Source organism: Somniosus microcephalus, chromosome 10 (assembly GCF_052327205.1).
Source record: "Somniosus microcephalus isolate GS21.2 chromosome 10, FLI_Smic_1.0, whole genome shotgun sequence".
Classification (NCBI taxonomy): Eukaryota; Metazoa; Chordata; class Chondrichthyes; order Squaliformes; family Somniosidae; genus Somniosus; species Somniosus microcephalus.
The window spans coordinates 212159531-212736246 of NC_140996.1; the positions used below are offsets into that span (position 1 = coordinate 212159531).

General features: G+C 44.5%; 6 protein-coding genes and 1 long non-coding RNA gene across 16 annotated transcripts in view; 4 read left to right on the plus strand and 3 right to left on the minus strand.

The window, feature by feature from the left end:
• Positions 1–392: 392 nt before the first annotated feature.
• nipa2 (NIPA magnesium transporter 2) lies at positions 393–52341 on the plus strand. 7 transcript variants are annotated; one of them, XM_085999569.1, is made up of 7 exons: positions 393–540; positions 24699–24791; positions 32038–32271; positions 34137–34193; positions 35387–35477; positions 41478–41638; positions 51262–52341. In XM_085999569.1, exons 3-7 carry the CDS (start codon positions 32133–32135, stop codon positions 51903–51905), a joined length of 1092 nt encoding a protein of 363 aa, XP_085855695.1. In that variant the 5' UTR covers positions 393–540; positions 24699–24791; positions 32038–32132; the 3' UTR covers positions 51906–52341. The 7 variants fall into 7 exon arrangements, with proteins under 7 accessions (XP_085855695.1, XP_085855694.1, XP_085855693.1 ...); XM_085999568.1 differs by lacking the exon at positions 393–540 and adding an exon at positions 561–670; XM_085999567.1 differs by lacking the exon at positions 393–540 and adding an exon at positions 688–797.
• Positions 52342–63861: 11520 nt separating this feature from the next.
• On the plus strand, positions 63862–75587 carry LOC147112059 (uncharacterized). Its single transcript, XR_015079807.1, has 3 exons — positions 63862–65998; positions 71668–71700; positions 74973–75587. It is a non-coding gene; the product is annotated as an uncharacterized LOC147112059 (long non-coding RNA).
• On the minus strand, positions 69290–264612 carry cyfip1 (cytoplasmic FMR1 interacting protein 1). 3 transcript variants are annotated; one of them, XM_085999564.1, is made up of 32 exons: positions 264326–264612; positions 228006–228121; positions 223530–223653; positions 222569–222658; positions 220160–220237; positions 219349–219450; positions 210556–210737; positions 207850–207946; positions 204053–204181; positions 201553–201657; positions 198993–199084; positions 197561–197678; positions 194980–195102; positions 188649–188774; positions 183835–184001; positions 178794–178941; positions 175933–176086; positions 173567–173723; positions 171190–171286; positions 170940–171016; positions 170736–170844; positions 169685–169804; positions 167367–167566; positions 139866–139953; positions 94233–94376; positions 92035–92125; positions 82996–83126; positions 78170–78242; positions 77415–77509; positions 72823–73061; positions 70578–70725; positions 69290–70087 (listed from the first exon to the last, which is right to left on the minus strand). In XM_085999564.1, exons 2-32 carry the CDS (start codon positions 228014–228016, stop codon positions 69923–69925), a joined length of 3780 nt encoding a protein of 1259 aa, XP_085855690.1. In that variant the 5' UTR covers positions 228017–228121; positions 264326–264612; the 3' UTR covers positions 69290–69922. The 3 variants fall into 3 exon arrangements, with proteins under 3 accessions (XP_085855690.1, XP_085855692.1, XP_085855691.1); XM_085999566.1 differs by lacking the exon at positions 175933–176086 and adding an exon at positions 176501–176648; XM_085999565.1 differs by lacking the exon at positions 264326–264612 and adding an exon at positions 231203–231273.
• fndc9 (fibronectin type III domain containing 9) lies at positions 117493–123670 on the plus strand. The gene is made up of 2 exons (XM_085999562.1): positions 117493–118207; positions 122394–123670. Exon 2 carries the CDS (start codon positions 122591–122593, stop codon positions 123260–123262), a length of 672 nt encoding a protein of 223 aa, XP_085855688.1. The 5' UTR covers positions 117493–118207; positions 122394–122590; the 3' UTR covers positions 123263–123670.
• Positions 264613–282024: 17412 nt separating the features above from the next.
• tubgcp5 (tubulin gamma complex component 5) lies at positions 282025–357043 on the minus strand. Its single transcript, XM_085999574.1, has 23 exons — positions 356818–357043; positions 348219–348272; positions 348022–348130; positions 340717–340813; positions 338736–338815; positions 335910–336045; positions 334330–334447; positions 333081–333170; positions 329447–329540; positions 326580–326826; positions 324000–324202; positions 322387–322502; positions 318434–318708; positions 314217–314421; positions 310228–310416; positions 308456–308638; positions 297991–298075; positions 297754–297874; positions 294365–294531; positions 291897–292022; positions 291544–291632; positions 286609–286709; positions 282025–284532 (listed from the first exon to the last, which is right to left on the minus strand). Exons 1-23 carry the CDS (start codon positions 356934–356936, stop codon positions 284486–284488), a joined length of 3051 nt encoding a protein of 1016 aa, XP_085855700.1. The 5' UTR covers positions 356937–357043; the 3' UTR covers positions 282025–284485.
• Positions 357044–377676: 20633 nt separating this feature from the next.
• chst7 (carbohydrate (N-acetylglucosamine 6-O) sulfotransferase 7) lies at positions 377677–410462 on the plus strand. Its single transcript, XM_085999578.1, has 2 exons — positions 377677–379148; positions 409295–410462. The coding sequence occupies exon 1, from the start codon at positions 377842–377844 to the stop codon at positions 379108–379110; it is 1269 nt and encodes a 422-aa protein (XP_085855704.1). The 5' UTR covers positions 377677–377841; the 3' UTR covers positions 379111–379148; positions 409295–410462.
• Positions 408769–576716, minus strand: part of slc9a7 (solute carrier family 9 member 7) — a 191383-nt gene continuing 23435 nt past the window's right edge. The window contains exons 2-17 of one of the 2 annotated variants that reach the window (XM_085999575.1): positions 515359–515561; positions 509463–509540; positions 500905–500981; positions 498552–498664; positions 493826–493931; positions 493356–493497; positions 490395–490500; positions 482752–482840; positions 479540–479653; positions 477796–477907; positions 476852–477005; positions 464220–464279; positions 459460–459523; positions 454174–454256; positions 419977–420082; positions 408769–416043 (exon numbers count right to left, since the gene is read on the minus strand). In XM_085999575.1, the coding sequence (XP_085855701.1) occupies positions 415795–416043; positions 419977–420082; positions 454174–454256; positions 459460–459523; positions 464220–464279; positions 476852–477005; positions 477796–477907; positions 479540–479653; positions 482752–482840; positions 490395–490500; positions 493356–493497; positions 493826–493931; positions 498552–498664; positions 500905–500981; positions 509463–509540; positions 515359–515561 (1856 nt within the window). In that variant the 3' untranslated portion in view covers positions 408769–415794. The remainder of the gene's footprint in view (positions 416044–419976; positions 420083–454173; positions 454257–459459; positions 459524–464219; positions 464280–476851; positions 477006–477795; positions 477908–479539; positions 479654–482751; positions 482841–490394; positions 490501–493355; positions 493498–493825; positions 493932–498551; positions 498665–500904; positions 500982–509462; positions 509541–515358; positions 515562–576716) is intronic. The other variant, XM_085999576.1, reaches the window with a different exon arrangement.

The following is a 576716-nucleotide window of genomic DNA, read 5'->3' on the forward strand; positions in this document are numbered from 1 at the left end:
GGCAGGCGGGGGGGGAGCTATCCCCGGTGTCCTGGCCAATATTTATCCCTCAATCAACATCACCAAAAACAGATTATCTGGTCATTATGGTCATCTGGTCGGGTAGCACGGTGGCATAGTGGTTAGCACTGTTGCCTAACAGCGCCAGGGACCCAGGTTCGAATCCGGCCTCGGGTGACTGTCTGTGTGGAGTTTGCACATTCTCCCCGTGTTTGCGTGGGTTTCCTCCGGGTGCTCCGGTTTCCTCCCACAGTCCAAAGATGTGCGGGTTAGGTTGATTGGTTATGATAAATTGACCCTTAATGTTAGGGGGATTAAATACGTGGGGTTACAGGGATCGGGTGGGATATGTGTCGGTGCCATTTCGGCCTCTATCTGCACTGTGGGGTTTCTGTGATTATCACATTGCTGTTTGTTGGGGGGGAGTTTGCTGTGCGCAAACTGGCTGCCGCGTTTCCTACATTGCAACACTTAAAAAAAGTATTTCATTGGCTGTAAAGCACTTTGAGGCGACCGGTGCTGTATAAATGCAAGTCTTTGGTAAGTATCCTGTTTTTGAGAGCAAGTAGCGCTGTGTGCGGGTGAAGCGGCCTCCCGGGCGGTAGGTGGCGCGGTTGCAGGAGGCGGGGGAAGAGCCAGGCCGGGCCGGGCGCGGCTGCTCTTTGACACGGTGAGCCTGAGCGCTGTGTTGTGTGGTCCCGGGGGCGGGGTGTGTGTGTGTGTGTGTGAGGGAACCAGAGGCGGGCAGAGTGAGACAGAGAGGATGAGGAGGAGCGCGGCAGCGGCGGGGACAGGCGGTGAGTTAAAAAAACACCAAGCAGCAAGCGGGCGAAAAGGTACAATAAGAAGACTGTGAGAGCCGGCCATTCTCTCACTACCCTGGTAGGGCGGCGTTGCGAGCAGGAAAGCGCCGGATGAAACGCCTCACAGGCCGCGGTGTGTTTCCTCCCTCCTCTTCCTTCACCTGAGGCGACCGGAGTGGATTCACTCGGTGATTGAGGGTGGAGGGGCGGGGGAGAGAAAGTGTCCCCTGTCCCTGGGGAGATCGGCGCTCCTGTCGTGAGGGCCACAACATCGAGTGTCAGCGGCCAGCCAGCAGCAGAGGGTCGGTCCGGCCAGCCCACACCATCCCCCCCACCTTCGCTGCATTGCTCATAACCTTGAATTTGTTCACCAGAACCGGTTTTCTTAAGGTTCCTCCTTCTTGCTTGCTTCTACAATGCTGGCACGGTTGTTTCTTACACACACACACCTGCCGCCACAAACTTGCCACCACTCCCTTTTTTTTTAGTTCCTGTCTGTATTTCCCCCCCCCCCCGTCCTTTTTTTAAATTAAGAAATCTCTTCAGCCCCAGGCTCAGTGGGCAGCACTCTCTCTCGCCTCTGAGAAGGTTGTGGGTTCAAGTCCCCACTCCAGAGACAAGAATCTAGGCTGACACTCGCAGTGCCGTGCTGAGGGAGTGCTGCACTGTCGGAGGTGCCGTCTTTCGGACGAGACGTTAATCCGAGGCTCTGTCTGCTCTTTCTCTCGGCTGGATGTAAAAGATCCCACGGCACTATTTTGAAGACGAGCCAGGGAAGTTATCCTCGGTGTCCTGGTCAATATTTATCCCTCAATCAACATCACTAAAAACAGATGTTGTGGTCTTTATTACATTTCTGTTTGTGGGAGCTTTCCGTGCACAAATTGGCTGCCATGTTTCCTACATTACAAGAGTGACTATACTTCAAAAAGTACTGCATTGACTGTAAAGTGCTTTGGGATGTCTGGTAGTCGTGAAAGGCGCTATATAAATGCAAGTCTTTCTTTTTGTTGTCCTTAATTTGTAATTATGTTTAAGGTGGGAAAACAGAAAAAGCTTCCTTGAATCTGACTTTATAAAGCAATTTTTTTTGCATTGTTTGGAGAAAATTAGCAGTTGAACTGAAATAAATGTCATCAACTATGTAGAGATACATTTATATTCATCCTCTGCATGGAAGCAATCATTTTCAGTTTTAAGGAAACCAATTTCATCAACTGCATGGAGCTACATTCATGTTGACTGGAGATGTGTTTTTGCTGATTTATGCATGGAGGTACATTTTATTACCAACTGAAGAACATAAGAAATAGGAGCAGGAGTAGGCCAATCGGCCCCTCTAGCCTGCTCCGCCATTCAATAAGATCATGGCTGATCTGATCCTAACCGCCAATCTACTATCACAGAACCATCTCCTGAATCTAACAGAATTAGACACACGAAATAGGAGCAGGATCAGGCTACACGGCCCCTGGGCCCGCTCCGCTACCCACAGGGCCATGTCCGATCCGAACCTAGACTCATGTCCAAATTCCTGCCCGCTCCCCGTAACCCTTAATTCCCTTTACATCTAGGAAACTGTATTTCTGTTTTAAATTTATGTAATGATGTCGCTTCTACAGCTTTTTGGGGCAGCATATTCCATGGACCTACCACCCTCTGGGTGAAGTAGTTCCTCCTCATCTCAGTTTTGAAAGAGCAGCCCCTTATTCTAAGACTAGGTCCCCTAGTTCTAGTTTCACCCATCATCGGGAACTTCCTCCCCGCATCCACCCGATCCAACCCCTTCACAATCTTGTATGATTCAATAAGATCGCCTCTCATTCTTCTGAACTCCAATGAGTAGAGTCCCAATCTACTCAACCTCTCCTCATATGTCCATCCCCTCATCCCCGGGATTAACCGAGTGAACCTTCTTTGTACTGACTCGAGAGCAAGTATGTCTTTTCTTAAGTATGGACACCAAAACTATGCAGTATTCCAGGTGTGGTCTCACCAATACCTTGTACAACTGAAGCATTGGGTGGATTGCATTCAGATTATTTAGGTCTGTTTTAGGAAATTCAATTCTGAAATTGTATCCCATTTGATGTATGTATGGAGTGGGGAGGACAGCTTCTGGTGTTTAAATGGGTGTCTGATTTGTCTAATTTTTGGATTATGTATGCAAATTTCATGCTTGATCTTTCCCCAGTGCAACTGTCTGGGATTAATAATTTAAAAGGTGAAGAAAGGGAGAGGAAGTTGCATTTGTGTGAGCCCAGTTCATAAAATTTGTGTTTCAAATTTGCATTTGTATTTTTAAATAGAGGAGCTGTATAGACAAGTAACACTCTGGTTACTTATTTGTCTGCGATTTTATTTATTTCTCCCCAATTATTTATTCCATATTCAGACCAGCAGCCATCAGTGTTGTACTGCTAGGGTGGTGGTGTGATGATGTGGGGCAGGGGTTCTGCCTGCCATCAAGGCTGCTCTTTGGTTAGCTGACAAGAAAAGCCTTTTGATTAGTGTGAGAGAACAGCCCTGCCCACATTCCTCCATTATCTCTCCTCCCACCACGAAGGAAAAAAAGTGCAGTGCACTGGTGTGAACCAATGAGACAAGTTGAGGTCACCAAGTTCAGGTATTCAGGTGAAGGCTAGGAACTCTCATACCTTAAATGCAAGTCACTGAAATACTGGCGCTTAGCTAAGACTGTAATGCATCTTTAAAACGGTCACTTGCGCAACTTGTTCCGCATGATTGAGATTTGATGAGGTAGCACAAAACTATTGCCAGGCAATCTGAGGGTAAATTCAATGTCAAATTTAGTAGTCCGTCTGCAAGTTTTGGCAGAGGGGAAAGGAGAAGGGAAGGTGATTTGTGCTGCAGCACAACTTTGTGTGCCCATTGTGACGGAGAATGGTGCTTTGACTTCACTTCGTCCTATTTAACAAGTAAGTTTTAATAGTCTGTAGTGAGATGATAATCCTGTAACATTTATTGCTGTGCTGTAGAGAAATCGTCCTTGTAATGTATTTTTGTCACCATAGTGGGGCAGTGTCATTATTTGATGCAGTACAAGCTGGGAATGAAAATAACATCACAGCCAGCCTTTGTTCTGTAGCTGTGCTGTAACATTGTGTATAGCATTCTAAAACTTGTACTGAAATTTGTCTCATTTTTACATGTGCATGCTTTTGTGCATGACCCAAAATTCTATGGAAAGTTTCCTAATGCCGCCATAGACGAGAAAACAAACCGGTTTTGACTGTGTTGTCCTTCAGCGAGTGCATTGTTATGAGAAACAAGAGCGTCACTCCAGGTGGTGAGAAAAATGCAGCATTACAGCAATTCTTGATTCATGGTACCAGGTGGACGAGCAAGGCCATTTGCCCCATTTTAATTCATCCATTCATCCAAAAAAAATCCTAAAGTCTGTGCATTGCAGCATTTGATTGTTTCTTTAAAAATTCCAGGGTTTCGCCTTGACACTCTTTGGTAGTCCATTCCATACATTCATCGCTGTGCGTGAAGAATTTCCTGATATTCGTCCTAAATTTATCTTTTACTAGTTGGAACATATGTCTCCTTGTCCTACTTTCACAATTTAATTTAATGTACTTTTTCCATTCCCTTATCATGTACCTCCGGTAAGATAGCTTTTTTGTTATTCATTCACTGGATGTGGGCGTTGCTGGCAAGGCCAACATTTATTGCCCAGCCCTAATTGCCTTTGAGAAGGTGATAAGCCGCTCCAAGATAGCTCCAATCTTTCCTGTCATAATTCAGACCTTAGAACCGAGGGACCTGCCTCATAGGTCGTTTCTGCACCGGCTTCAACATTTGAGTGTCTACCTTGTGTTTCGGCAACCAGAACTAGATGCACTATGCAGTCTGACTAGAGCACTATACATGCCAATCACAAGTTTGTTGATTACTGCTTGGCATTGGTCAAGACATGTTTAGAGTCAAGTCTTCTAAGACTCCTTGGTCTCTGTTATCCGTGGCTATTTTTACACCATGTTCCTACAGTGCTTCATTGGCTGTACAGCGCTTTGAGGTCCTCAGCTTGTGAAAGGTGCCAAATACTGGCAAGTTTGTTCTTTATTCCTCTTCGTTCAAAGTTGCTTAACTCAAATGATCTGAAAATGCAGTTTCTTTAACACTGAAATTCCCACGGTTATCTGTATTATTTACATTGCTGAATTCAAATTGCTGGATCATTCAAATTTTTAGCGCCAAATAACCCTGAATTATCCAGGAGTAGACTGTAGTGTACAGTAACACTTTAAAGTGATTGAATAAAATTCAGTCTGGAGCAGGATTATATGAATGGACAAAAAAAATTATGCCAAGGGCTTTACTACGTAGAATAAAATACAATGCTGCAAAGTACAGTACAAGGCCCTAATTCTATAAACCGTTCAGAAACAGCAAGTCAAAGCTTGAGTGATTTATGACCATTCTCTGAACCCTGAGAGTTGATTAATGCCTTTAATTCATTCTGCAGTATTTTTTTTTTATTTTGAAGATATATATCATATGTTTAGTATATTATAGCTAATTTCTTAGGACTGTAGTTGGTAAATGAAGGCCATCAGGGCGATTGCTTGAAGGCTGAGTATCTGCATGTTTAGGAAATCAAGACCATCACAAGGATTTGTGCCCCAAAGACATTCCAGATATTTTCAGTATGTTGGCATTTATAATTGGTTCCTTTTGATATCACTACACCAATACAACTGCAAAGATTGAGCTTAGTGTCAAAATGGCACAGTTGGTGGCATTTTAACCCAGAGACTAATGGCATCATGTGAGCACTGCTCGTCAGCAGGTTAATGGGGCGCACCACTGTAAATATTAACGAATAATAGATACTTTACAATGTGTTTCAAAGGAATAATGCAATTTGAGGAAGGTGTACAGATGCATTAATAGTGTATGACATTAAGGAAAATATATCAACAAATATATTACTGGTGTAAAACAAGTTTAAAAAGGTGCCAAGTTGTCTACTATATAAACTGGCCCTCATATTTAAAGCGCAGTTATGATCAGTGAAGATGCAACTTGTGCATCAGGTTTGGAAGTCAATCTCATTTCAACCCTTCAGTGTGTTTCACCCTTGAAATGGGCTGGTTTTTGTTTTTTTCAATCTTGTACAAAATGATGATTAAATACAGGAAAGTTTCTTTTCAAATCTTGCTGTGGAGTGCGCTAGAAATGATGGCAACCTATGGGTTTAACACGGCATTGCTGTATTATGCTGGCCTTCCTAAAGATGCAATTGCAAGGTATTCCTAATCAGGTATTCTGTGATATCTAGAAGTTAATACTGATGTTTTATAGCTGTGTTAATCTAGATTATTTAATTTGCAGCTTAATGGATACATAGGTCTGTTACAAGCCAGAAACATATCTTTGCGTTGATTAAAAAAAAATTAAAGGTCAAAGGTTTACCATTGCTATCTGAGTTCTAGGGTGTCTTACTGTCTTGTATGCTGGGTGTGTTATTTTCCTGTCGCGCACACGGTAAAATAAAGCATAATGTTAGCCCATCTCAAACCAGGCGATTTGGTCAGCAAAGCCTTGTTACCTGCGAAGACATCTGTCTCCGGGCAAACATTATGATAGTACCAACAAATGACAGGTGTATATATCATTTTATATCTTTCTGTAAGTTTTATGCTCACTAAAGAAGTTAGTGTTGGGGAATGGGAACACTTTCCAGAGTTGTCATCGAGCAATCCCATGTCAGAAATGGCACAGTTAGGACAATAGAGTTTCCCCATACTCTATCTCTATAATTAAGTGCAATTCCTGGAGTTCCTTGCATTGAGATTGAATGTGGTGTTCATTAAGAGTTGGTCACAAGAGAGCAATGTAGTGAAACAAACTAATGTTCACTGAGGATCAGGGAAAAACTTCTGTACTTTAGGAGCGATAAATTGGCCTCATCCCAACCTCCAAAAAGCCTTTTCCCCCCACTGCGCACTCGTCGTGTCATGGCTTCTTTCAGTCCTGTTATCTTGGGTGGGTGGGGGGGGGGGGTGGCGGGGAGAAAGAGATGAGAGAATCAGTACACTTGCATCTCATGTGATCCTGACTTGAAATGCACCCCAGTCTTTGTTATCTCATATTATTGATGAGGGCTGTTGAATGAAAGCTAGCTGCTGCGTTACAAAAAAAAATTGCTTCCAAAACACACCTGGCAGTATTCGAAGTTCTACATCACAGGATTGCTATTGATTGGCACGCACCCCGTTAGCAGCAATACACACAAAATAATGTTAAATCCTGCAGTGGTTAAAAGCACATTCTTCAGAAGAAAGATACTAACAGAAAACTTGTTAGCTGGTAGCTCTTGAGTTTGATGATTCATTGAAAGGCATCCTGTGTTTGAAACACTGCTTGGCATTTTAATTCTTTATTAGAGCCGGAGTGATTTTAGCTATGCTCAAAATCCTCCCATTGCAGCATGCAATGGTTTCTAAAATGATTGCATGATTTTCACACCAACTACTCAATCAAGAAGTCCATTGATCACCTTTAGTATGAAGAACTTCCTGATATTAGTCCTGAAGTTGCCATTCATTAGCTTGGACCCATGTTCCTTAGTCCTGTACATGCAATTTACTTTTGAAGTAATTTCCCACATTTACTTTTTCCATACTGTTAACTATATTGTATGCGTCTAAGATCGCTTCTTTGCCCATCTTTCAAGACTGAAAAGCTTTGAGTTTTTTCAAACTTTAGCTCCAATCTTTGACACTGGGGATCAGCCTCGTGCCTGTTTTCTACACTGCCACCAAAGCTTGAATGTTTCCCTTGTGTTTTGGTGATCAGGACTAGGCACAGCACTTTGGATGCGATCTGACCAGAGCACTATACAGTTCGATCAGACCAGAGCACTATACAGTTCGACCATGTGTTTGTCTGACTTCTATTCTACTGTTCTGGCTATGTAGTTCAACATCCTGTTAGCTTTGTTGATTGTTGCTGTGCATTGGCTGGACATGTTACAATCAAGTCTACTCCGACTCCTAGGTCTCTCTCAACTGAGATGAGGTCGATGGAATGGGAAGAGACTTGTGTGGAGTATAAACACCAGCCCAGACTAGTTGGGCTGAATGACCTGTCTCGGTGCTGTGTATTCTATGCAATTCTCTGTATAGTGCTGTGAAGTTGTTCAAGTTTATTTTTTAACTGTTTCATAATGGAAATTGCAGTGCCTTGAATAGATGCTTCTAAATGGATGCAGGAAAGCAGTTGCAGAATGTTGATTTTCTTTTTCCTCATTTGTTGGTAGGTTCTCTGAATCATGAATTTAAAGGCTAGTTGAAGTTTTACCTTTCCCACGATGTAGAATCTACAATTAGCGTTAGGCGATGTTTCAGTAGGATGAGAGGGACTTCTAGGTTAGAGGGACTCATTGCTTTCGCTGGCTCTAATTGGGATTTTTTTCTCTGCTCGAAGTGAAACAATTTGCCGACGGCACTGCAAAATCTCTCAATCATGAAAAATAATACACTATTTTGGGGGGGGGGGGGTTATTAACAGAATCCATATCTGGAGCTATCTGAAATGTGTCATTAACCAGACGATGGTGCTAGATTTACCTTTTTTGAGAACATAAAGCCGAAAAGGAGCCAGCTTCTTTCGACAACTTGTATGCAGCTTGCACTATTGTGGACTCCTGCTTAATTTGTATAATCTCCTGAAGGTGTTGAATGAACATATCACCTTTCCAAAAACATCAAACGCTGTGTGAACTTACTTTCTTAAATGGAAAGAAAATTGAGTGAAAATGGCACATCAATTCTGAGGTAGAGGCAACAGACCTCGTATTTCTGTTCTTATCCCTACTGCTAGTTGTGCAAGAATAGTCCGCTACATGGCTACTTCAGCAATGTCATTTATATCAACTCCATGTGGTCACAAGTTCCGCATTCTAACCATTATCCGGGTGAAGAAATTTGTCGAGTTATCAGTGACTAACTTATATTTATGACCCATAGTTTTGGACTCTTCCCACAAGTGGAAACATTTTCTCTACGTCAAACTCCTTCATAATTTGAAAGTCCTCTATCAGGTCAACCCTTGGATTTCTTTTTTCTAGAGATAAGAGCCCCAGCCTATTCAGTCTGTCCTGATGGTTATAACCTCATTTCTGGTATCCTTTTTGTGGTGTACGTAACCTGTTCCACCTTAAGAGAACTTAAGCCTGTTCCACCTTAAGAGATGTACTACTTTCTCTGGCTGCTGTATACGTAATACCGGTGGTGACCACCGGTATATAAGCACTGTGTAGTAAGATGTATTTCAGATATAGTCCTGACCTCCAACCAGTAAAGACCTGTTGAACTTTAATCTTGTAGCCTGTGTGTTATTAATTACAACTAGAACACACAGACTTTACACTTGATCTTTTTTGCACCTTCCGAATGCCTTTATATCCTTTCTGTAACATGGGGACCAGAACTGTGCACAGTACTCTAAGTGTGGTCTAACTAATATTCTATAATGGCACAATTGGCAATGCCACCAACATATATTTAGTGTTGAGTGGAACATTTCTCACTGCAGCAGGAAATGGCTTTCTGCAATTGATGCCAAAGCACATTGTTGGAGAGTGAGTTTCTCTATCAGCTGACCTCATTTCGTGCAAATAGGAAACCGATGGTCATTGCTAACATCTCAATGAGCACAAAATTCATTCCCCCCCCCCACCCAAAAAAAAATGCTTGGCAGTTGTGTGGCATGAATGTTACTTGCCACTTATCAGCCCAAGCCTGACTATTGTCCAGGCCTTGCTGCATGCGGGCACGGACTGCTTCATTATCTGAGGAGTTGCGAATGGAACTGAACACTGTGCAATCATCAGGGAACATCCCCACTTCTGACCTTATGTTGGAGGGGAGGTCATTGATGAAGCAGCTGAAGATGGTTGGGCCTAGGACACTGCCCTGAGGAACTCTTGCAGCAATGTCCTGGGGCTGAGATGATTGGCCTCCAACAACCATTTCTGGATGTTGGCCACCTAGATTGGGCACCCTTGGACTCCCAGCAGGAGTCTGTGCTTTCAGTGGGGGTGGGGGCGGTATAGGGAGAAGATGAAGATTAGGGTAGCACTTCTTTACCCAGAGAGTGGTGAGAATGTGGAACTTGCTACCACAGGAAGTGGTTGAGGTGAATAGCATAGATCCATTTAAGGGGAAACTAGATAAGTACATGAGGGAGAAAGGAATAGAGGGTTATTCTGATGGGGTTTGATGGAGTAAGGTTAGGAGCAGGTTCGTATGGAGCATAAATCAGTTGGGCCGAAGGGCCTGTTTCTGTGCTGTTAATTCTATGTATTCATTCTAGCTTCCTTTTGTGCTAGGTATGACTCCAGCCAGTGGAGTTTCCCCCCCGATTCCCATTGACTTCAGTTTTACTAGGGCTCCTTGATGCCACACTCTGCCTAGGACACCAAGACAGCATTTGACAGTCACACTCACCTCAGCTCTGGAATTCAACTCTTTTTTTCTGTTTGGACCAAGGCTGTAATGAGGTCTGCAGCCTAGTGGTCCTAGTGAAACCCAAACTGAGTATTGGTGAGTAAGTGCTGTTTGATAGCACTGTTGATACCTTCCATCACTTTACTCATGATTGAGAGTAGACTGCTGGGGTGGTAATTGGCCAAATTGGATTTGTCCTGCTTTTTGTGGACAGGACATATCTAGGCAATTTTCTACTTTGCTGGGCAGATGCCAGTGTTGTAGCTATACTGGAACAGCTTGGCTATAATTGCTGCTAGTTCTGGAGCACAAGTCTTCAGCATGACAGTCGGGATGTTGTCGGGGCTCATAGGCTGTGCTGTATCCAGTGCATTCAGCCATTTCTTGATATCGCATGGAGTGAATCGAATGGGCTGAAGACTGGCTTCTGTGATTGTGGGGACCTCAGGAGGAGGCCAAGATGGATCATCCACTCGGCACTTCTGGCTGAAGATGGTTGCAAACGCTTCAGCTTTTACTCTTGCACTCGCGTGCTGGACTCTGCCATCATTGAGGTTGGGAATGTTCATGGAGCCTCCTCCTCCCGTTAGTTGTTTAATTGTCTACCGCCATTCACGACTAGATGTGGCAGGACTGCAAAGCTTTGATCTGATCCGTTGGCTGTGGGATCAGGATCTGATCCTGTGTTGTAGCTTCCCCAGGTTGGCACCTCTTTTTTTAGGTATGCCTGGTGCTGCTCCTGGCATGTTCTTCCACACTCCTCATTGAACCAGGGTTGTTCCCCTGACTTGATGGTAGAGTGAGGAATATGCCAGGCCATGAGGTTACAGATTGTGCTGGAATACAATTCTGCTGCTGATGGCCCCACAGCACCTCATAGGTGCCCATTTTTGAGCTGCTAGATCTGTTCTGAATGTACCCCATTTAGCAGTGATAGTGCCACGATCGAGGGTGTCCTCAGTGCAAAGACGGGACTTTGTCTCCAAGGGCTGTATGGTGGTCACTCCAATCAATATTGTCATTGACAGATGCATCTTCGACAGGTAGATTGGCGAGGACGAGGTCAAGTAGGTTTTTCCCCTCGTGATAGTTCTCTCCACCTGTTGCAGGACAAGTCCGGCAGCCATGTCCTTCAGGACTCGGCAGCTTGGTCAGTAGTGGTGCTACCGAGCCACTCTTGGTGGTGGACTTTGCAGCCCCTCGAGAGTACATTCTGTGCCTTTGCTATTCTCAATGCTTCTTCCGAGTGGTGTTCAACATGGCGGAGTACTGATTCATCAGCTGAAGGAGGGCAGTAGGTGATAATCAGCAGGAGCTTTCCTTGTCCATGTTTGGCCTGATGCCATGAGACTTCATGGGGTCCGGAGTCAATGTTGAGGACTCCCAGGGCCACTCCTTCCCGACTGTATACCACTGTGCCGCCACCCCTGGTGGGTCTGTCCTGCCGGTGGGACAGGACATACCCAGGGATGGTGCTGGAGGAGTCTGGGACATTGGCTGAAAGGAATGATTCTGTGAGTATGACCATGTCAGGCTGTTGCTTGCCTAGTCTGTGGGACAGCTCTCCCAATTTTGGCACAAGTCCCCAGATGTTGGTGAGGACTTTGTAGGGTTGACTAGGCTGGCTGTGCCTGTGTCCAAATCTGGTATCTAGGTCGATGCCGGGTGGCCCGTCCAATTTTATTCTTACAACTGAGTGGCTTGCTAGGCCATTTCACAGGGCAGTTAAGAGTCAACCACATTGCATGCAAGTATGGAAGTGGCTTTTAGGCTAGCATTATCTAGGCTTTGTTCCAAGTTAAGCTTTGAGATAGCAGAATGACAGCCTTTGAAATAGATGCCAGAAATAAACATACATCTCAAGCTTACTTATCCATTAACCTTGATCAATGTACTTCCACGAATATGAATATAAAAGCCACAGTTTATGTAGTATGTTACAAACCAAAGCTGCAGTGATGTGGTTTGGAAAAAATGCTTGATCAATTGGAGACAGATCTTTCTTGCAGATCACAAGATAATTAAAGATAAGGGACACCATTCCATTCATCTTAGTTCATCCATCCAAAAATACCCTAAACCCCTCCCTTTGCAGCATCTAATGGAATCTAAAATTATTGCAGGAGTTTTCATGAACTTCTGGTTTTAGTCCTGAAGTTGCCATTCATTAGCTTGAACCCATGTTCCCTAGTCCTGTACATGCTATTTACTTTGAAGTAATTCCCCACATTTACTTTTTCCATACGGTTAACTATCTTATATACGTCTAAGATCACTTTGCCCATCTTTTCAAGACTGAAAAGCTTGAGGTTTTTTCAAACTTTAGCTCCGATCTTCGACACTGGGATCAGCCTCGTGCCTGTTTTCTACACTGCCACCAAAGCTTGAATGTTTCCCTTGTGTTTTGGTGATCAGGACTAGGCACAGCACTTCGGATTTGATCTGACCAGAGCACTATAGTTTGATCATGTGTTTGTCTGACTTCTATTCTACTGTTCTGGCTATGTAGTTCAACATCCTGTTAGCTTTGTTGATTGTTGCTGTGCATTGGCTGGACATGTTACAATCAAGTCTACTCCGACTCCTAGGTCTCTCTCAACTGAGATGAGGTCGATGGAATGGGAAGAGACTCGCGTGGAGTATAAACACCAGCACAGAGTAGTTGGGCTGAATGACCTGTTTCAGCGCTGTATATTCTATGTAATACTTGCCATAGAGGAAATACAGCGAAGATTCACCAGACTGATTCCTGGGATGGCAGGACTGTCGTATGAGGAAAGATTGGGTCGACTAGGCTTGCATTCACTAGAGTTTAGAAGAATGAGAGGGGATCTCATTGAAACGTATAAAATTCTGACAGGGTTAGACAGACTGGATGCAGGGAGGATGTTTCCCCTGGCTTTTGGGGGGGGGGGGGGTCTAGAACGAGGGGTCACAGTCTCAGGATACGGGGTAGGACATTTAGGACTGAGATGAGGAGACATTTCTTCCCTCAGAGGGTGGTGAACCTGTGGAATTCTCTACCACAGAAGGCTGTGGAGGCCAAGTCACTGAATATATTTAAGAAGGAGATAGATAGATTTCTAGACACAAGGCATCAATGAGTATGGGGAGAGAGCGGGAATATGGTAGAGATAGAGGATCAGCCTTGATCATATTGAATGGCGGAGCAGGCCTGAAGGGCCGAATGGCCTACTCCTGCTCTTATTTTTCTGTTTCTCAGAATATACAGTACTATACAATGTAACTTAATTACCTATTTCTACACCATTCATGGAATATATGTGCTGCCGATTTTTTTCCCCCTTCCTATTAGTATTACCTGTCACATTCACAGTAAAATTTCATCTGCCATTTTACTGCCTACTTATGTATTTTGTCCAACTCTTTAATAGTTTTTGTGCTCGGTCTTTGATTCCAGTGCCTCTTTTACCAATTTGCACTGAGCTTCTGAATCTTGGTCATTTGTAAATTAGAAACTCTGTTTCTTTGAGACTGACGAGGCCTTCCGATAGAGACCTACGCAGTGGATCAGATGAGGCAATGAACATTTGGAGCAGGAGTCGGCTCGTGTTGTCATATCGCTTCTCCGCTGCAGATAATAAACATTTGACAGGCGAGTCGGTCACTTGAGGCTCACAAAGGAGTTAAGATGAGTGGTGAACCCTATACAAATGGTTCTCACAGATCATAATTGAAGGACAATTGCACATTTCTTTCTTCCTCCCGATTATGGTCCAGAGAGGAATAAAGGAGTTGAGGAGAACTTTTTTCACCCAGAGGGTGGTGGGGGTCTGGAACTCACTATCTGAAAGGGTGGTAGAGGCAGAAACTCTCGTCACATTTAAAAAGTACTTGGGTATGCACCTGAAGTGCCGTAACCTACAGGGCTACAGACCAAGAGCTGGAAAGTGGGATTAGGCTGGAAAGCTCTCTTTCGGCCGGCACAGACACGATGGGCCGAATGGCCTCCTTCTGTGCTGTAAATTTCTGAGGGAAAGGTGGGAGGGCATACCCTGCAGTGGATGAAAGATTTGATTTCTCCATGGGTCTAACCTCAGGTACCACACTGAAAACAGGACCTTCAGAACAGAAATCTTTAAAACTCTTGTCCATCTTTGCATTAATCGCATTTAAAAAAAAAAAAAGAGCTACTGAAAGATAGTGATTAAAGACACAGTTCATTGTAGTAATAGGCCGTTCTGATCCCAGCATACCAAATTCAATTACTTAACACCTCGAGGCCAAGGAGGATAAAAGTCAGTTATGGTTCCTGCTGTAATTGATCCCTGCTAGAAAGTGTGTAGTAGACATTGGGCATAGACTGGATCTGGCTCAGCTGTGATGGTGCCAGTCAAATCGAATGTCCACTTAGGGAAGCCAATGAAAGACTGGCAGCACCCAGTCAACCCCAGCATTCAAGCCTTGTGCGGTGTGGGGCGGGGGAATCCAGCAGGGGTGCAGGTACAATTGAGGTACTTGCAATGCCACAAATAGGATGTTAGAATCTATCACCAAGACCTAAGCTTGACTTAACATAGAAACATAGAAGATAGGAATAGGCCATTCGAGCCTGCTCCGCCATTTAACGAGATAATGGCTGATCATCCAAACCCTAGCACCCGGTCCCTACACCGACAGCCATCCCACCCAAGCCCTATCCCCGTAACCCCACGTATTTAATCCCCCCTAACACTAGGGGTCAATTTATTTTTTATTTTTTTAATCATGGCCAATCAACCTAACCCGCACATCTTTGGACTTAACTTAGAAGATTAATTTAAAAGAAAGACTTGCATTTATATAGGGCCTCTCTCAACCTCAAGCCGTCCCAAAGCACTTTACAGCCAATGAAGTACTTTTTGAAGTGTAGTCACTGTTGTAACATGGGAAACGCAGCAGCCAAATTGCAGCAAACTCCAACAAACAGCAATGTGATAATGACCAGAGAATCTGTTTTAGTGATGTTGATTGAGGGATAAATATCGGGCAGGACACCGGGGTTAACTCCCCCGCTCCTCTTCAAAATAGTGCCATGGGATCTTTTACGTCTACCCGAGGGAGCAGACGGGGCCTCGGTTTAACGCCTAATCCGAAAGATGACACTTCTGACCGTGCAGCACTCCCTTAGCACTGCACTGGAGTGTCCACCTAGATTTTTGTGCTAAAGTCTTTGGAGTGGGACTTGAACCCACAACATTCTGACTCGGGTGAGAGTGCTACCCACTGAGCCACAGCTGATACAGCCCACTAGTTCTTGTATGGAAACATTAATTGATAACCCTTTAGTCCTGAATTTCTGTCATTCAGAACTGGAGATTGAAAAGTACAATCTTTGTACATTGGTACCTTGGTCATGGGCACAACTAAGCTAGGAAATGAGTTGAAGTTGCTTTTGATATACCAGAACGTGGGGCTGACGCGATTGTAACTTGCAAGTTCAACTTGCACCTCGGATGATACTGCAGATAATAAAGATTTGGTCGCTTGAGGTATTTGGGGGACCGTTCCTAGAGAATGGCTTCTCATTTCTTCAGCTAGTCTCAACAGGTTCTGTTTGAACCTGCTACCCCATACATCAAAGAGAGGTGTCTTGGAACATTTGTAATGCTTTTATTTTGAGAGTGCTGTCACTTCAGACAGCGGGGGTCTCATGCTGTTTAACAGCACTTGCTGGTGGAAATATGTGACCTGTTGGTACAATGGCCACCTCCTGTGGCCTATGCTGGCTTAGTGCTTCACGCTGATGAACAGGACAGGCTCCGTATCAAATTCCCAGCGTGCCTGCTGTTCATGATGCAATGTTCCTCCTGAACAGATCTTTGGATGCACAGAGACTGGAACAAGGCAGGAGCTCGGCATGTGTCGCTTTGGCATCATTCCTTGTACCCACTCTTACTGACCTTAATGGTAAAAGTGCCCTTCGAATGTGGCCATCTGCCACAAGAAAGCCTGACTAGATTTCACATGTTCTTCAAATCCTGGTGATCGTCTCATTTTTCGTATGGTTCCCCTCATGCTGCTCCTCAAACACAAGGTGACAGCTAGCACCATTTGCGTAACTAAAACAAAAGGCTCCTTTTGAAATGAGAGCACCAAGATTACGCAGAAGGGAAAACAATCTGAAGGCTGTTCCACAGCACTTTTATATATTGCATGTCGGGGGGGAGGAGGTCATTACTCAGTCATTTGGGTAACATCCAAATGTTTTCCTAGAATCATAATTTACATAGCAAGAAATAGGAGTATGGGTAGGCCATTGGTCCTTCGAGCCTGCTCCGCCATTCAATAAGATCATGGCTGATCTTCTACCTCAACTCCACATACCTGCACTATCCCCATATCCCTTGATTCCCTTAATATCCAAAAATCTATCGATCTCTGTCTTGAATATACTCAACGACTGAGCCTCCACAGCCCTCTGGTAAAGAATTCCAAAGATTCACCACCCTCTGAGTGAAGAAATTTCTCCTCATCTCTGTCCTAAAATGGCCGACCCCTTATTCAGAGAATGTGACCCCTGGTTCTAGACTCCCCAGCCAGGGGAAACATCCTGCATCTACCCTGTCAAGCCCTGTAAGAATTTTGTATGTTTCAATGAGATCACCTCTCATTCTTCTAAACTCTAGAGAATACAGGCCTAGTCTACCCAATCTCTCCTCATAGGACAATCCCCCCATCCCAGGAATCAGTCTGGTGAACCTTTGTTGCACTCCCTGTATGGCAAGTATATTCTTCCTTAGGTAAGGAGACCAAAACTGTACACAGTCCTCCAGGTGTGGTCTCACCTGGGCCCTATATAATTGCAGTAAGATGTCTTTACTCTTGTACTTAAATCCTCTTGTAATAAAGGCCAACATACCATTTGCTTTCTTAATTGCTTGCTGTACCTGCACGTTAACTTTCAGTGATTTTGTGTACAAGGACACCCAGGTCCCTCTGAACACCAACATTTCCTAATCTCTCTCCATTTAAAAAAATACTCTGCTTTTCTATTTTTCCAACCAAAGTGGATAACTTTGCATTATTCCATTAGGGTTGCAAAATTCTGGAAATTTAAGAGGAATCGTTCCATGGGAATTTTTAGTTTTTTTTGCACACTGATGGTTTTTGTCTCTGACCCTTATATTATCTTTGTCATCAAAATAGACATACTGTTCCATACAAGTACAGGCTTTCAAAACTTTATTTAGGTTATAATTTTGAACTTTATTGAGCCCCCACAAAAAAGACCCATCTAAAATAAGAGCACGTCAGCTTATTTAGCCTGTAATTTGTCCTTATTTTGTCCCTTTTGAGTCTTCTACTTATCATTGCTCCTCCTGATTCTCTGGCTCTGACATGTCCATTTCCTCCTCTGTCACTGTCTAGCTGTGTGGTAGACACTTCTGTATCTGGCTCAATAAGTTGTAGGTTTGCCAGGATAGCCACCAGTTTCTCCACTCTCTCGTTAGTCAGCCTGTTGCACACCTTTGTATGCGTATTCCCAAAGTGACTGGTTTCGTTCAGAGGCCGCTGATGACGGTGGGATTTGGAGTATCACCAATGCAATGGGTGACAGGGCCTCAGATGCACAAAGTTCCTTCCACCAGGTATGTGCACTGATGTAACAGAAAATGCTGGAAATACTCAGCAGGCCAGGCAGCATCCGTGGACTGATGTGCTTGCATGATTCCCATATCCCGTCCCCATTCCAAAGACTTTGCTTGGTAGAGAACTTTGCCAGACTTCCCAGAACTTTGCCCACGTCCAGATTGACGTGGCGTGAGAGGGTAGAAATCACACTGAGCGTGTTGATCTGTTCTCCAGAAAGTCTTGGTCTCCCAACATGCTTTGGATCCAGCATGTATGCTGCAGCATGAATCGGCTTGACACAATTCTTGACGCGTTTGTATGAATTGAACAATTGCCTTCTCTGCTTTGAGCAGCAGGGATGTGGGTAGGGCAATGCTGATTTGTTCTTTTAAATCAGCAAAAAGCCTGAGACCATATGACAAGACAGCATCATCTTCAATCTGAGCAATTGTAGGTGCTACTGGTGAGAGTAGTTTAAGGCTGCTAACCACTCTCTCCCAAAACACATCATCTAGCAGTATTTTCTTGATGGTGGTGTCCAGATCCCCAGACTGGGATATTGCCATTTCTTGCAGCGACTCCTTACCCTCCAGAAGGCTGCTGTACATTATGACAACGCCACCCCATCTAGTGTTGCTGGGCAGCTTCAGTGTGGTGTTCTTGTTCTTTGTCATTTGCTTGGAGTTGTAGGTTGCTGCAACTACCTGTTTTCCCCCGACATACTTAACAACTTGCTTGGCTCTCTTGTACAGTGTTTCCATGGCTCTCAAACCCATGATGTCCTTGAGGAGCAGGTTGAGCCCATGAGCTGCGTGCCCAATAGACCATTACTGAATCGCACACAACTTGTAATTATTAAAACAAGCCAAGTAAGAAATTCCATAATTAAGATTCCATCTGTTAGTAATTTTAAGAGGGGGGGAAAAAATGAAGAAAATACAAAAAAAACCAATATTATGCTAGCATGTGCTTTTTTGGGCAAAATTCCCAAGCTAAACTTCCCGTGGGAAATTTACCAGAAACTTTCCACCTCTTCGCAACCCTATATTCCATTTGCCATGTCCTTGGCTGCTCACCTTAGCCTGTCTTTATCCCCTTGAAGCCTCTTTGCATCTTCCTCACAACTTGCATTCCCACCCAGCTTTGTATCATCAGCAAACTTGGATATATTACATTTGGTCCCCTCATTGATACAGACTTGTGAATAGTTGAGGCCCAAGCACTGATCCTTGCGGTACCCCACTAGTTACAGCCTGCCAACCCGAAAATGACCCGTTTATTCCTACTCTGTTTTCTGTCTGTTAACCAATACTTGCTAGTATATTACCCCCAATCCCATGAGCCCTAATTCTGTTTAATAATCTCTTGTGTGGCACCTTATCAAAAGCCTTCTGAAAATCCAAATACAACACATCCACTGGTTCCTCCATATCTATTCTCCTAATTACAACCTCAAAAAACTCCCAACAGATTCATCAAACATAATTTCTTTTTCATAAATCCATGTTGACTCTGCCCAATCCTATTATTATTTAAGTGCCCTGTTGCCTTGTCCTTTAATAATAGATTCTAGCATTTTCCCTACTACTGATATCTGGCTAACTGGTCTGTAGTTCCCTGTTTTCACTCTCCCTCCTTTCTTATTCTCCCTCCTTTCTTAAATAGTGGGGTTACATTTGCCACCTTCCAATCCAAGGGAACTAGAATCTGTGGAATTTTGGAAAATGACAACCAATGTAACCACTATCTCTCTAGCCACCTATTTCAAAACCCTAGGATGTAGGCCATCAGGTCCAGGGGATTTATCTGCTTTCAGTCCCATTAATTTCTCCAGTACCTTTTTTTTTACTAAATTTCTTTCAGTTCCTCATTCTCGCTAGTCCCTTGGTTCGCCACTGTTACCGGGAAGTTTTTTACGTCTTCCATGAAGACGGACACAAAGTATTTGATTAATTTCTCTGCCATTTCCTTAATCCCTGTTATTTCTCCTGTCTCACCCTATAAGGGACCCACATTAGCTTCGCTAATCTTTTCCTTTTTACATACCTATAGAAGCTTTTACAGTCTTGTTTTACTCTCGTATTCTATTTTCCCTTTATCAATTTCTTGGTCCTCCTTTGCTGAATTTTAAAATCCTCCCAATCCTCAGGCTTGCTACTCTTTTTTTGACAACATTATAAGCCTCTTCCTTTGATCTAATACTCTAACTTCTCTTGTTAGCCATGGTTGGACCACTTTTCCTGTGGAGTTTTTGTGTCTTAAAGGAATGTATATTTGTTGTAAATGATGTATTAATTCTTTAAATGCTAGTCATTGCTTCTCTACCATCATACCTTTTAATCTAGTTTCCCAATCCACCTTAGCCAACTTGCCCCTCATACCTATGTAGTTTGCTTTGTTTTGATTTAAGACCCTAGTTTCGGATTTAACTAAATCACTTTCAAATTACAGTAATATAAAATTCCATCATATTATGGTCACTCTTCCCTAAAGGCCCCTTTATTACAAGGCTATTAATTAACCCTTTCTCATTGTACAATAATGGATCTAAAATAGTCTGTTCCCTAGTTGATTCCTCAACATACTGATCTAGAAAATTATCTTGCATACATTCCATGAATTCGTCCTCCACACTATTACTGCAAATTTGGTTTGCCCAGTCTATATGTAGATTAAAGTCCCCCACGATTACTGTATTACTCTCGGTACATGCACCTCTGATTTCCTGATTTATACTCTGCCCTACATTACAACTACTGTTTGGGGGCCTATAAACAACGCCCACCAATGTTTTCTGCCCCTTGCTGTATCTTAGCTCCACCCAAACTGATTCTACTTGATTTTCGGAGCTAAGATCCTTTCTCTCGCCTATCTTTATCCCATCCTTTAACAGGGCTACCCCTCCTCCTTTTCCATTTTGCCTATCTCTGCTAAAAGTTAAGTAACCTGGAATATTTAGTTCCCAACCTTGGCCACATTGCAACCACATCTCCGTAATGGCTATTAGATCAAACCTATTCATTTCTATCTGCGCTAATGCATCTATTTTGTTGCGAATGCTTCACGCATTCAGATATAGTGCCTTTAGCTTTGACATTTTTATTTTTCCCTGCTGTCACTTTAGTCACTGATGCCCTATTACCTCTTTTACTCTCTGTACCTTCCTGACCCACTGCTTATTTTTACCAAAAACTCTGCTCTAGAGCCTTGACATTTCTCTTGCTGCTTTTAAATTTACTCTTTCCTGAATCCTCCCACCCCCCCTTCATTAGTTTAAAGCTCTGTCTACTGCCATAGTTATTCACCGTCCTGTCCCTGACCACTAACGAGACCTGTACCACTACCTAACCTAAGGAGTGTGACTGCCTCCTGGATCAAAGTGTCCAGGTAACTCTCCCCATCCCTGATGCCCTGCAATGTCTGCACCTCAGACTCCAGCTCAAAAACTGAGCTGAAGTTCCTCAAGCTGCAGGTACTTGCTGCAAACGTGGTTGTCCGGGATCACAATGCTCTCCACAAACTCCCACATGCTGCAGTTGTGGCACACCGCCTGCACTGCCATCCCTATATGACCTTGTTTTATTTTAATTAAATTTGTAATTGGGTAACTTCGTTTACAGTGTAGTTTCTTGATTACTTACTTGATCTAGATTAAGTTATGGGTACTGAAATTAAATATCTACCTGTAACACACAGCACTACAAATAGTGTAGGCAAAAAACAGCAACTCCTTCCCCCCCTCTTCAAATTCCCAAATAAAACACTGTTAAGTACACTCCTTTTTAATCCCACTCTGTGCACAGAAAGAGGCCATTTGGCTCATCGTGTCTGTGCCGGCTGAAAAGGAGCTATCCAGCCTAATCCCACTTTCCAGCTCTTAGTCCGTAGCCTTGTAGGTTACGGCACTTCAGGTGCATATCCAAGTACTTTTTAAATGTGGTGAGGGTTTCTGCCTCTACCACCCTTTCAGGCAGTGAGTTCCAGACCCCCACCACCCTCTGGGTGAAAAAGGTTCCCCTCAACTCTCCTCTAATCCTTCTACCAATTACTTTAAATCTCTGCCCCCTGGTTATTGACCTCTCTGCTAAGGGGAATGGGTCCTTCCTATCCATTCGATCCAGACCCCTCATAATGTGATTCACCTCAATTAAATCTCTCCTCTGCCAGAGAGAACCACCCCAACCGAACAGATCTTTCCTCGTAGTTTTGACAACCTGGATATCTTTTTTTTTTAAGGACACAGCCCTTGTGATAGTTCTTGAAAATAACGAGTTCTGTACTGTGACTCGGAATGAAGAACAACTGCATATATTTAATTTAAAAATAGAGTTTAGGATACCTTGCAAGAGTCTGGTAGGGTCGACAGATGTAAACAAGTTCTGAATAAACATGCACTAGTTTCCATTGGTTTCTGAGGAATATTGCATTGTTTTTGACAAAGTGCAGGAGATTATTGCTTGGTGAACTATGAATGGGTTCCAATGCAGCGTAAAATCATAGTTAATAACTCATCATTATGCCAGAGCTAGTGCAGAAAAATATTTGATAGCACTCTAATAAACAGGCTTAAGATGTTGGAAAGTGTAAGGGGGGGGGGGGGTGCAGAGGAGGCAGAGTGAGGCAATTCCACCTCTTGACTGGGAGATGCCCATTACTTACATCATCAACCGAATGTGGGGAGACCAAATGCAGATTGGGTGACCGCTTTGCGAAACACCTCCGTTCAGTCCGTAAGGGGGGGGGGGACCCTGAGCTTCCGGTCGCCTGTCATTTTAATTCACCGCTCCATTCCCACTCGGACCTCACCGTCCTTGGCCTCTTGCATTGTTCCACGGAAGCTCAACGCAAACTCGAGGAACAGCACCTCATCTTCCGATTAGGCACTCTGCAGCCTTCCGGACTCAATATCGAGTTCAACAATTTCAGATCATAAACTCGGCCCCTATTACATTTTTACTTTTTTTATCCACCTCCTTTTCCCCCCCCCCCCCCCCCCCCCTTTTTCCTCTCTCCCACATGGCAGCTGTCTCTCATTCTGCCAGAACATTTCACACCTAATCTAGAGCCGTCTTTTGTCTCCACTCGTCCTATCACCGTCTCGTCTCGTTTTGAATACCTCTTAATGTCTCTTCACTTCTTTTGTTCTCTCCCAGCCCTGCCTTTCGATCTATTTCATTTCCTTTCCAGTTTTGAAAAAGGGTTTAGACCTGAAACGTCGACTCTAATTTCTCTCCACGGATGTTGCCTGGCCTGAATTTTTCCAGCATTTTCTGTTATTTTGGATTTCCAGCATCTGCAGTATTTTGCTATCGTGAATTAAAATAATGTCTTTAATTTTTTCCAGGATGCTTCACATGTGCCCTGATTTCTATTTTCTGCTGCCATATAGCCTCGTCTTCCCTGGCCATCAAAGACATCACAATGTCTAAATATATGGAAGAAAATCACTTTATATAAAAGTGTTGATAGCTTTTTCAAAGGTTTACATACAATAACTGAAACCATGCATGTTCTGGTTAATAAACACAATGAGTTGCAGCGTAAGCACGGCACGGTTTATATAAAGTCTGAAAGCAGCAAAGTTACGGCAGGCATCCTATGAAGCCAGCAGAGTCCGAAACCAGAGAAGGGAATAACGCCAGGAGGGTGGCCAGAGACTGCACACGCCCTTGGGTATCAGGAGACGGAGACATTCAGTAGCCAGCCTATATCACGGGTGAAGCCTTCCAGAGCAGGGCCCTGCTCACCTGTAAATATGGACTTTGAGCCTAGACACAGGAGAATGAGGAGAGATCTAGTTCAGGGCAAAATCAATATTGTTTAGAAAAATACATGGGCCATAAGGACCAGACCCAGCCCCTGTGACAGAAGAGTAAAGGAGTTGTGCTTGGATCGCAACCTCTTTTAATTTATGACATTGAAAGGCTGCCAAGCAAATGTATATTATGCGTTAGACATTGTTAGAATTCTTGGAAAGCAGAATAAAATAAATCTTGGGTGCATTAACTGCAGGGCGCAACTTAATTTGTGGAATAATGACGCTGAAAAATGAATTTCTTGGAAATGTAAAACATACAGAACAGATTTATTTAAAAAAAATCCTTGAGTTGGAAGGAAAAACAGAAGATGCTAGAAATAATCAGCAGGTCAGGTAGCATCTGTGGAGAAAGAGTTAACATTTCAGGTCAATGACCTCATCAGACGAAAGGTAATTAACTAACGGTCGCCGACTTGAAACATTAACTCTGTTTCTCTCTCCACAGATGCTGCCTGACCTGCTGAGTATTTCCAGCTTTTCTTTTTGTTTTAAATCCCGATTTCCAGCGTCCGCAGTATTTTTCTCTTGCTCGAGTTGGTAATGCTGTGTTTTTTCTCCTAGTTCTTTTGAAGTCAATAGGCAGCGCTGTAACGTTAATGATAACATCTGTTTTTCTTTGCTCCAGTGATGGTGCTGTAATGTCTGTCAACCTGTTACTATTAACAAATCTAAAATATCTACCATTTCCTTTAACTAACATTTAGCAAGGCCATGGGAGATTCACGGGAATGAAAAGTGATCTTCTGTAGTCATTTATCCCTGAACCAAAGCGCAGGGTCAGTCCAGGCTGCTGGTTTATTCAAATCTTTAGTTGCGCAGAAATGATTTTGTATTTTGTAATGTTTACGTGAATTAAGATGCAAGACGTTCAGACAAGGGATTCACCCCAATGTGCACTTTGGTCACAACGCGCACTAGACAGAAGGGAGAGCTGCGCAGGTCGCTCTGTTTGTTCGCAATGATTTCTTTCCTCCTGTTCCTTGCTCTCTGTAAACAATGCCTTATTTCCCCCAACAGACACATCGCGTATCATTTGTGAATGGAACTCCAATGCATTTTATTGAAAAGAAGAACTGCACGGTAACATTTTTCAATAAAGAACTGCATAAGGTACTCGTAGTAGTTACTTAACCATTGCTAGAGTTTTGTCTTATATAATTACTAGTTAGTTAAAGGCATCTAATGCCACAAGATAAATGTGGATGAGAAATGCCATTCACCCCATTGTAATCCATCCAAAAGCATGTTCTTGGTGACCATGTGCAGGCACTTTTAAGGTCCATCGTGCAATATTAGTAACATTTGTGTCTCTGCGATTTAACACCTTTTCATGCTGTTTCTTCAGTTCTAATTTACAGAAATTGTGCAGCATTTCAAATACTCTTTACATATTCTGTGCAAGTAGGGTTTTGTGGCATTCTGACCAACAGTTGCTTAATGTAGCTACAAAATATAGCTGGCTCTATGAGCATAGGAAAATGATGGACAGAAGAAGACGACGAGCTGATTTATCAAGCCTGTTCCCACATAGTTGATGCAATTAAGCAGCATGACTCCCAATTCTGCCGCCCGCCAGCAGCCATAGAATACTATCATAGAATAGTACAGCACAGAAGGAAGCCATTCGGCCCATCAAGTAATCTCCCAAGAGAGGCGGAAAAAACTCGAGGCCAATTCAGGGGAAAAGAATTGTGGGTATCACCTGTGCTCACTGACCTACATTGGCTTTCGGTCTGGCACTGCCTCGATTTTAAAATTTCAATCCATGGCCTCTCCCCTCCCTATCTCTTTGTAACCTCCTGCAGCCCTCAGATCTCTGGGCTCCTCCAATTCTGACCTCTTGTGCATCTCTGATTTTCATCGTTCCACTGTTGGTGGCCGTGTCTTCAGTTGTCATGGCCCTAAACTCTGGAATTCGCTCCCTAAACCCCTCTGCCTCTTTCTTTCTCTCCTTTTAAGACTCTCCTTAAAACCTACCTCTTTGACCAAACTTTTGGTCATCTGTCCTAATATCTCCTTATGTGGCTCGGTGTCAAATTTTGTTTCATAACGCTCCTGTGAAGCACCTTTTTGGACGTTTTTACTGTGTTAAAAGGTGCTATATAAATGCAAGTTATTGTTGGTAATTCCTCTTCAGCCCCCAAAGGCAATTAAAATAAATTTCAGGAGACCCCAGTGACTGAATCATCTCACCCAACTCTTGCCTATCTTGTGCGCAGCGATATTGGCCTCAGCCAGGAACTCAAACAGCTCCCTGCACAAGCCAGCAGGTTCTTTCAGAGGTCAGTGACTCTCTGCAGGGGGGGAAAAAACACCAGACATCTAGGCTGGTTCTGTGCTTGCATATCTTATATGCATGTCCTCTAATTTTCCCTGACCAATCTGATTCAAATAGTCTATTCACACAGACACAGTCTGATTCCTTCTTTATTTTAAATGCCTCGCTCAAATCTCCATGAAGTCTATGCTTTTCTAGAGTAAAGAGACCCAGCTCTCAAATCAATTGTGGTAACTAAGGGCTTTTAAACCCAGGTTTCATCCTAATTGCCTTCCTCTGAGTTTTTTTTTTTTAAGGACCTCTATCTCCCATCAAGTGAGGGAACCAGCACTGGACACAGTATTCTAGATGAGGCCTAACCAAGGTCTTGTACAAGGACATTATCGTGCTTTGTTTTATATGGGATTGTCCTAACAATACATCCCAATACCCTTTTTATCCTTTTACTATATCCTTGCGGCATTGATCATGAATCTTAAGAGACTCATGCGGTACAACACTCAGATCTCCTCACTCAACAGACTTTAGTTCGGAGCACTGCATGGTATATAAATGCCTTGTGCTTATATAAATCACTTTTTTTGAAGAAGCAAAACCCAATATTTGACAGGCTATGCATTTGGCAAACCTTGATCCAGTGTGTGTGTTTGAGAGACTGCACAGTAAACATACAGAACTTGACCAATGATGTATGATGCGTTCAGTGGGCCGCAATAAGTCATCAACCTGGAGTGCTCCCAGCAGTCATCCTATAGGAATGATTGCGTTTGGGGAAAATGATCATTTCTCATATACAAGGGCTATAATAGAGCTTCAGTCAATTCAATTCAATTTAAATTGCTTTATTGGCATGACAAGGTACATCTTATGTTGCCAAAGCACCGAAAAAACATTTATGGTTGAACACAAACGCAGATCTATCCATAGTGTATAAACAGATATATCCCTGTGTGTATAAATATACACTCATATAATTTGCATAGAATCTTTTCTTGGGTTTAGTGGTTGTCCCTCTGCTTGTGGCAAGCTGTAACATAGTTTGCTGCTAAGGTTACGCAATTTCTCTGTTTCCCTATTAGGTATGGGAGTTTTTGGTCTTCATTCAAATTTTTGAATTCAGGGCATATTTTTATGAATTTTGGGTAGAAATTCCCCCTTATGTCCTGATAGTTTCCACAAGCTGTGAGGAAGTGCATCTCTCTCTCCACCACTCCCTGACTGCAGTGAGAGCATATCCTGTCCTCTCTTGGCAGACCGGCCTGTCTGTGTCTGCCTTTTTCGATGGCGAGGCTATGCTCACTAAGTCTGTACATAGTCAAGGTTTTTCTTAATTTGCTATCTTTTACCGTGGTCAGTCACTCACCCATCATAATGGTGTTTCTTATTCACAGCTTCAGTAGAAGCACTACTTTCCTGCTAGGGTTTAATGGACTACAACAAATGTTGATGTAATGGGCAAGGCTATGCAAATGTACGGCTACAAAGATCAATCCTTAGGCCTATAACTCCATGGGTGGAACTTTCAACTCTGGCTGGAGCAGAAAATGGGCAGCAGTAGATGGGCTGCCCATTCTACACCTGCCAAATAATGTTCCTTTCCATTGCCAAGAGCCTTTCAGCCACGACCCCTGTAAATTTGTCAATTTTTTAGTCACTGCTGTTTGCGCTGAGCTGACCTTCCTTTCCCATGACAAATCTTCATTCTGAATGGGAGTTTAGGACACGCAGCCAAAGGTGAAAGTTCGGCCCCAATTTTCCATTCAGACATTCAATCCAACATAGGCTAATGTAACAATATTCAAAAAAGAACACCAAGTCAGAACTTGGGGCGATTCGCTTTACTTTAGTTATAGTTACTAGAAGAGATCATTAGAGATACTCTATCACCACCTGGACAGCGAAGGCGTTATTAAAGACTCTTGACGTGGTTTCTGGAAACATAGAAACTAGGAGCAGGAGTAGGCCATTCGGCCCTTCGAGCCTGCTCCGCCATTCAACGAGATCATAGCTGATCATCCAAACCCTAGCACCTGGTCCCTACACCGACAACCATCCCACCCAAGCCCTATCCCCGTAACCCCACGTATTTAATCCCCCCCTAACACTAAGGGCCAATTTTTATCATGGCCAATCAACCTAACCCGCACATCTTTGGACTGTGGGAGGAAACCGGAGCACCCGGAGGAAACCCACGCAAACACGGGGAGAATGTGCAAACTCCACACAGACGGTCATGTCTTGCCAACCTGATTGTGTTTTTCAGGAGGTTACTCAGTTGCTGGATGAAGATAACCTGGGAAAATAGTATATTTGGATTTTCAAGAAGCTTTTGACAGGGTGCAACACAATAGACTAATTTGGAAGATAAGAGACCTGTCTATTGGAGGGCAGTTCTCGCTAGATAAGGAATTAGCTGTATTTTCGTAGGCAAAGAGTAGTTATAATGGTAGTGGTTCTATGGAGACCGCTTACCAACTGATCACCCCTCAAAAAACCAACCCTTGACCAATGTTCCCTTTAATTTTTTTTGGGTGCACGGCCCATTCAAAATACCACATATGCACGGTTTTTCCCCTTTAAAAGCCAGTGCGCTGGCAGCACAGGAGCTTGAGCGCTGAGTGACCGCACAGCTTAAAGGGAAAGCTGCCCTTGACCCTTCCGTCCTTGCAAACTACCATCCCATCTCCAACCTCCCTTTCCTCAAGTTCTTGAACGTGATGTTGCCTCCCAAATCCGTGCCCATCTTTCCTGGAACTCCATGTTTGAATCCCTCCAATCAGGTTTCCACCACTGCCACAGTACCAAAACAGCTCTTATCAAAGTCACAAATGACATTCTATTTGACTGTGACAAAAGTAAGCTAGCCGCCCTCATCATTCTCGAACTGTCGGTGGCCTTTGACACAGTTGATCACACCATCCTCCTCCAGCACCTCTCCACCATTGTCCAGCTGGGTGGGACTGCACTCGCTTCGTTCCATTCTTATCTATCTAATCGTAGCCAGAGAATCACCTGCAACGGCTTCTCTTCCCGCTCTCTCATTGTCACCTCTGGTGTCCCCCAAGGATCTATCCTTGGCCCCCTCCTATTTCTTATCCACATGCTGCACCTCAGCGACATCATCAGAAAACACAGCATCAGTTTCCACATGTATGTTGACGACACCCAGCTCTACCTCACTACCTCTTCTCTCGACCCCTCCACGGTCTCTAAGTTGTCAGACTGCTTGTCCGACATCTAGTACTGGATGAGCAGAAATTTCCTCCAACTAAATATTGGAAAGACCGAAGCCATTGTCTTCAGTCCACGCCACAAACTCCATCCCTCTCCCTGGCAACTGTCTGAGGCTGGACCAGACTGTTCGCAACCTTGGTGTCACCTGTCCCTGAGACGAGCTTCTGACCACATATCTGCACCATCACTAAGACAGCCTATTACCACCTCCGGAACAACGCCTGGTTCTGTCCCTGACTCCGCTCATCTGCTGCTGAATCCTTCATTCATGTCTTTGTTACTTCTAGACTTGACTATTCCAATGCACTTCTGACCGGCCTCCCACATTCTACCCTCTGTAAACTTGAGGTCATCCAAATCTCTGCTACCCGTATCCTAACTCTCTCCCAAGTCCTGTTCACCTGTATCACCCCTGTTCTCGCTGACCTAAATTGGCTTCCAGTTCAGCAACGCCTCAATTTTAAAAATGCTAATCCTTGATTTCAAATCTGTCCATGGCCTCGCCCCTCCCTATTTCTGTAATCTCCTCCAACCCTCTTGAGATATCTGAAGCACTCTAATTCTGGCCTCTTGAGCACCCAATTTCAGTTGCTCCACCATTGGTGACCGTGCCTTCAGCTGCCAAGGCTCTCGGCTCTGGAATTCTCTCCCTAAATCTCTCCACCTCTACCTGTTTCTCCTCCTTTAAGACGCTTCTTAAAACCTACCTCTTTGACCAAGCTTTTGGTCATCTGCCCTAATATCTAGTGTGGCTCGGTGTCGATTTTCTTTTGTAACACTCCTGTGAAGTGCCTTGGGATATTTAACTACTTTAACGGTGCTATATGAATACAAGTTGTTGTAGTGAAGTCCTACAGGGATTGGGTTGGGACCATTGCTCTACATTGTCTTTTTTAATGATCTGGATGAAGATGTTGTGGGAACTGTCACTAAGTTTGTGGATGGCACAAAGATTTGTGTTGGTGTTAGAATCCTGGATGAGGGGAAAAAGACTACAATTGGATCTAAATGGGATGGGGGAGCGGGCCCATGTGTGGCATGTGACATTTAATGTCAATAAATGTAGTTAATATAAATTGCAGACTAGAAGCTCTGAAGTTGACATATGTTAACGAAGAAGATAACAAATGATTCTTCAGTATGTGTGCTGTGGTTGGGAGTTTATAGTAGGACAAAATGGAGACCTTTGACCTACCCGTAAAAATTTATTTCCATTTATTTTCTCTCTCTTGAGGTCGTTGGTGAGGCAAACCCAATCGTCTTTTGAGGCTTGGTATTTCTCTTGCTTATTCACTCACTCATTAAATAAATCTGGGTGTTTATTGTACTGTAAAGACAAATGTGATTTTTCAACTGGTGAGCAAACGTGTTAATGAACTTTTCTTCTGTCACTACTGCTAGTCTCGGTTTTGTTCATAGCCTGAAATTCGTACAGAGTAGCTTCCCCTCCACTCCACCTCGCCAAAGAACAACTACGAGTTAAAGACAGTGAAGATGCCATGTTAAGCATTGTACAGCATCGCACCGTAGGAAATGGAAAGTGTTTACTGAACTGTCATTCAGAATGGAGATTTGTTATGTGAAAGAAGGGGAAAGTCAATCAGCAATTTTTTTTTGTGGATTTACAGAAGCTATGGCTGCATCTTGTAAATCTATCTGTCACCTCTCCTCACCCAACTAGAAGGGCAGCTCACACAAGTTCATTCCTTGTAGTGAGTGTATTCATATCTGAAAAATGTCTGACACGTTGAAATTACCATTGAATTTCATTGTCCATATATGTCATTCAGTTGAGTGTGAGAGTTGCTGATGAAACTTGTATCATGTGAGTAAGGCTTCACATTGGTATTCGGGTTGGATGAGGAGGCGTGACCTGGGAGCTGGGGTTGGGTGAAGAGGAGTGACATAGGGAAGCTGCGGAGAGCCAAGAACGGGGTTGGGCTGGGCTGGGTTGGATTGTGCAATTGAGAAATATTCACTGGGCTGTTTCCAACAAGCTTTGCTTACTCCACCACGGCACTTGAGGCATTTTTGTTCGTCTTTCTATTTGTTAATTTAAGTGTTTGTGAAATGTGAAAAAGCATGTTGGTTGAATTATGATTGGTTTTCTGTTCCTGAAACTTTCTAGTCACAAATTCCAGAGAAAACTTTTATCGGCTGTCATCACGATTAGCTTGTGTTAAAATATTCGCAATCATGCAAGAAAACTTTGAAACTATACCCTATATCGCTTTTTGAAAATAATCTTAGTTCTGTGCCTTGCAAATTACCCAATTAATCCATTAAATGACATGAGAATACTTGGAGCCTGGCAGTGCATCATAGGAAGGGTCTGATTGCACAGCCCAAGTACAGGAAACTCGCTTTACCGGCACCCAAACAACCAGAAATCTCGGTTAACTGGCAAAATTCAGGAGTAGGTTCAGTTAAGTTTTTCTTCATATTAGTGGCCGTTTCTTGATTTTTGGCTGTGTAATCGGGGGTTTCTGCACTTGCTGCTAAGCAACAGGGACGCTTGGTCTGTGGCCGGGCTTCTTGCAGCTGTTGCTAAGCAACAGGGAAGCCTGGATTTGTTGCTGTGTACGGCGCTCTCGTACCTTTTAACTATAACTCTCTGTAATCCGGACTTTTTGATAAACCGGCACCACGCCGGTCCTGTCGGTGCCGGATAAAAGAGTTTCCTGTACTGTCTCTGCTTATGTAGAAGAGGGTATGTGACAGAAAAATCCCCCAAATAAGCCACTGGGGAAACAATGTCAAATGCGTTCTGGTTTTCTTACATTTCTGTGGCATCTGATGTTGGAAAATGTTTTAACCTATTTTTAATGTTTGTTTTGATCATAGCTCCAGCTGTCACCGTTACTTGTTCGCCTCCGCCCCAGTGGCAGCCCTTCTGTTTGGTATTTAATGCGATCAACTCCTGCTTGCCAGCACGAAGAATGGGCCAGGATAAGGGAAAGTATGACTTTTATGTTGGCTTGGCATTAGCCATTAGCTCCAGCATCTTTATTGGAGGGAGTTTCATCCTAAAAAAGAAAGGTCTCCTCAGACTGGCCAAAAAAGGGTCCATGAGAGCAGGTGAGATATTCTTTGCAAAACAGTCCAGCAGTAATGTTATAATATGTGAATACAATTAATCTGTTTCAATCACTATTCCTGCACCAGCACCCCACACACTCGGCAGCTAGGGATGGGCAATAAATGCAGTGTTGCCCACATCCCGAGAACATTAAAAAAAAAAAAAATTCAGTTACATTTCCATATAGCATATAATGTTTTCTTAAGTAATATAACTAATTTTAAGTAATTTTGGCCATAGAAATTCATCTTGGTGTGAAAATACTACCAGCCAAGGTATTAGGTGGATGCTTAAAATTAATTCTGTAGCTTAAAATGTGTTGTATCTCTGCCCTTGTGTTTTTCTGGGAGATTAGTTGGAAACATTAATTTAATAGAAGCATACAGCACAGAAGGAGGCCATTCGGCCCATCGTGCCTGCGCTGGCTCTTTGAAAGAGCGATCCAGTTAGTCCCACTCCCCCTGCTCTTTCCCCATAGCCCTGCAAATGTTTCCTCAAGTATTTATCCAATTCCCTTTTGAAAGTTGCTATTAAATCTGCTTCCACTGCCCTTTTAGCCAGATTATCATAAGTCGCTGCATAATCTTTTCCCCCGCCACTGGAAACAGTTTCTCCTAATTTACCCTCAAAATCCTTCATGATTTTGAACATCTTTATCAAATCTCCCCTTAACATTCTCTGCTCTAAGAACAATCGCTTCTCCAGTCCCCCCTCATACCTAGTGCCATTCTAATAAATCTCCTCTGCACCCTCTCCAAGGCCATGGCAACTTCCTAAAGTGTGGTGTCCAGAATTGGCCACAATACCCCAGCTGGGGCCTAACCAGTGTTTTATAAAGGTTTAGCATAACTTTCTTGCTTTAGTACCCTGCCTCTATTCATAAAGCTAAGGAGCCCATATGCCTTTATAACAGCCTTCTCAACTTCTCCTACCACCTTCAAATGTTTGTGTACGTACACCCCCAGGTCTCTCTGTTCCTGCACCCCCTTTAAAATTATACCATTTAAACTGTCTCTTCGAGTCCCAACTTTAATTTGCATGATAGATATTCTGATGGGTTTAATTACTAACTAGACTTGTGTTTTTATTGGAAGGACCGCTCTGGTAGCTTAGTTGTCCACAGCCTGGAATGTAACGGAGGTGACGGACCGCAAAGCTCCCACATTTGATCTCTGGTTTATTTTGAGTTAGCTGTTCTCTGTTAGGGTGATAGTACAACCAAATTCAGTATCCCTGGGCTAGGGTGAAAAAATATCAGCCAAGGTTTCTATTCATGATTGCCTTCCAGTGAACCTGGATTGTCAACTGAGGACAGAAATGGACTTGGTTGTGATGTCCAGAATGTCAAATTGCCTGTCGATGTTCATTGTATAAGCTCGCATGAAGAAAGGACACCTGGGTGATGGGTGACCATGTAACCTGTACTTAACAGGAGTCAGTACCTTCAAGAAGTCGAGGATAGATTTGGAGGAAAAAACATCCATTAGCTATGTGAAGTAAATGTGTTTGCTCCCATGTGAATAAGGGCATGCAAGGTTCTCTCCTCTGTCCCCTGCCCCCAAATAGCTCCAGTTCCACTGATGGTAGGGGATCATTAAAATCAGAAGGGAATTCCTGAAAAATAAATTGAAGCAGTGTGATCATTAAAACCTTCTGAAACTGAAGTGAGAATTTTCTGCATCAGTATCACCGGGATGGTGGAGAGAAGGAAGAATTGGAGATTTTCTGCAGGTGGTTGCTTTAAAGTACTGTAGTTGGCTGCACCAAGTAGACTGCTCCTGTACTGCGCCCCTGCTTGTTTAATGTCTCTGTATTGCTGATTATTTTCTTCTTTCTGTATGTATTGATTCCTGTTAATCCACAGGTCAGGGAGGACATGCATATCTTAAAGAGTGGCTGTGGTGGGCTGGACTGTTATCAAGTAAGTACTAGAAAGAACAGTATGGCTTCTCTAATGAAATACCCATTGGCTACATTTTCTTTTTCTTTATGCTATTTCATCTCTTTCATTCTTGAAGCCATTAATTTCTTACTGAAATATTCAATAGGCACTCTGTCCAGTACCTTGCCCAAATACTTATTATTTATCTCTCAGCCTAGAATTTATCAGTTGACCATAGTGGGCATCAGAGCTGACTGAGCCTGATCTCTGTCCTCGCCTCGAGGTCCCCACGCATGCATTTCCAGCAAGTGTTGTCTGATGGTGAGCAGGCACTCTGGATGATTCTCCCTTTTCTCATCCAGGGAAAGTTGTAATATCTGGACAACCACTAACTGGACAATCAACTAACTTGGCAAAGACCAAACATCAAACCTGGGAACGTCCTGGTTTGTATTGGTCGGCTCCTTAGTCATCTATTTACTTAACCAACTGTTGCCTACTTAAAACTATTACTAAATAGGTTAATGCAGTGCATTGTTTGTCGTTTCAGGAGTTGGTAGACATTGGAAAATTTTCCACTCGTGTGGATTCTTATCAAGTCACGGCTAAATGACTGCTCACAAATTAACTATTGTTTGAACTTGGCCGTTGTAATTTGTGGTTGTAAACTAAGTGCTCTGCCATGTTATTGTCAAATTACTTTTTAATATTCTGTCCTGTCAAGAATTTAATAATTTCAAGTTAAATGCAATTTTTATGCTTGACTTTGCTACTTTGAGGACACCAATATGTCCCCAGCTTGCTGTCTGCTCTGTACCCCTGTAGAGATCTAAATAAAAGACTTGCATTTATATAGCACCTTTCACGACCACTGGACATCTCAAAGTGCTTTACAGCCAATGAAGTATTTTTGAAGTGTAGTCACTGTTGTAATGTGGGAAACGCGGCAGCCAATTTGTGCACAGCAAGCTCCCACAAACAACATTGTGATAATGACCAGATAAATGCTTCACCTTTGTGCATTAGAAATGCTTGAAAAAAAATCCTTTGTGGGCTGCACACCCCGGGGAGGATGGGATACTTGGATAGTTGCACCATGAGCTTTTTCACAGCTATTCAGTGTGTTTTTGTTAAATGTTATTACTTTTTATGCAGACAGTGCTAACAAACTAAAATTGTGACTCGGGAAAGGCATCAAGAAGTTTAACTGGGTTCTTTACATTTCCTTGCAGTGGGTGCTGGAGAAGCTGCTAACTTTGCTGCATATGCGTTTGCCCCGGCCACGTTAGTGACCCCATTGGGAGCTCTTAGTGTTCTTGTAAGGTAAGAATATTGATGCTGGTCATCAGAGGAAAAAAACGATTTACAAATCTTTGTATAGCATTATATAAAATACTCCCCCTATCGATGTAATATAGAATCGTACCTTATTGCATTTTCATTACGAGTTCTTCCCTCTGGTGCTTTTGGCTCACATAAGAACATAAGAAATAGGAGTAGGCCAATTGGCCCCTCGAGCCTGCTCCACCATTCAATAAGATCATGGCTGATCTGATCCTAACCTCAAATCTTCTATCACACTCCATCCCACCTGAACCCATGTGATCTCCTGGGAGAGGCAAAAAACCCAATGGCCAATTTGGGAGAAAAAATCTGGGAAATTCCTCTCCGACCCATCTAGGCGATCGAAACTCGTCCAGGAGATCACACTGTCCCTATATTTTCTACAGTACTTACCTTCTGTAAAGGCGATCTCCACCCCAGCCAGGAACGAACAGGAATAAAACCATCTCCTGAAATCTAACAGAATTAGAACACAAGAAGTAGGAGCGGAACCAGGCTACACGGCCCCTGGGCCCACTCCACTACCCACAGGGCCATGACCATTCCGAACCTAGACTCATGTCCAATTTCCTGCCCGCTCCCCGTAACCCTTAATTCCCTTTACTTCCAGGAAACTATCTATTTCTGTTTTAAATTTATTTAATGATGTAGCTTCCACAGCTTTCTGGGGCAGCAAATTCCACAAACCTACCACCCTCTGAGTGAAGAAGTTTCTCCTCATCTCAGTTTTGAAAGAGCAGCCCCTTATTCTAAGATTATGCCCCCTAGTTCTAGTTTCACCCATCAGTGGGAACATCCTCACCGCATCCACCCGATCAAGCTCCTTCACAATCTTATATGTTTCAATAAGATCGCCTCATTCTTCTGAACTCCAATGAGTAGAGTCCCAATCTACTCAACCTCTCCTCATATGACCACCCACCTCATCCCCGGGATTAACCGAGTGAACCTTCTTTGTACTGACTCGAGCGCAAGTATGTCTTTTCTTAAGTATGGACACCAAAACTGTATGCAGTATTCCAGGTGCGGTCTCACCAATACCTTGTACAACTGCAGCAATACCTCCCTGTTTTTATATTCTATCCCCCTAGCAATAAAAGCCAACATTCCATTGGCCTTCTTGATCACTTGCTGCACCTGCATACTAACTTTGAGTTTTGTGCACCAGGACCCCCAGATCCCTTTGTACTACAGTACTTTCCAGTTTCTTGCCATTAAGATAATAACTTGCTCTATGATTTTTCCTGCCAAAGTGCATAACCTCACACTTTCCAGTATTGTATTCCATCTGCCAAATCTCTGCCCACTTACTTAGCCTGTCTATGTCCCTTTGCAGGTTTTTTTTTCACAGAAACCCCAGAGTGCAGATAGAGGCCATTTCGGCCCATCGAGCCTGCACCGACACATATCCCACCCGATCCCCGTAATCCCTGCACCGACACATATCCCACCCTATCCCCGTAACCCCACGTATTTAATCCCCCTAGCACTAAGTGTCAAATTTATCATAGCCAATCAACCTAACCTGCACATCTTTGGACTGTGGGAGGAAACCGGAGCACCCGGAGGAAACCCACGCAAACACGGGGAGAATGTGCAAACTCCACACAGACAGTCACCCGAGGCCGGATTCGAACCCGGGTCCCTGGCGCTGTGAGGCAACAGTGCTAACCACTATGCCACCGTGCTGCGTCCTCCTCACTCACTACTTTCCCTCCCATCTTTGTATCATCTGCAAACTTTGATATGTTACTCGGTCCCCTCCTCCAAATCGTTAATATAGATTGTAAAGAGTTGGGGACCCAGCACTGACCCCTGCAGAACACCTAGTTACTAATTGCCAGTCTGAGAATGAACCATTTATCCCAACTCTCTGCTTTCTGTTAGAGAGCCAATCCTCCACCCACATCAGAATATTACCCCCAATCCTGTGATTTTTTTTATCTTGAGCAATAATCTTTTGTGTGGCACCTTGTCAAATGCCTTTTGGAAGTCTAAATACACTACGTCCACTGGTTCCCCTTTATCCACCCTGTATGTTACTTCCTCAAAGAACTCAAGCAAATTTGTCAAACATGACTTCCCCTTCATGAAACCATGCTGAGTTTGTCCTATTAAATTATGTTTATCCAAATGTCCCGTTACTGTCTCCTTAATAATGGACTCTAAAATTTTACCAACCACAGATGTTAGGCTAACGGGTCTATAGTTTCCAGCCTTCTGCCTACTACCCTTTTTAAATAAGGGTGTTACATTAGCAGTTTTCCAATCTGCCGGGACCTTTGCTGAGTCCAGGGAGTTTTGGGAAATTATTACCAATGCATCCACAATCCCTACCACCACTTCCCTCAAGACCCTAGGATGTAAGCCATCAGGTCCAGGATATTTATCTGCCTTGAGTCCCATTATTTTACCAAGTACCACTTCCTTAGTGATTTTAATCGTATTTAGCTCCTTCCCGAGCCCCCTGTTTGTCCAGTGTTGGGATATTCTTAGTGTCCTCTACCGTAAAGACTGATACAAAATATTTGTTCAGCGTTTTTGCCATCTCCGTGTTTCCCACCATTAACTTCCTGGTCTCATCCTCTAAGGGACCAACATTTACTTTAGCCACCCTGTTTCTTTTTATATAACTATAGAAAGTTTTGCTATCTTTTTATATTTTTTGCTAATTTACTTTCATCATCTATCTTCCCTTTCTTAATCAATCTTTTAGTTATTTTTTGCTGCCTTTTAAAGACTTCCCAATCTTCTATCCTCCCACTAGATTTGGCTACCTTATATGCCCTTGTTTTTAGTCGGATACTATCCTTAATTACTTTACTTAGCCACGGATGGCTATCTTTTCTTTTACACCCTTTTTTCCTCAGTGGAATATATATTTTTTGGAAGTTGTAAAATAACTCCTTAAATGTACACCACTGATCATGTACTGTCTTATCCTTTAATCTATTTTCCCAGTCCACTCTAATCAATTCCGCTCTCATACCTTCATAGTCTCCTTTATTCAAGCTCAGCACGCTTGTTTGAGATCCAACCTTCTCACCCTCTAATTGAATATGGAATTCAACCATGTTATGGTCACTCATTCCAAGGCGATCCTTTACTAGGACATTTTTAATTAATCCTGTCTCATTACACAGGACCAAATCTAAGGTTGCTTGCCCCCTGGTCGGTTCAGTTACATACTGCTCAAGAAACCCATCCCTAATACACTCAATGAACTCATCCTCAAGGCTGCTCTGCCCAATTTGATTTGTCCAGTTAATATGATAATTAAAATCCCCCATAATTATAGCTGTTCCCTTATTACAAGCCTCAACTATTTCCTGATTAATACTCCGTCCAACAGAGTTGCAACTGTTCGGAGGCCTATAGACTATGCCCACTTGTGTTTTTTTCCCCTTATTATTCCTTATCTCCACCCAAACTGTTTCACTATCCTGCTCCCTTGACCCAATATCATTTCTCTATTAGTGATTCCTTCCTTTATTAACATAGCCACCCCACCTCCCCTTCCTTCCTGCCTGTCCTTCCTGATTGTTAAATACCCTGGTATGTTTAATTCCCAGTCATGGTCACCCTGCAGCCATGTTTCTGTAATGGCCACAAGATCATACCCATATGCTGTTAACTCATTCATTTTGTTACGAATGCTACGTGCATTCAGATAAAGAACTTTCAAATATGTTTTGTGACACTTAGTTCCTGTTTTTTCCCCTTTTACTACTTTTACTCCATACCTTCTGTCCCTTCCTGACACGTTCTGTTTTTTAATTCCCCCACTGCTACCTAAGTCTATGACCTTCTCCGTTGTCATTTCTATTATTTGCTCTCTAGAAACCTCCCCCCACTAATTAGTTTAAAGCCCTCTCTACAGCCCTAGTTATATGATTCGCCAGGACTCTAGTCCCAGCACTAGCCAAGTGGAGTCTGTCCCAACGGAACAGCTCCCTCCTGTCCCAGTACTGGTGCCAGTGTCCCAAGAAGCAAAACCCATTTCTCCCACACCAGTCTTTGAGCCACGCATTTAACTCTTTAATTTTATTTATCCTAGCCAAATTCACTTGTGGCTCAGGTAATAACCCAGAGATTATTACCCTTGAGGTTCTGTTTTTTAATTTGACCCCTAGCTGCTCATACTCCTTTAACAGAACCTTCTTCCTTGTCCTATCTACGTCGTTTGTACCAACATGGACCACGACAACTGGATCCTCCCCCTCCCACTCCAAGTTTCTTTCCAGCCCAGAAGAGATGTCCTTAACCCTATCTATCCCCCTAACGATACTATCCCCTACCACTACAACATTTCTTTTTACTCCCTCCACTTGAATGGCCCCCTGTACCACGGTGCTGTGGCCAGGTTGCTCATCCTCCCTGCAGTCCCCGCTCCCGCCCTCACGGAGTAAGAACCTCGATCCTGCTTGACAAGAGCAAGGGCTGCGGCTCCTTCAACACTACCTCCTGGATCCCTGTACCTGCCTCACTCGTAGTCACACTGTCCTGTCCCGGACTACATCTGCATTAATTAATTTCATAGGTGTGACTACCTCCTGAAACAGAGTCCAGGAACTTCTCCCCCTCCCTGATGTGTCGCAGTGTCTGAAGCTCGGTCTCAAGCTCTTTAACATGGAGCTTGAGTTCCTCTAGCAGCACTTATTGCAAATGTAATCGCCGTGAGCCTCAATGGGGTCCACCAGCTCCCACATTTCGCAACAGTGACACATCACCTGTTCACCCATATCTATGTAATTAATTAAATTTCTTATTAGATATGAAGACCCTCTGCCCCGATATAGATGATATTACACCACTATTTAATAGGACTTACCAACTTAAAGGTATAGAAGAGAAGGAAGAGGACCTACCAACCAGCTGATCACCAACCTCCCTCTCTCGTGAATGCTGTCTAGGGGACCTGTCCGGTTGAGTTGTCTCGCTGCTCCGCTTCCGCAGTGTTGGATTAGCCTGAGGGGAGCAAAACAGAGCAAAAAGCACCCCCTCACCTCCCACTTGCCCAAACTCTGCCACTTACCAAACTCTGCTTAAACTCAATGCGACTTGCACTCAGCCCGCCCCTTTTTATACCCGGACTCTACTTCCGGTTTAAACTCCCCAACAGCTTAATTTACTCTATATAAAAAAATTAAACTTACTTCAAATAATTAACTTTTTTCATCACTAAAATTCAGTAAATGCACTTAAAAGACTTTTTCTGCCACTTACCAAACTCTGCTTAAACTCAATGCGACTTGCACTCCCTCATGGCAGTTAATGATCACTTCTGGAGAAACCTGGAAAATCCCAGTTTTGGGACCAGACTGGATGCTAATCCGCACTCGCTTAGACTGGGAAATGTCAGTGGTTCTTGAGTCCACAGCAGTACCCGAAAGGCTAATGATTCGTGGATGGGTTTTAATGTGCATTAATGCATATTGGCACATGTGCACACAATGAATGGGTATCCAAAGCAAATGAAAAGCATTTGTCTGTAATTATTGTCAATACACAAAGTATCCAGTCAGTGTGAAGCTGTTATTAATGAGCTTAGTCAAGTACTGAGATACACCTAAAAGGCATTTGGTTACAAGTATAAACAAGCTGTGTTAAATCTGTTACTCATTGGTGAGTCAACATTTATATACATCACCTTTTAATTTTGGGGGAATTCCCACCTCTATCTCCCTCCCTTACACCTTAGTCTAATATTTTTTCAGCATGCTAGACTCCTGTCATCTGGCAGAATAAGGGAGAACACAAGCAGATGGGCAAGCTAGCATGAAAGTCAAACAAAAACCGGCCTATTTCTTGATGTCTCCTGTCGTGTGGTGCTAGGACAGTCCAATGATGAACAATTATTGAACTTCAATTGTGACTCTAGAAAAATGACCACGACTACATTTAGTTTCTGTATGCTTTAATATCTAATCTGTTTCAAACATGATATCACTTTATATGTTGACTGTCTTGTTTCCTTAGTGCTGTTCTGTCATCGTACTTTCTGAATGAGAGACTTAATCTCCATGGCAAACTTGGTTGTTTTCTAAGTGTCGTCGGTTCAACAGTGATGGTAATACATGCACCGCAAGAGGAAGAGGTGGAAACCATACATGCAATGGCCATTAAACTTAAAGATCCAGGTACAACACACACTTTCACATTCTAGTTGCTTTATATAGCTGTAATTTAAATAAGGCATCAGCCTTGGCTCAGTGGGTAACTCCTGCCTCTGAGTCAAAGTTGTGGGTTCAAGTCCCACTCCAGAGACTTGAGCACATAAGCTAGGCTGACACTACCAGTGCAGTGCTGAGGGAGGGCTGTACTGGCAGAGGTGCCATTTTTAAGATGAAACATTAAACCGAGATCCTGTCTACCCTCTCTCGCAGACCGGGCACTATTCAAAGAAGATTGTGGGGGTTCTCTGGTGTCCTGGCCAAAATGTTATCCGTTAACCAACACCACCAAAAACATTATCTGGCTGCTTGTCTCATTACTGTTTGAGACCTTGTGTGCAGTTTGGCTGCTGTCTTCACTCTGTTGCAACACTGGCTGTGACTAGACTTCAAAAGTACTTCATTGGCTGCAAAGCACTTTGCAATGCCCTGAGGTTGTGAAAGATGCTATAGAAATGAGTTTTTTTAAACCCAACTTGCTAACGAGAAAAAAATCAAGTGAGGAGGGAATTTAAAAAGAAATATCCCTTTTCCTTTCACCTCTATCTCTTACTCCTTTCATTTCTGTTTTAACAATTTTTACAAATTGATTTTATTTCTCCTTATGTCATTTTTCTTATAATTGTAACCCTGATTATCTTGTCTGTATTGCGATTATGCTTGAGACGACCTATCTGGTAGTCTGTATGAGGACTGATGAAACTCCGACCTATTGAGCACAATTGGGAAACATAGAAGATAGGAGCAGGAGTAGGCCATTCGGCCCCTCGAGCCTGCTCCGCCATTCAATACGATCATGGCTGATCATCCAAATTCAGTACCCGGTCCTGGCTTTCTCCCCATATCCCTTGATCCCTTTAGCCTTAAGAAATATATCTAACTCCTTCTTGAATATATCTAATGTATTGGCCTCTACTGCCTTATGTGGTAGAGAATTCCACAGGTTCACCACTCTCTGGGTGAAGAAATTACTCCTCATTTCAGTCCTAAATGGCCTACCCCAATCCATAGACTGTGACCCCTGGTTCTGGACTTCCCGACCATCAGGAACATCCTGCATCTAGCCTGTCCAGTCCTGTCAGAATTTTATGTTTCAATGAGATCCCCTCTCATCTAAACTCCAGCGAGGACAAGCCCAATCGACCCAATCTCTCCTCATACGTCATTCCTGCTATCCCAGGTATCAGTCTGGTGAATCTTCGCTGAACTCCTTCCATGGCAAGAACATCCTTCCTCTGATAAGGCGACCAAAACTGCACACAATATTCAAGATGTGGTCTCACCAAGGCCCTGTACAACTGCAGCAAGACATCCTTGCTCCTGTACTCAAACACACTCGCTACGAAGGCCAACATACCATTTGCCCTCTTAACCGCCTGCTGCACCTGCATGCTTACCTTCAGCGACTGGTGCACAAGGACACCCAGGTCTCGTTGCACTGCCCCTTCTCCCAATCTATTGCCATTCAGATAATCTGCCTTCCTGTTTTTGCCACCAAAGTGGATAACCTCACATTTATCCACATTATACTGCATAGATTCATAGATTCATAGAAGATAGGAGCAGGAGTAGGCCATTCGGCCCCTCGAGCCTGCTCCGCCATTCAATGAGATCATGGCTGATCATCCAATTTCAGTACCCTGTCCCTGCCTTCTCCCCATATCCCTTGATCCCTTTAGCCTCAAGAAATATATCCAACTCTTTCTTGAATATATTTAATGAACTGGCCTCCACTGCCCTCTGTGGCAGAGAATTCCACAGGTTCACCACTCTCTGGGTGAAGAAATTCCACCTCATTTCAGTCCTAAATGGCTTACCCCTTATCCTTAGACTATGACCCCTGATTCTGGACTCCCCGGCCATCAGAAACATCCTTCCTGCAACTAGTCTGTCCAGACCTGCCAGAATGTTATAGGTTTCGATGAGATCCCCTCTCAATCTTCTAAACTCCAGTGAGTATAAGCCCAATCGACACGATCTCTCCTCATACGTCATTCCTGCCATCCCAGGTATCAGCCTGGTGAATCTTCGCTGCACTCCCTCCATGGCAAGAACGTCCTTCCTCAGGTAAGGCTGAGCGGCGGGCGGCGCAGACACGATGGGCCGAAGGGCCTCTTTCTGTGCTGTAAAACTCTATGACTCGAAGGCGACCAAAACTGCACACAATACTCCAGATGTGGTCTCACCAAGGCCCTGTACAACTGCAGCAAGACATCCTTGTTCCTGTACTCGAACCCTCTTGCTACGAAGACCAACATACCATTTGCCTTCTTAACCACCTGCTGCACCTGCATGCTTCCCTTCAGCGACTGGTGCACAATAACACCCAGGTCTCTTTGCACTTCCCCTTCTCTCAATCTATTGCCATTCAAATAATAATCTGCCTTCCTGTTTTTGCCACCAAAGTGGATAACCTCACATTTATCCACATTATAGTGCATTTGCCATGTTTCTGCCCAATCACCCAACCTGTCCAAATCGTACTGGAGTTTCACGACATCCTCCTCACAGCTTACCCTCCCACCCAGCTTTGTGTCGTCTGCAAATTTGGAGGTATTACATCCAATTCCCTCGTCCAGATCATTAATATATATTGTGAACAGCTGGGGTCCTAGGACCGATCCTTGCGGTACCCAACTCGTCACTGCCTGCCACTCGGAAAACGACCCGTTTATTCCAACTCTTTGCTTTCTGTCCGCCAACCAGTTCTCTATCCAAGTTAATACCTTGCCCCCAATCCCATGTGCCTTAATTTTGCACGCTAATCTCTTATGCGGGACCTTATCGAAAGCCTTCTGAAAGTCCAAATACACTACATCCACTGGTTCTCCCTTATCTATTTTACCAGTTACATCCTCAAAAAAAATTCCAGTAGATTAGTCAAGCATGATTTACCTTTTGTAAATCCATGTTGACTTTGTCCGATCCTGTCACTGTTTTCCAAGTGCTCTGCTATTACATCTTTTATAATAGACTCTAGCATTTTCCCCACTACCGATGTCAGGCTTACCGGTCTATAATTCCCCGCTTTTTCTCTACCAGCTTTTTTGAATAGTGGGGTAACATTAGCTACCCTCCAATCCATGGGTACCGTTCCAGAGTATCAAGTTCTGGAAGATGACCAGCAATGCATCTACTATCTCTAGGGCCACTTCCTTAAGTACCCTGGGATGTAGACCATCAGGCCCTGGGGATTTATCGGCCTTCAGTCCCATCAATTTTCCTAACACCATTTCCCTACAAATACTGATTTCTTTCAGTTCCTCCCTTTCATCAGACCCTATGTTCCCTGGCATCTCTGGGAGGTTATTTGTGTCCTCCTTTGTGAAGACAGAACCAAAATATGTATTTAGTTGGTCTGCCATTTCCTTGTTTCCCATTATAAATTCCACTGATTCTGACTGTAAGGGACCTACACTTGACTTCACCAATCTTTTTCTCTTCACATATCTATAAAAGCTTTTACAGTCAGTTTTTATGTTCCTTGCTAGCTTACTCCTATTCTATTTTCCCTTAATTAATCACTTTTTCCTCCTTTGTTGACTCCTAAACTGCTCCCAATGCTCAGGATTATTGCTTTTTCTAGCCAATTTATATGTCGTCTCCTTGGATCTTATGCTATCCCTAATTTCCCTTGTTAGCCACGGTTGAGTCACCTTTTTTGTTTTATTTTTATGCCAAACTGGGATGAACAAATTCTGTAGCTCATCCATTTGGTCTTTGAATGTTTGCCATTGCCTATCCACTGTCAACCCTTTGACTGCCATTCCCCAATCAATCCTACCCAACTCGCTCCTCAGACCATCGTAGTTTCCTTTATTTAAATTGAGGACCCTAGTCTCTGAGTCAACTACTTCATTCTCCATCTTAATGAAGAATTCGATCATATTATGATCGCTCCGACCCAAGGGGCCTCGTACAACAAGATTGCTAATTAATCCTTTCTCGTTACATAATACCCAGTCTAAGATGGCCTGATCTCTGGTTGGTTCCTCGACATATTGGTCCAGGAAACCATCCCGTAAACACTCCAGGAATTCCTCCTCCACAGTATTGTTACTCATTTGGTTGGCCCAATCTATATGTAGATTAAAGTCACCCATGATGACTGCTGTGCCCTTATTGCACGCTTTAATTTCTCTTTTAATGCCATCCCCAACCTCTGCCTTACTGTTGGGAGGTCTATATACCACTCCCACTAATGTTTTTTTCCCCCCTTAGTATTTCTCAATTCTACCCATACAGATTCCACATCATCAGAGCTAATATCCTTCATTACAATTGTATTAATCCCTTCTTTAACCAGTAATGCTACCCCACCTCCCTTTCCTTTTTGCCTATCTTTCCTAAATATCGAATACCCCTGGATGTTGAGTTCCCAGTCTTGGCCATCCTTGAGTCACATTTCCGTAATCCCAACCAAATCATATTCGTTTACCTCTATTTGCGCAGCCAATTCATCCACCTTATTACAGATGCTCCTCGCATTAAGACACAAAGCCTTCAGGCTTGTTTTTTAACGCTCTTAGGCCTATTAGAATTATTATTTACTGTGGCCACGTTTGATTTAAACCGTTGATTTCTCTGACTGCCACTTTTGTTTTTCTCCTTCCTATCTTTTGCTTTTGTCTCTGTTTTCCTCTGTCTCCCTGCTCAGGTTCCCAACCCCCTGCCATTTTAGTTTAAACCCCCCCCCCCCCCCCCCCCCCCGGGCAGTGCTAGCAAACCTCCTCGCAAGGATATTTGTCCCGCTCTGGTTCAGGTGCAACCCGTCCGACTTGTACAAGTCCCACCTTCCCCCCCCAGAAGCAGGCCCAGTTATCCAGGAAACTAAAGCCTTCCCTCCTGCACCAACTCTTTAGCCACGCATTCATCTGTTCTATCCTCCGATTCCTACACTCACTAGCACGTGGCACCGGGAGTAATCTAGAGATTACAACCTTCGAGGTCCTATTCTTTAATCTGCTACCTAGCTCCCTAAATTCTTGCTGCAGGACCTCATCCCTCTTCCTACCTATGACGTTGGTCCCAATGTGAACCACAACCTCTGCCTGTTTACCCTCCCCCTTTAGAATGCCCTGCAGCCGTTCAGTGACATCCTTGACCCTGGCACCAGGGAGGCTACAAACCATCCTGGAGTCACGTCTACGGCCACAGAAACGCCTATCTGTTCCTCTTACGATAGAATCCCCTACCACTATTGCTCCCCCACTCTTTTTCCTCCCTTCCTGAGTAGCAGAAGCACCCCTGGTGCCAGGAAGTTGGCTGCTGCTGCCTTCCTCTGGTAAGTCATCCCCCTCAACAGTATCCAAAGTGGTATACCTGTTTGAAAGGGGGATGGTCACAGGGGTCCCCTGCACTACCTGCCTGTCTCTACTGCTCTGCCTGATAGTCACCCATTTCCCTTCTGCCTGTGCAGCCCTACCCTGCGGCATGGCCAACTCATCAAACGTGTAATTCACGACCCTCTCAGCATCATGAATGCTCCAAAGCCCATCCATCCGCAACTCCAGCGCCTCCATGTGGTCTGCTAGTAGCTGCAGCTGGATGCATTTCTGGCACACGTGGTTGTCGGGGACACTGGCAGCATCCCTGAATTCCCACAAAGAGCAAGAGGAGCATAACACGGGGCTGGGCTCTCCTGGCATGACTTACCCTTTTAATTAATTTAAATTAATTCAATACCACCTGTTAAAGATATACTCTCGGGCGCTTGTATGGTTTACCAACTGTCCCTGCTACACCAGAAAGACCTTAGCAACTATAAACCACAGAGTTAAAGTTTAACAACTAGAGAAATACTCACCAACCACAGAGTTAAAGTTTAACAACTAGAGAAATACTCGCCAACCAATCACTTACCTGCTCCCTGGTGACGTCACACTCTGATTACTTTTTACCTCTCTCCCCACTGCCGAGTTGGCAAGCCTCGCTGCTGCCGCCGTTTTTTATGCTCAGCCTCGGTCGCTGTGCTCCCCCAGGTACAGGTCCGACCGCTGTGGTCGGGCCTCGCTGCTGCCGCCGCTTTTAAGCCTCACCTCCGGTTGCTGTTCTCCCCCAGGTCCTGCCATGCTTCTGCCCAATCACCCAACCTGTCCAAATCATCCTGGAGCTGCCATGACCGCAGCATGAACAACAACAACTTGTATTTATATAGCACCTTTAACATAGTAAAATATCCCAAGGCGTTTCACAGGAGTGTTATCAAACAAAATTTGTCAGCAAGCCACCGAAGGAGATATTGGGACAGGTGACCAAAAGCTGGATCAGAGGTAGGGTTTAAGGAGCGTCTTGAAGGAGCAGAGAGGTTTAGGGAGGGAATTCCAGAGCTTCGGGCTGAGGCAGCTTAAGGCACGGCTGCCAGTGGAGGAGCGAAGGAAATCGGGGATGCACAAGAGGCCAGAATTGGAGGAATGCAGAGTTCTCAGAAGGTTCTAGGGCTGGAGGAGGTTAGGGATAGTGGGGCAAAGCCATTGAGGAATTGGAACGTAAGGATGAGAATTTTAAAATTGAGGCATTGCTAGATCCAGTGTAGGTCGGCGAGCACAGGTGATGGGTAAACGGGACTTGATGCGAGTTAGGATACAGGCAGCAGAGTTTTGGATGAGCCTAGCCCACCAAGCCAAGGTTCCCCCCTGCCCTAGCCCTGAATGCACCTTTCTCCTATTTCTCCTCCGAGCTCAACGTGTCCATGCGACCCACCTCCTGCTCTTGCAACCCTATTCCCACTCTACTGCTGATCACCCAACTTCTCTTCGTGGCCCCTGTGCTAGCTGATCTTGTGAACTTTCTTCTGCTACTGTTCCTCCTCGGTTTCAAATCTGCCATCACCCCCATCTTCCAAAAAAAAAAAACACCCTCGACCCCAATGTCCTTGCAAACTACCTCCCCATCTCCAACCTCCCTTTCCATTCCAAAGTCTTTGAATGTATTGTCGCCTCCCAAATCCGTACCCATCTCTCCTGCAACTCCATGTTTGAACCTATCCAATTAGATTTCCAACCCTGAAACTGCACTTTTTAAAAGTCGCAAATTACATCCTCTGTGACCGTGGTGCACTATCCCTCCTCATCCATCTTGGCCTGTCTGCAGCCTTTGACATGGTTGACCACATCATCCTCCTTCAATGCCTCTCTTCCATTGTCCAGCTGGGTGGGACTGCACTCGCCTGGTTCCATTCTTCTCTATCCAGTCGTAGCCAGAGAATCACCTGCAATGGCTTCTCTTCCCACTCCAACATCGTTGCCTCTGGTGTCCCCCAAGGATCTATCCTTGGACCCTCCTATTTCTCACCGACATGCTGCCCCTCGGCAACAGCATCCGAAAACATGACGTCAGATTCCACCTAACTCTACCTCATCACCACCTCTCTCGACCCCTCCACTGAATCTGATTTGTCACGCTGCTTGTCCGACATCCAGTATTGGATAAAGAAATTTCCTCCAATTAAATACTGAAAACACTGTCTTCTGTCCCTGCCACAGACTCCATTCCCTAGCCACCAATTCCATCTCTGCCTGGCAGCTCGCTGAGGCTGAACCAGACTGTTTGCAATCTTTTGTATGTGTGTGTGTATATGTCTGTCTGCTATACACTCAAGTGATAGAGCGTACCTTTTGGTCAGACAAAAATTGTTCGGACAGTATGCAAAAAACGTTCACATCCGCTCATTAGCGGTTGACCAATCCTACCGCTCATTAGCGTTGAGTGACGTGATTGTTGACCAATCCTACAGTTCAGTGACCTGATGGTTCACCAATCGGTGCGTCACGGGGGGCGTTTCATTCTATGTGGGCGGGCCTAATCCTGCAGCCTCCCGAAACTTTGCCGCCATTTTAAAAATCCCGACAGCACCAGCACAACATACCCCCACATTGCGGCTCCTGCACAGTATCCTGCTCCCGGCCCGCTGGAGCGGCAGGTGAGTTGGGCTCACTCGGGCCGGGCCTGACAACCACTCTGCCCGAGACACAGCGGGCAGGGGAGCGGCAACGGCCGGCCGTTAACAGCGCGGCCCGCGGCCGGCTGCACCGGGAGCTCAACTGGGGTCAGTCTCAGCCCGAGAGCCCGGCCAGGCTCAATTTTTCCAAGCCCTTCCCCAGAGAGCGAGAGAGAGTCAGAGTGGCACAGAGCGCACGGCCATAAACCGCGCGGCCCAAAAAAGCCCTGGCAACGCCGGGCCCCCCAGCTAGTAAAGCATATTTTGCTATTGCATTTTTGAATTATGAATAGGGGTTAAGTTGGCCGATATGCAAAACCTTCATTCATCATCACTTCACATCCTGCACACACCCTAGTGGTTTGATGGGGTCTGAAGAAACATTTTGACCATCTGTAGGAAAATGCTGTCATGACATTACAGATGGGTGGTGCTTCAAATGGTCTTCAACTTTCACCACCTATAAAGCCCAGGAATGTGCCATTCTCCCAGCTTTATTTTTCTCAGCTTTTCCTCCTCTGTGGAAATTGAATCCATCAAAGCAGATTTGTTTTGACAGTGAGCAGATTGGTTGTTGAAATCATCGCCACCAATGATCTATTTATTCCAGAATCCTTCAGGTGAGATTTCAGTGTCTTGTCATAATAGAGCCCAATGACGAGAGCTTTTTGCATCTGAAAATTGGATTATTTTACAATCTGCCAATTTTGCTGAATGACTTTCTTATCCTTTTGAGTTTTAACGGGAAGTGTCATTATATTAAGATCTTGTCTTTAGAGGCATTTTCAGAAAGATTGGAAAACCCTGCAATAAAGAATTGTGCTGAAGAGGATTAACTTTAAAGTGGCAGAAAATGGTTTATTTTGTGACTGAAATGCCCAATAGTAGAGTATGCTGTGGCAGGCATGGAAGGACTCTGTCTTATGCCTCTCAATTAAGTACTTTTTTGAAGTGTAGTCACTGTTGTAATGTAGGAAAAATGTCAGCCAATTTGCACACATCAAGATCCCACAAACAGTAATGAGATGATGACCAGATCTTGGGCTCTTTTACGTCCACCAGAGAAAGCAGATGGGGCCTCGGTTTAATGCCTCATCTGAAAGATGGCACCTCCAATAGTGCAGCCATGTTACAGATCTCAGCATGCGATCAGACCAAGGCACTGAGTGGAGGCAGTGAGCTTCTGCACTTTGCTAATGGAAGAACTGAAGGGCGAGTCACTCAGAGCCACCCTTGCTCTAGCCCTGGTGGCTAGTTAGAGAGAAGGTTGCAAGGCGATAATTGCCTTATAGGGTAAAGGCATTGTTTGGTGTTATTAAACTGTACGGACCAAAAGATGCTTGGTTTGATTCTCAATTTGTGCTGAGTGAGAGGATCTTGGCTGTGGCAGCAGCTGGGCTTCTAGAATTGGCTTCAGCACCCGAAGTGATAAATCGGTCAGAAATCTCAGTCCTGTTTCCTATACAGTGCCCCATATGGCGGACTGCCAGTGACTGGAACCAAAATCCACCCAGACTCGGCATCTTCTGGGAGGATGGGGTGAGGATAAAGAGCAGGCTGGCTGTCCACCTACTCTCGCTGCTGAAGAATTGTGCATGTTAATGCTAGAGAGAAACAAAATTACATTCGCTCGTGTTTTTTTCTCTTTCAGGTTTTGTGCTGTTCGCAACTTTTGTCATCATTGTTTCCCTGATTCTTATTTTTGTTGTCGGACCCCGTCATGGGCAGACGAATATCCTGGTTTATATAACCATCTGTTCTGTAATCGGCGCCCTCTCTGTCTCCTGTGTGAAAGGCCTTGGTATTGCTATTAAGGAACTGTTTGCAGGGAAGCCTGTGCTTACTCACTCTCTGTCATGGATGCTTCTACTGAGCCTTATAGCTTGTGTAAGCACCCAAATAAACTACTTGAACAAGGCCCTGGATATTTTCAACACCTCCTTAGTGACTCCCATTTATTATGTGTTCTTCACCACATCTGTTTTGACCTGTTCCGCTATTCTTTTTAAAGAATGGTATCATATGGACAATGATGACATCATTGGCACATTGAGTGGCTTCCTCACCATCATAGTGGGCATCTTTCTGTTGCATGCCTTTAAAGATATCAATTTAACGCTGGCAACTTTGCCTGTGTTCATGAGAAAGGAGGAGAAGGGATTTACTGCCAATGGGAGCGTACATTACGAGCGGTTAGACCACAGTGTGGAAAGTGAAGGCTGCACTGACAGTTCAGAAATGCACAGCTCTGAGATGGTTTCCTCCAGAAGAAATGGAAATATGATCGCCATGTGAGAGTCGGATCACAATGTCTTAAGGAGTAAAGGAAAAGCACTGCCCTGTGTATAGTAACTCTGCTGTCTTTAGTCACCAGAATTGAGCTGCTTGTAAAGGTTATCTGTCGGTGACTTCACTTATTGTAAAGGAGCGTCTCTAAGGACAATCATTTTTCCTCCAGTGTGATCGGGATGGACCCAAGGGTGGTTATAAACACTTTTATTTGCCTTATTTTTCATGGCTCATCTGGTTTTTTTTTTAACATCTTTTAAATGATGCATCCTGGTTTACATGGTTTAAATAACTACTGGGGGGGGGGGGGGGGGGAAATCACCATGTAACAATGTACATATGCTGACTCATTATTTTAAATATTTTTTTGAAAACAATATTGTACTTTATGCACTGAGGGTTTTAATTTTAAATGTTTGAAATAAAATTCTTTTGGATTCACTTTTTCTTAGTATATCTGCAATATATTAGCAAGATAGAGGAAATAAACTTCAATATTCAGGTAATGAGTGTCACGGATGGAAATGATGCACAAGAACAGTTGCCATGGTTTTGTTTATAAAAAAAAAAAAAAAAAAATCCTAAACAGAATTTGGTTTTGTTCAATCCAAGCTTCGCTGAAGTTAAACTAAAATCAGTCTAGCAAACAAATATAAATTGGTTCAGATAATGCAACTGTGCTACGACAGTTAGTAAAGGAAAAAAATAAATGTGGCCGGAAGGGCACAATATGTCACTTTATCCTGGCGTTCTGATAGTCATTTCAATATGGTGCCTTTCTTATACTGTCCTTTTGTATCCTTTCTGATTGTGTCCTTCAATTTACTCTCCAGGCCTTCTTGTCAAGTTGTAGAAGTAATGTATTGTCCTTCCTAGTATTCACTGACCTACCCAGTTGAAGGAACTGCCTTGTCTGATCTGAGTTTGTTGAAGTCAGGCCAACTGTGGAGGTGGTATAATTGACTTCAGCATGCCCCAGCCCAGGGAGGAGGTGCGGGTAGGCAGATTTAGTGAATGCTGGACAGTGTGCAGATAAGGGTGTTGGGTTACGATGGGAATAGAGCTCAACGGTGATAGATTACACCATTTAATAATCTGTTATTTTGTACAAAGAATCATAGAATTTTACAGTCCAGAAGGAGGCCATTCAGCACATCATGGCTGTGTTGGCACTCCGGAAAAGCTATCCACATAGTTCCAGTCCTCTACCATGTCTCCATATCCATTTTAGATTTTTCTTTTTCAAATGTTTAACCTTTTAAAAGCGATTTATGGATTCTGCTTCTTGTACTGTTTCTTTTAAGGCTTTCCATGCCCTAATGACCTCCTGCATATGAAAATTTCTCAAACTTTCCCTTTGTTCTTTTGGTGATCCTCTGTACTCACCATTCAGTAGAAATGGTTTTTTCCCCTCCTATTTAGCTTGTCAAAACCCCTCATCATTTTGAACACCTCAATCACAATTCCTATTAACCTTCTGTTCTAATAAAAAGAGCCCAATTTCTCTAGTCTCTCCATTATCTCTGCTATCGTAGGAACAGGAGTAGGCCATCCAATGAGATCATGGCTGATCTGCGACCTAACTCCATATCTGAGGGATCAGTGCTGGGGCCTCAACTATTTTCAATCTATATTAATGACTTGGATGAAGGGACCATGTGTACAGTAGCCAAATTTGCAGACGATACAAAGATAGGTGGGAAAGCAAGTTGAGGAGGACATGGAGTCTGCAAAGGGATATAGATAGGTTAAGTAAGTGGGCAAAAATTTGACCGATGGAGTATAAACAGAAAAGAAAAATATTTTAAATGGAGAAAAACTACAGAATGTGACAGTACAGAGGGATTTGGGTGTCCTTGTACATGAAACAAAAAGTTAACACAGGTGCAGCAAGTAATTAGAAAGGCAAATGGAATGTTGGCCTTTATTTCAAGGGGCTAGAGTATAAATAAAAGTAGGGAAGTCTTGCTACAACTATACAAGGCACTGGTGAGACCACACCTGGAGTACTGCGTACAGTTTTGGTCCCCTTGAGGGATATACTTGCATTGGAGGCAGTTCAGAGAAGGTTCACTAGGTTGATTCCTGGGATGGAAGGGTTGTCTTATGAGGAAAGGTTGGGCTGAAACTCATTGGAGTTTAGAAGAATGAGGTGTGATTTTATAGAAACATAAGATTCTGAGGGGGTTGGACAGGGTAGACGCCGAGAGGATGTTTCTTCTCGGGGAATCTAGAACAAGGGGACATAGTCTCATAAGGGGGTCATCCAGTTAAGACTGAGATGAGGAGGAATTTCTACTCGGGGTTGTGAATCTTTGGAATTCTTTACCCCAGAGAGCTGTGGAAGCTGAGTCGTCATTGAATATATTCAAGGCTGAGAGATTTTTGAGCTATAGGGGAGTCGAGGGTTATGGGGAGCAGGCAGGAAAGTGGAGTTGAGGCCAAAATTAGATCAGCCATGATCTCATTAAATGGCAGAGCAGGCTTAAGGGGCCTGCTTCTCCTATTTATGTTCTTATATACCCGCCTTTGGCCCATATCCCTTTATACCTTTGGTTAACAGAAAGCTATCAATCTCCGATTTAAAATTTTCAATTGATCGAGCATCAATTGCTGTTTGTGGACGAGCGTTCCAAACTTCTACCACCTTGTGTGTAAATTTGTTTCCTAATTTCACTCCTGAAAGGTCTGGCTCTAATTTTTAGATTATGCCCCCTAGTCCTGGAATCACCAACCAGTGGAAATAGTTTCTCTCTACCCTATCTGTTCCCCTTAGTATCACTTATTAAATCTCTATCAATGACTTTGATGCCCTCCCTTAATATGGGCCCCTAAAATTGGATAAAATGTGTTTTAATTGCAGCTAGACTGATGTCTTGTATTGATTTAGCATTCTCTTTGCTTTTGTACTCATGTCCCTACAGCTTTATCAACTTCTCCCATCTTTAAAGACTTGTCTTTCTACTCTTGAATTCATTTTAAAGTTTTACCATTTACTGCTTATTTCTCTCCTTGAAGATTGACCACTTTGGTAAGGCACTGAAGGGCTGCTGCAGCCCACGGGAACTATAACCTCACATGGTCACTGGTGCTGAAATTCTATACAGGTTTGACCAGTCTCCTGATATAACTGGCAGGAGATTGGTAGAACTCCCAGAGAAATGGCTGTTTCTGCTGATTCTGTGGAACGCTCGCTGGAATTATGGTGGGGGAATCGATGAAAGCCCTGTGAAATTTCAGTCCTGTTGTCTTCAGGAGAGGGTAGGAGCTACCAGGCCTGACCTTCACTAGTCAAGTCTGTTAATAGAACATGTGGACGAAGGAATGGCCTTTGAACTCGCTCTTCATAGACTATTCCGTCATAAAATTGCAACACCCAGCTCAGAACAAAATGGAGGTTAACCTCACTGCATAGATAGAATGACATAAGAGCAGGAGTCCATTTGGCCCCTCGATAAGATCATGGCTGATTTTTCTACCTCAGCTCCACTTCCCTGCACTATCCCCATATCCCTTGATTCCCTTAATATCCAAAAATCTATCGATCTCTGTCTTGAAAATTCCCAACGACTGGACCTCCACAGCCTTCTGGGGTAGAGAATTCCAAAGATTCACCACCCTCTGAGTGAAGAAATTTCTCCTCATCTCAGTCCTAAATGGCCAACCCCTTATTTTGAGACTGTGCCCCCTGGTTCTAGACTCCCCAGTCAGGGGCAACATCCTCCCCGCATTTACCCTGTCAAGCCCTGTAAGAATTTTGTATGTTTCAATGAGATCATCTTTCATTCTTCTAAACTTTAGGGAATATAGGCCTAGTCTACTCAATCTCTCCTCATAGGACAATCCCCTCATCCCAGGAATCAGTCTGGTGAACCTTTGTTGCACTCCCTCTATGGCAAGTATATCCTTCCTTAGGTAAGGAGACCAAAACTATAGCCAATACTCCAGGTGTGGTCTCACCCAGGCCCTATATAATTGTAGAAAGACATCTTTACTCTTATACTCAAATCCTCTTGTAATAAAGGCCAACATTCCATTTGCTTTCCTAATTGCTTGCTGTACCTGCATGTTAACTTTCAGTGACTCGTGTACAAGGACCCAGGTCCCTCTGAACACCAACATTTCCCAATCTCACCATTTTAAAAAAACTCTGCTTTTCTATTATTCTTACCAAAGTGGATAACTTCACATTTCTCCACATTATATTCCATTTGCCATGTTCTTGCCCACTCACTGAGCCTGTCTATATCCCCTTGAAGCCTCTGCATCCTCCTCACAACTTACATTCCCACCCAGCTTTGTATCATCAGTAAACTTGGATACATTACATTTGGTCCCCTCATCCAAATCATTGATGTAGATTATGAATAGCTGAGGCCCGAGCACTGATCGTTGCAGTACCCCACTAGTTACAGCCTGCCAACCCGAAAATGACCCGTTTATTCCTACTCTCTGCTGTCAACCAATTTGCGATCCATGCTAGTACATTACCCATGAGCCCTAATTTTGATTAACAACCTCGTGTGACACCTTATCAAATGCCTTCTGAAAATCCAAATACACCCCATCCACTGGTTCCCCCTTATCTATTCTGCTAGTTACAACCTCAAAAAGATTCATCAAACATGATTTCCCTTGCATAAATCTGTGTTGATGCTGCCCAATCCTATTATTTTCTAAGTGCCCTGTTATATCCTTAATAATAGATTCTAGCATTTTCCCTACTACTGAAGTCAGGCTAACTGGTCTGTAGTTCCCTGTTTTCTTCCCCCCTCCTTTCTTAAATAGTGGGGTTATTTGCTACCTTCAATCTAGGGGAACCGTTCTAGAATCAATGGAATTTTGGAAGATGACAACCAAATGCATCTATAACTACCTCTTTCAAAACCCTAGGATGTATGCCATCCGGTCCAGGAGATTTATTGGCTTTCAGTCCCATTAATTTCTCCAGTACTTTTTTTTTACAATACTAATTTCTTTCAGTTCCTCATTCTCGCTAGACCCTTGGTTCTCCACTATTTATGGGAGGTTTTGTGTGTCTTCCGAAGACAGACACAAAGTAATTGTTTAATTTCTCTGCCACTTCCTTTATTCCCAATTATAATTTCTCCCATCTCAGCCTGTAAAGGACCCAAATTTACTTTTGCTAATCTTTTCCTTTTTACATGCCTGTAGAAACGTTTACAATCTGTTTTTATGTCTCTTGCTAGTTTACTCTCTCATTCTATTTCTTGGTCTTCCTTTGCTGAATTCCAAAATCCTCCCAATCCTTAGGCTTACTACTCTTCTTGGCAACATTACAAGCCTCTTCCTTTGATCTAATACCATCTTTAACTTATTGTTAGCCACGGTTGGACCACTTTTCCTGTGGGGGTTTTTGTACCTTAAAGGAATGTATATTTGTTGTAAATTATGTATTAATTCTTTAAATGCTAACCATTGCTTGTCTACCGTCATACCTTTTAATGTAGTTTCCCAATCTACCTTAGCCAACTCGCCCTACATAATTTGCTTTGTTTAGATTTAAGACCCTAGTTTCGGATTTAACTAAATCACTTTCAAACTCAATATAAAATTTTATGATATTATGGTTAATAAAGGCCCTTTTACTACAAGGTTATTAATTAACCCTTTCTCATTGCACAATACTAGATCTAAACTAGGCTGTTCCCTAGTTGGTTCCTCAACATACTGATCTAGAAAACTCTCTTACATACAATCCAAGAATTCATCTTCCACACTATTACTGCAAATTTGGTTCGCCCAGTCTATATGTAGATTAAAGTCCCCCATGATTACTGTATTCCCCTTGTTACATGTGCCTCTAATTTCCTGATTTGTACTCTTCCCTACATTACAACTACTGTTTGGGGGCCTATAAACAACTCCCATCAATGTTTTCTGCCCCTTGATGTTTCTTTGCTCCACCCAAACTGATTCTACTACTTGATTTTCAGAGCCAAGATCCTTTCTCTCTCCTGTCTTTATCCCATCCCTTATCAGGGCTACCCCGCCTCCTTTTCCATTTTGTCTATCTCTTCTAAAAGTTAAGTATCCTGGAATATTTAGTTCCCAACCTTGGCCACATTGCAACCACTTCCCCGTGATGGCTATTAGATCAACCCTATTAATTTCTATCTGCGCTATTAATTCATCTATTTTGTTGCTAATGCTTCGCACATTCAGATATAGTGCCTTTAGCTTTGACTTATTTCTATTTTTCCCTGATGTCACCTTAGTCACTGATGCCTTATTACCTTTATTACTCACTCTGCTTATTTTTACCCAAAACTCTGCTCTGGAGCCTTGACATTTCTCTCGCTGCTTTTAAATTTACTCTTTCCTGAATCCACCACCCCCTTCATTAGTTTAAAGCCCTGTCTACTGCCCTAGTTATTCGGTTCTCCGAGGGCACTGGTCGCAGCCCGGATTAAATGGAGCCTGTCCCAACAGAACAGCTCCCTCTTTCCCCAGTACTTGTGTCAGTGCCCCATGAAGTGAAACCCCTTCCTCCCACACCACTCTTTGAGCCACGCATTTAAACCTCTAATCTGTTTGTCCCTATGCCAATTTGCATGTGGCTCAGGTAACAATCCATAGATTAATATCTTTGAGGTTCTGCTTTTTAATTTGCATCCAACCTCCTCTAAACTCCCTCAGCAGAACCTCATTGCCTGACATTAAATCATGGATGAGCCAGAATGACCTCCCATTAAATATGGGGAAACTCAAAGCCAAAGCCCCAAGCACAACTCCATTTTCTTCTTTCCTTGTTTAGGCTGAACCAGGACCCTACGTTCTGCTCAACCCCAGAGCTGAGCATCAAACCACTGATCTTATCTAATGCCAAGATCACTTATTTTCACCTTCACATTCACTGTACTCAAACCCTTTACCTACACCTTTATCACCTCTGGACGATTTCTCCAACATCCTGACCTCTACCATCTCCAAAATACCACTGCCTGCATCCTGTCCTGCATGAAGAGCTGCTGGTCTATTGCCCGTCCTTGCTGATCTAAGCCACTTCCGTAATCCATTGCATCAAATGTAAAATCCTTGTCCTTGTCTACACATCCCTCCATGACGTTCCTTCCCATCCTCTGACTCTAGCCTCCTACGTATTTCTCCCCATTGCTCCACTATTGGCCTTGATCAGTCTCAGCCCTAAACTGAGCCATCTCTAAAATGCATTACAAGACAACTGCCTTGCATGCATTACTGGATAGAAAAGTAACATTTAAAACCTGGGCACTCATTATTATTGTTTTGGTACAAGGGGATTGGGGAGATTATGGTACAGTATATTTTTTGAACTTTCAGACAAGTCAGATGGACCATTGTGGTCTTTACTAGTTCTATGGTTCAGTGGGGGAAAAAAGTTAATTCCTCCTTCCAAAAATGACAAAAGGGCATGCAGGTTATCCACATCATCTCTGGAATATTCTAATTCTGCCTTATTAGCATCCATTTGCAGTTTGAACAAATGTATGGGAAATATTTTAAGTCTTTATGGCCTTGTCCCTCCTAATCGCTCTAATCTCTTCTATTATGTCCGTGTGTAATTGAGACACGGACTGCAGGAGTAGGTTACAACAGGTGTTTACTGAGTGGAGACAAAACTGGAACTACTATGCAAATGTTACTACACAGGCTTATATACAGGGGTGGTCACTACTGCTGCTGCATTATACAGGGGCTGCAGAATATAGTTCCTTCTGCAAAGTACATACACTACAATTCCTCCCCTTTTAGCTAAACAGTACATAACATTCGATTAATAATTAAATAACATATTTACAATTACAGTTGCTAGATACATTAGCTGAAGTTAAGCAGTTATAAGTTCAGTCTTTGAGGAGGCTTCCTGATTCTGTCTGGATAATGCCTCTTTGGGGTATCCAGTTCTTCTGGCAAAGTTGATTCGGGATCAACGTCGTTGTTTGGTTCGTCTGCTTCCAATTGCATCTACCTCAGAATCGGTGATATTGGTACTTCGGTTTCATCACCAGGTGTATCTGATTGTGGTGTGGAATTGACATTGTCCAGTGACGAGAATCTGGTCAGCATGGCGTCTTACAATGCTCTCTCCAACGTCCACGGTATACATTAGGGGTCCTTGCCGTGTGCAGATCGTTCCTGGCTGCCATTTCTCTGTGCAGTAGTCCCGGGCCAAAACTGGTTGACCTATCTTAAAACTCCTGGTCGGCCTTTCATTCATATTCTGAAACTGCCTGTTCTCCACATCTCTTCTGACGTTTGGCTTAACCAAATCCAAGGGGCATCGTAGTCTTCGATTGAAGAACATCATGGCTGGAGTTTGGTTGGTAACCGCATATGTCGCATTCCGGTAGGCAAACAAGAAGTTATCCACCTTGTGTTGGGGTATGTCTTCATGACACATTGCCTTGATAGCCTTCTTGAATGTTTGAACGAACCTCTCGGCCAATCCATTGGTGGCTGGATGATATGGGGCAGATGTGTAATGCTTAACACCATTGTTCTTTAAGAACCTCCGGAACTCTTCAGACACAAACTGTGGTCCATTGTCAGAGCAAATCTGTTCAGGCAGCCCATTCCTGGCAAATATGGTTCGTAAGACAGTGATAGTTTTTTCTGTGGTGGTTGAGGACATTTTTATTACCTCTGGCCACTTTGAATGTGCATCCACCGCAATTAAAAACATCGAGTCCATAAATGGACCAGCAAAATCAATGTGCACCCTTTGCCATGGAGATGAGGGCCACTCCCATGGATGTAGAGGGGCTTGTGGTGGGGCGTTTTGGACCTTCTGGCATCCTGCACAGCTCTTGGTCATCTCTTCGATTTCTCTATCGATTCCCAGCCACCACACAAACGCTCTGGCTAAGTTCTTCATTTGTACTCCTCCCAGATGACCCTCATGAAGCTCACTGAGCACTCTATCCTTCCATTTGGGTGGAATTACGACTCTGGATCCACACATCAAGGTTCCTCTGCACACTGACAGCTGTTCTCTTCTCGGCGAGAATGCTGGCAACAGTGGTTTGCCATGTGCTGGCCATCCCTTCACCGTTAAATCATAGACCCAGGAGAGTGTCGGGTCATTTCGTGTTTCCTTTTCTATGTTTGCATTCGTCACAGGTAGACATTCGACTATGGTCGAGTGGAATATCTCCACAGGATCTACTGCAGGTGTTTCTTCCACCGTCGGCAACGGTAGGCACGACAATCCATCAGCATTCCCATGCTGTTTAGTTCCTTTGTACTCGATGTCATATTGGTGTGCCCCTAGGAAAAGGGACCACCTCTGTAGCCGTTGTGCTGTCATTATCGGGACGCCCTTCTGAGGGTTGAAAATGGAGACAAGAGGTTGATGATCAGTTATTAGAGTAAATTTCTGACCGTGCAGGTAGTGATTGAACTTCTTCACCCCCCACACCAGGCTGAGGGCCTCTCTGTCAATCTGGGCGTAGTTACACTCGGCTGAAGTTAACGAGCGTGACGCAAAAGCTATCGGCCTCTCTCAACCATCAAGGAATTTATGTGACAGTACCGCTCCAATGCCGTAGGGAGACGCATCACACGCCAGTCTTATCGGTAGTGATGGGTTGTAGGGAGCCAATACGTCTCTTGAAGTGATTAGGTCTTTACTCTTCTGAAAGGCCCGCTTACATTCATCGCTCCATTTCCATGCTACTCCAGTTTGTAGTAGGGCGTTCAGTGGGTGCAGAATTGTCGACCAATTCGGCAAAAACTTATGGTAGTAATTCACCAATCCGAGGAATGACCTCAGTTGCGACACATTTTCAGGCGCTGGAGCCTTAACTACCGCTTCAATTTTGTCAGGGGACTTATGCAACCCCTCTTCATCAATCACGTGGCCACAATACGATATCTGTTTCTTAAAAAACTCGCACTTGGGGCGATTGGCTCGTAGCCCATGTTCACGTAGTCTAGTGAGCACCTGCTCTAGGTTGGCAAGGTGTTCACCTGTCACTAGGATGTCGTCCAAGTAACACCGAGTCCCCGGAATCCCTTGCAGGACTTGTTCCATTGCTCTTTGCCATATCGCCGGAGCTGATGCTACTCCGAATACCAGTCGATTATACTGGTAAAGACCTTTGTGAGTGTTTATCGTGAGATACTTCCGAGAGGATTCTTCAACCTCCATCGGCAAATATGCTTGTGCTAGGTCAATTTTTGTAAAACGCTTCCCTCCAGATAGTGAGGCGAAAATATCTTCTATCTGCACTGTGTGAAGGACTGGGTTCACCGTCACCTTGAAGTCCCCACAGATGCGGACCTTCCTTGGCTCCTCAGGCTTATTATTTAACGTTTTCTTCATGACAGGAACGATGGGTGTTGCCCACTCGCTCCAGTCTACCTTAGATAACACGCCTGGATTCTCCAGCTCTGCCTCGACGGCTGGGCGAATTGCATACGGTACCGGTCTTGCTTTGAAAAACTTGGGAATTGCATTCTCTTCTATTTTTATCGAGGCGGTTACGCCTTTAAGAGTTCCCAGTTCTTGTTGAAATACCTCTTTGGCGTTAGCTAAGATTTTTGCCAATCGTCCAGGTGTGACGTCGTCATCCTTTTTACCAGCCCCAGTCAGTGCCTGAATGGAGTGCCAGTCTAAACTTATCTTTCTGATCCATTCACGTCCCAATAACGGTGGTCCACCATCTTGCAGTATGTACAGATACAATTTCTGTATTTCCTTGCCGTTGTATTCGACAGGCACCCTTATTTTTCCTCTGGGGTATACTTTCTGCCCCGTATACGTCTTCAAGACAATGGATGTCTCTTTCAAGGGTATGTGTGAGAATAGCTGCTCGTAGTCTCGTCGATTCATGACGGTCAGAGCTGATCCTGTATCCAATTCCATTTTGACTTGGGACCTTGCTATCGTGAGGGTGACCCAAATGGTTCGGTGATCCTCTTTTGCGATTACATTGTGAAGTTTGAGACAGCTTAGTCTCTTGTTCCCGGATTCACTATCGCTCTTCTGGTCTTCGGAACTACTGTCCGTCATCTTTTGTACTTTCCTGTACTGTTCCTTAGTAGCCTTTTTGTTGTCGTTAGTCTTCTTTCCAGACCTGCAAACTCGTGCAATGTGTCCCATCTTTCCGCATTGCCTGCATATTTTGTCCTTGGACCAGCAGTCCTTCTGGTCATGGGTTGTTCTGCCGCAGTGATAACATTTTTCAAATCCCCATGTCATTTCATGGGTGCCGTATTCTTGTGGCTTTTGCTGTATTTCCGCAGCTCCCCTTGCTGCTGCTTCGTACGATACTGCCACGCTGAAAGCCTTATCTAGCGTCAGCTCTTTCTCCGAGAGTAACCTCTTCTGGGTTCCTTCACTCAGGAGTCCACAGACAAATTTGTCCCGTAGGGTATCTGCCAGTCCTGCTCCGAACTGGCAGTGCTTTGATAGCTTGCGTAGTTCCGTAAGGTAATCAGCATTGCTCTCTTTATGCTGATTTCTCTTGTGGAATTTAAATCTTTCTGCTATCAGCAGCGGTGTAGGATTTAGGTGTTCCTGTAGGATATCAACAATTTCGTTAAGACTCTTCGCCATCGGTTTGGCTGGAGTGATCAGGTTCCGCAATAGGCCGTACGTTCTTGCGCCCATTAAGTTTAGTAGTACTGCTGCCTTTTTCTCATTGGCTACTTCATTTGCCTTGCAATATACTTCGACTCTTTCCACATACGTGGTCCAGTCTTCTATTGCATTATCGAAGGCAGTGATATTGCCAGTCTTCGGTGTCTTGGAAATCTAAGATGGCGCCTCCCGCGCTTTGCCTTCTTCCCCGACTGAACAAAATGGCGCCTCCCACGCTTTGCCTTCCCCGCTGGATTAAGATGGCGCCTCCCGCGCTGTCTGTCTTCTCCGCCGCTGCTAGCGCTGTCACTGGTGTTTTTATGCCTCGATGGCGACGCCCTATGGTCTTAGCAGCAGCGTGGGGGGGGGGGGGGGGGGGAAGTGCGCGAACGCCGTTCTCCGCGGTCCCTGTGGCAAACTGCAGCTCCTCGCGGCTTTCTGCGCTTCTAATTTCTTTTATTTTCCCGTCGTCAGAGCAAACCCTCCGGGACACTTTCCTCCCTCTTCTCAGGTCTGTATGCTGCCCGGCTTCGTAGCACCGGCCGCGCCCTGTGTGCTCCACCCTCTCTCCTCTTCCAGACAACGCTGCTCAGCTCCGTTGAAAAGCCACCCGATCGAGCTCTAGCCCGCCGCAGCCCAGGAAGGATCAGTGTACTACCTGCCACCAGCCCGATTAGCTGGAACACCATAGACAGGATAACCAAGCCCCGCTCTCGACAGCCTCTCCTGCAAATCTTCAACTCCGATGAATCAGAGGCGGTTGTCCACGGTCGACGCCCGTTTCTTCTGTTTGGTTTTTTTTTCTTCTTTCTGGCCTCGACCTCGCAACAACTTCGCTTCAGGGATGGATCCCCATGAGGTGGTGCAGAACTGTAGGTAAGTTCGGATCTGCTCGTCGCCAGTATTATGTCCGTGTGTAATTGAGACACGGACTGCAGGAGTAGGTTACAACAGGTGTTTACCGAGTGGAGAAAAAACTGGAACTACTATGCAAAGTTACTACACAGGCTTATATACAGGGGTGGTCACTACTGGTACTGCAGTATACAGGGGCTGCAGAATATAGTTCCTTCTGCAAAGTACATACACTACATCTTCCAGCCCTATAATCCCCCAAGACGTCTGCACTCTGCCTTTTCAGACCTTTTGACCATCCCTGACTTTAATCGCTCCACCTTTGGCGGCTGTGCTTTCAGCTGCCAAAGCCCGAAAATCTGGAATTCTCTCTTTCCTCCTTTAAGACGCTCCTTAAAACCTACCAAGCTTTTGGTCATCTGCCCCAACATCTCCTTATATGGCTCGGTGTCACTTTTTTTTAATAAACGCTCCTGTGAAGCACCATGGGATGTTTTATTACGTTAAAGGCACTATATAAATACAAGTTGTTTTGTTCTCTGTTATGCAATGTATTCATATAGCAATATGCTGCTCAGCTCGCTCTTAGTATATTATAAATGACCAATAAGTTTGCCATTCCCAATAACTGCAGTATGGATCATCATCCAGAGGCAGTCTAAGCACATTAACTGCTGCCTGAAATATATGCATCATTAAGTTGTGATTTATAAGTGGCATGTGTTCTTGTTCTCTCATGTCTTGTGAATACTTAGCCAAGCACCTGTCCTGCTACATTCAATTGAAAATATTTTAAAATCAGAGTATGCTCCCTGGAATACAATTTAGTTACAAGAAATGTGAAGGGCAGAATACTTGTAAAAGAATAGATCTGAAAATGCATATTGAGATATTTCTTAAGCTAATCAAAGTCAAATACATTTACATTATTTTTCAGTTTTAAAGCCAATCAATGCTAATGGCGCAGCCCAGTTTGGGAGTTTAAAAAAAAGTCAGCTGATTAATCATACACCATATCAGTAAGATGCAAAAGTTACCACAATCCAAGGCATTTTATGTTCATCTCTTAAAGCTAAGGTGGTGCAGTCGATTGATCAACAAATAATTTGTGCATCTGTTCTAAAGGGCATCATCATGGAATTGTGAAGGATAAGTTATATAATTGATCTAGTTGGATTTTTTGAGGGGATTAGCGTGATGGAGTGTCTGTGGATATTGTCTATATGGACTTCCAGAAGGCATTTCATAAGGTTCCGCACAAGAGCTTAGCAAAAATGAGAACACAGAATTCGAGGTAACCTTATGACATGGGCCAGTAATTGGTTGGGAAGTAGGAGACAGACTAAGGATAAAGGGTGGTTCACTCTGATTGGTGGGGTGTGACAAGTCCCGAAATCAGGGGTCCTGACCCCTTCCCACACCCAAACCCGCCTCCATGCCAGTTTCAGAGGCGGGTACCCGCCCCGCACTGGGACACGCCTACTTGAGATGGGAAGGGATTAGTGCCAATTAATTGCCTGTTAACAGGCAGTTTTTAGCCGAATCCCTATTTTTGATGTTGAAATGTGGGATTCCCAACAGCTCCAAACCACGCCAAGTTAGAGTCGTCGGGCCGTTGGGTTGAAGGACTTGGAGGGGTCGAGATGTCGGTGTTCAGGTGAGTGATGTGTGCATGAGTGCAAAGGTGAGTGTGTTTGGTGTGTCTAAAGTGATTAAAGAAGTTTTACCTTTTCAGCCTTCCTTCCTTTAGGTTCCGGGAGTCCCTCATCTCACCGGCACAGAAAGCAGAATGGCTGCGAACTGTCAAAAGTGACAGCCTTCAGCTTACTGTGCAGGAGAGATTTCTAACTGAGTCTGTGGAGAAGGACTCAGGTGGCATAGTGGTTAGCACTGTTGCCTCACAGCGCCAGGGTTCAAATCCGGCCTCGGGTGACTGTGTGGAGTTTGCACATTCTCCCCGTGTTTGCGTGGGTTTCCTCCGGGTGCTCCGGTTTCCTCCCACAGTCCAAAGATGTGCGGGTTAGGTTGATTGGCCATGATAAAAATAAAAATAAATTGTCCCTTAGTGTTAGGGGGGATTAAATACGTGGGGTTACGGGGATAGGGCTTGGGTGGGTTGGCTGTCGGTGTAGGGACCGGGTGCGGATGATCAGCCATGATCTCGTTGAATGGCGGAGCAGGCTCGAAGGGCCGAATGGCCTACTCCTGCTCCTATCTTCTATGTTAGAAGTAAGACTGTCAGTGTTTGATAGCTTCAAACAGCTGTGAAACACTGATATTTCATCTGTCAAAACCTCGACAGATGAAATTTCAGTCTGTGACGTCACCTGTTGCCGGGTGGCCCTTAATTGGCCTGCGGGCTCAACAAGGTCAATCAAGTCAAAATCGCGTGGATTGGCCGCATCTCGACGGAGGCGGGACTACAACCCTGAAAGTTGTAGTCCCGCCTCCAACCCGACTCCCGAGTTAAATTCCCCCCCTAAATATGTGATGTGCTCAGTGCCATCCAGTTGCCTTCAGCACAAAAATAACACTTTTTTCCTTTAAAAGTGCAGCTGTAAAAATTCAGCAGAGGAGTAAATCAGCTGATGATGATTATTCATAAGGCATCACCCTGGGGAGAAAACAAAATGCAGTAGTGTGTATCTGACCCATATTTTGTGACATCTGATAAGCAGCTAGCAGCATCATGTACATTCTCTAAAGAGTAGGGAAAACACGTGGTAATTTTTACAGCAATGTCCAGTGTTGGATACAATTGGAGGCAATTTCTTTTAAGTAACCATTTTACATTGGTCAGTAATTTACATACTTAGTTGCACAATTTTTCATCTCGAGTAAATAACCAAACTTATTCCTTAAATAGGTGCTAACCTGAAATAATTTCAATTCTATTTACCTTACAGAATATTCAGTCAAGTATTCATGGAAGTGGAAGGCAAGCATGTGACCTGCATCCAAGTCTCTTGCAGTGCTGTTTTTTAATCATTTACTCAGATCACTACAGTAGCTCAGAGTGCTTCCCCTTGCACTTAGGTCAGTTGGTAGCAGAGTCAGAATCCCAGAATTTAAAGCAGATAATCTGGACTGATACATCATAGGGACATAGGAACAGGAGTAGGCCATTCAGCCCCTCGAGCCTCTTCTGCCATTCAATATGATCTGCAACCTAACTCCATATACCCGCTTTTTGCCCATATCCCTTAATACCTTTGGTTAACAAAAAGCTATCAATCTCAGATTTAAAATCAACAACTTATCTAGCACCAATTGCCATTTGCAGAAGAGAGTTCCAAACTTCTACCACCCTTTGTGTGTAGAAGTGTTTCTTAATTTCACTCCTAAAAGGTCTGGCTCTAATTTTTAGACTACGCCCCCTAGTCCTGGAATCCCCAAACAGCAGAAATAGTTTCGGTTCCCCTTAGTAGCTTCAAAACTTCGATTAGATCACCCCTTAACCTTCTAAATTCTAGGGAACACAATCCTAATTTGTGTAATCTCTCCTTGTAACGTAACCCTTGAAGTCCGGGTATCATTCTGGTAAACCTACGCTGCACTCCCTCCAAGGCCAATATATCCTTCCTAAGGTGTGGTGCCCAGAACTGCTCACAGTACGCCAGGTGTGGTCTAACCAGGGTTTTGTACAGCTGCAGCATAACTTCTACCCCCTTGTATTCTAGTCCTCTAGATATAAAGGCCAGCATTCCATTAGCCTTTTTGATTATTTTCTGTACCTGTTCATGACATTTTAATGATCTATGTAGCTGGACCCCCAAGTCTTTTTGGACCTCCACTATATTTAGCTTTTCACCATTTAGAAAGTACCTGGTTCTATTTTTAGGTCCAAAGTGGATGACCTCACATTTGCCTACATTGAAATCCATTTGCCAGTTTTGCCCATTCACTTAATCCATCTACATCAGGGCAGCACATGGCGTTGTTGGAGGTGACATCAACTCTTGGATGAGATGTTCAATTAAGACCCCCCCACCCCCACGCATATTCTGGTGGCTCAAGTGGACATTAAAGATCCTGTGGCATTTCCAAGTAATACATTGTTAGTGAAATAGGCTGAAATGTTTGAGTTAGGCAATAAGGCATTATATAAATGCACATCTGATTTCAATTTTTACTTTTTCTCTACCTCTTCATTTTCCTGATGGCATGAGAGGAATTAGAATTCACCTTGTAGGAAATCGGGTGAGCCCTGGCCCTACTACATGAACAGCCTTCAGTATGCATTTCCAAATGATTGGCAAGAATGCTTACTACCACTGTTAATTTCTACCCATGTAAGAGGCAAAACTTCAACCAGTGAACAATTGCATCCCCTGCCCTCCCTTAAAGGCACTGATTCACGCTCAGATTTGGTTTGACAGACATCAGGAGCAGTGTTCCCTTTAAGCTGCGTGGCAGCTTGGCACTCTGGAGCTCCCGCGCAACCAGCTCACCGGATTTTAAATGGGGAAAAAACCGCGCATGTGAGGAATTTTGAATGGGCTGTGCAGCCTGTTAAAGGGTCCCCGAGGTCCAAAAGAATTATTAGAGGGAACATTGTTCAGGAGCTCTTGGTCTCACACCCTAATGACAATTCCTATTCTTCATGTGTAGGCTCAGCCAATGAGTATCCACGGGCTATTTGTTGATATGAGAAATAATCACAGTCACGCCCAATCCTGTCCTCACCTGTTGTCCACACACGTGCAGTTTCCTATAGGGGCCACTGGATAATGATCAGGAGTAGGAATCCCAGCTGGATTTTCTTCCTCCGTAGCCAGGAGCGCCGAGATAAACTGTAGCACCCCAACTTGCTGAGATGAGCAGAGACCTGGGACATTTTCAGTATGGCTCAGTATCACACCAGGCAGTGTGGTTACTCACTGGAGGAACTGAACAATTGCATTTGTGATTCAAGTGAAGAGAAAATATAAGTAGAGTCATAAAAAAATAGATGCTGAAATATTTATTTCTTCCATATAAACTGGTAAACATTTCAAACAAAGTCTCAAGATTCATTTTAAATTTATTGCAACTATTAATTGTGGAAAAGCTTACTGTAAATACGTTGCACTAGAAAAAAATTAGAAGCAAAAATATTATTGGAACAGTGTAGAAAAATGACATCTTTTAGTATAGCACCAGTAAACTATGAATGTAGGCTAGTGTAGTAAAATATATAGATCTGGAAAAAATTTGTTAATCTTTTTATAACAACAGCATTACAAAGAAGTCACATTCGGATTACATTTTTAAATTTCTCATGAAATCTTTGTAACTAAAAATAGTCTAAAAAATAGCCAGTTTTATTTTTTTTTAATTTTAAATCCGTTCCAGGTATTTATTGCTGGTAGTGTTTGATGACAGAATCATCAGTAAAATCCCTCAACCACAGCAAACCATGCATTGTCCTCTTAACAAAGAATCACCCAGCAGTTTAAATGTTTAACCTCTAACATTTCCCATCATTAAAATGCAGAGTATCAACCATTTTATTATTCAGGTGCTCAGAACATTAAAGTTATGATTATTAGGATTACAAATATCCCTGGATTGCTTGAACTGTCCAGAGTGTTTTTTTTTTTTATGAGCTTGCCAGTGACTGATGAATAGGCGGCTGGAAACAGCGGACATGCTCCACAGGTACATTCTCACCGTCGCCAGACTTCAGATACTTGCTCAAGATAGCAAAGATCTCATCGTTAAGAATTTGGAATTTGCGAATTCTGTCAACCATTTTCTTCAAAGGCTGTAAATTTGGAAGGAAAAAAATTCAATAATTTAGTTTAACTTAAAATAAAAGGCTAATTTAGAAAATTATTATATAAATAAACTGGCTCCTCCATTTTCCCATGTGGTTCCTTCAGAAGGGAGAATGGCACGGGTCACCAAACTTATCGTGACTACCATTTAACACTACTTCTCAAATGGCTACCTTGAGAGGCTGGTTGCATGGTTTTTCTCATCCTCTTCTGCTGTGAAATATTTCTCTATTAGGATGGGTTACATTTCACAGCTAAAGTGTAAAATGGCCGTGGAACAATTCCCCACCTTTCCAACTGATTAGTATGTCATAGAATGGTTACACAGCACAGAAGGAGGCCATTCAGCCCGTGCCGGCTCTCTACAAGAGCACTTTGGCCAGTGCCACTCCCCCGATGTGTGGGTTATCGAATCATGCAGATATAATGGTGGTCAGGTCAAAATAATATGTCTGAGCACTTTCAAAGTTAGCATACCACGTTTTTGAGGACATCATCTTTCCCATCATGCTTCTGAACTTTGAGCAGATGATAACAGAAGTCGAGGACATCAAATCGGCGCTGCTGTCCAAGCAGTGTAATGATCAGACAGCCAGCCCAGTGCAGTCCATCGCCAAAGCACTGCCTGTGAGATTTAAAGACAAGGTTAATGCCAAGTAGCACCAAGAGGTCTTGAGTGATGAGATTAAAGCGATACATTAAGACAGGACTTTCAGTTTTGAAAATGAAAGTTGAAGTAGATCTGCTCCCCCCACCAATATATTTCAATAAGCTACCCCAATGGGTCAGAGTGTTTTACACAGCGAGGAGCTGAGCTATATGGACCAGGAAGGCTTCAGGTTTGATCCCTAGTCTCTGCTGAGTTAGCCAATCTCAGCTGGGGTAACTGGCCTCGGCACCATTTGATAGCGTGGGAGGAGTAGCAGCCAGGGTTTTTACTCACTATCCAGGAACCCTACTGGAACAGTAGAGTTAGGACAGGCACAGGCTCCAGCAACAGTGTCCGCTGCTCACCCACATCGTTAATGCTAACAAATGAAGGATCAACACTTGGGGTGCGGGCACTGAGAATGCTCATGGAACTGTCGTCTTGCAAGCAGTTAACGTCTTCAAGAGAGAAGAGAAAATTGGTGATAATTTACCCACTAGAAACTGAAACACAAAAAACCCAGAAAAATCACTATTATTTCCTTTGGAATCTTTGTTTCTAGCAGCCCGAGACAGATCTTGTATTCCACTTACTTGGCACAATCTACACTTGATATATTATACCAATTTTTAAAAAAAGTTGTTATAATTAAAATGATTTTGAAACACAGTGCTTTGTAACAATTATACCCAAATGAAATAATATAGTATTTCTTCAGAAATTGAAGTGTTACAAATTTCATGAGTCCAGTCTATGGTAGATATTCTCACTATTTCAGTGTCAGTCACTCCTGTAAGCAGAGTTCACATTCCCTACGATCTGGAGTGCACCATCACTGCCCAATGTCTAATTAAACAACAGTGTGACTCATTGTTGTGTGTACTGGATACACTAATCATGTGCGATCTCTCTTTACAGCAACTGGACTGAAAAACGCTCTAGTGAAAGAAGGTAGGATTTAAACTAACTGGTTTATTTTACATAGAATACATGAATGAACAGAATAGTTTGCCATACCACGCCTTGAAACATAAAATAACAAAATATGACTCTGCCACTATAATAAATTTAATTCACTTACAAGTTAGTCCCTGAGCTAACCAGCTCCTGATTTCCTTTGCAACAGGTTGTCTCAACCTGGAGTCTCACCTGTCTGTGTCACATACCCATCAGACTAGAGAGGGAGAACTCTACCACCAGGGTGCAAACTCTTGGAACGTACAGAACACATCCTCATTGTCTCAAAGCTGATCGATCACACAAATTAAACTATCTACCATGGCTGGCCGGTCAGTTCCAGGAACCATCCTAACCCTTTGGGAAGCTGAATCTAACTCGATCAATAACAGAAGATAAATTTAAAGAAAATCCCCTCCAGGGCATATTGTTAAAGTCTCATTCTTAACTAATAGCATTCAGAAGCAGCCATTATGTTTATTTTTTTAAAATAAAAGGTATCTTGGGAGGTACGCTACTGTTCTCACCATCTTGCGGTTAAATATTAACGCCAGCTACTATTCAGCCTTGTGCGCCTGTGACATGCTCCCTCTCCTGGGCGAGTGAGAGTTTGGGTAACTACTCTGAGATGTAGAGCTCACTCCTCCCTAGCACAAGTCAAAACACTCTCTAATCACTGCAAAATGTGAGGGTACATCCCTCATTTCTGAAAGTATAGAATCCCAGGTATACTGCGGGAGGGGAAGCGAGGTACGTCCCAAAAACAAAGGGAAGAAAACCCCACAAAAAATGAGGCCAGTCAGTCTTATGTTCTAATGTCATCCTAGGCCACCCTTTCCTTTGCTCTTATAACCTATGGGATAAAAACAAAGCATGGTGCCGTTTATCCACTACTTCTATATTTATCCTGTTTTCTCACTTGCTCTTTTCAACTGTGGTGTCATCCTACACTATGGGCCCTTGAGTTAGGTATCTGAATTATAATCAGAAAAATCCACAGTATTGATAAGAGCGTGCGTCCGGGTCACCCGTCTGCTCGCTCACTCGCTTGGTCAGGGTTTGTGGCCTCATGAAGTTATAACTGGAAACGGCAAGTTAAGATAGCAAGGCACTTACTCCACAGTGAATTCATGTGCTCCGACTGGAATACAGTACACAAACTGCATGGCGCTCCAGAGCCTGTGGAATTCCACACATTCGTCCACGTGCATTACTCCATTGCTGGGAAGAGGTCCGCGCCATATGGAATCTTCCAGGAAATGCCGGATTCGTGTCAGAATCACTTCAAACATGGACAGCCCACAGCAGAGTCGCTCCTTTGTCAGCAGGTCCCCTTCCCTGGCAATTGCGACTTGCTGATTGCGACAAGATTTTAAAAAGAAACAAATCCAGTGAGTGATTCTGATGGTCACACCTGAAATGGGAACCTTGCCTTCTCTCAGACTGACCAGCTTAATTTTCTATTTATACTTCAGTAATTCAAAAATACAAGATTTAAAAAGAGAATCACTGACTTATTAACATAATTATTACCAGTCCCAGCACACAATGACTAAGTGCCACTGCCTGATCTCTCATGGTCTTGTTCACAATGAGTTGCAGGATATTGTCAGGGGCGAGGGGCAAGAGGTGGCAGGCAGTCCTGGCGAATGGAAAGAGTTTTGTACAGGGAGATGCAGAGACACAGTAAAGTGTTTGAAAGCGCTTATTTGATTGACGCCTGTAAAATTCGAGCAGTCAAGTGAGAAAAACACAACGGATGTTTTGTGCTACAGACTCACTTAAAGTGTGATGCGTGCGAAGATATCACTAGCAGATCTTCAGTGGCATTACTCAGGCTCGGTCAGGGGACGTGCCGTTTTAATAAGGACAGCAGCAATATTCCTCAAACTTAATGCATTATTCTGTCACCAAAGTTAAGCTGTGTGTAACTGGCATGTCAATTAAGTCCACAAGTTCGAAATGTTATAGCCACATTCTGAAGTCAATTAGAGGCTCACTGCTGGGGAGGTTTCTCTGTAGATTTGCAACTGCTTCTAAAATCCCCTACTTAATAAATGTGACAGAAATTTGCATAAGTGACAAACCTTTTTTTAATGCATAGAAACATAGAAGATAGGAGCAGGAGTAGGCCATTCGGCCCCTCGAGCCTGCTCCACCATTTAATGAGATCATGGCTGATCATCCAAATTCAGTACCCTTATGCACAAACACATGCACATGGTGATCTCCCTTGGTGTTGCTAATAGTCAGTCTGGGGTCTGCAGCACCAAAGCACCCGACCTGCCGCTTTAAAGCATTGCTCAGGTACTTACTGTGGGGAAGTGATACAAGTTGGTCCCAAGGTCAACTGGAGATTAATTGTCAGAACTTTCTCTAGATTGTTAGTTGCTTGGTTTTTTTCTGTCAGCTGTGACTCAGTGGGTAGCACTCTTGCCTCTGAGTCAGAAGGCTGTGGATTCAAGTCCCACTCCAGGGACTGGAGCATAAAATCTCGGCTGACACTTCAGTGAAGTACTGATGGTCACACCTGACTGCACTGTCAGAGGGGCCGTCTTTCGGATGTGATTTTAAACCAAGGCCCCGTCTGCCCTCTCGTGGACGTAAAAGATCACAAGGCACTATTCGAAGAAGAGTTCTCCCCGGTGTCCAAGCTAATATTTATCCCTCAATCAACATCACTAAAACAGATTATCTGATCATTGTCTTATTGCTGTTTGTGGGAGCTTGCTGTGCACAAGTTGCCTGCAGGACTTCCTACTTTACAACAGTGACTACACTTCAAAAGTACTTCATTGGCTGTAAAGCGCTTTGGGACGCCCTGAGATCATGAAAGGCGATATATAAATGCAAGTCTTTCTTCATCATCTCAATAACCTCTCTAAGTTATCTAAAGGTCAGAAAAATCAGAAGGTAATAACTGGGTTTATTTCTCTCAAAGAAAAAACATTGTTCAATTACAATTTGTTGGGGTTTAGTACAGTGCGATATCTCGAGTGTGCCAGACACTCTCCAAACTTTTATATAAACTAGTAATCCAAGGTGCTGCTCACACTAAATCAATGGATCCCTGTTTTATACTCTGTAAAACAATTCATCATTTTGCTGCTGAAGTGTTAAGGTGTGAGTCCCTTTAACAGTATTAAGTCTTGTTAAGTATACACTAAGTGAGCTCCTACACAAGTCAATTTAGAGGCACACCGTGGTTGAAGAGTTTTTCAATACATTTCAAACAAATGACTTTGTTTCTTTATTCTTATTTCAAGTATGACGCACAAATTGGCACTAGACACTGCAACATCTGAAGTGCAAGAAAGGAACTGCAGGAATGCGCAACGTTTTTATACTGCTAGTAGCTCCCGCGTGGTGTTGCTCACTAAGTCTGATGATGTGCTGTTTTAGAAGGACCATGTAACGTACAATTCTGCTGGTAAAATGTAACTGTTGTTAAGCGAAAGACGATGCAGACATAGAAATCGGGCAAGGGGACTGTGACATACTTGAACATATTAGCATCGAGAGGGAGGAGGTGCTAGCGGTTTTAGCAGGCCAAAAAGTGGATAAATCCCCAGGCCCGGACGAGATGTATCCCAGGCTGCTGTGGGAGGCAAAGGAAGAGATTGCAGGGGCTCTGACACAAATTTTCAGAACCTCTCTGGCCACAGGGGATGTACCAGAGGACTGGAGAACAGCTAATGTAGTACCATTATTCAAGAAGGGTAGCAGGGATAAACCAGGGAATTACAGGCCAGTGAGCCTAACATCTGTGGTAGGGAAATTATTGGAAAAAATTCTGAGGGACAAAATTAGTCTCCACTTGGAGAGGCAAGGATTAATCGGGGATAGTCAGCATGGCTTTGTCAAGGGTAAATCATGTCTGACAAATCTGATTGAATTTTTCGAGGGGGTGACTAGGGGGGTGGATGAGGGAAATGCTGTGGATGTGGTTTACATGGACTTCAGTAAAGCCTTTGACAAAGTCCCGCATAGGAGACTGGTCAAGAAGGTAAGAGCCCATGGGATCCAGGGTGCCTTGGCGCGTTGGATCCTAAACTGGCTGAGTGGCAGGAGGCAGAGGGTGATGGTCGAAGGTTGCTTTTGTGACTGGAAGCCTGTGTCCAGTGGGGTACCTCAGGGATCGGTGCTGGGTCCCTTGTTGTTTGTGATCTACATAAATGATTTGGATGAGAATGTAAAAGGTATGATCAGCAAGTTCGCAGATGACACGAAAATTGGTGGGGTGGTCAATTGCGAGGAGGAAAGCCTCAGGCTACAGGACGATATAAACGGGTTGGTCAGATGGGCGGAAAAGTGGCAAATGGAATTTAACCCTGAAAAGTGCGAGGTGATGCATTTTGGACGGACAAATAAGGCAAGGGAATACACAATGAGTGGTAGGACCCTAGGAAGTACAGAGGGACCTTGGTGTACATGTACATAGATCTCTGAAGGCAGCGGAACAGGTAGATAAGGTGGTTAAAAAGGCATATGGGATACTTGCCTTCATTAGCCGAGGCATAGAATATAAGAGCAGGGAGGTTATGATGGAGCTGTACAAAACGCTGGTGAGGCCACAGCTGGAGTACTGTGTGCAGTTCTGGTCGCCTCACTATAGGAAGGATGTGATTGCTTTGGAGAGGGTGCAGAGAAGATTCACCAGGATGTTACCTGGGATGGAGCGCCTCAGCTATGAAGAAAGACTAAACAGGCTGGGGTTGTTTTCCTTGGAGCAAAGAAGGCTGAGGGGGGACCTGATTGAGGTATACAAAATGATGAGGGGCATAGATAGGGTAGACAAAGAGGAACTTTTCCCCTTAGTAGGGGGGTCAATAACAAGGGGGCATAGATTCAGGGTAAGGGGCAGGAGATCTAGAGGGGATTTGAGGAGGAACTTTTTCACCCAGAGGGTGGTTGGAATGTGGAACTCAATGCCCAAAAGGGTGGTAGAGGCAGGAACCCTCACAACATTCAAGAAGCATTTGGATGAGCACTTGGAATGCCAATGCATACAAGGCTATGGACCAAATGCTGGAAAATGGGATTAGACTGGACAGGGATGGATGGGCGGCGCAGACACGATGGGCCGAAGGGCCTCTTTCTGTGCTGTAAAACTCTATGACTCTAATGGATGAGGTCAGAATTGAATTGCTGTTGCGTTTTCAGGTCACAAACCTAACCGATGATTTGCAAGGTCACTCAGAGGTAAACAAAGACATGGCACAGCAGCTGACCCAGTAGCGTAGCTAAAATCCTAGAAATCTGTATCCATTTACGTTGCTGAAATTGCCTCTGCTTGAATCGCTCGACTTGTTTCAGCCCTGGAATTCATCCCTATTTATATCGAGGGGTGGATCCCAGACAGTGGCAACCCAACACTGCAAATAAAATGGTTCTTGGTGAGGCAATGTTGATTTTTGTGTTGATGGGTTCGCTCACTGAGCATTAATTAGAGGAGATGCGCATTCTTTTTGTGCACAGTAATACTATCTTTCACATGGTGGGTTTGTAATGTGGACCGCGAATCAGATATAGTCATTTGACAAAGCAACTCATGTTTTAGTAGCTGTGTGAGCTTGTGTAAATGTTTGTTATAGGTGTGTTGTAGAAATAAACCCGCTCAATATTATAGTGGCTGCAGTAACCTCTGAATGTTCTTATAACTATAGAAACATGAGTGGATAGCAGTGGAGCTCCAACAAAGAAATTACCTGAGGTGTTCCAAGACGCTCTATCAGTGGAACAAGATGAAGTGCAGCGTATTTCGCTTCCAGTCTCTTCATCTTTGTATCCAGCCTCTCGCCCTCTGTTAAATTGAATAGAAGCTTGTAACTAATGTGAACATAAATGTTAAAACACATGAAACCGGCAGCATTTCACATATTATTCCCTACAATTAGCTGCTGTGCTCAATCCTAATTTCATGAAGTCCACATTATACCACTGTCTACTTATCATATTCTGATCACTGTTAAGTGATTTGACTTAAACTTCTTACTCCAAGTTGATATTTTTATTGCATCTGTTTCTCACACACACACACACACACACACACACGAGAAATACCCATTTATTCAATGTAAAAGCACAGCACTTTAAACAGAAGTAAAACGTCATTCAAGCAAGGAATGTGCTAAAATCCAGAAGGTTTACAGAACTCTTCTACATGGAAAATTCTTGTAAGAACTACAATTAATTTTCTGTACTGCAATCAAGGCTATTGAAGCATATTCTAAAGAATTTAAGCTACATTTTTAAGACTGGATTGGTTATGGCGGCTTGAAGTCAGTGTGCTGAAGTAATTTTTAAACATTAATTTCATTAGCCTAAAAACATGGAAATTGCATTTTAATGCTAAAAAGGTTATAAAATTACTGCACTGAAAACTGAAGATTTTTACATTTCCTGACATCAGTAAATAGAAAATCTCACTGGGCAGCAAATAATTGGTGCTCTCAGCAATTACCTTTGACATGGATTCTTGGCAAAATATTCTGGAATGGTGCAGCATGCAGCAGGTCACAGACCTCCTCTAGAGACTGAAGAGAGAAGACATATTCAGGCAACAATTCAGAGGCGCCGCAGAGAACTGCATAGAAAATTTACTATTGTACCTGTATTACATTTAAAAATAGCTTATGAAATAGGTTTTTCTGTTGAATTATTGCAATAATTGTCTAATTTTTAACTAATTGTATTGAGTAGCACATGTGTGTTGTGGGTCAATGGGCTGTTAGTGAGTAATGAGCCATGGAGCCTGATTCACAACAAGGATTCCCTTCCCTGGATGGCACAGCTGATTCGGAACTTCCCACAGAGGGAAGAGTTGAGGTGCTTTCACACCAGGGGGCGAGGGGGAAATTGGATGTTTCAACAGTAACTTTCAAAAGGGAATTGCATATACTGTATGCTTGAAATTTGTAGGGCTATGGGGAAAGAGCAGGAAGTGGAACTAATTGGATAGCTCTTCAAAGAGCTGGCACATACACAGTGGGCCCAATGGTCTCCTTCTGTGCTGTATCATTCTATAAGTGCTCAAGAGCTGCAGATTAATGAACTTCTGCTCATTCTGACGGTTCATGAGGACTGAAAAGCCACTTATTTAAAAGATTCAACATTCAATGGTTTTAATACATACACAAAATATATATAAGAGCACACAATACAAATCAAATGTGCGAGTCGAGTTAATAGGGCTCCTCGTTAACAAATGCATAGTGATTGGGTGTACAACTAGAGAGCACGCCACATAAACCTTTGCTTCCCTTGAATATTTTGCTAATTTACTTGATAATGAAGTGCAGTTCAATAGAGTGACCTTGGAAAAAAAAATGCAAAAACATGTATTGGAACGTGTGAAACGTTGTTCAGAGAAGGGAGTTTCAAAATTCATATTCAATTGTCTAAAAGCAATATTTCCTGCACAAACTTCAGAACACATTCAATCTAAGGCATTAACCTACAAGTCAAGATGCTGTCAAAGAATATGAAACTGAATGAGATGGGAGCACTCAACATTAAGTATTAAATAGGGATGCATCTTAAAGATTACTTGCCAATATCATTTACTGTCTGTTTATATATAAAAAGGCACTGTGAAGCTGTTAGCAGTGCCTGCATCTCCCAAGAACATTTTACTATGAGGTGAAACAAGTTACTTTGACTTTCAACAGAATATCCAATTTTGGGCATTAACACTATGTTTAGCATTCTCATCCTAAATTGCATTTAGTTTGAAGATCGTATAGGTTTTTTTTGTGGTTGGGATTTGGGCAACACCGACAAGACAGTATTTACTGTGCATTCCTAGCTGGGCTGAGGGTATTAAGAATCAACAGTGTGGAACTGGAGTCACACATGGGCCAGACCAAGTTCCCTGCCCTGAAGAACGACCGAAGATTGGACAGCCTGGGGGGCTCTTTTCTCTGGAAAAGAGAAGGCTAAGAAGAGACTGGATATAAATTATGAAGGAATTCGATAGAGTGGATGTGGAAAAACTGTCTCCACTTGTGGGCGAGTCCAGAATAAGGGGGCATAAATATTAGATAACCACCAACCGATAAAAAAAAAGAATTGCTGCTAAATTCTTTATTTGATCAGAGTGGTGAGATTGTAGAACTCGCTGCCACATGAAAAGGTTGAAGCAGATAGCACTGATGCATTAAGGGGGAGGGTTGATGCATACATGAAGGAGAAGGGAATAGAGGGATATGGGAGCAGGTTGGGAAGATATAATTACAGTGGGAGGTGCTTATGGAGTATAAACACTGGCGTAGACTAGTTTGGCCGAAAGGTCTGTTTCTGTGCTGTAGATTCTATGCAATCAGTGAACCGTGGTTGTCAGTAGAGGTGGAAAGGTAGGGGTGGAGTAGATAGATGTTGCAGAAGTGAAAGAAACAAAGTGGTCTTTCTGACAAATCAACTTAGGGGGAAGAACATGTGCGTATGTCTGCACTGGAAAATATTACTGAATCCGAATTATTCGCCAAAGATAATTTCTTTATATCTCTAAACTCCAAATATTTTTACCATTAATGACTTCACCCAAAGTCCTCCTTCATCTATTAACATTCTGGCTTCATTATATTCTTTAAACTCCATAGGAACTCATGCATTTCCTTCATTTGTAAAGCTGTGTCTGAGAAGCTCAGTTTCCTTTTGCCTTCAAAAACTCACTATAATGTCACAGACTTAAATATTGCACTCACATCTGTGGAGGCTCCAATAAACATCTCACCTGAACCAGGGAGAATAAAAAAAATATGTGCTTGGCATCAGATAGCTGACCCTTCTTTCACTTCCAGCCTTCAGTCTCTCTTTCCCTCTCCTCCTCCACTCCCTCCCACTGAAACCTTTGCCTGTTTTATCAATACCCTACTTCCTACTAAGCTCCAAGTATCCCCTTCTTCCTCCCTGCTTCTTCACTGTGTTGAAATCAAGATTCATCAGATCTTCTACTGAAATTCATTCTCTCCCAGTAAATGCCCTCACCTCCTCCACATTCATCTCTCCTGCTACCATTTACAGACTTTAACACCCAAACTGGACGTCACCCAATCACTACTGCTTGATTTGTTTTATCTTCTCTCCTATTCTTTTCAGCCTTAGGGCCCTATCTTGGCCCTTCACCTGCGTTTCTCAATTTACAAAGAAAACTATTTCCTCTGGATGGGGTGTCAAAGACAAGGGGCCATCAATTTAAAATCGTTGAGGAGAGGGGTTAGGAAAAATATCTTTTATGCAGAGAGTTGCTGAAGCATGGAATACTTTACCACAGGAAGTAGCTGAAGCAGAGACCACTGCTTCTACTGAGGGAAAAGTGGCTAATCATTTGAAACAGAGTGGGATGAAGGCCATTGGCTTAGTTTTGGATTGCTCTAGCAAAGAGCTGGCAGATGCAATGCGTTCCTTTAGCTGTAACTTCTGTGGTTTAAAGTAGGAAATTAAATGCGATCAGAGGTAAGAGGGAGCTTTCCCTCTGAACTGTTTTTAATGCGGAACAAACTACAAGGAAAAGCAGTGCTGTGCTGATTAACATCCTTAAAGAATGAACACAGAAACAAGCTAAATAAGTATCTAGTTATGAATAGGAGTGAAGGTTATAGAATAAGTATAGAAAGAGATCATCAAATACCCCATGGGACACAATGGTTCCATGTGGCTGGGAATTAAGGAAAATTCACTGTGGAATGCAGCTACTCAGGGTTGCGTATTTGAGAAGGGTATTTATCATGATTACTTTTATGGTCAAAGAAATATGCAGAATTTTCAAAAGAGAGATGAAATAAATGGGAGTTGATGCTTGAATCTGTGTTTGGTCAAAGATTCTGATGGCTTCTTTGCTCCAGGTGTCAGGTAGCACGAATGCAAGAGCCCCGAGAGGCAAGCACTTTAACTGGAGGATACTGGGAGGGTGCCAGAGAACCCCAGTGCTTTGTCCGCAGCCTTTTAAGCTGACACAGGACAAGGTACAGCTGGGCCCAACCTTTTGGGCTATTCCTGGAAGTTAAGACACTGGTATAGCACATAAGCCATAGCAATGTACTTTAATGGTTGTAGAATAGAAACATAGAAGATAGGAGCAGGAGTAGGGCATTCGGCCCCTCGAGCCTGCTCCGCCATTCAATGCGATCATGGCTGATCATCCAAATTCAGTACCCTGTCCCTGCTTTCTCCCCAAACCCCTTGATCCCTTTAGCCTTAAGAAATATATCCAACTCCTTCTTGAATATATTTAATGTATTGGCCTCGACTGCCTTCTGTGGTAGAGAATTCCACAGGTTCACCACTTTCTGGGTGAAGAAATTCCTCCTCATTTCTGTCCTAAATGGCCTACCCCTTATCCTTAGACTGTGACCCCTGGTTCTGGACTCCCCGACCATTGGGAACATCCTTCCTGCATCTAGTCTGTCCAGTCCTGTCAGAATTTTGTAAGTTTCAATGAGATCCCCTCTCATTCTTCTAAACTCCAGCGAGTACAAGCCCAATCGTCCCAATCTCTCCTCATACGTCATTCCTGCCATCCCAGGGATCAGCCTGGTGAATCTTCGCTGAACTCCTTCCATGGCAAGAACATCCTTCATCAGATAAGACGACCAAAACTGCACACAATACTCAAGATGTGGTCTCACCAAGGCCCTGTACAACTGCAGCAAGACATCCTTGTTCCTGTACTCAAACCCTCTTGCTACGAAGGCCAGCATACCATTTGCCTTCTTAACCGCCTGCTGCACCTGCATGCTTACCTTCAGCGACTGGTGCACAAGGACGCCCAGGTCTCGTTGCACTTCCCCTTCTCCCAATCTATTGCCGTTCAGATAATAATCTGCCTTCCTGTTTTTGCCACCAAAGTGGATAACCTCACATTTATCCACGTTATATTGCATCTGCCATGTTTCTGCCCAATCACCCAACCTGTCCAAATCATCCTGGAGTTTCTCGGCACGATGGTATTCAAGTATGTAGCAATAGTGACATGTGGCAATGATCGGAGTCTCAAAATAATAATAATGACGGAGCATTATTTAAAAAAAACTAGACAGCAACAAGTCTCAAAATACAGCCGTTATGCAGAAATTCTGCTTTTCATTTCTCTGCAATTTACACCATAAAAGTCACTTTGGATGAGTCTGTTACCTTCACCGGGTTTTTTTTGGCGGGGGGGGTGGGGGGGAAATGACAGATGGGAGAAGAGGAAAAAATTCCACTGGACTCTCCAATAAAGGGATGGGGAATGCGCTTTATCGGATAGCTTTCTAGGTCATACATACGGTAGTTAGCACTGTTACCTACCAGACTCTGCTCAATAAGAAGACAGAAAAGAACAGCATTTCCAACTTCTCGTAAATTTTGGAAACATACAGTCTTCAGTTCCGCATATTCCACAATGTCTTTTAGCTGGTGATGGAAGAATTCCAGAATTCCTGTTGATTAGAAATACAATTTGTCAAACTTAAAAGATCTTGCATTTCATAAAAATAAAGCAAGGTAATATTCATTACCTATTCTATACAGTCATTTGGATGAAGACAAACCAAGGTCCCATCTTCCTTTTCAGTGGTTCAGATGGACATTAAAGGTCCTATGGGATTGTTCAAAAAAAGAGCAGGAATTTCTCCTGGTGTCTGGCCAATATTCCTCCCTCAACTAATACCACCAATAAAGCTTTTTTTTAAAAATTTTTTTTTTAATTTATTCGTTCATGGGATGTGGGCATCACTGGCAAGGCCAGCATTTATTGCCCATCCCTAATTGCCCTCGAGAAGGTGGTGGTGAGCCGCCGCCTTGAACCGCTTCAGTCTGTGTGGTGAAGGTACTCCCACAGTGCCGTTAGGGAGCGAGTTCAAGGATTTTGACCCAGCGACGATGAAGGATCGGCGATATACTTCCAAGTCAGGATGGTGTGTGACTTGGAGGAGAACTTGGAGGTGGTGGTGTTCCCATGCGTCTTCTGCCCTTGTCCTTCTAGGTGGAAGAGGTCGTGGGCTTGGGAGGTGCTGCCGAAGAAGCCTTGGCGAGTTGCTGCAGTGCATCTTATAGATGGTACACACTGCAGCCACGGTACGCCGGTGGTGGAGGGAGTGAATATTTAAGGTGGTGGATGGGGTGCCAATCAAGTGGGCTGCTTTGTCCTGGATGGTGTTGAGCTTCTTGAGTGTTGTTGGAGCGGCACTCATCCAGGCAAGTGGAGAGTATTCCATCACACTCCTTATTAATTGGTCAATCATTTGTTGTTTGTGTGATCTTGCTATACACAAAATGCTCCCTTGTTTGCTGATATAACAATAACTATATTTCAATTTAATTCATTGCATGTGAAGTGCTTTGAGATATGAGAGAAATGTTATAAGGCGCAATATAAATACAGTATTTTCTCTATGTGATCTTATCCCACTCCCTTGCTTTGGGAACAAACCCTGATGGTTTTTAAACAATACTGCAGCTTTTCTTTGGTCATCCGGGTACTTGACAGGAGCAGAAATATGCCATCGAGGAATGCAAAATGTTGCAGTTTCTATTTGCTGAATACCGAGGCCACACCTTCTTCCCAACTCAAGAGCTTTTGTGCAGGTCGACTCGAGCCAAGACCTGGGGAATCTTCAAGTGTTTACAGTGATATTGAAGTTTAATACCACGCAGCTGATCAGCACAGGATGCTGGTAAATATTCTGTCGTCAGAGCCACCTGTTTTGGCACTAGCTTGCATGCTTATCTGGAAATGGATGGGACAAATCCTAGCCGCAGTGAGGTCTACCTCTCCAGGTCCTACTAATGAGCCAAGCTGGGTGGTCAACCAACAGGGACCTGGAGAATTGCAGGTCTGCCGGACAGGTTCGAATCTTCCAAGTGTGTAAATTTAAACCAACTCAATCCTAAAAAAAACCTCACTTAACCTCCCCACTAGTGGATAGTCGCTAGTTATCCACTGAAGAACTGACGGGCGTGACGAAGATCCAACATGGGAGACAGCAGCTACTAGCTACCAGGAACTCTGACATTGTAAGCAGCACGACTCACCAGAAAATAAGTGCAGTGTCACCATCCTTCTAACCAGAACATGGACACATCATAACCCATCAAACGGTGGTTCCACCAGTTGGCAGGAAATGCAGAGCTTCAGAAGGTACATACTTCTCTACAATATAGTGCCTAACCTCATCACAATGCAACAGCAAAGAATTTAAACACATGCAAGACATAATGCTCAAAGTCACTGTGAGAACCAAGAAATACATAAACGGGGAACTTATTATCTGGGGTTGAATGACATTTCAAAGAATGAGGAAAACCATCTCTAAAGTGAACAACTAACAAATCTTTCTCATTCGTTCAACCTCCAGGAATAAATAAGAAAGCAAGAGGTGGAAAAATGCTACAATGTTGAAGCCAGCTTGCAGCATTTTAGTGCCAAAGCACTGGTCAATTTGAGTTGCCAAGATCGTAATGCTCAAATTATTCCTCGCAGCTACCTTTTAGTTACTGTCAAGAAAAATAATTTGCATATCGGCCACTGCATGAGTAAAATATGCACTGGCTTTTCCTGGTGAACTATAACTAAAGAACATAAGATATGCATTATGTTAACTAGTTAGTTACCACTCACTATTAACAGATTTACTTAAAATTCTGTTACCAAACAAAATAACCAGCGGCCGGCAATACTGAAGATACTGTTAAAGCAAGTCTTGTTAATGCACATTGGTACCTGCCACAAATTGGTGTGTAGGACATTACGGGTCCAGAGTGATAAAATGCATTAAGTGTACCAGGCCCATAACACCATAAGCAACATTGTACTTTACCCGATACATTCAAATGGCTGCAATTAAAAGCGGAATTCTCCACTGAATGGCAATGTCTGTATGCTCGACCAGCTGTCAATTGATAACATTTTAGAAAAGGGCCTCCACGCTATGCCATGGATCCAAAACGTGGTCTCGAGTAACCAGTTTGGTCGTTGGGAAGTGTTATATTGGGCAGTAAATGGGGTAGCACGTGGCTGGAGTTTGCACAGAAGCTGCAGGGCGAGTGGAGTCAGATCCTTCGGTTAATTTGTTTGAATCAGTTGCTGAAAATTGGGATTGCATTTAATTTTTTTTGTAAATCTGGCAAATTTGGAAATTCAGAGAGGTGGGGGGGGGGGGGATAACTCGGGGTTCTGCAAGTGTGAAATTCCTGTGAGAGAGAAGTTTAGAAAAAAAAACACAAAATGCTAAGCTTTTTCTTAAGTGCAAACAGTAAGATTATTGACAAGTTATTTTTGCCCAAAAGGTGCCAATTCATTAAAAATATCTCTTAAGGCTAAAGGGATCAAGGGATATGGGGAGAAGGCAGGGACAGGGTACTGAATTTGGATGATCAGCCATGATCTCATTAAATGGCGGAGCAGGCTCGAGGGGCCGAATGGCCTACTCCTATCTTCTATGTTTCTATACATCCTGGCCTGGCCCAGCCAACGTTCTTCCCCTGTTCAGTGCAGAAAGATTGATGAACTTTGCTTATTTGAGAATGAATGTGTGTCTTCGTAATCAGATTTCACTTTTCATGTGGGGGTACTTTGTATTCAAAGCGGTCACCGTTGAGAATCACTGGTAATACAGCATGTTTTTCCTTTACTGTTCTAACTACCATGGTCTCTTTTATTGTGATTATTAATAAAAATCTTGAAATATATTATATATATATATATATATATATATATATATATATATATATTAAAAAATGATGGGGTTTTTTCCTTGTATGCGACAACAGATGAATACTGCCAACCAATGCAAGGAAAACGCGTTCAGGCATGCTTCCAACACAAGGTTCCAAATACAGCAGGGGCACAGCAAGACAAAATGACAAATAAAATTCCTACATGCCAAACTCAGTGACTTGTGCACCAGTAATTTCCATTCCCTCGTCTGTTTGCCCTTTCACTTCTAGATGTAGAATAAATGAACAAGGAACATCTGCTGTGTCATCTAGAATAATCTTACTTCGGGAGAGATATCAATATAAATACTTATAAACCCCACCTTCTCGCCACTCCCCACCAGCCTTCACTAAACTTAGCTTGTCCACCTGCTCCCTTCACCCTTTCCTGGCCACCCAATTTCCCCTTCTCAACGACATGTTTGGTGACACCAACTTGCTGCTATGTCCTTGAAATCCATCATCACCCCCTCCTCAAAATCCTTCTCGCAAAGTCTCCATTCTCTCCAACCAGCAGCCCGACTCCAACTAACCGAATCTTTCAGAAGTCCTGAAACGTGGCGTTGCCTTGCAATTAAACTCCCACTACACCCTGCTAAATTAGGTTTCCCACCCACAGCACTGAAACTGCACTAGTAAAAGTCATAGATAACAGCGTATGTTACTGGAGTTCACTATCCCATTTCCACATCATCAGTACCTTTGACACCAGTCCCTCCTCTACAGTCCACATCCTTCAGACGCAAATGTGTGTGCGCAGCCCCTGCTCCACCGACACGGAATTGCTCCTTCATTCCACTCCACCGTTGGCAGCTGCTCTTTCAGCCATATGTCCATGCCCTCTGGAACTTCTGGCTCAACATGTTCACCTGGTCATTCTCTGCTTTTAAAAGCCTCCTGAAAACCCCTCTCTTGGATTGTGCTTTCGTCCCCAAAACCCCTCTTGACCTTTCTCCCCCACTATCCACCACTCTAAGGCATTCCAAGGTCTGTATATGGGGGGCACGATAGAAATGCAGGTTGTTGTCATCATAAACACAAAGGAACTGGTCTTTCCAACATATTTGTACCAAAAACTATATTAGAAGAAAATTCAAAAGCTGAGCCACTGAAATATCAGTAAGCAGCATTCAGGGCTGAATTTCATTTTCAACTTTTAAACTATGCACAGTTGCTGTTACACTGAACAGCTGTCCCAATCTAAATCTATGCTTGGCATTAACCACGCAATGTTTTCTAGTGCTGCCTGTAAACTGTAGGTTAAGGAATTCCATAAAGTATAGCATTCCAGGCAACTGTGCCACAGAAGGGCAGTGTACAAGTTCCTGCCCACAGTTCTTTACATACCAATTCCATGCTCTCAGCCGGGACGGCAATAACGGCACCACGGACAAGCCGCACTGGCCCACTCTCAAACATCGCTTAGTTCCCATTAAACTAGGTGGCCACGCAGCGCTCTTGAGATCCCGTGAGGCTGGTGAGCCAGCTTTTAAATAGGAAAACTGCGCATGTGTGAAATCTTGAATGGCCTGCACAGCCCGTTAAAGGGGCCGCGCGTGCCAAAACAAAATTACAGGGAACACTGCTCTTAGCAGCTGACTACTGAATGGCATTAGAGGGTTGGCAGGAGGTGCGAGGGATTTATAAGGAAAATTTAAGACATTTGAACCTTTATAAAAAAGGTTACTTCCACTAAATATAAAATGAATTCAAATCCCCAGCCACATATACTTAAAATACTACTTTATAATATAAAATATTATGTTTTATTATAAAATGGGAATAACATAGATTTCATTTATTCAGACTGCATGAATAGCCTCCTTGTTTTGATCAAATAAACGCTGTGCATTCAGCCTCCTATACTGCGGCCAAAAAGAAAATGACTGCTTAAAAGCAGTCTGCACAGAAATAAGATTGAACATTTGCCCCACTAAAACAGTAGTGAATTGAAAAGCAGTACATTTTGATTTCACAAAGTTACACTGCTGAGAGTCACAGAATTAAGTGCAAACATTACATTTCTGTGGGATGATTTTGGTTGTACATTCCAGAATATTCTGAACAAATATAGTTTAAAAGAAAAAGTGCTAGAACAGTCAAATGATGTACAGGAAACTCTCTTTTTACCGGCACCTAAATATCCGGAAATCTCTCAACCGGCAAAATTCAGGAGTAGGTTCAGGTAAGTTTTACTATATATTAGTGGCCGTGTAACCGGGGTTCCTGGATCTGTGGCTGTGTAACCAGGACTCCTGCACAAGTGCCGTGTAACTGGGGCTCCTGCACCTGTGGCCGTGTACGGGGCTCTCGTACCTTGGTAAGTATACCTCTCTGTAATCCGGACTTTTTGATCAACCGGCATATAAAAAAGTTTCCTGTATATATTATTTTAATTAAAAAGTTCACTTTATGTGGGCAGTGCAGATTCATTGATCATGAATGCACAGAGAAAGAGAGTGAAGGGCAAAGGTATGTTCAGTCACTACTCTGCTCGGTTACCGAGCCAAGCTGTACTGGGTTGGAAATTGCTGAGTGGAGGTTGCCGTGTCTCCTCTCAAAAGAATTGGGAAGGGTGAATAATTGGATGCGTCAGTAGCCATTATTGAATGATCATTGGAGGCTCCTGGGAGCCAGCTGCAGGGAGCCCGCGAGCAAGCCACCAGCACAAAATAAATTCTCGGTAACTATGGTGCATTATTCCTCCTCATCCTTCTCAATCTCACTGCAGCCTTTGACACGGTTAACTGCACCATCTACTCCAAATTCCAGCTCAGCGAGACCGCCCTCAATGCTTCTCCTCTTAGCAATCCGATTGAAGTCAGAGCATCCCTACTGACTGCTTCTCTTTCTGGCCCCACACCATCACCTCCAGAGTTCCCTTGGTCCCCCCTCCTTTATCATCATCATGCTGCCCCTTGGTGACAATATGCGCACATTCCCTCCCTAAACCTGAAGCGCTGTTTTCTTACGTTAAAGGTGCTATATAAATGCAAGTTGTTGTTGTTGTAGTAAGCATTGATCATCTTCGTCCCACACCACAAACTCTGTACCCTTGCCACCCATTCCATCTCCCTCCCTGGCCATTGTCTCAAGCTGAATCAGGTTGTTTGCAACGTTGGCAGTCTACTCAACCCCGAGCCGAGTTTTGGATCCCATTTACTCGTGATCACAATGACAGCTCACTTCCGCCACCATAACATCACCCGCCTCTGCCGCTATCTCAGCACATCGGCAGCTGAAACCCTCATCTTTCTGTCACCTCCAGACATGGCTATTCCAATGCTTTGCTGACTGGCCTCCCATCCTCCATAAAGTTCAGTTTATCCTGGACCTTTCTGTTTGTATCCTATCCTACACCAAGTCTTGCTCACCCTCAAAACCCTGTCCTCGCTGACCTACATTGGCTCCTGGTGCCCCAACGCCTCAAGTTTAGAAATCTCATCCTTGTGTTTAGATCCCTCCGTGGCCTTGTCCCTCCCTACCTTTGTAACCTCATTCAATGGAAAAACCGCCCAGAGCTGTCCATTTCTGACTTTGGTCTCCCGTTCCCATCATTGGCAGCCGTGCCTTCAGCCACCTCGGCTCCATATTCTGGAACTCCCTTCTTAAACTCCTCCATCTCTCTCCTTCAAAATTCTTCTTAATTCCTACCTCTTCGACTAAGCATTCAGTCACCCTTCCTAAAATCTCTTCCTTAGGCTCAGTGCCTATTTTTTTTGTTCAGCTCCTTGGAATTTTTCTACATTAAAGTTGCTATATAAATGCAAGTTGTTGCTGCAGCAGTCTTCTCAGCAAGAGACTGATCACTGAGTTATGAGAGTGGAGTTGGGTTTTATAGCCTCCTGAAAAAGAAATGACTAAGAAGAAACCTTAGAGGTATAAAAATTACTAGACAAACAAGACCACGGTCCATCTAGTTTGCCTTCTACCATCCTAGTAGTTGCATGATACAACATTAATGGAGTTATTGTCTAATCATGTCAATCAATCTCTATCAATTAGTCTACAACAGACCCAGACATGAGGTGAGGAAAATCCCCAGTGGTGGCAAGCTTTGAGAACCGTAGGTTCAAAGTTACTTGTTTCTCCCAAGCAGGCTACACTTACTATGTCACTTCTCAAATTACTCATACTGTATTCCAAAATATTATTTTCCAATTAACACTATCTGATTTCACCATCTCTCTAGGGGGCCTGGTCCATAGATAACCACTCGCTCACAAAGATAATGTTTTCACACATTAGTTTTGAATTTACCCCCCTTCAAGAACAAGTCGTGTCCTCTGGTTCTACTGTTCTGGACAAGGTGAAACAGCTTGTCATGGTCGACATTATCTAGTCTCTTTAGAATCCTAAAAATAGCAATCATATCACCTCTCAACCTTCTCTTTTCCAGTGAGAACATGCCCAATTTCCCATCATGATCCAGTCCCTACATCCCCCTCAATCATACTGGTTGCACTCTTATGCATCCTTTCAATAGCTGCATCATCCTTTCTGTACTATGGTGACCAGAACGGCACACAGTATTCTAAGTGCAGTCACACCAATAACTTATAAAGTGGTGGGATTACTTCACGACTGACCTATTAACATCGGATTTGCTTTACTCACTGCCACTGAGCATTGTTGAGATAGCTTCAATTTATTATCAACCAGGACCCCCAGATCTCCTTCATTCTCCATACACATGATTTTCTTTCCGTTAGGTGATAGTTCCTTGCTGGATTTTTTTGTCCCCATGGGAAGCACTTTGATCTCTCAGTAACTAATGTAGGAAAAGTTAAATCTGTAGTACTATTTCAAGTTGAATGGTGACAGTAGGACAAGGTTCAAAGTGCTGAAAGGCAGATTTGGGACTGAAGTCAGTCATTTTTTAAAAAAATCACGATGAACACGTGGACTGGGTAGGTGAGTGGAGGGGGAAAAAAACACAAATTATTTGAGAAAGAGTTGAACGCTGTGGCATGGAACTACAGGTTTGTTCCAGCCGGATAAACCTGGATAGGCCAAATGACTTCCTTCATCTGTATCTACCTTATGATGTTCAAAAGCCAAACAGACCAAAAGTGAGGGAAATTTACCAGATGGAAATAAATTTTAAAAATCCAAACGGGTCATTCTGACGGCCCAATGAGTACATTTCTTTGAAAGAAACTACAAGTTAAGGTTAAAGTTAAGTTAAATGCTAAATGCAAAACTTAACTTAAAAGAGCACTAAAATGGCGAGGAGTGAGAAAGCATACACTAGTCGGTGGCCGTTCGAAAAAACATACAAAGAAGTGATTTGATAGATTAGGAGTGGGTGTTTGGCCTCAACATTCCCAGGTTAGGACAAGAAAAATCAATAATTAGCCAGGGGTATCCCCTCTGTTCACTATCTATTGAGTCCTGCTGGATGCATGCTCGTGTGAATGCCTCGTGAGGAGAGAGTTATAATGCTCCCCAGGTCTTACTGTTCACCTTAAGTATGAATAATGGCCACTTGGGTGAGAAAACTGGAATACAGATTTTCTTTAAAAAGGAACAGCAGTTGTTTCCACTGTAACCTTTTGTTTAGCACAACGTCATCTTTGCTCAGCAATATAAATTTTCTGGGAATCTGGACAGTCTATAGGTTATACTAACCTGGTGAACCATACTCGTGTCTGGGTAAACGGCAGATTTTAGGCATCACTTCCATTAAAGTCTTCACGTACTGCAAAATGGTCCCTTGTAGCTGAGGTTAAACATGTACAGAGGGTTGTGTTAATACAAGAGTGGCAATGCATTTTTATAAATCACAAACGTGTAATTTATTCATTAGGCCTCGGCTATTACCCACAGCAGCTCAAGACCCTCCAAAGAGCCACTTATTTTTTGCCTGCTGCGCTTTCATTTCTATCCTCTAATTCTGCGAATAGAAATTTGAGCACTCAGTGCAGCTTTTCAGATGCAAACGTCCTTTCTTTGCTTCACATTTCTCTCTATATCTAATTCAGATGCTTGATGTTGCGGCACCAGGTTACCAAAAAACAAAAGAAAAAACACTTCACAGTTTTTGAATTCAATTTTTCTATGGTCTGAAAGCGTCACATAATTTACAAATGATCCTTCCATAGAAATTATAATATTCATTTCAACAATCAAACTGGCTGTTTACATTCTGAAACTTTCAAATGTATTTCAAAGCATTAAAATTCCAGTATCGCAAAAGAACACTTGCTGTCTCAAATCAACACAGATAGGAATGAGGATCTGCAACAATCTAAAAATGTAAGTAACTCTTCAGGCAAAACTGTGCAACTGGACACCTTAGGATGAACCAATTTCTGGAACTATGTACTCGTGACTATAATAGCATCATGAACATTATAGCACAGGAACAGATCATTTGCCCATCAACTCTGCACCAAGGTGTCTCTCCACATGAGCTACCTAATCTGATCCCATTACCCTGCTCACTCAACATATCCTCCAATTTTTTTTTCAAGCCACTATCTAATTTCTTTTAGAATCAGGTCAGGTTGTGGTGGTGGTGGTGAAGAGGACGTTCTGTGCTTAGTTAAATGCAGATTCTAGTGACCGTTACCCAAATCTGTCTTGTCCTTGGCTTTGGAATAAAATATCAAATATGATTACTGTATTTGCAACTAAGTAAAGGGTTTCCAGGGTTGGTTCTGGCCTGAATTGGTGGATTTCTGTTCTGATTCCCGGGAGCAGCCTGATTTATATGGTACTCCGTTCTTTATATGCTCTTATGTGCAGACAGATGTTTGCATCTTGCCCATATCAGAATGATTTCTTTTTTAAATAACATTTCATACCTAAAGTCAGTAATGCCAGTAATACTGGGTGTTTCTGTAATTGCACCCAACACTACAATTGTTAACAGCAGATTTTTTTTGTAACCTGTTGTATTTTTAAGACAACCCTCCACCACCTCCTGGGGGGGGGGGGAAAAAAACTTTACAGTTCTCGTCAGAAAGGAAAAAAATGAATGAAATGCCCTCAACTAAACAAAGCACACCCAGATATAAAAAAGAAAATACTGCAGATGCTGGAAATCTGAAATAAAAGCAGAAAATGCTGGAGACACTCAGCAGGTCAGGCAGCATCTGTGGAGAGAGAAACAGAGTTAACGTTTCAGGTCGATGACCTTTTGTCAGAACAGTTCTGACGAAAGGTCATCGACCTGAAACATTACATCTGTTTCTCTCTTCACAGATGCTGCCTGACCTGCTGAGTGTCTCCAGCATTTTCTGTTTTTATTTTATTAAAGCACACCCAGAGACTGACTGACTGTGTAACTATTTCACTAGACCTCTTTTAGCTTAAAAGATAAACGGTGTTGGAAAATACTTGCCACCAATGGATTATTTTTTATAGTAATGTAGGAATGTCTAGTTCCTATCAAGAGACTGAGGTCAACTCAGGCAATCAAACAAACGATGTTTAATGTAAAACAAATTGAGTTTAACAAACAAACGCACGAGAACTACGAATACAGGTCTAGTCAGTTCGGAGGCTCCACGAGGACTGCTTGGGCGGTCCTGTGGCTGGCGTCATGACGTCATCACGTTTTTCCCGCCGGTGGGGGATCACGTGATGAACAGCGTGACGTCATCGCGTTTGCTCGCGCTCTTAAAGGGACCGCGCTCTGTACATGTCAACAGTATATACAAAGATACAGACTCAGGCTGTAGCTAACATATTGTTAAAGGGAATTATATACATTTGATCGGAATCCCTTAGTGGCTCCGCCACAGTAAAAGCATTTGAAGATTGAACAGTTGTAAAAGACCTAAGACGTGAATAAATAAGTCCACTTTACAAAATATACTTACAAGGCTCTTAACAACTTTCAGTAGTTCCTCCATTACCACAGCAATTCCTTGATAGCCTAGAAGCTTGCAAATCGCGCTAAAATGAGGAGGACCCACAAAATTTTTGTAGTTGCTATAAATGCTGCTGTATGCCAAGTTCAGTGCCTATAAATGCATAAATGAAAGTAGTTCATTGGAGCTTTCTTTGTAAATGTCATCAATGGTAAAATGAAGAGCATTCAATCACCTTTTTTTGCTTGGCACAACGTAAATCACAGTATACAAAGGCAAAATACTGCAGATACTGAAAATACAAAATAAAAACAGAAAATGCTGGAAATACTCAGGTGGTCAGGCAGCATCTGTGGAGAGAGAAACAGAGTTAACGTTTAAGGTCAATGACAGAGAGACAACAGGGAGGAAAAGGAAAATAAACAGAAGTGGCGTAATATCTTGTCTTTTGGGAAGTCCCAAAATGTTTTGCATCCAATGTATTACCTATAGAAAAAAGCAATCAACTTTATGCAAGCAAACACACAGATTCAAAAGCTTTTCCAAATAGTTTATTTTTAAAACAACCACAAGCTACAGGAAGATGTGGTGTAGATGTGGCTTAACACATTAACTTTTTATGAGACCGAAGTTGAAAAACAGACCAGACCAATGGAATGAACAGTTTACTTCAACTGGCTGCAAGGGTCAATGTGAAATGATCTGGAGTAGTCCCAGCCAAAATCACAGTGTCCAAAGGCCAAAAAAAACAAACAGCCGTCACTTTACCATCAATAGGCAACCGATTTCAGAGAAGCCAGGATGGCTGCTGTCAAAATGAAATAAAATTGGCATTGTAGTGTGCTGTCAGCTTATCTTAGCGGCAGCACGTTCATCTCCAAATCAAAAATCAACGGGTACAAGCCCGACTCCAAGGACTTGAGTACAAAATTTAGGCTGACACTTTCATGCAGTACTCAGGGAAGGGTGCATTGTCGGAAGTGGCCGAGACATTAAACCACGGCCCTGATGACTCAGCTGCACTTAAAAGATCTGATGGCACAAAAAGCAGGTAAGCTCACTTGGTGCCCAGGCTAACGTTTATCCCTCAACCAGTACCACCATAAGTAAGGATCAACTTTATTTAATTGTTCACACTCGACAGCTTCTGCTCTCAGATGCTTTATCCCAACATAACCTCGAGTAATATGACCAGCAATACCGACAAGTGAAGTGAACGTACCATGGGGCTGGCTACACCTCTACAATTTGTCACTGAAAGATGGCCCCCGAGATGCGTGCGCATCATCTTACTGATGTCAGTGCACACATTGCATTCCTAGGTCATCACGCAACATAGGTGATGTTATCACCAGTGCAATGCGCATGCATCTCTGGATCCATAAGAAGCAGAATTTTGGCATTTGAAAGGTAAAATTAAAATCAGGCAAGATTCATTTTTACTGATCCACCTTTAAATTTCATAAAAACAAAGAATTACCCACAAAAAGGGTGTGCATAAATTTGTGTGGGTATTAAACTTGCAGTATCTCCATCTGACTTGCCGTACTTAAAATTGGCGTTGGCATGATTTGCTAATCATAAAATCCATGTATATGTGACACTTTCATGCAGATTGTTAATTGCAAATCTGACACACATATTGATGTGAACACTTTGTACACGGTTACAGCCGAAAGAGTTTAACAGAGCTCTGTGCTGTACATCCCAACCAACGAGAAGGCGTCACATCACCCAATCTTTTCAAGATTTATTATGAGGTACAGTTTTAATGACTTGGATGTTGCATTCAAGGCAATTGGTCAACTGATAAACAAGCCAACCTGTCAAATATCTCTTGCGTCCCTCATTAGTGATGCAATATTGATTGAAGGCACAAGAGAGAAATGACAAGAGATATCTGAAAAGGTAACTCTGCCACGTTTGTAATATGGATGAAAATAAATGCTAAAGTGACAAAGTTAAAGATAATCACAAAAAAGGCTTCCGAAAAACTGATGTAAGAGGCAATGCCAAAATAGAACACCTAATAATATGAAATGGCCAAAGTCATGAAGTAGTTAAACACAGGATAACAACGATAAAACAGTATTTGACAACATGAAAGAATTCTATGCAGCCTTAAAATCAAGGTGGTTCTAAGCAGAAGAATACAGTAAACTCTTGTTTAAATGGCACTTAATCATCCGAATTCTCTAATAACCGGCAAAATTGACACTCAGAAAACAACACCTCAATAACCGGAAATGTTGCCGAGTCCGAGTCTTAGTTTCTGTTTGCTTCAGAGTATTTAGTGCGGCAGCTACTTTAGAATTGAATGTGTGTTTCCCAGAGACTCAATGGATGAGTTCATTTTTCAGGATGTTACTGTGCCATATAGACTAGGGAAGTCCCAGGTTTTATTGACGATTTGATGTGAAATAGATTTTCTGAAATCACTGGATTATCTTGGGATGCGGAGAAATTTCTTTTTAAAACTTATGGGGTTTGTTTTTTGCTGTTTCTCTTTACTCATCATTGTAACAAATGACAGTGCTGGGAAATGGAGCACTTTTTGCTGAGAGAAGTGAACGTCAAGGACAGTCAGATTATGTACTCAATCCCTGTCGGGGAGAAAGAGCTGAATTTTCTCCATTTGGAGGTTTGCAGGTGCATGTTAACCACCTGATGGATTCATGGCTGTCAGGTGATAGGTCGGAAATCTTCAGTTGTATAGGGAATAATATAGTTGGTAGGGAATAATAAATACTTCATAGGGACTTACCCAGAAGTTAAAAATAGCCTCGGTAGATATACCTCTCCGTTATCCAGAATTTTCAATCAACTGGCACCATCCCGGTCCCGTCGGTGCCGGATACGAAAGAGTTTACTGTAGTTACATTTTGTATGAAGCCAGAGCATTGTATGAGTGTGAAAAGCTGGACCATGAACTTTGTCGTAACGTAGCAACTGGAGGCATGTGAATTATTGTGCTGCAGATGTATGCTGAAAAGTGGGTCCACAATAATAGCGAGTATATTTCAACTAGCACAGGGAAAAAAGAGAAGTGATGAAGCTGATAATGATAATTACATAGTGTGAGCATATTACATATTATTTGGGAGGATGCAGGAGAGGAGGGTGAGGTGGAGATAGGGCGAGGGGGGGGGAAGCAGGGGGGGGGGGGAGAGCAGTCGGCGAGGGGGGAAGAGAGAGACGATGCAACACTATGGAGTGGTGTCCCAATCTTTAGGGAGCGTTTGCATGAGAGAGAGAGAGAGAGAGAGAGAGAGAGAGAGAGAGAGAGATGTGTGTCTAGAGTCTGGCAATATGGGGATGGTGGTTCGAGGTTCTGCAGTACTGGGGGAAATAGAGGGTCCCAGTGTTTGACAGAAATGACAGCTGGAAAAGAAGAGGACCCCGTGATTTGGAGGGGGCTGTCAGTGCCAGTGAATCCCAGCCCAAAGAAGAACTTCAGGACAAATGGGAGAGAAAGAGAGACTTTATTTTAATTTAACTCCTTTTTCACTGATTGTCTGGACTCATTAACATGACACAAATTGCAAAGACTACACTGATAAGCATGCTTAATGAACCAGAATGATTGATGAAGCAGTGTCTAGGTATTTATTGTGGCTGCTCTTGATCGGTATGTCAGCAACAGCAAGCATATCCAGGTTTCTTTGAAAACAGTCTCGGTTGCAGTTAATAGTAGAAATTTCAATGCAATTCAACTAAACTGATGCACAAACTGCAATGATATGAAAAAGATGAACTTCAGAAGAGAGATATGCCTCCATTACGATACAATGCAAGCGCTTTGTGGTAATCATACCAACTTGGATTACAATAGTCTCAACAATCACATCTCATTCTGTCTGTCTCTTTTGAAAATGTTTCTACAGGTTCAATTACTGGCAACAGTGAAAGCAGCTTTCTTGAATGAATCTTGAATGGTTGATTGACGTACTTTTCAACCAAGTACTTCTCAAATCAATCATGAGCGGACAATCCAGCACTGAGAGTTTCAGTTAAGCTGTGCTCACAGCAGCCCAACAATGGAGGCCATCACTCGAGCCCGATTCAGTTCTTATCTTGTATCCACACAACAGTTCCAGGAGGGGTGGTCAGATAGCAATCAGCCAGGGAAAGGCAGGACCAGAGAAGAAAGGTTAAATATGTACAGGTCAAGGATTGAACCGAAGACCTACTTGTTCTGTGAGGCTCAGTCACAGGCTCCATGCTTTACTGAATAGAGGCAGATGACATTCTCTTGCTGTCACGGTTTGTGGTCACACTTGTATGTCAACATTTAACATGAATCTGCCGATGCAAACATTTAGAATGGAAATCCTGTTTGTAAACAATTGCTGTAACAATTGCTTTAGAGGGTGCTGTGGCGTGAGATTCTGAACAATGTTCCCTCTAAGCTGCGCGACCGCGCAGCCCGGGACCGGTTTTTCAAATGCAAAATTTCACGCATGCGCACAACTTTGAATGGGCCGTGCAGTCCGTAAAGGAACCGTGCAACCAAAAAAAAATTGGGGGAACATTGGTTCTGACCTCTCCCTCCCAACTCAGTTACCACTTTACATGCCTATAAAAAAAACATATTCCCACAAACCATGGGCCATTCAGTAGTTATTAAAAACAAGAAATGTAGGACAGGTGACCAAAAGCTTGGTCCAAAGCTCAATGAGGTAGGTTTTAAAGAGGAGAGAGAGGTGCAGAGAGGCGGAGAGGTTTAGGGAGGATTTCCAGAGCTTAGGGACTGAGAATCTTCTCTTAACAGATGCTGACTGTTCTATTTCCAGCATTTTCTGTTTTTATTTCAGATTTTCAGCATTATACAAAACCGCCATGATGTGCCCAGCCACTTTCACCTTCAGTCGAAGATCGGAAATCAGTCAGTCAGTCAGTCATTAAACGACCTCACTGTTGGGCCTGGGGCCAAGGGGACTGTGTAATGTATTAATTTACCTATTACTTTTTGTTTGGTTTCTAATTTATTCAATTTCATTAGACAGCTGTGTTGGCAAATATTGTTTAAATATTAAATTTCCTTCCGGCTTCATAAACAAATTTTTCCCCATCTGCAAGCAGATGGACTGACATTTAATGATTTTTTTAAAATCATATAATATTTTTTAAACAAGCCTGATCCATACAAATCCGTAAGCAAATCCTCAAGTCATCCAATGAATTAATGATAAATACAAAAACACCTCATCTTGTGCAACAACAAAAATCTTCAGTGGCACAAAACATCTGAAAGAATTTTAAACAGAATGAAGAATGATCACTTGTCAAGAGACCCGTTGAATACCTAATATTCAATTTATCCTGAGGCACAGCATGCAATTTTAATCTCAGTCACCTCAAGTCTATTCTGCAAAGCCGAAAACTTAAAGTCATACTTCAAGAATTCAAAGTTAAATAATTACATCGGACAGCAGGATGCAAAAGACACATTCAACTGGACTTGTTTTTAAATTGCAATTAAAGAGTGGGGAAGATCGTAATAGACTTCAAGATCACAAACAGGCTGCTGGAATGGGCAGACACATGGCAGATGAAATTCAATGCAGAGAAGTGTGAACTTAGGAGAGTCAAGATGGTGGCCGACACGGTCCGGTGCTGAGCGTGCTCTCCCTGCTTCAGGCGGCCAGCTCTCGCTGCTCGCTCCCGCAACTGGAGCGAAGTGTTCGGCGAGTCGGGCAGAGGCAGCGCAGCGCGGCGAGCAGCAGCAGCAGCCACGACGACCCGCTGGAGCACGTCGGCCGGCAGCTCCTCGGCGGGAAGGCATTCCGACTGGGAGGAGGGGAGCCGAGCATGGCGGCCAGAGGCCGAACCGTGAGAGGGAGAGGCAAGCCCCGGGCCGTCGGACCGTGGAGCCGGCAACGGTGAGGAGGCCGCGGCGGCCAGAGCCTTCACATCCTGACGATGTGTTCAGCGAGTCGGGCGGAGGCAGCGCAGCGCAACAAGCAGCAGCCACGACGACCCGCTGCAGCATGTCGGCCGGCAGCTCCATGGCGGGAAGCTCGCAGTCCGACTGGGAGGAGGGGAGCCAGGCATGGCGGCCAGAGGTCGGATCGTGAGCGGGAGAAGCAGGCCACCACTTGGAGCCGGCAACAGTGAGGAGGAGGCCGCGGTGACGAGGAGGACGGAGCGGCTGAGGGACATCGTGCTCCCACTGCCACTGGAAGCCATTGAACTGACTTTCTGAACACGGCCCGGTTATGAATAACTGACGTGTCCCTACGGGGAGTAAGCATTCCATTGCAATTGTACTTGAACTGGTTACATATGGCAAATAAAATTGAATTGAATTGAATTGAATTTTGGTCAGAAGACTGAGGAGAGACCATATACACTAAATGGTACAATTTTAAAGGGGGTGTAAGAATAGGGAGACCCTGGGGGCACTTGTGCAGAAATCTTTGAAGGTGGTAGGACAGGATACCAAAACAGTTAATAAAGCATATGGGATCCTCCTGTGCTTTATAAATAGAGGCAGAGTGTACAAAAGCCAGGAAGTTATGCTGAACGTATATAAAACACTAGCTCAGCCCCAGCTGAAGTATTGTGCCCAGAATAGCTTAGGAAGGAGGTGAAGGCTTTGGAGAGGGTACCGAAGAGATATACTAGAATGCTTCTAGGGATGAGGGATTACAATTGCGTGGATAGACTGGGGTTGTTCGCCTTGGAGCAGAAAAGGCTAAGAGGAGATTTGATAGAGGTGTTTAAAATCATAAAAGAATGTAAAATCATAATAGAGTAAATAAGGAGAAAATGTTTCCAATGACTCAAGGGTTGATAACAAGAGGGCAGATTTAAGGTGACTGGAAAAAAAACCCAGAGGTGACATGAGAAAATCTTCTGTGCAACGAGTGGTTAGGATTTGGAATGAGGTGGTGGGATACAGATTCAATAGTAGCTTTCAAAAGGGAATTGGATAAATACTTGGAGAAAAAAATTGCAGGGATATGGGGAAAGAGCATAGGTCACTGGACAGTGATCAGCAAAACCCTGGCTGGTGCTTCTCTTCCCTAACCAGGACACCCAATTGTAATGCCATTACTGCCAATCAGGCTGAGATGAGCTAACACAGCATAGACTGAAGACGGAAACTGGGACCTTTCTGGTCTGTATGACTTAGAAAGACACTTAAATGGTGCATTTACATGCCAAGCCATCACAGAATCTCCTTTGAGATTGAATGCTGATCACTTCAAGTGTTCATGATTGTGCTGATCCCTGTGACGATATACATGGTATGCCTCCTGTGAGAATCAAGCTATTCCCAGAGAACAGAAACAATGGCCCGAATTTTGCGGTCAGTGGCGATGGAACAACGCTCGCCATTCACCTCGCTGACAGCCGCCCACAAATTTTTTGTGGGCTTTTGAGCGTAGACTTGCTCTAATCTGGCGTCTGATCCAGCGCGGCACCCTCTACAGGGCATCTGTGAGCAGGAAAAGATACAGCGAGGCACTTCGGCCAATCAAACTGAAGAATCCTTACCGAGACACGCAAAGTCTAAACCAGAAGTACAAAGCAAGAATTATAAATTAGATTTGATCAGAAATTAGAAAGCAAAAAAAAATTGGGAAAGATAGATGGGATTAAGAGAGAAATAAAAGAGACAGACAGAAAAAGTTTTTTTTTAAATGTAATAAAAAAATCTCCACACTTAGTAACATCTGAAGGAATGAGACACCACACTTGTAAAGATTTAATTTTCAGGGCCGGAGAGGTTGTTTGGCAGTCATTATCACTTATCACGCCGTTAAAAATTCACTTACTCCTGAACGCACCAGCCCTAACTTTTTCTGCCGAGTTTAGTGGGGAACTAGTGGACAAGGACCCCAACTTCACGCATTGCATTGATTTCAGTGCCAAGTCGATCGGCAAGGACCGCTACAGTGCACCTTGTGGAAGAGTGGGGTATCTCTGACAGTAACCTCCAGATTGACGCATTTAACTGCACATGTGCAGACTTCAGAAGTTGCTGCCTGATTTACTGCATAATAACGGCGAGCACCAATAGCCTCACTGCTATTATAAATGCAAAATCCAGGCCAATGTCTTTTGAAACATGACATTCAAGATGGTAAAAATTATTTTTGAATATTGAACTATATACACCGGACACTCAAATCACGAAAGGGCCGATAGGCCAGTTGAGCAGGTGCACAGCAGACCGTAGTATATTTTGCTTTTGTGTAGAACCTTAAACCAGTGTGCTTGGTTGGAGGCCACTAACATCTTTTGTGCGCTTTATATACAATTTTGAGTCAAGTACTAAACTGCTTTGACTTGAAGATACATTTCAGCATTCCTTACATTATATTGCACATAAAAACCTGCATAGTCTATTAAATGCCATGTGAATAAAGCTCCAGTCTATAATTAAGTCTGTTAGTATCATTTTGTCCTGGGACCTGGATTTCCAGTTAAGGACACAGTGTGGAAAAGAAATGAGTGGAGTCGGGAACAGAAAAATACTGAAGCCTCTGGGAGTAACTCCTACTTATTTTCCCTCTTCGTCTAAAAAGAGGCCACTTTTAGGAGGAAATCCACTGACTTCAGGTGAGTCAGCCAGCATGTCCATGGTCTCACACTAAAAATTAGAGTGGCCTCCAACCTACTTTATGACAGAAGTTGCCAAGACCAATTAGGACCCCAACACAATTTCTCAGTTATGCATCAGTGTTAATTGGAATTGCAAATGCTGTGCAGCCTGTGGCAACTTCACTGGGCAACGTTGATAACTGTAGCACCCAACTGCTGCTTGAAGACCGATACACCAACCACTTGATTGGAATCAGTGCCAGATCAACTGCAGAACCCGGAGCTTGAGCAGATTTGAGATGTGCTGGAAAGGTTGTGAACATTTCTCTGGACTCGGAACACTTTCTCCCCAGCAGTTGATGGGTTTCCGCAGAACATGGCTCATCTGGTTTGTTGTTCTTTGAGCGTTCTCCAATCTTCTTGTGCAATCTAGTGCTGAAGAGGTGCCTTGTGATAGACTGAGCCCGAGTTCTCCCAGCTCCCGGAGGTTCCAAGCTTGGGCACCCTCGTGGACAGGATAGCAGTCTTTGAATTAGGGAGTTGCACTGATGCCACTGCGGAGTTTAAAACCCTTCTTGAAATTGTGTTGTTGTTGGGGGAAAAAAACCATGAACAGATGTATGGGCATTGGGAAAGATACTTGACATTCAATAAAATTTTAAAACTGGAAGAAATCTTCAAGTGAAAGCTGAAGAGTTAAGCAAAACTGAACAAGATAGTAAAATAATAGTGAAGCAAAAGGTAGTGTTGGCTGAAGGAAGTGACATTGGTGACTGAATGAACAGGAAACTTCGCTAAAATATTTTTAAGTTATAAACTTTCAAAGAAACTTTTACTCTGGCTATTTCTAGAATTGCCCAATACAAACTAGATTATGATAGAGAAGAAATGACTAATGAACGTTTTGGTGTATTTAAACCAATAATGAGGACTGTTGCAGGAACCCCCGAAAGATCATTTCTGAACATGAGGAAGACTTCAATTTCACCAAAATACAGATGTAGGAGACATTACATTAGTTATAATATACCAAAGAAATTCAATAGCCTTTCAAAATGTGACACCATCAGGACAACATGATGAGTTATTGCGGCCAACAGTCCGAAGGAGCTTAATTAACCTCAATCATTATCTCTGGCCACTTCAGTAAACATGACATTTTAAATCTTGTTGATTCATCTCTCTAATGCTGCTAGAGTGAGCACTTCCTCCAAGAGACACACTCTGCAACAGAAAGACAAGGGTGTTAAAGTTAATTCTTGTCCTCATTTATGTCACTTAATTCTATGCCTACAGCTACTGATTACAGCATGAAATTGCCGATGATCAGATGTTGCAAGCCTGAATAATTTCTTTACTTGATGAAGGTGTGAAGAAAGGGTACACAAGGTGAAAAATGCCTGGAAGTGAAGAAAGACTGAGGAATACCAGGGAGTGAACCATCCAAATGCTGAAAGAGGCTCGAGAAGATTTATGAGGCACCAACAACCAATGTTCCCTGTAAGCTGCACTTTGTTCTGCGCAGCCTGTTTCTTTTAATGCGCAGTCCCTTTAAGTTTCTGCGCATGCGCAATATTTACAATGTAAAAGCCGGTGAGTGGCCTGCGCGGGACCTTTCAGATTACCGTATGGCCGTGTGCGCACAACTTAGCGGGCGCATTGCTGACAACCATTTCAAGGACACCACTGGGGAGGTACCAGTAGATTGGAAACAGGCCAATGTTCCATTGCCTTTTCAAAACGGGAATAAAACAGACACAGGCAACTACAGATCCCTTAATCTCATTTCCATTCTATGTAGAATAATGAAACTATCACCAGGAGTAAACTTGGAGTATCAGTACAATAATGATCTAGTAAACAGTAGCCAACATGAATTCAGAAGGGTAATATCATTCCTAACCAAACTCTGCAATTTCTTTGAGGAAATAACATCCCAAGTGGACTGTGGAAAGCCTTATGACATAGCGCACCTAAGCTTCCAAAAGACATTTGATGAAGTACCACACAAAAGGCTATCTGTCAAACTCAAAGCTGTGAAGACTACAGAAACTTGAGCTTTAAGCCTGGAAAAGTAGCATCGGAGAAGGCAATCTTAGAGGTATACAAGGGTATGGAAAAGGTATATTCAAAATATTGCTTTTAAAGTAAATTGTGAGAGTTGACAAGGGGACACAAGTTCAAACTAGCAAAAGGCAAATTGAGGACTGATGGCAGGAAATGCTTCTTCTCACAAAGTGATACACACATGGAATGGATTCCCGGATAAAGTAGTGGAGGCGAAAACCTTGAAATCATTTAAGAGACAACTGGATACTGCAATGGTTACTGCAGGGTGCTTCTGGTTGGGTGAATTAAGAGGAGCAGATTGCCCCCTTTCTTCTGTAATTCTTGTTTGATCTTGTGAGAAGTGAATGTTCGAGCACGAAATGTTTACAGACATGTGGTCCAACAGGCAGAACTTTCCTTGCATGCCCAGATAGAACATGTCAGTTTACGAGAGAGTCTATTTACCTGAAGGTGTGTAAAAGTTATTGAGAAAGGGAAAAACTTGGCATTTATATAGTGCTTTACTATGTTCTCTCAGATACATCACATCATCCCACATACAATTAAATATTTTTACACACACTAATTGCTGTTACATCGGCAAATGTGGCAACAATTTGATTTTAAAAATCATGTCATAGTAACACATCTGCAAAAAGTTAATAGCCCTTCATTATGTCCCTTTTCAAAGCAGGGGAAGTTACATTTGGCTAAAAGCTGATCAACCATTTTTAAGTCATGAAGACAACAAATTAAATATTCATGAACTAACAGATGCTGCCTTGACACAAATGTTGCCTTTCTAAGCAGCATCATTAAAAATACTGCAATACAAATCTAATCAAAACAGATTTCATCTTGGTTGGGAAATGGCATGGACAAATTGAAGGGAAATAAAGGTTTACATGTTATACTATAGAAAACCTTCAAAACCCATTTATGTCTACAGCACTGAAGAGCCAGGTTACCTGCACTCATTAACCACTTCAAAAAAAAATAAAAAATATTGGGGAAAAGGAGAAAGAGAACTCCCAAAAGTAGATTTAAGAAATCTTACAAACTCCTTCCTTCTGATACAAGCAGTAACTTGCATATAATTCATAGCTGGGCCCTAATCCTAACAAACCATGTTGTAATGTTCCTTTGTTAATCAAAAAAAAATAAGGGTTTGATTGTGTTTTTGGATTGCACAAACTTTAAGTCTGTTTCCCCTACCCACCAGTCTACCCTGTCCCTATTGCTTACATTGATACAGCAAGTGCAATGTTTCATTAAGTAAGTAATCAGAGAAAAGACTTGAGTAGACACATGGAATAATGAAAGGTATAGATTTTTTTTTGAAAGGCAGGTCATGCTTCACCAAGCTTTATAAAATTCATTGGCGAAATAACAGAGGATAAAGGAAATGCAACTGTTGTGCATTCTGTGGGTTGTCAAAAAGCAATGTGCTACTTAAGAAATTTGTGGCAAAAATAAACTGGCATAATGGAATTGAGGAAAATGTGATCACATGTAAAGATATATGGTTGGAAAGCAGGTAGCAAAGAGATGGGATAAAAGATAGTTTCTAGGAATGGAAAAGTTTAGTGAGTTGTGTTCCACAGGAATTTATGTTGGGGCTGCTATTATTTGCTGTTTACATTATAAGGCGCATGGGAACACCACCACCTCCAAGTCACACACCATCCTGACATGGAAATATATCGCCATTCCTTCATCGTTGCGGGGTGAAAATCCTGGAACTCCCTCGCTAACAGCACTGTGGGAGCACCTTCACCACACGGACTGCAGTGGTTCAAGAAGGCGGCTCACCACCACCTTCTCATGGGCAATTAGGGATGGGCAATAAATGCTGGCCATGCCAGCAACGCCCAAATCCAATGAATGATTGGATCATTTTTTTTTTTTAATTCAGAGGGGAATTCAGAAGACATAGGCACCAATTTTTTTATGGGGGGGGGGGGTGTGGGGGCAGCAATTTGTCATGAAGATTGTAAAAGACTTCAGGAGGATATAGGCTAGCAAAGTGGGCAGCTAGGTAGCAGATGGAATTTAACACAGAAAATGTGCAAGCAATTAATTTTGGAAGCAATATGGAAAAGAAATGCATCTTAAATGGCATAATTTTAAATGGAGTAGTGGGGCCTTGCTGTGCAGATAAAATGGTCATTAAAGGTGATAACACAAGTAGATATTGCCATAAGGAGGCTAAAGAATTCCAGGTCTTGTACATGGAGGTAATGTTGAATGAGTACAGAGCTTTAAACTAATGGGGGGGGGCGGTGGGAGGATTCAGGAAAGAGTAAATTTTAAAGCAGCAAGAGAAATGTCAAGGTTCTAGAGCAGAGTAGAGTTTTGGGTAAAAATAAGCAGAGTGGGTCAGGAAGGGACAGAGAGAGTAACAAAGGTAATAGGGCATCAGTGACTAAAGTGACAGCAGGGAAAATAGAAATAAGTCAAAGCTAAAGGCACTATCTGAATGCGCGAAGCATTCACAACAAAATAGATTAATTAATAGCGCAGATAGAAATTAATAGGTTTGATCGAATAGCCATCACGGGGAAGTGGTTGCAAAGTGACCAAGGTTGGGAACTAAATATTCCAGGATACTTAACTTTTAGAAGAGATTGGCAAAATGGAAAAGGAGGAGGAGTAGCCCTGATAAAAAAGGATGGGATAAAGACAGTAGAGAGAAAGGATCTTAGCTCTGAAAATATAGAAGTAGAATCAGTTTAGGTGGAGAAACAGCAAGGGGCAGAAAACATAGGTGGGAGAGGTTTATAGGCCCCCCAAACAGTAGCTGTAATGTAGGGAAGAGTACAAATCAGGAAATTAGAGGTTCGTGTAACAAGGGGAATACAGTAATCATGGGGGACTTTAATCTACATATAGGCTGGGCAAACCAAATTTGTAGTAATAGTGTGGAGGACAAATTCATGGAATGTATGCAAGATAGTTTTCTAGATCAGCATGTTGAGGAACCAACTAGGGAACAGGCTAGTTTAGATTTAGTATTGTGCAATGAGAAAAGGTGAATTAATAACCTTGTAGTAAAGGGGCCCTTATGAAAGTGACCATAAGATGACAGAATTTTATATTGAGTTTGAAAGTGATTTAGTTAATTCTGAAACTAGGGTCTTAAATCTAAACAAAGCAAACTACGTAGGTATGAGGGGCGAGTTGGCCAAGGTAGATTGGGAAAATACATTAAAAGGTATGACGGTAGGCAAGCAAGGGCTAGCATTTAAAGAATTAATACATAATTTACAACAAATATACATTCCTTTAAGGCACAAAAACCCCACAGGAAAAGTGGTCCCACTGTGGCTAACAAGAGAAGTTAAAGATAGTAGGAAACTCATTGGTATCCGGCACCGACATGGTGCCAGTTGATTAAAAATTCTGGATGACGGAGAGGGTTATCTACCGAGGCTATTTTTAACAAACAGAAATCAAAAAATCAAGAAATGCGCAGTATACAGTAATTGGGTACTCACCTACACCGCGGGAGAGTCAGACTCCTGTTAGTGAGGTGTTCGGACTTCCAACAGCACCAAGGAGCCGAGTAGTGGCAGTTTGGAGAACTACCCCCACTGACTAACTCGGCCACCGCGGGAGACTCGGACTTGGACTCATTTCCGGTTATTGAGGTGTTGTTTTCGGAGTATGAATTTTGCCGGTTAATAGAGAATTCCGGATATTTAGGTGCCGTTTAAAGGAGAGAGTTTCCTGTATTAGATCAAAGGAAGAGGCTTATAATGTTGCCAAAAAGAGTAGTGAGCCTGAGGATTGGGAGGATGTCAGAATTCAGCAAAGGAAGACCAAGAAATTGATAAAGGGAAAATAGAATGAGAGCAAACTAGCGAGGGTCATAAAAACACACTGTAAAAGCTTCTATAGGTATGTATAAAAAGGAAAAGATTAGCTAAAGTAAATGTGGGTCTCTTACAGGCTGAGACAGGAGAAATTATAATGGGGAATAAGGAAACGGCAGAGAAATTAAACAAATACTTTGGGGTAGATTTTCCCGAATCTGTCGGGAAGAAGGCGGGACTTCAACTTTCGGGTTTTAGACCCGCCTACATCGACGTCTGGCCAATCCGCGCGATTTTCCCTTGATTGACCTTGTTGAGCCCGCCCAGCGGGCTCAGCAGGCCAATTAAGGGCCACCCGGCAACAGGTGACGTCACAGACTGCAATTTCATGTGTCAAGAGTTCTTGACAGATGAAATATCAGTGTTTCACAGCTGTCTGAAACTGTGAAACACTGACAGTCCGAGTTCTACCATGAGTCATTCTGCACAGACTCAGTTAGAACGCATACCGGCACTCAAAGCTGAAGGCTGTCACTTTTCACAGATCGCAGCCGTTCAGCTTTAAGTGCTGGCTGAGTGATGGGCTCCTGACGGCTACAGGAAGAAAGGCTGTAAAGGTAAGCACAGGTAAGTAAAAGTTCTTTACACACTTTAGATACACCAAACACACTTACCTTTGCACTCATGCACCCATCACTCACCTGAGCGCCGACATCGCGACCCTTCCAACTCCTTCAACCCGATGGCCTGCCTGCTCTAACCTGGCGTGGTTTGGAGCCGTCGGGAAACCCACACGAAACCCCTCAAAATAGGGATTAGGCTAAAAACTGCCTGTTAACTACCTGTTAACAGGCAGTTAATTGGCACTAATCCCTTCCCGCCTGGTTTCGGCGGGTCCCAGTGCGGGACGGGTACCCACCGCCCCTGAAACTTACGTGTGGTGGGGTTTTGGGCGGGATGGTGTCGGGACCCCCAAATTCGGGACTCCCTCCGCACCCCCCCCCCTCGCCACGCCTGAAACCCCGCCAAACAGCTCCAGGAAAATCTAGCCCTTTGTGTCTGTCTTCACGGAAGAAGACGCAAAAAAACTCCCGGAAATAGTGGAGAATCAAGGGTCTAGCAAGAATGAGGAACTGAAAGAAATTAGTATTAGTTAAAAAAAAAAATAGTACTGGAGAAATGAATGGGACTGAAAGCTGAAAAATCCCCATGACCTGATGGGCTACATCCTAGGGTTTTGAAAGAGGTGGCTATAGAAATAGTGGATGCATTGGCTGTCATCTTCTAAAATTCCATTGATTCTAGAACGGTTCCCTCGGATTGGAAGGTAGCAAATGTAACCCCACTATTTAAGAAAGGAGGGAGAGAGAAAACGGGGAACTACAGACCAGTTAGCCTGACATCAGTAGTAGGGAAAATGCTAGAATCTATTATTAAGGGCACTTAGAAAATAATAGGATTGGGCAGTCAACACGGATTTATGCAAGAAAAATCATGCTCGACGAATCTTAAGAGTTTTCTGAGGTTGTAACTAGCAGAATAGATAAGGGGGAACCAGTGGATGTGGTGTATTTGGATTTTCAGAAGGCATTCGATAAGGGGACACACAAAAGGTTATTAAACAAAATTAGGGCTCATGGGATTGGGGGTAATATACGAGTATGGATTGAGGATTGGTTAACGGACAGAAAACAGAGAGAAAGAATAAACGGGTCATTTTCGGGTTGGCAGACTGTAACTAGTGGAGTGCCGCAAGGATCAGCTATTCACAATCTTTATCGATGATTTAGATGAGCGGACCAAATGTAATATACAGGAAACTTTCGTTTAACCAGAGGTTAAAAGTCCGGAAAGCTCTATCTACTGGCAAAATTCAGGAGCCGTTTTCTTTAAGTTTTTTTTACTTCTCGTTGCTTTTTTTTTTCCCAGTCAGGCTCTGCAAGGTCTGTAGCTAAGCAACAGCTTAAGCTAGAGACGTTTGCAGCTGCAGCCGACTGTTTTGAAGCTGTTGCTAAGCAACAGGGTTTGTTGATTCACACGGAGCTGAAAAGCTCTATGTTTTAACATTGCCGCTGGTTTATACGGCAGTTTTGATCTAACGGCACCAGCTCGGTCCCGTCAGTGCCGGATACCAGAAAGTTTCCTGTATTCAAGTTTGCTGATGACACAAAGCTGGGTGGGAATGTATGTTGTGAGGAGGATGCAAAGAGGCTTCAAGGGGATATAGACAGGCTAAGTGAGTAGGCAAGAACATGGCAAATGGAATATAATGTGGAGAAATGTGAAGTTATCCACTTTGGTAGGAAAAATAGAAGAGCAGAGTATTTTTTAAATGGTGAGAGATTGGGAAATGTTGGTGTTCAGAGGGACCTAGTTGTCATTGTACACGAATCACTGAAAGTTAACATGCAGGTACAGCAAGCAATTAAGAAAGCAAATGGTATGTTGGCCTTTATTACAAGAGGATTTGAGTACAAGAGTAAAGCTGTCTTAATGCAATTATATAGGGCCCAGGTAAGACCACACCTGGAGTATTGTGTACAATTTTGGTCTCCTTACCGAAGGAAGGATATACAGGGTACAGTACTTGCCATAAAAGGGAGTGCAACGAAGGTTCACCAGACTGATTCCTGGGATGGAAGGGGATTGTCCTATGAGGAGAGATTGAGTAGACTAGGCCTATATTCTCTGGAGTTTAGAAGAATGAGAGGTGATCTCATTGAAACATACAAAATTCTTACAGGACTTGACAGGGTAGATGCAGGGAGGATGTTTCCCCTGGCTGGGGAGTCTAGAACCAGGGGTCACAGTCTCAGAATAAGGGGTCGGCCATTTAGGACTGAGATGAGGAGAAAGTTCTTCACTCAGAGGGTGGTGAATCTTTGGAATTCTCTACCCCAGAGGGCTGTGGAGGCTCAGTCGTTGAGTATATTCAAGACAGAGATCGATAGATTTTTGGATATTAAGGGAATCAAGGGATATGGGGATAGTGCAGGAAAGTGGAGTTGAGGTAGAAGATCAGCCATGATCTCATTGAATTGCAGAGCAGGCTCGTGGGGCCAAATGGCCTGCTCCTGCTCCTATTTCTTATGTTGCTATGTTCTTAGTACAAGAGCTAAATTAAACCACAGTTGGAAGTATTGGGCTCGATTTTCCAAGCCCCGAGGAGGCGAGACAGCCGGTAAACTCGGAGAAATTGGGGGCGGATGGCAAACCCGCCCCCATCCCGCATCCGTGCCCATTTGCCAGGAGGCGGGAAGATGTGCAGGTTCGGGTCCCGTCTCCTGGAGGCGGGAAAGGCATTTAATCCTTTTAACTGCCTGTTAACAGGGAGCTAACAGGCAGAAAAAGGGATTAGTGCCATTTTACCTTCACAGGTGAAGGCTTCCCGACCTCAGAGAACCCCGCCGGGTTGGAGGAGGTCTGCGGTGGTCGGAGGCACCTGGAAGTAAGGTGTAGAGGTGAGTGATGGGTGCAAGTGTGGAGTGGTAAATAAAGCAAGATGAGTGATAAGTTTAAAAAAGTGTTCACTTACCTTGTTTTCCTTCCATAGCCTTTAGCCACGGAGGATCGGGAGAGCCGACATCCTGCTTGTCAATTTCAGGTAATGGCTGATGGACCCTCTGATCCATCAGACATCTGAAATTTACAAATTTGCAATGTTTGATGAGTCCTCACCTCAAAGACTCATCAAACTAAAGAGAATGTCAGTGTTTGATAGCTTCACAGAGCTGTCAAACGCTGTCATTTCTTCTTTCAAGAAGTCTTGACAGATAGCACGTCTGACATTGACGCGATCTGTCAGTGACTTCTTCCCTAATTGGCTTGCTGAGCCCGCCAGGCGGGCTTAACGAGCTCAATCAGGGGAAAATTCCTCTGAATGGTCAGGCAAGGATGGAGGCGGGACATTGACAGGACAAGCAGCAGTCCCGCCTCCATTCACAAAATCCAGCCCATTGTGTACAATTGTGGGCACCCTATTTTACGAAGGATATGAAAGCAAATCAAAAGGTGCGGCAGGTGGAAAAAACAGAGAAAGCTCAATGTATCTAGTGACCTAGAGTTAGGACAGGTCGGCAGGGAAAAAGCAAGGTGGGAACCAGGAGGAGCTGGATTCAGAGTTTTAGTGGGAGCTACAGGAGGAGGAATAAGTTGGCCACAGAAGCAAAATGGGGTGAATGCATGCATATGAGGGTACGACGCGCTATTTAATAACAGGGATGTGATGCTATGTTATGTATCAGTGTAGTGTATGAAAAGTTGAACAATTGAAATGTTTATTTGGCTGCTCGTGCTTTTGGTTATTTATAAATTTAGTGGCTGAGCGACAGGCAAAGTTAGCACGGTTGCAATAATTTCCATCTTTTCATAAGCAATTACTTTTGAATTCTAAGTATAAACAGAAAAGCACAGGTGCCTTTGTCAACGTGTGTGCCTCACTGCAGTTTAACAAAAAAATACTTGCTTGTGATACAAAACTTTCACTCAAAAACTCTTTTGAAATTCATCTTCCAGCTTGTTCTCAAATAATACGGAGAAAAAAAGTACAATCCTGTTACCGGAAGGGGAAACACATGCTTTGGTATTTGTAGAGAGCAAAATAAGAGTGTTTTGTGTAAACAACCAGTGTATTGGAATTCTCTGTACAAACAAACGAAAACATAAATGATGCAATCACTCAATTTGCTGGTGTCTCTCTGATCCAGGTTATCTCCTTGAAATAGCAAGCGCCTGATATACACATGAAACTATACTTCAGAATTCATTTGCCAGCTTGTTTTGAAATCATTCAGAAAATAAAGACTTCTTTTTAAAAACCTGTTACAACACGGAGACATGGGGTAATTTTCAACTTTGCACTCGGGTGGTAAATTGGCGAAGCAGATTACAGGAAACTTTCGATTTACCGGCACCTAAATAACCGGAAATCTCGGTTAACCGGCAAAATTCGGGAGTAGGTTCAGGTAAGTTTTACTTCATATTGTACCGGCATTCCTCGAGCTGTTGCTGTGCAAGGGTGTGGGTTGCTAAGCTACAGAGACGCTTGGAACTTGTGGCCATTGTTCGGAACCTGTTGCTAAGCAACAGGGTTTGTTGCTTTATACGGAGCTCTCAGCTCTCCGTATCTTTTACTATAGCTTTCGGTTATCCGGAATTTTTGATGAACCGGCACCACGTCGGTCCCGTCGGTGCCAGATAAAAAAAAGTTTCCTGTACCTGGCCATTGTAGAACCCAACCAGTGAAATCAGGCGCCAAAGTTGAAAATAACCCTCCATAGACTTCAAGTTGCACACAGATAGGAGCCAAAGAAGTTATTAGGAGTGACCAAAAGCTTGATCAGGTGTACAAAAAAAAAGCACAGGTGCTGCAATCACCACTTTCGTCTCTTTGCAGCTTAAAAAATAATTGCTAATAGAATCATAGAATGGTTACAGCACAGGAGGAAGCCATTTGGCCCGTCGAGCCCGTGCCGGCTCTCTGATAGAGCACTTCAGCTTGTCCCACTCCCTCGCACTTTCCCCATAGCTCTGCAAATTTTTTCCTTCAGGTACTTATCCAATTCCCTTGAATCTGCCTCCACCACCCTTTCAGGCAGTGCATTCCAGATCCTAACCAGTCACTGCATAAAAAAGCTTTTCCTCATGTCGCCTTTGGTTCTTCTGCCAATCACCTTAATTCTTTTTCAAATAGTTTTCAACAGCTAAAAACCTACGTTTATGTAGCACCTCCAATGTAGAAGTAAGGTGCTTCAAGAAAGTATAAATCAGGCAAAGACGGACACTGGATTCAAAGGAGATATTAGGAGGGATGACCAAAAGTTTGGTCAAAGAGGTCAGTTTTAAGGAGGGCCTTAAAGGAGAAGGAAGTGGAGTGGTAGAGGAGTTCGGAAAGGAATTCCAGGGCATTGTGTGTAGGTGGCTGAAGGCATGGCCGCCAATGCTCGGGGCGAAGGGAGGAAGGGATGCCAGAATCATATGAATGGAGTGTTCAGGGTGGGAGTTGTGGGGCTGGAGGAAGTTACAGAGATAGGGAGGGGGCGAGGCAATGAAAGGATGATAATTGAAAAATTGAAGGCATTGCAGGACCTAGAGCCAATGTAAGTCAGCAAGGACAGGGTTAATAGGCAAGCAGGCCCTGGTACGGCACAGGATACAGGCAGCAGAGTTTTAGATGAGCTGAAGTTTATGGAGGGTACAAGGTAGGAGACTGGCCAGGAAAGTATTGGAATTCAAATCTGGAGTTAGGGGTTTACTCACTAATCAAATGTAGTTTAACTTCCACACACAAATCACTAATTTGCCAATATCTAGGGAAACAATTACATTAGATTATTAAATACCATGTTTGACCACAAAAGTAGGTATAACTGTCCGAACACAGACCCCTGTGGAACACAACTCACATTCTTTCAGTCTGAGAAACTTCCTTTTACCCATACACTTTGCTTTCTACCCTCCAACTCCGTATCCATGGAGTCATTCTTCTCATTAACTCCATGTGCTATTTGCTAGAAGTAATTATCAAATGCCTTTTGAATATAGATATAAACCACATCCACTGTATTTCTTTTAAGTTTTCTTTTGGTTATTTCTTCAAAGCATAAGGAGCCCTTTAGAAATTCATGCTGATAGAGAAACATAAGTTAATCATGCCTAAGTGCTTTGGATTTTATCCTGTATTATAGGCTCTAGCAGTTTACAACTGAACTAAGATTAACTGCCTATAATTTCCAGGTTTATGATGTTTCAAGCGATATTTGCCTTTGGCTCAAATTCAGTTCAGCAGAACTCTGTGCATCAGTATTGATGCATTGTCAACACCTCATGAATTTAAAGTTTTTGACTTCCAGCATGACATTTGTGAACACGCATCTGTCCTGTATCAAAGAAAGCAGTGGAGGCATCAAGCCGAGCATGGCGGCCAGAGGCCGACCCGTGAAGAGAGAGAAGTAGGCCCCGGGCCGTGGAGCCGGCGACGGTGAAGAGGAGGCCACATTGGAGCATTCACATCCCGACGATGTGTTCGGTGAGTCGGGCAGAGGAGCGCAGCGCAGCGAGCAGCAGCAGCAGCAGCAGACTCACGACACGCTGCAGCACGGCGGCCGGCAGCTCCATTTCGGGTAACTCGCAGTCCGGATGGGAGATGGGGAGCCGGGCATGGCGGCCAGAGCGGGAGAAGCAGGCCACCACACGTGGAGCCGGCAACAGTGAGGAGGATACCGCGGTGACGAGCAGGACGGAGCGGCTGAGGGACATCGTGCTCCCACTGCCACGGGAAGCCATTGTATTGACTCTGAACGCGGCGCTGTATGTATAGCTGATGCGTCCCTACGGGGAACAAGCATTCCATTGTACTTGTTACATATGGCAAATAAATCTAATCTGAATCTGAATCTGCTCAACTTAATCATCAGAATCCACTAGCACTAGACATGTGGGGTAATAACCCCACCTATCTTTTAAGTGGCACCCAAACATGTTCCAGACCATCTGTGGTCATATTTTTTGTGCTTATAAATAGGAGGGTGTGTCCTGGATTAACACACAGAGGTTAACAGCACAGAAGGATGTCATTTGCCCCATTGGGTCAGTGCAGGCCCTTTGCTGGAACAATCCAAAACTAACCCTACCACCCCTGCTCTCTCTCCGTAGCCATGTATCCTTCTCGGCTTCAAATACTCATCCAATTTACCCTAAAAAGATGTAATGGTCTCTGCCTCAACCACTCTGTGGCAAAGTAATCCAACAATCCTCTGTGTAAAGAATGTTTTCCTAATATGATGTACAATTTGACTGATGATCCCTCAGCATCAGGCATTTCTTGCTGATGTCCTACACAATAGGCGTGGCCTTTTGTTGTGGCTTAAAACATAAAAAAAAAAGCAGTTGCCAAATTTTAAATAGCATCACTTCTCAATAAGATTCCTTTAGAGCTTACCACAAGATATCAAATTACGGGCAGAGCTGAGAATGTTGAACCATACTGGAGACAAGCGAGAAATCTGCTAGTGGTGACTTTGAAGACCCAATAGCTTTGGGTATGATCCTGAGATATGGCAAGGATTTATGTAATTGGAGGACGTTCTTCAAAAAGGATCAACTAAAAGTATAGTGCAAAGAGAAACCTGTGGCTATGTTTCTCAGTAAAACTAAAGGATTCAGGAGAATTTGAGGCCAAGAATTAAAGTATTAAATTCACATAGATTGTTGTGCTGTACTTAAAAATCAGGAAAACAAAACTTGCTTTCAGCTTCTTTGATGAGTCAATAGAGCCAGTGATGCTGGGGAGGGAAGGTGCAGCAGCAATGCAGAAGTGATGTGTTTTTATATTGACATATACACAGACATTACCCAATATTTACCCTCCACACACTGTAGGAGCTTGCTAGCTTCTGGGAAACTACATGCTGCGAGTTATCTCTTATTCATGTGCTGTACTTTGGGTCAGTTTTTTTACATGATGCAACTAATGTTCAACACTTGCATCCAAAATAAAAAGCAAAATTTTAAAATAACTTCCGGGATTCTCACATTAATTGAATTACGCCAATATGAAAAGAGTTTGAAAGGGAAACTGCCACACAAGAGTATTTACTAAACCACTTTGCAATGAAACACATGACAAAACAACGCAAGTAATTTGTGAAACCCATCAAACTAATTTGATGTCCAAAACCACACATTTCCAGCGGAAAGGCTGATGGGGACGCCATGATGAAAATGGCGCACAGCTCTTCTGATTTGTCCTCATTATTCTTTTCATGTTGCACTGGTGTGCCACACCCTTTTAATACCTAACCTACAAAATTACAACATAAAAAGCTAAGTGGAGGTCGCATGGCTCCCTCCAAAAAAATTAAAGGAATAGTGTACTTGCAATTTTTGCTATTAACTGAGCCTATATGGCAAGCAATGAATATATTTTAAAAAATCTATTCTATCTTGGGTTTTCAGCACTTGTCAACAGAGCAAAGATAATGAATGCGGTTAAACAAGCAACACCAGTGCAAAAACTAATTTGATGTACAAAACCACACATTTCCAGTTTAATGGCTGATGGGAGCATCATATTAATTTACAGAAGCCCATCTACCTTTAACCTGGTACCGGAGTGTTTTATGATCAAATTAATCCTTGGTCTGTACTCTCAAATGTCACAGTCATATATCAACACTTCATTCTGACCACACGCCTGAAGCAATCTAACCCAAGTGAACACGGCAGCACAGAATTGCACGATTCAAGCACTCTCTTCTTCCCCATATAAGAAAGCAACAGCGAAGTATAATTCAGTTTCTCGTGAGGATTGCTGGAGAACCACTTAAACGCGCACAGTGCTGTTAATCTGCTAGTAGTGCAATAAAAACAAAAGAATTAAGTATTGTGAACATCCTCTCGGAGAGTGAAAGCGCCAGTACAAAGGCAGCATTATTTTGTGAGCTGTGAGAAAACGATTGGCAAATGCAGACGGCAAAGAAAATCAACTAACAAACGAGGCACTGAAAAGCTGTCTTTGGACATTTCTGCAAGAAAATCATTAACAGCAAGTCTCCCTCCACAGCAGGGGTGAGTTTTGTATTTGATCTGTTCTACACAATATTATATATCCTTTAAATTTGGGGGGGGGGGGGGGGGGGGGATGCTCAGAAAGTGTATTACTGACGAAACAAAAAGCATTACCTGCAATATACGCACACTGTAATATATTTTCCCCTTCGTGGCTCAGCTCCTTGCTAAGCAACTCAATGAAGAGTAATAGATTCGGAGAGAAAACGCTCAAAACTGTGCCAATTAATGCAGCTTGATGATAATATGTAGTCAGCTCAAGTATTAGTGCACTAGCTGAAGCTTATAGGTTATATATTTTTAATTCTTTGCAAATATATTAGCAGGCTATGAGTCATTAACCTGGCAGTGCACTTAGCAATAAAGCTAGCTCTGTATTTCTAACCAAATATTTGAAATGAATGCTCTATAGAAGCATGTGCTTCAAAAGAAATAAATATTCTTCATTAATAATCCCCACCCTACAACAATGAAACACCATGGTTATAATTGTACAATAGCAAAATACTGCGGATGCTGGAACTCTGAAATAACAACAGAAATTGCTGGAAAAACTCAGCAGGCCAGGCAACATCCGTGGAGAGAAAATAGAGTCAACGTTTCGAGTCAAACCCTTTGCCAATACTTATAATTGGTTCTGCTTTAACTCCTACACCTTGAGTGATAGACTGAAATAGGGCATTACAAAAGGCAGCATTTCTGCTGAACGGAAAACTTGTAGGAAAAAGAGGACTTAGCTGAATCATATTCTCAAATCTAAGGACTCGGGCTCCTGACAGAATGCAGTCAAGTTGATCAGGCCTTAAATGTTTGTTCGACAGATGAAATAATAATTCTAAGAAATGCTCGAGAGTCTGGGACAAAACTAGCAAAGAATTCCTACAATTTTCCATGAACTGGGTAGTTTTCTTTTTACATTTAGTAAACAGATAGCTAAATGAACCTCAGCCTCCTCAAGGTCCAAAAATATTTAAGATGAATACATCAATAATCCTTTCAGGCTTTAAATGTTGCCATTGCATACATTACAAGATCGCCGAAACTGCAACTCTTTCCAGCAGGGCCCATGGTGTACTAAACTAATATTTATTATGCATATTAATATATTGAAGCAAAAGCTGTAGAGCTGAGTGATAAAAAGCCATAACAATTGGGTGTGAAGTCAAATGAGATACACACAAAGGCCGATTTTTAACCCTACCCACCAAGGGAAAGCCAGGCGGGTGGGGCAGTTACAATCGCCTGCTCAACTTATCCTTCGATGTCCCGGACTGATCCCACCCTCTTCGACTTGAACTTGCTCTTCTGAGCAAGCAGCAAGGACACCTGGCTGAAGCCGATGGCATCCTTCTTTAAATCTGCACACCAGGGTCAGATGATGTCACTGGGCCCCAACTGCAATTTAAACTGTGGCCGGAGCAGGGAGGCCATTGTGGCTTTCCCACAGGAAGAGAATCTGAGACCAGAAGAGGCCAAAACAGTTTAATAATTTTTTTTTTTTTTTTTTTTTTTAAAGAAATAAACTTTCCTTGTGGGGCAGGAATGCTCTTCTGGGCCCCAACAAGAAAAGTTTACGCCTCCCCTGCCCAGGGCTCTCGGTCCTTCCCTCTCGCAAAACCCTCCTCCCAGTGACTTGCCTAGCTGCTGGTGACCGTTCCGTTCCTTTGGTGCTGGCCGGTGGCTTCATAATGCTCGACATTCCACGCTCGCCAGCTGCCTCTTCCTGCCCATTTCGGGTGGGCAGCTGACCGGCAGCATGCAGATGAGACCCTGCCTGATTTATGCTCCAGTTAAAATCGGGGCTACAGAGACCCACACACACTTCACTTTATATAGAAAAAATTTAAGTAGGTTCTTTCGTCAAAGATTCAAAATGTAATTAGGTGTTTTAATCACTAATAATTTACATAGATAACAGGCATATTTAAGTAAATGTAAAATTATCACATGTAGCTAAAAGCTGTACAATGAAAGCTGTAGAATTCCCTTCCCAATTATAACTAAAACCAAGAGCTGAGTGCATTATTGCACACCTACATAAGAACATAAGAAATAAGAGATAAGAGAAGGAGTAGGCCATACAGCCCTTGCTCCACCATTCAATAAGATCATGGCTGGTTTTTTACCTCAACTCCGCTTTCCTGCACTATCCCCACATCCCTTGATTTCCTTAGTATCCAAAAATCTATCGATCTCATTCTTGAATATACTCATCAACTGAGCATCCACAGCCCTCTGGGGTAGAGAATTCCAAAGATTCACAACCCTCCGAGTGAAGAAATTTCTCATCTCAATCCTAAATGGCCAATCCTTATCCTGAGACTATGCCCCCTAGTTCTAGACTCTCCAGCCAGGGGAAACAGCCTCTTAGCATCTACCCTGTCAAGCCCTCTAAGAATTTTATACGTTTCAATGAGATCACCTCTTATTTTTCTAAACTCCAGAGAATATAGGCCTAGTCTACTCAATCTCTCCTCATAGAACAGCCCCCCTGTAACCCCAGGAATCAATCTAGTGAACCTTTGTTGCACCCCATCTACATAGATACATAGAAGATAGGAGCAGGAGTAGGCCATTCGGCCCTTCGAGCCTGCTCCGCCATTCAATGAGATCATGGCTGATCATCCAAATTCAGTACCCGGTCCCTGCCTTCTCCCCATATCCCTTGATCCCTTTAGCCTTAGGAAATATATCCAACTCTTTCTTGAATATACTTAATGAACTGGCCTCCACCGCCCTCTGTGGCAGAGAATTCCACAGGTTCACCACTCTCTGGGTGAAGAAATTCCTCCTCATTTCAGTCCTAAATGGCTTACCTCTTATCCTTAGACTGTGACCCCTGGTTCTGGACTCCCCGGCCATCAGAAACATCCTTCCTGTATCTAGTCTGTCCAGGCCTGACAGAATTTTATAGGTTTCGATGAGATCCCCTCTCAATCTTCTAAACTCCAGTGAGTATAAGCCCAATCGACACAATCTTTCCTCATACGCCATTCCTGCCATCCCTGCCATCCCAGGTATCAGCCTGGTGAATCTTCGCTGCACTCCCTCCATGGCAAGAACGTCCTTCCTCAGGTAAGGCGACCAAAACTGCACACAATACTCAAGGTGTGGTCTCACCAAGGTCCTGTACAACTGCAGCAAGACATCCTTGTTCTTGTACTCGAACCCTCTTGCTACAAAGGCCAACATACCATTTGCCTTCTTAACCACCTGCTGCACCTGCATGCTTACCTTCAGCGACTGGTGTACAAGAACACCCAGGTCTCTTTGCACTTCCCCTTCTCCCAATCTATTACCATTCAAATAATAATCTGCCTTCCTGTTTTTGCCACCAAAGTGGATAACCTCACATTTATCCACATCTAAGGCAGCTATATCCTTCCTTAGGTAAGGAAACTAAAATTGTACACTGTACTCCAGGTGTGGTCTTACCAAAGCCCTATATTATTGCAGCAAGACTTCCTTACCCTTATACTCCAACCCCCTTGCAATAAAGGCTAACATGCCATCTGCCTTCCTAATTGCTTGCTCTACCTGCATTTTAACTTTGTGATTCGTGTACAAGGACGCCCAAATCCCTCAACACATCACCTTTCAAATGATGTGATTTTTCTATCACAGTACTCAAATAGTGCCACTAGATGGTGCTGCCTTGCAATATGCAAGCTCTATCAGCATAATAGCAGATTTCTACTAAACAGACATTTATCTAACATATTCAGATCATTGTACTGGTCTGCCAGACATGACTGATTTTTGCCCTTGTCTGATTCCCCATTCGACACCCTTGCTAGATTTCTGCAATACTGACCAAGGATTCGAAGCAAAACATGATGCTGCTTACCCCTTCTCCAAGTCCAGTTTACTCTTATTTATCATGCTGAATTTGTTAAGATAAAACTTAGAAGAAAATAGTCTCTTTCCATGAATACTTTTTTTTTTAAATGAGCTGATCCAAAATACTGGGTTTATATTTATGAGTGATATTTACAGGGACCTGCTTAAGCTTAATTCTGTAACATTTTAACGATAGCGAGACTCACGATTTAACTATACTTTCAAGAATCATCGCTATTGTTTGCAACTCAAAAGCTAAATACTCCTTGTGCTGATCTGCTTCTTGCATTTAATACTCAGCATGAAAAACAGATTTCTTACAGCAATGTTTCCTTTTCATTTACAGAATGGTCTGAATGTAACAGATGAGTACAACAGTGACCGCCTTTTCATAGGTGCTCCTACATGCCTCACATGATCTTCTCCTGTGCGCACAGTAATAAAATTAATAGTTTCCAGCTTTACAAGAATTTAAAGGCTGCAGACTATCTAGCTACACAAGCAGATCAAATCATATTAAAAAAAACATAATAACTGAAGTACATGATGGGGATTGCCATACAGAACATATCTTCCACATCTGCAATTGTGACATGGTCCTCTGCTGCAAACTGTGCTGATACTTTTTACAGCATTATGTACCATCCCAACTGGAATTCGCCTGGGTATTCAAGGAAAAATTTTCAGAAAGAGGAACGAGTGCCCATCAGTCAAAATTGGTTGGCCATCGAGAAGCTGACTCCGCTGACCACATACATTTTGTGCATCATCTGCCAGCCAGCCAACCCTACCAATGAGCAATGTACAATTTTTAACACACTATCCCAAAACGCTGCCGCAGTTACCAGCAGGAGGAAAGACCTGGCCCTGGGCATATGGTTGACGAGCAGTATACTTCTCCTCATCATTGCTGGTATACTATTGTATGGCTGCCTCCACATATGGTGCTGCAAGAGACGAGAAAACCCTGAAGGCATCAGCACAAGTTCTGATCAGGCTGGAATGCAAGCTTGGAAGACAAGAGTGACGGAAACGGCACTTGAAGATGACTCAGATATGCCCTGCAATGTTGTTCTCGACACAGACAGCGGAAGCAGAGAGGATACCCAGCTGAGCACCGTAATTGAAAATCCGTTCACTTCAAAAGATGCTGTACCATTGAACACAGATGTTGAGAAATTATCTACAAGTAGCAGTAATAAGAATAATGGATGACAGTCAAAACGTTGCCAATTAAATAGCAACCCTCCACATGATCACTTAAAACATTGAAATAGAATCAATCCTGAGTAGCAGCCATTTTTGTAGTAGAGTCAGAGTTCTTATTTTCATTTTGCTGCTTTTGATGGGCTGTCTGTTTCTGACCTATGGTAATTTGGTGTTGATTTTAATATAAAAGCCAGCAACCTTTTCCATTTTGATATTGTAATTGTATCAAATGTTAATGATGTTTTATTCTGTGAAGCGAGAGAAGAGAAATAGACCTGGAATTCTCTATTTATTAATTCTGCTGTGGTTAGGCTAGTTTAATCTGTATGCAGCTATGTCATTCTATTATTGTATTTCCTGGAGGTTAAACTGTGAACACCAATATTATTAACATATAAATAAAGCAATGTATGAAGAGAATGACTTGTAGTCTGTTTTATACTTTGCGCAAGCTTAAAATTAATAAAAAAGGAAAGCAAGACTTTTTTTCTTGGATTAAAGTCCTGTAGTAAACATAAAGCAGGGAAAATCACAATGTTAAAGTAGGGTTGTCACCAATTTGAAACAAACAAGACATGATGCCACATATTCTGTGTACAGAAGAGGCAAGACGACAATCAGCAACACGATTATGCAGACTAAACCAACTGGCCATATTTGAACCAAGGGGGTGAACTTGGTCTTGGGTGGTAGCACAAAACGGGCGATAACGATTCGACAGTCCGTTTTACATCCCGCCCTGCTGATTCGCTACCGCCCGTTCTGCGCTATCACCCAAGACCAATTTCACCCCTAAAAGTCAGTTTTTATGAAAACTACAATTTAAAAAGAAAGATTGAAATGCATATAAATGGTGTTGTATGTGGGCAGGGGCGATATAATGAATTAGCATTATTTCCATGATCTTGGACCAAATTCGGTCCAAACTAATGGAATGAAAGTCTCTCATCGGCTGGCTATTAAGGGTCCGACATGCAATGAGTTTGGGAAGTCTCAACCGATTCTAAGTGGTTGCACAGTATGAAACTATACCTAATTTGGCACAAAACTGGCAATGCCACTTGGAGGCAATAAGGGTGACCAGAGTAGAAGTCACGTTTGTGGAATAGGGAACGCTCTGTTGAAGTTGGGGCAAAGGCAGTGTTACAAAGTACCACACATTACTTTGCATCCAAAGCATGGTATACTTGAGCTGGAAGTGTTTGATGTGTGCACTGGGGTGTTCAGAATGAGAAAGCAATCCATTTTATTCAGCGCTACTTTGATTAGCACAAAAATAAGTCGCCAAAATAAATAAAACAAATTGCTGTGAATAGACCATCTGCTGCAGTACAAACTGTCCCAGATATTAAACTACTCAATCAGACAAACAGTTCCCCCTTTTCAACTCTTAGCAGAATGCCATTCCACTTTGGCAACAATTTTTTAATTCACATTTCTTTACTGACGGGTTGCTCACTTTCATAGCAGACAAGAAGCTTCATGAATGATTTTAAACTACTCCAACAATTTTGTGCTTCCCCACATAAAATACTGGCATAGTGTTCAGAAGAGTCTATGTGGCAGACATAACAATATTAGTACTATCAGAGGCTGAAATGAACCAGCCACCCCAAAGAATTGAACTTCAGCAGAAACACTGGTAAGCGATGCAAAAAAACTACATGATCAGCTGTTAATTTAAATTCAACTATACAGGAAACTCTCAATTTACCGGCACCTAAATAACCGGAAATCTCTGGTGACCGGCAAAATTCAGGAGTAGGTTCAGGTAAATTTTACTTCATATTAGTGGCCGTTCCTGGATCTGTGGCTGTGTAACCGGGGTTCCTGCACTTGTTGCTAAGCAACAGGGACGCCTGGATCTTGTGGCCAGGGTTCCTGCACCTGTTGCTAAGCAGCAGGGAAGCCTGGATCTGTTGCTGTGTACGGGGCTCTCGTACCTTTTACTATACCTCTCTGTAATCGGGACTTTTTGATAAACCGGCACCATGCCGGTCCCGTTAGTGCCGAATAAGAGAGTTTCCTGTACATTGTTTCCATTACCAGATCATACAAACTTAGTCTACACCTAAAGTAGATGCCATATGGATAATAGTGCGATAAACATTTTGCAGGTTTGGAGGTAGGGACATATATTATTTTTAAGTATTTTGATTGTTGTTAAAAGATCTCAGCAAGAAATAGCACCAAGTCACAGTGCAGAGTTCTATTTAATAGGTCAAATGCACCAATTATTTTAGTACAGTAATTTTGCCTGTCCTAGACAGTATAGTGAAACTACTGCAGAGATAAATTTCTCAAGGGTCACTGCAAGATTCTAATTTCTTTGTAGTAAAGGTCTGGATGAAGCACAAACCAATGCATTTTCTTACTTGATACAATGGTCAAATATCCCAACATGACAAGCAAAATTACAACCTATCAACTTTAATGTCTCTGCAACCCAAGATACCTTTTAAGTATTCTACTTTCTCCAATTTTTCAGCCATAATACCAATTTCCTTCACTTTAAAACAACTTGTATTTATATAGCGCCTTTAACGTAGTAAAACGTCCCAAGGCGCTTCACAGGAGCGTTATCAAACAAAATTTGACACCGAGCCACATAAGGAGATATTAGGGCAGATTGGTCAAAGAGGTCGGTCTTAAGGAGCGTCTACAAGGGAGCAAAGAGGGGTCGAGAAGTGGAGAGGTTTAGGGAGGGAATTCCAGAGCCGAGGGCCTTGGCAGCTGAAGGCACGGCCGTCAATTGTAGAGCGATTAAAATCGGGGATGCTCAAAAGGTCAGAATTCGAAGAGCACAGATATGTTGGAGGGTTGTACGGCTGGAGAATATTACAGAGATAGGGAGGGGCAAGGCCATGGAGGAATTTGAAAACAAGGATGAGAATTTTAAAAACTAGAATCATTTAGCTTTATTTGCCTTTCTTCACAGTTCAATGATCCAAAACCTGGGATCATCTTGTTATCATCCCCCAATTCTCAATACTTCTACCGTAGCAGGGAATCATAAGAAATTGAAAGAAGGGTAAGGAACAGTGGGTGCTTGTTAAGAATAGTTATACAGCAAGTGTTATAAGACATCAATGTTTGGACTCCTCCTGTTTCTAATACAGGAAACTGTCTTTTAACCGGCACTTAAATATCCGGAAATCTCTCTTAACCGGCAAAATTCAGGAGTAGGTTCAGGTAAGTTTTACTATATATTAGTGGCCGTGTAACCGGGGTTCCTGGATCTGTGGCCGTGTAACCGGGGTTCCTGCACCTGTGGCCGTGTAACCGGGGTTCCTGCACCTGTGGCCGTGCAACAGGGACTCCTGGATCTGTGGCCGTGTAACCGGGACTCCTGCATAAGTGCCGTGTAACTGGGGCTCCTGCACCTGTGGCCGTGTACGGGGCTCTCGCACCTTGGTAAGTATACCTCTCTGTAATCCGGACTTTTTGATCAACCGGCACCACGCCGGTCCCGGATTAAAAAAAAAAGTTTCCTGTATCTGTTATGGAGTTGGATGCAAACTGGCCAAATTCAAGCTCAGAGCAGTAGCTGAATCGGAGAAGAGAGAGAGCAGTATGAAACAATGGCGGATTAAATTTAACATGGACAATGGTAGAATACTGTACATTGGGAAAAACAGGCAATATAAGTACTCCACGAAGAGTCACAAAATAGCCAAAGATGAAGTTGTAAGAATAAACACCAAATATGTCCAACCACTGCGGAGCAGTAATCAACTAGCCAAACAGCATGCATAACTACTGCTCTTGCTGCAGCACTGATCAAGAAAAAGATAAGCAAGCCTGCAGTAACCATGAGTTTTCCAATCAATATTTCATCGAGTGAAAGCAGCACAGCAGGGAAACTGCTGCCTGCATGACAACGTTAGACACACATTTAGAACACCACAAAAAAGCAGGCAACAACTATTTTGAATGGCCGAAGCAGCAGAGAGCTGCTACTTACAAGATGGACAATATCAGGCTCATTTAAAAGAACTCCAAGAGGGATGGGATTAACCGTTATAATATACAGAGCTGTGGAAACAAATTATTTCTACGACAAACAGAAAAGTACGCTGGCACTAAAAACAGAAGATTTAATATTTGCGCTAAATTTATACTGAAGTCGACACAAAAAAGATACAACTAAATGTGAAGCTCTGGCCTAATCTCTAGTGTAATATGATTATAATCAGATTAACCATATATGATGGGAGAAAGTACAGGTCAAAGTTCAAGCAGTCCTCAACTCCTGCCTGAATCAGGTCATGGGGTATAAAATTATAATGAAACAATCCCACTCCAAAGGAATGGCAGAAGAATCGATGCCTGGGAATCATTCACTATTAAACACAATTTAGGGTGCCTACTATTTTGAAAATGGGTGGAAAAATCTGATTTTCATATCAGTGAGGCAACATTCAAAGACAGCTTAGGCATGTTACCATGGTATCTGGTCCCTCAGGAATATTGCAGTTACAAAGATAAAAAAATTATAGATACTATCATTGATAATATTGCACTGCACTAAAATAGTCCTCTAATGAAAGCAGTTGAATGCATATTTACGTTTTTCAGGACTTCGTGCTTTGGTTTCACCTATATGATCATCGTTGTTTCTCCCCGAAAACAAAACAAAATTTAGTTCTTTATCTCCACCATTGTGCAGCATTCCCCAAACAACTGGACACTGTCAGAGAATCATACAGCATAGGAGGCGGCCATTCGGCCAATCATGCCTGTTTGTCTTTGAAAGAACTATCCAATTAGTCCCACTTCCCTGCTCTTTTCCCATAACCCTGATAACTTTTTCCTATTCAAGTATATTCCAATTCCCTTTTGAAAGTTACTATTGAATCTGCTTCGACCACCCTTGCAGGCAGTACAGTCCAGATCGTAACTCGCTGCGTAAAAAAAAATTCTCATCTTTCCTCTGGTTCGTTTGTCAATTATCTTAAATCTGTCTCCTCTGGTAACCGACCCACCCACCAGTGCAAGCAGTTTCTCCTTACTGCTGCTTTACAACTACCTGCAGGGCAGTGCATGAATAATGCCACGCCCTCGACTACTGCCAAAATCCGAATCTCTCAATGGCAAAAATAAAACTGTTAGAGGGCACAGCACACACGTACAGCTTTACATGAGTTGTTACACTGTGAAAATTATATAACCTTTGTACCTTCGGCTCCAGGGAAATAAGTTTTTGCAGCAGTCAAGCAGAATTAACTCCCAAATGTACTCCAAGGCCTGCAGGTCTCTGTATCTCTTCACTATTTTCTCCTGACTGTAGCTTTATCCCATTTAATTTCGTTCACTTTGTTCCTTAAGATGTAAGCCATTGTCTTCAGCACTTGCCACAAACTCCGTACCCGTGGCACATATTCCATCCCCCTCCCAGCCACACTCCGACTGAACCCAACTGTTCGAAACCTGGGTATCCTATTTGATTCAGAGTTGAGCTTCTGACCCCCAAGTCGTCACCATTCCAAAGACTGCTTACTTCCACCTCCATAACATCAGTGTTATAAATCTCATCATCATAAAGAAACGACTCATGAAATAACACTGGACGGCCAGCTGGTGGCGCCGTCCAAGGAGTATAAATACTCGGGCGTGGGCCCAGCTTGCCCAGGGACATGTTGTAAGACAGGAACTAGTGAAGTACAACTAGACCTCCATGTTTTGAAACAAGTTGATTAAAGCCTTGCTTTATACTCAAACCAAGTGCGTAGTGAGTTTTATTACGTCAGTCAACTCCGCCTCCACTGAAACCCTCAGCCATTACTTTGTCACCTCCAGACTCGACGATTCCAATGCCCTCCTGGCCCTACTCCCATTCTCCACCCTCCATAAACATCAGTTCATCCAAAACTCGACTGCTCGTGTTCTAAATCACAAGAAGCCCTGCTCGCCCATCACCCCTGCATTCTCTCCAATATTGACTCCTGATTTTCCAACGCCTCAAATTTAAAATTCTCACACTTTTGTTTAAATCCCCTTCCTATCTCTGTAACCTCTCCAACTGTACAAAAAGCCGAGAACTCTACCTTCCGCCCACTTCTTGTGCATCACCCACTTCCTCTCTCCCACAATTGACAACCTTTTAAGAAAAAGCATATGATCGAGAAATTTAAATTAATTGACTTCAAATTAAAAGAATTAGACTGCGCATGTAGTGAATGAATTGATAACTCTTGCAACACCAATATTCTGCGCCAAAGTGACCAAACGCAGATTCAATCTTATGATTTCATACACATTCTGAATTCAGTCACTGTCAAGCTGACCGAGGAATAGCCACGGTACTGGTCAACAGAAAACCAACTATCAGAATTTATTTCACATGCTGTAGAGATTGTCATCTGAATTACACATTTAATTCAGAATTACCAAGGCCATCAACTGCATTTTCTTAGAAAAACAGATGGATTTGGAACTTAAATGTCAAAACACTGGCAAAAATCCTGAATCCCATTAATAAAAACAGAATTTAGCATGTTCAGTCACTATAAATCCTGATTATGATAGCCCCTAAGCACCTGTATAACATATCTAGGGAGAATGGAAAGTATTGCCTGGTCCTAGTATGAATAATATTCTTATATATGAAGTTATTTTAAAGTGGCAGTGACATAAAAAATATAGGGGGAAAAAATGGGTTGCTTTGCGCCTCCCGTTAGCGCCCCATGGCGTTAACAGGGCGCAAAGCCCCAAGCGCCTGGGCGCGACACCACTAACGCCTCCAGCGAAATTCAGTGGGAGGTTCGCGGCGGCAGTAGCCGGTAGCACCCCGTGGCGCTGCACCTCCAACAATGACGTCATCAGCATGCGCAGAGCCACAGCCGTAAACTTCGGTCGGGCCCCCAGCCTACTGCCGGACGATATGTCCGACAGGGTCAGGGGGGCGTTTTTGCAGCTGAGCCGGCGCAAATTAAAGGGCAGGTGCCAGGTGACAATTTTTTTTTTGGGCCACCTGCCAGCACCTGCCCCCTTCCGCTTCTTCATGTGGGGTGCCAGCCGCGATCGGTCAGCCCGGCACGCCTTGAGTGCCAGGCTGTTTTCCCGGCACCCCGCTCCCCGGTGGTCCAGCAGGGTCCCGGTGCCCCTCCCCTTTAATTCAAGGAGGCCTGTAATACCGCGTGGCGCTGTTGCACGTAGCACCATGATATTGAATGGTAGCACCCCAGGAGGGAGGGAGAGCGCTTCCAATAGCGCCCGCATCTCCTGCTTTGGGCGCTACCACTCAATTTACGTCGCAGGGGCGCTAACGTTTTCGGGGTGCTAAAAGTAGCGCCCTGGCGAATTTAGTACCCCAAAGGGAGCGTGACCAAATTTCCCCCCCCCCCATAGAATTCGAAGTCTAGTTATGTAAGTGCACAAAAATAAGCTAAGAACACATCACAAAGTGGTTGAATGACAGCAGAATCACTTCTCTCTAACCAGAAGCAAAGAACAGATGAAAGAAAGCTGTGAGGCAGCCTTTCCACATGTACAAATCAACAATAGCAACAGCCAACCCGACAATGACTTTCACTTTGTGTCAACCAGCAGCAGTGACTTTTTATTCTTGGGGATTTTGAAAAAAATATTCTCAATCGACCACAGTAATGAAACACCTTGTTCAATACTTTTCATGTTTTCCTTTCTTTAAATAATGCATCAGCAACTGGTGATTTTCAGCAGAATGGCTGCGATTCCCAACAGTCTAATTTACAGCTCAATAGGTGTTTCATTAGGCACACATCAATTCAAGCCTGCTGACTAGATTCAGTCCAAATCCATTCCGCTCCTGTGGGAGCACCACAGAAAGGATTGCTGAATACATCAATATCCATGCCATCTCAACACGTCTTAAAAAGGTGGTTTACCTTCTTTCATCTTAAAAGACTGCAGAGAACCAAGCACGGCACGGAAGCAAAAAGACTACAAAACACTGAACTATTAAATGAGCTCAATACCTAATCACAGAGTATAATTATACAGATCAAGTAACCGGTATTGAACTGAGAATTTTAAAATTCTCGTCCTTGTTTTCAAATCCCTCCCTATCTCTGTAACCTCCTCCAGCCCTACAACTCCCGGAGATCTCTGCGCTCCTCCAATTCTGGCCTCTTACGCATCCATTTTAAATCGCTCCACCACTGGTGGCCCTGCTTTCAGCTGCATAGGCCCTAAACTCTGGAATTCCCTCCCTAAACCTCACTGCTTCTCTCTCCTCCTTTAAGACGCTCCTTAAAACCTAGCTTTTGACCAAGCTTTTGGTCATCTGTCCTAATATCTCATGTGGCTGGGTCTCAAATTTTATTTGATGACACTCCAGTGAAGCGCCTTGGGACGTTTTATTACATTAAAGACACTATATAAATAAATAAACTATATAAATAAAAGTTACTACTTAAAAAATGGTTGTCATTTGAACTTGGATACAGGTCCCTGAAAGACTGAGGATATCTTCCCAAAGGTATCACCATAAATATAGTCAAAGGTCATGTACCTACTGCACATCTATAGTGTCACATTCCTTAGAGGTATTACAAACCTGTAGGTGAAAAAATTGGGCCGTATTTTGCAACCCCTACGGGTGCATATGCGCCCGTAGGGGCCGCGCAAGCTCCGGGTTTAGGCATGTGAAGTGCATGCGATACAACCCGGAACTTGTGATCGGTCAAGAATCTTCTTGACACATCCTCCGCATCCCCGGGAGAAGGGCCTCTGCGGGTGGAGAGTTGCGCTATTTGCACAACTTCCACCTACATAGAAACATAGAAGATAGGAGCAGGAGTAGGCCATTCGGCCCCTCGAGCCTGCTCCGCCATTCAATACAATCATGGCTGATCATCCGAATTCGGTACCCGATCCCTGCTTTTTCCCCATACCCCTTGATCCCTTTAGCCTTAAGAAATATATCCAACTCCTTCTTGAATATATTTAATGAATTGGCCTCTACTGCCTTCTGTGGTAGAGAATTCCACAGGTTCACCACTCTCTGGGTGAAGAAATTCCTCATTTCTGTCCTAAATGGCCTACCCCTTATCCTTAGACTGTGACCCCTGGTTCTGGACTCCCCGACCATCAGGAACATCCTTCCTGCATCTAGTCTGTCCAGTCCTGTCAAAATTTTATAAGTTTCAATGAGATCCCCTCTCATTCTTCTAAACTCCAGCGAGTACAAGCCCAATCGACCCAATCTCTCCTCATACGTCATTCCTGCCATCCCAGGTATCAGCCTGGTGAATCTTCGCTGAACTCCTTCCATGGCAAGAACATCCTTCCTCAGATAAGACGACCAAAACTGCACACAATACTCAAGGTGTGGTCTCACCAAGGCCCTGTACAACTGCAGCAAGACATCCTTGTTCCTGTACTCAAACCCTCTCGCTACGAAGGCCAACATACCATTTGCCTTCTCAACCGCCTGCTGCACCTGCATGCTTACCTTCAATGATTGGTGCACAAGGACACCCAGGTCTCGTTGCACTTTCCCTTATCCCAATCTACTGCCATTCAGATAATAATCTGCCTTCCTGTTTTTGCTACCAAAGTGGATAACCTCACATTTATCCACGTTATATTGCATCTGCCATGCTTCTGCCCGATCACCCAGCCTGTCCAAATCATCCGGGAGTTTCTCGGCATCCTCCTCGCAGCACACACGCCCACCCAGCTTTGTGTCGTCTGCAAATTTGGAGATATTACATCTAGTTCCCTTGTCTAGATCATTAATATATATTGTGAATAGCTGGGGTCCAAGGACCGATCCCTGCGGTACCCCACTAGTCACTGCCTGCCACTCGGAAAAAGAGCCGTTTATTCCAACTCTTTGCTTCCTGTCTGCCAACCAGTTCTCTATCCAAGTCAATACCTTGCCCCCAATCCCATGTGCCTTAACTTTACACGCTAATCTCTTATGCGGGACCTTATCGAAAGCCTGCTGAAAGTCCAAATACACCACATCTACTGGTTCTTCCTTATCTATTTTACCAGTTACATCCTCAAAAAATTCCAGTAGATTAGTCAAGCACGATTTACCGTTTGTAAATCCATGTTGACTTTGTCCGATCCTGTCACTGTTTTCCAAGTGCTCTGCTATTACATCTTTTATAATGAACTCCAGCATTTTCCCCACTACCGATGTCAGGCTTATCGGTCTGTAATTCCCCGTTTTCTCTCTACCACCTTTTTTGAATAGTGGGGCAACATTAGCTACCCTCCAATCCATGGGTACTGTTCCAGATTACATCGAATGTTGGAAGATGATCAGCAATGCATCTACTATTTCTAGGGCCACTTCCTTAAGTACCCTAGGATGTAGATTATCAGGCCCTGGGGATTTATCGGCCTTCAATCCCATCAATTTCCTTAACACCATTTCCCTACAAATACTGATTTCTTTCAGTTCCTCCCTTTCATCAGACCCTATGTTCCCCGACATCTCTGGGAGGTTATTTGTGTCCTCCTTTGTGAAGACAGAACCAAAATATGTATTTAATTGGTCCGCCATTTCTTTGTTCCCCGTTATAAATTCCCGATTCTGACTGCAAGGTACCTACGCTTGACTTCACCAATCTTTTTCTCTTCACATATCTATAAAAGCTTTTACAGTCAGTTTTTATGTTCCCTGCAAGCTTACTCTCATTCTATTTTCCCCTTCTTAATTAATCCCTTTGTCCTCCTTTGTTGAATCCTAAACTGCTCCCAATCCTCAGGTTTACTCCTTTTTCTGGCCAATTTTTATGTCCTCTCCTTGGATCTTATGCTATCCCTAATTTCCCTCGTTAGCCACGGTTGAGTCACCTTTTTTGTTTTATTTTTATGTCAACTGGGATGAATAAATTCTGTAGTTCATCCATGCGGTCTTTGAATGCTTGCCATTGCCTATCCACCATCAACCCTTTGAGTGGCATTCCCCAATCAATCCTACCCAACTCGCGCCTCAGACCATCATAGTTTCCTTTATTTAAATTTAGGACCCTAGTCTCCGAGTCAACAACTGCATTCTCCATCTTAATGAAGAATTCTATCATATTATGATCGCTCCGACCCAAGGGGCCTCGTACAACAAGATTGCTAATTAATCCTTTCTCGTTACATAATACCCAGTCTAAGATGGCCTGATCACTGGTGAATGCCTGTGAAATTCTTACGCCTGGTAAAAGCAGGAGTAAGGCCTGCTTTTACCAGCATAAGAGTTTTAGAAAATAAAAAAATAAAATTTTATCACTCATTTATACATTAAAAACCCTGTCTAATAAGGTAAGTTTATTTTTAGCCCCATTAAAACATATTTAAAAAATTCAAACAATTAAATTTTTGTTTAATATATTTAATTAAATGGCATTTTAAATATGAAATTATTTATTTATTTATTTCACGTGTTCGTGCATTTTTTAAGTGATCCCCATTCATACTTATGGGAGCTCCATACGTACGGAACTCACGTATGAATGAGGATTCCCTTCTTTTATTGGTTTGGCCGGCCCATGTCATCCCAGGGGTACTTGCGAACCACACACGCCCCTAGGATACGTGGGCCTCTGCCTGCACGTACCCGGAGAGGCCCAGGATCGCAAGTCTCCATGCCTCCTGGGCCACCAGGCACATTTGTACATTTTTTTTATTTTTATTTTTATAAACAGTCTCCGATCACAAATTTTGGGCCATTGTAATTGGCTCAAATACCCGAGTTAAGCATGCCGACTGGCTCAAATATCCATTGACTAGTTGGGTGGCAAATGTTACAAATCAGCAGAGCAAACACTCTGCTCAATTTGTTTTTATTTACAAAACTACCATTCACAAACCTGCAACTGAGCAAACACAAAAATGTTTTACTCGAACTTCTTTTGGCAGCTATATTGGATTTACAACCACTGACCATCACTGAAATTAACCAGAACCCTACCCATTTCATCTCCGAAATCCTTGCAACGACTTTCCTCCATACAACCCGACTACCCTCATCCCTGGCGCCTGAGTTCTATAGGAAACTTTCGATTTACCGGCACCTAAATAACCGGAAATCTCGGTTAACCGGCAAAATTCAGGAGTAGGTTCAGGTAAGTTTTACTTCATATTGTACTTGCCTTCCTCGATCTGTTGCTGTGCAAGGGTGTGGCTGCAGCTGTTGCTAAGCTACAGAGACGCTTGGAACTTGTGGCCATTGTTCTGAACCTGTTGCTGAGCAACAGGGTTTGTTGCTTTATACGGAGCTCTCAGCTCTCCGTATCTTTTACTATAGCTTTCGGTTATCCGGAATTTTTGATGAACCGGCACCACGTCGGTCCCGGATAAAAAAAAAAGCTTCCTGTACCAGGTTCTCCATGTTAGCAATGTTTCCTGGGCTTGCAGCAAGCTGCACCCGTTTGCAACCTGTGACAATTAGGAGAGCCTTCTGGGACAGAGTAGTAACTGCACTGAAGGTCCCTGGGATGTTTTACGACGTTAAAGGTGATATATAAATGCGAGTTGTTGCTGTTGTTGTTTGGAACGGAGCCTCTAGCTGTAGTAAAGAAACCATAACTTCTATTAAAAAAATTTCTTTGCAGAGTATTTTTTTTTTTTTTAAAGTTAATAGTCACGAGAAGAAAACTTGTAAGATGCACAAACTCACAATTTTATTTCAACAGCAACTGTGTTGCTTTCCAGCCACAGCCCCAACCGAACTTCTGCCTCTGTACTCATCCTGGCCCCAGTGCAGACATGCCTCAGGTCCTGAACTGTGTCCCTCCTGAACTGCAATAGCTCATACAATTCCAACACGTGAGTGAGTGAGTGTGAGTGAGTGAGTGAGTGAGTGTGTGTGTGTATATATATAAATGTAGCAGTAATATATAATAAACAAGAGTCAGTCTGGCTCAGTGACAGCAGGTCATAGGTTCAAGCCCCAATCCAGAACTTGAGCACATAAATCTAGGCTGACACCAATGCATCACTGAGACTGTGCTGTATGCCAGAGATGCTGTCTTTTGAATGAGACATTATACTGAGGCCTCACTTGCCTGTTATTTATTTATCTCTCAACCAACACAATCAAAACAGATATACGATAGCAAAATACTGCGGATGCTGGAAATCCAAAATAACAGAAAACGCTGGAAAAACTCAGCAGGCCAGGCAACATCTGTGTAGAGAGAAACAGAGTTAACGTTCCAGGTCAATGACCTTTCGTCTGACGAAGGGTCTTCGACCTGAAACATTGACTCTGTTTCTCTCTCCACGGGTGTTGCCTGGCCTGCTGAGTTTTTCCAGCATTTTCTGTTGTTCAATCAAAACAGATTATCTTGTCTTGATGCTCACTACGGTTTGAGACTTAGCAAATTGGCTGCTGCATTTGCCTACAAAACAAGAATGACTACATTTCAAAAGTAATTAATTACCTGTGAAGCGCTTTGGGATGTCCTGAGGACATGAAAGATGCTATGTAAATGCAAGTTTATTCTTTAACAGAGAATAAGCTTCCGCCTAATCATGACAAACAGACAGGGCACACACATTAAGATACACTCACAGCTGCATCTCTATTGCCTTCCTATCCCAGCTCGAGCACCTTCTCCCTCCTAACACAGATTCAGACTGCCAGGTTCCACAAACAAACGTGACAGGATGACACAAAATCCATTCCCCCCCCACTACAGAATGAGATGCACAATCACTTCTGCAGAGGTCTGGAGCCCGTGTCTGACAAACAGGTTTTTATAGCAGATGACAGGAAAAGGAAAGAGTATGGAATATGCAGAAAGACAGACACGCAGATATAAAAGGGAGATAAAGACATGGAGAGTAAAATGCAGTGAGAAAAACAAACTGTGCGAGAGGCAGACAGAAGAACAAACAAACTTGCACAGAGATGATCGATACTTACAGAAAGGGAGAGTGTCTGAGAAAGAGTCAGAAACAAAGTCAGAGATTGGGCTGGATTTCCAATCGTTCATAGTCAATGGGTTGAAAAGCTAGTCCATAAATGACAGCAAGGGAGAGAGAAACAACACAGAAAAATGCAAGACTGGAAAACAAAGGGTAAGACAGTAAGAATGAGAAAGGGGAAGACAAGTAGAGACAATTACATAGGAAAGAACAAACTAAACAGTAATGGGACTCCATGGATAAATAAAGACAAAGAAACAATTGAGGGTAAGGAAAGGGGCATACATTAAGTACATAGACAGCAGAGGAGTGCATGATAAGAGAGAATATAAAGGGATTAGGAAAGAAGTCAAAAAAACAACTAGGAAGGCAAAGAGGAACTATGAAATTAAATTATCAAAGAATATAAAATAAAATAGTAAAATAGTTTACAGGCACATCAATGAAAAAAAGGTTGGGATGGGAATAGGGCCATTAAGGGATGGACAGGACAACACCACAGGTAGATGGTATACCATAGGGAGATGGCAGAAATATTAAATAATTATTTCACTTTGGTATTTACCAGGGAGATAGAACAGGCGGTCATGACATTGGATGTTGAGATGAGTAATGAGATAAATGCATTTAAAATTTGAAAAAGGATATATATTAAATAAACTGATCAAACTCAGAGGATAAAAACCCCTGATGGTAAGCTGACTGGTCCGGATGGATTGCATCCACGCATTTTAAAAGAATCTAGGGAAGAGATAGCAGAGGCATTACTACACATATTTAATAATTCGTTAGAAAAAGGTGTAGTGCCAGAGGACTGGCGGATAGCTAACGTAATACCTATATCTAAGAAGAGGGGTAGAACATGTCCAGGGAATTATAGACCAGTCAGCTTAACATCAGTGGTAGGAAAAATAATGGAATCCCTAACAAAGGAGAGAATAGAAGAACATCTAGAAACAAAAAGTATAATAATGAATAGTCAGCATGGATTTCAAAAGGAAAATCTTGTTTGACCAACCTTATTGAATTTTTTGAAGAGGTACCAGAGAGAGTAGACAATGGTAATGCAGTAATGTCATTTATCTGGATTTTCAAAAGGCCTTCGATAAGGTACCTCATAATAGACTAATGAATACGGTCAGAGAATGCAGAGTCAGGGGACAAGTAGCCAGATTGCTAGCTGGCTTCAAGGCAGAAACCAGAGAATGGGAGGAAAGGGTAGCTATTCACAGTGGCAGAAGGTGGATAGTGGTGTTCCACAAGGATCAGTGCTGGGACCACTGCTGTTCACAATTTACATTAACGATTTAGACTTTGGAATCAAAAACACAATTTCTAAATTTGCAGATGATACCAAATTTTTCTTTTGGGGGGGGGGGGGGGGGGGGGGAAGAGCGGGGGAGTCAATACTGAGGAGGATTGCAACAAATTACAGGAGGACATTAATAAACTTGCAGAGTGGACAAATAATTGGCAAATGAAGTTCAACACAGACAAATGTGAGGTATTACATTTTGGTAGGAAGAATAGGGAGGTCACTTATCACTTGGAGGGTGCGAGTCTAGGTGGGGTAGAGGAACAAAGGGATCTCGGAGTATAAATGCACAAATCACAAAGTTGCGACGCAGGTTAGGAAGGCCATTAAAAATACAAACCAAGCACTAGGGTTTATTTCTAGAGGGATAGAATTGAAAAGTAGGGAAGTTATGCTAAACCTGTATCGAACCTTGGTTAGACCGCACTTGGAGTACTGCGTGCAGTTCTGGTCGCCATATTGTAAAAAAGATATAGAGGCACTGGAGAGGGTGCAGAGAAGATTTACAAGGATGATACCAGAAATGCAAGGGTAGACATATCAGGAAAGGATGAACAGACTGGGTCTATTTTCTCTTGAAAAAAGGCTGAGGGGTGACCCAATAGAGGTCTATAAAATTATGAAAGGTTTTGATAGAGTGGATAGAGAGAGAATGTTTCCACTTGTGGAGAAGAGCATAACTAGAGGCCACCAATATAAGATAGTCGCCAAGAAATCCAATAGGGAATTCAGAAGAAACTTCTTTACCCAGAGAGTGGCGAGAATGTGGAACTCACGACCACAGGGAATGGTTGAAGCCAATGGTATAGATGCATTTAAGGGGAGGCTAGACAAGCATATGAGGGAGAAGGGAATAGAGGGTTATGCTGATAGATTTAGATGAGGAAAGACGGGAGGAGGCTCGAGTGGAGCATAAACACTGGCATGGACTGGTTGGGCCGAATGGCCTGTTTCTGTGCCGTATATCCGGTGTAATCCTATGTACATGGAGAGAGTATATTTTTTGCTCATGAGCAATACAATTGGGAGATGCACCATATTTTACATTTCACCATACAACCTATGGGTTTAAAAAAAACAGCATCGTGTATTCCACGGCTTACTGTGAGCAGTGCCAGAGATCTGCTAACAGGAGTTTTAAAATTGTTTAATGTATTTTATTCAACACAAATTTCCAGAATGTCATTTAGGCTACTCTAATAAATACTGAGAATGTTCACTGGGAGGCCTTGGTCACTTTTGGCTTGTTAAGATCTTCCTCAAAATGGAAGGAATTCTCTAATAAATGGAGAATGAGCATTCTGCCGATTGAAAAAGACAGGAAGTTTTTTCAACAAGTAATCAACGGTAAAATATGTTTTTACTTAGTCTCTACAACATGGAAACAATTACTAATAATCAAACAAAAAACATGGCGCAGAATGTACTAACCTTGGTTCCATATAAATACTGTGGCTGTGCATTTGGTTGCTTATCTCTTTGAAACTCTTGGGAGAAGGGTAGTATGGTACGCACAAACCTGTGGGAGAAATAATAATAATGAACGACATGATATTTTATTGAAAGCAATACATTGGGCTAGAAATTGCGGTCGGAGGCGTATCTCCGGAGGACACCTCCGACCCGCGAAACAATCACGAAAGTACCTCCTGGCGTCCAGGCTGCGGAAAGTTGCAGTCTCGGGCCTCGAGGTGGAGGGTAGCCCACAGGCGGTTCGGAAGCGTACCTGGGGATCACGTGGGCACGGTCCTCCAATGACATAAAGGAGAATTCCATTTCAATCATTTACGAATGATATGCAAGGGAATCGCGAAATCACAATTGAGACAACGACGTCTATAGTTTTGGGTACCTTATCTTCCAATAGCAATGGGTTGGGGAAGAGTTCAGAAGACAGTGATACATGCATTGGAGAGGGTTCAGAAAGAGCAGGGAATATTCTGTAACAGCTCTAAGCTACGAACAGAGATTCACAGAACTGAATTTGTTTTTAAAGAAACATTTTGTGGAGATATAATCCCAGCTTTAATGTAGATATCATTTAGACTATGAACACAGAACTAAAATGAGCATAAAATTAACAAGCCTCAAGATTAGAAGTAATCACTCCTACCCATTCCAACAACAGCATGGTTACATAGAATAAACTCCCAGATTTAGCAATTCATATCAAGTTAACTCCTTGAAAAAATACTGAAAGACGATCTGGTGGAGAATGGAATTAAGGGTTACAGTTACAAGTTAATTTACAAATTCTCCTGAATGTATAAAAACTACTCTTATTCCTCACTTATTTATCTCTCCAGAACATCCTATACCTTTGCATATCCAATTCACCTTCTGGGGTGAGTCAGGATTCGGCAATGCTCACAATATCACACTTTTTTGCTGCTCCACAGGCCTCTAACTCAAGCATCTTATTCCAAACTCATCTAGCGCAGTGGTTCTCAAACGGGGTCTACGGACCAGAGGGTCCAGAGAGACTTTCCAGGGGTCCGTGACCGGAAGTAATTTCAAGCCTGCTCCTCCTTATAAAACCGACACTGATTCAGTTCTTGCGAATTATTCTCAATGGCTGGGCCCGCCTTTCACAGTGGCCCATAGCTCTCACGCACTTTGCAACGCATGTTCCCTGCTGGTCAAGCCGATTACTCTCAAATGGCACCGCAACCTTGTGCCATCCTCCTGACACTTGATCAGAGTGTCTGCGGGGCCCTTCAAACACGTGCCTGAATGTGTTCACGCAATCGCGTACAATCCCACTGTGCAGCCGTTACAGAACATGCCAGTGGGACAATATGGCAGGGAGTCATGCTTCCAGCAGCATCCCAGCATGCGCATGGGTGCTCGTGCCCTCACTCGTCTTGGCCAGCCTGCTGACGGCTTTAAAAATTGTCCAGCACTATGTAGCTAATAGTGGCCATCTGTTGCTGCGAAGTACAGGAAACTCTCGATTTACCAGCACCTAAATAACCGGAAATCTCTGTTAACCGGCAAAATTCAGGAGTAGATTCAGGTAAGTTTTACTTCATATTAGTGGCCATTCCTGGATCTGTGGCTGTGTAACCGGGGTTCCTGCACTTGTTGCTAAGCAACAGGGAAGCCTGGATTTGTTGCTGTGTACGGAGCTCTCGTACCTTTTACTATGCCTCTCTGTAATCCGGACTTTTTGATAAACCGGCACCACGCTGGTCCCGTCGGTACCGGATAAAAAAAGTTTCCTGTACCCAGAATTGGTGTGAGAAGCAGGCACACCCATCTCACTACATCTGCAACATCTCTAACTATTTCCAGTTCTGACGAAGGGTCACAGACCTGAAACGTTAACTCTGTTTCTCTCTCCACAGATGCTGCCTGGCCTGCTGAGTGTTCCCAGCATTTTCTGTTTTTGTTGTTGACACCCATCTCACTGATATCTGTAAGTAAATACCTGTTTTCTACAATGCAGCACTTTCATATTATGAGCATTATAATATTATGAGTATTATAATTTAGATGGGGGGGGGGGGTCAGTGATTAATAATCCATTTGAAAAGGGGTCCTTCAACCGAAAAAGTTTGAGAATCACTGATTTAGCATACACTTATTAGTAGTACTGCCTAAGAAGACTTACTACAGGAAACTCTTTTTTATCCGGCACCGACGGGACCGGCGTGGTGCTGGTTGATCAAAAAGTCCGGATAACCAAGAGCTATAGTAAAAGATACAGAGAGCCGAGAGCTCCGTATAAAGCAACAAACCCTGTTGCTTAGCAACAGGTGCAGAACAATGGCCACAAGTTCCAAGCGCCTCTGTAGCTTAGCAAGAGTTGCAGCCACACCCGATTGCACAGCAACAGATTGAGGAAGGCAAGTAATATGAAGTAAAACTTACCTGAACCTACTCCTGAATTTTGCCGGTTAACAGAGATTTCCGGTTATTTTAGGTGCCGGTAAATCGAGAGTTTCCTGTATTGTCTAGGGAGCTGTTTGAGCCATAGGAATGGCATGCTAAAGAAAGCAACTAGTCAACAATGTATAATGCAAGCTACAACAAGAGTAAAAGTTTCTAGGATGCTTCCCATTTAAATTCTCTATTTTATCTTTTTTTTTTAATTTGTAGCTTGGCCGGCACTGGCGTGTTTAACATTGAAACCACGGCTTCTTTGTCTTTGCTGAAAAGCTCAGTGGCAAAGCAAAATGTACACCTGTCTGCCACAGAGTCCAATTAAGTCAAATCTCACTTTGCTAGACTTGTTTATTCAAAATCGTTTTCATCTGTAAATTCCTGTCGTCTCTGGTCTGTCACTGCAGAAACTAATTTGAAGTGCAATTTGTTTGATTAATTGTAGGGACAGCTTTCCACTGTGCAAGCTCAGACATCAAAGGGACAGGATGGAGTCTCATGTTTTTTGCTGTACTTTTGTGTGCGTCACGGCTAATAGGGACTCCACTGAGAATTATTGCTCATGGAAAGCTCATCATGAAGCACGGTCTAAAGTTACTAAAAGAACTGTTGATACTTCAGATCTTTCGAGTGCTGCATTTGACCCGTTAATCAGATTTATTCTTGCTTCTACAAAAATGTGTGTCCTAGAATGAATTTGAATTAGTTGAACGACAGTATATGGCCTGCCAGCATGGTGCTTTTCTGTCAATTTAGAGATCCCATTCCAGTGCATCTCTCAATGGTGTAACCATTCACTATTCATGCACAAGGTCAAGTTGCAGTTCATAGGAAATGTGGGTTCGTCCATGGAAGCCGACTTTTACGGAGGGCACGAATGAAGTGTTTGGGAATTAGTCTGAACTGTAACCACAAGTTTGGCAGGTATTGCATAGTTGGGCTTGGCTTTGAGGGGAAGGAGAAACTCTGGAGAACCTTTCCTCAGAAGATAAAGTGCGTGCAGTAAAATCCATCAAAAATAAAGCGGAGTAAGAAACGCCTCTTTGGCCCATCAAGTGTGCTCCATTTATGATTATTCCATGGTGAATTTACTCCCCACTACCACCTATTGATCCCCTATTATAAAGAATGATAGCATGGATTGTATATGGGTGAAGGATCTAAAATCTTATGAGTAAAAAAAAGTATGAAACAAAGTAAAAATAAACTGACTGAACAACTAGAAGCACTTCAGTCTCTTTATTGGGGGTTGGGGGGGGGGGGGGGGGGGCGATGGGAAAGATAAAAGGATTATCCCGACATGTTCAAGTATCAATTCTGTGCTTCAAAACAATTTTTTTTTTGTAAAATGCCCACTGGAGTGAATGCCAAAGTGTTCAACTGGTCAAAGCTTGTTTTCAGTCAAGACTGTCAAAAATGAATTTTCAGAGATCTGAACCACATTGATGAAACTCATTTGTGGTCAGATTCAGTGACATTTTCTGGTCCAAAAACAAATGTAAATGGTCACTTATGCTTTACTTACACCATATCAAACATGTGAAATATAAAAGGGACTATACTGAAAGACAAGAAACAATCCTTACACTGTTGCCTCACAGCGCCAGAGACCCGGGTTCGAATCCGGCCTCGGGTGACTGTGTGGAGTTTGCACATTCTCCCAGTGTTTGCGTGGGTTTTCTCCGGGTGCTCCGGTTTCCTCCCACAGTCCAAAGATGTGCGGGTTAGGTTGATTGGCTATGATAAATTGACCCTTAGTGTTAGGGGGATTAAATACGTGGGGTTACAGGGATAGGGTGGGATATGTGTTGGTGTTGGTGTAGGGGTTACGGGGATCGGGTGGGATATGTGTCGGTGCAGGCTCGATGGGCCGAAATGGCCTCTATCTGCACTGTGGGGTTTCTGTGATATACGGTCTATTCCTTGTAATTCAAACTGAAATTAAAATCAAGCTAAAGGTTTTGACACCACTGGAAATAACACGCCTCAAAGCTACAGGTTGAATTTGATCTCTTTAGCTCCAAGGTCCATCGCATAATCAGCCACGGTACCATTCATTACAATTAGAAATGATTAATGAATTAAACAAAGGCTTTTGGCACAGATACAAGTGTGACAGTGAGAAAGATCAAGTGCTGCTCACAATCCAATAGATTGTACATGATTCATTTTGAGAATCCAACAAACCAAAGCAATTAAACAACCATAATAATTCTTCATTAAGATAGAGAGTGAAGTAGTTGACTCAGAGACTAAGGTCCTGAATTTAAATAAAGGGAACTATGATGGTATGAGACGCGAGTTGGGTAGGATTGATTGGGTAATGTCACTCAAAGGGTTGACGGTGGATAGGCAATGGCAAACATTCCAAGATCGCATGGATGAACTGCAGAATTTGTTTATCCCAGGTGGGATAAAAATAAATCAAAAAAGGTGACTCAACCGTGGCTAACAAGGGAAATTAGGGATAACATAAGATCCAAAGAGGACATATAAATTGGCCAAAAAAAGCAGCAAACCTGAGGATTGGGAGCAGTTTAGGATTCAGCAAAGGAGGACAAAGGGATTAATTAAGAGGGGGAAAATAGATTATGAAAGTAAGCTTGCAGGGAACATAAAAACTGACTGTAAAAGCTTTTATAGATATGTGAAGAGAAAAAGATTGGTGAACTCAAGCGTAGGTCCCTTACAGTCAGAATCAGGGGAATTTATAATGGGGAACAAAGAAATGGCAGACCAATTAAATACTTCATTTTGGTTCTGTCTTCACAAAGGAGGACACAAATAACCTCCCAGAGATGTCGGGGAACATAGGGTCTGATGCAAGGGAGGAACTGAAAGAAATCAGTATTTGTAGGGAAATGGTGTTGGGGAAGTTGACGGGATTGAAGGCCGATAAATCCCCAGGGCCTGATAATCTACATCCTAGGGTACTTAAGGAAGTGGCCCTAGAAATAGTAGATGCATTGCTGGTCATCTTCCAGAACTCGATAAGACTCTGGAACAGTACCCATGGATTGGAGGGTAGCACGGTGGCATAGTGGTTAGCATTGTTGCCTCACAGCGCCAGGGACCCGGGTTCGAATCCGGCCGCAGGCGACTGTCTGTGTGGAGTTTGCACATTCTCCCCGTGTTTGCGTGGGTTTCCTCCGGGTGCTCTGGTTTCCTCCCACAGTCCAAAGATATGCGGGTTAGGTTGATTGGCTATGATAAATTGACCCTTAGTGTTAGGGGGATTAAATACGTGGGGTTACGGGGATAGGGTGGGATATGTGTTGGTGTAGGGGTTACCGGGATCGGGTGGAATATGTGTCGGTGCAGGCTCGATGGGCCGAAATGGCCTCTATCTGCAGTGTGGGGTTTCTGTGATTTCTGTGATAATGTTACCCCACTATTCAAAAAAGGTGGTAGAGAAAAAGCGGGGAATTATAGACCTGTAAGCCTGACATCGGTAGTGGAGAAAATGCTAGAGTCCATTATAAAAGATGTAATAGCAGAGCACTTGGAAAGCAGTGACAGGATCGGACAAAGTCAACATGGATTTACAAAAGGTAAATCGTGCTTGACTAATCTACTGGAATTTTTTTGAGGGTGTAACTGGTAAAATAGATATGGGAGAACCAGTGGATGTGGTGTATTTGGACTTTCAGAAGGCTTTCGATAAGGTCCCGCATAAGAGATTAGCGTGCAAACTTAAGGCACATGGGATTGGGGGCAAGGTATTGACTTGGATAGAGAACTGGTTGGCAGATAGAAAGCAAAGAGTTGGAATAAACGGGTCATTTTCCGAGTGGCTGGCAGTGACCAGTGGGGTACCGCAAGGATCGGTCCCAGGACCCCAGCTGTTCACAATATATATTAATGATCTGGACGAGGGAATTGGATGTAATATCTCCAAATTTGCAGATGACACAAAGCTGGGTGGGAGGGTATGCTGTGAGGAGGATGTCGTGAAACTCCATAGCGATTTGGACAGGTTGGGTGATTGGGCAGAAACACGGCAAATGCACTATAATGCGGATAATTGTGAGGTTATCCACTTTGGTGGCAAAAACAGGAAGGCAGATTATTATTTGAATGGCAATAGATTGGGAGAAGGGGAAGTGCAAAGAGACCTGGGTGTTCTTGTGCACCAGTCGCTGAAGGTAAGCATGCAGGTGCAGCAGGCGGTTAAGAAGGCAAATGGTATGTTGGCCTTCATAGCAAGAGGGTTCGAGTACCGGAACAAGGATGTCTTGCTGCAGTTGTACAGGACCTTGGTGAGACCGCACCTTGAGTATTGTGTGCAGTTTTGGTCACCTTATCTGAGGAAGGATGTTCTTGCCATGGAAGGAGTGCAGCAAAGATTCACCAGGCTGATACCTAGGATGGCAGGAATGACGTATGAGGAGAGATTGTGTCGATTGGGCTTATACTCACTGGAGTTTAGAAGATTGAGAGGGGATCTCATCGAAACCTATAAAATTCTGTCAGGCCTGGACAATCTAGATGCAGGAATGATGTTCCCGATGGCCAGGGAGTCCAGAACCAGGGGTCATAGTCTAAGGATAAGGGGTAAGCCATTTAGGACAGAAATGAGGAGGAATTTCTTCACCCAGAGAGTGGTGAACCTGTGGAATTCTCTGCCACAGAGGGCGGTGGAGGCCAGTTCATTAAATATATTCAAGAAGGAGTTGGATATATTTCTTAAGGCTAAAGGGATATGGGGAGAAGGCAGGGACAGGGTACTGAATTTGGATGATCAGCCATGATCTTATTGAATGGCGGAGCAGGCTAGAGGGGCCGAATGGCCTACTCCTGCTCCTATCTTCTATGTTTCGATGTTTCTATTTATCTCTGACAAATTCCAAAGAGTAAGATTCTAGCAAAATTTACTTTATTAAAAAAATGCTTATTTTTATAATCCATTTCAACTGCAAAGCCCATTCATCAAATTTATTGACCGCATACCAAAACAAAATGACAGATGGAATGTCGACAGGGATTATACATGAAGAAAAGATTGAAGGAATATTACTTAATGTCAAGAGCTGGAATTTCAAGTTTGAGTGACATAGTCATTGTAAATTCCATTTAGAAGTTTATGAAGTCACTTTTTCTTTAAAAAGTGTTACTGTGCTCTTTTCCCAGTAATTACATCAATAGGAATTAGGAAAGTATATGATTGCAGCACCGATAAAACAAGAAATTTTCTTTTTTTCCCCAGGAGTCTGTGGCTTTCCTTAAAGTTCTCAATTTCATTAATACGGTTCAGATCATCCAATCTCAACCGGAAGCAACACTTGCGGGTTTGGAGGTGGGTGGTGGGGGAGTGGGAAGGTTAGTGGAAAGAGACCAGTGCTTCACTTTAGAAGCAGAGAGAATAAATCAGACAAGGCAACCCACAGGAGTCTCGAACTTTCCAGCAGCTCTTTACAGAGTTGCATTAATTGAGGTCTTTAGGAGTAGGTCCATTTACTATTGATTTACATGCTAAACTCATGTTTTAGATAGATTTTACAGCACAAAAACATAGTAACATAGAAGATAGGAGCAGGAGTAGGCCATTCGGCCCCTCGAGCCTGCTCCACCATTCAATGCGATCATGGCTGATCATCCAAATTCAGTACCCGGTCCCTGCTTTCTCCCCATACCCCTTGATCCCTTTAGCCTTAAGAAATATATCCAACTCCTTCTTGAATATATTTAATGTATTGGCCTCTACTGCCTTCTGTGGTAGAGAATTCCACAGGTTCACCACTCTCTGGGTGAAGAAATTCCTCCTCATTTCTGTCCTAAATGGCTTACCCCTTATCCTTAGACTGTGACCCCTGGTTCTGGACTCCCCGACCATCGGGAACATCCTTCCTGCATCTAGTCTGTCCAGTCCTGTCAGAATTTTATCAGTTTCAATGAGATCCCCTCTCATTCTTCTAAACTCCAGCGAGTACAAGCCCAATCGACCCAATCTCTCCTCATACGTCATTCCTGCCATCCCAGGTATCAGCCTGGTGAATCTTCGCTGAACTCCCTCCATGGCAAGAACATCCTTCCTCAGATAAGGCGACCAAAACTGCACACAATACTCAAGGTGTGGTCTCACCAAGGCCCTGTATAACTGCAGCAAGACATCCTTGTTCCTGTACTCAAACCCTCTTGCTATGAAGGCCAACATACCATTTGCCTTCTTAACCGCCTGCTGCACCTGCATGCTTACCTTCAGCGACTGGTGCACAAGGACACCCAGGTCTCGTTGCACTGCCCCCCTTTTCCCAAGCTATTGCCATTCAGATAATAATCTGCCTTCCTGTTTTTGCCACCAAAGTGGATAACCTCACATTTATCCACGTTATATTGCATCTGCCATGCTTTTGCCCAATCACCCAACCTGTCCAAATCATCCTGGAGTTTCTCGGCATCCTCCTCACAGCACACACGCCCACCCAGCTTTGTGTGTCGTCTGCAAATTTGGAGATATTACATCTAGTTCCCTTGTCTAGATCATTAATATATATTGTGATGTTAGAATAAAATTTTGCTGGACAAGATTTTGCTGGAAAAGACACAAACAACAAATTCGCTGACTGGGACTAATTGAATCACTGCACAGTGAGACATGCCACGCTTACGCGTGGCTGGAACAAAGTTCATCTCGTGTCCTGACTGGGACTAATTGAATCACTGAGGACTAACAAGGTTCACTGGTATCCTATCATCGAACTGATCACTTGTATCCTATTATCGAACTAATCACATTCCGCCAGGGAACAAGACGGAACGAAGACGTGAAGAGGCAGAATTGGTAACACAAGTGTGTAAACTCCTGACTGGAGGAAAATAACGATATGCGCTAATAAACAAATTGATTGGATGAATGTAAATGATCTACAACCAACTTCTTGGAATTGTATATAAGCTCGGCACGTACTACAATCGGGGAGAAGGTGCTCTCGCAGACCGTGTGGTTGCAGACGCTTCTCCCAGAGCTCTGTCATTTAATAAAGTTGTCTCTCTTACTCAAAGTCTAGTTTCTGAGGAATCATTTTTCCTACAACAGTGAATAGCTGGGGTCCAAGGACCGATCCCTGCAGTACCCCACTAGTCACTGCCTGCCACTCGGAAAAAGAGCCGTTTATTCCAACTCTTTGCTTTCTGTCTGCCAACCAGTTCTCTATCCAAGTCAATACCTTGCGCCCAATCCCATGTGCCTTAAAATTACACGCTAATCTCTTATGCGGGACCTTATCGAAAGCCTTCTGAAAGTCCAAATACACCACAGCCAGTGGTTCTCCCTTATCTATTTTACCAGTTACATCCTCAAAAAATTCCAGGTTAGTCAAGCACTATTTACCTTTTGTAAATCCATGTTGACTTTGTCCGATCCTGTCACTGTTTTCCAAGTGCTCTGCTATTACATCTTTTATAATGGACTCTAGCATTTTCCCCACTACCGATGTCAGGCTGTAATTCCCTGTTTTCTCTCTACCACCTTTTTTGAATAGTGGGGTAACATTAGCTACCCTCCAATCCATGGGTACTGTTCCAGATTCCATCGAATGCTGGAAGATGATCAGCAAAGCATCAACTATTTCTAGCGCCACTTCCTTAAGTGCCCTAGGATGTAGATTATCAGGCCCTGGGGATTTATCGGCCTTCAATCCCGTCAATTTCCCTAACACCATTTCCCTACAAATACTGATTTCTTTCAGTTCCTCCCTTTCATCAGACCCTATGTTCCCCGACATCTCTGGGAGGTTATTTGTGTCCTCCTTTGTGAAGACAGAACCAAAATATGTATTTAATTGGTCTGCCATTTCTTTGTTCCCCATTATAAATTCCCCTGATTCTGACTGCAAGGGACCTACACTTGACTTCACCAATCTTTTTCTCTTCACATATCTATAAAAGCTTTTAGTCGGTTTTTATGTTCCCTGCAAGCTTACTCTCATATTCTATTTTCCCTTTCTTAATTGATCCCTTTGTCCTCCTTTGTTGAATCCTAAACTGCTCCCAATCCTCAGGTTTACTGCTTTTTCTGGCCAATTTTTATGTCCTCTCCTTGGATCTTATTGTTAAGTCTGTGTGTTATAATGAGAATTATTACACAGAACACAAGAGTAAATTTTAACAGGTCTTTACGAGTCGAATGTCAGGGCGGAACTGCCCAATAAATCATTACACAGCACTTATATACCGGTGTGGTCACCACCGGTATTACAGTATACAGCAGCCAAGATAAAGTAGTGCAACCCTTAAAATAGTTCTCTTAAAGGTGGAACGGTTACATACACTACAATCCTCCCTTTTTAGCTTAACCGTATATATTCCCCATTAAACATATCATAACATATATACACAACTTCATGTAAAAACAATTCACAGATTCAGTCTGAGGCGGCGCCTCCTGACTCGGTCCGGATAACGCCTCGGTGGTGTAGTAGTTCTCGGTGGTGTAGTAGGTTCTCGTTGCTGGGGTGACTCATCTAATGGTCCTTCACTGGACTTAACAGCTTGAACTTTCGTAACTTCAGAACCAGCACTGCTGACTTCTAAAGGCTCGAGTACCTTGGGAAGTTTTTCTACTTCCAGACTGATTTGGCTCAGTTCGGAGGGACCACGTGCGTGACCTGGTAGGGGTGATAATGGTTCAGATGAGTCATCATCTTCTGCTTCTTCTCTATTGTCTTCGATTTCCTCCATCACTTCAGCTTTTGCCTCTGCCACCAATTCCCTGAGTGGCTTATTACAGCTGACACTGCTCACAAAAGGGTGCTCTTTCTTCTTAGCTTTCAACTGATCGATGAATTTGACATATTCCCTTTCTTCCTCAGCTTTGATTCGTTTGGCCTCATCGCGCAGATGGTTTTGTGTGTTCCTGCTCCATTTTCTCAATCAGCTGCTTCTGCTGTCTTCCCAGATTCTCCAACTCTGCGTCAAAGAACTTTTTCTTTGCATTCATCTCTTGCTCAAAACGGCGAATCATTTGTTCTAATTGCTGTTGTAGTTTGAAATTGAGTTGAGTTCGAGCCCGGTGTTCCTCAGAAATGTGCATGTCGGTAGACTGGACAGACGCAGAATTCTCTGTCAAACTATGTTGTTGTTGTTCAGTGGAATTCTGTTCTGATACTTGGTTCTCTCCTGAAGCATTTATGCACTCCTTCGTTTTTCCATCATTAGTTTGCAAGTCCATTTTAGACTTGTCTTTTGCACATGGGCTGGTCTTACCATCATCAGTACCAGAGTCTGAGCTGATTGTCTTCACCGAGTTCTCACTCTCGGCTTTGTCACTGTCACTGCTGCATATGCCCTCATCCAATATTCTGGACAATCGTGCAGGTTTGACATCTTTGTTTTTCCCGGAATCTACCGTTATTGCTTTTAGGGAGTGCCAGTCCATATTTATTTTCCTGATCCACTCCCGTCCCAGAAGTGGTGGACCTCCCTCAGGTAGTACATATATGTCCATTCCTTGGTGTTCTTTGCCCTTGTGTACCACCTTGACTTTTATCTTTCCGATGGGGTATACTCTTTGCCCCGTGTATGTCTTTAAAACTATCTCCGTATCCTGTAGGGGAATATGTGTGAATAACCTTTTGTAATCTTGCTTATTCATGACCGTCAACGCCGATCCGGTGTCCAATTCCATCTTCACTTGGACTCCTGCTATCTGCAGTGTGGCCCAGATAGTTTGTCGGTCAGCTTCCTTACTCACATTGTGAATTCTCAGACTACCCAGTTCCTTGCTGTTGGAGTCTGAATCCGAATTCTGTTCATCCGAACTCTTCTCAGCCACCTTATGTACCTTTCTGCACTTTTCCTGCGGTGACTTTTTGTTGCTGGTCTTCTTTCCTGACCGGCATACTTTCGCTATGTGACCAAGCTTGCCACATTTTCTACATTCCTGGTCTTTAAACCAGCATTGGTTCTGATCGTGTGTTGTCTTTCCACAACGATAACATTTCGTTGTACCCAAAGCCATTTGATCTACGCTGAGTACCGCTGCCTTCAGCTGCATTTCCGCAGTGCCTCTCGCTGCGGCTTCGTGCGATGCTGCAATAGTGACAGCCTTATCAAGTGTAAGATCATTCTCTTCAAGCAACCGCTTTTGTGTTCCTTCTTTCGACAATCCACACACGAATTTGTCTCTCAGTGCCTCTGTCAGTCTTTCCCCAAACTGACAGTATTTCGCTAGCTTACGCAGTTCAATTACATACTCCGCGTTGCTTTCCTCTTTCAGTTGCGTTCTCGCATAAAATTTAAATCGTTCCGCTAACATCAGCGGTGTGGGGTTCAAATGATTCTTCAGGACAGCAACAATATTAGCGAAAGTCTGATCCGCCGGTTTAGCTGGTGATAGAAGATGCTTCAATAGCCCGTATGTCTTCGCACCCATTGAGTTTAGTAAGGTTAGTGCTTTATCTTCATTTGATATTTTATTTGCCTTACAATATATCTCTATGCGTTCTACATGCATGGCCCAATCTTCAATATCGGGATCGAAATCGTTGATGTTACCACGCTTAGGCATCCTCGCAATCTTCTTGAGAGACACAAGAAATTTTTCTTTTATTATTTATTTATTTATTTTTAAATGGCGGTTTCCCGCGCTCGTCTTCTTCCCCCGCCTACGAAAATGGCGGCTTCCCGCGCTCGTCTTCTTCCCCCGCCTACGAAAATGGCGGCTTCCCGCGTTTGCCTTTCTCCCCCGCTGGCTGTAATGGCGATTGCCGTATTGCTGCGTTCGCCCTCCCCAGCGGTTTTCAAATCGTGCCTCCCAGCCCCTCTTGCAGTCCAGTCCTTTCCCCCACCGGCTGCGGCTGAGTTCTCCGCGTTTTTTTAAAATTTTCTCCCGCGCTTACGCTGTCCCGGTCGCTGCGCCTCGCGGCCTCGGTAGCTGCCCGGCCTTTTTCACCGGTCGCGGTCGAGCTCTCTCTCGACGCTGTTGCGTCTCCCAGCCCGCTTGTAGCCCGGTCTCTCTCACCGGCTGCGTTAGCATTCACCGCGGCTTCCGTGCCTTACGCTGCCCCAGTCTCAGCGCCTCTGGCCCCGACTTCTGTCTGGCTCTTTTCCCCGGCCGCGGTCGAGTTCTCCGCCCTTATATCCTCCGTTTTTCCCTCCCCTACTTCACAGCCAACGTGGCCGACTTGCTGCTCGTCGCTGATCGGCTTACCCACCACCGTGATAGAAGGGATGATCACTGCCTGTTGCTGATGGAAGGCTTCATGTCAGGATTCTTCCTTGCTCTTCAGACCCGAGTCTTTTCTCAGCAGGATGAGGAGGGCGGATGCCTCTTCTCGACGCCCGTTAAACTGCCTTGGATATGTCTCTGCCGCAGGGTAAGATCGTACTCGTCGCCACTGTTAAGTCTGTGTGTTACAATGAGAATTATTACACAGACCACAAGAGTAAATTTTAACAGGTCTTTACTAGTCGAAGGTCAGGGCGGAACTGCCCAATAAATCATTACACAGCACTTATATACCGGTGTGGTCACCACCGGTATTACAGTATACAGCAGCCAAGATAAAGTAGTGCAACCCTTAAAATAGTTCTCTTAAAGGTGGAACGGTTACATACACTACACTTATGCTATCCCTAATTTTCCTGGTTAGACACGGTTGAGTCACCTTTTTTGTTTTATTTTTATGCCAAACTGGGATGAACAAATTCTGCAGTTCATCCATGCGGTCTTTGAATGTTTGCCATTGCCTATCCACCGTCAACCCTTTGCATAACATTCCCCAATCAATCCTACCCAACTCGCGCCTCAGACCATCGTAGTTTCCTTTATTTAAATTGAGGACCCTAGTCTCCGAGTCAACTACTTCATTCTCCATCTTAATGAAGAATTCGATCATATTATGATCGCTCCGACCCAAGGGGCATCGTACAACTAGATTGCTAAATAATCCTTTCTCGTTACATAATACCCAATCTAAGATGGCCTGATCTCTGGTTGGTTCCTCGACATTGGTCCAGGAAACCATCCCTTAAACACTCCAGGAATTCCTCCTCCACAGTATTATTACTAATTTGGTTAGCCCAATCTATTTGTAGATTAAAGTCACCCATAATGACTGCTGTGCCCTTATTGCACGCTTCTCTAATTTCCCTTTTAATGCCATCCCCAACCTCCGCATTACTGTTTGGAGGTCTATATACCACTCCCACTAACGTTTTCTGCCCCTTGGTATTTCTCAGTTCTATCCATTCAGATTCCACATCATCAGAGCTAATATCCTTCCTTACAATTGTGCTAATCCCTTCTTTAACCAGCAATGCTACCCCACCTCCTGTTCCTTTTTGCCTATCTTTCCTGAATATTGAATCCCCCGGGATGTTGAGTTCCCAGCCTCGGCCACCCTGGAGCCATGTTTCCGTAATCCCAATCAAATCATATTCGTTTACCTCTATTTGCGCAGCTAATTCATCCACCTTATTACGAATGCTCCTCGCATTAAGACACAAAGCCTTCAGGCTTGTTTTTTTAATGCTCTTAGACTTATTATTTACTGTGGCCATGTTTGATTTATGGTGTGGAGATGCCGGTGTTGGACTGGGGTGGACAAATCTAAGAAGTCACACAACACCAGGTTATAGTCCAACAGTTTTATTTGAAATCACCTGACGAAGGAGCAGCGCTCCGAAAGCTTGTGATTTCAAATAAAACTGTTGGACTATAACCTGGTGTTGTGTGACTTCTTATGTTTGATTTAAACCGTTGATTTCTCTGACTGCCACTTTTGTTTTTCTCCTTCCTATCTTTTGCTTTTATCCTCGTTTCCCTTTCCTCTGTCCCCCTGCTCAGGTTCCCAACCCCCTGCCATTTTAGTTTAAACCCTCCCCCAGAGCACTAGCAAACACTCCCCCTAGGACGTCGGTCCCGGCCCTGCCCAGGTGCAACCCGTCCGGTTTGAACTGGTCTCACCTCCCCCAGAACCGGTTCCAATGTCCCAGGAATTTGAATCCCTCCCCCTTGCACCATTCCTCTAGCCACGTATTCATCTGAAATATCCTTCTATTTCTACTCTGACTAGCACGTGGCACTGGTAGCAATCTTGAGATTACTACCTTTGAGGTTCTATTTTTTAATTTACCTCCTAACTCCCTATATTCCGCTTTTAGGACCTCATCCCGCTTTTTACCTACATCGTTGGTACCTATATGCACCATGACAACTGGCTGTTCACCCTCCCCTTCCAAGATGTTCTGCAGCCGCTCCGAGACATCCTTGACCCTTGCACCAGGGAGGCAAACACACCATCCTGGAGTCTCGTTTGCGGCCGCAGAAACGCCCATCTATTCCCCTTACAATAGAATCCCCTATTACTATAGCTCTACCCCTCTTTTTCCTACCGTCCTGTGCAGGCCATTCAGCCCAACAGGTCTATGCTGGAGTTTATACTCCACACAATCTTCCTCCCACTATTTACTTCATCTTCCCCCATCAACATTTCCTTCTATTCCTTTCTCCTTCATTTATTTATCTAGCTTCTCCTTAAATGCATCTAGGCTATTCTCCTCAACAAGAAGATGGTGCAAAAGGTGGTTCACTAAAATGATACCACAACGGAGAGGTTATACCTATCAGGAAAGTTTGAACAGGCTGGGGCTCTTTTCTCTGGAAAGGAGAAGACTGAGGGGTGACCTGATAGAGATCTTTAAGATTATGAAAGGATTTGATAGGGTAGCCGTAGACAAAATGGTTCCACTTGCGAGGGAGACCAGAACTAGGGGCCATAAATACAAGATAGGCACTAATAAATCCAATAGGGAATTCAGGAGAAACTTCCTTCACCCAGAGAGTGGTTAGAATGTAGAACTCACTACCACAAGGAATCTCAGAGATGCATTTAAGGAGAAGCTTGATAAACACGAGGGAGAAAGGAATAGGATATGTTGATGGAGTTAGAAGAGTGGGAGGAGGCTCATGTGGAGCGTAAACACTGGATGGCCTGTTTCAGTGCTGTAAATACTATGCAAGCTCAGGAATTCCCTCCCTAAACCTTCCTGCTTCTCGATCTCGCTTTCTTTCTTTAAGACGCTCCTTAAAACCTACCACTTAGACCAAGTTTTTGGTCATCTGTCCTAATATCTTATGTGGCTCGGTGTCAAATTTTCTTCGATAATGCTCCTGTGAAGTGCATTGGAATGTTTTACTACATTAAAGGCGCTTTATAAATGTTAGTTGTTGCTGTTGTTGTATTACTTCAATTTCAAAATACAGGAAACTTTGTTATATCCGGCACCGACGGGACCGAGCTGTTGCCGATCTATCAAAACTGCCGGACATACAAAGTTAATGTTGAAGCATTCGGAGATTTTCATCTCCGTATCTGACAACAAACACTGTTGCTTAGTAACAGCTTCAAACAGTCGGCCCGTACCTTGGAAGCGTCTCTGTAGCTTAGCAACAGCTTCAGAGAGACTTTCCAAAGCCTGTTGGAAAAAAAAGCCACGAGAAGAAAAACAACCTAACAGAACGGCTCCTGATTTCTGCTGGTAGATCGAGGTTTCCGGACATACAACCTCCGGATAAACCAAAGTCTCCTGCAGCGCAGTATCTCAACAGGCCAAATTTTCATCAATGTGCTGAAGCAGCCGAATCAGAATAGAGAGCTTTACACTCACTAAAGCCATGCCGAGCAAACCTCAATGAATATCCTGAATTCAGTCTCATTAGGTATGTGCAGTGAGCAACCAGCGCAAATTCGGTCTGTGTTGGGAACTCAGTGTTCGGGAATGGTGGATGAAAATAGTACACGGCATCAGCTCTTAAAAGCTGTTAAAAGGGGCTTATACTAATCCACACTGAACATATGATTAAAATGTTAATTAAAAAAACTCCGGTATAGCTGGCAAAGGCCAGATAAAACAGGAAGAAGAGTAGGCCATTCAGCCCATCGAACCTGTTCCACCATTCAATTTTTTTTATGTCAAGACTAATTAACTGTGCATGTCGGTTCATCTTAAATGATATTACGTACATTACGGATCCATGAAAAACAAGACAATTTTCTTGCTAGAATCTTTGGTGACAGTAACTCCAGAATTCTTTCCTGCTGGGGTTTTGACTGCTGTGCATCCATAAGCCGAGTGATCTGCCTGAAAGAGTCAGCTAGGTGATTCAAGGCACTATAACAGAATGGCAACTTGATGCACACCACAAATACTGATTAGTGGAACCTTATTGTACTACAGATATGGCACCAGACAAAAAGAGACACTGTACTCATTAGAAGAGATAATTCACAGGTTATGGGTGCTTATGTTATGCACCTACCATAGGTCAGCTATAAGGAAATGGAAGTGTAACTATCAAAAATATTGTTCCTGTGACAGCACTGCATCTGCCCATTTCAGCACTCACCCGAAGTGCAATGATCAGATCCCCAATCTAGTCAGTTCTTGACTTAAACAGCAATGAGTAAGAGAAGTGCCATATTGAAGGGGTAGGGAAATAGTTGAACCTTGAGGGGGGGGGGGGGGGGGGGCGCGGCGGTCAACAAGAAGAGAGGAATGGGGGAAGGGGGATCTTAGCTACAAGGACAGGTTGGAGAAACATAGAAAATAGAAAAATAGGAGCAGGAGTAGGCCATTCGGCCCTTCGAGCCTGCTCCGCCATTCAATATGATCATGGCTGATCCTCTATCTCAATACCATGTTCCCTCTCTCTCCCCATACCCCTTGATGCCTTTTGTGTCTGGAAATCTATCTGTCTCCTTCTTAAATATATTCAGTGACTTGGCCTCCACAGCCTTCTGTGATAGAGAATTCCACAGGTTCACCACCCTCTGAGTGAAGACATTTCTCCCCATCTCAGTCCTAAATGTCCTACCCCGTATCCTGAGACTGTGACCCCTCGTTCTAGACCCCCCCCCCCCCCCCAAAGCCAGGGGAAACATCCTCCCTGCATCCAGTCTGTCTAGCCCCATCAGAATTTTATATGTTTCAATGAGATCCCCTCTCATTCTTCTAAACTCTGGTGAATACAGGCCTAGTCGACCCAATCTCTCCTCATACAACAATCCCCCCATCCCAGGAATCAGTCTGGTGAACCTTTGCTGCACTCCCTCTATGGCAAGTACATCCTTTCTTAGGTAAGGAGACCAAAACTGCACACAGTACTCTAGGTGTGGTCTCACCAAGGCCCTGTATAACTGTAGTAAGACATCCTTGCTCCTGTACTCAAATCCTCTTGCAATGAAGGCCAACATACCATTTGCCTTCCTAACTGTTTGCTGCACCTGCATATTTGCATTCAGTGACTGGTGTACAAGGACACCCAGGTCCCTCTGTACATCAACATTTTCCAATCTATCACCATTTAAATAATACTGTCTTTGTTTTTCCTACCAAAGTGGATAACTTCACGTTTATCCACGTTATACTGCATCTGCCATGTATTTGCCCACTCACTCAACTTGTCTAAATCGCCTTGAAGCCTCTTTGCATCCTCCTCACAACCCCACCTAGTTTTGTGTCGTCAGCAAACTTGGAAATATTACATTTGGTTCCCTCATCCAAATCATCATTGATATATAGTGAATAGCTGGGGCCCAAGCACCGATCCCTACGTTACCCCACTAGTCACCGCCTGCCACCCCAAAAAAGACCCATTTATTTCTACTCTCAGTTTCCTGTCTGTTAACCAATTTTCAATCCATGCCAGTATATTACCCCCAATCCCATGTGCTTTAATTTTGCACGCTAACCTCTTATGTGGAACTTTATCAAAGACCTTCTTTTCTGCCCTCGCAGCGCGTTCCTATGCAGAGCTAGACAGATAGCTAACAACTTGATATCTTCCCATAAAAATCACAAGGCTTGACTTTTCTTGTAAAGCTTTACTGAAAGATTCTTATTGTAAAACTGAAATACAACACAGAAATGGAAGCACACATTAGTATACAAGCGCATAACTGATATGCATACACAAATTTAGGTACGCCTGAGCAACACAGTACATTTGGCATGTAAATTACCAAACACGTGGAAACACAGCTTACTGTGAATATACATTTAGCAAACTGGAAGGCATTCTCTTTAAATTAGCCCTGTACATAGTGCATCAAAATACAGCTACTAGTTAACCAGCTAGACAGAGAGCGAGCACTTCACGGCTAGCTGTGTAAGTTTGCTTACAGAGAAAAGTTACAAACTAAACATTTTCTGCAACATACAGTGTACACTAATCATCTATAACATTCTCAAGTACTTACAAACAAATAATATCCAAGACTCAGGCATGGGAACAATACAACTTCCCAGAGCATGTGCCGCTGTAGGTCTGTAGTTTACTTTACTGCACTTACTGTGCTTTACAGCACTTTACTGCACTTTTACTGCAGTTGCTAGGTACCAAATAGCCACTAGGTGGCAGCACACAATGGGAATCGACCCAACTTACTCAAACCCCTGAATTAACTGGAAAACTAACATAAATTGCTACCGAGAGACAGCACACCTTCTGAAAATCCAAATACACCACATCCACTGATTCTCCCTTATCTATTCTACTAGTTACATCCTCAAAAAACTCCAGTAGGTTTGTCAAACACGATTTCCTGTTCATAAATCCATGTTGATATTTTAAAATATATATATAAATATATATAAAATATATATAAAATATCCCGTTGATATTTTCTAAGTGCCCTGTTATCACATCCTTTATAATAGACTCTAGCATTTTCCCTACTACTGATGTTAGGCTAACTGGTCTGTAGTTCCCCGTTTTCCCTCTCGCTCCTTTTTTAAATAGTGGGGTTACATTTGCCACCCTCCAATCTGCAGGAACTTTTCCATAATCTATAGAATTTTGGATGAGAAGCTGGATTTGTTTTCATTAGAGCAAAGGAGGTTGAAGGGTGATTTGATAGGTGTACAAGATTATGACGGATTTGGATAGGCTAGACGGGGAAAGGCTGTTCCCACTACTTGATGGTACAAGGACTAGGGGACACAGATTTAAGGTTTTGGGCAAGAGATACAGGGGGGGAAGTGAGGAAAAACTTTTTTACGCAGCAAGTGGTGAGGACCTGGAATTCGCTGCCGACGGAAGTGGTGGAAGCGGAGACACTCAATGTTTTCAAGTGGAGACTTGAGGGAAATAAACTTGCAGGGCTACGGGGATAGAGCGGGGGGGGATGGGACTGACTGGATTGCTCTACAGAGAGCTGTCACGGACTCGATGGGCCGAATGGCCTCCTTCTGTGCCATTATGACTCTATGACTGTCATCACTTGATTAACGCACAGTTCGTTGTTGCCGGCCAAAGAGTTAATGGGCAGAAATTTGGAAGTACAGTGGACATCACCCGCTCTTGGCACTGTTCAAGCTGACCTTTAAATACATAATAGGATGAAACTAAAGATGTGTGCGCCTAATCATAGTGTTAACACCCTTCCAGGGCTCCAGAGGTTACGGGATTTATTTTTCTATTTCAAAATGACTAAGGAGGGACTTAGTTCGGGCTCATTTGAGGCACTGAATGTTGATTGAAGCAAGTTTAGATTATGACTGCAAAATTAATGTATAAAATTGACATCCTTGAAGCACAGTTACAAATGAGAAGAAATCCCCTCTCAAAAAGAGTCTTGTATGTGAAATCGATGCAAGTGAAAGCATTTAATGCTGTGCAATTTTTTTTTAAAAAGGTGGATTAGAAAGTACCTGTTCAAGAATAGGATGGGAACTCCCCAGATAGCTGAGTGGGTATAAGTATTGCCTAGACTAGAAAGGTTTGTGACTCAATCCTTGGTCTGTGCCAAGCTGATTTCTGCCAATACATTGGAAGGGAGATTAATTTAGCCTCATCATGTTCAGGCTAGGAAGGGTAACAATTTAGCAGGGGTCACATTCCTGATTTCAGTCCCTCATGGGAAATAGCATCCAAAGCAACCTGCCAAAACTCAACTTTCCAAATGAATAACGAGCATTTTAGCAAGTTATCAAAGGGATGCCAGTGCCCACGGAATCGTACCCCAATATGAACCACAGCCTTCAGGAGAGAAAGCAAAAAATATGGGGGGGGGGGGGGAAAGAGGAATAAGAGACATATGACAGACAAAGGTGCTCAAATGCTCCATGGAACAGGATGATTTGGTGCTGCTGGGACTATAGATGAATTACATGCAACTAGTCAAAGTGAACTGTGGTGCTTTTTCCTAATGCAACTTGCCCAGGTACATGTACAAAAAGTACAAGCTATTCCCATGACTTTCTAACATTTATAAACATGCCATTACCTGAATAAAAATACACCTTTAGTGCTTCATAAGATCGCAAATGCAAAGTGTCATTATTTTAAAATCCAAGCACTAGCAGCCCAAAAGAGGGCCACTGCCATAAAGAATTATTCAAAAATAAAATGAAGCTAACATGACAGCATGGATATTAACTGAACTGGAAGGAACCTTCAACCAGATGGTGGGTACTCTCAAGTTTCTCAAATGTTCTAAATTATGCCTTTCGCCAGTAACGCAAGATGATGTTAATGCAAAACAAATGAAGTTAAAGGATGCCAATTTTCTGCGCTAATGGATGGGATTTTGACAGACCCATCTGTCCTGTTTGTGATAAGAATCTCTATATTTATAAACTTATTAGGAATTTACACATTTCCAGTATTACAAGAAGTTTAAACAGTCTATTGTGACTGGAAATCTGTTTGGATTTCTGTTTGGGGAAAGGCATAATGCAGTTCTCCAGTTTCCCTAATCCATAACAACTCAAATTGTCTAACTTGGAGTTTCTTTATTGCTCTGTAGTTTCTAATTGCATTTGAAGAAATATGTATGGCTGTGGCTTTTACTTCTGTCTATTACTTTTTCAATAAATTTCAGCTGGAGTTGTATCGTCTTGTTAGCACTGTGTTTACCATCACCCAGATCAGGATTACAGAGTGCGCAGCTTATGTCCAATTGTAAAAAGGTTCACCGTTACCCAAATTGTAACATGACAGTCAGGACAGTCCATGCTTATATACCTAATTCTCCACAAGGCAAGTTCCTGAACTTGGAAGGATCTATGGCAGAAGTACCAAAGCCCAGAAGGCAGGAAAGCGGAGAAACAAAGTTGAGAGCATGACATCTAGGGTTATGCTCACACACGTTACTGCCAATTACAGAGTGGTAATGGTGCACAACACGAAAGGAATTTTAAAAGAGGGAAAGAAATATAAAAGTTTATTTAAAAATGATTACATCAACTTTAAATACAGTGTTTTTCTAATTTGAAAATAACAAATACTGCTACTGGAAACAAAGGCATCTTCACCAAATCTCCCATCAACATCTTCGCAGTCACCAGTGACTAGAAGCTTAATTGGATCAGCCATAATCAACACTGTGGCTACAAGAGCAAGGTAGAAACTGGGTATTCTGGAACAGATGGCATACCTCTCAAACGATTAAAGCGTCTCCACCATCAACAAGGTTCATGTCAGGTGTGTGATGGGACCACAGCACTCATCTGGATGGGTGCGGCCACAACACTCAAGCTCGACACAATCCAGAATAGTTCACCTGATCGGCATCCCTGCCACTAGATTCCACAGCCATCCCCCTGCCATCATCAGTGCACTGTTACTACAGTATGTATTATTTACAGGATGCACTTTAGCAACTCACTAAGGTTACTGCAACAGCAGCTCCCTTCCCCTGGACCTCTACGACCCAGAAGAACAAGAGCAACCAGGTCATGGAAATATCATCACCTCCAAGACACCATCTTGAATTATTACCGCCACTCCTTCATCGTCACTGGATCAATATCTTGGAATTCCTTTCCTAACATAATTGTGGGAGCAGCGATCCCAATGTGCTCGAGAGAGGCGCAAGGGGAAAAAGGGATGCCAGGCCAAAGAAGAGGACAGTAGGAGGAGTGACCAAACATTTGGTCAAAGGAAGGCTGTGGAGATGCGTAGGAATTTATGGAGGGAATTCCAGAGTGCGAGGCCTAGGTGGCTCAAGGCCCAGCTGCCAATGGTGGGAATGGGGAGGAGGAATACAACTAGAGCCTGCATCAGGCAAACAAGGAGTTTGGGGAGGGTTGCAGTGCTGGAAGACGACAGAGATAAAGAAAGTCCATGGAGGGATTTAACCACAAGGATGAGAATTTGAAATTTGTGGGTTTGGGGGACTGGGAGCTAATGTAGGTCAGCGAGGATAGGGCTGATTGGTGAGTGGGACTTTGTTCAGCATAGGATTATGGCAGTTTTGGATGAGCTGAAGTTTAGAGGTGGAGGATGGGCAGAATAGCATTGGATTACTTTAAATCTGAAGGTTGACAAAGGCATGTATGAGCATTTCAGCAGTATATACACTGAGGTAGGGACAGAGGCAGTCAATGTTGATGTGGAAGTAGTCAGTCTTTGCGATGTTTAGGATATAGGGTCAGAAGCTCAGCTCGGAACTCAGTACGATGCAGACGTGATACTTGAAATACTAGGATTATTTCCACTGGAGCAGAAAAGGCCAAGGAGATTTAAGAGGGGTTCTTAAAATTATGAAGTGCTTTTCTAGTGTGAATAGCGAAAGACTATTTCTTTTGGCTGCTGAGTCAATGTCAAGCGTCAGGAATTTAAAATCGTCACTCTTCTTCTTAGGCAGTCCCTCGGAACCGAGAATGACTTGCTTCCACACTAAAAATGAGTTCTCAGGTGACTGATGAGTCCAATGCTGGACCTACAGTCTCTGTCACAGGTGGGGCAGACGGTGGTTGAAGAGGCGGGTGGGTGGGGTGCTTGGGTCGACGTGCGCTCCTTCCGTTGTTTGCGCTTGGCTTCCGCTTGCTCCCGGCGAAGAGACTCGAGGTGTTTGGCGCCTTCCCGGATGCTTCTCCTCCACTTTGTGCGGTCTTGGGCCAGGGATTCCCAGGTATCGGTGAGAATGTTGCACTTTTTCAAGGAGGCTTTGAGGGTGTCCTTGAAGCGTTTCCTCTGCCCACCTGGGGCTATCTTGCCGTGTTGGAGCGCCAAGTAGAGCGTTCGTTTTGGGAGCCTCGTATCGGGCATGCGGACGATGTGGCCCGTCCATCGGAGCTGATCGAGCATGGTCAAAGCTTCGATGCTGGGGATGTTGGCTCGAGCGAGAACACGGGCGTTGGTGCGCCTATCTGCCAATGGGTTTGCAGGATCTTGCGGAGGCAGCGTTGGTGGTACCTCTCCAGTGCTTTGAGTTGCCTGCTGTATATGGTCCATGTCTCTGAAGCATACAGGAGGGCGGGGATCACTACTGCTCTGTGGACCATGAGCTTGGTGCTGGATTGGAGGTCCTGGTCTTCAAACACTCTCTTCTTCAGGTGACTGAAGGCTGCACTGGCACACTGAAGGCGGTGTTGGACTTCGTCATTGACGTCTGCCCTTGTTGACAGTAGGCTCCCGAGGTATGGAAAGTGGTCCATGTTGTCCAAGGCCTCGATGTCCTTGAAGCGTTTCCTCTGCCCACCTGGGAGCAATACTGCGTAGCGTAGCTGGGGCAGGTTGGTAGAGGACCTATACCTTACGATGTTTAGTGTAAGGCCCATGCCCTCGTATGCTTCGGTGAAGGTGTTGACAATGGTTTGGAGTTCGGCCTCAGAGTGTGCGCAGACGCAAGCGTCGTCTGCATACTGTAATTCGATGACTGAGGATGGGACGACCTTCGATCTGGACTGGAGGCGATGGAGGTTGAACAGTTTCCCGTTTGTTCTGTAGATTAGCTCCACTCCAGCGAGGAGCTTACTGAGGGTGAGATGGAGCATTGCAGCCAGGTAGATCGAGAAGAGCATTGGTGCGATGACACAGCCTTGCTTGACCCCGGTCCATACGTGAATTGGGTCTGTGGTGGATCCATTGGTCAGGATCACGGCTTGCATGTCGTCATGAAGCAGGCGGAGGATGGTGGCAAACTTTTGAGGGCAGCCGAATTTGAGGAGGACACTCCATACTCCCTTCATGGTTGACGGTGTCAAAGGCCTTTGTGAGGTCAAAGGCGGCCATGTACAGCGGTTGGTGCTGTTCCCTGCATTTCTCTTGTAGTTGACGCATGGTGAAGATCATGTCCATTGTGCCCCTTAGTGGGCGGAATCCGCATTGCAACTCTGGGAGGAGCTCTTCAGCCACTGGGAGAAGGCGACTGAGGAGGATTCTTGCGATGAGTTTCCCTGTGGCAGACAGCAGGGAGACTCCTCTGTAATTACCGCAATCACCTTTCTTGAAGATGGTCACGATTACGGCGTCTGAGATTCCTTGGCATGCTCTCCTCCTTCCAAATAAGATAAATTAGTTCATGTATTCGCACCAATAGTGCTTCGTCGCCATGTTTTAGCGCCTCGGCGAGGATTCCATCTGCTCCCGAGGCCTTGTTGTTCTTCGGTTGTCGGATGGCCTTTTCAACCTCATGTCGAGCTGGGGTTGAGCTGACATGGTGACGGGTAGCATGTTGCGGGATGGAGTTGAGGACACTCGCGTCGAAGACAGAGTCTCGGTTAAGGAGATCTTCGAAGTGCTCCTTCCAGCGAGCACTGACTGCCTCTCTGTCCTTGATGAGTACCTCTCCGATCTTGGCCCACAGTGGGGTAGGACCTTGGGTGTTTGGGCTGTAGGTGGTCTTGACTGCGCTAAAGAATCCACGCAAGTCGCAGTTGTCAGCTAGCTGCTGGATCTCCTGCGCTTTCTCCACCCACCATCTGTTCTTTAGGTCGCGTGTTTTTTGTACTACCTCAGCCTTCAGGCGTCTGTAGAGCTGCTTTCTTGCTCTCGAGTTAGGTTTCTGTTTCCAGATCAGGAATGCCTTGCGTTTGCGGCTTATTAGCTCCTGGATCTCCCGGTTGTTCTCGTCGAATCAGTCTTGGTGTTTCCTGGCTGAGTGACCGAGCGTCTCTTCACAAGTGCTGATTATGGAGGCCTTGAGTGCAGACCAGGTGCTGTAGACACTCTGTGTCTGAATCACTGGGAGTCGTCAGGTTGGCTGTGAGGCGCAGACTGAATAGGGCTTTCTTAGCGGGGTCTTTGAGTGCTCCAGCGTTGATTTTCCTGCGGCATTGCTTCTGTTGCTGCCGCTGTTTTGGGGTTACGCTGATGGAGAGGACAGAGCGGTGGTCTGTCCAGCAGTCGTCAGCTCCCATCATGGCGCAGGTGATGCGGACGTCCTTGCGGTCCCTCGCTCAGACGATGACGTAGTCCAACAGATGCCAGTGCTTGGAGCAAGGGTGTTGCCATGAAGCCTTGTACTTGTCTCTCTAAGAGAACAAGGAGTGATGGTAGGAGGAATTTCCTTATGCAAAGAGTTGTTAGACCATAGAAAGCTTTGCTACAGAAGTTGAGACAGAGATCACTGCATCTTTGAAAGCAAGAGTATATAAACATAACCCACAGCAAATTCAAGGAAATGGAGAAAGCAGGGCAGTGAGATTAGTTTTGGTTTATTCTGGTAAAGACCTGGCACAAACACAATGGGCCAAATTAAATTCTTCTGCTCCCCATATCCTAACCCGCACCAAGTCTCGTTCATCAATCACCGCTGTGCTCGCTGACCTACATCAACTCCCGTTCCACCAACTCTTCAATTTTAAAATTCTCATCATGTTGAAATCCATCCATGGCCTTACTGTTCCCCATCTCTGTAACCTCCTTTAGCCCTACAACCATCCAAGAACCCCTCGTTCCTCCATCTCTGGCCTCTTGTGCATCCTCCACTCTCTTCGCCACACCACTGACAGCCATGCCTTCAGCTCCCTCTAAGATGTATTGTTGTTGAAAACTGCTACGTTCTTCTAAGGTAATAATGAAGATAAGATTTATGAATTGCTTGTATAATGAGACCACAGGTGGAATGTAATTAATCATTGTGCTCCAGGCAAGTCCTCATTAACCCATAGCTCATGTAAATTAATCAAAAATAACAGACATTAAATTCAGCACCATCTGTCTTACCCGATATTGAAGTAAATAACAGTTTTAAACAGCAGACTACAATGAATGGGCTGATTACAAAACTTCAAGTTACTAAGAATGAGTTACCAGATAGATTAAGTTTAGATTTTATGCTCAAACATAAAAGCTATTTAAAAAAAGAATCAAACCTTTGCGTGGAACCATTGTAGCAGTAGTTTGGAAGGAAATCGTAATTCAGCTCCCAGAAAACATGAAGTGTTATTCTTCCATATGGTGCTGATACATTGTGATTGGCTTCCCGGAACATGGCATCAAAACTGTCCAGGGTTAGGTATTTACTGAGCAGCTTGTGACTCATACGATTGACTTCTACTAGACCTTCAAGCTCCTAAAGAACCAAAATCAGAACAAAGTTAAACCTCAATATTACAAATATGCCATTTAAAGCTTGGACAGTCAGCTTTCCCAATGGTTGATTGGGTAAAGGCACTGCATGGCATATTACTAAGTTACAGAATCATAGAATCTGATAGCACAGGAGACTATTTGGCCTTTCGTGCCTGTGCTAGCTCTTTGGAAACAACTGTCCAATTTAGTCTCACACCCCAGCTTTTTCCCTATAACTCTGCAAATAAGTCCTCTTAACGTACAAGTCCAATTGCCTTTTGAAAGTTCCAATGGAATCGGCTTCCACCACCCTTTCGGGGAATGTGTCCCAGATAATACCCCTATTAGGTCTCCCCTTAACCTTCTCTGCTCTAAGGAGAACAATCCCAGCTTCTCCAATCTCTCCACATAACTGAAGTCCCTCATTCTTGGCATCATCCTGGTAAACCCACTCTATACCATCTCCAAGGACTTGACATCCTTCCTAAAGTGTGGTGCCCGGAGTTGTACACAATACTCCAGCTGAGGCCAAACCAGTGTTTTATAAAGGTTTAGCATGACTTCATTGTTTTTATATTCAGTGCACCTATTTACAAAGCCAAGTACCCCATACGCTTTCTTAACCGTCCTATCAATTTGCACTGCCACCTTCAAAGATGTATGATTATTCATTCCCAGGTCCCTCTGCTCTTGCACCCCCCGCGCCCACCCCCACCTCAAAACAGTACCATTTAGATTATACTGCCTTGCCTCTCCATGTTGCTGTTTCCATAGTGCATCACTTCACACTTATCCACATTCAATTGCATCTGCCATGTGTCTGCCCATTTCACCAGTCTATGTCCTCATGAAGCCTGCTACAGGAAACTTTGGTTTATCCGGAGGTTAACTGTCCGGAATGCTCAAGCCACCGGCAAAAATCAGGAGCCGTTTCGTTAGGTTTTTTTTCTTTGCGTTGCTTTTTTTTTCCCACCAGTCAGGCTCTGCAAGGTCTCACTGAAGCTACGGCCGACTGTTTAGAAGCTGTTGCTGAGCAACAGGGTTTGTTGCCAGATACGGAGCTCAAAATCTCCGTATGTTTCAACATTAGCGCTGGCTTGTCTGGCAGTTTTGATGGGACGGCAACAGCTCGGTCCCGTCGGTGCCGGATAGCACAAAGTTTCCTGTACTACCCTGCTCACTATTTACTACGTTGCCAAGTTTTGTATTATCTGCAAATTTCCCAGCTTTCTTAACCGTCTTATCAACTTCCCATAAGTTTGCACACACCGTGATGTTTTCTTTGCACAAATATAAACAGATCTAGGAGGTTCCCCACCCCACCCACAAAGTTAGTAAAGTGATTTTAACTTTGTAACTTAAAAGTTGCTGAAATAATTTTATTTTCTGTTCAAGATAATCTCTGATTAATAAAGTAATTTTTCCTCTTCTGCATCTTGATCTTGCCCAGTCACCAAGACTGAGTGTGTGTGATCTTTGCCAGAGCCGCAGCAATGTGGTTCTGAAATCGATTCCTGGTAGAAATGCAACCATAGTTCAGGGAGATTTCTTGAAAGTTTCCCTCCCAGTAAAGTGCCTGGTGTCCATTCAGTGTTGACCAACCCACCTCCTCCTACCTCAGGGCAACACTACCAAGATCTGTAGCTCTTTGAGGAAAGTTGGGGTAGGGAGTAGGGATTGGGTGTGACCACGCATCCAACAATTCCATTGTACCAGGCTGACATTGTAATACGGGATACCACAGTGCCCGAAAATTGATCTTTTCTTTTCTTTTTTTTTTTTTTTTAAATACAACTTTGGAATGTAATTTAGTCTAAATGCAACTCCTCAAAGCATAAGGTGATGGTTACAACCCTATTGTAAGATTTAGATTTTTACTATCCTTTGCGTAATAATTTATCAACAATTCTACTAGTTGTTACTTGCAGAAGTTCACATTTGTTATAGAGATAAAAAAGTTATTGCTAAATAGCATGCCTTTTATTAGGAGAGCTGTTGAATTATACATTAGGCAACAGAAGCAAAAAAGACAAGTACAATAAAACTGACAGATGAATGTGTCTGGACAGAACTCAATACCTAAACAGAGCTCCAATTGATCAAAATAAAACACACATACCACAATGGAGGTGAGGTCTTCACTTTCAAAACGTGTAATTGCCAACTCCAACGATTTGTACATTGCTGCTGAAATTCTTTGAGTGATCAGCCGATTCAGGTCTATTGATCTACCAAGAAGCTGTAATGCAAGAGATTTAAAATACTGACATGATTAAAACAACTTTCTAAAATACTCCAGAAATGTAATATTAGTACCTCAAGTTAAGTAAGAAGCACATTTTAATCAGTTTGATATATTCCACCTTTGTTATAAACACAACCTTCAGAGTCTAGTATATTGCCTGTTACAACAGTGTGCATATAGAAACATAGAACAATAGGAGGAGTAGGCCATTCGGCCCTTCGAGCCTGCTCCACCATTCAATGAGATCATAGCTGATCCTCTATCTCAATACCATATTCCCGCTCTCTCCCCATACCCCTTGATGCCTTTTGTGTCTAGAAATCTATCTATCTCCTTCTTAAATATATTCAGTGACTTGGCCTCCACAGCCTTCTGCATCCAGTCTGTCTAGCCCCGTCAGAATTTTATACGTTTCAATGAGATCCCCTCTCATTCTTCTAAACTCGAGTGAATACAGGCCTAGTCGACCCAATCTCTCCTCATATGACAGTCCTGCCATCCCAGGAATCATTCTGGTGAACCTTCACTGCACTATATATATATATATATATATATATATATATATATATATTATGGTAAAGTGTCTCCGAACATAACAGAATTTGCATTAAAAAAATGAGTGTGAGATAAAGTGAACCTGATAACCATTTTGGCGATCCATGAATGCAGCTTACCAAAATAGATATTTTTTATTTTGAATTATTGAAGCTCTGTTAATGCTGTTTATTGCAACTTTTGGATTTTACACCAACTCCTACAGTCTGCATATTTATTGGTTTGGCAAGTTTTTGCTTAGTATACTATCTTTGGAGCAGCCTTAGCTTTATCTTGTCTTTCATTCTCTTTTCAACTTTGGTGCTGTTGCGCAGTGTGGGGCTTGGTCTTTCACTTTGGTGTCTCAATAATGAAAAAAAGGAACTCTCACCTGTACATGTTTTTGTTTCAATAAAGTCTCATATCTATTCGATGGAGGTGTTGGTATATTAGCTCCTTGGTTCTTACACTCTGCTCGCAGCCGCTTGTCCAAAAGAAGGCTGTAAAAATCGTACATATGGTATTGTAAAATACATTCAATGCAGTAACCTTACTGGATGTTTTACAATATTTGAATAATGGCTTTCAACAATACCTTCCTGCCAGAATCTTGTAGTAAGCAAATATTTGGTCAGCCAACTTGTAGACAAATTGGTCAAAGCAAAGGTTCACCTAAAAATTGAGCACAAATGTCCCATAATTACCACCTGCCATTAAATTTAGCCCATGAAATTCAACACAAATATACAAAACCTCAAAGTTAATGTTTAATTAGATGATTCAAAAAACTGCAGCAGAATAAAAGCTAAGTGTAGCTTTAAAGGAATAAATTCATCAATAATTACCTCCGCTTCAATCTCATCATAAAGGAACTGTTTCTTGAATTTAGTAAGTGCATAATGGGCACTGTCATTGTAAAGGTCCAAGGAATATAATACATATCTACGAAAAAAGAAATTGTAATGGTTAAAGAGGATTGCTCAATACATACTTCCCTATACAATGGTGTTAGAGATCTGGCTAGTTAAAATATTTTAAAATGACAAATAATTTCAACTTATATGTTTCCATATTATATATAGAAATAAAACTAAAATCCTTCATTGCACATTTCTTCACTGTTATTCTGATCCTTGTCATTGCATAGCTTCAATACAATGGGCTGGAGTGCAGCACACATTCACATTCCAAGCCCCCTACAAAGCCCAGGCAAAAACTAACAAAATACAAACTACTTGGGGATAGTGGCAATAGGTAGCTTAAAAAATCTCTTTACTAAAGCTCATAACATGTATAAATAAATCAAAATGACCTACACCACCAGATAATTCCATAATTATGTTTTCTAACAAAACAGTGAAAGGCAAAAAGTTGAGGATTTCACTAACATTTCATCCCCCCCCAACAATCCTAAAGATTTGCAGATGCAAGCGGTGTCCAATTTTGTATTTGACAATCTTGTAAGAGAAAAAGAATATTTGGTGCTCCATCTTGCAGAGGACACAATTCGCACACTGCAGCAAAATGTGTGGAGTCCTATACCAAAGCTTTAAGTGGGGTAAGGAAAAGGTCAAGAAGTAAATCCTAGTAGTTTTATATCAGAGATGGCACTATTACTGACAGTCTTATGAGCTCAAAGACCATATGTATATCTACCTAGAGATATGTATCGTGAGAGAGCACGATACATAGAGCAAGAGAGTGCAGGAGAGAGAAAAAGGATCAAGTGCATTTTGAGAAAATTAATTTAGACATCACACACTCACAAATGTCATATAGCTATATAAATCATTTATTGCCCTTTTCCACTCCAAAACTCTGCTGCCCGTATCCTAGCTTGCACCAAGTCCCATTCACCCATCACCCCTGTGCTCACTGACCTACACTGGCTCCTGGTTGAGCGATGCCTCAATTTTAAAATTCTCATCTTTGTTTTCAAATTCCTCCATGGCCTCGTCCCTCCCTGTGTAAGCTCCTCCAGCACTACAGCCCGCCGAGATAGCTGCGCACCTCCAATTCTGGCACCTTGCTCATCCCCGATGGTAATCGCTCCACCATTGGCAGCCGTGCCTTCAGCTGCCGAGGCCCTAAGTTCAGGAATTCCCTCCCTAAACCTCTCTACCTCTCGTCCCTCCTTTAAGACGCTCCTTAAAACCTACCTCTGACCAAGCTTTTGGTCATCTGCCCCAATATTTCATGTTGCTCAATGTCAAATTTTGTTTGATAACACTCCTGTGAAGTGCCTTGGGACATTTTGCTACATTAAAGGCACGACATAAATGCAAGTTTTGTTGTTGATATATTTTTAAATCAATCTAAACCCAAGTTATAATAAAAAGAAACTTATACTTCAGTGGGCTTATTCAATAAATTTGATCTACAAAACTGTGAAAAGGTATAAGGTGTGTGGTAAACCACTGTTTGTATTCCACTGTGTACATGCCTGGACATGCCTCGGCTGACTCCTCCCACAAGTCCTAGTATAAAAGGTGACTGCTCCCCAGCCCTTTGTATTTCTGGACCGGTCGACCACTCGAGGCAGACCTTCATTCTTTTGTTAATAAAAGCCTTTAGTTACTCTCTTAACTCTCAGTCTTTTATGAGTAATTGATAGCGCATCAAGGTGTACGGTATTTCTCAAGAAATTATAATCTGTATTTCTGGTGCTGAAGTGTTCAAGTCAATCTGTACAGGGTTCGCCTTCAATTCTTCCATTTTTCTGATGTCACAACCCGTTTGGTCCAAAGAAAATCCCTACACATGTTTTTATTCAGTCTAAAATTACTCTGCATAAAATAATACTGAATTCGCTGAATTAAGATATTTCAATGTTTCTCTATGGTAACTAAGTCACACCTTGGTCTTTCCTCTTAGTCCTATGGCATCTTCTCCTCCTTAGAGCACCTTACCCCGTTATACCCCGCTCGCCTCTCTTGGCAAGATAGTTGAAAATTCTTTCAGTACTGCAAAAGTTTAATGTGACACCACAATCCAGTGATATAAACAGAAAATGCTGGAGATGTACAGCTGGTCCAACTCTTGGGACCCCAAAAAAGTTAAGTTTAGGATACCATTGGAGGCTGAAGCTCACTTCTAATATTGTTGGGTGCCAATGGTGGTGGTGAGTATAAAATATAAAACAGTTTTATATACTGAACTTTACTGGGGAAAAATTCCTTTCATCACGCAGCACAATGACAAGGAAATTAATGAAAACCTTACTCCATCATGGAAGCTTCTTTGGTCTCCAAAATATGGTCAGTCAAGATCCAGGGCATAGACATCTCAATAGGAAACTGAATTCTTCTTCCCATTGTCAATTCGAGGAAGAACTCTCTGAACCAAAGCTGAGAAAGGTCACAGCAATGTTGAAGAGTTTCTTGAGGAAAGAGTTCAGAGACAACAAATCACCAAATAGAGATAAACTTGTACAAATAGAAAATTATACATTCATAGTGATTAAAAAGTCAGAACACACTTGTAGTGCACCCTTCAAAAGCTAGGTGAAGCATTTTTTATGCAAGATAGTTTTGTTCATCAGATTTCACTATCTGATTTGCTAAACAATTTTAACATTAAAAGCAAATGAGCTAGTATTGTTGGTTTAAAAAAAACCCTTACAGGAAGCAAACAAAGTATATTGTACAGCCAAGTAATTTTATTTCATATAAAGTGCATTTTAAAATCATCTCTATATACTATAATCATACTAAGTGAAGCATTATGATACAAATAACATAACTTGGGTTAAAAAGGAAAGCTTCACAAAACTTAAACTTTTACTGAACTTCATGTTGCTGCATGCAAATTATTTTTCATCAAATGCCACTTGTAAACTATGCTGATGTCTACAATGAAGCACAATGTTTATCCAATTCCAGAATATGTAGATGTATATATTAAACAAACACATATCTATCTACATTTCCCATAGTCTTATTTGTGTAGCCTTCTGAGCTCTGGGCATGGAGGATGGGAAGGTGATTGCAGACACCTCTCAGTCTTCTACTGATACTACTCCATGTCATGCTAAGTTATACTAAAGTGCAAGTAAAAGGGAAACCACTGGCACTTTTCCCAACATGACCAACGCCTGCACTGGATGCTGCACCCAACAATCTGACCAAGGCCAGCATCTTTCCATCTTAGGCAAACCAGAACACAAGTATCGGCCAAGTTTAGAACTCAACTCAAGTCTCCCTAGCGTCTCCGCCGTTTGTGGGAAAATGTATTCCGAATACAAGTAACAAAGTGTACATATTCCGATTATCAATCATCTGAATTTTATTTGAAATGAGGGGGGGGAAAATGCAAAAATCCATACAGCTGATGCAGGGTAAGAGTATATCACACCTTGTATTTATCCATACATTGAAGTTCCCCTTTAATGCATTTATGCAATTCTTATTACTGTGTATGTGCCTTCACAAGAAGATTGGGATGGCCCCTGCTATGAATTTATAAGTTACTGTTGTCCATATAATTCCACAAGATATAATTTAAGCAGAATGAGCCCAAGTTCAGTAGTTTACACCCCGGGCTGCAATATTCAACCCATGACTGAGATAGAATAAGATTCTCTTCAGAGGATATTTGTTTAAAAGTGCCATGTTCCCATCAACCATGCACCACAGAACAAACGTGTTCCTAGCTACCAACATGCTACTAATGAACGAAAGACCAAACAACCCAAGTAAACTGATTAGAACAGTGCTCACATTCACAACTTGGATAACCAGAAAACGAATTCTTTTCCTGCTTTGAAAAGGCTTCTTGCCTTTCGAATTTATTACATTTCAATATCTTAACTCATAGTACAGCTGCCTTAGTTATATTAATTTAACAACATTTCCATAATGATTTAACTTCTACCATAGCCAAATACATGTTTGGAACCAAGGAATTATATGTATGCAATGAGCAGTACCACAATTCATGTGTTACTTGGTAAGGTCTGCTGATGGATAAATATCACAGCTAATGGAGCTACCAACTGTATCCACCATAGCTCGTTCCTCTCCTGCAAATAGATAATTTGATTTCAATTTGGCTCCACTTCAAATAGTTCAGCTCAGATCTAACCATATCTTGGATAAGTGGTGTAAATTCAAAAGAAAAATTCAACTATATTCAATAAAACCAACCAAAAATTGGATGGTGGTGGGGGGGGCAGGGTAGTTTACCAAAAAACACAAATGGACTGTTAAACAACCATGAAATTAGTATCTCCAACAAAAACCAAGTACAATCTGAATTTCCAAATACAGGCAGTCCATTAAACAAGAGCAAGTGTTATTGGCTTTCACATTCTGTTGGATATTGGAACACAAACTTCAAAATTTAGCTTTGTCAAGGATTTCAATTCTAAATCGGATTAAAATCCACATGCTGGCATATTTTGAGTGTCTCAAAACAGAACATTTTTCACATATACTGAGCAACAGAACAGAATGTTCCTTCAGGTGATCCCGCAGTTCCTCACGTGCCCCAATGAACAAGTTTGAGAATAATAACATCTTTAATGGCACAAAGCCAAAATACAAATCTGTCCCCCCGCCCCGCTGTCTCCTGTGGAAGAGATATCTTACCACTGAAATTGAGCAAGTGAGTGTAGAAGAATGAATGCCGGTGAAATTCTTCTATCGCCAAAATGGTGGGGCCCTCAAGACTACTTCTCAAGGTTTTCTTTGCGCCACTTTTGTCAGCAATGAGGGACTCTAGCATAGTTCTAACCATGTAGAGCTACACCAACAGGAAAACGTAAAACAAAAAAAAAGAAAAAGTAAAGGGCACATTAGTCATTATACATTTAATGGAGAAAGCCAAACTGTTCCACCATTTTTTTGGGGGGGGGGGGGGGGGGAGGGAGACACCCAGACCTATTTTTGCCACATTAACACATTTTCACAGATAGAACTGGAATTGAACCAAATTGTATTAAATCGCACCATTTTGGTGTTTTAAATAAACAAAATATCGTATTTCCACACTGCATCCATATAAAGGGGGTTTACTACTTCTTAACACAGGAATGGCAGCTAGGTTGGAACACTCAACTGTAGTGAAACAAATATCAAATTAAGAATATTCAACCTTCAGACGATGGAACAATTTGACTTTCTTTCAGCAACAAAATAAAATAGGCTTTCTTCTTACCACCAAAATTTAAAATGGTTGGATAGATGTAGGACCGCCTCAGAAACGTGGACATCGCATTGAGTGTTTTTTCCAGTCCCAGAGATTTTAGCTGCTTCGCTAGCTCTCCAGACAGCAATGACTCTGCCATGGTGCGCACCATGTACAGCTAAAACCAGTTGGCAAGGGCAGACATTAAGAGTTAGGGACAAAAGAAGCAGAGAGTGTGAGTTTGGTTAAATAGCAATAGAAAAGAATTTGGTTAATATGTTAGTACTCCAATGTTCCACAGCAAGCAACATAAATTACACTTAAAGGACAGTATCGCTCTGACTGCAGAGCTGGCATGGTCTGAATGGGAAAATCAAAGTAATCTGTACTAACGGCGATTGGTCTATTTGGCATTCGCTCGCCACCAACCAACCCCCCAGTCGAGAGACAGAAACTGGCTAGGAGTTGCTAAAATGATTATACAGGTACACTATCCCTTATCCGAAAGCCTTGGGACCAGCTGAGTTTCGGTTTTCGGATTTCAGAAGGTATTATTATAAGACTGGGAAATTTGTATTTAATATAAATTTTAAAAGTTCAGGCTACCTCTTGCGACTGTTCCGTGTCTCATTCCCCTTCCTGCTTCTCTGGAAAGCCGGATATCGGCTGACTCCTACTAAGCTGGCCCGCAAATCAGGTCGGGGGTCGGGTGGGGAGAAAAGAATATCGGACGGGCCGCGGTTTGGGTCGGGTCGGGTCGGGGGGGGGGGGGGGGGAAAGAATATCGGACAGGCCGCGGTTCGGATCGGGGGGGGGGGGGGGGAGAAAAGAATATCGGACGGGTCGGGGGGGGGGGGGGGGGTGGGGGAAAGAAAAGAATATCGGACGGGCCGCGGTTCGGGTCGGGATGAGGGGAGAAAAGAATATCGGACGGGCTGCTGTATTGTTGGGTTCACTCTCCCGGTACCTCCTTTGCACTGCCCGGCTCGGCCTGCAATCTCCTACCCAGGAGGGAACTCTCTGACCCTCTGCCCTGCTCAGCGTAAGTCGTGCGCCACTCTGGTCATGTCGTGCGCACGACTTACGCTGAACGAAAAAACTTTCGGTTTTTAAGAGGTTTTCGGAAGTTCGGATAAAGGATTGTCTACCTGTAACAGCATGCTAAAAGGAAACAATGGATAGAGACCATCTTCACATTTTCAATATGCCTGAAGGGGTAAGCAAAATTCCTTTAAAGTTCATAGGGTATGCAAGTGTAAGTTGCTTAGATCATCTAGAAGCCACCCTCAACTATACACCCTTATCAAATTGTGCCATGTATAAGGTACAGCAACGAAAATGTATGAAACATGACGTGTACCATGATATTCTGGAAGGTACATTTACAAAAAATCTACACAGTAATATCTAGGTGAAAAATATTCAAATGATACTGGCTGTTTACATGGTTTTAAAAACAATAATTGTGAAATCAAGTCCTTTATAACTAAAACTGAACTGATCGCCCCTGCCCAGCAAAGGAAATATAGAAATACAAGTACTGTAGTAGTTGTTGTTGAAATTAAATATTATTGCCTGGGTTAAGCATTTTGTTGTTAGTAATTGCTTGGGTTAAGGATTTCAACGTTAAGAACTTTGATTGCAGCTCAAGCAAAACATAGCATTAATTGGGTGCAAATTTATATGTATAATAAAGTGCAAACATAAATACGCTTAACTTTTCATAATTTCAACTTTAAAGCCCATTAGTAAGAAACCACATTAAGAAGTTAAGGTTCAAGTATCAGTAAGGAATATTTAAGAGAACCAAAAGCAGCAACACTCGAAGCGCTAGCTATTCGTTCCTCACATAATCACGAGGAAAGATTTAAACAATTGTTCAGCACACAACTTTAGTGAATTGGTTCTTATTCAGCAGACTGACCCGTCCATAAAACTACCGATTAAATGGTTAAAAGCTGCAAACAAAGTCTGTCATAAAGCAATAATTCAAATATACTTGAGGTTGATCAAGAGATGACTTTGCTTTTAAAACCAGTAGGAACAGGAATTTACAGGACTTGAAGTGACCCAGTCTAAGGTCTGTCCAGTTCCAAAGTTTTAAAAATATTACACAATACTCCATATTTCATAACCCTCAATCCTTTTCCTCTTCCGAATGTCTATCCAGCTTCCTCATCAATTTGCTGCCATTACCCTCCTCCACTGCCTTCCTGGGCAGTCTCGTGTGCAATTTGGACCTCAGTTCCCATTTCTGGCTTGGACTTAAAACTAATTTCTTTGAACCTGGGATTATAAACAAAGGTTTGCATTGAAGAAACACCTGGGTACTGGAAGGTCCGACTGCTCGGGGGGAAACCTTGATGTCAAAGCCGCCTCTTGGATCTTTCTCTCCTCGGAGTGCGGGATCATTTACTGGTTCTTGTCCAACCTCCCAATCACAAATAGTCTTCCTAATAGCTTGAAGAACACTGGAGACACACACAGGACAAATGTATTAGCATCAGTTCCAAAAAGACATTTTTGTTTGGTAGTTCTGTGTACAGGAAACTTTCGAATAACCGGCCCCTAAATAACCGGAACGCTCTATCCACCGGCAAAATTCAGGAGTCGGTTCAGGTAACTTTTATTACTTTTTTTTACTCCATTTGTTGCTGTGCAAGGGTGTAGCTGAAGCTGTTGCTAAGCTACAGAGACGCTTGCAACTTGTGCCCATTGTTATGAAGCGGACAGGGTTTGTTGCCTTATACGGAGCTCTGAGCTCCGTATCTTTTACTATAGCGTTCGGTTATCCGGAATTGATGATGAACCGGCACCACATCGGTCCCGTCTGTGCCGGATACCAGAAAGTTTCCTGTAATTGTACAATGAGGAGCAGGGCGTTATGAAAAGATACAGTGCTAAATGACTATCAAATCATGGAGGATGGCAGACAAGGCAAAGTCATGGATGATCATTTTCTATACATTTCTGCCCCAGTTACAAAATTTATGGCAAATTCACCCAAGAGAAAAGGACAGTGGCAGATGTGGGTAGAACAAAAAATTGCACTGGTACAAAAGGAGATGCTCCGCCAAGGATAGTATTACTGCTTGGGGTAGAGTAAAGCAAGCTTCAACCTTTACATCTGGCTGCATTAAACTGTTTAAGGCAGACACTGGGTACTAATTTACAAAATATATTAAATTCGGTATGCATGTTGTGCACAGTTTAAAAGCCTGTATTTTTGTTAAGACAGATCTACATGTCACACCAAATCCCAGCCAGAGTACTACACCCAGTTTCGATCACAAAGACAAATCAGGCATTCAAGCACTGGAGGCTGCTTAATTAATTAATACATTTGATCATTTCTTTAATAATTAGAATGTGTGGTAAACCACTTTCGTCGTTCACTATCGTTACACTATAGTTATCACTGTTATATCGTTACTCTATGGTTATCACTGTTCACACTGTTGTATCACTATACGAGGTCGCCTCTTGTCACGCTGTTATACCTGGGCTGACCACTGCTGACTCCGCCCATGGCTCCACCTACCTGCCCAGGTATAAAGGTGGTCGACTGGCTGGTATTCCTCCTTGTTGGATCCGATCACCCACGAGGGTGGGCTCTGTTATTTAGCCAATAAAAACCTATAGTTACTTTCTTAACTCGTCGCTTTTCATTGGATGAATTGATAGGTATATCAGAATGTATGCTTTTGTGCGCAGGGGGCTACAAGCAAAATAAAAACACCCAACTGGGTTTAAGTTGTAAACAACTGACTATTTCCTATTCCTGAAGAAAATATATTGAAATATTCATAACAGTTTAAAATTGAGAAAGTAAAACAGAAGCACTTCTAGTATTTGAAAAAGTAAACAAATTGCATTTCAACCCTAATGGATTAATCGATCAAGCACAAGGAACACAAGGCTGCAATCGCCACACATACTAATTGGGCAACTGCTCATTTCACTTCTAATGGATCAATATTTTTAACACAAAGGACAAATCCTTAGTTAAATGCTTTTATAGAAGACAGACTAAAGCAACTCTAGATAATTTAAAATACCAATACAACTCATATTTAGGAAAAAAAATTGTTCTGGATATACAGGTACACACAAATGTACACTTTGCCACTATTTTAATTGTTTGATAAAGTCAACCAAAACTGTAAGCTCTCCACCTGGATAATTACAGCAACTGAAAAGGTTTATCCATCTAAATATGCTCAAAACAGTTTGCACAAATAAAAATAGGTCAGCATTTTCTTTTATTTTTAATTATGTGTGGGTTTTATTAGAAGCTGGCAACGAGAGAATTTCTACTGCTCGTCTTCATACATACAGATTATTGAATGATCAATTTTAATTTAAAAATTAATGCTCGCTTTTAGGGAAAATATGCTCTTGCTCATCTCTTATTTCTAAATACTTTGAAACTGAATGGAAGCCTCATTATTGAAATAAATCAGTATCGATTTCACTGACTTTCCTTGAAACTTCCTGAAGTCTCCCTGTACCACACATTGCCCCCCCCAATCATGTTTAGAAGGCTTAGAGACGTGTCCCCAGTCCACCACAAGTATCATCGTGCAAGGTACAGAACACCAACCCAGGATGATTGCCACTCTGATGCTCGCATGAGGGAAGCACCTGATTTCAACTATGCACATCCCAGTGACAACACCAAAATCAGAACTCATACTGTTGGGAATGGAAAACGTGAATCCAGTTCAGCACGTGGGAGTTCTAACACACATAACTTTGCCCATTTTCCAGGCTGAGAAAGAAACATTTACTCCTTAGCTCCAGCTCTCAACACACTGGCTTCTTACTTACTACAATGCGTAGACAGGAATGAGGGAAGTGTTCATGGCTATTTATGAATTGTGGCTACCTTCACAATGTTCCTATAAATTCCTAATGCCTCACTATCCAGACAGTACTGCAAGCAGGAAACACATTTCCGGTCTCTGTAGATCACTGACAAATTAAATCAGTTCATTCTTGTTAAAAAAAAAAACCACCAAGGGCCAGATATTCCGACCCCCACGGATGCGTACACGGTGCGTATGCACCTGTAGGGGCCTCACAAGTGCCGGTTTCAGCCATGCAAAGCGCATGCACTAAAACCCAGCACTTCCAATCTGTCAAGAATCCTCTTGACAGATCATCCGCATGCCCGGGAGATGGGCCTCTGCGGGTGGACAGTTCCGCCTTCTGCACAACCTCCTCCCGCTGAAAACCTTTAAAACTCTTACGCCTAGTAAAAGCAGGCGTAAGGCCTGCTTTTACCAGCATAAGATTTTAGAAAAATAAAAAATAAAAATTCCCCCCCCCACTCATTTATAATTTAAAAAAATACTTTTAAAAAAGGTACGTTTATAATTTAATCCAATTTTAACTCATTTTAAATACGTGATTTAAAAAAAATGTATTTAATGTTTAACTGTTTTTAAATGCGATCCCCATTCATACTTTTGACAGATCTATGCGTAGAGACCTGTCAAAAGTATGAAGGGGGATTCCCTTCTTTGATTGGTTCCCTGTGGCCCACATGATCCCAGGGACGCTTGCAAACCGCCTGCGTTCCTGGGTTACCTGGGCTTCTGCGCGCGCGCACCAGGAGAGGCCCAGGATCGGAAGTCTCGGGACCTACGGAGCCAGCAGGTAAGTGCGTAGATATTTCCTGATCGGAGGCATCCGCCCGCAAGAAGCCTCCGATCTGAAAATCCAGCCCAATATGACCAAGAATCATATCCATACAAAGTGGCTTTTATGACTGCATTATCCATTTTCTCCTCGCTCATTCATACATCTTGCTGGAGTCTGGCTTCAACGGTGTCAGGTGCTCTCTGACACCTTGTCCAAGTAGCCATATCCACATGTGAACCTCCAACATTGACCATCAGGCTATATGACCATGAAAGGCAACAGGCATCATAGCCAGACCCAATCCTGTCTCCACTCAACATCTATACAGGTGAACTTCCTGCTGGAGTCATTGAATAGCATCAGAATAGTATCAGAAGTTCTGGTCCATATTCCACTCTCTAGTTCCAGAGTACCAAGGCCAACTATTGTAACTCCACCATTGACTATTCCTGGTCTACACGGTTCAGCTACCCACTGGATAAACTCACTGAGCCATCGGCAAAGCCCAGTAAAAGCTACTTTAACTATAATTATTTAAAATATTGTTGCAACCTTGTTCTCAAATATCAAAAATGAGCACTTGACGCCCTTTTTATTCCAAAGCAATCAATGAAGTCTGTATTTTAGCTTCATCGTGGCTTCCAGGCAATAAAAAGGTAGATAATTCACTTGTATTGGTCAGGAAGAGCAACAGTGAAAATACTTCCAATTCAGTACCCAATGACTTAATTGCTGTCCATGACATGTTTCATGATGTCATTCACATTCAAGAACATTCACTTTTAATCACATTAACAAATACCAGCCCTGAATTTGATTTATAATTTTTAGGTTCTGTGAAAAAAGTGTTCTTAAATACTTATACTTTACAAGCCATTTTCCATCTGCTCCTAACTGACTGATCTTGCACGTATCTTCAAGTTTCCTAGCAGCACTGGCATTTGCCTTTGTCATCTCTCGAGTTTGGTCAGGAAATCAGCTGAATTCATGATGCCGAAAGGCTGATGTCTACATTTCTATGCTCATCAAGATAAGGGAGGCTAAGGTTGAGAAATGGTTTGCCAATTCATTTGTGTGCTATCAACATCAAGCGCTTCCAGATTAAGGGTACCATGGGGCCAGATGCAACGTAAGCCTTTCTATTCTGCCCCAAATATGTAGCTCAGTTCAACCTCAGATCAGTGCCCTGGATTGCAATGATTTTCAAACTTGCATGCGAGGTATCCCTTGCAAATACTGACACTTCTGGGAATTCCATGTCCCAGCTTCTGAAAACAGCGTCAGCTACCCAAAGGAAAACCGTGTTAGGATTCCAGAGAATGTTTTTAAACTCCAAATGCAGGAAACGAAACATATCAGTAAGTGCTCAAATACAGAATCTGATGACCTCATCAACCTCCTGGGAGCCTGTTGCCAACCCAAGATCCTCAGACCCCAATCTGAAAGCCTATGTCCTAATGCATCAGTGCAGTCTCACCCCCAGCCCCTCCAATCCCATTATCCAAATCAGCCTTCCTTGCAGCCTCCGAGTGCTGCTGTATTTATATCAGAAAACCATTGCACACGTACAATCATTACGGGTGCACATTTAGATTGACATCAACATAAAAGAACATAGTTTTCCACTTTCCCTGAGAAAAAAGCAGTTACAGGTTTCCAAATTTGAAAACCTGAACAAAAAGGAGCAGCGCCATATTTGGTGTTCAATTTAGACAAACCTCTGAATCACATTTTTCTTCTTTTTGATGGCCTGACGCAAAGGCTCACGGAGTGTTTTCTGAGCAAAGTTTTGGAGTGCAGCATAAATGGTATGTCGAATTGCATGATTGAACACACTCTCCATTCTACCCATCAGCACCTGCAGTCCTTTTATCATTGCAATAACCTGCAGTGCAAAACAGATAAACCAAGTTTAGGTTTGAACATACATTTTACATACGCAAAACTAGCATGCTACTTTTAACTGTGTGGAAACAGTTCAACATTGGAAGATTTAAACCAGTGCAATTCTACACTGGTCATTTCTGTCTCAGGAGTGCTCTTTAATTATTTACAGCCATCACAGAATCGATATATGACCCAATTATAAAAGTGCAGTTTAATTAGTCAAAAGTAGTATTTTGACAATTTAATTTTTCCCCTCACTGATTTCACCATGACAAAACTGCTATTTCCTGGTCAAGACAAAACATTTATCCAAACCAAAGCCCTGTTCCTGGGACTAGGGACAGGGTCACTGGCAAGGCTTGGAAGCTAAGCAGAGCCAGGCCTGGTTAGTACCTGGAGGGGTGACCATCAGGGAAGACCAGGTGCAGAAGGTCACAGAAGGAGCCCCGAGGAGGGGCGGCTGGTGAGCAGGCCCGGGCGTTGGGCTGAAGATTGTCGGACAGGAGGAATGGTGGAAATGGAATGGCGGCGCGCACAGATGCAGCGGCTTTGCTTCTCCCAGGACGGTGCTATTTACGTTTAATGTTATTTGTATGGGAGCTTGCAAGATCACATTTCGTTGTGCATTGTACAATGACAATAAAGTTGAATTATTATTATTATTATTCAAGAATCTTCAGATTATTAAAAACCTGACCATCAGCAATTCAGGATCTCAGTTTTTCAAGGTTGTGCAGCCTTTTCCCAAATGGGTGATATTTCAGCAGCTCTTGTCAGCTTAGTAAAGACAACCATGTAACAGTTTTTAAATTGCATAAAGGCAGCTGTACTGGAAGTGCAACATTATCACCTTGTTAGCTTGGTGAATGCAGAAGAGAAAAGCCATTTACAGAATTAATTTTACATTAATGACGAAGATGGCTTTGTAAAGCCTTTGTAAATGTTCAGTGCACATTTCAAAAGCAGGAAATCTTGGCAAAAGAAAAACTGAATTCCGTGGAGACCGTGCATCACGCTGTATGCACCTAGAAATCACTTTTGGCTCTCATCTTCAGCTGTAGATAGCTTTTAAAACAAAATAACTTTGCAGCAGAAATAAATGAGCCATCACCTGCACAAGAGCTATTAGACATTTAAATGTATTAAAAATAGGCCATTAACACGCTCGCAAAATATATTCTGGTTGCAAAACTATTATGACTCAAAAATATTTCATTGAGCCCATGAAAACTATGGTCATATTTTTGCCATTTATGAGATAGCACTAGGCAATAATATATAATATGTATTTAAACAGAAATGCACACTATGAATGTTGGAAAATGTAACATTTCACTGTTCAAGTAACTTAACTACTTGATTAAACCTTTTACCTCTAACTGTTGTTCTTCCTTCCTTCCTTTATTTAGGTCAGCAATATAAATGGGATTCTTTTGTCTAAAGGAGTCCAGTTCGGATGAAAAAGATCCGATCCAAACAACAACAACTTGCATTTATATAGCATCTTTAACACAAAAATGTCCCACTTCTTAATCAGTTAAAAATGGATGTCGAGCAAAAAAAAAAAACAAGATCTTAGAAGGGGTGACCAAATGCTTGTTCAAACAATTGGGTTTTACGGAGGGTCTTAAAAGGAGGAGAAGGAGGTTCAGAAGCAGAGAAGTTTAGGGAGGAAATACCAGAGCAGAGGGCCGAGGCGACTGATGGCACGGCCGCCTGTGGTGGTGCGACAAGATGGTTGATGCACAAGAGGACAGAGTTGGAACAACACAGAGCTGTGGGGGGTTTGTCGGGCATGGGGAAATTAGGTCAAGAAGCACAGGGTGATGGATGAGTGGAACCTGCTGCAGGATAGGATACAGGCAGCAGAGTTTTCACAGAATCACAGAAACCCCACAGTGCAGATAGAGGCCATTTCAGCCCATCGAGCCTGCACCGACACATATCCCACCCGATCCCCGTAACCCCTACACCAACACATATCCCACCCTATCCCCGTAACCCCTACACCAACACATATCCCACCCTATCCCCGTAGCCCCACGTATTTAATCCCCCCAACACTAAGGGTCGATTTATCATAGCCAATCAACCTAACCCGCACATCTTTGGACTGTGGGAGGAAACCGGAGCACCCGGAGGAAACCCACGCAAACACGGGGAGAATGTGCAAACTCCACACAGACAGTCGCCCGAGGCCGGATTCGAACCCGGGTCCCTGGCACTGTGAGGCAACAGTGCTAACCACTATGCCACCGTGCAGTTTTGGATGAGCTGAAGTTTACAGAGGATGGAGGAAGGGATCCCAGCCAAGACATAATTGGAATATTCAAGTCTGGAGGATGTCGGCAGCAGATGGGCTGAGGAAAGGACAGAGGTAAGCAATTTTAGAGAGGTGGAAGTAGGAAGTCTTTGTAATGGGGAGGGGTCAAATAGGACGCCGAGGTTGGTTGCACACAGCCTAGTTCAACCTGAAAGTTTGAATCGGTGGCAAGGGTACAGATTTTGCAGCGGAGGATGATGACGATGCCTTTAGTTTTCCCAATGTTTAACTGGAAGAAATTGCAGCTCATCCAAGTCTGAATGTCGGACAAGCAGTCTGACAACAGTAGCAGTGGAGAGGTCGAGTTAGGTGGTGGAGTAGTAGACTTGGGTGTCGTTAGCATACATGTGGAAGCTGACCCCATATCTACAGATCATATTGCCAAGGAGCAACATGCAGATGAGAAAGTAATGGGGGGGGGGGTATGAGTAGAGCCTTGGGGGACTCCAGAGCTATCGGCGTGGAGGCAGAAAGAGAAGCGGGAAGCTGGAGATGCTCTGGCTACAATCAAGTATGTAAAAGTGGAACCAATCATGGGCAGTCCCACTGAACTTAACAAAAAAGAGGCATTGGAAGAGGATAGTGCAGTTGATCATGTCAAAGGTTGCCGTGAGGGCAAGTAGGATGATGAGGGATAATGCACCATGGTCAGTCACAGAGGATGTCATTTGGAGAGATTCAAAACAAGGAGTTGCAGGAAAGATGGGCATGGCATTTGGGAGGCGACAACACGTTCAAAAACTTGAGACTGATTTCCATTTTTTGTTTTCACTTTCTTAGTCCAGGCCTTCCCTCCATCATAAGGTCAGAAGTGGGGATGTTCGCTGATGACTGCACACTGTTCAGCACCATTTGAGGCTCGTCAGATACTGACGCAGTCCGTGTCCATATGCAGCAAGACCTGGACAACATTCAGACTTGGGCTGACAAGTGGCAAGTAACATTCGCACCACACAAGTGCCAGGCAATGACCATCTCCAACAAGCGAGACTCTAACCATCTCCCCTTGACATTCAATGGCATTACCATCGCTGAATCCCCCACTATCAACATCCTGGGGGGTTACCATTGATCAGAAACTGAACTGGACCAGCCATATAAATACTGTGGCTACAAGAGCAGGCCAGAGGCTGGGAATTCTGCGGCGAGTGTCTCACCTCCTGACTCCCCAAAGCCTTTCCACCATCTACAAGGCACAAGTCAGGAGTGTGATGGAATACTCTCCACTTGCCTGGATGAGTGCAGCTCCAACAACATTCAAGAAGCTCGACACCATTCAGGATAAAGCAGCCCGCTTGATTGGCACTCCATCCACCACCTTCAACATTCACTCCCTCCACCACCGGCGCACTGTGGCTGCAGTGTGTACCATCTACAAGTTGCACTGCAGCAACTCGCCAAAGCTCCTTCAACAGCACCTTCCAAACTCGCGACCTCTACCACTTAGAAGGACAAGGGCAGCAGACGCATGGGAACATCACCGCCTACAAGTTCCCCTCCAAGCCACACACCATCCTGACTTGGACCTGTATCGCCGTTCCTTCACTGTCGCTGGGCCAAAAACCCTGGAACTCCCTTCCTAACAGCATTGTGGGTGTACCTACACCAGATTGAGAGGGGACCTCATAGAAGTGTATAAAATTCTGACAGGTCTAGACAGACTGGATGCAGAAGGAATGTTTCCCTTGGCGGGTGAGAACAGAACTAGAGGACATAATTTAAGGATAAGGGCTAAACCATTTAGGACAGAGATGAGGGGGAATTTCTTCACTCAGAGAGTGGTGAACCTGTGGAACTCATTGCCACAGAGGGCAGTGTACGCCAGCTCATTAAATATATTTAAGAGGGAATTAGATATATTTCTACGGGCAAAAGGGGTTAAGGGTTACGGAGAGAAGGCGGGGACGGGATACTGAATTAAAGGATCAGCCATGATCTCATTAAATGGCGGAGCAGGCACGAAGGGCCGAATGGCCTACTCCTGCTCCTATCTTCTATGTATCTATGTATACGGACTGCAGCGGTTCAAGGCGGCGGCTCACCACCATCTTCTCAAGGGCAATTAGGGATGGGCGCTAAATGCAGGCCTAGCCAGCCAGCGACGCCCACATCCCATCAATGAATTTTTTTTAAAAATCCACTGAGCCAAGAGACTACCAAAAGTTCTTCATAATTGTGAGACGGTTCTACAATAGTAAAACTTAATTTTGCATTGTATAAGGGTACTGGTATTGTCCCTGTTGCATCTTAAATGCTGAACTTCACTATTGAAAGAAGCTTATCAAAATAAATAGGTTAAAAATGTTATTTTTTTTGTCTCACCTCAACAAGTGCAAACTTCTCTTCACTTGTGTAATTGTATCTTGTTGCTCTCTCATACTCTTCTGCATTGTCTGGACAGTCTTTATTGGAGTATTTATCCGTGGGATGCACAAGCTTCCAAGAGTACTGTAAAATTATCAAGTAAAAATTAGAGAAAGAAAAACACATCGGAAACTAATTACAGTAATTAACTTTAGAGTCATCTGTCTATCTCTGGAAAAAGATCGAAGAACACAGCACAATACCATCACACTGTCATCTTTTGCAAAGAAATCTAAATTCTGTTTTACATTCTTGGTAGAAACTAGTTTCTGATGCATTAGTCTTGGCATGTGCGACAGTATAAGTGCCTCATGAAGGGAAAGAAACTCTATGGACATACGGGGTAAGTGTTATTCCATGACCAATCAATACTGGTCCCATTCCCAAGGCGAGCTGGCCAGCAAAGGACCTTCACACTCATTTGCTTTACAACACAATTTGGCATTTAACAAATGCTTACTCAATTTAGACCCAGATGTTGTTTAACACTAATCCATCAAAATCTGCAGCGTCTCCTGGCCACTGTTCTTGGCCAGTTTTTTCTTGTGGGAATATTAAGGAGTGATCTGTTATTTGGCAAGTTTCAAGTCTTTGACTGCAAAAGGCCATACATTTTCACCTCTTCTACTTCTCATCAGTCTGACTCATTAGAGTCTCTTTCTTTAGATTTCATTGGAGACATTAGCAGAATCCGTGCAATGCAAAGTTGCAATCTGATGTAAACCATTGATGAAAAACAATTACAGGAAGAGACAGTCTTGTAGTGGACAGGAAGGATTCTTGAACACATTGTAAAGTTTACCCTCACTCACAGCAGCTGTCTAAATATTATAACATATAAGGAGAGAAATAGTGAGCAAAGGTTACCACAAAGAATGATTAACTTTTAACGTTCTTTTATTTCTTCACTTTTTTGGAATATTTTTCAGTATCCGCAGAGGATTCACAGGACTCAAAAGTGTGAAGGAATGTATTTAACATTCCAGTTGAAGTTGAAGTACCCAGGTTAATGACCATCATTCTATCAATATTATCCCCGCCGAGGCACTAAAGCATGGCGGAGAAGCACTACTGGCGCGAATTCATGAACTCATTTCTCTTATCTGGAAGGAGGAGAGCATGCCAGGGGATCTCAGAGACGCTGTAATTGTGACCATCTTCGAGAAAGGTGACAAGTCCGATTGCTGTAATTACAGAGGAGTTTCCCTGCTATCTGCCATAGGGAAAGTCATCGCAAGAATCCTCCTCAATCGCCTTCTCCCAGTGGCCGAAGAGCTCCTCCCAGAGTCGCAATGCGGATTCCGCCCACTAAGGGGCACAATGGACATGATCTTCACCGCACGTCAATTACAAGAGAAATGCAGGGAACAGCACCAACCACTGTACATGGCCTTCTTTGATCTCACAAAGGCCTTCGACACTGTCAACCATGAGGGATTATGGAGTGTCCTCCTCAAATTCGGATGCCCTCAAAAGTTTGTCACCATCCTCCGCCTGCTTCACGACGACATGCAAGCCGTGATCCTGACCAACGGCTCCACCACAGACCCAATTCACGCACGAACCGGGGTCAAGCAAGGCTGTCTCATCGCACCAACGCTCTTCTCAATCTTCTTTGCTGCAATGCTCCATCTCACCCTCAGTAAGCTCCCCACTGGAGTGGAGCTAATTTACAGAACAAACGGGAAACTGTTCAACCTCCGTCGCCTCCAGTCCCGATCCAAGGTCGTCCCATCCTCGGTCGTCTAATTACAGTATGCAGACGACGCTTGCATCTGCGCTCACTCGGAGGTCGAACTCCAAACCATCGTAAACACCTTCACCGAAGCATACGAGAGCATGGGCCTTACACTAAACATCCGTAAGACAAAGGTCCTCTACCAACCTGCCCCCGCCACACAGTGCTGCCCCCCCCCCCCCCGATTATCAAAATCCACGACAAGGCCTTTGACAACGTGGGCCACTTCCCATACCTCAGGAGCCTACTGTCAACAAGGGCAGATGTCAATGACGAAGTCCAACACCGCCTTCAGTGTGCCAGTGCAGCCTTCGGTCGCCTGAGGAAGAGAGTGTTTGAAGACCAGGACCTCAAACCCGGCACTAAGCTCATGGTCTACAGGGCAGCAGTGATACCTGCCCTGCTGTATGCCTCAGAGACATGGACCATGTACAGCAGGCACCTCAAAGCACTGGCGAGGTAACATCAACGCTGCCTCCGCAAGATCCTGCAAATCCATTGGCAGGATAGATGCACCAACGTCAGTGTTCTTGCTCAGGCCAACATCCCCAGCATCAAAGCTCTGACCATGCTCAATCAGCTCCGATGGATGGGTCACATTGTCCGCATGCCCGATACGAGACTCCCAAAACAAGCGCTCTACTCGGAGCTCCGGCACAGCAAGAGAGCCCCAGGTGGGCAGAGGAAACGCTTCAAGGACACCCTCAAAGCCTCCTTGAAAAAGTGTAACATCCCCACCGACACCTGGGAATCTCTGGCCCAAGACCGCACAAAGTGGAGGAGAAGCATCCGGGGAGGCGCCGAACACCTCAAGTCTCTTCGCCGGGAGCAAGCGGAAGCCAAGCACAGGCAGCGCAAGGAGCACACGTCAACCCAAGCACCCCACCCACCCATCCCTTCAACCACCGGCTGCCCCACCTGTGACAGAGACTGTCGGTCCCGCATTGGACTAATCAGTCACATGCGAGCTCATTTTTAATGTGGAAGCAAGTCATCCTCGGTTCCGAGGGACTGCCTAAGAAGAGACTGATTGTGGATGCATTGGTAATAATTTTCCAAAACTCCCTGGACTCGGCAAAGGTCCCGGCAGACTGGAAAACTGCTAATGTAACACCCTTATTTAAAAAGGGCAGTAGACAGAAGGCTGGAAACTATAGACCGGTTAGCCTAACATCTGTGGTAGGTAAAATGTTGGAGTCCATTATTAAGGAGACAGTAACAGGACATTTGGATAATCATAATTTAATAGGACAAAGTCAGCATGGTTTTATGAAGGGGAAGTCATGTTTGACAAATTTGCTGGAGTTCTTTGAGGAAGTAACATATAGGGTGGATAAAGGGGAACCAGTGGACGTAGTGTATTTAGACTTCCAAAAGGCATTTGACAAGGTGCCACACAAAGGATTATTGCTTAAGATAAAAAATCACGGGATTGGGGGTAATATTCTGGCATGGATAGAGGATTGGCTATCTAACAGAAGGCAGAGAGTTGGGATAAATGGTTCATTCTCAGACTGGCAATCAGTAACTAGTGGTGTTCCGCAGGGGTCAGTGCTGGGTCCCCAACTCTTTACAATCTATATTAACGATTTGGAGGAGGGGACCGAGTGTAACATATCAAAGTTTGCAGATGATACTAAGATGGGAGGGAAAGTAGTGAGTGAGGAGGACATAAAAAACCTGCAAGGGGACATAGACAGGCTAAGTAAGTGGGCAGAGATTTGGCAGATGGAATACAATACTGGAAAGTGTGAGGTTATGCACTTTGGCAGGAAAAATCGTAGAGCAAGTTATTATCTTAATGGCAAGAAACTGGAAAGTACTGAAGTACAAAGGGATCTGGGGGTCCTGGTGCACGAAACTCAAAAGGTTAGTATGCAGGTGCAGCAAGTGATTAAGGCCAATGGAATGTTGGCTTTCATTGCTAGGGGGATAGAATATAAAAATAGGGAAGTATTGCTTCAGTTGTACAAGGTATTGGTGAGACCGCACCTGGAATACTGCGTACAGTTTTGGTGTCCATACTTAAGAAAAGACATACTTGCTCTCGAGTCAGTACAAAGAAGGTTCACTCGGTTAATCCCGGGGATGAGGGGATGGACATATGAGGAGAGGTTGAGTAGATTGGGACTCTACTCATTGGAGTTCAGAAGAATGAGAGGCGATCTTATTGAAACATATAAGATTGTGAAGGGGTTGGATCGGGTGGATGCGGGGAAGATGTTCCCGATGATGGGTGAAACTAGAACTAGGGGGCATAGTCTTAGAATAAGGGGCTGCTCTTTCAAAACTGAGATGAGGAGGAACTACTTCACTCAGAGGGTGGTAGGTCCATGGAATATGCTGCCCCAAAAAGCTGTAGAAGCTACATCATTACATAAATTTAAAACAGAAATAGACAGTTTCCTAGAAGTAAAGGGAATTAAGGGTTACGGGGAATGGGCAGGAATTTGGACGAGTCTAGGTCCGGATCGGTCATGGCCCTGTGGGCAGCAGAGCGGGCCCAGGGGCCGTGTAGCCTGATCCTGCTCCTATTTCGTGTGTCTAATTCTGTTAGATTCAGGAGCTGGTTCTGTGATAGTGGATTGGCGGTTAGGATCAGATCAGCCATGATCTTATTGAATGGCGGAGCAGGCTCGAGGGGCCGATTGGCCTGCTCCTGCTCCTATTTCTTATGTTCTTATGATTAGCTCGGCTTCTCGTGCCATTATTTGGAGTATCTCCTCCAAAACAGGAGGTCTACAGAAATCATTATGGCACATTGCTCAAGAAAAAAAGAAATTCACAAGGGAAAAGAAAACAAATACCCAGAAAAACAGGTAACGATAACTATCATTTGTAATAACGATTTTGAAAAAAAACAGGAGCATTACTTTCTCCTTAAGATAGCAACAAGGAATGTCAAGACAAGGTATAGCATGATGGAATCATTATTCTGACTCAAAAAATAATGTGTTCCTCATTTGTAATGGCAAAAGGGAGCTAAATCAACAACAGTTATGTGGAATTGGAGGAACAGTATAAGCAATGTTAAATGTAACTATACATTTTTGGGGGGTAAGGAGAGGGTTAATCAGACTGACGAAGTGTGCTAATGTAATACTGCTATTGATTTTTCTTTATATTGTAGTAATATTAGCTTTTAGCCTTTTTTAAGTAGTGAAGTATGATCCAATTTTGAAGCAGTAACAACAGAACTTTTGAACAGAGACTGATCTACAGCACTGACTAGTTTCAGTTTGAAGTAATCACCTACTTAATGAGGTAACTTAATTAAAGATGTGTCATTAAATACTGGTTCCTAAATTTCATGGATGCAAGGACAAACGTTAGTCCTGAAAAAAGAAAAAAGCTGGATAAATATTATAAATTTAATTGGGGTTTCTGTAGAAGGAGAGAATTAACTGGTGCCAAATGGTACAGAATCAAAGACATATTTAGAATTAAAAGTTTTACTTGATGGAATAGCAATTATATGCAAAGAGGAAAAAATTATTGATAAGATAACGAAGCAAGGGAGTTATACCAATCTTGTTAGCCCAATGGAAAAAATGATTGTTATTAAGGAAGCCAGGTCATTAACTGAAGCTATTAATAAAGTATAGGTTCAATTAGATTCTCCTTATACAGAGTTGTATTTTAACTTTTAGTATAATCATGTACTACAGAAAGGTACAAATTGTCACGTTGTCAGGGTGAGAGAAATGTATAAAAAGTGGCAGACTGTAATGAGCATTTGGATTTGTATGGGTTTTATCGGCCTGAAATATTGAGCTCAGAACAGTAACGTGTTGAGTCTCCAATCATCAGGTGTGGTTATAAGTATTTTTTAAGTGTAGGTTTAAGTACTATTGCATGTACTGTATGCTTAATAAATCTATGGATGCTTCATCTCAACGTTTCAAAAACCTTATTGATTTTAAGGGATAGAAGAAAGGAAATTTAGGCAGATTGATTATCCAGCAGCAATCTGCCCCTCCTTCAACTAGGATGGTGTCACCATATTAAAGGAGGTCGCTGCAAAATCTTTTGCTACCGTGCTACTACACTGAAAGAAACATTTTGTGTTGCAACAGACTTTTTTTTAAGATGGCAAAATGGATTAAAGTGAATTGCATTCCTAAAATGTGTACAGGACTCTTGCCTCAAGCAGTATGTTAGTAGGTCTGCGTGAGTAAAGGCATGGCTAGATCTGGTTACAAGTAACAAAATAGATCAGGTAGATGAGCTGAATGTGGGTGGGCACTTTGGGAATAGGAACCACAATATGATAATGTTTAAGATTCGGATCAGCCATGATCCTATTGAATGGCGGAGCAGGCCCGAGGGGCCGTATGGCCTACTCCTGCTCCTACTTCTTGTGTTATGTAAAACTTGAACACAGGCTGGATTAGGGCAGATTTTAGAAAGATGAGGATTGAGCTAGCGGAGGTGAGGCGGAAGGAGAAATTGGCATACAGGACTAAAGAGCAACAGTGGGATGCTTTTTTAAAAAAAAGATTGCAATTCAACTTTAACCAGTAATAATTTCTTCTTCTTTAGGTATCTTACCACTTCCATAACATGAGCACTCCACTGGGACAGCAGTTGCATGCCCTGTAAAGCCAGTTCAGACAGCTTCTGGTATTCAGCATCGGTTTTTTGAGCTTCTTGTCGGCCTGACCCTGTAACTACCTGCAACACAGTTAAATGAAAAGAAAAAGGTATATTTGTGAGATAACTGATTCAGAAAGCTAAGAACTCTCAACCTGACAGCGTACATCATAGAAAGGTGCAAAACAAAATCAAATGCAGCACTGTATTCACACATAGTCCCAATTCAACTAAAAAATCATTCTCCTCTTATGAAATGCAATTAGTTACCATCAAAACCATTTTCAAAATGCAATCCTTAAGGTTTTTCTGATAGGGGGATTCTAGCTTATTTTTTTAAAGCATATCTGTCTGCAATAGATAGATAATAACAAAGAAAACATTATCAAGTTGTATCTAGCAATGCTTTTTCTCATTCTGAAGATTATATTAGTCAGAATTTAGAATTACTAGATGAGATTTTCTTCTCTTCCTCCCAAAAGTGCTTTCTTCAGCATTGATAGGCATTGTGCTGGTGTAATTTCCGCAACAAGTTATGTCTAACATGTAACATTTGTGGTGTCAACATACCCTTTGCGTAGTAAACGATAAACTTCAATTCATGGAAAAAGTAATTTTAACTCCAGCTAAATGATTAATAGCAATAATACAAAAATTACCTCAATTTCCCTCTATTTACAGAGGTTCTAGATACCTAAAGGCTCAAAAGAAAACAAATCCAATGTGATGGATGGGTATTTGCCCCAGTACACCAGGAGAGAGACATGGTTGCTATTTGTAAAATGGTGACAGTCAGCGAGAGAGTGACTGAATGCTGGGGAGGCTCCACTGGATTCGAAGCAGCAGTGTACCCATATTCATAAAAGGTAACAAACTAAATCCAGGAAAGTACAGACGCATTAGCAACAAAAGTAATGAAATCAGTTATCAGAAGCAAACTCTAGGATTATCTGTACAATATAACTTTGTGAATAGCAGCCTTTATGGCTTCAGAAAGCAAATATTCCACCAAACCAACCTCTAACTTTTTTTTAGCTGGATTGTGATAAACATTATGACCAACTTTGTCTGGACTTCCAGAGCTCTCGAAAAAGTTCCTCGTGAAAGGCTGCTGCATAAGCTTAAAGCAGTGGGAATTCAAGATGAAACATGGAACTGGCTGAAAGAAAGGAAACAGCAGGTGCTTGTTGGGGGAATGATGGCTGGAGTGAAGTACCTCAGTGCTTGGTGCTGGGACGCCTGCCATTCCTAATTTACATCAACGACTTGGACTTAAAAACTCAAAGCAAAGGTCATAGATGATTCCAATACCAAACTGGGGGAAGGAAAGAAAGGAAAAGGAGAAAAGAAGTCAAGTCAGAGGAAACAGCCAGCGATCTGCTCAAGATTTTAGATGAAGTCTTTAAATAGGCAGAACACAGGGAGATGAAATATAGATACAGGAAACTTTGGTTTATCCGGAGGTTGTACGTCCGGAAACCTCGATCTACCGGCAGAAATCAGCAGCCGTTTTGTTAGGTTTTTTTTCTTTTTTTTTTCTTCTCCTAGCATTTTTTTTAAACAGTCAGGCTCTGAAAAACCTCTCTGAAGCTGTTGCTAAGCTACAGAGACGCTTCCAAGGTACGGGCCGACTGTTTACAAGCTGTTGCTAAGCAACAGTGTTTGTTGTCAGATACGGAGATGAAAACCTCCGTATCCTTCAACATTAGCGCTGGTCTGTCCGGAAGTTTTCATAGATCGGCATCACGCTGGTCCCGTCGGTGCCGGATATCGCGAAGTTTCCTGTAACTGGATGTATGGTTCTACATATTGGAAGAATATGAGTGGCAAAAGGAACAGAAAGTACTCCCCAGAAAAAAATGTTTCTTTTTGTTCTATCTGGAGGCCCATTACAGATATGACTACCTAAAAATACAGACACACTAGAGGCTACCATCCTAACTTCCAGAAATCATTTTTATTTAATATACATGGCAACAGAAATAACATACTACTGTAGTAAGGTAAAACATGCAGAAAATGATGAACATAGAATCCTCAAGATTGTTCTTACACCACACAGTATGCCTAAGCCAGACAGAAATCTGCTGACTTCACTGACTCCAGCGATCCTCTCAGACCCCAGCTTGAAAGTCTGTACCCTTGACTTTCTACCTCCTTTAATTCAAATTGTTTACTTCTATTGAGGATTCAGAATGCAGCTTTCCATTCCTTTACCCGTGGTTAATTCTGTTCACAGGTTCACCACCAACACGAAACCCAGGCCAGAAGCAGAGGGATATTCTCTGCATCGTCTCTCTCTCTCTCCCTCTATCATCTTAGGGAAAGACTAGGGACACAACGGCTCAAAGCAAATATGATCAAACTGCTCACAAATGTTGCACTCGTGATAAATGTGGCTTCCCATTCTCTTTTATTTCCCATTTGTACATTATTATTGCATATGTTTTATTTTCCCCAAAGACAGCTGGTTTTCTAGGAAAAACATGCTTGCATCCAAACAAACCCTTCTTGCAATTAAGAATTGGATTTCGCATACCTCACTGTTGCTATAGCGGGCCAGCTCCGAGATGAAACGCATGTGGTCCTCTCGGATCTGAATCATTTGTTCAACAATGTTGTACTGGGAACTGCTGCTGGAAGATGTGGAGGCCCACCTGAACCAAGAACAGAGACACAATTGAGCAGGAAACTAAAAACATTAAAATTACAAGCAAAAGTTGATTAAGCCTAAGATAACAGTTATGGTATATCGAATGGGATGGTCCTCTTCCCCTTGTAACCCATTTGAAAGCACCTCCTTACTTTACTTCTCAAATATGTTCAGTTTCCCTTATTTTTACTTCTAGCTTGCAAAATTCATCACATTGGAAAGGTTTTCATTTTGTTAAAATTGCAAGTCCTTCCTGAAAGTGGAGTGCAGGGTGTTTTTTAAAAAAACTTCACAAAATCATTTTACATCTTCAGCAGTATTACTGAGAGCATTACAAAGATTTTTGTATTATGGAAATTTATTTATTACAGAAATATGCACGTGTGTGTGTTCTAATTTGAAATTAAATACAAATTTGATTCAATACCCTTTGTTCAAATGAAGGTCCAACAGCAAAAATCACTGAAGAACAAATTATGGAAAATAAAAGGCTATTCAATCAATCTAGCCCACTATTTCCATAAACTATGTACAATCAAACCTACCCAATCCAATTCAATTTCTCGAGGGAAAGTTCTGCTTAAATACTGCCCCATTCCTAAAGTTAGACAAGCCAAAATGTGAGATATTCATCAATTCTCACACTTCAACTATTCAATCCAGGACTCCTGCCCTCCACACTCAGCATTCGTCCCTCAGCACTTGTATTGCATCCTGTGGATGTTACACATCTGACTGCCTCCTTCACTTGTTTGCATTATATTCAAAATTAATGCTGATGAGATTTGAGTTGGAGAGATTTTTTTTTCTGTTCTGCGAGTTGAAGGATGTTAGCGTTAGGGAATGCAACACACCCAGTGTTAGCATCAAGAACTCCCAGGGCAAGTATATCACATCCAGATGCGGAATAAAGTTCGCTCTACTCTACAACAATACATCTCAGCCTGAAGCTCAGAGGACCGCCACATACTTAAACAACGCAACGTTTTTTTCCCCCAATTACCACCCCAGTCATCCTATGCTCTTTTCGAGCGAGACTGCTAATTGCTGTTGAATTAGGGATAGTCTTGTGGTGTAGGGCCAAAATCCACTGGATTGAGACTGCCTAAAGATGTCCATAAGGAATGGGCTAAAATCACCCAAACAAGCTCCCCAATGGCTTAGTGGAATTATGCTATACAGAAAGCCATAGCTTAGAAATGTCACTATTTTTTACCCTTGCAAAAAAAATCGTCACATTTCTTTCCACATCAGTTTGCAATGAGTGAAATACTGGTATGTTTACATCTTCACAAGCCAAATGGTTCAGAACACCTACCTTGATTTGTTTTCCTCATAATGAGCACTTGTCTTGATGTATCTGGCCAACTCAATCTGCATATCACCAAATAATGGCACCACCTGCAATTGCTGCAGCATGATCAAAATAAAATGTTAATAGAACACCTTTCATGCATACCCTCAAGCAATGCACATAATGCAACTAAAGTATTTCATTTCAGTTTAAAGTCAAAGCGGTTTTCATGACTGTGGTCACTCATAAGTGTCACAAAGTGAAAAAAAACATTAAACCTGGAATTTTGGGGGATTATAGAAATTTTTCTTGCTTCATAAGTTAATTCTAGATATAGCCCTCTAGCACCAAGACCAATTGGCTATTGCTTATGTGCGAGCACAGACAATATCAATTGGCTATTCAACTGTGGGAGACACCATGACCAATCCAGATCCTGTCCTCAACCTGACTTGTACACAGCTGCACGTCCCAGCAATGCTCATGGCACAGTGAATAGATGCAAGAATCCTGGCCGACTTTTCCCCTTCCTTAGCCCATGGGTGTCAGGATCAATAGAAGCATTCCTTAGTGTTTCACCTAGGCTAACCGAGCAAACTCCAAAGGGTCCTGCTGTACAAGTCAGTCAGGGGGGGGGGGGGGGGGGGAGTTGGTATGGCTCAGTTATGTATTGCCTTTATGAACACACCCACTGGGGGAGTATAATGACTATTTCACATTTGACAGTTCAAGAAATGGTGCGAGGGGGTAAGCGTAAACAGAACCACCCAGTTAGCAGCAAGGTTACCCAATGAAGATTGTGCAGCAAGAGAAGGGGCCATGGTGGATAAAACATTAAAAGCCCATAAATACTGTTGCAAGGCCATTAGGAAAGCAATGTTAGGCTGTATTGCTAGGACAGTTCAATATACTGTTGCAAGGCCATTAGGAAAGCAATGTTAGGCTGTATTGCTAGGACAGTTCAATATAAAAAGTAGAAAAATAATTCAATATAATTGTACGAGATAGTTTTTTTATTGTCCTTAGTTCCAATAAATAAGTTAGCAGAGAGACTGAGCTAAATTAGAAGTTCTATGGTAACAATGCATCACGCAAGATGTTAGCAACTGTGTTTCAGGAATCAGTTTTATGTTCAGTGGTACAGCAGGAGAAGCATCTTTGTTGTTTTTACAGTTCAAGCAACAGCAGAATTTGTAATTACTGCAAATATATTCTTGCACTGAACCTGATTGTTAGAAGCAGGTCTGGGATTATTAATTTATTGATTGGACAGTTGCGAGTCCTCGGGATTACTGAATTTGCCCTCCATATGCAAAATTCTCAGCTCCTTAAATTATTCCCTCCGTTGCACCGACCTCCAAATAGCCAGCCTTTCTTTTAAGGCGTTGCCCCGCCTGATTTATCACCATCTCAAAAAGACGAGTTCTGTGTCTGTGCTCAAATTGCAGAGACAGTTCGTCAACTACGTTTAAATAAGGCCCAACCATCAAAGTGGTTCTGGCCACTTGCGGAGAACATCAGGCAGGCGTTGCAATCGCTCAGCTCACCGCCCCATGTAGACAAAACAAAATTCGGCCCTTAGCGTTTAAGCCAGGTTGCCACGCTTATGCCAAGAACATAAAAATTGTTGCAGTATAGCTTCAACATTTTGTACCAGTCCGAAGAGGAGACAGAATATAATCAGCAAAGCATTACATGCTACACTGTTGTCACCTGAAAAGATCCTTTGTACACAGAAAATTACACATAGATTTGAACATCACATGCTGAATCAGGGCTGCTGGAGCATGCTATGGGAAATCAGTTCCCCATTGTACCCTAGTACAATTTCAAAAGCCTTGCTGTGCCCAAGCAACCACATACGTCAATTTTCTCAGACATCTGCCCTTATTGCAGTTGTCTCTGACTGCACATTGTGCTACCTAATATTAAAGATTGAAAGTCAACACAATAGGGAAAACATAGTGGTTAGCACCTCAGTAGGACGAACTGTCAGATAAATACAGAAGCAAAGTCTGTTGCACTTCAAACATTGGATTTTGTACTACTGCTGGTCTAATAGAATCTTTCAAAAGAGTTGTCACATTTTCCAGTATCAATTTTTTTTTAAAGGCTGGATAAAAGCACTAGTATTTTTATTGCACATCCCAACTTCCGCATTTTATGTCTGACTTCATTCAACACATCACCATTTTAAAATCATCTCACCAACAGCTTCTTGCATTTCAGTGCACCACGGAATTCATTTTGAACAAGTTGCAAGTGGGCAGTGTGCAACCGATACAAATGCAAGTCAACGTTTTCCTGCTTTGTTCAGTGTAAAATATTTTGACATTCTGAACAACCTCTAGCTTTTAAGGGTATGAAAAATCTAACCTTTTAACATGCACATTTTTACTTAAGGTGAAAGAAAAAAATTCAAGACTTATGACTACTTAAGTACAATTACAAATAGAAGCAGAACCACAAAAAAAATTGACAGTACACCTAAAAAAAACACATACATGTAACTGTGGTCCTACTAAGGTGGGAGCACTGTTGTTGCCCTTATTAGTTCAAGTGAAAACAATGTACACTTACTTACCTTAAAAAACTTGTCAATCTTGTTCAAGTTTATTCGCTTCTTAGCATCTAACTTGTATATATTGCTTACACTTCCATCCATGAGGTACAGTCCAAAGCCCATCACCTACAAGAAGTTCCCATGTTATTAACCTTCCATATAACATAAAATACAACTCAATCAAAAAAATATATTTTCAAAACCAATAAATTAAAGCTTCCATTATAGTACACTTGATGTAGACTTGGCAACTCAAAGTTGTAATACATACTTCTCATAATCCAGTCTTTCCACCGAGCTTCGCTAGAGAGTTCTACATATGCATTCACATACAAAAGCAGAACTCTGCTCCCCAACCAGTTTTGACAACATGGGAGGGAATAGCTGTATCCCCCATATAACATTAAAAAGGGTTTGGAAAATCTCCAGATTAATCGACGCTCAAATTATCGGCTAATTCTGCACTGATGCGAGAACAAATAAGGGACAGCCACCTCATGTGCCTTACGCCACACAATACTGGAAGATTCCAGAGACCTGGTGGCAGCACCTGCCAAATCAGTTGTGTGGGGAGTGTGTTGAAGAGCAGACGTGGAAATATGCGGCAACTATACAATAAAACACAAGAATGGTTCTAGCTAAGAACCATCAATCTATTATATATTAACACTGAGTGGGTTGCAGCATTCCATCTCAGAATGTACTGAAAACTCATGTCAGACATTATCAATGGGAAAACCCATTTTAAAAGTGTAACATTCACTTGCAGTACCTGTAATGCCTATAGGTGGCACTCCGATATTGTTTGGTGCAATGTCCTCCACTGGTACTCTGTATTGGCAGTGAAACTTGGCATCCAATACCAATGTAAAGACACAGGGTGTGGGACTCTGCACTACCATAAAAGTGATTTTGCAATCAGTTCTTTTAGGCAAGTCCAGCAATAGTAAAGGAACTGTTATTTTAACCTCCCTGCACAGGAAGCATAGACTTCAATTTCCAAAATACAATTTCCATCCAAGAGTTCATACCCAGCCAATACTTAGACCTATCATTTCCAATTAAACACAGCAACTCCTTCATCCACTTGAACCAGAAGTTCAATATCTGGAGAAAACGCCCCCACAGTTCCCACCCTATCAACCCCCAAGAGTTAGCTGCATGCACCCCAATCCGCCAAGCATGTAGAGCATCTTCCTGCAACTCAGTAGGAAAATTCGAACCATGGGAGGCATTTCTCTCCCCTTCCTGCCTCCCACAGAGCAGAGAGTCAGGGCCCGAGACTGCAGAAAACATCGCCGTATCTACTCCCAACGAAGCAAAAATGGTCCCCGAATATTTGATTGACACAGCCGCCCCCTACCACCCCACTGCCCCAACATAGGTTAGAAAGTCCTAATTGGAGAGAGTGTCATGAAGCGACTCCTTGCGCCAGAAGTCTTGGCAGGTCACTGATGTGTTGATTCCTCTGCCACCACCCCGTCCTCTCGCCAGTGCAGAACTTTGCACCAGAGAGAACGACAACACCCACTCCCCCTCTAGCAGAAAATGTCCTTCTGGGAGAAGAGCAAGCTACCACACCTGTCACTGGCCAGATATTCAGCAGCTGTGAACACAAACCCCACTCCACCCCAAACAAATAAAAGGGGAAAAAAAAAAAATCAGGCCTCTCATCCCCCCAACAGAGGTAGAAATCATGACCTGGGAACCGGTCATTCCCCCACCCCGAGCCAGAAACTAGGGCCTGGAAAGATGCTATCCGTCTAATCCCAGGTGGTCAGTGCCTGGCACCAATCTAAACCTGAATTTTCTCTGCACAAATCACCCCCCTCCCCGATCCCTCTTCTCCCCCACTTTTCTCCTCTTTTCCCTCTTCCCCTCCCCTCTCTTCGCCCAATCAATTCCTGCCAACTCTCCTCCCCTCTAACCTTGCTTAACCCGAATGCTGCACCTGGCTTTGACTCCTCATATGCAACGTCACAAAAGATTGACTCGCTGCAAGTAAAGTTGTATGCAGATTCACCGAAGTCGGCGGGTGGGTTGGGGGGGGTCAGACCTCCCTCCCACTTTTTCAGCCATTGGGGGTGGGGGGGAAACCAGAGCTCCAGCAATCTCCACCCTACACACAGTAACTAAAAGATTACCATCTTCAGCTTGGTTATGCCTATTATATCCTATTTCCTGATGCAGCTCCCTCAGGGAAAAAAAGAGCTTTCTCATTGCATGAGTGCAATATATTTCCTGTCTGTAAATTTTTACTTTCTTCCTGTAATAAAGAACACGCCTAAATGCCATTTTCAAGTTATTCCAACATACTGTTATAGTTCTAGCACTGGACACCCGCATTAAACTCAACTATTGTTTAAGAAAACAATGTAAATTATTATACATCTACTCAGTTACAGTACAAGCCAGCACAAGTCATTATAACCCAACAAGTGTCGCACAGATTTAATTCCAGTTGGATATATTTCATAGATACGAACTGTTCAAATATATTTTTTCCTAAAATAAAAATTACCTTGAGCAGCATGTGTTTCTCACCCGGAGTAAGGTACATTCTGTTCTCATAATAATCAACACAAATATTTACAATGTCAGCAAGAAGCTCCTCATAGCCTGGAATGACTTCAAGCTGCTGCTGCAGCGACTGGAAAGAGAACAGAGAGTTTATAAGAAATGTATTTGTTACATGAAACAACAGTTTGCAGTTCAGATAGCATAAGTCTAACTGATCGATATACTTCATCATAAAATAATTATTCGCTGCCCACACTCCACTACTAGTTTCTTGCCTCCTCTCAAAGGTAGTGGGGAGAAAATTCAGTATCGCCCCGTTTGGGGCGCCATTATCGGCCGTGCGCAAAGTTTAGCACCTGGCGCTAATTATCGCCTCTGACAGCAAACTTGGCTTTGATCATCCCTGGAGGTGATTGGAGTGCTAAATCAGGCGTTTCACACCTGTCTTAAGGCGCAAAGGCCGAGGAGCGAGGCGCTACCTCAGAGCGCTGGCGAAGCAAGGAAGGGCAAATCAAAATGAACCTGCAAAGTGCTGCTCAGTACTCAAAACTCCTTCACACAGCATTGAATCTCTCCAGAAGTCTCTCTCTCTCTCAGAATGCGTGGTGCAAAAATGTCACCAACAATAAAAGGCAGGAAGCGATCGCCTTTAAATAGCGCTCCTCCAGTCCCTTTCTGACTGCAAAACGCTCCCCTCAACCTGTCGTTGCTAGCGGCAGGCGGTAAGGCAGGGGGCGCCACTCAATATCCGGTCCAGGGCGCTAACGGGGCGTTGCGCACTTGACTGGCGTCACGATCTGCCGGCGCAGCAGATCGTGGCAGTAGTGCTTAGCGCCGCCACAAAATGTCTAGCTAATTTCGCAAGCGGCGCAAACATCGCCGCGCCCGGGCGCTAGTTGCTTTGCACTCCAATTGGCGCCCTTAAGGCGCTAACGGGAGGCGCAAACAACTGAATTTTTCCCCCAGTGACTTTTACTAGGGTGCATCTACAGCTCGTTGGCACCCAACGCAAGTAGGTATTTTTCCTGTGTGAGCCGAGACATGAAGCATCAGCAAGTTGCTCCACCTTGGGGATGAAAAGGAAGGAGGTATTGAAGCCAAGTCAAAACCTATCACTCGACATTTACATGAGCACTTTCAAAGACGGGTCGCCAGATAGCATTCAGGAGCAGGAATTCAACTTGATTTTTCCCTTCCTGGTCTGGGAGCACTGAAGCCAATTGTAGCTCTTTAGCAATAACAACAGAAAATGCTGGAATAACTCAGCAGGCCAGGCAACATCCGTGGAGAGAAAATAGAGTCAACGTTTCGGGTCAAACCCTTTGTCAAGACTGGAAAGGCACAGGAAATGAAATAGATTGAGAGGCCAGGCTGGGAGAGAACAAAAGAGAAGTGAAGAGACATTAAGAGGTACTCAAAACGAGACGAGATGGTGATAGGACTAGTGGAGACAAAAGACGGCGCTAGATTAGGTGTGAAATGCGCTGGCAGAATGAGAGACAGCTGCCATGTGGGAGAGAGAGAAAAAAAGGAGGGGGGGAAGGGCCAAAACAAAGGTGGGGATAAAAAATGTAATGGGGGCCGAGGTTATGATCTGCCGGCACAGGAGATCGTGGCGGTAGTGTTTAGCGCCGCCACAAAATGCTGTCTCCCATTCTACCAGCACATTTCACACCTAATCTAGAGCCGTCTTTTGTCTCCACTAGTCCTATCACCATCTCGTCTCGTTTTGAATACCTCTTAATGTCTCTTCACTTCTCTTTTGTTCTCTCCCAGCCCGGCCTTTCAATCTATTTCATTTCCTGTGCTTTTCCAGTCTTGACAAAGGATTGCCTGGCCTGCTGAGTTTTTCCAGCATTTTCTGTTGTTTTTTCGGATTTCCAACATCTGCAGTATTTTGCTATCGTCATAGCTCTTTAGCACCCTGGCTGAGGACAGCTAACTCAAAGACTGAACCCGAGATCTTCCTGGGTGGTATCACATCACATAGTGCATATACCGACCGAGCTAGAGAAGCAACTCAATATGATTTCAATGTTTGAGAATAGCATGTCAAAAAATTAAACTTAGTCAAAAAAAAATTAAGCAGTATTCACACAGCCTCGGGTGACTGTCTGTGTGGAGTTTGCACATTCTCCCCGTGTTTGCGTGGGTTTCCTCCGGGTGCTCCGGTTTCCTCCCACAGTCCAAAGATGTGCGGGTTAGGTTGATTGGCTATGATAAATTGACCCTTAGTGTTAGGGGGATTAAATACGTGGGGTTACGGGGATAGGGTGGGATATGTGTTGGTGTAGGGGTTACGGGGATCGGGTGGGATATGTGTCGGTGCAGGCTCGATGGGCCGAAATGGCCTCTATCTGCACTGTGGGGTTTCTGTGATTTCTGTGAACTCCAATAGGCAGAACTAATTTCTACTAAGTACAGCCTGAGAAAATATCAGGTGCCATGGAAAGTGAAACAGGCTATTTTGCCACTAAACCATAAAGTATTGCACCATTATCTGGTGTTTTGGCCAGCTTTACAAAGATGAAACTCTAGTCCCATTTACAAACTACTCTATTGTAGTGTGCAATTTAGAACTCCTCAAACAAGTAAATCAAACACCATAAGCTACTCCAAGCAAAAGAATTATACAGTGCCCTTCACATTCTCCGGACGTCCCAAAGCGCTTACAGCCTTTGTGATGTTGTCAGCGTTATTGTAGGCTAATGTGGCAGCCAATTTGCACAAAGCAAGGTCCCACAAACAGCAATGAGATGAAAGACCAGTTAGTCTGCTGATTGAGGAATGAATGTTGAATGACTACTCTTCGGAAAAGTGCCAAGATCTTTTACCTTCACCTGAACAGGCAGACAGGCAAATGGTTTGACGTCTTGCCTGAAAGACGCACCCCTGAAAATGCAGCACTCCTTCAGAACTACACTGAAGTGTCAGTCTAGATCTATGTGCTCAAGTCCTGGAATGGGGTTTCAACCCACAACTTTCTAACTCAGGAGTGAAAATGTTACCACCGAGTCTTTTGCACACAAGTATTTACTCACTAATAATAAAAGCTTTGTTTTATACAAAGAATTATTTCTTCTACAGTACTTTTTCTCCCCTTTGTTTTTACTCCCTGTTTATTTTTTATCCTTTATCTTCTTTTTGTGATAATATAGCTTAGTTAGTATTACTCTGGATCAGAAGGTTGTGGGTTTGAGCCCCACAACAGGACGTGATTGCATTAACTAGACTGACACTCAAGTGGGGCACTGAGTGAGTGCTACATTATCAGAGGTGCTGCCCTTTGGATAACTTTAAATCAAAAGGTACATTTATCTGTTCAGGTGAATGTTAAAGATCAAGTGGCATGACTCCAAAGAGTGTGTTCTGACCAACACTCCTCTCCGGTCTATCCACGTAACTGTATTCCCTCATCCCTGGAACTTCATTTTGCTTATTTGTAGAACTTGATTTCTCTCTCCACTCTATTCTTGCCATCTTCAGCAGCTCACAAACAAAAATACTCCTTCCACCCAGACGATCCGGTCGAAGCCGCTGTTCCATACGGCTCTATTTTATATAGGTTTTCAACTTTACACAAAAAAATAGGCACGGTCAGAAATGACAGAGTAACACAGTAATAATATTTTGCATTAAGTACGTGAAGGCAAATCTGCACGCAAACTAAGTTTCAAACAGCTTGTGCATTTAGTGGGTACACTGGTACAGACAAGTAGGAACAACTCGACAATGGGCCCCTCTCACAGGCCCAATAAAAGCTACATTATCAAAATCAACTGTGTACAACACATTTACCTGGGTAATTTTGTTGTGATTTGCAAGAAACATGGAGAGATTTTGAGATTCTTGTATAGATTGTGGATCTGACATTTTACGAAGAAACTGAGCAGCTCTGAAACAAAGTTTAAACGCAGTGGTTGATTCAGGCATTGCCACAAGGTCGTTATTATACATGATCAAAATAATTACAAAGTTAGCGCACGTGCAGTTTATTTCAAATTTCTTCACATTTAGCTACCCCTTTCTACCAAGAAATTGGAGTTACCCCACCATTATGAAGCAGAGTCATTATTAATAGGTTATCACAGATTTAACAGAATTTGAAATGAAGGGTTAGTACTGCCCTCTGATGAAACTTAAGTTTATTGCAACAATGAATTGTACTGCCTGGATTGTTAGCAAAACGGGGCTAACAGCATAATGAGCATTTTCAATTCCCTCCTCCTCTCTAGTTTCAAGGGCGGGCAGTAATACTGAAAGCACACCAACATGAAGCAGGATCGCCTCAATTTGACCAACCTTTACATTCTATTACAGTATACTAGTGCTTTCATAGCTTAACAGTGCACAGACAAAAGACATGTTTAGTCAACAACGTATAAAACCACTTAGCATCAGTTAATTTTATTTCTGTCCAACTAAATATCAGATTTTTTTTTTTTTTTTTTTTTTTTTTTAATTCGTTTATGGGATCTGGGCTTCGCTGGCAATGCCAGCATTTATTGCCCATCCCTAATTGCCCTTGAGAAGGTGGTGGTGAGCCGACTTCTTGAACCGCTGCAGTCCGTGTGGTGAAGGTACTCCCACAGTGCTGTTAGGGAGGAAGTTTCAGGATTTTGACCCAGCGACGGTGAAGGATCGGCGATATACTTTTAAGTCAGGATGGTGTGTGACTTGGAGGGGAACTTGGAGGTGGTGGTGTTCCCATGCGCCTGCTGCCCTTGTCCTTCTAGGTGGAAGGGGTCGTGGGTTTGGGAGGTGCTGCCGACGAAGCCTTGGCGAGTTGCTGCCGAAGAAGCCTTGGCGAGTTGCTGCAGTGCATCTCGTCAATGGTACACACTGCAGCCACGGTACGCCGGTGGTGGAGGAAGTGAATGTTTAAGGTGGTGGATGGGGTGCCAATCAAGCGGGCTGCTTTGTCCTGGATGGTGTCGAGCTTCTTGAGTGTTGTTGGAGCTGCACTCATCCAGGCACGTGGAGAGTATTCCATCACACTCCTTACTTGTGCCTTGTAGATGGTGGAAAGGCTTTGAGGAGTCAGGAGGTCAGACACTCGCCGCAGAATACCTAGCCTCTGACCTGCTCGTTGCCACAGTATTTATGTGGCTGGTCCAGCTAAGTTTCTGGTCAATGGTGACCCCCAGGATGTTGATAGTGGGGGATTCGGCGATGGTAGTGCCATTGAATGTCAAGGGGAGGTGGTTAGATTCTCTCTTGTTGGAGATAGTCATTGCCTGGCACTTCTGTGGCACAAATGTTACCTGCCACTTATCAGCCCAAGCCTGAACGTCGTCCAGGTCTTGTTGCATGCGGGCATGGACTGCTTCATTATCTGTGAATGGCGCTGAACACTGTGCAGTCATCAGCGAACATCCCCATTTCTGCCCTTATGTTGGAGGGAAGTCATTGATGAAGCAGCTGAAGATGGTTGGGCCTAGGACACTGCCCTAAGGAACTCCTGCAGCGATGTCCTGGGGCTGTGATGATTGACCTTCAACCACCACAACCATCTTCCTTTGTGCTAGGTATGACTCCAGCCAGTGGAGTATTTTCCCCGATTCCCATTGACTTCAGTTTTACTAGGGCTCCTTGATGCCAGACTCGGTCAAATGCTGCCTTGATGTCAAGGGCAGTCACTCTCACCTCTGGAATTCAGCTCCTTTGTCCATGGCTGTAATGAGGTCGGGAGCCAAGTGGTCTTGGCAGAACCCAAACTGGGCATCAGTGAGCAGGTTATTGGTGAGTAAGTGCCGCTTGACAGCACTGTCGATGACACAGAAATTGTAGGTACTTCTTCTGAATTTATCAGAGATTACGCAAAACTATTTTGCCCTCTAAATCATTATGGCTTCTGCAGGTAAAGGGTTCTGATTAGTTATGCAAATTTGACATTTGCACATTCGAACAGAGTTAAACTAAATTTAATAATGTCCACTAAACTTATAATGTTTACAATAGAATCAATTTTTTCTTCCAATTTGAATGTTGCCAGCTTAATCTTTCTTCCTTTCCCCTCAGAGCAGAGGTAGACAAAGCCTCTTTAACTAGTTAGGAATTACACAAGTGTGGCACTGCTGAACCTGCCTTAGCATTCCGCCCCCCCCACCCGCCACCCGATCAGGGAATGCAGCTCGATAGGTGCCTCTATTGAAGCTGAAACCCCACTGCGAAATAAGTGCATCACCCGAGTACACCAATGCTGCTCATCGCCAGAAAACCTTCAAATCCTGACTTACTTGAGTAAAGTAACTGTAGAAAGTGGAAAAAATATAATAATTTCTACTTTCAGGAACTTGCTCCTCTTAAGTGTTCATCAGTAACTACTCCTGATAAAGTTGCACAATTCATTCTCTTCTCACACTTCTACAACATGTGCCAAATACAATTGTTCAATTAATCTTGATGTTTCTAAAACCGATAAAATAATTTATACAAATCCCAGACCCTAGGTATCCGCATACTTTTGCTTTTAGGAGGAAAAATTACAAAATGTAACCTCACCGTTTGTATGCAGAGTGGTCATTTTTCACACTGCATTTCATGTTCTTCAACTCATCCAATACCGCAAACATGTTAATGAATTTGCCCAGTGTGAGAAGGTAAGCTTCTGAAACAAAGTCTCTCCTCCTCTCTGCATGACAGAGTCTCTTCATCTCATTGCAAAACCGGTCAATTGCATTGCGCTGTTAAATACAACCAAATAAAGTGATGGGTGTAAATCAAGTTCATGTACATATTTTAAATGCACCTCCAGCAGTTGCAAAAAAAAAGAACTAAATTTAATACGGTCAGTTAAATTTATAGATACCAAACCTGCCGAGCAAGACCGGGTTTTTGCGGGGCGGGGTGGAAAGAGAAAGACAACAAGCTTCTGTTGAAGCAGCCAAGCTAATGAAGGACAATGTCTGCAAGTGGAAGAACAATGCAATATGATGCAATCCAACACAAGGTCTTGGATATTAGAAGAAATAAAATGGGTGGCATACTTACTGAATGGTATTAAACTAGCTAGTGGGGAGGCAGTGAGAAACCGAGAATGATGGTGGACTTGCAGGCCATGTTCAGTCATTGCCAAACAGCAAGAGCATAATGATATACTCTGTTGGTTTGGCAATACAGTTCAATAGAGACCATCATGAAGAAGCTTTAAATAACAGAAAATGCTGGAAAAACTCAGCAGGCCAGGCAACATCCGTGGAGAGAAAAGAGAGTCAACGTTTCGAGTCAAACTCTTTGTCAAGTCTTGACAAAGAGTTTGACTCGAAACGTTGACTCTATTTTCTCTCCACGGATGTTTCCTGGCCTGCTGAGTTTTTCCAGCATTTTCTGTTGTTATTTCGGATTTCCAGCATCCGCAGTATTTTGCTTTCGTACATGAAGAAGCTTTAAATTGTCTGAGGAAGATGAGGAGGCAGAGTAGAACAACGCATTTATATAGCATCTTTAAATGGGGAAAGATCCACAACAATTCACAGAAGAGGAAAGGAGAAGGCACTGAGCCACGTGGGAGGCTTAGCAGAAGTGACCAAATCTTAATCACAGATGCATTTTGAGAAGCAGGTGGAGAGGAAGAGGGTGCAAGAATATCAATATGTTTTTCCATTACTTTTGTTTCGAACAAAGACAAAACAGTAATATAGACAGAACTGGTTTACATTGGGTTCCTTTTCCCCTCAATGATGCTGATAACATTAGAGAACGGTGAATTTCAGGACCACAGACATTGTACTACAAAGATAGGCACATATTATAAATAAATAAGCTAGGTGGAGAAATATTGAGTTTGAAGAATTAAGGTTGAAACATAAGCTTTTAAAACACAGGCTTTTCATCACAGCAGGGAGTAGTGTAAGGGCAGGAGATTGCTGCAATAGAAAAGGCAATATGCTCCTATGAGAGGATGCATCACAGATTGTTTACAATAAAGCTGTGGCTCAGGGAAAGCAATGTTAGGAAGCAACAGTATGGTGTGAAAAGGTATAGGTTCTCTCAGCTCTGTTTGGCAATCGGTTTGAACGACTGGGTGGTCATAAAACATCAGTGTCGCATCCATCAGAAAATAGACTATAAAGAAAATTATTTAACAAAGCAACAGTGTTTTTCTTAGTTGGAAAGAAAGATCGTTGCTGCCTTTGAGATCCAGTGGCGTGAATAGGCTAGCAGAAGCCACCTTCACGGTTCCTCACTAAAATCCACACACGAGTGATTAGACTCAAGGCTGACGTGCACTACTCTATGGGTGTTTAAGATTAATATTTTGCCAATAATAAATGAAGAGAATTATCAAACATATTACTGTCTCTAGCTTTATGAATCTGTTTAAAAGGTGAAGGACTTATCCAACGGAAGGCTTTGGGGATGGAGTTCCAGTAAGTAGGCTCAAGGTTTTGGAAGGAACGTGGAAGAGAAAGAGGAGGAATGCACAGGAGACCACGGTTAGATTGGGAGATGGGAAGATAGGTGGTTGAAGGAAAAGGTGGTTGAAGGAAAAGGAGGATAAAGTGAAATAGAAACAGAACAGGCACACAGGGTTAGGAACATGGCTTGTATAGAGAATAAACACCAACATGACCTGGTTGAGCCAAACAGCCTGCTTTCTGTATTGTAATTTCATGTATACCAGCAAGGATGGGAGCGATGGGTGAGTGCGACTTAATGCAGAACAGGATGCACGTGGCAGAGTGCTGTACAATTTAGAGTTTATGGAGGGTGGAGGTCAGGAGGCGGGCAAGTACAGTGCAGAAGAAGTCGAGCCTAGCGTTGATAAAGATTTTGGCAGCAGTGGGGGTAAGGTGAACAATGTTGCAGAGCTGGAAGCTGTCTTGGTGCTCAATAGGATATGCGGTTCAAAGTTCAGCTCTAAATCAAACAGAACACAGATGCTGTATGCTATCTGGCTCAGCTTGAGCAAGCAGCCAGGGAGGGAGATGGAGTGGATCTCAAGGGTGGATGTTCTATTGAAGAGGCGGAGAACAATGGTTTCAGCCTTCCCAAAGTCCATTTGTAGAATATTCATCCATAACTTAAATGTCAGACACGCAGTCTGACAGTACAGAGATGGTCGTGAGAATAGGGGAACTAGTGGAGAGGTAAAGCAACATGGAAGCTGAAGGACCAAGGTCATACACTGTTAGAACTGAGGAAGGACAGATTCTCAGGAGGAACCGCCATTCCCTCCTGAAGACACAAGAAACTATCCAAGAGCAAATCGATGACAATGCCGCAACTGAATCTTGACGACTGCCTTGTGGGTAGCCCCCACTCTTATATACATAAAGCTCCACCTAGTGTACCATTCTAGAATGACATGTTACTGATCATTACATCCCCCTTTCTTTGAGGTTAAACAAAATCAATATCAATCAACTTTCAAGAAACACGATAAAGATGATATCAGTAACACTTTTGTTAGTGCTCTATAAACAAACATTTTCACAACAGTCAACACATTTTCAAAGCTTTACTTTATACTCAAAGATTAAGTCTATCAGGCTTTTTTACTTCACGAGTGGATCTTCTCAGCACAGGTAAGTCTGATGTGTTTGCATGAGAGCCTGTATGTGTGTTTGTGTTAGATTGTTCTGGTGGTGAGTGGATGCGTCATTTAAATAAGGATGATGGCGAACTCGGGGGGGGGGGGGGGGGGGTGGCGGTGGCCATGCAGGAGCTGGAGGTGAAGCCATGCTGGCTGTATTGCAACATGTAGGACATGTTTCTATCTGGTCACTGAAGCACAGGGAAATATTCAAGGCTGATCCCTGGTGTCAGAGGGCTGACTTGCTGAAAAAATATTTGAAAAGGTTAGAGACAGATGGAACCAAACTGCTCACAACCTCAGTGTCCTATTTGAGCCGGAGCTGAGCTTCCGACCCCATATCCTCTCTATCACAAAAACCACCTACTTCCATCTCCTTAATAATGCCCATCTCCGCCCATGCCTCAGTCCATCTGCTGCTGAAACCCTCACCAGACTCGACTATTCCAATGCTCTCCTGGCCAGCCTCCCATGAAAAGGCCAGTACATACAGGTATTTATTTGCGGATTTACATCCTGGTTGGTGGGGAATACTGAATGGCATGCCTCAGGGATCGTTGTTGGGACTGCCACCATTTCTAATTCATGTGAATGACTTGGACTCAGAAACTCAATGAAAATTGGTTAAATTTGCAGATATTATCAAATTAGGAGCAGTAGTGGAATTGGAGGAGGCAGCTTAGAAATTACAGAATAAGTGGAACAAAATTTGCAGTGGGAAGAACAGGAGATGAAGTTTAGTTGAGACAAACGTAATGTCCTGCACAGAGGAAGAAAAAATGGGCAACATACGCACTTCATGAATGGTGTTCAAATAGCTAAGGATGGTGTTGAAAATGCCCTAGGAGTCTTCATTGACATTTCCAACCAATATAGAAGAATAGTCAACAAAGCCAGTAGAAAGTTAAACTAAATTAAAACAGAAAATGCTGGAAACACTCAGCAGGTCAGGCAGCATCTGTGGAGAGAGAAACAGAGTCAACGTTTCAGGTCGATGACTTTTCGTCAGAACTGGAAAGGGTTAGAGATGTAACAGGTTTTAAGCAAGTAGAGGGGCAGGGAAAGGGGAGGGGAGGAAAGAACAAAATGGAAGGTCTGTGACAGGCAGGAGAAATTAAATGACAAAAGGGATGATGGTGCAAGGCTAAAAGGGGTGGTAATGGGACAAGTAAAAAAACAAAAGATGAATCTAGAGGAGCTGAAAATAACAAAAGCAGAATCATTACCAGTAACTGCTGTCCAGAAAAAATATGGGAGCTGTGGTTATGATCAGAATGTTAAATTATATAGTCAAAACAATAGAGTATAAGTCAAAGGCGGTCATGATCAAACTGTACCGTTTTCTGGTCAGCCTTGAGTACGGTGTCCAGTTCTGAAAGCATTTAAGCCCTGGAGGCAGAGCCACAAGGCAGATCCCCAATCTTAGAGGTATGATTTATGAAGAAACACTGGAGATACATGGGCTTTTCGGTTTTGAAAGAAGATGTCCAAAGTGATTTTAATGAGGTATAAAGTAAGGTCGCGTTTATTTCCAACACCAGATTTCTGATTGGTCACCTTGGAGGACAAGAGGACACCCAGCAGTTTCACTGGAATGTGTAAATAGATCCTGCCTGTCTAAGTAATCAAGTACTTTGCAAAGTGTAATTCGAGCCATTCGGACTGCCAAGCTCCAGACAGAACAGAGCTTACATAGAACAGACAGGGCTCACCCTCGCGGGTTAACACCTTCTCCCACCCACCAAACAAGTTCCTGCCCCCCACCACCCACAAGTTCCTGACCTTACACCCCCCTGCCCCAGAGTTCCTGACCTTCCCCCCCCCGCCCCCAGTTCCTGACCTTCCCCCCCCCCCCGCCCCCAGTTCCTGACCTTCCCCCCCCCCCGTCGCCCCCAGTTCCTGACCTTCCCCCCCACCCCCCCCAGTTCCTGACCTTCCCCCCCCCCCACCCCCAGTTCCTGACCTTCCCCCCCCCCCCACCCCCAGTTCCTGACCTTCCCCCCCCCCCCCCCCACCCCCAGTTCCTGACCAAATTCCTGACCTTCCCCCACCCCTCCCAGGTTCCTGCCCTTCATGGTGGGTTAGCAAGTTGTGAAGAGGACACAGAGGCCCCGATTTTCGGCTTGTGTGGGGAATGGTCGGGTTTCCCCGAATGTGGGGTTTCTGACACACATAAAAAAGTGTCAGCCAGCTCCATGCAATTTTCCCTCAAGTGGCCAATTAATTCCCAGCATGTGGGAAGCCTTGCTAATTGTCCAATTCGAGTCAGAAATCCCCACACTATGATGTCATCATTCGTGGTGCTTTCAAAGTGTCCAGCAAGCTTCTCCACCTCTGCAGGCTTCTCAACCACTCTTGCACAATGGCAGAGGAGCCGGCACCAGCTGCTGCCAGCGGCAGAGGCCGAGCTGCCTTCAATTTCAACGAGGCTTCACTGCAGGCATTATTGGATGGGGTTAGGGCCCACAGGGAGGTCCTCTTCCCTAGGTCAGGGAGGAAGAGGCCTCCCACTGAGACCAATGCTGCATGGATGCAGGTGTCAGCAGATGCCAACTCGCTGGGAGTCACCAGAAGAACCTTGGCATTACATCTCTATCTCCTTCCTTTACTCCCCCACAGTACCATCCAGAGCCCCCGTCCTCACTGTGGAGGAGGAAGAGGCTGTGCAGCCAGACTCCTCAGAGGAAGCTCCAACCTCTGAGGGCACAGCATCAGCAGAAGTAAGCGCACCCAGCACCAGCGCAGACACTCACACCTCGGGGGGGACCTTCGGGACAGAGTAGTGTTGTCACCTGGTGTTACACAGCTCACAAGTGAGCCTCAGCAGATTCTGGAGACAGGGACAGCAGTGGAGAGTCCTCGTCGGAGGGCGCAGGACTCTGCCAGCTCAGCTCAGCTGTGCTGCATGACGACCCTCTGCCTCTGGGTCCATCCGCAAGAGAAGAGGTGATGGATCTCCATGCACAGATGCAGGAGTCTCTGGCAGCTTTTGTCTCCAGGGTCGCTGCGAGTGCTGAGCAAATGGAGGAGTCCATAGCGACCATGAGCAGAGCCTTTGTGGAGTCATTGGCGCATGAACGCATCACCATGGAAAGGTTGGCAACCTCCATGCAGGAGATAACTCGCCAGGGTACGGAAAACATGGTGAGTGCTCATAAGAGAATGACATCTCTTGAGGAGCGATGGCCATCTGTTGAACAGAGAAACCAGATCTTCATGGAAGTCCTTCTGAGTAGGACTGCCAGTGCAGAAACGGGTCCCACTGGCCCCCTAAAGCGCAGCAAGGTGCTCTCAAGCCACTTCCAAGCGCTGGCTCCTTCTGGCCTGTGCAGCTTCAGGTGAGTGAGCAGCAGCCTGGTGCTCATCCTGCTGTTCCTGGTTCTGCTGCTGCCGCCTCTGCTGTTGGAGATCCTCTAATGCCAGGAAGGGAACGTCCCAAAGGCCTCCCATGCTTCTGGCAGATGCCTCCGTTGAGGGGGCGCTGAGTTAGGGTGGTGAGAGGGACTTCCCAGGAGCTCACACTGGAGAAGTGTGAGAGGCTCCAACTTTCTGCAGCTGCTCCTAAGGCTTCAAAAAGTTCCCCCAAGCCTTGATCAACAAGGTCCTGCAGCCTGCAAATGCTGCCTATTTAAATCTCTTCAGCCCTCAGCGACCTGCTGCTGCAAGTAAGCAAGCCAGCTGTTTTCACGCCAGCTCTCAGCAGCGGGGTTCCCCGCAGGCGGGTTTCAGGTGGGGAAAGCCCCAAAGTCGCAACGGCACGGGAAAATCCACTTCAACAAGCAGATAATTCCTTGTTAGTGCTCCGACAACCAGTCCCGCCAGTGGCGGCCGGGACTGAAGTGAGGCGCGCGGAAACGGCAGTCCAAAAGTCGGACGGGACGGGGAATCAGGCGGGGGGGGTCCCGACCCACTTTTTCGCCGATTTTCAGCCCCCGGCCGCATGAAAAGCCGCCCGACGGCGGCCAGAAAATCGGGGCCAGAGTCTGCAAAGGGATATAGACAGGCTAAGTGAGTGGGCAAAAATTTGGCAGATGGAGTATAATGTGGGAAAATGTGAGGTTATCCACTTTGGAAGGAAGAATGAAAAAGCAAATTATTTAAATGGAGTGAGACTACAAAATGCTGCGGTACAGAGGGATCTGGTGTCCTTGTACATGAAACACAAAAAGTGAGCATGCAGGTACAGCAAGTAATTAGGAAGGCTAATGGAATGTTGGTCTTTATGGCAAAGGGTATGGAGTATAAAAGTAGGGAAGTCTTGCTACAACTGTACAGGGCGTTGGTGAGTCCGCACCTGGAGTACTGCGTACAGTTTTGGTCTCCTTATTTAAGGAAGGATATACTTGCATTGGAGGCAGTTCAGAGAAGGTTCACTAGGTTGATTCCTGGGATGAAGGGGTTGAAATATGATGAAAGGTTGAGCAGGTTGGGCCTATACTCATTGGAGTTCAGAAGAATGAGAGGGGATCTTATTGAAACATAAGATTCTGAGGGGGATTGACAGGGTAGATGCTGAGAGAATGTTTCCCCTAGTGGGGGAACCTAGAACTAGGGGGCATAGTTTCAGAATAAGGGGTGGCCCATTTAAGACAGAGATGAGGAGGAATTTCCTCTGAATCTTTGGAATTCTCTACCCCGGAGAGCTGTGGAGGCGGAGTCATTGAATATATTCAAGGCGGAGATTGACAGACATTTGAACTACAAGGGAGTCGAGGGTTATGGGGAGAGAGTGGGAAAGTGGTGTTGAGACCAAGATTGGATCAGCCATGATCTTATTGAATGGCGGAGCAGATTGGCCTACTCCAGCTGCTTATGTCCTCCCAACAAGTTCCTGACCTTCCCCCCCCTACCCATAGATGGGGCATTGTGTGCAGGTCACGGATTGTTAACAGGTTTATTGGGTATGAAGTGAATAGTGACAGTGTCATGACTTCCGGATTTCGTCCAGTCCAATGATGTCACATGATGTCACTTGACACACACACACACACACGTCTAGGGGAGGAGAGGGACAACGTGGTACGGGTTTAAAGGGGGTGGGGTTAGAAGAACGTGATCCGTCTGACCATCTGGATCACATTCTCGCTCTCATCCCCTCCACTTTAGACCGGGATCACATTCTTCCCGCAACCCCACTGTGCTCTTTATCCCCCTCCTTAGAGTTCCTGACCTTCTCTTCCCCCCCACCCAGAGTTCCTGACCTCCTCTCCAATTCCCTCTCTCTCTCTCTCTCTCTCTCTCTCTCTGCCCCCACGCCTCCGATCCCCCCCTCTCTCTCCTTTTCGATCCTCTCTCTTCCTCCCACCCGCCACCTCCCCCATGCCACCAATGGATTCCCTAACCTTCTCCTTAAGGAGCCAAGGAAAGCATGGCCCATGGTGCAGGATGCAGCTGTTGGGTACTGCGCATGTGCAGGAGGCCGCAAAGATGTTCGTGCAGATAATCACAGCGATAAAGTAACATTATGGAAAAGGTAAATCCAGAGAATTACTTTTAATTGAAGAAGTGAGAGTAAGACAATGTGTCACAGGTTGAAACCAGTAAAAGGCATATTTAGTACTGATATCAGCAAGACTTCCTTTACATCGAATGAATCAAAATTTGGAATAGATTCCCAAATAGAGTAGTGGAGGCAAAAACCCTGGAATCATTTAATTAATTGGATGCTACAATGGGTGGACTTTACGGTCATTCTGCATATATAAGCAAAGGTGGGCCGAATGAGCCTTCTCATCCGTAATTATTCTTTGATTGCTTACCTGGAAATACATGAAATTCATCAGTTTTGTGACCTCTGGCTCAAGGACTTCCACTGTCTTTTCATAAATTTCTACTCTGTTAGGCTGTTCGTTGCACTTAACCTGTGGGGAAAAACATAGTTGTGAATCCAATTTATTATACAACAATGATCCAGAGTGCTTTCAGACCATTCGGAAATACCCAACCCGTTTCAGAAGGAGGAAATGAAACAAAAAAACTTTATCAACACAAGAATAGCAAATTATGGTTTTGGCTTTTGTCGATGGTCACTTGAAGCAGAGGGGGTGAATTATTTCTCAGATTAAAATCTTAATTTGAACTAAAAAGTATTAATTTGCTAAAGGAGGCAATAGTAATTATTGCAAAATGAGAACATTTGATCACCAGTCAAAGGACACAGCTCCCGATGACCAAAATCTAAATTTTCCTTTTGATATTATAAAAGTTGCTGAATTTAGAACTTACTGCAATGTGCTGACCAAAAGGCCTTTTACAACACTTCTGATGGAGCAGCTGCTTTGAGTTAACAGATACAATCACAATCGCAGAGTGTCGCTGCTTGTAAAAGGAACCCATACTTGATAAGAGGAAGTCGCTTGAGGTCTGACTGAAATTTGACAAGCCATTTTTTTCTTTTTTTTAAAAAAGTGATTAAGTTGACAATCAAATGCTCTCGGACATCAATTACTCCCCCCACCCCTTTTCATCAGCACAGAGGGAATGGGCCAGGTTTCTAAAGGCTTTTAAAAAGAATATTGGTATTGGTGCATACTTTTTAAAATGAGCTCCAACAAACCAGTGTTGCAATACCTGAGGAATGGCTCTTGAACAGCTTCTCCAAGTATACAGCATAACAGCATACTCCTGCCCCTCCTCTAGCATTTCATTCTGAAAGCCAAAAACACACATTTGGAAAGTCAGTGTTGTACAGTGACTCTGTAAACCACAATCCGAGCAAAGTGGAATAGGTGCTTTTTCAGTACATTGCTGGTTCGCCGAGCAGTTTAACAAATGTGCTAAAAGAAATGCTGATTTAGAAACGATTACATTCACAACATAAGGTTGCACTTTGAAAGATTTCACACTGCTGAGTGTTTGCTCAAAATAAAACCGTGGAAAGACTTGCATTAAATAGCACTTCCACAGGGAATCCCAAAGCATTTCACAGCCTATGATTTACTTCTGAAATGTTGTCACTGCCAACAGCAAATTTGCACACAGCAGGTCACACAAGCAGCAAATGATTTAAATGATCAATTAATTTGTTTTAGCGCTGTGGGATAAATATAGAAACATAGAAGACAGGAGCAGGCCATTCGGCCCCTCGAGCCTGCTCCGCCATTCAATGCGATCATGGCTGATCATCCGATCGTCCAAACTCAGTACCCTGTCCCTGCCTTCTCCCCATATCCCTTGATTCCTTTAGCCTTAAGAAATATATCTAACTCCTTCTTGAATATATTTAATGAATTGGCCTCAACTGCCTTCTGTGGTAGAGAATTCCACAGGTTCACCACTCTCTGGGTGAAGAAATTCCTCCTCATCTCTGTCCTAAATGGCTTACCCCTTATCCTTAGACTGTGACCCCTGGTTCTGGACTCCCCGACTATCGGGAACATCCTTCCTGCATCCAGTCTGTCCAGTCCTGTTAGAATTGTATAAGTTTCTATGAGATCCCCTCTCATTCTTCTAAACTCCAGCGAGTACAAGCCCAATTGACCCAATCTCTCCTCATACGTCATTCCTGCCATCCCAGGTATCAGCCTGGTGAATCTTCGCTGTACTCCTTCCATGGCAAGCACATCCTTCCTCAGATAAGGTGACCAAAACTGCACACAATACTCAAGATGTGGTCTCACCAAGGCCCTGTACAACTGCAGCAAGACATCCTTGTTCCTGTACTCAAATGTTAGCCAGGACAGTGGTAGAACTTCCTGCTCTAAAAAAAAATGTCCTTGGCACTATTTGAAGTCCATCTGAACAGGCAGTTTAATGTCTCATCTGAAAGGTAGCTTCTCCAGCAATACAAAACTCCCACAGCACTAAACTGAAATGTCAGCTTAGGTTATATGTTCAAGTCTGACTCAAATGAGAGTACGATCACTGAGCCAAGCTGCCACTTTTGCAGTCCCAAAGCACAGCTCAAGTTTAAATCTGAGGGGCAAATCAGGAGGAGATTAGAGAGAGATTTGATAGAGGAATTTCAAATGATGAAGGAATGGAAAAGGGTAGATAAAAACAAACTGTTTCCAATGGTTGAAGAGTCTAGGATAAGGGAGCACAGGCATAAGAAAGAAAAGGAAAGACTTGCATTTATATAGCACCTTTCACAACCTCGGGACATCCCAAAGTGCTTCACAGCCAATTAAGTACTTTGCAAGTGTGGTCACTGTTGTAATGTGGGAAATGCAGCAGCCAATTAGCGCACAGCAAGCTCCCACAAACAGTCATGTGATAATGACCAGATAATCTGTTTTTGTGATGTTGATTGAGGGATAAATATTGGCCAGGACACCGGGGGATAACTCCCCTGCTCTTTTTCAAAATAGTGCCATGGGATCTTTTACACCCACCGGAGAGAGCAGACGGGGCCTCGGTTTAACATCTCATCCAAAAGACGGCACCTTCCAACAGCGCAGAACTCCCTCAGTACTCCACTGGAGTGTTGAGCACAAAAATCTAGGCTAAGTCCCTGGAGTGGGACATGAACCCACAACCTACTGACTCAGAGGTGAAAGTGCTACCAACTGAGCCACAGCTGACACACATCAAATGTAATAGATTTTGAAAAAAAGCTGTTTACAGAGTGGGTTGTAAGGCTGTGGAATATGCTACTTGAGTTAGTCACTGAAGAAAAGACCATGTCAATATTTAAGAAAAGGTTACATTGGTGGTTAAAGGGATATAGGAACAAGGCGAGCACATGGGATTAGGACTACTGCTCATTTGGAGGATAATCACCAACAGACTGGTTGGACTGATCCGCTTGTTTGCAATTCTACAGAAATCATATTTTCTGATCTGATCTAGGGTCAGAATTTCTTAGAAATAATAGTTGCCCTGTTGGCATTTGGGAATTTGCCACAAAACACATGAAAATATACAGCAAATTCAAGATGTAATGTCAATCCTGTGCTGCCACAAATCAAGTCTTGGACCCAAAGAGAAAAACATCAACACAGAAGAACATTAAATTTTGCTACTAAACATCTACATTACCATGCTAGAATGAACTGTTGCTTGTTCAATGTATCTTGCAATGCCCGTAACAAATGCATTTCTGTCTTCGAAGTTGGTGTTGAAATTTGGCTAGAGAGAAAACAAGTTACTGTCAATACAGGAATGAGATTAAGTTACACACATATCCATTTGCTCAAGAAACTGCTGTTTCACTCCCTAAAGTGCTATATATTAACTACACACAGTTGACGCTAAATTAAAACTGTCAATTGTCATAGTAGAGATGAGCTACCTTTGCCAAGTTAGTGAGCAAGCACAGAATGACATTTAAAAGGAGTATCTGTGCTCTGTTGAATATTATAAAGATATATACACACACAATCCCACAATCTCAGTCATCCCTCACGACTGACTTATACTTTAAAGCTGCTACTGTACTTAGAGAAACACCCCGAGGGTTCTTTTTCACCCAAGCGCATCTGAACCTACCTTTTCTTACTGTGGTATGGTTTGATGAATGCCAGTAGCCCTGCAGTACCTCATCCAAGAGCCATTCTTCAGATATGAACATAGACTGTGTCAGCAGGTTATTTAACTGTGAAGGGCATCACAAATGAGCCCAATCATTGTTTGGTTGGGGGGGGGGGGGGGGAGGAGAAGGGGTAAGAATTGCTATGGTTGCTAGATGTAGCAACTTTATAAATAATATTCAAAAAGAGCCTGTTTATCATTTCAGTACACATTGCAACCAGAGAAAAATGCTCCAGTGTCCAGACCTGACGTACGTGCTTTCTGCTATAGGTCACTGAACAGTGAATGACAGGAGGAATCCCTGTTGATTTTTCTGCCCTCGGCAACTCATGGCACTGAGGGCAACTGTATAATTCTGAACTATTGTTCTGCCATGCCACGATGATCAGCTAATTCAGCAGACAGTGGACTGAACTCAAGAGTGAATTAACCAAGAATAGCAACTTTTTTTTCCCCAAAATCTTCTTACTTGGTATAATAGCGATGATGGAGGTGGTTCAATACAAGGCTGTTGGTCAGGCAATGGTAGATCTTCCAACAGGTCAACATTGGACAGGGCATCTTCCAAGGTCACTTGTGCAGTCATGGTCCCTCTAAACAGGAAAAAAATTAAATGGAAAATGTAATTGTATAGCCATCCTAATTCATGTCACTTACCTTGCAATGCCAGCTTTATGAATGTGAATTTCTATTCATAAATATGATCATAAAAAGGGATTCATTAGTAACCAGTAGTTTTTTGTCCTTCTGATATAGCCCTAATGGGAAACTTACAGGGCAGTAACGTTTTCTCTTTTACCAGTAATAACTAGGAATCAATTTGAAATTCACGTCAGCATGAAGCCCATCTAATGGCTCTGGTGCATGAATGTCGACGCAGGTTGCATTCTATTATCGATACCTAATTTAGCCTTTCACAAAAACCTATGTGCATAACTAGAAGAGTGAGCTCACTCACAGTGCTTATAGAATGGGTTCAATTCACTGAGCGCTTAGCTGGAAGATGCATCATAAGGACTGGCAAATGGTAAGTCAAAATTATCAGTGTTCTGTAGCATCATTTCCTGCTGGAAGTTATTTTACCAAAAAAACTAAAGGAAGACTATATGTCGAGATAGTATGTTTCCTATTATGCATTTTATACACAAATATGTACAAATTTAATTATATAATGTGTTTTTGCCATCTATTTTATTATATGCACACTAAAAGTTGATCCAATTCAATTAGCATCCTCAAATTTCATTATTGTTTTAATAACTTTATTTTAAGCCAAAGTGATGAGTCAGGCCCCCACAGCAGGAGAAGGCTGATGAACAGTGACTCCTGAGGGGTCGATAAAGAAACCATCATATTTAACTCAAATTAAGAACTCTGTTGGACAGTTCAGATAGGATAATGGATGCCTGGCAGGAAATTACAAGGCAGTAAGTAATTCAATTGAGTGGTTCTGACGCTGTCTTCAAAATCACAAGAGCAAAACCTGAAGTGTTTATGAATGTCAGCAGAGCCGATAAATTTCACAGCCGCCTTAAAGTAACCAACAGCTGGTTATTGCCTTTTAGGTCATCTCACAAAAAATGAACTGCCAGCATGTAAGCAAGGGGCCCACTGCGTGCTGCTGCTGATGTTATATGCAGGTAAGGATGATGTCTCCATACAAGTTCAATATTTGTGACCTCATACGATAATATTTAACTATCTAAGCTACAAGTACTACAAGCTCCCGAATCTTCCATTACACATCCCCCACAGCAGGAATGTTTTGACAAATAGAGTATAAAACATGTATGTCTGAATATTACAACATTGCAATGAGTTTTAGCTTTAGCTCTGTTATATTAAAAAAAGACATAAGCATTTACCTCCTTCACCGCAAATTTCTCTCAACTTAAAAAGCCATTTTTATCACAATTTCAGTCTATGAATAATTAGCTGAGCGGTTTGCTCTGCAACTCTTACTTTTTTCTTTTTGTAACAAAAAGCAACATTGCACAACCTCCTCCTTCTTGGAATCCCTACACACTTACAAACCATCTGCATACAAACAAGCTGTTTAGCATAAACAGGAATTATTGCACTTCGAGACATAGATCAACCAGGATATTCGCACTAGCTACTAATCAGTCACATTGACCACAGAGTGAGAGACTGTTATATACAATAGAACAGCCTCTAATGCACCGATGTGCATTTTCAATTCCACTCACCAGCCACTCTTGCAACATCCAAGTGAAAATATCAATTTAATGACAAATTAGAAGCAATTCTGTGCCATGAGTTTATAGCTAATAAGAACTTGGTTAAGACTGCTCAAACTATTTCCATATAGGACCTTTCCAGTCAGATGGAGGAAACCTAAATACCAATCTGTCTCTACTGGATTCAAACCCAGGTTCCAGAATGCAAAAAGACAATTAACTAATCCGTTCACTGCCCATTCCTCATATAGTTTAGCTAATATGTTGCACTGGTCAGGTAAATGAAAACTTAGACAGATTTTTTTTTGTACCAATTGATGAACTTTGGATTCATATTATAATACCTTGCAGAAAATTCAGATGCTCATTCAGTACATCTAAAGAGCCAATCAGCCAGTCAATTTTTGGAACGACAAATATTTGAGGTACTTTCTTGTGACCACAGGTCTAGCAGGCTAGGCCTGTGTTAACAATAGAGAGGGGTGGGGAAAACACTAAACCAATGGGGAAACTTGTCAAATAGAACAGAAGTACAGCGAATTCCATTAACATTCAATAATATTTTAAAAGCAACCAAGTCCCAATGACTTTTCCCTGCAGACATTTTGACTTATTTGGAAACAAAGATAAACAAGGAAGAAAATGCAGAGCAAAGAGGAACACATCACTTGTGAAAACATGAAACAGCTGATGCTCAAAAAGAGTTAGTCATAGAATTACTTTAGGTTAGTCTATTCCTGTTTTAATTTCCCTGCGTTTCCCAAGGCCACATACATTGTGCTGTTCTTGCCAGCAATGGGAACCCAATAGTTTAATAAGGGTGGAGCTGGCATTTCCCATGAATGTGATCATCATGGCATAATTTGTTTACCTTCAGGTATGACAGGCTTACAAGCCATAAATTCCTGAATGAAGATGGCTGTCTGACTCGGTCGGATTCAATTGTACCATTTAGCACTTCATGTGTGTGAAGACTGCACCACTTAAATACTTGAAAATAATCACTGAAAGGAACACAACCTTGTAGGATGGTATAAATGCAAGTTTGTCCTTTCTTTTTCTATGCTCTGCTGATTTAGTCACAGTTTAAGCTGTTTCGATTAGTGGGCCAGATGTTGCTGGAGTGGGGCATGGTTAGTTAGACTTTTTCCTGCACCCTACAGCTCAAAAAGATTTTCACTTAGTGGGAGTGAGCTGATAACGGCATGGTGAGGGCAACAGGGCATCTGGGGCCTCAGTGAACGGCGGGACCAACAGTGTATCTCCTGAACAAATGAGATTTCAGAAATGAGGAAGAAAAAGAGATGGAAATAGGGTGAAGTAGAATCAAATTAGGGAGAGACAGAGACAGAGAGGACTGAGAGAGAAAAAGGAGAAAGAAAAAAATGTAAAAATTAAAAATGTTTTAAATCTCCAAGAAGAATTTACTACATGTAGAAATGAGTGAAGACTTTAAATTGTTCCACTTCTGGGCCAAAGATTGATTGGCGTAGCATTAACAATTACCACGTTGTTAAACAAAGTACTTAGGTTGTTAATTACCACACTTAACTTTCGGTGGCAAGTTTAATTGACAATGTGCAATACCGCAAGTTTTTAAAAAATGAGGAAGCTAAGGGCAAGATGCCGCTTGTGCAAAGTAAATGGCGGAGCGGCGTAAATCAGCTAGCAAGTTGAATTTGCTGGCTGATTCGCGCATTAATATTGGTATGCATCATTAACACGCTGATTCTTTGCCAGCAAAATTCGGCCCATTATCATTATTCCTAATGAGCTGACGCTCCTTTATAAAACTTATACCAATATTGCTGATAATTATTCCACTGATGGTGAATTATATGATTACCATTTTCAAACAATCGATTTAAGAAGAAATACCGTTCTTCAGCAAAAAGGAGCTCAGTCATCGGTTATAACACGCAATCAAGAACAGGAGGGGTCTGCAGACACCACTTTAAGTTGCTTTTGTATTGGTAATGGGTCAGTACTCCCACTGCCAACAGTATGCAACAATGTAAACGAGGCAACCCCGGCACCTTGGGCAGCAACCAGGACCCAACGTTTCACGGGTCCTTAAAGGGGACACAATTTGCATGGGGTCACAATCCCAGGGGACTGTGCCTACTGGTGCCCTTCAGCGTTGAACATGCAAGAATCTACTGAGTTAATGGGAAGGCACCCAATTCACGTAGGCCTGTTGGCCACTTGCACCACTATTAGCACATCTTGGGTGTCCAGCAGTCAACACAGGCTGGAAAGTCCGAAGGGTGCTTTGAGAGAGTCGGGGAAAAAGGACTGATATGCCAAGTGAGATGAAGTATACCGGCATCCAGAACAATGCAAGTGGGCCCCACCTGAGGTGGGGAGGGGGGCAGAAATCCAGGCCAGGGAAGCAGCCTGGAGTCCAGATAAGGAGGTATTTTTTTTGTTACTGACCCCAATTTCACTTATTTCATAGTGTATTGTATTCCGCTACTGGCATAGATCCCCGGAAACTCCCAGCGAAGGTCGAGACCTAGATATGCTGGGTCCCAGGCCCACTTCTTAGCTTTTCCACTGCACTGTGGCCAGAGTTATAGCAAAAGTGCACCAGAAAGACTCAAGCATTTTCAGGGCCCATTTTTAACTTGGCATGGACATGAATCATGAAGCAAGTTTGCATTTTGTTCCAAAATTGAAAATGTTAATAATGGATTAAGATTTTGCAGTAACTGAAAAGTTTGCTAAATTTGATATCTACTTACTCCTCTGACATTTTCCCTGCTGCGAACAGTATCTTGGAGTAGTTTCTTGCTTTGTGTCTTGATTAGGGGTAATGGTCCCTTCTGTGTGTCTGTGTAGCAGTCTCTTGCACACCTGCCTGAATGGGAAGAAAATGTGGGACCGTAATTAGCAGCAGCACCAGATACTGGGTTTTAACTTTTCCAGCTATAAATAGGTTCCAAATACAAGGTAGCCAAAATAGCACAACAATGTAGCTTGGGGACAAGCACACGAAGCAAAACAAACCTGGTGGAAACCCGTGGTTGATTTGGCTCACTGCAACATTTCAGTAGCCTGAGAAGTGTTGCAACATTTCAGTAGCCTGAGAAGTGTTGTCAATGTGCTACAATAACCCCAAGTTCAAGATGTGGTCCACTACTTATTCTTGCATACACAGCCTTTTCAAAATATGCCAAAATTCATGAGTCACACTTTATCTGAGAGAGTCCAAAATTAATTACTAAAGGAGTAAGGGGTATGGTATTTGGGGGGTGGTGAGGATAGCAAATTAGATTTAAATTGGTTAGAAGAGAGAAAGCAGAGTGGGAGTTAAGAGCAGTTTAATCAGAGTGGTTGAACGTGGGTAGTCTCACCGAATTGAATTTTGGGGCCACCTCTGTTCACGCTGTATATCAATGATTTGGATTTAGGCCTGCAGACAATCGTCAAAAGTTGCAGATGATGGCAAAATAGGTGGCATCGTTAATTCTTTAAAAGACCACAGGAAACTCCAAAGAGATAATGATAAAATGGGGGAAATGGACTAAAAAGGAGATGGATTTCAAAGTCAGTAGTTTTGTTTAAAATAATAAAATCCAGCGTTTAGCAAACTCTGAATGGAAATAGCATTGGTGCTGTGGAAGAGCGGAGGGTTTAGGAGGTACAGGTTCACAAGAAATTAAAGGCAACACCCAAGGCTGTAAAAAAGGCTAATGATATTCTGGGTTTTATCACGAGGTATAGAATATGACAGCAAAAAGGTCATGATGAGCCTATATAAAACCTTAAGATCTTAGTTTAGAGTACTGTGTTCAGTGCTGGGAAGGACATTGAGGTTTTAGAGAGGTACAATGCAGAGTCACTAGGATGATGCCTGGAATATGGACATATACAAATATGAAGAAAAACTTGAAAAGTTGGGTCCCTTTTTGTTAGAACAATGTAAATTATGGAGGTATATGATAGATGTGTTATGAAAAATTATGTAAGGATGGGACAGGAAAGTTAGCAGACTGTTTCCAGTAGTTGAGGGGTTAAGAACGAGAGGTACAAGATACAAGATTAAATGCAAGACGTTTAGAACGGAGGACAGAAGAAACGTATTATTAGAGTTGTGAGGCTGTAGAATTCATTTCCAGCATTAGTGGTTGAGAAAGAAACTATGTCAGCATTCAAAATTAGATTGGATAGGTGGAAGAAAGAAAATGGGTTGAAGGAATTTGGGAACAGGGTGGGTAAATATGATTAGAGCTATTTGCTCAAGTGTGGAGGGCAGACATCGACACGGACTGGTTGGGCCGAATGGCCTGCTTCTATTGTAACTTGTATGTATGTATTTCTATAAATTAGAGCTCTTCTGGGTAGTACTACAAAGACTGATGATGACTACTACACTATCTTCATGTCATTAAAATTTGCGTGATTGAGGGTTAGTACGAATCCAAGTTTAGAAACACTAAGAAGGTAAAGGTACAGCCATTTTTATTATTTACCCGAGAAACATCCAATTCCCTAGTTGAAAGGCATGTGTTATCAACAGAATTCAATGATGGTGGCATTCACGATAGAATACAACAATCTCAGAAGCCTGGCACTCGACCAAATATTTCCAATAGAATGCGATAAGCTGGTGAGATAGTTCAGAGGAGATAATATGAACATTTAAACCAAACTTTCAGCCAGATGTGTGAAATAAAAGGGCGAACTGTTTAAACTTGAACTAATGTAGGCAAAGAATTACTTCATGGTATCAGATTTTCTGCCGGGTCTGTACTGATGCACATCATGAACTCAAACTCAGGAAATCAACCCCTCCCCGCTGAATTGAAAACTGTTTGTGGTGTGTCTCTAAAAGAGCCAATGCTTGTATTTTCTTGAAACAAACAGCTGTTTATCCTGAATGTCAGGGTCCAAATATGGCACTACACATTTATATCCCTATATACAGATAACAAAAGCACATTCAACTTCTAAAAAAAGTCAACTTCCCAATACAGAACCTCAAAAATTAGAGAATAAGCTTGAGCACTTACAAGAGACCTTCCTTTTAGAAACTGGGACTTTAAACAAAACTTAGGCTCTCCCAGCGGTTCAGCTGGTTAAAGTAGTGGGTAGTTGAGCCAGAAGGAAGTCTGCTTAAATTGATCCCTGGGTTTTTTGGGGGGGGGGGGGGGGATAGGCGGGTGGAAGGCGTACAATAAAGGTAGTCAGTGTTCTAACTCCCTCACTATCCAGCAACCCCTGCTGGAAGTGTATGACTGGTATTGACAGAATCAGGATTGTCAGTGATGCCCTCCCACAGTTGGATGGCCTGCCACTGCATACTATTCAGAGCAAAAGGACAGAGCATTGCCACTGCATTTGGTAGAACACAGATGTATAACATTCAAGTGCTCCAACGAAGTTCTGTGGACCTTGCATAGACCATCACAGACAGAAGGTAACCCTTACCTTACACCAGTGAACAAAATGGATGACAAAGCAAGTCATACTAAAAGCAATATGGTGGCCTTGTGCCCTTGGTATTGAATCTTTGCTTCACTTAGAGAGCTCTTTGGGCCACTCATGAATTCAAAACATTAAATGGATTAGAGAGGGGTCCAACATGGGCTCAGAAAGGAGAGAAGAGTCTGCATTCTCTTTGTTCCCCTCAGATGATACAAGTTTACTGATTCAACAATGAGAGCATGTTTAGTCAGCCTCCTCAGTACCAAAATCAGCATCTTAAAATACTGAATCATTAATCTAGACACCAAATGTGTAATCCATATTTTCAATAGACAAGGACATCAGTGCAACAAATTTGCATAATCAGTTAGCTGAAATTTGTGTCTTTCAAACAGGTCTGAGACGGACCAGATGGACCACCACCAATGTTGCCCCTAAGTTTTTTGGGGGAAACGCAGCCCCATCAAACTTCCGCATATGCACGTTTTTTTGTAATGGGAAGCCGGCTCACCAGCTGCATGGGATCTCAAGCAACCGCACAGCTTAAAGGTGACGTTGACCACCATGTATTCCGATGTCTTTAAAATAAGATCGATGTCCTCAAAAAACTAAAAGAACAGAGACAACTGTAAGATTCATAGAATTCTTCAACACAGAGCTCACAGGTTCAATTACTGGGCTCTGTTAACTAGCTCTCAGCCAAGACAGCATTTGAGGTGCTACAAATGGCCTCAAAAGTCCCTGGGCTGGGGAAGAGCACAGTATGATGCAATCGTGATAGCGATCCAGCAAACACTTTATGGATGTCGAGAGAGAAGATAAAGCTTAACTATGATCATTGAAACTTATAAAATTCTAACAGGACTAGACAGACTAGATGCAGGAAGGATGTTCCCGATGGCGGGGGAGTCCAGAACCAGGGGTCACAGTCTAAGGATAAGGGGTAAGCCATTTAGGACAGAGATGAGGAGGAATTTCTTCACCCAGAGTGGTGAACCTGTGGAATTCTCTACCACAGAAGGCAGTTGAGGCCAATTCATTAAATATATTCAAGAAGGAGTTGGATATATTTCTTCAGGTTAAAGGGATCAAGGGCTACGGGGAGAAAGCAGGGACAGGGTACTGAATTTGGATGATCAGCCATGATCTCATTAAATGGCAGAACAGGCTCGAGGGGCCGAATGGCCTACTCCTGCTCCTATCTTCTATGTTTCTATTTCACAACTGAATGGCCTGTTGACACTCACCGTCTAGGCTCACACATGAAGAATGGTAATTTAAGGTGAGGTACTGAAGTTAGCACGTTCAGTAGTAGAAAATACTGTCTCAAATTTGTGGTATAGTTTCAGGAGTGCAACTAGCCATCTGGTAATTTAGCCAAGTAGCTACTTTTCACTGAGTTTGACAAGGAGTGTCAACAAATTATTTTTGCCTGAGGGAGGATCACAGCCATGTCCAATCTGGTCACTGGACAGCAATCATCAGGGAGAACCATAGTTGATTTCCTCCCCATTCCAAGGGCATTAAGACCAATTGTAGCTCCCCTGATGCTGTCCAGGTTGAGGACAGCTTATTAGATTGAGAACTAAACCAAAAATCTTTTTAGCCTGAATAACTCACCAACATATTAAGCAGCACGCTGTAAGAAAAAAAAAGGTGCGAAATTTATATAATGCTTTATATAGCACTGCACAGCCAATTAATTACTTTTCAAGTCTAATTGCCGTTGTTTTTGTAGGCAACATGGCAGCCAATTTTCGCACAGCAAGATCCCACAAACAATAAACAAGATAAATGACCTGTTAATCAGTTTGGATGGTAAAGGGCAAGGGATGTTGGCCTGAACACTGGGAGAACTCCTCTCTGTTCTTCAAATAGTGCCATGGGATCTTTCACATCCACCTAAGGAGCCTTAGCTTAACATTTCAGCTGAAAGACATTGGGGTTGATTTTCAGTGTGCCGTGAGGCGGGCTTTTAGGCGTGCGGGGCACTAAAATCCCGAATTCGGGGGTCCCGACACCATCCCGCCCAAAACCCGCCTCCATGTAAGTTTCAAAAGGAGACGGGTACCTGCCCCGCACTGGGACCCGCCGACCCGAGGCGGGAAGGGATTAGTGCCAATTAACTGCCTGTTAACAGGTAGTTAACAGGCAGTTTTTAGCCTATTCCCTATTTTGAAGGGTGTCGTGAGGGATTCCCAACGGCTCCAAACCACGCCAGGTTAGAGCAGGCGGGCCGTCGGGTTGAAGGACTTGGAGGGGTCGAGATGTCGGTGTTCAGGTGAGTGATGGGTGCATGAGTGCAAAGGTAAGTGTGTTTGGTGTGTCTAAAGTGTGTAAAGAAGTTTAAATTACCTGTACTTACCTTTACAGCCTTCCTTCCTCTAGGTTTCGGGAGTCCATCATTCAGCCGGCACAGAAAGCAGAATGGCTGCGATGTCAAAAGTGACAGCCTGCAGCTTTCAGTGCCGGTGAGATTTCTAACTGAGTCTGCGTAGAAGGACTCAGGTTAGAAGTAAGACTGTCAGTGTTTGACAGCTTCAAACAGCTGTGAAACACGGATATTTCATCTGTCAACACGTCTTGACAGATGAAATTTCAGTCTGTGACGTCACCTGTTGCCGGTTGGCCCTTAATTGGCCTGCTGAGCCCGCTGAAAGTTGTAGTCTCGCCTCCTTCCCGACTTCTGAATGAAAATCCAGCCCATCATCTCCAACAATACAGCACTCCCTCAGTACTGCAATGAAGTGTCAATCTGTATTATGTGCTCAAGTCCTGGAGACGGCCTTTAACCATGACAGGAGGCGACAGTGCTACTAATGGGCCACTGAGAAATTGATTTTCACAATTTTCAAAATTAAAAAAATCACATTACAATTTGGTTTGAATTATCTTCTAAATGCATTTTAAATAATGCGAAACCAGGTATGCATTAAGATCCTGGGCAGCAGAATCTTATCAAATGTGTGCAAAATCAAAATACTGCGGATGCTGAAAATCTGAAATAAAAACAGCAATGCTGGAAATACTCAGCAGGTCAGGCAGCATCTGTGGAGAGTGAAACAGAGTTAACGTTTCAGGTCGATGACCTTTCATTAGAACTGGAAAAAGTTAGAGATGTAACAAGTTTTAAGCAAGTGCACAGAGGCAGGGAAAGGGGGGAGGGGAGGAAAGAACAAAAGGGAAGGTCTGTGATAGGGTGGAAGGCAGGAGAGATTAAATGACAAAAGGGATGATGGTGCAAAGGGGGGTGGTAATGGGACAAGTAAAGAAACAAAAGATGTGGCTAGAGGTGTAAATGCGAATAGTAGAATCGTGATAGTGATCCAGAAAACCCTGGGTAGATGTCGAGAGAAGATAAAGCTTAGCTATGATCTATTTCACAATCTATCCCCCACCATGACGTCCTGTGGGCCATCCGCTTCTTCCTTGAACGGAGGCCCAGCCAATCCCCATCCACCACCCCCTCCTCCGCCTGGTTGAAATTGTTCTCACATTGAACAACTTCTCCTTTGACTCCACTCACTTCCTCCAAAGAAAAGGTGTTGCTATGGGAACCCATATGGGTCCGAGCTATGCCTGCCTTTTCATGGGATATGAGGAACATTTTTTGTTCCAGTCCGACTTGGGTCCCCCCCCCACCCTCACCTCTTTTTCCGGTACAATGATGACTATCAGCACCGTTTCCTGCTCTCGCCCCAAACTGGAAAATTTCAAATCAACTTTATTTCTGATTTCCACACTACCCCTGCCTTCACACGGTCCATCTCCAACTCCTCCCTTCCCTGACTTCTCTAGCTCCATTTCTGGGAATAGGCTATCGACCAATATCCAGCATAAGCCCACTGACTCCCACAGCTACCTTGACTACACTTCCACCCCTCTTTCTGCAAGGACTCTATTCCATTCTCCCAGTTTCTCTCTCAGTCGCATCTGTTCTGACTACGCTACCTTCCAATATATCTTCCCGTTTCCTCAACAGAGGATTCCCCTCCACCATGGTTGACAGGGCCCTCGACCATGTCCGTTCCATTTCTCGCTCTCACCTCTTCCACTCCCTCCCAGAACCACAATAGGGTTCCCATTGTCCTCACCTTCCAAGCCACCATTCTCCACATTCAAAGGATCATCCTCCACCATGATTCCACCACCAAACATATCTTCCTCTCCCCATCCAACATTCTGAAGAGACTAGTACGATAGAAAAATAATTTCAGATCATAACCTCGGCCCCCATTACATTTTTGCTTTTTTATCCACACCTTTTGTTTTGGCCCTTCCACCCCCCTTTCTTTTTTTTCTCTCTCCCACATGGCAGCTGTCTCCCATTCTGCCAGCACATTTCACACCTAATCTAGAGCCGTCTTTTGTCTCCACTAGTCCTATCACCATCTCGTCTCGTTTTGAATACCTCTTAATGTCTCTTCACTTCTCTTTTGTTCTCTCCCAGCCCGGCCTCTCAATCTATTTCATTTCCTGTGCCTTTCCAGTCTTAACAAAGGGTTTGACTCGAAACGTTGACTCTATTTTCTCTCCATGGATGTTGCCTGGCCTGCTGAGTTATTCCAGCATTTTCTGTTATTCTGAAGAGACTGTTCCCTCCACGACATCTTGATCCACTCCTCAATCACCCACTCCCCTTCCCACGACACCTTCCCATGCAAGCCCTGCCCTTTTACATCCTCCCGTCCCACCATCCAGGGTCCCAAACACTCCTTCCAGGTGAAACAGTGATTTAACTTGTACTTCTTTCAATTTAGTATACTGTATTCGCTGTCTCCTCTACATTCGGGAGACCAAACGCAGATTGGGTGATCACTTTGTGGAACACCTCTGTTCAGTCCGCAAGCGTGACCCCGAGCTTCCGGTCGCCTGTCATTTTAATTCTCTGCCCCACTCCCACTCCGACATCTCTGCCCTCGCCATCCTGCACATTTCCAATGAAGCTCAACATAAGCTCGAGGAACAGCACCTCATCTTTCGCACTTCACAGCCTTCCGGACTAAACATTGAGTTCAACAATTTCAGATCATAACCAAGGTCCCCAATTTTTCGGACAGCAGCTGTTGGTAACTGAACTTTATTATTTCGGTTTGGAATAGATTTGTGAGCTGGGACAGTCCACAAACTGGCCTGTATGGCTTTGATACACATCTTCATTGTCTGCAACCAGTGGTTATTAAAAAAAAGCGAAAATTCACTTTGCTTTACAATACAAACATAATTCCAAACTCCTTTGCATGGAGAAAAAAAATCAAAACTCCCAAAACATGATAAAGCTTTTTTTTTATTACTAAAGAGGATTCCAATTATATTTTCTGTTTTAAAAAGCTCAAACCCATGAAATGGAAAACAGCAACAGGAGAACCAATACATCAACATAAATGCTTAAAAAAAACAAAGTTGGAGAAGTTTGGGTTTGTTACAGGCTAGAGGCAAAAACCACCAGATTTTCACAAGGAACCTTTTCCTTTGCAAATCTACTGCTTCTGGACATGCTACTCTAAAGGGGGAAGTACTGTAATAGTTTTACATCATCTTTATTTGCAGGCCACTGCAATTAAACTATGTGAGCGAACAAGACACAATTTCCCCAATTGCAATAACCCAACCAACAGCGATCAGTAAATAGGTCTGCCTGAAACAAGCAGGATCGTCATTGAGCAAGCATCCTGCATACCCAATATTTACGCACATGAATAATGAGTATCCAGGGTTGTGAGGGGATCGGCTTTGTATGCAAGGTTAAGTAAAGGGCATAATTAGAAGTTTCAGTATAAACCATTTCCAAATTGCTTTTCTTTTTTTCAGCTAGCGAGATTCTAATTAGCTTTTATTATTTGTTCAAACGCCTTTTTTCACCACCAGCAACAATGCCACCAATGGGCTCTCCAACGAAGAGGGATGCTTGGCAGGTGAGTACCCACCTGCCCAAAACCACATATACAGAGCAAGGTGCACATACCTTACTTTAGTAGAGGATCGGTGAATGCAGACTCCCATTTCCAAGGGAGGCTGTGGCAGTAGAACCAACAGCACAAATTGATCAGCCATGATCGCATTGAATGGCGGAGCAGGCTCGAGGGGCCGAATGGCCTACTCCTATCTTCTAAATTAATGTGTGAAAGTCTAACCATAATAGTGTTTGATTCTTCCGATGCATCCCAATCACACTACATCTAAGCGATACTGCATGTGAAAAACAGCATGCCAGGGTGATCAACAGCCAGCATATCATACTTGGCAATAATCATGGAGCATTGTACCCACAGGGTCCAGGTCAGCAGAGAGTTGGATGCAGAGTTGTGCCATTTGCTGCAAGAACACATGCAGCTAATATAAGCATAGGGATGGCTCGGCCAGTGACATAACGAGTTAGCGGAGGCCTCAAACGTGCCTCCACCTTAGTCGAAGCATGCTGCAATGGTGATCACTGGGGCTGGTGCAATAGTGTGGTAAACAGGGCCACCTTCCTCACAACCAGCTCATACAGCACGACTTCAGCAGTCATCAAACAAGGGGTCAAGTGCCGGACTGCTCTATCGTTTGCTGGCGTACTGGTACCCGCACACTGGATTTCTTTCCCATTCATTTCAATGCTTTTTTTTTTTTAATTCGTTCGTGGGATGTGGGCGTCGCTGGCGAGGCCAGCATTTATTGCCCGTCCCTATTTGCCCTCGGGAAGGTGGTGGTGAGCTGCCTTCTTGAACCGCTGCAGTCCGTGTGGTGAAGGTACTCCCACAGTGCTGTTAGGGAGGGAATTCCAGGATTTTGACCCAGCGACGATGAAGGAACACCGATATACTTTCAAGTCAGGATGGTGCGTGACTTGGAGCTGGTGGTGTTCCCATGCGCCTGCTGCCCTTGTCCTTCTAGGTGGAAGAGGTCGCGGGTTTGGGAGATGCTGCCAAAGAAGCCTTGGCGAGTTGCTGCAGTGCATCTCGTCAATGGTACACACTGCAGCCACGGTACGCCGGTGGTGGAGGGAGTGAATGTTTAAGGTGGTGGATGGGGTGCCAATCAAGCGGGCTGCTTTGTCCTGGATGGTGTCGAGCTTCTTGAGTGTTGTTGGAGCTGCACTCATCCAGGCAAGTGGAGAGTATTCCATCACACTCCTTACTTGTGCCTTGTTGATGGTGCAAAGGCTTTGGGAAGTCAGGAGGTGAGACACTTGTCACAGAATATCTAGCTTCTGACCTGCTCTTGTTGCCACAGTATTTATGTGGCTGGTCCAGTTAAGTTTCTGGTTAATGGTGACCCCCAGGATGTTGATGGTAGGGGATTCTGCACTGGTAATGCCATTGAATGTCAAGGGGAGGCGGTTGGACTCTTGCTTATTTGGGATAGTCAGTGCCTGGCACTTGTGTGGCACGAATGTTACCTGCCACTTATCAGCCCAAGCCTGAACGTTGTCTGGGTCTTGTTGCATGCGGGCATGGACTGCTTAATTATCTGAGGAGTTGTGAATGGCACTGAACACTGTGCAATCATCAGCGAGCATCCCCATTTCTGACCTTATGTTGATGGGGAGGTCATTGATGAAGCAGCTGAAGATGGTTGGGCCTAGGACACTGCCCTGAGGAACTCCTGCAGCGATGTCCTGGGGTTGTGATGATTGACCTTCAACCACCACAACCATCTTCCTTTATGCTAGGTATGACTCCAGCCAGTGGAGAGTTTCCTTCCCACGATTCCCACTGACTTCAGTTTTACTAGGGATCCTGGATGCCATACTCGGTCAAATGCTGCCTTGATGTCAAGGGCAGTCACTCTTGCCTCACCTCTGGAATTCAGTTCCTTTGTCCATGTTTGGACCAAGGCTGTAATGAGGTCGGGAGCCGAGTGGCCTTGGCAGAACCCAAACCGGGCATCAGTGAACAGGTTATTGGTAAGTAAGTGTCGATGACACCTTCCATCACTTTGCTGATGATTGAGAGTAGACTGATGCGGCGGTAATTTGCCGGAAAGGATTTGTCCTGCTTTTTGTGGATAGGACATACCTGGGCGGTTTTCCGTATTGTCGGATAGATGCCAGTGTTGTAGCTGTACTGCAACAGCTCGACTAGAGGCGCAGCTAGTTCTGGAGCACAAGTCTTCAGCACGACAGCCAGGGTGTTGTCGGGGCCCATAGCCTTTGCTGTATCCAGTGTGCTCAGCCGTTTCTTGATATCTCGTGCAGTGAATCGAATTGGCTGAAGACTGACCTCTGTGATGGTGGGGACCTCAGGAAGAGGCCGATATGGATCATCCACTCGGCACTTCTGGCTGAAGATGGCTGCAAACGCTTCAGCCTTGTCTTTTGCACTCACGTGCTGGGCTCCACCATCATTGAGAATGGGGATATTCATGGAGCCGCCTCCTCCCCCCATTAGTTGTTTAATGGTCCACCACCATTCATGACTGGATGTGGCAAAACTGCAGAGCTTTGATCTGATCCGTTGATTGTGGCCCATTCCTTTCTCCCTCTCCCCTCCCCACCACCTTTGTAAAGGCTACCAAGAGTCAAAATGCATACTGAGCTTTTCCTAAACTCACAAGGATTTTTGCCACCCCCATTCTGACTTCCTTTAAATCGATCACAACCTTTTAAATTTCACCTACACACAATTCTCCACTTCTGCCACTAGTATGTTTCCCACACACATTCAACTCTGCATCTGGAGCTATGTATATAATTATAATGTAAGCGGACATTTCATTTCGGGTAAGCGTTGCACCCATTTCTAATGAGTCTGGGGTAAACAGCACACATATTTGAAAAATCTACCCCAAACTTCGCTGGACAAAATAAGGATGCTGTTGCACATGTTCCAGTTTGGTACCCTGCTAAGATTGACATATGGCTGGCCGACCTTAGTTATACTGTATGCCCCGCATCACTCTCTTTCAAGGGAAAATGGAGTCTGCGCATGCATGCTTGCATATATAAAGGCTTTTGCTAAATCACTGCTGAAATACTGCACGCCACAGCTCAAATTACCAAATGCACAAAATATACACTATTAAAAAAGGGTCACTTTTTGTTTTATTCATCAGCACTGCATGGCTTGTCCATCTTCCTTTTGCGGGGTAAACCAAAAATCAATGGCCATCTCTTGACAGTTTGCCACAAAAGCTCCACTTTGACACCAGGTAGCCATAACCAAAAGATTAAGCGAGTTATTGCAGGTACACAGGGTTTTCGATAAAGAAAATATCTCATCTTGCAGCCAAGAAATGCTGTTAGTTAATAGTCCTAGGAGAATCACAGATTACATACATCTTGGTCTTGATCTTGATCTTCAAAGTTGTCGGCGAGCTCTCTCAAGTGCACAGCTCCATTAGCCTCACTGGAGCTATGCAGTTGCGACGGCTGTGCAGCAGGGAGGCCAGTTATAGGGGGAAATAGAACTTTATTACCAACGTTAGATTCAAACCAGATCAGGTATAGCAATGGCCAGTTGCAACGAAAAGCTTCCTTCATTCCGTCCTAATATATAAAACATGCTACCCCCACTCCAGAGACTGGTGCATAAAATCTAAGCGAACACTCCAGTGCAGTACTGAAGGGGTGCTGCTCTGTCAGAAGTGTCATCTTTCGGATGAGACGTTAAACAGAGGACCCAACTGCCCTCTCAGGTGGACGTAAAAAATCACACGGCACTATTTCAAAGAGGAGCAGGGGAGTTATCCTGGTGTCCTGGCCAATATTTATCCCTCAACCAACACCCAAAAACAGATTATCTGGTCACTATACTGGTTTGTGGGACCTTGCTGTGCGCACATTGGCTGCCGTGTTTCCTATATCACAACAGTAACTACACTTCAAAAGTACTTAACAGGAAACTCTTTTTTATCCGGCATCGACGGGACCGGCGTGCTGCCGGTTGATCAAAAAGTCCGGATTACAGAGAGGTATACTTACCAAGGTACGAGAGCCCCGTACATGGCCACAGATCCAGGCGTCCCTGTTGCATGGCGACAGGTGCAGGAACCCCGGTTACACAGCCACAGATCCAGGAACCCCGGTCACACGGCCACTAATATGAAGTAAAAGTTACCTGAACCTACTCCTGAATTTTGCCGGTTAAGAGAGATTTCCGGTTATTTAGCTGCCGGTAAAGAGAGTTTCCTGTAATTTGCTGTAAAGCGCTTTGGGGCTTTCCAAGATCGTGAAAGGTGCTATATAAATACAAGTCTTTCTTTCCTTATATTTTTAACATCATCATGTACATTTCACTTAAATAAATTAAAATGCATCAGGCACCAGGACCAGCTTAGGTGATCAAAGGCCCATTGCCCCTTCTGAAGCACATAGAACGTTAGGGCTAGCACAGCCGACCAATAGTCTAACTAGCTACATAGGGTGATTGATGCTGGAGAAGATAAGCCAGTGGCTAAAACAGGTTTCAATTTGAACATATTTGGAAGTGAGGCTCATTCAAAGCACCGCAGCCACCATACTCTTTAAATGGATGATGACTATCGTTAAACTTTGCTTCATGTCGGGCTGTCGTCATACACCAGCTGGTGCAAAGCAGAAGCACATTCTGGAGGGAATCTCACACAACTTCCTAAGTAAGTTTTGGGCAACTTCACATTTGAATTAAACTACACAATCTACACTGACAGAGCTGAAACTGCTTCACTTCGCAAGCTGTGCAGTACCACCGGCCAATAAAAGATGTTATTGACACGACTCAGGAAATGTCTGGTTTACCCAAGATGATGAACAGAACAGCTGAGTAACTTAAGAGTGCATAAAAGAAAGGATAAAAAGCAAGGGGTTCTTACATTTAGTTCTAAGGTGATAAGCATATTCCTGTTTACCCCATGTGCCATTGACAATTCACACACCCACACAGAAACAAGTCTCAAACAACCATAGCGGTGGCATTCAAAGGAATTTGATCCTCCCTCTCTTATTCTATCCACAACTTTGTGACCTGTTGACCAACGTTCCCGCTAAGCTGCACGGCCACGGTCTGGAGGTCCCGCGCAGGCACTCACCGGCTTCTACAGGGAAGAAACTGCGCATGTGCGAAAATTTGAATGGGCCACGCACCCAGTTAAAGGGATCGCACACTAAAAAACAATTGGGAGGGCAACATTGCTGTTAACCATGAATTTTTAATTTGTCTGGTCTTTGTCCACATACAGAAAACTCTCGTTTAAACGACACCTAAATATCCGGAATTCTCTATTAACCGGCAAAATTCTCGCTCCGAAAACAACACCTCAATAACCGGCAATGTTGCCGAGTCCGAGTCTCCCGCGGTGGCCGAGTTAGTCAGTGGGGGTAGTTCTCCAAACTGCCACTACTCGGCTTCTTGGCGCTGTCGGAAGTCAGAACACCTCAATAACAGGAGTCTGACTCTCCCGCGCTGCCGGTAGTCTCTTCTGATCCGCCATTTTACAGGGGTAGTGTGTGTCTCCCACGCTGCTGGTAGTCATTGCATTGCATTATGGAAATCCCAAAAGTTGGTCCATGCAAAAGGAAGAGTGGCGTTAACTTTAAAACAGAAAATCGACATATGCCAACGACTAGAAAGGGAAGAGAAGCGTATCAACATTATGAATGAATTCAAAATCAGTTCGTCAACAATCTACGACATCAAATCGCATAAGAATAAGTTGCTCAAGTTTTATTCAAGCTCGGAGACATCTAAGAGTGTAGAGAAACGGCGTACGCTTCGTAAGCCTAAGCTGGAAGAGCTGGATACCGTGCTTTATGAGTGGTTCAGAGGGTGTTCCAATTTCCGGACGCATGCTAATCGAGAAAGCGAAGGATTGCTATGTAAAGATGGAGCTCACTGACAAGTGTGCTTTCTCCGAGGGATGGCTAACGTGCTTCAAGTTACGGCACGAGATACGACGTAACCTCAGTGAAAGTGATATTGAGTAGTGGGTTGATGCAGATAGAGAAGTTGCAGTTGTGCATATGCTAAGTGATGATGAAATAATGGAGAATGTTTTGAATCCAAAGAAAGAAAAGGAAAGTGAGATGGAAAGTGAAGAGGATGAGATTTCTAAAGAGATGATTTCTTGGGCTAAAGCTGCAGAAGGATTTGCTTCATTCCTCAAATTTGCTGAAAGGCATCCTTGCTACTCTGCCCAAGAAGTTATGCACCTCCATATTCTGCATTCCACCTTTCTACAAAGAAGGCAAGAGTCCACTAAGCAAGCAGACATCCGGGACATGTTTAGGAAAGCTTCCAAAAGAGTTGGAGCAGTGGAAGTGCCTGAAGAATCTGTTGAAGTGCATGATCCTGATGACCCAGCTGGCATGGATATTCCCGATGAACCAGCTGACTCGGAATAAGTGTACAGTCAACCACAGTACTTTATACAGCACTGTACAGTCGTTTATAAGTTTTGTTTTACTGTTAAGTAATTAGAGTTATGGATTACCCTCAACTGGCAGTACTGTAATCAATCAAGAATCTTCCACCATCCATTTAACAACATTCTGTAGGTGAGTACCCAATTACTGTATACTGCACATTAATTGATTTTTTAATTTTTCTTTGTTAAAAATAGCCTCGGTAGATAACCCTCTCCGTCATCCGGAATTTTTGATCAACCGGCAACACGGCAGTCCCGTTGGTGCCGGATACCAAAGAGTCAGATTCTTCAGGCACTTCCACTGCTCCAACTCTTTTGGAAGCTTTCCTAAACATGTCCCGGATGTCTGCTTGCTTAGTGGACTCTTACCTTCTTTGTAGAAAGGTGGAATGCAGAATATGGAGCTGCATAACTTCTTGGACAGAGTAGCAAGGATGCCTTTCAGCAAATTTGAGGAATGAAGCAAATCCTTCTGCAGCTTTAGCCCAAGAAATCATCTTCTCTTTAGAAATCTCATCCTCTTCACTTTCCATCTCACTTTCCTTTTCTTTGGATTCAAAACATTCTCCATTATTTCATCATCACTTAGCATATGCACAACAGCAGCTTCTCTATCTGCATCAACCCACTGCTCTATATCACCTTCACTGAGGTGACGTAGAGGGTTTGCTGGGCCTACATTTTTCACCATGTCAGCCATTTCCATTACTGTACTCCTCGGACGAAGATTGAACCCATGAAATTCCTCCTCTGAAGAAGAACCTTCAGCAAACATTACAGAAGGCCACAATTTGCGCCAGGCTTGTCTCAAAGTGTGATCTTTCACCAAGTTCCAGGAACATGCAGCATTAAAGATGGCAGCTTTAAGATTGTATTCCTTCTGAAATGCGTGAATATTGTCATCTTGGCTTATCAGTCTACGTAGGAAGTCTTTCTTGTAATGACACTTGAGATTTTGGATATCGCCCTGGTCCATGGGTTGTATGAGAGAAGTTACATTTGGTGGCAAATAAATGGTGAAAATATTTCCAGAAACCAACTCGGATTCATGCGGATGAGCTCTACAATTATCAAGCAATAAAATGCATTTGCTATCTTCAGGTTTCCCTATTCTACAGAAATGTTCCCTCATAGATAGAACAAAAATATGATGGAACCAATTCGAAAAGATTTCCTTATCCAGCCAAGCATTTCTTTGAGCTTTGTACTCAACAGGTAAGTGCCTCACATTTTTTAAATGCATGGGGATTTTTATACTTGCCAATGACGAGAAGTTTAACCCGGTGTGATCCAGCAGCGTTCGCACGGTTACACGATCTTTATTTTTCTTGTAACCTGAAGCATTAGCCTCACTAACCCCAAGCAAGCGTTGATTCTGGCAAAAAGCTCCAAAATAAGCTAGTTTCATCGGCATTGTATAGCTGTGCTGGCGACAAATCATGTTGCTGCACAATCCGATTGAAATAATCGCAGTATTCTTCTGCAGCGTCGTGATCAGCTGATTTCTTCTCCCCGGAAATATCGAGTCGTCGTATCCCGTGCCGTACTTTGAAGCACGTTAGCCATCCCTCGGAGAAAGCACACTTGTCAGTGAGCTCCATCTTTGCATAGAAATCCTTCGCTTTTTCAATTAGCATGGGTCCGGAAATCAGAACACCCTCTGAACGCTTAAGAGAAAACCACTCAAAGCACAGTATCCAGCTCTTCCAGCTTAGACTTACGAAGCGTACGCCGAATCTCTACATTCTTAGATGTCTCAGAGCTTGAATAAAACTTGAGCAGCTTATCCCTCTGCGATTTGATATCGTAGATTGTTGACGAACTGATTTTGAATTCATTCATAATGTTGATACGTTTCTCTCCCCTTTCTAGTCGTTGGCATATGTCGATTTTCTGTTTTAAAGTTAACACCACTCTCTTCCTTTTGCTTGGACCAACTTTTGGGATTTCCATAATGCAATGCAATGACTACCAGCAGCGTGGGAGACACACAGTACCCCTGTAAAATGGCAGATCAGAAGAGACTACCGGCAGCGCGGGAGAGTCAGACTCCTGTTACAGGAGTATTGAGGTGTTCGGACATCCGACGGCGCCAAGCCGCCGAGTAGTGGCAGTTTGGAGAACTACCCCTACTGACTAACTCGGCCACCGCGGGAGACTCGGACTCGGCAACATTGCCGGTTATTGAGGTGTTGTTTTCGGAGCGAGAATTTTGCCGGTTAATAGAGAATTCTGGATATTTAGGTGCCGTTTAAACGAGAGTTTCCTGTATTTAGAGACATCAGCAGAGGAGCACAAAGTATGTTTTTCTTCCTAACTGCAAGCTACCACATGGAAACATGCAGCTCCCAGAAAAATGAACACCGACCATATCTAAAAGTATGGGCAAGCTACATAGAAACATAGTAGGAGCAGGAGTAGGCCATTCGGCCCCTCGAGCCTGCTCCGCCATTCAATGCGATCATGGCTGATCATCCAAATTCAGTACCCGGTCCCTGCTTTCTCCCCATACCCCTGGATCCCTTTAGCCTTAAGAAATATATCCAACTCCTTCTTGAATATATTTAATGAATTGGCTTCTACTGCCTTCTGTGGTAGAGAATTCCACAGGTTCACCACTCTCTGGGTGAAGAAATTCCTCATTTCTGTCCTAAATGGCCTACCCTTTATCCTTAGACTGTGACCCCTGGTTCTGGACTCCCTGACCATCGGGAACATCCTTCCTGCATCTAGTCTGTCCAGTCCCGTCAGAATTTTATAAGTTTCAATGAGATCCCCTCTCATTCTTCTAAACTCCAGTGAGTACAAGCCCAATCGTCCCAATCTCTCCTCATACGTCATTCCTGTCATCCCAGGTATCAGCCTGGTGAATCTTCGCTGAACTCCTTCCATGGCAAGAACATCCTTCCTCAGATAAGGCGACCAAAACTGCACACAATACTCAAGGTGTGGTCTCACCAAGGCCCTGTACAACTGCAGCAAGACATCCTTGTTCTTTTACTTTTAATCCCTCCCTGTCATCAATGCCACCTTCAAACTTGAGGTGTACAAGCTAGGCAGTGCCAACCTGTACTTCAATTTTTCCCTCCTCCAGAATGGGGACGCACTTAGCCTCTGCTCCGTAGGTCAGCACAGTTAAGAATCGTAGAATGGTTACAGGACAGAAGGAGGCCACTCGGTCAGTCGAGCCAGTGTCGGAAGATCAGTAACTCAGCATTGCAGCAAACCACCACATCTTACCACTTTGTGACAACATGCACTGTGGCTCCAACTTGCTGCACCACCAAAACGTCTGCACAGAAACTTCCTCTAAATGAAAGCGGATTGTGGTGAACATGCATTACTTCTAGAAGTGGTCTATCAAAATCAAAAAAGAGTGTAATTTTTGATCCATTGCTAAAAGCACGGTTTTCTGTCTAGTGACCACTGAGAAAGCCCTGTAGATGTATACTAAATTTAATGTTAAGGTCTCTGAGGCTCATGGCACAGCCACTAAAGAATTTTGAAATCCAAAGTTAATGACAGGACATTAAAGTGCAGTATTTCTCTGCTAGTTTTAAGAAAGCATTCCTGCAAAATTTTACATTTCAAAGAAGCCAATCGGATAAACGGTTGGGAGTGAAGTACTTCCAAAATTCAGTCTTGAACTCCCTAAAGTAGAAGCAAACTGACATAGTTTTGATGTTGCGACATTCACTGTGTTCAGACCCCTTTTACACTGCAATTATACTCCCACTTTTGTGTTGATGCAAAGTTGCTTTGGGTGTGCATCATCGCAGAACTGCTAAATACAACTCAGCACACTACTGAGTGCCCCATAGAAACATAGAAACTAGGAGCAGGAGTAGGCCATTCGGCCCTTCGAGCCTGCTCTGCCATTCAACGAGATCATGGCTGATCATCCAAACCCTAGCACCCGGTCCCTACACCGACAGCCATCCCACCCAAGCCCTATCCCCGTAACCCCACATATTTAATCCCCCCTAACACTAAGGGCCAATTTTTTATCATGGCCAATCAACCTAACCCGCACATCTTTGGACTGTGGGAGGAAACCGGAGCAAACCCACGCAAACACGGGGAGAATGTGCAAACTCCACACAGACAGTCGCCCGAGGCCGGATTTGAACCCGGGTCCCTGGCGCTGTGAGGCAACAGTGCTAACCACTATGCCACCGTGCTGCCCTATACCTTGGGGTTCGAGACTCCCTCCAAGTGGGCATCTCTCACTGGTTTGAGTTCCCCAAGGGTGCAGTATAAATCCATCCATAAAGACCTGGTTGACTGCACACAAGACCGGACGAACAGTACAATCTCAATAATGCAAAGTCATTGTAGAGGCATGGTACCAGCATTGCAAAATTACAGAAATCCTTCTGCACATAAACTGCTATTTCCCAATTTACTACAAGCGCGATCAGAATATGCGGGGTTTTCTTTAAATAAAAGTAAAATACAGAAGCCTCGGCACATCACCCTACTCAACTAGGTAAAGAATTTTTAAAAAACAGCCAGGATTCCTGCTCCTGATTGCTATTGTATAATAATAATAATAATAATTCAACTTTATTGTCATTGTACAATGTACAAGTACATGAACAACGAAATGTGATCTTGCAAGCTCCCATGAGTCCAGTACAAATAACATTAACATTAAACGTAAATAGCACCGTCCTGGGAGAAGCAAAGCCGCTGCGTCTGTGTGCGCCGCCATTCCATTTCCACCATTCCTCCTGTCCGACAATCTTCAGCCCAACGCCCGGGCCTGCTCACCAGCCGCCCCTCCCGGGGCTCCTTCCGTGACCTTCTGCACCTGGTCTTCCCGGATGGTCACCCCTCCAGGTACTAACCAGGCCTGGCTCTGCTTAGCTTCCAAGCCTTGCCAGTGACCCTGTCCCTAGTCCCAGGAACAGTGTGACTACTAATGAAAAATTCATAGAAAGATGAACAGTCTATCAACACACATCATCTAGCAGCACATGTGACCAACAGCCACTGGACAAGGTATTGGAGGGCATCCATGGAACCATGCTCCAGCATGAGTCAGTGCCTTCAGAAGGAGGAATGTGAGAAATTAAAATATGTGTTACAAACAACATCGGGGCATAAGTGCAGGACTATTGCCAAATTAAAAGTTCTATACACTAATGTACAGATCATAAGAAATAAAACAAGTGAATTAGAAGTATAGATTCAGTTAAAAGGGTATGATGTAGTGGCCATCACGGAGACCTGGCTACAAACAGGGCATGACTGGAAGATAAATATTCCAGGTTATAAGGTCTTTAGAAAGGTCAGGGAAATTGGAAAAGGAGAAGTAGCAATATTGATAAAGGACACTATTAAAACATTAGAAAAGGGGTTATCAGTAAGGGTGAGCATGCAGTAGAATTGAGAAATAGAAAAGGATGCAAGACTTGTGAGAATTGTTTACAGACCTCCAGATATAGCAGTGATAAAAGAGCAGCATACGTAAACTTATTGCAAAAACAGTAGTTATAATGGGAGACTTTAATGTTCACATAGACGAGGGAAAGTAGAATAGCTCAAGTTCCAAAGGCAGCGAATTTCTTGAATGTATTCGGGACAGTTTTCTGCAACAATATGTTCTTGAACCAACAAGAGAGCAGGCCATCTTAGATTTAGTGATGAGTAATGATCCTAAATTAATCAATAATCTAATGGTAAGGGAACACCTAGCTAACAGTGACCATAATATGAAAGAATTCAATATTTGAAGGGTGAATCACCAACCATGGTTTTAAATTTAGGTAGGGCTGACTTTGGAAGGATGAGGCAGGAATTGAGCACAATAGACTGGGCAGAACTATTAACGGATAAAACTACAGATAAAGAGTGGAAGGTGTTCAAAAAAGTAATTAGTAGAATATAAGACTTGCACATGCCCCTAAAGGGCAAGAGCTCTACTTGTGTAATTAAATAACCTTGGTCAACAAGGGAAGAGAGAGATATACAGTAGTATAAAAAGAAAAGGCTTATGCGATGAACAGTAGAGATTCCATGGACTGGGAGAGATATAAACAGCAGCAAAGAGATACAGGGTACAAAGAAAGTAGCAAAAGCTGCAAAAAGGAATACGAGAAAGAGCCTGCAAGGAATATCAAGGACAACACAAAGTTTTTACAAATATATTGAGAGGGTGGGCGAGTAATGTGGGCCCCTTAATGGCAGACACAGGTGATACTGTCATTGGAAATCAGGAAATGGCAGACTTACTGAATAGCTATTTTGCATCAGTCTTCACAGTAGAGGATGAGGATAAAATACCGGAGATACAAGGAAAACTGAAAATAACTCAAGAGGAGGAACTAACTAGATTCAATAGAAGTAAAAAAAAGTGATGGAGAAACTAATGAGATTAAAGATAAACAAATCTCCAGGACCCCAGGATATTAAAAGAAATAGGTGAGGAAATTGTTAATGTGTTAGTCATGATCTTCCAAAACAATTTCCAATGTCACTCCACTATTTAAGAAGGGTAAGCGAGATAAACTAGGAAATTATATGCCTATTAGTCTAACATCAGTTGTGGGGAAGTAGAATCTGTTATTAGGGACAGTGACTGAGCATGTGGACAAATATGAGCTGATTAGAGAGTCAGTATGGATTTGTATTGGGCAAGTCATCTCTAATGAACCTAGTTGAAATTTGAGGAGGTAACTCATGTGGGAGATAAAGGAGTGTCTGTGGATGTTATTTATATGGACTTCCAGAAGCCATTCGACAAGGTTCCACATAAGAAACTGTTAACAAATATGAAAGCGCATGGAATTGGAGGCAACTTACTAGCTTGGAAAGGGAATTGGTTGGGAGATAAGGGACAGAGTAGGGATAATGGGTATGTACTCCAAATGACAGGGTGTCCCCCCAAGGAGCTGTAGAGGCCGCAGCATTTCACTATATTTATAAATGACTCGGATGAAGGAATAGAGTGCTGCATATCTAAGTTAGGTGGCACAGTGTAGATGGGAACAGAAAGTTGCCAAGGAACATTTGACAGATTAAGTGAGTGGGCAAAACTGCAGCAGATGGAGTACAATGTGGGAAAGTGTGAGGTCACCCAAAGAAAGGTAGATCCTCGTATTTGCTAAATAACGAGAAGCTAGGAACTGTGGATGAGCAGAAAGATTTAAGGATCCAAGTACAAAAATCACTAAAAGACAAGATCAAAAAATAATTCAAAAGGCTAATGGAATGTTGGCCTTTATCTCAGGAGGGGTGGAACACAAAGGGGTGGAAGTGATGTTCCAGCTGTACAGAGCTCTGGTTAGACCCCAGCTGGAGCACTGCGTTCAGTTCTGGGCACCTCCCAACTCAGGAAGGATATACTGGCCTTGGAGTGGGTGCAGCGCAGATTCACCAGAATGATACTGGGGCTAAAAGGGTTCAATTACAAGGCCAGGTTGCATAGACTAGGCTTGAATTCTCTTGAATATAGAAGATTAAGGGGTGATCTAATTGAGGTGTTCAAGGTGATTAAAGGATTTGACAGGGTAACTATAGAGAAACTATTTCCTCTGGCGAGAGACTCCAGAACAAAAAGGGGAATAAACTAAAAATTCGAGCTAGGCCGTTCAGGCGTGATGTCAAAAAGCACTTCTTCACACAAAGGAAAGTGGAAATATGGAACTCTCTCCCCTAAAAAGCTGTCGAGGCTAGATCAATTGGAAATTTCAAAACTGAGATTGATAAGATTTTTGTAAAACAATGGTATTAAGGGTTACAGAACCAAGGCAGGTCAATGAAGTTAAGATATAGATCAGGCATGATTGAACTGAATGACGGAACAGGCTCGAGGGGGCTGAATGGCCTATTCCTGTTCCTATGCAAGAAAATGAATGGAAAATATTTCTCCCCACACCCCCACAAAGTAAAATGCAATACCAGGATATTGAATAAGCTACAACACTGTACATGCATTATCAAGACTTTTGGCCTGGCAGTCAGTAAGAGAATCTTATTTCCACAGATACCACATCAGCAGGCAACATAACCAGAAGTACAGCCTGTCCAGTTACTCTCGATTCCTGGGCTTGTCTTGTTCCTATAGCAAAGCGCTCTGCATTTTAGAATTACTTACAGTCTGTGCGATGGAACTGAAACAGTAATGGTTGTTCCCTTTCATATCGTTGCAAGCACATTTTAAACTTCCTTCAACAGACATCAGTTGGTGGTTTATTAAAATGACTTCCAGGAGTACATATGGTTTCTTATTGGTGCAGTCTTTTTTAAAAAGTCACTGCTTGTAAGTAACACAAGGACTTTTTTTGGTGCAAAAACCAAAACCCCTGGAAATCGGAAATTAAAACAGTGCTGGAAATACACAACAGGCCCATCAGCATCCAAAATAAGAAATGACACTGATAGATCTGTGTATTTCCAGCACTTTGTTTGATTTTGGATGCTGCAGTCCACGCCCCGTCATTCATCTGTGCAAGTGTTTGCTTGGGACACCATGAGGCTCCCTCCTTTTACTGAAATTCATTGTGGTTTAGTCTGGGTTTTTTTAAATTTCCAAACAACTGTATTTTTCTCCCTCCCCACCGCCATATGGATCAGGTTTAGAATGATGTACAGGAAACTCTCTATTAACCAGCACCTCAATATCCGGAAATCTCTCTTAACCGGCAAAATTCAGGAGTAGGTTCAGTTAAGTTTTACTATATATTTGCGGCCGTGCAACCGGGGCTCCTGCACCTGCGGCCGTGCAACCGGGGCTCCTGCACCTGCGGCCGTGCAACCGGGGCTCCTGCACCTGCGGCCGTGCAACCGGGGCTCCTGCACCTGCGGCCGTGCAACCGGGGCTCCTGCACCTGCGGCCGTGCAACCGGGGCTCCTGCACCTGCGGCCGTGCAACCGGGGCTCCTGCACCTGCGGCCGTGCAACCGGGGCTCCTGCACCTGCGGCCGTGCAACCGGGGCTCCTGCACCTGCGGCCGTGCAACCGGGGCTCCTGCACCTGCGGCCGTGCAACCGGGGCTCCTGCACCTGCGGCCGTGCAACCGGGGCTCTCGTACCTTGGTAAGTATACCTCTCTGTAATCTGGACTTTTTGATCAACCGGCACCACGGCAGTCCCGTCGGTGCTGGATAAAAAAAAGTTTCCTGTACTCCTGGATGGCCAATATAAGTGAAATAAGTGCAGAGTTGATTCAACATCCAAAAGGATGCAAACCAACTCGGGACTGAGGAACTGCCCAAGAGGCAGCACCGACGATTCGCAGTGGACTGAGGAACACAGTCAAAAATATTAACAGAATAGCAAAATACTGCGGATGCTGGAAATCTGAAATAACAACAGAAAATGCTGGAAATACTCAGCAGGCCAGGCAGCATCCATGGCGAGAGAAACAGAGTTAACGTAACATGTTGAATCACAGCTGCTAATATTCCAGATGAAACAGTGGCAATGCCAGCGATGCAACAACAGAGCTGTTACATTAACAAGTTGGGGGATCAGTGATTTACAGAAAACCAACTGCAAGTGGCAAACACTGCATAACTTACAAAGATAAGAACATAAGAAATAAGAGCAGGAGTAGGCCATACGGCCCCTCAAGCCTGCTCCGCCATTCAATAAGATCATGGCTGACCGACCTCAACTCCACATCCCCCAATTCCCCTAGAGTCCAAAAATCTATATCTCAGCCTTGAATATACTCAAAGACTCAGCATCCACAGCCCTCTGGGGCAGAGAATTCCAAAGATTCACAACCCTCAGTGAAGAAATTCCTCCTCATCTCAGTCTTAAATGGCCTACCCCTTATCCTCAGACTATGCCCCCTAGTTCTCGACACTCCAACCGGGGAAAACAACCGCTCAGCATCTACCCTGTCAATCCCCTTCAGAATCTTGTATGTTTCAATGAGATCACCTCTTATTCTTCCAAACTCCAGAGAGTATAGGCCCATTCTACACAATCGCTCCTCATAGGACAGCCCACTCATCCCAGGAATCAATCTAGTGAACCTTCGTTGCACCGCCTCCAAGGCAAGTATATCCTTCCTTAGATAAGGAGACCAAAACTGTGCACAGTACTCCAGGTGTGGTCTCACCAAGGCCCTGTATAATTGTAGCAAGACTTCCTTACTCATATACACCAACCCCCTTGCAATAAAGGCAAACATGCCATTTGCCTTCCTTATTGCTTGCTGTACCTGCAAGCTAGCTTTCTGTGTTTCTTGCATGAGGACACCCAAATCTCTCTGAACACCAACATTTGAAAGTTTCTCACCATTTAAAAAATATTCTGTTTTTCTATTCTTCCTACCAAAGTGAATAACCTCACATTTCCCTACATTATACTCCATCTGCCACCTTGCTGCCCACTCACTTAGTCTATCTACATCCCTTTGCAGACTCTGTGTTCTCCAGCTTACTGTCTTGCCTAGCTTTTGGGAGCAGCAGCGAGAGCGGACTGACCTGAGGGAACAGGCGAAGGAGGAGCGAGGAAATAAAGCCCGAGGCTCGAGGCCCAGACCGAGCTATTGGGAGCAGCAGCGAGAGCGGACCTCAAAAGGCAACATTCGAAAGTGATGCCAGAAATTAAAAGTGACGTCGGCACAAGGGAAGGAGCTGATTGGTAAGTAGGACCTGGGGAGTATTTCTACAGTCCAGTCGTTAAAGTAAAAGTAAGGTCTCTAGTTTAGAGTAAGTAGTGTTTAAAGTGAAGTAAGGTCCCTAGTGTATTTAATATTCTTTAATTTAAAGGAAGTAAATTAAGGGTAGGACATGGCAGGGCAGCTCGGCAGGGTGGAGTGCTCCTCCTGTGCTATGTGGGAAGTCAGAGACACTTTCGGTGTCCAGGACAAACACGTGTGCAGGAAGTGTCTCCAGCTGCAGCGACTCGAAATCCGCGTTTCGGAGCTGGAGCTGGAGTCACTGTGGAGTATCCACAAGGCTGAGATCTTCGTGGATAGCACGATTAACGAGGTGATCACACCGCAGGTAAAGAGTGCACAGGCAGACAGGGAATGGGTGACCGCCAGACTGAGTAAAAGAACTGGGAAGGTAGTGCAGGAGTCCCCTGGGCCCATCTCCCTCTCCAACAGATTTTCCATTTTGGATACTGCTGGGGGAGATGGTTTCTCAGGGGGATGCAGCAAGAGCCAAGTCCGTGGCACTACGAGTGGCTCAGCTACACAGGAGGGGAGGAAAAAGTGTGGGAGAACAATAGTGATAGGGGATTCTATCGTAAGGGGAACAGACAAATGTTTCTGCGGCCGCAGGCGTGACTCCAGGATGGGATGTTGCCTCCCTGGTGCCAGGGTCAAGGATGTCACTGAGCGGCTGCAGGACATTCTGAAGGGGGAGGGTGAACAGCCAGAGGTTGTGGTCCATATCGGTACCAACAACATAGGTAGAAAGAGGGACAAGGTCCTGCAAGCAGAATATAGGGAGCTAGGAAATAAATTAAAAAGCAGGACCTCAAAAAGGTAGTAATCTCAGGATTACTCCCAGTGCCACGTGATAGCGAGAGCAGAAATAGGAGAATAGATCAGATGAATGCGTGGCTGGAGAGATGGTGCAGGAGGGAGGGATTTAAATTCCTGAAGCATTGGGACCAATTCTGGGGAAGGCGGGACCTGTACAAGCTGGACGGGTTACACCTCGGCAGAAACGGGACCAACATCCTCGCAGGGGGGTTTGCTAGTGCTGTTGGGAAGGATTTAAACTAGTTTGTCAGGGGGCTGGGAACCTAAGTGTGGGCCCAGAACAGAGAGGAACAAAGCTGGAAGAGCAAGTTAGAAAAGTGGTCAGCAAAACTAGTAGGGAGCAGAAACAAAGGCCAACAGTAAAGAGGGTCAAAGTGCAGAAAAATATTAAACAGGCAAAGTTGAAGGCACTTTATCTAAATGCACGTAGCATTCGCAACAAGGTGGATGAATTAATGGCACTAATAGAAGTAAATGGGTATGATGTAATTGCCATTGCAGGGTAACCAAAGCTGGGAACTGAATATTCCAGGGTACTCAACAGTTAGGAAGGACAGACAAAAAGGAAAAGGCAGTGGCATAGCGCTGTTAATAAGGGATAAGATCGGTACGGTAGAGATAAAAGATCTTGGCTTGGCAGGTCGTGATGTGGAACTGGAATCAGTTTGGGTGGAGCTAAGAAACAACAAAGGGCGGAAAACATTGGTGGGAGTTGTGTACAGGCCACCAAACAGTAATGGTAATGTAGGGCACAGTATCAATCAAGAGATTAGAAATGCATGTAACAAGGGCAATACGGTAATCATGGGGGACTTTAATCTACATATTGACTGGGCAAATCAAATTACCACTAATGGTGTGGAGGACAAATTCTTGGAATGCAAGCTACAGGAAACTTTGTGATATCCGGCACCGACGGGACCGAGCTGTTGCCATCCCATCAAAACTGCCGGACAAACCAGCGCTAATGTTAAAACATACGGAGCTTTTGAGCTCCGTATCTAGCAACAAACCCTGTTGCTTAGCAACAGCTTCTAAACAGTCAGCCGTAGCTTGCAAGCGTCTCTGTAGCTAAGCAACAGCTTTAGCTAGACCTTGCAAAGCCTGACTGGTGAAAAAAAAGCAACGAAAAGAAAAAAAACTTACTGAACCGACTCCTGAATTTTGCCGGTGGATCGAGCATTCCGGACAGTTAACCTCCAGATAAACCAAAGTTTCCTGTATATGGTTTCCTGGATCAGTATGTGGAGGAACCAACCAGGGAGCAAGCTATTCTGGATCTGGTACTGTGTAATGAGAAAGGGCTAATCAATAATCTTGTGGTAAAGGGGCCTTTAGGGACAAGTGACCATAATATGATTGAATTTTACATTAAGTTTGAGAGTGATGTAGTCCAATCTGAAACTAAAGTCTTCAATCTAAGCAGAGGAAACTACAAGGATATGAGGGACAAGTTGGCCATGGTAGATTGGGAGACTACATTAAAAGGTATGAAAGTGGACATACAATGGCTAACATTCAAGGAAATAATGCATAATTTGCAACAAACATATATTCCTCTAGGGCATAAAAACCCAAAAGGAAAAGTGATCCAACCATGGCTAACAAAAGAAATTAATTAAAGCTAGTATTAAGTCAAAGGAGGAAGCTTATAAAGTTGCCAGAAAAAGCAGTCAGCCTGAGGATTGGGATCTTTTTAGAAATCAGCAAAGCGGGACCAAGAAAATGATAAAGGGAAAATGGAATATGAGCACAAACTAGTGAAAAATATAAAAACAGATAGTAAAACCTTCTATAGGTATGTGATTTGGACAGGTTGGGTGATTGGGCAGAAGCATGGCAGATGCTGTATGATATGGATAAATGCGAGGTTATCCACTTTGGTGGCAAAAACAGGAAGGCAGATTATATCTGAACGGCAATAGATTGGGAGAAGTGGAAGTGCAACGAGACCTGGGTGTCCTTGTGCACCAGTCGCTGAAGGTAAGCATGCAGGTGCAGCAGGCGGTTAAGAAGGCAAATGGTATGTTGGCCTTCGTAGCGAGAGGGTTCGAGTACAGGAATAAGGATGTCTTGCTGCAGTTGTACAGGGCCTTGGTGAGACCACACCTTGAATATTGTGTGCAGTTTTGGTCGCCTTATCTGAGGAAGGATGTTCTTGCCATGGAAGGAGTTCAGCGAAGATTCACCAGGCTGATACCTGGGATGGCAGGAATGACGTATGGGGACAGATTGGGTCGATTGGGCTTATACCTGCTGGAGTTTAGAAGAATGAGAGGGGGTCTCATTGAAACTTATAAAATTCTGACAGGACGAGACAGACTAGATGCAGGAATGATGTTCCTGATGGTCGGGGAGTTCAGAACCAGGGGTCACAGTGTAAGGATAAGGGGTAAGCCATTGAGGACTGAGATGAGGAGTCCTTCACCCAGAGAGTGGTGAACCTGTGGAATTCTCTACCACAGAAGGCAGTGGAGGCCAATTCATTAAATATATTCAAGAAGGAGTTGGATATATTTCTTAAGGCTAAATGGATCAAGGGGTATGGGGAGAAAGCAGGGACAGGGTACTGAATTTGGATGATCAGCCATGATCGCATTGAATGACGGAGCAGGCTCGAGGGGCCAAATGGCCTACTCCTATCTTCTATGTTTCTATGTAAGTAAATATTTCAGTAGGAGTGGGGTAACAAAGAATATTTCAAATTATATTTTATAATCCCTTTCTAACAGTTTGTGGCAGTATAAGTGAATGCAGGACTCAATACATTTCCTTTTACTATAAATACAGATTATAAGAACATAAGAAATAGGAGCAGGAGTAGGCCATTCGGCCCTTCGAGCCTGCTCCGCCATTCAATGCGATCATGGCTGATCTTCTACCTCAACTCCACCATCCCGCACTATCCCCAGATCCCTTAGTATCCAAAAATCTATCGATCTCTGTCTTGAATATACGCAACGACTGGGCATCCACAGCCCTCTGGGGTAGAGTATTCCAAAGATTCACCACCCTCTGAGTGAAGAAATTTCTCCTCATCTCAGTCCTAAATGGCCGACCCCTTATTCTGAGACTGTGACTCCTAGTTCTAGACTCCCCAGCCAGGGGAAACATCCTCCCAGCACCTACCCTGTCAAACCCTTTAAGAATGTTATATGTTTCAATGAGATCACCTCTCATTCTTCTAAACTCTAAGGAATATAGGCCAAGGCTACTCAATCTCTCCTCATAGGACAATCCTCAGGAAATCAATCTGGTGAACCTTTGTTGCACTCCCTCTAAGGCAAGTATATCCTTCCTCAGGTAAGGAGACCAAAACTGTACACAGTACTCCAGGTGTGGTCTCACCAAGGCCTTATATAACTGTAGTAAGACTTCTTAACTCTTATACTCCAATCCATTTGTAATAAAGCCTGACATACCATTTGCTTTCCTAAGTGCTTGCTGTACCTGCATGTTACCTTTCAGTGATTCGTGTACAAGGACACCCAGGCCCCCTCTGAATACCAACATTTCCCAATCTCTCACCATTTAAAAAGTATTCTGCTTGTCTATTTTTCCTACCAAAGTGGATAGCTTCACACTTCTCCACATTATATTCCATCTGCCATGTTCTTGCCCACTCACTTAACCTGTCTATATCCCTTTGCGTCCTCCTCGCAACCTACTTTCCCACCTAACTTTGTATCAACAGCAAACTTGGATACAGTACACTCGGTTTATCCTCAGTTACAACAATTATATAAACATTCCAGCTTTAGTTTTGTACTATTACAATTTGATAATTATATCAGTATGTTCAAGTAATACTTTTTTGAAGAGATACTGTCCAAACATACACCAAGTGCTGACAAAACTTGGGCTTCTTTCATCGATTTTTTTTTTTATTTTTTTTATAAAAGACACCTGTTTGACAAAAAAACATTTTATGGTTGCTACCATATCCCAAGTGCAGTACAATCATTAAATTTTTGCTTGAATAACCAGCTAGCTAAGATATTTTCAGCTTCATGCCACATTAGGCTTTCAATAATAATTTGTTTAGAAAAAAATGTCAATTTACAATATTTGTACACAAACTAATTTCATCATTTGCTCGTCTACTAAATTAAAATCAAAACCGCACTGGGGCCACAACTTGAGATATGCAGTTTATTGTTCTATCGAGTGCTTTTACAGAAATACGTTCATATTTTACAGGTGTGATGGGGTCTTTCACCCCAGAATCCTGACTCTAGAACAGTATATTGTACATAAAAAGGAAAATTAGATGTGCCAATGGAAATCATTTTTTCCAGATATTCACACACAGAATCACACAGAAACCCCACAGTGCAGGTAGAGGCCATTTCGGCCCATCGAGCCTGCACCGACACATATCCCCCTGATCCCCGTAACCCCTACACCAACACATATCCCACCCTATCCCCATAACCCCACGTATTTAATCCCCCCTAACACTAAGGGTCAATTTATCATAGCCAATCAACCTAACCCGCACATCTTTGGACTGTGGGAGGAAACCGGAGCACCCGGAGGAAACCCACGCAAACACGGGGAGAATGTGCAAACTCCACACAGACGGTCACCCGAGGCCGGATTCGAACCCGGGTCCCTGGCGCTGTGAGGCAACAGTGCTAACCACTATGCCACCGTGATCTCCCAAAAGACTTCAATATTCAATTATCAGTAAATTGTACTCTTGATAACAACCCTCAAACATGTACACAGCTAACTATAATATACCTTATAAGTAATATCAAAATAAATGAAAAAACTATTGGCGGGGGGGGGGGGGCGAACGTCTTATGAGAAGATATAGTTAGGAGTTTAACCACACAATAATTTAGTTCACAATATATTTACTCACAAGAAACAGTTTCACCTGCAAAGTTTAGTGTGACCTTTCACAGCAATTTGCTACTTTATGCCCCAATGCTCACAATTACAGGCTTACCCTACTTAATTAAGTACCTTTCTCAATATTTAAAGAATGTTTAAGAGCATCCTCAATATTTTTAAGAGTTCTCATTAAAACAGCAAGATCACTGCAGTTTCATCCCTAAATATATATTGAATAAATGTGGAATTTTACTATGTTTCACACAATTTAAATGTAAGGGGAGTGTTTGCTAGTGCTCTGGGGGAGGGTTTAAACTAAAATGGCAGGGGGTTGGGAACCTGAGCAGGGAGACAGAGGAAAGGGAAACAAGGATAGAAGCAAAAGACAGGAAGGAGAAAAACAAAGGTGGCAGTCAGAGAAATCAAGAGTTTAAATCAAACATGGCCACAGTAAATAATAATTCTAAAAGGTGTAAGTGTGTTAAAAAAACAAGCCTGAAGGCCTTGTGTCTTAATGTGAGGAGCATTCGTAATAAGGTGGATGAATTAGCTGCGCAAATAGAGGTAAACGGATATGATATGATTAGGATTACGGAAACATGGCTCCAGGGTGACCAAGGCTGGGAACTCAACATCCAGAGGTATTCAATATAGGCAAAGATAGGCGAAAATGAGGTGGGGTAGCATTGCTGGTTAAAGAGGGGATTAAAACAATTGAAAGGAAGGATATTAGCTCTGATGATGTGGAATCTGTATGGGTAGAACTGAGAAATACCAAGGGGCAGAAAACGTTAGTAGGAGTTGTATGCAGACCCCCAAACAGTAATGCGGAGGTTGGGGATGGCATTAACGGGAAATTAGAGACTCATGCAATAAGGGCACAGCAGTTATCATGGGTGACTTTAATCTACATATAGATTGGGCTAACCCCAAATTAGTAACAATACTGTGGAGGAGGAATTCCTGGAGTGTATACGGGATGGTTTCCTGGACCAATATGTCGAGGAACCAACTGGAGATCAGGCCATCTTAGACTGGGTATTATGTAATGAGAAAGGATTAATTAGCAATCTTGTTGTGCGAGGCCCCTTGGGTCGGAGCGATCATAATATGATAGAATTCTTCATTAAGATGGAGAATGAAGTAGTTGACTCAGAGACTAGGGTCCTGAATTTAAATAAAGGAAACTACGATGGTATGAGGCGCGGGTTGGGTAGGATTGATTGGGGAATGTTACTCAAAGGGTTGACGGTGGATAGGCAATGGCAAACATTCAAAGATCGCATGGATAAACTACAGAATTTGTTCATCCCTGTTTGGCATAAAAATAAAACAAAAAAAGGTGACTCAACCATGGCTAACAAGGGAAATTAGGGATAGCATAAGATCCAAGGAGAGGAGATATAAATTGGCCAGAAAAAGCAGTAAACCTGAGGATTGGGAGCAGTTTAGGATTCAGCAAAGGAGGACAAAGGGATTAATTAAGAGGGGGAAAATAGAGTATGAAAGTAAGCTTGCAGGGAACATAAAAACTGACTTTAAAAGCTTCTATAGATATGTGAAGAGAAAAAGATTGGTGAAGTCAAGCGTAGGTCCCTTGCAGTCAAAATCAGGGGAATTTATAATGGGGAACAAAGAAATGGCAGACCAATTAAATACATACTTTGGTTCTGTCTTCACAAAGGAGGACACAAATAACCTCCCAGGGATGTCAGGGAACATAGGGTCTAATGAGAGGGAGAAACTGAAAGAAATCAGTATTTGTAGGGAAATGGTGTTAGGGAAATTGACAGGATTGAAGGCCAATAAATCCCCAGGGCCTGATAATCTACATCCTAGGGTACTTAAGGAAGTGTCCCTAGAAACAGTAGATGCATTGCTGGTCATCTTCCAAAATTCGATAGACTCTGGAACAGTTCCCATGGATTGGAGGGTAGCTAATGTTACCCCACTATTCAAAAAAGGTGGTAGAGAGAAAACGGGGAATTACAGACCGGTAAGCCTGACATCGGTAGTGGGGAAAATGCTAGAGTCCATTATAAAAGGTGTAATAGCAGAGCACTTGGAAAACAGTGACAGGATCGGACAAAAGGTAAATCATGCTTGACTAATCTACTGGAATTTTTTGAGGATGTAACTGGTAGAATAGATAAGGGAGAACCAGTGGATGTGGTGTATTTGGACTTTCAGAAGGCTTTCGATAAGGTCCCGCATAAGAGATTAGCATGTAAAGTTAAGGCACATGGGATTGGGGGCAAGGTACTGACTTGGATAAAGAACTGGTTGGCAGACAGGAAGCAAAGAGTTGGAATAAACGGGTCTTTTTCCGAGTGGCAGGCAGTGACTAGTGGGGTACCGCAGGGATCGGTCCTGGGACCCCAGCTATTCACAGTATATATAAATGATCTAGATGAGGGAACTAGATGTAGTATCTCCAAGTTTGCAGACAACACAAAGCTGGGTGGGTGTGTGCTGTGAGGAGGATACTGAGGAACTCCAGTATGATTTGAACAGGTTGGGTGATTGGGCAGAAGCGTGGCAGATGCTGTATAATGTGGATAAATGCGAGGTTATCCACTTTGGTGGCAAAAACAGGAAGGCAGATTATTATCTGAACAACAATAGATTGGGAGAAAAGGAAGTGCAACGAGACCTGGGTGTCCTTGTGCACCAGTCGCTGAAGGTAAGCATGCAGGTGCAGCAGGCAGTTAAGAAGGCAAATGGTATGTTGGCCTTCGTAGCGAGAGAGTTCGAGTACAGGAACAAGGATGTCTTGCTGCAGTTGTACAGGGCCTTGGTGAGACCACACCTTGAATATTGTGTGCAGTTTTGGTCGCCTTATCTGAGGAAGGATGTTCTTGCCATGGAGGGAGTGCAACGAAGATTCACCAGAATTGTAGTGTACGTGCCTTTAAGAGCCCCAGGTGTACTGTAATGCCGGTAATGGCCACTCGGGCTATATAAGCCTGTATATTGTGTTGTATCCGTTAGTTCCCCTCCAGACTTTGTTTAGTAAACACCTATGAAACCAACTCCTGTCTTCAGTGTCTCTATCAACACACAGACACAACAAGACTGATACCTGGGATGGCAGGAATGACGTATGAGGAGAGATTGGGTCGATTGGGCTTATACTTGTTGGGAGTTTAGAAGAATGAGAGGGGATCTCATTTAAACTTATAAAATTCTAACAGGACTAGACAGACTGGATGCAGGAAGGATGTTCCTGATGGCCGGGGAGTCCAGAACCAGGGGCCACAGTCTAAGGATAAGGGGTAAGCCATTTAGGACAGAGATGAGGAGGAATTTCTTCACCCAGAGAGTGGTGAGCCTGTGGAATTCTCTACCACAGAAGGCAGTGGAGGCCAATTCATTAAATATATTCAAGAAGGAGTTAGATATATTTCTTAAGGCTCAAGGGATATGGGGAGAAGGCAGGGACAGGGTACTGAATTTGGATGATCAGCCATGATCTCATTGAATGGCGGAGCAGGCTCGAGGGGCCGAATGGCCTACTCCTGCTCCTATCTTCTATGTTTCTATGTAAGCAGAACTGAACAACTGCAAGCCCTCAAGGGCTGCCATTCTGAATGTGCAGGGTGAGGAAACAGCAAAAAACTTTCCAACACCTCAACAACCCAACACCTTTTGACAGGCAGCACGGTGCAAAGTGCCAAATATGAAACGTTAATGATCTCATCCATCAAGCAGCCTGGTTTAGGGCTGCACTCTACGAACCATTTAAATAAAAACATTACAATTACAATACAGTAAGGGAGGAGGTAAATTTAGTCAACAATACTCACTGACTTTTTGTTGATGTGTCCAATCATGAGCAGTGACTTGCTTGAGCGCCACTCGAATAAACCAACCATAAAGTCACTCCACTGGCATAAGTTTCAAACCCCCCCCCCCCACTCCTCCTCCCTCCCCCTCAAATATAAAAGTTTAAAAACACATCTCTCCCAGAGCAGGTAGACTGGGGAACAAGGACGAGAGGATTATGAAACAGGTGTACAGAGGGCTTAAACTAGCATATATTTCTGAAGAGTACTATCGTTTTAAAATCAATCACTCCTTTCACACTCACAGATTATAAATAAAAACAGAAAATGCTCAGTCAGGATTTGAAAGCTAACATTTCAGAGGGGACCCGTCATCAAATCTTCCATGAGTCAAACGTCTCACCACAAAGTTAACTCTTTTGGATACTGGCCAACCTGCTATACATTTCAAGTTTCTACTTCAGATCTGCTGCATTTGTCACTTTTCCTTTTATAAAAAATAAGACTGCATTCTGAAAAGCAGTGATTGTAGATATTTTGAGCTTGATAGACCATAACTTTCACAACTTTGTCCCTCTTACCAGATCTGTCTCACAGGTGTAATATATATATTTAAAAAAATATTCGACTTGTTTCACTTCGTTCTCGAGTATTAAATATTCCTAAATGCATTTACAGGAAATTACTTTCCAAACTTTTTTTAAATAACGCCTCATCAGTAATGGGTGCAAAAAAAAAGTTCACAGCAGAAAGAAGAAACAAGTGAGAGAAGAAAAGAGCAATCCTTTTAGAAAGTGTGTGATGGAGTCAGTGTCTGCAGACTCCAATCGCTGACAGACTGACTGGAGAGCCAGTTTCTGTAGGTGTGGCTGGAAAATGAGGATTCAACCAAAAGGGCCCGAACAAACTCTGCAACTAACCTCCTGGATCCAAACTCCGGCTCCAGACCGGCCGGCCGGCTAGAGCCGAGGGGAAAAAAACACGGAACCCATCCACCACCTTCCCCTTTAATATTAAAAAACTTAAAATCAAACTCCGAGATTGGGAGAAAAATTCGAAAGAGTCTCGGCCTTTTCCCAACCCTTGGAGCCTGAAATCACAACCAACAGCGATCCGGGAACAAGCCCCGGGGAGGAGGAGGAGAGAAAAAAATCATTCCTCAAACAAGTATAAGTACAATTAAATAAATAAAAAGCCCTCGGGAGACAATTCCCGAGTGTGCTGCTCACCTCTGCTGGCGGGGTGAGGGGGGCCTTTCCCACAGGAGCGGCTGCCTCCTTCTCCCGGCACCGACTCTTTCAGCAGCCCAACGGCTCCATAGCTGTGTTTATCCTTTATATATATATAATTATTATCTGTATCTCTCTCCCTGAGGAGGCAGGGCTCGGTGTGATGAGGGTTAGGGGAGTGTGTGTGTGTGTGTGTCTATATATTATATAAATAATATCGCTCCGATACCAGAGATGTTTATCGCCCTTCTCCGGTCGCCTGACCGACTGCGGCGATACCACAGCCACAGCTCGAGCGGAGCCGGAGAGCCAGAGCGCGCATGCGCACGAAACGGGCGGCGACTCCGCAGCTCGAGTGGAGCGGCGTCGAGACAGAGCGCGCATGCGCGGAGAAGGGGCAGCGACTCTGCCACTCGGGCAGACATCGTGAGAGAAGTGCGCATGCGCGGAGAAAAGGCAGCGCGCGAGAGAGAGAGCGCATGCGCGGGAAAGGGACGGCGACGCAGCAGCTCGAGTGGAGCGCCAGAGAGATGGCGCGCAGGCGCGGGACGCCGCAACCGCCACCGGAACGGAGGGAGCGCGCACGGCCTCCAGTCACAGCCGCTCACTCTCAGCAGCAACACGAATTGATTAAGATGGCGCACTTCCCCACCCCTTCCCTCCCTTCCGTCTGTGCACTCAGCTGCTCAGATTTAATCTGCGCCATTAACCTCCTTTGCATAGTTTTTAAAAACACCCACATATTTGTGAGACGGCCCATTATTTTTTTTTGTTTACACACACCTCACTATCGAGCTTAGGAACACATCAGAATCATAGGAAGTCATAGAATGGTTAAAACACAGTAGAAGGCCCGTCGAGTCTGTGCCCACTCTCAACTCGTCCCACTCCCCTGCCCTTTCCCTGTAGCCCTGTAAAATTTTTTCCTTCAGCTACATATCCTCTTCTTAGGCAGTCCCTCGGAACCGAGGATGACTTGCTTCTGTGGCGGAACCACCAGAGGATTACGGACAATTGTATATAATTCCTTTTACAGCAATGTAGTACAGCTGGGGGCTGCACCTTTAATGTATCTGTTAACTGTACTAGGGCTTCTTTCCTGTACTCCGCGTGATGACGTCATGCCGTCCGTCACGTGATCTCTCAACGGCGGGAAGAACATGATGACGTCAGAGCTCGGAACCTTCTAGCAGTTGAGCTCGGAACCTTCTAGCAGTTTCCAGAGAGGCTTTCAAGCAGACCAGACCTATTTGCATTGTACCCTACAGTTTCCTGTACAGCTTTGTTTGTTCATTAAATTTTATTGTTTTTGATTTTCTGAGTCGATCTCAATTCTTCGGCTAGGAACCCCAGTTCCTACACTTACACATTAAAAATGAGTTCGCAGGTGACTGATGAGTCCAATGCGGGACCTACAGTCTCTGTCACAGGTGGGGCAGACGGTGGTTGAAGGGGCGGGTGGGTGGGGTGCTTGGGTTAACGTGCGCTCCTTGTGCTGTTTGTGCTTGGCTTCGGCTTACTCCCGGCGAAGAGACTCGAGGTGTTCGGCTCCTTCCCGGATGTTTCTCCTCCACTTTGTGCGGTCTTGGGCCAGGGATTCCCAGGTGTCGGTGGGAATGTTACACTTTTTCAAGGAGGCTTTTGAGGGTGTCCTTGAAGCGTTTCCTCTGCCCACCTCAGGCTCTCTTGCCGTGCCGGAGCTCCGAGTAGAGCGCTTGTTTTGGGAGTCTTGTATCCGGCATGCGGACAATGTGACCCATCCATCGGAGCTGATTGAGCGTGGTCAAAGCTTCGATGCTGGGGATGTTGGCCTGAGCAAGAACACTGACGTTGGTGCGCCTATCCTGCCAATGGATTTGCCAACGGAGGCAGCGTTGGTAGTACCTCTCCAGTGCTTTCTCGTACATACCTCACCACCCTTTCAGGCAGTGCATTCCAGATCACAACAACTCGCTGTGTAAAAAATGTTTCCTCATGTCGCCTCTGGTTCTTTTGCCAATCACCTTAAATCTGTGTCCTCTGGTTACTGACTCTTCTGCCACTGGAAACAGTTTCTCCTTATTTACTCTATCAAAACCCTTCATGATCTTGAACACCTCTATGAAATCTCTTAATCTTCTCTGCTCTAAGGAGAAAAGCCCCAGCTTCTCCAGTCTCTCTACATAATTGTAGTTACCAGGCAGTGTGATACTATATTTCAATAACTCATTCCCGTCTGAAAATAATTTACTCATCACTTCAGAACACTCATGTTCAGCAGTCAGATATACTTGCACAAGTATTATATCACACCGGTAGCCTTGGGTACCAAATGGTGGATTATTGGCAAGAAATCAAGGTATTTTATAGTAATAGAACTAAGATACAACAATTAACAAATTCTATAGTGCTCTTCACGTGCAGGAAGATGTCTCAAAAGCATTAGGACAAAACAATGGATGCTGAGCAGGAGGGAGAAAAGGGAAGAATGGAGAAGGTAGAGTTGAGGAGAAAGAATTGGAGCAGCGAGGGAGGTGGCAAGGTGGAGGCAGTGCCCGACCAGCAGGACCAAAGTGGCTAAAAGAGCAGCCAGCAACGGTGGATCAAAGAAGCCCAGTGTTAGGATATATTTCATTTGACTGTTAATAAAAAAGACTTGCATTTCTATAGCGCCTTTCACGACTTCAGGGCGTCCCAAAGTGCTTTACAGCCAATGAAGTACTTTTGAAATGTAATCACTGATGTAATGTAGGAAACGCGACAACCAATTTGCACACAGCAAGCTCCCACAAACAGCAATGTGGGTAATGACCAGATAAATCTGTTTTATAGTGATGTTGATTGAGGGATAAATATTGGCGAGGTTAATATGAAGGGGGTGAGAAAATCAAATCTTTAAGAACATCTAATTTAGAAGAACCAAATCTTCTTCTTCTTAGGCAGTCCCTCGGAACCAAGGATGACTTGCTTCCACATTAAAAATGAGTTTTCGGGTGACTGATGAGTCCAATGCAGGACCTACAGTCTCTGTCACAGGTGGGGCAGACGGTGGTTGAAGGGGCAGGTGGGTAGGGTGCTTGGGTTGAAAAACAACTGCTCACCACTACTCTCTGTTTCCTGTCACTTAGCCAATTTCATATCCATGCTGCCACTGTCCCTTTTATTCCATGGGCTTCAACTTTGCTGGCAAGCCTATTATGTGGCACTTTGTCGAACGCCTTTTGGAAATCCATGTACACTACATCAACCGCATTACCTTCATCAACCCTCTCTGTTCCCTCATCAAAAAACTCAATCAAGTTGGTTAAACACGATTTGCCTTTAATAAATCCGTGCTGGCTTTCCTTAATTAATTCACACCTATCCAAGTGACTGTTAATTTTGTCCCTGATGACTATTTCTAAAAGCTTCCCCACTACCGAGGTTAAACTGACTGGTCTGTAGTTGCTGGGTTTATCTTTACACCCTTTTTTGAACAATTGTATAACATTTGCAATTCTCCAGTCCTCTGGCAACACCCCTGTATCTGTGGAGGATTGGAATATACCTCCACGATTTCTACCCTCAATTCCCTCAGCTTCCTAGGATGCATCCCATCCACTCCTGGTGATTTATCTACTTTAAGTACAGCCAGCCTTTTTAATACCTCTTTATCAATTTTTATCCTATCAAGTGTCTCCACTACTTCCTCCTTCACTATGTCTATGGCAGCATCTTCCTTGGTGAAGACAGATGCAAAGTACTCGTTTAGTACCTCAGCCATACCCCCTACCTCCATGCACAGGTCTCCTTTTCGGTCCCTAATTGGCCCCATCCCTCCTCTTACTACCCTTTATATACCTATATAGAAGACTTTTGGATTACCTTTTATGTTGGCAGCCATTCTATTCTCATACCCTCTCTTTGCCCCTCTTATTTTCTTTTTCACTTCTCCTCTGACCTTTCTATATATAGCCTGATTCTCAGATGTATTTGCAGCCTGACATCTGTCATACGCGTTCTTTTTCTACTTCATCGTATTCTCTGTTTCGCCATCCAGGGAGCCTGACTTTAGTTGCCCTGTTTTTCCCACTAGTGGGAATGTACCTCAACTGCACCTGAACTATTTCCTCTTTAAAGACAGCCCATTGTTCCATTACAGTTTTATCTGCCAATCTTTGATTCCAGTTTACCCGGGCCAGATCTATTCTCATCCCACTGAAACTGGCTTTCCCCCAGATAAACATTTTTACTCTAGATTGCTCCTTGTCCTTTTCCATAGCTTATGAGACTATGATCGCTGTTCCCTAAATGTTCACCTACTGACACTTGCTCCACTTGACCCATCTCATTCCCAAGAATCAGATCCAGCAATGCCTCCTCCCTCGTCGGGCCGGAAAGATGCTGATCAAGGAAGTTCTCCTGAACACACTTCAGAAATTCTTCCCCTTCTCTGCCCTTTACACTATTACGATCCCAGTCTATATTAGGATAGTTGAAGTCCCCCATTATTACTACTCTATAGTTCTTGCACCTCTCTGTAATTTCTCTGCAAATTTGCTCCTCCATATCTTTCCCACTATTTGGTGGTCTATAGAATACACCTAGTAGTGTAATGGCACCTCTATTATTTCTTACCTCTAACAATATAGATTCTGCCCTTGACCCCTCCAGTACATCCTCTCTCTCCAGCACTGTAACATTCTCCTTAACCAATACTGCCTCACAACCTCCTATCGTTCCTTCCCTATATTTCCTGAACACCTTATAAACAGGAATATTTAAAACCCTATGCTGCCCTTTTTTGAGCCAGGTCTCAGTTATTGCCACAACATCATATTCCCTAGTTTATGCAGATGTGAGCTTTAATTTTTTTTTTGCTATTTTTCAGGAAATGTAGTTTAAATATAAAATTGTTAAATGAAACAATTGAAAAAATATTGTTTATGCTTATAAAATGCTTCAATGATACGTTAACTTCTGGGAGGTTTTGCCCCCAGATCCCATCAGGAATATTGTATCCTGAATTCTGAAAGCATAGGGAATCCTAGACCAGTGGCTATATTTTTTTGCAGCACAAATGCTAACAATTAGATATCCAAAGTCCACTATTTAATACTTTACACACAGAATTTTTAAAAAATCTATCACCGAGTATTTTTTTCAAAATATGACCATTTTATAAGACTCAGGTTGTGTAAATAAGTCATTTTGCAGTGCCAACATTACCATAAAGCAACAACTAATTTTCTGAAGCTACAAAACTCCTTGTTCATTTTTTTTTCTAGTTGAAAACATGTAATTGCTATAAATAGAGTATGTTATCAGCCTCTATATACAGTACGATTAACATCTCAAACATGACTCATTTGTGGTTTCACATATTCTCAACTTTATCACTTCTTTGACTTGATAGCTAGTATAAAATGTTAAAGTATCAAGCTTAAAACAGCTGAATTCTGACTGTTGGTCTTACAAACTCTGACCAAGTGAGCAAAATGACTGGAGACCTAGTAAGTAAAAAGCAAAAACTGCAAATGCTGGAAATATGCAATTGAAGTAACTGAAAGCCTCGATGCTATGACTGTTCACATTTGCAATACTACCACGACCGCAGTAATCAACTGGCCTTTCCTGGGCCTAGTTGCCCTCTCTCTTTCTCTTCCCCATACTTGGCCATGCCATGTTTCATCTCCCCCTTCTCCATCAAGATGCCTTTGATTCCTACTCCTATCCATCATTACTCATCAGTTTACCCTTCTATCCAGCCGCTGTCCCAGGCCCAAATCCATCATGAACAAGCTGACAGCTTCTCTTTGCCTTCTCCAATGAGCCCATTCTGGAACCCATTGCTGCTTCTTTAAAGGCATCTACCCCAATTACCGCATCCTCCATCCTTGCCAACTACTTCACTCCTTGGGATTCAGCCTTTTTGTCATCCCTCTTGCATCATCCATCACTGACCCGACCATGAAGGCAGTTCAACAACCACCACCCTTTTCTGTATTTCCCTCTAGAATGTTTACTCACTTGGGAACAAGACCCTTGCCATCCACAACTTCAATGTAGATGACTGTATTGATACCCTGACAATATGGCCAACAAGCAGTGTTGGGAAATAAAATAAAACCTGATTAAGGTAACTGACTGGTATGGAAAGACTTCACCAGGGTAACAGCATCAGCAGGGATTCTGTAACTGAATTAAAATAAGTTTGTGAAAGTTCATTAGCAGTAGCTATGATAGTGTAGTAATGCGAATTCTCAGCTCTTGTCTGTTAGCATGATCGTGGAACCTCCAAATCGATATCTATTAGAACAAAGGGCCACTATTGCAATTGTATATGAAGGGGAAACATTTGGAACAAATAGTTTTCTCAATCAAGTGAAGAGATAGGATAGCTGGATACAACACATCTGTTTTTTTGACTTGGCACAGCAGGGTCACCCAGTGTGAGAACATCAAGATAAAGCTAGAATGAGAAGAAGGAAAGAGAGCGAGGAACAGATACACTTGTGCTAAAAGAGATAATGAAGGAAGAAACTTCAGACCTGCCAGGTTCCCAGATGACTGACCAACTACACAAAAGCATGCACTGGATGATAAGGTGTTGCGACCAATTGATAAGAGGTAGAAGGTCTGAAATGTTAGGCTGCAGGAAGAGAAACATCTGATTTGACACTTTCTGTGAATCAGTGTTGGAACAGGAGGGGTTAAAACTGGTGAGAAATGCTGACAATCACATACCGTGGGAACAATAAGAAAATATATCAAATATTGAGTCTCCACCTAGAAGGTGGATTCCAAGAATCCTCCATGGAAAATAGAATATGAGAGTAAACTAGTGAGAGACATGAAAACAGACTGTAAAAGCTTCTATAGGTATGTAAAAAGGAAAAGATTAGCAAAAGTAAATGTGGGTCCCTTACAGGCTGAGACAGGAGAAATTATAATGGGGAATAAGAAAATGGCAGAGAAATTAAACAAATACTTTGTGTATGTCTTCACGGAAGAAGATGCAAAAAACTTTGGCCGCAATTTTATCAATGGAGGCGGGTTGGGTGCGGGTCAGGTGGTTTTCGGCTTCCAGTCCCGCCCCCAGCTGCATGCGGCCCACAGACATGATTTTACGTTGATTGACCTTGTTAAGCCCGCCCTGCGAGCTTGCCGGTCAATTAAGAGGAAGCCGGTCAGATGATATCATTTGATGACGTGTCATCTGCCGGTTTTCTTAAAGGGACCATGCACAATTTTTTTTGGAGTTGATTTCTCAGTGTTTGACAGCATTGAGGTGCTGCAAACACTGACAATCACTGCACAAAGGTCAACTCTTGCACCCATGCTCTCCAATGACTCCCTCCATAGGCTGGAATAGATGGCCACTGCAGGTGGGGTGACAGAAGCGATCTGTTGCTGGTGAGCGAGGTTCTCCCAAAGAGGTGGCACTGGACATGGATTTCAAAACTTGTAACCTAACCTAAAGAAATGTGTAAATGTATTAAAAATGCATTTCCCAACATTTTCTTACCTCTGAGACTCACCAGTGCAACATTGGATCCTTCACACCACTTCTGCAGCTGTCATCAATCCAGAAACATTACAGCAGACTCATAACACGCCACACTTACCTGGCGTGGTGTCCGGACGTCAGGAAACCCGAGGCAGAAGCAGCAAAATTCAAAAATAGCCTGTCAACTACGAGCAACTACCTGTTAATAGGCAGGTAATTGCCTTTAATCCTCTTCCCACTGCTAGGTGTCGGGACCATGCGCAAATCGGGGACCCGATGCTTGGGAAAATTGTTTGGAGGCGGGTTGATGGCAGGATCACAGCCCGCCATCAATCAAAACAATTTTACCCTTTGACCCGCCTCCAAATCCACCCTCTGAGCACCGGCAAAATCGCGGCCATTGTGTCTGTCTTCATGGAAGAAGACACAAAAAATTTCCCGGAAATAGTGGAGAACCAAGGGTGAAAGAAATTAGTGCAGGTTGAGCGTCCAAAATTCAGAGTTCCGGAATCCGGAATGCTCCGGAATCCGGACTCCGGGATGATTGGTGGCAGGGTCGTCCGGAATCTGTAAAATGTTCCGGTATCCGGAACTCCGTAATTTGGACGCTCAACCTGTACTTCAAAAAGCCATTAGCTTTTGTTGTCTTTGTGATGAAATATGCCATTCATCAGGCACTGTATTCCCTGTGTTTAGTTTAGTTTCAGTTTCATTTCCTTACCTGTATTGTATTGTGTGTAGGGCTCCGCCCATACCTGGCCCTTACTTAAGCAAGCCCCAGCGTGTCTCACAGCAGTACAGCAGATCTCTGGATGAGAGACACTTCTCCAATGTGTATTACTTTCTGAGTTAATAAAAGCCTTGCTTTGCTCCGTTAACGTCGAGTCTCGGATTCATTGAGGCACATCAATTTTATTAACTCAGTTTTCAACGCAATGGACCAACTCTTGAAACCCGAACGTTTGGATTTGGACCCGCATGCTTCGGACGCATCGGCACGATTCGGACACTGGTTTAAGTGTATGGAATTCTTCCTGGACAATTCCGCAGCCATCACAGGCGCTACGGACGCTGAGAGTATGAAACTCGGAATCCTGCGGAATTGGGTAAGCCACCGGGTTTACCCCCTCATCCAAGACACCGACACGTACCCGGCCGCCTGCGACATCCTCAAGGCGCATTACCAGCAGCCTACGAATGAGGCATACGCTAGGCATCTGCTCGCTACTCGCACACAGCGACCTGGGGAATCGCTGGATGAGTTCCTAGTCACCCTGAAAACGCTTGGCAAAGACTGCAAGTGCCAAGATGTAAAAGCCGCAGTGTACACCGACGAGCTTGTTCGTGATGCCTTTATCACAGGCCTCAGCTCCACTTACATCCGGCAGAGACTACTGGAAAAAACGGGATTGGACCTGAAACAGGCTGTGGACACAGCGCGATCCCTGGATGTGGCCCAGAGAAACTCGGACGCCTACTCTTCAGCCCGCGCCGCCCACGCCACCACGTGTGCACCAAGGGCGCCGCCATCTTGGAAGGCATCTTCCCCGCCCGGCAGCCCGACACCGTCGGGGCCCCGCTCTCCCCCCAGAAGCCCTACGACAGCCGCGACGCATCGGGACCCCAACTGCTACTTCTGCGGGCAGCCGAAGCACATCAGAAACCTGTGCCCGGCGAAAGGCACCACCTGCTTTAAGTGCGGTAAGAAGGGGCACTTCGGGAAGGTGTGCAGAGGGAACCCCGCTGGAAAACCCGCCACCGCCGCGTGTGCACCGTGGGAGTGGCCATCTTGGACGCCATCTTGCCCGACCTCGTGGGGTCCGCCATCTTGTGAGCAGACAGCGTGGACACCATCTTGTCTCGATCAGGGCCCTACAGTGGCATCGGTCACAGTGGACCAGACCAGACCGCACCCGCTATCCAAATCAATGGTGGACATCGAGGTAAACGGGTGCGGGGTTAAATGTTTAATTGACAGTGGAAACACGGAGAGTTTTATCCACCCTGAACTAGCACAACAACTCTCTCTAACGGTGGTCCCTGCTCGGGGCACCATCTCTATGGCTGATAAAACACAGACATCAACCATTATGGGTTACTGCGCGGTACAATTGTCCGTTAACGGAACTGTATACGATAATTTTAAATTACTAATCATGAAGAATCTATGTGCAAGCGTGATCTTGGGCCTGGATTTCCAGTGCCACCACCAAAGCATCACGCTCAATTACGGTGGGTCCCAGCCACCCCTCACAGTGTGCGGTCTGGCTACCCTGAAGGTAAAGCCGCCTTCGCTATTCGCGAACCTTACTCCCAACTGCCGGCCAATAGCGACCAAAAGCAGGAGGTACAGCTGGGAGGACAGGCGGTTTATCGCGACCGAGGTAGACAGGCTCCTGAAGGAGCGCATTATCGAACGCAGCAACAGCCCGTGGCACGCCCAAGTGGTGGTGGTGAGGGGTAGCGAGAAGAAGCGGATGGTGATAGATTATAGCCAGACGGTTAATCTATACACCCAGCTAGACGCCTAACCGCTACCCCGCATATCTGAGATGGTGAACCAAATCGCCCAATACCGGGTGTTCTCCACCATCGACCTCAAGTCAGCGTACCACCAGCTCCCTATCAGACCAGAGGACCGCCCGTACACCGCCTTCGAGGCGAACGGACGCCTCTACCAATTCCTCAGAGTCCCCTTTGGGGTGACGAATGGGGTCTCGGTCTTCCAGAGGGAGATGGACCGCATGGTCGATGACCACCACTTGCAGGCAACCTTCCCCTACCTCGACAACGTCACCATCTGCGGTCACAACCAGCAGGATCACGACTCGAACCTCGAGAGGTTCCTGAAAACCGCACAAAAACTCAACCTCACTTACAACGAGGACAAGTGCATTTTCAACACCACGCGCCTCTGCATACTAGGCAGTGTGGTGGAGAATGGGGAAATCGGACCAGACCCCGACCGATTGCGCCCCCTACGGGAGCTCCCCCTGCCCAACACTCCCAAAGCCCTGAAAAGGTGCCTGGGGTTATTTTCTTATTATGCCCAATGGGTCCCCAACTACTCCGACAAAGCCCGCCCCCTCTTGAAAGCATCCTCTTTTCCGCTCTCTGCTGAGGCCCACGCCGCCTTCAAAAGCATTAAGCGGGATATTGAGCGGGCCACGCTACAGGCAGTGGACGAGAACACTCCCTTTCAAGTGGAAAGTGATGCGTCTGACTTTGCCTTGGCGGCTACCCTCAACCAGGCGGGGCGGCCCGTAGCTTTCTTCTCGAGGACCCTCCAAGGGCCCGAGATCAGACACTCCTCTGTGGAAAAGGAGGCCCAAGCCATTGTGGAGGCAGTGCGCCACTGGCGGCACTACCTAGCCGGCAAACGCTTCACCCTACTTACCGACTCGCGGTCGGTAGCGTTTATGTTCAATAATAAACAGAGGGGGAAGATTAAAAATGATAAGATTCTTAGGTGGCGGATCGAGCTCTCCACCTTCGAGTATGACATCATTTACCGGCCAGGGGCCCTTAACGAATCCCCCGACGCCCTCTCACGAGGGATGTGTGCCAGCGCCACCGGGGATCGGCTACAGACCCTCCACAACGACCTCTGCCACCCAGGGGTCACACGGCTGTTCCACTTCATAAAGTCCCGCAACTTACCCTACTCGATTGAGGAAGTTCGGTCTCTGACCAGGAACTGTCGCACTTGCGCTGAGTGCAAGCCTCGGTTCTACCGCCCAGATAGAGCCCACTTAATCAAAGCTACACGGCCCTTTGAGCGGCTCAGCTTAGATTTCAAGGGCCCCCTCCCGTCAGTCGACCGCAATGTTTACTTCCTGAACATTGTGGACGAATACTCCCGTTTCCCATTCGCCTTCCCCTGCCCAGACATGACCAGCGCCATGGTCATTAAATGCCTCAACAGCCTGTTCTGCCTGTTCGGTATGCCGAGCTACATCCATACGGATAGGGGGGCGTCCTTCATGAGTGAAGAGCTACGCCAGTACATGCTGTCCAGGGGGATCGCCACGAGCCGTACCACCAGCTACAACCCCCAGGGTAACGGCCAGGTGGAGCGAGAGAACGGGACAGTATGGAAAGCAGTCACTCTAGCTCTAAGGACCAAGGGCCTCCCTATCTCCCGCTGGCAGGAAGTCCTCCCAGATGTGCTCCATTCGATACGGTCGCTATTGTGTACTGCCACTAATGCCACGCCTCATGAACGAATGTTTGTCTTTCCCCGGAAATCCACCTCAGGCGTATCCATGCCGTCATGGCTCTCCACCCCAGGTCCGGTATTTGTACGAAGGCATGTGAGGGGCCACAAGACGGACCCCCTCATGGCGTCAGTGCACCTACTCCACGCCAACCCCCAATACGCGTATGTCTGGCACGCCGACGGAAGGGAGGACACCGTGTCCATAAAAGACGTCGCCCCAGCCGGTAATGACAACAACCACGACAACAACAGCAACAACGATCACAGTAATTCTTACCCACCCACTATCCTTTCACCACCCCCGGAAGAACATCGACCAACGGTGCCCCCACCAACTACCCCTTCAACAACCCTGGCGGCGCCCCCGGCAGAGACCCAGGAGGCCACCGGGAACACCCAGCCGACACCCGCGGCACCACAATAGCTACATCGGTCACAGAGGACTATCAAACCCCCGAACAGACTAAATCTGTAGAAGGGGTGAATGTGATGAAATATGCCATTCACCAGGCACTGTATTCCCTGTGTTTAGTTTAGTTTCAGTTTCATTTCCTTACCTGTATTGTATTGTGTGTAGGGCTCTGCCCATACCTGGCCCCGACTTAAGCAAGCCCCAGCGTGTCTCACAGCAGTACAGCAGATCTCTGGATGAGAGACACTTCTCCAATGTGTATTACTTTCTGAGTTAATAAAAGCCTTGCTTTGCTCCGTTAACGTCGAGTCTCGGATTCATTGAGTCTTTTTTTGAAAAATCCTATGAAAAATGCGAGTGATGCAATAAAACTTTAGTGTTGTCTTTTATCCTCCTTAATCGGCACAGCTCCACTGTTTCCGCCAGGCTGCGGCCACGGCACCACGCCGCCCTGGTGGCCTAGTTTGAGCCATCGGATGCTCTGCAAAGCTCGCAGCATCCCTCCCCTTTAACAGAAGGGGAGGGGCGGAGAAACGCGTCAGCGCTACGCGGAGCAGCCCAGGCATTTCCGGACTCGTAACGTGTTTCTGATGTCCGAAGTCCGGAAACGCCCAAGCCCAGGTTGCGATATTTCTGGACGTCGGACTTCAGAAACACGTTCCGAAGTCCGGAAAAACACGAAAACCGGCTCGGCCTCGGTTGCCGGATTTTGGACGCTCAACCTGTATTAGTAAAAAAATAATACAGGAGAAATTAATGGGACTGAAAGCCGATAAATCCCCTGGACCTGATGGCCTACATCCTAGGGTTTTGAAAGAGGTGGCTATAGAGATAGTGGATGCATTGGTTGTCATTTTCCAAAATTCAATAGATTCTGGAACGGTTCCTGCAGATTGGAAGGTAGCAAATGTAACCCTACTATTTAAGAAAGGAGGGAAGAGAGAAAAAATGGGGAACTACAGACCAGTTAGCCTGCCATCAGTAGTAGGGAAAATGCTAGAATCTATTATTAAGGACGTGGTAACAGGGCACTTAGAAAATAATAATAGGATTGGGCAGAGTCAACACAGGTTTATGAAAGGGAAATCGTGTTTGACAAATCTGTTAGAGTTTTTGAGGTTGTAACTAGCAGAATAGATAAGGGGGAACCATTGGATGTGTTGTATTTGGATTTTCAGAAGGCATTCGATAAGGTGCCACACAAGAGGTTATTAATCAAAATTAGGGCTCATGGGATTGGGGGTAATATACTAGCATGGATTGAGGATTGGTTATCGGATAGAAAACAGAGAGTAGGAATAAATGGGTCATTTTCGGGTTGGCAGGCTGTAACTAGTGGGGTACTGCAAGGATCAGTGCTTGGGCCTCAGCTATTCACAATCTACATCAATGATTTGGATGAGGGGACCAAATGTAATATATCCAAGTTTGCTGATGACACAAAGCTGGGTGGGAATGTAAGTTGTGAGGAGGTTGCAAGGAGGCTTTAAGGGGATATAGACAGGCTAAGTGAGTGGGCAAGAACATGGCAAATGAAATATAATAATGTGGATAAATGTGAAGTTATCCACTTTGGTAGGAAAAATAGAAAAGCAGAGTATTTTTTAAATGATGAGAGATTGGGAAATGTTGTTCAGAGGGACCTGGGTGTCCTTGTACACAAATCACTGAAAGTTAACGTGCAGGTACAGCAAGCAATTAGGAAAGCAAATGGAATGTTGGCCTTTATTACAAGAGGATTTGAGTGTAAGAGTAAAGACGTCTTACTGCAATTATATAGGGCCCTGGTGAGACCACACCTGGAGTATTGTGTAGTTTTAGTCTCCTTACCTAAGGAAGGATATACTTGCCATAGAGGGAGTGCAACGAAGGTTCACCAGACTGGTTTGTGGGATGGGGGGATTGTCCTATGAGGATTGTGTAGACTAGGCCTATATTCCCTAGAGTTTAGAAGAATGAGAGGTGATCTCATTGAAACATACAAAATTCTTACAGGGCTCGACAGGGTAGGTGCAGGGAGGATGTTTCCCCTGACTAGGGAGTCTAGAACCAGCAGTCACAGTCTCAGAATAAGGGGGTCGGCCATTTAGAACGGAGTTGAAGAGAAATTTCTTCACTCAGAGGGTGGTGAATCTTTGGAATTCTCTACCCCAGAGGGCTGTGGAGGCTCAGTCGTTGAGTATATTCAAGACAGAGATCGATAGATTTTTGAATATTAAGGGAATCAAGCGATATGGAGATAGTGCAGGAAAGTGGAGATCATCAACCATGATCTTATTGAATGGCGGAGCAGGCTCGAAGGGCCAAATGGCCCACTCCTGCTCCTATTTCTTATGTTCTTATGAAAGACTTCAGCTGGTACAGTTCCCTTGACGGATAATTACTGTGTGCTACGCTAAATATGATTGCCTCATAGCAGAAAGTAGCAAAGTATCCTTACTGTTTTGAAATAATGCTGCTTTGTTGAATTTGAAGTATGTCACAAATAAAGCTTACATTGATTTTGACGTATCTGTAGTTGGGTTTGATTTGTCAGGCCTGAACCTAAATTATTTCTAGAGACACGGGTAACTAATGGTAAAGCAGATTCTATGCCTTGCTATATATTTCACCACCTGTCCTGCCTAAATTGCCATAACCCTCATATCCACACCTTTTCCAAGTCAATTTACATCACACCTTGGCCTCAGCTCAATCTCTCTGGCACTCCTTGAAACATTTCATCTTTATCCATCCCTCATGTCTTTGTTTTCTGTCCCTCATCCCAGCCCCAAAGATGTCCTCCCATCTCCCTAAACTTGAGTTCAAAATCTAGGTCGACACTTCAGTGCAGAACCAAGTGCTGCGCTATTGGAGGTGCCATCTTTCAGATGAGACGTTAAACTGAGACTCTGTCTGCCCTCTCAGGTAAAAGGACGTAAAATATCCCGTGAGACTATTTCGAAGAAGAGCAGGGGAGTTCTCCCCAGTGTCCTGGCCATTATTTATCACTCAATTAACATCACTAAAACAATTATCTGGTTGTTGTCCCAAGATCAAGACCATTGTACATCTAACTCCAGTGTGTCCTCCCATTCCTCTCACACCCAGGCCCCAAATCTCCCCCACCCGTCTCCCACCTTCTTGAATTGTGAAGCCCAATCTTTCTGCAATTTCTCTCCCCAGCTCCCCTTTCCAAACTCATCTTGTCTAGGAGACCAAAATCCTGCTTCTTTCTCACAATTCTTCTTGGTCTCCATGCTTATGAATGGTTTCCTCTCCTCAGGCATCGACTCGCTCCTCAAAACCGGTTATCACCCCCGAAGTCAGAAACTCGCCGTCAAACCATCCATGCTCGTCAGCTATTCATCTTTAACCTTCCTTTCCTCTCTAAGATCCTCTAATGTGTTATTGCCTCAAGCTCGGTGCTCACCTCTCCTAAAACTCCCACTTAAATCCCACCAATCAGCTGCCACCCCTTTCACAGACCCAAAATGACTCTAACCATGGTAGGAAAAACAGAAACATCACCTACACCTTAGAAAATAAGAAACTGAATGGGGTAGAACATAGGGATACAGGTGAACAAATCATTAAAAGCAAAACAATTAAAAATGCTAACAAAGCACTGGGAATTATTTCTACAGGTATAGAATTCAAAAGCAGCTTAGTTATGTTAAACTTGTATAGGACCCTGGTCAGGCCGCACTTATTACTGGGCACAGTTCTGGTCTCCGTACTATAAAAAGGACATAGAAGCACTGGAGAAAGTGCAAAACAAGATTTACAAGGATTGTACCAGAACTGAGAGATGACAGCTATCAGGAAAGATTGAACAGGTTGGGGCTTTTTTCTTTAGAAAAAAAGAGACCCAATAGGGGTCTTTAAAATTATGAATGGGTTGAACAGGGAAGATGTGAAAGAATCCAAAACTAGGGGCCATCAATACAAGATAGTTAGAAATAAATCCAATCGGGATATAAGGAAAAATTTCTTTAGTGGTTAGAATGTGGAACTCGCCATCACAGGAAGTGGTTGAGGCAAATAGCTTAGATGTTTTCAAAAGGAAACTAAATGAGTACATGAGAGAAAAGGGAAGAGAAAGAGATGCTGAAAGGCTAAGATGAGGTAGATGGAATGGGAGGAGACTCATGTGAAGTATAAACACCAGACTAGTTGGGCTGAATGGCCTGTTTCTGTGCTGTATATTCTATGTAGTCAAAGTCACAAACGACATATTGTTTATGCGAACATGGTGCTTTGTCCCTCCTCTACCTCTCCTTAGTGTTTGACCCAGTTAATGTGGGTCTACTGTCACATGGTTTCATTCCCATCTATCCGACCATGAAAGTGCATCTCCAGCAACACTTTTGCTTCAGCCCCTCACACCATCGCCTCCACAGTCCCATAAGGATCCAATCTTGGCCACTCCTCTAAATTTACATGCTGGCTCTCAGCCAATTTCAATTTTATTTGTCACATAACCAAATACAACAAGTGAAATCCAGTCAGTGAAATGCTTTTTCCTTAACGAGCCGAGCACACCAAGCAGCAAAAGACAATTAGCTGATGGTACGCAGGGAGCCCGCAAGGACGGCAGCCATCTTCATCGGCGCCATCACAATAGGGTCCACTCTCGCCACAGGCATAGAGCAGCTTTCATACATATATTGATAACATCCAGCTCTACCTCTTCACCTATCCCAATTGCCTCAGTGTTGTCATATAATTTTTTGACATCCAATCTAGGAACAGTCATCAGTTCCTCCAGCTCAATATTGTAAAGACCAAATATATCATCTTTAACCCCCACCACTAACTCTGCCATTTTGTTATTGTCCACAGTTCAGCAGACACTTTTTGTCTTGCTCAACTGAACTGTTTCAGACCCTATATCCCTTCCATCGTTAAGATAACTTACTTCTAGCTCTGCAACATTGCCCACCTCTGCTGCGCCTTTCAGAGACACGAAGCAAAAGCCCCTCCTAATTCAAAAAGATCATGACAGAAGGTTCTGCTGAACCAACACTGTAAAAGATCATTTGTGCATAATTGGCAGCAATGTTTGTCTACATACCAATGACTATAATTGAAATGTAATTAAAAGGTTGTGTAATGCTTTGCGACATCTTGAGCATGTGATATGGCATTATATGGTTGTTTTGTTACAGAGGATAATGATGAGTTACCAGGAAGACAAGGTTGAGACAAGGGAATTGGGCTCAATTAAGATATTGGGATGGGAAGATGGCAAGATTGATATTGTGGAAGGATGTGATCAAATGGGCTTTATTCTTCCAAACATATCTTGTGACTTGGATCCTGACACATGAACCTCTTTCCAAAGCAACAGAGTCCTTTTCCAAATTTTCACTGAGTTTGATGATGCTCTGGTCATTAATTTAACCAAAATTAGAAACCAAAACATACGAAGTGATGGTGGAATGTACCACAGATGTAGTATATGTTGGTGCAGGGTGAACATGCCTTCTTATTTATAAAAGACTTATTATTGATACATTCCCTTTACATTAACACTCTCCATCACTGCATGGCTTTTGTAGCACCTTGCAGTTAATATCTTGAGGGAAAGTGATGATAAACTATATGCTCTTTAAAAGTCAGGTGCCACTTTTCTCTTTAATCTTGTCTGTAATATATAATACAAAGCACAGATCCACTACCACAGATCCCTCTGTCTGCATGTGTTCTTTACAGAGGTATTAATCTAACTGTTGTCTTGTACCACAGTTTAATGTTACTGCATGAAAGCAAGTGATTCTCTCTCTGCATAGCTGTAGTTTCTTCCCATGAAAAGAAAATCTCGTTTTAATCACAAACACCCACAAATGTAGAAGATCACTTCTCAGTCAAGCAATTTCTTCCCGGTAACAAGACCTATTATAACTCTGGTCTCGTATCAATGTTGCAACTCTCCCTTCCCATCTTATGACTTGAAACCACAACATACAGCCTGGGATACATAGGGCAGTGAATGGAAATACCAGTTTGAATGGAAAATACTCCAAAATTGAAACAAAAAAAATTACAAAAATTCTTGTATTATCTTCCAAATCTTTTTAACATATAATTTATTTAAAATGTTCTTAATCCAGTGAGGGATATAATCGGAGAGAGATCTCCAGTATATAGTATTATCTTTACTCTGCAGAAGGCAGACCAGTTCCACTTCCCTGTGGTTAACAAGTCAGTCCTTGTGCAAGTGCAAACAGCGGAGATGGCACCTGTAGCTGTAAACAGCCAAGTTTTGGTGAATGTGTGGGCACGATGAGGTCATTCAACGTTTTCTGTTTTCAAAATAATAAAAAAATATACAATCGGTTTACTCCCATTGTTAGCTTCCTGGTCCCAGCAATCTGGACTTCAGTTGAAACAACCAAAAGTCACCCATAAAAATCTTCAGGATCAATCCCAATTTCATTTTGAACTCAAAATATGTATTTTAAATTATTTGTAAAGTCTTAAGATATGGAGTTACTTACACAGTGAATAATTTCTCACAAACAAAAAAGGACTAAAGAAAACAACGCACCTACTCAGATTTATGCCAGGATCACAACAAAACTTTGTTAATGTCGATTCATTCTTGGCTCGACAGCTTTATGATTAACTTTACGTTACCTTCATTTAGTAGGCCCAAACTGCTAAATACATTTTTTTTGTAGAATGAAAGTTTACAGACAATGAAAGGTACATAAAATAAGATACTGGTCTCACTGAGACTACACGATTCTTACTGAAAACGACAGAACGATTAGCACCTCCAGTTTTAAAAAAGTCACTTTTAAAACTAATACAGTATGTACCAGTCAAAAGCCATCCCATTAATGGATACAAAATAACAACAGAAAAAGCTGGAAAAACTCAGCAGGTCAGGCAACATCCGTGGAGAGAAATTTGAGTTGACGTTTCGGGTTGGACCCTTCTTCAAAACTGGAAAGAAAAGAAACTAGATCGAAGGCAGGGCTGCGATCGGACAAAAGAATAAAAGAAACAAAAGAAGTAAAAGAGATTAGAAGCTAGACGAGATGGTAATAGGCTGGGATTAGGTGTAAAGTGTACTGGCAGGGCAAAAGATAGCTGCCAGGTGTGGGAGAGAAACAAAAGGAAAGGGGGGGGGGGAAAAGGAGTGGAACAAATACAAGAGAAAATGAAATGGGGGCCCAGCTTATGATCTGAAATTGTTGAACTCGATATTGAGTCCGGAAGGCTGCAGACTGCCTAATCGGAAGATGAGGTGCTGTTCCTCGAGTTTACGTTGAGCTTCCGTGGAACAATACAAGAGGCCAAGGACGGTGAGGTCCGAGTGGGAATGGAGCGGTGAATTAAAATGACAGGCGACCGGAAGCTCGGGGTCACCCTTACGGACTGAACGGAGGTGTTCCGCAAAGCGGTCGCCCAATCTGCGTTTGGTCTCCCCAATGTGGAGGAGACCATTAATGGATACAAATGTTCAGCCAGTGATTCAATGCTTAGAAAAAAAGCTGCTGGTATATGGAACTACAGGAAACTTTGTGCTATCCGGAGGTGAACTATCCAGCAATCTGGAGCCACCGGCAAAAATCAGGAGTCGTTTTTTATTATTTTTGTTTGTTTTCTTTGCTTTATTTGAACAGTCAAGCTCTGCAAGGTCTGTAGCTATAGCAACAGCTTTAGCTAGAGGTTTGCAGGCACACCCGAGTGTTTAGAAGCTGTTGCTAAGCAACAGTGTTTGTTGTCAGATACGGAGATAAGAATCTCCGTATCTCTCAACATTAACTCTGGAGTGTCCGGCAGTTTTGAGGGAACGGCAGCAGCTCAGTCCCGTGGGTGCCGGATAGCACAAAGTTTCCTGTATTTGGATAAGAGTTGTTGAATAGTAGCCACGGTTCTTAGCTCGCACCGCAGCTGGGAGAAGATTGTGTGTAACCGCCTGCCACTGAAGACAACAATCTGCAAGTCTTGATGAGCTCAATAAAATGGGTTCCAAGACGGGAGCCTGATGACTTCAGGAGTTATGCATTCGGAATGCAGATGTTCTGACGCAATGATTTGTCCAGGTGTCTTCAATGATGGTCAGCGCTAGCTTTGTTCCATTCCTGCCATTAGAGATGATGCCAAGGATTCCACTGTGAAGTTAAAAAGGACAAATCAAATTAGCCATTAAAATCATAATTGATCATTAATGTGAATAATCCAGGCTACATTTCAAAAAAGTTTCAAAGCAAGATTTATTAGCTATGCAAATTAAACTACAAAGTTTCCCATATGTTAAGTTCCATGATTCACCACAAACTGTTTTTTTAATATCATATACATCCTGGGTAACTTATCTTTCTTCAGATTTTTGGCTGTGTGTGCTCCACACTTCAGGAATGATGTTGAGGCAATAGAGAGAGGGTACAGCACAGATTTACTAGGATGCTGCCTGGTATGAAGAACCAGAAATACAAGGGTAGATTTGAAAAATTGGGACGGTTTTAGTTAGAACATCGGAGATTTCAGGATGTTTTGATAAAGGTGTTTAAAAATTATACAAGGGATCGGGCAAGGTAGATGGAAGCAGAACATTTCCAGTGGTTGAGAGGTCAAGAACGAGGGGACATAGATACAAGATTAAATGCAAGAGCTTTAAGAACTTCCCCCCCCCCCACACACAGAGCGCTATGGAATGCACTGCTGGAATTCGTGACTGAAGCAGAGGCCATGTCAACATTTAATAGGTTAAATAGGTGGTTGAAGATAAGGATATAAGAACAGAGCAGGCCAATGGGATTAAAACTACTGCTTGGGTGAAGGATAAATGTCAAAATAGCCAAACGGCTTGTTTCCATGTTGTAATTTTATTGCTTCTAATGCCCACCAGGCAGCAAACAGGGTGGGTAGATAGCCTGCTCCCATGTCACCACCATTGCAACCTGCAGCCAACGGCTAGAAGGGATAAGAGCTAGTCCAGACACAAATCTCTGCTCTGATTTTTACATCATTCTGCTGGGAGATAACTGCAGCCTCCACTCACACCTCTCCACTCGTTGCAGATTGGGAACTGCATTTGGAACTTGAACCTTTGTCCATTCCCACTTCTTGGCAAAGTATTAGCGCACTAACATACAAGCCCCTCCCCAGGATTTGAGCACATAATCTAAGCTGGGATTCCAGTGCAGTGCTGCATTTTTTGAGGTTATGTCCTTCAGATGTGAGGTTAAATCAAAGTCCCAACTGCCTCGTCATGGGCATATTACACAGAAACATAGAAGATAGGAGGAGTAGGCCATTCAGCCCCTCGAGCCTGCTCCGCCATTCAATGCGATCATGGCTGATCATCCAAATTCAGTACCCTGTCCCTGCTTTCTCCCCATACCCCTTGATCCCTTTAAACCTTAAGAAATATATCCAACTCCCTCTTGAATATATTTAATGAATTGGCCTCTACTGCCTTCTGTGGTAGAGAATTCCACAGTTTCGCCACACTCTGGGTGAAGAAATTCCTCCTCATTTCTGTCCTAAATGGCCTACCCCTTATCCTTAGACTGTGACCCCTGGTTCTGGACTCCCCGACCATCGGGAACATCCTTCCTGCATCTAGTCTGTCCAGTCCTGTCTGAATAATGCCAGAGGATCAGTAATATTCTAAGAACAGGGCATTCTCCCAGTGCCCTTGCCAACATACTTCCCTCAACAAACCACCAAAAACAACACACATTAACGTTTGATTCCTCTCATTGCGGTTTGTGGAATCTATCTGTGCCCAAAAATAGCTGCCACAATATAGAAGAGTCACTGCACTTTGAATTAATTGATGCTTACAATAGAGCTACTCCAGGACACCCCCCATATTTAACATAACTGAAGCAACTTAGAAAGGAGGTAGATCCCAATTAAGGGCATTATGGCAATAAAATTTATGTTTTAAAAAAAAAACCTTCGAAGACAATTACTTTGCTTGATTAAAAATAGGTGTATTTTTGAACCAAAACTACTCCCTTTAGTATTTTATTTGAAGCAAGTCTAAGAATGGATGTTCCAAAAACAACAATGTAGTGGTTAAATAAATTGCTACTTTTTTTTGGTCGTTTTTTCATTTTCCTCCTCCTCCTCTCATGAAGGCATTAACTCCCTGTCAGATTATAGATCCACGAGCAACCCCCTTCCTTAATACGACATCCAAAACACTTTTTAAAAAAGAAAAGTAAAGATACACTTACAATGAGGAAAAGATCCTCTACATACGGCCTTGTTTAGTACTGTTACCAGAAACATGTGGCAGTTTTTGAAGTCAGATTCCATCTTCTCGATGGACTCAATTCTAACAAAGAATAAATAAAACATCAGTGATGAATAGGTAACTATCATCAGGTTTAAAATTAGTCCTCAGCAGTCCCACACAGAAGAAAACATCGCTGAAATCAAGAGATTCCTTGTACAGGAGACTTTGGTTTATCCGGAGGTTGTATGTCCGGAAACCTCGATCTACTGGCAGAAATCAGGAGCCGTTTTGTTAGGTTTTTTTTCTTCTCGTGGCTTCTTTTTTTCCCCCCCAACAGTCAGGCTCTGGAAAGTCTCTCTGAAGCTGTTGCTAAGCTACAGAGATGCTTCCAAGGTACGGGCCGACTGTTTAGAAGCTCTTGCTAAGCAACAGTGTTTGTTGTCAGATACGGAGATGAAAACCTCCGTATGCTTCAACATTAACGCTGGCATGTCCGGCAGTTTTGATAGATCGGCAACAGCTCGGTCCCGTCGGTGCCGGATATCACAAAGTTTCCTGTATATTCCTTTCTTTACATTACAGGAAACTTTTTTAAAAATCCGGCACGGACGGGACCGACGTGGTGCCGGTTCATCAAAAATTCCGGATAACCGAACGCTATAGTAAAAGATAGGGAGAGCTGACAGCTCCGTATAAAGCAACAAACCTTGTTGCTTAGCAACAAGTGTAGAACAATGGCCACAAGTTCCAAGCGTCTCTGTAGCTTAGCAACAGCTGCAGCCACACCCTTGCACAGCAACAGATGGGGGAAGGCAAATACAATATGAAGTAAAACCTACTCCTGAATTTTGCCGGTTAACCGAGATTTCCGGTTACTTAGGTGCCGGTAAATCGAAAGTTTCCTGTAGAATGTCGTATCATATAGTTCTCAATTATATCAGTTTACCACAACTCTGGAAATTGCAGTTCAACCATTTTGGTTGCCAGCAAACCTCAAAATACGTAGTGGCAACAGTTTCCTTCTGTTGCTCAGCTACAAAATAAAATGTGCACCAACTGAGAAGTAATACGTGGCTCCTAAAATTTTACTGGAACCAAATAATCTCAGGCAAAGTAACCGAGAAAATTAAAGTGTTACATTAAAACAGCCTCCTAAAAATACTGAGGCCTATCACCGAATCTCGTATGATTTGGATCCTACACTTCTGTACCTGGAGCACCAGAACTTTTAAAGTAGTAAAAAAAAAACTTTTGATCTGGCAACCAAACCATTTCAATGGGGAGCAGGAACAGGTATTTAAAAATTAAGCTTCAGGTTATGATGCAAAAGCAGCCCACATAGTCTGAATGTATCATTGCAGCACACAGAGACCAGAAAAACAAAAAAAAACAGCTGAGAAACATTCACAGTAATTAAATGCAAAGACTGAGTAATGGACAACAGAACTTGCGTTACCACAATTCCTCTTTAACATCACTCACTCATTATAAATAAAACTGCAAGCACAAATAGCATTTTACTCATTTTTGCTAACTGCTGTGCTCTTTCAGGAAACGTTGAATTTGGGACCTATCTGAGCAGAGGACTGAACTGGTGTCCCACCATTCTGTGGCAAAAATCCATAAGGCTTCAAAATCTGAAAGGGTTTGGTGCAAAGAGTGGTGGGTGCAAGCTTGCTGCACTACCCCCTACAAGCTGACCTCTTGCTCTTGCTGATGGTCCTGTGACGAGAATGGTAAGCAGAGTTCAGGAAGAGAGAGTGGGTGTCAGTAAATGGTTTCAAGCACGCTGCCCACACTTGTGCTCCTTCACATTATGCTGTGCAGACAAATGGGGGCAAGGGAAAAATATAAATGTCAAAGAAGTTCTGCAGCAGCACAGTGCACTGGAGTGCAAATGGCCCATGCCAGTGTTGTGGGATAAGTTCAATCCTCCACCTGAGTCAAATTTCCACGCTCAGCCTGGTTATCATGGCTAAGCACCAGAAGCCTCCACATAAGGGAAACATGTGTGTAGCAGAAATTTCAAAGCTGTTCTCAAACCTCCCACAGAGTTTGGTAGAAGTCTGGAACAAGTTGCTAGTCCACCCTCGCAGTCCCAGCTGATGTATAGTCTGAAGAATGGCTCAGTTCTTTGCCTCTCATTTTTAAGGGTGCAAGACTACTGGGGCAGTCCCACTCCATACAAAGCAACTTAGTTCATTTCACTTTGTCAAATTTGTGTCCAATTCTGGGCACCACACTTTAGGAAGGAGGCCAAGGCCTTTGAGAGGGTGCAGAGGAAATTTACTAGAATGGTACCAGGGACTTCAGTTATGTGGAGAGACTAGAGAAGCTGGGGTTGTTCTCCTTAGAGCAAAGAAGGTTAAGGGGAGATTTGATAGCGGTGCTCAAAATTTCAAAAGGTTTTGGTAGAGTAAATAAGTAAAAACAGTTTCCAGTGGCAGAAGGGTCGGTAACCAGAGGACACAGATTTAAACTAATTAGAAAAAGAACCAGAGGCGACATGAGATTTTTTTTTTAAATGCGGCGAGTTATGTTGATCTGGAATTCACTACCTGAAAGGGTGGTGGAAACAGATTCAACAATAAATTTAAAAAGGGAATTGAATAAATACTTGAAGGGGAAAACTATGCAGGGCTATGGGGAAAGGACAGGGGAATGGGACTAATTGGAGAGCTCTTTCAAAGAATTGGCACCAGCATGATGCACCGAATGGCCTTCTTCTGTGCTCTATCAATAGTTCCAAGTTCTGAAATAACAACAGAAAATGCTGGAAATACTCAGCAGGCCAGGCAGCATCTGTGGAGAGAGAAACAGAGCTAACATTTCAGGTCTGGGACCCTTCATCAGAACTGGAAAAAGCTCATTGAACAACTTCTCCTTTGACTCCACTCACTTCCTCCAAATTAAAGGTGTTGCTATGGGAACCCGCATGGGCCCTAGCTATGCCTGCCTGTTCATGGGATATGTGGAACATTCTTTGTTCCAGTCCTACTCAGGTCCCCTCCCTCATCTCTTTTTCCGGTACATCGATGACTGTATTGGTGCCGTTTCCTGCTCTCGCCCTGAACTAGATAAGTTCATTCACTTTACTTCCAATTTCCACCCTTCCCTCACCTTCACATGGTCCATCTCCGACTGTTCTCTTCCCTTCCTTGACTTCTCCGTCTCCATTTCTGGCGATCGGCTTTCGACAAACATCCACTGCAAGCCCACCGACTCCCACAGCTACCTGGACTACACTTCCTCCCACCCCGCTTCCTGTAAGGACTCTATTCCATTGTCCCAGTTTCTCCGTCTCCACCGCATCTGTTCTGACGATGCCACCTTCCATACCAGTGCTTCCGACATGTCTTCCTTGTTCCTCAACCGAGGATTCCCCTCTACTGTGGTTGACACGGCCCTTGACCGTGTCCGTTCCATTTCCCGCACTTCTGCTCTCACCCCTTCCCCTCCCTCCCAGAACCACGATAGGGTTCCCCTTGTCCTCACCTTTCACCCACCAGCCTCCACATTCAACGGATCATCCTCTGCCATTTCCGCCACCTCCAACGTGATCCCACCACCAAACACATCTTCCCCTCACCTCCCCTTTCAGCATTCCGAAGGGACCGCTCTCTCCGCGACACCCTGGTCCACTCCTCAATCACCCCCAACAGCCTTTCTCCTTCACCTGGCACCTTCCCGTGCAAGTGCAGGAGATGCAACACATGCCCTTTTACCTCCTCCCTTCCCACTGTCCAAGGCCCCAAACACCCCTTCCAGGTGAAACAGCGATTTACTTGTACTTCTTGCAATTTAGTATACTGTATTCGCTGCTCACGATGTGGTCTCCTCTACATTGGGGAGACCAAACGCAGATTGGGCGACCGCTTTGCGGAACACCTCCGTTCAGTCCGTAAGGGTGACCGAGCTTCCGGTCGCCTGTCACTTTAATTCACCGCTTCACTCCCACTCTGATCTCTGTCCTCGGCCTATTACATTGTTCCAATGAAGCTCAACTTAAGCTCGAGGAACAGCACCTCATCTTTCGATTAGGCACTTTACAGCCTGCCGGACTCAACACTGAGTTCAACAATTGCAGATAATTATCCCTGCCCCCATTTTTCATGCAGTATGATTTTTGCCATTCCCATTTGCAACATTTTATCTTTCTTGCCTCTTACAAAAGCACAGGGTGTTCTTTCAATTCCTTCCTCCCCTCCTAATCCCCGCCCCCCCCCCCCCCCCCCCCCCGTCTCTGCACCTGCTTAATAACTGTTACATCTCCAGCTTTTTCCAGTTCTGATGAAGGGTCCCAGACCCGAAACGTTAACTCTGTTTCTCTCTCCACGGATGCTGCCTGGCCTGCTGAGTATTTCCAGCATTTTCTGTTGTTATTTCAGATTTCCAACATCCGCAGTATTTTGCTACTATAATTCCAAGTTCTGTCCTGTTTACTCAAAGAAAACAGCCATTTGTTCAAACATCATTTAATCCTCGATACAATCCATAATGATCTAAACACTTCTTCATCATGAACTGCTCCCATTAAATGGCTTATTTGGAAAAGGAAAATTTAACAGATTCCTTATAGTGTCCAAACATGCAGCCTGTGGGTCACAGATGGTTCCCCAAACCCTGGTAATCTGGCCATCAAAGCTCAGGCAACTGAATTCACTGGTTTGTCCAGTATGAAATTTGTGGACTGGAGTTTTCAAACTGAATATTCTTTGTACTGTTGAACGATCAGTGAATGAATCCTAAATAAGTAGATCAAAATCTGTTAGTATCAGCAACCCAAGATATAGGCAAGCTAATGGGAACATGTATTTAAGTTTTACATGCACCTATGCAGCCAAAGACGACAAAAAAGGTCAGGCTATGGATTTCAATGCAACAATTGTCAACATTTAAAGACCAAAAATAGAAACAAAAAAACTCTACATACTTTGAAACTCCTAAACCAGTCTGCCAACGATCCGCAAACATAAGCACCAAATTCAAAACTTTCATGATTGCTTCCTTCACAAAGCTTATCTGAAAGAAATTTCATAACACAGACATTAAATTCTACATTCAATACTGGTTCAGGTTATTAGAACTAAAATGCAATAGGCAGATCTGAAAGAAGCACTTTGTCATCTTGGTAAAATAATTGCTCACTGTCCATGTCTGTGAACAGAGAAGCAATTGGTCACCAATCATGTATGTACTGTTAAGTTATATATAACGATCCCCACTATTTGTTGTATAGTTAGGATCTGCCTTAAACTATTAAACAGAACTTCCAAATGAACTCACCTTTTCCCGAAGTAAACAACGATCATAGATTGTGGACAGATACCTATAATGAATTTTTATCAGCTGGTCCAAATCCTTAGCTTCCTCAATTTGGTGCTGAAACTCCAGACCTGTGCTATGCAATATCTGAAAAATATTAAGTGGCAATCAGTTTCAGTTATAGTTATTCAGTGGCCACATTTAAGAAAGTATAACATGCAAAACATTAACTTTAAAGTGACCATCACAACTTTGAAACAAAAGTCCATGGATTTTACTAAAAATATGGAAATAAAAAGCATAATATAATTCAAATTATTTCCTGGTGTAATAACCATTTTCTCTTGTATTCATTATGCAGAACTTGGAAATATATTGCCATTCCTTCATTGTCGCCAGGCCAAAGTCCTGAAACTCCCTACCTAACAGCACTGTGAAAGTACCTTCACCACACGGACTGCAGCGGTTCACCACCACCTTCTCAAGGGCAATTAGGGATGGGCAATAAATGCTGGCCTTGCCAGTGATGCCCACATCCCATGAATGAATAAAAAAAAACAAGTTTCTTTCACAATATTAAAACACTATCTGGCAATTAATAACAGTCTAATTACACTTGCAAGTTTGAAGTAGTAAGCAGAAGATTTGTTAGATTAGTGCAGAAACTTTTATGAATTTCTTTGGGATTCAATTCTGATCCCAATTATCAATGTATGATTCCCCGTAACTGCATGGGTCCACCCCATACCCACTAAATTATAGGGGGATTACTGGTAAAGTATGTATGATGGTTCCCAGTATGAAGAGGGAGGTGTTTGATAATGCATACCAGGGAAAGGAATTGCCAGAGTACATGCATGCTACTTTCATTCTGTACTTGTAGTTTATTGTTCACAATGTTTATGTTCTGTTTATAATTCAAATATATTTATTTGGTTTTATTAAATCGGTTTTAGCTGGACTGTAGTAAGTTTATGCATTTTATGTTTTTTTTTTAAGGGGGGAACATACATCAAAAGGTTTGAGGAAGAGGTTATTAGGAAAATATACAATTGGCAGCTGAATCAGGAGCCCCAAAAAACTGATTTTCAGTGTATCTATCTTATGGATGACCAAGAGAATAGAAACACATTTTTTCTACAATGGCAGGGTTAATATCCCTCCCCATTCACCAGGGGTAGCAGATGCTCTCAGAATTATTCATTTGTTTGTATGGCAGTAATATTTAATACTTAGGATTATAAATGTCAAACTTAAGATATAGCATTTCCTAAATTAGCTTAACATCTGAGAAAAGTGGAACCTCAGTGGTGTAATGTACTATTGCATCCCAATGTGTTGTGCTAATAGACATAATTCACTATAGAGTGAGCATCTGATCTGACTGAGGCAGAGAGAGAGAGAGGGGGAGGGAAAAAAGCCCACTTAGATTGCTCTAGTACAGGGATGTCCAAATTTTTACCATCTTCAGCCACGTAGGTACATACCATGGAGCTTTAGGGCTACACATAAAATTCCAGTAACTCTTCTCATTAATTTGCCGATATCTCAAGTTGTTGGTGACATAAATCGTGCCATTTATGTAGAAAAGGACTTATGAAATATACTGGGCGGCCTGCTGGTGGCGCTGTCCAGGGAGAGTATAAATACTCGGGCGTGGGCCCAGCTTGCTCAGGGACATTTTGTAAACAGGAACTAGTGAAGGATAACTAGACTTCCATGTTGTGAAACAGTAGATTAACGCTTTGTTTAATACTCTGACCAAGTGCCTAGTAGTTTTCTTACGTCAGTTGGTACCAACAAATCTAGATGTTTCAATTTAGGATTTATTCATCAAAGAGGCAACAACGCAAGAACAACAGTTTCTAAAGCCAGAAGGCCACAAAATTTAAGCAGGTTAAAAAAAACAATAGAAGCTCAAATAGGCTGTTTTCTGAGCTTCATGTGGTCCTAGTGCTGCAAATTTGGACATCCCTGCTCCAGTGTACCCCGCTAGTAGCCAGCGCAAATAAATAGTACATGGGGTTTGGGGGTGGTGGGAGGAGTCAAGATGGAGACAAAAATCTAACAAAAGATGAGGAGAATAAACTATTTCTCTCTTTCACAGTTCTACTCATTTGGAACACTAGATTTATAATGTAATAAAGGCAGGCAAATTGCCCTAGAACAACATTGGCAGTGAGAGCAGGTAGCGTCTCCACCAAATTGGTATAAGGAAAAGATACCCAAAAAACAAAACGTGGAAAGAAACTAATGTGCAGATGCTTTACGGAGAGGAGATGATGGAAATAAGTTTAAGCTGCTGGGCAAGCTTTCAGAAAGCTGTTACAACTTTACAGAACTATCCCAGGATCTATTTAAGAAAACAAGAATCAGAATTGTGTTTAAAAATCAAACGTTGGCAAGTAGATAACGGCATCAAAAGTTGAAGTTATTATCTATTACTCCTATAATTAGACTTTTTTTCTTATTTACAAAGGAAGCCGCACCCTAGTCATTATATAGTTATGTAGGCTGTTGACAAAGTGCATGAGTTTAACTCGAAGCAGAAACATCCTATGAATTTGCTGTCTAACAGGCGTCTTCAGCGCTTCAAACGACCAATCGGAATTCTCAAATAGAGTTGCTTGTGGTTTTTCATAAGCTTCAATAGGTTCTGTAATGATATATTATTTTTAAAAAAGGTTAATAATATAGCAATTATTTTACATTTCACCATTATACAATATTGTAGCTGAATTTTAAATGCCTATGGCCCAGAATTTGCTGGAGCGCGGCATCTCGCGGCGCGCCCCATTAGTTGGGATTTTTTTTGCGCCACAAATCGCTGGAAGCGTAGGTTGCTAACGAGGGTGGCGGGGCATCTGGGACCTTGTTGAATGACGGGACCAATAGTCTACCTTCTTAACCAATTAAATTTAAGGATAGAGAAAGAAACAGAGTGAACGACAGAAGGAAATTGGGTGAATTAGAGTCAAATTAGATACAGAAAAAGAAATAAAAAAGGGGAAAGAAAAAGATTAAATTAAAAATGAGAGAAAGAGACAGAAATGAAAAGAAAGAATTTTGTTCTAAATTTTAAAATTGAAAAAAATCTCGACAAAATTTTAAAAGACCTCTAGAACCTGCAGGAGTGAGACTCCATAGATTCAATTGTTCTCTATCTGCGCCTCCGAGGTTGAGTGGCAGGGGCAGGAACATAAATCTCTGCATTAAAAGGGTCCTTACGCCATCAAATACCAGTCCTAACTTTCTGCGGCGAGTTTAATTTGCATTTACTGCGCAAATCCAGCAATTTCTTGAAACTCATGGGGAGATTGACGGCGAGTTCCCGTTTTTGCGAGGCTAACGGTGGAGGCCAATAAATCGTCTAGCAATTAGTGGTGATTCGCAACTCTCTTTCCTCACCACAAATTGCTTCTTTTTTTTTTTACACACTAATAATGACGAGCACTGTGAACTCACCGTTATTTTCCCAGCAAATTCAGGGCCAATATATCGCCAACTTCCCTGCCCCCACCCAATATTGTTTCCCTTATGGTGGTAGCTCATGCTAGAGTACAGTTCCACAGGTGTCGCCAATCCTCCAGCACATCATTACTTCGTGTGTAAACCTAGATGGAGTGTCAGGTACCTATCTGACCATGGGGGTATTATAACTGAACTGGATCCTCTCTTCACCTTGGGTGGGGATTATGGGAATAGTAATCAGGATTGGGATTGTTGATTGATTTTCATGGAATCATAGAAATTTATGGCACAGGAGGCGGCCATTCAGCCCATCGTGTCTGTGCCGGCCGAAAAAGAGCGATCCAGCCGAATCCCACTTTCCAGCTCTCGGTCCGTAGCCCTGTAGGTTACTTTTTAAAATGTGATGAGGGTTTCTGCCTCTACCACGCTTTCAGGCAGTGAGTTCCAGACCCCCACCACCCTCTGGGTGAAAAAAGTTCTCAACTCCCCTCCAATCCTTCTACCAATTACGTTAAATCTTTGCCCACTGTTTATTGACCTCACTGCTAAGGGAAATAGGTCCTTCCTATCCACTCTATCTAGGTCCCTCATAATTTTATACACCTCAATTAAGTCTCCCCGTAGACTCCCCTGTCCCAAGGAAAACAACTCCAACCTATCCAATCTTTCCTCATAGCTAAAATTCTCCAGTCCTGGCAATATCCTTGTAAATCTCCTCTGTACCCACTCTAGTGCAATCACATCTTTCCTGTAATGTGGTGACCAGAAACTGTATGCGGTTTTCTCCTCACTAATCCAGGGTCAGAGATCAATACCAGTGCATGTCAGCTACTGTTCTAGCCGAGATCAATTAACTCAACATAGACCAGGTATGAAAGTTTGTATTCTTCCTGCCCTGCATGGTTCAGTACTAACCAAATGGTACAATCACCCACTCAGCTATTGGAAGTACCTCATAAAATTTGACTGAACTTTTTTCATAACCCTTATCAAATCTTTTTCAGATGGAATAACAGCAGAACAGACCATATCAGACATCTACCAGCACCATGCATACCATTTCAAAAATGGTTGGTAGAAGGCACATTAGATTGGACCTCCATGTGGTACAATTCGATCCCAGCAAAAAAACAAATACACCGCTGGGGACTGGTTTACTGCTAGGAATGATTCATAGAAACATAGAAAAATAGGAGGAGTAGGCCATTCGGCCCTTCCGAGCCTGCTCCGCCATTCAATGAGATCATAGCTGATCCTCTATCTCTACCATATTCCCGCTCTCTCCCCATACCCCTTGATGCCTTTTGTGTCTAGAAATCTATCTATCTCCTTCTTAAATATATTCAGTGACATGGCCTCCACACAGCCTTCTGTGGTAGAGAATTCCACAGGTTCACCACCATCTGAGTGAAGAAATTTCTCCCCATCTCAGTCCTAAATGTCCTACCCCGTATCCTGAGACTGTGACCCCTCGTTCTAGATCCCCCAGCCAGGGGAAAGATCCTCTCTGCATCCAGTCTGTCTAATCCTGTCAGAATTTAATGAGATCCCCTCTCATTCTTCTAAACTCTAGTGAATATAGGCCTAGTCGACCCAATCTCTCCTCATACGACAGTCCTGCCATCCCAGGAATCAGTCTGGCGAGCCTTCGCTGCACTCCCTTTATGTCAAGTATATCCTTTTTTAGGTAAGGAGACCAAAACTGCACACAGTACTCCAGGTGTAGTCTCACCAAGGCCCTGTATAAAAGGCAATATAATGCAGACCTGGCACTATATAAAAATGAAACAGCATGTGCACTTAGATTCTGCACAGTTGCAAATGTAGAATTCTTTTAAGCAACTTCACTCAAACTAAGGAGCTCACAATAGAGCATACCACAAAGGAATGAAATTGGGAAGAGTAAAGATACATTTACCATATAGCTGTTGGCAACAGCTCTATCAGGTCAACAAGACAGCGGCTGCCTCTGGAGATGCTAAAACTTTGAAGTGGCCCCACTATCTCCACATACAGGAATCACTGGGTGGACAAATACAATTTTCCTTCCTCCACCAGCACTGGCCACTCTAGTTATGTGACTTGCCCATCAGTGGCTTGAACAGACCTTGCCCACCTACTGAGAAAGGTCCAGTGGCCAGAAATGAAGTTGCGAATTGCAGAGTTCTAACACTTATGCAGGCACAGTTTTGCTTGCCCAGTTATTTATGCGTGCCTGCCAGTTCTGTTACTTACTGGAGGCATTAGCTTCTTCTTGAAGAGATAATTTATTATAAATCAATTACATTAAAAAATACACCTCTTTAAATCTATATTCTTACAGTAACTCTGGATTCAAAGTGCAAAATCTGCTTAACAAAAAGCACAACACTAACATTTTCAAATGAATGCAGAAACTTCATCCTACCATCAAACCTCAGAACATCAAGGCTATATTTGGCCCATTTAATTTGCAACAGAAGAATGAACACTTGATTATAAATCTTCTGGCATTCAGAGCTGATGACAATATCAACAGGCCAAGGAACCTGTTTTTTAAAAAAAGGAAGTGGGAAAAGATAAGAAAATGCAGCCTTCTGAGCATCAATCAGCACAATTGACTCTAATTAATTCTCAGATTTGGGGGGGGGAATTTCAAACATACCTTGTAGCTCAACGTGAGACCATCGACAGAATGCACAGGAAGTCTCTTTTTTACAATGTCAATATTTTCTAAATATATGGACAACCTACAGTTTAAAGAAAAACAGATGAATACACTCAACAGCAATAACTATAGTTTTTTTTTCTCTCTCCCACATGGCAGCTGTCTTTGCATTCTGCCCGTGCAATTTACACTTCATCGAGAGCCATTTTTTGTTTCTTAACTTGTCCCATTACCATCTCCTTCTGCCTTGCACCATCTCTTAATCTCTCCTGCCTTCCATCCCATCACAGGCCTTCCCTTTTGTTCTTTCCTCCCCTCCTCCCTTTTACTGCCCCTGCACTTGCTTAAAAACCTGTTCCATCTCCAGCTTTTTCCAGTTCTGACGAAGGGTCATCGACCTGAAACGTTAACTCTGTTTCTCTCTCCACAGATGCTGCCTGACCTGCTGAGTATTTCCAGCATTTTCTATCTTTATTTCAGATTTCCAGCATCCGCAGTATTTTGCTTTTGTACTATAGTTTTCCAAGCCACAAACGTGTAGATTTTTTTGGGAAAAGAACAATCTACAGGAGCCCAAATGCTTAATAGTGGGTACTCATCGCCTGTAAAAGTATTACCTTCGGTGTCAGAGTATCTTATTTTGTCAAGAGGTTTGCACGCACAACACAACGGCTTGAATTTAATGCTATCTACAAAAATACTATACAAGATAGTTTTCTAGATCAGTTTGTTGAGGAACCAACTAGGGAACAGGCTATTTTAGATCTAGTATTGTGCAATGAGAAAGGGTTAATTAATAACCTTGTAGTAAAAGGGGCCTTTAGGGAAGAGAGACCATAATATGATAGAATTGGCTAAGGTAGATTGGGAAACTATATTAAATATATGATGGTAGAGAAGCAATGGCTAGCATTTAAAGAAAATAATACATTATTTACAACAAGTATACATTCCTTTAGGGCACAAAAAACCCACAGGAAAAGTGGTCCAACCATAGCTAACAAGAGAAGTTAAAGATAGTATTAGATCAAAGGAAGAGGCTTATAATATTGCCAAAAAGAGTAATAAGCCTGAGGATTGGGAGGATTTTAGAATTCTGCAAAGAGGACCAAGAAATTGATAAGGAAAGAGAAAAAAGAATGAGTAAATTAGCAAGAGACATAAAAACAGATTGTAAATAGGAAGAGATTAGTGAAAGTAAACGTGAGCCCATTAGAGGCAGAGACAGGAGATATTATATTGAGCAATAAGGAAACGGCAGAGACATTAAACAAATGCTTTGTATCTGTCTTCACAGTAGAAGACACAAAAAACATTCTGGAAATAATGGGGAAACCAAGGGTTTAGAGAAAATGAGGAACTTAAAGAAATCAGTACAAGTAAAGACCTAGCGCTGGAGAAATTAATGGGACTAAGTGGCGATAAATCCCTTGGACCTGACGACCTGTATCCTAGGGTTTTAAAAGAGGTAGCTGCAGAGATAGTGGATGCACTGGTATTAATCTTCCAGAATTCCCGAGATTCTAGAACAGTCTCCAAGGAATGGAAGGTAGCAAACATAACCCCGCTATTTAAGAAAGGAGGAAGAGAAAAAATGGGGAACTATAGGCCAGTTAGCCTGACATCAGTAGTAGGCAGGATGCTAGAATCTATTATTAGGATATGGTAACAGGGCACTTAGAAAATCGTAATATGGTTAGGCAGAGTCAACATGGTTTTATCAAAGGGAAATCATGTTTGACAAATCTGTTAAGAGTTTTTTGAAGATGTAACTAGTAGGATGAATAAGGGGGAACCAATGGATGTAGCGTATTTGGATTTTCAAAAAGCATTCGATAAGGTGCCACACAAGAGGTTATCACACAAAATTAGGATTCATGGGATTGGGGGTAATATATTAGCATGGATTGAGGATTGGTTAGTGGACAAGAAACAGAGTAGGAATAAACAGGACTTTTTCAGGTTGGCAGGCTGTAACTAGTCGGGTACAGCAAGGATCAATGCTTGGGCCTCAGCTATTTACAATCCATATTAATGACTTAGATGAAGGGACTGTGTGTAACGTTTCCAAGTTTGCTGATGATACAAAGTTAGGTGGGAAAGTAAGCTGTGTGGAGGACGCAGAGAGGCTACAGAGAGATACAGACAGGTTGATTGAGTGGGTAAGAACATGGCAAATGGAATACAATGTGGAGAAGTGTGAAGTTATCCACTTTGGTAGGAAAAACAAAAAAGCAGAATATTTTTTGAATGGAGAGAGACTGAGATTCAGAGGGACCTGGGTGTCCTTGTACATGAATCACAAAGTTAACATGCAGGTACTGCAAGCAATTAAGAAAGCAAATGGTATGTTAGTTTGTGTTACAAAGGGATTAGAGTATAAGAGGTCTTACTACAATTATACAGGGCATTGGTGAGGCCACACCTGGAGTATTGTGTACAGATCTGGTCTCCTTACCTAAGGAAAGACATACTTGCCTCAGAGGGAGTGCATCGAAGGTTCACTAGACTGGTTCCTGGGATGAAGGGATTGCCCTATGAGGAGAGATCGAGTAGACTTGGCCTATATTCTCTAGAGTTTAGAAGAATGAGAGGCGATCTAATTGAAACATATAAAATTCTTAAGGGGCTTGACAGGGTTAATGCTGGGAAAATGTTTCCCCTGGCTGGGGAATCTAGAACATGGGATCAGTCTCAGAATAAGGGGTAGGCCATTTAGGACTGAGATGAGGAGAAATTTCTTCACTCAAAAGGCTGTGAATCTTTGGAATTCTCTACCCCAGAGAGCTGCGGATGCTCAGCCATTGAGTATATTCAAGACAGAGGTCGATAAATTTTTGGGAACTAAGGGATATGGGGATAGTGCGGAAAGGTGGAGTTGAGATAGGTGGTCAGCCATAATCTTGTTGAATGGCGGAGCAGGCTCGAAGGGCCAAATGGCCTGCTCCTGCTCCTATTTCTTATGTTATTATTACCTTCTGTGTCAGAATCTTATTTTGTCAAGAGGCTTGCACGCACAACACAAAGGCTTAGATTTAACGCTACCTACAAAAATACTAGAGGAATGTATTCAGTTTGCTAGTTATGTTTCTAGCCCACTGCAAAAAAAAAAAATCCTGATCTGTAATAGATATTGGACAAGGGGAGGATAAATTACAATTTAAAAAAATTAAATGTAGAACTGAATCGCAGAGGTAGCATGCACTTGGTGAGACATGGGTACAAATTCAGCCAAAACTGATGGCTGCAAGGCCATTGTATGAAATGTGTCTGGGCAATCTCAATCCAGCTGCTTGCAGGCATGGGCACATGGCATAAAATTGCCCTTAATTTGGCAATCTCATTGAGAACCTGTAAGGAACGGGTTAATCAAATTGGCAGCAGAGTTTTGCAAACTCAAGATTCAAGATCATTTTATTGCCATATGTAACTAGTACAATGGAATGCTTACTCCCCACTCACTCCCACAATACAAGCATATAAATATAAAAGCAAAAAATAAAAACAAGTATAAATAAAAACAATAAGCAAATAAGCAGAAAGTATAGCAATAACAGTCCAAGTTGCCGGATATGATGAATAGTGCAAAAAAGCCTCAATTACCACTGGAAATAATAGTAATGTAATATAAATATATGGTAATAAGTATAATATATGTTTATGTAAATATATAACTATAATATATGGGGCAGTGCGGTTAGCAGTTCAGTAGGAGCACTGCCTGTGGATAGAAACTGTTCTTAAACCTGCTGGTCCTGTTTCGGATGCTGCGGTACCAACGTCCGGACCGCAGGAGGGAGAACAGTTTGTGCCCAGGGTGATTGGGGTCCTGGATGATGGAGCGGGCCTTGTTCCGGCACCTGGTCTGGAAGATCACCTCGGTGGACGGAAGTGCACACCCGATGATCTTTTCTGCCGTATTCACAACTCTCTGGATGGCTTTCTTGTTCTGTGCAGTGGTGTTACCATACCACACATTGACACCACTCGTCAGGACACTCTCTATGGTGCCGCGGTAAAAGTTCACAAGCCACTGTGTGCTTATGCCGCATTTCCTCAGGCACCGTAGAGGGTAAAGGCGCTGGTGTGCCTTCTTCAGCATAGCCTCAGTATTATGGTTCCAGGCCAGGTCATCAGAGATCTGCAGTCCCAGGAATCGGAAGCAACTGACGACTTCCACTGGTGTCCTGTCTATGCTGATGGGGCGATGGTTCCCTCGGTGGCTTCTGAAGTCCACGATGAGCTCCTTAGTCTTGCCAACGTTCAGGGCAAGGTTGTTGTCATTGCACCATCTCATCAGCTGGACTATCTCATCTCTGTACTCCGTCTCGTCATTGTTGCTTATCAGGCCAATTACTGTGGTGTCGTCGGCAAACTTGATAATCTGGTTGTTGCTGTGTATGGCTGTACAGTCATGTGTAAACAGAGAGTACAGCCAAGGACTGAGGCAGCAGCCTTGTGGCGCTCCGGTGTTGAGGACCAGAGTGGATGAGGTGTTGTTCCCTATTTTCACCACTTGAGGCCTACCAGTCAGGAAATCCAGAATCCAATTGCAGATGGGGGTGCCCAGGCCTAGGTCCCTCAGTTTCAGGACCAGCTTGGAGGGAATAATAGTATTAAATGCAGAACTGTAGTCAATGAACAACAGTCTGACATAAGTGTCCCTCCTGTCTAGGTGTTCCAGGGCAGTGTGTAGTGTTAGGGAGATGGCATCGTCTACAGACCTGTTCGCCCTATATGCGAACTGGAACGGGTCCAAGGAATCGGATATGATGCTGCTTATATGTGTCATGACCAGCAATTCCAAGCACTTCATGGCTATGGATGTTAGAGCCACGGGACGATAGTCATTGAGGCCTGTTACCTTGGTCTTCTTAGGTAACGGCACAATGGTTGTCTCCTTAAAGCACACTGGTACAACAGACTGCTGCAATGAGATGTTAAAAATGTCCGTAAACACAGGAGCCAGCTGGTCTGCGCAGGTCTTGAAGACACGGGGTGAAACCCCGTCTGGGCCGGCTGCCTTCCGTGCTTTCACCCTCCTGAAGATTCTCCGGACCTCGGATTCAGTCAGCTGTAATGTGTAATCCTCTGGGTGGCTGGGGGTTTTGATGGCCGGCTCAGTGTTCTCCCTCTCAAAGCGAGCATAAAAAGTATTCAGTTCGTCTGGTAGGGAGGGATCGGTGTTGGTGACTCCCGCTTAGCTCCCCTTGTAGTTGGTGATGGCCCTTAGTCCCTGCCACATACGTCTGGCGTCAGAGCCCCTGCTGTACTGAGACTCTAGTTTGTTCTTATAGTCTCTTTTTGCTGCTTTGATAGCCTTTCTGAGGTCATACTTGGCCTTCTTGTAGAGTTCGGTGTCCCCTGATTTGAAAACGGTACGCCGTTCTCTTAGTTTGTTGCGGATGTCTGAGTTCATCCATGGTTTGCAGTTAGGAAATAAACGGACAATCTTGGTAGGAATGCATTCATCCACCAGTCTGTTAATGTATCCAGTAACGTGGCCTGCGTACACATCCAGGTCTGGGTTCTTGAAAACACTCCAGTCCGTTATTTCCAACCCGCCTTGCAGTTGTAATTCTGTGTCCGCTGTCCAGCTTCGCACCGTTTTTACTGTTGTGGGTGTGCTCTTTAACTTCTGTTTGTAAACAGGAAGTAGGAGTACGGAAATGTGGTCTGATTTGCCGAAGCCCGGCCGAGCAATGGCACGGTAGGCGTGCTTTATTGTTGTATAGCAGTGGTCTAGAGTTTTTCCATTTCTTGTCGGACAGGAGATGTGTTGAAAGTATTTCGGCAATACTTTCTTTAAACTACAATGGTTGAAGTCTCCCGCAATGATAGGAACTGCCTCGGGATACCGGTTCTGAAGTTTACTGACCTCACTGTAAAGTTCACTCAGTGCAGCGTTTGCATCAGCTTGTGGCGGAATGTAGACTGCTGCCATGAGAATAGCAGAGATTTCCCTCGGTACATAAAAAGGGCGACACTTAATTGTTAGTAGTTCTAACTTAGGTGAACAGTGTTGTGAAATGACCTGGACATCTGTACACCAGTTGTTGTTGATCAGGCAGCAGACACCCCCACCTCTGTTCTTCCCCGTTGAATCAGCTGTTCTGTCGGCCCGAAACAGAAGGAATCCCTGGGGCTGCACCGCCTCATCAGGTATCATGGAGGTTAGCCACGACTCTGTTAGGAACATGGCACAGCACTCCCTAATGTCCCGCTGTGAGGCGATACGGCAATTCAACTCGTCAATCTTATTTGCTAGAGATTGAACATTGGCAAGGAGAATGCTGGGCAAAGCTGGTTTCCACCCCCGTCTGCGTGATCTAACTAGCAGGCCTGCCCGCGACCCCCGCCTGTGGGCTTGTCTGCACCTACTCCCTGGGGCCTGATGGTTCTGGTCGAGGGGTGGACTCCCCTGCCCCCGCTGCTCTCCATTGTCCCTCGGTACCTCCACAGGAAAGTCTTTTGTTAAGTTTCTTGTTGTGATGTCTGTATTTCCGTAAAAAAACACTGGAATATTCCGTAATTCCAAGAGTGTTTGGCGACTATATATAATAACCACTTTTGCACTCAGGATACACATAATAATAAATAAAAAGCAACAGCGAACCTGCGGGAGATGAGGCGGTCGAGCGGCGGCAATGATAAAAGTGGCGGCAAGGCAGATAGGCCCAGAGCGGCGACGGCAGCAGCAGCGGTCCCGTGGTAGACGAGGCGGCGGCTGTGAGGCAGGTATGCCTATATTCGAGGCAAGTAAGCCCAGAGGCGAGGCAGGTAGACCCAGAGGCGAGGCAGGTAGGCCCAGAGGCGAGGCAGGTAGGCCCAGAGGCGAGGCAGGTAGGCCCAGAGGCGAGGCAGGTAGGCCCAGAGGCGAGGCAGGTAGGCCCAGAGGCAGGTATGCCTATATTCGAGGCAGGTAAGCCCAGAGGTTGTGAGGCAAGTATGCCTATATTCGAGGCAGGTAAGCCCAGAGGCGAGGCAGGTAGGCCCAGAGGCAAGGCAGGTAGGACTAGAGGCAAGACAGGTAGGCCCAGAGGCGAGACAGGTAGGCCCAGAGGCAGGTATGCCTATATTCGAGGCAGGTAAGCCCAGAGGCTATGAGGCAGGTATGCCTATATTCGAGACAGGTAAGCCCAGAGGCTATGAGGCAGGTATGCCTATATTCGAGACAGGTAAGCCCAGAGGCGAGGCAGGTGGTCTAGAGGCAAGACAGGTAGACCCAGAGGCGAGACAGGTAGGTCTAGAGATCTAAAGGCAAGGCGAGGCAGGTAGGTCTAGAGGCGAGACAGGTAGGCCCAGAGGCGAGGTTATCTGATGAATTGTGCTAATGATTTGTCTTTATACTGTTAACCTTTGTTTGTTAGGTAGGGAAGTAAAATTCTTAAATTGTACTCTGTTAAAACAGTTACAAGTGTACAGTTACACAACAATTCTAAGATGGTCACCACTGAACTTTTGAACATTACCAGCAGATTTTAATATAGAGTCATCACTTTCTTAATGTGATAAGTTAATTGGAACTGTGCCATTGCATACTGATTCCCAAGTTTCAGGGAGATGTAGTCACCAATATAGGTGCAAGGACGAGTTAGTGCTGAAAAAGTAAGAAATCTGGGTAAAACAACATGGCCGAGAAATTCGGCTAACCGGCTTACCAAGCCCCCAAAATGGCGGGCAGGAAGTGCAGGCACATATCCAGCCGGAAGTGCATCGCCTGCCATATTGGATAAGGTAGATTGGGCAGATACATGGCAGATGCAGTATAATGTGGATAAATGCGAGGTTATCCACTTTGGTGGCAAAAACAGGAAGGCAGATGATCTGAATGCCAATAGATTGAGAGAAGGGGAGGTGCAACGAGACCTGGGTGTCCTTGTGCACCAATCGCTGAAGGTAAGCATGCAGGTGCAGCAGGCGGTTAAGGCGGCAAATGGTATGTTGGCCTTCGTAGCGAGAGGGTTCGAGTACAAGAACAAGGATGTCTTGCTGCAGTTGTACAGGGCCTTGGTGAGACCACATCTTGAGTATTGTGCGCAGTTTTGGTCGCCTTATCTGAGGAAGGATGTTCTTGCCATGGAGGGAGTGCAGCGAAGATTCACCAGACTGACACCTGGGATGGCAGGAATGACGTATGAGGAGAGATTGGGTCGATTGGGCTTATACTCGCTGGAGTTTAGAAGAATGAGAGGGGATCTCATTGAAACTTATAAAATTCTAACAGGACTCAACAGACTAGATGCAGGAAGGATGTTCCCAATGGCCGGGGAGTCCAGAACCAGGGGTCACAGTCTAAGGATAAGGGGTAAGCCATTTAGGACAGAGATGAGGAGGAATTTCTTCACCCAGAGAGTGGTGAACCTGTGGAATTCTCTACCACAGAAGGCAGTGGAGGCCAATTCATTAAATATATTCAAGAAGGAGTTAGATATATTTCTTGAGGCTAAAGGGATCAAGGGATATGGGGAGAAGGCAGGGACAAGGTACTGAATTTGGATGATCAGCCATGATCTCATTGAATGGCGGAGCAGGCTTGAGGGGCCGAATGGCCTACTCCTGCTCCTATCTTCTATGTTTCTATGCTGGTGGGAGGAGCGCATCTTGGGAATATTTGTACTTGTTTTAACATAAATTTTTGACTTCCCTACTGAACAAGCAAAAGCATAGAATTCTCTCTGTGGCCCAACATTCATCCCTCAACCACCATCAAAAATAGATTAACTGGTTAGTCATTTTTTTTTTTTTTTTTTTGGAGAGATCTTGTGCACAAACCGGTTGCTGCATTTGCTTACATATCATCAGTGACCAGAAATTCATTGGCTGTGTACTGCTTTAGGAGGCCAGAGGAGGTCAAAGGCATTATATAAATGCAAGTTCTTTCTTTATGAAACATTTCCCCAGAAAAAGCAGTGAACAATGTGTTTCTCAGCTCCTATTACAAATAAAAAGTTGGCTGAATGGTTGGTTTAGAACTGTGCTGAAAATTACTGTGAAAATACAGATAGAAATAATCAAATACTGTATTGAATACAACTGTTCCTAAATTGCTGGAACCACAGAAATGTCATGAATGAAAAGCAACCTTGAGAGCTGAATAATGTAAATTGCAAGGTTAGATAGTCTGGAGTTTCGCTCAATACCTTTTGGCAGGGATTAGGGTAGGGATTTTAAATTTGCATCTAGAGATTAAACAAGTTGAATAGAGCCTATGACAAGGTAATTTGGGAGAATGGGCTTGAAGGAGCTTTGTAATATACAACAATATAGGGAAGCATGAATCAACATAGTATTTACAACAGAGAAACTGGCCATTCGGCCCAACAAGTCCCACCCTTCTTCATCTAACTCCATCAACATATTCTTCTATTCCTTTCTCCCTCATGTGTTTAGAACATAAGAAATAGGAGCAGGAGTAGGCCATACGGCCCCTCGGGCCTGCTCCACCATTCAATAGGATCACGGCTGATCTGAATCTAGACTCACGTCCACTTGCCTGCCCTCTCCCCGTAACCCCTAATTCCCTTATCTGCTAGGAAAATGTCTATCTCCATTTTAAATTTATTTAATGTCGCAGCTTCCACAGCTCTCTGGGGTAGCAAATTCCATAGATTTACTACCCTCTGCGTGAAGAAGTTTCTCCTCATCTCAGTTTTGAAAGGGCAGCCCCTTATTCTAAGATTATGCCCCCTAGTTCTAATCTCACTCATCAGTGGCAACATCCTCACCGCATCCACCCGATCAAGCCCCCTCACAATCTTATATGTTTCGATAAGATCACCTCTCATTCTTCTGAACTCCAATGAGTAGAGTCCCAACCTACTCAACCTTTCCTCATACGTCAACCCCCTCATCTCTGGAATCAACCGAGTGAACCTTCTCTGAACCGCCTCGAGAGCAAGTATATCTTTTCTTAAATATGGAAACCAAAACTGCACGCAGTATTCCAGGTGTGGCCTCACCAATACCCTGTATAACTGCAGCAAGACTTCCCTGTTTTTATACTCCATCCCCCTTGCAATAAAAGCCAAGATTCCATTGGCCTTCCTGATCACCTGCTGCACCTGCATACTAACTTTTTGTGTTTCAGGCACCAGGACCCCCAGATCCCTTTGTACTGTAGCACTTTGCAGTTTCTCTCCATTTAGATAATAACTTGCTCTTTGATTTTTTCTGCCAAAGTGCATAACCTCACACTTTCCAACATTATATTGCATCTGCCAAATCTCTGCCCACTCACTTAGCCTGTCTATGTCCTTTTCCCCTTAAATGCATCTGTGCTATTCACCTCAACTACTCCATGTAGTAGCGAGTTCCACATTCTAACCACTCTCTGGGTAAAGAAGTTTCTTCTGAATTCCCTATTGGATTTATTAGTGACTATTTCATATTTATGCCCCTAGTTCTGGTCATATATATCTTTGCACAGATACCTTCCAGAAACCAAAACACATGAACCTACCGAGAGCTATCTTCAGGATAGCGTTGTGCAACTGCCTCTTGTAACCGGGCATTTAAAAATGACAAGCGTTGCCACGGTTCCTTTTCCTTTACTTTATCAAAGATAGCCACGTAAAAATCATACATGGTTTCTCCAGCCTCTAGTAGGAAGAAATTTCTCATAGCTTGAAGATATTCCACCAGTCTGAAGGGAAAAGCACAAAGAGATTTATTATCCTTCAGTACTTAAAACATCTTGCGCCCCAAAAAATTCCCAATGGGGAAAAGTGGGGTAATTCCCACAATTTCAAGCCAGTAAGTGCCAGTCTCAGGCATGGACATGGTGAGAGGGTATCACAGAACTTTGGCTGCATCATCACAGCAGAGAAAAAAAGATTTAAAGGACAAAGCACCTCAATTCTCTTATCTTCCAGCAACTGCTGCAAGAGCACCTAGCTGGCCTCCCACATTCCACCCTACGTAAACTTGGGGTCATCCAAAACTCGGCTGCCCGTGTCCTAACTCGCACCAAGTCCCGCTCACCCATCACCCCGGTGCTCGCTGATCTACATTGGCTCCCGGTTAAGCAGCGCCTCGATTTCAAAATTCTCATCCTTGTTTTCAAATCCCTCCATGGCCTTGCCCCTCCCTATCTCTCTGATCTCCTTCAGTCCACCCCCAAGATATCTACGCTCCGCTAATTCTGTCCTCGAGCATCCCCGATTATTCTGCTCTCTTGAGCATCTCTGATTATAATCGCTCAACCTTTGGTGGCTGCGTCTTCTGTTGCCTAGGCCCCAAGTTCTGGAATTCCCTGCTTAAACCTGTCCGACTCACTACCTCTCTTTCCTCCTTTAAGGCGCTCCTTAAAACCTACTTCTTTGGCCAAACCTTTGGTCACCTGCCCTAATTTATCCTTATGTGGATCGGTGTCAAATTTTTTGTCTTAAAATACTCCTGTGCAGCGCCTTGGGATGTTTTACTATGTTAAAGGGAAGTTTTACTACGTTAAAGGCGTTATATAAATACAAGATGATGTTGTTGTCAGAGACTTAGGAATAGGCCATCTGCCTACCCTTTTGGCTGGGCAGCAAACAGTTCTAATTAGCAAATCTTAGCCTGAAAATAATCAATTCCGAATGCCAGCTAAGACTGGAGTTGCATCTCAAGTCTTTCAAATGGGAATTCAATAGACTACTGGTAGGTCAACCACTATTACGCAATTTACTTTTTTTTTTAAATGAGAAACCGGTGTGAAAAACCAAAAACTACAGTGCAGGGCACCAAGCAAGGTTGAAAAGAATAGAACAGAAGATAAAAATCTGTTCCATTTCCTGCTTTTTTCCAGTTCTGACGAAAGGTCATCGACCTGAAACGTCTAACACTGTTTCTCTCTCCACAGATGCTGCTTGTCCTGCTGAGTATCTCCAGCATTTTCTGTTTATATTTCAGATTTCCAGCATCTGCAGTATTTTCTTTTTGTAGAACAGAAGATGAGATAGGTCAGGAACTGATTATTAGGAAAGTTTGACTTTAAACACTTGTGAATTTTTGGAGGAACAAAAGACTGAGCTAGGTATAGAATCTAATTGTTTTTTTTTTTAAATCGAAGCTTATGAAATAAACATTTTGAAGGATTTGTTCAATAAGTTCTCCCAATGCAATAACTTTCATTCACCTAATTTACTCATAGCAAAAATCAGATGTTCCTGTAATTTGCTTTAAACAATTATGAGGTTGTTAAACTTGTCTATATCTAAATGAGCGAGACAAACATGTCCACTTTTCCCTTACTTGTAATCAGTCTTCAGAGTTTGCATTAATTTTCCACAACATTCCAGGTAACGTTTCTCAATGTGAGGATACAAACATGACCGAAGTGTCAGCTCGAATGTCTGGCAGGTCACTGATTCAGAGGACCTATCCATGTTAACATCTCCACTGGTGAATCTTTCATGGAAATCACTTTGCTCCATGTATAACCTGCAAGAATTGAATCAGCACCAACAAGTCATCACACTTGAGCAATCCTAATTACTCCATTAACCAATGCATTACAAACGTTTAATTTACACATAAAAATCACACATTATAACAGGACTCACCTGGATATGTAAAATTTGTGTGCAATGTTACTGCTGCACGATTCTATACCTGGCCTGATAATAAAACCTATTAAATGTTCAAATTTGGGTGATTAAGAGTCGCGGGTCTCTAGAGATTGAACTTTAAACAACACGGCAATAAAAGTCTTCAAAAAAAAACTTCAAATATTACCAGCAGTCACAACAATCATAGCAAAAAAAAGGCAATAATTTTAAACAACTTTGACTATTTTTCGTGTTTTAAAAATAACGAGTGAACTTTGACGCTTTTCAAAATTAGGAATATCAGTGCAGAAAAAAAGTACACTTTCCAATGTCATTATCATAGAAACATAGAAGATAGGAGCAGGAGTAGGCCATTCGGCCCTTCGAGCCTGCTCCGCCATTCAATGAGGTCATGGCTGATCATCCCAAATTCAGTACCCTGTCCCTGCCTTCTCCCCATATCCCTTGATCCCTTTAGCCTCCAACTCCTTCTTGAATATATTCACTGAACTGGCCTCCACCGCCCTCTGTGGCAGAGAATTCCACAGGTTCACCACTCTCTGGGTGAAGAAATTCCTCTTCATTTCTGTCCTAAATGGCTTACCCCTTATCCTTAGACTATGACCCCTGGTTCTGGACTCCCCGGCCATCAGAAACATCCTTCCTGCATCTAGTCTGTCCAGGCCTGACAGAATTTTATAGGTTTCGATGAGATCCCCTCTCAATCTTCTAAACTCCAGTGAGTATAAGCCCAATCGACCCAATCTCTCCTCATACGTCATTCCTGCCATCCCAGGTATCAGCCTGGTGAATCTTCGCTGCCCTCCCTCCATGGCAAGAACGTCCTTCCTCAGATTAGGCGACCAAAACTGCACACAATACTCCAGATGTGGTCTCACCAAGGCCCTGTACAACTGCAGCAAGACATCCTTGTTCTTGTACTCAAACCCTCTCGCTACGAAGGCCAACATACCATTTGCCTTCTTAACCGCCTGCTGCACCTGCATGCTTACCTTCAGCGACTGGTGCACAAGGACACCCAGGTCTCATTGCACTTCCTTCTCCCAATCTATTGCCATTCAGATAATAATCTGCCTTCCTGTTTTTGACACCAAAGTGGATAACCTCGCATTTATTCACGTTATATTGCATCTGCCATGCTTCTGCCCGATCACCCAACCTGTCCAAATCATACTGGAGTTTCTCGGCATCCTCCTCACAGCACACACGCCCACCCAGCTTTGTGTCATCTGCAAACTTGGAGATATTACATCTAGTTCCCGCGTCTAGATCATTAATATATATTGTGAATAGCTGGGGTCCAAGGACCGATCCCTGCGGTACCCCACCAGTCACTGCCTGCCACTCGGAAAAAGACCCGTTTATTCCAACTCTTTGCTTTCTGTCTGCCAACCAGTTCTCTATCCAAGTCAATACCTTGCCCCCAATCCCATGTGCCTCAACTTTAAATGGTAATCTCTTATGCAGGACGTTATCGAAAGCCTTTTGAAAGTCCAAATACACCACATCCACTGGTTCTCCCTTATCTATTTTACCAGTTACATCCTCAAAAAATTCCAGTAGATTAGTCAAGCACGATTTATCTTTTGTAAATCCATGTTGACTTTGTCCGATCCTGTCACTGTTTTTCAAGTGCTCTGCTATTACATCTTTTATAATGGACTCTAGCATTTTCCTCACTACCGATGTCAGGCTTACCGGTCTGTAATTCCCCGTTTTCTCTCTACCACCTTTTTTGATTAGTGGGGTAACAGTAGCTACCCTCCAATCCATGGGTACTGTTCCAGATTCTATCGAATGTTGGAAGATGATCAGCAATGCATCTACTATTTCTAGGGCCACTTCCTTAAGTACCCTAGGATGTGGATTATCAGGCCCTGGGGATTTATCGGCCTTCAATCCCGTCAATTTCCCTAACACCATTTCCCTACAAATACTGATTTCTTTCAGTTCCTCCCTTGCATCAGACCCTATGTTCACCGACATCTCTGGGAGGTTATTTGTGTCCTCCTTTGTGAAGACAGAACCAAAATATGTATTTAATTGGTCTGCCATTTCTTTGTTCCCCATTATAAATTCTCCTGATTCTGACTGCAAGGGACCTACGTTTGACTTCACCAATCTTTTTCTCTTCACATATCTATAAAAGCTTTTACAGTCAGTTTTTATGTTCCCTGAAAGCTTACTCTCATACTCTATTTTCCACTTCTTAATTAATCCCTTTGTCCTCCTTTGTTGAATCCTAAACTGCTCCCAATCCTCAGGTTTACTGCTTTTTCTGGCCAATTTATATGTCCTCTCCTTGGATCTTATGCTATCCCTAATTTCCCTTGTTAGCCATGGTTGAGTCACCTTTTTTGTTTTATTTTTATGCCAAGCTGGGATGAACAAATTCTGTAGTTCAACCATGCGGTCTTTGAATGTTTGCCATTGCCTATCCACCGTCAACCCTTTGAGTGACATTCCCCAATTAATTCTACCCAACTCGCGCCTCATACCATCGTAGTTTCCTTTATTTAAATTCAGGACCCTAGTCTCTGAGTCAACTACTTCACTCTCCATCTTAATGAAGAATTCGATCATATTATGATCGCTCCGACCTAAGGGGCCTCGTACAACAAGATTGCTAATTAATCCTTTCTCATTACATAATACCCAGTCTAAGATGGCCTGATCTCTAGTTGGTTCCTCGACATATTGGTCCAGGAAACCATCCCGTATACACTCCAGGAATTCCTCCTCCACAGTATTGTTACTAGTTTGGTTAGCCCAATCTATATGTAAAGTCACCCATGATAACTGCTGTGCCCTTATTGCACGCTTCTCTAATTTCCCTTTTAATGCCATCCCCAACCTCTGCATTACTGTTTGGAGGTCTATATACCACTCCCACTAACGTTTTCTGCCCCATGGTATTTCTCAGTTCTACCCATACAGATTCCACAACATCAGAGCTAATATCCTTCCTTACAATTGTGTTAATCCCCTCTTTAACCAGCAATGCTACCCCACCTCCTTTTCCTTTTTGCCCATCTTTCCTGAATATTGAATACCCCTGGATGTTGAGTTCCCAGCCTTGGCCACCCTGGAGCCATGCTTCTATAATCCCAATCAAATCATATTCGTTTACCTCTATTTGCGCAGCTAATTCATCCACCTTATTACGAATGCTCCTCGCATTAAGACACAAAGCCTTCAGGCTTGTTTTTTTAACGCTCTTAGACCTTTTAGAATTATTATTTATTGTGGCCATGTTTGATTTAAACCGTTGATTTCTCTGACTGCCACTTTTGTTTTTCTCCTTCCTATCTTTTGCTTTTATCCTTGTTTCCCTTTCCTCTGTCTCCCTGCTCAGGTTCCCAACCCCCTGCCATTTTAGTTTACAGTAGACATTGGGGGTTAGAGCTGAAGAACATTGCTGGGACAACAGTAGAGGGTGTTTTACTCTGCTTCCAACTGTGCTACACCGGATCTGGGAGTATTTGATGCAGACACTGAATGCCCAAAACAGAATGTGTCCCATTCACCAGAATTCCCAAGTTTGATAAGCACAAAATTTGCACAAAAAGAAGTTACAAAAAAAAACTACTACTTTAGTCTGTGGCTCTGAAACCTATAGTAGATACAGTAATACTTTGAAGACTGAAAACATTTTAATTTCAGAAACATTACCTTGCAAAAGTTATAGCTAATAAAGGATCATGAACATCGTCAAGTTCAAGGTGCCGAGCCACGATAGACTGCACCTTTATCAAGCTTTCTTTAGTAGCTTGTTGCTCTGGCACAGTATGTTCACAGGATTCAGTATCCTCTCCGTACCGAAGGCGAGACTGAAGTGACTCCAGGAAAAGCGTGTATAAGCTCTTTCTTTCTGCATCTGCAATCAAATCAAGGAAGGTAACAAACTGACAATCAACAACCTTTGCAAAGCCAAGAAATTCAGGGTTTCAATGCAATAGATCTACCTTTACTTTAAAAAAACAACTTAAGACCACTGAAAAGTTAAATACATTGGGTCAGATACTAATTTGGAGCCAGGAACATTGTGGGGGTTGGGAGGATTTTCAAACAGGAAACTCGGAAGTATGGGTTTCCCGCAGGTCCTGATGAATTTAACAAGTTTCCTGCCCGACTGCTAGCTAGATTGACAGACAGGCTGGCTAGCAGTCAGACTGGAAAGCAGCCAAGGAGTGGATGTCAGGCAAGTTGGAAATTGTGACATTATGGCAGGCGGGGGGTGGGGGGGGCGGAAATCGGACATCGCGTGGAGGCCGGCCGGCCCATCGCTGGGGTCCCATCACGGTGTGTTTAAAAGGCAAGCTTGTTCGGCCGCAGGAAGCCTGCAGTTGTTAAAAATAAAACTTGCATTAAAACAGAGGCATGCTGCGCCTCCTTAAAATATTTTAGTGACCAACCCGCTTCCATTAAAACTGGGAGTGGGCAGGTTGGGGTCGAGTTTCCAGAGTTTTATTTTTAGCCTCCCACCCGCCTACTCCCCCTCTCGCCCGGACGGTTTAAAATTACACTTTTATTATCTCAGGATGAAAATGGATTTCAAAAGGATTTGGAAATCATTCAAAATGTAGTCCAGATCCAAAGACTGCAAATGTCAATCTAAACAGTTTCAACATTTTTCATGTTTTAAAAAACTTTATCTGGCACAAAATTATACAACTCCAGAACCACTAAAATTACAGCAAAGCAAAATATTGCGGCAGTAGGTAGCAAGCTGGCTACCAATTTAAGATATCAATATAATTCGTTAACAATCGAGAACAATCTTGCACATTCAGCATGTTTACAAGAAAATCATTCATGGGGGGTTCCCAGTTCCCCATTTCAGAAGTGCACACACCCATCTATACATTAACCATCTATCAGCACGAGTCCACTATAGAACACATTATCAGTGTAGGATTTGTAATACAAATTGCCTAGACATAAAACTTACAGTCCAAACCCCCACTTCTGGACTACATAGTACACGGCCTACCAGTGTTCTGCATCATGGAACTGTCGAACAGGAGTTCATACTTGCAACTTCAACACTTGCTATTTTTTTCCATAGGGATTGAGGGGGCGGGGCGGCGGAGGGAAGGGGAACAAACACATAGGAGTCACTCAAATCACTAGCTTGAGCCTCCAATACCCAAATCAAACCAGTGCAGGCAAAGGACCCATCAGTTGAGCAGGGGGGCAAACTGACTATTACATTTGTGTCTCATTCTAAACTTTCTTACGCTAGTTTATTTTGGCTCTTGTGCCTTTGATCCCTCACGTGGGTGCATCCCAACTCACTAAACCTTAGCAGTCTATCCTTACTTTAAGATCTAGGTCAGCTTTTATAACATATAAGAAATAGGAGCAGGAGTAGGCCATTCGGCCCTTCGAGCCTGCTCCACCATTCAATGAGATCATGGCTGATCTTCTGCCTCAATTCCATTCACCTGCCCTATCGCCATATCCCTTGATGGCCTTACTAGTCAGAAATCTATCGACTTCTGTTTTGAATATTCCCAATGACTGAGCCTCCACAGCCCTCTGGGGTAGAGAATTCCAAAGATTCACCACCCTCTGTGTGAAGAAATTTCTTCTCAGCTCACTCCTGAATGGCCCGCCCTTTATCCTGAGGCTGTGGCCCCTGGTTCTAGACTCCCCAGCCAAGGGAAACATTCTCCCAGCATCCACCCTATCAAGCCCTGTAATAATTTTGTATGCTTCAATGAGATCCCCTCTCATTCTTCTGTTCTAGTAACATGCTCAAGAGAATGAACAGCAAACCCCGTTTGTAGTTGCTTTTAGGTATGGACTAACTTTTGCCTCTATAAGATCTTACTTCAGTCTTCAAAAGCGGTCTAGTATAAAGTCGGACCTCAGTTTTAAGTTTACATCAAGTGAATTTATTAAACTATGAACAAGTGAATAATCTGACAGTGATATAACAGATATATTTTTTACAGTAGGGCCTTTTAACTCCTCAAGCAGATAGAATAATAAAAGATCACAGCTTAAACTAATCCTTTGTAAATGATTTTTAAATACAAAAGGGTAGATTTTCAACTTACTTTCCGGGCGTAAAACAAGCATTGCGGATCAGCCACACATTATAGAAACTGCCCAATTTTAATTTCCAATGCTGCAGCTCTGATCTCCTGCTCACTGGGGCTACGATGGTGGGTCACTCAGTTCCCATATGACACGAGTATGCCATTGGATGTCAACCCAGTAGTCAGTGACTGCAAGCCTCATCTCCGCTCGCCGGGGCTGACTAGTGGGGCTCGAACTCAACGCCTTCCGACTCAAAGGCAAGAATGCTATCGCTGCAGTAACGCAGGCCAAACTATAGGATTTGCATGGGCTGATTAGTGGACCCGCCTGAGTTGTACTGGATATTCTCAACTGTGTAGCCTTACAAAAATATATATTTTTTTACCCATTTTAAAATTTCATCTCACTCAAATGCTGTCTTTTTAACATACTGTGCAAAGGGATGATGTGTAGTAGCTGACAAAGGATTTAACTGGTGCATAATCATGAAATAAGAACAAAATCGCTGACGGATAATGGCGTCCGAATTAGCTCTGCATTATACTGCAGGAGACAGAAAACGCAGCAAAAATCTCGATACTTTTGCGGAGTATTCACCGTGACAACCGCCCCTATGATCATCAATAAGTGTTACCTGGCATGAGGCAAGCAAAACAAAAGAGCCGAGGTGCAACGGTCAATCCAAGAACAAGTTGCAACTCTCTCAAGTTTTATGAATTGGCACCAAGGGAATAAATTGGTGCTTAAGGATTCACAATTCAATATAAATCAGGAAAAGGATTCTTATTAATCTGATTTGGGGAGAAGAGAATAACTTGAATTACATAGAAACATAGAAGATAGGAGCAGGAGTAGGCCATTCGGCCCCTCGACCCTTCTCCGCCATTTAATGAGATCATAGCTGATCATCCAAATTCAGTACCCTGTCCCTGCTTTCTCCCCATATCCCTTGATCCCTTTAGCCTTAAGAAATATATCCAACTCCTTCTTGAAAATATTTAATGAACTGGCCTTAACAGCCTTCTGTGGTAGAGAATTCCACAAGTTCACCACTCTCTGGGTGAAGAAATTCCTCCTCATCTCTGTCCTAAATGGCTTACCCCTTATCTTTAGACTGTGACCCCTGGTTCTGGATTATTATTAAAGTGACAATTTAGTGATGACAGGACAGTACATTCATTTCAATTCCCTAGTTGCTCAGTGCAGGAACCACATCAGTTCTAAAAGCAGAAACAGCAAATACCTCGCCTCTGACAACTGTAACTACACTTCAAAAGTACCTAATTGGGTGGCTGTAAAGTGCTTTGGGATGACCTGAGGTTGTGAAAGGCGATATATAAATGCAAGTCTTTCTTTTTCTTTTAAGTTAGTGCATTACGGTCATTTAAAAACTTACAAAATCAATCAATTAGTCCTTCTCTTGCCCCCACCCCCAATAAGTTTTAAGAAGCACCCCGAGTCATCTAATTTTGGGTCAGGTGCAATGACAGATTCGGCATATTAAAAGAGAGAGGTTGAAAAATGAATAGTTTCTGTACTTGTATTGTGTATTGCCTTGGAAATCATGTCAGAATGCAGATGGCTAGTAATTCTCCGAGATGATCCACATAGAAAAGTACATGCGGTAGTCAAGGCACGACTTCAATAAAAAGTCATTTTATTAAAATTTGAACAATTTATTAATGGCATTACAATATTGGCGAATGTAATAGTGTTCCTTTGAAATTTGCATTTCATCAATTCTCCAAATTGTTGTAATTCTGAAGTGACAGTAATTGAAACCTAGAGCAGAACATTTATTCAGATCATGGTTCAACCACTGCCATTACTTTTCCCCTTACCTCGGTGAGTGTTTTGCATCAGGAGGCCTTGGTTGTCCTTGCTTTCCAGGTTCTGGAGCAGCTGCATTGACTTGCCAGCCATAATAATCTGCTTCAGCACTGGCTTCAGGAAGGAGACCATTGTGTGCTGTTTACTGGAGTTTCCTTGAGCGATGTTGCAACTACTGCCTGCACCTTCACCCATAGTTTCATCAATCCCAGTCTTTTCAGACACGCTGTACAATGTGCAAGTAGAATGCCAGAAATCCCTGTGATTCACTGGGACATCCTTGTTTCTAGCACATAAAACAAAAATGTGAATAAATTGGAAAAAGACTTAACGTTTTAAAGGCAACGCTCCAGTTGTCTACTGCCACTTTACAGCATCTTCGATTAGTACAATATTTATGTTAAATAGATGTCCTACGATATTATTTGCACCTTGTTGTATCCCCACCCTCATCATCTGCCAAATACCAGTAAATAGGAGACAAAGATCTTGGTTTATGTATTATCCCTGATTATAATACCTTTACTCTTCAATAAGCATGCGTCTAACATGCTGCAGTTGGTTGTAGCACAACTTAACACTTATAATGTCCCAGCAAGAAGGACCTTCATTCATTGGTCAAATGCAGTGGATTGAAATGGTGTTAACAAGGCATCAGGTGATTTTAAACTTCAGTTTCTATTCTTAAGGCTAAAGGGATCAAGGGGTATGGGGAGAAAGCAGGGACCGGGTACTGAATTTGGATGATCAGCCATGATCTCATTGAATGGCGGAGTAGGCTCGAGGGGCCGAATGGCCTACTCCTGCTCCTATCTTCTATGTTAGAACTATAGAAGTTACAGCACAGAATGAGGCCATTCAGCCCAGCATGTCTGTACTGGCTCTTTTCTAGAGCAATCCAAAACTAATCCCACACCCTGCTCTCTCTCTCCATAGCCCTGTATCTTCCTCCGCTTCAAATATTTATCCAATTTTTTCTTAAAAGCTGCAACGGTCTCTGCTTCAACTGCTCCCTGTGGCAAATCATGCCATGCTCCAACATCTCTTGTCTTAATGACATTTTTGTTACTGATTCCTCAACCAGAGGTAATAGTCTTTCTATATTCACCCCATCAAAACACTTGTAATTTAAATAAGCTAGCCTTTTCTACCAGTGGAAATAGCCCCAGTATCTCAAGTTTCTCCTATAGTTTCCCATCCTTGGAATCATTCTGGGAATCCACACAGTGTGCTCTTCATGGCTTTAATGCCCTTTCTATAATGGGGTGCCTAAAACTGCATGCAGTACTCTAACTGGAGCCTAATCATTGCCATGTACAAATTTATCATTACCTCTTTCTTCTTGTACAATTATCACTAAACCCAAAATGTTATTGGACTTTGTTTTTTTTACACCTCCATCGCCTTCTACTTCCAGGGAATTATATGTTTGAATACCTTAGTGTCGCTGTTCACTCACGCCCTTCAGCATCCTTCCATTCTGTGTATTCCTATTCCTCGTTTTCCTTCTCAAAATACATTACCTCACAATTCTGCATATTAAATTGCATTTGTCACCTGTCTGTCTATTCTACTATCCTGTCTATACGCTCCTTTTACAATCCTCCTCAGGTGTTTGCCAAACCCTCTACTTTTGTGCCTGTGTATCATCAGCAAATTTCAACACTGTATGCTTCAATTCTCTGTGGCCAGCAGCGGTCCCAGCAATGACTCCTGGGGTACATAGAAACATAGAAGATAGGAGCAGGAGTAGGCCATTCGGCCCTTTGAGCCTGCTCCGCCATTCAACAAGATCATGGCTGATCATCCAAACCCTAGCACCCGGTCCCTACACCGACAGCCATGACTGCTAAATTTTCTCCAATTTGTTTAGCAATTGCTGTGGGTTTCTGAAAATCAGCTGCAGGCTGTGTCAGCCAGTTCAGTGGTGGTGGAAACCAGGAAGTGAACAAAGCTGAAGCTGCCTGAACCACTAAGTGTAAAGGCTTCTTTATTTTCGGGGTGGGGGGGGGGGGGGGGGGAGGGAGGAGAATGGAAAGGGAAAGATGTCTAATTTATTCAGTTGCCTTTCACAATAAAATGGCCTATTGATGCCTGCAAATATATGTACTATATATATAACTTTATGTTTTAACTGCACATTAATCATTTTAATCATTTGTTTTCGTTATCATTCTAAATTAGCTTTTTTTAAAAAAAAACCATTGTCTTTCCGCTTGTCAATTTTCTCACTTCCTTTCCAGAAAGCATTGAATCCTGGCTGAAATAAAATTTGACAAGTGCCAGTCACCTCCTAATATCTTGGCCAAGTGGACATTATTCATGCCTCAGCAATGACAATAAGTGTTGGCAACAGTTTGGCTGCAGGAGGTAGCACAGTGAATCCCAAACCTATTCTCACCCGACAATAAATTGCATTTCCAGAAAGGGGAAGTGAGAGCGGGGGGGGGGGGGGTGGTTGGGGGGGGGGGGGGGAGTGCGGAGGTGCCCTGGACAGCAATTAGAAGTGGCAACTCTGGCTAAATTTCCTCTGTCAACCCAAGACGAAGATCCTCTGCAGTTCCCCTGTGGCCATCAAGGATGGGATCAGCCAACTCTGCCAAAAACCAGGGATAGAGCCTGGGACCCCCCTGGTCTATTGGCTCAACTACTCACCACGCCATCAAAGAAACAACTTTTAAAAATGTAAGCTTTCCTGCCCCTCGTTACTCTTTTCCGCTTCTCTCAGCCTCTTGTGAAAGGGTTAACTTCTTGCTGGGGTACAGTTCCAAAGACTCGAGAAATCACTCAAATAGGCATTTTTTATGTGCGAGTTCTGTAAGCTATTCAACTGTGGGAGCATCACAATAAAGCCCAATCCTGTCCTCAGCCGATGTACACACACATTTCCAGCAAAGGTCACTGGGCAGCGACCAGGAGCACGAATTCTGGATGACATTTTCATTTCTAACCCAGGGGTGCTGAAGATAATGTAGCAACCCAAACTCGCGACCTCTACTGCCTAGAAGGACAAGGGCAGCTGGTGCATGGGAACACCATCACCTTCAAGTTCCCTCCAAGTCAAACACCATCGTGACTTGGAAACATATCACCGTGCCTTCATCGTTGCTGGGTCAAAATCCTGGAACTCCCTCCCTCACAGCACTGTGGGAGTACCCTCACCACATGAACTGAAGCGGTTCAAGAAGGCGGCTCACCACCATCTTCTCAAAGGCAATTAGGGATGGGCAATAAATGCTGGCCTTGCCGGTGACGCCCACATCCCAAGAATGAATTAAAAAATGCCATCGCCGCCCATTGAGATCAACTAACTCGGCTACACACGGTCTTAACCAGCTGAGCCATTAAGGCTGTGCTCCACAATTTTTAAGCTTACTTTTCCCTTCCCATACACAAGATCAACATAGATAAGGAAGGCCAGGAGGAATTTATCCATCCAGAAAACCCCGACACTTTCCCCACCCTATAGCATCTTATTTTCCCTGCGAAATGATTCCAGAGGTTTCACTCCCATTACTCTACCCAGAAGTCCATTCCATGCACTAATCACTCTTTATATAAACAACTTTGCAATATTAATCCCAAATTTACCAAGTTAGTCAATCATGGGGGCAACATTACAGCTGACCCTTAAACTGCAGCTCAATCGACATCCAGACATGGGCCACTAAATCATGATTAAGAGCCAGTTCCATAGCAGAGGTTCCCCTCCCTCGCTCAGGACTGGTCTGGCCCACTGTAGCATCAGTACTGCCACCTTGGCTAAGGTTAGCTCACTCAGCACTGACTGGGAACTGAACCAGAGACCTGTATAGTTCAGTGCCACACGGAGTCGTACAATTACCCATCAAACTACCAGCAAAATTATACCATTAATAATCTTGACCAATATAATGTCACAGTGCCCAAATGATAGCCAAGTAATCAATAGAAATTCCTAATTTTGAGATTATAGTACCTTTACCTTTGGATAATGAATTCCTTTGCAGGGTCAGACAGATTTCCATGTACTATCCACTCATCCACAATTTCTAGATATGGCCTTACAGTTTCTACCCACAAAGAAAAGAGAAGCGATACCTGCAGAGAGAGAGTCAGTTAAAACTCAAGATAAGAAAGTTAGCTTCACAATTAATTCTCTTGGCCCTACTTTGATTCCCATCAACTTTCCTCTCCCCAATCACTTGGCTAAGATTCAAAACTCACTACTTGAGCAATTTTACCATTGAATGTCACCATTTAATATCACCACCATCTCTATCGCTTTTACCTAATATCTACCTAAACAATAGGGCACATTGGTCACCTGACCATTAAACCCTTACAACTGCCCATGAGTGACCAGAGTTAACTCAACCTCAGATTTAACTTTTATAACTTTAGGGTAATGCACCTTGTGCTACCGCTTGCCAATGCCTCAGCCGAAACTGGAAAGCACAGATGTGAACCTGCATCAATCTCTCGGTGAAGAGATGCACTGACAGAAATGAACTACGCTACCAGATCACCCTAGAGCGTTCAATTTCACTAATAACATCTCAATTGTGTTAAAGACACCGAGCCATGCAAGGAGATATTAGAAAAGGTAGGTTTTAAGGATCGTCTTAAAGGGGAAGAGGGGGAGGGATAGAGAGGCGTATGGAGGGAATTCCAGAGTTTAGGGTCTAGACAGCTGAAGCCACAGCCCCCCATGAAAGGGTGAAGGAAATTGGAGATCTACAAGAGGCCAGAATTGGAGGAACGCAGAGTTCTCTGAAGGTTGTAGGGCTGGAGGAGGTTACAGAGACAGGGCGGGCTGAGGTCGTGGAGGAATCTGAAAACAAGGATGAGAATCTTACATTTGAGGCGTTGCTGGACATTCATGCAGGCACACAGCTAACTCATAGCCCTCAACAGTGCATCATCTGTGTAATCATTTCCTCAATAATATTTTCACAGAATCCCCACAGTGCAGATGGAGGCCATTTCGGCCCATCGAGCCTGCACCGACCCATATCCCACCCTATTTTGCAGAAACAAAAATCACTTAATTGTTATTTTATTGCAATGGACAGAAAAGCACCAGCTCCAATTGATCGCCAACGTCACTACATTCCAGACATTCTGATAGATTGGTGAAATGCCACTCAGATTAGCAAAACAAAAAGTATTGTTCCCGGATGCCATACATATCAGAAACGTGGGGAGAAGAAGTGAATTGATTGCTATATGGAATCAGTTACTTATGATAGCTATCACATGAACTCTTTTGGAAATGCATCTATGTGGATGAGGACAGGATGGAATTCAGATAAGAGTCAGATAACCTACTGACAATTGTTGCCTAGCCTCGCAATTGAAAAAAAGCCACTTGGTGGTGTACCAGAGAGCTACTGTTGCCTAATGACCATGCCCCACCTTGGGTCACCCACTTTTAAGAAAGGAAGAGAAAATTGGACAAGGGGGGGGGGGGAAACAAAATTATGCAAATGATTAATCTTTTAAAAGCATTCATAGAAAATAGGTTTCCACTCATCACCCCAGCCCTATATACTGAATTTTGCTTCTTAGCCTGGAGGTGATAAAAGATGCACTCACCGTGTGCTCAGCAGCTTCTCCTACGCTGTCATATTCAATAATAGCCTTATACAGAGTATTCAGCAGATGGGAGGCCTTGATTACATTTGGAGTATCAGGCGGAACCTCGGCTACTCCTGTACTGAATACTCTGTGAAGCATCTTAAGTTGAGACAATCGAGGAGCCAGTTTCTCAAGTACCGCTGCTAGGGTCACCGTCTCATCTTAAAAATAAATAAGTACAGACAATAAGCGACAGTACTGTAAGCAACAAAACGCATAACCCTTTACCGGCAGCAAGTAGTTACGAAGTTAGCGTACCAAACTCTACAAAGGGATGAATTCTTGGATGCAATGTTTTCAACAAGACCATAGTCAATCCTGTGATTGAGATGCAGAAACCATGACAAATTATTTTAATGCTCAACACTAGGATTATGATTAGCATCAAACCTGTATTTTTTTTTATTTAAAAAGATTACTCCAATTAGTTTGTAAAGTTACAGGCCACCCAGTGGCGGACAATATTTGCGCAGGACACAAAGTACTTAAAGGCTCCTGTTTGAATGCAAGACGGCAAGTTTGACAGCATCATTATGCACAGCCCTCCCCCACCTCGTCCAAAAACAACTGGCCACTGAGCACCATTGGCTGACCCTGTGGAAATCCTCCCCCATTAAAACAGCAGTTTAAGCAGCTCACTCAGGCAGGCCACTTGTACAAATGCCACAGGAGTCCAAGCTGACAACCACAAGGGGAACAATGGGGAGAACATCATTTTTAAACAATGACTAACATTGAAAAGAATGTGTCTCCATTGTCCACCTCCTTGATACTACACAGACAGCCCGAGACGTGGAGTCCCAGAACAGCAGCTGGACTGCTCAACAACCGGCTTTATTCCTTCTCACGACAACTATTTTAGAGCAATTCCAGCACTCCAGAGTACAGGCTGCAACCACTATTGGAACCAAAGTGCAAAGTAAGACATTTAGGAGAAAGATTGCAGCTCATAGAAGATAGACAGAACCAGAGCTTCAGAAATAATATCAGTCAATAAGCTCTACTGGCGGAGCAATGGATTCTCAATGAGGAGGACCCTGTCTAGATTCCAGCAATGGCCTATATTTGTACATAGGTACCAGGGATATTCTAAGACAGTCTGCTATATGGAACACCATGGAAACATCGAAGAATATAGGCTCAGGAGGGTATTTAGAGGGAATAGGCTTGAAAGGGTTAAATAACTAAAGCTTTGACTGGAATTACTGTTCTGCAAAATAAAACTATTTTTAGGCTTTCAAATCAACTGGTGGCAGGCGCATGGTGACTGATTTGCACAAGTATTTTGTTATTGCAGGCTAAGGGAGGGAGGGCCAGTTTGAGACATAAAGCCATCTGTACCATTTATATCTTATTCCTCCCTAGATGCAGTCATGTGTACCGGAGAACACTTGTTATTTGTTGAAGTATAATCAAATATAATCCCCTTTTATTTTTTTTCAGTATTAAAGCTTTGTTAGATTGCAGTTTAATATTAGGTTTGCTAAATTATAGTTTTACTTCTTTATTAGAATTAGTTTAAGTTAGAATTTCTTTACAGCTAGCATGGTCGTTAGTTTCAAGGTCTCCATTAACTGCAGAAACAAAAGGAAGCTTGTGGTGAGGCTAAGAACAGAGATAAGGGGTTACAAGAAAGTGTCTGGATCTGGACATGTACATGCCGACCCCACAATTGGGTAGAATGGGGGAGGCTATGGAAGATACATGGTTGGATGAATTTTGTCACAATTTCGTTTCAGGGTATAACTGTAGGGGCTAGGGCCTCTCTCAGTGTTGAAGACTGAGCCGAGGGTGCGACGACAGGGTGCGGAAGATGCATGGAACAAAGTCACAGCCCAACCCAAGGGCCAACGGGGTAATACGACTCTTAATTGTTCCTTGTAAACTGTATTAAGTCTCACTTATGCTTAAATAAAAATCATAACAGTTACCAATATGGAGTCAGCTTCGAACTATTGGACAGACAGTCCACAGGGATTATAAAAGATTAGACATCAGCGCATTCCACATGTGCAGGGTGGAAAATACATCGGTTTCCAACTTTTCGTTAGCTGAATACGAAGCAGCATTGCCAGCAACGGAGCAGTCAGAATACCAGTGCCACATTAAATTGCTCGTTTTCTTACTTACAGAACTCCATGTTAGGAAAATCTCATCCCCTGGAACTTGTATACTGAAGTTTAAGTGCAGAATAAACCATCACCCACTGAAGTAGGGTTGATGATGCCTACATTAGGCTATGAGGAATCTGTCACTTTCATCTTTATAATGAAGCATAATTTGTCTAAGTCTTTCTCTGATCCTGCAGCATTTTTGAGTGACATCTGCTCTGCTAATGGCCATCTCCTGCTGCCCCTCCAATTCTGACACCCAATATACATGAGAAAATCCCACATCCACAATCATCCAGCCTTTTACAGACGTTCAGTCGTGTGGTGGGATGAGGATAAGAATTGTAACAAGGAAATTTTTTTTTTTTTTTTTTTTTAAACATACAAGCTAAGGAAAGTGTTTTAAGAATTTCAACATTTTAAATACCTTTTGTTATCATGCACCTTTCAATGCTGACAAGTTCTTCCCTGAAGTTAGTAAAGTATTTATACAGGGCCCACACAAAAGACTGGCATGTTCGAAAGGGGGGCTCAGTAAACTTTCTAGATGTGGGTAAGACTCCAACTGGACAACTTTCAGAGCTGTGTCCGATAACCTCATCCATGAACTTCTGTAGTCTAAACACAACCTGCCCGTATGCTGCTATCTGTTCCAATACTGCTCTCAGGCAATTCTACAAAAAAGGAAAGAAAGAGCTTATACACTGTTGGAGGAAGCACACAATCCCAATCACCACATTTTCTGGTCACACTCTAGTTTAAATTTGCTGACTGACTAGCAGTAAACCAGCAGCAAACGCAGACTAGGACCTGTATATTTTAGGCACACTTCCATCATGCCCACCTATTCCATTAAGTTAACACATAAGAAACGTAAGCAGCTTGAAGAAGAATGTATTCAAAAGAATCTCAAAATGGAGTATTTATCTCGTCATAAGTAAATACGGAAGAATGATTAATGCGACCAGTGAAGTGCTTGCCATAGATAAAACATCTTACTAATACAAACAATCAGGACCTTCAATCCTTCCCTATCCATTAGATGCTGTAACCAGATGTGCCACTCTCACCATTCGTTAGTAATGCTAAATCCCCAAGGAGGCAAAAACAACAGAAAAAACCCGAGGCTTCAGGAAAAACGCTGGAAAATTCCTCCCCGATTCCACAAGGTAACCACTGCCACCCTTGTACAAGGCATCACTTACTGAAGCTTGTCCTCTATCCTTTGAGTTATACATCCTCGGGCGCCATTTTCCCTTTTCACCACAGGTGCTCTTTACACTGATAGTTTACGGCCGTTTTTTACTGTACCGCACCACCCCCACCCCACAGATTCCTCTTTTGTGTCATTTCCTCCAGACTGTTTACATTTATTTATACCCCCACTGTTTTTTCCAATACTGATTTATAACTTTTCACTTCTCGCGAGGATCATCCAAATGGTTTGTCTTCGCGTCCTGCTTTGGTGAGGACAATAGACCCTCATTGGCCACATACCAAGTTCAAATCAATGTTACCAATGATTTGTATATGTCTCAATCAGTGGGTACTAACAGCTCTTGATGCTCTGATTTACGATTTATCCACCATGAGGAAAAGTGGTCAGAACAGTTTTGTCCCAAACCCACAGGACAAACAAATTAAAATATCGGCAAATAAGAAATGTAAGCACAATTACAATGAGTTGTTCGGGCTTTGCGTGCCAGAGTTCATTTTAAACCAAATGAGCGAGTGTCACTCCTAATAAATGACAATTAAATCTGAACGCATTTCCGCCAAATAATGGACTTAGCAACATAATTGAGTTTATTCAATAAACACAAAACCTACTAGTAAAATTTTATGTCCAAATGGTTTACACGGGAGATTTACCTCATAATTCACTGCACTTCAAAAGCTTTGAGCTGCAGTGACATGGTAAAGCACTATAAATACAAATATTACTGAAAACTGGGTACTTGCTAGATCTCACATGTAAATATAGAACACATAAAACTGCATATTTTGACTTTGTCTTTCAACATAGTGAAGCGCCCTCTGGTAGTTATGAGTGGAAGAGCAGAATCCAGACAGGACTGAACTGAAGAGAAAAATAAAAATATCTCGTTCTTTAGTTTTTGTACCAAAAGGGACTTTTCAAAGCAAATATTATTTGTATGGAAGATTAGAACCAGAAGACAGTACTAGATTGGAGATTTTGTCAGGCTGAATCAGGGCTGGCTTGCTAATTTATATTTAAACACAATATAAAATATGATTTGAGGTACTAAACATAGAAGATAGGAGCAGGAGTAGGCCATTCGGCCCCTCGAGCCTGCTCCGCCATTTAATGAGATCATGGCTGATCATCCAAATTCAGTACCCTGTCCCTGCTTTCTCCCCATATCCCCTGATCCCTTTAGCCTTAAGAAATATATCTAACTCCTTCTTGAATATATTTAATGAATTAGCCTCAACTGCCTTCTGTGGTAGAGAATTCCACAGGTTCACCACTCTCTGGGTGAAGAATTTCCTCCTCATCTCTGTCCTAAATAGCTTGCCCCTTATCCTTAGACGGTGACCCCTGGTTCTGGACTCCCCCGCCATTGGGAACATCCTTCCTGCATCTAGTCTGTCTAGTCCTGATAGAATTTCATAAGTTTCAATGAGATCCCCTCTCATTCTTCTAAACTCCAGCGAGTATAAGCCCAATCGACCCAATCTCTCCTCATACGTCATTCCTGCAATCCCAGGCATCAGGCATGGTCATTATTTGCCACTTTGATCATCATTAATTGAAAGATTATATTTCACAACAAGGAACCAACTATCAGATTACCTTTAGTCCATTGTCTGACTGCACTGCATGAGGACCAGTGAGATTGCAGGATTTGGAAGTAAAATTACACAACTAGTCAGTAACAAGCAGCAGCCTGGAGCGCTAACTGTTCAGCCAAAGTCACCTTGCGTCTAAATTGCAAAGAATTTACTTCCAAGATTATTTGATCTCACTTTCCAAACCTTAAATTGCTTCTTCTCATTTTATGTTTTCTGTATTTTTAAAAAACGGATTTACAACTTAGAATAAATTTACTGGCAGAGAAACAGTGCTGTGAAATCCAGCACTAAAATAAAACAATTGAACGCAACATGTTTTTTGTCCTCCAGGGAATGATCTGAGAATCATCTCATGTATTCGGCACTAGAGGGACTCGAATTGAGATGATTTCTCAAAATATTTACACGCAACGTGGCAAAACTTTGGGTGCTTTCATCGAACGGGCCTGTAATTTCTCTTTAGAGGGAGTTACGTACCTGGGTCAGGTGACCAACCATGATGTCAGTTCTCACCGATATCTTTCCATCATGCAATGTATAGATGTAAAGCTTATTAACTCCTGACAGCAACCTGCGTACAAGAAGAAACTTAGCACATTAAAGTTTACACAATCCATTAATAGATATACTGTGGCTTTGCTCGTGGTGAAAAATGCAACAACAAAAAATAGGACTCTGTAAACTAGGACCGTGAAGAATTTTTTGTGTCTCTTTATATTTATTTACCTTTTGTTTCCTGTCTGCTGTTTTTCTTTCCTTCCCCACCTATGCAGAATTTTTGCCTGCTCATTCTTTAATTTTATTTAAACCTGCTGGAGCCTTTCACTCCTGCACTTCAGTTTATTTTGTTCTTGCTTCTCCATTATCCATTTTGTTTTGAAATTATATAATTTCAGGTGTGGTGTCTTTCTGGCATAGGTATCAGCCTTGGCTCAGTGGCAGCACTCTTGCCTCCGAGTCAAAAGATTCAAGTCCCACTCCAGAGATTTGAGCACAAAATCTAGGCCAACACTTCAACGCAACACAGAGAGTGCTGCACTGTCAGAGGGGACATCTTTCAGCTGAGATGTTGAACTGAGGCCCTGTTTGCCCTCTCAGGTGAATATGGCAAATTCGAAGAACAGCAGGGGAGATTTCCTTGGTCTCCTGGACAGTATTTATCCCTCAACCAGTATCACTAAAACAGATTATCTGGTCAGTATCTCATTGCTGTTTATGGGACCATGCAATGTGCAAATTGATTGCCACTTATATTACAACAGTGATTACACTTCAAAAGTACTTCATTAGCTGTAAAGCACTTTGAGACATCCTGAGGTAGTGAAAGATGCTATGTAAATGCAAGTTCTTTCTTTCTTTCTAGACACTAAGCCATCTATTATATAAACTGAAACGAAGCAAATTCTCAACTCGACTGACCTGCTTTTACTAGCAATCGTAGAATCATAGAAAGTTACAGCACGGAAGGAGGCCATTTCAGCCCATCGTGACCGTGCCGGCCAACAGAGAGCTGTCCAGCCTAATCCCACTTCCCAGCTCTTGGTCCGTAGCCCTGCAGGTTAGAGCATCCCAAGTGCACATCCAAATACTTTTTAAATGTGGTTAGCGTTCCTGCCTCTACCACCCTTTCAGGCAGTGAGTTCCAAACCCTCACGGTGAAGAAATTTCCCCTCAAATCCCCTCTAAACCTTCCACCAATTACTTTAAATCTGTGCCCCCTGGTTTTTGACCCCTCTGCTAAGGGAAATCGGTCCTTTCTATCCACTTTATCTAGGCCCCTCATAATTTTATACACCTCAATAAGGTCTCCCTTCAGCCTCCTCTGTTCCAAGGAAAACAGACCCAGCCTATCCAGTCTTTCCTCAGCTAAGATTCTCTACCCCACGGCAACATCCTTGTAAATCTCCTCTGTACCCTCTCTCGTGCAATCACATCTTTCCTCTAGCTGAGGCCGAACTAGTGTTTTATACAGTTGAAGCATAACCCCCCTGCTCTTGTGTTCTATGCCACGGCTAATAAAGGCAAGCATTCCGTATGCCTTCTCAATCACCTTATCTACCTGGCCTGTTACCTTCCGGGTTCTGTGGACATGCACTCCCAGGTCCCTTTGTTCCTTTACACTACTCAGTGTCCTACCATTTAATGTGTATTCCCTTTCCTTGTTAGCCCTCCCCAAATGCATTACCTCACACTTCTCCGGATTGAATTCCATTTGTCACTGTTCTGCCCGCCTGACCAATTTATTGATATCTTCCTGCAGTCTACAGCTTCCTTCTTCAGTATCAACCACAGCCAATTTTAGTATCATCTGCAAACTTCTTAATCATATCCCCTATATTCAAGTCTAGATCATTGATATATACCACAAAAAGCAAGGGACCTAGTACTGAGCCCTGTGGAACCCTACTGGAAACAGCCTTCCAGTCACAAAAACACCCATCAACCATTACCCTCTGCTTCCTGTCTCCGAGCCAGTTTTGAATCCAACTTGACACTTTGCCCTGGATCCCATGGGCTTTTAACTTCGTGACCAGTCTGCCATGTGGAACCTTATCAAAAGCCTTGCTAAAGTCCATATACACTACATCAAACGCACTACCCTCATTGTTACCTCCTCAAAAAATTCAATCAAGTTGTCAGACACAACCTTCCCATAATAAATCTGTGCTGACTATCCTTGATTAATCCGTATCTTTCTAAATGAAGATTTATCCTGTCCTTCAGAATTCTTTCCAATAATTTTCCCACCACCGAGGTTAGGCTGACTGGCCTGTAATTACTCGGTCTATCATTCTCTCCCTTTTTAAACAAGGTCTATCATTCTCTCCCTTTTTAGACATTAGCAGTCCTCCAGTACCACACCTGAAGCCAGAGAGGATTGGAAAATGATGGTCAGGGCCTCTGCTATTTCCTCTTTTGCTTCGCTTAACAGCATGGGATACATTTCATCCAGGCCTGGGGATTTATCCACTTTTAAAGCTGCTAAACCCCTTAATACTTCCTCTCTCACTATGTTTATTTCATCTAATATTTCACACTCCTCCCCGCCGATAGCAATGTCTGCTTCGCCCCTCTCATTTGTCAAAACAGACGCAAAGTATTCATTAAGAACCCTACCAACGTCTCCCGCCTCCACACACATTACCCGCATGATCTCTAATAGGCCCTACCCTTTCTTTAGTTATCCTCTTACTCTTAATATATTTATAAAACATCTTTGGGCTTTCCTTGATTTTACTTGCCAAGAATTTTTCATGCTTTCTCTTTGCTTTCCTAATACAGGAAACTCTTTGGTATCCAGCACCGACAGAACCGGGATGGTGCCGGTTGATTAAAAATTCCGGATGACGGAGAGGGTTATCTACCGAGGCTATTTTTAACAAACAAAGAGTCAGACTCCTGTTATTGAGGTGTTCGGACTGCCGACAGCGCCAAGAAGCCGAGTAGTGGCAGTTTGGAGAACTACCCTCACTGACTAACTGCCACCGCGGGAGACTTGGACTCGGACTCAGCAACATTTCCGGTTATTGAGGTGTTGTTTTCGGAGTATGAATTTTGCCGGTTAATAGAGAATTCCGGATATTTAGGCGCCGTTTAAACGAGAGTTTCCTTTTTAATTGCACCCCTGCACTTTCTGTACTCCTCTAAAGATTCTGGAGTATTTAGCCCTCGGTATCTGTCATACGCCTCCCTTTTTTTCTTTATCCTACCCTGTATGTCTCTAGGCATCCAGAGGGCTCTAGATTTGTTAGTCCCACCTTTTTTCTTTAAGGGCACATATTTGGTCTGAACCCTCCAGATCTCCTCCTTGAATGCCTCCCACTGCTCTGACACTGATTTACCTTCAAGAAGCAATGGTCCTTCTGATCACAGATGGAACAATCAGGTTGGTCGTGTGCTTACCAGCAACCAATGAGATAGCAGCGATAAACATTTAGAATGGTCATGTGATTATTATTGCCCAATGAGATTTCTAGAAAGTGAACTCAAAAATATTTATATAATTAAGGTTTTGCATTCAAGATCAATAAAAGAAAACCCTTTTGCAAAAATGTATAAAGTTTAGAGTACTTATGAAATCCTCCAAAAGTAATAACTGCCTGGTACTTACCACAATGTTTCTCGTATCACCTGGGCTTCTGTAACAAATGTTCGTTCCTCAGAATAATATAGCGGATCAGTGTTGTACAAGTGCTGCTCCCTAGACAGTAAAGTTATGAAACAGGAAATCTATTCTCATTCTCAGGCAAAACGAAGAACCCGTATAATATCCTATTCCATTTAATAAAATGTTATTTCCTTTGTTAAATACAGTCAAATCCCCTTCTGCACTGCTGACTAGCTAGAATACAGTTCCATGGGTGTCAGTAGCCTCCTGGTTAATTAGTCAAACTGGCCAGTCTTCCCATACTAGCCTGGATAGCAAGTCTCACAGACTATTCAACTGTGCACAGATGAGCCTGATCTTGGACTCATCAGATGGCTACACATGCACCTTCAAGCAGCAGCGGGAATGCTGGCTAAATTTTCCCCTGTCTAACCGAGGGATGCGGAGGCCATTTGTAGTAGCTTTACTAGCACCGAGATCAATTAACTCAGTACAGATGGGGTATTGAATCCAAGACTTTGATCGAGAAGGCTCAAGGTTACATTAGCCTGCACCTTTCCCGACTGGGAGCTTAAGAGTTTCCTTCCAAGCTATAGGCTGAAGGGGGCTGATAAATGCGCTCCAGCTCTTTGAAACCTTTACTCTGAAGCCAGCCAATGGGAAGTGCACAAGAACAACCTGACGTAATAAAACTCACTACACACTTGGTTTGAGCATAAAGCAAGGCTTTAATCAACTTGTTTCAGAACATGGAGGTCTAGTTGTACTTCACTAGCTCCCTGTCTTACAAAATGTCCCTGGCAAGCTGGGCCCACGCCCGAGTATTTATACTCCTTGGACAGCGCCACCAGCTGGCCGTCCAGCGTTATTTCATAAGTAGTTTCTTGATGATGAGATTTATAACATAACCCAAATGACGGTTATCCCTCAGATGTTCCCACACCATGTGCGTGCACCTACCATTCTGCTTCCTCACAGCAAAACAACTGGAATTAGGGACTCAACTGTGAAATAAAGCCCACAGTTTATGGGCTGGCTCTCCAGTATAGAAGAGCATCATCCAATTCATTGCGACAGTCTTAATAATGGATCTTCTTGTCACCTTTAGAGGGCCTGATCTACTCAACAGAATTATTACCCCACACATCGCTCTCAGCTAGAAGTCAGTGTTCTTTTATTATGTAGTAGATTGCCCAGGAATTTGCTGCGCGGTATAGATTATTAAATAACATTTAGACAACTGCTTTCTTACCAGACGGCAGCTAAGTTGGAATGCAGGTGAAAGCTGTGACTAAATTTGAATGCTTTGTTTGTCCAGTACTGGGTGACCACATGCTGCTCCAGCCACGAACGTGCTTCTGGTTCACCAACTAGATCAAGGAGAAAGACAGTATCAACACGCCTTTTAGCCAATACTTTTTGATTTCAAATATTCGAGCTATAATAATTCTTTAGGACTGCATACATTCTAGTGCTTTGTAACCTTATGTAAAGAGACATTTTCCTCAACCATTTTGGTATAGCTGCCCCCTCCAATCTCTTTTGGGTGCCCCCCAAGCAGATGGTACAGGAAACTCCTTTTTATCCGGCACCGACGGGACCGGCGTGGTGCCGGTTTATCAAAAAGTCCGAATTACAGAGAGGTATAGTTAAAAGGTACGAGAGCCTCCGTACACAGCAACAAATCCAGGCTTCCCTGTTGCTTAGCAACAGGTGCAAGAAGCCCGGCCACAGACCAAGCGTCCCTGTGCAAGAACCCCGATTACACAGCCACAGATCCAGGAACGGCCACTAATATGAAGTAAAACTTACCTGAACCTACTCCTGAATTTTGCCGGTTAACAGAGATTTCCAGTTATTTTAGGTGCCGGTAAATCGAGAGTTTCCTGCACACAAATTAAAATCGGGATGGTTGCCAGGTTCCAGGTAAATTTCATTCCGTCAACCATCATTTGGAGGCATGCACAAAACCGCCCTAGATTTGAATCTCAAATCCAGTATGAACATTTTTGTACAAACATCCCAAGTGCCCATATATATTTTGCAGCCATATACACAGCTCAAAATTATTCTACACATATAATCTTTCTTTGCTAAATTGAGATTTCAAAACTGACTAAAGACAAATTTCCTTTATGGACAAAATTGTCACGTCCCTGTGGAGCCCAAGAAAATAGGAAAGATGGGCCAGAACGGACATCTCTCATAACTTAATTAAAATAGCTTCTAACCATTATCAAGAGGCTAAAAGTTCATCCCGCAAGGTCATAAAGGTCACAATATTTCAGTTTATATCCATGTGCAGGAGAACCACAGCACAATCACTATAAAGCATACCCATACTTTAAGAGCACAGTTGAAACTACATTTATGATGCATATGGCTTTTTATCCCCCGCCCAATTTTCTCCCCGTCTCTGTTGAACATGTGGATCACAAGTGTCAGGGGCTCGCTGCTACATTTACCAAGTAGCCATTTTTCATACATGAGTCGAGACAGTGACAGCTAGTAGGTTATGCAACCACGGCGGAATCACAGCCAAGCTCAATCCTGTCCTTCCCCAGAGTCCACACACTCAATTTCCATCTGGGTTACAGGATAAAAATCAAACCATTGCTTATTTTTCCAACTCCCTAGTCTAGGATTCACTGCTCGAGTTCAACTAACTCAGCACAGGCTAGGAATCAAACCTTCCTGATCTACATGAGTCAGTTCCGTACTGGCCTGTCCATTGACCTAGTAAGCCACTGGGCAAGGTGTATTTTTCTACATGCACTCAACCCAACAGGATCAGTACATGGCCTGAAGGCTAGACTTTTACAAAAAACATACCTTTCGAAGAGGCGTGGGGTGCTGCTTTCTTGATTTGTGCTTGTTCTTCTGGTGGTGTTTTGTCAACTTGAATTCCAGAATCCTCTCTGCTCAGAGACTCTTGGAGTTCCTCTTCACTTTCTTCTTCAGACCACTCCTAAGAATAAAACAAACACAATAAAATACATTTATATTGTTTCTTTAGCATAGAAATCAGCCTTGTTGAGTGTGGAGGGCCGAGGGAGGTTGTGGAAGAGAAAAAGGAGAACAAAGATGCATGCCAAATGGCTGCGGAAGAGGTTGGAGAAGTGACCAAAAGCTTGGTTGAAAAGATGGATTTTATAAAGGCATCCAAAGTTGGAGAGAGAAGTAACTACAGGAAACTCTTTGGTATCCGGCACAGACGGGACCGGGATGGTGCCGGTTGATTAGAAATTACAGATGACGGAGAGGGTTATCTACCGAGGCTATTTTTAACAACCAAAAATAAAAAAATCAAGAAATGTGCAGTATACAGTAATTGGGTACTCCCGGCAGCACGGGAGAGTCAGACTCTTGTTATTGAGGCGTTCGGACTTCCGACAGCGCCAAGAAGCCAAGTAGTTTCAGTTTGGAGAACTACCCCCACTGACTAACTCGGCCACTGCGGGAGACGTGGACTCGGCAACATTTCTGGTTATTGAGGTGTTGTTTTCGGAGTATGAATTTTGCCAGTTAAAAGAGAATTCCGGATAATTTAGGTGCCGTTTAGACTTTCCTGTAGATGGAAGGGTTTAGGGAGAGAGTTCCAGACAGAAGAGCTCAGCAGCTCAAGGCTCAAGGAGTGAAGACATAGATGGCCAGAGTCAGCGGGCCAAAGACGAGTGTGGAAACATACAGCGGTGTGATGTCGGGTGGAGCAAGGGCATGAGGAAATCTGAATATGAGGCGGAAGATTTTAAATTCAATGTGTTGGGGGCCGGGGGGGGGGTGGTAAGAGAGCTGATGTAGCTCAACAAGGATGGAGGGGAAGGGTAAGCAAGTGCAGGATAGAATAGGGTCAGCTGAGATTTGGGCAAATTGGAGTTGAGGAAGGGTGGAGGATGGGTGACCAGCAAGGAGATAGTTAGAGAAAGAGTCCAGAGGTAACATAAGCGTGGATAAAAGTTTCAACAGTTTTAGTGGTTGGGCAGGAATAAAGCTGTGGAGGTGGAAGAGGCCATGATGATGGGTTGGGTGTGGTGTTTCAAGCTAAGCTTTGGATCGTACAACACATCAGCATATTTGAAATACATTAGCACGCGAGGGGAATATATAACACTTGAGCAACAGACCATCTACTAGAAAACAACCTGAATTTTAGTGCTAGTCCTTGGACTTCTAGCAACACGAGGGAGGGAGACAGAAAACAAGAGGAAGTTACAAAACAACTTTTCCCTAACCCCCACCTTAAATTGAAAGGAAACTTAAGAGTTGTGTGTGTGCATGCGTGCAGTAAATGTTTAGAATATTAAGAGATGCATGAAAAATGTACGTACCCCCCAGTCTAATTAAAAGAACTAAAGCAAAAGACTTAAAGGCCACATTCTCTTTCTAAATATTTACATTGCTATGGAAACAGTATAATTCAATGGGATTTCAGTAGATATCTGAATAAAACAAGCTGATATCCTGTAGCTTTAAACAAAGGATGATGGTTTGATAGTTCAGTTCATGCTTACAATTTAATACAGAATTTTATGAAAAGACCAAATGTTTCACTAGAGTGTTGTCAGTACCTTTCTGACCAGCTCATTACAAGAATATACAATTCAAAAAGTTACACAGAAAAATAACCCAAAGATAAGGTCCAACAAACATAATATTCAGTTGACAGGGACAGACAGTAGTGTAGAGTATGTGGACTGGCTGAATTCCTCAAAGTGTGTCTTGGTGACTTAATTTTTTTTATTCATTCATGGGATGCGGGCATCGCTGGCAAGGCCAGCATTTATTGCCCTCGAGAAGGTGGCGGTGAGCCACCTTCTTGAACCGCTGCAGTCCGTGTAGTGAAGGTACTCCCATATTGCTGTGAGGGAGGGAGTTCCAGGATTTTGACCCAGTGACGATGAAGGAACGGCCAATATATTTCCAAAGTCAGGATGGTGTGTGACTTGGAGAGGAACTTGGAGGTGTTCCCATGCGCCTGCTGCTGCCCTTGTCCTTCTAGGTGGAAGAGGTCGCGGGTTTGGGAAGTGCTGTCGAAGAAGCCTTGGCGAGTTGCTGCAGTGCATCTTGTCGATGGTACACACTGCAGCCACGGTACGCCGGTGGTGGAGGGAGTGAATGTTTAAGGTGTTGGATGGGGTGCCAATCAAGTGGGCTGCTTTGTCCTGGATGGTGTCGAGCTTCTTGAGTGTTGTTGGAGCTGCACTCATCCAGGCAAGTGGAGAGTATTCCATCACACTCTTGACTTGTGCCTTGTAGATGGTGGAAAGGCTTTGGGGAGTCAAGAGGTGAGACATTCACTAGTTTATATGCTTAAAGGGATGTGGAGGGGGAAAAATGCTCTGAAGCACGAGTGGTTTAAAAATATCCACATTTCAGGGTATTATGTTGGAGATCAACACAACATTGAGTAGAATGCAAGTTCATGTCAGTAATCTTACACACACAGTTGCGTATCTCAGCCCCACATCGTAAGAAAACAGCAGAGAACATGCCCCTCCTCAGAGGGAGGGAGAAGCATGCTCACACATACCTCTTAATAGCCACCTTCACAGTGGCCTCAGTAGATCCCTGGGAGCAAGTTGTCTCCCGACTGGGAGGGCACAGGAAGACCCAAAAGAAAGGACAAGGAGAGAAAATAATTCCAAGCAGGTTACTCACTGGAGTGTCTGGATATGGTCCAATATCAATTTCTTCACCTTCCATCAGGTATTTCCCCCAGTCAAAATCATCATGTTGCACTGCAGAAAAACAATACACTCAGTCAGTGCAGTTGTGACACTAAAACTGCTTTAAAGTTAACAGTGGGCCACCAGTCATCTGAATTTAAAATTCTTATTCTTGTGATCAAATTCCTCGATAGCCTTACCCCGCCCTATCTTTCTAGCGTTACAGCGTACCACCCCACCACCGCCCCCCCCCCAAAAAAAACTTATTGCTCTTCTGACTGCGGCCTCTCGTGCATCCCCCCACCCCACCTTTGGCAGCCATGCCTTCAGACGCTTAGGTCCCATTCTCCATTATTCTCTCCCTAAAGCCCTCTGCCTCTCCACCAACATTAAGACCATCCTGAAAACCCACCTCTTTGGTCAAGCTTCCTGACTCTGAAGGACTGATGGTCCCCCACACCCTCCAGTCCACCAGGAGTTGCTGTTCTTCCAACCTGCCCACTCGAATTTTCTTCCAAAACTACTTTGCTTCGCTACCCTTCTCTCTTGCTCCAAAAGGTTCCTAAAAAGCTATCTTTTGGCCATGCCTTTAATCTCTTTTCCTCCCCCTAAATTCCTTCACTTTGTATTCAGTATACACACCTCCCTCTTAAAATACATTCTGAGTAAAGTTATATAATTGCAAGTTGCTACTGCTGCAATCTAATAACAAAGAAAAATTGCGACCATTAAGCAAACTAATTTCCTCTCTTCATAGTGGATCCCATCAAAATCTAATTATGCACTTCTGGTTTAAATATTATTTATTATGCTGCTATAATGCCGATTGCCAATGATTGGCATTGCAATGACAAATTTAATATGAATTACACTATGTTATTGCAGTACACACATTTTTCCAGCGGAAGACTGCAGAAGCCCATTTATAAAGCAAACGAAATTAAAAGGAATAGATAAAAAGAAACAGACCATAAAATGAGGACAAAAAAAATGAAAAGATTAAGGACAATTAACAGGCAAGAAAACTCTACCTCAATAATGCTCGGCAGTCAAAGACCTGCACAAAAGAAATTGTGACTCTTGATACTGGAATTAATAGATGCCTGCATCCCTCCCCCAAAACAGGAATGCATGATCAAAAGTATTGTACACCGCAAGTTATTTTGGTCACAAAGGGACAATGCCTGTTTAATTCAGTACTTACAGGTATAATACATTATCTTTAGAATTCACATTCAACACACAATTTAAATGTGATGAATGGAGAACATTTCAGCTGCACTTTTGTTTAATAAAGTGCTTATTACTATTTTACTATTAATAATGCCCCGCATCCATGACGTACCAATTTCAATGACATTCAACAGGGTTTACGTAACAGAAATAATTCTTGTAACAGCAATGCTGCTTTGTAACAGCAGAAAAACAAAGAGGGATGAAGCTGAATTTCTTCAGGCTCGCGTCATCACTGCAATGTTATATAACGGACACATTTAGGTGTCAAATAAATCATCCTGCGAGTTCCTTAACTCAGTGGCAGCCAATTGAAGGAGGAGAAGGGCTTTTATTCTTACCCGAGCATGGCAGGAGTAATCCGGACACCTAAACAAATTGGAGAATTCAGGAATGCGGGCCAAAATAGCTCAGGGAACACTGTGCCATTTTCAGTTTTCGGTGAAAGTGCACCAATTTCTATCTGCAGTACTTCAGATAAAACAGACAGCGAAATACTGCAGGGGGTGGAAATCTGAAGCAAAAACAGAAAATGCTGGAAACACTCAGCAGGTCAGTGAGCATATGTTAAGAGTATAGCTTTGTAACCTGCAGAACAGGTGCGCAATAACTAAAGTCTGAGCCCAAGCTCAGCAATGGGATGTACAAGTGTTCCAATTACTTAAGGGACTGACATTTGCTAATGTAGCAGTCTGTTAAAGCAAATCACAAATGAATAAAGGACCAACACAATGACTCACCCTCTTCCTTCTGTCTTGGCTTCTCAGTGTACTGAGAATTGGAAGGTGAATCAGAAAGGGCCAGCAAGAAGGAGAGTATTGCATAGTGTTCCTTGGTCTGTAACAACATAGTTTGGGATCAAGCCACTTCAATATTAGTTTCACAGGAATTCTTTGCATACAGAAGTAAAACTTTGAGGCAAAAGTGGAAGGCAGAGAAATCAAGGGTGTAAATCAAACAGGGCCACAGTAAATAGCAATTCTAAAAGGACTAAGAGTGTTAAAAAATAAAGCCTGAAGGCTTTGTGTCTTAATGCGAGGAACATTCGTAATAAGGTGGATGAATTAGCTGCGCAAATAGATGTAAACGGATATGATATAATTGGGATTACGGAGACATGGCTCCAGGGTGACCAAGACTGGGAATTCAACATCCAGGGGTATTCAATATTCAGGAAGGACAGGGAAAAAGGAAAAGGAGGTGGGGTAGCATTGCTGGTTAAAGAGGAGATTAACACAATAGTAAGGAAGGATATTAGCTCTGATGATGTGGAATCTGTATGGGCAGAGCTGAGAAATACCAAGGGGCAGAAAACACTAGTGGGAGTTGTATACAAACACCCAAACAGTAATGCTGAGGTTGGGGATAGCATTAAATGGGAAATTAGAGATGCGTGCAATAAGGGCACAGCAGTTATCATGGGCGACTTTAATCTACATACAGATTGGACTAACCAAATTTGTAACAATACTGTGGAGGAGGAATTCCTAGAGTGTATACGGGATGGTTTCCTGAACCAATATGTCGAGGAACCAACTAGAGATCATGTTGTATCCGTGTGTTAATGGAGGCACGGAATGCAGGAGTTGGTTTAACAGGTGTTTATTGAACAAAATCTGGAGGTGAACTAAAAGATACAAGACGATATACAGGCTTATATACCCGAGTGGTCACTACCGGTACTACAGTACACAGGGGCTCTTAAAGGTACATACACTACAATTCCTCCCCTTTTAGATAATTAGTACATAACATTTTAAGTAATCATTCAGTAACATGTTTACAAGAACAATAATCGACACATTTGCTGCAGTTAATCAATTATAAGTCAGTCTCTCTGGAGGCCTCCTGACTCGGTCCGGATAACGCCTCGGTGGTGTAGTAGGTTCTTTTGGCAAGGTCGATTCGGCTTGAATGCCAGTGTCGGGTTCATCTGGTTCCAGTATCACCGGATCGGAGGTAGATACTATGGGTATCTCTGCTTCATCATTAGGCGTATAGAGTTGTGGTGTAGGTTGTCCCTTTTTGGATGACTATGATCTGGTCAGCATGGCGCCTTATTATGCTTTCTCCAATGTCCATGGTATACATCAGCGGTCCTAGTCGTGTGCAAATAGTTCCAGGCTGCCATTTCTCGGTACGGTAGTCCCGGGCCAAAACTTGTTGACCTATCTGGAAGGTTCTAGTTGGCCTTTCATTCATGCCTTGAAATTGCCGGTTCTCTACGTCCCTTCTGACGTTTGGCTTGATCAAATCCAGCCGGCATCTTAGTCTTCTATTGAAAAACATCATGGCGGGAGTTTGGTTTGTAACCACATGTATTGCATTCCTGTACGCAAACAAGAAGTTATCTACCTTATGTTGTAGATTTATGTCTTCATTACCCATGGCCTTTATGGCCTTCTTGAAGGTCTGGACAAACCTGTCAGCTAATCCATTGGTGGCGGGATGGTATGGGGCGGACGTGTAGTGCTTAACCCCATTGTTTTTTTAAGAACTTCCTGAATTCTTCGGACACAAATTGCGGTCCATTATCAGAACAGATCTGTTCAGGCAGCCCATTCCTGGCAAATCACAGAATCACAGAAACCCCACAGTGCAGATAGAGGCCATTTCGGCCCATCGAGCCTGCACCGACACATGTCCCACCCGATCCCCGTAACCCCTACACCTACACATATCCCACCCTATCCCTGTAACCCCACTAACACTAAGGGTCAATTTATCATAGCCAATCAACCTAACCCGCACATCTTTGGTCCTTAATACTGTGATGGTTTTTTCCGTGGTGGTGGAGGACATCTTTATTACCTCTGGCCACTTGGAGTGTGCATCCACCGCGATTAAGAACATTGAGTCCATAAATGGACCAGCAAAGTCGATATGTACCCTTTGCCATGGAGAGGAGGGCCACTCCCATGGATGTAGAGGGGCTTGTGGTGGGGCGTTTTGGACCTTCTGGCATCCTAGACAGCTCTTGGTCATTTCTTCGATGTCTCCATCGATACCTGGCCACCACACAAATGCTCTGGCTAGGTTCTTCATTTTCACTCCACCCAGATGCCCCTCGTGAAGCTCCTTTAGCACTTTATCCTGGAGTTTGGGTGGAATCACCACTCTGGATCCACACATCAAGGTTCCTCGGCACACTGACAGCTGTTCTCTTCTTTGCGAGAATGCTGGCAACAGTGGTTCGCCATGTGCTGGCCATCCCTTCACTATTAAATCGTAGACTCGTGAGAGAGTCGGGTCATTTCTCGTTTCCTTTTCAATGGTAGAATTTGTTACTGGTAGACATTCCACTATGGTTGAGTGGAACATCTCCATTGGGTCCACTGTAGGTGCCTTCTCTACCGTTGGCAACGGTAGGCGCGATAAACCGTCAGCATTCCCATGCTGTTTTGATCCTTTGTATTCTATGTCATATTGGTGTGCCCCTAGGAAAAGGGACCACCTCTGTAGCCTTTGCGCTGTCATAATGGGAACGCCCTTTTTAGGGTTGAATATGGAGACGAGGGGTTGATGGTCAGTCAACAAGGTAAATTTTTGTCCGTGTAGGTAATGGTTGAATTTCTTCACTCCCCATACCAGGCTGAGTGCTTCCCTGTCGATCTGGGCATAGTTACGCTCAGCTGAGTTCAATGAGCGTGACGCAAAAGCTATCGGCCGCTCCGAGCCATCAGGGAATCTATGCGATAATACCGCTCCTACGACGCAAGGGGATGCATCGCACGCCAGTCTGATTGGCAGTGATGGGTTGTAATGAGCCAACACTTCCTTGGACATGATCAAGCCTTTGCATTTATGGAAGGCACGTTTACAGTCTTCGCTCCATTTCCAAATTACTCCCGTTTGTAGCAGTGCGTTAAGAGGGTGCAGAACAGTTGACAAGTTCGGTAAAAATTTATGATAGTAATTTATCAATCCCAGGAACGACCTTAATTGTGAGACATTTTCAGGTGCTGGGGCTTTTATGACCGCTTCAATTTTTTCAGGTGACTTATGCAATCCTTCTTCGTTAATTATATGGCCACAATATGATATTTGTTTCTGGAAAAATTCGCACTTGGGGCGATTTGCTCGTAGGCCCCGTTCTCTCAGCCTCGTGAGCACCTGCTCCAAATTGGCAAGGTGCTCGTTGTCGTTTTCTCCTGTTACAAGGATGTCATCTAGGTAGCATGGAGTCCCCGGAATCCCTTGCAGGACTTGCTCCATAGCTCTTTGCCAGATAGCTGGAGCTGATGCTACTCCGAAAACCAGTCGATTGTACTGGTACAGGCCTTTGTGTGTGTTTATCGTGAGATACTTTTTAGAGGCCTCCTCAACCTCCATCTGTAGATATGCCTGTGCCAAGTCAATTTTGGTGAAACGTTTCCCTCCGGATAGTGAGGCGAAAATATCTTCCATCCTCGTTAGAGGATACTGTACCGTGTGAAGGACCGGGTTTACAGTCACCTTGAAGTCCCCACAGATGCGAATTTTTCTCTGTTCTTCAGATTTATCATTATTCAACATTTTCTTCATGACCGGGACGATGGGTGTTGCCCACTCACTCCAGTCTACCTTGGATAACACGCCTGCCTTTTCCAAATTCTCCAGCTCTGCCTCGACTGCTGGACGAATTGCGTATGGCACCGGCCTTGCCTTAAAAAACTTGGGAATTGCCGCATCTTCCACTTTTATTGAGGCGGTGACGCCTTTCAAGGTTCCTAGTTCCTGTTGAAACACTTCTTTGGCGTTGGCCAAGATGTCTTTTAATCGTTCGGGTATGACGTCATCATCATTTTTTTTCTTACTGGTCACCGTCAGTGCCTGAATGGAGTGCCAGTCTAAACGTATCTTCCTGATCCATTCACGTCCCAATAGCGGTGGACCACCATCTTGCAGAACGTATAAATACAACTTCTGTATTTCCTTGCCGTTGTATACAACAGGCACCCTTATTTTTCCTCTGGGGTATACTTTCTGCCCCGTATGTCTTCAAGATAATGGATGTGTCTTTCAAAGGTATATGCGGAAATAGCCGCTCGTAATCCCGTCGACTTATGACGGTCAGAGCTGATCCTGTATCTAGCTCCATTTTAACTGGGGACCCCGCTATCGTGAGGGTAACCCAAATGGTCTGGTAATCTTCTTTGGCAATTACATTATGCAATTTGAGACAGCTTAGTCTCTTGTTTCCGGAGTTGCTATCGCTCTTCTGGTCTTCGGAGCTACTGTCCGTCATCATTTGTACCTTTCTGTACTTTTCCTTATTGATTTTTTTTCTGTCAGTGGATTTTTTGTTTCCAGATCGGCATACACGTGCAATGTGTCCCATCTTTCTGCATTGCCTGCATGCTTTGTCCTTGAACCAGCAGTCCCTCTGGTCATGGGTGGATCTGCTGCAGCGATAACATCTCTCGAAACCCCGTGTCATTTCATGGGTGCCGAAGTCCTGTGGCTTTTGCTGTATCTCTGCAGCTCCTCTTGCTGCTGCTTCGTATGATACAGCCACAGTGAAAGCCTTGTCCAGTGTCAAATCTTTCTCAGAAAGTAGCCTTTTCTGTGTTCCTTCACTTAGGAGACCGCAGATGAATTTGTCTCGTAGAGAATCTGCCAGTCCTGCCCCGAATTGGCAGTGCTTTGACAGCTTTCTTAATTCGGTGAGGTAATCAGCGTTACTTTCATTCTTGTGCTGATTCCTCCTGAAGAATTTGAATCGTTCCGCTATCAGCAGCGGTGTTGGGTTTAAGTGCTCCTGTAGGGTATCAACAATCTCCTTAAAATTCTTGTCCATCGGTTTGGCTGGAGTGATTAAGTTTTGTAACAGCCCGTATGTCCTTGCGCCCATCAGATTTAGAAGCACCGATGCCTTATCATCCTCTACTTTATTCGCTGTGCAATATACCTCCACTCTTTCCACATATGTGGTCCAATCCTCTATATTACTATCGAAAGCAGTAATATTGCCAGTCTTAGGCATCCTGAAAATCAAAAATGGCGCCTCCCGCGCTTTCCTTTCTTCCCTGCCGAGAAAAAATGGCGCCTCCCGCACTTTCCCGCCGCTGACAACGCTGTTCTCCGCGGTTTTTATTTACACAGATATTTTTAATAGTTGGAGACTCGTTCCCGCCGGACTCTCTGGGACTTTACCCTCCCACTGCTTGGTCCGAACGCCGACCTGCTTTGCAGCGCCGGCCGTCTCCCGAGTGCTCCACCCTCCGTCTCTGTTTGTCTCCGCCTTCCGACTCGCTGCTCGGCCCCGCTGCAGAGCCACCCGATCGAGCCCCAGCCCGCCGCCCTGAAAGGATTAGTGCAGTACCTGCCACCAGCCCGGCTAGCTGGTGAAACCACAGTTTTTTGTTTTTTTTTCCTTCGACCTTCGTCTGAGGAATCGATCTCCTTGAGGTGCTGCCGAATTGCAGGTAAGTCCGTTTCCAATTCGTCGCCACTGTTGTATCCGTGTGTTAATGGAGACACGGAATGCAGGAGTTGGTTTAACAGGTGTTTATTGAACAAAGTCTGGAGGTGAACTAAAAGATATAAGACGATATACAGGCTTATATACCCGAGTGGTCACTCCCGGTACTACAGTACACAGGGGCTCTTAAAGGTACATACACTACAGATCAGGCCATCTTAGACTGGGGATTATGTAATGAGAAAGGATTAATTAGCAATCTTGTTGTGCGAGGCCCCTTGGGGAGGAGCGATCATAATATGATAGAATTCTTCAGTAAGATGGAGAGTGAAGTAGTTGACTCAGAGACTAGGGTCCTGAATTTAAATAAAGGAAACTACGATGGTATGAGGCACGAGTTGGCTCGGATAGATTGGGGAACGTTACTTAAAAGGGTTGATGGTGGACAGGCAATGGCAAACATTTAAAGATCGCATGGATGAACTACAGAATTTATTCATCCCCGTTTGGCATAAAAAAACAAAAAAGGCGGCTCAACCGTGGCTAACAAGGGAAATTAGGGATAGCATAAGATCCAAGGAGAGGACATATAATTTGGCCAGAAAAAGCAGCAAACCTGAGGATTGGGAGCAGTTTAGGATTCAGCAAAGGAGGACAAAGGGATTAATTAAGAAGGGGAAAATAGATGATGAGAGTAAACTTGCAGGGAACATAAAAACTGACTGTAAAAGCTTCTATAGATATGTGAAGAGAAAAAGATTGGTGAAGTCAAGCGTAGGTCCCTTGCAGTCAGACTCAGGGGAATTTATAATGGGGAACAAAGAAATGGCAGACCAATTAAATACATACTTTGGTTCTGTCTTCACAAAGGAGGACACAAATAACCTCCCAGAGATGTCGGGGAACATAGGGTCTAATGAGAGGGAGGAACTGATAGAAATCAGTATTTGTAGGGAAATGGTGTTCGGGAAATTGACGGGATTGAAGGCTGATTAATCCCCAGGGCCTGATAATCTACATCCTAGGGTATGTAAGGAAGTGGCCCTAGAAATAGTAGATGCATTGCTGGTCATCTTCCAAAATTCTATAGAATTTTGTCTACCACAGTGAAAGGTAAAATTCACAGAGAAAGAATACATTCAGTTTCATCCCTGCACTGTGCGAAGTTAGCTGATCGCTGGGGACACTGCAACCCACCTCAGTGCGTGTACGTAAGGGAAGGGGAAAAAACCACCCCTGACCACTATCCAGCGGATCCTGCTGGAAGTGCGTATGCGTGGACACCGGGTGTAAGGTAGGAGGAGGTTCGGTTGTGATAATGCCCTATAGTGCAGCAGCCTCGTGACACACACAGTCATAGCTCACACAGAAATAGCTGTTTGGTGAGATACTGGAGGGCAAATGGTGCACGTGAAATATTATTTGAGCAAGGCATCAAACCTTCAGGAGAAATAGGAGGGTAGAAAATGATGAGAAAGTAAAAAAGTTTTTTTTTTTTTTTTTTAAAAAGGTATTTCAGTATTTCTTTAAAAAAAGGTATTTCAGTATTTCTTTAAAAAAAGGTATTTCAGTATTTCTTAAGAGTCCGAAAAAATTGTCAAAACAATGAAGTCCAGTTCAATTAAACATGAACATCAGATACCTTTGTTCCTTCAACAGTCTCAAGAGGCAACTCCAGAAACTTATCGGTTAGCTTCTGCCAGCTTACAGCTTTTGGGAGCTCTGAATGAATAGTCAGCTTTTCGTGGATTCTGAGAAGCAAAAGGGGTAAGCGTCAGTGACCAGCGCCTCACAACTACTGTAAGATAAAGCCATAAGTAAGTGAGTGGAGGACCTCACCCGTCAATCACACGTGTTATTTTGTGGCTGTCTACGTCAAGAAACTGATGGAATCTGAAAAGAAGAATTAAAACGTCAAATTCAATCATCATGCAACAGGAAAAGGAAATGGAAAAACCATGGCTAAAATATTACTTTCTGATGAAAGGTCAATGACCTGAAAGGTTAACTCTATTTCTCTCTCCACAGATGCTGCCTGACCTGCTGAGTATTTCCAGTATTTTCTGTTTTTATTATATTACATAAAATATAACTTCTTACAAAGCTAGCAAAGTTTTACTGGTGGGTGTAATGGTCACTAACTTTCTTTTCTACTAGCACAACCATTTGTTTTATGTAAAAAGAGAACTTTTGTCCCATTTAAGTAGCCGTGATAACTGTTAACTCTTCAGCCAAGTTGAAGAGGAGGTGGGCTGCTCCCAAACGTCTTTCAAAATTTGAGCTGAGCAAAGGTTGTGCAAAATGCAGGTAGAGGTGAATCAACCACAAATATGCCTGCTTGTGGCCTCCCATCCACTGCAAGAGAAAACCACTTGGTGGCACCGTGTTGCAGCACAAATACACTGTGCCTCGGTGCTGCCTTACTGAATGCATTTTTTAAACAAGGGTTTCCTTTAAACAGAAAAAAAGAGTTAATGGCATTGTACAGGTGACCATACAACACAAAATGGAACATCGAGTATTCTAAATTTGGACGGGTGGTGTACACCAGTTCTTCCACAGTGGGAGCATAAGCCATTCAGCATGTGTGCAAAATAGAACATTACGGTCATGTTTCTAGGTTCAATTCGTGTTCAACTGTAGACCTTCCAATAAGTATTTGCAGCAAGCAGTATTTAAAAAGGCATCAAGGGGTAATGGGGAGAGAGCAGGAATATGGTACTGAGATGGAGGATCAGCCATGATCATATCGAATGGCGGAGCAGGCTCGAAGGGCCGAATGGCCGACTCCTGCTCCTATTTTTCTATGTTTCTAATTGTTTATTTATAATCTATCGTAGAAACAAGAGACAATAGCAGAATTATGCAAGATTGTATACACATTTAAAAGTACAACAGGATAGTCACTGTTGTAACTGAAGGGCGAAATGGCAGAAGATATTGTGAGGCACCGAGTTATTTATTTTGTAAAACACGGAACAGGGCAGATCTCTTAGATCAGCGAGTGTCAGATCAAACCCTGGGGAGGGAGAAATGAGCAGAATCCACGGAAAAGTTCCGCAGACTATCTGGATGTTCTCTCACCAAGAGTCAGGAAAAAGAAAGACAGAAATAACAACAGAAAATGCTGGAAAAACTCAGCAGGTCAGGCAACATCCGTGGAGAGAAATGTGAGTTGACGTTTTGGGTCGAACCCTTCTTCAAAACTGGAAAGAAAAGAAAATAGATCGAAGGCAGGGCTGCGATCGGACAAAAGAAGTGAAAGAAACAAAAGAGCTAGACGAGATGGTAACAGGCTGAGATTAGGTGTAAAGTGTACTGGCAGGGCAAGAGATAGCTGCCAGGTGTGAGAGAGAAACAAAAGGAAAGGGGGGGGGGGAAAGGAGTGGAACAATTACAAGAAAAAATGTGTATTAGGGGCCGAGGTTATGATCTGAAATTGTTGAACTCGATATTGAGTCCGGAAGGCTGCAGAGTGCCTAATTGGAAGATGAGGTGCTGTTCCTCGAGTTTACGTTGAGCTTCCGTGGACAGACTTGCATTTATATAGGAAAATCCCGAGAAAGACGAGAAGGTAGAAAGAGGGGAAACAAGGAGAATTAGTAGAAAGGGGGATATGTTGCTAAGTCTGTGGGTGGTTGGTTACCAGGAGTTTTTAAAAAAATGCTTATTCTAGTCCTCTGTGTTTTAAAATGTATTATTTTAAAGAATAAAATCACTGTTTACTCCTTCCTTAAAACCCACCTCTTTGGCCAAACATTTAGTCACCCCTTCTAATATCCCTTTCTTTGGGTCAGTGCCAATTTTTAGCTGATTACGCTTCTGCTAGTGCCTTGGGACGCTTTTCTATGTGGATAAATGCAAGTTCCTACTGTTGCTGTTGACAATGAGAATGCTGCCTCTCGTTCAACTTTAGTTTTGGAAACACGACCTTCCATCCTCATTTATATTGCCAGGTTACTGACAAATCAATTTAGCATATTAATACAATTCTTCAAATGAGACAATGCTATTGAATTATTCAACTAAAAGGATGACTCAATAAATCATAGTAATGTCATTAAGATTTGGAAAATGTTGAGACTGACGGCACTTGAGAGGGCATTCTTCATCTGTGGCTCTGCAAAGGGAATCTGGCCAGGTTTTTTAACCATTAAGTGCATTGCAGCCAAGTCCAATCCAGTACTAATAAAGATGCACACATACTCTCCAGCAGGAATCAATTGCAAGCACAACTGGAGCAATGGCCGAGTTATTTTCCCGTCCTTACCCGAGAAGCACCAAAAGCAACAGAAATGCCTTCATTGTTGCTCTAGCTAAGATTAGTTAACAATACAGACCAGAGATCAATCTAAGATCTTCTCCATTCACTAACATATCAGGCAACGCATTTATTGACAACCCAATATAAACAATTTTGAGGATGTAACTGATAAAATAGATAAGGGAGAACCAGTGGATGTGGTGTATTTGGACTTTCAGAAGGCTTTCGATAAAGTCCCGCATAAGAGATTAGCGTGTAAAGTTAAAGCACATGGGATTGGGGGTAAGGTACTGACTTGGATAGAGAACTGGTTGGCAGACAGGAAGCAAAGAGTTGGAATAAACGGGTCTTTTTCCGAGTGGCAGGCAGTGACTAGTGGGGTACCGCAGGATCGCTCCTAGGACCCCAGCTATTCACAATATATATTAATGATCTAGACGAGGGAACTAGATGTAATATCTCCAAGTTGCAGACGACACAAAGCTAGGTGGGCGTGTGCTGTGAGGAGGATGCCGAGAAACTCGAGTACGCTTTGGACATGTTGGGTGATTGGGCAGAAGCATGGCAGATGCAGTATAACGTGGATAAATGCGAGGTTATCCACTTTGGTGGCAAAAACAGGAAGGCAGATTATTATCTGAACGGCAATAGATTGGGAGAAGGGGAAGTGCAACGAGACCTGGGTGTCCTTGTGCACCAGTCACTGAAGGTAAGCATGCAGGTGCAGCAGGCGGTTAAGAAGGCAAATGGTATGCTGGCCTTCGTAGCGAGAGGGTTTGAGTACAGGAACAAGGATGTCTTGCTGCAGTTGTACAGGGCCTTAGTGAGACCACATCTTGAGTATTGTGTGCAGTTTTGGTCGCCTTATCTGAGGAAGGATGTCCTTGCCATGGAGGGAGTGCAGCAAAGATTCACCAGACTGATACCTGGGATGGCAGGAATGACGTATGAGGAGAGATTGGTTCGATTGGGCTTATACTCGCTGGGAGTTTAGAAGAATGAGAGGGGATCTCATTGAAACTTATAAAATTCTAACAGGACTAGACAGACTAAATGCAGGAAGGATGTTCCCGATGGCCGGGGAGTCCAGAACCAGGGGTCACAGTCTAAGGATAAGGGGTAAGCCATTTAGGACAGAGGAGGAAATTCTTCACCCAGAGAGTGGTGAACCTGTGGAATTCTCTACCACAGAAGGCAGTTGAGGCCAATTCATTAAATATATTCAAGAAGGAGTTACAGTAGATATATTTCTTAAGGCTAAAGGGATCAAGGGATATGGGGAGAAGGCAGGGATAGGGTACTGAATTTGGATGATCAGCCATGATCTCATTGAATGGCGGAGCAGGCTCGAGGGGCCGAATGGCCTACTCCTGCTCCTATCTTCTATGTTTCTATGTAACACAAAGGGATAAAAATTGGGTAGAGCCCCCTTTGGGGCCAGAGAGCAGCCAGCACCCCACGGGGGGGGGCTTCACGGGGGCCAGGGACAGCAATGGGGGCAGGTGCTGGCAGCCAGCCAGCAACAAAAATGGGCGCCCGCCAACTCCCCTTTAACTAGCGCCGCCCCGGCTACAGGTAGGCACCCCCCTGACCCCGGCGGACATAGCGTCTGGCGGTAAGTCGGGGGGGGGGGGGGGGGGGCGCCACCCAATATTACAGCTGGGGCGAGCAGGGCGCTGCGCACGGCGATAACATCATCGCCAGCGGTGCCGTGCCACACGGCACCAACGGTTAGCGCCGCCGCTAACCTCCCGCTGAATTTCGCGGGAGACGTTCGCGGCGCCGTGCCCAGACGCTAGTTGATTTGCACCCAGTTAGCGTTAACGGGAGGCGCAAATCAACCGAATTTAGCCCCCAAATATTTAGTTCCCAACCTTGGCCACTTCGCAACCACATCTCCGTTATGACGAATAGATGAAACCAGTTAATTTCTGTCCCCCACGTCATCAGCGAGCCCCCACCCTCCCCCACGTCAACAACCTCCCCCACGTCAACGTCCCCCACCCTATCAGCCTCCCCCACCCTCCCCGACATCATCAACAACACCCCCCACCCTCCCCCACATCATCAACAACCTCCCCCACCATCCCCCACGTCATCAACCTCCCCCACGTCATCAACCTCCCCCACCCTCCCCCACGTCAACAACCTCCCCCACGATATAGACAGGTTTAGTGAATGGGCAAGAACAAGTACTTTGGTTGGAAAAATAGAAAAGCAGAGTATTTTTTTTAAATGGTGAGAGATTGGGAAATGTTGGTGTTCAGCGGGACCTGGGTGTCCTTGTACACGAATCATTGAAAGTTAACGTGCAGGTACAACAAGCAATTAGGAAAGCAAATGGTATGTTGGCCTTTATTACAAGAGGATTTGAGTACAAGAGTAAAGACATCTTACTGCAATTATATAGGGCCTGGTGAGACCATGCCTGGAGTATTGTGCACAGCTTTGGTCTCCAAGGATATACTTGTCATAGAGGGAGTGCAATGAAGGTTCACCAGACTGATTCCTGGGATGGGGAGATTGTCCTATGAGGAGAGATTGAGTAGGCTAGGCCTATATTCTCTAGAGTTTAGAAGAATGAGAGATGATCTCATTGAAAGATACAAAATTCTTAAAGGGCTTGACAGGGTAGATGTAGGGAGGATGTTTTCCCTGGCTGGGGAGTCTAGAACCAGGGGTCACAGTCTCAGAATAAGGAGTCAGCCATTTCGGACTGAGATGAAGAGAAATTTCTTCCTCAGAGGGTGGTGAATCTTTGCAATTCTCTACCACAGAGGGCTGTGGAGGCTCAGTCGTTGAGTATATTCAAGACAGAGATTGATAGATTTTTGAATATTAAGGGTATCAAGGGATATGGGGATGGTGAAGGAAAGTGGAGATGAGGTAGAAGATCAGCCATGATCGTACTGAATGGCGGAGCAGGCTCGAAGAGCCAAATGGTCTACTCCTGCTCCAATTTCTTATGTTCTTATATTACCCCCCATATTAAAACCCCCCCTCCTCCCCATATTAACATGGACACCCCCCACCCTCCCCATATTAACATGGACACGCCCCACCCTCCCCATATTAACATGGACATCCCCCACCCTCCCCATAGAAACATAGAAGATAGGAGCAGGAGTAGGCCATTCAGCCCCTCGAGCCTGCTCCGCCATTCGATGAGATCATGGCTGATCATCCAAACTCAGTACCCCATACCTGCCTTCGCCCCATATCCCTTGATACCTTTAGCTCTAAGAAATATATCTAACTCCTTCTTGAATATATTTAAAGACTTGGCCTCAACCGCCTTCTGTGGTAGAGAATTCCACAGGTTCACCACTCTCTGGGTGAAGAAATTCTTCCTCATCTCTGTCCTAAATGGCTTACCCCTTATCCTTAGACTATGACCCCTGGTTCTGGACTCTCTGACCATCGGGAACATTCTACCTGCATCTAGTTTGTCCAGACCTGTCAGAATTTTATAAGTTTCGATGAGATCCCCTCTCATTCTTCTAAACTCCAGCGAGTATAAGCCCAACCGACCCAATCTCTCCTCATACGTCATTCCTGCCATCCCAGGGATCAGCCTTGTGAATCTTCGCTGAACTCCTTCCATGGCAAGAACATCCTTCCTCAGATAAGGTGACCAAAACTGCACACAGTACTCAAGGTGTGGTCTCACCAAGGCACTGTACAACTGCAGCAGGACATCCTTGCTCCTGTACTCAAACCCTTTTGCTATGAAGGCCAGCATACCATTTGCCTTCTTCACCGCCTGCTGCACCTGCATGCTTACCTTCAGCGACTGGTGCACAAGGACACCAGGTCTCGTTGCACTTCCCCTTCTCCCAATCTATTGCCATTCAGATAATAGTCTACCTTTCTGTTTTTGACACCAAAGTGGATAACCTCGCATTTATCCACGTTATATTGCATCTGCCACGCTTCTGCCCAATCACCCAACCTGTCCAAATCATCCTGGAGTTTCTCGGTATCCTCCTCGCAGCACACACGCCCACCCAGCTTTGTGCCGTCTGCAAACTTGGAGATATTACATCTAGTTCCCTTACCTAGATCATTAATGTATATTGTGAATAGCTGGGGTCCAAGGACCGATCCCTGCGGTACCCCACTAGTCACTGCCTGCCACTCGGAAAAAGACCCGTTAATTCCTACTCTCTGCTTTCTGTCCGCCAACCAGTTCTCTATCCAAGTCAATACCTTGCCCCCAATCCCATGTGCCTTAACTTTACACGCTAATCTCTTATGCGGGACCTTATCGAAATCCTTTTGAAAGTCCAAATACACCACATCTACTGGTTCTCCCTTATGTATTTTCCCAGTTACATCCATATTAACATGGACACCCCCCACCCTCCCCATATTAACATGGACATCCCCACCCTCCCCATATCAATATTGACACCCCCCTCCTCCCCATATTAATATTGACACCCCCCTCCGCCCCATATTAATATTGACACCCCCTCCTCCCCATATTAATATTGACTCGCCCCCCACATTAATATGGACACCCCCCATATAAACAATGACGCCCCCACCCTCCCCATATTAATATTGACACCCCCCACATTAATATGGACACCCCCCATATAAACAATGACGCCACCACCCTCCCCATGTTAATATTGACGCCCCACCCCCCCATATTAATATGGACACCCCCCCCACCCTCCCCATATTAATATGGACACCCCCCCACATTAATATGGACACCCCCCCCACATTAATATGGACACCCCCCCACATTAATATGGACACCCTCCCCCCACCCTCCCCATATTAATATGAACACCCCCCCCACATTAATATGGACACCCCTCCCCATATTAATATGGACACCCCCCCACATTAATATGGACACCCCCCCCACATTAATATGGACACCCCCCCCACATTAATATGGACACCCCCCCCACATTAATATGGACACCCCCCCACATTAATATGGACACCCCCCCCACATTAATATGGACACCCCCCCACATTAATATGGACACCCCCCCCACATTAATATGGACACCCCCCCCACATTAATATGGACACCCCCCCACATTAATATGGACACCCCCCCACATTAATATGGACACCCCCCCCACCCAATTCACAATTCACAATTCAAATCGCTTTATTGGCATGATAAGTTACATCTTATGTTGCCAAAGCATCAAAATACATTTATGGTTGAGCACATAAACGCAGTTCTGTTCATACAGTGTATAAACAGGTATATCCCTGAGTGTATAAATACACATTCGCATTGTTTATATATATTCATTTCTTAGTTTACTGGTTGTCCCTCTGTTCATGGCAAGCTGTAACATAGTGTGCCGCCAGTGTTACACAGCTTCTCTCCTCTCCCAGTAGGAATGGGAGTTTTTGGTTGTCATTCAGATTTCTGAATTCAGGGCATATTTGTGAGAATTTTTGGTAGAAATTCTCCCTGATGTCCTGATATTTTCCACAGGCTGTGAGGAAGTGCATCTCTGTCTCCACTACTCCCTGATTGCAGTGAGAGCATATCCTGTCTCCTCTTGGCAGCCTGGTCTGCCTTTTTCGATCGCTAGGCTATGTTCGCTAAGTCTGTACCTTGTCAAGGTTCTTCTCAGTTTGTTATCCTTTACCATGGTCAGGTAATCAGCTATGTTGTATTGTCTGTTTAGGGCCCTACATTAATATGGACACCCCCCCCCACATTAATATGGACACCCCCCCCCACACTCCCCATATTAATATGGACACCCCCCCACATTAATATGGACACCCCCCCCTCCCCATATTAATATGGACACCCCCCCCTCCCCATATTAATATGGACACCCCCCCTCCCCATATTAATATGGACACCCCCCCTCCCCATATTAATATGGACACCCCCCCCTCCCCATATTAATATGGACACCCCCCCTCCCCATATTAATATGGACACCCCCCCCTCCCCATATTAATATGGACACCCCCCCCTCCCCATATTAATATGGACACCCCCACCCTCCCCATATTAATATGGACACCCCCCCACACCATATTAATATGGGCACTCTCACACCCCCCCCCACATTAACATGGACACCCCCCCCACATTAACATGGACACCCCCCCCACATTAACATGGACACCCCTACCTCTCCTCCCCCCCGAGACTGAAGGCCTGTCCTCGGTTACCTGACATTAGACCAGGCGTACTGCAATGCGAGCTGGAAGTCAGGATTCTCCTCCGGGACCCCACTAACATATTTGATCAACTTCTTCAGATCCGTCTCGAATTTATCCCAATGCGCCATGTTTTTTTTATATAGCAGCAGCAGTCCGCCCCGCTTTCAACACACTGCCAGTTAGTTGAAGCCCGCCCGCCCGGCAATATTGGGGCCCGCTGCAGCACCGCCGGAAGTCCCAGCCCAGGCCTCCTGCCGACACTTCCGTTGGGCGCCGTTGCCAGGGAAACACCGCGGCCCCGATTCGGCAAACTGACGGTTTGAATTTTAATTCGAATTGATCCTTATTGCTAACCGTCAAGAGTCTTCCGATGGTCTCCAGCATTTTTTTCATGCAGCCGCTATATTTAAATGATTCATTTAACTCCATCGGTCCTTGCTCCACCTTAGCCTCTGCAACCTCCTCCACGCTTTACCACCCAGCCCGTGCCTTATTGGTGCTCTCTGCCTATCTTAGGTGTCAGCCGTGGCTCAGCTGGTAGCGCCCTTGTCTCGCAGTCAAAAAGGTTGTGGGTTCATAGTCCCCACTCCAGAGACTTTGAGCACAAAACAAAATCTAGGCTGACGCTCCAATGCAGTGCTGTGAAAGAAAAGAAAGACTTGCATTTATATAGCGCCTTTCACGACCCCCAGACGTCTCAAAGCGCTTTACAGCCAATGAAGTACTTTTTTGAAGTGGAGTCACTGTTGTAATGTGGGAAATGCGGCAGCCAATTTGCGCACAGCAAGTTCCCACTAACAGCAATGTGAAAATGACCAGATAATCTGTTTTTGTTATGGTGGTTGAGGGAGAAATATTGGCCAGGACACCGAGGATAACTCCCCTACTCTTCTTCGAAATAGTGGCATGGGATCTTTTACGTCCACCTGAGAGAGCAGACGGGGCCTCGGTTTAACGTCTCATCCGAAAGATGGCACCTCTGACAGTGCAGGACTCCCTCAGCACTGCACTGGAGTGTCAGCCTAGCTTTATGTGCTCATGGCCTTCTTTGATCTCACAAAGGCCTTCGACACTGTCAACCGTGAGGGATTATGGAGTGTCCTCCTCAAATTCAGCTGCCCTCCAAAGTTTGTCACTATCCTCCGCCGGCTTCACGACGACATGCAAGCCGTGATCCTGACCAACGGTTCCACCACAGACCCAATTCATGTACGAACCGGGGTCAAGCAAGGCAGTGTCATTGCACCAACGCTCTTCTCGATCTTCCTTGCTGCAATGCTCCATCTCACCCTCAGTAAGCTCCCCGCTGGAGTGGAGCTAATTTAAAGAACAAACGGGAAACTGTTCAACCTCTGTCGCCTCCAGTCCAGATCCAAGGTCCCATCCTCTGTCGTCAAATTACAGTATGCAGACGACGCGTCTGCGCTCACTCGGAGGTCGAACTCCAAACCATCGTCAACACCTTCACCGAAGCATACGAGAGCATAGGCCTTACACTAAACATCCGTAAGACAAAGGTCCTCTACCAACTACCCCCGCCACACAGTACTGCCCCCGATTATCAAAATCCACGACAAGGCCTTGGACAACATGGACTACTTTCCATACCTCAGGAGCCTACTGTCAACAAGGGCAGACATCAACGACGAAGTCCAATACCGCCTTCAGTGTGCCAGTGCAGCCTTCGGTCGCCTGAGGAAGAGAGTGTTTAAAGACCAGGACCTCAAACCCGGCACCAAGCTCATGGTCTACAGAGCAGCTGCTCTGCTGTATGCCTCAGAGACATGGACCATGTACAGCAGGCACCTCAAAGCACTGGAGAGGTACCACCAACGCTGCCTCCGCAAGATCCTGCAAATCCATTGGCAGGATAGGCGCACCAACGTCTGTTCTTGCTCAGGCCAACATCCCCAGCATTGAAGCTTTGACCACGCTCGATCAGCTCCGATGGACAGGTCACATTGTCCGCATGCCCGATACGAGACTCCCAAAACAAGCGCTCTACTCGGAGCTCCGGCACGGCAAGAGAGCCCCAGGTGGGCAGAGGAAACGCTTCAAGGACACCCTCAAAGCCTCCTGGAAAAAGTGTAACATCCCCATCGACACCTGGGAATCCCTGGCCCAAGACCGCACAAAGTGGAGGAGAAGCATCTGGGAAGGCGTCGAACACCTCGAGTCTCTTCACTGGGAGCAAGCGGAAGCCAAGCGCAAGGAGCGCACGTCAACCCAAGCACCCCACCCACCCGCCCCTTCAACCACCGTCTGCCCCACCTGTGACAGAGACTGTAGGTCCCGCATTGGACTCATCAGTCACCTGAGAACTCATTTTTAATGTGGAAGCAAGTCATCCTCGGTTCCGAGGGACTGCCTAAGAAGAAGAAGATGTGCGCAAGTCCCTGGAGTGGGACTTGAACCCACAACCTTCTGACTCAGAGGCGAGTGTGCTACCAACTGAGGGAGCATATTCATGGTCAGAAGGTGCCGTCTTTCAGATGAGACATTAAACCGAGGCCCCTGTCTGCTCTCTGAGGTGGACGTAAAAGATCCCATGCCACTATTTCGAAGAAGAGCGGGGGGGTTATCCCCGGTGTCCTGGACAATATTTATCCCTCAATCAACATCACTAAAACAGATTATCTGGTCATTATCACATTGTTGTTTGTGGGAGCTTGCTGTGCGCAAATTGGCTGCCGCGTTTCCTACATTACAACACTTCAAAAAAGTAGTTGATTGGCTGTAAAGCACTTTGGAACGTCCGGTGGTCGTGCAAGGTGCTATATAAATGCAAGTCTTTCTTTTTTCTTTCACTTGGCAGCAGAGCTTTTAGCCAGCTTGGTTCTACTCTCTAGAACCACCTTGCTAAATTTCTTTTTTTAATTATTATTCATTCATGGGATGTGGGCGTCGCTGGCGAGGCCAGCATTTATTGCCCATAGGAGGAGACTGCGATGGATCGCCCACTTGGCACTTCTGGCTGAAGATTGTTACAAACGCTTCAGCCTTGTCTTTTGCACTCGCATGCTGGGCTCCACCATCATTGAGGATGGGGTGTGTTCGTGGAGCCTCTTCCTCCTGTTAGTTGTTTAATTGTCCACTGCCATTCACGACTGGATGTGGCAGGACTGCAGAACTTTGATCTGATCTGTTGGATCCATTGGTTATCCATTTGTTGTCCTTGCCTTGCCCTGCCTTCTCAATCTTTTGGTCATGCACTTGGTCAGCTTTCCTAATTCTTTTATTACCTCTCTGATGTAAAACGACTCGAGATGTTTTATTGAATTAAAGGTGCAAGTTGTTGCTAAAAAGTTAATATTACCACCTTCCATTGATAGTAATTTGTTTAAGGAGTACTCAGGAAGAAGCTATGGAGTGGGCAGAATGAGATATCACCAACCCTGAACGATTCTCACTATAAAGCTGGTCAGAATACAAAACATATAACCTACAACTTTTGGAGAATGGTAGAATTAATGAGCACTATTTCAAGTAAAATATGTAAGAAATATTGAATGAAATTTCAGGAACCCTGCTCCACTAGCACAAACACGGCAGAGTGGAACTCCCATCAGTCCACAGCAAAGGAGACAGAACCTGTTACAAATTGCAGGACTAGGATCTTTAGCATAGTCAAAAGCAGGCAGCCTGTGCCTATAAATAACAACAACTTGCATTTATATAGCGCCTTTAACATAGTAAAACGTCCCAAGGCGCTTCACAGGAGCGTTATCACAGGTGCGAGTTAGAATTCGGGCGGCAGAGTTTTGGATGAGCTTAAGTTTATGGCGGGTGGAATGTGGGAGGCCGGACAGGAGTGCGTTAGAATAGTCAAGTCTAGAGGTAACAAAGGCATGGGTGAGGGTTTCAGCAGCAGATGAGCTGAGGCAGGGGCGGAGTCGCGAGGTGGAATTAAGTGGTCTTAGTGATGGTGCGGATATGTGGTCGGCAGCTCATCTCTGGGTCAAATACGACACCAAGGTTACAAACAGTCTGGTTCAGCCCCAGACAGTTGCCAGGGAGAGGGATGGAGTCGGTGGCGAGGGAACAGATTTTGTGGCGGGGAACAAAGACAATGGCTTCAGTCTTGAACATCTGTGACACCTGTCCTGATATATCGGTGGAAGGCGGAGCAGCATGCAGTCACTTCACTAGGGGGATCCCAAGCCTTTCCAGGGCCCAAGAAAAAAAGCACGTAAATGTCTTCAGCTTCTATGGGAGCCAGTAATTTAGTCCTGGCATGTTCTGAGGCCTTCTGAGTTCCATTGAGGCCTTACAAGAGCGTAATGGACAGAATTCCCAGAGTAGCCCGGGAACTCCCCAGATTTATTCCTTTGCATATGGGAATGGCAGACTTGCCTGTGCCTCCTTGCCGTAATTTACTAGTCAGGTTACACAGTGTGGAATCCCAGTGGAAATGAGTTCCAGCCCAACTTCTATCCCCCCAGCAGGCAAAGGATATGAAATTCCAATAGGTAAATCTATATATTAGTCACAATCAGGCATATCTTTTCCTTATCTTTCTAATACACATAAGGAACCTCATGTCTACCATTTATTAGATGCTTGAATTAGCTCGCCTTTGGACTGTCTTACATGACAGAAGCCAACTTATATTAATCTTTGCGCACGCCAACCCTATCACAACTGGAGCATAGTATAACGCTGAATTAATTGTCATTAACTCCTATTTGCTAGAGTTATAACAGAGATAGTCAGACACAAAGATGCCACCACAAGGTAAAGCACTGAGGATTTAGATAAATAATAACAGAATCTAATTCACAATGATAGCGTATCTGAGTTTTGAATTTTGCTTAATAAACAGTATCTCAGAGCTATGGTATGTGCCCAAGAAAATAGTGCACTCAGCAAGGTTCAATTTAGTTTGTATTCAATAAGTCACTAACAGTTTCCAGCATTTGGCTCTGTAATATGAGCATAAATAAAGCATATTGCCCAATTTTCCTCTGCCCACCCAGCATAAATCAGCCAATATGCCTTTGATACCCATCCAACTAGAAAATACCAATAATAACAGAAAATGCTGGAAATACTCAGCAGGCCAGGCAGCATCCGTGGAGAGAGAAACAGAGTTAACGTTTCAGGTCTGGGACCCTTCATCAGAACTGGAAAAAGCTGGAGATGTAACAGATATTAAGCAGGTGCAGAGACGGGGGGGGGGGGGAGGGGGGATTAGGAGGGGAGGAAGGAATAGAAAGAACACCCTGTGTTTTTGTAAGAGGCAGGAAAGATAAAATGTTGCAAATGGGAATGGCAAAAATCATACTGCATGAAAAATGGGGGCAGGGATAATTATCTGAAATTGTTAAACTCAATGTTGAGTCCGGCAGGCTGCAAAGTGCCCAATCGAAAGATGAGGTGCTGTTTCTCGAGCTTACGTTGAGCTTCATTGCAGCAATGCAATAGCCCGAGGACAGAGAGATCAGAGTGGGAGTGAATCGGTGAATTAAAGTGACAGGCGACCGGAAGCTCAGGGTCACCCTTACGGACTGAACGGAGGTGTTCCGCAAAGCGGTCGCCCAATCTGCGTTTGGTCTCCCCAATGTAGAGGAGACCGCATCGTGAGCAGCAAATACAGTATATTAAATTGCAAGAAGTACAAGTAAATCGCTGTTTCACCTGGAAGGGGTGTTTGGGGCCCTGGACAGTGGGAAGGGAGGAGGTAAAAGGGCATGTGTTGCATCTCCTGCACTTGCACGGGAAGGTGCCAGGTGAAGGAGAAGGGCTGTTGGGGGTGATTGAGGAGTGGACCAGGGTGTCGCGGAGGGAGCGGTCCCTTTGGAATGCTGAAAGGGGAGGTGAGGGGAAGATGTGTTTGGTGGTGGGATCACGTTGGAGGTGGCAGAAATGGCGGAGGATGATCCGTTGAATGTGAAGGCTGGTGGGGTGAAAGGTGACGACAAGGGGAACTCTATCGTGGTTCCGGGAGGGAGGGGCAGGGGTGAGGGCAGAAGTGCGGGAAATAGAACGGACACGGTCAAGGGCCATGTCAACCACGGTAGAGGGGAATCCTCGGTTGAGGAAAAAGGAAGACATGTCGGAAGCACTAGTATGGAAGGTGGCATCGTCAGAACAGACGCGGCGGAGACGGAGAAACTGGGAGAATGGAATAGAGTCCTTACAGGAAGCAGGGTGGGAGGAAGTGTAGTCCAGGTAGCTGTGGGAGTCGGTGGGCTTGTAGTGGATGTTTGTTGAAAGCCGATCGCCAGAAATGGAGACGGAGAAGTCAAGGAAGGGAAGGGAAGAGTCGGAGATGGACCATGTGAAGGTGAGGGAAGGGTGGAAATTGGAAGTAAAGTGAATGAACCTATCTAGTTCAGGGCGAGAGCAGGAAACGGCACCAATACAGTCATCGATGTACCGGAAAAAGAGGTGAGGGAGGGGACCTGAGTCGGACTGGAACAAAGAATGTTCCACATATCCCATGAACAGGCAGGCATAGCTAGGGCCCATGTGGGTTCCCATAGCAACACCTTTAATTTGGAGGAAGTGAGTGGAGTCAAAGGAGAAGTTGTTCAATGTGAGAACAAGTTCAGCCAGGCGGAGGAGGGTGGTGGTGGATGGGGACTGGTTGGGCCTCTGTTCAAGGAAGAAACGGAGCGCCCGAAGGCCGTCCTGGTGGGGGATGGAGGTGTAGAGGGATTGGACGTCCATGGTGAAAGGGAGACGGTTGGGGCCAGGAAACTGGAAACTGTTAAAGTGACGGAGGGCATCGGAAGAGTCGCGAATGTAGGTGGGAAGAGACTGGACAAGGGGAGAAAAAATAGAGTCGAGATAGGAAGAGATAAGTTCCGTAGGGCAAAAACAGGCTGAAACGATGGGTCTACCAGGGCAGTCCTGTTTGTGAATCTTGGGAAGGAGGTAGAAGCGGGCTGTGCAGGGTTGGGGGACTATGAGGTTGGCGGCCATGGAGGGAAGATCTCCAGAGGAGATGAGGTCAGTGACACACTTGGAAACAATGGCTTGATGTTTGCTAGTGGGGTCATGGTCCAGGCAGAGGTAGGAGGAGGTGTTGGAGAGTTGGCGTTCAGCTTCCGCACGGTAGAGATTGGTTCGCCAAACAACAGCACCACCCTTATCAGCAGGTTTAATGATAATGTTAGGGTTGGATCGGAGAGAACGGAGTGCTGCAAGTTCAGAGGGAGGTAGGTTGGAGTGAGTGAGGGGAGCAGAGAAATGGAGACGGCCGATGTCACGTCAGCAGTTGGCAATGAAAAGATCTAGAGAGGGTAAGAGGCCAGAGGGAGGGGTCCAAGTAGAACGAGAATTTAGAAAGCGGGAGAAAGGATCAGCCGTGCGGGGGGAAGACTCCTGGCCAGAGAAGTGGGCACGGAGATGAAGGTGACGGAAGAAGAGCTCAGCATCGTGCCGAGGTCGAAATTCATTAAGATGGGGGCGTAAGGGGATGAAGCTCAGGCCTTTGCTGAGGACTGATCGTTCGGGGTCAGAGAGGGGAAGATCAGAGGGGACAGTGAAAACGTGGCAGGGGGTGAGATTGGAAGAAGGGATGGGATCAGAGGAATGTAACAGGGAAGAAGGTTCTGGGGGGGGGGGCGTTGGTGTCCACGAGCTGATGAAGCTTGCGATCCTTGACATCAGAAAGGAAGAAAAAAAGTTTTTTGTTGAAGCGTCGGATGAGTCGAAGGATGAAATGGAACTGTGGACCCGGACAGCATTGAAATAGAGTGCGTCGGTGCTGCTGGAAAGCTCTAATGCCCACTTTCTCTGGATGATCCTCTTTCAGGCGTCCATTCGGCAGAATTCCAGGAAGATGATATGGGAGTCACTCTTGTGTTTATTTACATGAAATTTAAATATCCTGCTTATTTCAGGCAGGAGCTATCCGGCATACCACCCAGGTCCCAGAAAATACACATCAATGTGTAGGGGGCTGAGACAAGCCTTCTGTCTCTGCACCAAAATTCTTCTGTGTAGTTGGCAAAAGAACCAGAGGCGGCATGAGGAAAAACTTTTTTTATGCAACAAGTGGTTAGGATTTGGAATGCACTGCCTGATAGGGTGGTGGATATAGATTCAGTAGTAGCCTTCAAAAAGGAATTGGATAAATACTTGAAGGAGAAAAAATTGCAGGGATTGGGGGAAAGAACAGGGTATTGGGACTAATGGGATTGCTCTTCGAAAGAGTCGACGCAGACTCAATGGGCCTAAAGGCCTCCTTCTGTGCTGTACTATTCTATGATTCTTTTGTACCAGAACCAGGAACACACAGAGCATTAGGCAGCTGAAAATCAACCTCACAATCTTTTCCTTTCGAGTAGGTTGGCTGCTGTAGTATTGGGCAGTTCTGCCTTCTTCTGGGATGCCCAGCTGCTCTTCTAGGGATACCTATGGTGAGTCACCATCCATGGCCATAGCCTTCCTTCTTCAGTTGTATATTTGTCGTCCTAACCTGCATGTACGTTATCTCTTGCTATTGTAATACTGTTATTTTACTCTGGATTCAGGTACTGAAGGTATTAACCAACAGCTATAAAGCACAATGACAAGTTTTACTTCTGTTCAGTTAAATAATCAACCTTTCTTAATCTTCCAACTTTTACTCTTATCACACACTTTTTGAAGAATTGTTTCAAAAGTTCTTCAAACTTCTTTTAAATTTTCAGTCCTTTCTATAAACTTTCTAACAAACTTCTGTGACCTTCAGCTCAACATCAAGAAGACCAAAGTCATTATCGTTAGTCCCCGACGCAAATTCTGCTCACTTGCCATCGATCCCATCCCCATCCATGGTCACTGTCTCAGGCACAATGAGATCATTCACAAGCTTGGTGTCCTATGTGGCCTTGAGCTGAGTTTCAGACCCCATGGGGTAGATTTTCAACTTGCTGTCTGGGCCTAAAACTGGTGTTGCGGATCAGTTGCCCGTTACAGCAACCGCCCAATTTTCATTTTCAATTCAGCTTTACGTCCGGGCAGAAAGTTGAAAATCTACCCCAATATCCTCTTAATCACAAAGACTTTCTACCCGACTCCAGCCCTGATAGATATGCCTTTACTACCTTCAGATCCACTACTCCAATCTCCTCCGTGCTGGGTTCCCTTCCTCCATTCTCCATAAACTCCAATTTGTCCAAAACTATACTGCATGTCTCCTGTCCTGTACTAAGTTGCATTTCCTCAATGACTTATGTTAGTTCCTTGTCCCCTACATCTGAGATCTGAAATCTTCATCATTCTAATATTTGAATCCCTCCATGACCTTGCCTCTACACTATCTCGGCAATCTTCTGTAGCTCTATATTTCTTATGTTCTTATCCAACCTCCTGCCCGAACACTACTCCTCCACCTCCCCGCCCCCATTTCTTTTGAAGTGGGGAAAGAGTTAAAATAACATCGCTGGCAGCTCACAGAATGGTGTAAGAGAGACAGTTGCTGACATGAAAGACAACATCCATAAGGTGTGGTCAAGATAACCAACCTTTGAGACTAAAAGCAACTCAGTTGAGACATGACGTCTAGCACTTCAGCTGCTCTTAGGGTTTTGTTATCTGGGTCACAATGCTTCCAAGTTATCTTTTAATCAGCGTTCAGCAATTTGGGCTAATAATTGAGTATGCAGCTTACACATGTTTACCTTAGGACATGTAACCCAATCCGTGAAGGTGCATGCGGGCCAAGATCCAATCAGGTTGCGGGAATGAATTGTGCATGAGGCCGCCACGCTTATTTGAATGTATAAAAATGTAGTGCTTGCTGTAACAATTTGGAGAAGTCTGGCTAAGACAGAGCAGACTGTCTCTCCACCGGTGTAATAAAGACAACTTGACTATCGATCTGAAAACCTTGTGTCGAGTGTTGGTTTAAAATACTCCACATCACTTTGCCCCACCACTGGTGGCAGGAACTTCAGCCATCTGGGTCATACTTTCTGGAATACCCTCCCTAAACTTCTCCACCGCTACATTTCCCTCTCCTCCCAAAACTCATCCCTTTAACCAAGCTTTCATTTCACCCTCCTAATCTCTCCCTCTTAGATTTTCATCTATTTCCTCACACCTATCTGTGAAGCACCTTGAACTGCTCTTTACATTAAAGGTGCTATAAAAATGAAAAGATGTATTTATTGTTCTTGTAAACCTTATGATAAGCTTCTATGAAGATGGGCAAAGTATAACATTAGACACTTTTATCTTTTTTAAATAAACCGCACTTAAGGGACAAGACCACTAGTGATCAATCCAAGACGATCAAATTCTTTCCAAATTGCCATTCAGCTGGACAAGCATGTGTCAGAACCTGCTAAATGTCAATTAGTTTGACAAAGTGCAGAAATCCAATTAGGTGCTAAACTCCTTTCCTTTTTACCAGTTTCAGCTCAAGACACGGACAACAGGGCTCTAATACCAGTTGCAGCCAAAACTTGCTTGATTCTTAGTCTTATTTGGAAAAATGAGCACCTTAGTCATTCTAACCATCTACAACCTTAACAGGTCCATAGCTCATTCAGAGACTTCAGTTGAAGCAGCACCATGGTCTCAGGATGTTACAGCGAGGACCCAAATCATAAGAAAAGATTAAACTTAACTTGCATCTTTCCAAAGATCTCACTGACAGGACTTGGTATTACCAAAAGGGTCCTGCTCACACACGACGTATAAATTCAGGACCTTTATCCAAAACGCCCCATCTTACTCAAACAATGGCAGAGTCCTTCCAGGATTTCCCTCCTGTAAATAACCCCTTTTTCTGCAGTTCTTGCTTTTGTGTTCAGATACACACATATATGATGATAAAAGAAATTCAAACATGCCCAACCACACAGAACCTATTAGAAAACAGTCAAGCAATGCAAACTTTCAAGTACAAAGTTTCACTTGTCACATTGGCACTCAAGGGAATATATCCCAGCAAGAGTCAGCACCTTGAGACGAGAAGGGGAGAAAAGTGATTGGAGAAAAAAAAACGAGTATTATTCTATGTTGTTGTTAGGACAACTAAAGTGACAGATGTCACTGTGATCATCTGTGATTACAGCACACGATGACTGGGAATAAGATGGTTGTACATCAGCAGGTCTCTCAAAATACTGGCCCTACCAGGAGAGCTGAAGTGCTGCTCTATATTTAATAATGAATATTTTTTTGTGAATCAGTGAAATATGAACATTTTTCACAATCTTAATGGTTCTACTATTAGCCGTGGCTCAGTGGTGGTACTCTCGCCTCTTCTGGGTCCAAGTCCTGTTCCAGAAACTTGAGCACAAAATCTACTTGCGGCCAATAGATGCAATCATGTTTAAAGGACCAACCTGCCATTAAACCGAGGCTACATCTGCCTTCTCAAGTGGACGTAAAAGATCCCATGACACTACAGGAAACTTTCGATTAACCGACCCCTAAATAACCGGAAATGTCGGTTAACCGGCAAAATTCAGGAGTTGGTTCAGGTAACTTTTATTACTTGCATAGCAACAAATGGAGGAAGGCAAGGGTTTGGCTGCAGCCGTTGCTAAGCTACAGAGACGCTTGCAACTTGTGGACGTTGTTCTGAAGGGTTTGTTGCTTTATACGGAGCTCTAAGGTCCGTATCTTTTACTACAGCGTTCGGTTATCCGGAATTGTTGATGAACCGGCACCACGTCGGTCCCGTCCGTGCCGGATACCAGAAAGTTTCCTGTATTTTGTAGAAGAGCAGGGGGAGTTCTCCCCACAGTCCTGACCAATAGTTATCCCTCAACCAACATCACTAAAATAGATTATCTGGTGATTATCACATTGCTGTTTGTGGGAGCTTGCTGTGCGCATATTGGCTGCCATGTTTCCTACATTACAACAGTGACGACACTTCAAAAGTACTTAATTGGCTGTCAAGCACTTTGGGACGTCCTGAGGTCGTGAAAGGCGCTATATAAATGCAAGTCTTTCTTTCTTTCGACAATTGAAAATGAACTAGGAATATGTACTGGGGAAGACACAAATATTAAATTTCTTGATGTCAACAGTTAAATTTTAAATTACCTGCAGTTTATATTTTAAGTTTTAGTAGTTGATTACCGTCATAAAAAAAAGGATGCTACACTTATATTTCTTAAACACGATGTTACCTGAGAACAATGTTTGACGATGTGGGCATGGTGGATGCTGAGTCTTGCAATCCCTGACTTCAGCATTGAGCATGAATATGTTTTATTGAGAGGCTGTACTGCACTCCCAGTAGATAAGGCTCTTTTCAGGAGATAAAATGGATAAACGCTGTTGGAAGGGCAGTACTGAAAACTCTTGCAATAGTTTTACCTGAATTCAACACTTGGCTGACTTTGCAATCAGCAATCCCATGTCATTTCAGGTCATTTTCATGGCGGTGTTTGCAAATAAATTGGAAACATTGTGTGCCAGATTAGTCCTTTAAACAGGATTGCATCTATTGGCCTCAAATGGTAGTGACTGAAAACATAAGTAATATAAGAACATAAGAAATAGGAGCAGGAATAGGCCATTCGGCCCTTCGAGCCTGCTCCGCCATTCAATAAGATCATGGCTGATGTTCTACCTCAAACCCACCTTCCCACACTATCCCCATATCCCTTGATTCCCTTAATATCCAAAAATCTCTCAATCTCTGTCTTGAATATACTCAACGACTGGGCATCCACAGCCGTCTGGGGGTTAGAGAATTCCAAAGATTCACCACCCTCTGAGTGAAGACATTTCTCCTCATCTCAGTCCTAAATGGCCGACCCCTTATTCGGAGACTGTGACCCCTAGTTCTAGACTCCCCAGCCAGGGGAAACATTCTTCCTGCATCTACCCTGTCGAGCCCTTTAAGAATTTTGTATGTTTCAATGAGATCACCTCTCATTCTTCTAAACTCTAGGGAATATAGGCCTAGTCTCCTCAATCTCTCCTCATTGGACAACCCCCCCATCCCAGGAATCAGTCTGGTGAACCGTTGTTGCGCTCCCTCTAAGGCAAATGCATCCTGCCTTAGGTGAGGAGACCAAGACTGTACACAATACTCCAAGTGTGGTCTCACCAAGGCCCTATATAATTGCAGTAAGACTTACATAAGAACATAAGAAATAGGAGCAGGAGTAGGCCAATCGGCCCCTCGAGCCTGCTCCGCCATTCAATAAGATCATGGCTGATCTGATCCTAACCGCCAATCCACTATCACAGAACCATCTCCTGAATCTAACAGAATTAGACACACGAAATAGGAGCAGGATCAGGCTACACGGCCCCTGGGCCCGCTCCACTACCCACAGGGCCATGACCGATCCGAACCTAGACTCATGTCCAAATTCCTGCCCGCTCCCCGTAACCCTTAATTCCCTATACTTCTAGGAAACTGTCTATTTCTGTTTTAAATTTATGTAATGATGTAGCTTCTACAGCTTTTTGGGGCAGCATATTCCATGGACCTACCACCCTCTGAGTGAAGTAGTTCCTCCTCATCTCAGTTTTGAAAGAGCAGCCCCTTATTCTAAGACTATGCCCCCTAGTTCTAGTTTCACCCATCATCGGGAACATCCTCTCCGCATCCACCCGATCCAACCCCTTCACAATCTTATATGTTTCAATAAGATCGCCTCTCATTCTTCTGAACTCCAATGAGTAGAGTCCCAATCTACTCAACCTCTCCTCATATGTCCATCCCCTCATCCCCGGGATTAACCGAGTGAACCTTCTTTGTACTGACTCGAGAGCAAGTATGTCCTTTCTTAAGTATGGACACCAAAACTGTACGCAGTATTCCAGGTGCGGTCTCACCAATACCTTGTACAACTGAAGCAATACCTCCCTATTTTTATATTCTATCCCCCTAGCAATGAAAGCCAACATTCCATTGGCCTTCTTAATCACTTGCTGCACCTGCATACTAACCTTTTGAGTTTCGTGCACCAGGACCCCCAGATCCCTTTGTACTTCAGTACTTTCCAGTTTCTTGCCATTAAGATAATAACTTGCTCTACGATTTTTCCTGCCAAAGTGCATAACCTCGCACTTTCCAGTATTGTATTCCATCTGCCAAATCTCTGCCCACTTACTTAGCCTGTCTATGTCCCCTTGCAGGTTTTTTATGTCCTCCTCACTCACTACTTTCCTCCCATCTTAGTATCATCTGCAAACTTTGATATGTTACACTCGGTCCCCTCCTCCAAATCGTTAATATAGATTGTAAAGAGTTGGGGACCCAGCACTGACCCCTGCGGAACACCACTAGTTACTGATTGCCAGTCTGAGAATGAACCATTTATCCCAACTCTCTGCCTTCTGTTAGATAGCCAATCCTCTATCCATGCCAGAATATTACCCCCAATCCCGTGATTTTTTTATCTTAAGCAATAATCTTTTGTGTGGCACCTTGTCAAATGCCTTTTGGAAGTCTAAATACACTACGTCCACTGGTTCCCCTTTATCCACCCTATATGTTACTTCCTCAAAGAACTCCAGCAAATTTGTCAAACATGACTTCCCCTTCATAAAACCATGCTGACTTTGTCCTATTAAATTATGATTATCCAAATGTCCTGTTACTGTCTCCTTAATAATGGACTCCAAAATTTTACCTACCACAGATGTTAGGCTAACCGGTCTATAGTTTCCAGCCTTCTGTCTACTGCCCTTTTTAAATAAGGGTGTTACATTAGCAGTTTTCCAGTCTGCCGGGACCATTGCCGAGTCCAGGGAGTTTTGGAAAATTATTACCAATGCATCCACAATCCCTACCGCTACTTCCCTCAAGACCCTAGGATGTAAGCCATCAGGTCCAGGTGATTTATCCGCCTTGAGTCCCATTATTTTACCGAGTACCACTTCCTTAGTGATTTTGATCATGTTTAGCTCCTCCCCCCCTTTACTCTTATACTCTAGCCAAGCTGTTCCAGTACAGCTACAACACTGGCATCTATCCGACAATGTGGAAAATTGCCCAGGTGTGTCCTGTCCACAAAAAGCAGGACAAATCCAACCCGTCCAATTACCGTCCCATCAGTCTACTCTCAATCATCAGCAAAGTGATGGAAGGTGTCATCGACAGTGCTATCAAGCGGCACTTATTCACCAATAACCTGCTCACTGATGCTCAGTTTGGGTTCTGCCAAGACCACTCGGCTGCCGACCTCATTACAGCCTTGGTCCAAACATGGACAAAGGAGCTGAATTCCAGAGGTGAGGTGAGAGTGACTGCCCTTGACATCAAGGCAGCTTTGACCGAGTGTGGCATGAAGGAGCCCTAGTAAAACTTAAGTCAATGGGAATCGGGGGGAAAACTCTCCACTGGCTGGAGTCATACCTAGCACAAAGGAAGATGGTTGTGGTGATTGAAGGTCAATCATCACAGCCCCAGGACATCACTGCAGGTGTTCCTCAGGGCAGTGTCCTAGGCTCAACCATCTTCAGCTGCTTCATCAATGACCTTCCCTCCAACATAAGATCAGAAATGGGGATGTTCGCTGATGACTGCACAGTGTTCAGTGCCATTCACAACTCTGCAGATAATGAAGCAGTCCATGCCCGCATGCAACAAGACCTGGACGACGTTCAGGCTTGGGCTGATAAGTGGCAGGTAACATTTGCACCACAGAAGTGCCAGGCAATGACTATCTCCAACAAGTGAGAGTCTAAACACCGGCCCTTTACATTCAATGGCATTACCATCACCGAATCCCCCACCATCAACATGCTGGGGGGGTCACCATTGACCAGAAACTTAACTGGACCAGCCACATAAATACTGTGGCTACAAGAGCAGGTCAGAGGCTAGGTATTCTGCGGCGAGTGTCTCACCTCCTGACTCACCAAAGTCTTTCTACCATCTACAAGGCACAAGTAAGGAGTGTGATGGAATACTCTCCACTTGCCTGGATGAGTGCAGCTCCAACAACACTCAAGAAACTCGACACCATCCAGGACAAAGCAGCCCGCTTGATTGGCACCCCCTCTACCACCTTAAACATCCACTCCCTCCACCACCGGCGTACCGTGGCTGCAGTGTGTACCATCTACAAGATGCACTGCAGCAACTCGCCAAGGCTTCTTCAGCAGCACCTCCCAAACCGGCAACCTCTTCCACCTAGAAGGACAAGGGCAGCAGACGCATGGGAGCACCACCACCTCCAAGTTCCCCTCCAAGTCACACATCATCCTGACTTAGAGGTATATCGCTGATCCTTCATCGTTACTGAGTCAAAATCCTGGAACTCCCTACCTAACAGCACTGTGGGAGTACCTCACCACACAGACTGCAGCGGTTCAAGAAGGCGGCTCACCACCACCTTCTCAGGGGCAATTAAGGATGGGCAATAAATGCTGGCTTTGCCAGCAACGCCCACATCCCATAAAAATGAATTAAAAAAAATACTCAAATCCTCTTGTAATAAAGGCCAACATACCATTTACCTAAAGAGTGTATGATCCTAAAGAGTGTAAATTTAGATTCATGCTAAAGATTAGGGCACTGTTCTAATTTTAGCAAATCCAAGGCAACCTTTATAGATCTGTTAATAAGATGTAATAGACTTGTAAGATGGAGACTGAAAGCACAATGGATCTATTTAGGTTACTATACAAAAAGAAACACACAGGAGAAATGGTGATGAGATACAATACCCAGGTTTGGCAAGACTCATTCATTTGGAGTTAGACTGGAGTTATACTGCACTTAGTGAGAATTAAAACAGTAAGATAGCTGGGGTGGATTTTCAACTTGCCGCCGGGGTGTAAAACGGGTGTTGCGGGTCGACCACCCGTTATAGAAACCACCTTTACACTGAATTCAAAGGGAATTAAAATGGGGTGGTTTGTTATAATGGGCGGCCGATCCACAGAGTCAGTTTTATGCCCAGCAGCAAGTTGAAAATCTCCCCCAGTATCATGGAGGAGACTCGCCTCACGCCTTTCATGTGCTTGGTCATTTTCTAAACTGCATTTGCCCTTTCGTTTGATGCACACCCGAAGCTACTTTGCATTGATGTGAAACTGAGAGTATACCTACATTCCAATAATGTATTCACATTACAACTTTAGCACTTCAGTTTCAGTTTTGCATCAGTACTTAAACATATAAATCTGAGGTCTGCACTAACTCTAAAGTGGAATGGAGTGAGATTACCACTTCCATAGAGTCTCTGCTTTGCTGATTTCGGATTAAAGCTGCATTCACACTATAACTGCCGCGACAATCTGACGTGAAAGCGTTTCACACCAAAACCACAGCTGTCGTGCACAGATGCATCCTTAAAAACACATCTGCATAAAGAAAGACTTGCAGAAAGCAAAATACTGCGGATGCTGGAAATTTGAAATAGAAACAGAAAATGCTGGAAATACTCAGCAGGTCAGGCACCATCGGTGGGGCAGAGAAACAGAGTTAACGTTTCAGGTTGATGACCCTTCGTCAGAACTGGAAAAAGTTGGAGATGGAACAGGTTTTTAAGCAAGTGTTGGGGCAGGGAAAGCGGGGAGGGGAGGAAAGAACAAAAGGGAAAGTCTGTGATAGGATGGAAGGCAGGAGCGATTAAGAGACAAAAGGGATGATGGTGCAAGGCAAAAGGAGATGGTAATGGGACAAGTTAAGAAACAAAAGATGACTCGAGATGAAGTGTAAATGGTACTGGCAGAAAGACTTGTAGTTATGTAGCGCCTTTCACAACCTCAGGACGCCCCAAAGCACTTTACAGCCAATTAAGTACTTTTGAAGCAGAGTCACTGTTGTAATGTAGGAAACGCGGCAACCAATATGCACACAGCAAACTCCCCACAAACAGCAACGAGATAATCTGTTTTTGTTATGTTGATCGAGGGATAATCAAATAACTCCCTTGCTCTCTTCAGAATAGTGCCATGGGAACTTTTACATCCACCTGACAGTTTAACATCTCATCTGAAAGACAGCACCGCCGACAGTGCAGCGCTCCCTCAGTATGACACTGGAAGAATCAGCCTAGATTTTTGTGCTCAAGTCTCTAGTGTGGGACTTGAACCGACAGCTTTATCTGACCCTAGGCGAGAGTGCTACCAACCGACGCACGCTTTAATTAGTTGACAAATCGGTCACTCTTGGATCATATAAATCTCACTCTTGACATTTCTCCAGGGCTGAGGGCTCTTTAATATTGTTCGGTGTCACTTTGCATCAGCTTCTGTTAGTTCCCTGCTCCTAAATGGGTTTAATTAATGATTATATATTAGCTGGCTCCTGTGACGCAAACACAGATTCACTCTAATCCCCGGGAAATAAAATGCTCAACAGAGAGCCGAGGGAAAGCCGAATGCTGTTACAAGGTTGAATCCATTATTGCACATCGGCGCACTTTAGCATTCCGAGTCAATTTAAACTTGAAATATTCGTTTATAACTTGCAAATTAAGTTAAATTGAAAGCCAGCAAAAGCGGACGTGTAGCCTGGCGACCCCCTGGGGGATTTCAGATTCTCATTTCGCCGGCAGACCGCGAATCCTGCATCGGCCCTCCCGCTGTTTAATCACACTGTTACCCTGGCGACAGCGCTGTTGGGTAGGAGTTTCGTCCGGCGTCCAAAGAAAGGTTTCAATCAAGAAAGAACTTGATGCAGCATTCGTAAATATTTTAGAGCACGATCCGCTGAGCTTTCGTACACACTCACACACACTTACTCCCTCACTCTATCTCCCTCACTCACACACTCCCCCACTCTCCCCCTCACCCACACTCTCACTAACTCGCTCATTCACACACTCTCACTCACACTCTTACTCGCATAATCTCTCATACGTACCCCCTCACTCTCTCCCTCACTCACACTCACTCATTCACACTCTCACACACTCCCTCTCTCCCTCATTCACACTCTCACTCATTCACACTCTCACACACTTACTCCCTCTCTCTCCCTCACACACACACTCCCTCTCTCTCCCTCACACACTCACACACACTCACACACACTCCCTCTCTCTCCCTCACTCACACACTCTCACTCACACACTCACACACGCCCTCTCTCTCCCTCACTCACACACTCACACACACTCCCTCTCTCTCCCTCACTCACACACTCTCACTCACACACTCACACACTCCCTCTCTCTCCCTCACACACACTCTCACTCACACACACACACTCCCTCTCCCTCCCTCACTCACACACTCTCACTCACACACTCCCTCTCTCTCCCTCACTCACACACACTCACACACACTCCCTCTCTCCCTCATTCACACTCTCACTCATTCACACTCTCACACACTTACTCCCTCTCTCCCTCACTCACACACACTCACACACACACACTCCCTCTCTCTCCCTCACTCACACACTCTCACTCACACACTCCCTCTCTCTCCCTCACTCACAATTCACAATTCACAATTCAAATCGCTTTATTGGCATGATAAGTTACATCTAATGTTGCCAAAGCATCAAAATACATTTATGGTTTACCACATAAACGCAGTTCTATTCATACAGTGTATAAACAGGTATATCCCTGAGTGTATAAATATACATTCGCATTGTTTATATATATTCTTTTCTTAGTTTACTGGTTGGCTCTCTGTTCATGGCAAGCTGTAACATAGCGTGCCGCCAGTGTTATACAGCTTCTCTCCTCTCCCAGTAGGAATGGGAGTTTTTGGTTGTCATTCAGATTTCTGAAATCAGGGCATATTTGTGAGAATTTTTGGTAGAAATTCTCCCTGATGCCCTGATATTTTCCACAAGCTGTGAGGAAGTGCATCTCTGTCTCCACCACTCCCTGACTGCAGTGCGAGCATATCCTGTCCTCTCTTGGCAGCCTGGTCTGCCTGTGTCTGCCTTTTTCGATCGCTAGGCTATGTTCGCTAAGTCTGTACCTTGTCAAGGTTCTTCTCAGTTTGTTATCCTTTACCATGGTCAGGTAATCAGCTATGTTGTATTGTCTGTTTAGGGCCAAGTAGCAATTGAGTTTGCTTTGGGTTTTTGTTGTTTCTGCCCAATATGTCAGATATTTTTCCTTTTGCTTAGCGCTCACACACACTCACACACACTCCCTCTCTCTCCCTCACTCACACACTCTCACTCACACACTCACACACTCCCTCTCTCTCCCTCACTCACACACTCTCACTCACACACTCCCTCTCTCTCCCTCACTCACACACTCTCACTCACACACACTCACTCCCTTGCTCTCTCCCTCACACACTCACTCACACTCTCACACACTTACTCCCTCTCTCCCTCACTCATTCACACTCCCTCTCACTCTCTCTCCCTCATTCACACTCTCTCACACACTTACTCCCTCTCACTCTCTCTCTCTCTCACTCACACACTCTCCCTCATTCACACTCTCTCACACACTTACTCCCTCTCACTCTCTCTCTCTCTCACTCACACACTCTCACTCATTCACACTCTCTCACACACTTACTCCCTCTCACTCTCTCTCTCACTCACACACTCTCACTCATTCACACTCTCTCACACACTTACTCCCTTTCACTCCCTCTCTCACTCACACACTCTCACTCATTCACACTCTCTCACACACTTACTCCCTCTCACTCTCTCACTCACACACTCTCACTCATTCACACTCTCTCACACAGTTACTCCCTTTCACTCCCTCTCTCTCACACACTCACACACACACATTTACTCCCTCTCACACTCTCACTCATTCACACTCTCTCTCACACAGTTACTCCCTCTCTCTCACTCACACACTCTCACTCACACACTCTCACACATTTACTCCCTCTCACTCTCACTCACACTCTCACTCATTCACACTCTCTCTCACACACTTACTTCCTCTCACACACACACACACACACACACACACACACGGTGCTTTTATTGTGAAGACTGTGGGCGGGTTTCTGGCGTCGATTCCGCTGTATTTATGAGGATGACGGACACGCAGGGTGAAATGTGTTTCTCTCTAGGGTTTGAGAAAAGCAGCTTGTAAGCGAGTGTAAACTCAGCTGAAAGGGGCGCTCGCTCACGCAACCACGGTCAGGATATAAAACACGGCGAGAAGGAAACCACAAAAAAAAGGACATTTGGAAGAAGAAAAAGCAGCAGATGAAATGAAGAAGCTCCAAAGCAGATACCTGATCGTCATTGTCGTCTACTCGCTGTTGCTGCTAACCATCCCTTACATACTGGACTGCCAGAGCAAACCCCGGGCTCCAGGGGAGCAGGTCTTGCCCAGGGAGTGCTCGGACGCCTTGGTGCCTGTGGCTGGGGAGGACCCAGGTCTGGGGCTGGGTCTCGATGCGGGGGGCAAGGCTGGCAATGCCACCCCTCCGGGGAGCCCGGGAGGGAAGAAGCAGCACATTTACCTGCACGCCACTTGGAGGACCGGCTCCTCTTTCGCCGGCGAGCTGTACAACCAGCACCCGCAGGTCTTCTACCTGTACGAGCCCATGTGGCTGATGTGGCAGGCGCTGTACCCGGGGGACGCCCAGAGCTTGCAAGGAGCGGTGCGGGACATGTTGCGTTCCCTCTTCCAGTGCGACTTCTCCGTTCTGCAACTGTACTCGGCCGGCTCCCCGGCGCTGACCACCCGCACTGTCTTCGGCTGGAGGAACAACAAGGTCATCTGCTCGGCCCCTCTCTGCGACGCCTACCAGAAGGAGCGGGTGGAGCTGGTGGACGGCGGCGTCTGCGAGAAGCGCTGCCCGGCCAGGGACATCAAGGAGCTGGAGAGGGAATGCAAGAAGTACGACGTGATCGTGATCAAGGATGTCAGGATCCTGGACGCCGAGGTCCTGCTGCCTCTGATGCGAGACCCTGCCCTGAACTTCAAGGTGGTCCAGCTGGTGAGGGACCCCAGGGCCGTGCACAATTCCCGCATGAAGACCAAACAGTCCCTGGTCAAGGAGAGCATCCAGGTGCTGAGGAGCAAGAATAAAGCGGATAAGTACAAGCGCATCTGGATGGCCAACAGGTCGCAGCGGGCGGACACCTACGTGTCCAGCGCCCTGGAGGTCATCTGCGAGGCTTGGAGCAGAGACCAGGCGCTGATCAAGAGGTCCCCGGCCTGGATCAGGAGCAGGTACCTAACGCTCCGCTACGAGGACCTGGTGCTGGAGCCGGTGGCCGGTCTGAGGACCCTGTACAACTTCGCCAATGTCACGGTCACGCCGGCCACCGAGAATTACGTGTTGAACATGACACACGGCGCGGGCTACTCCCCCGACAAACCCTTCCTGATCTCTTCCAGGGATGCCAAGGAAGCCGTCAGCGCCTGGAAGAAAAGGCTGAGCCTGTGGCAGATCCAGCAGGTGGAACAGAACTGTCAGCAGGCGATGAAAGTGCTGGGCTACCGCCCAAGCCATAGAGACAACACGTAGAAACCATCTGCCATCTAGCATTCAGAGACTGGACCAAGGTAAAAAAAAAATCAACACCTTCACACAGTGGAAATAAATGTATGCAGTGGAGGCTTCATCTGTCTGTGACTACACCATAAATTCAAGAGTGTCAGATTTAGCTTACAAAAATATTGCTTTGAGCTTGCAACCTTTACTTGATGTAGTGATGGGTGCAAATAATGGACTTAGAGAAGAGGCCCTTTGGCCCATCGCGTTCACGCTGGCCATCAAGCCCTATCTAATCTAATCCCATTTTCCAGCATTTGGTCCGTAGCCTTGTATGCTATGGCATTTCAAGTGCTCATCCAAATGCTTCTTGAATGTTGTGAGGGTTCCTGCCTCTACCACCCTTTCAGGCAGTGAGTTCCAGATTCCAACCACCCTCTGGGTGAAAAAGTTTTTCCTCAAATCCCCTCTAAACCTCCTGCCCCTTACCTTGACTTTCTGGTTCTAGGGAGTTTAATGAGAAGTCCAGGTCATCAAAACCCTTTAACAAACATAGAAACATAGAAGATAGGAGCAGGAGTAGGCTATTCGGCCTCTCGAGCCTGCCCCGCCATTCAATGCGATCATGGCTGATCATCCAAATTCAGTACCCTGTCCCTGCTTTCTCCCCATACCCCTTGATCCCTTTAGCCTTAAGAAATATATCCAACTCCTTCTTGAATATATTTAATGAATTGGCCTCTACTGCCTTCTATGGTAGAGAATTCCACAGGTTCACCACTCTGTGGGTGAAGAAATTCCTCCTCATCTCTGTTCTAAATGGCTTACCCCTTATCCTTAGACTGTGACCCCTGGTTCTGGACTCCCCGACCATCGGGAACATCCTTCCTGCATCTAGTCTGTCCAGTCCTGTCAGAATTTTATAAGTTTCAAACCTTTTACTTGTACTCTATTTTGTCTCATAGGCACATAGGAACCTAGGAACCGGAGTAGGCCATTTAGCCCCTCGAGCCTGTTCCACCATTCAATGAGATCATGGCTGATCTGCGGCGTAACTCCATATACCCATCTTTGCCTCATATCCCTTAATACCTTTGGTTAACAATCAATCTCAGATTTAAAATTAACAATTGACCCAGCATCAATTTACATTTGCGGAAGAGAGTTCCAAACTTCTACCACCCTTTGTGTGTAGAAGTGTTTCCTAATTTCACTTCTGAAAGGCCTGGCTCTAATTTTTAGACTATGTCCCCTCGTCTTAGACTCCCCAATCAGCGGAAATAGTTTCTCTCTATCTACCCTATCTGTTCCCCTTAATATCTTGAAAACTTCTAAAAAATAACCCCTCAACCTTCTCAGGGTCATAAGGTCTTGGGTTCAAGCTTGCTGCAGAACTTGAGCACAAAATCTAGGCTGACAGAGTGAGTCAGAGGGGTCATGTTTGGATGAGATGTTTAACTGGGACCTCATCTGCCATGTTCAGGTAGACCTGAAATATCCCATGGTACTTTTTCAAAAAGAGCAGAGCATTCCCCTGGTGATCTGGCCAACATTCAATCCTCAACCAACACCAAAATAGATTAACTAGTCATTCTTCTCATTGCTGTTTGTGGGATCTTTCTGTACGCATATTAGCAACCACATTTGAGCGCAAAATAACAACCGTCCTCAGATGGACTTAAAGATCTCATGGCACTATTTAAAGAAGAACAGGGAGATCCCCAATATTTATCTTTCAACCAATATCACTAAAACAGATTATCTGGCCATTTACCTCATTGACATTTGTGTGACCTTGCTCTCTATAAATTGGCTGCTGCGTTTCTCTACATTGGCTGGGAAGTGCTTTGGAATGTCATGAGGTCGTGAAAGGTGCTATACAAATGCAAGTTCTATTTTTCTATTTTTCAATGACTGCACTTGAAGAGTAATTCATTGGCTGTGTTGAGGATGTGAAAAGTGCTATATAAATTCAAGTTCTTTCATTTCCAAGTGCCAACATCATCATTCAGGTGGAGTGGGGGAGGGTGGCGGGTTAGGCGAAGGGGGAGTTTAGTGAACTTGATAACCTAATGATTAATTCATTTTCATGGTTGAAGCACCCTGGGTTAGTATTGAGTGTCAGCCAGTGGCTCAGTTGGTAGCACTCTCGCCTCCGAGTCAGAAGGTTGTGGGTGCAAGCCCTACTCTAGAGATATGAGCACAAAAATCTAAGCTAACACGCCAGTGCAGCACTGAGGGAGTGCTGCACTGTCAGAGGTGCTGTCTTTCAGACGAGACGTTAAACCGAGGCCCCGTCTGCTCTCTCAGGTGGACGCAAAAGATCCCATGGCACTATTTTGAAGAAGAGCAGGGGAGTTATCCCCGGTACCCTGGCCAATATTTATCCCTCAATCAACATCACTGAAACAGATTATCTGGTCATTATCACATTGCTGTTTGTGGGAGCTTGCTGTGCGCAAATTGGCTGCCGTGTTTCCTACATCACAACAGTGACTACACTTCAAAAATTACTTATTTGGCTGTAAAGCGCTTTCGGACATCCGGTGGTCGTGAAAGGCACTATATAAATGCAAGTCTTTTTCTTGTTGATGTTGCCCTGGTCCCTTGCACTGTTTGGCTTTTCTCAACCAGTTTCCTCATGGGTTTGATACTCTTGTCATCCAAAAACAAATATTCAATTGAAAATGTAAATAAAAGGATTTAACAATGAATTAAAGTATTTAGCAACTTGTATACTATATTTACTTCAGCAGAACACACACAGATACATTTGACACTGCCAGCCTTTTTTGAAAAATGCTACCATTTTTGCACATCTACCAGGCTCATTATGAATGTGCACTGCATGATAAGATGTACATATGTCACAGTTGACAACTAGTATGAGTAGTGGAAACATTCATGTTTGATATTTGTGCTCAAATGCATGCCTTAAAGTGGCAGCTCCCTCCCACAACCACCGCCCCACCCACCCCCCGCCGCCCCCATAATTGTATTTTGTTCCAGCTCCTTCATTGCTGTGTTGGGGAGGTCCATTCCTTTTCTCCACGCCATTATTTTGTGGGTAGTTTCTACCTAAAAAGTCATACTTTTATTATCAAAACAGGAAATGTGAGTGCTGGGAAATGGAACTTTTCTACATCTTTTGCAAGATCACATCAACTACTCCTGGGTAAGGCACAGGCTAGATGCAGGTTAAAGCTCCTCTGCCCCATTAACGTGCCTTAACCCCAACTTCAGAAGAGAACGCTCTACCCATTGTATTAGTGTAAGATTTCACTTTTCTTCACCAACCTCGTAGCTTCTCTAAGATTGCCAATTAATGTTGAATTATGGGTGGGTTTTTTTTTGTTGTGGGGCAAGTGAGGATTGGAAATTGGTTTGAGATTACCTAACCCTATTTTGCGCAGGACAGTTATAGTCAACAAAGCTTTAGGCTAAGTTTAAAATGGATAAAGCCCAGGTCCCTCAGGTGATGAGACAGTGGACCAAATCGCTGCACCACCAATTCCTCATAAGGTAATTATTATTGATATTTGGTATCAAGTATTGGAATGATTCACATTGTGTACTTCTGAGGCTAACTTCCACTCTTCATTCCTACTGTTGGCTTGTCACCGAGCTTGCTATTGAACCGTGGGCAATGCTGTAGGTGCTCTACTAAATGTACTATATTAGTAACACTGACCATAAACAGTAAAAACGTTGCAACCCTTACGCCTACCTCCTGAAGAGTTGCGGCATGCTTTTTAATACATTGTATATGTTTGACTTGTGTCAAAATGCTTGTTATTTGTTAAATGTTAAATGTTAACAGGTTGTGCCTATCAGTTTTCTTTGTGGCTTTTGGGAGTTGGACCCTTGATACAGGTGATCCAACTCACACACGAGTTTTGTGGTTTACAACAGAACTTTCTTTAGTCCTAGTGTCAGACCTGTACCAGTAGGGACTTAATGAAGTGCATTTGAACAAGCTAGTAGATTTCACTATTTATGTCTGTTAATTTTTATTTCAATCAAATGTATGGGTATGGGTTTATCTTTGCCAGATTGCACAGCAGAACATTGGAACAGATAATAATATAAGAAAAGTCAGGAATGAGAAGGGGCCATGACATGAATCAGTCATTCATGAAAGAAAGACTTATGCAATAATACTGTGCGGCCTACGGGTGGCGCTGTCCAGGGAGAGTATAAATACTCAGGCACGGCCCCAGCTTGCGCAGGACATTCTTAACAGGAACTAGTGAAGGACACAACTAGACCTCCGTGTTGTAAAACAGTTGATTAAAGCTTTGTTTAATGTGGTAAACCACTTTTATCGTTCACTATCGTTACACTATAGTTATCACTGTTATATCGTTACTCTATGGTTATCACTGTTCACACTGTTGTATCGCTATACGAGGTCGCCTCTTGTCACGCTGTTATACCTGGGCTGACCACTGCTGACTCCGCCCATGGCTCCACCTACCTGCCCAGGTATAAAGGTGGTCGACTGGCTGGCATTCCTCCTTGTTGGATCCGATCACCCACGAGGGTGGGCTCTGTTATTTAGCCAATAAAAACCTATAGTTACTTTCTTAACTCGTCGCTTTTCATTGGATGAATTGATAGGTATATCATTTAACGCTTAGACCAAGTGCCTAGTAGATTTCTTACGTCAGGCCATAGGCTCATTAGAGCTCATCCCTTCAATTCTGGCCTCTCGTGCATCCCCGACTTCCTTCGCCCCACCACTGGCGGCCGTGCCTTCAGCTGCCTCGGCCCTATGCTCTGGAATTCCCAACCTAGACCTCTCCTCCTCATCACCTCTTTCTCCTCCTTTAAGTCCCTCCTTAAAACCTACCTCTTTGACCAAGCTTGTCCTATTGTCTCCTTCTTTGGCTTTGGCAATGTTTATCTGATTACGCTCCTGCGGAGCACTTTGGACGTTTTACTGTGTTAAAGACACTAAACGCTTGTTGTTGATCTCCTGGAACTTGCTTTTGATCGCTTTATGGGGGTCAAAGAGGAATTTCCTAGATCTCTCCCCCTGAATTAGCCTAGGGTTTACACATTTTTTTTTTGCTTTTTCTCAGGAGATTGTATGACTAGTGGGAGGAGACACTGGGAGTTACAATGTCTTTTTAAGTCATGACTGCTTTGGCAGGCTCGATGGACCAGCTGGCCATTTCCTGTTTGTCTTTTCATATGTTTGAAACGTTTCCTATGTTGTAATATGTTAATGTTTTGGGCATCATCAAACCACTGACTCATCAAGCCAATTTTTCCAAACCTCCCTTCAGTTTCCTTACTACGATTCTGGATTTAATGGTCCTGTATCCCCCTTTTTCAATATGTTTTTCTGTCTGCCTTTCAGCCATGCATCAATCCAGCCTAATACTTTGCAATCTATCTCATGGCCCCACATCTTGTGAAGCAGTCCTGTTATGTAGGAACTTTTCAGGTGCTTTCCTGCAATCCATGTAGATAATATCCACTGCCACATCCTTACCCACCAAGGTATACAGCCGCCTCAAAAAAAATTCAGTGCATTGATCATACACAGTCTTCTGGCTCTCTCTAATCCTACCAGATGAAGCCTAATCTCTCTTTAAAGTATCAATCATTTTTCACAGAATCAAGGTAAGGCTCACAGGACTGAAATTTGAGGATTCATCCCTTGCCCGTTATTTGAAGATGGAGGTTACATTCATTACATTCCAATCTATTGGGAAGTTACCCGATTCCAGTGAGCTGTGAAAGAAATTGGTGAGTGTATTTGCAACCTCCACCGCCAGCTCCACCAGCATCCTTGGCTAGAAATTGTCAGAGCCTGGAGTCTTGTTTATTTACCATCATCTTCCTAAACCTTGTGACACTAAGGATTTTCATTCTGCTCTTTTACGTCCCTCTCTCAACCCAGGCATCTCTCCCCCCATCCCGTTCCACCTTTACACTAGTAAAAAAGAGTTACAAAATAATAATTTAGTAATTGCGTTACTTCCCTGTTCTCAGACACCACTGCCATTCGAAAATGTTCCAACGTCCTTCTGCAGCCTACCTCTGCTCCTGATATTATTAAAGAATGCTTTGTCATCGTCCTTTATATTTTTCCACTGCATTCCTCCAATGTTCCCACTTAGCATCTCGTCAGTTTCTTGGACTTCCTATATTTGATTTGTAGTTCTCCCTATTCTGTTCCTTCCTTGTACATTCTCTGAATTGTATATGCTCTTTCCTTCTCCCTAATGCCTTCCATAACATCTCATTTCATTCATATCACACTTCTATTTGGTTCTCAACCTGTTTCTGGAGCAAACGGTCTCTGCCATATATTAAAAAATCTCCTTAGAATAATCTCATTTTCTCCTAACGCCTTTCCCTTTAAATAAATCTTACCATTTTATTCCTTTCTTACAGCACCTCATCCTCTTCAAAGTCTGCTCCAGAAATCCAGTTGCTTAATAGTTTATATTATCTGTTCTGTGCTCATTTTAACTTCAACATTAGCAACTTTATGATGACTAGATGCCAAATATTCCCTTACTTCAACTTGGCTTATTATTCCCTCAATGTTAGTTAGGAGCAAATTGAATATTGCCTTCCCCCATCTGTTGCTTAAGAAAAGATGTTTGAAGTATTTCAGTAAACTCCTTCATGTATACAGTTGTCTCCATTATAAGTCCTAGTCAATGTCTGGAAGATTAAACCCCCCCATAATTACAACTGAGGCTTTAGCATGAATCTTGGTTGTAATCTCTCACATTAGTACATCCACTGTTTTATTTTGCGATGTCCTGTAATAAATTCCATCCATGAACTTTCCCCCCTTTCTATCTTTCAGATCCGCCCAAAGAGAATCTGTGCCAATGCTCAGTTCTATCCTCCCAGCAACATATAAAGCTTGTTCTTGTTCTCACATTGAACAACTTCTCCTCTGACTCCACTCACTTCCTCCAAATTAAAGGTGTTGCTATGGGAACCTGCATGGGCCCTAGCTATGCCTGCCTTTTCATGGGATATGTGGAACATTCTTTGTTCCAGTCCTACTCAGGTCCCCTCCCTCACCTCTTTTTCCAGTACATCAATGACTGTGTCAGTGCCGTTTCCTGCTCTCGCCCTGAACTAGATAAGTTCATTCACTTTACTTCCAATTTCCACCCTTCCCTCACCTTCACATGGTCCATCTCCGACTCTTCTCTTCCCTTCCTTGACTTCTCCATCTCCATTTCTGGCGATCGGCTTTCGACAAACGTCCACTACAAGCCCACTGACTCCCACAGCTACCTGGACTACACTTCCTTCCACCCCGCTTCCTGTATGGACTCTATTCCATTCTCTCAGTTTCTCCATCTCCGCCGCGTCTGTTCTGACGATGCCACCTTCCATACCAGTGCTTCCGACATGTCTTCCTTTTTCCTCAACCGAGGATTCCCCTCTACTGTGATTGACACAGCCCTTGACCATGTACGTTCCATTTCCCGCACTTCTGCTCTCACCCCTTCCCCTCCCTCCCAGAACCATGATAGGGTTCTCCTTGTCCTCACCTTTCACCCCACCAGCCTCCACATTCAATGGATCATCCGCCGCTATTTCCGCCACCTCCAACGAGGTCCCACCACCAAACGCATCTTCCCCTCACCTCCCCTTTCAGCATTCCGAAGGGACCACTCCCTCCGCGACACCCTGGTCCACTCCTCAATCACCCCTAACAGCCCTTCCCCTTCGCCTGGCACCTTCCCGTGCAAGCGCAGGAGATGCAACACATGCCCTTTTACCTCCTCCCTTCCCACTGTCCAGGGCCCCAAACACCACTTCCAGGTGAAACAGCGATTTACTTGTACTTCTTGCAATTTAGGATACTGTATTCGCTGCTCACGATGCGGTCTCCTCTACATTGGGGAGCCCAAACGCAGATTGGGCGACCACTTTGCGGAACACCTCCATTCCGTTCGTAAGGGTGACCCTGAGCTTCTTTAATTCTCCGCTTCACTCCCACTCTGATCTCTCTGTCCTCGGCCTATTACATTGTTCCAATGAAGCTCAATGTAAGCTCGAGGAACAGCCCCTCATCTTTCGATTAGGCACGTTACAGCCTTCTGAACTCAACATTGAGTTCAACAGTTTCAAACTATAACCCCTGTCCCCATTTTTCATGCTGTATGATTTTGCCATTCCCATTTGCAACATTTTATCTTTCCTGCCTCTTACAAAAGCACAGTATGTTCCTTCGATTCCTTCCTCCCATTCCCCCCGCCTGCCACCCCCCCCGCCCCGTCTCTGCACCTGCTTAATATCTGTTACATCTCCAGCTTTTTCCAGTTCTGATGAAGGGTCCCAGACCTGAAACGTTAACTCTGTTTCTCTCTCCACGGATGCTGCCTGGCTTGCTGAGTACTTCCAGCGTTTTCTGTTATTATTTCAGATTTCCAGCATCCGCAGTATTTTGCTAACATATAAAGCTTCCCTGATAAACAGTGCCACCCACCCGCTTTCTGTCCTTTTCCACCTTTCTGGAAGTACACATGGCGCTGGATTATTTGAGAATAGATAAAGGAAATGCAATGGACGTGGCGTGTATGAATTCTCAGAAACCATTTGATAGGATACCAGACAAGAGACTTATGCAAACATATTGGGCCAGTAATTCCGGTCCCAACGTGTGAGTACGGACGGGGTACTCACGCGTGGGCCCGTTGGAAGTGCCGGATTTCAGCATGCACAGCGCATGCGCGGGAAACCGGCATTTCCTCCAAGGGGTTCAGAGGTCCAACGCGCGCGCACGCGTTGAACTTCCTTCTTTTTGACAGGTTTGCCCGTGTGCAAGGGCCTGAACTTTTTAGAAATGTAAAAAGGAGGCGTAAGGACTTGATTCTTTAAGGTAAGTGGTCTATTATTTAAAATTATAACATTTTTTCCACAGCTTTATTGTTTTTAAGGACTTTACAGTAAGGTAAGTTTATTTTTAGACCCGATTTCTTAAAAAATTATTTTTTTCAAATATTTGATTAATTGTTTAAAATAGTTTTTTTAAGTTATTTATAGTTCATTTAATTAGTGGGATGTTGTTTTAAATTTTATTTAAAGTTTAAGTAGTGTTTTGGGCGCCCGTAGTTTTCATGAGTTTGACAGTTCTTACTATCAAACTCATGAATGAAGTTTCCCCTACCCTGATTGGCTGCCCAGTGCTCACCTGATCCCAGCCGGCACATCGCACTAACTATGCCGCTGGATCAGGCAAGCACAGCGCGCCGACAGCTGAACCGGGCCAGTGACAGGAATTCCAAGCAGTCCCAGGCTTCAGCTGTCGGCGCGCCGGGTAAGTGCACATCGGGGGCTTGCACGCGCGGCAAGCCCCCGATCCTAATTTCTGGGCCAACAGCACATGGAATTAAGGGGAATGTGCCTACACTGAGAGCTGGTTGGAGGGTAGAAAGTAAAGAGCAGTTTCTTAGAAAAGAAAGATGTGGTGAGTAGTGTTCCACAAGAATCTGTGTTGGGGCCCCTCTCTTTTTTAATATTTACCAAATGATCTAGATTTAGGAATTGAGGGAATAATATCTACATTTGTTGATGACACAAAATTGTGACCAAAGATTGTGGAAAAACTCCAGGAGGACACACCTTAGCAGGATGGAGAAATGTTTTTTTTAATTTGTTCCTGGGATGTGGGCATCGCTGGCAAGGCCAGCATTTATTGCCCATCCCTAATTGCCCTTGAGAAGGTAATGGTGAGCAGTCTTCTTCAACCGCTGCAGTCCGCGTGTTGTTAGGGAGGGAGTTCCAGAATTTTGACCCAGCAACGATGAAGGATCGGCGATATATTTCCAAGTCAGGATGGTGTGACTTGGAGGGGAACTTGGAGGTGGTGGTGTTCACATGCGCCTGCCGCCCTTGTCCTTCTAGGTGGAAGAGGTCGCGGGTTTGGGAGGTGCTGTCGAAGAAGCCTTGGCGAGTTGCTGCAGTGCATCTTGTGGATGGTGACATATGTCATGCAATGTAGGAAAATGTTGAGTAATATATTTTGAATGTAAGAATAGGGAAATGAAATTCACCTTAAATGGTAAGATTTTATATGGAGTAGATGAACACAAGGACCTTGGTGTGTAGATGCACAGGTCATTAAAAGTGACAGCACAAGTGGATATGGCCATAAAAAGGGGGCTTAGATTTGTATCTGGAAGCATAGAATATCAACTCAAGGATGTAATGTTGAACTTGTACAAGAACATTGTTAGGCTGCAGTTGGAGCACTGTGTACAGTTTTGGGTACCCCATTATAAGAAGGATATAAAAACAATGGAAAAAGTGAGGTAAAGATGCACTAGGATCTTACCAGACCATGGATGAAAGATTACAATTGCGAAGAGACTTGGGAAGTTTGGGTTTTTTCATTGGGGCTGAGGGTTAGGGGTGATAAAATAGAGGTCTCCAAGATTATGAAGCATTATCATGAGGTTAATAGTGATAGATAGTTTCCAGTTGTTGACAAGAAGTTCACAAAAGAAACAAATTTAAGGAAATCACAACAAGCATGAAAGAGGAAGTAGGATTGTGGAACTCTCTACCGTAAATAGTTGTTGAATGGCAGTCCATAATAAATTATTTTAAAAGAGAATTGGATAGTTGCTTGAAACAGAGGATAATTAAAGGGTAAGGGGACCGAGCAGGAGAGGGAGGATTGGACTTGGTGACTCGTGTGGAGAAAAACACCAGTGCAGACTTGATGTGGTGAATGGCCTATTTTTCTGCCATAGCTAGGCACTTGGTCTGAGTATTAAACAAGGCTCTAAGCAACTGTTTTTCAACATGGAGATCTAGTTGTGTCCTTCACTAGTTCCTGTTAAAGAATGTCCTGCACAAGCTGGGCCCATGCCTGAGTATTTATACTCTCCCTGGACAGTGCCACCAGCAGGCCACCCAGTATTATTACCTAAGTCATTTTCACATGAATGACAAGAGTCATGTCAACCACCACTCTAGCTAGGATCAGTTAACTCAGCACGGACCAGGGAATCAAATGTGGGCCCAACTTGGTCTAGGTAGCTTGGTTCCACGCTGGGGGCTGTTCCTTTATCCGGCAGTCCATCAGAATATGTTTTCTATCTAACCTGAGGGTCTTCAAACTTGAGAATATTCCATAACCAATAAGGTTAATATATTTAACTATTGCAAAGAGTTATGACTGTTAGTTTTAAGCAAGCTACAGTAAGTAGGTTGGACGGGTCACATCGTCCGCATGCCCGATACGAGACTCCCAAAACAAGTGCTCTACTCGGAGCTCCAGCACGGCAAGGGAGCCCCAGGTGGGCAGAGGAAATGCTTCAAGGACACCGTCAAAGCCTCCTTGAAAAAGTGCAACATCCCCACTAATACCTGGGAATCCCTGGCCCAAGACCGCACAAAGTGGAGGAGAAGGCGCCAAATACCTCAAGTCTCTCCGCCGGGAGCAAGCGGAAGCCAAGCGCAAACAGCGCAAGGAGCGCACGTCAACCCAAGCACCCCACCCACCCGCCCCTTCAACCACCGTCTGCCCCATCTGTGACAGAGACTGTAGGTCCCGCATTGGACTCATCAGTCACCTGAGAACTCATTTTTAGTGTGGAAGCAAGTCATCCTCGGTTCTGAGGGACTGCCTAAGAAGGAGAAGACAGTAAGCAATCTTTGAAAGGATGGGGCAGATTTTCGCCCTATTTTTGGCTGGAAACAGGGTGGCTGCTCTGTGCAAATTGGAGCATAAAACTATTCCCGCTGCTTATCCTCCACAATTGCCACTGGGGCCTAGCTATAGGTGGTCAGAGCGGCTGGCTGAAACAATTAATGCAATAGCAAAATACTGCAGATGCTGGAAATCTGAAATAAAAACAGGAAATGCTGGAAATACTCAGCAGGCCAGGCAGCATCTGTGGAGAGAGAAACAGAGTTAACATTTCAGGTCGATGACCTTTCGTCAGAACTGGAAAAAGTTCGAGATGTAACAGATTTTTATGCAAGTGCGGGGGCAGGGAAAGGGGGGAGGGGAGGAAAGAACAAAAGGGAAGGTCTGTGATAGGGTGAAAGGCAGGAGAGATTAAAAGACAAAAGGGATGATGGGGCAAGGCAAAAGGAGATGGTAATGGGACAAGTAAAGAAACAAAAGATGACTCTAGATGCGGTGTAACTGGGAATGGCAGAATCATCAACAGCTGCCGTGTGAAAAAATAGGGGCAGAGGTTATGGTCTGAAATTGTTGAACTCGATGTTGAGTCCAGAAGGCTGTAAAGTGCCTAATCGAAAGATGAGGTGCTGTTCCTCGAGCTTACCTTGAGCTTCGTTGGAATAGTGTAAGAGGCCAAGGACAGAGAGGTCAGAGTGCAAGTGGAGCTGAGAATTAAAGTGACAAGTGACTGGAAGCTCGGGGTCAGGCTTACGGACTGAATGGAGATGTTCCGCAAAGTGGTCACCCAATCTGCGGGGGCCTCACTAAAATGTGTAAATTGTGATCCTATGACGTCTATAAGAGTCCAGTGCCTTTTCATGCACTTTAGCATGGCAAACGCTCAGTGCTGGAGCCACCTAGTACTGTACAGGTTAGCAACGGACATTTCTGGTGGTATTTAAAGGGGCACTCAACTGCAAATATTGAGATCATTGGTATCTAGCTGGACAGTTGAAGGTGGTTTACTGAGGATTTTCAGGCTAAAATTGTGCTCTTGCATTTTATTTGCTATTTCAACCATTCTCTTAGCACATAGAGGGGCTGCACTACTGAAAAATGGGAGTGATTGGCCACTGTTTACTGTCTGTAGGAAAAGGAGGAACAGGACCAGCAAAGAAACAGCTGGGGGGGTGGGGGGGGAAGCTTCAGGGAATAGCACATGGCTGCAATTTATCTAGGAAGGAGATGGGCTGCTCGTAGGCATCCTCGTCCTGCTCAAAGGGTCTACAGGCCCAAACTGAGCTAATTCAAGGAGGAGCAGTGTAGGAGCTTTTCATGACAGACCATCATCGAAATCTGTAGAATGCTACAGCAGGAGATGTAGCCCACTACCACAGCTGGCACTGCATTACCTGTGGCAATTACGGTCTCGATGAGGCACTTCCGATTAGGCACTCTGCAGCCTTCCGGACTCAATATCGAGTTCAACAATTTCAGATCATAACCTCGGCCCCTATTACATTTTTTCTTGTATTTTTCCACTCCTTTCTTCGCCCCCCCCCCCCACCTTTCCTTTTGTTTCTCACACCTGGCAGCTATCTCTTGCCCTGCCAGTCCACTTCTCACCTAATCTCAGCCTATTACCATCTCGTCTAGCTTCAAATACCTTTCATTGTCTCTTTTACTTCTTTTGTTTCTTTCACTTCTTTTGGCCGATCGCAGTCCTGCCTTCGATCTATTTTCTTTTCTTTCCAGTTTTGAAGAAGGGTTCGACCCGAAACGTCAACTCAAATTTCTCTCCACGGATGTTGCCTGACCTGCTGAGTTTTTCCAGCATTTTCTGTTGTTATTTCGGATTTCCAACATCTGCAGTATTTTGCTATCGTGTATTTATCATCAGTCAGGCTGCATAAAGCATCTCACCTGCTCCACCAGGAACTCTGCTGCCGGGAGCCCTTGCAGGAGACATCTGTCACAGAAAGTTCCAAAAAATGTGCCAAGAATTTGATATGCACCTCACTTTAAGAGTCGCAAGCTCACTTTATATAAACATTGGAAATCACTCTCTCCAAAACGACGATCTGCCAATCAACACATGGACAGCTTGCCTATGAGATTTAACTGAGGCCTGGCCATCAACATGGTTCGGGCCTCTCGCTACTGGTAATTGGACGGGTGTCCCCATCATCGTCCAGCCCACTGCCTGCAGCACACATGAAAGTTGACCCTGATGTCTGTAGTTGAATGAGACTAATTTGGCCTGATGAAATATGTCCTGTCAAACTTTAGCCGAAACTATTGAGGGAAAATACAACGTTGAATGCTGCATCACAGTCTCCAGGCAACCAAACCCATTGCACTATTTCTTTCTGCAGCAAGACTGAGTTGCAGTCTTGTTACTGGAACTCAGATGTGAGAATCTATCTGACAATAAACTTTCCCAGAATTGTCATGCCATGTGTGCCAAATTAAACAATGAAAAATGAAGTAATTTGCCTCCCTATTTACCACTATAAATTTAAGAGTATCCCTGTTAGACGTCCAATTATCTTATTGGACAGCATGTCTGATGTGGATTGACTATAGGGTAGATTTTCAACTTGATGCCCGGACATAAAACTGTTGTTGCGGATCAGATGCTCATGATAGAACCTGCCCGATTTCCCTTTCCAATGGAAGTAAAATTTGGGCGGTTTCTATCAGGAGCGGCCGATCTGCGACGCCAGTTTTACACCCGGGCGGAAGTTCAAAGTCTATTCCTCAGTCAAACATTGCATGACAATCTGTGCAGGGAGGAGAGTCATTTCCAATTCCTCCTGAATCCCAGCATTTATTGATGAGGAAAAAGTGGCCCAAGGTTTGAAGAGTAATTGGACTCTCTCATGTGGGATTGTAGGTAATATATAATTTGAAGAGGACTCAAAAGAGGAGTTCACATAAGAAGATTATGAGATTACATTCGTGTCTTAGGTAAGGTTTCTGTACAGATGGCCAATCTGTTGGCTCAGTCAAATTGATGTGCATCATGAAACCTCAGTACATAATAGCTAATGATTTTTCTCGTGAAAAAGCCTGAGGCAAGAGGTTTCCAATTGATTGCTTCTGTCGTTCAGTGTTTCTCAAGAAATAATCGGATACCAGTGAAACAAATAAATCACCTGTCTGTTTGGATGAATAGTGAACCAATCAGAAATCTGAGGGAAAACAATCGTGCATAGAATTTACAGCATAGCAACACTATAATATAGCCTCCTCCCACTCTATTTACTTCATTTCACCCTAACAACATATCCTTCTATTCCTTTCTTCCTCATGTTTCAAACATCTAACTTCTCCTTAACAATCATACACTATGTGACTAATTTGTGTGCTTCCTGTTTATAAAATATCTCCTTGAAGATTCTAAATAATGTTATTGTTCAAAAGAATTATATATTGGGTCGAATGCTCACTTCAGGTGCCAGTGTCCATGTAATTATATCTCAAATCACGTGATTCCCTCTGTAATTCATTATGATTATCCCTTTGTTTTCCTCCCTCTTTCTTTCCCTATGTTTCTTGCACACTTTTGTTGTTGATTTTTGCTTCAGATCTAGCTTCTCCTCAAATGCATCTATGCTGTTTGCCTCAACCACTCCATGTGGTATGCCATGTCAATTTTCTTTCAGCTGCCATAACAGTACGCTGCATGCATTAGAATACTAGAAAAGTCAAGGGGAAAAATAGGGCCCTTCACCAAAGCTCATCCTTTGAGTATATTGGCCTAGAAATTCACTGCAGCCTCGCCAGGGCGCTGGAAGTACCGTCCCGGAAGGAGTCGCGGCCGTCCGCCGCAAATTCAGTTTCAGCGCCCCAGACGGAAGCGCGGCGCTACTCGAGGCGCCCTGCATCCCTCTTGGGGCGCTGCAACTGAAAATCGCAGCGCAACATGCCGCAGCGCCACATGCTGCGGCACGGCGCGCTGCGGTACTGCAGGCCTTCCTCCCCTTCTTAAAGGGGAGGGGCCTGCTGCAGCGCGCTCGAAGAGCACAAGTGCCGGCAAAAGAGCCCGGCACCGAGGAGAAGTGCCGGACTCTTGGGACACAACTGGCACTCTGCGGGGGGGCGGGGGGGGGCTCAGGAGGCTGGGGACGGCGGCGCGGAGAGGTGTTGGCAGGCAGCCAGCAAAAAAAAATGGCCGCCCCGCACCTCAGCGCCTCTACCGCTGCAGGTAGGCCCCCCCTGAACCGGTCGCAAATTGCGACTGGCGTTAAAGCAGGGGGCGCTACTAAATTTCGCGATTGGGGTGGTAGCGGGGCGTTGCGCTCACCGATGACGTCATCGGTAGTGGTGCAGTGCTAACGGCTAGCGCCACCATTAGCGTCCTGCTAAATTTAGCGGGAGGCGTGGCCAGTGGCGCAAAACCCACTAAGTGCCCTCTTAGGGCGCTAACGGGTGGCGGAGGCCACTGAATTTCTAGGCCATAATTTCTTTATTCAGAGGTTTGTCAGAGCAGGGAATGCTTTGCCGCAGGTAATAGTTGAGACGGAGATAATTGTACTTTTTAAAGGATAAGTGGATAAATATTTGAAGCAGAGGAAGATACAAGGTTATGGGAGAGAGCAGGGTAGTGGGATTAGGTCTGGATTACAAAGAGCTGGCATAGACACAATGGCATAGACACAATGGCCTTCTTTTGTGCTGTAAACCTCAATGGTTCTATTTCAACTTCATGAGCCTCACATCCAACTATGCTGTGAATACTTCTACAGACTGCAACTCCACAGTGCTGCCTGGCACTTGTTGCTGATATTTATCACTCTATACATGAAGAAGCTCTTTCTGGAATCCGATCAATTTTAAACGAGTTTTTACTTAAGACCTCTGGGCCTAGAAATTCGCTATCGCCGCGCCAAGTCGTTAGCGCCCGAAATTTAGCGCTCGCCTGGATTCCCGTAGTGCCCGCCTGAAATTCAGTTGCAGCGCCCCAAGACGGAGGCGGGCGCTATTGGAGGGTTTGGCCGCCTCGCTTGGGGCGATGAAAGTCAGTTTCAGGCGTCCAGCTGCCGCTGCGCCACCCGATGCGGTGCGGCAGGCTGGCGTACTGCAGGCCTCCTCCTTCTCTTAAGGAGGAGCCGCCTGCAGCCGTGAGATCGCCGCTGGATTCCCCCGGCAAATGAGCCCGGCACCACGGAGAAGTGCCGGGCTCGCGGGAGTCAGACACCAATGCCGCGGGGGGGTAGTGCAGGAGTCCGGGGAGGGAGGTGCGGCCAGGCGGCCGCCAGGAAAGCGGCCGGCCGCCCCTCCACCTTTATGCGCCGGCCTCTCGGAGCTGCAAGGCCCTGTTTTTCAAACGCTGTTTGCGGCCGCTACGGGCGAGGCGGTCGCAACTGAATTTGGCCTTCGGCACGGAATCGCATTGGAACCGGGGCGCTGCGCACACCGATGACGTCATCGGTGCCGGCGCAGCGCTACCGGCTAATGCCGATTTTAGGGACCAACTGAATTTCGGGCACTAACAAACTTCCGGCGCAAACCACTCTTTAGCCAATAAGTGGGCGCAAACGCGATTGAATTTCTAGGCCTTGGTTCTACCACCCTAATTAATTATAGGTAATATTCCGATTTTATGATATCCAAGTCCTTTTATATACTTCAGTGATGCCCCCCTCCTTAACTTCTGCCTGGATTGTGGAGATTGAGCTTTTCTATCACACTTGGTCACCTCCCTAACACTCAGAATTATTCTGGTTACTTTTCACCTTCTCCAATGGCTGCATAGCCCTTTTGTGTAGTCTGGCGACCTGAACAATGCACAATACTACACAATTAGGCTTGTATTCGCTAGAGTTTAGAAGAATGAGAGGGGATCTCATTGAAACATATGAAATTCTAACAGGACTAGACAGACTAGATGCAGGAAGAATGTTCCCGATGGCGGGGGAGTCCAGAACCAGGGGTCACAGTCTAAGGATAAGGGGTAAGCCATTTAGGACTGAGATGAGGAGGAATTTCTTCACCCGGAGAGTGGTGAACCTGTGGAATTCTCTACCTCACAAGGCAGTTGAAGCCAATTCATTAAATATATTTAAGAAGCAGTTAGATATATTTCTTAAGGCTAAAGGGATCAAGGGATATGGGGAGAAAGCAGGGAGAGGGTACTGAATTTGGATGAACAGCCATGATCTCATTAAATGGCAGAACAGGCTCGAGGGGCCGAATGACCTACTCCTGCTCCTATCTTCTATGTTTCTATGTAATACTGTGCAGCCCAAAGAGACTAAAAACGTGCAGACCCGAGTGTAATACCAGGCCACTCCAGCAGAAACAAAGGGAGGAACGGACCTAAAAGTAACATCGGGCTCCAGCATGGATGAGTAATAATGATCCATTCCAGAAAGGTTTCCCATTCAGCAGTTGAAGTTCACTGAATGGTCTAGTCACTCTTTTTCAATAGTGATTTATTTCCTCATTGAGTATCAGGAGAGGAGAAATTGGAAACTCACTGGGGAGGTGGCGGGAAAGAAAACCTAGGGTGAGTCATATCATTTCCATGTGTGTGCTGCATCATCAGCTGCATTAGATATTTTCTTACAAAAGCAAAATACTGCAGATGCTGGAAATCTGAAATAAAAACAGAAAATGCTGGAAATACTCAGCAGGTCAGGCAGCATCTGTGGAGAGAGAAACAGAGTTAACGTTTCAGGTCGGTGACCCTTCGTCAGAACTGGGAATAAGCTGGAGATGGAACAGGTTTTTAAGCACGGGGCGGGGAAAGGGAGGAAAGAACAAAAGGGAAGGTCAGTGATAGGATGGAAGGCAGGAGAGATTAAGAGACATTAAGAGAGATTAAGAGATGGTGCAAGGCAAAAGGGGATGGTAATGGGACAAATTAAAAAACAAAAGATGGCTCTAGATGAAGCGTAAATGGCACTGGCAGAATGAAAGACAGTTACAAAGAAAGAAAGACAGATATTTTCAAGCATAAAGAAAGACAGATAGAAACACCAAGGCCCTGTACAACTGCAGCAAGACATCCTTGTTCCTGTACTCGAATCCTCTCGCTACGAAGGCCAAGATACCATTTGCCTTCTTAACCGCCTGCTGCACCTGCATGCTTACCTTCAGCGACTGGTGCACAAGGACACCCAGGTCTCGTTGCACTTCCCCTTCTCCCAATCTATTGCCGTTCAGATAATAATCTGCCTTCCTGTTTTTGCCACCAAAGTGGATAACCTCGCACTTATCCACATTATACTGCATCTGCCATGCATCTGCCCAATCACCCAACCTGTTCAAATCATACTGGAGTTTCTCGGCATCATCCTCACAGCACACACGCCCACCCAGCTTTGTGTCGCCTGCAAACTTGGAGATATTACATCTAGTTCCCTTGTCTAGATCATTAATATATATTGTGAATAGCTGGGGTCCTAGCACCGATCACTGCCTGCCACACGGAAAAAGAGCCGTTTATTCCAACTCTTTGCTTCCTGTCTGCCAACCAGTTCTTTATCCAAGTCAGTACCTTGCCCCCAATCCCTTGTGCCTTAACTTTACATGCTAATCTCTTATGCGGAACCTTATCGAAAGCCTTCTGAAAGTCCAAATACACCACATCCACTGGTTCTCCCTTATCTATTCTACCAGTTACATCCTCAAAAAATTCCAGTAGATTAGTCAAGCACAATTTACCTTTTGTAAATCCATGTTGACTTTGTCCGATCCGGTCACTGTTTTCCAAGTGCTCTGCTATTACATCTTTTATAATGGACTAAAGCATTTTCCCCACTACCGATGTCAGACTTCCCGCTCGATAATTCCCCGTTTTCTCTCTACCACCTTTTTTAAATAGTGGGGTTACATTAGCTATCCTCCAATCCATGGGAACTGTTCCAGAGTCTATAGAATTTTGGAAGATGACCAGCAATGCATCTATTATTTCGAGGGCCACTTCCTTAAGTACCCTAGGATGTAGATTATCAGGCCCTGGGGATTTATCGGCCTTCAATCCCGTCAATTTCCCTAACACCATTTCCCTACAAATACTGATTTCATTCAGTTCCTCCCTCTCATTAGACCCTATGTTTCCCGACATCTCTGGGAGGTTATTTGTGTCCTTCTTTGTGAAGACAGAACCAAAGTATGTATTTAATTGGTCAGCCATTTCTTTGTTCCCCATTATAAATTCTCCTGATTCTGACTGCAAGGGACCTACACTTGACTTCACCAATCTTTTTCTCTTCACATATCTATAGAAGCTTTTAAAGTCAGTTTTTACGTTCCCTGCAAGCTTACTGTCATACTCTATTTTCCCCCTCTTAATTAATCCCTTTGTCCTCCTTTGCTGAATCCCAAACTGCTCCCAACCTTAGCATTACTGTTTGGGGGTCTGTATACAACTCCCGCTAACGTTTTCTGCCCCTTGGTATTTCTCAGCTCTACCCATACAGATTCCACATCATCAGAGCTAATATCCTTCCTTACTATTGTGTTAATCTCCTCTTTAACCAGCAATGCTACCCCACCTCCTTTTCGCCTGTCTTTTCTGAATATTGAATACCCCTGGATGTTGAGTTCCCAGCCTTGGAGCCATGTTTCCGTAATCCCAATCATATCATATCCGTTTACATCTATTTGCGCAGCTAATTCATCCACGTTATTACGAATGCTCCTCAGGCTTGTTTTTTTTAACACTCTTAGACCTTTTAGAATTATTATTTACTGTGGCTATGTTTGATTTAAACCCTTGATTTCTCTGACTGCCACTTTTGCTTTTCTCCTTCCTGTCTTTTGCTTCTATCTTTGTTTCCCTTTCCTCTGTCTCCCTGCACAGCTTCCCAACCCCCTGCCATTTTAGTTTAAACCCTCCCAACAGCACTAGCAAACACTCCCCCAAGGACATCGGTCCTGGTCTTGCCCAGGTGTAAACCATCCAGTTTGTACTGGTCCCACCTCCCCCAGAACCGGTTCCAATATCCCAGGAATTTGAATCCCTCCCCCTTGCACCATTCCTCTAGCCACGTATTCAGCTGAAATATCCTTCTATTTCTACTCTGACTAGCACGTGGCACTGGTAGCAATCCTGAGATTACTACCTTTGAGGTCCTATTTTTAAATTTATCTCCTAACTCCCTATATTCAGCTTTTAGGACCTCATCCCAGTTTTTACCTATATCGTTGGTACCTATATGCACCACGACAATTGGCTGTTCACCCTCCCCCCCCCAGAATGCCCTGCAGCCGCTCCGAGACATCCTTGACCCTTGCACCATGGAGGCAACATACCATCCTGGAGTCTCCTTTGCGGCCGCAGAAATGCCTATCTATTCCCCTTACAATAGAATCCCCTATTACTATAGCTCTCCCACTCTTTTTCCTCCTGTCCTGTGCAGCAGAATCACCTACGGTGCCAGGAAGTTGGCTGCTGCTGCCTTCCCCCGATAAACCATCTCCCTCAACAATATCCAAAGTGGTATATCTGTTTGAGAGGGGGATGGCCACAGGGGACCCCTGCACTACCTGTCTGCGCCTACTACTCTGCCTGGCGGTCACCCATTCCCTTCCTGCCTGTGCAGCCTTTACCTGCGGTGTGACCAACTGATTAAATGTGATATCCACGACTTCCTCAGCATCGCAAATGCTCCAGTATGTATCCATTCGCAGCTCCAGCGCCGCAATGCGGTCTGCCAGTAGCTGCAGCTGGATATACTTCCAGCACACATGGTCGTCAGGGACACAGGATTTCCCACATAGTGCAGGAGGAGCATACCACAGCATCGAGCTTTCCTGCCATGACTTACCCTTTAATTCATTCAAATTAAATTAAATCAAATCAATACCACTAATTACACTACAATTAAATGATATACACAAGGGCCCTTGATTCCTAGCACTCCCCGCTACACAACAGAGACCTTAGCAAATATAAACCAGAAAATTAAGACCTTTTAAACTTTACAAACTATTAACCTTAACTGTCAAACTATAGAGTAGTATAAATACTCACCTGGCTGTACTCACCCAATCAGCTGCTTCCCCTGCGCCAGCGTCACTTTCTGTAATGTGACGTCACTCTCGAATCCTGCCGCCGCTCCCGCTGCTGCCGCTGCTTGACTGGGCCTGAAAATCACCGACCTTTATTTTCACCCACAGCCGCTGCTCCCTCGCAGGTCCACCGCTGCTGCCGCTGCTCGACTGGGCCTGCAAATCACCAACCTTTATTTTCACCCACAGCCGCTGCTCCCTCACAGGTCCGCCGCTCCCGCTGCTGCTTCATAGATTCTGAAGAGAATGGGTTTTGATGGGAGAGAAGAGATCAAGGTTGTGCCGTAGTCCCATTCCTCCCCCCCCACCCCCCCACATTCAAAGATGCTTATTAATAAGCATATTGTGGGAGGGGATACAAAGCTGCTCCTGACATTCTGACTGAAACTGTTGCAATGTGTATATAGTTTAAGTCTGATAAAATGTTCCTTTTTATATGTCTACTGATTCTGCTTCTACTGAAATTATAATCAGAAATCCTGTTCACAGAGCATTTAGGGGTTACCTTCAGGGTTTCAGTACAGTTTAAACAGCATTTGCAGTGATGTTTTGTTCTTATGCTTTACTAAACGAGAAAGGAATTGCCAAACGGCGCTTCCTTTTTTTTACCTTCCCCCACTGCACTATTTGTGCAAGTTTGTGGTCTGTTTTTAAATTGTATCTGAAGTATGCTTGTCTGCTTTATCTCAGAAGATTGACCTAGAAAACGAGCACTCTCCCTCCCCACTCCCTCTCAGTTAATTCTGTTACCCTCTTTCTTCACCTACCCCTAACCGTTGCTCCCAGCCTCTCCCCTTGTCCCCCAATACACTGCTTCCAGCTTCTGCCCCTTTCCCTCTCCCTTTCAATACCATCTATTTCCCCTTTCCTTTTTTACCATCAATTTACCGACCCTTCATTGTCCCAGATTTCCCCTTCCTTCTCTCCTTCACTGCCACCGTCCCCTCCAATTCCTCCTTGCCATGTAATTTCCCCCCTCCCCTCTGCCATCCATTCTGCCCTTTACCCCTCCCCTCGCTATATATTCGGCCTCCTCCCCTTGCCATGCATTCTTCCCCCATCCCCATGTCATCTATTTCCCCTGCCCGCTCCTACCTGAGTAAAATGGCTATTGCATTTGACAGGCCCCACTTCCCCTCCTCGTGCTCCCAGCACTGACGGCCTGCCTCAGTAAACTGGAGGCAGGAGCTCGTGTTTTCATGAGCGTTTGTGTCTCCAGGCCGCAATGCGGACCATTAGTGCTGGAGATGGCACTAAGATGAGGAGCGGGGTCTGTCTGCACATTGTCCAGGCCCCCGAAGCCGTGTCTGCGTGGAACCTTGTCAGTTGGCATTTAGGGAGGCTGCTGAAAGCGTAAATACAGTTGAAAACAAGTTGGGCTTGGCTTGTTTTTGTGCAGTTTAAAGAGAGAATATTGGAGTGGCACAACCTGTTTGAGCACCGATGGAGTGCTCTAGCAGTTTTTTGGGGATATTAAGTTTGATTACCCACACAGTAAATTCAGTTGCGACTGGCATCGCTCTTCCCCAAGTAACGCCTGTGACCAGTTATAGAGTGGCCTAGAAACGGCTTAGCCGTGCACCTCTTGGATAAGGATAATGATTGCCACAATAGAAAGGGAAAATAATTAAGAACATAAGATAAGAACATAAGAAATAGGAGCAGGAGTAGGCCAATCGGCCCCTCGAGCCTGCTCCGCCATTCAATAAGATCATGGCTGATCTGATCCTAACCGCCAATCTACTATCACAGAACCATCTCCTGAATCTAACAAAATTAGACACATGAAATAGGAGCAGGATCAGGCTACACGGCCCCTGGGCCCGCTCCGCTACCCACAGGGCCATGTCCGATCCGAACCTAGACTCATGTCCAAATTCCTGCCCGCTCCCCGTAACCCTTAATTCCCTTTACTTCTAGGAAACTGTCTATTTCTGTTTTAAATTTATGTAATGATGTAGCTTCGACAGCTTTTTGGGGCAGCATATTCCATGGACCTACCACCCTCTGAGTGAAGTAGTTCCTCCTCATCTCAGTTTTGAAAGAGCAGCCCCTTATTCTAAGACTATGCCCCCTAGTTCTAGTTTCACCCATCATCGGGAACATCCTCCCCGCATCCACCCGATGCAACCCCTTCACAATCTTATATGTTTCAATAAGATCGCCTCTCATTCTTCTGAACTCCAATGAGTAGAGTCCCAATCTACTCAACCTCTCCTCATATGTCCATCCCCTCATCCCCGGGATTAACCGAGTGAACCTTCTTTGTACTGACTCGAGAGCAAGTATGTCTTTTCTTAAGTATGGACACCAACACTGTATGCAGTATTCAGCGCAAAGATATTGGCTAACGGCTGTTAGCAGCAACAAATTTAGTCCAGTTGAAGAGGGTTTATGAGGAACTGTAATGGAAAAGGCAGATACTTTATTAAGTATTGAAGAGTAATAACTTGATAGTTCCCATTTGATTCTGTTAAAATGGTGGTGACTGTTGTGTCGGTACCTTTCTACCTAGACACAATTTAGGACTCAGAACTCAGAGATTCAAACATGAAGTGCTTTATTGGAAGGAAAGGAAGTTCTGGAAAGTTCCGAACAAAGAGAGCTAAAACGTAACAGAGAACACCCAACCATTTATCTCCTGTGACAGCGCCACCACAGGTGGGAGGAGAACACACAATAGAACACACAATACATAACAGTGACTTAGATCAAAACAGATTTGACAATGAGCAGCAGCATGTCATAGTGGCAGGGACTTGAGCACAAAAATCTAGGCAGATACTCCAGTGCAGTGCTGAGGGAGTGCTGCAGTGTGGGAGGTGCCGTCTTTTGGATGAGACTCCCCTGCTCTTTCCCCATAGCCCTGCAAATTGTCCTTTCCAGAAAGGGTGCAGCAGTCTCTTTATTTGGCGATTTTAGTATGAGCAACTCAATTGAATAATTTTAGTGACAAACAAATATTTTTAAGCACACTTTTAAGGGATTCCCGTGCCTAATTGAAGTGGTGGAGGGAGAAAGGGAGCATGCATAGAGGAAGGGAAGGTAGCAAATGTAGAAACACAAAGTAGAGTCTCCTCAAAAACCAACCAGAAACACAGTGGAAAGTCAAATTATGTAATGCCCTCCTGTGACGGTATCACAATATTGGGCATCTTCTAATAAGGACTCAATTTTAAGTTGAAGGCAGACAACTCTTCAAAACCATACAGACCTCTTCGATCAAATAGCAAAGGAGGATGTAGCTGGTGTATAGGTTATCGAAAAGCCCAGTGCTGAGTGTTAATCAGGTCAACAAAGATAAAAGGAGCCCGGAACACAGTTCCTGTTTGATGGCGCTATAAATGTCACATTCTCATCAGTTGTCCAGGAAATTAAACTTTGACACAGTAAAATAATATCTGATGTCAAATTTATTTTTTAAGAACCCCTTCTATTCAAAGCAGATGTGCAATAGCTTGGCTGCTGGGGCTTGTGTCTGCGTAGTTGCCGAACGTCAGAAATATGAGAATTTATTTTTAGGAATTGGAAAAGGCCAATTGGTGGTTTTTTCTTGCTCTACATGGCTGAACAGAATTTGCTCAAATGACTAGAAAAGAAAGACTGGCATGTCTATAGTGCCTTTCACGACTCAAAGCACTTTACAACAAATGAAATACTTTTGAAATGTAGTCACTGTTGTAATGTAGGAAACGTGACAGCCAAAATGCGCACAGCAAGCTCCCACAAACAGCAATGTGATAACGGGCAGATTATCTGTTGTAGTGATGTTGGTTGAGGGATAAATATTGGCCATCACACCGGGGAAAACTCCCCCGCTCTTCTTCAAAATAGTGCCAAGGGGTCTTTTACATCCACCTGAGAGAGTAGACGGGGCCTCGGTTTAATGTCTCATCCGAAAGATGGCACCTCCAACAGTGCAGCACTTCTTCAGCACTGCACTGGATTGTCAGCCTAGATTTTTGTGCTCAAGTCTCTGGGGTGGGACTTGAACCTACAATCTTCTGAGAGGCGAGAGTGCCACCAACTGAGCCATGGTTGACACTGAGGGAAGGGTAAGGGAACCAAAGCAAGGACTCCTTGGATGACGAGGGAGAGAGAGATGATGATGAAACAAAAAGAGGGTGTTTGATGCATGTCAGGTGAATTCTTCAAGGGAGAACCAGACCAAATACAATAAATTGAGAGGGGATGTGAAGATGAAAATAAGATTGGCAAAGAGAGAATATGAGAGTAGAATGGAAGTTAACATAAAAGGGAATCCAAAAATCTTCTACTGACATGTAACCAGTAAGCGGGTAGTAAGAGGTGGGGTGGGGCCTATTGGAGATAAAGAAGGTGATATATGCTTAGAGGCGCAGGGCAACAGGATGTACTAGAAAGGCTGGGTATGCTTAGAGTGGACAAGTCGCCTGGTCCAGATGGCTTGCATCCCAGGTTGCTAAGGGAATTGGGGGAGGAGATAGCGGAAGGGCTTGCCATAATTTTCCAATCTTCCCTAGATGCGGGGGAGGAGCCTGAAGATTGGAAAGTGGCAAATGTGACACCATTGTTCAACAAAAGGGTGTAAGGACAATCCCAGTAACGACAGGCTGGTCAGTTTAACATCAGTGGTGGGTAAAGTTTTAGAAACAATAATCAAGAAAAAAATTAATGGACACTTGGAGAGGTTTAAGCTAATTAAGGAGAGCTAACATGGATTTGTAAAAGGCAGATCGTGTTTGACTAATCTAATTGAATTTTTTGATGAAGTAACAGGGAGGATTGAGGAAGGGAATGCAATGGATGTTGTCTACATGGATTTTAGGAAGACATTTGACAAAGTACCACATAGAAGGCTGGTTAACAAAATTGAGGCACATGGAATAGGTGGGTCAGTGGCAGCTTGGATAAGGAATTGGCTTAAGGACAGAAAACAGCGAGTTGTGGTAAATGGCTGTTTTTCAGACTGGAGGATGGTAGACAGTGGTGTTTCCCAAGTGTCAGTGCTGGGGCCACTGCTTTTTTTGGTATATATAAATGACCTGGATATTGGAATAGAGAGTGGAATTGCTAAATTTGCTGATGACACCAAACTTGGGGGTGTGGCAAACAGTGAGGATGATACCAAGTGACTGCAACAGGACATAGAAAGGCTAGCAGAATGGGCAGACAAGTGGCAGATGGAATTTAATACAGAGATGTGTGAGGTGATGCATTTTGGCAGAAGGAACAGGGAGAGGTGATATACCTTAATGGCACAGTTTTAAAGAGTGTGCAGGGACAGAGGGACCTGGGAGTTAATGTGCATAGTTCCCTGAAGGTTGCAGGACATATTGAGAGATTGGTTAACAAAGCATATGGGACCTTGGGCTTCATAACTAGAGGTACTAAGTACAAAAGTAGAGAAGTTATGCTGAACCTTTATAAAGTGCTGGTTAGGCCACAACTGGAGTATTGTGTCCAGTTCTGGTCACCACACTTTTAGGAAGGATGTGAAAGCCCTTGAGAGGGTGCAGAGGAGATTTACCAGAATGGTTCCGGGGATGGGGGATCTTAGCTACAAGGACAGGTTGGAGAAGCTGGATTTGTTTTCATTAGAGCAAAGGAGGTTGAGGGGTGATTTGATAGAGGTGTACAAGATTATGACAGGTTTGGATAGGCTAGATGGGGAAAGGCTGTTCCCACTAGTTGATGGTACAAGGACTAGGGGACACAGATTTAAGGTTTTGGGCAAGAGATACAGGGGGGACATGAGGAAAAACTTTTTTATGCAGCGAGTGGTGAGGACCTGGAACTCGCTGCCGACGGAAGTGGTGGAAGCGGAGACACTCAATGTTTTCAAGGGGAGACTGGGTAGGCACTGGAGGGAAATAAACTTGCAGGGCTACAGGGATAGAGCGGGTGAATGGGACTGACTGGGTTGCTCTACAGAGAACCGGCATGGACTCGATGGGCTGAATGGCCTCCTTCTGTGCCATTATGACTATGATGCCACAGGGCACCATCACTTCTTGAACTGTGCCCCAATGCGAGGCAGCACTTTCAAGAGGGAAGAGGTGGATGAGGAAAATTTAATCAGTCGCTTATTGATAAACTATTTGGTGCAAACCTGGCTAGGTGCCATACACAAGTGAAATATGTGTGTACAACATATACTGTAATATTTCTTTAACACTGCTCAAGGGTCTGCACTAAACAAGCTATACATTTTTGCATGCGCACAAACTTTCTAACCTCAGCGTACAGGACCCACCAACTTCCCCGTTTTTAAAGTCAGCTTCCATTAAGCAACTTGGCCTTGGCGAATCGCGGGATGTTTGGCTTAGTTTCACTGAGGGTTTTTATAAGCAGCACGCACTAGGCCAGCGACTGCAGCTGTAGTTTCTCTGTGGGTTTTGTTTAACCATATGGTTGTACATTCTTCGCAAAGAAAACACACAAGCTGAAGTTTGAGCTGAGTGAACCCTTATTTAGTCAGGATTGGAACAAGCAATATTTATTTGGCCTTGGCTCTTCCATTTCATTAAATTTAACACTATATATAGTTTTATTTGCGGTTTGAACTCAAGGTAAATGGCTTTCGACAAGATTGTTATACAGCTGACAATCATAAACACGAGAATGTGTACTTTTCTGTCTGGTTTCAAAATGAGGGCACGAACAATCCACGCACAGTCATTGTCAGATTTTATCAGGGCATCTGGTTTCAGGCACAAACCAGGTTTGTAGAACACAAACCACAATCTCCGGTATCTTCTGCAGTCCTAAATTTGGCTTTTATCCCTACGCTTTCCGTTGCGAATAATGGACTTGTTTGTCTCAATTCCAACGTGGTCTTTTCCCATGGCTGGAGTAACACCAGGTATTAGATGGTGAACTGCCCCAACTGCCCATACAGTGCCCCCAAAGAAAATAGGTTGTTCTAAATGAAACACTCACAGAACATGAAGCGCCCTCTTCTTTTCCCTCACCTTTAGATAAAGGGTGAAAGTAAGTCCCCTGTGGATCATCAACTTCCAGGAAGCTAACCCAGCTGCTCCCGCTATCTAAAGGAGAGCGGTGCAGATAGACTTTCTACCCATAGTCCCCTTCATCCTGTGGGAATGGAGAACCATCCAATCTTCAAAACCCGCATGGCAGTGCAGAGACCAGAAACAACATATAATACGCGCAAAATCTAGGTTAACACTCCCAGTGGAGTACCGAGGGAGTGCTGCACTGTCTGAGGTGTTGTCTTTCGGATGAGGTGTTAAGCCGAGGCCCCGACTGCCCCCTCAGACTTAAAAGATCCCATGGCACTATTCGAAGAGGAGCAGGGGCGTTCGACCAACTTCACTAAAAAGATTATCTGATTGTTATCGCATTGCCGTTTGTGGGAGCTTGCTGTGCGCAAATTGGCTGCCGCGTTTCCTACATTACAAGAAGTGACTACACTTCAAAAAGTACTTCATTGGCTGTAAAACGCCTTGGGACGTCCTGAGGTGGTGAAAGATGCGATATAAATGCAAGTCTTTCTTTCTTTCTTACATGTCACACTTGAGAGAACTTGAAAGCACATCCTTCCACTCTACGTCACACCAACTTGTATTTGTGGGCCTTCACCCTACACTATTGTATATATTTATATATATTATATATATATGTGTGTATATATATATATATATATTTATTTATTTTTTATTCACTTATGGGACGTGGGCGTCACTGGCAAGGCCAGCATTTATTGCCCATCCCTAGTTGCCCTCGAGAAGGTGGTGGTGAGCTGCCTTCTTGAACCGCTGCAGTCCGTGTGGTGAAGATACTCCCGCAGTGCTGTTAGGGAAGGAGTTCCAGGATTTTGACTGAGCAACGATGAAGGATCGGCGCAATACTTCCAAGTCAGGATGGTGTGTGACTTGGAGGGGAACTTGGAGGTGGTGGTGTTCCCATGCGCCTGCTGCCCTTGTCCCTCTAGGTGGTAGAGGTCGCGGGTTTGGGAGGTGCTGCCGAAGAAGTCATTTGTAACAGGCTTCTTGTACAGAGTATCAATTTTGCTAATACAAACACGGACGGCAGAGTGGTTTATATTCATTTTTATTTTTATGACAACATATACACTCGAATCTTTTTGTACCATGCATGATGAGACATGATTACATTAGTACATTAACTTGCCCTACTGTACACGTTATTAGAATTAGGAAAACTTACTCAACTCACATTTGCATTGGAAACATAGGGTCAAGTTAGCTACCGTTCGACAAACGGACGCTGGTTATTTCAGTGTCATCTCAGGTCCAGATGGTCTAGGTAATGAAAGTGTTTAAAGACATCACACTAGACTAAAGGAATCATTGTTTTTTTTAAAATGGCACAAGCACATGAACAGGCTCAGAAGTCAACAAACAGCAACCATTTAAACAGCGAATGATAATTTGCCAACATGACTGACCTTTGCTGTACTGGAGTACTGTTGACAAGGGACACAAATTCTGATTTTCATAGTGGACATGTACCTTTTCCCCACCCCACCCCCTCCTATTATTTCTATTTCACATTCTATTGGAGTAGAAACAAATAATTTTTTCTCCCCTTTCCTTTCAGGTAAATTAAAGCAAACCCAAGACATTCAACAGTTTGCACGGGGTGGACAATCAAACCTGATGCAAAGGACTGCAAAAAACAGGGAGGCAACAACCGCATCACCTGGCGTAGATGACTTTCTAAAGACCTTTTACGATTTACATCTACAAATCTCCTGCACCGTTCTGCATAGCAGAAAAAATATATATTAATATTTATTTTCAAAAATCCAAGAACTACACTTCAATAAGTACTAAGGTGCAATGGGATTGGTTATGGAGTGCTTTGATTGCTTACTACCCCCTCTCATGCTGGGGATGCCATTGGCTGGGATAGGTCATCGCGGCAGCTCAGAAACAAAGTTCTGTTGCACCAAGTTGGACAGATACACCGAAGAGAAAAAAAGCAAAGTGCATCTCACAGACGTGTTCAGTACGTCTGTAAGGGTACCCAGTTTCCTCCTCCCCGCTCACCTTTCCCCTCCATGTGTGTTGTGGCTGGGCAGGAGACAAAAGTATTTAACACCTATTTCATCAAGTCTTTGCGTTGTCGATGCTTCTTGTGATAAGACGCGCCTCTCCTCACCTCAATGAAGCAGACCATGATGGAAATCAGCTATCATTTGAATTTGCTTAAGCTCTTCATGAACTTTCAAAAATAACAGTCCCTAGAAACAATATGATCACCCGCACAGATTCTTGAAGACTGGAATACATTAGGAACACTCTTTAAAAATAGACAAGAATGCAAATCCCGAGTAGGACTTTGGGTGACAAAGGCGGGACACTAAAGGTTGGTAGAAACCACAGAAAGAGAACACAGATGGTCATTGTTTCTCTTCCCCCCCTCCCCATAGCTTTCAACTCACAGGCTTGCAAACAAGACATATTGGGAACTTGGCAAACCTTTTTCGCATCGAGTCTCATACACAGACCTACTTGTTGGCAATTGGCTGGCTCTTCATCCAAAGATCATAGCCTTGGAAGTAGAGGACAGCTAATCACAAAATGCACAAAGACCACACTGAAACCAATTACCTACTTGCAATTCAAATAGAAGCTTTACACATGGTAAACTTTCACTCCAGCCCTGTTGTTTTTATTTAAAATGTTAATGGAGAAACACACGGAGGGTTGGTTGTTAAAGTGCTGATTGTTTTGAAACTCAGAATAAAATTTTAACCATTTGACATCTGAAACCCCTGCATATACAGTACATTAAACTCTCATTTTCTCTCAAGACTTTTGCTTCATGGGCATATACTCTATTGGACTATCATGCTTTGCGCAGGTCATCTGCTATACTCTCGAGTGGTTCTACATGAAAAATGTGTCACATTTGTAGGATTTCAGAGAGATACTACTACAGAATGTATGTCATAGGATCTCAGACTTTTTTTTATAAACACTTTGTGCTCAATTGCTCCACGGTAGCATATCGGCACAGTGTGGGAATACAATAACACAAACTGGTAAGAAGACGCAGGTAACACATTTTGTAAATACAGAATGTGAAAACCAAAGCTCCGGCGTTCACAAGATAAATCATCCTGATTTCAGAAGGGATAAGCAATTGGACAATGGTAGGTTCGTGAGAAATCGCTTGGTGAAATTCACATCCCCCCCCAATGTTGATAACAGTGCAGTAGATAAGGAATAGACTTGTTGGAATGCATGTGATTTGCATGGGGCCTTATGAAAGTGACAGAATACAACTCATTCAACAAAAAAAGAGATCTGCAAAACACTTTTTTTTTTAAACCAGGGGAGGCGGTGGGGGCGGGAAGGAGGGCAGGAAAGAATCGCATGTTTTCACTTTCCCCAAGAATTGGGCCTGCTTATATGGAAGAAAGCTTCAGATAAACCGGGCAAAGTGTGGCACATGTAGAAGTTGGTTTCTGTGCATCTGTATATATGCAGAGATGTTCCTGCATTTAAAGGAGAAATCAGAAAACCTACTTGCTGCATTATTGGCTAATGATACTAGCCAAATGAAATGATATTTTCATTACAATTTAATGTTTTTTTTTGATCTTGAGAAACAGGGTGAAGGCCAGGGCCCATAGTGCAGAACACTGCGTTGAAGCTAATATGGGGGCAGGTTAATTCATTAATAAAGGCCCAGGTATCTGCGTAAGTTGGCATCACTCTAGCCGCTTAAGAGCAAGGTCAGTTAATATGAACACCAATCCCCCAGAAGAGCAAGTTCTGTTGGAAGAATCCCAGCAGCTTCTCGGAGGATTGACTTTACTGTCTGAGCACACACAAAATTAGAGAGATCATTTAAAAGGAGCATTGTCGCTACCGATTCCATCCTCCCCGGCCACTGTCTCAAGTTGAACTAGACGGTTTGCAACCTTGGTGTCCTATTTGGCCCTGAGCTGAGCTTCTGATCCCATGTCCTCTTTATCACCAAGATCGTATACTTCTACTTCCATAATATCGCCAGTCTCCACTCCTGCCTCAGCCCATCCGCTGCTGAAACCCTCATCCATGCCTTAGTCACCTCCGGACTTGACTATTCCAATTCTTTCCTTGCCAGCCTACCATCGTCCATAAACTTATCATCCAAAACTCTGCTGCTGGTAACCTACCCCACGTCCGCTTACCCATCACCCCTGTGCTCACTGACCGGTCCACCAACGCTTCCATTTTAAAATTTGCCTCCTCGTGTTCAAATGCCTTCCTGGCCTCGCCCCCTCCCCATCACCGTAACCTCCTCCAGCCCTACCAATCTCAGAGAACTCTGCGTTCCTCCAACTCTGACCTCTTGCACATCCCCAAGTTCCTTCGCCCCACCATTGGCGACCATGACTTTGGCTGTCTCGGTTCTAAACCTCTCCACTTCTCTCCCTTTAAGACCCTCCATAAAAACTTGCCCCTTTGACCAACATTTTAGCCACCCCTCCTAATGGCTCAGTGTGAATTTTTGTCCAATTACACTTATGTGAAACGCCTTAGGGCATTTTTCTACATTAAAGGAGCCATTTTGCTGACATGTTTGTGATATAACTCATGAAACTGGAGGATGTTTATGCACATCCATACATTATTAGAGATGACTTTTATGTACCTTTTAGTTTTGTTTTCAAAGCACAGATCAAATTGTAATCGCCAGAGTACAGACAGCGTAAGTACTGATCAAATTCCAACAAACATCAAAATGAAACAGGCTCTGGAATCACAACTCAACCAACAAAATGTGTGTAAAATGTTAGGAACCCACCAGCAGATAGTGTCATTAGGAGAGCCTGCTGTTACCAACAGAGCCACTCAATTTGCCTCGAGTATGTTGGTGAATGCACGTGCACTTTCCCCCCCATCGCTTCCGTATTCCTGTAAGGTATTAACCCAATCAAGTTTAAGGCCGTCAAAATGCTTCTTTAGTTCCATATATGTACATCACATATTTTGGAATTTAGAGTAATAAGGTTTTCTGAAAGAGAGAGACGTCCATTTCCTTCATTGTCATTGATTGTAGGTACAGGCAGAACTGGGAAAATTCTTTCCTGAAAGTTGTCACTTGATCATTTCCTCCTTCACCCATGCCCGTAACGTACTTGGGGAGGAACCTCTTCCAGTGCCATCTGATACAATGATGTTCAAGCAATCATGTCAGATGTCAGTTTCAGAAAGGTATCAACTCTGCTTTTGAATCTTGAAGTTCAGCTCTCTGATCAGTGTGGATATGGAGGTGGAATGAGGGGGCGGGAGCGGGAATACAACAGAAGCCCATAAACAACACTTCTGTGAAACTGACTTTCAGGGTGAAGCTTTCAATGCTACTGTGACAGACAATGTTAGGAAAGTAATTTAAACACACTGTAGCTCAGCCATAATGACTTTGCAACACTGATTAACAGCTACATGGCAGCTTGAAGGTTCATTTTTGTTCACTGCAGCCCTTTGCACATTGTCCTACCACACTCTTTGGGACACACTGCACTCTGTGAAATTCAAGCTTTAAAATTTAAAAAAAAAATCTAAATGGCCACATAACCATGCCTTTCATTAAATTGAATGACCGTGAACGCCTTAAGGAATGCTGTACAGGAATGCCCTATATAGTCCACGCATCAGATTTTGGGTTTCTGTCAATTCAATCACTTGATTCAGCAGAACTCTTTATTCCCTTTGCACAAGAAACCCTCGCCTCAATGAAATGAAGTACATAGTGCAAACGCAAAGCCTTGGCAAAAAAAAAAATGAACCCAAATAACAATCGTTTCAGGTCAATCTTAACAAGATTATTCTACAGTTAAAAAAGACATCTATCTTCCTGAAATTATCAGAGATTTGTCACCTAATAAAAAAATTCTTTGAATTTGCCTTACATGCCATTAAAGCAATTCTTTGTCGTTGTCCCACTTCAGTGCAACTTCCAACTGCTATTAGTTATACAGCAGCAAAATACACAAATCCAAAATGGACACATTACGAGGTCTGATTAAATGTCGTCAAAGTCAGTCACATAAGGAGCTGTCAAACATAAAAGTCGCTAAGGGAGTTGTGCAAAGAAGCCTGCTGCTGGCTAACTGCACGAAACAGTCCATAATATGAACCTCCAGCCACGGCCTGCTGCAAAGGGCAACTGCTGCCTTGGGCGAACAATGACCATGTTTTCTCCTCTAATTGATTAGGTCTGCAGCATTCCGACAGCCAAGCAAAAATTGCATCCCTTGCTCAGCCGCCGTTCCAATTGGACATTGTATTGTGACCATGGAGGGAAGCGCAATCCTTCCCTTGGCTTATTTCAGTAAACAAAAAAGTTTGACCTGAATTTTAGGATAATTCTATCCTAAGGAATTCAATATACAGCTTTAATTTTTTTTTAAATGCCAGTCACAAAAACGTCGAAAGGATAACGTGACGATTCATGTCAGGGTGAAAGGAGGGGAGACGTATGACTACTTGAAGTAGTCAAGTTAGTCCTTTAAAATGAGTAGCAGTCGCACTTTGGAGAGTCCGACCTTCTGGACGTTTGTACTTTTGTAAAGATCACGACAGACGAGGGAAGCCAGTCAAACCCATTCTCCCACAGAAACCTCCCATGCCATCATCGAACTGCCTCTTTCATGATGGGCACACCCACTCCAAAAAAAAACCCTTTGGAACACGGCCCCTTAAAATGATATGAAAGGAAGCGGGGACCGATATAACCCAATGTCTGCCCCTCTAGGACTTAAAAAATGATGTATGGAGAAAACGATTAGTTAATTATCTCTGGATCTGTATTGTTGCAACTTAAGGGCCACTCCTGCAGTGCTGGTTAGTACTGATCAGATGTGACCAGAGAAGGCAAGAATTCTGACAGCCCTTCTGTGCCCCCTGGCAGGTAAAAGGTAATTGGGAGAGATGGATATTATTCAATTATCTGCCCCAAGGATAATATAACACTGAGAAAGGTTTTAGTTATCGTGGTGGCACATCAAAGTCCAGTGAATTAAAAAAAAAATCCACATCCCGTCTGAACCTACTTCTTCACGAGCATCATGGGCTTTACGGCTTTCTTTTTAAAGTAGTCATTAGCTAGTATTAACAAAAGTGAACATCTTATAGTGACATTGAAAATATACAGACTAAAAAGGGACACAGCTCTAATGTGAGCACACAGCTAAGTTTTGCAACAGCAAAACTAATGGCAAGAAAACAATGTGCCTTCAGTTTGTGGAGTAAGCTTATCGTCCTCTCTCTATCACGCACAGTCTTTGAAGGGCAAAATTAAATTTCACAGTTCATTGAGGTTTTAATATCCTTCCCACCAGCCACCCCCCCCCAGCCTTTCCTCCCGTTACACCAAGATCTTCAGCCTGACAACTTCAGCTACATTGCACCAACACGAGGTGCAACCTGGAACAGCGGTGTGAGCGCACAGTTGTGTTCGCAGTGACTGCTCACACCACCGGGAGGAGGTCTGAAGCGCAAGCGGAGTTACACTGAAACAAGCTCTGCTCACCAGCAACTGACTCAAGTGACATTTCTAGCGGCAGAGAGGAGATAATCGCCTCTTCTCGGCTATGAGAAATGCAATGACAGTGCAGTAGGCGCACGCGTTGCCTGCTTTTTTTTTATTACTTTGAACGCAAAGGCTAGAAGTTAGCTACGCATTAACTGCAGCTGGTGGCGCCAAATTTCTGAGATTGACAGTATTGCACGACATGCCTGATTTCAGTGCAGTCACGCTGCACAGACAGCGTACGTGTGCTGTAACTGGGGCTTTAAGAGAAGCATCACAGTGTTGAGGCTAATCAGTCAGTCAACGAGATGATTACAACAGCGATGGCACTAATAGTACATTAAAGGGTCAGGGCATTTTCATACTTAAGTATAAGCTTAATGAAATGCCACACACACACACACACACGTTTTCACATTCTTGCACTGTAAATAGCTGAGCCAAGAGATTTTGGGGAGAGAGAAACAAACAAAACAAAAAAAATCACACAAGTAAACCAGTTCAGTCTCATCGCCGAAAACAAAATAGGCTTTGATCCTTCTTAGGCCTCAGTAGCGTCACTGCAGTCATGCATGATCTTCCAAGGGGAAAACTAATCTGGTGCCTCTAGTAATAAGTTCATGGTCTTCTATTCCAAGCTCATGTTCCAGTGCATCTTCAGAGATGCTCTTGGTTCTCTTGCCATCCACACTGTTGGATGCAGTACCTGAGCCGGAAGAGCCGTTAGCAGTTAGCGTGCTTCCTCCGTAGGTCAAATTCAGGTCACCGTCATTAAGGATGAGATCAGAGTCGTCGTCTCTGAGCTGCTCTTGATTCTGGAAGATGAAGAACATGGCAGTTCAGAATTATTACAGGAGATTAAGCCAACAATCTCAATTTAAAACAGAGCAATACAGTCCTAACTACCCTAAAAATATTCCTCACATTACTTTCTGTCCAGTTCCTTCATCAATTTGACACAGAATTAGGAAGAAAAAAAATACTATGGTAGGGCTTTGGCCATAGTGTCCAAGCAACTAAGCAGACATAGGTTAATCACGGCTATTCCGGTTAATAATGGGCCAAATTTTGCTGTAGCAGGGCACCTAACGGGATCTGCCGTTAGTTAGACTTGCCCTTGCGCATTTAGGTTTTTAAATTTTTTGCGCGGCGAGTTGCTGAAAGTGCGAGCTGATTAACAGCGCAGCGATGGGGAAGCCGGGCATCTGGGACCTGAGTGAACAGGGCAAGCAACTGTGCGTCTCCTTAACCAATCAGATTGAAGGATTGCGAAATAAACAGCGCAAGGACTGAAAAGGAAGTGTAAATTAAGAGTGGGTGAATTCAATGTCAAATAAGGAACAGAAAGAGAAATGAGAGGGAAACAAAGATTGGATTAAGACAGAGATAGAGAAAAAGAGAGAAAGGAGAAGTAAAAAAATGTAAATTTAAAATTTCACTTTTTAAAAATCTCAGACAACAATTAAAAGTTGAAGGAATGAGACTCCACACTTATAAATACTTCATTTTCAATGCCAGAGAGGTTGACTGGCAGTAATTAACACTTATCACACTGTTAAAAGAGTACTTCGACTGGAATGTACAAAATTCAACTTTCTGTGGAGAGTTTAGCTCATATCTACCGTGCAAATACAATAACTTTACGCCATTCAATGCGTTTCAAAGATGAGCCAGCCAGTGCGATGCCGTTTTCATGAAGCTAACAGCAGAGCGGCGCAACTCGGATGGGAACTTTGGGATATTTGAGTTTAACCGGGCATTTACCCCTTGCCTGAAGTTGCTGTATCATTTGCGCATGAATAACGGTGAGTGCCATTAGCCTCACTGTTATGTTGACAGGAAAATCTGGGCCAATACCTCATGCAGATCTCTACAGGGAGGCGAAAGTATGGATACTCTAGCTGCAAGTTACATAATGGCTTCAGCAAAGGTCTGGGAACAGGTTGGCTACCTACTTGACTGGGTGTCACGGCGGGGGTTTAAACCAAAATGTCCAATTTCTGAAGGGGCTGTCGAAAAATTTCTAAAATGTAAACCAGCCCAAAACCATTAAAAAAGAGTTTATTTCCCCCCAATTTGTCTACTAAAGTTTTGTGAATTTTCATCAGCAGCAAACGTCGTAACTCAAGTTATCGCCTCACTCCATTCACTGCTGTCCAGCGTTGGACATGAGAAAAGGTGGTGACCTTAAAAGGGAAGAACAGAGCAAGACCTTTGAAGGAGGCCGACATGAATCTTGTCATTCATGTGGAAATTACTTATGAAGTAATACTGGGCGGCCTGCTGGTGGCACTGTCCAGGGAGAGTATAAATACTCGGGCATGGGCCCAGCTTGCTCAGGACATTGTTTAACAGGAACTAGTGAAGGGCACAACTAGATCTCCATGTTGAAAAACAGTTGATTAAAGCTTTGTTTAATACACAGACCAAGTGCCTCGTAGTTTTCTTACGTCAGAGACCCTCTCACACTTCTTGGGATTGGAGTAAACTCTAATGTTGGATCAAGCCAAGTTTAAGAGTGCTCCGGGGGTTCCACTGGACCTCATACACACTTGCTGAACACACCAGAAGTTTATTTAAAGATTTAGAGTGCACACAAATGCTCCAAAGCACACTCAAAATGAAAAAAAAAATCAACTTTTGGGAGGAGAGTTCTGCATATGCCCATCAACATATATGTGCAGAGCAGGAGATATTCTATTGGAGCCAGGCATATAAAGCAAGGGACTGCCTTGCTCTGAGTGGAGGTATTGTAGTGTAATTTCACCTTAAAAGAGGCAATTGGAAAACAAGAAAAAGAAGTTAATCACACACACACACACTATACTGCAAGCAATAGAAAGTTCAACTATTGGAGAAAAGGTCCTCTGGTCCACTCACACAAGATTAGAATGCAACAGAAAAAAATTCAAAATTAATCTAAAAAAAAAGTAACTCTGCATCCACTGTTACATTGATTCATACTGAAACAAATCTAAAATAAAAATGTTAATTTTGATATTTATAATGGGCCGTATTTTCCGTCCCCCACAGGTGTGTACACACCCGTAGGGGCCTCGCAAGTGCCGGTTTCAGCCATGCGAGGTCCATGCGCTGAAAACCCGACACTTCCAATCTGTCAAGAATCCTCTCGACAGATCCTCCGCCTGCCCTGGAGAAGGGCCTCCGCGGGTGGAGAGTTCCACTTTCTGCACAACCTCCGCCCGCTGTAAACCTTAAAAAATCTTACGCCTGGTAAAAGCACGCATAAGGCCTGCATTTACCAGCATAAGAGCTTAAAAAAATTTAAAAATACATTTTTTCCCCCACTCACATAATTTAAAAAATACTTTTAAAAAAGGTAATTTTATTTTTAGCCCCGTAAAACTTTAATTACCTTTTTCAAAAAATTACATTTGTTTAAAATATTTAATTTAATGTAATTTTAAATACGTGATTTAAAAAATATATATATTTAATGTTTAACTGTGTTTTTAAAATGTGATCCCCATCCATACGTTTGACAGGTCTGTGCGAAGAGACCTGTCAAAAGTATGAAGGGGGATTCCCGTCTTTGATTGGTTCCCCATGGCCCACATGATCCCAGGGACACTTGCGAACCGCCTGCGCCCCTGGGTTACCTGGGCTTCTGCGCACGCGCACCAGCAGAGGCCCAGGATCGCAAGTGTCGAGACCTACGGAGCCAGCAGGTAAGTGCATAGATTTTTCCCGATCAGAGGCATCTGCACGCAGGAAGCCTCCGATCGGAAAATCCGGCCCAATGTGTTTTATAATATTTAAGATTTAGTAGAAGATTGTTGTCCAATACATTAGCCACTCGCCTCATGTGGTTAATTGGGAATCCAGATGTGACAAATTATATTTCAGATTAGTTCATTAGAAATATGAGTAATAAGACACGGCACATGACCTCAATACTCATATTTGCACACCATGTGAACTTGAACCTTTGTGTCTCTCTGTTGGTAGATGAAAAGCATAGTACACGAGTGTTTTTTAATCGTTGTGTGTGCTTTACTTCCTCAGTTACTGCTTATCTGCTAAAATATTGGGCCATGCGGGCCGAAAATGCCAGGCTTCAGCACCATGGGAACACCAGCAACATCGTAGGGTGGAGGGGAGCCGTCATCATGGTCACCGCTCCTGGCCAGCAGGTGAAAGCAAGTCCAACCGATTAACGAGCAGCGAAAACAGGGCAGGTCACGGCAAAGGGGCAAGCGGCATCCAACTGGATGGCGAGCAGGCGGTAGGTCAGACGTATCTCGGTGTGCGGCTCAACCTTCTCAGCAATCAACTCTGATGAAGTCAAATTATCGCTCCCAACTGCTGGGCAGAAAAACCGAGAGGAAGCTGCTCTAAGATGTGCCGTGCCTGAGAAATTCACGCGAGGAAATCAAACTTTGGTGAAAGAGAAAGACTGAATTGAATGGTGGTAAATGTTTCTTAAGTAAATATACACGAGGTACAACTACCTGTATTGTGTGCAAGGTATTTCCTATTAAAATTAATGCATGTGGCTAAAACACCCGTAGCTGGCCAATGATTTCTACTGGCCAACATTGCAGTAGAATAATTAATTAATGAAGGACATGCAACGCGTTCAGAAATTAAATCAGATGCAAAAATAGTTCAATTTTCCGAACACCTCAAGTAACCTTCATTTCATATCCTTCAAAAAAAAAACGATTTATTAAAAAAGCACACACTTTGGCAGCGAGTTATGTGAAATATTAGTGGTTGGTACTTACTTCATATGCTTGCGGACTTGTCAAACACCGTGCGATAGGACCACACCAGCTGGGCAGAGTGGCGGTGAGTGGAGGACCACTGTGTGTTAAGATCGGCTTCAGATAACTGGAGGTTTTCCTGTTAAGGAAATATTCTAAGAAATGCCAAACAAGAAAAGGAAACTTTAACATTTGCTAAACATAAAAGATTCTGAAGGGGCTTGACAGAGTAGATGCAGAGAGGATGTTCCCCCTCGTGGGGGAATCTAGAACTAGGGGGCATAATTTCAGAATAAGAGGGCACCCTTTTAAGTCGGAAATGAGGAGGAATTTCTTCTCTCAGAGGGTCGTGAATCTTTGGAATTCTCTTTATATATTCAAGGTGGAGATAGACAGATTTTTGAACGATAAGGGAGTCCAGGGTTATGGGGAGTGAGCAGGGAAGTGGAGTTGAGGCCAAGATCAGATCAGCCATGATCTTATTGAATGGCGGAGCAGACTCGAGGGGCCAAATGTCCTACTCCTGCTCCTACGTCTTATGTTCTTATGTAAATGCCTTGTGTTGTGTCTCAAGGGGTTTTATACCCTTACCTATATAACAATTAAGGAGGACTCAGGGGTGGAGAGTTTAGTTAACGGCCATTTTATTTACAATTTGCTTCTTCACTCAATGCACTACATTTCCCATAGTGCATTGCAAATCACCACTGCAGTATCCCATGTGGGACAATTCTAATACACATTCAAAATACACAACATATTTCCTCCCCCTTAAAATAGAATGTCCACAAAACAGAATAACTGAAAATGACTAACTTTGGAAGAGAGGGTAGACTGCCTCTACACTCCGCTAACCCTGGGGATTATTCTGCCCCATGCACACCGGTTAGCACTAACTGTAACTAAGGCGCTCTGGAGGCTGCCTTTCTCTTTGGGGGTAACGCCTAGTCTCAGGAGCAGGCTCTGGCTGGCTCTCCCATGACCTTGCAGGCGTGGCTTCCTCCCTCGATGGCACAAGAGTGGATGGTGCCACCGTCTCAGGGTCGGACGACCAGTCCCTGCTGGAGCCCCCCGCAGGTCCTTGATCCCCTGTTTCTTGGGTTACCTGTGGCGACTGTCTTGGCAATAACTGGTTTACATGCCGTCTCCATGTTCGGTCGTCTCCGGTGCGGACTTGGTATGAAACGGGGCCCGTCTTTTGAATGACCGTAGCCAGGACCCACCGCTCCGGGGTGGTGTAGTTACGCACGAGGACTTTGCCCCCCACCACAAAATGTCGTTCTTTGGACCTCTGAGCTCGTCTGCTGACTTGATCCTGCTGATTGGCGTGCACCACTGCTTCTGTGGACGTTGGCCTCAGCAGGTCAAGGCGTGTCTGTAGCTGCCTTCCCATGAGTAGGTAAGCAGGAGATGCTCCAGTCGTAGCATGAGGCGTGTTTCGGTATTTCAGCAAGAAAGCATTCAGGCACTGCTTTAGGAGGAGCATCACTTCTTGCCGCTTTCAACGCGCGTTTCAGCGTTCTGACAAATCTCTCCGCCAATCCATTCGTGGATGGATGATAAGGCGCGGAGAACGTGTGCTGGATTCCATTGCTCTTGAGGAACTCCTCCATCTCCTGGGATGTGAACTGTGTTCCATTGTCGGTTACGATCTGCTCCGGCAGACCAAATCGCCCGAACATCTCTCTGAGTCTCGATGGTTTTCTCCGTAGTGGTAGTGGACATTACTGCAACCTCCGGCCATTTGGAATGGGAGTCCACCGCGACCAGGAACATCGCTCCTTCCACTGGTCCCGCGAAGTCCAGATGGATCCGTTGCCACAGTGTCGCCGGCCATTCCCATGGATGCAGTGGCGCTGCTCTTGGCGTATCCCTGGTTGTCTCGCACGATGGGCATGATTTCGCTTCAACTTCAATTTCATGATCCAGACTGGGCCACCAGAAGTAGCTTCGTGCCAGCTCCTTCATCCGGACAATATCACAATGTCCTGAGTGCAGCTCGTTGAGGACATGTTTCCGCAGCTTTGGTGGTATGATCACTCGCATGCCCCAAAGGAGGCATCCTGACGTGACAGACAACTCCTTCCCTCTTGACAGGTAAGGTAGGAGCTCAGGTGGTGCGTCTGACACCCGTGATCCGTCTCCTCGCATCACCCGATCCAGCACCTTGGATAGCGTAGGGTCCACTCTGGTCTCTTTCTTGACCTGCCGGGCCATGACAGGGGCATTGCTCACCATGTCAAAGTAGAAAATCTTCTGCTCACAGCCTTCAGAGGGCACAGGCAGCGGAAGTCTTGACAATCCGTCTGCATTGCCATGTGCTGCTGACCTCTGGTATTTGATGTTGTAATTGTGAGCGCTTAACATCAGCGCCCAGTGCTGCATCCTGCTGATCCGTCAGCAAGGTGAATTTCCTTCCGAACAAGTCGTGATGGAACTTTTTGATTCCAAAGATGATGCCCAAAGCCTCTTTTTCGATCTGTGGGTATTTCACCTCCGCCTTGCTCAGGGACCTTGACGCGAATGCAATCGGCTTCGCTTCGCCTGAGGGAAAGATGTGGGACACGACCGCGCCGACGCCATAAGGTGACGCGTCACAGGCCAGCTGAATCTGCAACGACGGGTCAATGTGCGTCAACACTCTGGGGTCAGTCAAAGCTGCTTTGGCTTTCTTGAATGCAGCTTCGCACTCCTTCGTCCACGCCCAGGCCTTGCCCTGACACAGCAACTCATGTAATGGCTTAAACAGTGATGCCAGCTGTGGAATAAACTTTCCGTAATAGTTCAGGAGACCTAAGAATGACCGCAGCCGGCCGACATTTGTAGGTGCAGGAGCGTCGGCAATGGCTTTCACTTTCGACGGTGCTGTGTGTAGGCCGTCCGCGTCGATGACATGGCCTAGGTACTCCACTGATGGCTTGAAAAATTCGCATTTGTCCTTGCGAACGCGTAAGCCATATTCTTCAAGTCTTCCCAGTGTCTTCGTCAGGTTCTGCAGATGCTCGTTGTCGTCCTTTCCTGTGACAAGGATATCGTTGAGATAACATTGTACCCCTGGAATGCCACTTAAGAGCTGGTCCATAGCCCGCTGAAACAATGCTGGTGCTGACGTTATACCAAAGGGTAGGCAGCAGTACCTATAGAGGCCCTTGTGGGTGGTGATGGTGAGGTACTTGTGAGTCCTCTTCTACATGCATCTGCAAGTAGGCTTGGCATAGATCAATCTTGCTAAACTTCTGACTGCCTGCTAGACCCGCGAAAAGATCTTCAATGGGGAGGGGGTACTGTTCAGTTGAGAGCACAGGATTCACTGTTACTTTGAAATCTCCACATAAGTGAACCGCGCTGTCACTCTTCATCACTGGTACCACGGGCGTGGCCCACTCTGTGCGAAACCAGCACCAGGACCCCTATCTTGACCAGACGCTCCAGGTCAGCCTCCACCTTTGGTCTGAGGGCGTAGGGAACGTTCCTGGCCTTCAGGAATCGTGGCTGGTTGTCAGGCTTCACCTTGAGTTTGACCGTAATCCCCTTCATACTCCCCAATTCTCCGTCAAAGACAGCCGCATGCTTTGTCAACACTGCCGCAAGCCCCACCTCTTCGACTGACACTGCATTCACTTTTTTCCAATCCAGATGAATTTTCTCCAACCATGGCCTGCCCATCAGGGATGGATAGTCACCCTTGACCACGTAAACTGGCAGCATCACGGTTTGTCCATTAAGCTCCACCTTGACCTCCGTCTTACCCAGCATTAGGACTGTTTCCCCAGTGTAGGTCTTTAAGATGAGCTTGGCCGGCGTCAGTGATAGGTGGTTCAGTTTTTCTTTGAATAGCTTCTCTGAAATCAAGGAGTCAGCGGCCCCCGTATCCAGCTCCATTTTGACCGGTATTCCCTCTAGTAGTGGAGTGACTCCATAGCCTGATGAGCCTCCATTCACCGTTAACACATGGAGATTCAGCTCCCCATCAGAGTCTGTGTCACTGTCTTCCTGTTCTTGTTTCACCATGTGTAGGTTTTTCTTTTTAGAACGCCAGTTGGATGTGTTTCCTTGTTTGTTTTTGTGTGTCTCTGTGTAGGATTGTTTGCTTTGCTCTTTACACACACGTTCAATGTGTCCTTTCTTTTCACATTTCCGACAGGTCAGGTCTTTACACCAGCAGTCAGATGGCTGATGACCTGACCTTCCACATCTGTAACACTCTCTGGCGCCCCTTGCTTATCCAGTGTAGCTGCTACCCTGTGCACTCTTGTTGCAGCCCCCAACAGCTGTGCATCTTTATTAGCGAGCTCCACTGCTGATTTAAGCGTCAGTTTGTCAGTCGTGAGCAAGCGCTTTTGTGTTGCTTCACATCTTAATCCACACAACTCACAATGCTCAGTTAGCTTCTTTAGCACTGCAACATATTCGGCTATGGACTCACCCTCCCCTTGGTTCAGTTTGTGAAACCTGAACCTCTCGGCAATCAGCAGCGGCTTGGGTGCGAAATGTGTTTCCAAAACTTCCACAATCTGATCATATGTCTTAGCGCCGGGCTTATCTGGGTGCATCAAACTCCGTAACAAGCCAAATGTTTTTGCTCCGATCACACTGAGGAATGTCGCCACTGTCACGTCATCTTTAACGCCATTTGCAGTCATGAAAAATCCGAAACGCTCTGTGTAAGCACTCCATTGCTCCGCCATTTCATCAAATGGTCCAAACGCTCCGGTTAGCATAGCCATTTTGTTTTGTTTTTTTTCTTTACAGTCCTTTTCCTCCACTTCGTTTCACTGTATCGTTACTCTCCCCTTCTTATTTGTGTAACACCGAACCGCCACCTTTACGAGACGATTGCATCAGCACTAAACTGCGGGCGCGCCATTAAGAAAAGACAGGAACTTCTTACTTTAAACATCGCCGATTCCAGTGCAAAGTGATGCGCAAGTCCGTCGTCCTCATCGCCAGTGTTGTTGTGTCTCAAGGGGTTTTATACCCTTACCTATATAACAATTAAGGAGGACTCTGGGGTGGAGAGTTTAGTTAACGGCCATTTCATTTACAATTAGCTGGAGTACCCGGCGTTGCCGAGGGAACTGAAGAACCCTCTGCCATGTTTATAAAACTGTTTATAACACTGTTGGGATTTAAGAACTCTTGCTAAGCACCCAGGAGGTGGTTCTTTAACTTTGTTTTTTGTTAATGGGGATCGCCAGTAGCCATATACACCAGGTTTTACAGTTTTCCTTCTATGTGAATTTGGAGGTAGAAAGCAGAATTATAATTTTGCAATGTTATCATTGACATTAATGAGAGAGAGAGAGGGGGAAGGAGAGAGAGAGAGAGAGAGAGAGAGAGAATGGCTGACCAAAACCAGATTAGGCTCCCCCCAACACATAATAATACACACGGGCACAAATGACCTAAAGGCCCAGCAGAAAGAGGTAGCAACATCGCTCAGAGCAGTGATTAGGAAGGCAAGCATTACATTTCCAAACACTAGAATCACGGTTTCCACAATATTGCCGAGAACAGGCTTTAACAGCAACACAATTCATGAGATAAATGCCAGCATAGCAAGAGACTGTGAATCAAAGCACAACGTGCACCTGGCCCAACACCCCACCCTCGATGAGGAATGTCTTTACGACCACGTCCACATCCACAGGAAACGAATATCGATCTTTGCTAAAGCCCTGAAGGACGTCGCTTTTAACAGGGTCCATACCCAGACCCCAAGAGGACCCCCTCCCCGACCACCAGAGATCAGCGGGGTACATACCACTACAGAGACCACCACCACACCAACCGAGACCAGAGAGGATCCCCATGCACAACACCAGACCTGCACCACTCCTGTCCCACAGGGGAACAGGACCGCTCCCAGCCAGACAGAGGGAGAGATGCACAGGACGTACGCAATACCTCAGACAGAGACAATCCATTAAGAGACAATAAGCAGACGTGCAGCAGCATCTACTTCCGCCTTATGGATCAGAAAATGAAAAAAAATCAAGGACTAATTAATAGAAAGAACTGTAACCAAGTAGTATTAACATTTATAGACAACTGAGATGATTTTTTTCCCCACATTTAGACACGACAAACACATATCATTCTTTAACATATCATAGTAAAAGATCAAACTTAACATGAAATCCTTATATATTTCGACCTGGAATATCCAAGGTCTACGCTCTTCGGTGCTCGACGTGAAGAGTAGGACCCCAGAGTTCATAGATGAAACTAAAGATATAGATATTATCATTTTACAGGAAACTTGGTATAAAGGAAAAGGACACACTGGCCGTCCCCAAGGGTACACAGAGCTGGTGGTCCCCTCCAATAAATTACCAGGAGTAACCCAAGGCAGAGACTCCGGAGGCATACTGATTTGGTTTAAAACAGAGCTTAGGAATTACATCAAATTTATAAAAAAGGGCGAAAACCACATGTGGCTCAAAATTGAGAGGGAGATTATCTCTAACACCCAAGATGTTTTCATTTGCGCACTCTATATCCCCCCAATGGAATCCCCGTACTTTAAAGAGGACACCTTTTCCAACATTGAGGGGGAAATTATCCAATACCAGGCCCTGGGGAACGTGTTGATCTGTGGTGACCTCAATTCAAGAACTGGAGAAGAACCAGACTTCACCAATAATCAGGGAAACAATTACATATTCGGGAATAACCACTTCGATATCCCTTCCCTTCCATACAGGCATAACTGCGACAAGCAGACAAATACCAACGGAAAACATCTCCTGCAGCTCTGTCGAAGCCTGGGTCTGTACATTGTCAATGGTAGATTCATAGTAGACCTCCTAGGAAGATCGACCTACTGCTCACCTCTTGGCTGCAGCACCGTAGACTATATGATTACGGACTTGGACCCATCCTCTTTCAGAGCATTCACAGTCAAACCACAAACAACACTGTCAGATCACAGTCAAATTACTATGTATCTTAAAAAGACAGAAACAAACAACACAGAAACACAACCCAGTAAACTGTACAACACCAAAAAATCGTACAGATGGTCCAAAAACGACACGGAAAAATACCAGAAAGCAATTAGCAATGAATCAACTCAAGCTCTCTTGGACACCTTTCTGGATAACATATACACTCACAATAAAGAAGGCGTAAACCAGGCAGTGAATAACCTAAACAATATTTTTGATAATTTGGCAACAAGGTCAAACTTGAAAGCTCGCAAGAACAAACCCAAAACAAAAAACTATGAAAAATGGCTTGACCCAGATTGCCATAACATGAGGAAAAAACTTAGAAAAATATCAAACCAAAAGCACAGACATCCAGAAAACGAGGAATTACGCCTTACTTATTGTCAGACACTAACACAATACAGAAACACACTTAGAACCAAAAAAGAGCAATATATTAAGAATACACTCAGCTCCATTGAGGAATCCATTGATTCCAATTGTTTCTGGGACAACTGGAATACATTACACAAAAAACACGACGAATTGGCCATTCAAAATGGAGACACATGGAAAACCACTTTGAAAAATTATACCAGAAAAACACACTAAGGCCAGAGCAACACCAAATATGCAAAAAACTGGAAAAGCTAGAAATGGCCATAAAAGATAACCAAAACCCGCTAGACTCCATAATAACAGAAAAAGAACTTTTTGAAAAACTCAAGGACCTGCGACCAGGAAAAGCTTGCGGGGCAGACGGCATACTAAGCGAGATGATTAAACACACAGACGATAAAATGAAACTGGCTATCCTAAAACTCTTCAACTTGGTTCTGAGTGTCGGTTACTTCCCTGATATCTGGAACAAAGGACTCATAACGCCCATATATAAAAGTGGGGACAAAGTCGACCCAAATAACTATCGAGGCATCTGTGTAAACAGTAACCTGGGGAAGGTATTCTGTAGCATCATAAACAAAAGACTTATAAACTTCCTTGAGGAGCACAATGTCTTGAGTAAAAGCCAAATTGGATTCCTGCCAAACTATAGAACATCAGATCATATCTTTACCCTACAGACCCTAATTGACAAACACGTTCATCAAAACAAAAGCAAAATCTACGCATGCTTTATAGATTTCCAGAAGGCTTTCGACTCCATCTGGCATGATGGTTTATTCCTGAAACTTATCGAAAGCGGGGTAGGGGGAAAAACATATGATGTAATTAAATCAATGTATACAAACAACAAATGTGCAGTTAAAATTGGAGACAAACAAACAAAATACTTCCCACAGGGGCGGGGGGTGATGCAGGGCTCGCCAATCTCACCGACACTCTTTAATATTTACATAAATGAATTGGCAAAACTACTTGAACAATCTAGAGCACCCGGCCTCACCCTATATGAATCCAAGGTTAAATTCCTCCTCTATGCAGACGACCTGGTTCTGCTGTCACCAACTAAGGAGGGTCTACAGCAGAACCTGGATCTGCTGGAGTCGTTCTGCCAGACCTGGGCCCTGACAATAAATCCCCAAAAAACCAAAGTCCTTGTGTTCCAGCAAAGATCCAGACATCAGGGACCCAAAATAAATTTCACACTAGGAACAACCAAAATTGAACAAACCACTAACTACACATACTTGGGCTTAAAAATCAGTTCTACGGGAAATTTCAAACTGGCTGTGAATGAACTGAAAGAGAAAGCAAGAAGGGCTTTCTATGCCATTAAAAAATCAATCCAAATAGAAATCCCAATTAGCATTTGGCTCAAAATTTTCAAATCAGTAATTGAACCAATTGCACTCTATGGCAGTGAGGTGTGGGGACCGCTAACACAACAAGAATTTGCAAAATGGGACAAACACCCAATTGAGATCCTACATGCAGAATTCTGTAAAAGTATACTCTGGACTCAAAGGAAAACCGTAAACAATGCATGCAGGGCAGAACTAGGTCAATATCCATTAATAATCACTATCCAAAAAAGAGCCACCAAATTTTGGAAACACCTAGAAATGAGCAACCCCCAATGCTATCACTACGAAGCCCTGAAATGCCAAGAGAGGACCATAAAGAAGAATACCCTCAGTCAACTAGTCCTGGGACTCAGTGAAAACAATAACCAGCCCCAGGACAGTGACAGCGTAACACAATGAATTCGACCCAACACAATCGTCGCAAAGCAAAAGGAAAAATATCTGTCATATTGGGCAGAAACAACAAAAACCCAAAGCAAACTCAATTGCTACTTGGCCCTAAACAGACAATACAACATGGCTGATTACCTGACCATGGTAAAGGGTAGCAAACTGAGAAAAACCTTGGCAATGTACAGACTTCGTGAACATAGCCTGGCCATCGAAAAAGGTAGACACAGGCAGACCCGGCTACCAAGAGAGGACAGGATATGCTCTCACTGCAGTCAGGGAGTGGTGGAGACAGAGATGCACTTCCTCACAGCTTGTAGAAAATATCAGGGCATAAGGGAGAATTTCTACCCAAAATTCACAAAAATATGCCCGGAATTCAGAAATTTGAATGACGACCAAAAACTCCCATACCTACTAGGGGAAGAGAGAAATTGCATAACACTAGCGGCACACTATGTTACAGCTTGCCATAAACAGAGGGACAACCAGTAAATATAAGAAAAGAGTATATATAAATTATATGAAAGTATATATTTATACACTCGGGGATATATCTGTTTATACACTGTATGGATAGATCTGTATTTTTGTGAACAAACATGAATGTTTTCTGATGCTTTGGTAACATAAGGTGTAACTTGTCATGCCAATAAAGCGATTTGAATTGAATTGAATTGAATTGAAATTGAGAGAGAGAGGGGGGAAGGAGGAAGGAGAGAGAGAGGAAGGGGAGAGAGAGAGAGGAAGGGGAGAGAGAGAGAGAGAGAGAGAGAGAGAGAGAGAGAGAGAGAGAGAGAGAGAGGGGGGAAGGAGAGAGAGAGAGAGAGAGAGAGAGAGGGAGGGGGGGAGAAAGAGAGAGAGAGAGAGAAAGAGAGGGGGGAAGGAGAGAGGGGGGAAGGAGAGAGGGGGGAAGGAGAGAGGGGGAAGGAGAGAGGGGGAAGGAGAGAGGGGGAAGGAGAGAGGGGGAAGGAGAGAGGGAGAGGGGGAGGGAAGGAGAGAGAGAGAGAGAGAGAGAGAGAGAGAGAGAGAGAAAAGGAGAGGGGGGAAGGAGAGAGAGAGGGGGAAGGAGAGAGAGAGGGAGAGAGGGGGAAGGAGAGAGAGAGAGAGAGAGAGAGAGAGAGAGAGAGAGAGAGTGAGAGTGAGAGAGAGGGAAGGAGAGAGAGAGGGGGAAGGAGAGGAGAGATTATCATCGATAGTCTCAAACATACTATTGATGCAAATATAGATGCAGTACCTTATCTGGCAGGCTCACAATATGCATTAATCTGCCATCTAATTTTATTGGCGAGTTACGAATTATTTTTCTCTTCTTAGTCCCCTATCCTTTTCAGGTCTTTCTATAGCAGGTGTCACACTCTGGCTGAGACAGCAGGCAGTCGATCTGCCCCAGACCTCCTGGAGAAGCCAGCACCAGAAGATATGAAGGAACAGTTCCTAATATTCTATCTCCCCTTGTGAGACAGTGATTGGTATCTGCTCAGTACTAGTCCTCATGGCATTGGCAAGACAGAGAATTCAGCATGTGATGGGCACATCCTCTTCCAAAGCTCTGTCACTTTTAGACTTGACTCTTCCAGTGTACTCTTCACTGGCCTCCAAGACTACACCCAACATAAACTCCAACTTATCCAACACTCCAGCATCCACATCCTATTCTTCACAAAACCCTGTTCATCCCCAATCCTTGTTGATCTCCATTGGCTACTGATCCTATAGTGCAGACTCCAGTATCCTCGTCTTAATTTTAAAAGCCCTTCTGCTGGGATTAAATCACCAACTGTGAAGTACATTAGGACACTTTGCTACACTGAAGGCACTATCTAAAGTCATCAAGGCTTCTTCGGCAGCGCCTCCCAAACCTGCGATCTCTTCCATCTAGAAGGACAAGGGCAGCAGGCGCATGGGAACACCACCACTCCAAGTTACACACACACACACACACTTACTTACTTCCAGGCACAAGCAATCGAATACCTATACACAATACAATGATAACAGCACTATCAAACTCCATGTGCTCAGGCCAAGGCAATCGAGTACCTATCACCAATGTCAGACATAACATTTCCTCCCCCTCACAGAATTTCAAACATGAAATGTAGTGACAAAGTCCTGTAGGTGGCCAGGGCGAGAACGTGTACGAACAGGCCGAGGTGCGGACTGGTGAAGAGCAGGCCGAAGTGGGGACTGCTGAGGAGCAGGCTGAGGCACATCTGCTTGGGAGTTGGCTGGCTGAGCCACATGTGCATCCCGCCACTCTGGGGGTAAGGCTTGGGGGTTAGGTCCGTATAATCCCGCATCAGGGGGTGCTGGCACCTTCCGAAGGCGGCTGGCATGCCACCGAGAGCCGTCAGTGAGGCAGAAAGTGGCTGGTCCAAGTTGGCGGCTGATTTGGAGAGGGGAGGACCAGAATGACGCCATCTTATTATTGCGGTGAGGCCTGCGGACTCTGACCCAATCGGAGACTGAGATGTTGGGCGCCTTGGCCCTCTTCGACTGGTCGAAGCGGAGTTTCATCTTCTCCTGCTGTCTAGCGACTGTGGCTTGAGCCGGTGGAGCAGGGCTCTGAGCTAGCGAGGGGCGGAGCCTGCCAAGGGGCATGAGCTCACGGCCTAGCATGAGGGATGCAGGTGAGACCCCTGTAGTGGAATGCTGGGAGGCTCTGTAGTGCAGCAGTGTGTGGAGGAGGGCCTTGTCAAACGCACACCCGTGGGATAGGTGTGCTCGGAGGCCATTTTTCAGTGTCTGGTTAAAACGCTCCACCCCCCCATTTGACTCAGGGTGGTAGTACGCTGTGCGAATGTGATGGATGCCCTTGCTCTCAAGGTAAGAGGAGAGTTCCAAAGAGACCATTTGGGGGCCATTGTCTGTGGTGATGGTCTTTGGATGCCCCCAGCGGGAGAAGAGGGACTCAAGGATATCAATGATGACCCGAGAGGTGACGGAGCCCACGGCAGTGACCTCTGGCCATTTTGAGTGCCGGTCATAGGTCACCACTAGGAACCGTTGATGGTGGGGGACACCATGGATCTCCCCGCAGACGTCCAGCTGCAGGTGCTCCCAGGGCTGAGAGGGCCAGGCAAGGGGTTGCAGGGGTGGGGGAGCTTGGTGGCCAGTCTTGCCACTTACAAGGCAGGCTGCACAGTCCTTGACCAGGGCCTCGATTTCCCTGTCGATACCAGGCCACCACACTAGGTCTCGGCATCGTTGTTTGAGCTTCACTATGCCCAAGTGGCCCTCGTGCGCCATGGATAAAACACGCGCACGAAGGGCACTTGGGACCACAGTGCAGAGCCCACGTGCAACACAGGAGTCATTCCAGCAGGAGAGCTCCTCTTTAACTCTGGAGTAGGCAGACAGTTCCTCAGGCACCTTGCGAGGCCAGCCATCTCTGATGAAGGTGCAAAGCTGGGAGAGGGCCGGATCCTGTTCAGAGGCCTCTTTGAGCTCCTGGAGAGAGACTGTGGTTTGGAGAGGCGTGTGCAGCATCTGGACGATATCCTGTTCCACATGTTCAGACCCGACGAGTGGGGCTGGGGCAGAGACAGTGCGGGAGAGCAGATCTGCAACAACATTGTCACGTCCTGGCATGAACTGGAGACTGAAATTGTATTGGCGGAGGCGGTCAGACCAGCGGTGTAGATGCAGTGGTCTGTGGCCCATGCCGGATGTCGACAGCAGGGCAGTGAGAGCCTGGTGATCGGTTCGCAGGGTGAAGGCACGGCCATACGTGTACAGGTGCCACCGCTCACATGCCCAGACGCACGCCAGCGCCTCACGCTCGCCTACTGAGTACTTCTGTTCGGTGGGGCTAAGGGCTCGGGAGGCAAAGGCGATTGGTTTCTCCACTCCAGTCTGTATCTGCGATAACACCGCCCCCACAGCTGCAGCGGACGCGTGGCAGGTGACGAGGGTGGGGCTGGCGACGTCAAAGTGAGCCAACACTGGAGGCGACGTGAGCTGCGATTTGAGGAGGCGAACAGCTTCCGTACAGGCTTGTGACCACACCCAGGGCTCATCCTTTCGCAGGAGCTGGCGCAGTGGGGCTGTGGTGGCTGAGTACTGGGGCAAAAACTTCAGGTAGTACCCAGTCATGCCAAGGAAGGAGGCAACCTGTGCTGCAGAGCTGGGTTCTGGGATGCTGTGAATGGCATCCACGTTTGACTGGAGTGGGGATATACCGTCAGCCGACAACCAAAACCCCACAAATTTGATCTCTGAAACAGCAAAGACACACTTTGCCATTCAGTGTGAGCTTGTGTTTTGCGAGAGCTGTGAAAACTCTGAAGGCGTTCGTCGTGAGTGGAGGTCGAGGGCCCATGCACGACGATGTCATCCAGGTAGATGGCCACCCCAGGAATGCCCGCGAGCACAGAGGACATCACCTTTTGGAAGCAGCTGGGTGCAGAGCTAAGTCCAAATGGCATCCTGGTGTACCAAAAGACGCCAGCATGTGTCACAAAAGCAGTGAGGTCCCTGCTGCTGGGGTGGAGGGGAACCTGTAGATAGCCCTGTCGAAGGTCCAGTTTCGAGAACAGGATGGAACCATAGAACTGCGCTGTGAGTTCCTCTGACGTGGGCAGTAGATACTTGTCCGGGATTACGGCCTTATTCACTGCTCGAAGATCGACACAGATGCGTAGACCACCTGACTTTTTCGTTGCGACCACCAGGTTGGAGACCCATGGGGAGGCATCAACTGGTTCGATGATGCCGGCTTCCAGTAGCTGCTCTAGTTCAGCTGTGACCCCGTCACGGAGAGCAAGCGGGATGCGGCGCAGTGGCTGAATGACATGGGTAACGGTGGAGTCAACCATGGGCTGGTGGGTGAAGGCAGTCAGGCAGCCCAGACCCTCGAAGAGTGCTGGCCATGTTTGGCGCCACGGTGAGGCGACGTGCAGAATCGCAAACCCGCCGGTGTCCAAGAGGTGAAAACCCAGGTCAGTGAAAAGATCCAGTCTCATCAGGTTAGCTCCTTGGCGTGCCACATGAAAACAAAAATCTGGCAAAACTTTTGTTCCATAGCGTACAGTGAGGTTGACTGAGCCCACTAGTCCAATTTTCGAATGACCATACCCGCAAAGGGTAGTGGAGGGCGCAGAGAGTGGCAGGGAGCTGAAAAAGCGTTTGAATGTGTCCACATTCAGCAGTGAGACGCTGGCACCGGTATCCAACAACAGCGGGATGCACACATCATTCAGGTTAATTGTGCACGATTTGAAAGCCACTACTGGCCCAGAGCTCACGTTGTGAATTATAGTGCTCGAAGACTGAGAGTGTTCATTTGTAGCAACCGGGGCAGAGCGGCACACATTGGCAAAGTGATTTTGTTTTCCACAATTGCAACAGGCTTGGCCGCGCGCGGGGCAATTCTGCGCTCTGGTAGCATGTGAACGAGATCCGCAGTTTCCACATGTTGCCACGGTAGCGCGCGTTGCTGCCGTCGCGCGAGCATTACCGTGTCAGGGCTGTCGGGGCCGAGGGCGCCGTCACGGGGTGTGTGTGCTAGTTTCACTGCACATTCGGCTGCAGACTCCACTTGAAAGGCAATGTTGACTGCCTGTGACAACGACAGATCGTCGGACTCGAGTAACAGTCTTTCACGCACTCTCACGTTGTTTGTGTGCTCTATTAGTTGATCACGCACCATCTCATCTTGTAATGCACTGAACTTGCACGAGCTAGCTAACCCCCTCAAATTAGCCACGTATTGATGCACTGAGTCGCCGGGAAGTTGGTGACGCTGTCTAAAAATGAATCGCCGCAGGAGGGCACTTTGTGGGGCAGAGAAGTGTGTGCTTAACAGAGCCACAGCCTCATCATATGTTTGGATTGAGTCTGCTGTGCATAATGTCCCAAGAACACGCTTGGCCCTCCGCTCCCAAGCAATGGGATAACAGTGCCTTTTTCTGAGCCGTACTCTCAGTTTCTAGTCCAAGAGCAATGAGGTAGGTTTCAAAGGACTGTAACCAGCGAACCCATGGGATCGGGGGCTCACCTGGTAGTGCAAGGAAGGGAGGAGGTGGTGGAAGAGAGATTTCAGCCATCCTTGTCGCCAAATGTTGCGTTTGCAAAGATAATCCAGAGACCGTGAGCAGAGTTCAGTTCATGTTGCTTTTATAATGGCTGCCACACACACACACTTCCAGGCACAAGCAATCGAATACCTATACACAATACAATGATAACAGCACTATCAAACTCCATGTGCTCAGGCCAAGGCAATCGAGTACCTAGCACCAATGTCAGACATAACAAATATATCGCCGATCCTTCATCATCGCTGGGTCAAAATCCTGGAACTCCCTCCCTAACAGCACTGTGGGAGTACATTCACCACACGGACTGCAGTGGTTCAAGAAGGCGGCTCACCACCACCTTCTTCAGGGCAACTAGGGCTGGGCAATAAATGCTGGCCTTGCCAACGACGCCCACATCCCATAAGTGAATTAAAAAAAATCTAAATGCAAGTAGTTGTGTTGTCTTCACAAACCTGGCCCGTCTCTGCAGGTGCTACACTCGGTCAGCTCCCTTAGCTCTTCCAACTCTGGAATCTCATTCCACTGTCCTTTAACCCATACCCATTAAAAATATATTTTTCAAATATTTAACCACTTCTCTTTTAGGAGCCCTGATGAATTCTGCTTCCACCACTGTTTGGGGTAGGCCATTCCGTGTCCTAACAACCCTCTGTTTAAAAACTTCTATTGGGAAGACCAAAGCCATTGTCTACAGTCCCCGCCACGAATTCCATTCCCTTGCCACCGACTCCATCCCTCTCAGCTTGAGCCTGACTGTTCACAACTTTGGTGTCCTATTTGACCCTGAGATGACCCCTATATCCGCTCCAACACCAAAACCGCCTACTTCCACCTCCGTACCATTACCCATCCGTGCCCTACTTCAGCTCATCTGCTGCTGAAACCCTCCTCCATGCCTTCGTTACCTCCAGACTTGACTATTCCAATTCTCTCCTGGTCGGCTTCCCATCTTCCACACCCCGTATAAACGTGAGCTCATTCGAAACGCCGCTGCCCGTACCTTAACTCGCACCAAGTCCCATTCACCCATCACCTCTGTGCTCGCTGACCTACAATGGCTCCCAATCCAGCAATGCCTCGATTTTAAGATTCTCATCCTTATTTTAAATCCCTCTAAGGCCTCACTCCTTCCCATCTCTAAAACCTCCCCCAAGATGTCTGCACTTCTCCAATTCTGGCCTCTTGTGCATCCCTGATTTTAATCGCTCCACCATTGGCGGCCGTGCCTTCAGTTGCCTCGGCCCTGGGCTCTGGAATTCCCCCTCTATCTCTCCTCCTTTAAGACGCTCTTTAAAACCTACCACTTTGACCAAGCTTTTAGTCACCTGCCCTAATATCTCCTTATGTGGCTTGATGTCAAATCTTGTTTTATAACACTCCTGTGAAGCGCCTTGAGACGTTTTACTAGCTTTTGTTGTTGTTTTGTTCTGTTGTTTGTGGTCTTAAATTTAGTTCTAGTTACCGAATCACTGATCAATGGAAATAGTTTATCTTGTTTTATCAAAACATCTCAATTTTGAATACCTTTACGGAATTTCCTCTTAACCTTCTTTGGTCTAACGGAAAAAGCTCCAGTTTCTCTAGTCACTCCTATCTAAAGCTCCTCATTCCTGGGAGCATACTAGTTTAAAGTAGAATAGATGCACTTAAAAAAAAAAAAAAATTCATTCATGGGATGTGGGGGTCGCTGGCACGGTCAGCATTTATCGGCCATTACTAATTGCCCGAGAAGGTGATGGTGAGCCGCCTTCTTGAACCGCTGCAGTCCGTGTGGTGATGGTACCCCCACAGTGCTGTTAGGTAGATCCAGGATTTTGACCCAGCGATGATGAAGGAACGGCGATATATTTCCAAGTCAGGATGGTGTGTGACTTGAAGGTGATGGTGTTCGCATGCGCCTATTGCCCTTGTCCTTCTAGGTGGTAGACAATGATCCCTCTAAGCTACGAGGGTAATGAGAAAATCCCGCACAGGCTGCTCACCGGCTTCGCCATTGTAAATACCACGTATGCACGGAAATTTAAAGGGACCACGCACTAAAAGAAACAGGCCGCACAGAACAAAACACAGCTTACAGGGTATTGGTGGAAGAGGTTGCGGGTTTGGGAGGTGCTGTCGAAGAAGCTTTGGCAAGTTGCTGCAGTGCATCTTGTAGATGGTACACACTGCAGCCACGGTGCGCTGGTGGTGGAGGGAGTGAATGTTTAAGGTGGTAGATGGGTGCCAATTAAGCGGGCTGCTTTGTCCTGGATGGTGTCGAGCTTCTTGAGTGTTGTTGGAGCTGCACTCATCCAGGCAAGTGGAGAGTATTCCATCACACTCCTGATATGTGCCTTGTAGATGGTGGAAAGGCTTTGGGGGAGTCAGGAGGTGAGACACTTGCCACAGAATACCCAGCTTTTGACCTGCTCTTGTAGCCACAGTATGTGTGTGGCTGGTCCAGTCAAGTTTCTAGTCAATGGTGACACCAGGATGTTGATGGTGGAGGATTGGTAATGCTGTTGAATGTCAAGGGGAGGTGGTTAGACTTTCTCTTGTTGGAGATGGTCATTGGCTGCCACCTGGTGGGTCTGTCCTGCTGATGGGACAGGACATACCCAGGGATGGTGATGGAGGAGTCTGGGACGTTGGGTGAAAGGTCCCCAGATGTTAATGAGGAGGACTTTGCTGGGGCGACAGGGCTGGGTGTGCCTTTGTTGTACCTGAATCCAGTGCCCAGATCGATGCCGAGTGGGCCGTCCAGTTTTATTCGCGAGAGATTTTCATAGCGCTTTTGGCTTGCGAGGCCATTTCAGAGGGCAGTTAAGAGTCAACCACATTGCGATGGGTCTGCAGTCACACATAGACCAGACTGGGTAAGAACGGCAGATTTCCTTCCCTAAAGGACATTAGTGAACCAGATGGGTTTTTACATCAATCCGGTAGTTTCAACATTACTGATGGCATTTAAATTCAATTAATTAAAAACTGTGGTGGGATTTGAACACATGTCTCCGGATCATTATTCCAGGCCTCTGGATTACTAATCCAGTGACATGATCACTATGCTGCCTAAGAAGAAGAATTTCCTCTAACAATGCCCTTGGTTAACATGTTTCCTTTGTGTGTTATTTCAACAGTTCTGGTTTTGAACAGGTTGGTGACAACATTTAATTAGGAATTTCACACCAACATGCTGACTAATTCACCGCCAGAAGCAATGAAACCCGAATGGTTTTTTTTTTAAGATCAGCCACTCTTTTTAAAAAAAAAGCACAGAAAATCAGATAATTCAGTTAGTTACTCCCCATCCCACCAGCAGTAGGCAGTGGAATAATCGCTTTAACTGATGCTAACAAAGCCACTCAGAAAATAACCCTGCAGTAAAGTTGCAGCATGTTGGACAATCTAGTAAAGCATGTTCAAGTCACTTGTTCCAGGAAAACATGCTGTTTCTATTGAAAGTAATCCAAAAGAATTACCACACAACCCTTCTGTCCAATGAGCATAAACATCTGTGAAACAGCTGTGCTGGTGTGAGATCCCAATATAAACTTGAACACAAGCAGGTTGGTAAACAGTTTTTTTTTTCCTGAATACAATAGCAAAATACTGCGGATGCTGGAAATCATGAAATAACAACAGAAAATGCTGGAAACACTCAGCAGGCCAGGCAGCATCGAGGAGCGAGAAACAGAGTCAATGTTTCGGGTCGGTCACTCTTCGTCAGAACTGGAAAAAGTTAGAGAAGTAACGGGTTTTAAGCAGGTGCAGACTGACGTAAGAAAACTACTAGGCACTTGGTCTAAGCATTAAACAAAGCTTTAATCAACTGTTTTACAACATGGAGATCTAGTTGTGTCCTTCCCTAGTTCCTGTTGAAGGATGTCCTGAGCAAGCTGGGCCCATGCCCGAGTATTTATACTCTCCCTGGACAGCGCCACCAGCAGGCCGCTCAGTATTATTTCATAAATCATTTTCACATGAATGACCATGACAGCTGTCGCTGATTCTGCCATCCCCATTTGCAACATTTAATCTCTCCTGCCGTCCATCCTAGCACTGACCGTCCCTGTTGTTCCTTCCTCCCCTCCCCCCCCCCACATCCCTTTTCCCCACCTCTGCATGCTTAAAACCCGTGACATCTCTAACTTTTTCCAGTTCTGACGAAGGGTCACAGACCTGGAACGTTGACTCAGTTTCTCTCTCTCTCTCCACGGATGCTGCCTGGCCTGCCGAGTGTTTCCAGCATTTTCTGTTGTTATTTCAGTTTTTTTCTGAACTTAGGACTAATTTAACCGCCTTTAAAATTGGGCTCTTCCTTGCCGCTTTCTCCCCACACATTTTTTTGTTGTTGAAGGCTGTAACTCCTTTTGGAAAGATGATCTACAGCCCCACCCCCCTGGCACATTGTTTCAAACATTCTAACAACAAAAAAATTACAGATCGTCAGGGAGAGGGAATTTAACGCGGATAAGTCCAAAGTGATACATTTTGGAAGGAAAAACAAGGAACAGGAGTATACATGAAATGGAAAGCACGGATGGGTATGAATTAACAGAGACCCCTGGGTTATAATACATAATTCTCTGAAAGTGCCAGTAGATAAAAAGGATAAAAAAGGGCAACAGAATTTTAGGCTTTATAATTAGGGGCATAGAGTACAAGAGCAATAGCAGTCAGGATAAGTTCATACGAGCCAATGGTTAGGCCAAAATTAAAAGTACGATGTCCAGCTTTGGGCAGCTCATTATTCAAAGAATATTAATGTCAGCATAGAATGTAGAGCATAGTTTCACCAGAATGATAGCAGGGACGAGAAACTCTAGTTATCAGAAGAGACTGGGACCATGTCCAACAGAGCAGAAAAGGTTAATAGGAGATTTAATGGAGTTTTAAAAAAAAATTATGAAGGCTTTTGATGTGGTGAATAAGGACAGACTAAGTCCTCTGTTTGGAGAGTCAGTGATGAGTTGTCATTAGTTTAAAATGGCCACCAAGAATGAGGAGTGAGGCAAGGAGAAAGTTATTTACATACAGTTTTAAGAGTATGGAGTGCCTTGCCACAGTGAACAGCTAAAGCAGAGACAATTGAATCTTTTAAAGGGAAATGTGAATAAGTATCTGAAGAAGACCTGATTGAGGTGCACAAAATTGTGAGGGGCACAGATAGGGTAGATAGAAAGGAACTTTTCCCCTTAGTAGAGGGGTCAATAACCAGGGGGCATAGTTTCAAGCTAAGGGGCAGGAGGTTTAGAGGGGATTTGAGGAAAAACTTTTTCACCCAGAGGATGGTTGGAATCTGGAACTCAGGGTGGTAGAGGCAGGAACCCTCACAACATTCAAGCAGCATTTAGATGAGCACTTGAAAGGTCATAGCATACAAGGCTACGGACCAAGTGCTGGAAAATGGGATTAGAATAGACAGGGCTTGATGGCCGGCACGGACACGATGGGCCGAAGGGCCTCTTTCTGTGCTGTATAAATCTATGACTCTAAGAGGGAGGTAGGGGGTGTAAGGAGAAAGCACGGCTGTGGGATTAGTTTTGATTTCCTCCAGCAAAGAGCCATCGCTGATGCAATAGGCTAAATAGAAACTTAGAAGATAGGAGCAGGAGTAGGCCATTCGGCCCCTCGAGCCTGCTCCCCCATTCAATGAGATCATGGCTGATCATCCAAATTCAGTACCCTGTCCCTGCCTTCTCCCCATATCCCTTGATCCCTTTAGCCTTAAGAAATATATCTAACTCCTTCTTGAATATATTTAATGAATTGGCCTCAACTGCCTTCTGTGGTAGAGAATTCCACAGGTTCACCACTCTCTGGGTGAAGAAATTCCTCCTCATCTCTGTCCTAAATGGCCTACCCTTTATCCTTAGACTGTGACCCCTGGTTCTGGACTCCCCCGCCATCAGGAACATCCTTCCTGCATCTAGTCTGTCTAGTCTTGTTAGAATTATATAAGTTTCAATGAGATCCCCTCTCATTCTTCTAAACTCCAGCGAGTATAAGCCTAATCGACCCAATCTCTCCTCATATGTCATTCTTGCCATCCCAGGTATCAGTCTGGTGAATCTTTGCTGCACTCCCTCCATGGCAAGAACATCCTTCCTCAGATAAAGCAACCAAAACTGCACACAATACTCAAGGTGTGCTCTCACCAAGGCCCTGTACAATTGCAGCAAGACATCTTTGTTCCTGTACTCGAATCCTCTCACTATGAAGGCCAACATACCATTTGCCTTCTTAACTGCCTGCTGCACCTGCATGCTTACCTTCAGCGACTGGTGCACAAGGACACCCAGGTCTCATTGCACTTCCCCTTCTCCCAATCTATTGCCATTCAGATAATAATCTGCCTTCCTGTTTTTGCCACCAAAGTGGATAACCTCGCATTTATCCACATTATACTGCATCTGCCATGCATCTGCCCAATCACCCAACCTGTCATACTGGAGTTTCTCAGCATCCTCCTCACAGCACACACTCCCACCCAGCTTTGTGTCATCTGCAAATATCCTCCTTCTCCACTGTAAGCTTTTATAGTTCGATTTCTTTGTCCATTATTTTAATGGGGACATCAAGGAACTTGGACTGCAATATGTACAGCGTAATCTCAAGGCCATGGGCTCTTAATGTAGGATTCTAGCATTTGATCCAATTTAATTTTTAGGCCTACATTGGTGCAATATTTGGTCATTTTCAGGGTGCGTTTTGTTGTGTATGTAATATGTGTGCTACTTTGAACCTATGGACAGGACTGCACTACTTGTTGGGCGTAGTGATACGCAGTACCACTCCTGGCCATAGGGGTATAAATAGTACTGTGGGTACTGATCCCCCTCAGTTCCCGCCTGTGGGCATGAAGTAAAGACCTATGTATAGTCCCTACCTCCAACCAGTAAAGACCTGTTTGAGTTATACGTTTAAGTCTTTGTGTTAATTGTTCAATACAATACACATACTTAACACTGGCGACGAGTCAGGTTCTTACCCTGCGGCAGTTGAAGAGAGGTTTCAAACATCACCACCCCACTAGAAGCGACAGGCTTTAGGACTCTGAAGCCTCCATCAGCGACTGAGCACTGGAGTGCAGCAAACATCCTGACAGCTTCCAGCGACTGACAGAAGTCTTTCTGCAGTTTCCTTGTTCAACCTAGGTGGTGGGGTAAGCCGTGCAGTGTTGGCTGCAAAGACAGGGCTGGGGAAGTTGGAGAAGATAAGGGCGATCGCAATCCCTGATAAGAGCCGCGGTGAAATGCGCGAGCGGGTAAGCCAGAGGCCGGGAGCCGCTTCAAGTGCGAGGCGCAGCGCGGGCCAGCGATCGGGACCAAAGATAAGGGCCGCACTCGGGCGATCGGAACCAAAGATAAGGGCCGCGCTCGGGGGCTGAAGGGAGACGGTGTCGGGGGACGGGTGAAGACCGCCAAGCGCGGGAAAACCGCCATTTTGTGGGCGGAGGACGACGGCAAGAGTGGGAAGCCGCCATCTTTGATAACAAGTAAACAAAATAAAATCTGAGAAATTGCAAATCTACAATGCCTAAACACGGGAATATTAGCACCTTTGATAGTGACCTCGAAGATTGGGCCATATATGTTGAAAGAGTAAAAAATTATTGTAACGCCAATAAAATTCATGACCAAGATAAAGCTCTAACATTATTAAATTTAATGGGTGCGAAGACATACGGGCAATTGAAACACCTGTTATCACCAGATGAACCGGCGGATAAGACGTTCGATGAAATTGTTACTGTCCTGAAAGATCATCTAAACCCCACGCCGCTGATGCTAGCGGAACGATTTAAATTTTACGACAGAAGGCAGCTACAGCGTAAATTAGCGAAATATTGCCAGTTTGGAACGGGACTGACAGAGGCACTTCGAGACAAATTTGTGTGTGGTTTATTTAAACAGGATACACAAAAGCGACTGCTCGAGGAGAATGAGCTGACGCTTGAGAAGGCGGTCACTATGGCAGCAGCACACGAAGCCGCAGCGAGAGGCACGGCAGTAATGCAGCTACGGTCACCGGAGCTCAGTGCACACAAATTGGGTGTGAGTTCTGGCAAATGTTATCGTTGTGGAAAGACAACGCATGATCAGAACCAGTGTTGGTTTAAAAACCAAGAATGTAGAACTTGTGGTAGGCTTGGACATATAGCTAGAGTATGCAGGTCAGGGAAGAAGACCAGCAACAAGAAGTCACCGCAAGGAAAATACGCAAAGGTACACAAGGTGACCGAACAGGAGTCCGATTCAGACGCTAGCAGTAATGAACTGGCTAGCTTAAGAGTACTCAACGCTGGTAAGGGTGCAGACCTCCAGACAATTTGGGTCACTCTTCAGATAGAAGGAGTCCAAGTAAAACTGGAATTGGACACTGGATCGGCATTGACGGTCATAAATAAGAAAGATTACGGAAAGTTATTCCAACATATTCCCCTACAGGATACGGGGATTATATTGAAAACATACACGGGGCAAAGAGTGTACCCCATCGGGAAAATAGAGGTTGCAGTGGTCCACAAGGGCAAAGACAGTCAAATAATGGACTTATATGTGATATCTGAAGGAGGTTCTCCACTACTAGGACGGGAGTGGATTAGGAAAATGAATATGGACTGGCATTTCCTACAAACAATAACGAGTGAGAACTCGGTGAAGATAGTCGGCCCAGACTCTGGAACGGATGATGGTAAGCCCAACTCAGGTGCAAAAGACAAAGTTTCAGCACAGAATTCCACTGAGCAACAACAACATAGTTTAACTGTGGATTCTGAGTCTGGCAAGTCTACTGATGTGCCCATTTCTGAGGGACACCGGGCTCGAACTCAACTCCATTTCAAACTACAACAGCAATTAGAACAAATGCTTCGCCGTTGTGAGCAAGAGTTGAATGCAACGAAAGAGTTCTTTGATATAGAGTTGGAGAATCTGGAAAGACAACAGAAGCAGCTGATGGAGAAAATGGAGCAGGAGCACACAAAACGTCTGATGTCAGAGGAGTTAACGGTCAGCCAACTCCTGCATATGCTGAAGGACAGGACTCTGAAATGGGAAAAACTTGAACACGAACTTCAATATTCAAACGAAAGGGGTTCGGAGCTCTCAAAGGTTATTGGAAGAGCTGAGGTGGCAACACAGACTGAGATGACTGCAACAGAGCAGCCCTTGGATGCCAAAAGTACGCTGACTCACGTCAACGTAGAACAACAGACCGCTGAAACAGCTGCTCCGGTAGAGGGATTGAATAGTCCGATCAATCAATCTCCAAAAGAAGTTGAAGTAGTAAAATCTCAAATGAGGTCATTAGTAAACGACTTGCTGAAAGCCCAGAAAAAGCTGGATGAAGAGGTACGCATGAAGAAGTCTCTTCAGGAAAGGTGTCTGGACTTGGAACAAAAGCTGGCTAACGCCCAGCTGGGTATGGAGGAAATAGAAGACCCTCTCGCTGGCCTAGATCAGGACGACACCGAATATTACTATGTCCTGTCCTGCCCAACTTGTAACTTCGACTCCCACCATACAGAAATCATGGAGGAGCACCGAAAGTCTACGGAACATCGGGAGAAGGTGGCTCTACTACGGAAAAAGGAGGGAGAGAAGGAGGAACTGCGCATGCAGCTGGCAGCTGACAGTGGAGCCCAGAGAGTCTCCAAGAAGCAGAAAAGGAAAAGTCGAAACAGAAGATGACCCATCTGAACCATTATTACCTCTACCAGATCACACACGTGGTCCCTCCGAACGGAGCCAATTCAGTTCGGAAGTTCAAACTGTTAAATCCATGGAAGGACTATTGAATGAGTCACTCCAGCAACGTGAACCGACTCCACCACAGAGATTGAATCTGTGAACTGTTTTCCGCAGAGACTGAATCTGTGATCTGTTTTGACATGAAGTTATCTATGTATCTATGTTATTCTGTTATGTAAACCTGAAGTTATATATGTATATATGTTATTACGTTATGTTAAATGGGGAGATGACTGTAAAGCTAGGAAGGGAGGAATGTTGTGTATGTAATATGTGTGCTACTTTGAACCTATGGACAGGACTGCACTACTTGTTGGGCGTAGTGATACGCAGTACCACTCCTGGCCATAGGGGTATAAATAGTACTGTGGGTACTGATCCCCCTCAGTTCCCGCCTGTGGGCATGAAGTAAAGACCTATGTATAGTCCCTACCTCCAACCAGTAAAGACCTGTTTGAGTTATACGTTTAAGTCTTTGTGTTAATTGTTCAATACAATACACATACTTAACACGTTTGATTGTGTGAGGGGCACATTATCTGTGATTAACTAAATTTAAAGTCCTTTTGCTGCATCATTGCTTTATAAAGATTTGCCTTAGTGCAGCTGAATACCAGAAAAGGAAGACATTTAATCCGTCTGTTTCACGTCAAGGGAAGCCTATTTTCTGGACCTGTAGGTTGATGACTCATTCAACATATCCTCACCGAACCACATTATTCAGATACTGAAAAAACAGCAAAACTGCAGAGGTGTTTGCCTCGTACTGTGGGATAGTCACAGTCATATCATTTGTTGCCAAAAGGTTCTCTTCACTGACTGCAAACCATTCTTCCATCTACACTTAACTTATTTTTGTATTTCAAGCTAAGCCCACTTTTGTGCTACTTTGGCAAGTATTGTAACGTACTGAAACAATAACCCGAAATACTGAACCACTTCAAAAGATTTTGGAGTGGGGGGTGTGCGGGGTTGGGGAAGGCTAAGGAGAGCCATCCAACATCTCCATTTATTCCGAAATATGTGCCAAAAATAAGTCATAAATTAGACTTGAATTCTGGTGGAAGTGCTTTTTTCGGGGGAAAAGGTCAAACATTTTAATGAAGCTTTCACAAGGGTTGCAGCCTTCATCATGTGGGCCAACACAAGCAGAGCTGGTATTTCAATAGGAAATAGTTGGTGCTTAAGTCATACTGTGTGCAACACCCATTACTGCAAGATCGGTTTCTCAATTACAACAGCAAAAGGAGGAGCTACTGCAAATTTTTTTTTTTTCTATTCACGGTCCCTACCACACCTGAATACTCGGAAATGGGCCCTTTTCAAAAAGCAAGCCAATTAAAAATCTAGGTGAAGCCATTCTGCGGAAAGAAATCGGGGACAGAGCAGTAATTATGTTGCCCTATTGAATTACAGTCGATTTTTAAAATTTTACTTCAGAGCGCATCAGACCCGTTATCAATGTTCCACGTAAGCTGCGCTTTGTTCCGCGCGGCCTGTCTCTTTCAGTGCTGCGTGATCTCTTTAAGCTTCTGCACACACACGGTATTAACAACGGAGAGGTCGGGTGAGCGGCCTGTGCGGGACCTTTACTTCGGATATACGGCATAGAAACAGGCCATTCAGCCCAACCAGTCCATGCCGGCGTTTATGCTCCACTCGAGCCTCCTCCCGTCTTTCCTCATCTAAATCTATCAGCATAACCCTCTATTCCCTTCTCCCTCATATATTTGTCTAGCCTCCCCTTAAATGCATCTATACTATTCGCTTCAACCGCTCCCTGTGGGAGCGAGTTCCACATTCTCACCACTCTCTGGGCGAAGAAGTTTCTTCTGAATTCTCGATCTGATTTCTCGGTGACTGTCTTATATTGATGGCCTCTAGTTTTAACTTTACTCTTCCTCACAAGTTTTAATTCAAGGACTCCTTGGATTTAGGACAATTTCACTCCGCTTCAGATTAATTTAAACTGCAGGAACTTGATGACCGTCATCCAGCCGCAAAGCTAACGAACGAGCCCCGCGGCCGCCCCTCGTTAGGTACAGTGAGATTCTCACCCAGAGCTGCAGCGGTCAGACAGGGCCCTGGGCCCAGACCTTGCAGATGACTGCGCGGCCAGTTAAAGGGAATAATTGCCTGTTAAGTGTTAGAAAATAGGATTTGACTGTGAAGAGTAGAAAACGGATACGGGATGTACAAGCTTAAACTAAAAAGTCAAGATAGCTAAATTCTTCCAAATTATACTGTGCGAGAATGGGAGAGGATTAACCTCAACAGAGTGACAACCATGCCAAGAATCCATATCCACCCCCAAAAAGTGGTTGGCAAAATCCAATATTCAAACAGACCTCTGAATTTCAGAGTAGAACTGTTGGAAACGGTTTCTTTTTTGTTGCAATTAACCAGTGTTATCAAACTCCAGGAAACAAAACTTTGACAGCCAGATTTTACTCACAAACCTGTCATTCTCACATTAAAACGCAACAAGTTGGCACGAGATTCAGCTATTGCAACTGGCTACATGCTTGTGTTTCCCCTTTCCTGCTCGTCAGTGCACCCTGGTAACTTACGAGAAGCATTTAGCGGTCTGCAAGCAGCAAGCTCGTCCAGGCCAACCTTCATTTGTAGCCAACCTTCATTTGTAGCCAGATGTCAACGTGACAAAAACATAAATAAAAATTGTTCTCTGGACTCCCGTCCCTGTTGGATAAGGGAATCCGGCCAAGGAGCAGGACCGGAGATTCTTCTCCAATGCAAAAACTCAAAAGAACAAAATGGGAATGGTGACCTGGAGATCGGTTCCATGCCTTTGAATCAGTCATTAGGAAATGTTCCGCCATAAACTCCCGTACCCCTGCCACCAATGCCAACCGTTCCCCAACCACCATCTCTGGCTGAGTCAGACCTTTTGCAACCTCCAGTGTCCTACTCAACCCGAGCCGAGTTTCCAACCCCGTATCCTTTCTGTTACAAAGCCCATCAACTTCCACCTCCGTAACATTGCCAGCCTTCACTCCAGCTTCAGTCCATCTTCGTGCATTGGCCACTTCTAGACTTGACTATTGACTGAAAACACCCTTCAATGTAAAGTGGCCACCAACAAGACTAATCAAGACAGAACAAGTCAAAAAACGGTTACTTAAATCGAATATAATGATCTGGGACATCTCGCTGCCAACACTGGATGCCTGTAATTGAAAGTGGGCCATTTCTCAGCACCAACACATCTCACCCTGATGAGTGAGGGACCACAGAACTTTAAGGGTTAATGTTAAGTGTTAGTAATTCTTGAAAATCCTGCAGTAAGCAGAATGGTAATGAATCAGACAGGTAAAACCGCAATGTCTGGACGTGAATGTAACAAACTTCATGGCCTTGTCTAGACCCAGGGCAAGCTAGCCACAAAAGCAGAACTGATTCGAGTAAATTCTCTTACTTGCTGCAATAGACATATTTCCTAGCTTCGCTTTATCAGTTTGTCTTATGTGGAGTTGCTTTCTCTTCATGACATAATCTTGTGATGAGCAAATGTACTAAGTTAATCGGTAACGGGGAGCCAGTGGTCACGCATGCTTGTGGATTTAGACCTTAAATAGCAAAAGTATGGATAGCTTGATTTGAGCTTACAACCGGGAAGAGACAATCTGATAAGGCAGGGCTGCTGGCAGCTCCCAGATTGGTAATGCATGACCTGTTTTTGTACATGGAATAAAACTTAGAAAATGAGCTTTGTGTCACAGAGTGCTTCATTTCAAGTTCTCAAACCTAAATCACTTAAGACTATTAACGCAATTGTTGAAAAGGTCATACATATCCCTCAAATTCGATGACTCTAACATGTGCACAAATTTAAAAAATAGAAATTAACAATTCATGAAGACCCCATCAGGAATATAGTCAGCTCTGGGGCACCACATCGTCATTGGAGAAGGTAACAAGGAGGGGTTGGTGACTCAAGTCGTTACATTATAAGGCTAGCTAGGATAAACCGACAGACCAATACCTATCTGACTGGAGAAAGGGCAACTTGGGGATGTGCGAGGGAAAACCATGATAGAGCTTTTTCAAAATGCTTAAAAGCATGGATAAGGGCACAATCAGACCAGTCCACCTCAGCTAGAGTTGCAGTACTGAAAAAAACAAATTGGGAAAGCCTGATAGTTGACCGGAGATTTACATTACGGTAGATCTGTGGATTAAGGTCACGATTAAGGCAGCTACTAAATAGGCTGATCAACTCTTTTTTTTTTTTAAATAGCCGGGCAAAAATTATTTGGTTGATCATGGCCAATAGCATTTAATAAAAAAAGGTGAGAAAACCTACAGAACACAATGGCAACAGCAACTAAGTGAATGTTATCAGGTCAGTATTAAGTAACACAGATTATAATCTGCGATTGTCTGGAGGATTTTTTTTTGCTCCGTCATCTGTGGGAGTGGGAAAGAAATTTCAATGTTATCTCTTCTTGAAGCTTTTCCCTACAATTTATTCACCTTCATCGAACAAGTTAGGGGAAAGAGCACACAAAAGTGCAATGGTGCGCTGTCTAAGCGCTCAGTCAGAACTTGCTGGATCAAACTAAATTATTTCTTTTAAAAGTCAAAAGAAGCAGAAATAAACAAAGGTATTAAAATTAGCTGAAGTGTCAGCAATAATTTGATTTCTATTTTTTATTAAAAAAAGATTGTAGATAGGGGTGGAGCTCCAATATGTCGGACCAAATAATAGTGGGGCATGGCTGTTTCCAGAGGTCCCACAGGGCAGGTTCCTTATTACAACTCTGCTGCCCGAGGATCCCAGGTGTTTTCCCAGAGGGAGAAGAAAATTAAGAGGACGAACCACCCCAGATCACACCTCCCGGTGATTATAAAGCAACATTGATGGACATGCGGAAAGTTGACCTCCATCATGCCTTCTCAACTGAAGAATGCTTATTGGGCAAATGGATTCCACAAAGAGAGGAAGGAATTTTTTTTTTATTTTTTAAATCTCCTGGCGAGACAAAAGATACAGCAAAAGGCTGATTCAGTCCTGGAGCTAAACCAGCCAACACAATATCATAATTAAAATAGATCAGCGCCAGCTTGAGAAAGAGACACTCTTCCAGATCTGGGGTACAGGAAATTACTCATAATCCCGCACTGTTGGTGAGTCAGAATCTATTTATGTAAAAAAAATAGCTCCAGACAATTAAAATATTGAATCCACTGCAGCATCCAATCGCTATGGTTCCCCACTGAGGACAATTGTCTCAGTTAGGCATGAAAGGGCACTTGCAGGGAACTATAGATTTAAGTGTTTCAGGCACAATACTGTAGATTAGGTGAAATGTTAGTGATTAGTTATGATACATATATTAGTCAGATTGGTTACAGTTAGATGACTATAGGGGGATTAAGGTTAAAGTATGAAATACAACAATGTTGTAGTAATATAAAATCTGTAATACAAATGAGTGACCGGGAGACGGTGAAAAAGTGCGCAGACAGCGAGAGAACGCATGCCGAGAGATAGCGAATGCAAGGGAGCGAGACAAATACACACACACAGCAGTGAGTGAGCACAAGAAAGCAAGTGACAGATGGAGAGGGTGGGCGAGTGATTATTGTGTACTCGGTATGGGACCAGTTTAGGAGAGTGTTTAGGCTATGTATAGGATATTAAAACATACTAGAGGTGGATGCTCAGTGTCCCTTTGCAATATTTACATGTCAGGGCAAATTCAGTGCTGTGGAGTGAGTGTTGGAGACACAGATGGGAATGATCTTACCGTCCGGATTCAAATCCAGCTGGGAGGCAGCTTGGATTCTGATTTAAATTGCAAAAAGATCGAGGAGCAATTATCCATCTCTGCGGCCAAGGATTATTTACTCCACGAGCTTAAAAAGGAATGATCAACAAGGCCAAACATCAGCTAACCTGATTTTCAGAGACAATCAACGGTAGCAATATGGGAATGGTCGGTATAGTGGTTATGTTACTGGGCTAGTAATCCAGAGGCCTGGACTAATGAGCCAAAGACATGAGTTCAAATTCCACCACGGCAGCTGGGGAATTTAAATTCAGTTAATTAAATAAATCTGGAATAAAAAGTTAGCATCCGTAATGATTCTCGTAAAAACCCATCTGGTTCACTAATGTCCTTTAGGGAAGTCCTTACCCGGTTTGGCCTATATGTGACTCCAGACCCACAGCAATGTGGTTGACTCTTGACTGCCCTTAAATGGCCTAGCAAGCCACTCAGTTGTACCAAACCGCTACAACATGCCACACGGACTGCAGTGGATCAAGGTGGCGGTTCATCACCACCTTCGTAATTAGGGATGGGCAATAAACGTCGGACTTGCCATCGACTCCCACATTCCTTGAATGAAAAAACTACTCACTACCACACAAGTGTGCAGGAACTAGCAAGTTCTTTAAAAAAAAATAAAAAATAAAATGTGGGGGCGGGTAAAAAAAAGTGAATTTGCAACATGATAAGACATAACCTATTCTTATATACATAGGGTTAGGATTTGGTTTCATCTCGTATGATTAAGGTTTTTACTTATAAATGGCTTGTGGATTTGTACTGTAGCTAGAAATAATGAAATGGTTAAAGTTGTTCATTCCCGGGATGCTTTAGGGTTTAATGTGTCAGGGTACAATTTAGCTTTTGCTGAGGTGCAAGATGCAGGTTGCGGGATGTGCGATTCATGCCTGTTGACTTATTTTTGTCACCACATTGTGAAATGAGATAGCCAAGACAGTCTTGAGATAGGAAGTGGGACCATAGGCCAGGGTGGTAAACAAGTTGGCATCTGGTATTTTGTAGGAACTCTAATTTCTGGGGGTCTTGTTCACAATAACACTCGTCATGCCATAATGAATCAGCAAGGATAGTGTGCATGACTAGTGGCCTATAAAGATCTTGAGCTTTCCTTAACAATTTGGAGACAGAGTCGGGATCAAAAGGATCGATGAAGGTTACGTTTCTACCCAGGGAAAAATGGGGTACTTCTGTGTGTCTACTGCTAAGAGACATTGCGTGTGTCTGGACTTAGTCGAACACAATAAATGGATTATGGTGCAACCATATTTGGGTTGTCAGATTTGAATTGATGCACATAAGTGAATGTATTTTAAATATAAACAAATCGAATTTCAATTATGCTGGAAAGGAATTGGGGGGGGAGAAGGCAAGAAAAGAGAGGGAGGGAGTAAGACAGAAAGAGAGAGTGAGGAAGGAACGAGGGGAGAGAAGTGAGCAAAAAAAGAGGAAGAGAATTTTTCACCCCAAATTTAGCAGCACCAGTATCCTTAATTGGAAGGTGTGAGATGTTAAGAGTTTTTGATGAAATTTACCAGTTAAAAAAAGAAAAAAAAAGACTTGCATTTCTATAGAGCCTTTCACAACAACCAGACATCCCAAAGCGTTTTACAGCCAATGAAGTCCTTTTGAAGTGTAGTAACTGTTGTAATGTTAGAAAACATTTTGGGATTAAATTGTTTTTACCACCAAGGATGTGCGAGTGAGCTACAAGCTAATGCGACCTTAAAAAAAAAAAATACCATTTTGCACCAAAGCTTCAGGATTTTCTTCCACAAAAAAGTGAGATGTACACACCCATGTAAAGTATCATACAAAAAAAGAGGGAAAAGGGCCTTCAAATCCACTCCTTCCAAAAGGTGATGAACAGCCCGCCCTATCACAGACTTTACCTTCCGAGGGAAAGTTCTGCATAAATACTCCAAAACATAATCAAGTGAAACGCCAGAATAGTGACCCATCTCCACTATTCAGCTTTGAACAACTGGCTTCCACAGAAGACATTCCATCCTGTAGGATTCGCAAAATTGAACATTGTCCTATAAGGGTCTATTGGCAGAAAAGGCCTTAATTTTTAAAGACGGTTTTAAAAGAAGCCCAGAAAAAAGGGCACACAAAATGGCCGCCAGAACCCGTGACCAGCTTTTTGGGACATTTTAAAATGGTTCCTGCAGTCCACAGACAACTTTTGTGGATTCAGCCCACAGTAAGTTCTGGAATGCAATTTCGGAGAATGCGAAACCAGACAGAACCCCATACATATGGATTGGATGCAGATCCAATCAGATTGGCCTGTAGATAAAGGCCATCAAAATGTTTACCCAGACAAAGGGAAACAGCCTCAAGTTCAAAGGGGGACATCAAGACCCATTAAAGACAATACAAGGTCATTCCAGACCAGAGATGGCAGTTACCGGCCATCCCGAAAGTACTTTAAACACAATGACTACCCCTCTGTGCTACAAGCCTGCCAAAAGTTAAACAAAGACTAACCTTGATATGGCGGGAGATAAGGGCCTCGATGAGAAGTATAACTGGAGACCCGGGGTAGCTATCGGGAGATGTTCGAGTTCGGAGAGAAGATCGAGAGAGTTGATCGAGAAAGAGCATTGTAGAAGATCATTTTCGGGAGATCGTTCGGGGGTCCGAAGAAGGTGCAGTTCGGTTAGGAGTTCGGATTCGGTAAAGAGGCCGCTCAGACTCGGAAGACGACGACGATTTGGTAGACGATTGGGATCGGAGACATTTTGAAGACTTTTCTAACTGGGACTGGTGAGCATGTTTCTGGCCCCTCAATCTAATTTAGCTAGGTTTAGGGGGTGGGCATTTTAGGGGATAATTAACAATGAGTTGTTGTCCCTCGATGTTCCGTGTGTTTCCCTATTTCATGGTGAACCTTGTAAAGTATAATATGCCTGTGGATATATTGGTTAGTACTGTATTATGATTTGTTTTTCCCTCCCATGTACCTTATTGGCTTACATTCAGTTTTTCCTTTATGCAATAAAATTTCACTTCGTTTCATTAAACTTGGTCTACAGAGTATTCTCTGCATTGTAGTTCCTGCCTCAAAGTCCAGTGTACAGAACCTAAGGGGCGAGTGGGTCGAACCACTCGGTAAATTACTGTGCAAAAGAGAGAGAGGTCTCACCAGAGAGAGAGAGACCTAGCAAGAGATCAAACCCCTTCATCCCCTCCCACCTACCGCACCGCCCATCCCCCCCCCACCCCCACAACCGCAAGAGGAACTATTCTTTTCATTGTGCATTCAGATCACCTCGGCCATGCTTTGTTTAAAACAGGCAACAAGCAGCTTTGGAGACCAGCACGCTCAGAAATTAGGTCAGCAGTCTCGAATTTTCAAGCCATGCTACACGACAGATACCAAACCATTGTCAGAAGCTAATCGTTCAAACCCAGCTATCTAGGAGCAGAATTAGGTCAATGTTATCCCAACACAAAACGCTCCAATTGAAACTCAGAGGACCATGGAATCCTGACAAAGAAGCCATCTCATTGCCAGTGAAAAAGGATACTTGTGATCAAAGCTGTACCACAGCCTGAAGAGCCATGCACTTTCCTGCTTTGTTCTGCTGGTCCTTTCAGGGTGTGCAAGATCCTAGAGGGAGGGAACAGAAACACATTTTCACGGAGTTTAAATGCCAATATATTAAAGTGACAACAGCTTGCAGTTATATGGTTTCTTTAGCACAGAAAAATATCCCAAGGTACTTCAGAGAGGTGCAATCAGACAAAATTGGACGGCGCGTCAAAGAAGATGACATTAGGAAGGGAATCAAGAGCATGGGATCTAGGCGGCTGAAAATATGGCTGCCATATGGTAGGGCAAAACAGTGGGATGTGGTGTTGGAGGGGGCGGGGAAGGGGCGATGCACAAGAGGCCTGAGTCGAAGCAATGGAGAGTACTGGGGGAAATTGTAGGGCTAGAGGAGCTTACCGAGATAGGGCGAGGAAGAGACCATTAAGTCATTTAAACACAGAGGATGAGGATTTTGAAGCGGAGGTGTTGGAGAGCCGGAATCCAATGTAGGTCAGCAAAAGCAGGGTGATGCGTGAATGGGAAATGGTGGGGGCTAGGACATGGGCAGCAGAGTTTTGGATGAGCTAAAGCTCACACAGCAAAAAGAATGGGAGGCTGACCAGGAGAGCATTGGAATAAACAAGTCTGGAGGTGACAAGGTCATGGAGGAGAATTTCAGCAGCAGATGGTCTGTGGCAGGTGATATCGCGAAGGTGGTCTGACGTAAGGAAACTACTAGGCACATTGTCTGAGTATTAAACAAGGCTTTAATCAACTGTTTTTCAACATGGAGATCTAGTTGTGTCCTTCACTAGTTCCTGTTAAAGAATGTCCTGAGCAAGCTGGGCCCATGCCCGAGTATTTATACTCTCCCTGGACAGCGCCGCCAGCAGGCTGCCAAGTATTATTTCACAAGTCTTTCTACATGAATGACAAGATTCATGTCATGGTCTTTGTGAGGGGAGAGGGTACGAGTTCAGAAACTCGGCTCAGGGTCGAGCCGGATGCTGAGAATGTGAACAGTCTGATACAGCCAGAGAGGGGAATGGAATCAGCGGCATGGGTACGGAATTTGTGGCAGGGGCATAAGAAATAGGAGCAGGAGGCGGCCACTTGGCCCCTCGAGCCTGCTCCGCCATTTAATGAAATCATGGCTGATCTGATCTTGGGCTCAGCTCCATTTCCCTGCCCGCTCCCCATAACCCATCACTCCCTTATTGTTCAAAAATCTGTCTATCTTCACCTTAAATATATTCAATGACCCAGCCTCCACAGTGCTCTGGGGCAGAGAATTCGAGATTTACGACCCTCAGAGAAGAAATTCCTCCTCATCTCAGTTCTAAATGGCCGACCCCTTATTCTGAAACGTAGACAATGGCTCCAGTTTTCCAAATGTTTAACTGAGGAAATTGCAGTTGATGCAAGATTGGATGCTGGACAAGGAGTCTGACAGTACAGATAATAAAGGAGTTGAGAGAGGTGGTGGAGAGGTAGAGCTGGGTGTTACTCTAGATCTGGAAGCTGACCCCATGTCTTTGGATGCTCGCCAAGGGACAGCATGTGGATGAGGAAGGGGAGATTGCCAAGCACAGCTCTTTGGGGGACTCCAGAGGTAATGGTATGGGGTGGGAAGAAAAGCAGATGCCCTGCCTATGATTTGACAGGTAACAGTAGAACCAAGTGAGGGCAGTCCCACTGAGCTGGATAGTAGAAGGAGAGGCATTTCAGGAGGATAGTGTGGTCAAGCGTGTCAAAGGCCGCAGGCAGGTCAAGAAGGGCTGTGACTCTTTGGAATTCTCTACCCTGGAGGGCTGTGGATGCTCGGTCGATGAGTATATTCAAGGCTGAAGTCAATAGATTTTTGGGCACTAAGGGAATCAAGGGATATGGGGATAGGGCGGGAAAGTGGAGTTCATGTATAAGTTCAGCCATGATCTTATTGAATGGCAGAGCAGGCTCGAGGGGCTGAATGGCCCACTCCTGCTCCTATTTCTTATGTTCTCAAGGACGAGGAGGGATAGTGCACCATGGTCACAGTCACAGAGAATGTCATTTGAGACTTTGATTAGGGCTGTTTTAATGCTGTGACAAGGGTGGAAACCCGATTGGAAATTCAAACATGGAGTTACAGGAAAAGTGGGCCTGGAATTGGGAGGTGACAACATGTCCTTTGGAGAAGAAAAGGAAGTTGAAGATGTGTGGTAGTTTTAAAGGAGGTGACGATGATGGCAGATTTGAAAAGGGAGGGGATATTACCTGAGGAATACCAGAAGCTTTAGTGAGCAGAAACCTCAATTCTACTTTATTCAAGTGAGATGGCTATCATCCCTCTCTGGATCATTTTGCTGTATTTTTATAAATTCCCCAAGCTGCACCTAACATTAGAAATTAGGAGCAGGTACATCTATATTCTCCCGTGCCATGGAAGCATACTCTGGGATTACACAGCATCCTGACTTGGAAATATATCGTCGTTCTTTCATCGTCGCTGGGTCAAAATCCTGGAATTCCCTCCCTAACAGCACTTTAGAATTCCCTCACCACACGGACTGCAGTGGTTCAAGGAGGCGGCTCACCACCACCTTCTCAAGGGCAATTAGGGATGGGCAATAAATGCTGGCCTTGCCAGCGACGTCCACATCCCGTCAATGAATAATAAAAATACCAATCATTTAATTTGGCTTTTAACTTTGCAACACATTGGAGCTGTAAATGTAAGAAAAATACATTTGAACAGCTTTAAGTGGTAATCAACTAGGACGGGAATTCGACTTCCATTTCCCTCCTCAGCAGGTCTTCCCCAAGCCACAAACTAAACAATGAAATGCCTCCACATCACTGCCAATTGTTTAAGATCATCTCAAGGGTATATGTGACATATTCACAGCATCACTGAGTCACAGAGCTAGAATTTTAAACCAGCTTCAACCTGTATTATTAAAATAAATTTTCCTTTGAAGCTATGACTGAAGGAAGGGAAGAAAGAATTCCCAATCCTGATGCCGGAATAAATTATGGAAGTGACACCAGCTGAACCAGAAATACATTGAAGTCTGTTTTTCCATATGAATGGTAGAAATGTTCATGGAGCCGCAAGGTAGACTAAAGTGAGATTTAATTTGGATTGTGGCTAACTATAGTCAGCCTCTTCCTGTCCCCTTCACGTTTCCTTCCGCTTAAAACTGTGGTGCAAAGGAGGGAGAACATCTGCTGATTGTTGTGTACCAGGTGGCAATGTGAAACCAGACTGGGCTATTTTTTAGTCCCGAGGCCCCAGTGACGAATAGAGCTGGCAGCACCAACCTTGGCTTTAAAGCTATTTGATCTGCTAAATAGCATGTTTCAATCTTTCATTAGTGGCAGCGAAGGAATTTGTAGCTGTGCTTGAAACAAGAGGATAAGGACACCCAATCCCTCCTGGCTGTGGGGACTTGATGCATTTCCTTTCAATTTTAACTTCCTATTGAAAAAAAAATACATTTTGTGCATCTAAGTTTGCGCACAACCCACCCCCTACTAGAGGGAGGGCCAAGGAAGAAGACAACAGCCTCCGTCAACACTTTGTGATTGGCTTCTGTTAATCACGAAAGGGCAGCAATAGATAGCTCTCCTTCCAGACTAAGTGTATGTAGACGTACATGTATAGCACACACGCACCTAACCCAACAGCCTGGTTGAAATTACTATCTCACTGTAAATCCAGCAATTAATTAAAAGATAGATAGATTATAGAGAAGGATAAAGATGGCGGTTGGAGCCCTCTGACCGCCACCGTGCTGAAAGACCCGACAGTTTCCCTTCCCTCCCCTTTCCCGCCCCAATCACAGTCTTTGGTCTCAGGTGACTCCAGGATTTTGCTCCACCACTCTCCTACCTCTGCAAGCGGCCGCGCCGTACCTGACCTGGGAATGTCAGGTGCCGACACCAGGGAGGGAGGGTAGGAAGAAGGGAAGGATCAATCTTGCATTTCTTTTGTGTCTTTCACATCCTCAGGACATCCCAAAAGGCCTCATATACAATGAATTAGTTAGGAAGCGTAGTCAACTAGTTTGCGAGCAGCAAGGTCCCACAAATTAGATCAATCACCAGTTAATCAGTGGTGACGGTTGAATGGTTCAAATGAACAACATTTTGTCTTTTCCAGCACAGTTATACCCCACCTCAACATGCACAAGAAGGAATTACACAAAAAAATTCTGCTGTTAAACCACCCAAGAAAAACTACACGGTGATCCCAGAGATAGGAGGTAGTCACTTTAACACCTGGCGTTATTTACAGCCATTTGTCCCCAGTACCTCTGCACTACCACCGATACGGTGATAACCAATGCATCGGGAATATATTCCAATTAACTGTGTTCATAATAAGAGAGAGGTGAAACTCGGTGCTGCCACAGACGAGAGGTTCAACACCCACTCTGTAATGAGCGTGGCCTCGGTACCAACGCGAAAATGAAATCTTAGCCCCTCGTCAGGTCACGATGAACTCCAATGGGGTGAGGGAATATTAGCTAGTTTCATTCTGATATGCCCAGATGGGAAAGGAAACCAGAAGGAAATTGCCACATAACTAACTCGAGAAAGCACAAGCTTTGCGCTGACTTTTGGTTTTCTTCATCTGCCTCCGCGAGACCACATCTCTCGCCACCTCTAAACCGACCGCACAGGAACAGGAGCCCCTCCAGCCTGTTTCGCCATTTAATTAGATCATGGCTCATCTGTGCCCTAACTCCATTTATCCTCCTTTGTTCCATATCCCTGGATACCTTTACCTAACAAAAAAAAAGCCATAAAAAGGCAAACCTTGCCTATCAGAGCATTTCTTATGTTCTAATCAAGAATGAGGTCGATAAGATTTTTGGACACTAAGGAAACCAAGTAATTTGGGGATTGGGCAGGAAAGTGTCGTTGAGGTAGAAGATCAGCCATGATCTTAAGGCTCGAAGGGCCGTCTGGCCTACTCCTTCTCCTATTCCTTATGTTCTCTTAGTGCAGTGCTGCAGAACGCTGGGATTTGAAAGAAAATGGAGCGCTCGTAAAAACATCAATGGAGCCACAGTAAATATAAAGCAAACCTATTCCACATTTCAGATCCTCAACAGACAGTAATCTATTCTGAATTTAGTTTTGCTTTCACCCACAGAAAAAAACATCACCACGGGTTAAAAAGAAATTCTACACAAGTATAGTATTAGGTCACATGAGACAACATTTAGCAACTCCTAAATTAGAAGCCCACCGGCCCGTAGCAGGGTTTGGTTATTGCGCCCCGATTACTTACACCTTGAATCACTTGGAAACTGTCATTGCTGGGAGCCGGATCCTGATCTGGATCAACTCCGACTCTGAAAGAGAAAGGGGAAAAAAATAAATAAAAGAGAAGTCAGACATTCAGTAAGTCGAACTAAAGGCTAGTGTGCAATATCTCCACCTCTCTGACCACTGCACCAGAATAGAGATGCAGTCGCTGCTTTGTAAAGTTTCTAAAAAGGCTCGCTGCCTTCAGTGAGGCAAGCCAGCAAATCTCGCTTTTGGAAGACGTGACAATGCAATTGGTAAAGCTGATCACATCTGGTGCTACACCTGGAAATCCCAATTTTAATAAAAATTCAAGATGAAAAAGCATCGTGAAACATTTCGTACTCCAGCCAATTCAGTGTGTGCTGCAGAATGAACTTCTCCTGTAGTAAACAGCAGGATCTTGGAAGCAAGCGGTTCCCAAGTTTGAACACGCCAATTGTCCTGCGGAATGCTGATGCGGCCCCAGACATTAAAAAAAAAATTAATTCTTGGGATGTGGGTGTCGCCGGCAAGGCCAGCATTTATTGCCCATCCCTAGTTGCCCTTGAGAAGGTGGTGGTGAACTGCCTTCGTGAACCGCTGCAGTCCGTGTGGTGAAAGTACTCCCGCAGTGCTGTTAGGGAGGGAGTTCCAGGATTTTGACCCAGTGACAATGAAGGATCGGCGATATACTTCCAAGTCAGGATGGTGTGTGATTTGGAGGGCAACTTGGAGGTGGTGGTGTTCCCATGTGCCTGCTGCCCTTGTCCTTCTAGCTGGTAGAGGTCGTGGGTTTGGGAGGTGCAGCCGAAGAAGTCTTGGCGAGTGGCTGCAGTGCATCTTGTAGATGGTACATACTGCAGCCACGGTACGCCGGTGGTGGAGGGAGTGAATGTTTAAGGTGGTGGATAGGGTGCCAATCAAGCGGGCTGCTTTGTCCTGGATGGTGTCGAGCTTCTTGAGTGTTGTTGGAGCTGCACTCATCCAGTAAGTGGAGAGTATTCCATCACACTCCTTACTTGTGCCTTATAGATGGTGGAAAGGCTTTGGGGAGTCAGGAGGTGAGACACTCGCCACAGAATACCCAGCCTCTGACCTGCTGTTGTAGCCACAATATGTGTGTGGCTGGTCCAATTAAGTCCCTGGTCAATGGTGACCTCCAGGATGTTGATGGTGGGGGATTCGGCAATGGTAATGCTGTTGAATGTCAAGTGGCGGTGGTTAGACTTGTTGGAGATAGTCATTGCCTGGCTCTTGTGTGGCGCGAATGTTATTTACGAAGACAACGGAGAAGTTAATTTACCCTCTCAGTGAGTAGGCCAAAGGCATCAAATAATGGCTGGGGCTTTTCCCTTGAAGCCTCGTCAGGTGTGTGTGTGTGGTGTGTGGTATAAGGTGAACCCTAACACAAAGACCGTGACATTGTGGATTCTTTTAATCAGACTCAGACACGTAAAGCAACACACAAGAGAATTTTAGTAACATAAGCACATGCAATTCCATGCCTATCTGCCCCCAATTCCCTGCTGTCTGGAAGAGGCAGTTCCTCTACTCTCTGCGGCCCTTTGAACAAACGTGATGCATTAACACAGCCTGATAATTTCCCTGCAACTAGGATAAGCCTGCAGGGAGAACAAGAGCGAAGAGTGTTATCAAAGCCAAGTCCACTCTTCTGGCACCAGGAAATCTCGCTACAGAGCAAGAGGACACCAACAAACTGGCGAGATTCTGAGGAGGGAAATATTGTGTTTTTGACCATCACACAAACAGCAGAAATCACTACAGCAGCATTTCTGTCGCTGTCAGGTTGGCACCACTCTCGCCTCCCGAGTCAGAAGGTCGTGGGTTCAAGTCCCACTCCAGGGACTCGAGCACAAAAATCTACGCCGACACTCCCAGTGCAGTCCTGAGGGAGCGCCGCACTGTCGCAGGTGCCGTCTTTCGGATGAGACGTTAAACCGAAGTCCTGCCTGCTCTGCTCCAGAACACACTATTTCCCTGGTCACTTCAGAGCATTCAGCATTACAAATTGCTAGAATTTTATATGCTGTTGATGTAGGTTCAAAGCAAGTTGAAAATCAGCTAGTAATACCCCAACACCTGCATAGCGAGTTGTGGTTCAGTGTGTTCACTACACAGTGCACCTCATGCAGCTTCCAGTATAGCAGCTGTTTGCCAATGGACCTCTCACACATGTCTCTGAATCCCCTCCAAGAAGCCTTTAGGCAACAGCGGAACATGACCCACCGAGTTAGCTTCTCTACTGACGCAATGTAACTACAATGAAAACAACATGAAACCCACTAAGTGCCAATTGTGCCGCACTGTATTGAGTGCGCACTTAAATTCAAATGTAAATCAGTCCCTGAATTAACAAAAACCTAGGATTTCAGCAGCGATCACGGTCACCTTATCCTTGAGCTGTGTAGAGACGCTCATGAAGCTGAACAAGTCAGGGCATGTTTGGTTTCATCGAAATACTGGTGCAGTATTACAAGCAGCACACAGGTTTCCTAAAGCAAGCTGATGGGCAACTCTAGCTTCCCTTCTGGGTCAAGCTTTCGAACTGAAATGAGCTGGGAACGATCCACTGGAACGATGCCAGTGTGGCTGCTTTTTCTACTATAATGACACAGTTACACTAAACCACACTCACATTCCAAGCGGAGGCCCAATTTAACAATCTAACACGGAGAATGAATTAAAAAAAAAAAAGTAAATGCTGGACTGCATGGGTCAGAAACACCCGCTGCCTCCACTTTCAACTACTATGTTTATCGTGTCAGCCGTGGCTCAGTGGGTAGCACCCTCGCCTCCGAGTCAGGAGGTTGTGGGTTCAAGTCCCCCTCTAGGGACTGGAGCACAAACATCTAGGCTGATACTCCCAGTGCAGCGCTGAGGGAGTGCTGCACTGTCAGAGGTGCCGTCTTTCGGATGAGATGTTAAACCGAGGCCCCGTCTGCTCTCAGGTGGACGCAAAAGATCCCATGGTGCTATTTCGAAGAGCAGGGGGAGTTCTCCCCGGTGTCCTGGCCAATATTCATCGCTCAATCAACATCACTAAAACAGATTATCACAGTGCTGTTTGAGGGAGCTCGCGGTGCACAAATTGGCTGCCACGTTTCCGACATTACACTTCAAAAGTAATACATTGGCTGTAAAGCGCTTTGGGACATCCGGTGGTTATGAAAGGCGCTATATAAATGCAAGTCTTTCTTTTTTTTTATATTGCCTTCAGAAGCAGTGCGATCCTCAAAATGCCAATAGTTCTATTGGCAAGTCTCAGACTGTCCCAACAGTGGTGCTGCCTCATTTATTTTTTCACTCTGCTGCTAATGGGAAACAAAGAAACTGCCAGTAACCCCACTTTGTTCAATGGTTCTCTAATAATATTAACAAAAATGAATTAATTCTACTCCATCTCCATTAAGTCTTAAACACAAGTCAAGGCTCTTGGATGCGATTCAGCGATAAAGACCAGAATGGTTGCATGTTCGATCCCTGGTCTGTGCCAAATGTGTCTAAACCAGTTTGGTGATGGAGCTATGAATGACCGCAGTGATCCTCAAGCTAAGGTGGAAAGTAGGATCAGCTGGGGTCGTTGCTGCTCCTGGTTTGCTGGATGGGGCACACGTGGGGTGTTGGGTGTGAACTGATCAGGCTTCTCCACGCCCAACTCCATGGAATCCTAGAAATGTACGGCGCAAAAGGAGGCCATTCGGCCCATCATCTCCACTCCCAACCACCAATCTCCCAAATGTACTCTCTCGGGGCCAACGTATGTAGAATGGCCAATTGGTGGGGGAGGGGAGGAGGGAAGTATCAGAGTGCCAACATGAGTCACCACCTGCAGAAGAGGACAATTCAGAGGGGGGGGGGGGCATAAACGGGAGGGCAGAAGAGGACCTGCACAAATTTAACGGTTCAGAATTGAAACCAGCAGCTGCTGTGTACTTGCACTGACGGACCAGGGCTCTCCTCTCAGGTTTTTGACCTCATTTATTGGGTAAAGCACAGTTTTTAGACTCGAGCACTTTTCGCTTCCTCAATAAAGCAGACATCTGCTAACGGAGGATGATGTTGATGAAGAGATGAGAAGAGAGAGTTTCTCTGGCACCCATGACTCATATTTTGGAAAGTTTCTCCCTTTAATCGCACTGCAAGTTAAATTTCTCTCGAGCACCATTTCCTGTGTTTCTAAGTGTTGCTATAGAAGCAGTCACGGGGGGGGGGGGGGGGGGTGCGGGGGGTGGTTTGAAGGAAGGAAGGGAGGGCAGGCAAGGCCAGAAAGAACCATGGGGTTGTAATGATTTGGTTTGCAATGTGGATTCTCACTCTCTGATGAGCTCCTCGTCCCAGTCTCTTTTGGGAAGAGATAACCCAGTATGTCAATCAACAGGCCTCACTGTTCGGAAATCGAACCTACTCCCAAGAAAAGCAAAGGCAGAGAGACACAGCATGTTGGCACACGGGACAAAGACTGCAAGGCAGCTGTGGGAAATACTTTGCACTAGTTGAGGGAAAATGACGAGGAGCCTACTCACATTAGGATAAACCCATTCAACACACAGGCCTGGAAAAGTACAGAAATCGATTATATTTTATATCTCTTGTTTTTAGAAAAAAAAATGCATTCCGGAAAAGCAAGAAAGACAAGAAGAAGCCCAAATCTGGATTAGAGGAGGTTGAAGGATTAGCTGGCAATGGAAGAAGGAGTGGTGTTAATGGAGCAGGCGTACTGAAGCCAGCTTTGTGCGTCACCTGAAATAGCTCCAGTGGTCATCAGCCAGATCCTCTGCCGACGGAACGTGGTCACCAACTCTGGGGGGGTGGGTACGGCACAAGAATGGAAGGTCAGAATTACCTCAGCACAACTCTGTAACCACCTAGTACGATAGCAAAATACTGCGGATGCTGGAAATCCAAAATAACAACAGAAAATGCTGGAAAAACTCAGCAGGCCAGGCAACATCCGTGGAGAGAGAAATAGAGTCAACGTTTCGAGTCAAACCCTTTGTCAAGACTGGAAAGGCACAGGAAATGAAATAGATTGAGGGGCCAGGCTGGGAGAGAACAAAAGAGAAGTGAAGAGACATTAAGAGGTATTCAAAACGAGACGAGATGGTGATTGGACTAGTGGAGACAAAAGACAGCTCTAGATTAGGTGTGAAATGTGCTGGCAGAATGGGAGACAGTTGCCATGTGGGAGAGAGAAAAAGAGGGCGGGGGGGGGGGGGGAAGAAAGAGCCAAAACAAAGGTGTGGATAAAAAATATAAGTAAAAATGTAATGGGGGCTGAGGTTATGATCTGAAATTGTTGAACTCGATATCGAGTCCGATTAGGCACTTTACAGCCTTTCGGACTCAAGATCGAGTTCAACAATTTCAGATCATAACCTCGGCCCCCATTTCATTTTTACTTATATTTTTTATCCACACCTTTGTTGTGCCCCTTTCTCCCCCCACCCCCTTTTTCTCTCTCCCACATGGCAGCTGTCTCCCATTCTGCCAGCGCATTTCACACCTAATCTAGAGCCATCTTTTGTCTCCACTAGTCCAATCACCATCTCGTCCATTTTGAATACCTCTTAATGTCTCTTCACTTCTCTTTTGTTCTCTCCCAGCCTGGCCTCTCAATCTATTTCATTTCCTGTGCCTTTCCAGTCTTGACAAAGGGTTTGACTCGAAACGTTGACTCTATTTTCTCCTCACGGATGTTGCCTGGCCTGCTGAGTTTTTACAGCCTTTCTGTTGTTATTTCTGTAACCACCTACCTAGCAACCCTTAGCAACCGGCTTGGAACAGCTGCAGACACGACTGACCAACCTCTTAAGAGGGATCTTCACTACCCATCCATATTAATGAACAAAAAAAACCCCACGCTGGATAAAGAATGCAATTGTTTTGAGTTTTCGTCTACATCCACTGTTCCTTCTTTCCCTTTTGTCCCAACCCCAAATTTAAAATAAAAAAATAATTCTCACGTTTTTTTTTAAATGAGCCCTCCCGTACTGAGACAACAGGCAGTCACCTCACCCCCCACCCCTGGCATCGGGGCAGATTTTGCGGTCGGCAGCATCCGAAGCCAATACGGACTTACCTTGATTGGGGGCCCCTCCTTCGCGAGCTTGCTCGCTGACGCTGCGTACCGGAGGGCAGCGTTAACAGCCCGCGGACCCCAGGGGCGCGTGGCCTGTGCGGAAGCGTACCTGGGGTCACGTGGGCCTGGTTCTCCAATCAGGACACCGAAGGGAAACTGTCTGCCTCCAATACTGGCAACGTACTTACTTACATTTCACACGACGTCATATTTTTTTTTTAAACAGAGAATTAGCTGGATTTTCAGAATTATTACAACGACTTGGAGAATAAAAAGTTCCAAAATTACTCGCTTGCTCTCTCTCTCACACACGCAAGATTTTTTCTTTTCATTTACTGAACTGTATTACAGTAAATTGTACCATATTTATTCAAGATATCAAACTATATTACTAAAATGAAAAAAACTTTTGATAAATGTAAAAAAAATACACTCCTTAAAGCATTTTAGCTTTTGCTGAACCGCCCTGGCTGGATGCAAACTCTTATTTATTTTCACCATTAACGTGGCTTAATCTGCAGAAGAACGGTTCCTTGCGCAGTGAAACAGGCTCCTGCGCCTGCTTTCACTAACCGTAATATTCCCGTCTGTAATTGGGTGGGTAATTAGCACAACTCAGCACCGGCAATGAGCATTTCACCGCCGGCGCGGATAATCTGTCAAGTCGTAACTTCAAGTTTGGGGTTTAGCGCATGGAAATCCAGAACTTGCGGTCAATTTCAAAAGCGAGATGACGGCGTACTCTCGGAGTTCGGCGTCATACCCACCGCAAAATCTGCTCCATGATATAATCATTGATTCATACAGCATAGAAGGAGGCCATTCGGCCCATCGTGCCTGTGCTGGCTCTCTGAAAGAGCGTTCCAATTAGTCGCACTCCCTGCTCTTTACCCATAGCCCTGCAGATATTATATTATATACTACATCTAGAAAAATAAATTGAATTTGTTGCTCAAATTGAGAAATGTTAGTGCTGGACAATGGAACATCTTGGGTACCCAGCATCATCATCAAACACTCCCGGGGTCAGGTATAACACAGAGTTGCCCAAACTATGTGGCTCAACCACAGCCTCAGAAGAACATCTCTACAACAGTGGTGTGACATTTTCCAATTTCACCTCAGCCACATCTGTCTGGGTGAACCTGCCAATTTAGTGCCAACCTAGGGCAAGTTAGAGGGGTAGTTTAGTGCTGTGGGCCCATGCTAACCAGAACCTAGACTGAGACAGCAAAAACTCTTTTCACGTAGGAGGCTTCACACTGCCAAGAGAAATGGGGAAACGTGCACCTGTCAGCCTGGTGAGCCTTGGTCCCATAGGTGAAAAGGCTAGAACCTCAGGGTGCCTCCGCCATCCCCTGATGCTGTGGTACAAAACCTGCTGGACTCAGTCAATAGCCAATCATACCCACTCCAAAAAACTGCCCGTAGTCTAGATTTTGAGAGCAGTAAAGAAGATGAGACATCGGATTCAACTCCCATCAGACCAAATATCAAGACAATAAACGGGTACATTCGTTTCCACTCCCCGATCCCATCAGGGCCAGTAACCCTGCTTTATTGCCAAGTTCAGTGCAGTTCCAGCCCTGTGGGCTCCACGACATCTGGGCTTCACCCAGTCAGGGGCGACTCCTCCGGAAACCCGCTTAATCCGGACACCAGGAAGGTGTGGAAAAAAAAACAAATGCGTTTTCCCAGGGGCTGGGCTTGGTGAATCCTTGCATTGAGGTGGTCACTGGCAACACACAACCTGGTGACCTGTCCATCAGGAGCCCCCCCGCCCCGCAGTGATGCTGGCACGCCACTACAGCCAGTATTAAAACAACTGTGGTCTTCTTACAATGAGTGGTAGGGAGAAGGTATTTAAAGAACCCCCTCAAACAAATTAAAGTTAACCATAACTACATCGAGTCTCCAGCACAGGAACAGGCCATTTGGCCCAACTGGTCTGTGTCGGTGTTTGTGCTCCACACGAACCTCCTCCCAACTCCTCTTCATCTCACCCTATCAGCATAGCCTTCTGTTCCTTTCTCCCTCATGTGTTTATCGAGCTTCCCCTTAAATGCATCGATGCTGTTCGCCTCAACCACTCCCTGTGGTAGCGAGTTCCACATTCTCGCCTCTCTTTGGGTAAAGAAGTTTCTCCTGAATTCCTTAGTGGATTTATTAGTGACTATCTTATATTTATGATGAAATATAATTGTTATAAAATGCTAAGGGTGCCGATGAGAGAGTTCCTTTTAAAGTGCCAACATTTGTTACATGAATGTTATGGAACTCCTACTTAGCAGGATAAGGGTTAAAGATGGATGTGAACCACACCCCCACCCACCTCATCTATATACAGCAGAACCCAATGTGCAGTTGCTCGATAAGAAAGGAGCAGGAATAGGCCACTTGGCCCCTCGAGCCTGCTCCGCCATTCAATATGATCATGGCTGATCTTGGGTTCAAAGCCACTTCCCTGCCCGCTCCCCACAATCCTTCACTCCCTTATCTTGCAAAAATCTGTCTATCGCCACCTTAAAATGTATTTAATGACCCAGCCTCCACGGCTCTCTGGGGCAGAGAATTCCACAGATTTACGACCCTCAGAAGAAATTCCTCCTCATCAGTTCTAAAAGGGCGACCCTTTATTCTGAAACTATGCACCCCCCCACCCCCCACCCCGTGCCAGATTTCCCCATGAGGGGAAACACCCTCTCTGCATCTACCTTGTCGAGGCCCCTCAGTATCTCATGGGCCAGAAATTCGGGGCGGAGGCTTCCCGCGGGCGCTAGCCCCCAACCTGCACTTACCTAGCGCGCCGGCCGTTGAGCTGTGGGGCCCACGTGGGATTCCGATCTTGGGCCTCCTCCAACTGCCGGCGCGCAGTGCTTGCGTATCCCAGCGGCGAAGTTAGTTTGAAGCGTCCCCTGGGATCACGTGGGCCATGGGGAACCAATCGGAGCAGGGAATCTTTATTCATAGATTTGACAGGAAGACCTGTCAAATCTGAATAGAAATCGGCCCCAAAACCTAAGTAAAACTTCAAATAATTTTTTTTTTTTTAAATCACATTTTTAAAATAACTATAAATTACATAAATTAATTATTTTAAACAAAAATTTAAATTTTTGAAAAAATTAAAGTTTTTAACGGGGCTAAAAATAAACTTACGTTTCTTTAAAGTATTCTAAAATGATAAACCTGTGGGAAAAATGTTTTAATTTTACTTAATTAACCTCTTACCTTGTTAAAAGCAGGCCTTGCGCAGCTGCTAGGGACATACCCTCCCAGAGAAACCTGTAAAAAAAAAATCGGAAGTTCCAGGCGTACGCGCTGCCTCTCTGGCGCACGCGTTTGACCTGTGAATCCCTTCCTTCAAGGGAACGGAAGCTCCGGTTTCCAGTGCATGCACGAAACCGGCACTTTCGTTGGCCCTACGCTGAGTACACAGCGCGTACTCACCCGTGGGGACCCGAATTTCTGGCCCTATATGTTTCGATAAGATCACCTCTCATTCTTCTAAATTCCAATGAGTATAGGCCCAACCTGCTCAGCCTTTCTTCATAAGTCAACCCCCTCATCTCAGGAATCAACCGAGTGAATCGCCTCTGAACTGCCTCCAATGCAAGTACAGGAGACTCTCGATTTACCAGCACCTAATTAACCGGAAATCTCTGTTAACCGGCAAAATGCAGGAGTAGGTTCAGGTAAGTTTTACTTCATATTAGTGGCCGTTCCTGGATCTGTGGCTGTGTAACCGGGGTTCCTGCACCTGTTGCTATGCAACAGGGATGCTTGGTCTGGGGCCGGGGTTCCTGCACCTGTTGCTATGCAACAGGGACGCCTGGATCTGTGGCCGTGTACGGGGCTCTCGTACCTTTAACTACACCTCTCTGTAATCCGGGCTTTCTGATAAACTGACACCACGCCGGTCCCATCGGCGCCGGATAAAAAAAGTTTCCTGTATATCCTTCCTTAAATAAGGAAACCAAAACTGTACGCCGTACTCAAGGTGTGGTCTCACCAATACCCTGTACAGTTGTAGCAGGACTTCCCTGCTTTTATACTCCAACCCCCTTGCAATAAAGACCAACATTCCATTTGCCTTTTTGATTACTTGCTGTACCTGCATGCTGTGACTGGGGAACATGCAAATTCCACCAGTATCCCATACTTCTGTTCATTTAACAAAAATGGGCAAGAACCCGCTCAGTCTATTCACCACCGCAAAATATATATATTTTTTAAATGCTAACACACGCACAAATATCAAAGCTACTAGGGATTATCTAACCCGTACGCAAAAAGAGGCTTAGCGCATTAAAAATTAATTCTTAAGCGACTTTTATAAATGTAAGAAGTGGAATACGTATAGAGTGATGCTCACTTCTTTCCCCCCAGGGAAACCTTTTGGAGACACACCAGCAGTCACTGAGACCGAGTCCTGTTGCAGGAATGAAATGGTTTCACTTTACAGGGATCAGCAGCTTGAATCGCCGCGAGAAGCCGACCGTAAAAACTCCACAAACCGTTAACAATGGGTGAAGACAAGCACAAGAAGAAACATTAGCCGAACGCAAGATTATTGCGCCGATACCCCAAAGACTTCTAAATTCACTGGGGGCGGAAGACACTGGGGCAATTCAGGCGGGGGAACCAAGCTGGCTCGTTGTGAAATGGGACACTTCCACCACCCCCTCCCCCACCCCCCAACTCAAAAGAAACCTTTACCATCCAGGTTTTCAATGTATTCCTCATGGTTTAGTTCGCTGCCTTCCGAGAATCACTGATTTTGCTCGTCAAGATAAGGGATGGCGGTGATAGGATTGGCAGAAGGGTCGGTAACCAGAGCACACAGGTTTAATATAATTGGCAAAAGATCCGGGGGTTTAAGGGAGAATTTTAAAAAAATTAAACGCAGTAAGTTGTTATGACCTGAAAGGCCGGTGGAAACAGATTCAATAGTAATTTTCAAATAGGGAATTGGATAAATACTTGAAAAGAAAAAAAAATTGCAGGGCTATGGGTAAAGAGCAAGGGAGCGGGACTAATTGGACAGAGCCGGCACAGGCATGAAGGGCCGAATGGCCTCCTTCTGTGCTGCGAGATTCTTTGAATGGAACTCACGAGCAGCGAGATTATTTTATACCCGAACTCCCAAGGGCGCAGCGAGAGGCAAAGCCTATCTAATGGTTCACTAGATTGATTCCTGGGATGAGAGGGCTGTCCTATGTGGAGAAATTCAGTAGAATGGGCCGATATTCTCTGGAGTCTAGAAGAAGGAGGTGATCTCATTGAAAGGTATAAAATTCTTAGCGGGTTTGACAGGGTAGATGCCGAGAGGCTGTTTCCCCTGGCTGGGGAGTCTAGAACCAGGGGTCACAGTCGCAGGATAAGGGGCCGGCCATTTAGGACTGAGATGAGGAGGAATTTCTTCACTCAGAGGGTGGTGAATCTTTGGAATTCTCTACCCCAGAGGGCTGTGGAGGCTCAGTCGTTGAGTATATTCAAGGCTGAGATAGATAGATTTTTGGACTCTAGGGGAATCAGGGATATGGGGATCGAACGGGAAAGTGGAGTTGAGGTAGAAGATCAGCCAGGATCTTATTGAATGATGGAGCAGACCCAAGGGGTCGTATGGCCTATGCCTGCTCCTATTTCTTATGTTCTTATGCAAACGTCTATCATTACCATTGCTTGCCATCAGGGTCACCATTTTATTCTATCTATGTCTTAATCGCTCCACCACTGGCAGCCGCGCCCTCAACTGCCAAAGCCCCAAGCTCTGGAATTCCCTCCCTAAACCTCTCTATCTCTCTCTCCTTAAAACCTACCTCTTTGACCAAGCCTGTCCAAAGGTCTCCTTTTGTGGCTCGGTGTCAATTTTTTCTTGTTAACGCTCCTGCGAAGGGCCTTGGGATGTTTTACTACGTTAAAGGGTGCTATATAAATACAAGTTGTTGTTGTTATCCCACTGGGGCTTGCAACTTTGTCGCAACTATGCATATGCAAATCTTGCACAAATGCATGTCATGCCCTCAGCTGCCGAGGCCCCAAGCTCAGGGATTCCCACCCTAAACCTCTCCGCCCCGCTTTCCTCCTTTAAGACGCTCCTGAAAAATCAAGCTTTTGGTCACCTGTCCGAATATCTCCTTATATGTGGCTCGGTGTCAAATTTTGTTTCATAATCGTTCCTGCGAAGCGCCTCGGGCTGTTAAAGGCACTATATAAATGCAGGTGGTGGTTGTTATTCAATACAAATGGGGCGAATTCAGAACACAGGTAACCGAGTTGTTTGCGGAACCACTTCCAAAGGACTTAACAATATAAATAGGGTGTTAATCCCATCTTCGGTAGAGGAATGACTACTCCACCAATAGGATATTGCCATGTCCTCGACCATCCCTCATCATACTCTTGATTTTCCTGGTAAACTTACACCCCGATCAGTGCACGCGCGATGCAAAAGCTACGCCCATTGTTGGGCAGATTGGGTGTGCAGGCAGCAGCTGAAAGTTGCCCCAGTTGCACTCCGTTACTCAAGGTTCAGTTAGTTACCAAACTCTTCATTAATCGAGAAGCCAAGGGCAACACCGCCACCAATCGCTGAATTGTTGAATGGTTACAGTACAGAAGGAGGCCATTCGGCCCGTCGAGCACATGCCGGCTCTGCAAGAGCACTTCAGCTAGTCCCACTCCCCTGCCCTTTCCCCGTAGCCCTGCAAATTTCTTTTCCTTCAGGTACTTATCCAATTCCCTTTTGAAAGCCACGATTGAGTCTGCCTCCACCACCCTTTCAGGCAGCGCATTCCAGATCCTGACCATTCGCTGCGTAAAAAGGTTTTCCCCTCATGTCGCCTTTGGTTCTTCTGCCAATCACCTTAAATTTGTGTCCTCTGGTCCTCGGCCCTTCCGCCAGTGGGAACAGTTTCTCTCTCTCTCTCTACTCTGTCTAGACCCCTCATGATTTTGAGCACCTCTCCTCTCAACCTTCTCTGCTCCAAGGAGAACAACCCCAGCTTCTCTAGTCTATCAACATAACTGAAGTCCCTCATCCCTGGAACCATTCTCGTAAATCTTTTCTGCACCCTCTCTAAGGCCTTCACATCCTTCCTAAAGTGCGGTGCCCAGAATTGGACACAATACTCCAGTTGAGGTCACACCAGTGTTTTATAAAAGGTTCATCACTTCCTTGTTTTTGTACTCGATACCTCTATTTATAAAGCCTCTATGTATCTAGAGTTTAGAAGAATGAGAGGGGATCTCATTGAAATCTGGGGATCCCAGCTATTCACAATATATATTAATGATCTGGACGCGGGAACTAGATGTAATATCTCCAAGTTTCTCCAAGTTTGCAGACGACACAAAGCTGGGTGGGCGTGTGTGCTGTGAGGAGGATGCCGAGAAACTCCAGTATGATCTGGGCAGGTTGGGTGATTGGGCAGAAGCATGACAGATGCAATATAACGTGGATAAATGCAAGGTTATCCACTTTGGTGTCAAAAACAGGAAGGCAGATTATTATATAAATGGCAATAGATTGGGAGAAGGGGAAGTGCAACGAGACCTGGGCGTCCTTGTGCACCAGTCGCTGAAGGTAAGCATGCAGGTGCAGCAGGCGGTTAAGGCGGCAAATGGTATGTGGCCTTCGTAGCGAGAGGGTTTGAGTACAGGAACAAGGATGTCTTGCTGCAGTTGTACAGGGCCTTGGTGAGGCCACATCTTGAATATTGTGTGCAGTTTTGGTCGCCTTATCTGAGATGATACCTGGGATGGCAGGAATGACGTATGAGGAGAGATTGGGTCGATTGGGCTTGTACTCACTGGAGTTTAGAAGAATGAGAGGGGATCTCATCGAAACTTATAAAATTCTAACAGGACTAGACAGACTAGATGCTGGAAGGATGTTCCCGATGGTCGGGGAGTCCAGAACCAGGGGTCACAGTCTAAGGATAAGGGGTAAGCCATTTAGGACAGAGATGAGGAGGAATTTCTTCACCCAGAGAGTGGTGAACCTGTGGAATTCTCTGCCAAAGAAGGCAGTAGAGGCCAATTCATTAAATATATTCAAGAAGGAGTTGGATATATTTCTTAAGGCTAAAGGGATCAAGGGATATGGAGAGAAGGCAGGAACAGGGTACTGAATTTGGATGATCAGCCATGATCTCATTGAATGGCGGAGCAGGCTCGAGGGGCCGAATGGCCTACTCCTGCTCCTATCTTCTATGTTTCTATGAAATGTATAATATTCTGACAGGATTAGACAGACTGGATTGTAGGGAGGATGTTTCCCTTGGCTGGGGGCTCTAGAACGAGGGGTCACAGTCTCAGGATACGGGGTAGGACATTTAGGACTGAGATGAGGAGAAATGTCTTCACTCAGGAGGGTGGTGAACCTCTGGAATTCTCTACCACAGAAGGCTGTGGAGGCCAAGTCACTGAAAATATTTAAGAAGGAGATAGATAGATTTCTAGACACAAAAAGCGTCAAGGGGTATGGGGAGAGAGCGGGAATATGGTATTGAGATAGAGGATCAGCCATGATCATACTGAATGGCGGAGCAGGCTCGAAGGGCCGAATGGCCTACTCCTGCTCCTATTTTTCTATGTTTCTATGAAAGGGACTGAAGAGGAGTTAAACCATGAAGTGATAAAGGAGACACCCAAAATGGAGTGCAGTTTGCAGGTCGAAGGGCAGATTAAAGGAAGTGACGAGATCAAAATCAGAGCAACGGAGGTCACATTTCAATAAACCAGTTTACAGTCCATTTTTCCAAGGAAGTTAAAAACAGGAAACAATGACAAATTTGCCACTTGTACCCAGACTGGGATTAAGAGCTACATGAAAGCTGAATTTGCAATTTGCAGCTTATAAACAGGAACCTTTCCCACAACGACTCGTGTCAAATTAAATTATCCTTAAATCTATAGAAGGCAAAAAAGACATTGGGCCGTATTTTCCGATCGGAGGCTTCCCGCATGCGGAAGCCACCGATCTGGGGAAAAACCGACGGACTTACCCGAGGGCTCCTGAGGTCCAGACACTTCCGCTCCTGGGCCTCTCCAACTCAAAATGCGCAGGGCCCACGTATCCCAGAGGCGCATGTGGTTCGCAAGTGTCCTTGGGATCACGTGGGCCACGGGGAGCCAATAGGAGAAGGAAATCTCCCTTCATATATTTGACAGGTCTATCTGTCAAGTGTATGAATGGAGATCACCCCAAAAACACTGCAAAACATTAAATAAAATGTTTTGAAAAACCACATTTTTTAAATTAGTTGAAATTATAATATAAATTAAATATTTTAAACAAAAATTTAATTTTTTGAAAAAAATAATTAAAGTTTGTTACGGGGCTAAAAATAATGATAAATGAGTGAAAAAAAATTTTAAACTTTTTTTCAAATCTTATGCTTTTACCAGGCTTAAGATTTCTAAGGGTTTTCTGCGGACGGAGGTTCTGCAGAAAGCAGAACTCTCCACTCGCAGAGGCCCTTCTCCAGGGCAGGCGTCCAGTCTGTCAAGAGCATTCTTGACAGAGCGGAAATGCCGGTTTTCAGCGCATGCACTGTGCATGCCTGAAACCGGCATTTCCAATGTCCCTACGGGCGGGTACACAGCCCGTAGGGATCGGAATATTCGGCCCATTGCAGTCCGTGCTGATTTGGAACAGCCCAAGTCAGGAAAACTGACAGAATGGTTTTAGCTCGTACCACCACCTGCTGTTCAATCAGGGAACTGCACTCAAGAATGTCTGGTGAGACAGGAAACGAGGAGCAAGCTCCCCTGCTGCTGCAGTCCGACTTGAAGGGAGGAGGAAAGATCTTGCACAAATCATGCACGGGGCCGCCGAATGGCACAGCGGGCTGGTGGAGTAACCCGTTATACCACAGAGCGGCAGAAGCCTTCCGTACCCGCGATTCACCGTGGGACAAGCTTCTTTCTTCTCTATGCAGCGAGCTGTTATGATGATCTGGAATGCACTGCCTGGGAGGAGATTCAATAGTAACTTTCAAAAGGGAGTTGGACCTCTACTTAAAAAGGAAAAAGTTGCAGAGCTAAGGGGCAAGAGCAGGGGAGTGGGACTAATTGGATAGCACCTTCAAAGAGCCGGCACAGACAGGATGGGCTGACTGGCCTCCTTCTGTGCTGTGTCATTCTAAGCTTCGAATCTTAACCACTCACCCACAGGAAGTGATGACATGGTGTTTGCCCCATATAGAAGGAAAACGGGAGAGCAAACAACTTTAGCGGCACGGACAGGCTCAGAATAAGGGGTCGACCATTTAGGACTGAGATGAGGAGAAATTTCTTCACTCAGAGGGCGGTGAATCTTTGGAATTCTCTACCCCAGAGGACTGTGGAGGCTCAGTCGTTGAGTATATTCAAGACTGAGAGCGATAGATTTTTGCATACTAAGAGAATCAAGGAATATGGGGATAGCGCAGGAAGGTGGAGGTGAGGCAAAAGATCAGCCGTGATCTTATTGAATGGCGGAGCAGGCTCGAGGGGCCGTATGGCCTACTCCTGCTCCTATTTCTTATGGAAGTCTAACCAGGTGAGCCACTCTCTTGCGTGAACATAACAGAAGAAATAGGAGCAGGAGGCGGCCATTCAGCCCCTCGAGCCTGCTCCGCCATTCAATAAGATCATGGCTGATCATCCAAACTCAGTACCCTGTCCCTGCCTTCTCCCCATACCCCTTGATCCCTTTAGACTTAAGAAATATATCTAACTCCTTCTTGAATATATTTAATGAATTGGCCTCAACTGCCTTCTGTGGTAGAGAATTCCACAGGTTCACCACTCTCTGGGTGAAGAAATTCCTCCTCATCTCTGTCCTAAATGGCTTACCCCTTATCCTTAGACTGTGACCCCTGGTTCTGGACTCCCCCGACCATCAGGAACATCCTTCCTGCATCTAGTCCTGTTAGAATTTTATACATTTCGATGAGACCCCCTCTCATTCTTCTAAACTCCAGCGAATATAAGCCTAATCGACCCAATCTCTCCTCATACGTCATTCCTGCCATCCTAGGCATCCAGAGGTTCTGCTTTTAAAATTTGGACCCTAGCTCCTCAAACTCCCTCAGCAGAACCTCATTCCTACTTCTACCCATGTCGTTGGTTCCTATGTGGACCACGGCAACCGGATCCTCCCCCTCTCACTCCAAGTTCTCCTCCAGCCGCAAACCACAAAATGCTCGCGTCATAAAGTGCAGTGCAGCACAAAAAAAAGAGAAACTTTTTTAAAAACCAAAACTAGCCAAGGTCGCCAGAGAGAATGGCGTTATACACTGACCTGATCCGTAACCATGACAACGTTGGCGTGGTGCCGCCACCAAAGACCCAGACCGTGAAAAAGACAATCAGCAGGGTGGTGGTGAACATCATCTGCCTGGCGTAGGTGGCGGTGTCTCGGATGGCGAGGGCGAAGGCCATGGCTCCTCTCAAACCTGCAGGGAGAACCAGGGTCATGGGTCGAGTTATTCAACGTTGGTCGTCATGTCCCGCCAAAATAGTGCGTCGCCGTCAGGCCAATTGTCAACTTCTGTGAGCGGAGGGTGAATTGCACATCGACAAGCTGCTCCGTCGGCAACCGCGGCTCAGTGAGCAGCACACTCGCCTCGGCGCCAGAGGGTCGTGGGTTCCAAGTCCCACTCCAGGGACTTGAGCACATAATCCAAGCCGACACTCCCAGTGCAGTGCTGAGGGAGCGCCGCACTGTCGGAGGTGCCGTTAAACCGAAACCCCCGTCTGCTCTCTCAGGTGGACGTATATGATCCCATGACACTATTTTGAAGAAGAGCAGGGGAGTTATCCCCGGTGTCCTGGCCAATATTTATCCCTCAACCAACATCACTAAAACAGATTATGTGGTCATTATCACATTGCTGTGTGTGGGATCTTGCTGTGCATAAATTGGCTGCCACGTTTCCCACATTACTACAGTGACTACACTTCAAGAGTACTTCATCGGCTGTAAAGCACTTTGGGATGTCCTGAGGTCGTGAAAGGCGCTATATAAATGCAAGTCTTTCGATCTTCTTTCATTAACATGGCCAGTGTGTTTTGGGCAATTTTACAATCCTGTAATTGTGAAGAATAAAAAGAAATAGCTTGCAGTTACATACCCCTCATCTGTCTTTAAGAATGTCTTAAAGCACTTTTTAACGAATGAATTATTATGCAGTGTAGCCACTGCTGTTTTGTAGGCAGACGTGGCTCGGATTACCGGATCTGTACCTGCAATCATCATCATGTGCTGGAAGTTCCAGCCGATCTTGTGCTTTCTGCCCAAGTTCAGGAAGAAAGACAGTGGGTAAATATTGGCAGCTCTCCCCAGCAAGACAGCGATCTGGTCAACAACAGCTGTTAAGGAACTTGCACCGCTCGCGATGGCAGAAATCATAGTGCAGCAAGGCCCCCCATGAAATCATCGAGAATTATTTTTTACAGCACAGAAACAGGCCATTCGGCCCAACTGGTTTGTGCTTCACACGAGCCTCCTCCCACCCTACTTCATCTCACCCTATCAACATATCCTTCGATTCCTTTCTCCCTCGTGCACTTACCTAGCTTCCTCTTAAATGCTAATCGCCTCAACTACTCCCTGTGGTAGCGAGTTCCACATTCTAACCATGTTCTGGGTAAAGAGGTTTCTCCTGAATTCCTTATTGGATTAATTAGTGGCTATCTTATATTTATGGCCCCTAGTCCAAGTGGAAACACCTTCTCTACATCTAGCCTATCAAACTGAATCATAATTTTAAAGAGCTCTATCAATTGTCTCTGAATACTTTTGCCCCCTGAATTTTTCTTCTCTCGACTATATGACATTTATTCAGCAAATAAAAAAAGGCAGGAAAAGAGAGGGAGACAATGATAAAGAGAAAGAGAGAATATGACTGGGAGTATGTTGCTTGACTGTTGTCCATGCATTGTGGGAGCTGGATTTGTCTTCCAGTGACAATGAACAAGTCGAAAGTCTAGCCCAGGAGGTGCACGTCCCAGTGGGGCCGAGAGAAGGAGAAAACAGGGTACCAACACGTGCCCGAGTCGCCACATAGACAGCGGGTTCCCCATGGTCCGTGAGCAGAGCTCCGGGGCAGCAAGTTAGTTATCGACCTGGGCGCTGACTCTTCACCTTACCTGGGTCTGGTGCCACAGTGCTAGAAGACCGAGAGAGGGAAATTGCTCATGGGGGAAAAAAGGGAGAATCTCTGAATTTTTTTTTTTTTTTTAAATTGAAGACCTGAAAATGAAGTTACATTCTCTGAAACTGTGCGTTTCAAAAAGCAAACATTGCTCCAATTGTTAATTACAAGAGAAAAACTTCTGCACTTTGTTAAAAAGAAATTTCACCCAAAAAGAGATTGAAAGTAAAATACCTTATTTAAAAAAAGTGTCAGCTGTGGCTCACTGGGTCGCGCCCTCGCCTCCGAGTCAAAAGGTCGTGGGTTCAAGTCCCACTCCAGAGACTTGAGCACAAAATATCTAGGCTGACCACCCTAGTGCAGTACTGAGGGAGTGCTGCACTGTCAGAGGTGCCGTCTTTCGGATGAGACGTTAAACTGAGGTCCCGCCTGCCTTCCCAGGTGGACGTAAAAGATCCCACGGCACTATTTCGAAGAGCAGGGGGAGTTATCCCTGGTGTCCTGGGGCCAATATTTATCCCTCAACCAACATAACAAAAACAGATTATCTGGTCATTATCGCATTGCTGTTTGTGGGAGCTTGCTGTGCGCATATTGGTTGCCGCGTTTCCCTCATTACAACCGTGACTCCACTTCAAAAAGTACTTCATTGGCTGTAAAGCACTTTGGGACATCCTGAGGTTGTGAAAGGTGCTATATAAATGCAAGACTTTCTTCACTTTAAAAAAAAATTGAAATTCAGTGATTTTTGCTTAACTAAAGGGGAGCAAATTGTACTATAATATCTATGATCCTCCTTTACAAAAATTGCAGGAATTCAGTGTGAAGGATACGAAAGCCCCCAGAATGAAGATGGGGTTGAAGATGTGATTCTGAAACGTGAATAGCGCCAAACCCATGTAGGAAAATATGAAGTTTTCGGCCAAGAAATTCAGAACTTCGAACAGCTGCAAAAGAAGATGATCATCGCATTAATGTCCATGGCAACGTGTTTCAGTTCGTGAATTTAAAAATACACAGCCCTGCAAAAGGCCTCAGATGTTCATCTCGAAATCCCAAAGTAAAAGACAAAAGAAAAAAAAAACCCAGATGCGCATTGCCCAAACCTGTGGGAAAATAAGCCTCCACAGGCTGAGGGCAGTGTAGCACCGGCACAGATGTGGGACCAGGTGTTGTACCTCGCCCACCCCCGGGGAGAATTATGCACATCCAGAGGGGTAGGAAGAACATCGAATGAATACATGATGTACTTTTTAGAATCATAGAATTGTTACAGCACAAAAGAAGACCATTTGGCCCGTCGAGCCCGTGCCGGCTCTCTGCAAGAGCATTTCAGCTAGTCCCACTCCCCCACCCCTTCCCTGTAGCCCTGCAAATTTTTGTCCTTCAGGTACTTCTCCAATTCCCTTTTGAGAGCCACGATTGAATCTGCCTTCACCACCCTTTCAGGCAGTGCATTCCAGATCCTAACCACTCGCTGCGTAAAGAAGTTTTTCCTCATGTCGTCTTTGGTTCTTCTGCCAATCAGCTTAAATCTGTGTCCTCTGGTTCTCGACCCTTCCGTCAATGGGAACAGTTTCTCTCTATCTACTCTGTCTAGACCCCTCATGATTTTGAACACCTCTATCGAATCTCCTCTCAACCTTCTCTGCTCCAAGGAGAACAACCCCAGCTTCTCTAGTTTATCCACATAACTGAAGTCCCTCATCCCTGGAACCATTCTCGTAAATCTTTTCTGCAACCTCTCCCAAGACCTTCACATCCTTCCTAAAGTGCGGTGCCCAGAATTGGACACAATACTCCAGGTGAGGCCGAACCAGTGTTTTATAAAAGGTTCATCATGACTTCCTTGCTTTTGTACTCTATGCCTCGATTTATGAAGCCCAGGATTCCCGTAAGCTTTTTTAACCGCTTTCTCAACCTGCCCTGCCACCTTCAATGATTTGTGCACATATACCCCCATGTCTCTGTTCCTGCACCCCCTTTAGGATTGAACACTATAGTTTATATTGCCGCTCCTCGTTCTTCCTACCAAAATGTATCACTTTGCACTTTTAATTGTATTTAATTTAAAATGTAATGTATTTTAATTTAAAATAAACACACACACACACACTTACGGGCGAGGAGTCACTGAAGAGGGCGCGAGCCCCCGACAAGGTTCCTACCGGGAGCAAGGGTGCAATCTCTCCCCCTTCCCCAACCCCTCCTTTGCTCACGCTGGGGTGCAGCTCCACAGCCACATTTTAAATAGATATAAAAGTTTAATAGAAATTGTAAGGAGGAGGCATCCCTTCAGAAATGTGACTCAAAAAGGTCTTGTGTGGATCCCTTCTGCTGGCTGCACGTAGGGTATCTTTCAAAATGCATGGAAATCCTCTCCACTGGCCCGAAGTGTTCTGTGAAACCTCCGCAGGGCCTTCAGTCGTATTGTGAAGTTATTTTTTGATGATCAGAATCGCTCGTTAACAACCAAAAGGTAGAGTGTTCAGTCAATACAACGCTCATTCCCCCTACCCATCTGTCCTTTACACTTACTCTTCAGGTCTCTCTCTCTGTGCCACCTATCCATCTAATCCAAGACAGGTGGATCTGTAAGAGGTTTGCACCTTGCTGCAACAAGTACTAAGGTGTGAAAAATGGGTTGAGGCAACTCTCGGGTACAGTGCAGTACTGAGGGAGCGCTGCATTGTCAGAGGTGCCGTCTTTCAGTTGAGACGTTAAACCCAACAATGCCCGAGCAGTAAACTCGGGTGTATAGTCAGCAGATTGGACTGGACATTTGTTGTGGGATGGCCGGCAGAGAAAAAATGATTTATTTCTTGTATCCGAGAAGCAACAACAAACACCCCTGAAGTACATCTATTTGTTTGTAAATTCACACCCCCAATCACCGCTCTCAATTTCTCTCCAACTTTCCCCCCTCCCTTCCTCTCTCTCTCTCTCTCTCTCTCCCTCTCTCTCTCTCGAGATGTTGTAGATTTCTTCACGAGGATACAGTTCCACGGAAGGCATCTGCCCTCCAGTAACTTTCCAGAGTCGATAGGCTGTCCGACTGCAGAGACAGGACACCCAATCTTCATCCGATCATCACTCAACATCCACCTGCACACACTTCCCACAGGGATCTCTGCGCTCCTCTAATTCTGGCCTCTTGTGCATCCCCAATTTTCATCGCTCCACAATTGGCGGCCGTGCCTTCAGCTGCCTAAGCTCTGGAATTCCCTCACGAAACCTCTCTCCTCCTTTAAGACGCTCTTTAAAACCTACCTCTCAACCAAGCACCTGTTCTAATGCCTCTTTATGTGGCTCGGTGTCAAATTTTGTTTGATAATCGCTCCTGTGAAGCGCCTTGGGACGTTGTATTACATTAAAGGCGCTATATAAATACAAGTTGTTGTCACATGGTAGCAATTATGGGGTACGGTAGCAGCATAGTGGTTATGTTACTGGACTAGTAATCCAGAGGCCTGGACTAATGATCCAGAGACATGAGTTCAAATCCCACCACGGCAGCTGTGGGGAATTTAAATTCAGCTAATTAAATAAATCTGGAATAAAAAACTAGATCAGTAATGGTGACCATGAAACTACCGGATTGTCATAAAAACCCATCTGGTTCACTGATGTCCTTTCGGGAAGGGAATCTGCCGTCCTTACCCGGTCTGGCCTATATGTGACTCCAGACTCACTGCAATGTGGTTAACTCTTAACTGCCCTCTGAAATGGCCCAGCGAGCCACTCAGTTGTATTTAAGGCGGCAGCTCACCGCCACCTTCTCAAGGGCAATTAGGGATGGGCAATAAATGCCGGCCTTGCCAGCGATGCCCACATCCTATGAAAGAATTTTAAAAAAAATTATGGGTTGGAATTCTGGCCTTGCCTAATTTAGGGGCATTCAGGCCATTTATCCCCACTGCCATCCTGTTGTGACCATCAAACTCAGTACAGACTGGAGGATCAAAACAGGATCTAACTGTTCCAACAGCAAACTAACGTTACACGCACAATCAAATGGAGTAAAGACAGCACTGGGCTTCCATACCTGCTTTGTTCGGTCTCTTGACTCGGCTGACAGGTTGTTGTAGGTGTAATGAGCCTGCGTGATTCCACAGAAGAGAACTGCAACCACACCTGCACGGAAAATAGCAAGGCTGGTTAAACCACCTTTCATTTTAGAAATCTCAGCCGACAAAATAAAAACCGTTGCATACAGGAGGTGAACAGGTGGGAGATGTCGGTACAAGACAGTTGTTCTCAATAAATCAATACAACTCTCATTCCCCCCCACTTTCCACCAGTCCTTTACACTTACTCTTCAGGTCTCTCTCTGTATCACCTATCCATCTAATCCAAGACAGGCGGATCTATAAGAGAGGTTTGCACCAAGATGTGAAAAACGGCTTATGGCAACTCATGTACAGTGCAGTACTGAGGGAGAGCTGCACGGTCAGAGGTGCCGTCTTTCAGTTAAACCGAGGCTCTGTCTGCCCACTCACTCCAGTGGATGTAAAAGAACCCTCTTCACTCAAACAATAGCAGGAATGTTAAAAAAATATTTTGAGAACAGAATTTTCCTAAAAAGTAATTTTGTTTTGCATTAAATACATAAATCGGAGACACTTGCTTGTGAAAGGGAGCAGAATACACATTCCAGTAACTAAAGTAATGCATTTTAAAATTAAGACACTACGTCACCCAGTGTTTTAATCCAGGTAAAGTGAGTTACTCACCGGTCAAGGGTCTGAGAAGATGGTGAGGTGTTGGGACTCAGTGATTTGAAAAAAAAAATCATCCCTCCCTCTAAGTTTTATTGAAATTAACTTTTCTCGCCTGTTCAGAGCTTCTAGTTGCTGGGAACGGCGGAGACAGAGACAGACAGACGGGGCGGTGGGGGAGCAGGTACGATGGTGGGGTGGGGGCGAGACCTTCAGCTCCAGACTACTGAGGGGTGCAGGTGCGTTCCATCAATTCGAAGCACCTCTCTCCCTGGCTGCTCGCAGCAGTGCAGGGAGGTCGATGCTCAGTACCGGGAGACTCCCGGCCAATCCAGCAGGACAAGTCAGCACACTGTTAAGCCTCAGGGCCGGGGTGATATTCACCTCCACTGACAAGACCTCACGGGAAGTAGACCGCGGCTTCAGACCTGCGGAATCCCGCGCAGGTGACCAATTGCTTCTTTTGTGAACATAAGAATTAGGAGCAGGAGTCGGCCATACGGCCCCTTGAGCCGGCTCCACCATTCAATAAGACCACGGCCGATCTTCCACCTCAACTTCACTTTCCCACCTGATCCCCATATCCCTTGATTCCCCTAGAGTACAAAAATCTATTGCTCTCTGTCTTGAATATACTGAACGATCCAGCATCCACAGCCCTCTGGGGTAGAGAATTCCAAAGATTCACAACCCTCTGAGTGAAGAAATTCCTCCTCATCTCAGTCTTAAACGGCTGACCCCTTAGCCTGAGACTATGGCCCCTAGTTCCAGACACTCTGTTCGCACTGCTGCGTGTGTGTGTGTGGGGGGAGGGGGAAGGAGGTAGGAGGTAATTTGGGTTGCCAACTCTGATTGGATGTGTTCCTGGAGTTATCGTCACATGACTGCCCCGCCTCCGACCGCCCCGCCCCACGAGAGGTCCATCCTCATGGCACATCGCCTTTCCCCGCCAACTGGACAGTGAATTTATTGTTGCGCTTGAACGGGCATCAATCACAAGCCTGAATTAAGCTCAAAAATCACAAATTCCGCCCTGTGTTGCTGCGGATAATGGAAATAGCGGATTTGTTATCTCCAGAAAAGAGAACAGTCAGCAGGTTACAGATGAGCTGCCTCTGGAGCCAGACACAGCAATTGACGAGAGTAATAAATCACCGGCTTCTCATTTTAGTGGCTGGCCGATCTCTTTCCTAGTTATTAAACAGATTCATTCAGGATTAGAGAGAGCGAAGCAACCCTTATAGTATTTCACACAATCCATCAAATCACCTTTCCTTGCAATCATGGTCAAACAACGAAAACCTTGTTTTCTCTTGAAAAGAAAAGTCGACAATTTCCCCCACTTGCGAGATCACAGCACCACCTCGATCGAGTTATGTGCCATGGATTACTCCACTGTTGCCTTCTTACCCTTGTGCTCGCTGACCTACACTGGCTCCCGGTTAAGGAACGCCTTGATTTTAAAATTCTCATCCTGGTTTTCAAATCCCTTCATAGCCTCACCCCTCCCTATCGCTAATCTCCTCCAGCTCCAGCTGCCCCACCCCCGAGATATCTGCGCTCTTCCGATTCTGCCCTCTTGAGCATCCCCGATTTTAATCGCTCCACCATTGGCAGCCGTGCCTTCAGCTGCCAAGGCCCTAAGCTCTGGAATTCCCTCCCTAAACCTCTCCACTTCTCTTTCCTCCTTTAAGACACTCCTCAAAACCTACTTATTTGACCAAGCTTTTGGTCATCTGCCCTAATACGTGGCTTGGTGTTAAATTTTGTTTGATAACGCTGTTAAGCGCCTTGGGTCGTTTTGCTACGTTAAAGGTGCTATATAAATACAAGTTGTTGTTACAAGGGGGCAGTCTGTGCTTGAAACAGTGCTTTTTGTGCGTCTGTCTGCATGTAAACTCCAACCAGATACAAAGCAGTAGATGCTAGCGAATCCAAGAAACAAATTCACCCAGTGCAAGTTTAGGGACACAAACATACAGACCCTCCCTCCCTGCCTCCTCTACCGGCTCCCGTACATACCACAGGTTTCAAGTTTATTGAGTTATTACTTGTTAAAGTTGGTACAGTTTGCAACACTGTCACAACCACCATAGTTAAGGTGAGGACTCTTTCCCGCTCTGGGTATAGCAATGTTCTTTACTGCTTTTGTGTTGAAGTGTATGCAGTGGGGAAAGAGTTAAACTGACATCGCTGGCAGTTTCACTGAATGGTGTAATAAAGACAATAGTCTAATAGGCCTTTGCAGTAGTAAGCTTTTTCTAAATTGCTGAACTGGCAGTTGAGATAACCTAAGCAGTAGTGTTAGATTGATTAACAACTGCAAGCTGTGTCACTTAGAGACAATTGCAAATAGTCGGACGTGGAACCATAAGAGGCCTAGAGGATGTAAGTTCTGTTCCGGCAGGAAAGTAAAACAAGGGGTTGGAAGTAAAGAGGCCTAGAGAGGCAGGAAAGCAGGACAATGAGTCAGAAGTACAATGTTGATGAGACCCCATCTGGCATAAACAAAGGTCAGAGGTGCAACAACTGCTTGCGGTGATATCGGACATACACATTTCCGATAATAAAGGCGGTACTTTAATGTAACGCGGCATAGGCAACCAATCAGTGAAGATGCATGCGGGCCAAGGTCCAATCAGGCGGCAGGAATGAATTTTGCATGAGCTGGACATGTGTATTGTAATGTATAAAAATGTAGTGTTTGCTGTAACAATTTGGAGAAGTCTGGCTAAGACAGAGCAGACTATTACACCGGTGGGGAAACAAAGACAACTTGATTATCGATCTAAACCCTTGTGTCGAGTGTTGGTTTAAAATACTCCACAACAGTGTATGAAGTCGTGTGTTCATCAAGGTGATGGCTGTTGGTCCTCAGAAATGGTATTTAGTGCCTGAATTCGCAGGTTAGGTATGGGAAGTTTGCAGAGTGAAGCTCCCTCTTCTTAGCCCCAATGTTATGTTTTAACCGTAACCTACTGAATAGCAATCTCTGTTGCACCAGTGTGACATTTTCTACAAGTCATCCTTATGGCGGCTCTGAATGAGATGGATAGCCAATTTAGTGCCAAGTTATAGGAACAGGAGGAGGCCATTTAGTCTCTCCAGCCTCTTCCATCATTCATGGCTGATCTGTATCTTAACTCCATCTACTCGCCTTGGTTTCGTAACCTCTTAATGCCCTGAACTAACAAAAATCTGTCAAACAATCTCAGTTTTGAAATTTTCAACTGACCCTCCAGCCTCAACAGCTTTTTGAGGGTGAGTGTTCCAGATTTCCACTACCCTTTGTGTGAAGAAGTGCTTCCTGACATCAACACGAATGACCTAGCTCTAATTTCAAGGTCATGCCCCCTTGTTCTGGACTCCCCCCACCAGAGGAAATAAGTTTCTCTCTCTCTACCCGACCTATCTAGGTGTCAGCCAGTGGCTCACTCCAGAGACTTGAAAACATAAATCTACTGAGGGAGTGCTGCGCTGTCGGCGGTGCCGTCTTTCAGATGAGACATTAAACCGAGGTCCTGTCTGCCCTCTCAGGTGGACGTAAAAGATCCCACGGCATTATTTTGAAGAAGAGCAGCGGAAATTTCCCCAGTGTCCTGACCAATATTTATCCCTTAATCAACATCACTAAAACAGATGATCTGGTCATTATCACATTGCTGTTTGTGGGAGCTTGCTGTGCACAAATTGGCTGCTGCGTTTCCTACATTACAACAGTGACTACACTTCAAAAGTACATCATTGGCTGTAAAGTGCTTTGAGACGTCCGGTGGTCATGAAAGGCGCTATATAAATGCAAGTCTGTCTTTTACCCCATCAAATAATTTAATCATCTTAAACACCTCAAGTAGATCATCCCTTAATCTTCTATACTCGAGGGAATACAAGCCTTGTCTATGCAACCTGTCTTCATGTTGTGGGTGGTTTTGTGTTGTGAATCTGTGTCAACTAGGAAGACGGTTCACGTTGGGCTCATGCAGCCAAAGAAGGGTGCCCTTCGCTCCATCAGTCTGGGCTAGGTCCCAGAGATCAGCATGCTATGGCAATGCTACACCCAGCCTCAAAACATTGCATCTTGATGAGCATTCAATAGTGGTTACACAGTCACCTCCTGCCTCGAGCAAGATGGGAATAGATCTGTTGCAAGTGCAGTGGGGAAAGAGTTAAACCGACATCGCTGGCAGTTTCACTGAATAGTATAAGGAAGACAGGGACTACCATGAAAGACCACATCCATAAAGATGCGATCAAAGATAGCTGACCTTTGGAGAGATATAAAACAATTAAATGGAAGCAGCATGTCCAGCATTTCAACTGCCCGTAAGAACTTTATTACCTGGGTTACATTCCAAGGTATCTTTTAATTAGCATTCAGCAGTTTGAGTGATTGATTGAGGAGGCAGCTTATACATGTTTATATTAAAATTCGTAACCAATCCGTGAAGGTGCATGTGGGCCAAGATCCAATCAGGTGGCAGGAATGAATTTAACATGAGGTGGCCACGTGTATTGTAATCTATAAAAATGTAGTGTTTTCTGTAACAATTTGGAAAGGTCTGGCTAAGACAGAGCAGACTGTTACCCCACCGGTGTAATAAAGACAACTTGACTATCGATCTAAAACCTTGCGTCGAGAGTTGGTTTAAAATACTCAACATAAGTCTTCATTTTTAATGGTGGTTTCGTACTCTCAGTGGCTCTTCGAAGATCAAATCGTAGCAAAGGAGTGACAACATCACTTGAAGAGCTACAATTCTGTTTGAATGGGGTGATTTGTGGAACGGGCTTGGAGGATGTACTGGACCCCGACAGCCTGAGGGAGCTGAAGTAACATCAGTAGTTGCAATGACTAACCTGGGGGCGCTCTACTGATCTCACCTTCACGGCCCTGCACGTTAATTCAGCTCCCTTACACCGCCAGGCACAACGCCTCCAAGTCAGTTGCCATCGGCAGTCGATGTTCAGAGAAATTGAACAGACCACAAATAGATGACCAAAGTGAGCAGAGTGTCCGGGTCAAAGGTTTTAATGTTGAATGAGGTACCGATGGGGACACTCTTGCCCTTAAGAACATAAGAAATAGGAGCAGGAGTAGGCCATTCGGCCCTTCGAGCCTGCTCCGCCATTCAATAAGATCATGGCTGATCTTCTACCTCATCTTCACTTTCCTGCACTATCCCCAAATCGCTCGATTCCCTTAATATCCAAAAATCTATCGATCTCTGTCTTGCATATACTCAATGACTGAGCCTCCAGAGCCCTCTGGCGCTGTCCTTGTCTGGGTTAACCCAGCTCCAAACTGTACGTGCAACGGGGTGGGGTGGGGAGGAGAGAGAGAAAAAGATTCCCCATTGAAATTTTAAACATGTTCTTTGTACAATTTTGCTGCAAATAGGTTAAAAAGAAAATCTTCCCTCGTGATCTGATCCGTCAGAGAACAAGTGATACTGGGCTTAAAACATTTCCATACATTTTAGGTGTTCTGTAAGCATTGAGTGTGTGTACAGAAGTGCACTGCGAGTGAAAAAACTCACATCTGGGCAAATCTCAGACAGAAATACAGCTCTGCAGTAACCATAGATCTGTTTAAGCCGGAAAACTCCAAGTCCTTCTTTCAGATTTATCTAACCCAGCCGTCGGTCTACGGCATCAGTGTACGCCATATAAAGATTCAATTTTCCCCCCAACGTCTCACATAGTGAGAAACAGTGGGTCCCCCCCTCCCCACCCTCGATTTGCCCCCTTTCACTCAAGCTGAGGTACTGTTCGATCGGTACCTGCCACCTTCCCCGTGCCTAGCCCAATTGGTCATTTTGCTCGTGTGCGCCGAGACTGTGAACATTGGTTATCTGACTGTGCAGGGCATCGAAGTTCAATCCAGCCGTGTGTTTCACCAAAGATCCACATGCATGCTATCATTGGAATCAAGAGCGGGAGCTGTGGCTGATTTAAAAAATATACATATTTAAAAATATTCATATACAAATGGAATGTTGGCCTTTATTTCAAGGGGGTTGGAGTATAAAAGCAGGGAAGTCCTGCTACAACTGTACAGGGTATTGGCGAGACCACACCTTGAGTACTGTGTACAGTTTTGGTCTCCTTATTTAAGGAAGGATATACTTGCATTGGAGGCAGTTCAGAGACGATTCACTCGGTTAATTCCAGAGATGAGGGGGTTGACTTATGAGGAAAGGTTGAGCAGGCTGGGCCTATACTCATTGGAATTTAGAAGAATGAGAGGTGATCTTATATGTTTCAATAAGATACTGAGGGGTGCTCGACAAGGTAGATGCAGAGAGGATGTTTCCCCTCGTGGGGAAATCTAGAACTCGGGGGCACAGTCTCAGAATAAAGGGTCGCCCTTTTAGAACTGAGATGAGGAGGAACTTTTTCTCTCAGAGGGTCGTAAATCTGTGGAATTCTCTGCCCCAGAGAGCTGTGGAGGCTGGGTCATTAAATACATTTACGGTGGAGATAGACAGATTTTTGCAAGATAAGGGAGTGAAGGGTTATGGGGAGCGGGCAGGGAAGTGGCTTTGAGCCCAAGATCAGCTGTGATGTTATTGAATGGCGGAGCAGGCTCGAGGGGCCAAGTGGCCTATTCCTGCTCCTATTTCTTTTCTTATGTTCTCCACCCTCCTTCCTAGCCCAGGGACACTGATGTCGATTGTACTGCCCTAGTTGTTGCTCTGGATGGAATCAGAACTGAACTTCAGGACCTCTTGGTCTATATGTCTCAATATCAAATCACACAGTGCATTTACCGAATGGTGAATCCCCTCCCCATGCAATCAACCATCGACTGGGATTCCATCGTATATCTGACATCATTTGGTAGACTTACACTCATTCTGTTTCTGAATCAAAATATTGACCCCCCACAGTAATGGGTCAGGCTTGTAACATCCTTGCAAACAAATGACATCAATCTGTCCCGACTCTTTATACCTAGACTACAACTTACCGGTGAAGCCACAGGCTTCCGCCAGGAGGAACGTGCTCCACGACATCAGGAAAAACAGTGCCGTCTCCAGGAGAGGGAAGCAGTGCAGCTTGGTGAACTTGGTGACGTGGAAAACAACAGTTAAGGGCAACAGCTGAAGACCAGAGCTCAAACCTGACAGAATCCCATTAAACGAACAAAGGCGAAAGCAGCCTTTCTGGAGAAAGGACCGGTCCCATTGTCGATTGGGGACTCGCCAATCTCTGGCGGCGTTGCTCGCCAGTCATTTGGGATCCAGCTAGCACAGCAGATACGTTTAGCTGCTACGTAAATACTCCCCGTCGGAGAATAGCTCCAAAAATGCCATGTCCCGCAGTCAACTAGAGGCTAATTGGTGTTGCTCCGGGAAACCTCTCTCTCCATGTTGTAAATTCTCTTGGGGGGGGGGCGGGGGGGGGGGGCAGGGAAAGAGTCCAACTTATCAAGGTGAGCAGAAATGAAGAAATAATTGGCTTGCTTTCTCTTCTCTTATTTAAAAATAACAGTTGGTTTCATTGTGATTGCTTGTTGCTTTATGAATACATTTGAACCAATCTGATGCACGCATGACATAGTTTGAATGAGTGACACTTTCAAGTGTGACATGTGTCTGAGGCACATCTAGCATGTTGTGTGTGCAAGACGTAATGCACTGTGGACTGGTGGAATTAAATTCTATGTATTTATAAGCTTGTGAATTTGCAACTGTGAAGAGATAGGGCACAACTGTGCACACGGTCACTTGGCTTCCCCCAACCCTCATCGTCTTCCTTTCCCTTGCGCCCGCGGACACTGACCCACGCGGGGCTATAGTTCTGCGGGCACCAACAGCCCATCAGTGGCTATTCTTCCGCTGTAAGCAGAGAGGGTGGGTGCCGACAGGTTATTTAACCATGGGAGGTGAAGGAGACACCACAGCTGGGCCCGTGAGTGTCCTTTCACAACCTCTGCACGTCCATTTCCCATCAGGAACCATTGCTGAAGTTCACCTTCCTCAGGGTGGGCACATGTGGGACGTTATACTCCAGTCAAACGGCGTGATCCTAATAATATTTGTTCTTGGAAAGTAGGTAGCGCTGGTACCCAAATAAATACATTTATTGCCAGCCGTGGCTCAGTAGGTAGCGCCCTCACCTCTGAGTCAGAAAGTTGTGGGTTCAAGTCCCACTCCAGAGACTTGAGCACAAAAATCTCGGCCGACACTCCAGTGCAGTGCTGAGGGAGTGCTGCACTGTCGGAGGTGCCGTCTTTCAGATGAGACGTTAAACCGAGGCCCCGTCCGCTCCCTCAGGTGGACGTCAAAGATCCTATGGCGCTATTTCGAAGAGGAGCAGGGGAGTTCTCCCCGGTGTCCTGGCCAATATTTATCCCTCAATTAACATCACTAAAAAAAGATTATCTGGTCATTACCAGGTTGCGGTTTGTGGGAGCTTGCTGTGCGCAAATTGGCTGCCACGTTTCCTACATTACAACAGTGACTACACTACATTGGCTGTAAAGCGCTTTGGCTTGTCCTGAGGTCGCGATATATAAATGCAAGTCTTTCTTTCATTTCCCATCCTTCGTTGTCCTGAGAAAGTGGCCGTGGTGGGCCGCCTTCTTGAAGCTAGTGTAGTGAACCACCTAGTGTGGCACAGACTGGGTGGGGACGGTGGGTGGCATTAGTGAACCAGTTGGGTTTTTACGAGCCCACAAATGACCAGATTTACTGAATTCAATTTCATACCTTGCCTTGGTGGGATTTGAACTCGTCACCAGCGCCAAGAACTGGATTTTTCACAGTATCATCTCAACCGCTGGTGCACAGGAAGATGGTGACCCAATCACTGCCTCTCCATTGCGATTCTATTCACATCTTCACTCCCGCAGGTATATTAATAAAACTGCAAGCCAGTAATCTTCCAGACGATCCGTTTCTATAAACAGGTCTCAGTGGAGCTGGGCTTCATCAATGCAAGAAATAAATCTGTAATATCGTGCCAACTGGGACTCGTATGTCTCGACTGCTGTGTGCTTGCTTGTCGTGAAATGCCAGCCAGGCTGGTACTGACAGTTCAACAGGTTCCCAGTCATTGGCTCTGCACCCATCCAGAATGTAACGCACGGATACCTCAACAGGTTCTCAGTTTGTTGGCTGCGTGTCAATGTGGCAGGCTTTTACTGAGAATATTCTGCCAGTGAAACGGGTTTTAAAGGTCAGCCTCAGCTCAGTCGGTAGCACTCTCGCTTCGGGAGTAAAAAAAAAAGGTTGTGGGTTCAAGCCCCCCCCGCCAGACACAATGAGCCCATTATCTAGGCTGACATGACAGTGCATAACCGAGGGGGTGCTGCACTGCCGGAGGCGCCCTCTTTCAGACGAGATGTTAAACCTGTCTGCCCGCTCAGGTGGCTGTAAAAGATCCCAGGGCACTCTTCGAAGATGCTCAGGGGGTGTTCCTCCTGGTGTCCTGGTCAGCAGTGATCTCTCGGACACCACCAAAAAACGATCATCTGGTTATCTATCTTTTTGCTGTTTGTGGGACCTTGCTGTGTGCAAATTGGCTGAATTTTTCTTTACGTTGCAGCAGACGTCATTGGCTGTAAAGCGCTTTGGGACATTCGGAGGGCACGAAAGGCGCTAGATAAATGCAATTTCCTTCTTCACTCCATGATCAAATTGCTTGCGAGTGCTGTCATGAATCTTACCATTCATGTAGAAATGACTCATGAGATAACACTGGGCCACCAGCTGGTGGCGCCGTCCAAGGAAAGTATAAATACTCGGGCGTGGGCCCAGCTTGCTCAGGATGTTTTTGTAACCAGGAACTAGTGATGTAACTAGAACTCATGGTTGTGAAACAGTTGATTAAAGCCTTGTTGTAAACTCAGACCAGGTGCTTAGTAGTTTTCTTACGTCAAGTACCACATCCTACCTGGATTTCTCCAATCATATTAAAAGGATATCAGAGCAGTCAGCACTCCCGTTACTGCCCCCATGGCAAAAGAACCACTGAATATTCCAAGGAAGACTCCCACACACTTGAAAAAAGCAGCTGCATCGAAGGTATGGCTGTTCTCACCTGCCGGCTGGTAAGCAACAATTGACCTTTTTAAAAACAGAACAAAAAATTATATTTTTTATAAACATAAAGGTTCCCATTCTATGCCACCAGTACCAGACACAAGTCAAACACACGCACACACACACAGTTATACTTGCTTCACTTTCCTCATACCAAGAACAGTACTTAGTATTCAACACAGACTCCCGAGTTATTCTACCATTGGTAACGACACTCTGCCAGTAATTCACCGTTACCACGGGTACCGGCACTCTGCCAGTAATTCACGCAAGTGGCTATTCCACCGCCTCCCCCGTGGGAGTCAACACAGAGCAATTTCTATTTTTAATCTGAAACAAAATTTCCACTTACGATGACAGCACGATGGCCACAGCATCATTCAACACACTCTCTCCGAACAGCAGTGCGTAAACGTCAACATCTACTTGAAGCTCATTGAATATGGCAAGAACGGTCACTGTAAAAAACGGAAGACAATGTGTCTGGGAAACCTTCATTTCAGCTCATGAAAAACACTTCTGAAAGTTAAAAATAGGTGGAAGAAAGAGACTAACTTTGGGGAGATATTTTCCTCATCCATGCCTTTGTTACCTCCAAACTTGACCATTCCAATGCTCTCCTGGCCAGCCTCCCATTTTCCACCCTCCGTTAACTTCAACTCCTCCAAAACTCTGCTGCCCGTATCCTAACTCACACGAAGTTCCCGTTCACCCATCACCCCTGGGCTAGCTGACCTGCATTGGCTCCTGGCCCGGCAACGATTCAAATGAAAAATTCTCATCCTTGTGGTCAAATCCCTCCTTGGCCTCACCCCATCCTATGTCTGTAACCACCTCCAGCCCTACAACCCTCCCAGAACTCTGCGTTCCTCCAATACAGGCCTTTCGCGCATCCCTGATTTCCTTAGCACCTCCATTGGTGGCCGTGTCTTCAGCTGCCTGGGCCTTAAGCTCTGGAATTCCCTCCCTAAACCGCTCGGCCTCTCTCTTCCTTTAAGATGCTCCTTAAAACCGACCTCTTTGACCAAGCTTTTGGTCGCCTGTCCTAATATCTAATGTGGCTCGGTGTCAAATTTTATTTGATAATCGCGCCGGTGAAGCGCCTTGGGACGTTTTACTACATTAAAGGCGCTATATAAATACAGGGTGTTAATGGCTATTAATAAAGAAGTCAGGGTGAGTCTAAAGCAGGTTTCTCCGAGGAAACTAAAAAAATTATACATCTGTCCCAACAAAAATGCAATGGAAAGGCACATTTTTGCCTGTGTTGATTGTATTCAGAGCTGTAAAGATCTTGAATCACATTCAGAGTTACAGGAACACGCAACAGGTGACTAAAGCAACTGTTACTAATCAATTGTAAAAACACACACTACAGTTATAGTTAATTCAGCACGTTAATTGAATTATTGACAAAAGGTCATCGACCTGAAACGTTAACTCTGTTTCTCTCTCCACAGATGCTGCCTGACCTGCTGAGTATCTCCAGCACTTTGTTTTTATTTCAGATTTCCAGCATCTGCAGTATTTTCTTTTTGTAATTGAATTGGCCCCCTTTTTTCTTCTTCCCTCCCACATGGCAGCTGTCCTTCATTCTGCCAGCGTAATTCACACCCCATCTAGAGCCATCCTTTATTCCTTAACCTGTCCCATTACCACCTCCTCTCACCTTGAATATCTCTTAATGTCTCTCAATGTCTCTTAATCGCTCCTGCTTTCTATCCTATCACTGACCTTCCCTTTTGTTCTTTCATTCCCTCCCCCTTTTCCCAGCCCCTAAACTTGCTTTCCATTTCCTGCTTTTTTCCAGTTCTGACGAAGGGTCACCGACCTGAAACGTTAACTCGGTTTCTCCCTCCACGGATGCTGCCCTGGCCTGCTGAGTATTTCCAGCATTTTCTGTTGTTATATTGAATTGGCTTAATTGATATAGGGCAGGGGGAAAGTGTACCTTAAAGAATTACTGTATTTGCTCCTTCAGGCTCTAAATTGTCAGGTTCACATGACCGCCTTGTTACAAAACATTTGGGCAATGACAAAACACGAGATATCTCAAAAAGGTGAAGATTTGACCCCATTAAAATCCCCCAAAACATTTCACAACTTGAAATCTATTTAAAATAAAAGTTTTAAAATACAATTATGAACATGTTTTTTCCCCTCCCTTTTACATTTGAATCCCAACCATGCAATGTTACATACCTCAGCTCAGGCCTCAACTATGTGACCAACTCCCAGCACATGTGTGATGAGAATAATTCTCATAATTCAGCCCTCTTGACAGCTAGTGATCAGCCTCGTTGCCCTGTTCTGCATTACTTGCAGGGATTGAATATTTCCCCTCTGCCGTGGTACCCAGAACGGAATGGGATATTCAAAAGGTGTCACCTGACCAGAGCAATATCCAGCCGCAGCGTGGGGGTCAGGAAGCAGTCATGCATTAAAATCACTATCTCGGAGATTTTAGACTGCTTGGCCATTACCAGCTTGTATTAGGCTGAATAAAGTACCTCATTAGTATAGAATGATTAGAATCATAGAAATTTACAGCACAGAAGGAGGCCATTCGGCCCATCGTGTCTGTGCCGGCTGAAAAAAAGAGCTACCCAGCCTAATCCCCGCTTCCCAGCTCTTGGTCCGTAGCCCTGTAGGTTTCGGCACTTCAACTGCATATCCAAGTACTTTTTAAATGTGATGAGGGTTTCTGCCTCTACCACCCTTTCAGGCAGTGAGTTCCAGATCCCCCATCATTGAAAAAAGTTCTCCTCAAATCCCCTCTAAACTTCCAACCAATTACTTTAAATCTATGCCCCCTGGTTATTGACCTCTCTGCTTAGTATGACTTCTCTTTTGCACATCTCTTCATGGCATAACCAACAGCTTGCATTTATATAGTGCCTTTAATGTAATGTCGTTTTCCTACATTTTAACAGTGACTACACTTAAAAAAAAAAAAAAAGCTTGTCTGTCCTTCCTTCCTGTGAGCTTTACAGAAAATGTATCAATTTGTGGTGTCCAATTCTACGCACTTATCAGCCAAAATGATCCGCCTCGCGGAGAGAAGATCAAGCTTCCTCTAGTGTTATTGATTCGCAACCAAGCTTTAACTTGTTGAGCTCCACTTCATTTCTCAACGCTTTGAGTAAGGAAGTGACTGATTATGGGCGACAGAGAGACAGATGGTGACACACACAGAAACATGGAGCATCACATCGGATATACAGCACAGAAACAGGCCATTCGGCCCAACCAGTCCATGCCGGTGTTTATGCTCCACTCGAGCCTCCTCCAGTCTTTCCTCATCTAAATCTATCAGCATAACCCTCTATTCCCGTCTCCCTCGTATGATTATCTAGCTTCCCCTTGAATGCATCTATACTATTTGCCTCAGCCACTCCCTGTGGTAGCGAGTTCCACATTCTCACCACTCTCTGGGTGAAGAAGTTTCCTCTGAATTCCCTATTTGATTTCTTGGTGACTGTCTTATAGCGATGGCCTCTAGTTTTGCTCTTCCCTACAAGTGGAAACCCTCTCTCTGTGTCTACGCTATGAAAACCTTTCATAATTTTAAAGACCTTGATTAGGTTATCCCTCAGCCTTCTCTTTTTAAGAGAAGAGAGACCCAGCCTGTTCATCCTTTCCTGATCGCATTTCTCGTAACTTCCTTGTAAATTTTTTAGCACCCTCTCTAGTGCCTCTATATCCTTTTTAGAATATGGCGACCAGAATTGTACACAGTACCCCAAGTGTGGTCTAACCAAGGTTCGATACAGGTTTAGCGTAACTTCTCTATTCTATTCCCCCTATGATGGGAGATGGAACAGCACACAAACACACACACTAGCAGCCCCTCACTCTCCTTCCTTCCCAGAATATTCTATCTTCTTGTGGACTGTATCCTGCTCTTAACGTTCTGACATGAAGTTGAGCATAAATATCTTTGATCCTTAAAAAGTGGTCAGGCCAAATCCAGAATCAACCATTTTCATATCTCTACTGTTGAACCCCAGCCCGTGGCCTGTGAAGACAGCAGTCCAGCAGCAAACCATCCCATTCCAAGGTGCATTTGACAATCTCGGTCTACATCTAAATTACGTAAGAACTAAGGAGCTAAGGTTTCATTGAAAAAAAAAAATGTAATTAACATGTAAAAATGAGGGGGGGAAAACTCAGCTTTGCTGATGATATCAGGCTATTTAAAAAAAAAGTCAAGTAAATAGAATGTACATCAGGACATAATCTAAGGGAGAGAGAGAGAGAAAAAACAAACATCCCAAGAACACAACTCACGGAAATAAGAGTGAAAAAATCTGCAATAAACTAGGAGAACAGAGCAGCAGATTTTGGCTAAATCACAGGCCTGCCTTTTCCCTCACATCCTTGCATCTCCCCATGGACAGCTGGCTCCTGCTCATCCCCGATAGGCAACCCATGCCCTATCTCGGGCTGCTTACTGCTGCTGTGCCATCCCTTTTGTCTCTTTCTTCCCTCGACCAAATTAACCCAGCTTTAAAAATACAAACTGGAAATTAGTAGGACGACAGATATTGCTCTCGTGGACTCAGCACGTACGCACAACAAAACAATGAATCTGCACACATTACAACTCACCTTCACTTCTCATTTATACAGCACTGCATTTATATTCAAAAATGACACCCTCACTTCTGAACAGTTGGCACTTCAAAAAATACACTTATTTCATTAATCATTTTAATGATATAGTTTACATAAAACAGGATAAATGAAGGGCTTTTGAGCACGCTAAGGTTCTGGCAGCTTAAAGCATCCTTGGATCCCAGCAAATCTGACTATACCTCCCATCTTCGGCACTTGGCCAAGTCTTTGCCCTCATGACATTTCCCTCAGATTGAAAGGTCTCGAAACACAACATTTATGTATCTGCGCTTTCACAAAACCCTTTGCCACAGGCCCTCAGCCTTTTGGAGATCCAAGCCTCCCCATTTGCAAGTCCACGAGACAAATTCTAGGTGAAGATGTGGGGGTCATGGAAAACACAGACATTACCCAACATCCCTTTATATTACTGCGGCCGATACACTCTTGCTGGTGCATACCTGGATCAGTAGCAGAAATGATGGCACCAAAAAACAGGCAGTCTGTGTAGTAAAATCTATCTTCAAGCTGTCCTACTGCATACATCAGCTTCACAATTCCATACATAAAGTTTCTGCAACAAGAAAAAGAATTTTTTTTTGTTTCAGAAGCATTTTTTTTAAATCCTAAGAAAGATAGAGAGAGAAAACACAGGGGTAAAATTTCCACGGAGGTTCTCCCGATCTTTTATTGCGCCTCACGCTCCCTCAAGTGGACGTAAAAGATCCCATGGCACTATTTAGAAGAGCAGGGGAGTTCGCCCTGGTGTCCTGGCCAATATTGATCCCTCAAACAACATAACGAAAAAAAAAAAAACCCCAGATTATCTGGTCATTATCACATTGCAGTTTGTGGGAGCTTCCTGTGCGCAAATTGGCTGCCGCGTTTCCCACATTACAACAGCGACTCCACTTCAAAAGTACTTCCTTGGCTGTAAAGCGCTTTGAGACGTCCGGTGGTCGTGAAAGGCGCTATATAAATGCAAGTCTTTCTTTCTTCTTTCTCAAGAGAAACTGGTGTTTACGCAGATTCTCTGGAGCATCTGCCAATCCTCCGCCAAAGTTACAGCAGGTGATTAGGAGAACCCCGTGGAAAATCTACCTCGCAATATACAGGACGTCTCTCCCGGACCACCACCAGTTAACTTGCAAGTCAGAAATTTGGGTTGGGCCTTATTTATTTTTTTTAAATCCATCGGAGATCTGTAGAAGAAAAACCATGAAATTCACAATGATTTAGTATTGAATGCATCGAAGCCAATTCCTTTAAACCATTTCCAAAACCATGCACTTTCCTGATGAGCTTTCAACGTGGTACTGCAATGTTACCAATTTGCAGATCACAAACTGCACTATGGAATCCGCAATATAAAAAGGGCAGTGCTGTCCCACGTTCTGTTGTGCAGGCCTTCCTATACAGCCTAATTTCATTTGAACCAAATCCCGGTATCCACATATTCCACTGCCGCTCAGTCATCACTGAAACAGATGATCTGGTCATCGTCACATTGCTGTTTGTGGGAGCTTGCTGTGCGCAAATTGGCTGCCACGTTTCCTACATTACAACATTGGCTACACTTCAAAAAAGTACTTCCTTGGCTGTAAAGCGCTTTGGGGCATCCAGAGGTCATGAAGGGCGCTATATAAATGCAAGTCTTTCTTTCTGTCCTACGTGCTAAACTTTTGAGCTTGGACTTTGTTGGATCTCACAGCTTTCTGTGGAAAAAAAAACCTGACTGTATGCCTGTGTCTGTCTTTGTCCCTGTTTTTTAATTCATAGCCAGAAGGGAAAGCCTGTCAGACTATTCCTGCCAAGCACCCGAGACTAGAGACTTCCCAACACAATGGTTGTGCGACTGTTCACTGATGACAAGACAAGCTAATTTTTATGTTTGTTTTTCCAAAGATTGTAATCAATAATTCCAATGTTCAGCTAATTAGCATTTCAACCAACTTTCATCTCTGTGCTTGTTTAAAAAAAAACTTGTGTCACTGCACTTTGCTTTAAAAACCCAACATTCAAAAGTAACTCTTTTTTTCCAAATCCTTTTGTGGGAAAAATTATCAAAAAAGACATCCATACCATGACACTTGCAGACATCATTCAACATTTTATACACTTCAATCAGGTCGAAACAATTGATGTGTAATGGGAGATCGTTCATAAAACTGATTTCGTCAGCTGCCGGCCCTGTCCGTTCAGCAGAAAACAAAGTTTACAACACTCAAAACGAAAGCAGCATTGCGACTGAGGGACTGAGTGCAGTCGGTTAGGTGCTGAGCCTATATCATTAATGCCTGGGTTTAAATCCAGCTCCAAAATGATGGAATGAGAGCCGTCTCAGTTTGTTGGCGGCAAGGATTCCATGTGGAATGAGTTTGGGCAGTTTCAACCCAGTTCCAAGAAGGCGCAGATCTGCAGCCCAAAACCTGCATCGAGGGTACAGCAGAGTCAGGCCATTCGACCCAATTGGTCTACGCCGACGTTTGTGCTCCACGCGAGCCTCCTCCCCACCCTACTTCATCTAACCCTATTAGCATATCCTTCTATTCCTTTCCTCCTCTTGTGCTTCCCTAATTTAGCATCAACTAGCAATATCAGAGTAGCCACAGCAAATGGAAAACGGTCAGACCAAGGCTTTTTGGTAGTTGTAGAGGGATTGTTACTGTTGCTTCTAATCATTCTATAACTGACCTTAATGCCGACACTGAAGTAGAGAGCGTCAACAATCCTCACCTTAATAAGCGCAAACATTGACCAATAAAATGAAAGTGGCACTGGCTGAGGGGTTGTTCATGTTGTGGCGATACTCACCCTATGACAAAACAGGACACTGCCGTTCCTATGAATGCGTATGCTAGGATAGAGCCAAGGTTCCTGAAGAAATGTCTCTGTAACAGAGAAGCAAAACAAGAGTTGAAACATGTAAATCATTCAAAATCATAGAATCTATCACACAGCACAGGAGGCTGCCATTCGGCCCATCGTGCCTGCTCTGAGTTATCCAATTAGACCCACGCCCCTGCTCTTCCCCTCTCTCTCTCTCTCTCCCCTCCAACCTCCCCAAACAGAGTTTCGTTTTGTTGCCGCCAGTAGGTGGCAGTAAATGGAAATGGCCAGTAGGGTCACTCAACAGGAAGTAGTATAGTGATAGCAAACAAAGAGGTCACATCAGCATGGAGCGTGCTGCAAGTTAATCCGCTGTAATCTTACATTGTTACGCCTTTGAAAGCATTGCCTGTGAGTTGAATGGTTTCATTACATATTCATGTTTAGATGTTAGTTATATCTCATGTATGTAACAAGGTGCATTTCTTTCTTTTTCCTCTCTCAGTTTTACTCCAACCCAATGCAACTGATTTGTATTGTTTCATTGACCTCATGCAAGTGTGGCATTATTAAACATCGGAGCTTGGACGCTACATCCTGACTCCCATGTCGTTATTGAAAGGAGTTTGGCTGGCTGTCTAACTGCGTACAGACACATACACGTAGGGAGGACAGTACACTCCCCAAACAAGGATCACAATGGGAAAACAGGAGTATCTTGGAGCAGAAATAGGCTTTCTAGAATCAAACTGAATTAATGGGGTTGTTCTTTTTTTCCTTCTAGTTCGAATTCCATGGGGTGATTTTAACCCCATTCGCTCAGCAGAAACCTGGCGGGCGAACAGTTAAAATCGTCTAAACTCTTACCTGTCTGAAAGCCGCCATGATCGCAACATCTGAAATTTCAACTTGCTCTCCTGAACAGGCAGCAAGGACATGCAAACCGAGCCAACGGGGTCCTTCTTTACATCTGCATGTTGCGGCCCGACGACATCATTGAGACCCGATTGTAATTTTAACTCCGGCCTGCGCGGGGAATCCACCTGAAACCCTCATCCATGCCTTGGTTACCTCTAGACTCGACTATTCCAACGCACTCCTGGCTGACCTCCCACATTCCACCCTACGTAAACTTGAGGTCATCCATAACTCGGCTGCCCGTGTCCTAACTCGCACCAAGTCCCGCTCGCCCATCACCCCTGTGCTCGCTGACCTACATTGGCTCCCGGTTAAACAGCTCCTTGATTTCCAAATTCTCATGCTCGTTTTCAAATCCCTCCATGGCCTCGCCCCTCCCTATCTCTGTAATCTCCTTCAGCCCCACAACGTCCTCCTCCCGAGATATCTGTGCTCCTCTAATTCTGTCCTCTTGAGCATCCCCGATTATAATCACTCAACCTTTGGTGGCCGTGCCTTCTGTTGCCTAGGCCCTAAGCTCTGGCATTCCCGGCCTAAACCTCTCCGCTGTGCTACCTCGCTCTCCTCCTTTAAGACGCTCCTTAAAACCTACCTCTTTGACCAAACTTTTGGTCACCTGCCCTAATTTATCCTTATGTGGCTCGGTGTCAAATTTTTTGACTTACAATACTCCTGTGCAGCGCCTTGTGACATTTTACTATGTTAAAAGTGCTATATAAATGCAAGTTGTTGTTGGAGTTAAAATCGGGGCCAGATTGTTGCACTAGAACAAGCAACAATCAGAACTGCAGTGTGTTTGTGTGAAGATAAATTAGCTGAACCTAAAAATTACACTGTGATGAAAGTTAACTTGACTTATTTCCAGTCAGCTGATCAACTTGATCAACACACTTTATCGCAGTCAGCACACCATTCGTCAGCTCCAGTTGTGAGAATGAAGAGAAAACACTGCTCCCTTTACATCACAGTGTCGTGGAAACCTTAAATACCATACAAATAGAGTTGATAAAAGTTACACCTTTCAGGCAGGTTTTTAAACTCTTTCAAAAGATCTGGGAATGAGACCTACATATTGGTGGAATAGAAATTTTGTAGCAAGTGCGACTTTTACACAGCTGTTTAAAACATCACCTGCTGAGTTGGTGCAAACTGGGACAATTCCCAGCGTAGCAATAGAAGGAGCTGCAATTGGCCTCAACCCTCCCCTCCCTCTCAACTAGCAAGGTGGTGGAAAGCCAGGGTCTTGGGTCCAGATGGTTGGATATCAGGTGAGGACAGGATTTGGCTTGGTTGCGATATTCCCACCACAGTCGAATAGTCAGTTGCCTCTTGCTGTCTAGACTCTCACACGAAGAATGACTCATTTGGGCGAGAGGCTCGTGGGCAGGCAGTGCCTGTGAGACTCTTAGCCCAGCAGGAATGGACAAAATTAAGACGAGAGGAAAAAAACAGGGAAAGAAAAAAAAAACATTTCAGGGGAAATGATGAAAAATAAACATGTCCGAGACAGCCATTTTGCAATCTTATATTGAAGCGATCCAGGTCCTCGAGAGGAATGAACAGGAAATGCCTACTTATTGAAAGAGGCACAAATTAGCTGTAAAGCTGAAGTTGTTTTTCCAACAGCGAGTTTGGTCAGGTCAGGGCAACAAGAAGGCCGAGGTTCAGCGTCGTTAAACGGAAAATTTAGGACAGGGATTAGCCAACATTTCTTCACACAGAGAGGGAATTTAAAGCTGGAATGACTTGCCCTGCAAGGGTCGCTAAGGTCAGGAGATTGGACTGCTTCACAAAACAGTTAGACGCTGCAATGGTAAGGTGGCTGGTTGGGTTGACATTCCTTAAGAATGGGACCAAAGGGCTTTAGAGCCTTCTTCAACAGAAGCTATCTTGTGATCTTATTCCAGCAAATATTGAACCTCCTACAATCCCATTTAAAAAATATGGTACATCTGGGTAAAAACCAAAAGGTGAAAGCTAGATTCCCCACAGCAGAAGATTCAACTTGTGAATAAACTGAATTTGTCTTTTCTGTAAAACAGTAGTTTCCACTTTGCTATGGATGCAATACAAAGCCAATAGCAGAACAAAAATCTAGTTTGAGAGAGGAAGTGTCGACCGATAGGTCAAAGTCAAAAAAACAAAAACAGAAACTGCTGGAAACACTCAGTAGCATCTGTGAAGAGAGAGAAATGAGGGTTATCGTTTCCGGTCGATGGTCAGGAAGATGTTAGAGGTGCTGCTCCTCGAGCTTACGTTGAGCTTCATTGGATCAGTGAAGGAGGTCAAGAGTAGAGGTCAGAGGTCAAGTCGGTAACGGCATCACGTGACTCACACGCTCTTGAGCAAACCTGAAGCAGCTTAAGGCACCGAGCACATCTGTGATGCAGGGCCACAGGTGAATCTTTTCTTCAGTTGAGAAACTAAAATGACTGGCCAAGATCCATCATGCAGGACATCCAAATGTTTTTTTTTTAAACAAACACAGCACAGACTTTCAAAGTTACTTTTATGTTTTAAAAATGAAACGCTACATAATTTTTTAATTGAGAGAGAGATGGGACATTTTCTCTGTGCAGCAGTTATAAAACCAAACTGTTTGAGTACAGCCAGCTTAAAAATAGTCATCGTTGCAATCTTGGAACACTCAACGACCATGCAACGTTATTTTAATTTAAAAAGAATTGTTGCCAATGGTTTCTTTTGGACCCCTTGCTGAAAGGTTTTTTTTTTTTAAATTAAGTTTGGGACTATTTTGCATGATCGTTCGGCAACTCGACTTTCAAAACTATCAGGTACCTTTGTGGGTAACTATCGGCATTTGCGTGCAAAACCTGCACATAATGGGATTCCAGTACCTGCAGGAAGTTCAAACAGAATTCACTTTTTGTTGGGAATATTTCAACTTATCTAGCAGTAACGTTACGCTAAACCTTTATATATATAAAAAAAAAAATTACTGTAGGCCTCAGCTGGAGTCCTGTGTCCAATTCTGGGCACCACATTTTAGGAAGGAGGTCAAGGCCTTGGAGAGGGCGGAGAGAAGATTTACAACAATGGTACCAGGGATGAGGGTCTTCAGTTACGTGGAGAGATTGGAGAAGCTGGGATTCTTCTCCTTAGCGCAGAGAAGTTTACGGGGAGATTTAATAGAGGTGTTCAAAATTACGAGGGGTTTTGACAGAGTAAATAAGTTGAAATTATTTCCACTGGCAGGTAACCAGAGGACACAGATTTAAGAGAATTGGCAAAAGATCCAGAGGGGAGATGAGGAGAAATTATTTTACGCAGCGAGCCGTTATGATCTAGAAAGTTCTGTCTGAAAGGGTAATGAAAGCAGAATCAATCGGAACTTTCAAAAGGGAACTACTTAAAGGGGAAGAAATTGCAGGGCTACGGGGAAAGAGCTGGGGACTGGGACTAATTGGAGAGCTCTTTCAAAAAGCCGGCACAGGCACGATGGGCCGAATGGCCTCCTTCTGTGCTGGAAGATTTTATGATTCTAGTATTGTTTGAAGCTGTTAGTTTAATATTTGTGTTTTTTTTTTTTTAGATGAGAGTTACAGTCCCAGGTAAATAATCTGCTTACATTTACATTACGTGTGCCCTTTAAAGTTTTGAAAAGACTTGGATCAGGTCACCTTAATTTAAAAAAAAAAAATATAAAGAAATTCAGATCGACCGGTCTCTCTTCATGACATAAAGCTCCAAGTTCCGGAAACACCTCATCGTTCTTCTCTGAACCCTATACATTCACCATATTAGTTGTAGAATACCCGTCAACAGAGCACAGCCTTCCATTCTAACTCAGAAATGGAAAGTAATATTGTGCCCAGCTGAACACAGATCTGTAAACTGAAATCTGCTCCAAAGGGTCCAGTTTTAAATATCAGCACAATTATCAAAAAAGAAAATAGGTGATTTTTATACAATAATTTGCAAGGTGGTTTCCCCTGTTGAGAGTATACTAAGCGAGGGAGAGAGCATAATTGTGACAGAATCCTTGAAACCCCCTTACTCTAACTGCATTTTCAGGTGCTGATGTTTACAACATTTTGTACAGTACTTTTGCAAAGGATCTCTGCCACTAAACGAACTGCACAAAGTTGGACAGTTACCATTTTTAAGTTGGGGAAAATGTGCTCGTCCCCGAACCCTTCTTGTTTGTCATTTGGTTAAGTAACACCTCCATTTTAAAATTCACATCCTGGTTTTCGAATCCCTCCACGGCCTCACCCCCTCCCTATCTCTGTAACCTCCTCCAGCCCTACAACCCCCCCCCCCCCCCACCCCCGGAGAACTCTGCGCTCCTCTAATTCTAGCCTCTTGAGCATCCACGATTTTAAATCGCTCCACCATTGGCGGCCATGCCTTCAGCTGCCAAGGCCCTAAACTCTGGAATTCCCTCCCTGAACCTCTCCGCCTCCGTCTCCCTTTCCTCCTTTAAGACGCTCCTTGAAATCTACTTCTTTGAGCAAACTTTTGGTCATACGCCTGTGTTTCTCCTCGTGTGTCTTGGCATCAAATTTTGCTTTATAATACTCCTGTGAAGCACCTTCGGACGGTTTACTACGTTAAAGGCGCTATATGAATACAAGTTGTTGTTGTTGTATGACACCAGGGGGCACTGCATCACTACGCATCAGAAAGGAAGATTTTTAAAATTGGACACACGGGCCTGGAAATTGCTGCAGGTGCCTGAAGAGGCCAGCGGCAGGAGCCCAGCAAATTGGTCCACTGGCCTCGCTGGTTCCTCTCTGGTGAGCTGCGGGTGCCTGCCAGGGCTCCAGAGGCAGCTTGCCAGTCACGGGCTTGCAGCAAGATTGGGCAGACCAGAGACCCAAGGCGAGCCCGGGAAGGGGAGCCGGGGACACGTTGGTCGGCAGCAGCCTGTGGTTTTAAATGCGGAGCCGGGTTGGGGGGTGGGGTTTGGGGGAAAGAGTATTCCTACTCTTCCCGTCTCCACATTCAGGGTTTTTGCTTTTATTTTTAAAGATGGTGGCAGTCTTCCGAGGATCGCTGGTGAGGCCACACCTGACATTGCCAACGCCTGCTGCATTCACCGTAAAACAATTTCCGGTTTAGTTCCCCAACAGGCCCCTTATTAGCATAGTCAATGGGCAGGGCACGGACTTGATGGGCTGAATGGCCTCTTTCTGTGCCATTATGACTCTAAAGCCTGCTTTAGGCTGTTACCTCTACCGTGCCCGAGCGAATATGGAGTTGTACGCGTTTCTGACTCTATTTGAGTGCGGGGAGTTAGCACCCGAAATTGGACGTCTGTGTGTCCATTTTCCGCCTGGAAGACAGGCGCAGAGCGATACAATTGCTGGGCCATGATTTCTTCTCTCTTGGCAGAGTACATTTTACCTCTTCATTCGCACAGAATCGGTGAGGCGTAAAGTCAGTACTCATTGGGAAAAAAATACAAGACTACGCTATAATGTTTCAAATCCCAGAAAGGCACATACAAACCGTTAATACTAGCACTGCTGCTAATGCCAACAATCAGCACTGCAGGCTGGGGCGATCCGGCAATAAGCTTGTGCAGTTTGCAACATACCTTGCCATGGAGGAGTTAGATGTGGGTCTATACCCGTCATTTTTGAAGAGCAAGTTTCCTGATGTCAGCCAGGCTATGGGCATAATAGGAAGTGCCAAGTGGTGAAGAGCCACTTACCAACCATCTGTACACTATGAACTTAAGGTGTCAGCCGTGGCAGCACTCTCACCTTGGAGCTGTAGTCACTATTGTAATGTAGGAAACACAGCAGCCTATTTGCGCACAGCAAGGTCCCACAAACAGCCATGAAGTCCGTTTTTAAGTTGTTGGTTGAGGAGATAAATATTGGCCAGGGCACCGGGGAGAACTTCCCGGCTCCTCTTCGAAATAGCACCATGGGATCTTTTACGTCCACCCGAGATGGCAGGAATGACGTATGAGGAGAGATTGGGTCGATTGGGCTTGTATTCGCTGGAGTTTAGAAGAATGAGAAGGGATCTCGTTGAAATTTATAAAATTCTAACAGGACTAGACAGACTAGATGCAGGAAGGATGTTCCCGATGGCGGGGGAGTCCAGAACCAGGGGGCCCAGTCTAAGGATAAGGAGTAAGCCATTTAGGACTGAGATGAGGAGGAATTTCTTCACCCAGAGAGTGGTGAACCTGTGGAATTCTCTACCACAGAAGGCAGTTGAGGCCAATTCATTAAATATATTCAAGAAGGAGTTAGATATATTTCTTAAGGCTAAAGAGATCAAGGGATGTGGGGAGAAGGCAGGGACAGGGTACTGAATTTGGATGATCAGTCATGATCTCATTAAATGGCGGGGTAGGCGTGAGGGGCCGAATGGCCTACTCCTGCTCCTATCTTCTATGTTTCTATGAGAGGGCAGACAGGGCCTCGATTTAACATCTCATCCGAAAGACGACCCTCCGACAGTGCAGCGCCCCCTCGGTGCTGCACTGGGTGTGTCAGCCTAGATCATGTGAAGACTCTGGAGTGGAGAGTTGAACCCACAACCTTCTGACTCAGGAGTGAGTGGAACCCACAACCTTCTGACTCAGAGGCGTGAATGCTACCCACTGAGCCACAGCTGACACAAGTTAGCCCTCATCCATCACCAACTATCCTCCCCTGATGATGTAACCATCAAACACCATGTATTTCTTCTCTATCCCGCCCCCACAAAGATGATGACTCATGCTGGGGTACAGAGTCTTCAGCACCTCATGTGACCATGAACAGCATGCAGAAAAATAAAGAGAGAGTTATTTAACCACGGGGACCCATCAAGGCCCAAACCCAACCATGCTCTCACCCAGTGTCCATGAGTAACGGTGATGGGATAACAATCAGGAAGAGATTCCCCAACCGGAGTTGTGGGGAGGGGGGCAGCGGTTGCTGGGGTCCACTGCAGCACTCCCACTGGCTCAGAGCAGGCCAGGGACAGGACCTGGGCCCTTCCTGATGTTGCCACATCAGCCCAGCACTCAGTGCATTTACTCTTCCACTCACTGTGCCTCAAAAGGGCAGGAGACTTTAACAACTTGTATTTATATAGCGCCTTTAATGTAGTAAAGTGTCCCAAGGCGCTTCACAGGAGCGTTATCAGACAAAATAAAAAGACACCGAGACACATAAGGATAAATTAGGGCAGGTGACCAAAAGCTTGGTCAAAGAGGTAGGTTTTAAGGAGCGTCTTAAAGGAGAGAGGGGTAGCGAGGCGGAGAGGTTTAGGCAGGGAATTCCAGAGCTTAGGGCCGAGGCAACAGAAGACACGGCCACTAATAGTTGAGCGATTATAATCAGGGATGCTCAAGAGGGCAGAATCAGAGGAGCGCAGGTATCTATGGGTGGGGGGGGGGGGGGCTGAAGGAAATTAGAGAGATAGGGAGGGGCGAGGCCACGGAGGGATTTGAAAACAAGGATGAGTATTTTGAAATCGGGGCATTGCTTAACCGGGAGCCAATGTAGGTCAGCGAGCACAGGGGTGATGGGCGAACAGGACTCGGTGTCAACAGGAACGAGTCAAATTAAGGTCCAAACTGATCCCGTTTTTCTCTGCCAGCCGATAAAAAGACATGCGTTTGTGCTGGAATGTTTCCCCAATATCACCAATACCTTTTTGAGGCTGTACCCTGCGTAGAATATGATTGGAGGTAGCAAAATGTTGAAGAAAACATCTGGGTCGAAGGTCACCTGCAAAGAAGAATACAAAAGCTGGTTTGAAGTTAACCGTCGTACAGACACAGACCGTATCACGGGATCACTGGCAGTAGCCCTGTGGTAACAGCAACCCGCAGTGTTACAGCGAGCTGCTCATCAGACTGTTTGCCACACAAGCAAGGATCATTATAGAATACTCGCACTCCTAATGTACTCCAGATGCCACTTGCTTCCCTTCAGCGGGCCGCCCCCTCAGCAGACAGACTGCTACAAATGCCTTTGGGCCTTCTTTCCGTGGCCTGTGCAGTGATGACTATTGGCTGAACTGGGATTCAGTGCTGTCCTCTCTCTCCCCTTTTGTTTGTTCTCCAGCAAAAAAAAGTGGAAATCTATTAGGAGGCAGGTCTATTCCAACTTGCATGCAGCAAATGAAATAATACATTAAAGTCACTGGTTCTATATAGTTTTCCCTTTGTTTTCTCCTTATGAGGAATTGTTCATCTCCCACTTAGCCACAAGGTGGTTCACTAGATTGATTCCTGGGACGAGAGGGTTGTCCTATGATGAGAGATTGTGTAGAATGGGCCTATACTCTCTGGAGTTTAGAAGAATGAGGGGAGACCTTATTGAAACATACAAGATTCTGAGAGGCATTGACAGGGTAGATGCTGAGAGGTTGTTTCCCCCTGGCTGGAGAGTCTAGAACTAGGGGGCATAGTCTCAGGATAAGGGGTCGGCCATTTAAGACTGAGATGAGGAGGAATTTCTTCACTCAGAGTCGTGAGTCTTTGGAATTCTCTACCCCAGACGGCTGTGAATGCTGAGTCATTGAGTATATTCAAGGCTGAGATAGGTAGATTTTTGGACTCTAGGGGAATCAAGAGATATGGGGTTTTGGGTGAGAAAGTGGAATTGAGATCGAAGATCAGCCATGATCTCATTGAATGGCGGAGCAGGCTCGAGGGGCCGAATGGCCTACTCCTGCTCCAATTCTTATGTTCCTAAGAACCCACAGTGCAGGGAATCCCAAGTCAGCATTCTGGAGAGTGACCCTCAAGAAAGACTTCGACTGGGATAAAAACTGAAAATGCTGGAAAACACTCAGCAGGTCAGGCAGCATCGGTGGAGAGAGAGAGAGAGAAACAGAGTTAACGTTTCAGGTCGACGACCTTTCATCAGAACTCTGGCTGGGATTGTGTCCCAATGCAAAACAATTAAGGTGTCTACCCGAGAATGCAAAGGACGGCAGGAGTTTGCATTTATACGGCACCTCTCCTGTCCTCGGGATGTCCCAAAGCGCTTCACAGCCACCGAGTTACTTTTTGAGGTGTGGTCACTGTTGTAGTGTAGGGAAACGTGTCAGCCAATTTGCGTACCATTAAGGTCCCACAAACAGCAATGAGATAAAAGGCCAGATAATCTGTTATGGTGATGTTGGTTGAGGGATAAACGTTGGCCAGGACACCAGGAGAACTCTCCTTTGAAATAGTGGCCATGGGGTCTTTTACATCCACCCGAGGGGGCAGACAGGTTTAACGTCTCATCCAAAAGAGGTTACAGTACAAGCTGTGATAGTACACTTGAGACCCAAAGTGCACAGCAGACTTTAATTCTGCAATACCCAACAGAAGCAAGATTTCAAGCCCAATCTAAATTATTCAGCCATATTTACAAACATACGGATAAAGTGGAGATATCATTGAAATAATAAGGTAGATTTATTCATTATTTGCAGCTCAGTTGGGACAAGCTAATTGTACTGAAAAGTAATGAAAAATTGTTTAACAACCGTATTAAGTCATTGATGTAAATGTAACAAAATGGAATTCCCCAGCCAGTTGGAGCAAGAGGGTTTGGGGAAAATTAACTGTGAGGATATACTCATGTCAAACAGATAATGCAACAGCTCCCCAAAAGACTCAGCAGATTAAGCCAGTGATTACCTGAACCAGGCAGGGGAGGAAAGCCTTGGCTTTGTTTGATCTTAGCCGAGACACCAGTTGGGTTGAATCGGTATCTCTGGGTTAGCCCGGGGTGAAAAGGAAAGGAGAGGAAAAAAAAACCAAGATTGTCCACTCCTGATCAATCCCTAACAAACTCGGCTGGAATCTGGCACGTGCGGATATCGGAGGAGGTCGGGATCTCAGTTCAGCTGTGGTGCGCTCTCTGGATGAATAGTTTTTTTTATTATTCGTTCCTGGGATGTGGGCGTCGCTGGCAAGGTCAGCATTTATCGCCCATCCCTAATTGCCCTTGAGAAGGTGGTGGTGAGCCGCCTTCTTGAACCGCTGCAGTCCGTGTGGGGAAGGTACTCCCACGGTGCTGTTAGGGAGAGAGTTCCAGGATTTTGACCACCAGCAAGGAGCGAGTTTCTTCAGGAAAGAGGAGGGGAGAAAAAAAAGAGTCTGAAAAAGGGAGGCAATAAATTTTACCCCTTGGCAATCAATATTTTAATTTTTTTTCTCTCACATGGCAGCTGTCTTTCATTCTGCCATCGCCATTTACACTTCATCTCGAGTCATCTTTTGTTTCTTAACCTGTCCCATTACCATCTCCTTTTGCCTTGCACCATCATCCCTTTCGTCTCTTAATCTCTCCCGCCTTCCATCCTATCACAGACCTTCCCTTTTGCTCTTTCCTCCCCTCCCCCCTTTCCCTGCCCCAACACTTGCTTAAAAACCTGTTCCATCTCCAACTTTTTCCAGTTCTGATGAAGGGTCATCAACCTGAAACGTTAACTCTGTTTCTCTCTTTCCCCACAGATGCTGCCTGACCTGCTGAGTATTTCCAGCATTTTCTGTTTTTATTTCAGATTTCCAGCATCAGCATTTTGCTTTTGAATCAAATCTTATCGTTCTGGTCAGTAGCAGGAAATTTTTTAAAAACACAAGTGAGGTTTAAAAAAATATATAGCCACCACACTACTGCTGCAACAGAGCAAGAGGAAGTAGGTTTTCACTGCAGCAGATGGTGGATTCCTGAGCTCAGTTGGAGTGTTAGGGGACATCCACAGCCATGCAAATCAGTCAGGCATTGCTTATGGGGCTTTCTTGCACAACGACACTTCAACCCTGTGGTAGGGAAAGGAAAAATACACGCGGTAAAATAAAATCCCCTTCCCGCCTCCCAGATCTTCGTCTGATTGCCCGACCCGAACCCGCCCATTCCCCTTCCCCGTGGATACAACTGTGCAGCACAAGGGTTGAGGTTTCTTCCGCCTCTCCCACAGGCGCTGACGGTCCCACGACAGGTGACAGCCAATGTTTGCTTTAAGCTGCGCAGCGCTCCGGTGCTCCTGGCTCACCGACTTTTAAAATGGGGGGGTGGGGTGGGTTGGGGAATGGGAAATCACGCACGCGGGGTATATTTTGAAGGGGCCGCGCACCCCCCAAAAAAAATTCAAGGGAATGTTGGTGGCAGCCCGCCAGTATCACCCACAAGTGACCATTCTTCATGTATGAACCTAGACGAGCAATTATGAGCAAGCTATTCAACCACAGTAACATCACAGCTGAGTCCTGATCCTTGTCCTCATCCCACATCCACACACATGTGCACTCTTCCCCCCTGGACAGCAACCAGGAACAACCACCCGAGTGGATTCATCCCCCTTTCATATTTTCCGGGACTTTGAAGCCAAATGTAGCATCACACAGGGGTTGGGGCGGGGGGGGGGGGGGGGGGGAGAGAAAGTGGTAAGGGGGGGTGTGGGGGAAGAACTTTTGCATCAAGATTACAACCCCAGAGAATACCCTGAATTAAGATGAACTGATTTCAGTATTTCTCACATTGAGCTTTGTGGGGGGGTGGGAGGGGGAAACGTGGTCATTTTATTCAGTTTTATTCAACAGAAAATGTACAAATAATAACACTTGGAGGCTCTTCACCCAGTGTCTCAGCTGGAAAACCAGAGTGAAAAGATATTTGGAGTTTTACAAAAGCCATGCTTCCTGTTCAGATACTCAGTAAATGGAAAAGGGCAGGAAAAACAAACAAAAGGAAACTGGAAAAAAAAGTGCAGAATTGCAGTCTCTGGGTTAAACAGGAGTCAGAACGGCACAGAAGGAGGCCATTCGGCCCATCGAGTCCACGCCGGCTCTCTGTAGAGCAATCCAGTCAGTCCCATTCCCCTGCTCTATCCCCGTAGCCCTGCAAGTTTCTTTCCCTCAAGTGCCTATCCAGTCTCCCCTTGAAACCATCAAGTGTCTCCGCTTCCACCACTTCCGTCGGCAGCGAGTTCCAGGTCCTCACCACTCGCTGCGTAAAAAAGTTTTTCCTCACATCCCCCCCTGTATCTCTTGCCCAAAACCTTAAATCTGTGTCCCCTAGTCCTTGTACCATTAAATAGTTTCAGGAAATAGGTGCGAGAGAGGGGCGCGGGAAAGAGGGAGAAGGGGTAAGGGCAGATGAGGAGAGAGTGATTTGTTGTGCATTTGTTGCAAGTCAGCTCCAAAAACTCCAAAACTGCGAGGAGAAGGGGACAGTGAAATACGAGCAGAAAAGGTCCACTTATCAAATTGCAACAATTGAGGTTAACTGGTCAGTCATTTCATCGCTGTTTGTGTGACCTTGCTTGGGAGCAAAGTGGCTGATGCAGTTGCCTAGGTCCGAGTGACTACACTTAAAGCAATTCACTCTACATGAAGTGTTTTGGGGATGTTACTGACAAAATTGGGATAAGACGTTACGTAGAAATGCAATAAGAACAGAAGATGCTGGAAATACTCAGCAGGTCAGGCAGCCTCTGTGGAGAGAGGGGGAAACAGGGTTAACGTTTCCGGCTCGACGACCTTTTGTCAAAACTGGAAAAAAAGTTAGAGGTGTAACAGGTTTTAAGCAAGTGTAGAGAGGCAGGGAGAGGGGGGAGGGGAGGAAAGAACCAAAGGGAAGGTCTGTGATAGGGTGGAAGGCAGGAGAGATTAAATGACAAAAGGGGTGATGGTGCGAGGCAAAAGGGGGCGGCAATGGGACAAGTAAAGGAACAAAAGATGGGTCTAAAGGAGGGGCAAATGGGAATGGAAGGATCAACAATGCAAATTAGTTCTTCCTTCTGAAATGTCATCCTGACCAACTTAACCAATCACATCATTGAATAATGTGGAACGCCCATTTAAAAACGCGGGAACCCAACTTACTGCTACAAATTTTCAGATTTAAAAAAAAGAGAAATCACAAATGCCGGAAATCTTAAATAAAAGCAATAAATTTGGCAACGTGGGAGCAGGTCGGTCAGCATCCAACAGGAGAAAGACAGGCAGGAGCACCGAGTAATGGTGACCAACCGTGTCAAATTCCGCTTTCATCACTTTGGGATTCTGGGATTTTTTTTTTTACTGCCGTTTTGGGAATCAAATTCTTCAACTTTGATCATGAAAGAAAATTTCATTGCCAATCAGAGGTTTTGAAGGCAACAAGTCCAGAACCAGGGAGTCCAGAACCAGGGGGTCACAGACTAAAGATAAGGGGTAGGCCATTTAGGACAGAGATGAGGAGGAATTTCTTCACCCAGAGAGTGGTGAACCTGTGGAATTCTCTACCACAGAAGGCAGTGGAGGCCAATTCATTAAATATATTCAAGAAGGAGTTAGATATATTTCTTAAGGCTAAAGGGATCAAGGGATATGGGGAGAAGGCAGGGACAGGGTACTGAATTTGGATGATCAGCCATGATCTCATTGAATGGCGGAACAGGCTTGAGGGGCCGAATGGCCTACTCCTGCTCCTATCTTCTATGTTTCTATCTGGGGGACCCTTCATTAGAACAGGTGGTGGTGGCTGGCTGCATTAAGCTTTAAATAAATCAAACTCGAGACTGCAGTACCCATGCGCCAGAAGATGAAAGGCCTCTTACCTTTCTCAGCATGTCATCTTGTTCCAAATTGTTTATTTCCCCAGAATTGATTTCCCCTTTCAAGGAATATTCGTAAAACTTTCCACTGACGTTCACCAGTAGTGTGGTCACTGCCCTGTCCTGCAGCGCACAGCCAATAGGAACCTTGCCATGGCTGTTGCTGGAGGGGATGCCATACCTGAGGATCACTCCCACCAGGAGTCCTGAAAACAAACACAATCGGTCATTAAGGAGCACGCTTGTTACACGGTGCATTTGCAACACATTTTCCAATTCCAGGGTTGCTGGAGCATCCGTTAAGATATGGGTAATCGGTAACAGAAGCAACCTACGCACAGTAACAGAGTGCGCTAACCGTGGTTGCAGTGTGTACTACCCACAGGATGCACTGCAGTAACTCGTCAATGAAGCACCTTCCAAGCCTGTGACCACCTAGAAGGACAAAGGCAGCAGGTGCATAGGAACACCATCACCAACAAGTCAGGCATCATCCCAACTTGGACATATATCGCCATTCCTTCATCGTCGCTGGGTCAAAATCCTGGAACTCCCTACCTAACAGCACTGTGGGAGTACCTTCAACACATGGACTGCAGCAGTTCAGGAAGAAGGCTCACCGCCACCTTTTCAAGGGCAACGAGTGATGGGCAATAAATGCTGGCCTTGCTAGCGAGGCCCATATCCTGAGAATGAATTACAAGAGCAGCAATCATTAGGGCACATATTATGCATGGCTCAAGATCAGCACCCACTCAAGATGGTGAGATGGTTTTCAGCTGGAATTGGAAGAGCTGCAACGACAAGACAGCTGCAAGGAGTTGGCCGATGGAAGGACAGGAAGATGAGTTCTTGTGACATTTATTACCAGTCTGGTTATGACAACAGACAGAAATCTGTCATCTACTCATTAAGGGTTTTGATGAGAGTAAAGAAGGAGAAACTGTTTCCAGTGGCAGAAGGGTCGTTAACCAGAGGACACAGATTGGCAAAAGAACCAGAGGCGCGATGTGGAGAATTAAAAATTTTTTTTATAAACACAGTGGGTTATGATGATCTGGAATGCACTGCCTGAAAGGGTGGTGGAAGCAGATTCAATAGTATCTTTCAAAAGGGAAGTGGATAAATACTTGAAGGGGAAAATTTTGCAGGGCTATGTGGAAGGGGCAGGGGAGTGGGACTTGGAGAGCTCGTTCAAAGAGCCGGCACAGGCGCGACGGGCCAAATGGCTTCCTTCTGTGCTGTATCATTCTACTTATTGATACACCAGCATAATAGCTGCTTGATATCTATATATTCCCCACTGAACCCGCAGGTACAATTGCAAAGCTCAGCCCAGAGTTGCATCCTCGTACTCAGTCACAGCCCAATAAACATAGAAACATCGAAAAAATAGGAGGAGTCGGCCATTCGGCCCTTCGAGCCTGCTCCGCCATTCAGTATGATCATGGCTGATCCTCTATCTCAATACCATATTCCTGCTCTCTCCCCATACCCCTTGACGCCTTTTGCATCTAGAAATCTATCTATCTCCTTCTTAAACTCATGGCCCAGAAATTAGGTTCGGGGGCTTGCCGCGCGTGCAAGCCCCCGATGGGCACTCACCCGGCGCGCTGACATCTGAAGCCTGGGCCTGCTTGGAATTCCTGTCACTGGCCCGGTTCAGATGTCGGCGCGATGTGCTTGCCTGATCCAGCGGCGTAGTTAGTGCGATGTGCCGGCTGGGATCAGGTGAGCACTCTGCAGCCAATCAGGGGAGGGGAAACTTCATTCATGAGTTTGATAGTAAGAACTGTCAAACTCATGAAAAGTACGGGCGCCCAAAAGACTAGTTTAACTTTAAATAAAATTAAAAAAAAATCCCAATAATTAAATAAACTATAAATAACTTTAAAAAACTATTTTAAACAATTAATCAAATTTTTGAAAAAATAATTTTTTAAGAAATCGGGTCTAAAAATAAACTTACCTTACTGTAAAGTCCTTAAAAACAATAAAGCTGTGGAAAAAATGTTATAATTTTAAATAATAGACCACTTACCTTAAAGAATCAAGTCCTTACGCCTCCTTTTTACATTTCTAAAAAGTTCAGGCCCTTGCACACGGGCAAACCTGTCAAAAAGAAGGAAGTTCAACGCGTGCGCACAGAGTCCTGCGCGCACGCGTTGGACCTCTGAACCCCTTGGAGGAAATGCCGGTTCCCGTGCATGCGCTGTGCATGCTGAAATCCGGCACTTCCAACGGGCCCACGCGCGAGTACCCCGTCCGTACTCACGCGTTGGGACCGGAATTACTGGCCCAATATGGTAATAGGAGGGAACAGAGGATCAGGGGTAAGCCATTCAGCCTTTCGACTGCAACTACAACCTCTCAGAACAGGTATATATGATTTATATATGAAACCAAATTGAGAAAGTACATAAAACATTGCCTCTCAGGAACAAGGTAATAGCACAAGTGTGAGATATGTAATTTTTGGACTAATCATCTCACTTGTTCAATAATCGAGATTCAATTAGATCACAGCCAGCTCTGACGAAAGGTCATCGACCTGCAACGTTGACTCTGTTTCTCTCTCTCCACGATGCTGCCTGACCTGCTGAGTGTTCTCAGCATTTTCTGTTGTTGTTTCAGTTAGATCATGGCTGATCTGCATCTTAACTATCTAGCCACTTTGGATCCCTAACCCTTAATACCCTTGCCCAACAAAAAAAATCGATCTCAGTTTTGATTTTTTTTTATTGATCTAGCTTCAACAGTGTTTTTTTTTTGGGGGGGGGGGGGGGAAGAGAGTTCCAGACTTCCACTGCCCTTTGTGTGAAGAAGTGCTTCCTGACATCATCCCTGAATGGTCTAGTTCTAAATCTAAGGTTATGCCCCCATGTTCCGGACTCCCCGACCAGAGGAAATAAGAACATAAGAAATAGGAGCAGGAATAGGCCACTTGGCCCCTCGAGCCTGCTCCGCCATTCAGTTAGATCATGGCTGATCTTGGGCTCAAAGTCACTTCCCCGTCCGCTCCCCATAACCCTTCACTCCCTTATCTTGCAAAAATCTGTCTACCGATTAATTTGTAGGCACACTAACTTTGAGGGCACTTTAAACAAAGGAGCAGCTGACCCACCCAACAGTATAAAGATCCACATAGTTTTAATTTAAAAGAACACAGAGAGCCCTGAATTTTTCATGCTAGATGTCAAAAACAATTCAGTACAGGATAACATTTTTTCTTAACATCCCTGTAAGTAGTGCTTCTTTTCAAAACTGGAAAGTCTTGACAGTTAAGTGCCACTTCAGAGACTTGAACACAGAATCCAAGCTGACACTCCAGCGCAGTGCTGAGGGAGTGCTGCACTGTCGGAGGTGCCGTCTTTCAGACGAGGCATTAAACCGAGGCCCCGTCTGCCCTCTCAGGTGGACGTAAAAGATCTATTTCGAAGAAGAGCGGGGTTGTTATCCCCGGTGTCCTGGCCAATATTTATCCCTCAGCCGACACCTAAAACAGATTATCTGGACATTATCACATTGCTGTTGCTGGGAGCTTGCTGTGCGCAAATTGGCTGCCGTGTTTCCCACATTACAACAGTGACTACACTTCAAAAAGTACTTCATTGGTTGCAAAGCGCTTTGGGACATCCTGAGGTAGTGCAAGATCTTTCTTTCTTTCTGGTGGACAGGCTGCAACGCAGTGCACACTAGTATCGCTATAAACTTGAAATTCCACATATGGGAGCTGACGATATAAGCTGGTCTTATCGAGTAGAGGCACTGAGCGGGAGGGTGGGAAGGAAGTGGAAATGAAAACTGGAAAAGCGACTGGGCTCAGTCACCATGTGCCCCTCTGCATCCCCATGCAGCCAGTTCAGTAAAGCAGATCAGCGGACGCTTAAGATTGAGTCATCTGTCCGGCCCTGCTTAATTAGAGAATGAGTAAGTCACGGGGCCAGCGGAGTGGCGGAATCTTGTTTTGATTAAAAATTAAGCAATTTAGGAGCAGGATTTGTAACTTGCAACAATTAAGTCCGAGGATGAGACCATTTACTAAGCTTCTGACTCACTTCCTTTATGATGTCATGTGACCACAGTTTTGTGCTCACTTCCTTTTATGAAAATTTTCCCTTCACCACTGACCTACAAAACATTGAAAGCTTACAGACAAATCACGTAAACACAAGGGGATGTGGAGCCACCTCCTCCACTTATATAGCCTTTATCACATGACAAAAGTGCCCCCAAGATATAAGGAGCACAGTCGAGGTTTAATTAACACCAACACCCACCCCACTACTGGGATAACTTTATATGGAATAAAAGTTTCACACATCATCAGTACAAGACTTGTGTTCCTTTACCTACACTGATGTAAAACTGCAAATCTATTCAAAAATCAGAACGCACAGGGCTGAAGATATTCTACTGTGGTCCAGCTGGCCGCTCCTGGTGAGGGGAGGCTCGGTGGGCTGGAGGTGGGAAGCGGGCAGGGGCAGCAGTTAACCAGATGACACAGCTCAGGAGAAGGGGGAAACCAATTGCAGATTCCAGCCCACATGCTACTACCACAGCACAGACTGGGAATCGAACCGGAGATCTTTCCGATCTATATGGCTCAGGTACTCATGGGATAAACCTGGAGAACCTTTCTAACCTCCTGGGCCACACACATTTCAGCGCCTGGTCCAGGAAATTATAACGGGGCTCCACACTCAGCAGGTTACAGCACCAACAACTCAACCTCGCACTTCCCATCCAAGTGCTCTGATTGCAGTTGAGAGAAGTTGCAATTCTGGTTGCCACATTATAGGAAAGATGTGATTGCATTGGAGAGGGTGCAGAGGAGATTCACCAGGATGTTACCTGGGCTGGAGCACTTCAGCTATGAAGAGAGACTGGACAGGCTGGGGTTGTTTTCCTTAGAGCAGAGAAGGCTGAGGGGGGACCTGATTGAGGTGTACAAAATTAGGAGGGGCATAGTTAGGGTGTAATGATATCAGCAAATAGTGATGATATTTGTCTGTGTTTGATTACTTATGCCTTACAGCATATTTGTCTGTGTTTTTGATTACTTGTGCCTGACCAGCAGAGGTCATGTGAGAGACAAGCAGTCCAGAGGAGTTTTACTTTCAGTTTCATCCTAGATGCATCACAGCATAGTGTGTTCTGTAAAAAGCTGTAGAAAGTCTTGAACAAGACTTTAGATTAAACAACATTCTCTTTCAGAAATGAGTCTTTAGTGAACCCAAAAAGAAATCAAAACATGATGTCAGAAGTGGCTGAAAGAGAAAAAAATCTGAAGTTAGCAACTTGATGGGACAGTGAAAGCAGTTGTGGCAAGTAAGCGAAATCAGCTCTCCACATATTAGCAAGCCAGAAGAGAACATCGTTGCTTACCATTAGAGAATAGCTAACGAAGTGAAAAAATGGAAGGTTTACTCCCACCGGCGACGCTTCAATTGACAGGTAATGTGGCTGAAAATTGGAGAAGGTTCAAACAACGTTTAGAGTTGTATTTAGCGGCAATCGGAGCTGACGAGAAAAGTGATAAACAAAAATCGTCCGTGTTCTTACATGTCGTGGGTGATGCAGCGCTGGAGGTATATAATAATTTCATATTTGCTGTTGATGGAGACAAAATGAAGCTAGATAAAATAATGGAACAGTTTGAGGCCTACTGCATACCTAAACGCAACGTGACCTTTGAGAGGCACAAATTTTTCACATGTGTACAGAAAATCGGCGAGACTATTGATCAGTATGTGACTGAACTGAGAAACCGGAGCAAATCGTGTGAATTTGGGGGACTCACAGACTCGCTGATAAAAGACAGACTGGTGTGTGGTATTCCAGATAATGGTCTAAGGGAAAGGCTGCTAAGAGAGCAAGATCTAGACCTGGGAAAAGCCATAGCATTGTGTAGGGCTACAGAGACTGTGAAGTTGCAAGCAAACATAGAAACATAGAAACATAGAGATAGGAACAGGAGTAGGCCATTCGGCCCTTCGAGCCTGCTCCGCCATTCAATGAGATCATGGCTGATCTTCGTCTGAGATCATAGCTGATCTTACCAGTTCAGTACCCCGTCCCCGCCTTTTCTCCGTAACCCTTAATCCCCTTAGCCTTCAGAAATATATCCAATTCTCTCTTGAAAATATTTATTGAATTAGCCTTCACAGCCCTCTGTGGCAGGGAATTCCACAGGCTCACCACTCTTTGAGTGAAGAAATTCTTCCTCATCTCTGTTTTAAATGATTTGCCCGCTATTTTTAGACTGTGGCCCCTGGTTCTGTGCTCCCCTGCCATTGGAAACATTCTCTCTGAATTCAGCCTGTCCAGGCCTGCCATAATTTTATATGTTTCGATGAGATCCCCTCTCAATCTTCTAAACTCCAGTGAGTACAAGCCCAAACTATTCAATCTCTCCTCGTAGGTCATTCCCGCCATTCCAGGTATCAGCCTGGTGAATCGCCGCTGCACTCTTTCCATGGCAAGAACATCCTTCCGCAGAAGGAGCTGTTCAGTGACAGTAGCTGCAACGTGGATGCAGTGAGAAAGAACGGATACAAACCGTTTAACAAAGAGAGCGCCAATGTGAAAAAAGAGGCGTGGCCAGCAAACGAAAATGAAAGAGACAATCGGAAGTCATGTAGTCGATGCGGTACACAGCATCCACCAAGAAAGTGTCCAGCATATGGTAAAACATGCAATAGATGCAACAAAAACAACCATTATGCCCGTTGCTGTAAGAACCAAGCGCAACAAAGCAAGGTCCATACAGTAGATGAAAGCGAGATAGAGGAATTCAATGTAGATGTTGTGTCTGAAAACAAAAAAGAGAGACTGGATGTTGACACTAAAAGTGAATGACATACACATTCCATTTAAATTGGATACTGGAGCACAAGTTAATGTGATATCAGAGACCGATTTTAAGAGAATTAGACCCAGACCAAAGTTACATGGAATACAAGTGAAAGTGACCGGATACTCAGGTACTGATATACCAGTGAAAGGAAAATGCATTGTCAAAGTAACACACAAGGACAGAGAGCACACGCTAGCATTAATCGTGGTGCCAAAGGATGTGCAAGCCATACTAGGGTTAAAAGCCTGTGAGAGACTGAACCTGGTAAAGAGAGTCCTCGTTGTGGAAAGCGAAGGAGAGACAGTCTGTGATGAACTCATGAAAGAGTACAAAGACCTATTTAAGGGTCTAGGCTGCATTCCAGGAGAACACACGATCAGAGTAGATAAAAGTATGACACCGGTCATACATCCATGCAGAAAAGTTCCGTTTGCTCTTCAAAAGCAACTGAAGGCAGAGTGGGACAGGATGGAAAGCCTGAACGTGATTCAGAAGATAGATGAGCCAACTGAGTGGGTGAGTTCCCTCGTCGTAGTGGACAAAAAGAATGGAAAGCTCAGAATTTGCCTGGATCCAAGAGATCTAAACAGAGCAATAAAGAGAGAGCACTTCAAGCTTCCTACACGTGAGGAAATCATGGCACAGTTTGCAAATGCAAAATATTTCAGCAAGTTAGATGCGTCCTCAGGATTTTGGCAGATGAAGCTGGACGAAGCAAGTTCAAGACTGTGCACGTTCAACACTCCGTTTGGCAGATACAGATTCCTAAGGTTACCATTTGGCATTGCCTCAGCTCCTGAAGTGTATCACAAGACTATCCATATGATCTATGAGCACCTGGAGGGAGTTGATACATCAATGGATGACATCATAGTATGGGGAACCACGAGAACTGAGCATGACGAGAGACTGAAAAAAGTGCTGGAAGCAACAAGGAAAACAAACCTGAAGCTGAATAGAGAGAAATGCCAGCTCGGGGTGACAGAACTGACATTCGTGGGAGATATCCTTAGCAGTGAGGGCATCAGACCAGATCCCAGAAAGGTGTCCGCCATTGAGAATATGCCAAGGCCACAATGCAAAAAGGACGTGCAGAGGTTTAATGGAATGATCAACTACATGGGTAAATTCATATCCAACCTCTCAGGAAAAAATAGCGCCACTGAGAAGACTAACTGAAAAGAACATAGAATGGGAATGGAATCATGAGCATGAGAAGTCATGGAGCGATCTAAAGAAACTGCTCACAGAGGAAACAGTTCTGAGGTTTTATGACCCAGCGAGACCCATCAAGATATCATCAGGTGCATCACAGAGTGGGCTCGGTGCCGTTCTTCTGCAACAATATGACTACTGGCAACCTATTGCATATGCATCGCGCTCAATGACAGACGCGGAGACGCGATATGCTCAAATAGAAAAGGAGCTGCTCAGCATCACATACGCCTGTGAAAGATTTCACCAGTTTGTGGCAGGACAAGCAATCAGTGTAGAGACTGACCATAAGCCCTTGATTGCATTGTTCCAAAAGCCACTGAATAGCTGTCCGCTTAGAATACAAAGAATGATGATCAGGCTGCAACGCTATACACTGAATGTTGCGTACACACCGGGTAAGCTGATGTATACAGCAGACACGTTGTCCAGAGCTGTTGACCCAAGTGAGCCCGCAAACACCACAATGGATGAAAAAGTGAACGCCTACATGGACATGATCACAAGTGCACTGCCCATAGCAGATGCAAAAATGGAGCTCATAAAGAGTGAGACAAACAAAGATGAAACAATGAGACGACTGAGAAAAAGCATCTTGGATGGATGGCCCAACATGAAGCAAGACTGCTCACCTGATATAGCAGAGTACTGGAACTGCAGGGCGGAACTATCAGTGGTCGAAGACATCATCTACAAAGGAAGTAAAATAGTTATCCCAAAGAGTCTGAGAAGAGAGATGCTAAAAAAGATCCATGGAGGACATCTGGGAATCGAAAAGTGTAAGAAAAGAGCACGAGAGGTGATGTACTGGCCACGAATCAACCAAGATGTGACAAATGAGGTGTCAAACTGCACAATATGCCTGAAATATCGAGCAAGCAATCCGGTAGAACCACTAAAGCCACACCCAGCACCAGACAGACTATACCAGAAGGTAGGCGCTGACCTGTTCGTATGTCAAGGGAAGGACTATCTTGTCGTCACAGACTATTACTCCCTGTATCCAGAGCTTTGTAGACTGTACACCACCACTGCAGAAGCTGTGATAAGAAGTATGAAAGCCATATTCTCCAGACATGGCGTGGCAAGCGAGGTCTTCACAGACAACGGACCCCAGTTTAACAATGCAAATTTCCGACACTTTGCCAAAGAGTGGGACTTTGTCCACACAACGTCAAGTCCTCACTATCCACAGTCCAATGGACTAGTGGAAAAATCGGTCCAGACAGTGAAAAGGCTGATGTACAAGGCAAAAGACAGTGGAACTGACTTCTACCAAAGCATGCTTGTATACCGCACAACACCGCTCGAGTGTGGTATGTCACCAGCCCAACTCCTGATGGGACGTCGGCTAAGGTCAAACCTACCCATCCCGGAGAACCTCCTGAAAACAAAAGAGGGGGAGAAAGTGAGGAAGTTCAAAGAGCAACAGAAAGAAAAGCAAAAGTACTACTGTGACAGAGGAACACAAAACCTACCTGAACTCCACACTGGTGACCAAGTAAGGTTGAAAGACAAAACAAACACATGGACTCAGAAGGGAACTGTCCTGAGTGAAGTTCAACCAAGATCATACACCATTCAGACAGATGAGGGTGCTGTTCTGAGAAGAAATCGTCGAGATCTTCTCATGAGACCAGCCACAGCAGGTCAAGAGACTGATACTGGTGAACAACCTGATCACACAGCTGAGAACCAATCATCTGAGGCAACAACTCAGATTCAAGGACAATCAATCAGAAAATCCTCAAGACACGTGAAGCCTCCTGAGAGACTCATTGAGCAAATTTAAGGACTATTGTTAAAGAAGGAAGTAATGTTATCTTATTCTTTCTTCAAGTTCTAGTGTATTGACATATTTAATGTGAACACACAAAGAAAGGGTAAAAAACCTTGATCATGATAATGTAAGTTCATTAAATGTTGTTAGTTAAAAGTAAAATACTTTTGTTTTAAGAAAGGGAGATGTAATGATATCAGCAAATAGTGATGATATTTGTCTGTGTTTGATTACTTATGCCTTACAGCATATTTGTCTGTGTTTTTGATTACTTGTGCCTGACCAGCAGAGGTCATGTGAGAGACAAGCAGTCCAGAGGAGTTTTACTTTCAGTTTCATCCTAGATGCATCACAGCATAGTGTGTTCTGTAAAAAGCTGTAGAAAGTCTTGAACAAGACTTTAGATTAAACAACATTCTCTTTCAGAAATGAGTCTTTAGTGAACCCAAAAAGAAATCAAAACATAGGGTAAATAGAAAGGAACTTTTCCCCTAAGTAGAGGGGTCAATAACCAGGGGGCAGGAGGTTTAGAGGGGATTTGAGGAAAAACTTTTTCACCCAGAGGGTGGTTGGAATCTGGAACTCACTGCCTGAAAGGGTGGTAGAGGCAGGAACCCTCACAACATTCAAGAAGCATTTAGATGAGCACTTGAAATGCCATAGCATACAAGGCTATGGACCAAATGCTGGAAAATGGGATTAGAATAGACAGGGCTTGATGGCCAGCGCAGCCACGATGGGCCTCTTTCTGTGCTGTATAACTATGACTCTAAGTGAGTTATTGCTTGGAAGCTAATCGAGTGACCAAGACCTGGAGGAATTGTACAATTGCAAAACCTATTAAAACATTGCCATATAATGGTGAGACTGCCAGAAAGTTCGCAGTCTTCAATTGACAACTTGACGCGGAGGTAGTCAACACAAAGGTCCAGGAGTAATAAAAAGCTAAGAGTAAGCACCAAGTGTTATTGGTTTATATGGTTTATGAGCCACAGAAAAGTTATAGCGTACCTCAAGATGTCCTGTAGCACTTTACAGCTAATGAAGTACTTGCAAAATGCATTCACTGCAGTCAATTTGCAAACCACAAGGTCCCAGAAACGACGAGAAAAATGGCCCGAAAGAACAGAAAATGCTGGAAACACTCAGCAGGTCAGGCAGCATCGAGGAGAGAGAAAGAGAGTCAACGTTTCAGGTAGAGGACCCTTCGTCAGAACTGGAAACGGTTAGAGATGGAACAGATTTTTACGCAAGTGCAGAGGCAGGGCCAGGGAGGAGGGGAGGAAAGAACAAAGGGAGTGACTGTGATAGGCTGGAAGGCAGGAGAGATTGACTGACAAAAGGCAAAAGGAGAGGTAATGGGACAAGTTCAGAAACAAAAGGTGACTCTAGATGAGGTGTAAATGGCGATGGCAGAATCATCAACAGCTGCCATGTGAGGGAAAAAAAAAAATAGGCGACGAGGTTATAGTCTGAAACTGTTAAACTCGATGTTGAGTCCAGAAGGCTGTAAAGTGCCTAATCGAAAGGTGAGGTGCTGTTCCTCGAGCTTACGTTGAGCTTCATTGGAACAGTGCAAGAAGCCGAGAACCGAGAGGTCAGAGTGGGAGTGGACCGGAAGCTCGGGCCCACGACTGTGTCCGTTCCATTTCCCGCACTTCTGCTCTCACCCCTTCCCCTCCCTCCCAGAACCACGATAGGGTTCCCCTTGTCCTCACCTTTCACCCCACCAGCCTCCACATTCAACGGATCGTCCTCCGCCAACTCCAGCGTGATCCCACCACCAAACACATCTTCCCCTCCCCGCCCAACCAACCGCTCCCTCCGTGACACCCTGGTCCACTCCTCTATCACCCCTGACAGTCCTTCCCTTCGCCCGGCACCTTATCGTGCAAGCGCAGGAGATGTAACACCTGCCCTTTTACCTGCTCCCTTCCCACTGTCCAGGGCTCCAAACACCCCTTCCAGGTGAAACAGCGATTTACTTGTACTTCTTGCAATCTAGTATACTGTAATCGCTGCTCACGACGCGGTCTCCTCGACATTGGAGAGACCAAACGCAGATTGGGCGACCGCTTTGCGGAACACCTCCATTCAGTCCATAAGGGTGACCCCGAGCTTCCGGTCGCCTGTCACTTTAATTCTCCGCTCCACTCCGGCTCTGATCTCTCGATCCTCGGCCTCTTACACTGTTCCAACGAAGCTCAATGTAAGCTCGAGGAACAGCAACTCCTCTTTCGATTAGGCACTTCACAGCCTTCTGGACTTAACATCAAGTTCAACAATTTCAGACCATAACTTCTGCCCTTATATTTTTTCCTCCTTTTCTCTCTCACATGGCAGCCGTTGATGATTCTGCCATTGCCATTTACACCTCATCGAGAGTCACCTTTTGTTTCTTACCTTCTCTTTTTGCCTTGCACCATCAGCTCTTTTGTCAGTCAATCTCTCCTGCCTTCCAGCCTATCACAGTCCCTCACTTGGTTCTTTCCTCCCCTCCTCCCTGTCGCTGCCCCACACTTGCTTACTAAGCGCTCTTCTCTAACCTTGTCCAGTTCTGACGAAGGGTCCTCGACCCGAAACCTTGACTATGTTTCTCTCTCCTCGATGCTGCCAGACCTGCTGAGTGCTTCCAGCATTTTCTGTTATTTCAGATTTCCAGCATCCGCAGTATTTTGCTATCGAGATAAATGGCCTGTTAGTCGGTTTTGGTGGTGTTGGTTGAAGGATAAAAGTGGCGCAGTATACCAAGAGAACTCTACTGCTCTTATTTGAATAGTGCAGTGGGATCTTTGCGTCCACCTGAGTGGGTAACTCTTTGGTTTAACATCTCCTCTGAAAAATGGCAGCCTTGACAATATGGCATTCACTCTGCACTGCACTGAAGCGCCAGTCTAGATTTTGTGCTCAAGTCCGGAACCCAGAATTTCTGGCATGGTTCCATTTGGACTTGAACCCTTTTCCCGGTTTTCATCAGTACGATCTTTGATGGCCTTTGAATCTCATTAAGGGTAGGTAAACAGCCCTCCCTAGCAGGCGCCATACAACATGGTAATCAGTTAAGCACCTCTTCGGACTTTGATGGCCTATTTAGTAGGTTTCTGAATTGGAGACATTCCTGTTTCAAAATGAACCCCTTGTGGATGAAGATGTTGCCATTTTGCTTCTCAGAAAGTGTATCTTAGATATATAGAATCTTAGAAGTTCTTGGAATTGCCCTTGTCTGCTAATGCTTGCCCCACTATTGTACTGAAGGTTGCATCCACCTGTGACACATGCCACAGTCTACAGGATGCTGGTCAGCCAGTCAGTTGTTAAACCCACTCAGTTCTTCAGCAAGGAACACTCAGATTTCTGTAATGTATTATCACATGGTTTAGTATGAGCATGCTCAGTTCGCACTGGCCTAGTAAAGCAAGCACATGGACTAGCAACTTATCCTGTCTCTGTCCTTCATTTGTTCTACCCACATATATTACATTTTGGCGACGAGGATGGGAATCCCAAAGCCATTTTTTAGGGATCACGGATGGACACCTTCGAGTGTTCAACCTTCGAGTGAAAAAGTTTAAAGGTGAATTTGTGATACCTAAACTGATTTTTTTTTTTGTTATGTTTTACCGTTAATGCTGATGCAGAATCATCTGTGCTTCGCCTTTGTGTGAATGTATACACAGCAACAGCGGCGTTGATTCTCACAGGTACACAGGTAGCGTGCTGAGTTACTGTTCAACGGGATTGGGACAATCATGGCCGCGCCTACAGGATTCACCAGAAGCCTCGGCCTGTATGACCGAGCTCGTGAACCACTCAGTTCTTACCTTGAGCAGATGGAGATTTTTTTTTTTTTTTTTTTTAAATGCCAATAACACTTGAGACTGAAGGTGCAGATGAGAATGTTCAAGCTGAAAATAAAGTAATTCGTGAACGGAAAAAAGCAATTTTTCTAACGGAAATTGGGCCAGATGTCTACAGAACGTTGACAAACCGACTCACACCAGGGAAAGCGAAAGAGGCGTCATTTGTAGACATTGTCGAGAAACTCGAAGACCATTTCGACCCAAAGCCATTAGGAGTAGCAGAGAGCTATAAGTTTGGTACAAGAAACCAAAAACAAAGCGAAACCATCAGCGAGTACATTGTAGCTCTTAAGAACCTGTCTTTGCATTGTAACTTTGGCACATTTTTGGATCGTGCGTTGTGAGGCAAGTGTGTGCGTGGACTGGTGGATGAGCGCACACAATCCAAGTTAGTTACTGAACACTTCAAATCTAACGTTTGTCATAGCATGCAAAATTGCCCTATGGAGATGGTGTCTAAGAATGCTAAGGAGCTCCGTGCAACTCAAGTGACTCGTGCAGCTGAGGTCTACAGTCACAAAGCCACCGTCGAACCTAAAGCTGAGAGACCGGGTCAAAAGCATGTCGCAGTTCAGTGAATTGTTATTGCTGCTATGGAAATCACTCACCACAGTCCTGCCAATACAGAAATGCGAAGTGTTTTCACTGCCAGAAGCAAGGCCATATTTCAACAGCTTGCAGAGCTAGATCGAAAGTAGGAAGAAAGAACCATTCTAGTGGCAATGCAAAGCAGCGACAACAAAAGGGAGGAATTCATAATATTAAAGTGAACACACCTGATGTTGAAGAACTAGGCATCTACCAGTATCTATGCCACTAGTGGCAACGCTAGCAGTCGTGAGAAAGACTTCCGTACAAAACTTATCAATGACCAATATATTGATACATGTATCGACACGGCGGCAGACTGCTCCATCATGAGTAAGGACACATGTGAGTAAGTTTAATCAAATACCACTTACAAAGAGTACCGTAGAGTTAAACACCTACTCGAGAAATCCTAGAGACGTGCGGACAAATGGAATGTACAGTTCAGCACAATGGCGAGTCCGTAAAGCTGCCTATTATTGTAGCGAGATACAACAACAGGCCAACCCTCATGGGCAAAGACTGGGTTGAGAAAGTTGAAACTAGACTCGAAAAACATCTTCAGTGTAGATGCTTCAAAGAAGCGACTCGACACAATGCTGAACAAGTATAAAAGCATGTTCACAGATAGTTATGAGGGCCTCACTGGGTATGACGCGCATATCCGCATCAAGTCCAACGCGAAGCCTGTCTATTGTAAGGCAAGGCCGGTCGCCTATGCGTTGAAAAGTCAGGTGGAGGAAGAGCTAGAGAAGCTCAGAGAGAACAGAGTGCTAGTAAAAACTGACAAAAGTGAATGGGCTACCCAGATTGTGGTAGTGCCCAAAGCAGACAAAACTGTACATTTGTGCGGTGACTACATAATTACTATCAACCAAGCAATTGACGATGAGCAGTACCCGTTACCTACAACCTACATCACAAGATTTGTATGCAGCACTCTCTGGGTCAAAGGTTTTCTCCAAGCTTGACCTGTTGCACGCTTACACTCAGCTGAATGTTGACAAAGAGAGTCAACAATCTCTCACTATCAACACACACAAGGGACGATACTCGTACACCAAGCTACCGTATGGTGTAAAGTCCTCCCCCAAAATCTTCAAGGCTATGATGGATAAGATTTTGCAAGGAATTCCAAATTACTTATGCAATCAAGACAATGTGCTGATTGCAACAAGCACCAAGGAAGAAAATCTAGAAGTGTTAGAGTTAGTGCTTCAAAAGGTTGAATTCCGACAATGTCAAATAGAAAAGGAGCAAATATGCTTTTGTGCAGCCAGAGATTGTATACCTTGGTCTGAGAGTTGATGCAAATGGCTTGCAACCAGTTAAGGAAAAGATTGATGCTGTCATCAATTCTCCAAAGTCACAGAACGTGTCAGAGTCAAGATCTTTCCTTGGAATGGTCTAGTACTACGCACGTTTGAGTTAGCGACCACGTTAGCTCCATTGCATGAGCTCCTCAAGAAGGATGTCCAGTGGAAGTGGACAAAAGCGCAATAGGAAGCTTACGATGCTTGTAAGAGAAGTCTCTCTGGCGATGCTCTACTTGTGCACTACGACACAGAGTGTGAGCTTAATTTAGCGTGTGATGCTTCTAGCTATGGTGTGAGAGTTGTCATAAACCACGTAATGGATTACGGCCAAGAGAAACCAATCGCGTTCGCATCGCAAATTAAAAAAAAAAAATTAAAATTCATTTAAGGGATCAGGGCGTCACTGGCAATGGCAGCATTTATTGCCCATCCCTAGTTGCCCTCGCGAAGCTGGAGGTGAGCCGCCTTCTTGAATCACTGCAGTCCGTGTGGTGATGGTACTTCCAGAGTGCTGTTAGGTAGGGAGTTCAATGATTTTGATACAGCGACGATGAAGGAGCGGCGATATACTTCCAAGTCAGGATGGCGTGTGACTTGGAGGAGAACTTGGAGGCCTGCTGCCCATGTCCTTCTAGGTGGAAGAGGTCGCGGGTTTGGGAGGTGCTGTCGAAGAAGCCTTGGGGAGTTGCTGCAGTGCATCCTGTAGATGGTACACACTGCAGCCACGGTACGCCGGTGGTGAATGTTAAGGTGGTGGATGGGGTGCCAATCAAGCGGGCTGCTTTGTCCTGAATGGTGTTGAGCTTCTTGAGTGTTGTTGGAGCTGCACTCATCCAGGCAAGTGGAGAGTATTCCATCACACTCCTTACTTGTGCCTTGTAGATGGTGGAAAGGCTTGGAGGAGTCAGGAGGTGAGACACTCACCGCAGAATACCTAGCCTCCGACCTGCTCTTGTTGCCACAGTATTTATGTGGCTGGTCCAGTTAAGTTTCTGGTTAATGGTGACCCCAGGATGTTGATAGTGGGAGATTCGGCGATGGTAATGCCGTTGAATGTCAAGGGGAGGTGGTTAGACTCTCGCTTGTTGGAAATAGTCATTGCCTGGTACTTCTGTGGCGCGAATGTTACCTGCCACTTATTAGCCCAAGCCTGAACGTCGTCCAGGTCTTGTTGCATGTGGGCATGGACTGCTTCATTATCTGAGGAGTTGTGAATGGCGCTGAACACTGTGCAGTCATCAGCGAACATCCCCATTTCTGACCTTATGTTGGAAGGAAGGTCATTGATGAAGCAGCTGAAGATGGTTAGGCCTAGGACACTGCCCTGAAGAACTCCTGCAGTGATGTCCTGGGGTTGTGATGATTGACCTTCAACCACCACAACCATCTTCCTTTGTGCTAGGTATGACTCCAGCCAGTGGAGTTTCCTTCCCCCGATTCCCATTGACTTCAGTTTTACTAGGGGTCCTTGATGCCAGACTCGGTCAAATACTGCCTTGATGTCAAGGGCAGTCACTCTCACCTCACCTCTGGAATTCAGCTCCTTTGTCCATGTTTGAACCAAGGCTGTAATGAGGTCGGGAGCAGAGTAGTCTTGGCGGAACCCAAACTGGGCATCAGTGAGCAGGTCATTGGTGAATAAGTGCCGCTTGATAGCACTGTCTTTGACACCTTCCATCACTTCGCTGATGATTGAAAGTAGACTGATGGGGTGGTAATTGGTCGAGTTGGATTTGTCCTGCTTTTTGTGGACAGGACATACCTGTGCAGTTTTCCACATTGTCGGATAGATGCTAGTGTTGTAGCTGTACAGGAACAGCTTGGCTAGAGGCGCAGCAAGTTGTGGAGCACAAGTCTTCAGCACGATAGCCGGGATGTTGTTGGGGCCCATAGCCTTTGCTGTATCCAGTGCGCTCAGCCGTTTCTTGATATCACGTGGAGTGAATCGAATTGGCTGAAGAATGGCTTCTGTAATGGTGGGGACCTCTGGAGTAGGCCGATATGGATCATCCAAAGAGTGCTCACAAAGAGTGAAAGAAACTACGTGGAAATTGAAAAGGAAGCACTCGCCATAGTGTTTGGAATCAAGAAATTCCAACAGTTCCTGATCGGCAGAAAGTTTACCCTGATAACCGATCACTAACCGCTCCTAGCAATATTGGGGCCCAAATCTGCCACCCCTGCAATGGCCGCATCAATAATGCAACGTTGGGCAGTGTTGTTGTTACAATATGACTACACGATTGAAAATCGCACTTCAAAGCAAAACGCAATCGCAGATGCCTTGTCCAGGTTGCCACATGTGTTGGGAGTGAAGGTGAGATTTTCATGCTAGGTGCAGTTGACAAAGACTTTTCCGTGAATGCAATTGAGATTGCAAATGAGACTCAGAACTGAAAAGAGGGCATGAAAACACTTTGAATGGATGGACTGATCAGTGTCTCGACAGAGAGTTTAAACCATTCCATAACCATCGTACTGAATTGTCTTGTGAGCAAGGTTGTATCAAGTGGGGAAAGAGAGTGGTGGTACCTACTTCTTTGAGATAGAATTCTGGCCAAACTTCATACTGAACGTCCAATCAATTGCAAGAAGTTTTGTTTACTGGCCTGAACTGGACAGTGATCTTGAATCACTTGTCAGCAAGTGCAGCCTTTGCCAAAACTACAGAAACAAACCACCCAAAGCTCCACTACAACTCTGATTATGGCCAAGTAGACCTTTTCAGAGAGTACATGTAGACGTCTGTGAGAAAGCAAGTGATTATTTCGTGGTACTTGTAGTCACGCAAAGTGGATTGAAGTGAAACACATCGGTTCAAATACTACAACTGAACGTAACATGGATGAGTTGAGGTCTATCTTCGCATGTCATGGCTTACCTGAAGAACTTGTTTCTCACAATGACCCTCAGTTCCGTTCTGCTCTATTCCAAGAGTTCATGAAATGGAACGATATCAAACACACTCTCATTCCACCATATCATCCAGCTTCAAACGGAGCAGCCGAAAGGTCAGTCAAAATAGTGAAAGAAGTTCTCAAAAATCAAGTGTTGCAGGTTTGCTCGGGACTCAGCATGAAGCAACGTTTGGCAAATTTCTTGCTGAAGTACAGAACTACTCCACACACTACAACTGGATATACCGCAGCAGAACTCTTGATGAAGAGGAGATTGAGAACACGATTGAGTCTTGTTCAACCAAATTCGGCCTCAAGAGTTGAACAGAAACAGTCGAGTCAGAAACATTATGACAGCAATCGGAAAGAATGCAGTTTCAGACAAAGCGAGTGTGTTCGTGTTCTCAGTCCTCCTGGCAAGTCGAGTTCACACAAGTGGGATATAGGAACCATAGTAGAGGTTGGTGGAACCAAGAGATATTTGGTTGAGATTGGTGACAACCAAAGTGTTCATGTAGATCAAATGATCTCTGTTGAGATGAACCAAGATGTGAGCTTGAACCACTTGATCATGAACACATACATGAGTTTGACTCCGTTCAGACCTCAGTAACTGAAGTACCAGGTTCAAAAGTCTGAGATAGAAACAAGATTACCTTTGAGTTTGGAACCAGAACAAAACAGCCTGAAAACTGGTTCAACACTAAAACCTTTTGTAAGGAGATCAGGAAGGCTTTGCAAACCTGTTATTAAACTGGATTTGTAGTTGATTTAAAAAAGCCAGGAGTTTTTGTTAAGTGGTACATGTAATGCTGGGAAAAGTGGAACCATAGTTTTATTGTATTTGAGAGGGGAATATGTGCATTTTTTTTTTAAAAAGGGGAAAGCAGTGTGATGTATTATCACAGTTTGTCACATGGTTTAGTATGAGCATGCTCAGTTCGCTCTGGCCTAGTAAACTAGCTCCTGGACTAGCAGCTCATCCTTAACCCAGCTGTAGGGTCGTACTGGAATCTTTGAAAGGCTTTTCATGCCTGAAATGGAGCACTTGAGATGAAGTTGGATAGTAGTGTCAAGACTTGTAGAGTTGTAAGGCACAGATATGCTAGAGGCACCACGTGAAGGAACTAGAAAATCCCATACATTATCCATGGCAAGGCAAGGTTGCCAGCGCCGCGGTCTTGTCAAGAGCAGGTACAATTGGCATCAACATGGTGTTCAACAAAGCACAGCTTCATTGAATAAAGCACATTGTTCAGATGTTTTGCGAGCTGAAAATGGGCAAGTATTCCTGGATTGAGCAAAACTGAAACAAAGGCACAATGAAAAACAACCTCAGGCTATTTAATTTCCCCCACAAACAACTGGGTGGGAATGACACTTAATAGGTTGCAACGTTCCTCACCTTGAAAACAAACGGCAGGGCAATTTGGGAGGGAAAAAACCCCCAAGAAAATTAAAAAGCCACACGGTGGCTGCAAACAGCGACTGACTGGCTCCAGGGAGACCATTCTATGCCGTGTGGGACGACCTGTGGTTCTAACGTTGGGCTCGGTCACTAGTAAATGGCAGGCAGCAACTGAGAAGTTCCTGATGATTCAGTCATACTGGCTACAAGGGACATCCATATATGGTATGAACCACATAATCCAATTAACCTCCAAGTCGTCTGGGGATTCAAAAAGATTTTCAACAATCTTAATTATTTTGCAAAACTCTTGCACAACCTGAAATCGGGCAGTATGGCAGAGGAGGAAGAGGGAAAATGGGAAAGGAAGGCTCATTGGTGGATTCTTATCCTTCAACCAGGACTTGTCATTTCTCCCCTCCCCACAAAGCAAGAATCTCAGCCATCTGACGCTTGTCTGCTCCGTTACATGCAAATGATGGCGGGGGTGGGAGGGTGTTTGTTCAAGGGTTGGGTAACCAGTTCATTTCCCGGCCTCTCCCACCACAGTGTGGCCAATTCCAGGTAAAACCACTACTGGGGTTAGACTGCAGCAGCGACGGGAAGACTGCCGACAGACCTGGTGGAGCTGGCAATTGTCATACACCGTCATTCTGTCTGTGTCCGTCTCTCCCACCTCTCCTCTCTTTCCCCCCCCCTCGCCACTCCCCCCCTCCCGCCACCCGCGCTCGCTCTCCCCCCGCCACCCGCGCTCCCCCCTCCCGCGCTCGCTCTCCCCCACCCGCGCTCCCCCCTCCCGCTCCCCCTCCCGCCACCCGCGCTCGCTCTCCACCCCCCCGCCACCCGCGCTCGCTCTCCCCCCCTCCCGCCACCCGCGCTCGCCCTCCCGCCACCCGCGCTCGCTCTCCCCCCCTCCCGCCACCCGCGCTCGCTCTCCCCCCCCTCCCGCCACCCGCGCTCGCTCTCCCCCCCTCCCGCCACCCGCGCTCGCTCTCCCCCCCCGCCACCCGCGCTCGCTCTCCCCCCTCCCGCCCCCGCGCTCGCTCTCTCCCCCCCCGCGCTCGCTCTCCCCCCTCCCGCCACCCGCGCTCCCCCCTCCACCCGCGCTCGCTCTCCCCCCCCTCCCGCGCTCGCTCTCCCCCCCTCCCGCCACCCGCGCTCGCTCTCCCCCCCCCCTCCCGCCACCCGCGCTCGCTCTCCCCCCCTCCCGCCACCCGCGCTCGCTCTCCCCCCCGCCACCCGCGCTCTCCCCCTCCCGCGCTCGCTCTCCCCCCCTCCCGCCACCCGCGCTCGCTCTCTCCCCCTCCCGCCACCCGCGCTCGCTCTCTCCCCCTCCCGCCACCCGCGCTCGCTCTCTCCCCCTCCCGCCACCCGCGCTCGCTCTCTCCCCGCCTCTCCAACAGAAGTGTTTTGGCCTCAGTTCATTCAGAACCTTTAATTACCATTTCATCAAAAAGAAATCAACAGGGTGTTTCTGCCCCATTCAATGGTGACTTGTCCCTCTTCCAAGCACTCAAGCGCGTATTCTGCCAAATGACTCTTCCTCATACTGACAGGTTCCCTATTTAGAGAAGGGATTGTGTGCTACATGTTTAATGACCCCCAACCCAGGAAAATGGGATGGCGCACACAGTGGGCAGATATCCTGTCCCAACCCACCGCTCCAGAGGGAGAACAAGCCCATAATCTTCAGTAAGGCTCGGCGAACTGTACTGCCTGCAACTTTGGGGTCCACCGGGTGATGCAAGGTAGACCTAAGGTCATCTTATTTCTATCAATTTTTTGAGTTTTTCTGTATTTCTTGACTTCTGAATTGCTGTAGACAAATCAAACACACTTTCTTCAATTAAACCACATTACAGGAAGGATGTGATTGCACTAGAGAGAGTACAGAGGAGATTTACGAGGATGTTGCCAGGACTGGAGAATTTTAGCTATGAGGAAAGATTGGATAGGCTGGGATTGTTTTCTTTGGAACAGAGGAGGCTGAGGGAAGACTTGATTAAGGTGTATAAAATTATGAGGGTCCTAGATAGAGTGGACAGGAAGGACCCATTTCCCTTAATAGAGAGGTCAATAACCAGGGGGCATAGATTTAAAGTAATTGGTAGAAGAATTAGAGGGGAGCGGAGGAGAATTTTTTTCACCCAGAGGGTGCTGGGAGTCTGGAACTCACTGCCTGAAAGGGTGGTAGAGGCAGAAACCCTAATCACATTTAAAAAGTACTTGGATATGCACTTGAAGTGCCAAAACCTATAAGGCTATAGAAAGTGGGATTAGGCTGGGCAGTTAATTTTATTCGGCCAGCACAGACACGATGAGCTGAATGGCTTCCTTCTGTGCTATAAATTTCTATGACTCTATGAAAGCGCTGTTCTCCCTTGGGTAGCTATCATTGTACTTCTGAAATGTAGGACACGGGTTCCCAGGAGTATGCGTCAGTGTTTATAGAGTACCACAAATGGAAAAGGTTGAACACCATTGCCTTATAATGCTGCTATGCTTGAGTATTCAAGAAAAATATTTCCAACTCTTCTCTAAAGTACATCTGAAAAATTAAAAAGGGTTTGAAGATTTAACTGCGCCATGAAATTAAAGAGGCAGCAATATGTTATGTTGCCATAAATAGTTCAGGCCTACACAGACTATCAGGGAAGGGGTTGACTTTGGATTGCAGTTGGGAAGAGGAAACCTGGTTGAACCTGGGACCCTAGAGATCTGTATGCGCCCGTTGAATTACCATGGGGGTCAGGTGCTTTCCTTCTCTCAGGTCTGAAACCCCAAACAGATGAAAAATGAGGTTCAACTAATCCTCCCGTCATCCTATCCAAAGAGCGAAGTCTTTAAATTGGCAGCAGCCCCTAATCAAGAGGGTTTTTGAGTGGTTTCATTTTTCCCCTCCTCTCCTGAAGGTGCCGACTCTTGCTAAGGTACAGTTCCACAAACATTGAATGCACTCAGATACTCCACCAGAGTGGCATTTCATGATTTGTGGGCGTATTCAGTGGAGAATGGATCGGTGGGTTAAGTCAAGCATGGAAGGCGTCAATGCCAAGCCCCAATTGTCCTCACCTGGTTTTTCTCTCTCGTATACACACACACACACACACACACACTTACTTTCCAGCAGGGGTCACTGGAACAGGACCACAGCTGATCTTGCCCCTCCTTCGCACTGAAGTCAATTATGGTACCCGTACTACTACCCCAGCAGAGATTAGCAAGTTCAGTACAGACATTGACCATTGCTTAGCCTCTTGAACATCGCCGATTTAAAAATCGCTCCACAATTGGTGGCCGTGCTTTCAGCTGCCGAGGTCCTCCGCTCTGGAATGTCCTCCCTAAACCTCTCTTTCCTCCTTTAAAAGACACTCCTTAAAACCTACCTCTTTGACCAGGCTTTTGGTCACCTGCCCTGAAGTGGGACATCGGTGTCCTTCAGGAATTAAGTGGTTAACAATGCAGCTTGCACACTAACAACGATTGAGACAGAAACCGGCGGAGATAGCTCAGACATGCTGACCACAAGGCCTCAATGCTTTTCAAGATCAGATGAAATTAGCTCAGAAGCACCATCTATGATTAACCACAAACTATGGAACCTAGAGATAAGTAAAACCACACAGGGCACAGCGAGACAGAAATGTAGACGTGGTTTTACTAAAGGTTACAAATTATAATAACAGGTGTGATCATAAAGATCATGTGACAATAGAATATATGCGAACAGTTATGTGACGCGAGATAGGGAATTAGCCAATTAGCAACGATGCACATGGGCTTTAAGCCAATTAAAACAATGTAAAGGGATTGTGCACGAGGCTACCATGACTTTTGAATGCATAAATAAGTAACGCTTACTGTATCAATTTGGAGAAGTCTCCTGGTGCACCAGTAGAGATTGTCTCCCCACCGGTGTAATAAAGACCATTTGAATAACGATCTAAAATCTTGTGTCGAGTGTGGGTTTAAAATACTCCACAACATGCCCTAACATCTCCTTATGTGGCTCAGTGTCAAATTTTGTTTTTTTGATCACATTCCTGTGAAGTGTCTTGGGACCAACGTTCCTGACTGGAGGTCCCGCGTAGGCCGCTCACCGGCTTTTCAACGGGCGAAACCGCGCACGCGTGGAATTTTGAATGGGCCGCGCAGCCCGTTAAAGGGACCTCGCACCAAAAAAAAAATTAGGGGGAACATTGCTTGGGAAGTTTTATTACGTTAAAGGCACTATCTAAATTTTTGTTGTTGCTGTAGTAAGGCTCACTGTGGGCAGTGCCTTGACATATTGCTTACTTCTTTTTATAAAATAGATATAGGGAAGGGTAGAAATCTGTAACCTTAAGGCAAGTAGACCCTTCATATAATAGCTTCGTATACCCAAGCGATTCATAAGTAGATTTGCACTTTCAATTGATTTTTCATCAGCCTTTACAATTACTGGCACTAGCAGGCCCCAGCACTGTCTGTACTATCAACACACTAACCCCCGTGAGGCTGATTCCAACCAATTTGAAATGAAATGAAACATTTTACAGCTTATTCACTAACACAATCCTTCTCCAAATGTTCCAAGGCAAGGTTTGATTGCGTTATGGAGAACAGCCAATATGCAACCACATGCCATTCTCTTTCGATAGGAGGTATAAACTAAATGGGCATTAGGAAGGGAATTATACAGACCAAATTCAATCCAAGTGATCCCAAGAGAACATTAGATGTAGTCAGTGAATATATTTAAGAAGGAGATGGACAGATTTCTAGACACAAAAGGCATCAAGGGGTATGGGGAGAGAGCAGGAATATGGTTTTGAGATAGAGGGTCAGCCATGATCATATTGAATGACAGAGCAGGCTCGAAGGGCCGAATGGCCTGCGTCTGCTCCTATTTTTCTATGTTTCTCTGTTTCTAAAACAAAGCTTGACCAACAGGGCAGAGATTGAATTATGCCTTTTTAAGTATTTCTACGTCACCTGCCATGTCAATCTACCTTTAGCCTGTATTATTTCCTTAATGGCAAGAGACTAGGAACTGTGGAGTGCCAAAGAAATGTAGGTGTCCGTGCACACGAACCACTAAAAGCTAGTGCACAAGTAATCCAAAAGGCTAATCGAAGGTTGGCCTTTATCTCGAGGGGCTTGGATCACAAAAGGTGAGGTGATGCTTCAGTTGTACTGAGCCTTGGCCAGGCCCCATCTGGAGTATTGCGTTCAGGTTTTTGGGCACCGCATGTCAGGAAAGAGATATTGCCCTTGGAGGGGGATTACAGATTCACCTGAATGGTAAAAGTTTCAAGGGGTGTAAATTATGAGCACAACTCACTTAAACTGGGCCTGTATTTCCCTGGAGTGATCTGATCAAGTTCTCTAAAAAATGATAAAGGGATTCATTAGGGTAAATAGTTCCTCTGGTGGGGTCATTTAGAAGGCTTTCGATAAGGTCCCGCATAAGAGATTAGCGTGCAAAGTTAAAGCACATGGGATTGGGGGCAAGGTACTGACTTGGATAGAAAACTGGTTGGCAGACAGGAAGCAGAGTTGGAATAAACGGGTCTTTTTCCCGAGTGGAAGGCAGTGACTAGTGGGGTACCGCAGGGATCGGTGCTAGGACCCCAGCTATTCACAATATATATTAATGATCTAGACGAGGAAACTAGATGTAATATCTCCAAGTTTGCAGATGACACAAAGCTGGGTGGGCGTGTGTGCTGTGAAGAGGATGCAGAGAAACTCCAGGATGATTTGGACAGGTTGGGCGATTGGGCAGATGCAGTATAATGTGGATAAATGCGAGGTTATCCACTTTGGTGGCAAAAACAGGAAGGCAGATTATTATGTGAACGGCAATAGATTGGGGAAAAGGGAAGTGCAACGAGACCTGGGTGTCCTTGTGCACCAGTCGCTGAAGGTAAGCATGCATGTGCAGCAGGCGGTTAAGAAGGCAAATGGTATGTTGGTCTTCATAGCGAGAGGATTCGAGTACAGGAGCAAGGATGTCTTGCTGCAGTTATACAGGGCCTTGGTGAGACCACACCTTCAGTATTGTGTGCAGTTTTGGTCACCTTATAAGAAGGATGTTCTTGCCATGGAGGGAGTGCCACGAAGATTCACCAGACTGATACCTGGGATGGCAGAAATGACGTATGAAGAGAGATTGGGTCGATTAAGCTTATATTCGCTAGAGTTCAGAAGGATGAAACTTATAAAATTCTAACAAGACTAGACAGACTAGATGCAGGAAGGCTGTTCCCGATGGTGGGAGAGTCCAGAACCTGGGGTCACAATCTAAGGATAAGGGGTAAGCCATTTAGGACAGAGATGAGGAGGAATTTCTTCACCCAGAGAGTGGTGAACCTGTGGAATTCTCTACCACAGAAGGCAGTTGAGGCCAATTCATTAAATATATTCAAGAAGGAGTTAGATATATTTCTTAAGGCTAAGGGGATCAAGGGATATGGGGAGAAGGCAGGGACAGGGTTCTGAATTTGGATGATCAGCCATGATCGCATTGAATGGCGGAGCAGGCTCGAGGGGCCGAATGGCCTACTCCTGCTCCTATCTTCTATGTTTCTATGTAACAAGGGAGGTGCAATCCTAAAATTAGAGCTCGGCCAGTTAGGTGTTAAATCAGGAAGTGGAAATCTGGAACGCTCTCCCCCTCCCTCGATAGACTATGGATGCCGGGTCAATTGAAATTTGAGAGATTGATATCGATTTTTATTAGGTAAAGGTATCAAGGAATATGGAAGGGAAAAAAAGCAGGTAAGTGGAGTTCAGGTACAGATTAGCTAAATGGCCTGACCCTGTTCCCATGGTAGAAACAGTACAAATATTTCTTTTTAAATTTGTTGTTGGGATGTGGACAAGGTAGCACTTACTGCACATCCCTAGTTACCCCGTGGGACAGGAGCAACGTTAGCCGCGCTTTGTTCTGCTCGGCCTGTTTCTTTTAATCCGCGGTCCCTTGAAGTTTCTGCGCATGCGCGATATTTACAGTGCAAACGCCTGAGCGGCCTACGCGGGACCTTTCCCATTACAGCGCGGCCAGGGAACACTGGATAGGCAACGTACGTAGGCCAGACTGGAAGGGTGGCAGGTTTCCCCGCCCGGAAAAGGAAATTAGTGAACCAGTTGGGGTTTTTTTTTTTCCAATCCAGCAGCTTTAATGGTTATTTTTCTGGTGCCAGTCCGCAAAAGTTACCAGATTTAATTAATTCAGTTTCACAACTTGCCATGGTGAGCTTTGAACTCTCAATCTCTAGATTGCTGGGCCAGTACAATAACCTCGACACAAACACACCTTTGCGCGCATTTCAGATTTCTGATCACACTTCAAATCGTGGAAACCTCTGGGTCGCGGGTGCGCGCCAAGCTGAAGCTTCATATTCGGACACCAACCTCAAACCACAACTATACCATCAGGCATTCGTGCCAACCATTCGCGTTCACATTTGCAGTCAGCAGCTTGCAGCCCTATCAGCCTTTGTTGATGGTAATCAGTAGTTTAAAAAAAAATATAAATCAACACGAGGCCCTTTTTAGCCTTTAGAGAATGACCTACAAATGTTCTTGCTTGCATGCACAGGGCTCAAAATTGTATGCGCATTCAGCGACGGAGGGAATACAATTAGGTCCCCCGCCGGCGCAGTCTGCCATTTGGTGGCAGGCGGGAAATAGGATGAAAAATCAGCTGTCTTTCTGAATCAGTGAGCCCACTTTCCCTACAAACACAAGTGATAAATATGTTCGGAATACCAGCAGCTTAATTTACAAACTCATGTCCCACTGGGCTCTTAGCAGCGCTTTTTGTTTTCATGTCACAGACAAGATTTCAATATTAAAAAAAAACAACAGAAAAAGGCTTTTACATAGAAACATAGACTTCGACACCACCTCCAAAACCAAGTCGCAGACCATCCCCGACTTGAACATATATCGCCAATAGAATCATAGACATTTACAGCACAGGAGGCCATTCGGCCCATCTTGTCCGTGCCAGCTGGCAAAGAGCTATCCAGCCTATTCCCACTTTCCAGCACTTGGTCCTTAGCCTTGTAGGTTACGGCACTTCAAGTGCATATCCAAGTGCTTTTGAAATGTGATGAGGGTTTCTGCCTCTACCACCCTTTCAGGCAGTGAGTTCCAGACCCCCACCACCCTCTGGGTGAAAAAAGTTCTCCTCAAATCCCCTCTAAACTTCTGACCAATTACTTCAAATCTATGCCCCCTGGTTATCGGCCAGTCTGCTAAGGGAAATAGGTCCTTCCTATCCACTCTATCCAGGCCCCTCATAATTTTATACACCTCAACTAGGTCTCCCCTCGGCCTCCTCCGTTCCAAAGAAAGCAACCCCAGCCTATCCAAGCCGTTCCTTCGTCGTCGCTGGGTCAAAATCCCGGAACTCCCTCCCTAACAGCACCGTGGGAGTATCATCACCACACGGACTGCAGCGGTTCAAGGTGGCGGCTCACCACCACTTTCTCAAGGGTAATCAGGGATGAGCAATAAATGTTGGCCTTGCCAGCGACGCCCACATCCCAAAAATGAATGAATTTTTTTTTTTTTTTTTTAAATTGTGATTCGAAACACTGGTGAAAATCTGGGAATTCTATGCAGACAGAATTTAACTTACACAATTTTTAACTTATACAGTCACTAAAGTATTGGCTCTGCTCAGAAGCCAATATTCACAGCTGCTTTCAATTTGTCGGTGGCTATTTGAGCTGTCAGCTTTATTGGGGTTGTGTCAGCTTGTTGGAGCTATTTGTCAGTGGGATGAATAACAATCATGAAATTCAAATTTAAAAAACTACAAATCAAAAGTGAACATTTACCAACAACTGCCAAGAAAAAGTTGAACGAATCAAGTTTTTCCAAAAGTTGTGTCAATTTAGCTTGAGCTGTCATGTTGTGCAGATTGGCTGCCACCTTTCCCTACATTACAACAGTGACTACCCTTCAAAAGTACTTCATTGGCTGTAAAGTGCTTTGTTTGGGGGGGGTCCCCGAGGTCGGGAAAGGTGCTATATAAATGTTCATTCCTTGTTTATTTATTTTAGATCAAAATGTTGTATTCCTGGAACAGCAATTAAGTGACCAGATAGGAAATGTACCAATCGATAAGTAGAAAGCAGGAATGAAACTATTAAATGTTGGTGTTCAGAGGGATTTGGGTGTCCTTGTACCAGAAACAGAGTTAACGTGCAGGTACAGCAAGCAATTAGGAAGGCAAATGGCATGTTGGCCTTTATTGTAAGGTGGTTGGAATACAAGAGTAAGGAAGTCTTGCTGCAATGGTACAGGGCCTTGGTGCGACCACACCTGGAGTACTGTGTACAATTTTGGTCTCCGTACCCAAGGAAGGATATACTTGCCCTAGAGGCGATGCAACAAAGGTTCACTAGATTGATCCCTAGGCTGCGAGGGCTGTCCTATGAGGAGAGATTGAGCCGATACACTCTCAAGTTTAGAAGAATGAGAGGTGATCTCATTGAAACATAAGATTCTGAGAGGGCTCGACAGGGTAAATGCTGAGAGGCTGTTTCCCCTGGCTGGAGTGTCTAGAACTAGGGGGCATAGTCTCAGGATAAGGGGTCAGTCATTTAGGACTGAGATGAGGAAGAATTTCTTCACTCAGAGGATTGTGAATCTTTGTAATTCTCTACCCCAGAGGGCTGTGGATGCGGAATTGTTGAGTATATTCAAGACAGAGATAGATAGATTTTTGGACTCTAGGGGAATCAAGGGATATGGGGATAGGGCAGGAAAGTGCAGTTGAGACCGAAGAGCAGCCAAGATCTTATTGAATGGCGGAGCAGGTTCAAGAGGCCTTATGGCCGACTCCTGTTCCTAATTCTTAGGTTCTCATGAAACCACCAGTCATGTAGTTCAAAAGAACGGCAGTCAGTAACAGTTCCCTATAAAGAAATCATGAAGCACAGTTTGCTCGAGATAATTTAAAAACAATTATTGGAATATATAGTTTAATAGACAGCACAAAAAATATTTAAACTGGACTTTATAGTTTGTTAAAACGCTCGCCCACCCCCCCCGCCCCGCCACCCCAATCATCTGGGTATCGATACTTGAGATCACTTATCCAGTTTATTCCACTGGTTACATTACAACCTGCAACCTTGGGTACAATGCTCATTGAAATGACCCTGGTCATGTTTAGGCAGCATCTGTGGAGAGAAACATAGGGTTAACGTGTCAGGTCGATGACCTTTCGACAGAACTCTTGACGAATGGTCATCGACCTGACACGTTAACCCTACGTTTCTCACTCCACAGATGCTGCCTGACCTGCTGAGTGATTCCAGCATTTTTCTATATTTTATTTCAGATTTCAGATTTCCAGCTTCTGCATATTTTACTGGCCATGTTTATCTTGGTTTCCTGGTGCCAGAATCATCCAATTTGGAATGGGTGGGGACAGAGGGCAAAGATTAAGAAGGCGAGAGAGAGAAAAGGGTCCAGCACAAGTACTATATTGTGGCGTTGCCACATTGGGGAAACACTGTATGTAGATAAACCTGTATAATCCCCTTTTAACTGCTGTATTCCCCTCCCCCCGCAAGACAGTTGCAAGCTGAGAGGAATAAGGCATGTTCAGACTTGCCTGCTGCTGAGAGAAGGAAAACCAATCAAGTTCCAGCAGGTGACCAATCCGTGAGTCATCACAGGCTCGCGGGCTTTACGAATTCAGTACTGTATTGAGAGAGTTGGAGTAAAGACCTATTTCTTGTAGCTCGCTGTGTTGCCTATTTCTTTACGCGGGAGACTGTAGTCTCCCACATTGGTGACCCCGAATGTCGGTGGGTGAAGCCCCCGACTCACTTAGCCCTACAGAGGCCAGCAACGACCCGACGGCAACCAGCAGCAGCCCGATGTCGGCCGGCGCCGTGTCCTTGAAGCTCCCCACCTTCTGGGAACACCAAGCACCAGCTTGGTTCGCGCACACGGAGGCCCAATTCACCCTTCGCAGGGTTCAAGACGATGAAGAAAGGTACCTCCACGTAGTCTCAGCACTAGCAAGCTCCACCGCCGAAGTTCTCGACCTGCTGGGGAACCCACCACAGACCGGCAAGTACTCAACCATTAAGGGCCGCTTGCTGCAGGCTTACGGCCTGTCCGGGGAGGAGAGGGCCCGTAGGCTTCTTTCACTACCGGGCCTCGGCGACTCTACCCCGACCCAGTTGATGAGCCGGATGCTTGCGCTCCTGGGCTCTGAACCGCAGTGCTTCTTGTTTCGGGCCCTTTTCCTCAGCCTGCTTCCTCAGCAGGTACAGACTGCCCTCGCGGGGTCCCCGATCACGGACTATGTACAACTGGCAGCCGCCGCGGACAAAGTCTTCGCCGTCGCCCAACTCGGCTGTGCAGCCGCGAGGCTCCCCGACACCACCGAGCGCGCGCCGCCACGCCAGGCTGCAAAACTATGCTACTACCATGCACGTTTCGGCCACAAGGCCCAACGCTGCAGAGCACCCTGCTCTTTTGAACAAACCAAGATGGCTGCCCGGCCCAACGCGCCAGCCCCGCGCCGCCGTCTAGGCCCGCTCGACCGCACCCCCGCCGCCACGATGGCAATCAGCACTGCAGGTAAACTGCTGTACATAACCGACTCCCTTTCAGGGCGCAGATTCCTTTGCGACACCGGAGCCCAATGCAGCATAATTCCTGCCTCCCAGCTCGACATCCAGGCAGGCTGCAGCAACCCACCCTTCGTGGCGGCAAATGGCGCAGCCATCGCTACTTTTGGAAAGCGACGGGCCGAGGTTTGTTTCAACGGCCAGCGATTTACGTGGGATTTCGTGACGGCCTCGGTGGCACATCCCTTGCTGGGCGCCGATTTTCTTTGCGCCCACGGACTCCTGGTCGACGTCCGCGACAGGCACCTGATCGACGCAGCAACTTTCGCTTCTCTGGCCTGCCAGCAGAGCAACAGCCCGGCCCTCGTCGGGTCCTGCTCTGCCCCGGCGGATGACGACTACGCCCGCCTACTCGCAGATTTCCCGAGGCTCACACAACCGACCTTCTCAGCCGCGGCAGCCAAGCATGGTGTCGAGCACCACATCGCCACTACGGGACCACCAGTGTTCGCCCGAGCCAGACGCCTGGACCCAGCCAAGATGGCGGTGGCCAAGGAAGAATTCGCCACGATGGAGAAACTGGGCATCATCCGCCGCTCGAACAGCCCCTGGTCGTCCCCCCTCCACATTGTGCCCAAGCCGGGCGGTGGCTGGCGCCCCTGCGGCGACTACAGACGGCTCAACGACGCCACCACGCCCGATAGATACCCCATTCCGCACATCCAAGACTTCTCGGCACACCTAGCAGGAAAGTCCGTCTTTTCCAAGGTCGACCTGATTCGCGGCTACCATCAGGTCCCCGTCCACCACGCAGACGTCCAGAAGACGGCGGTCATCACCCCCTTCGGACTGTTTGAGTTCCTGCGCATGCCCTTCGGGCTCAAGAACGCCGCACAGGCCTTCCAACGGCTCATGGATTCCGTCCTACGGGACCTGAGCTTCCTGTTCGTCTATCTGGACGATATCCTCGTGGCCAGCACCAGCAAGGCCGAGCACATCGCGCATTTGCGCTCTCTTTTCCAGCGCCTCAGCCAACACGGGCTAATCGTCAACCCGGCCAAATGCCAGTTCGGAGCAGCCCAAATTGACTTTCTCGGCCACAGAATCTCGCCAAGGGGAGCCATTCCCCTACCTTCCAAGGTGCAGGCGGTGGCGGACTTTCCCCAGCCCACCTCGGTCAAGGCGCTGCAGGAACTTTTGGGGATGGTCAATTTCTATCACCGTTTCGTGCCCAAGGCCGCCTCACTCATGCGCCCCCTCTACGAAGCCACCAGGGGCAAAACGGGCAAAGAGCAACTCACCTGGTCCAGCGAAATGGCGACAGCCTTCCACCAGACCAAAAGCGCCTTGGCCAACGCCACACTACTGGCCCACCCCATCCCGGGCGCCAAGACCACCCTCACCACGGACGCCTCGGATTACGCCGTTGGCGCTGTCCAGCAACAGTGGGTCGAAGGCGCGTGGCAGCCACTGGCATTTTTCAGCCAACAGCTGCGCAAGAACGAGCAGGCCTACAGCACGTTCGACAGAGAGCTCCTGGCCCTGTTCCTGGCAATCCGGCACTTCCGTTTCCTCCTGGAAGGCCGGCCGCTCACTTTCGCCATGGCCAAAGTAACCGAACCCTGGTCCGCGCGCCAACAGCGCCAACTCAACTTCATCTCGGAGTTCACCATGGACATCCGCCACGTCGCTGGCAAGGACAATTTGGTGGCCGACTGCCTCTCAAGACCCTCGCTCCACGCAGTGCACCTGGGCGTCGACTACGCCAACATGGCGAGAGACCAGGCCGCCAACGCGGAGATCCAGGCCCTCAGGACGTCAACCACCAGCCTCACTCTGGCCGACATCCACTTCCACGCAGCCGGCACAACCCTCCTGTGCGACGTCTCAGTCCCCTCGCCTAGGCCGGTCGTCCCATCCGCCTGGCGCAAGCGAGTTTTCGACATCATCCACGGCCTCTCACATCCAGGGATGCATGCGTCTCAGAAACTCATGTCCGCCAAGTTCGTCTGGCCTGGACTCCACAAGGATGCGAGAGACTGGACCAACACATGTGTGGCGTGTCAGCGCGCTAAGGTCCAGCAGCACACCAAGGCGCCATTGGAGTGTTTCCCGGTGCCCGAGAGGCGTTCGACCACGTCCATGTCGATCTGGTAGGCCCCTTGCCGCCGTCGCACGGTTTCACACACCTGCTCACGATCGTCGACCGCACCACCAGATGGCCCGAGGCGGTTCCCCTCGCCTCCACCACCACGACCGACGTCGCGCGAGCATTCGTCTCGACATGGGTGGCCTGGTTCGGCGTGCCGACCGACATATCCTCGGACAGAGGCCCCCAGTTCACCTCCCACTTGTGGAATGCCATCCCCGCTGGCCTCGGCACCAAGTTGCACAGGACAACAGCCTACCACCCGCAGGCCAACGGGCTCTGCGAGCGCTTTCATCGTTCCTTGACAGCCTCCCTCCGCGCCAGCCTGGCCGACACCAGCTGGATCGACAAACTACCTTGGGTCCTCCTGGGATTGCGCACCGCGCCCAAAGAGGACCTCCGCGCCTCCGCGGCCGAGATGGTCTATGGCCAACCACTCAGAGTACCAGGCGACTTCCTCCCCCTGACAACGGAGCCGTGGTTGGCCACCAGACAGCTTTCCCTGCACCAGGACGTGGCCCAGCAATTCCGTCCAGTGCCCACTTCGCAACACGGCCCGCAGCCGTCCTACGTGCCTCGGGACTTACGACATGCAAAGTTCGTCTTCGTGCGCCGGGACGCGCACAGAGGCCCGCTGCAGGCACCATACACCGGCCCCTTCTCAGTATTGGAGACGGGGGACAAAGCTTTTCTTATCGACGTCGGCGGGAAGCCGGACCTTATTTCAGTAGACCGCCTCAAACCGGCGCACCTGGACCTCAGCTTCCCGTTTCGTCCGGCTCTTCCCCCACGGCGGGGCAGACCTCCCGCATTGGCGGCGGCCCCACAAGAGGACCAAGACACGCCAGAACCTTACTTCCCGGCCGCCGCCCCGCCTTCGCCGGCAGCCCGTCCAGCCAGCCCACCGGCAGACCAGCCGACGAACCAACCGGCCGACCTCCCAGACAGCCCTCCTCACACGCCAGATGGCTACTACAGCCGCTACGGCTGTTTGGTCAAACCTCCGCAGAGACTGACTTTTACAGTTAATGAGGATTCTGGGGGGGCATATGTGGCATTGCCACATTGGGGAAATACTGTGTGTATGTAGATAAACCTGTATAATCCCCTTTTAACTGCTGTATTCCCCTCCCCCCGCAAGACAGTTGCAAGCTGAGAGGAATAAGGCATGTTCAGACTTGCCTGCTGCTGAGAGAAGGAAAACCAATCAGGTTCCAGCAAGTGACCAATCCGTGAGTCATCACAGGTTCGCGGGCTTTACGAATTCAGTACTGTATTGAGAGAGTTGGAGTAAAGACCTATTTCTTGTAGCTCGCTGTGTTGCCTATTTCTTTACGCGGAAGACTGTAGTCTCCCACAATATTGTGGAATTCTGGGAATCACCTGTACTCGCTGACCTACATTTGCTCCCGGTCCGGCAATGCCTCGATTTTAAAGTTCTCATCCTTATTTTTGAATCCCTCTATGGCCTCTCCCCTCCCTCTCTCTAACCTCCTCCAGCCCTACAATCCTCCGAGATCTCTGCGCTCCTCCAATTCTGGCCTCCTGCCCATCCCCCACTTCCTTTGCCCCACCGTGCCTTCAGCTGCCTCGGCCCCAAGCTCTGGAATTCCCTCCCCAAACCTCGCCAGCTCGCTCTCGGTTAAGATGCTCCTTCAAACCTACCTCACTGATCAAGCTGTCTCTTTGTGTGCCTTGGGACATTTTACTTTGTTAAAGGCTCTATATAAATGCACGCTGTTGTTCTTGTTGTTGTTACTATTAACATAAAATACTTTGCATTTAATAAGTACAAATAAGCCAGTTTTAACAGTTTACACTTGTAGGAAGTTGGTATAATACATAAACCTATTCCTGCGAACCACATTATCTGGCAAGTTACACACTTCCCCTTTGGAATATCAGTACTACCTGTTTACAGCAAAGGGACTTTCCAAACTGTTAAAAGGGACATTGTCTTCACGAGAAGGTGTTCAGCTAATGTTTTTTAAAGTGCAGAACAGCCATTAATATTTTTATCATGATCACCATCACATGGTAATACATTTTGCAACTATTTACATCATTGCATTTGTAATAAAGCAAGCACATGGACCAGCGACTCATCGTGTCTCTGTCCTTCAGTTGCTCCATTTGTGAGGGGGGGCGGGGAGAGAGGGGGGGGGGGAAAGAGAGAGGGAGGGAGGGAGGGAGAAGGGAAGGTGGGCAGAAAGGAGAGAAAAAAAAGACAACTATTCCACAGCCCGAGTCAGTGAAAGGCACGGCAAATGGCATCAGACTTGATGTACATTATAACTCTCACGAAATTGGTGATAACAGAATATGGAAAATACTGAGAATATTATCCGTCCCCTCCCCCACGATTCAGGTTTTGCAGCATATTTAGCGATGGGGCAAAAAAGGTAGGTGAAGGGACGTGGCCATTGCTACCGAGGTTTTGTTTCTCCTGCCCAGTGCAGGAGTGTAACAAAGAAAGAAGGACCATGAAAGTCACAAGATCAGCGGTGAAATAAAGCAAGCTCTTAAAGAGGCACGCATCCATTGGGAATGTCATTCAAAGCACACAGGACAGCTGATACATCAATTGTAACCTGTCCTGCCATATTAGGAGGGCTGAGGAACATTGCAGAGTACAGGAACAACGGATAAGAACATAAGAAATGGGAGCAGGAGTAGGCTATTCGGCCCTTTGAGCCTGCTCCGCCATTCAATAAGATCATGGCTGATCTTCTGCCTCAACATTCACCAGCCCTATCGCCATATCCCTTGATGCCCTTACTAGTCAGAAATCTATCGACTTCTGTTTTGAATATACCCAATGACTGAGCCTCCACAGCCCTCTGGGGTAGAGAATTCCAAAGATTCACCACCCTCTGAAGAAATTTCTTCTCATCTCAGTCCTGAATGGCCTACCCTTTATCCTGAGGCTGTGGCCCCTGGTTCTAGACTCCCCAGCCAAGGGAAACATTCTCCCAGCATCCATCCTATCATATGCTTCAATGAGATCCCCTCATTCTTCTGAATTCAAGAGAATACAGGCCTAGTTTACTCAATCTCTTCTTTTGGGTTTTTATGCACTAAATATGTTTGTTGCAAATTATGCATTATTTCCTTGAATGTTAGCCAATGTATGTCCACCTTTATACCTTTTAATGTAGTCTCCCAATCTACCATGGCCAACTTGTCCCTCATACCCTTGTAGTTTAGTTTTAGATTGGACTACATCACTCTCAAACTTAATATAAAATTCAATCATATTATGGTCACTTGTCCGTAAAGGCCCCTTTATCACAAGATTATTGATTAGCTCTTTCTCATTACACAGTACCAGATCCAGAATAGCCTGTTCCCTGGTTGGTTCCTCCACATACTGATCCAGGAAACCATCTTGCATGCATTCCAAGAATTCGTCCTCCACACCATTAGTGATCATTTGATTTGCCCAGTCAATATGTAGATTAAAGTCCCCTATGCTGGTGCATAGCGGTTATCAATGTTCCCTCTCATTTTTTCTGGCGTCGCGAGGCCCCTTTAAGGGGCTGCGCAGGCCATTCAAAATACCGCACATGCATAGTTTTTATATTGAAAAGCCGGCTGCGCGGAATCCCTGGAGCGCAGCGCGGCCGCTTTAATGGGAACGCTGGTTATTTTACTGGACTAGTAATCCAGAGGCTTCGATTGATAATCCAGTGAATGTGAATTCAAAACCCACCATGGCAGTTTGAAAATTTGAATTCAGTTAAAAAAAAAAACAGAAATAAAAAATAAAAAACTGGAAGAAATAAAAAAAAGTGACCATTAAGCTCTCAAAGCCAACTTGTTCACTGATGTCCTGTCGGGAAAGAAACCTATACAGCCTCTATGTGACTCTAGTCTCATACCAATGCGGCTGACTCTTAACTTGCCCTCCGAGGTGGCCGAACAAGCCATTCAGTTGTGTCACCACTTTCTATGGGCAACTGGGGAATGGGCAATAACTGCTGGCCTTACACCAGAGGCACCTACATGTCAAGAATGAAATAGAGAGTGTGCTTGACACCAACACTGGCTGCCTGAAATAGAAAAAAATATATAGATATTTCATTCTTCAGTTTGATTGGTGCAAAATTCAGGACAACAGCCGGGCATCAATTTCACTTCGACATGTGACAATACAATGGGGTTGGCCAGGCATTTTGGCAAAGACAGTGCTTCACGTAGGACCCACAGGAGATGCGCCAAGGCAACAACTAATCGTCACCACCAGTCCAATATTCAACAAGGCACAAAGGCCTGGAGGTTTTGCTCGATTGCGCTGTTTTTAATTCACCACCCACCCCCCCCCCCGCGCAATTCGCTCGCTGCCAGGGAAACCGGCGCAAAAGAGCGCGGAATTTTAAACGCAACTTGAGTTTCCGCGTTTTAAAAACGTCGCGCTAGAAGCAGGCCCCGCCCACAAAACTGGCCACGCCCCCCCCACCAGGATGAATTAATCACCATTGGGAGTTTACGCTGTAACAACAGAAAATGCTGGAAAAAACTCAGCAGGCCAGGCAACATCCGTGGAGAGAAAATAGAGTCAACGTTTCAGGTCAAACCCTTTGTCAAGACTGGAAAAGCACAGGAAATGAAATAGATTAAGAGGCCAGGCTGGGAGAGAACAAAAGTGAAGAGACATTAAGAGGTATTCAAAACGAGAAGAGATGGTGATAGGACTAGTGGAGACAAAAGACGGCTCAGATTAGGTGTGAAATGCGCTGGCAGAATGGGAGAGAGAAAAAAAAGAGTTTACGCTAATTGTGCTCGTATGCAAGCCTTCGAGGAGGCTCCAAAATTAAGCTGGTTCTTTTGGGCACAAGGAAACGAATAGGCATGTTTTGAATTTTTTTTTATTTTAAATTTACCAAAGAACTGGCTACTGTACCCCAATCTACTAGAAATTAGTTTTGTATTTTTTTTAAAAGTCATTTTCAGTCATTTAAAATCGGGTTACTCACAGGTGATGAATTGACACTGTGATTTGAAATGTTTTTTTTGTGATAAACCCATTTTCAGCTGTATTAACTAAACTTTACCAAGTTACCACTGTTAAATATATCGGGGCATATTTGTTAAAGCAATTTTTTTTTGTTTTGTTTTAAAACTCCGCCCGATTCGCTGGTGCATGGTAGATTTCGGATTTGGCGATATGCAAATGAGTTTGAGCGGTAACTTGGGGGGTGGGGCGGGGGTCGGGGACGGACACACACTTATCCAAAACCGGCACAATTTGTGCTGGAATCGCCGATTGTGCCCGAAGCAGAAAGTCTACCCCAAGATGTTTATCATTTACCTCCCATTTCCCGACATGGAAATGCAGCAGGATATATTGTGGGCGGGGTGGGGGGGGGGGGTGGCGGGGGTGGGGGATGCGGTAAAGAGGCTAGGTTCAGTGCTATTCAATCCAGTCTTGTGCTGCAATTGGTGATCATGAAGTTTCAGAAAATCGTCAGCTTTAACTCTTCTATGAAATGCTGCGTATTTTTAGTCAAGAACCTATCGCAGTGCTCTTCACCGTGTTGAGTAAGACGAGCTACATTTGATCACTAAAATTACAACGTCTCAACATTAGCAGCGCGAGAAATTTATTTTAATGCACAGTACGTGGGAACTCAACATCCAGGGGTATTCAATATTCATGAAAGATAGGCAAAAAAGAAAAGGAGGTGGGAACATTGCTGGTTAAAGAGGGGATTAACACAATTGAAAGGAAGGACATTAGCTCTGATGATGTGGAATCTGTATGGGTAGAACTGAGAAATAACAAGGGGCAGAAAAAGTTAGTGGGATGACCTCAAACAGTAATGCGGAGGTTGGGGATGACATTAAACGGGAAATTAGAGACGCGTGCAATAAGGGCACGGCAGTTAACATGGGTGACTTTAATCTACATATAGATTGGGCTAACCAAATTAGTAACAATACTGTGGAGGAGGAATTCCTGGAGTGTATACGGGATGGTTTCCTTGACCAATAGGTCGAGGAACCAACTAGAGATCAGGCCATCTTAGACTGGGTATTATGTAATGAGAAAGGATTAATTAGCAATCTTGTTGTGCGAGGCCCCTTTGGGAAGAGCGATCATATGATAGAATTCTTCATTAAGATGGAGAGTGAAGTAGTTGACTCAGAGACTAGGGTCCTGAATTTAAATAAAGGAAACTACGATGGTATGAGGCATGAGTTGGGTAGGATTGTTTGGGAAATGTTACTCAAAGGGTTGACGGTGGATAGGCAATTCTGTTGCAGCCCACATATTATCCCCCACATATTATCCAATCATACAGTGAATCTGATCAAAGAGACTCGGAGGGTAAGTTTAGCGTAACCCACCCAGCGGGAAACTCTACCCCAGCGAGCTGTGGAGGCGGAGTCATTGAATATATTCAAGGCGGAGATAGACAGATATTTTGAGCTACAGGGGAGCCTCGGGTTACGGGGAGCGGGCAGGAAAGTGGAGTTGAGGCCAAGATCAGAGCAGCCACGATCTCATTGAATGACGGAGCAGGCTCGAGGGGCCAAATGGCCGACTCCTGCTCCTATTTCTTATCTATCTATATATCTATTTATAAATAAAAGAGTTTGTCTGTCTGTCTGTCTGTCCGGCTATACAATCAAACGTTATAGAGCGGACCTATACATATGTTATTATATCAAAAGAAAGCTTATCATTAGGGGAGTCTAACAGGCATATTTACTTTTTGGTCAGACAAAAATTGTTCGGACAGTATACAAAAAAGTTTCAAAAAACGGCAAAATTCCGCTCATTAGCGTTAAGTGACGTGATGGTTGACCAATCGTACAGGGGATTAACCTGATGGTTGACCAATCGGTGCGTCACGGGGGGCGTTTCATTGCGTGTGTGGGCGGGCCTAATCCTTTTGAGCTGAGGTGAGTGGCCACCATCTTGATTCCTAACTATTGATTTATTTTTCCCACTTTGTGTGTTTATTTTGAAATATAGATTTCCAGCAAAAAAAAAAGTTGGTTTTAAAAGAAAAAAAAAATCCTTTTGCAAAGGGAACTCGGGCTTCCCCCCCCCTTGGCGGTGGATGAGCTGCCTGCAGGCCTCAGGCCTTGAAGCCTCGGCCTCTCCTCGCCAGCCACGCCCGAACTAGGCACCGCCCGTCCCGCCCCGCGATCGCCGCCATCTTGGTAAAGGCTGGCGGGGCGGGAGACAGCGCGCGCGTGAACGTCGGCGGCGGCCCGGAGCGCGACCTGAGCTAAGGTGAGTCCGGCCGGGGCCTCACGCGCTAGGCCGTGCACCGGCCGGCCCGGAGGCGCTGATCCGCACACGGGGGCTTTGGGTCACCGCGTCCGGGCTCTGAGGAAAGAGAGAGAGAGGAGAGGAGGGGGAGGGAGAGGAGAGGAGGAGGAGGAGGAGGGAGGGAGGGAGGGAGAGAGAGACATGGGGGGGGAGGGAGGGAGAGAGAGACATGGGGAGGGAGAGAGAGAGAGAGACAGACATGGGGAGGGAGAGAGAGAGAGAGAGACATGGGGAGGGAGGGAGAGAGAGAGAGAGAGACATGGGGAGGGAGGGAGAGAGAGAGAGAGAGAGACATGGGGAGGGAGGGAGAGAGAGAGAGAGAGAGACATGGGGAGGGAGGGAGAGAGAGAGAGAGAGACATGGGGAGGGAGGGAGAGAGAGAGAGAGAGAGACATGGGGAGGGAGGGAGAGAGAGAGAGAGAGACATGGGGAGGGAGGGAGAGAGAGAGACATGGGGAGGGAGGGAGAGAGAGAGAGAGAGAGACATGGGGAGGGAGGGAGAGAGAGAGACATGGGGAGGGAGGGAGGGAGGGAGAGAGAGAGAGAGAGAGAGAGAGTGAGGGAGGGAGGGAAAGAGTGAGGGGGTGGGAGAGCTCGCCTTCTTCCTTCCTTCGCAGAGGTCCATCGGGCCAGGCCTGAGGCGCTCCTTCCCCCGCTCTCTCTCCAGGCTAATCCCGAACTAAATCCAGCAGTCTCTCTGGCTCGCTCTTCTCCCCCCCATGGCTCGCTCTTCTCCCCCCCATGGCTCGCTCTATCTCTCTCTCTCTCTCCCCCCCCCAGTCTCTCTCTCTCTTCCAACAACAACATGCCCTCAAAAAACCCTCGGCACCGCCGGGCACTCCAGCTAGTGTTCTTATAATGGGATCGGATCGGATCCCCATTTTACACCCTGCCAGATTTTACTTTCCATTGACTTCACACCATCATATGCCCAGCTGTGTGCAAAGGCCAGTTGGAGCACAGGACTATCCACTATTAAACTATGATTTTTTTTTTAATTGGAAAAAAAGGGACTTGAAGTTAAACCAATAGTAAAAACCCACAGTGCACTTTTAAGCAATAATGTAATTTTGCTTAAACCAGAAGGCATTAAGTGATTCATTCTGTTAAAAGGCTAGGGCTGGTTGCCAAGGACTTTAGTCAGTGTGCCAGAACAATTAATTGCTGTGGACGTCAAGATTATTAGTATTGAAACCAGGTCTTCAAGTGAAGGTTTAAGTGCAGCTGTGTAACAGTGAGGGGAAGAATGGAGCACCGTGGGTGAGGGATCTAAATTGTGCCCGTTTGCAAGGACGATCCACTACTGAGCGAGATAAAATTGGCACACTTCGAGTTATAGATCTAATGTGTTACTTATTGGATTTTCTTCCACGACAAGAGCACAGGTCGGTTGCTGCGACGAGAGGGGTGAAGTCTGAATTTTAATGCCACAGTTGTTCACTCCAAGCTCCAGATGATGAAGCAAAAAAAACAATTACAAGAACATGTAAAAAAAAGACTTGCATTTTTATAGTGCCTTTCACGACCTCATTGGCACTTTACAGCCATTGAAGTACTTTTTTTTTTTTTTGAAGTGGAGTCCCTTTTGTAATGTAGGAAACACAGCAGCCAATTTGCACACAGCAAGCTCCCACAAACAGCAATGTGATAATGACCAGATAATCTGTTTTTGTGGTGTTGGTTGAGGGATAAATATTGGCCAGGACACCGGGGAGAACTGCCCTGCTCTGGTTTGAAGTAGTGCCGTGGGATCTTTTACGTCCACCTGAGAGCAGACGAGGTCTCGGTTTAACGTCTCGTCTGAAAGACGGCACCTCCGACAGTGCAGTGCTCCCTCAGCACTGCACTGGGAGAGTCAGCCTAGATTTTTGTGCTCAAGTCTCTGGAGTGGGATTTGAACCCAGAAGCTTCTGACTCAGACGAGAGTGCTAGCAACTGAGCCACAGCCAACAGCGGAGAAAACAGGGAGCAGGAAAGGGCCGCTGCAGGTTATCAAGCCCCCTCCTCCCACAGACCATGTACAACTTCTGTTGGAGACACTACACAGGCCCCATGGAAAAGTTCTACCAAATTTCTTTCCGCCTCTACCCAAAGGCAAATCAAGCAAAACTCCAGATTATCTAATCTAACATCCTACGTTAATTCTCCAAGACCAGTTCCTTCCTTAGTGTGACATTTCTAAGGTCCCAGCAGCATAGGGGGCCCATCATGTTCAACATAGCATTCATTCAACTGTCATCATTGTAGTTGCTGACAGAAATCCATATTCCAGCTTTTTTTTTGTGAAACTAACAGTATTAGGAGCTTTGCATATCACATATTACAGGCTATTTTTATTATTTTGCTTTAATAAAAGTTTTGAATTCATTACTTGAACCCGGCCCTGGTGGCGTCCACTCTCAGCTGCGAAAAGAAGCCAGAGAGGAGGAGATGGCAGATTCTCCAACCACAATTTTTCAATAGTCCTTAGATGTGCAAATTGTGCTGGGAGACCGGAGGGTAGCCAATGTAACGGGGGTCTACAGTTGCCCAGTTTATCCAGCTCCCCTCTTTAACTTCTTAGCCTAATGCTAGTTGTGGGAAAACTACATTATGTTGAGATCAAATTAGTAAGCATGGGATAATCAAGGATGACCAGCACAGATTTTTAAATTTTTTTTATTTGCTTATGGGATGTGGGCGTCACTGGCAAGGCCAGCATTTATTGCCCATCCCTAATTGCCCTCGAGAAGGTGGTGGTGAGCCGTCTTCTTGAACCGCTGCAGTCCGTGTGGTGAAGGTACGCCCACAGTGCTGTTAGGTAGGGAGTGCCAGGATTTTAACCCAGCGACCATGAAGGATCGGCAATATACTTCCAAGTCAGGATGTTGTGTGACTTGGAGGGGAACTTGGTGTTGGTGATGTTCCCACGCGCCTGCTGCCCTTGCCCTTCTAGGTGGCAGAGCTCGTGGGTTTGGGAGGTGCTGCCGACGAAGCCTTGGCGAGTTGCTGCAGTGCATCTTGTAGATGGTACACACTGCAGCCACAGTGCGCCGGTGGTGGAGAGAGTGAATGTTTAAGGTGGTGGATGGGGTGCCAATCAAGCAAACTGCTTTATCCTGGATGGTGTCGAGCTTCTTGAGTGTTGTTGCAGCTGCACTCATCCAGGCAAGTGGAGAGTATTCCATCACACTCCTTACTTGTGCCTTGTAGATGGTGAAAATGCTTTGGGGCATCAGGAGGAGACTCTCACCACAGAATACCTAGCCTCCGACCTGCTCTTGTTGCCACAGTATTTATGTGGCTGTTCCAGTTAAGTTTCTGGACAATGGTGACCCACAGAATGTTGATGGTGGTGGATTCGGCGATGGTAATGCCGTTGAATGTCAAGGAGAGCTGGTTAGAGAGAGTCATTGCCTGGCACTACTGTGGCGCGAATGTTACCTGATACTTATCAACCAAAGCCTGAACGTCGTCCAGGTCTTGTTGCATGCGGGCATGGACTGCTTCATTATCGGAGGAGTTGTGAATGGCGCTGAACACTGTGCAGTCATCAGCGAATATCCCTATTTCTGACCTTATGTTGGAGGGAAGGTCATTGATGAAGCAGCTGAAGATGGTTGGGCCTCGGACAGTGCCCTGAGGAACTCCTGTTAAAGGCAAGTGGTGCTTGACAAATTTCCAAGTCACAGTCATTCCCTCAGCTATGATATGGTGCCTAGCCCCCAAGGGGGGTGGGGAGGGGAAGGACTCTGTTAGATGCCAAAACTATTCCATCGGTTTCATGGTTAAGTGTCAGCCGTGGCTCAGTGAGTAGCACCCACGCCTCTGAGTCAGAAGGTTGTGGGTACAAGTCCCACTTCAGACATTTGAGCACAAAAATCTAGGCTGACGCTCCAGTGCAGTCCCTGAGGGAGCACTGCACTATCGGAGGTGCCGTCTTTCAGACGAGATGTTAAACCGAGGCCCCCGTCTGCTCTCTCAGGTGGACGTAAAAGATCCTGCAGCACTATTTTGAAGAGGAGCGGGGGAGAGTTATCACCGGTGTCCTGGCCAATATTTATCCCGCAATCAACAGCAGTAAAAACAGATTATCTGGCCATTATCACATTGCTGTTTGTAGGAACTTGCTGTGCGCAATATGGCTGCTGCATTTCTTACATTACAACAGTGACTACACTTCAAAAGTACTTCATTGGCTGTAAAGCGTTTTGGGACGTCCGGTGGTTGTGAAGGGCGCTATAGAAATGCAAGTCTTTCTTTCTTTAATAAGAATACATGGGAAGGGAACCAGGAAAGCAGTGCAACTTGGCTTTTCACTTTTGGAACTTGGTTTCCTGTCCAGTTGGAGGGAAAGAAAGAAGAGTCTCTGAGCCTGATGTTCAGACATATAATGAAGACAGACATACCGGAACTGGGAGTTCAGTAATGACACTAGGTAGCAAAAATTGAAAATACTTCATTCGCCAGCCCTTTCCTTGATGTGATCAAAACCAATCATTATTTCTGCGATATGACTGTGCGTCAAGCTGATGGTGAAAATCTACAGCCCACATCTACAAGGACAAGTCATTGCTAGCACAAACCCCCAAATTAAATAACGTAGATAAAATTGGAACTGTGTACATTACGAAGAAGTACCAATATCAAGTAGCAAATTGATGATTATAATTGGAGGTTCGAGAGAGTTAGGAGCCACTCCACTATCCTTCATGCAAGTGCTTTCATAGTAATAAACTATACTTAAAGAAAGACTTACATTTATATAGCACCTTTCATGACCATCGTATGTCCCAAAGCGTTTTGCAGCCAATGAAGTACTTTTGAAGTGGAGTCACTGTTGTAATTTAAGACATGTAGCAGCCAATTTGCGCACAGCAAGCTCCCACAAACAGCAATGTGATAATGACCAGATAATCTGTTTTTTACCCCCACAAATGGAGCAACAAAGTAACCAGCTATCGATACAGAACAATCCAATCACATACAGTCCAGAACTTGATCCTAGCGAGGGCAAGTCTAGTGGTCATTTATCCTACTCATCTGACCCTTATTCACATCTTCCGTCACCAGGTGTTGTGCTGCAGGAGGAAGGATAGTGAATTTTTCTGTTCACTGTAAAAAAAAAACACGAGAGGTACAACAGCACAAAATCCATTTGCCTGTGGCCTACATCACGCAACCTGTGAACAGTCACTGAACATACCGCTCACCCATCTCGCACACAACTTCAGCAGCAATTGAAACAAGACAAACAAAATTGTTATGCTCTCAGATTTTTCCAACATCAGTGGACACCAGGAAAGAGATAATTAGCGATGTGTGGTACACGCTGAGGTTTACTCAATTCATTCCAATTGCATCTGCAAACCCCCCACCTCACGCTCAAGACTTTGTGTCTCAAGGGGTAGCCAATCTTTCCAGTCGTGGAACAAAGCGAGTATTGCACAACACTCAACTACATCTTGTTCACATTGGATTATTAGGAGGTTCCTAGAACTAAAAAGAATTACTTTAGGAACATAGGAATTGCTAGATGATAAAAGGCCAAGGTCCATTTAGTTCGCCTTCTACCATCCTGGTAGTCGCATGATACATAGAATCATAGAAAATAACAGCACGGAAGGAGGCCATTTCAGCCCATCATGTCCGCGCCGGCCAACAAAGAGCTATCCAGCCTCATCCCACTTCCCGATAAAACGATACGATAATAATGGAGCAGTTGACTGATCATCGCAATCAATCTCCATCAATTAGTCAACAACAGACCCAGATATGAGGCGAGGAAAACCCCCAGTGGTGGAGACCTTTGGAAACCAATAGTCACCGGTTCCTTCCGAGCACGCTACATTTACCACAGGTCACGTCTCAAATTACTCATATACTGTATCGCAAAATATTATTTTCAGAAAGAAATCTATCTAATTTGCATTTGAATTAATCAATACTAACTGCTTCCACCTTCTCCCTATGTGCCATAGATTAGCCACGTTCTCACTGAAATATTGTTTCCTCAGATTAGTTTCGAATTCAACTATCTTCAAATGCACGTCGGGTCCTCTGGTTCTACCGTTCTGGAACAGCTTGTTATGATCGACATTATCTAGTCCCTTTAGAATCCTAAAAACAGCAATCAGATCACCGCTCAACCTTCTCGTCTCCTGTGAGAACATGCCCAATTTACATAATCACTCCTCATAATTCAGTCCCTTCACCCCTCAAAAATTCTGGTCGCTCACTTCTGCATCCTTTCAATAGCTGCAATATCCTCTCTGTACTACGGTGACCAGAACTGTACACAGTTTTCTAAGTATGGTCACACCAATGATTTATAAAGTGGCAGGCGTGCTCAATATTGAGATGATAGCAAAATACTGCAGATGCTGGAAATCCGAAGCAGGCCAGGCAACATCCGTAGAGAGAAAATAGAGAGTCAACGTTTCGGGTGAACCCTTTGTCAAGATTAAAGAGGCACAGGAAATGAAATAGATTAAGAGGCCAGGCTGGGAGAGAACAAAAAAGAGACGAGACGAGATGGTGATAGGACTAGTGGAGACAAAAGACGGCTCTAGATTAGGTGTGAAATGTGCTGGCAGAATGGGAGACAGCTGCCATGTGGGAGAGAGGAAAAAAAAGGGGGGGTGGGGGAGGCCAAAACAAAGGCGTGGATAAAAAATGAGTAAAAATGTAATAGGGGCCGAGGTTATGATCAATATTGACCTCTACATACATCCCAACATCTGATTTGCTTTACTCACTGTCACCGAGCATTGTTGCGGTAGCTTCAATTTATTGCCAATCAGGACCCCCAGATCTCTTCCCCTTTCCGTGCATATTGGGCCAGATTTTCCGATCGGAGGCTTCCTGCGGGCGGACGCCTCCAATCTGGAAAAAATCTACGAACTTACCTGCTGGTTCCGTAGGTCCCGACACTTCCGATCCTGGGCCTCTCCTGGTGCGCGCGGGCACACAGAGGCCCAGGTATCCCAGGGGCGCAGGCAGTTCGCAAGCGTGGGATCACGTGGGCCATGGGGAACCAAAGAAGGGAATCCCCCTGCACACTTTTGACGGGTCTCTCAGCTTAGACCTGTCAAAAGTATGAATGGGGATCACGCAAAAAACACACTAAAACATTAAATACATTTTTTTTTAAATCACATATTTAAAATTAGATAAAATTAAATATTTTAAACAAAAATAAAAAAATTTGAAATACATAATTAAAGTTTTTTATGGGGCTAAAAATAAACTTATCTTTTCTAAAAGTATTTTTAAATTATAAATGAGTTACTTTTTTAAACTCTTATGCTGGTAAAAGCAGGCCTTAAGTCTGCTTTTACCAGGCATAAGATTTTTTAAAGGCTTTCAGCGGGCGGAGGTTGTGCAGAAAGCGGAACTCTCTGCCCACAGAGGCCCTTCTCCAGGGCAGGCGTGCAATCTGTCAAGAGGATTCTTGACAGATCGGAATTGCCTGTTTTCATCGCATTCACTTCGCATGCCTGAAACCGGCACTTGCGAGGCCCCTGCGGGTGTGTACACAGCCCGTACACACCCGTAGGGATCGGAAAATACGGGCCATTATTTTCTTTCCATTTAAGTAATAGTCCCTTCCAGCAACGTTACCCCTTTTTTTGGGGGGGGCTGCACGGCTCAAAATCTCCCATTTGAAAAGCCTGTCCCAGGCTGCGCGGGACCTCCAGACAGCTGCGCGCCCGTGCAGCTTTAGCGGGAGCGTTGCCTCCTAGGGTTTCCCCATGTGAAACACCTTGCATTTCTCTACATTGAAGTTCATCTGCCACCGGTTTGCCCAATTCCCAAGTACATTCAAATCATCAGCTTTGGAGTCGACCACCTTCGTTAGCTTTGTATTAACTGCAAACTTAGCCATTGGGTTTGTGACTCCCAGCCCCAGATCAACAGGGGGAAAAAAATCCCCAAACAGACCCCTGTGGGACCCCACTGGTAACCATCTCCCTGGCTGATGATAGTCTTCGTACCAATACCCTCAGGGGTTCTATCGGTCAACCATTACGCATTCATTGTAAAATATTTCCGCTGATTCCCACTTTCTTTATTTTCAGTACCAGCTTTTTTTTTATATAAATAGAGGAACTGTATCACAAACCTTACTGAAATCCAAATCACCATATCCCCTGCCTTCCCCCATCAAGCTCCTTTGTCACACCCACAAAGAAAACCAGTAAGTTAGATTAGCAAGACCGTCCCTTCATGAACCCATATTGGCCATCTTTTATGATTTTATTTCTATCCAGATGTTTCATGGTCTTTACCCACAATGGTCTGTAGTTTCCGGGACCACTTTACAGCACAGAAACCAGCCAGTTAGCCCAACAGGTCGATGTTGGTGTTTATTGGCCAGAAGAGCCTCCTCCCACCTTACTTCATCTCACCCCATCAACATATCCTTCTGTTCCTTTCTCCCTCATGTGCTTTTGTAGATTCCCTTTAGCTGCACCTATGCTATTCGCCTCAACCGAGCGAGTTCCACGTTCTCGCCACTCTGAGTAAGGAAGTTGCTCCTGAATTCCTCATGTATTTATTAGTGACTATCGTATATTTATTTATGGCTCGATACAAGTTTAACATAACTTCTCTGCTTTTGAATTCTATTCCTCTAGAAAAAAAAGTGCACTTGTTATGCCTTTGTTAACCTGCATCACTAATTTTGCTACCTTTTTGAAAAGAAAATATAGGAGTGTACATTTGCCTTTCTCCAGTCCACTCTCAATAGTTGCAGAGCTGCTTGCATTTGACCAATGATTGATACTACAGCTATTTTGTGAAGTTCCTGATGCAGGTCCCCGCAGCTTTTTTCACGAACGAAGTACTTCAGGAGGTTTTGGGGAAAACAAACATAACTTCTACCTGTTGGGCAAGATGACTCCGCATTCCAGCCACCAGCAAACCAGTTTGACAGTGCTTCAAGCGTAGAATCAGGTGGCTACAGAAATTCTAATTTTCAGTGCACAATACTGAAGAGGTGATAAATGGCCTGCCCGCATGCTGCGACGCGGGTGTGTTAGTGAGATTACAACGAGCACGCTGTCAGCCAGTGGCTTAGCTGGGTAGCACTCTCACTTCTGAGTCAGAAAGTTGTGGGTTCAAGTCCCACTCCAAAAGATTTAAGCACAAAAATCTAGGCCAACACTCCAGGGCAGTACCGAGGGAGCGCTGCACTGTCTGAGGTGCCGTCTTTCAGATATAAAAGATCCCATGGCACTATTTTGAAGAGGAGCGGGGTGTTTTCCTCGATGTCCTGGCCAATATTCATCCCTCAACTAACATCATTAAAAACAGATGATCTGGTCATCATCTCATTGCTGTGTGGGATCTTGCGGTGTGCAAATTGGCTGGTGTGTTTCCTACATTACAACAGTGGCTGCACTTCAAAATACTTCACTGGCTGTAAAGCGCTTTGGGACGTCCTGAGGTCATGAAAGGCGCTATAGAAATGCAAGTCTTTTTTTCTTTCGATACCTATATGGAAAATCAATTGTTGGAAAATGTAATTTTGAAGTTTGCGATGATACAAAACTTGGCAATGTAGTAAATAGTGAGCAGGATAGTAGCAGACTTCAGGAGGACAGACAGGCTGGTGAAATGGGCAGACACATGGCAGATGCAATTTAATGTGGGTAAGTGTGAAGTGAAGCACTATGGGAGGAATAACATGGAGAGGCAAGGCAGTATAATCTAAATCTAAAATGGTACTATTTTGAGGGGGGTGCAAGAGCAGCGGGACCTGGGGTGCAAATTCACAAATCTTTGAAGGTGGCGGGGCAAGTTGATCAGGTGGTTAAGAAAGCATATGGGATACTTGGCTTTGTAAATAGAGGCACTGAAAACAGAAACAAGGAAGTCATGCTAAACCTTTACAAATCACTGGTTAGGCCTCAGTTGGAGTATTGTGTACAACTCTGGGCACCACACTTTAGGAAGGATGTCAAGGCCTTGAAGATGGTATAGAGGAAGTTTACCAGGATGATGCCAGGAATGAGAGACTTCAGTTATGTGGAGCGATTGGAGAAGCTGAGATTATTCTCCATGAAGCAGAGAAGGTTAAGGGAAGATTTAATAGAGGTGTCCAAAATGATGAGGGGTTTTGATAGAGCAAGTCGGGAGAAACTGTTTCCTCTGGCAAGTGGGTCGGTAACCAGAGGTCATAGACTTAAAGTAATGGGCAAAAGAACTAGAGGGGAAACAAGGAGAATTTTTTTCCCCCAGAGGGTTGGTAAGCTCTTGAATGCTCCTTGAAAAAGTGTAACATCCCCACCGACACCTGGGAATCCCTGGCCCAAGACCGCATAAAGTGGAGGAGAAGCATCTAGGAAGGCGCCGAACAGAGTATTTTCGCCAGGAGCAAGCGGAAGCCAAGCGCAGGCAGCGCAAGTCAACCCAAGCACCCCACCCACCCGCCGCTTCGACCACCGTCTACCCCACCTGTGACAAAGACTGTAGGTCCCGCATTGGACTCATCAGTCACCTGAGAACTAATTTTTAATGTGGAAGTGAGTCATCCTCGGTTCCGAGGGACTGCCTAAGACGACGAGCACTACCTGCAAGGGTGGTGGAATCAGATTCCATCGGAACTTTCTAAAGGCAATTACATAGAAACATAGAAAATAGGAGCAGGAGTAGGCCATTCGGCCCCTCGAGCCTGCTCCGCCATTCAATGAGATCATGGCTGATCATCCAAACTCAGTACCCTGTCCCTGCCTTCTCCCCATATCCCTTTAGCCTTAAGAAATATATCTAACCCCTTGAATATATTTATGAATTGGCCTCAACTGCCTTCTGTGGTAGAGAATTCCACAGGTTCACCACTCTCTGGGTGAAGAAATTCCTCCTCATCTCTGTCCTAAATGGCTTACCCCTTATCATTAGATTGTGACCCCTGGTTCTGGACTCCCCCGCCATCGGGAACATCCTTCCTGCATCTGACATGCATTTGAAGAGGACGAATTTGCAGAGTTGTGGGGGAAAAGCTGGGACGTGGGACTAAACTGGACCGCTCTTTCAAAGAGCTGTCACAGGCGCGTTGGGCTGAATGGCCTCCTTCTGCGCTGTAATGATTCGATAGAAAGTGGAGTGTATAGAATTTTTAGACCGTGACTCGTGCGTTTGATCATCCAAACTGTGTGGTGCTGGGCGATTGGCAGAACGTAAAAGCCAGCTGGTTCCGATTGGGTAGCTACCGGCACGCAATCCTGTCTGCTCCACGTCGCGTCTTCATTTCATTCCAATCAAACTGCTCCTTAGCCACACGGTTACCAAAGCTCAGTTTTCCAGCCCCGGCCACAGTGGCTCGAAGGTGCGTGGCAGAGAGGTAAATGCTGGTTAGTGTTCTTAGAACGTCTGTTCAGATACAGAATGAATTTGTATCATTTTCTTTACCTTACTCCACAACTATTGGTTTATTTATTTCTTGCCGATTTTCTCCACCCTCCTCTCCCAAAACGACACTGACTCTTTGTGTGACATGTGAATCTTTGCACGACTTGTTTTATTTTGTAATGTGCTCTGTTGTGGTTAAAAAGACTTGCATTCTTCTAGCGCCTTTCACGACCACCAGACGCCCCAAAGCGCTTTACAGCCAATGAAGTGTAGTCACTGTTGTAATGTAGGAAGCACAGCAGCCAATTTGTGCACAGCAAGCTCCCACAAACATCAATGTGATAATGACCAGATAATCTGTTTTTAGTGATGTTGACTGAGGGATAAATATTGGCCAGGGTACCGGGGATAACTCCCCTGCTCTTCTTCAAAATAGTGGCATGGGATCTTTTACATACACTTGAGAGTGTAAATGGGGCCTCGGTTTAATGTCTCATCCGAAAGACGGCACCTCCGACAGTGCAGCACTCCACTGGATTGTCAGCCTAGATTTTTGTGCTCAAGTCTCTGGAGTGGGGTTTGAACCCACAACCTTCTGACTCAGAGGCGCGAGTGCTACCCACTGCGTCAAGGCTCAGGGCAGTTGAATGTCTTATCGATGTGCAGAGAGAGAGAGAGAGAGAGGGGCGGAGGAGGGAGAGAGGAGAAAGAGTGTATCATCATTATTTCAGTAAGAGGGAAGTGCCCTAAATTTCAGCATGTTATAGCAGCAGCCCTTTCGTCCCTTTGGTATTTTTGCAGGGATGTTTGGTGAAAAAGGAAGATGCATTTTAATTCGATCTCGCCTTCAATTTTGGCTCTCGCGCCCCAAAGGAACTGTCTGCTTCTAAAATATCTGTAAGCATTACACAGAATGCATAGCACAGAAACAGACCATTCAGCCCAACCGGTCCGTGCCGGTGTTTATGCTCCACACGAGCCTCCTCCCACCCTATCAACATAACCTTCTATTCCTTTCTCCTTCATGTATTTAACTAGCTTCCCCTTAAATGCATTTCTGATATCCGCCTCAACCACTCCCTGTGGTAGCAAGTGCCACATTCTAGCCACTCTCTGGGTAAGGAAGTTTCTCCTGAATGAAGTAAGCCTGCTTAATTAGACTTCTGTTAATTCTAATACTACTCAAAGGTTATTATTTAATTTTTTTTTTTTTAATTCGCACATCTAACCATGCAAGAAGCGTAGAAGATACTGTATGTGTCTGTGATTTGTGGATAGTTGAGGAAATATCGAATCTCTAACGATCTACATATCTGACAGCTGTAGCGTGGCCTGGCCCCGATGAAACCACTTCTGTGTGAATTTAAAAAAAATTGTTTTAACCATACCCGGTTGACTCTAGAGCGAGAGGCATTTGCACGAAAACGACAGTAAACAGTAGAAACAATGCAGTCTATCCACACGGGCCGACTGAATAAATAATAAAGAAATCTGCAAAACCAGTCATGGGATGTGGGCGTCGCTGGCAAGGTCAGCAGTTATTGCCCATCCCCAATTGCCCTTGAGAAGGTAGGTGGCGGTGAGTCGCAAACTCACCCGCGACACTAACTGGGTACGGTTCCACGCGTGGCAGGAACCCTCTGGCACGACATGTAGCCATTGTTCATGAGCAATGTTGGCAGAAGATTCAACCATGGAGGGGGGTGGGACATCCCAACCAAGGCCTGAACTCACGCAACATCCACACATCAAGCAATGATTACTGGGAACAGGACCCTCGGCCCACCCTCCCGTCCAATCTTTGGGGGGGGTTCAAGAGACCAATTGTAATGCCTGTTGCTATCCCTGGGTCAATCACAGTTTGAACCTTGGACCCCATCCGTCTTTCGGATGAGACGTTAAACCGAGGCCCCCGTCTGCCTTCTCAGGTGGATGTAAAAGATCCCATGGCACTATTTCGAAGAGGAGGAGCAGGGGAGTTATCCCCGGTGTCCTGGCCAATATTTATCCCTCAATCAACATCACAAAAAAACAGATTACCTGGTCATGATCGCATTGCTGTTTGTGGGAGCTTGCTGTGCGCAAATTGGCTGCTGTGTTTCCCACATTACAACAGTGACTCCACTTCAAATAGCACCTAATTGGCTGTAATTGGCGGTGGTCGTGAAAGGCGCTATATCAATCTAAGTATTTCTTTCTTCAGGTCTGTACGAATCAACGACTCACTGGTTTAACCAACCAAGCCATCGGGGAGCCTCGGTTAATGTTTAATTCACATTTCTTATTTGTAGTGGGCAAACACCCTGCTGTAGATTTTCTCTGAAAATTGTGATGGCAATAAACCAAGAGGGAAAAATTCAGTTGTTTGCGCCTCCTGTTGGCGCCTTAAGAGGGCGCAAAGCAACTAGCGCCCGGGCGCGGTGATGTTTGTGCCGCTCGCGAAATTAACTAGACATTTTGCGGCAGCGCTAAACACTACCGCCACGATCTCCTGCACCGGCAGATCGTGATGTCAGTCAAGTGCGCAACGCCCCGGATCAGATATGGAGTGGCGTCCCCGCCTTACTGCCTGCCGCTAGCAACGACAGGTTGAGGGGAGCGTTTTGCAGTCAGGAAGGGACCGGGGGAGCACTATTTAAAGACGAACACTTCCTGCCTTTTTTTGTTGGTGATATTTTTGCACCATGCATTGAGAGAGCGAGAGAGAGAGAGAGAGAGAGAGAGAGCGAGAGCGAGCAGCACTTTGCTGATTCATTTTGATTTGCCCTTCCTTGTATCGATTTACAAGAGACTGTGGAGGCTGCACTCCGAGCTCTTTCCTCGAGTCTCTCCATTGTTCTTTCCAGCAGATTTGATGTACAGGTCTCTCCAGGCCGAGATTCAAGGCTGCAATGAGCAGGATGTGGATGGAGAGCAAGATCGACCCTCCCCTTTAAGAACTGGCCGGTGCCATTGTGTCTGTGTTCCATTGCTGACTGACATCACTGGAGCTTCGCCAGCGCTCTGAGGTAATGCCTCGCTCCTCGGCCTTTGCACCAAGAGAGAGGTGTGAAGTGCCTGATTTAGCGCTCCAATCACCTCCAGGGGTGATAAAAGCCAAGTTTGCCGTCGGAGGCGATAATTAGCGCCAGGCGCTAAACTTTGCGCACGGCCGATAATTGCGCCCAAACGGGGCGATACTGAATTTTTCCCCCCAAATGTGTAAGGGTTGGTTTGACAATGCACGAGTGGTGTTTGAGCAGCTGTGTTCAGTGGAATTTAAAAAAAAAGAATTCCAGGTGGAGGAACGGAAAGGGGCAGGTCGGGTCAAGACCCCTGCGGCGAGGCCTCAAAATCCTGAAGCCACCTTTGCCTGCAGTCTAAGTGGCTGAAGATGGAATCCCTCAGAAGATAACAGTATGGGTCGCAGTAAGAAAAGTCTGTCTGGAAGGCCAAATCTACATACAGGAAAACCCGAATGAAATGGTACAGGCAGCTGTACAAAGTAGCAGAACATGACAGCAAAGTGGTGTCTACGATCAACCTGCTTAGGAATGACTCAACAGGGTTACAAGCACAGAATACAGAATTGCCTAATTTGAAATACAAGTACAATATGGATTTTCTGCAATCCTTGTTCTAAAGCGTCCCTTGCTGCATATTCTTTCCCACCGACAGAACTGTACATACACACTTACAACACGAATAATTGTCTCGGGTGAAACCTGCCAACACATCGATGGAGTTCCAGGAACAGAGAGTGCTTATGCCCGTCTAACATTACTTATTAATCCTATACACAGCCTTTCTACTCCAATTGGGACCACCACAGTTTTAATTGAATTGCGTTTAATGCAGCTTTTTCAAAAAGTTACTTATAATTCGGATCACGCACTGTTGCTGACAAGCTTCCTTATCCGCCTGATGGGAGGGCGCCAGGAGTTGAACACAGAAACAGGACCCACGTTTCAGTCTTGCATTCTGCCAACAGCCGCATCTTAAATGCATCATGGCTGTCGGTGTAGGGACCAGGTGCTAGGGTTTGGATGATCAGCCATGATCTTGTTGAATGGCGGAGCAGGCTCGAAGGGCCGAATGGCCTACTCCTGCTCCTATCTTCTATGTTTCTATGTTTCTATATTGTAGAACTATAATAGATGACAAAATAAAGACCCTTACTGTGAACAACTTGGAAGAATCTTGTCTTGATGACACTGGCAATTGTCTTTGGACAAAAATACAAAGATGTAGCTGACATCCCAATAGAGTTACTCATTAACCAACTTGGTTTGGTTGGTAGCACTCACCTTTGAGTCAGAAGTTTGTGTGTGCAAGCTCCACTAGGCTGCTTCTTCTTTCGTATGGTAGTAGCAAAACAAATCAAATGTCACTATCTAAGTCAGATATCCAGGCCAAAGCTTCCGGTGTGACAGCGTGGATATCTTGTAGGCTGCCTGCGAATTTCCTGAGGGCAGTGCTCAATGATGTGCTCCAGGGTCTGATCAGGAGCTCCACAGTCACATGATGGGGATGCTTTAATCTTCCACCTATGGAGAAGGTGGCAGCATCTACCATGACCGGTTCTGAGGCGGTTGATGTTTGTCCATTGCTTGCGAGGACGGTTTGATCCTTCAGGTTGTACTGACTGACAACCAAAAACTCCCATTCCTACTGGGGGAGGAGAGAAGCTGTGTAACACTGGCGGCACACTATGTTACAGCTTGCCATGAACAAAGGGACAACCAGTAAACTAAGACAAGAGTATATATAAACAAGGCGAAAATATATTTATAAACTCAGGGATATACCTGTTTATACACTGTATGAATGGAACCGCGTTTATGTGTTCAACCATAAATGTATTTTGATGCTTTGGCAACATAAGATGTACCTTATCATGCCAATAAAGCGATTTGTATTGTATTGTATTGTACTGTGGGGTCCTCTATAAGGAATCCATTCCGTATGTCACAGTTCTTACAAGCATTTTGCCATCGGTCATCAAGGCTGAGGGAAGATCGCTGAAGGGCTTCGGTGACGGTCCAAAATGGCCTTATAGATTTGAGCCGGGTTGGTGGTAGTTGTTCAAGTCGGCCTGGATCGGCATGTCTTTGCTGGTGTAGTGGTTGTATTCTCTGGAGACTGCATATTCGCAGTGTAGGTGTGGTGGTGCGATGTTTGCAAGCACAGGCAGCCAAGGTGTTGGTGTCGATAAAAGCGTACCAGTGATAATTCTCATCGTAGAATTCAGCTGGACATCAACGGATTTGACATGCGGACTTGATAGCCATGCCGGAGAGCAGTACTCCGCTATAGAGTACACCAGGGCAAGAGCTGCCGTACAGAGAGTTTGAGCTTCTGCTGCCCATGTGGATCCGGCAAGTTTCTGGAGCAAGTTGACCCTACTCTTTAGTTTCTTCCCAAGGTTCTGGAGATGTTGTCTATATGACAGGGTGTGATCAAGTGCGACTCCTAAATTGGAGGGTTTTTTGGTATGGTTTACCTCTGCGCCGCAAAAGGAGACTTTCAAAGCTTGGTTTGCTTGATGGGTGTGAAGGTGAAATGTCAAGGTGACTGTCTTTTGCGGGTTTGGCCAAAGTAGGCCTCCATCCTCTGTAAATCATTGGTCAGGGTCTCCTCGGTGATGGACAGATTCATGTCTCGTGTGGCCAAGGCGCTAGACCCACTAGGCTTACACTGCAGTGCAGTACTGCTGCATTTGTCGGAGGTATTGTCTTTGAGGCAAGACATTAAACTGAGGCCCCATCTTTTATACAGATGGATGCAAGAGATCCCATGGCACAGACAGAAAGACAAAGACAGAACGTCGCAAAGCGCTTTACAGCCAATGAAGTACTTTTGAAGTGTGGTCACTGTTGTAATGTGGGAAACGCGGCAGCCAATTTGCGCACAGCAAGCTCCCACAAACAGCAATGTGATAATGACCAGATAATCTGTTTTTGTTATGTTGATTGAGGGATAAATATTGACCAGGACACTGAGGAGAACTCCCGCTGCTCTTCTTCAAAATAGTGGCATGGGATCTTTTACATCCATCTGAGAGAGCAGATGGGGGCTCGGTTTAACGTCTCATCCAAAAGATGGTACCACCGACAGTGTCAGCCTAGATTTTGTACTCCAGTCTCTGGAGTGAAACTTGAACCCACAACCTTCTGACTCAGAGGCGCGAGTGCTACCAACTGAGCCAGGGCTGACACTGCAATTTTTGTTTTGAAGAACAGAGGAGTTCTCCTAGTGTGCTGGCCAATATTTATCTCAAATCGACATCACCAAAATGAGATTAACTGGTAAACTATCTCACTACTGTTTCCGGACCCTTGCTGTGTGCACACATTGGCTGTTGCATTTAACCACATTACAACAGTGACTACACTTCAAATGCTATTAATTCGCTCCCGTAATTTCCGAAGACATTCCGGTGCCACAGAAATGTCCTTTCCTTCTAAACGTGCACACAATCTCATATTTGTGGTGCGACACTAATCCTATTGTGGATCTGATAAAAATGGAACTATTCTGTACTCAATTGGTTTGTGTTATAAATATTTGGAATTTAACACAGTAGGAGTCTTGCGAATGTGTGAGATTTACAGCAATCCTTAAATACACTATCAGTTGCATTATTGTACCCTCCTCTGCATGCAAGCTGGACAAAAAGGTCTTACCAGAGGTCATGCCACTAAAACAGTTCCCCTTTTAAAAGTACTTTAAAATTTTAAAGATACAACTCTCCTCGCAAGTGTGCACCGCCACAAACTCTCAGATTAATTCTTTCGGTCTTTTTGTGTTCCACGCGTCAGATTGTCTCAATTTGGGTGTTGCAATTGCTCAGTGGGTAGCACACTTACCTCGGAGTCAGAAGGTTGTGGGTTCGAGTCCCACTCCAGAGCCTGGAGCACAAAAATCTAGGCCGACACGCCAGTGCAATACTGAGGGAGCACCACACTGTCAGAGGTGCCGTCTTTCGGAGGACATTAAACCGAGGCCCCGTCTGCTCTCTCGGGTGGACTCAAAAGATCCCGCGGCACTATTTCGAAGAAGAGCAGGGGAGTTATCCCCAGAGTCCTGGCCAATATTTATCCCTCAATCAACATCACAAACAGATTCTCTGGTTATTATCACATTGCTGTTTGTGGGATCTTGCTGTGTGCAAATTGTTATATCTCAAGAGTTTATTAACCTTACTTGTACAACAATTAAAAGAGTACACAGAGTTTAGCCATCTTGTAAGAGATTCTTCTCCCTCAATGCACTTTATTTCCCATAGTGCATTGCACATCCCAACTATGGTAAGCTATGTGGGACAATTCAAATACAACATTCAAAATACACATCTCCTCCCCTCTTACATTAGATGTCCCAATAGAACCACAAATTTTTTAAAACACAATAACCTGGGAGTGAAGGTAGACTTCCTCCAACCATGGCTATACCCATGGGGATTATTCTGCCCCAGATAAAGGGTAAGCCTCTGAACTATAAGTTCATACGTATAGGGGCCCGCCGCTCTCTGGTGGGATACCGGCGATCAACCTGGCTCTCCAGTTCATTGTCTCTCACAGGTGACATCAACACAGGTGTAGGCGGCTGAGGTGCCTGTATACAGGTCTCCCTTGCTGATGAGGTAGGGGCTGAAGCGGCTGCTTCCTCAGAAGGTGAGCCTCTTGGTGTAGAAGGTGGATAACCCACAGCGTCACCCAATGGCAGATAAACTGCTGTTGGTGGTTCAGTGGGTGTTGCTGCACTTCATAGAAGCTGATCGGTGTGTCTCTTCCAGACAATGTCCTCGGGTGTCTGTACAGTGTAGGATACTGGACCAGTCTGTGCAATGACAGTAGCAGGAACCCACTTAGGTCCACCACTGTAGTTCCGTGCCAACACATGTTCATCTGGACTGAAGACTCTGTCTTTGGAGCGTTGTTCACGTCGCTTGATCTGCTTGTCCTGCTGATACTGTACTACGTCTTTCACCTTTGGCGGTTTCAGCAGGTTGAAGTTGGTTCGTAGCTCTTTTTTGAGCAGTAGAGTGGCAGGTGATGCTTTTGTGGTCGCATGTGGTGTGTTCCTGTAACTCAACAGGAAACTATTCAGGCGCTGATGAAGCGTTCCCTGGCCTTGCGATGCCTTTAGAGAGCGTTTCATAGTCTGAACAAACCTCTCAGCTAGACCATTGGTCGCAGGGTGGTATGGTGCAGCCCTGATATGTTGTACGCCATTCACCTGCAGGAATGTAGCCATTTCTTGTGACACCCACTGTGGACCGTTATCTGAGGCAAGTTGCATCGGAGATCCAAATCAGCTGAACACCTCACCCAACTTCTCGATGGTCTTCTCAGCGGTGGTAGACCTCATTATAACAACCTCTGGCCACTTACTGTGCGCGTCAACAGTCACCAGGAACATTCTCTCCTCGAATGGACCTGCAAAGTCTACATGAATGCAGTGCCATGCTTCCTCCGGAAAGTCCCAGGGGTGAAGAGGTGCAAGCTGTGGCACATTACGAACTCTCTGACATGAGGAACAGGTTTTAGCTTTGTCCTCAATCTGTCCATCCATACCCGGCCACCAGAAGTAGCTCCTCGCTATTTCTTTCATATGAACCATTCCCCAGTGTCCGGAGTGTAGTTGCTGTAACACTGGTTTCCGTAGCGATGGTGGAATAACCACTCTCCTCCCCCACAGCAAACATCCAGACTGCACCAACAGTTCGTTTCTCCTTAAGAGATATGGTTTCAGGTTGGGTCATCGCTGTCAAGCTTGTCCCTGATGGTAATGTCCAGCACTGCAGACAACACTGGGTCGTTTCTGGTGTTTCGTCGGACCTGTGTCGAAGTAACAGGCGCGTTCTCCACCTGCCTAAAATAGCAGATGTCCATGCTACGCGTCATAGGCTTGGTGACAGGCAGCGGCAACCTGGAAAGACCGTCAGCATTGCCGTGCAGATCAGACTTGCGGTATCTAATGTCAAAGGTGTGTGCAGACAACAGCAGCGCCCACCTTTGCATTCTGCTCGCACCAAGTGACGGAATCCCTGTATGTGGCCCGAAAATGGTCGTGAGAGGGCGGTGATCTGTTGGTA

Bases quoted from the DNA above. Each gene is read 5' to 3' on its own strand.
- fndc9 (XM_085999562.1), top strand. From the start codon at position 122,591: ATGATGGGGATTGCCATACAGAACATATCTTCCACATCTGCAATTGTG.
- cyfip1 (XM_085999564.1), bottom strand. The intron at 188,775-194,979 runs GTAAGATACCTA...ATAATTTTACAG, and splicing joins GTGCTCATGTTATGGAAGTG to TACTCTTGGAAGCTTGTGCA. The intron at 178,942-183,834 runs GTTTGTCTAAAT...GTGTGTCTCCAG, and splicing joins AAGAAAAATGTGATTCAGAG to TGTTCTTCAAGCTATTAGGA.
- nipa2 (XM_085999569.1), top strand. From the start codon at position 32,133: ATGGGCCAGGATAAGGGAAAGTATGACTTTTATGTTGGCTTGGCATTA. The intron at 35,478-41,477 runs GTAAGAATATTG...TTGTTTCCTTAG, and splicing joins GCTCTTAGTGTTCTTGTAAG to TGCTGTTCTGTCATCGTACT. The intron at 41,639-51,261 runs GTACAACACACA...TTTCTCTTTCAG, and splicing joins CATTAAACTTAAAGATCCAG to GTTTTGTGCTGTTCGCAACT.
- tubgcp5 (XM_085999574.1), bottom strand. From the start codon at position 356,936: ATGGCGCATTGGGATAAATTCGAGACGGATCTGAAGAAGTTGATCAAA. The intron at 310,417-314,216 runs GTAATGTTTCTG...CAATTCTTGCAG, and splicing joins TTAGCTATAACTTTTGCAAG to GTTATACATGGAGCAAAGTG. The intron at 294,532-297,753 runs GTAGGATGAAGT...ATATCATTACAG, and splicing joins TGATGTTCTGAGGTTTGATG to AACCTATTGAAGCTTATGAA.
- chst7 (XM_085999578.1), top strand. From the start codon at position 377,842: ATGAAGAAGCTCCAAAGCAGATACCTGATCGTCATTGTCGTCTACTCG.